The sequence below is a fragment of the Xiphophorus hellerii genome, chromosome 1 (genome assembly GCF_003331165.1).
Source record: "Xiphophorus hellerii strain 12219 chromosome 1, Xiphophorus_hellerii-4.1, whole genome shotgun sequence".
In the NCBI taxonomy this organism is placed as follows: Eukaryota; Metazoa; Chordata; class Actinopteri; order Cyprinodontiformes; family Poeciliidae; genus Xiphophorus; species Xiphophorus hellerii.
This window is the reverse complement of record NC_045672.1, coordinates 4053301-4605448: the sequence shown is the minus strand read 5'-3', so window position 1 is coordinate 4605448 and position 552148 is coordinate 4053301. Positions and strand designations below refer to the sequence as shown.

At 39.9% G+C, this 552148-nt stretch overlaps 16 protein-coding genes across 30 annotated transcripts; 8 read left to right on the top strand and 8 right to left on the bottom strand.

Moving 5' to 3' along the window:
- Positions 1 to 3378: 3378 nt before the first annotated feature.
- On the bottom strand, positions 3379 to 28277 carry pard6b (par-6 partitioning defective 6 homolog beta (C. elegans)). The gene is made up of 3 exons (XM_032569137.1): positions 27900 to 28277; positions 24502 to 24724; positions 3379 to 7519 (listed from the first exon to the last, which is right to left on the bottom strand). The coding sequence occupies exons 1-3, from the start codon at positions 27960 to 27962 to the stop codon at positions 6597 to 6599; spliced, it is 1209 nt and encodes a 402-aa protein (XP_032425028.1). The 5' UTR covers positions 27963 to 28277; the 3' UTR covers positions 3379 to 6596.
- A 13122-nt stretch (positions 28278 to 41399) lies between these two features.
- adnpb (activity-dependent neuroprotector homeobox b) lies at positions 41400 to 52187 on the bottom strand. Its single transcript, XM_032569125.1, has 4 exons — positions 51673 to 52187; positions 46703 to 46819; positions 45406 to 45498; positions 41400 to 45280 (listed from the first exon to the last, which is right to left on the bottom strand). Exons 2-4 carry the CDS (start codon positions 46808 to 46810, stop codon positions 42314 to 42316), a joined length of 3168 nt encoding a protein of 1055 aa, XP_032425016.1. The 5' UTR covers positions 46811 to 46819; positions 51673 to 52187; the 3' UTR covers positions 41400 to 42313.
- A 1216-nt stretch (positions 52188 to 53403) lies between these two features.
- dpm1 (dolichyl-phosphate mannosyltransferase subunit 1, catalytic) lies at positions 53404 to 59383 on the bottom strand. The gene is made up of 9 exons (XM_032569064.1): positions 59172 to 59383; positions 57263 to 57362; positions 57022 to 57055; positions 56871 to 56947; positions 56672 to 56697; positions 55350 to 55445; positions 54973 to 55041; positions 54712 to 54826; positions 53404 to 53766 (listed from the first exon to the last, which is right to left on the bottom strand). Exons 1-9 carry the CDS (start codon positions 59300 to 59302, stop codon positions 53662 to 53664), a joined length of 753 nt encoding a protein of 250 aa, XP_032424955.1. The 5' UTR covers positions 59303 to 59383; the 3' UTR covers positions 53404 to 53661.
- A 220-nt stretch (positions 59384 to 59603) lies between these two features.
- slc35h1 (solute carrier family 35 member H1) lies at positions 59604 to 103247 on the bottom strand. Of its 4 annotated transcripts, XM_032569051.1 has the most exons (50): positions 103118 to 103247; positions 102268 to 102460; positions 102015 to 102165; positions 101174 to 101237; positions 101015 to 101087; positions 99682 to 99850; positions 99473 to 99556; positions 98781 to 98956; positions 97241 to 97428; positions 89256 to 89317; positions 87982 to 88086; positions 87178 to 87321; positions 85348 to 85527; positions 83819 to 83953; positions 81612 to 81779; positions 81388 to 81507; positions 81158 to 81322; positions 80123 to 80281; positions 79841 to 80013; positions 78961 to 79090; positions 78013 to 78158; positions 76748 to 76877; positions 76491 to 76630; positions 75425 to 75551; positions 75202 to 75341; positions 74965 to 75097; positions 73348 to 73493; positions 73086 to 73215; positions 72140 to 72256; positions 71896 to 72042; positions 70680 to 70736; positions 68669 to 68707; positions 68421 to 68559; positions 67946 to 68088; positions 66181 to 66290; positions 65351 to 65509; positions 65174 to 65251; positions 64889 to 64975; positions 64718 to 64771; positions 62591 to 62686; positions 62434 to 62487; positions 62222 to 62275; positions 62080 to 62133; positions 61789 to 61860; positions 61661 to 61696; positions 61109 to 61175; positions 60815 to 61003; positions 60662 to 60739; positions 60399 to 60560; positions 59604 to 60218 (listed from the first exon to the last, which is right to left on the bottom strand). In XM_032569051.1, the coding sequence occupies exons 2-50, from the start codon at positions 102376 to 102378 to the stop codon at positions 60190 to 60192; spliced, it is 5670 nt and encodes a 1889-aa protein (XP_032424942.1). In that variant the 5' UTR covers positions 102379 to 102460; positions 103118 to 103247; the 3' UTR covers positions 59604 to 60189. The 4 variants fall into 4 exon arrangements, with proteins under 4 accessions (XP_032424942.1, XP_032424925.1, XP_032424928.1 ...); XM_032569034.1 differs by lacking the exons at positions 97241 to 97428; positions 98781 to 98956; positions 99473 to 99556; ... (4 more) ...; positions 102268 to 102460; positions 103118 to 103247 and adding exons at positions 94093 to 94201; positions 94285 to 94653 and having other exon boundaries at positions 89256 to 89366; XM_032569037.1 differs by lacking the exons at positions 97241 to 97428; positions 98781 to 98956; positions 99473 to 99556; ... (4 more) ...; positions 102268 to 102460; positions 103118 to 103247 and adding an exon at positions 94093 to 94653 and having other exon boundaries at positions 87178 to 87318; positions 89256 to 89366.
- Positions 103248 to 103995: 748 nt separating this feature from the next.
- taf13 (TATA-box binding protein associated factor 13) lies at positions 103996 to 105044 on the top strand. 2 transcript variants are annotated; one of them, XM_032569110.1, is made up of 2 exons: positions 103996 to 104117; positions 104193 to 105044. In XM_032569110.1, exon 2 carries the CDS (start codon positions 104197 to 104199, stop codon positions 104572 to 104574), a length of 378 nt encoding a protein of 125 aa, XP_032425001.1. In that variant the 5' UTR covers positions 103996 to 104117; positions 104193 to 104196; the 3' UTR covers positions 104575 to 105044. The 2 variants fall into 2 exon arrangements, with proteins under 2 accessions (XP_032425001.1, XP_032424995.1); XM_032569104.1 differs by having other exon boundaries at positions 103998 to 104113; positions 104189 to 105044.
- Positions 105045 to 105902: 858 nt separating this feature from the next.
- tnnc2.2 (troponin C2, fast skeletal type, tandem duplicate 2) lies at positions 105903 to 110127 on the bottom strand. The gene is made up of 6 exons (XM_032569090.1): positions 109996 to 110127; positions 109068 to 109119; positions 108038 to 108181; positions 107628 to 107742; positions 107392 to 107528; positions 105903 to 106549 (listed from the first exon to the last, which is right to left on the bottom strand). The coding sequence occupies exons 1-6, from the start codon at positions 109996 to 109998 to the stop codon at positions 106518 to 106520; spliced, it is 483 nt and encodes a 160-aa protein (XP_032424981.1). The 5' UTR covers positions 109999 to 110127; the 3' UTR covers positions 105903 to 106517.
- Positions 110128 to 111695: 1568 nt separating this feature from the next.
- On the bottom strand, positions 111696 to 118414 carry tnnc2.1 (troponin C2, fast skeletal type, tandem duplicate 1). The gene is made up of 6 exons (XM_032569076.1): positions 118185 to 118414; positions 114714 to 114768; positions 114395 to 114538; positions 113285 to 113399; positions 112660 to 112796; positions 111696 to 112118 (listed from the first exon to the last, which is right to left on the bottom strand). The coding sequence occupies exons 1-6, from the start codon at positions 118185 to 118187 to the stop codon at positions 112087 to 112089; spliced, it is 486 nt and encodes a 161-aa protein (XP_032424967.1). The 5' UTR covers positions 118188 to 118414; the 3' UTR covers positions 111696 to 112086.
- A 3542-nt stretch (positions 118415 to 121956) lies between these two features.
- On the top strand, positions 121957 to 123117 carry LOC116719709 (olfactory receptor 14I1-like). Its single transcript, XM_032562336.1, has one exon. It carries the CDS (start codon positions 121957 to 121959, stop codon positions 123115 to 123117), a length of 1161 nt encoding a protein of 386 aa, XP_032418227.1.
- Positions 123118 to 129712: 6595 nt separating this feature from the next.
- On the top strand, positions 129713 to 141853 carry LOC116725537 (phosphatidylinositol 4,5-bisphosphate 3-kinase catalytic subunit gamma isoform). Its single transcript, XM_032571656.1, has 13 exons — positions 129713 to 130018; positions 130127 to 130362; positions 130570 to 131777; positions 132414 to 133047; positions 133163 to 133228; positions 136062 to 136287; positions 137057 to 137151; positions 137253 to 137396; positions 137489 to 137579; positions 137883 to 138013; positions 139323 to 139434; positions 139622 to 139779; positions 140675 to 141853. Exons 2-13 carry the CDS (start codon positions 130144 to 130146, stop codon positions 140930 to 140932), a joined length of 3342 nt encoding a protein of 1113 aa, XP_032427547.1. The 5' UTR covers positions 129713 to 130018; positions 130127 to 130143; the 3' UTR covers positions 140933 to 141853.
- Positions 141854 to 146516: 4663 nt separating this feature from the next.
- LOC116719705 (olfactory receptor 14I1-like) lies at positions 146517 to 147632 on the bottom strand. The gene has a single exon (XM_032562320.1). The coding sequence runs from the start codon at positions 147630 to 147632 to the stop codon at positions 146517 to 146519; it is 1116 nt and encodes a 371-aa protein (XP_032418211.1).
- Positions 147633 to 152206: 4574 nt separating this feature from the next.
- On the top strand, positions 152207 to 245422 carry lamb2l (laminin, beta 2-like). Of its 3 annotated transcripts, XM_032569017.1 has the most exons (36): positions 152207 to 152299; positions 152376 to 152413; positions 166129 to 166208; positions 173332 to 173501; positions 177411 to 177546; positions 177693 to 177766; positions 178226 to 178414; positions 178946 to 179009; positions 179769 to 179971; positions 181540 to 181660; positions 182688 to 182876; positions 184336 to 184515; positions 184614 to 184726; positions 185938 to 186017; positions 186170 to 186326; positions 187625 to 187765; positions 187939 to 188100; positions 188528 to 188649; positions 190140 to 190260; positions 190891 to 191083; positions 191177 to 191320; positions 192311 to 192542; positions 192640 to 192803; positions 193491 to 193715; positions 194656 to 194870; positions 194966 to 195062; positions 195697 to 196069; positions 196144 to 196328; positions 197268 to 197515; positions 240684 to 240890; positions 240972 to 241116; positions 241220 to 241427; positions 242161 to 242302; positions 242425 to 242601; positions 243002 to 243164; positions 244738 to 245422. In XM_032569017.1, exons 3-36 carry the CDS (start codon positions 166145 to 166147, stop codon positions 244872 to 244874), a joined length of 5541 nt encoding a protein of 1846 aa, XP_032424908.1. In that variant the 5' UTR covers positions 152207 to 152299; positions 152376 to 152413; positions 166129 to 166144; the 3' UTR covers positions 244875 to 245422. The 3 variants fall into 3 exon arrangements, with proteins under 3 accessions (XP_032424908.1, XP_032424900.1, XP_032424917.1); XM_032569009.1 differs by having other exon boundaries at positions 152247 to 152413; XM_032569026.1 differs by lacking the exons at positions 152207 to 152299; positions 152376 to 152413 and adding an exon at positions 164459 to 164584.
- Positions 245423 to 250826: 5404 nt separating this feature from the next.
- On the top strand, positions 250827 to 337886 carry lamb2 (laminin, beta 2 (laminin S)). 5 transcript variants are annotated; one of them, XM_032568986.1, is made up of 36 exons: positions 250827 to 250954; positions 251305 to 251362; positions 268688 to 268857; positions 268972 to 269107; positions 272082 to 272155; positions 272243 to 272431; positions 273880 to 273943; positions 276429 to 276631; positions 276751 to 276871; positions 276982 to 277170; positions 278422 to 278601; positions 278787 to 278899; positions 280458 to 280537; positions 282096 to 282231; positions 282313 to 282471; positions 284298 to 284425; positions 284564 to 284696; positions 284778 to 284970; positions 319351 to 319494; positions 320578 to 320809; positions 321628 to 321797; positions 323423 to 323458; positions 324839 to 325063; positions 325162 to 325379; positions 326371 to 326467; positions 327621 to 327802; positions 327892 to 328082; positions 328880 to 329064; positions 329153 to 329394; positions 330146 to 330349; positions 332230 to 332374; positions 332473 to 332680; positions 332777 to 332918; positions 334152 to 334328; positions 334785 to 334944; positions 335060 to 337886. In XM_032568986.1, the coding sequence occupies exons 2-36, from the start codon at positions 251332 to 251334 to the stop codon at positions 335194 to 335196; spliced, it is 5394 nt and encodes a 1797-aa protein (XP_032424877.1). In that variant the 5' UTR covers positions 250827 to 250954; positions 251305 to 251331; the 3' UTR covers positions 335197 to 337886. The 5 variants fall into 5 exon arrangements, with proteins under 5 accessions (XP_032424877.1, XP_032424867.1, XP_032424858.1 ...); XM_032568976.1 differs by having other exon boundaries at positions 250829 to 250954; positions 251289 to 251362; XM_032568967.1 differs by having other exon boundaries at positions 250833 to 250954; positions 251293 to 251362.
- A 2017-nt stretch (positions 337887 to 339903) lies between these two features.
- Positions 339904 to 363090, top strand: usp19 (ubiquitin specific peptidase 19). 5 transcript variants are annotated; one of them, XM_032568950.1, is made up of 26 exons: positions 339904 to 340253; positions 342768 to 343155; positions 344684 to 344812; positions 344921 to 345057; positions 345817 to 346329; positions 346889 to 347267; positions 349176 to 349335; positions 349423 to 349494; positions 349684 to 349799; positions 350220 to 350455; positions 350554 to 350752; positions 351570 to 351703; positions 351831 to 351989; positions 352107 to 352217; positions 352299 to 352409; positions 352518 to 352619; positions 352880 to 353020; positions 353104 to 353222; positions 353303 to 353446; positions 354608 to 354984; positions 355532 to 355642; positions 355731 to 355947; positions 356881 to 357033; positions 357151 to 357317; positions 357849 to 358021; positions 362119 to 363090. In XM_032568950.1, the coding sequence occupies exons 2-26, from the start codon at positions 342933 to 342935 to the stop codon at positions 362257 to 362259; spliced, it is 4524 nt and encodes a 1507-aa protein (XP_032424841.1). In that variant the 5' UTR covers positions 339904 to 340253; positions 342768 to 342932; the 3' UTR covers positions 362260 to 363090. The 5 variants fall into 5 exon arrangements, with proteins under 5 accessions (XP_032424841.1, XP_032424830.1, XP_032424808.1 ...); XM_032568939.1 differs by having other exon boundaries at positions 350214 to 350455; XM_032568917.1 differs by lacking the exon at positions 362119 to 363090 and adding an exon at positions 359505 to 360991 and having other exon boundaries at positions 349179 to 349335; positions 350214 to 350455.
- A 5058-nt stretch (positions 363091 to 368148) lies between these two features.
- Positions 368149 to 377078, top strand: LOC116725510 (uncharacterized). The gene is made up of 6 exons (XM_032571606.1): positions 368149 to 368537; positions 369538 to 369710; positions 369948 to 370166; positions 371918 to 372078; positions 372172 to 372304; positions 372947 to 377078. Exons 1-6 carry the CDS (start codon positions 368288 to 368290, stop codon positions 373121 to 373123), a joined length of 1113 nt encoding a protein of 370 aa, XP_032427497.1. The 5' UTR covers positions 368149 to 368287; the 3' UTR covers positions 373124 to 377078.
- Positions 377079 to 380798: 3720 nt separating this feature from the next.
- klhdc8b (kelch domain containing 8B) lies at positions 380799 to 540462 on the top strand. The gene is made up of 6 exons (XM_032568894.1): positions 380799 to 381262; positions 412428 to 413616; positions 482672 to 482836; positions 489393 to 489617; positions 517025 to 517126; positions 525101 to 540462. The coding sequence occupies exons 2-6, from the start codon at positions 413226 to 413228 to the stop codon at positions 525295 to 525297; spliced, it is 1080 nt and encodes a 359-aa protein (XP_032424785.1). The 5' UTR covers positions 380799 to 381262; positions 412428 to 413225; the 3' UTR covers positions 525298 to 540462.
- A 9227-nt stretch (positions 540463 to 549689) lies between these two features.
- On the bottom strand, positions 549690 to 550686 carry LOC116724019 (ADP-ribose glycohydrolase OARD1-like). Its single transcript, XM_032569307.1, has 4 exons — positions 550360 to 550686; positions 550165 to 550223; positions 549964 to 550076; positions 549690 to 549857 (listed from the first exon to the last, which is right to left on the bottom strand). Exons 1-4 carry the CDS (start codon positions 550550 to 550552, stop codon positions 549719 to 549721), a joined length of 504 nt encoding a protein of 167 aa, XP_032425198.1. The 5' UTR covers positions 550553 to 550686; the 3' UTR covers positions 549690 to 549718.
- Positions 550687 to 552148: the final 1462 nt, after the last annotated feature.

Sequence of the window (552148 nt, the reverse complement as noted above, 5' to 3'; positions counted from 1 at the left end):
GCTGGACTTCTGTGCTCGCCATGGATTGTCCATAACGAACACCATGTTCAAGCATAAGGGTGTCCATATGTGCACTTGGCACCAGGACACCCTAGGCCGCAGTTCGATGATCGACTTTGTCATCGTTTCATCGGATCTGCGGCCGTATGTCTTGGACACTCGGGTGAAGAGAGGTGCGGAGCTGTCCACTGACCACTACCTGGTGGTGAGTTGGCTCCGGTGGTGGGGGCGAAAGCCGGTCAGACCTGGCAGGCCCAAACGTGTTGTGAGGGTCTGCTGGGAACGTCTGGCGGAATCCCCTGTGAGACGGAGCTTTAACTCCCATCTCCGGCAAAACTTCGAACACGTCCCGGGGGAGGTGGGGGACATGGAGTCTGAGTGGACCGTGTTCCGTGCCTCCATTGTCGAGGCGGCCGATCGGAGCTGTGGCCGCAAGGTTGTCGGTGCCTGTCGCGGCGGCAACCCTCGAACCCGCTGGTGGACACCTTCGGTGAGGGATGCCGTCAGGCTGAAGAAGGAGTCCTATCGGGCCTTTTTGGCCTGTGGGACTCCGGAAGCAGCTGATGGGTACCGGCGGGCGAAGCGGCATGCGGCTCGGGCGGTTGCTGAGGCAAAAACCCGGGCGTGGGAGGAGTTTGGAGAGGCCATGGAGAAAGACTTCCGTACGGCTTCGAGGCGGTTCTGGTCCACCATCCGGCGTCTCAGGGGGGGGAAGCGGTGCAGCACCAACACTGTTTATAGTGGGGATGGTGTGCTGCTGACCTCTACTCGGGACGTTGTGGGCCGGTGGGCAGAGTACTTCGAAGACCTCCTCAATCCCACCAACATGCCTTCCACTGAGGAAGCGGAGCCTGGGGACTCTGGGTTGGGCTCTCCAATCTCTGGGGACGAGGTCGCCGAGGTGGTTAAAAAGCTCCTCGGTGGCAGGGCCCCGGGGGTGGATGAGATCCGCCCGGAGTTTCTTAAGGCTCTGGATGTTGTAGGGTTGTGTTGGTTGACGCGACTCTGCAATGTCGCATGGACATCGGGGGCAGTTCCCCTGGATTGGCAGACTGGGGTGGTGGTCCCCCTGTTCAAAAAGGGGGACCGGAGGGTGTGCTCCAATTATAGAGGGGTCACACTCTTAAGCCTCCCTGGCAAGGTCTATTCAGGGGTCCTGGAGAGGAGGGTCCGTCGGATAGTCGAACCTCGGATTCAGGAAGAGCAGTGTGGTTTTCGTCCTGGTCGTGGAACGCTGGACCAGCTCTACACCCTCGGCAGGGTCCTGGAGGGTGCATGGGAGTTCGCCCAACCAGTCTACATGTGTTTTGTGGACCTGGAGAAGGCGTTCGACCGTGTCCCTCGGGGAGCCCTGTGGGGGGTTCTCCGGGAGTATGGGGTACCGGGCCCTTTGATACGGGCTGTCAGGTCCCTGTATGACCGGTGTCAGAGTCTGGTCCGCATTGCCGGCAGTAAGTCGGGCTCGTTTCCGGTGAGAGTTGGACTCCGCCAGGGCTGCCCTTTGTCACCGATTCTGTTCATCACTTTCATGGACAGAATTTCTAGGCGCAGCCAAGGTGTTGAGGGGATCCGATTTGGTGGCCTTAGGATCTCATCTCTGCTTTTTGCAGACGATGTGGTCCTTTTGGCTTCATCAGATCGTGATCTGCAGCTCTCGCTGGAGCGGTTCGCAGCCGAGTGTGACGCGGCCGGGATGAGGATCAGTGCCTCCAAATCCGAGGCCATGGTCTTGAGCCGGAAAAGGGTAGAGTGCCTTCTCCGGGTCAGGGGGGGTGTCCTGCCCCAAGTGGAGGAGTTTAAGTATCTCGGGATCTTGTTCACGAATGGGGGAAGAAGGGAGCGGGAGATCGACAGGCGGATTGGCGCAGCGTCTGCTGTCAAGCGGGCGCTGTACCGGTCCGTCGTGGTGAAGAGAGAGCTGAGCCAAAAAGCGAAGCTCTCGATTTACCGGTCGATCTACGTTCCCACCCTCATCTATGGTCATGAGCTTTGGGTCATGACCGAAAGAACGAGATCGCGGATACAAGCGGCCGAAATGGGTTTTCTCCGTAGGGTGGCTGGGCTCTCCCTTAGAGATAGGGTGAGAAGCTCAGTCATCCGGGAGGGACTCAGAGTAGAGCCGCTGCTCCTTCACATCGAGAGGAGCCAGTTGAGGTGGCTCGGGCATCTGGTCAGGATGCCTCCTAGACGCCTCCCTGGTGAGGTGTTCCGGGCACGTCCCACCGGGAGGAGGCCCCGGGGAAGACCCAGGACACGCTGGAGGGACTATGTCTCTCGGCTGGCCTGGGAACGCCTCGGGATTCCCCCGGAGGAGCTAGAAGAAGTGGCTGGGGAGAGGGAAGTCTGGGCCTCCCTTCTGAAGCTGCTACCCCCGCGACCCGACCTCGGATAAGCGGAAGAAGATGGATGGATGGATGGATGGATATTATGATTCTGCTCACAATTCGATTAAAGGGAAAAGATTAGATTTCTCCACGCGGGTGTCGGAGGCCTTGCTTTCTCAAGTAATAACTGCTGCTCTGATACATTTTCCTTTAAAAATTTGTGAAGAACTCTGTGTGGACTATTAACTATAATTATTTCTTCTTGCTTTACAGCGTAGCGAGTAAAAAAAAAACTACTTTTCTTTGCGTTCTGGGTTTGAAAACTGGCTAAACGTGTCTCTTAAACTTCCACTATTGTTTACACAGTTTACTCAACAGTTTCGCAGGTTAAAAGCGTTTTACAAACTGTCCACCAGATGGCGATAAAACACAGGGAAGGTTTTTAATAATTCCTCATTCTGAGGAATGTTTATTCAGCGGTTGTATCTTCCTGAACATTCTGGGTTTGTGGATTTACAAAAGCAAATAAGATGGTTGTTATTGGTGAATAGAAAGACTATGCAGCTGGTCATAGATATCAGAGTGCAATTCCGAGAAAAACAATTTGAGAATGGTTTTCTTTGGCTTATATTATGTGGACAAAAAATGTCCATGTTTTGTCGCAGCATTTCCTTGGAAAATTGGAAGGTACTTTGCTTTGTTACAGGAGAAAAATTCAATTATTGTTAATAAACACTACTATTGTTGCTAATCTTTTAATTAATTTACATTGTTAATCAGTCAGAATTACTTGTGGGCCAAAAAAATAAATAAATAAATAAATTCTAAAACAGATGAAAAATGAAAATCCACTCCACCATCATCATACACGCTTATCCCTAGTGGGGTCACGATGGGAGCTGGTGCCTATCTCCAGCGGTCAACGGGCGAGAGGCAGGGTACACCCTGGACAGCTTGCCCACAGCTGAAAAATCACAAAGAAATAATATAATGACTAATTTCAAGGGATAATACTTTTGCAAGGTTCTGTATGTAAACAAAAAAACCCAGCAAGTTTCGCTACATATTACTTTATTGTATCCAGCTCCGCCAGTCAGCAGTTACAGGTGTGCATCTACTTTTTCTTATATTTCCAGTTCAATCTTATAACAATATCCTTCAGATGATAAAAATGTCCATCATACATATAGCATTGATATGAAAATACTGACACTCTTTATTACAAATCTACATCACAGGATTTATCTGGCTAGAAAAAAAAAAAACAATTACCTGATCACTTAAAAATAGTCGACACCAAACATCTGCCTATGTGGTTGTTAATACAACTGTCTCGCTGTCACCAAAAATAATTCACAGTATGAGAAAATAAAATAGAAATAGTGTTTAATTAAACATTTTTTTTTTTTAGCAGAGATTCTCCTGAAGCTTTAAACAGAGCGGTGAAATCTATAGAAATTAATTCTAAAGAAATCTCTACTGTACCTTGAGATTTACGACCAAAAACAAAAAAGAAATGATCATTTATACAAACAACAAAAATATCTGTTATAAAAATATAATAGCATAAAATGTGTACAAAGAAAGAAAATATGAAGATTACAGAATAAATAAACATTTTTTGATGTAGTTACAATTCCAGTGTCCTGTGCTGTAGTTCAGAAATAAAGCTGATTATAGAATTCCATTTAGAGTATGGTTCATTGCTATGCTTAGTGCTGGGAATGCTGCATTTTGTGGACCACACACAAGGCCAAAAACATCAAACGTAGTAAGTACCCTGTGCTGTTATAAAAACATCTTTTAATCAGTCATGGAATTTCACAATCTAAAACTCTCAGATCGTAAACACGGCTACAAATTATGGACATAATAAGCGTAGCGTCAATTTAAATGAATATACTTTCACTTGCATAATTTGCTAAAAGTGACAGTGTGGACCATGGCTTTATGTGCAACAGTAAAATAAATGCTAAAGTAAGACTTAGCACTTCAATAAGGAGAACAGATGCTTAAAAGTCCAGAGCATGTGCTCTCACTTCACAGAGGGAGTTTGCAACAGAAATGGACGTACTGTTTATGGTTCCGTCTGGAATTGAAAGGGTTTCAATTCAATTATTTTAGGATATTATTCTAAAAACATTTGAAATATTAGACCAAAGGAGGCTAACTTTGAAGATTTTTTAAAAACAATAAAAAACCACCAACATTTCAGTACCACCTGGAACCACCAGAGGGGGTCATTTTTCCCCCAGATGACATTTAAGACTTTAGTGATCATTAATTCATTATTTTGTGCTTACTCGTGTTTTTACTGAAGTTTATGAGTCAAACTGAGGTGTGAAGTATATGAACTGGAAAAATATTACTGTATTTTACCAGATTGTTCTATAGGACACCATTACAATGTGTGCACCCTTCAAAAATCAATATATTTATCATAATTATTCCAGAATCTGAGCAGAAATGTCACTTTGTATTGCTGAGTATGCATCCTTTCAGTTTCAGTGAGGCATAAATCCACAGTAGATCCTCTGTGGATCTACTTTTATATCACCATAACACTTTCATTTTAGTCATTTACTTCTGAGATGATATAGACTTTTTAAAATAAAAAAAAAAACCCAAACAAGATACTGGAGGTTAAATTGAAGAGAATTAAACAAAATGGAGAACACAAAGACAGGGCAAAAGTGGCTCCTTTGGTGGTTCTTAGATTATCATCATGTGGTTCATATGACGGCACGACCTCACCTTTAACAAAGAGAGAGAGTTTGTGTCAGCTGTACCTGCAGCTGTGTGTTCAGCGGTGACTCAACCTCAGCAGGGACACGGACGCGTCATCTAGCTCACCTCAGAGGTTGTGTTTGCCAACATGGTTACAGCAACGCTATTTCTGGACCGTCAGCGCGCTTGTCGATATATTACAACTGAATGGAAATGGGGGATTTGATGGGAATGCTGGCAAATGGCAGACGAGTTAGAGAAAATCCTGTTTGTAAAACTGTGTTAAAAAAAAACAACAAAAAAAACCCCACTAATCTAAAGTCCATTTCTGGAAGCATTTGGGCATGTTTTGAATCATTATCATACACACATTTTTGTGGTTTACACTTTCAGTCCTGGAGTCGTGACGCGTCCATGCTAACATGCACTCCAGATTAGAATTTTATTTATTGGGAATTTTTTTTTTTTTTTTTTTTTGGGACTCAAATTTTGGTTTCTTTTTCATTTCGATCTGTTTAACTTAAGGCTGTTCAAACATCTTCACCAATGGCGCTAAAAAGTGTATCCACATCTTTATGAAGTCATGGCATGATTTAGAAAATGGCTGAATAATCTTAAATATATTGATCCATAAAGAACCATGAAAATCACATTCACATTATTTTACAAGTCAACCAAGTGGCAGAGGAAAGAATCATGAGAAGCAGGAGTGCAATATGAAGGACAGATTGTGTGATTCAGTCACAGATATCTTATTTTGGAGTTAATCACCACTCAAAATTGGTCTTCTAAGGAAAAAATAATCTCCATGAATAGAAGTGAAAATAAAGCAGGTTTAAGAGTAAAATGTTTTCACTGAGGCCATCTAATAATAATGATAACCTTCTTTTTGCAGTCGGTGACACTTACAATGAGGTACAAAAAGGAAGAAGGATAATAACAGTGGTTAAAACGATCAAAACCACGACTTGCTAGGTTGCTGGAAAGTAGTGTTTACCATTTGAATGAAGTAAATGTAAATAGATGAAAAGCAGGTGATTGGAGGCAATTGTCAACTAATAACTGAGCCAGAGAGAGTAGGGGTGCACTGATAAATCGGCCCTGATTTCCTTAATTTTGGGAGATCAGCAATCAGCAGATATTTGCAAAAGAAACTGATCTTACTCGCCAATTTTATCTAAAAAATGGTATAGACCAAAATCGGAATTGGTGAATCCTTAGCAAAGAGTGTTTGTAATGCCATGGAGCCAACTAGTTCACTGAAAATATTTGAAGACCAAATGAGGGTGTTGAGTTTACCAGTTAAAAAGCTAAAACCCGTGAACTCTACTGGTTTCGAGATGAACTGGAAAGCAGCTGTGGCTCTGTGTTCCTTCTGATCACCACTATGGCACTCCAGCGTGATGACTGGCATGTAGGGAGCAGCATACGGTGTGGTGTTTCACGTTCAACACATACACGTCTAACTGTGCTCCTCAGATGAGGCCACTGAATGCGTTTGAGACGCTGCTGCACCTCACAGTGATCAGTGTATTGAAACCCAGTCTACAGCGTGATGACTGTGCCCTCCTCCTCCAGGTTCCGCCTCTCCTTCGCTCTGTCGGGGGACGGCGTGGTGGAACTGGCGTTGGTGTTGGTCAGAGATCCGCCGCTGCCACGCAGGTTCCCGTTGGCATTTATGGAGAAGGCAGAGCCGGAATTGGCGGCAGTGGTGGTGCGAAGATTGAGGTGCGGTTCATAGCGAGGCAGAGACGGCATGCTGTAGTTCGACGGAGTGCGCTGAATGGTCTCCGCCTCGCCCCCCACTTCGATCACCAGGTCCTCGTCGTCTTCGTCGCTCTCCAGCTCCCCAACAGGGAAGTTCTGGATGATGTGTGTCGGCCCGGCGGTGGCAGCTGCGCCTTGGGGTACATAGCCATGGTAACTGGCACCACTGTCCGACGAACTACCAGAGGCAGCGCCGCCGCCTCCTCCACCGCTGCGAACGACATTGTTCCGCTGATTGGCAGGCTTCACGGTGATGATGAGGTTGTGGCTGTTGGCAATCATCATGTCCGTCACCTGGTCCAGAGACTTGCCCACCACCTCGATGCCATTCACCTCCAGAACCTCGTCGTTGACAGCCAGCAGGCCTGTGCTATCAGCCAGGCCGCCAGGCACCAGGCGGGAGATGAAGATCCCTGGGACCTTCTCCAGGCCCTGTGGAGTCACTCGCACGCTTGAGCCGTCGCGGATATAGAAACCCAAGGGCTTCTCCTGACCATGCTTGTACAGACGGACACGCCTATGCGTCTCCGGGAGGATGTCCACGTCGATGATGGACGACACAGGGCGGAAGTCTTTCGGGAGGCTTATGATCACTGGAGGCTTCTTCTTGTTGGGGTCAGGCCGCAGAAGAACCGCCGAGAGCACCGTATTCTTCTTCCTGGTCAGTGAGTCTGTACCAAATGTTGTGTAATCAGCTTCCTCTGCAAAACACAAGAGAGAGGAAGTAAAAAAAAAAATAGGTGAAGTAGAGAAGAGGAAGATGGAGGGCAAATAAAAAGTTCCCAGTAATCAAGTGTCGTTTTGTAGCACAATCATTAACACAGTACCTATGTTAACTTCAGTTGTTATAAAAATGCCGTGTATAGACAGTACAGACCAAAAGTTTGGACACACCTTTTAATTCAATGAGTTTCCTTTATTTTCATGACTATTGACATTGTAGATTCACACTAAAGGCATCAAAACTATGAATAACACATGTGGAAATATGCACTAAACAAAAAAGTGTAAAACAACTGAAAATACCCCTTATATTCTAGTTTCTTCAAAGTAGCAACCTTTTGCTGTGATCACTGCTTTGCACACACTCTGCATTTTCTTGATGAGCTTCAAGAGGTAGTCACCTGAAATGGTTTTCACTTCATAGGTGTGCCCTGTCAGGTTAATAAGTGGGATTTCTTGCCTTATAAATAGTCATGAAAATAAAGAAAACCCATTGAATTAGAAGGTGTGTCCAAACTTTTGGTCTGTACTGTATATGTCAATAAATGACTATCAAATTTTACTCTCTAATTTAACGACTTGTAAGTTGCCCTATGTCTCTTTAAGACGCTACTGCTCTGTCTGAAATTCTGCCTTCAGGAAGTCATCACAACAGCACTCCTCTGTTAACCCTTTTACAATGTTTTTACCAAAATTGTTCTGACAGTAGCTCCTGTAATGAGTTCATCAGATGTGCAGCACCACCAGGTGTTTGCTAATTGCTGCTGGCTGGTCTGAAGGAGCTGAGTGGGGGAGGTGTGGAGGCAGGGTCGAATGGTTGTCATGAAAGATTAAAGAATTTCTAAAACATGCATGAAAGAGTCAAAGCAACACAAACTAAAAAAAAAAATTTGATTTTACATAATACTGCCCCTTTAAGGCTGCCACACATGAAACAGCTTCTACGCCTGACATTCTGTTTCATCATGTAATTTGAGACCAATTCATTTATTTATTTTTTGCTCTCAGCCTGAGGCATTGCTGGAAGAGGGATTCTGACTGCTCCCGTTGGGTCGCACTGATGAAAAAGTCCACTGCAGCCAACAAGTTGCTTGGCAAGTCGACTTTTGAAAATCGGGTTTTTCCATCTTGCTGAAGCCAAAAATGTCCCCTCCTTATGCTGCATCGAACCATGCAGGTGCATGTGGTGAGCAGATATTCTGCATTATTTATTTACCAAGCATATGGTTGGCTTGGCAGATTGTTCACATGAAATTTCTATTCTAACTGATGAAAAATCATTCAGCAAACGGTGACAATCTCATGAATCATTAGCGTTGTTGTGATGTGAAAACTCAATACTGACACTGGAGAAAATGTTCAATCTCATTTTAGGTACTACATAGTAGAAATGCACAGAAAAATCTTAAGGCTGACCAGAAAGTGAGCATTACTGGCTTGATCAGGTAGCCGGAAACTCAAAAAGCCATTTCTTTTCTATTCAATGAATGAACATACCAAGTTGCACCAAAAGCAACAGATTGGGAGCACCTGATTTACATGGCAAAAGCTGAAATAATACCAATAACTCTGAAGAATTTTGAATTAATGAGTTTCAACAACATTAAATATTCCTTTGAGATTAACAAAGTATTCTTGAATTTGAATTTAAGATGATGGAAGAAGACTCGAGGGCTTTTATTAGTATCAGTGAGGTGTTTAAAAATGAAGTCAGAGGATGCAGACAGGTTGGAAGCAATTCAAAAGGAAACCGTTTTAGTTTATTTCAAATCTTGCAGAGATAATTTTCATTTATACACAGGTCACATTGTTGGAAGGACTGTTGCAGTAAGAAGGTCCTGGGTTTGAATCCCAGTTGGATGGATGAATTACTGCCAAACGTTTTCTGCATATTTTGGTTTAATTCCAGACAGAGGCTGGTGTTAACTCATCGCTAGAGAAAGCTGAAAATATCAACTCTATGTAATCATTTTGTTTTTTGATTGAAATGTCAGTCAACTGTTTTACAATGGCACAAGTATGATTAACAGCACCAAGACCCGCCTCTTGGCTATGATTGGTTGTCTCTGATCGAGCGGTATATGACAGTAGGACTACGGGGAGAAGGCAGAGGAGCTTGAATTTTTCACAGATAAACTCTCATATTATACTGTTGTGACATTGTGACACATTTAGCAGTAAAAAACAAATTAACATTACATACTAAAATTAGTTATTAAAGAAAATTCAGAATCTTATCTAATTAGCATCAGCACGTGAAAACTTAGCAGAAATTGGAGCTCTAGAATTGACAAAAACTCTGAATCTCTACTCAATAGATATAAAATGTTCTTGATTAATACCTGACTACACATTTTTTTTGACAATATTGTCGCATTTGCAGATAATGCAAAAACAAGTGAATTTACTACAACGTTATCATGAACAACTCACATTGATCCTAAAACCACATCTATCCATTAACTACCCATTTATTTGAAAAGAATCTGAATCAAAGATCAATATCTGCTGCAGATCACATCCTCAAACAGAGTTAAACTGGTACGTCATGGACTCTAGAAGAACGGATGCACCTGAAATCACTAAGTGACACCACTACAACCCTTTACTGTTAATTAAAATAAACAAACAAAAATGGCCAGTTTATTTACTGTAGGTGAATTTCAGAAAAAGAGGAACAAAGAAAACAGAACTCCCTCCAACTATTTTGAGTTGTGGTTTAATGCTTGTATGAGTCTAATCCTTCTGTGGTTTCCTGGAATCATCTCCTATTTGTTCATGTTCCAACAATTTACTGAAGATTTTCTGCAGAATTAAGACATTATTGAGTGAGCTGAGCTGATCGGACAGGGTAACGCTCCCCATTTCTGGGAATTTCATATTTTTAGGCCAACAATGAACCCCTCTGACTGGTTTGGACAGAACAAAAAGTGTACATCCTGAACCAAAAACACTTTCAAAGCATCATAAAAGAGAACTGCTTTTCAGGGCACAGTGTACGCTATCAACAAACTACAGCGGAGCATGGCTTACAGAGGAAGAAACTGAACCTTGAATCTAATAGTTAACTAGCATGTAACAAGCAGCTAAACATTAACATCTGTGTGATTGGTCGTGTCATTAACGTCCCGCTGGGTTTTAGATGTTATTTTTACCATTTTCCTTTGAAAAGACTTCAAAGTTTTTCACTCTCTCCATTTATGGGACTCAGCACGATCCAATTTAGATGCAGGAGCTCTATAAATAGAGCGTTAGTGACACTTTTTTGAATATCTGCCTCCTCTCCGAGTGTGTGAAAGCAACCTCGAAAGGTATCCGCTCTGGTAGCTGATGAAAATTCCAGCTCTCAGGTTCTGACAGCTGAGCACCACTCCCCGCTCCATCCCGAAACCAAAACAAAGGATCGATTGTCCCGAGAAAGCGCTACCGGTTCGCCTTTCAGTTCCCACAAGGCACGAGTTTAACGTATTCGCACCTCTGATATCTTAAAAAGCCGAAACGTACGAATGTGTCATCTGCAAATTCTGCAGGATTCTAGTGTTTAAACGACTGACCGCTGGCTGTTTGAACACACAAACACATCTTTCCTCCATCGCTGCCACAAGGCCTTTTCGGTCAGAGCGGTCATGCGTGTGAGAGGGCCTGCGCTCTACATCTCGTTTCACTTTTACCAGTCGTCTTTTCATGTGAACCACCCGTCTGTGACTGGCATATGAGAGACCTGACCGTCAGTGATGCTCACACACTCCAAGCAGGACCAGATGACATGAATTTGGGTATCTCCAACACTCTCTCACTGCACAGCTCAGCTCTTAAACACTTCATGTCTACGAACTCGACACCATGAAAAACAATAATTATTTACTTTATAGCTGGCTAGAGCACAGCATTACCTGGTGAATTCTAGAGGAAGGTTACTAAATGATATGAACTAAATATATATGAATCCTTATGCTAGTTATTAAAGCCTAAAACCAATCTGACAATCAGTTTTCTTATTCACAGGAAGGTCTAAGGGTTCACGCCATAAATTAGTTTGCCTTTAGTCACTCAGTACTTGGTAAACACTACAAAGGTTGACTGTGGTGTGCTGCACAGTGACTGTACAGGTATGTGGTATATTTAGCCAATAATTAACCTGCACAGTCATAGAGGAACTATAAGAGGGAAGAAATAAAAGGTTCCCTATTGTCAACCAGTATTTTAGAAAGTAGATCTACTTAGAGACTAGCATCAGCACCCTCATGTTTTTCTGTTGGTTACAAAGGCATTTTGAAATATTCTACAACCCTTGCAAAACCCCATGAACGACAGCTTTTAGCAGTGAACTTATAGCAGCTTTCTGGCTGACCAGCGATATTTAAAAAGCCCGATTTGCTGATCCAGATTTTAACTGTTACAGATTTTCCTTTGTCTGAAAAGACACTTAAGGTTAGACATGATTGCAAAACATTAGAATTTTGAGTTTTACTGAAGTGGCATAGGACACACTATAGGCAGTGTCTTCATACTTAATTCAATCTGAAGGAGACGTTTTGAAGTGATGTTCTGAGAAGACATTAAAATTAATAGTTTCCTTACCGTAAGCAGACATTTGTAACTACTGAAATTTGCCATTTTTACACTTTGTCAACCAAGAGGTATTCCATTTTACTTCCACGTTGAGCTATTGAATATGGGAATAAATGAGAATTCAAGTTAGTGTTTGAATATACAAAAATTGAGCCAGAATTACAAACCAGTAAAGAAACTGGTTTATACAGGTTTATAAAACTGCATCAAAACCGGATTTAATATACATTTCCTTCATAAAACAAGCTCATAAGCATCCAGTGACTTTTACTGTATGCATGAAAATGACTTCCAAGTCAGGAATTTTTGCCTTCAAGCCATATTGTATTGTGTTTTACTCCCCATTGTGAGTCATTAGCCTTGGTTAAAAGGCCAAACTGAAATCATGATTAACCCAGGGTTATTTCTGAAAACAGCTCAGTGGGTTTCCTTTGTCACTCTGTGGGCTCAAGCCAGTAATACCAACAGAGACCTGTGGTAGTTGCTGAATTATGGTCCAGCACGCCGCACCGGTTAGGTATTCCAGCAATTCAGTGGTTGTTTTGACTTCCCACCATGTGAATGGGGTTAGTGAGGAGGGAAGAAACCACATCAATGGAGGAGAAAATGACCCCCGGGGAGGACGCATGAGGGGGCGCTCAGTTTTTCTTTTGCTGTTTCGTGTTTGTCACCTGGATGTATAGTTGTGTTCAAAATAATGGTAGCGCGTAAACAAGTAGAGTAGAGCTCAAAATCATTGTATTTCCACAAATGCATTGTGGAAATACAATGCATTTGTATCTATTCCGAAGCAAAATAAGAGGAAAAAGAGAAACTTTATTTACACTGCTTGCCGTTCACTTTACAAACTCAAACATTTGCTGTGTAAACTGAATAATGCATGAAGACTTACTAACTTCCCACTCAACCACAGAAGAACAGATGTGCTTCTGCTTCACATCTGTGTACTATGCAGGTGACCAACATGTGAACAGGTAATTCCAGCCCAGCACCTGGAATTACCAGGTGCTGGGCCTTTCTTGATTTTGCCTCAGAAACATGTTTGAGGTCACATGCAGCTTTTACAGCGTAGTATGAGAAACACCCCTATAGCTGAGCCACTTTACTCAGCTTACTTTGGGCTTGAAATTTGTTAAGTCCAAGTGAGTAAATAAATATTATTTTTATTCCCTTTTTTATTCCTTTAGTGAATGTTCAATCATCTGTAGCAAAGACTACATCAGCAGCTAAAAAAATCATTTTAACACAAACATGTGACAAGCTCAGCCCTTTCTGCTGGACCTAACATTAATAATCTAGTGATTATTTTTTGGGATTCACCAAGTAATTTTGCATAATTTGAAACTGGTGATGCTAAAACTATGACACTTGAAGATTTTAGGGTAAAACATATTTAGAGACAACGGTTTACTTTTTTATCTCAAATGCAAAATGTGTATATATTTTGTACAGTTTTGGTTTAATTATGGCACAGTCTTTCAGCAAATGGCCTTTTATTCTGTATGCTCCCGTTAACAATTAATCAATTATTAAATGAGTTGATGATTATTTCAATCATCGATTCATCACGATTAATCATTTCAGTACTACGCCGTTCTCATTTCAGTTTCCATTCCAGATCATTTTCAAACTACTTTTTAACCAAAGTACGCATCTATGAAAAACACCTGGAAAGACCAATCTTGTCCACATTAAACACAGATAAATGTACTATAAGCAACATGTTAAACATTCTCTGTTATTCCTGTACAAGAGCCACACAATGAATGACCTCACTGATCGAACGCCACACTGCTATTACCTCTTTCAATTAATGATTCAGTTACACAGAATGCCATAGGAAATTTTGCTATGTAAAAATATAATTTCTACCAAACTCCGATTAATCTGGTTAATGGTGTTGGATTGCCATTATCTTGAACACAAGTGGATGCCTCCTCATATTCAAATAACTGCAATATTACCCAGTAATAGATCCTATCTACACTCTGGATGAACCTATATAATGAGCTTGACATTAAAAACAAACACCTTTTACTAGATCAAATCAGCTGAATGTCCTGGTATTTGGATCCCACAACAGAAACTGCCTTGTAACTTAAAAAGTATAAACAATAAAACATGAACATGTAGTGAGAGCATTAATAGTTTATGGGGTAGGAGTTTATAAGTTTCGTACTTCTTCCTACTCCTTTTCGAGCATGTTACGATTATTGTAGTACAAAAATCTGTGTCTTTTGCATTCCTTGTTTATATGTGTGATTTTCTACTTCTATCATCTTCGAAGTAAAACAAATTCAATATACTTTCTGCTCCAGCGATGCATTCATGCATCCACTTTCTCTCGGTACTCTCATTACAGCCACTCCTTAAAATCTACTTTGCTGCTGGTATTGAGTATCAAAACTACAATGATCCAGAGTGATAAGATGCTTTCTCTGCAGCAGAATTATCTCTAGCAATAACTCTAATGAGCCATTATTTCTCACTACCTGTCATTCCGGAAGCTTGACACTACTCCCAGGTTTCACCATGACCAGGAACACACACGCAGAGAACCGTTATCACAGCTGCGACAACTGTAGCTTTTTAGTTAATATTTTAGCTAAAAATACATCAGCTTGAACAGAGAAGCTAGAACAATCTGCTGAGTAACATTAACAAAAAACAGGAGTGATGAGAAGCCCAACAGAGTAACAGCTTGAAGCCTGATAAACATGCAAAGCCTCGCAAACGCATTCATTCCCCTTCAACCTTTTCATGCAGGTCTTTAAAAAGCCTGACCAGCTGATTCCAATTTCAGCCTTTACTGATTTTTTTAGTCTGAAACGTTTGTAAATATAGCAACAAAGTCACTAAATTGGGAGTAGCAGGGTGAATATTTTTAATTGTGCATGTGCAGAATGTCATGCAGTATTGTTTTTTTTTGTTTTGTTTTTTTACCAGTCAATTTATAGTCAGAATTGGTAAATAGTTCATCCATGAACATTAGCAAACAAAAAGCATCATGAGAACCAAAATGTCCACCTAAAGTGACCTGCCTTGATAAAAAGAGCAATAACCAAAGGAGCAGCCATGATAACACTGAAGGGAAAAATCAGTTGAAAGAATAACGGATAATAATTGTTCATGTACTTCACAAATCCAGCCCTCATGGAAGAAAGTAGGGTTGGACGATATGGCTGGAAAACATGTGATGCAAGCGTTTCATATCAGTTGATATTGATAATTAATGATTAGTTTTTTGTTTTAAATATCTAAAACACAGTCAGATCTAAAGTTCTCAGACCAACATTAATTACTCCCAAGGTCGCTGAGTGAGGGAACGAAGGATAGTGGCATAAACTTTCCTATTTTTAGTCCAGTTTTTAGTCCACGCTGTTTTGTATTTTTATGCAGTTATGAGGCATGGTGGCAAAACCTAAACCTGCTGCTGCTCAAGTTACTCTGTAATTTCTGCACTCTTTTGTTACAGCGAGTGACTTAGTTGGTGCAACCAGCCTTGCTTAGCTCAAGGTTGGACAGCTAAATTCTTTCCTCTGTCTACATCCTTCAGAATGCCGTACTGAGGTACTGGATCAGAGTTCAGTGAATATTCTATATATTGAGAATTGAAAATTCTATCAAACATATGTATCACGATATATATTGTTATAAATTTATTGTCTAGCCTTAGAAGAAAGCTGCAGTAGAAAGAAAGCTGAAAGAGGACCTATTTATACTTTTACTGCATACCCTGAGGACAACATTATGGTGGCGGCGGCGGCATTAAGATACACGGATGTTGTTCTTTTGTCTGGGGAGACGCTCACCTTCCAGCAGGAAAATAACATGAAACAGCCAGAGCTACAATAGAAAGATTAATACCAAAGAATATTTATGTGTTAGAATGGACCAGTTAAAATCCAGGCTAAATTAGCAAAAAATAAGATACAAAAGTCACATAGAAAAATAAAAGGTTGAGGAAAAGCTATTTAGTATATTAACATAAACACACTGTGTTCACTGTTCATGTAATTCGTTTGAAATAGCCAAATATAAGACATCAGAAGAGCATGATGAACTAAAAACAAGCAGACTGTGAGGTTCTGGAAACAGTCAGGGTTGTTGATGACAAGCTTGGATGTTCACTACTCAGCCGGTGTCATGATGTTCCTAACACGGGCTGATACGAGAGGAGGAAGAGGAGGAGGAGGAGGAGGAGGAGGAGGAGGAGGAGGAGGAGGAGGAGGAGGAGGAGGAGGAGGAGAATGTGTGAGAGTGTGCGTGTGTGTACTTTCACACAGCAGAAGCAAAGGTGGAAAACAACACAATACAGGACAGAGACAGAAACAAATAATACGAAGAGACAGGAGAGCTGGAACACTGGGATGGTGAATAAATAAAAATGCTTTCAAAGGGGTAAATTCCAGAACTGTTACTATTCCTGGTGTGGTAAGCATACCTCCCAGATAAAAGAGCCTTAATGCTGCTGATAGGAGGAAGAAGAAGAAGTAGTTGAAGAGGGAGGTCAAAGAGAGTCCTGAGACGAGGCGGCGGAATAAGGCTAGCAGTTTTACAAACTGAAGCAGAGCGCAATGGACCGATGTGAAAAGGTTCACCCGACTGCTGGCGATGTGAGGCCAGAAAGTCGCCATGAGTAACTAGGCTGGCACCGAGGAATTAGACCAAATGTATTATTTAAGACTCCTCATCAGTAAGACTGATCATCCTGCTTCCAGGCCTCCTGATACAATGTCAGACATAACTTCTCAATTACAATCATCAGTCTTGTCTTATTATCTTTTAATCTAGTTGGGAAAAACCTGAATAAAAATCCGAACTTGATAGAAAAGGACTGCACTGTAGGAGCAAATACAGAATGACTTAAAAGGGCTTAAAAGAAATGCATTTTTTCACCAGTGTGCACTTGAAGGAACAGCACGTTTTGAACATTTTAGGCCGGCTCTGTTCCCATCTTGTCACTGCGGTATGAAGCAGTTCCATCAATTTGTTTAGTGCTGACAGAGACATTTTTGCTTCCTGCATTGGCTCCTGTCTTCCTTTCCCATCAACCTGTCCCTTGGCCACTCTGGTCCACCTCTCAGCAGAAACATTTCTGCTTTCAGCTGATCCAACAGATTCCTATTTTGGCTTTCTTCTCCATCTTCTCTCGATTTGGCCATTTTTTCTGTAATTACCTCCTTCTTTGGCACCTACTGCAGTGTTTTAAATGGATTCAATTCAGAAGCACTTTACTAATTGCAGAGGAAAATTAAATGTTATTCCAACATTAATGTCCTCTTTCTGTGTCTGGCACAGATAAACCCAGTCTGTAACCTCAAGACAACCCTTCAGGACTTCTTCAGCTTAGTGTGACCACTTTCTCACATTTCTCTTTGTTACAGGTCGCCACTGAACAAGGGATTTATATTTTGAGCAGAGAAAAATAATGTGACATGTTAATAGCCACCTTCTATTATGATAGACTACATAAAGGGTTTGAAAAGAAATTAGATGAATTCAATTTGTAAAACAAATTAAACTCTTAATTTACAAATAATGTAATTATTTGACCCTAGTCTGGGGAATTAGTGGAAGCAAAATGCTTTCTGCCAAAAATTAACAGAAGTTAATCAAAAACTGGTAACTAGTCTGCATAATTACTAGAATTAGTTTACTATAACTTAGTGGCAGGGCTTTAACTGGATGCTGTGAACCTTAAGCAGAAAGTGTCCCAACAGCAGAAAGGCAACAGTGTTTGGGAAGCTGCTTGTCTGAGCCTGCTGACTATGGAGAACAGCCAATCAGATGAAACATGCTGGAACAGCGTGCAGAAAGAAATTCGTAGATAAGCATATCAGTTATTATGCCGCATATCAAAATAAGCACGACACCATGTCCACAGGGCAGAAGAAATGAGTTTTAATTAAAGCTCAGCAAGAAGTAAATCTGTCAACTCGACTGTCTAAAAAAGCAAAAACAAAACATCATCTTCACATCTGTTCCTATCTGAATCCAACAAATGTAATGAAAGCTAAACAATTCCCTCTTTGACTGCTTTATTTGCAACACCTGAGATCATCAGTAAAATACACAACACAGACTTTAAGTTTCAGCTTGTGAAATGGAAAGGAGCTCTCCAGCGACAGTTCATCAGTTGTCGTTTCTAACATGAATCTAAGCAGACATGGTTCAGCAGTCTCTCGTCACACATCCACCTGACATTGTGGGCATTCCTTCATGTCTTCTGGCTCTGTACAACGTCCAGCTCACTCACTACCTCTGTCCTTCCTTCATCACTCCATCATTCGTCTTGCTCTCCAGATTATCCCTTATGAATCGTTTGTGATCAAGACTTTCCTTTCTACAACCACGCCCTAAACCTCAGCTTTACCTCTTACCGCAGCTCAAATTGGATTTTCTTACAGCAACCCCTTTTTCCTTCCTGCTCTAACTCATTCATCTTTTCAGAGCTAAAAGAACTCAGCAGCCTCCTAATACCCCTGTATCCCATCTGCTCCCTTTCCTCCCTGCCTCCATTTTCTTGCAGTTTGAATAAAGTTTCAGTAAGTCAGGTATCAGAGAAGAAGGAGTAAGTTCTCAGCTTTTTGTCCTCCTTTTAAATCTCTCTCCATCAGTCTCTCTTTGTCCGTTTATAGCCCTTGTTGACTGAGCCATGCTCTGAAGCTCAGGGTCCGGTCTGGCCTGCTGTCTTGTCTAATCTACCCAGTGGACGTGATCAGACGCTAGCCACATACCACCCATAACGCCTCCACCTCCTCTGCTTCCCCGTCTCCCTCCCACTCTTCATTTCTTCCCCTTTCTCTCTCCCACCCACCCTATCTTGGGCCTCTCTCTGCATTCTTCCCTCACTAATACTATTCCCACTATCCTGCTCCCCCCCTCTTACCTCCTGGTGCATTCCTATCACACTTAAAGCTCCCTCGCTCTCGTCTCGCTGCATCACTAATTACACGACTTACCAAAACAAAGCATTCTACATTACTCCTGCTTTAATACTGTTTACTCTGCCTCCCGTCCATCCCTCAGTCTTTCTCATTAGCTTTAAGATATGCACCGCCTCCTCCACACATTCCTCCTCAAGTGCTCTGAATCCTTCGTTCCCTCACTCAGCATCCTTGGGAGTAATGAATGTTGGTCTGAAAACTTTAGATCTGGAGGTGGAGTGGCTGATTTCCCTTGCCTTGTCAGAGTGTGCTACTTAGGGAAGGAGCATGGATTTTACACCTGCCACTTTCATGTCCATCCAGCTTTAAAGATTTCACCCGATCGCACCACGACGGACTTTGTTGTGCTTGTTTTGTCCGTTTTCACCTTTATTCTATTCTATTATGCTCTGTAAATGTGAATTTTTCACTCCATTTGTGTCACTCTGCTTCTACATCGTTGCCTCTCAACAGACTTGGTGCGTGGCTTTGTTTGTGTACTGAAACCGCAATGTACATTCCCGCCACTCTGACTCTTGCATGTATTTGTTATTAACTCCTAAGGCATTCTCCTGAGGGACTGTGAATCCAAGCATTCCTGCCCTCTGCTTTAAGGAGCAATGGTTATGATTTCACCGTCATCATTCACAACTCCTCCTTTTGCTTGCTGATGGCCAGGTTGAAATTCATGTGACCAAACAGCCAGGTTTTAATTTTATCAGGCAACAGGACATCTCTCCAGAAGCTAACATATTTGTCTCTGAGTAGTTATAAACAGTAATTTGGCTTTTTATATTGCTTTGAAGTAATGGTTTCTTCCAAGCTGAGTGGCTTTTTAGTCAGTGTTGGTACAGCACTCGCTTCAGTGTGGTCAATTTAACTCATTTTTGTTCTGGAGTTAATGTATATTTTGTACAACAACACTGATACACCAATGGGCAGATCAGTAAAGCTTGGTGGAATGAAAAAAGATGGAATCAAACCCACCGGGCTGCTATTTCCACGAAAAGTGATAGCTAAAAGTGATAAAATAGTGTTTATAATTGCATGCAAGTTTTTGAACACATCAACGTGGTAGCTTCGTAGATTTTATATACTTAAAATAGTCACATTTTCATGACTATTTATATCCATAATTCATTTAAGTGTTTTTCTAACTAGAAAAATGAAGTGCCTATGGTTTAGGTACATCAGAACAAAACAGAAGTCAGACGTGTCAAAAGCGCCCACCAAATGTATTCACAACCCTTAAAGTTTGAAAACGAGCGAGTGTATGAACTAAACAAGCTGAAGTTTATTCTTGACACATAAAAAAAAAATTTATAAGAAAACATTCCCAATACATAGTCTTATTCAGCAAGTTGAAAAAAACAATGTGTCTACTCAAAACAAAGACAAAGACAAAACAAAAACAGAGACTTAAGAAATTTTTTCCTCCCTTTATAGTTTTTGCAGTTTTCCAGACACACCAAGTTTTGACAACTAGAAATTGACATTACACATGTTGGAAGATTAAATGGAAAATCCTTAGAGCCGCTCTAACAACAACAATGCATGTAAAAACTTTTTTTTTTTTTTAACCCCTCCAGGGGGTCTTTTGTGGGCTCTAGAGTCCCTTTTTATGAAGTAGGCTGACAGGAAAGGGAGAAGGAGAGAGGGGAAGACATGCGGTAAACGTCGCCGGGTTCGGGAGTTGAACCCGCGACAGCTGCGTCAAGGACTTGAGGCCTCCAAATGTGGGTCGCGCTAACCGCTACACCACCACGGCACGCCCAGTAAAAACATTTCTGATTAGAACACATCACAGCCAGCTCAGTCATCATCAACACACTCTTTGCACTTTATGCAAGTTTAAAAGTTAGCCCATGTTAACCGTTACACAGGACAACAACAAAACTCTTTATACAAAAAGCAAACGGCCACACACTTGCAGCCTCACATCAGTGTTCAAAATGTCTGCAGAAATGAACAAAACCCATTGATCACCGAGCTCGTGTAAGAAGCCCGAATAAAATAAAACCCAGAATAAAACTAAAAGCCACATCGGGAACAATCCTCATTAGGTGCAAACAGATCTGCACTGAGACTAAACACACACAGATTGTGAAATTGCCAGTTTGAGAATGATAAACAAGCGTTGTAACTGGAGACCGAGCTGTTTATATTTCAGAGCTAAACACATTTCTAAGCCCTCTAATAAGAGTTCACTGCTCCACGAAGGGAGAGGAGCTCTTCACCAATGCTTTGAAGGTTCACTTTATCCAGTAATAACATCACATCTGTCTAAAAGTTTATGAAATTTATAGAAATATGACAAGTGAATCTCAAAGGTATTAGCAGTAGGTTAGGAGTGGATTCCTCTTGTTTGATAAAAGTATCTTCACTAGGACTCAACTGTACCTTTTACATAAAGACACGCAGACAAATTGCCTGGTGACCAATGTTCAGCTTGATCAGCTAATGTCTGCTTCACACAGCAAGATTTTAAAATCGTCGACCAATTGTCAAAACCTAAGAGACCACACATGACAACATATTGGCTATAAGAGGTTTGGTCATAAGGTGTGTGGTGTCGAGTCACTATACAAACAGATTTCAATCACCAACATTCAGATGTCAGACAGAAAATATCGCAAAACGTCTCAAGATGAAATGTTAGTTCATAGTAAACTAACATGGTCGACTGGGAAAAAGCAATGATGGCAGTCTGTGGACAATATTTAACAGAAAATATATAATACAAAGATATCTCAAAAGTACACCAAACTTTACGGTCCACCTTGGCAGTAATTTATTTTCTTTATTTAAAATTCCCCTACACGTCACATTCAACAGGCTGCATTGTCGTTTGTCCTCAGAACACCATACACACTGCGATATCGCTGACTATCCAAAGTGCTGAATATCCCCACTTTTAGATCAGAGCGGTCCTGACTTCCTTCAGAACAAACAAGATCACTCTTAAAGTGGCAGTATTCTGTATTTTACCATCACAAAGTGCCCTTTTAGAGCACAATTAAGTATCTGTTACCTTCAATTGTTATAAAAATGCTCTATGTATCAAACATGATTTAAAAGAAATTTGACTTTGCAATTTAGCACCTTGAAATTGGGCCTCCGTTTCTTTAAAACTCCTACTTTTTCTGAAACTCCGCCTTTAAGAAGTCATCACAACAAGGCTCCTCTGTTAACCCTTTATCAACGTTTTTACCAGCGTTGCACTGAGAAGTAGCCCCTATAATGAGCTCAACAGATGCGTAACTCCATCAGGTGTTTGCTAATTGCTGCTTGTTAGTCTGGAGGAGCTGGGAGCTGGGACCCCCTCCCCCTCTGACGAGGAGCTGTGCCTCAACAGTGGGGTTAGGTCCATCAAGGCGTCTTGCACAGTTGAATGGTTGTCATGAAGATTAAAATATTTCTTAAACATGAAAGAAAGAATCAAGGCAACACTCCAGGTATGCTTGATGATTAAATAACATTATAACATGACGTAAAGCTAAAAAAAAGGGCACTTTATATAATACTGTCCCTTATATACTTATATAAACTTGCATACCACACACAGCCATACCATACCATACATCTCTTAACTTTATCTTAAGGGTCATCTTTATAATCTGCACATCCTTAAGATTGTTGGAAGGGGAAAATCAGGACAAAAATTGGGGAAAAAAAATCTTGCCAGGCTTAATCAGAAACTAAAATATCTCATCTTTTTATTATCAGAGAACTCTCCGTACCCAGACAGGGTCTGGTAACAACAACACTCTTTCAAATGGAAGTTGTGACTAAGGGAAGAAGACTCAAAGTAAGCTACTTGTAGTATCACTGAGGTGTTTAAAAAGAAGTCAGTATTGAATGAATGAAACATCTACAAAGTTAATGTACTGCATCCGCACACTGCCAACTGAATCCTACTGGTGCCTACTGGTAGGGTGAAGAGCAGGGGAGGGTAACAAATCAGGTGGGATAGGAGTGTGAGGTTAATAGGGTCTGTGGGGGGTTGTGGTTGCACTGATGGGCGACGGTTGTTGGTTTTTATTTCAGCGCATGCCTAAGCGCGTGAGTGATGTGCACTCCCTGCTTGGCTCCACCGCCTTGTTTTCATGTTGTTCCGGTGCGTTTATGAACAGCAGTGAACCCAGCGTGGGGCTTGTGTCTGGAGCGTGTAATTCAAATAGCGTCCCATGCAGCGCTACGCACTCCCCTCACTAATCTCCTCCTGACAAAGTGGCTTAGCTTCTATAGGGTTATATGGAGACAGCTTAAACCCCAGCCTCCCTCGGCCACCAGACCCTGGGATCCTCCCAACATTCAACAGGTCACACTTGGAAACTCACAGGGTTAAAAATCCCAAACAGACAGGAAAGTGTTGCAATGCCTGAACATGAGAAACAATAACTTCAAAACTCTCACAAGCAAACCCACTGAAACCTCTCATATATTCTGAAAGCTGAAAATTGTCATGCACTGTAATGGGAGGATTATGAGGGAAGTACATTTGAGTCCTAATTAAAGTAAACAAATACAGATGAGCAAGAAGGATTTCACGACACATGCACACCTGGCATTTTCCATTAAAATCCTGCGACCTTTGACCCAAACCTGATAACAGATTTCAAAACTTAACTTAAGAATAAAACATATGCAGAATTCAATTAAGTATGTAATATATAATTATTCAAAGGATGCACCAATTGCAGTTTTCTGCCGATCACTGGTCTTTATGGTCGATTCTGATGTTGGCCAATAAAATGTTGTATTTCTGAAAAGTCCCTAAATATAGCCACAAACTTGCCAAGTAGGCAATAGTGGGGTGATAATTATAGACTGCGACCTTTGCAGAGTTAGATAAGATCCGAGGAGAAGATCAGTTTTACGTGTAAGTATCTGCCAACTGAAGGAAATTCACCCAAAATTAAGGAAATCTGGTCAGGGAGAGTTGAAAATAGTCATACCAGAATAGTTTTCCTCCTATTTTAAGAGTAATGTTAACATTTTGGAGCAACTCAGCCATAGTCCAGACATGACTCTGATCTGAGATTCATCTGAATCTCCCTCATCTTATAATACCAGTGGAAACATGCAACACGCTAGTCAACAATTCGAAGAGAGGTTTAACTGAAAATAATATTTTTCCCATTATTATTGGTAAGAGTACAACTAATTTTCAACATGACATTTCATTTCATTATTTTTTTCAAAACCGACACTCCTTTTACATCGTTTCATTATTTTTTGCCTAATTTCCTGTCTGGATAAAAAAACATTTCTTGTTTGGTTGACAAATATTTTAATGCTAAATTTGCCAGGAGTTGTGTATGTATGATTTCAAATATGCAACAAAACTATAACTTTTTGACTGTCCAGAGTAAAAGTGTTACGGTTCCGTAACCAGCATTGTATTTCTAAGCTAGGTCATTTAAAAACTTTAAAAACTGAAGTAGGATAAATGTTACCTTTCCTCTGCAGGAAGAGCCTCAGCAGAGGGTTGGCACTCTTGACGGCCTTGAGATAATTGTCGTCGTTGTTGATGGGCAGCAGGTCGCCGTGCACATCGGCGTAGGCCACCAGCAGCTCCACGTTGGGGATGCGATGAACATGCTGCAGAAGGCCATAGAACTCATCAAAGCGGCCTGGCTTCGAGCGATCCAGAGAGAACCGACGGAACTCTGCGCCAAACTGGGACAGGACACACAGGATCACAGCATGAATATTAACATGGATAATATCGGAGAGGTCGGAACGGAGACAAATTCAGAAAAAGTTGTGCGATGAGAATCAAGGGAGTTTTGCTAAACTATTCTGAGGAATTAAACTACAAATCCAGTAAATTACAGGATGCATTCTTATGGAATTTGATTTAAAAAATAAAAATAACACCTGACTTTCAGCATAATAGCAGATAGGGTCAAACTACAGAGGTCTGATCTCATCAGCACATAGAAAGCCTCCCTGCTGATGTTGACGACAAGTTCTGGTTGTTGTGGTTACTGTTGCCCAGGATGGACCAAAAAAAAGCTATGATTCACTGCCAACTTGGACGCTTGTTGCACATTGGTGCACAGCAATGTAGAGATTAAGTTGTAGGACTAAAGTAAAAGCAGTCGGACTTTAGAGCACACAATGATTTTGGTCAGTTTCTACAGGGAAGTCTGGAGAAAAACAGTTAGGATGTTCTGCTGGCTGCTTCAATAGTCTAATTTTTACATCTAAATTTTACCTATCCAGTCTGAATTTATGGCATCAATTAACTGTGAGGAGCAAATGACTGTTGCTCATGTAAAAACATCTAAAAAGAAAAAAAACAACAAACATTCAATTCTCTTTGTCCAATACTGGTAGGCCTGGCGCAATAAGCAATAAATCAGTTAATTGCATGAAAAATTAAAACAAGCTCATTAATTTCCATTTGCAGGATTTATTATTTCTCTTTTTCCACCAAAAACTGGATAACAAAAGGTCTTCAGTCTGGTGCTTTGGTCTCCACTAGCCGTTTTTTTGACAGACAATTTTATTTGCAGAAACTTATGATTCTTTTTATTCGTTGTTTCTGTTGCTTTGTTTATTTATTTGGGATATTTAAAATGTCTTCCAGATCCAGTGTTAGATGTTAATCTGAATTTAAAAGTTATTGGTCTTTGAGAACGTATTCTTGCAGTATTATGTCATTACCATTTTATTACTTGAAAATGGTCACAAAACAACAATATAGACATTTATCACAATAACTACTGAGAATTTCTCTTCCAGCAAGATTTGTTGTTGTGACAAGCCTAGCTACAGGCGACATATTGTTGCTAAAATCTGAAAGTGCTTGTATGAATACAATCTAAACACAGAAATGCTCCAGAAAGATCATTCTATTACAACAATTCTGTTTACAATAAGTTGCAGCAATTTAGTTCATCTACAATTAAATGGTTGTTAACCATATTATTACAGAATGATGTCAAACATGTAAGCATTTAAATATGTCCTCTGTGTGCTGATTATAGGTTTGACAAATTAAACTGTGACCTGTTGGCCAGACAGAGAACCTTATCCCTGTATGTCAGAAAACCTCTTATCTATTTTTTAGCAACCTGAAGCTTTTCATCTGTCTCTACTTGGAACTACAAAGACTTAAGTCTTTCCCTTTTCCCTCAAAAGGTTTCATCATGTAAAATTGCATAGCATTGTGGGAGGCAGCAATATAAACAAATGAATAAACAATTGAGGCTTTTTTTTTCAAAGCATGAAATTCTATGCAACTTAAAAATACAATTAAATATTGTAGAGAATGTCGAATTATGAAAAATACACGTTTCTAGGTATGGACAATATATCATTACATTAGTTCTCTGTGTGTATTAATAATATTCCAAAAGACTGTTTAGAGTTCAACATTTGTTGGTCACAAATTCTGTCACAAGTCCAATATGTTAAGGTCACAGGTTGTTGGAAACAATAATATCATAATCTTAATATGGGTATCCCACCCTACTGCTGAATACATATTTAATGAAGTCAAAAGTAAAGCGGGGTTATTTTTAGACCAGATTAAATGTACCAGGAAATACAACAACAAAAACTCAATTGTTTACAGTGACATAATGTGAAGTTTTATTTGGCCAGTATTGCATGTTGACTTGTGTTACCAACAGCAAGTAAAACATATTTATAATTTTTTTTAAATTGAATACATTTCTTTAATGATTGACTTCAGCCATTGATCTGCCCCTCAACAACAAACCCAGTTATTAATAAGGGACTTTTGGAAAATGTAATTACTCCCTACTGCCCCAAAGTATATGTTTGTGTCTTGAACACCCCATAACTTCTTCTGCAAATTTCTATATAAATACATTTTACATCATATGTAAATTCAATATTCATACAATCACTTTAAAACTTTTCTATTAGTTTTAAAGATCAGACAAATAATAAGCTACAAATCACACAATAAAAAAAATAGTCAAAAACTTCAAAATGGTTAACATAACTTCCCCCCACCCCACCCAACTTATTTTATATGCTCTACTAAATAGGTAAGTTTGACTCCTTATTTTAAGGTAAGAACTGGTATCTTTTTATAGCTACTATGGCACATAACTATAAAAAGATGACAATTGGCCGATTCCGGTCACCTGTCAAGTAATCAGTGCATTTATAAACTTTAACCCTATCAGATTGAGGGGCGCTTCTAAAATGATAAAAAATAATTTGTATTTGTGCCAAAAACTGATGTCATAGTTTGTATAGTTTGTGTCATTGGATTTCAGTAAATAATAGTTTTCGGTAGAATTCCTCAATGTGGGCTACAGACAGGACAGAGCCTACTGCGGAAGGAGCCAGACGAACGCAAGACCAGTGATATCGGTACACGAATAAATAATATTATGGGCATTTAATAAATTGTTTTATTGTAACGCCTTAACTATGTTTCCGTTTGTTGTAAACCCTTTATGAGGCGGCAGCGCGTATATCTCCTAGTAGTTATACAGAACGTAATTGGTACAACTTCGGTGAGAGAGAGCAGGGAGCGGCGGAAGGAGCTATGACAGGTGAAACTAGTTCGCTGCGGAGTCAGCTGACATTAACCTCCACCTTCAAACTTAGCCAGCCCTAAAACTTGGCAAATACAACCACAAAATAGTTTCCTTAAAATGTGTCGAGCTATCAACGAACTCCCCACAGTAAAAACAGAACAACTGCGCGTGTAGCGCAGGTTTATACATCTGTGGTCGGAACATCACAACCTGCTACCAAGCCACTTAGCGGGCTAAATTAGCAGGAGTAATAATGTTAATCACCACAATGAGTTAGCATTACTCACAGAAAAAGTAAAACTGACAATAAAAAGTATATATATCACCTTGCTTTTCACCTCCACGGCACTCAGAGAACGGCTGCTCGGTACTCGGTGGTTTTTGTTCATGTTTCGCTAGCAGCAGGACCATCGACGCCGCCAAAGCCCGCACACTACGCCCTGCTCCAGCCGTCGCCGCCGCTTCAGCGACCGCTGCTGCCACCGCAGAGTGTCCGAAAAAGCAAGTTGTTTTACCGGGACCGCGAACTATCCCAAGAACTCTCGGCTACCACCAGTTTCAGAGGTCTGTGTAGAGAACGGCACAACTGCTGTCAGCCAGCTCGGCTCAGCTGGTGAACTTATCTCCTCTCATAGTTATCTTTTCCGACGTTATCCCAGCGGCAGCCTGCGCTATGACTGAGCTGGCCTGGTCCCTGCCTCCGGCTGCCTGTCTCCTCTCAGGACTGGGAAAGCTGGGTGCTTCAAAATAAAAGCCGCTAACTCTTAGCCAGTCAAAATAAGACTGAACAATAAACCAACGAAGTACACTTAAACTTTATATTAGCAACATAAACTACAATAAAAAGAAAAAAAAACTTTATTTAAGAAATTGTATTTTAATTTATATTACTACCAATTTAAATATCATTATTTATGACATCCCCGAATATAATGATAGCAGTTATGATAAAAATAGCAGTTATGAAGACAGGATGAAATGTGGTTAATGTATACTGCCTTCTTAAATATCTTTTATTTTGTATACATACTAACATGAAAAAAATTACAAATCACAATATGACATAAAAATATTTATTTATAAAGCAGAAATCGTTAACCACATTTTTCCATTCTTAGAGTGCCACCTCCTGGCCAAAACCTACAGTCGCTGCTCTTGACAAAAAATTAAAAAATAAAAAATCACGCAGTGAAGCCCAGTTTGTATTGTGAAGAAGTAAGTCAAATTAAATGAGCTGTGCTTTAATATGCTATGCATAGATTACTATAAACAATTGAAAAACTAGCATATAGTTTTAGTTTTGTGTGAACTCTGGCTTCAGTCCAAAAATATGACTGTCAGGTTGATTGGTCTCTCTAAAATTCTCCTTAGGTGTGGGTGAGTGCGTGCATGGTTGTTTGTCCTGTTTGTCTCTGTGTTGCCATGCGATGGTCTGGCGACCTGTGACCTGTCCAGGATGTACCACGACTCTGGCCCGTTAACCACCTGGAGATAGGCACCAGCACCCCTGGAGACCCCACTAGAGGGTTGCCAGGGGTGGATGGATGGATGGATGGATGAATGGTTTTGTGTTAGTTTTATTTAGTTATTAGAATATATGTGAAAAAAGATACATTTTTTGTCTACTGTACATTGGCTTGTCTGAAAACATCAGCCTGACAATGAAAGTTGGTGGCAACATCATGGAAGCTGGTTTGCGTTGATCGGAAGATGGATGGAACTAGAAACATGGCAGTCCTTCAAGAAAACCTGGAGGCTGCAAATCACTCTGGAAGAGTTTCATCTTTAAATCAGAACAAGGACCCAGCACACCCAGGCAGCTCAACAGCCTGCAGCAAACACAGTTTGACTCTGATAATGTGTCGGATGAATGAGGATGTGACGTCAGCGCAGCAGGTGCAAAGAGCCCATTGGTACATTGATCTTGTAGCCAGAGAAACTGTAATCTGTTTTGGATTCTTTAAAGTGGACTGCAAACATTTGTTTTTGTTTTATATTGGCAATAAAAATAAAGGTTTTAGGAGCAGAGCTAATGGTGCATTTGAAATCCATGAAGGCTATGTGTTCCTCTGTTTGATCAATTAATATTTAATAAGAGAGTTAGTTTTAGTTTCACTGAATCAATTAAAAGTAAGTCCTGTAGATTTAATATTTCTCTATCTTAATAAAGTTTTGTTTATTATTAAAAGAATGTTAAGATGTCCAGAATCAGTTGCAGCTTGTTTTTTTTTAATCTGCGCAAAGAAAAATTAACATTCTTATCTAATATTTTAATTTTTATAATTCTACATAATTATTACTCAGATTTTTATAAACATCCTTTGGACCATGCAAAGCATTTTAGCTGTTTCTCTATAAGATCTATTTTCTATTTCCAGTTATTAAGTTCTTCCAAACTGCTATGAGAGCAACCTTGAACACAACGATCATTTTAATTTGATATTTGTTCAAATCATCTTTCCATTCTCTTACTTTGACTCACTTGCTCCTTGCCTTTCTCCTTATTTCTAAATCACCACATATGCCTACTTACCAAACCTACTACTCAGTTTATTAATTCCTGCAAACCATGAGCTAGTAGTTTTCATCATTATTTTTCTTTCTATGAAACTTTAACTGTTTAAAGTTTCCTCATCCTTTTCCTTCTTAAAAAAACTTTCATATTCCCCTTTCTTGTGTTTCACATTCCTGTCTGTTACTTGTTTTCCTTTATGACTTTTGTTCCAGTTTTCAGATATTTTTTTATTTATTATATTCATCTACTTATTCCTGTATTTATTTATTTAGTTAGTGTTTCATTTAGTCATCTATTTATTTGCCAACACACTGTTATCACAATCTTCTGTTTCCTTAATTTCTTGGCTCTTTCTTTAGTTTTTAATTTTATCCTATAGTTCTAGTTCTATTTTAGTATTTAATTAACCTTTTAACCTGTACTTTACTATCCATTTATTCAGATATTTTGTATTTTATCAGGGTCCTGCCCTTCAACACACTCCCAATATTTTCACTGCTGCTAATCTTTTGATTTACATTTACTGTTGAAATATGAAGCAGTAATTCGTTCAATGGTTGTTAATGGCGAGGTTGCTATGCCGCCATCTGCTGTGTATTCTCCAGTACTGCAGTTATTTTTCTACCATCCCGGACAATTTAAATGAATTCATTTATAAAAGAAATTAAACGAACACATATTGAAACACTTCTCTCCACTTCCTGCTATTTCTACCCATTTTAAACAATTTAGACCAGTTTGTTAACACCTAGGCTGTTCTAAAAACTGGTTTCTTTTTATAGTGGGTAACAGTTAAAAATACCAATTGTGGTAATCCTTTCTTGGACTCTTACGAGTGGAGGATTCTTGCCTCTGCATCCTCAATTGGTTTGCTCCTTCCAAACCCGCTACTTTAAATGAGATAAAATACCTAAAGGTGTTTATACCTCCAATCACACTTCAGTTCCGGAGCTGAAGCGTCTTCACGCAGGACTCCGCCGCCCTGTTTTTTTTTACGGAATGAAACTTTTAAGACGGATTTAAGCGGCTGCTCGCTGGACTCCGCCATCCAATTATCACCACAACAGCATAAAGTTAAAGCCGTTTAGTTTCAGCTGTTAGAGCCCAGGATTCACAGCGTTTCTTACACAGGATCATTCACGCTTTTCTTTTAAAAGACAATTTACTCTCAGTAAACGGAGTCCCGTCAAGCGTCAGATTCCAGCTGGTAAACCAAATACCAGTCCCGGAAAAAGATCTAAACTCATTCTGAAGAGTTTAGCCGTGCGCACGGTCCTTCTGGATTCGGTCTCACCCGCTGGAATCCTTCAGGATCTTGGGATCCGGCTTGGAAGGACCAAATTAATGTCAGGTTCATCTACCTAAGCATTCTCAAACTGAAAAAGAAGAGAGAGACAAGTGAGTTTTAGATTTACTTGCAATGAGAACGGACAGCAGCGTGCTTTAGTTACAATCTACCCGCTCTAAAACAGCTCCTCCCAGAGACTTTCTTTTTATTTCCTTAGGGCGGTCCTAGTTACAGAGCCTATTCAGGGGTCTCAAACTCCAGTTCTCGAGGGCCGCAGTCTTGCAACTTTTAGATGTGCCTCTGCTGCACCACACCTGAACAGAATAATTAGGTCATTAAGGCTCTGGAGAAGTGTTCTACACAAGGAGGAGGTCATTAAGTCATTTCAATCCAGTGTTTTGTACCTGTGGCACATCTAAAAACTGCAGGACTGCGGCCCTCGAGGCCTGGAGTTTGAGACCCCTGGATTTGGTTATCTTGAGTTAATCACATAGCAGCTGCTTCTTCTGTTCTCTTGAGTCACAGGTGTGTTGCACCTGCAAGCTGCTGTAATGTAGAATGTAAAATTCAGAGTTCTTGTTTATTTCCTTCTGTAGAAACAATGCAGGAACTGATGAACCCACAGAACAAGGAGGTGTCTTGTGCATCCCTGTCTCATGTACAGTTCCTCTGTTTCTGGTCCATAAACTTCGACCCTTAATCATCCGTCAGTCATCACTCTTGCTGCAGACCATCTGGTGTCAGCTTCCAATTTGACCCGTTTAGATGTCTTCCTGCAAGCATCTCTCACTAGGCACAAATTCCAAAAGCAAACAAGAGTATTTATATTTGTAATTAATTTAAACGCATCACTATCCCACAAACATCCTGTTTCCAGCAACCCAAAATATCCTTTACTGTTAAAAAAAAACCCAGGGTGGCACCCAATACGCCAACGTTGAATCGTACATATGCATAAAAATTCCCCCTACTTTCTGACATACTGATAATTCCTCTTCCTGGATATTTACCCTGACTGGTTCTTCCCTTTGCTGGACATCTTTGCTTTTTTCCACCAGCCTGGATTCGATCCTGTCATTTTTAATCTTCAGTGCTACAATCTCTTTATTTAACTCTTCATTTTCTCTCTCTAGCCACTCGAGTTTTTCTGTTTTTGCTCTTAATTTATCCTCTGCAGTGTTTCTCTGTTTTTTCCGGTCCTCTTCCAGTTTATGTTTTATTCTTAATTTGGCTTCATTATCACATCTTAGCTGGTGTATAGTTGCATTTTCTTCCTCCAGGTCCAGATTAATTTTTCTGATTTGTTTTTTGTAAAATGCATTTGATTTTAGAAGTAAGCTATTTTCCTCATGCCAGTTGTGTGTGTTGTTTGTTCTGTTTAGTCGCTCTAGTTTAATCTTCAGACTTTCTACGGTTTTCTGAAGCTCTTTGTTCTCCTCCGCCAGCTTGCTGCGGTTCTTCTGTAAATTGTTAATTTTTGTCAACAAAAAATTATCCTCTTCCATCTTTGCTCTCTGGTTCAAACTGCAAATGAATTTCTCTGTGGAATCTGGCAATACAAAGGCAGCCGCCAGTGATGTCATAGACAGGATGAGTGACATCACTATGACATCAAAGCCACAAGAAGTCTGTTGGGTGTGGGGGAGGGGGGAGATGTTTTTTTTTTTAAACTTTATTCACAGACACACTGTACAACGACAGAGTGAAACATTTGTTCTGCCTCCAGAACAAAAACAAATACAGATAAATATATTCAAGATGAAGAAAAAGCTACGGGGCTTCGGTTCCCAACTGTTCATTCAAAGCAGTACAGAGTTCAATTGTTTTAATAGCTATTTTCTGTCTTTGATAGTCTGGATATAAAACTGAAGTTCATTGTAAAATGCAGCAAAGCATGGCTTCCCCTACCTGGAACAATGAATATGATATTTAAATAGTGACAATAAAGGATTTATGAGAAACTCTGAACTGTTGGGCTCTTTGCACCTCAGCTTCCGCGTTCGGGGCAAAGCGGCTCAATCTTTTCCGATCTATTGAAAAAGGCTCTTTACACTGGGCGTCTGCAGGGCTTGTCCAAGGTAACAATTAATGATGTACATCGATCCGAAGCCCCGACAATAAGCTGGAGAAAGGTTTCAAGATGTTCGCCTCGTTATACACAGATACGAAGGTGAGTTTTACTTCCTTTAAACTTTGTGGCTAACATTAGCTTTAGCTTATGCTAGACATTTTTCTTGTAAAAATGTGCTATTTAAGTATCTAAACATTTTTCATCCATTCTAACGGACAATGTTTTTACCTTGTTTTCAAGTATATTACCTGCGTTTATTGTCGTTAGTGTCAGAGACCAAGTAACGGTCTAGGGTACTATAATGTCCCCTCCAGTTCTCCCCGGTTCCTACGTCTACGGCTCTGACTGTAATCCTGGACCTGTGCTTCTGTCTGCTCTGTCCTCTCAACCCTCAGCCGATCACAGTACAGTCACAACGCTCATACTACTGTTCCTTCCTGTTGAAAGGGAGTTGTTCTCCACCACAGTCGCCCCGTGCTTTAGATGTAGAAATTGTTGGTTAATCAATAATCAGATGGGCTTAATTTATATCCACTAATCAGTTTGTAACAGTGATGAACTAAAATTGTGACTGGATCTGAATCTAAGTATTTTTTGTTCAAATGAATTGAATTGATTTAAACTGAATTTAGACCAAACCAGACAAAAACTGGTTTGGATGAATTTGACCTGGTTGAATTATAAAGTGGACTAAGCTGACAGCAGTGCAGTAAATTTCCTGGTAGATGGCTTTGCTGACTTTATATTTGATAAAAACAAAGTGGACATGAACAGCACATGGCGTTGCTGTCCAAATCCTCTCTGACTGTGGAATAAACTTCACACTGGACTTCAAGCACGGTCGATTCTGTGCCTCCACACTTTTCCTTTAGGTTCTGGGACCTTAATTCCCAAATTAAAGTCAAAATGTATTTTCATCTATAAAGGCAACTGGGCAACTTTATATCCCAAGTATGACGCTCATGATGTTGTCAGATTACTTTACGACTAAGAGTCTTCAGTCAGAGGCTTCATCAAGTTTGCTGTAATGCAGACTGCTACAAGAAATCCTTCCTAACAACCATTTGAAGAACCTTGAATAACATGATATTTAACCATATTTTACTTAATTTTAGGATCAATAATGTATTCTTGAATTCAAATTGAATTTAACTTTGTATGTCTCTTGAGACTCCAGTGGTTGTCTACACCTTCTGAATCTCTCCCAAATTCTTTATTGGGCTTCGTTTCACAATCCTGACAAAACTGTGATTGTCCTAGACAGATGTGCACATTGTCCTACCACACTTTCTTTCTTCCACTCAACTTTCCATTAACACGCTTGCATATAGAGCTTTGTGGCGAACCCTTCAACATTTTTCTGCATAATTGTCAAGATAATAAAAATAACATATTACATAAATCAAATATATAAATGAGTTTACTTTTTCTAACTCAAGCATTAAAATAAAACTTTTAGACAATCTTCTAATTTATTTAAACCCCTCCACATGCTGGCTTGCACGCCGAACCTCCCGACAACTTGCAGGTGGCTATTATTAAGTCTAACCCTTTCATGTATAAATAATGATCCTTTGTCTCAGAATTTTTTTTCCATTTTTAAAAATTTTTTTCTTAAGGCATTTAAAAGGTAGGAATTGTTTTTGTTAAAATATATATATTTTTTTATGTGATCAATTGTAATTTTGTCCAAATACACAGTTATTTGAAAAATACATCAGTAGTATTGTTCCTTAGGGGTTATCTGATGTAACAATATTTTTTTTACTTGCAAGACTCGTCTACAGTAGAAGGAGGGACCTGGTCGGTTCTCATGCTTTTTTGTCTGTCGGCCATATTGTATTTAACAAAAATAATTTCTTGCATTTGCAGCTGATGGCCAGTAGTTGATGGTATATTTTATGATGCATTAGTGTCCACTTCAGTGGTCTGTGTGCATTTATAACATAAAAATCCACAGGAAGCACAAGAAAATGGCTTTTAGATAGCTGTCCACTGTAGTGACCACTATGCATGAAAGGGCTAATAATAGCCACGACTCTTAGTTGTAAAGTAATCTGACAACATCATGAGCGTCATACTTGGGATATAAAGTTGCCCAGTTGCCTTTAAAGATGAAAATACATTTTGACTTTAATTTGGGAATTAAGGTCCCAGAACCTAAAGGAAAAGTGTGGAGGCACAGAATCGACCGTGCTTGAAGTCCAGTGTGAAGTTTATTCCACAGTCAGTGGCGCAAAAGGTGGCTATGCAGTGTATGCAACGCATAGGGGCGCTGCACTAGAGGGGGCGCAAAAACGATGTGGGGAATTTATTTTTTATATAGTCAGCATTTTATGTACTTAACAGCTGTTTGTGTATGAAATGATCAATAACAGAGGAACAGCACTGATTAGGCGCCCCCCTCCCATACAGGCAGCTTGGGCAGCGGCTGAGGCGCGTTTTGTTTTCTTTTAGATTTGTAGTAATGCCTCAACAACAGGGAGCTAAAGATGGGGCGCAGAAAAAACTCCGGGGCCCAAAACAGAAAACGGAAGAGGGGGAAGGATAAAGATGTTGGAGAGACGAAGAAAAGCTTTTCAAAATGGTTGAAAGACAGAAGGTAAGAAATGTCCGTGTATCAACAAGAGAGTTGTAAATATTCAGGTTAGCTTAAGCTAGCCGAAAATGATGATGTTCGCATCCACCTCAAAAATATGTAGTTGCGGCCCTGAGTAGAACGGTTAGATCAAAGCACATATGTGTGTTAGAATGGCAGAATCAAAGTCTAGGACTAAGTCCATTTGAGAAGCTGCGCCAAGATTTGAATATTCAGATGGTTTTCATGTAATTTGACTGGACTAGATTCATTTGCAAAGAAGGATGGATAAAAATGCAAGTCCTTCTAAAAAAGGTTTTAAAGCACACATTTTGTTTTCTATTGTACCACTATTCCATTTTTTTATTTTTTTTTTTACCTCCTCAATGTTTCGGCCTAACATGTTCCTCCTCCCCTGTGTTGTTTGCATTGTGCATGTGCAGCAAGGCCAATGTAACTGCAGGAGACGTTGTGCACAGGCCTGCAACCGTCTCTGTCCGCCGACCCCCGTCCCCCAGCGTCCCCCAGCTCCACCTCCACCCCAGTCCTCCCTTTTCCAGCCTCCATCGCCCAGCTCTGCAAAGGAGGAGTCCTCGCAGCGTGCCTCCCTTCGTCTGCCTCCCTCTCTTATTGTCCCAGTTTTCGCTGCACCCTGATCTTTAAAAACCCTTCTGTTGACAATGCGTATATTGATTTGTAGAATTGTTTAGTATTACTGTTTTTATGGGTTGTTTTTTGTGTTGAAACAGGTCTCTCTTGTAAATGAGACAATGAGTCTCAAGAGATTTTTCCTGTACTAATAAAGGATTATATCTAAATAAAGGATTATAAAGGATTATAACACATGACCTTTATAGTTGCATGTGATGGTCAGAAGAGTTGTACCCATTACCAATGCTTGTCCAGATGGGGAATATTAACACCTCTTGTGAGGGAGAATCTGTGGAAATGTCCCCTTCCTTCGCTGTCCTAACCGTCACTTCATCACCAGCCCTCCCCATTCAGGTGGGTTTGGGCAGCTGGTCAGGCCGATATGACCAGTCCAGCCAGTTAGCCAGGTCTTCATTGTGTCCAAGATCGCATATATTTATGCCCTGCTGTACCACATCTCCATGCACAGGGGGCGCAGTTTTGGACTCCCCCCACTGCTTCCATCTCCTCTATCTCCTCCTCGCCTATCACCCATCTTAGATTCTCTTGTGTTCTCTGACTCCCCCCATCCTCCCCTCCCCCCCTCCCAGCTCCGTTCGCCACCCTTCTGCCTCCCCCTCGCCTCTCTTCTTCTTCTCTCTTCCCCCGTTCAGTGGTGTTAAGCACTCCTTCTGCACACAGCACTGCAGATGAGGCCTCCGCCTCCCCCACAGTCTTCCAGGCCTCTCTCTTCCTCTCCCTCCTTGTAGCAGCATAGCAACACGGCCTAGCCAGCCAAGGTTCTCTCTGGGGTAATTTCCATCCATCTTATGTTATTCATCCCACAGCGGCAAAGGACAACAATGTGATGAAAATAATGATATAAAGATGTGCATCCAGTTTCTCACAAGAAACTTGAGTTGCAAAAATAGGATTCATATCAGCAAGACTAACAAGTTTTGATTCACAGCAGCTCTCCCATATTTGGTCACTGATATGAGGACGGGGAAAGTTAAGAGATAGTTTTGTAACTTTTTCAGAGAGCAACCTCAAGAACTACAGGGTGAGGGTTAGTGTTGTCTTTTACACATATAAACAATCAATCAATCAATCAAATTTTATTTGTATAACACATTTCAGCAGCAAGGCATTTCAAAGTGCTTTACATCATAACAAACACAGAATCACAATGCAATATAGAATCAATCATTAAGTCAAGTTACATCAATAAATTTGTAATTGATTACATTTCAAATACAATTCTAAACAGGTGGGTTTTCAGTTGAGATTTAAAAGAAGTCAGTGTTTCAGCTGTTTTACAGTTTTCTGGAAGTTTGTTCCAAATTCGTGGTGCATAGATGCTGAAAGCTGCTTCTCCTCGTTTGGTTCTGGTTCTGGGGATGCAGAGCAGACCAGAACCGGAAGACCTGAGAGGTCTGGAAGGTTGATACAACAACAGCAGATCTTTGATGTATTGTGGTGCTAAGCCGTTCAGTGATTTATAAACTAACAACGGTATTTTAAAGTCTATTCTTTGAGCTACAGGGAGCCAGTGGAGGGACTTTAAAACTGGTGTTATGTGCTCTATCTTCCTGGTTTTAGTGAGAACGCGAGCAGCAGCATTCTGGATCAGCTGCAGCTGTTTGATTAATTTGTTGGACAGACCTGTGAAGACGCTGTTGCAATAATCAATACCACTGAAGATGAACGCATGGATGAGTTTCTCTAGATCTGGCTGAGACATTAGTCCTTTAATCCTGGAAATGTTCTTCAGGTGATAGAAGGCCGACTTTGTAACTGTCTTTATGTGGCTCTGGAGGTTCAGGTCAGAGTCCATCACTACTCCCAGGTTTCGGGCCTGATCGCTGGTTTTCAGTTGTAATAACTGAAGCTGTGCGTTGACTCTAGATCGTTCCTCTTTAGGTCCAAAAATAATAACTTCAGTTTTGTTTCTGTTCAGCTGGAGAAAGTTTTGGCACATCCACACATTTATCTGTTCTAAGCATCTGTTCAGTGATTGGATGGGCTCTGAGTCACCTGGTGACATCGTAATGTAGAGCTGTGTGTCATCTGCATAGTTGTGGTAGCTAATATTATTTCCTGTTATAACCTGAGCTAGTGGGAGCATATAAATATTGAATAAAAGGGGTCCTAGGATTGAACCTTGGGGTACCCCACATGTGACCTTTGACCTCTTTGATGAAAAGTTTTCAATTGAAACAAAGAAATCCCTGTTCTTTATGTAGGATTCAAACCAGTTAAGCACTGGACCGGAGAGTCCGACCCAACTCTCCAGTCGATTCAGTAATATGTCATGGTCAACAGTGTCAAAAGCTGCACTGAGATCCAACAGAACCAGCACTGTGGTTCTGCCACAGTCCCTATTTATATGGATGTCATTGAACACTTTTATGAGGGCGGTCTCTGTGCTGTGGTGAGCACGAAAACCAGACTGGAAGGAGTCAAAGAGGTTGGTTATAGTTAGGAAGCTAGTTAATTGTTTACACACAGCTTTTTCAATAACTTTGCTGATGAATGGGAGGTTGGAGATCGGCCTGTAATTCTGCATTAGTGATTTGTCCAGATTGTTCTTTTTTATAAGTGGTTTGATTACTGCTGTTTTCAGAGCCTGGGGGAAAACGCCTGATGAGAGCGATGAGTTTACTATTTGGATCAGATCAGCAGCAATAACAGGCAGGACTTTCTTAAAGACAAACAGTGGTACTTCTAGGCGAGCCCTGCCTCCTGCCAACCCACCCAACCAGGCCACAACATCTGGAGTTATGTCCTGACTGTGAGAGAGTTTATATTCAATTGCAGTATCTGGTACTGTTGCTGATGCCGCCCTGGGTAACCGCCCACATGGCCCAGTGGGAAGGCCACACCCAGAACAAAAATATTCCCAATAGGGCAATGTACAGTACTGTGTGCGAAAGATTTACTGAGATACAAACATCTCCAGTGCTGCATACATATTCTTACTTTGTTTTATTATTATTACAATATAATAATATTACATTAAGAGGTCGCAGGTGGTGAGAAACCTCCAACTTTCCCACATTGATTTCCAATTTGATTGGACCTCTGTGATCCCCCCAGTTCAAGTTGAAAAAGAACATTTTAACATTTATAGTGAACATGTAATGTAATTGTTGCCTTCACCTAATTATGGATTGCCAATGGTTACAGTTTATATATATATATATACTGCTCAAAAAAATAAAGGGAACACTTTAAGTGTTAAACACCTGTTTAAGTGTTCCCTTTATTTTTTTGAGCAGTGATATAAACTGTAACCATGGAATATATATATATATATATATATATATATTCCTGTTTTTTTAATGGCAAATAGTAAATTAATGAAGTCTATGTCTTGTTATTTTAAAAAACCTTGGCTGGCTAGGCACTTGTGAAAAATGTGAGAACAATCATAGAGCTAACAGTACCAGAACAAAAAGACATGAACTTAAAGGGTCTTTTTGTTCGTTGGATGGTCAATATTGAATTATCTTTGAAAGAAACAACTCCTGCCTAGGAAGTCATATTTAAGAGGTGCCGTTTGTAAAGTTACTCAAGTAGAAATTCACAATAATTGGGGTTATTTAGTTTGTCATAAGAGAAAAAAATAGGATTCATTTTCAAAGTTATGTTATTATAATAATATTTAGTTAGCAAGTTAAACATTCAGCTTCAAACTAAATGTTTGAGCTAAATATTTGAACTTAAATATTTAGCTCAGAGCTGAATATGTAGATTCACTTGCCTGTAGGCGGAAGTGGACCACCAAAATAAAAGCGTAGACTTGAAACCTTTATATAAATTTCTGCTGGCGTGCCTGATTAGATTCAGATGTTGCTTCAGGTCACCTTTTGATGATAATTTATTTTCTTTTCCTCTCAACAAGTACAATATTTCAGCCTAAAACATGAGATGAGCCATTGTGTTACAGTGAATCTACAGCTACAGTGGCCACGCTAGCTCATCGGCAGCAGGAGTTAAGGTTCGCAGCTTTTATTTTGACTGTCCACTTCCGGTTTCGGCATGTGAATTTGCATAATAGCGAAATACTTAAAATTTACCTATTTTTAAAATATTTTCAAACCATTCAACTTTTAAGCTAGACATATAATATATATATATAAACATATATATAAGCTAGACATATATATATATATCCATCTTATGTTGGATATAATATATATACAGTATATTTAATTATATATTTTTTCCCTTTTCTTGGTTATTGCTACAGCAATAACTGGCCAACATAGTAACTTATTACACTATTGGCAAAATGTTATCGGCTTAGAAATGTTAGTATATCGTCAGTCATCGTATTGTTGGTTGAAATATCAAGCCCACTGTTTACCACAGTGAGGGATCTGATGCTGTGGGTCCATTTCTTCTACGGCCCTGAAACCCTCAGCATACTGAATGGCATCCTAAACTTATTGAAAGAAAAGATACTTTAAAACTGGTTGTTTCAAACACAGGAATGATTCAAATCTACAAAGAATCAAAAACAAATTTTTTTCTATGGTCATCCCAGCTGCTATTTCTGCATCTGAAAGCTGCAGGATGGTACCTCTCACCAACTGGACTTGGCCACCCCTGAGCTATATTCCACTAATCTGAATTTTGCAACTTTCCAGATTTATTTTAGCTCCAATTTCCAGGAAAATGTTAAAAGAAAGCACAAGTCATTTCTTAGACCAAGCATGTGGTAAAGCATCCGGCCCTGTAAAAAGTCACAATTACAGCACTTTATTGTTCATAAATGCTTAGGTGAAAAATAAAATAAACAAAAATAAAATACACACAATTCAGAGAACACATAGTGAACACAATAATGTCCTTTGGAAGCAAAACCAGAAGCTTTCTTGCCAGTATCCCGGTTACTTTCCAGTCTTGTGGGTCAATTTTTAAAAAACAAGCACAGTATAGTCAAAGATAATGAGCAATAGATGCCAAAAATGGATAAAATGATCCTTTATGTCAACAGAAATATAAAGAGCAATGTTGCCAAATAATTAAAAAATAAAATAAGAGTTACAATAAAAGAAAATGTTCCGTTCATTTATATTTATATATATTTATTTGGCGAAACAAAACTAATTTAGTTAAAAAATAAGCATGAAAATACCAATCCACAAAAGCAACACCTAGTTTTTAAGCATAGCAATGGAGAACATGAGGCTACCGTACACACAGGTGATATTTAAGGATACATGTACAGCGATGTCTGTTCAAACATGTTTAAAAGACTGTACAAATTTACACTACCTATCTTAGTATACCTACATGAAAAATGGTGAATTATATGGTCAGTTTCTAAAGGTTTTACCCCCAAACATCGCTTCAGGAATACTGAGGAGCTCAGTGGCTAAAGCAATGTTAATAACTCTTTTATCTCAAAGAAATAAAGAATATAGAAGGCAAAAACTTCCCATTTTTGTTTGGTGTAACTTTCCCATCTTTGCTCGTCTCCTGTATATTTTAACTGCTTGCTTAGTCCTGCTTTCTAACATCAATAGATGGCTTTTTAAAATTTATTTATTTGTCCCTTTTACTTCACCCCTGTAACCCAGTGCAGCTGTCATTTAATTCAGGTGAGGCAGATTTATTGGTGTGATCTTCTCAGACTGACTGATGCAGTCAGGACTGCTGTTTGCCCAGCTGGGCTCCATCTCTCTGGTTTCTAGCGGACGATGGGACAAATTTGGGGATAATAATGGGCAGACTGTCTCTTCCTGAGTTCTCAGTAGTGCCAAAACCATTCTCTACGTGTCCCCCTTCATCATCTTCGTCATCTTCGTCATCCTCGTCGTCGTCATCCTCGTCGTCGTCATCGTCAGACATGTCGTCCAGATCTGAAACCGTTTTGATGTCTGTCCTTGTCTCCAGTCTCTCTTTAGAGCCAGTAAACTGCTGGTTACCATGGATATGTGCTGCTGCCCCTGGTTTCTTGTCATTCCTCTGCTGCTCTTCCTCATCACTTTCAGAGTCTATGGAGATGGGCTCAGAGAGGTCTAGAGGCATTTTCTGTGGTAAGGTGCTGCTGATTGTCTTGGTTTGGTCTCTGCCGACAGTACTTGGTTTGGGAAGCAAACCTTCCTCCTTCCCCGCCAACTCTCCCTCCTGCGGCTGCTCAACTCCACCGTTGGCAGCCACGTGTTCCCTGTGTCTCTGTAGAGCCTGTTCTGATACCCCCATGCGTGTCCTGGAAGTCCGCTGCTTGCCGTGTTTGCCTTCGTAAGCGGCGTCCGCGTCAAATTCCAGGTCGTGGCGAAGCTTGCTGAGGTCGTGCATGCTGAATCCCAGCAACACACTGGGCCGCTGGCTTTCACACTCCTGTACGCACTTTCTCCTTGTGCCGACAAAATGTCCAGAGACGTCCGACCTCCACAGCCAAAGACTAGATGCCAGCTTGTCCACCTCTCGTTGGGTAGGGTATGGCGCACGATTGAAATATTGCGTCAGAAACTCTTTCCTGGACTCGTACGACTTACTTTCCTGACCTTTGGGGTCAAGAGCAAGGACTACAGGTTCGTTTGGATTTTCTTCAAAGTAAGACGGACCATTGAGGTCCCCAGGGTGAGCCCTTTGTCCAGGAGGTCCCGGCCTCCTTCGCTTCGGTGCGCTGGTGTCAGAGCTATCAAAGCCAGGCCGTTTCAGTGCGCTGCTCTGAGACTGGCTGACGCGAGAAGACTGGGTGACCCTGGTGTCCTGTCCGTTCTGCGACTTCCCCACACCTCGACAGTGTACTAAGTGGAGCGTGATAGTAGATGCAGTCATGTTACTTGTATAAACCCCCAAGCAGTGGATGCATTTATAGGTCAGCTTCTTTTCTACAGGATGAACGGTCTGAATCACCTGGTGCCGCTCTCTTAAATGGTGGGCCAACGAATCTGAGATCGGGCCCTTGAGGATGGAGAAGCAGAGAGGGCACAGAGTCTTTCCGACGTCTCTCTTGTAAGGAACTGAAGCTTGCGGTGCGCTCTTGATTTGAAGAATGTCTGAGAGGCCCGATGACGTTTTAGATGGCTGCTGAGGCATCAACCTCTTCCCCCCTAGAAGAGAAGCAGAGAGGTTTGACGAGATGGAGGAGGTGCTGTTCTGGGCATGAAATGCAACTGACTCTTCGGGTGCATCCCTCATGTTATATGTAGTGACAATCAACTGAACGTTTTTGGGGTTTCCCTGCTGCAGAGTGAGGTCAAAAGTCAGGGGAGAGTCGGTGCGAGGTCCGACCTTTTCCTCGGGGTGCGACAGCCGCATGTGGGCAACCATCTTCTCCACGTCGTTGAACGTCGCCCGACAGTACGGGCAGGACAGGCCGTGGATTAGCATGTGGTTCAACAGCGTGTCACTGGGGAGATAGCGGTTGCAGTACAGACACTTGCTGGTGAAGTTGTGAATCTTCATGATGTAGTTGGCCACAGCAGGCACCTTCTCTGCTTTGTGCTCCTTCTCGAAGTGAGCACTGTAGACGTTCTCTGGGAACAGCTCGTTACAGATGGTGCAGATCTTCCACTTCTGGGTGTAGGACGTGCCGAGAACCGAGGAGCCACCTTTCTTTGCTGTGACAGCCGCTACTGTGGTGGCAGCCGCCTGAACACGCGAGCCCAACGGGTTGGATTTGAGGGAGGAAGAAGCGCCAGCCACCAGCGGGCTCCGCAGATTAGTGACGGAGATGAGCTGCTTTGCTGCATGCGACTGCTGAGGCACAGACACCTGAGCGTTTCCCGGCAGAGTTCCTCTAATGTGGTGGTTACCCAGAGAGAACGGCTGCACGCTGCTTGCCTTTAACCCCAAAGGCTCATGTTTTAGTCCAGTTAGAAAACTGTGGGAGTTAAAGGCAGCCTTCGATGCTGCGACAGCAGCAGCGGCGGCTCGACTAAGCTGCTGGGACGCAGAAGACCGCGGCGTGGCCAACACTGCTCCTTTGGGGCCCATCCCGATAATCGTCTTGTCTCCTTGAGTTTTGGCCGGGAACATAACGAGTGCTTTTGGTCGAGGGACTATCACACTGGTGTGGCCGATCATGGCTGTGACCTGATAGCCGATCCTCTCATGGTCCTCGATGACGTGTTGGACCAGCGCTTCGTAGGTCCGCGGAACAAACAGACACTTCTTGCAGTGAATTTGGTTTGCGTTACCACCGTGCGTGGTGTTGCTCTCCGCTGTGCCACCGTTCTGACTGTTTGTTTTCTCTCCTGGCTTTACGATGTAAGGATGGGCCACTTGTTGAAAGTGTTCCCGGTAGATGTGCTTTCGCACCACATTGTACAAAGGGTCCCTGTAGGTGCACTTCTTGCAGTAGTACACCGCCTGTTCCACGTTATCCACCGTCCTCTTCAGCAAGCCGTCCTTCGTCATGATCCCGCCAGCTCCTGCCACGGCACCGGGCCCCTGCCGCACGCTGTTATTAGGCATGTGGAAGAGTTTAATGTGCGTTTCCAGGGTCTTCTTGTTGCCATTGAAAGTGCAGTAGGGACAATTGAGCAGAATGTTGTTCTCAAAGTCCTCGCTGTGGACGTTGCGGAAGTGGCTCTTGTATGCTGAGAAATACTTGGATGAAAATAAGCAGCCAGAGCAGCAGAAAGGTTTGGATCTGTAGTCCTGGAGACACAGATAAGAAGTAAAAAAAAAACCCAACAATTAATTGAAAGAAGAAATGAAAAATCACAGTATTGAAGCCACATATGGCAAAACAATTACATGTTTCATTTGAATGAATCACCCACCTGGACTTTGGTATGGGATGGTTCCCACATGCACACATCTTCCCAGGTTGTGTGCTTAATGTACACCTCAGGAGGGTTAAAATCTTTATAGTCCTAACAAATAAAAGACAGAGTAATACATATTCATAGAAGATCTGAACAATATATCATCAGTGTGTGCTACACATCTCAATCCAAAGGGCCTGCTTTTAAGCAACAGATGGCAGGATACAATAGTTACAGTGACCGAAAAGTTGCTAAATATAACAACAAAGTTGCTAAGTATATTGGCAATATTGGGTGACTATTGTTGACCGTGTGACCCGATGTGTCAGTTAGGCCTCTCGAGACTAGCAGTTGATTCTCAAACCTTTACCGAGATAAATAAGATAGGCTTCATATGCAAGCATCAGCCAATCTCCCAAAATTAAGGAAATCATAGCGGATTTATTGGTGCGCCCCTGAAAATTACTATGGTGATCATGTCTTCATAACACTCTCCTTGCTTGGGATAGTGTTTATAACCCATCACTGCTGTAAAAGTCACAACAACGGTATTTCGCTCCATTCTTTCCATCTACTGCTGATGGCTCATTATTATTCTGTAACAAACCTTTGAGGCTTTTACAGAACAGCTGGAGTTACAGTAAGATTAAATCGCACATGGATAGACTGGATTTAATTTAGTTGCTTTAGCGCAAAAGAGGCTGAACTGACATGTGTGCCACACTTTTCAGATTCATCTTTTGGACATTTTGAAAACCATCATCATTTTCCTTCCACTTCACAACCGTGCACTAATTTAGACCATCGGCTGTCAGGCTTATACTAAAGTTTTCAGTTACAATAAGACAAATTATTTATATATATATATATATATATATATATATATAAAGTAGTAGCATGTAGGAAGTGTAAATCCTCCAGCTTTAATGAAATAAAAGATGGATGAATTATCGAATGCAGAGAGCATCTTTTTTCTCTTTTATACATTAAGTGAAACATAATTAGAATGGGAATACAGAGTCATTGTGGGTAATCACAGCGCAGTGTGTGCTGGTTTGTAGATTCAAATGAGGATACATCATCTTAATTCATGCTGCAGTGCCAGAAGCTCTGCAGCAGAAGCCTTACTTCATGCACAGAAATCTCAATTCTTGAGTGCATAAAACTCAATATGCCATATTATGAATGCTACCCCCCACCCCAAAAAAAAAAAAAAAAACGTCATGTGGTAATTTATAAAAGGACTACTGCAATCTACTGTAGATATAGCCATGAAGGAAAAGGTTAATTATTAACAGTGGAGCATGCTCACCTGTAGGTGATCTCTGCAGAACTCCAGGCCGATATCTCCCAGGACTTTCTTGACATTTCTCCTGGCTTTCCGTAGGCTGGTGAGGTTATTGACTGGGAGCTGGAACATTCTGCCCACCTGAACAGAGGGGGCGAACAAACACAACATGTCTTCAATAAGTGTGGACATTTATCGTGTTGTTCATCGCTACGCCTGTCGCGATAAGCAATAAATCAATTAATCGCATGATAAATCAAAACAAGCCCAACTATTTCTATTGCAGGCTTTATCATTTCTCTTTTCTCTCTTTCGCCAGCTTGTTGGTCTCAACTAGCCGGCTTTATTTTGAATGACAATTTGGTATATTTAAAACTTCATAATTAATCTGGTTTGTTATTTCAGTTGTTTTATTCATTTTGGATATTTAAGATGTCTTCCAGTTCCAGTGTTAAATGCTCACTAGTTATCTTTCAGAATATGTTTTTGCGTTGCTATGCCATTACCATTATATTACTCGGAAATGGTCTCAAAACAACATTATCGTTTACGCCAAGAACTTCTGGAGCAATTTATCGTCCAACAAAATGTGTTATTGTGACAGGCCTATTTATCATGACACATTTCTCATAAGCATTTTGATTTATTGTTGTCACTTATTAATGATGTTTAAAACTTCAAAGCTGCTTTTATTGTCAAGACTGATCATTTTACCATTTTCTCCACTGTTTGTTCAATGAAAGCATCAACAAATACTAATGCACTTGAAAGTACAGTTATCATGTGCAACTGCACATGATAACTGTACATGTTTTTGTGTCCTAAAAGAAGCGTATAACCAATGGGAATGTTTTTTAAGAGCATTATTTGACACAGTCACAGCCATATAATTACATAAAAACAAAGCAATAGGTTTTATTGTTATCACAATAATATTGCAAAATATGAGAAAACTCTATGTACATATGACTAACCTCTAGCCAGACAGTCTGATGTAAAAAGTGAATTTATATTGGACCAAAAGCATCGTTCTGCTGAAATCGCCTTGTAAGATGAGCAACATTTAACAACCTTTTAGCAAGTGGATGTTTGCTGTGCTTGATTACAAGTCGTTATTTTATACAGCCATCTTTTCCACCTCCAAGTGAGCCAGTCTGACATTTTGTTTTGCATGATTCGGTGAATGAAGGCGCTCCAGAGGCTTGAAAGGCACCAGTAGCAGTAGAAGTTCCAGTCCCAACCTCTTACACACGACATAATATTTCAGAATACTCTACACGCTGCTGTTGGCATGTCAGGTACATAAGAGAATGGCATTGCAGAGAAACCAAACCAACTTCAGAGCAGGTTGTGTTAAGAGCATCGGTCTCCATGGAGACAAAGCACTGAGAAAAATGAACAGATCTGAAAAATTCCTAAATATATCATCTCAATTGACTAGATGCAATTCAGAATTCCTGATGTCCTGTTTGTTCATCACACAGGTGAGACTGTAGTGTTCAAAAGTCCAGAATTTTCCCTTCTTCACATGAACAACAGCTTCCTGCAATCTTTTTTACTGATTTTCTAGGTTTCTCAAATGTGCTGTTATTCTCTGAACGTGTGTAGTTATTCTGTTATTCCATTTATTATATTCTTTTGCCAAACAGTTTTTTGCAAATATTTCTCTATTAATTCACTTACCACTGACTCAATTAGAAACGCTGGTCAAGCAAAGAGATTGTTTTGGTGAAAAAAACAAAAAAGAAAACTTCTAGTTGGACTTTGAGCGCTGCAGGTGACCTGCTACACAGACAAGCTATTTTAAGTTCTTTGGTAAATAACAGAAAAAAATCTAAACGTTATACTATTTGACAGACATACAGTATATGTATGCAACAGTATATGTAAAGGACTGTTAGCTTAAAAAGGTTTACATAAGGTAGCAGGTGAACTGAAGGATGATGCATCTCTCTGGGTGTGTGTGTGTGTGTGTGTGTGTGTGTGTGGATTCTTTTCCTGCCTATTTAAAGACATCATTTTCATTTGCTGTTCATTTTCTGGAGATGAAATTGAAGGCCTAACATGCTTTTATCATCACCTGGTTTCAGATCTTCATTTTTAAAGCTTCTACATAATAGATCCTTCAGCGTACAAAGAAAAACTTCTGAATTGTTCAGAGAACCACATTAAAGTTTACGCTAATCTTTAGCTTCTTATGAGCAGAATTAAAGAAACGAGGAATGACTCAGAACGTCTGAGTATTACTGAACTACAGATGCTGACCAATCTCTCGGCAGCCCTGCTAAATGTATACAAAAAACTGTTTCTTCCTGATAGAGTCTACCAGGAATGCTAAGCCTATTTAGCATGGCCACGGATGACAGCTTATGAACGGTGTTCCTGGAACAGCAAGTCCTTTCTAGGCAGGTACGTATAGCAGCGTGTACCCTAGCTTGATTGACAGCATTAAACCCCTCCTCCTGGCTCTGATTGGTTGGTTTTGACCAGGAGCTGTGCATTTCTTCAGAACTGTTTGCTTTGGTTTAGATAAGACAGATTCTGCGTTTGTTTGTTTCACGCTGAGATTGACGTGAATCAAAAGGTGAAGCGTAGAAAAAACATCTTCTACCCACTGATGATCATGGTGAGGGCGACTCTTTGAACCCCCAAACGAGGCGGCGTCACACGGCTCAGTACGACGAATCCAAAGCCAGATCTGAACATCGTCCAAACAAGAAAACCATTTCGCAAGCTTTCGCAGGTGTTGCGCTGTATGAGAACAGTTCTGAACTGCGGAAACAAACATCGGGTTCTAACATGGCTCACCCGGCTACAAACATGGTACAGACAGGAACCCACTCATGTTCCCAAAGATGGTTTCTCTTGGTAACCGGCACGTTACCGCCACATCGGAATTAATCAGTATCGGCCCAAACATTTGTGTGGGTGCATCCTCAATGCCAAACACATCTGTGCTTCACTGGGCTCCTAGGGATCTTATTAATTAATTAGAGACCTATGAAGGAGCGAATTAAACTCTGTTTATGATTTTTAATTGATCTTTCAAAAAGTTCTGCCCCCAGAGAAAATTGGACAAAAGGGGACAGATCATGTCAGCGGTTTGATATTAATTCAGATTTTCACAACAAAAAACTAATCAATAATTATTGATATTGGCCGATATTTATCGGGGGGGTTTTTTAACCATATAGAAAACCCTATTACATAAGATAATACTTTATTGATCCCCGAAAAGCAGGGTGGGGGATTTTGCTTGTCCCAGCATACAAAATATCAGAGAATTTTGAATTTTTGAACTTACTGTGTGCAGGTTAGTGAAGCAAATCACATATATTCCTGTGACTGGTGTCCTAAAGAACCATATGACAAATGTTTATGTTTTTCATTTTTGTCGTTATCACCATAGTAACACAAAATATCGTGATAGCACTTTAAATCTCTGTAGCCCACTTATTAGATCCTCTTCTCAAATCAAAACTCTTGTGTAGCAAGGGTCAAAGGTCACCTTCTTCACAATATCAAAGCAATGTGACGCCAAGCAATTACAGTGAACACATGGGCCCCCTCCAGCTAACGTCCCCCCACAAAACAGCTCCAGGTACTAGACACAGACCTCTACCTGCTCTGCCTCCCTGATTTTTATTTATTTTTTAATCCTTCATCCCTCCCTCTGATGTTAGATGGCGCTGCAGAGGACTCCCATTATGTAAGCCTCCCTTACACTCTGCCTGGCCCCCTTTTTTCCTCCCTTCCTCGTAGCACCGCCACAGAATGGCGCCTCCTATTGAGTTAGCAGCAGCCCCTACAATATGTCTGCAGCAGAAGAGGGTTGGGGGGATGGGAGGGAGAGATGTTGGATGGGAGGAAGAGGAGGGACAGAAGGAGTGAGAGGGAGAGAGACTTGGAAAGAGGGAGGGTGAGTTGGGGGAGAGAGGATGAGCAAGAGGAGGAGGAGGGGTGTGGAAGGCTTGCAAAGGGGAGAGATGAGAGGAAAAGGGGGAGGCAGGGAGGTCAGAGAGACTGGCAGAGAGGAAAGGGAGGGTGGAGGGGACAGAAAAGGGAAGAGGGCGAGATAGATGAGAGGGAGGGAGAGCCAAGGAGAGAAGGGGGTAGGAGAGGAAAGAAGGAAGAGGAAACACAGGAGGAGGCTGCTGGAGGAAAACAGGCTTCCCGTTCTGCGGAGGAGCTAGAGGGGAAAGAAACATTGGCCTTCACGGCATTAAACTCCCAGGATGTGATCACCTGGTCCACGTAGATCAGGTTTGCACTTCCTCAATGTCTCGGATGCTTAATTAAGGAAGGAGGAGGCACTTCTCACAACATCCACGTTAATGCGAGATTGGGATTTACCACATGGCTGCAAACCTGTCTAATGTATATTGTGATTAAGGTGAGGGTTTGTTTTTAGGCTCATCAACCCCGTCCCGATCCAACACCCGGCGTCAGTACAGCCCCACTGTCACCTGGCTGAACTCTGATCACATCCGAAGGGGCTCAAACGCAAACAACTATTGTGGTCAATAACAGATCGAGTGTTCAAAAACAAACAGTTTAAATCGGTACGGCTCGGACGCTTTTTTTTTTTTTTGGTCATTTTTTTTAAAACAATAAAACATCTGGTAAGATCGAGATGGGCAAGGAGCTGCTGCTGCTGCTGACAAAGAATAGGGGGCACACCGCGCTCAGCTAGCATGCTAAGCTAGCTCCCAACAACATGGGCTGTTTAAAACTAATTCTTCACAATTCAACGCCTTGCTTCAACCCGACTAATCTATTACAAACAAGCTAACGGGCATTCGAGTTGCGATGAGCCTCCCAAACACACACACACACAAAAACAACAACAACAACAAAAACAACAAAAAAAAAAACACGCACACACAATAGCCAGCGTCCCACCGCCACCCTTCACATCACATCCCCGCAGGTAGAGCGCGGTTAACGGCCAGCTATTTGCGGTGCTCTCCCGGCGTTATGACACCCAGGTTTACCTGCTTTCACATCCAGGACTCCCGTCTGAGCGAACCGCGTCACCTCAGGCTGACCGAGGCCGTGTCTTCACACTCTAGCGCGCACAGCTGCGTCCTTCCAGGTGTCTTCTGAGGAGGATCATCGGCCGTCGGTCTTCCCTCCCCGAGCCCGACGGTCCCTTACCAAGCGGCGGCTATCCTGTCTCCTCTGGCCAGAGAGCGGAAACGGAGAGCGCTCCGAGCTTCACCGGACAACCAATAGGGCCGTTCCGCGGAGCGCCGAGGGCGGACACATGTTAGCCGTTTCACTCCCGAAATAGAAATTCACCTTTAACTGTGCCTATACTTCCCCGGTAGTGAGAATTGCTTTGCCCATTCTCGTCTGACGGACAATACACAGCAAGCCCGCAAACTGCCCAATCCAAAATGGCGCAAATAAAAGGAGCGGAAGTGACATCTACCTTATTAGCATAAATTATCTCGTTGTTAGGTCCTCCTAAAAATCATCTCATTAAAACTCCTGATTGGTTTGTCAGTCAGCTTGGCCAATTAAGCAAATATCTGCTAAAAGATAATCCATCCCGTCTTTCTTCGACTGTTTATTTTGCGTCTGTGTTGGACCCAACGGGGTAAACAACCCCGCAGCAGTTACCTGAACTCTCCGGCAGCGGGCGTCCTTCTATGTACTCCTCCCTGCGGAGAGTCGGATGTGCACAGCGCCTCAGCACGTAGGTCGAGGTCGGGCCAACACTAGATGGCGCTGTAGATTCCGCTGTTTCCTAGTTAGTAGAAGCCGGTACTACTAGTTAATTGATGGGAACTAGTGGCCCTGTGTCTTTTGTTTGAGTTAACGTCAGCCATATTGTTTCCATCTTCTATTTTTATGTGTGCCTTAAACATGCACAACCTGATATAATTCTTGTGTGTACATGCCACATGATTCTGTACCATTGTTCAAAAATGTTTACTACTAAAGAAAAGCCAGCCATCGGAAGACAGATATACTGTACATGGAATATGTGGATGATGGAATGGCATCCACATATTTCATTCATTCAAAGGGGTGAATAGGCAGGATTAACGCATGGGAGAATAGATGGATGGAAAAACCATTATGAATGTAAAGTTGGGTTAATGAATGGAAAATGAGGAAGCAGATGCAAGTACATCTAAAAAAAAGAGTTTCATTTAGAGTAAAAGTTCTATATTCACAAAGTTCTGCTCATATTACAGATTCATAGGGTGAAAGATTCCAAACCTTTATTTCTTCTAAGTTAGATGATTATGCTGACAGATACTGAAAACCCAAAATACTTTCTCAGAAAATTGGTTTGCAACATGAGGTCTATAAAAGAAGGATATTTTAAACAGAAATATAAACATATGTTCATTTTTATCCACTCAGTTCTTGATACTTAGGTCCTTTGCAGGAATTACTACATTAACGAGGCATCAAGTGTAGAGGAGACCAGCCTGTGGATTATTTCTTCAGGCGTAATGGAAGCCCATGTTCCTTAGATAACTGTCTTTAGTTTATCTGCAGTGTTGATTCTGGTTCATCTTGACAACACTTCATAGATGCTGTGAGCAACCAGTTTGTGGTGGGTGTCCACAGCAGTCTGCCCAGTGACTGCGTGTCCGACTGACCCCGAGTCAGAGACCGTTTAGAGGCTCAGGTGTTTTCAGTAAAACCTAAGAGCTTTGCATCATGACATCATTAAATGTAAAAAAAAAAAAAAAAAACTACTCGCATAACAAACCAGTGGCAGGAATACAAACTGTTTATTACATACAAACAAATCTGGGTTCGGTTCACATTCAGTGATGGGAGCGATGAGGCACCAAATCAGACTCGAGAGAGATAACGGGAATGTGAAGCTTCGTCTTCCTTCAGTGTTCGTTTTGCGTTTCGTGCCTGGCGTGGACAGACGTCTGCTATCTGGTCCGACGATACGCCACGTTCTGACCGCTGGAACATTGAAGAAGCGTCAAGTGAAGGCAGGTCGCTGATCACGTCGTGGCGAACAGCGTGAGCAGTCCCTTCGCATACGAAACAATCTCATTCCCTCCGAGCTTGGACTCCCCGTAAACCCGGTCCACAAAGGAGATGGGCACCTTTGTTTTGGAAAGAGAGGGGGACATTTTGTTAGACGACAGAAGTGAGGGAAATTATTTAGGTAAAATCAAAGTAGAATTGTTTTTAATAGTTGGTAAAACTTTTGTAAAATGTTCACTGTACTATTTAGATGCGTCTGAGTCACCGTCGGTCCCTATTTATCGGATTGCGAAATAGTGATGATCGTGGAAACGTTTTCAAAGCTGCGTCAATCTGATGGGAGCTAAATTCTAACTAATTCTTAGTCCAAGTCAAACCAAGGCACTTTTTAATGTAGAAAAATAAATTAAATCCCTCATTTCCTGCTGAAGACAGGTTTCTGGGTAGAAGATGTCTGATATTAAGATCCAATATCAATATCTGTATCGATATAGATATTGATAAAAATTCTAGATGGGGTATCAGTGACAATGTGCCCGATACATAAGTTCAGATTTCTTCAATGTAATTCTATGCTTTGGGTTCTGAACAACATCATGCTTTATTATTTATTTTGCATCATATTTAGAATTAATAATTACACTTTCCGAATCATTTGAAAGGTTTGTTGCGGTTGATTTTTTAAAAAAATGTTTCTCCAAGGTAGTCAACCTATTGTTTTCGTGAGTTTCAGTTTCTTTCTAATTCATGTTGCATTGGCTCCTCGTTGCGCTGGCATGAACAAATTAAAGTTGCGTTGTTTTTACATGTTTGACCAAGCTCGTGACAGTATTGGTGCATTTAAGCGTGCTGTGCTGATGCAGAGTTATCAAATCGATTTTTAATTCAGCACATTTAAGTCCGTTTAAAAAAAAAAGAAAAAAAAGAAAAGTTTTAAGTTAATTCAGCCGTTTTTCTGTATCGGATCGGGTGATGCTGAACCTCGGATACCTGTTGGAGGTACCAAATATTTTCAGCTGGCTCTCTAAATACAGAAATTAAAACGCAGCTGAGGGCTGGATCACCTCTCCCACTGTGTAGTTCAGCTGCCTGGCTCGGACGATCATCTCCATCTGAAAAACGTAGCCTTTGGACACACACCGCTCAACCAGGCTCTCCAACACTTTCTTCTTGTACAACCTGATGCAGGAGAGAGCAAAAAAAAAAAAAAAAGAAAAATGAAAAAGAAACACTCCAATTTCTTCTTCATTGGAAAAGAAGAAGAAGAAAGACAATAGCTGGTGTCTCTTACTTATGCTCAGAAGACAACTTCCCGCTCCACCCACCTGAAGCTTCCTGTGAGGTCTGAAGCGCCGGGTCTCAACAGCACCTGGGCCAAAAAGTTGGCTCCCCGGCTGAAAGTGGGAGAAATAAACAAGAAAGCTTACAGATAAAAATCACTCAATTTCAGCTTCCTGTCAAAATAGGAGGGTGGAAACTTGAGAAAAAACAAACAAGAAACACACCATATATCAGCAATAATATCGGTATCAGCCGATGTTTGTCATTTTTTAACATATCGATCCAATAAGAAGAACTGGGCTGATATTAATAAAAGATATAACTAATATTGGTAATAGGTTATCAGCCATATTAATATTGGCCCAAATCTTTTTATCGGTGCAGTTGTAGAAAAAAAACAAACTGTGCTGAGAAATGTCACCTGATGAGTTTCCTGCGCAGGTCCCAGCCGTACACACCTCCACTGCCTTGGTATCGAGTGCCGGACACAAGGTCATAATCACCCTCCTTCTGTTTTCTGAATAAAAATAAATAATAATAATAATAATAATAATGAGAATTAATACTGGCAGACACAAGAAAAATGTAACATCCTGCTGTCAATCAGAAAACATCTATTTAGCCTACGGTAGGAACCAGAAGTTTACATACACTGCATAAAGAGAACGCGAGCAGACATTAAACCAGACCAAACTTTTCCTGCTTCAGGTCAGTTTCTTTTTGCTAAATGTCAGGATGACGAGATGGGGAATGTTTTCTTCAGCCCAGATGTTGACCAACCCTTTCTTGATATTTGCTGGAACTGCCTTGCTGGAATTCCGATCCAGTTCCTGACGGAATTGATGCCTCACTCACACACATATTTTCAGCCGTGTCCATAAATTGTCTACACACCGGAGATTAGCACTTTGTGGTGGTTTTGTCCTTAAGCCAGGCTTGTTGTCGCATTTGGGCCCAAGTTTTAGCTTCCTGGTTGATGTTCTGAGAAGCTGCTACATTTCCACATATTGTCCCTTCCTGACAGTGCCATCTATATTGTGAAGAGCAGATATTTCAGTTTCACCTGTGACACAAAAATGAAGGTTTTTGTCCCCCGATTGGTGGGTAACTTTTAATTTGTTTTTTTCTTTATTTAGAGTACCGGCTTCTTCCTTGCAGAGCGACCTTTTCACTCATGTTGGTCTTCGTTTCATGGCTGATAATGACGCTCAATCAGCCTCCTCACCAGGTGCTTTGCTTTTGGTCTGAGGTTAATGCGCCAACACACAGAACCCATCTCCTTCCTAAACAGTACGATGCATCTGAAACTTGTACTAGACTAATTCTCCTCCTGATATCTTGGTATTCTTTATTTCAACTATGTCAAACAGCAAAGCAGTGTGTTTGAGTTGCACCTTAAAATTATGGCCGGGTCTAACGTGTTTATTTTGACCAATTTATTACACAGATTTTAAATGCTTAATTATTTTTTTTTGCCCTATGTGAATACAAAGAAAATACTTGCATTTGCACATTTCTGTGCAGATGACTGCCTTTAAACTCCTGACTTTAGAAGACAATAATAATAATAATAATAACTCATTTACCAATTGGAACTAGTCAAACTTCCTGAAAACAGAACAAATTCTGTCTGAATTAACGCTTTTTTATACAGTGTATTTGACCTTGTGTATTTTCTATTACTAATAAATCTACCCTTTATTATACTCTTTATAAAAACCTAAGTGTTTCAGATATACTTACTTGATAAACTGTGGGATAAACTTGGGCTGAAAGCAAAAGCAACAGTCATGAAATATGAAGTTGAACATAACAACATAACATAATAACTTTTTTTTTTTTGGTAGGTTTTAGAAAGTAAGAGTTAAAAAATTTCTTTTCCCAAACACAAACAATCGTGACACTTTGAGGCCATGAAAGATGCCAAACATTTTCCACTCACATGGTGGGACAGATCTGCATCCATTATAACGATGAAGTTCCCAGTCGCGTGCTTCATGCCATGAATGTAGGCCGTGCCTTTAAGAAGCAAACAGGACGCCGTCATTAAATGATCAAGCTGAGCGAGCCGACGCAGCATGTTGACAGCTTACCAAGGCCCAGTTTTTTCGCTCTCGGTCGCAGAAGCTGGAAAACAACGAGATTTATTAATTATCTCTAATTGTTAACAGCTTTGAGTCACCTTTAATGCACATTTTTGTAGCACTGAGTTATTCATTTACACCGGCAACAAATAACTGCATTAAAACGCAATCAGAACATGATTTGATTTTTCATGCCAATTTATACACCCTCAGATGAGCATGTATACTTTACTTATGCTTCTTAGCTTACTATTTTGTCATCTCCATAAATTTTCTGCAGCTGCTCTGCCACCTCCAGTGTCCCATCCGGGCTTCCGTCGTCAATGACAATGATCTCATAATCATGCCCACTGCAAGATGAACAAATTAAAAGATGCATGTCATTAGTTACGAGCAGTTGTACACGTGACGCTGCGCACAACTAGTAACATTGTATAATATAATTTGTTTGGGCACAAAGACTATAAAACAAGTCTTGAAAAACAAAAGGAAGGCTCGTTTCATCTCGCAATACACAAATCAGTGAGCCGCTCTTTGAATCGCCACGTTTCTCTTGAAAAGCTCAGATCAATGACTAGCATGTAAAACACTTTCTGTTCGTCGTAGGAAGATAAGTACCACAGCAACACATGTTCATTGATGCAATTTTTATTCAGAGAAAGGGCAACCTTATGCATTGTTGAATAACTCATGGAAAATCTTGCAATTACTTTAGCTTTTGTTTAAATGTTCATCACTTCTAACTATTGACAGAAAATAAAATGAGTCAGGTAGTTTGTGTGACGGTTCAAAGAAAGAAAGAAAAAATAATAATATATAACGTGAGGGTCAAAATGTCAAAGGAAACTAGAAATTATTATCAAGCAGTAGCTGGGTTTTACAAAGTGAAGCCTAAACTTCATAGCTTTGTGGCGTGTAGATTACGTTACAGTACATTTTGTTAAAAAAAACAAAACAAAACCAAAAAAAACAACAACAGTGCATCCAGACTAGGAGATGCAAGGGGTAAACCTTCAATTTTATTGTGTGTGACGGCTTCTGCATACTGTTGGGCTGCAGAGCCAAGTCATGATACACTGATGGCCAGATTTTGATTTGGGGCCAACAAAATCTAAGCTTAAAAGCTCTTAGCCAGGACTGGATTCAGGGGAGTAGGTGGTGACAACCTGATTTATTTTTTTTAGACATTTTACTACATACATACATCACCTTACAAAAGTAAAATTAAGCTGGCAATTATTCAGAACCCACCCCACGCAAAATTAGATCTGAAATTATTTGTCAGTCAACTACAAAGTTCCCTTCTGATAGAAAATGAGAGCAGCTTTCCATTAATTGCTCTGTTTGCTGAATAACAGGTCAACTTCTTATAATCTTAAATTATTTTTCTCCTATTATACTGATGAAAACTAAAACCTTGCATCATTCTAAGTCTGTGGGGGTCAGCAACACTTCTCCTTGATAAAGACAGTATGGTGGTTTTGAAGCAAACAGAAGATTATAGACTTTAAAGATTATGAAACCTGGAATGCATCAAAAAAAAATTCCCCTAGTCTTTATTTGCTTCTTTTATATATATATATATATATATATATATATATATATATATATGAATTATAGAAATAAATGATGGCCTCGTTTTTTGTTTAATTCAAAAGTGTTGTCTCTCAACTCCAAGGAACCTTTCTATTTTATGTGTTTACAGACTTAAGAGTTAAAGGGAAAAAGAGAATATATCAAAACTGGACATGACAGGTGAGCGCTCAAAGAAAAACAATCAGAGAATTGAAAAAGACATTAAAAAATCTGACTCAACGAGGAAGACCGTTACCAGTTCATCTTTACCAAACCAAAACTACACTGTCACTCGTGTTTAAACGTACATAAATTACCATATCGCTGATGTTTTGTAAATGAAAACACCTCATTGTAGAACCGAGCAGGCATTCAATACAAAAGACGCTATAGCCAAAAAATAAACACTGTAAAAGTTTTCACATCACAAACTGCTTTAAACGAGTTTTAACATCTCAGATAATCCATAGTCCACCTCTAGTTCAGCCCTGACCCACTTGTTAGATCGGGTTAAGCGACAGCTCAGCGCTGGCAGCAGCAGCAGTTAGCAGTAGCCGAGCAGATTAGCAGTACCACCAACTCACCTTTCCCCGAAATATTTCACCAAGAGCCACACGATCAGAGGAAGGTTTTCTCTCTCGTTGTAAGTCGGTAGCAGGACGGAGTACTTGTCTCCGTTCGCTCTGTTTGCCTGCAAAGACTTTCTACTCGCCATGTTGACGTGACCAGATATGAAAACGGACGTGACAAGAGCAATCCTTCTGCGCAGGCGCAAAACTACAAACTGCTACCTCGCTTCCTGTTTGTAGACTTCAAAATAAATTGAATACCTTTTTGATCCCAGGCAGACAGACAGAGTTTCCGGTTGCACATTTCAAAGTAAGCAACAGTGGAAACAAATTCCCTAATAATCCTACCTGGATCTTGCTTGAGAAGATCAGTGGTAGAAATTCACATCATCAATCTATGTGGTATCTATCTAATGCCATTTTTACCTGAACATAATACCTTTTGACAATAATTCAAAGATTTTATTTCATACTTAAACACTTTTGTCAATCATATAATTTGCCAAACTCAAGACATCAGAAAATGTAAACAGGGGCTTCCAGGTGAAATTCAGAACACACAAAATTTACATGAATTAAAAAAGATGCAGCAAATACTACAAAACATATACACATTATCATACATATATAAATGCAGTCTCATATTATTATTTATATATAGTGTAAAAAAAGAAGCTTTCATACCACAAAATATGGATTTTAAATTATCTTAGAGGCAGCAAGGCTTACAATAAAAACAAAACATAATTTCAAAGGCTTAACTTGGTGCTTTAGGCAGTGCATGAATACATGAAAACATAAAGAAAAGCTTTCAGTGCTAAACTGTATAATATGGCACTCAAGTGATCCAACTGAGATTTCTTTATTATATACAGTTATTCTGGTTTATACTGGAAAGCTCTCTGATTCATCTTAGGTTCATTTCTCTGGAGATTTCAAACAGAAAGGAGACTGGAACAGGGTGACTGGTAAACACACTTCTGCTCAGCTCTAAAGGAGAGTCATTTCATTGGTGACTGCTTGCTTTCTCCTCTCAGGGTTGGTAGTCGTAATAAGGGTCTTCTGGATGAAGAAAGTACAAAGAAGGAGAAAATGTTGAACAAAATACTCAATTAGAAACTAGACAGAGCTAAAAACCAATCTGATCCTGCTCTAGGATAGTTTGGCTCAAACAGACCTGAGCTCTCATAAATGTCATTTCCCAGGCTTAGCTTCATCATTAGGCCACTCTTAGCAGCTAACCTGTTTGTTGGGGAACATTTCGACAGCCTCCACTGCTGTCACACATCCCCTGTGGTCCAATCTCTCCTGGCTGACCCGAAGGCCCAGTGGTCCCTGGTGGCCCTGGTTTGGCGTCGTTTCCTTTTGGACCTGGGACCCCTGGCTTGGACTCCCCTGGAGGACCTGCACACACAAAATGCACAACCGTCACATATTCTAATCACACCTGATGGTGTGTTAGACAGTGGAGTAATAAATGGAACACACAGGTCAAGGAGAGGTACCTGCAAGCCCTTTAATCCCTGAGGGCCCCTGGACATTATTCCCCAAACTTCCTTTTTCTCCAGGGATCCCTCTCCGTCCTGCAGAGAAAAAAGAAGCAATTGAACAGAATGTCTTGATGGCTCTGATGATACATCTAACAGATCAAACCTTACCTTGCTCTCCTGGATACCCAGGCCTCCCAGGTCTCCCTCTTGAGCCAACACTCCCCTGGTTGCCCCTGGCACCAGGTGGGCCCCTGGACCCTGGTATACCAGGCTCCCCTGGGGGACCCACCGGCTCCTCAATAGGAACGGGCTTTCGACTAATCTCATTGATGTACATATCAAGCTTCAAAACCTCCTCTGAAAAAAAGACATCAAAGCAAGTTGTAGACATACATTATGTTGCAGTGACTTAGAAAACACAAACAACTCATATGTGCTGGTTTTATAACTCCTGGTACTTACTGTGAACTAGTTGTTCACAAGCCTGTGTGACCAGCTGGTAGATCATGGCCATAGACTGTGGTTCCCCCTGAAAAATATCATTAGCCAGTTAGCTTAAAAAAATCAATCAATCAATCAATCAATCAATCAATCAATCAATCAATCAATCAATCAATCAATCAATCAATCAATCAATCAATCCAGCCATAATTTAAAAAAATATATTTTAAAATGCCATAGAAAATCTTATACTGCAACATTTTACTCTGCAATAACAGAAATGCTTTCACCCATAATGCTGTTCACATGTATATAAAAACACTGAGTGGTGTATTGAAATATTTATTGAAAGACAAATATAAGAAGACAAAAATGTATTTAACCCTACTGTTCACTGGGTTATGCCCTTATTTAGAGAATGTTTCCATCATGTTACCTGGTCTTCTTTGAAGGTAACCCTCACAAAAAATCATATTGGACTTCCCTGGCTGAAGGTCTACTGGATGTAACAGCATGATTCTTTAAACATAAACTCAGAGTGGTGGTAAATCTATAATTTGCCCTGTTACCCACCTTTTCACCTCGTTCCCCTTTATTTCCCGGCAGACCCTGTGGAGTTAAACATACATGAGTGTGAACTGGTAGATAACCATATGTGAAGACAAGCTGAACAGCTTTTGTGTTTGTCCTTGAGTTCTTACCGTTGGTCCAACAGGTCCAAAGGGACCCCTCTCCCCGACAGGTCCTGGGTATCCCGGAAGTCCTTGGAAACCCTAAAGCACAGAAAATGTTTAATGGAAACACCATCAAATATCAGGCGAAAACAGAACAGAACGACGGTTTATCTGTATGGGCATCCAGACAGTGAACCAAACTGTACTGGCCAGGAAGCTGAAGGGTGAAAATGGTTTTGATTTCAGCAAAACAAAATGTTCCTATAGCCGATTTGCTCAGCTCAGGCTGTTAGAACCATACACAGAGGACATTCTTACCCTGGTTCCCGTAATGCCCGGGGCACCTATGTTTCCCTCCGCACCTCTGATACCCTGGAAAACAGAAAGCAAGAGAAGAGGCCTGAGAGAGATCTCTGCTGGAAGAGGACCTGTTACCTTTCTCTGGGATCAAGCAGCTCACCCTGGGGCCTGGGATCCCCTCTTCTCCCTTTGGACCTGGAGGTCCAGGTGAACCCTACAGGAAAAACAGACAAGAAGGTTGAATAGGGAACTTTAAGTGTGTTACGTTATTGACTCTATATAGCATTTGTGAACACTATGAATGAAGATATTATTGTTATGTGGCAGCAAAAGACTGAAGATACAGATTACCATCATTTGATTTCAACTCACCTGCACTCCTGGTCTGCCAGGATCTCCTTTTTCCCCCCTGGCTCCTGGTGGACCCTGGTCAAGAAAAATGGTTAAAAACACAGGAATATGTTCTTTTTGCATATATATGTCTTTATAAATCACATTCTAAGAGAGAAAATGTCAAGCTATGACTCACAATTTTGCCTTGGACTGTTATGCCTCGGGGCCCAATGCTGCCCACAGGTCCAAGACCCCCCTCAAATCCAGCCTTACCTGGGGGGCCCACCTCTCCCTGACAGAGTAAGCATAACAAAATTTTCATGTATGAGTTTAGATTTTTATTTTTTTTCTCCCAAAACTGACGAAATAAGACACAATGTTAAGTTGTCGTGCAATTGCCAATTTAAGCCATTAGATGTCACTATAGCATATAAACCAGATTACCTATTACTCTACGTTCTTTTGTGACCAACCTTTGAGCAGTTATGGGTCTAAAGGAAGACAATGAAATGACTAAGTAGACGCCACAGACAACTGATTCCAATCACACATGTACTGGGCTGTAAAACAGGTCAGCAGTGCTAAAATTGAAGCTGTTTGAAGCATGTTTAAAAAATTGATACAACCAACTCTCCAAAAAATTCATAGGTTTTAATAAAGACAAAAAATACAACATATTGATGAAAAAAGTACTAGTTCCATTGGCAGATTATTTCTCCAATAATTTGGGACAAATGTCTTGTCATAAGTGAAATAATCTGCCAGTGGAACAAATACATTTTCCTCAGCATTAAGAAATTTTTGACTTAAAGCCAGCTCCCACATCTTGCTGGAACGTTACTTAGAGGTTAGTGTAGTTTTGTCTTATTTCAAGTCTACTGAGATATTTGCACTAAAAACAAGACCAAAACTATGAGGTAAAGATTTTGTGGTTGTGCAGTGAAGTGACTAAAGAATTCAAACTACTGTATTTTATTCACGTTGCTTCAAATAGGTTTTATAATGTACAGAAGGATTTTCTGCATTGATTGAGACCCAGCTCAGCTCACGAGACCTGTAGTTGCTGTTTACTTTCTGTCCCCAATGAGTCATGTGCCTATTTCCACCATGTTACTCTGAGAAATATGTGTTTTTCTAACTAAATACAGTGTTTTTTACTGTTTAAAGTGAAAAGCACTACATTTTATCTTCTATCTGAGCAATTTGGAGGAACCACTTCATCTAGCTTCTTTGTTTTTGAAGTGTGGGGGGAAAGGAACGAATCCACGTATGTACAGGGAGAAAATGAAAGCGCCATACAGAAAGACCTTAGGCAGGGATTCAAACCCAGGACCTTTATTGCTGCCAGGCAATAAACAGCCTTACCAACTGTTCCACAATGTTAAACAAACCGAATGATCAACAAGTCATATCAGAGCAGAGAGCAAGCACTCTGATGTTAGCATATCAGCTAATATCAGCTGATTCAAGACTGTAGCTGTATGAATGTAAAAACTGATAATAAAGCTATATTTCAGACAATGTGTTTTTTTTAAAGGTTTTGTTGGCTCTAGTGGCCGTTATTTGAAAGTAGTTCGACAGGAAAGAGGGTAATGAGAATGGGGAAGACATGCGGTAAATGTCGCCAGGCCAGGAATTGAAACTGGGACCACTGTCATGAGAACTAGGGCCTCAATATGTGGGTCGTGCTTTGCCCCTGCACCACCATGGCACCACTTCAGACGATGTGTTGTCACAAGATCACAGAAACTGTCTAAACAGAGTTATTGCCTTTCTGGAGCAGCACACTGAAGCTGACTTGCAGAAACTCTGATTTGGACAAAATGTCTGCTGGCAACAAGAACAACAAATCAGAAAGAGTGGTGTGCCTAGAATGGTGAGTGAGATAATTGGGACATAATTGTGATACTAATGTATAGCGGTTCTGATTAAAGGACATATTTCAGTTTAATTACATGGTAATGATTTTAATGATGTACAGAACACGGCACATGCTTATTCTCAAATTACTCTGATCACCATCAGATCAGCGTCAGCCTGGACAAGTGAACCTCATTGGGACATCACCATTATTGTCAATAACTCATAAGGAAATTAGAGTTAAAAACTTGAAGTTCATTTTCTCCACAGTTAGAGAATTTGAAGGGCTCTTCTTACTGTTGCCACATTAATGCATCCATGAAACTTCACTCACTAAGAAATGTTTCTGGTCATTAGAGGACTATTGTCCAGTAGCAGATAAACTAGAAGAGAGGAAGAAAGAAAACTAGTAGCTAAAACCACTGCATATTTTAAATGTTAAGAATGATCATTTTCATCTTACCTTTGACCCTTGTTCTCCCTTATCACCTTTTTCCCCTCGAGGACCTGGTTTCCCCTGTGAAAAAAAAATATATAAATGGAATATGAACATTTTAATAATCCTTGGAAATATGGCTTATTGTAGCACAAAATATTACAGAGAAATTTAAAAAATATGCATGTAGAGACATACAATTGGTCCAGGGAGGCCTGGAGCTCCTTGAACGTTGGAGGAACAGGTACATGCATACGGTGGAGCAGGGCAGCTCTCCTCATCCCTCTGAGACATAGTCAGCAAAGGCTTTAGGTTAACTGGTGAAGTGTGTGCCCCAAGAGGGGAAATGTGTTGTTTAAGTACAAATACCTTACATACAGCACATAATTAACATTTCAGACTGTCATCATATGGAGTCCCTACAGGCACCAAAATGAAAAAAAAAAAAAAAAAAAGCTGGCTAAAGATGGCAGTACCACTGACCACTCCAGGCAGGTCACAACAGGTGTCCATTGAAGCCCATGTGTTGTTACAGATGATTTCAAAGGACTGTAGCTGGAACTGGAGATATTAAAGAGAAAAAAACCCCAAAACATTGTAAGCACCATTGTTGTATCTGAAGGATCAACCGATTTAATCCCAGAGAGGAAGAATAATTACCGGGGCTGAGCCGCTTTTAGGTCCTCTGGTTTTCACCAGTTTTCCCAGCATCTCGAATCCATCGGTTGGTAGGTTTCCCAGAGGGCGGGCTGGCCTTTCACCAACAGGCTGACAGTCCACAGACAGGGAGACGCTCACCTGGCTGACAGACAGGTGAACCTGCCAGAACCAAATGAAAACACAAACACTGCTAATGATGATGGCAAATTAAGGGTGCAGTTTACTGGCTGATTACCGATTAAAGCCTGACCTGCTGATTCTGATTCTTGCTGATACCAATTTTTTTTGTCTGAAAAGTTGATAAATATAGCAACAAAGTTACTAAGTTGGAAAAAGTGGGGTGACTTATTATTAACTGAGTACATGCAGACATGACCTGGTGAAAAGGTCCATCAGTCAGCCCTCTCTCACAGCAAAGCAAAAGAGGACAGCAGCTGATTTTCAGACCTTTGCGGAGGTAAATAAAATCAGTGGGTAAGATTGGTTTCACATTTAAGTATCGACCAAAGTAAAAAATTTGGGGCAAATTCATTGGTGCACCCCTACTTTTTTTGTAGAAACGTAGTTTAATTTATATTAAACTTATTTGGTCATCAAGTGAAATTTATGGACAAAAATAAATACAAAAATAGGCTTTTTTGTCTATTCAAATAGGGAACATTAGCATTTGTAGATGGAGGTACATATAGACCATTACTTCTCAGTACGTTTGATACACATCTGTCTCTTGTCTGTGAAATAGCTAGCTGCAAAAAGGATCCATCTGATTTGTTCCTAAATAAAAGCAAACATTGATTCAACCTTAAAGAGCTTGGTGGGTCTTATCTCACCTTGTGAAAACTTCCATAGAAAATCTTGTGGACCTGTGGCTGATCAAAGGTGAGCTCCTGCACTTCTCCCCTGTAGTCCAGGCTGAAGTACATCAGAAGTTGGCTAGAAGCTGAAAAAGATGCAAAACAGTCATCTTTTTATCATTCAAAAGATTATTGTGTTGTTCTAAAAAGACATTCTTAAAAAGTTGCTGTGAGAATCCCGGTTTAAAAAAGAGAAGAAAAGAGAGACTGACTTAATTTCATGTTATCAATGTGTTCTGATGTGGCAGGGTGGGGAATAGCTATAGAGTGTAGCTGAAACCCCAGTTTAAATTTGAGAACACTTAGAGCAAAGTGCTAAGTTTATAAAACAGGACAACAACTTCTTTAAACTTTACACGTACGCATTTAATAGAAAAAACATTGAAATATACAACAACTTCCATGGCACCAGGTGTACAAAATCCAGCACAAATAATGGTGAAAAACTTTAATTGCAACAAAATATTCCACAGTTTACTAATAGCAATATATTAAAGAGGCAGTATTATGTATTTTCCAATTCCAGGGATATAGTTGCATTTCATAGCACAATCAACAGGGCTGAGGGGGTCCACTGAGTTTTGCACAACTGAATGGTTGCATTGGGACATTAAAGAATTTCACAAATATAAATGAAAGAACCAAAGCAACACTCCAGGTATGTTTTTGATGAGGGAATAACATTATAACACAAAGTAAAGCTCAAAAAAGTTGATTCTACAAAATACTGCCCTTTAAGAAGAGCGAAAGTGTCTGAAAATCTTTTTTTTCCCCAGTGAACCACTGCAGGCAGATATAGATGTGATGTTCTTCGCTTTAAGAGTTCACCACAACTCCCCTTATCCTTGAATGCTAACCCTCAAGAGGCTGTAAATAGTCTCTGCTGTTCCATCAGCAACCTAAAAAGCATTCATCCTGAGGACGTTTTAGTGGCCGGTCTTTAATCAGACTCAAATGAAAACTCTCTTCCCGTATTCCACCTGTGAAACAGGTGAGAGTGTGGGCTGACGGTGCTGGGGAGGCTCAACGAAATTGTTTTGAATTCATAACCTGGGATATGGACAGAGAAGAGGCTACATATGACCAGAGCTTCAATGTGGATGAGTATCTCTCATCTGTGTTAAAATTGATTTCAGACGTCAGTGTCATCAAGAACATCATCATCGGGCCAATCAGAACACACTGACCTGCATGTTTTAGCCATTTCCCTGCAGCTGGTTGCAGTTCAGCAAACACCTGTCAATTGAAATCACCTGTGCTGAAGCAAGAAGACACCTAAAACATGCAGGGCAGTGTGTCTTAAGAACCAGGGTTCTAGAGATTCTGTACTGTAGCTTTTTGATGCACTCGTGCTCTAACATACCTGAATCAAATGACTGGCTTTACCAGGCCTTCGACATACTTGATTGTATGCTGGAAAGGTAATTCAATCATTTGATTCAGCTGTGTTGATGAATCTAAAAGTTGCAGGTCAGTAGATTTTCAGAACATAAAAATCAACTTAAACATTAATCAAACCTACATGGCCCTGTGTGAAAAAGTGGTGGAAGTTATCATTGCTGCAGTTTATTACACCAGACTTTACAGTCTCAGGCCTGATTACTGCAACACAAAGACATCACTTAAATAGGACCTGCTTGACAAAGTGAAGACATCGAAATATAATTCAAGACTGGACATGACCCCCGTCTCAACTGCTTAGAGGCGCCACTGAATGTAAAGCTGCAGAAGCATTACTCACGATCAATCACAACTCCCATCTTTGGCTGGAAGTCATTGTCAGTGAGCTGCCAGAGAGCAAAGGCCTCCATCGGTGTGTCCTGCAGCAGGCGAAAAGTGATGCTGATGGTGTGCTCTGGAGAGAAACCGGCAGGGTGAATAAACCTGAAAAAAGGGGGGTGGGGAGAAGCACACTGTCATGATAGAAGAGGGAAATCATTTCTTTTTCTTGAAATTTGTCTTCTTTTGGTAAAATACAACTAGTTCTGCAAAACACCTCAATAGGGTTGGTCACCAACACATTAAGCAGTGAATAAACCAATGTCAATAAGTTAAAAAAAAAATTGAATTATTGTATAAACACAGAACAGAAATTACTCCATGGCCAAACAGCAGAAAACACGTTCTGTAATAATTTCTGCTGAGCATAAATGCATAAAAGGAGACACAGTAGAAAGTGTGCTTTTGAGCTGAAATGTGAAATCAGAAAGTCTCACTTGGTGCTCTGTGTCAGTTGCACATCTCTGTACACGGTGTAGGCAGGCAGAGTGTTGAAGACAAATGGCTCGGCTGACACTCCCTCCACTGATGAGTGAGCTTCCCGCGTCAGACCAAACGCTTCCATCATGTCAAAGCCTGAACCAATAAATAAAACAACAATGATCTGCAGAACTTTTATTTGGATGAGCTGGGTGAATTCCTCTTGTTTTTAAAGGAAATGTTTTGTGAAGACAGTCAGTTTCACCTTTAACAATGCCATTCTGGATGGTGACTTCAGGACAGACTGCAACACAAGAGGGTGGAGTTGAGACATTATAGGAAAAGGCAGGAAAGCAAAGTTTCATATCACTATTATTATTATTATTATTATACATTTTGTTTGAAAAGAATAAAAGACAGTTATAAAATATTTTACATTAAATTGCAAAAAAAAAAATCCATTAAATATATAAAATAAACCTGCAGTGTGTTTATTTTAGTTTTTAAAAAAGAAGGACATTGAAGAGGGTGGTCTAATGAAAAGTGGTGTAATGACTGAGTAGCTCAGAAATAGAAGATGGGACACAACCATTAATTGACTGAAAAAGTAGCAATAATCTTAAAATGTACTCTGAATATCACAGGTAATAGTTTTCAAGAGCATGAACAAAAACAACACTTGGATGAAAGCAAGGATGTTGAATCTTATTGTTGATGTTCTTGTTGACTTCCTGTTGTGGGTGGAGATTTACACAGGTGGGCACAATCTGCTAATAAAAGGCCACAGGTTGCTCTGGTGAGCACTGCACTCAGGCCAAACGAAACTGAAGGCTATTTGTTGCTTTTCCTTCGTCACGACCCAGATTATTTGATCCAGCCCCGGCTCCAGAGGAGCTTGGTAAAGAGGGGTAGGGGCATTGGCTTATTTTCAGGAGTAAACGAATGTTTACTTAAAAAAAATACACAAAAAAACTTTCATGTAACATTTCAATTAAAAAAAACAGCGCTGGTTCTGTTGGACCTCAGTGCAGCTTTTGACACTGTCAATCATGACATATTACTGAATCGACTGGAGAGTTGGGTCGGACTCTCTGGCCCAGTGCTCAACTGGTTTAAGTCTTATATAAAGGCTTAAACCAATTGTTTAAATTGGAAACTTCTCATCAAAGAGGTCAGAGGTCACATGTGGTGTACCTCGAGGTTCAATCCTAGGACCCCTCTTATTCAATATTTATATGCTCCCACTAGCTCAGGTTATAACAGGAAATAATATTAGCTACCATAACTACGTGGATGACACACAGCTCTACATTACGATGTCACCAGGTGACTCAGAGCCCATCCAATCGTTGAATAAATGCTTAGAACAGATAAATGTGTGGATGTGCCAAAACGTTCTCCATCTGAACAGAAACAAAACTGAAGTTATTAATTTTGGGCCGAAAGAGGAGCGATCTAGAGTCAATGCACAGTTTCAGTTATTACAACTAAAAAACCAGCGATCAGGCCTGAAACCTGGGAGTAGTGATGGACTCTGACCTGAACCTTCAGAGCCATATAAAGACAGTCACAAAGTCGGCCTTCTATCACCTGAAGAACATCTCCAGGATTACAGGACTTATGTCTTAGCGAGATCTAGGGAAGCTCATCCATGCGTGACGAGGAGAAGCAGCATTCAGCTTGTGTGCTCCACAAATCTGGAACAAACGTCTAGAAAACTGTAAAACGTCTGAAACATTGACTTCCTTTAAATCTCGACTAAAAACTAACCTGTTTAGAGTTGCTTTAGAAACTTAATCAATTACAAATTTAACAATGGCACTTGACTTAATATGTTTTGATTGTTGATTCTATGTTTCGTGACTTTGTGTTTTTATGTTTGTGATGTAAAGCACTTTGAAATGCCTTGTTGCTGAAATGTGCAATACAAATAAAATTTGACTGATCAAATTTTGACCATATGTGTGTTTAAAAAAAAAACCTCTACAATGAACTGAAACTTGTAAACCCATTTCTTGTTTTTAAAATCCCTCCAATTAAAAGTTGTATATTTATTACGAGTTAGTAAAAGAACAGCTTAAATGAAAAATATTACATTATAGTGATATTATTCTCTGTGATGAGTAAACATCTGACACCACTGTAATTGTTATATGTTTTGTCTTGCAGAAACTTTGGATTACTTCTTCTCATATGTAAAACAATGTAAGTCTGCAGACTAAAAGAAACCCTGAGCTCCTCTAAAAGCAAAAGAAGCAACGTTTAAGGAGATTCACCTTCATTGTGTACAGGATATGTCCGGGGAGGAATGGGAATTCTGGCTGGAGCTGGAGCTGTGAAAAGATAAATCAAAAGAGCATGCAGCATTACTGGAATTACTACTTTGTATTTTAATTTCATTGTTTTGGAGACTTTCAAAGATTTGTGTAAATTCATTTAATTAACACATAAAAAAATCCCTTTTACTGAACAGAAATATGAGCTGTCGGTTGCTGTTTATATGCATAGTAAAATCTTTAGTATTGAGTCAAATTAAAATAAGACATTTAAACACAAACACAACTAATTAGTTTCCAAGAATTAAAGAAAAATGATTCCTACTCTTCTTAGAATGTGCTAGATTTTCTGTACCATTTAAAAAATTTCATGTAAATTGCAAATTAAATCAAGTAAAAAAAAAAAGAAAAAGGAAGCAAAACAGATGCTTAGATGTGACCTAATACTTGCTCCAATATCTACCTTCCTCTGACACATTATTCACACTTTCCATTGTAATGGAAGTTTTTATTTTTTCGACTCTAATTGACTTTATCCAGTAGCGGTCAGACAGGAAAACAGGTTGTGCGAGAGGAGAAGGACATGAACCTGCAACAACCACAGAGGACAGAGGTCTCCATAAATGGGCCGTGGGCTTTACCCCATCGCCACCCAGTGTTATGTTTTATTACTAACAGGTTAATGAATAATTCTAAAAGTGACTCATTGTGATACATCAATATAAACCTATAAACCATTAGAAGTGTCAATTTCTAAATAAATATATTTCTAAATATATAAATCCCTTTTTTTAAAGAGGGTTTAATATTATTATTGATCTTTTGAGACAGATAAAGAACATGTTTTTTTTTATTAATGAGATTGTTAAAATTTTGATACACAAGTATAATAAATTGGCCTTTTCATGTGCTACATTTATCGCCCAACAGTTTACGAATCTCTTGCATTCCCCCACAAAACAAATGTATTGCTTTTGCACAATATCTCAATTGCAGCCATGTTTGTTCTATTTGTCTTTCTGTAGATTCTTAATTGTATTTATATCCAGACTTTGACTGGGCCATTCTGGCAGATGGATATGCTTTGATGTAAACCATTCAATTATAGCTTGCTGGTAGGTTAGAGTTTGTTTCAATCTACTGTTGTAACGTGACAGAATGTGAAAAAGTTCTAGCTGTGTGATTACATTTGCAAGGCCCAGCAATTACTGCACACCTGTAGGATGGAGAATGGAGACGGCAGCGCCCTCTGCAGAGCCAAGAAGCGAATGTACGCTGATGCGATACAGGGTTTCAGGTTCCAGGTGGTTGAAGCAGTAGCTATTGGTGGACTCACTCACAGTTTCCTGTTTTACTTGCTTGTCTAAACACAGAGAGAGAACCAACAAAGATGTTCACTCCAGCCAATGTGTTTTCAGAAACATGTTGAGCACAAACTTCTGTAAATATTTGTAGATCACCTTTAACTGACTGAATGACAACACGGTATCCATCGACCGCCAACACGGGCCTCCAGGACAAACAGACACTGGAGTGGTCCGACCTGACGACGCTTATGCTGCTCACACGTAGACTGGCTGCAGGGATGGACACACGAACATGAGGGAATAGAAACTAGATCACAGATGATATAGAAAATCAGATTAAACCTGCAAGGACAAGAATGAACTCATAGAGGTTTCACATTTTTGTTAGTTTTTTTATTTATAAGTTAATGGAAACTAATGTCATTCTTTGTTTATATACCCCATTTAAATAAGCCACATCTTGGTTTTACCGCATATATAAATTTTTGCAAAACTTGTTTGCAAAAATTAATTGTTCTGTGTTCACTTTTGTGTTTGAAAAATGTTTATACATTATTTTTAGTTTCCTGTTTAACAGAGTTTGTTTCTTTGTTTGAGGAACTGAAACTCTGCTGTGATCATAAACCTTTTGTTTTTGATCATTTTTGCAAAAAATATGCAATAAACTCTTAATCATGCATTAGTGTGAAAAAATGCAGGGATTTGTTGATGTAAACCCACATCCTCTACTCCTGCTGGCCACCCACTAAAGCATTTTAGTGGAATCTTAAACATACTTCCAGTGTTATTAGAGTTATTCCCAAGAATAATTGTTACAACACAGAAATAACCATTTGCAAATGCTCTTACTTTTTAGGTAATGTATATGAAGAATAGTGAACATGTTTTAGCCCCTCACCCTTTAAAAGTGGTGTTATAATTTAGAGTTCCTCCAGCATTCTCATTTGTCTCATTTGTGTCAAAATACTAAACTGAGAAATATGGAGTGGTGACAAAATAAATAATAAGAGCAAAAACAAAATTAACTACAGCAGAGTATTATTATCTTGAGTTGTGTGTCTAGGAAACAGGTGATTTGACTAGGCCCAAGTTCACTTACCGGTTTTGCCTTGAGCTGAGCCGCTGCCTCCCTCTCTGTTGCGATACTCTGCAGTGACTAAGATGCTATAACGTGTATCTGGCTGCAATGACTCCAGCACCACCTGCTTATGACCACCGGGGACCAACACCTGTAGACAACAACACAGTTTTTCCGACTGCCAACACAGGCAGGAGGATTTGGAATTTCTCTCTGACCCACAGTGATTTGTGACTCTTTGGAACAAGGCCCAAAAAAGCCAGAACGCTTAGCGCCCACTCACAGTTCCATCCTGAGTCTCAGCTCCGGTCAGTGGTGTGTAAGAAACCCGGTACTGGAGGACGTGAGCATTTGGAGGCACCCAGTTGACCAACATGCTAACTGCAGTTTCTTCTGACACGGATACACTGGACGGGCCTCCGCCTGACACTGCAGAAACAAACAACATGTTACAGGTTTTTCAGATTCTGCCCAAAAACAGAGAAAGAGAAAATCGTTTTTACAAACAAGCTGAGTGGAAAACCTGAACATCCACATTTTGTTTGGTAGAAAAATACCCCAAAATTTGGTTTTAACCTTCATCATGTCATTTGTGTTTCTATTCTTCCTCACCCCCCTGCCCCCGCAACATTTTATGTTTCAAATGCGTAAAAAATATTTGAAATTCTTTGTTTTTAGAAAAGCGCATCAATGTGAACAAACTTAATAAACATTAGGAAACTGATTTAAACATTATAAATAATAAAACTACATACAACAAATTAATAAGAAAACCAAAAAACATAATAAAATATAGTTTTAAAAAAAAGAGTTTATAACGATCATTGTAAACATAGATATCTAATTATTTGTTGCAGTTATTTGTATCATCTCATGCACAACATTTATTTACTTTTACACTCAACATTCTGTAAATGTAAATTATAACAAAAGTTCAAGACTGGCTGTTCCAACTGATATATAATGTACAGTATTTACAACAATATTTAACAAGAGGCTGTGCAGCAGAGGCAGTGTTTCAATAACCACTGGAACATTTTGTGGAAGGTTTATCAGTTTATCCCTGACGCAGCTGAGTCATTCTGGTGTTATTTAAGTTAAGGGACTAAAGATTTACTATTCTGAGGCACCAAATCTTTTTCATTTGAACGATGCCATCACATGCAAATAATTATCTGAAAAACACATGCAGCTTTTGATGTGAAGCATAGAGAATATGTCTTAACATAAAGGACATATTAAATGAGAAATCAAAATAATCAGACTTTTTTTTTAGGATACCTTACCTATAGAAATGAAAACTTGCAAGATGTTAACTGAGAATTACGTAGTGAAAAACAATCTGACTAAAGGTATAGCAAATGTCAGAAACATCAAAACTATTTCTCATATAGTTGAAGTGCGTGCACTTATTTGTGCTCCTTATAAAAAGCGACATCCTAACAGATGTGGTTCTTCTTGTGCTCTAGATATTCTGAAAGCAATACTCTAATTTGAGCCTATAAATTCTGAATATCGCTCTGGTATTGGCGCTTATTTGCAATTTCAAGATCCAAATTTTTTTTCTTTCCCAATTTTTATGCAAAAGCCACATTTTGTTAATATCTCACAGTCATGACTGACTGTGAAAATTCAGAATTTCAAACGTCAAAAATTTTCGACATTTGAAACTCATACATTTTTAATTTTTTTCTGGAAAATTTATCAGATTATTCTCAAAACTTTTTAGTTTTTGGTGGAAATGTACTTCTTTTTTTTTTTTGGAACTCATAGGTATATATTGAAAACCTTTAGAAACCCTTGAGAAATAATAAAGACATTTAAAGGGAAGCAAATTGAATTAGTGGGTGGTTTATAATTTTTCCACAGTAAAGTGTGTAGATAAATATGTTGGACTTACAGGTACTGTATCGAATGGCAACAGCCTCACTCTGAGCTCCATCTCCATAAAGTGCAGACAGAGAGATCTGGTATTCTTTATCCTCCTCCACTCCCTCCAGGATCGCTCCTTCATTGTCTCCATTCACCTTCAGCTAAACACACGTGAACCCAAACATATATATATATAGATATATGCAGTATATATATATGTTTGGGTTTTTACATTTAGAAGATTGCCTCGCCTTTCCCTCCTCACCTGCCTCAGGTCTCCTTCACTTAAAGAGATCCATTTGATGAGGTAATAGACCACATCATCTGCTGCTGCTGCCCAGCGTACCATAATTTCACTGCCCGAGAAATTAGTCACCTTGAGATCTGATGGAGAAGGCACCTTCACTGGCAGAGAGGAAAAAGGTGGTGAAGAAAACCCCAAAAAGAAGAATCAGAGACTGGATACATGTGTGTGTATGTTGACTTACGTGTTGTGACGTTACTGGTGAGTGTGGCAGACAGGCCTTGCGGGTAGTGGGACTGGACTGAAACCAGGTATCGGGACAGAGATGAAAGGCTTTGCAGCACCACAGAGTTCTGGCCTTTGACCTCCATCTGGGAAAAAAACAATTTCAAACATTTTCACATGCCGAGCTATCTATGAACTAGCATAAATGTGTATTATGCTGTTATAAGGAGTCATAGACCCCTATTGAAACTCAGAAAAGTAAATATTTCAACACAAATGGAAAAAATGTCAATAATCTTACATTTCTAATGTTGAACTACAACAGAAGATTAGAGCAAATGTACCTGACATTCTATATCAAACCCAGTGTAATTGTTCAGTATCGCGTTCATGACGCTTGAAAAGAAATCAATGTCGAAGAGTGAAGATGTGACATTCCTTTTATCTGCTTAGATAATGGTTTCCCACTTGGAGATACTGTAGATCTACATGCAATTATTTGTATTGAAGTACCTTGAAAGTAATATCCATTGTGCATGATGTTTCATTCTAAAAGCCCAGAATCCTCTGTAACGTTTAACTTCCTTTCTTTTGTTTGGGTCCCCATTAATTCTACTCTTCCACAATCGTCCACAACTCAGAACTAGGAAACCTAAGAGTGACGCTCTCCAACTCAGTTAAACTGAGCCTTTAACAATGAAGCAACACACTGGGATTGCTGCTCATATGAAGTTTCCTGATCTACTTTCTTCCTTCTGTTTCATTAAAATATTAACCCTGTTCTTCCGATGTCTCAGCCTTGTGTTTTCTTAACATGAACAAAGAAAGTTGCTCAGTGTAAAATCAATGGATATAGACATATATACAAGAAAACAGTATTCCTAATAATTCATTATTTATCTTTAAAATGTCTTTATTGAGAGCAAAGTGGAACAGAAGACAAATTCCTTGTGGTGAATAAAGCTGATTATGATTCTGGATATCTAGACATAGAAACAGCTCTGCTGTGAGGCTAGTTGATGACATGAAAGATTGAAGCAGAAGTAGGAATAAATGAAAAATAAATGAACACAATACAATTTTACCTGCTTGGTGTCACTGCCATGATTGGTGCTGTAGGTGATTCTGTGGCCTGGGACATCCACAGCACCAGGGACCCAGCTCACCTTTATCATGCTGTGGGTTACAATCGGGAAGTGAATTCCAACCGGAGCTGGGAGGGGTACTTAAGGATCCAGAGGGTCCCGGATTTAGGAAAAACAGCATGAAGTGAAAAAATATTTCAGTTAAAATAAGACAGAGAGTTGGAAATGCTAATGAGAATGCTCAGGGAATCACTTACATGTGCGGGAAACTGAAGTGACTGGATCACTGGGCTCTTCATCATAGAGAGCATAAAGAGTGACAGAGTAGTCTGTTTCTGGCAGCAAGCCTGCAAGCTCCACCACTGTCTGGCCTGCGCTGAATTTCTCCTGTCCATAAATGATATAAAACATTAAATTAGGGTTGGAGCCATGTTATTCTCTTCCAAAAAAACCCAAAACAAAAATCAATCAATCATCAAATCATATTTGAAGTGTTGTCTTGATTTTTTCATTCATGTTTAAGAAATCCTTTAATTTTCCTTGGTAACCACTTGGGGAACCTAAACGCTTTCGGGGGACTTAACACCGCCTTCAAGATGTAGCTCCTCCTCGGAGCTGCAACTTCTAAGCTTCCGTCTCAAAGAGCACCTCTCCCCTGCAACTCCCCCTCTCAGCTCCTCCAGAACAGCCAGCAGCAATTAGCAATCACCTGGTGGAACTGTGCATCTGTTGAGCTCATTATAGGAGCTACTTCTCAGTGCAACGCTGGTAAAAATGTTATTAAAGGGTTAGCAGAGGAGCTATGAAGTGATGACATCCTGAACGTGGAATTTCAGAAAGAGCAGGAGTTTCTTAAGGAGACAGAGGCCCAATTTCAAGGCATTAAATTACAAAGTCAAATTTCTTTTAAGTGATATTTGTTACATGCAGCATTTTTATAGCACAATCAGGTAAATATTGTAGTAAATTTTCTTAATAGTGAAACACCGAATTAATTAGATAAATGCACATTTGTCTTTTAGGTATTTATTTAGAAGACCAAAGTAACATGAAAAATATTGATTCTCAGAGATCAGCGAGAAAGAGAAGAAAGGGGAGAAGAGGAAGAAGTGAAACTTAACACATACAATTTTTTCTTTAATATCTTTTCGATCATGTACACGGTGCCTTACACCCAGTTCTCTCCTATAGGGAGTTTCTCTCAGTCTTTCCCATCTCTGGTTAATTGGTACCTCTGTCCCTAAATCACACTCGGTTCAAAGGAGTTTCAGTGGAAAGGAGAAGAAAAACATCTCCTCTGAAACCTCTGTTATCAGTTCTATAAGAAAAACACCTGCTCAGAAACCTTCATTATCAGGTTGTTCTTCCCAGTAAATAAGGCAAAGTTTATTATGTCATAACACTTTGTTACCCGATTGTGTTATAAAATGGCACTGTGTCTGGAAAATACATAAATATAGATTTTTTAATTTGATTCATTTTTAATTTGAGTTAATTCTGATTTTAGATTTTCACTCCTTACCTCCTTTGCATCTTCAGGCTCTCCGTCGCTGAGTGCTGAGTATAGGATCATGTAATGAGTCGCACCAGGAGCTGGACTCCAACTTACTTGCAGAGTACTGTAAGAGGAGGGAGTCACTTCCAAGTCGGTTGGCATAGCCAGAGGCACTGAAGAAGAAGCATTAAGAATAACAATGAGGACAGAATATAAAACAATGTGGCATCCAATATAGTACTCTACCACTGGTTTTTGTTTGTATGATTTGTGTTTGTGCTTTAAACCAGTGGTCCCCAACCTTTTTAGTACCGCGGACTGGTTAAGACTTCACAAACTTGCTGTGGACCGGGGGGAGGGGAGGGGCGCGCGCGTCGAGAGGACCGGGGGTGGGGGTTGGGGGAGTGTAGGGAGGAGACCGAAACCAATGCCGTTTGTGGGCTCAATGTTGCCGCGCAAGATGTAACCGACAGAATCCGGTTAAAGGATTTTCAAAATAAAAGATCCTCCAGACTCAATACATAACATGAAAATATTCTTGTGCGGCCCGGTACCAATTGGTCCACGGACCGGTACCGGTCCCCGGCCCGGGGGTTGGGGACCACTGCTTTAAATTGTGTGGATCATTTTTGTCTGCTTTAACTGTTTTGAACATGATTAAGAAAATAATGGTTTCTATAGTTACCACACAAAGCCAGACAAAGACTGGGCAGAGAAAAAGAAAGCATAAAAAACATGTCATTTAATGAATGTGCTACCAAATTCAAACCAGCCTCTTAAAATTATGAATCACAAATATGTATCCTACTCAAGATGTACAAAATGTTAAATAAAATCACCTTTTGTGTTAGTTTATTTTTATCCTTGTGTTAATTGTTGATTACAAAACACTTAACCAGTTCAAACTTCCTTTTTTCTGCACAAACTGAATAAAATCCCATAAAATACCATATTCATCAGCTATGTCATGCTCACATGTAGTGACAGTTCCTCTGAGGGCCAAGCCAACGCTGCTGGTGTACACAGGGAATATGGAGATGTGATAGAGTGTCTGAGATGAGAGGCCATCGAGCAGAACAGTGGATTCAGAGCCGGATAAAACCACCTGCAAACACATTTTTACAGTCACGTGAAGAAATGGGTAGATTGTTCTAGTTTTCTGAAGACGTGTAGCTTTATAAAAACACAATCTACCTTACCTACACTCTATTCTTTTAATGGTGGCAACAATAGCCTAGCTCCGGAAAAAATTAAGAGACCACTCACTGAGCTCCATTGAAAACCTCATGGTTATTCCACTAAATATTAATTTCCGAACTCTTCCTGAGTTAAAACATTAGTATTGCTGTTTCTAAATGAATATGAACTTGTTTTCCTTGCATTATTTGAGATCTGAAAGCACTGCTTCTTTTTCGTTATTTTGACCATTTCTCATTTTATGCAAATAAATAAAAAAATTTTGCTTGGAATTTCTTAGACATGTTATCAGTAGTTCACAGAATAAAAGAACAATGTTCATTTTACTCAAATATATCCTTATAAAATGTAAAATCAGAGAAACTGATCATTTTAAGTGGTCTCTTAACTTTTTCCAGAGTTGTTTAATTATGCAGTTTCTCTGCTTCAGTTAAAACACTCCAGTGGCGTATCACTATCACTGTCACATGACCAAGTAAACACCACATGGTTAATGCCCCCCTGAAACATACACAACAATAAGATGGAAAGAAATATTAATTAATATTGGCCCAATATTACTCATCAGACGGATACTGACAAAGTGACCAATATCAGTCGATATCAGTGTTAAAGCCTATATATCATGCATGCCTAGATGTAAGAGTGTAGTTCTAACCTCCTGTGGACTCTGACTCTCAGCACTGTGGTAAACCACTCTGTACTGCTGGACGGGCTGGGCAGGATTGGTCCAGTGCAGCTTCACTTGTCTGGATCCAAGTTGGGAAAACCGCAGATCAGTAGGACTGGGAAAGGAGAGGCCTGGCTGTGTGGTGGGTGCAGGCTCCATTCCTAAAAATACAACGAATCACACCTTAAGATGACATATTTTTCATTTCAGGTGACTGTACATTCAGTTTGACAAACAGTCTGCGCGTAGGTAGACAGACGTGTGGGCTACGTTTTGAGATGCCACGGTCCTCTATCCTCCTGCACAGAATGTGAACCAGCCGAGCGACCAGCTTGCTGAGCAGGGGGAAATCATTTACGTTGTAGACGTTCAGGTCAACTGGCTCTGATGCCACCTGCCTCAATTCAGCTTCATCTGCATTTTTCACACCTAAAAAAAACACAAACTTATAAAATTTATCAACCTCATTGGCAGAAGAAAAGGTATCTAAGCAGAGTTTAAAATTAGAGTTCGTAAGACAAAATTTTAGAGAGTGAAAATACAAAGATTGTAAAATAAACACAGGGGATAATGTCATTAAATAAGAGCTTACAGGGTATCTGGAATGAAAACACTACATTAAAAACTACATTTTTCCTTCTACATTCTACACACTCTACCATAGATTGCATACATAAGGTCTGGTTGACCTCCTGGATGGTTTTCCAATCTCTGCAAGAGAACAACTGAGCTCCAATATTGGTTTCTTGGACACATCCTTGGCAAGAGCTCTTCTTCTTTGATTGCACATATTGGTTGGTGACTGTAACTAGGAAAGATCTGGCTGGTTGAAAAACTGTTTTCATTTGTAAATAATGAAAACCACGGGGCTTTTTGGGACATTTGTTGTTCCCAAAAAGCTCTGTGGTATTAAGAAAATTTGTGATTTGATACAATGCAGTCCAAGAGGTCTATAGACAATTCCTCCTCTTTTGCCTTAATTGCTTGGTTTCTGCAATGAAAACTGTAAGACCTTATGTAGTTCAGTACAAGTGGATTCCAGTCAAGTTGTAGAAACATCTGAGGTCTGATCAGTGGTAACATGATGCAGCTGAGCGTCCTTTGCTAGTGTGAATACTTATGTTGATCGGATTTTCCTTTTTCTTTTTCTCTTTTTTTTTTTTTTTACAAATGTGCAACTTTTTATACTTTGTCATTCTGGGATATTACAAATAACAACATACTGTAAATAAGGTAGAAAAAGTGACACAAGGTGCATGCTTTCGGAATAAACTCGAAATTCAAAGCAATGTTTTTCACTCTCACCTACAGCGATGATTTCCACGCCTGCATTCTTCAGCCGGTTAGCTGCTGCAATGGCATCGTCCTGAGACTTCCCATCAGTCAACAGAACCAGAAAAAATGGTGCACTGGCTCGCGCTCCTGCCTTAGGCTTCATGTTTTCCTCCATGACGTGGAGCAGTGCCTGTCCTAGGAGAAAACCGGCTGGTTACACACTGGCAGACATGAAAAGAGCTGAAGCTGAATTTCCCTACCTGTAAATGTGTTTCCTCCTTTGTATCTGAAATTCCTCACTGCCTCCAACAGCTGCTCTTTTGTGGTGAAGTTACCCAGGTGCCACTCGGTGCGAGGGTCTCCGCTGTACTGGGTCAGCCCTGCAGCACACAGTACACTAATATTTGCCAGATTTTTCTCTCCTTTAAAGGGTCTAGCTTCAGATAGAGAACCAGTTGATTCCCACTGTTGGCCTGGTCCTCACCGATCTGAATGTGGTTTGGTCCAATGTTGAACGGCGTCACCAGACCCTCCAGGAAGTCTCTGACCCGCCTGAAATTGGTGCGTCCGATGCTCCAGGAACCGTCAACCAACAGCATGATGTCTGCCGCCGTGTCACTCTCACACTCATATGGCTTCCTCTGGGGAAAGCCTAAACTCCAAGACACAAAGATAGATTTAGACAGCTCAAAGTTCACAGAACATTAAGGCAACAATACATGGGGACACTGGGATAAGTTGAGGAACCTCTTGTTTCTAGGAAACGGTAAGAAAAACAATCATATGACCAAATAGTTAGGAGGAAGGCATCATTGAATGAAGTTTGTAAAGGTAAGAACCTCCTGGGTAAAGTGGTTAGACTTTGATTTCTTAAGAAGTGTGAATTTAGTCTTTTGTAAGTTTGATAATTGTGTTTAGATCATAATAGATATTTTTACATTTGTTTTATCATTTGTGTTATGTATGAACTACAACATGAAGTCATAAACCAAAAATAAAAGTGAAGCAATTTAGATGTAGGCACAAATAAAGTTAAAACATTTGCTTTGGGGCAAGTTGAGCCATTGGCAAGCTATAGAGTCTCAATTTTCCAATGATCCAGTTTTAGTTTATGCTCACTTTGTCATGATATACAGTTAGCGGTGGTGAGGCAGATGCAGAGGACCCAGGTTGGTGTGAAGAAATGATGATTTTAATGATGAAATGAGTATAAGTCCAAAAATCCAGGTAGCACAGATTGAGTAGAAGGCTATGGCTCAAAACTGGTAGCAACTGGAAAACAAGAGACTTCTGACAATAGACTAGACACAACAAGACAGATAGACAAGGAACACAGGTGGGATTAAATACAGAGGGAGACAATCAGGGGAAACAAGGAACAGCTGCACTCAATCAAGGGGTAGATGGGGCAACACAGAGACTCGACAGAAAACCTCGACACAGAAACCTAAATAAACACACAGAAAAACCCAAATCACTACACACTTCTCTGGCCCAATAAAAAGCATTTAGTTTTTTGATGTTGTTGTTTTTTTATGAACAGCTGTTTAACAGTAATTTGTATAAATATATTCTTTTACTATACTTCTAAATTATGCAAAACAAATAAAATTGTGGTTTATTTAGGAAATGCATTAAGTTAAAAGGTTGAATGCAAATCCAACCCACACTTTTCAGATTTCTACTTGTAAAAATCTTGAAAGCCATTTGCTAATTGTCTTCTGCTTCACAATTACATGCTGTCTAGTTGCATTGACCTGTCACATGAGCTCTCACTTAAACACATTGACATTTGGGGCTGGAATGTAGCAAAATGTGAAAAAGCTTAAGGGTTGTGAGCTTTTGCATAGCAAAACATGCTGACAGGTTGCATACATGAACTAGAGTGGGTTTCCATGCATGTGCGGAGTCTCGGAGCTTCCTAAGTTCAAAGAGGAGACAGAGGACACGTGTATCCAGAGGACATGTGTATCCAGAGGACATGTGTACCCTGCAGCTACACAGGACGGCCTGTCATTATCACCTATCAGTGAACACTGTCATCATGCTCCAAACCAGCATTTACTGCTCTGAAATATTATGTTTTTCTAGCGTGTATTTTTTAGACATAGTTAATGCAAAGGTTTGCCGCTAAACTTAAACTTGTTTAGAATAACTTTTGCTTGTCAGTACGGCTGTGTCTTACGATTGAGTATTAGGGCCATGCTAAGACAAGAAAAAGAATTAAAATAAAGAGAACAGTCATAATATTGCCAGAATAAAGTCATAGTATTATAACTTTATTCTGGCAATATTATGACTATTCTTGAAATTGTATGACTTCATTCTCATATTGTTACAACTTTATTCTCATATTATTTCGACTTAACCCTATATTCGTACGACTTTGATTTTGTCCTATTAAAACTTTATTTTCGTAAATGTAATTCTTGTATCAGTCTATTTTTGTAATATGACTTTATTCTCATTATGATAACTTTCTTCTCATATTATTTTGACTTTCTTCTCCAAATATTATGACTTTATTCTCGTAATATTATGACTTTATTCTTGAAATGTTATGACTTTAATCTCATAATATTACTGAAATAATTGAATCTTAAACAGAAGCTGAACAATAAAATTTTCCCACAAGTTTTTCTTAGATTTTTTCTGCAGAAATGTGTGTGTTTCTGTGATTTGGGATTTTACCCTGTTTCATCCCATGCTCCTCCTTGTTTTCCACTGTGGAACTATGCTGCTCCTTCTCTTTCTTCCTCTTCCTCTTCTCTCTGGTGCTTTTCTCTGGGGGCTCATCAGGGTATTCGGAAGCGCTGGCTGAGGGCTCTGGGGACCAGAGGTAATGGTAAATACATGGGTGGGGTTAAAGTAAGATAAGCAAAGGTTGTTCCCAGAGAAGCTGGGGTAATATAGAAAAAACATCAAAGGGAAAAGTGAGAAAAAAACCCTGACTTTGCTTCTAATAAATAAACATTTTCCCTTAAGATAAGACGTATTTATGGCTTATTTGTCATTTACAGAAACAGGGATACAAAATCTCTTCTTGTTTGTTGGATTTATATCTTTCACATCTCCCACTTGGTGCAGTTTTAACATTGCATGTTTTTATCAGTCACTTTTGAGAGATCCCACAAGTTTTCATGCAAGAGCATCTTAGCTAAAATCACATGGATAATGTCTGCCAGAAACATCTAATCTCTACCATCAGAAATGTCAGTACTTTTTGTGAAAAGATCTGGGTTAAATGGAAAATTCATTGTGATGAACTGTCCAGAATTTGTGTGACTCTGTACTGTGAAGGAAAAATTAATTAACAATTTTTAATTAATTTTGAATGTACACTTTATGATGTTTTTATTAAAGGTTTGCACTCAGTTGCAGCTCAGCAGGACATATGCTCTTCTGACCCGCCGCAAATAAGTGAAGAACAGGGTGTTCAGCGGTTAGAAATGTTAGACATGGCTATGGTGATAAGCCTATTTTGTAAAAGTTCAGTTACTAGTATCTGTTTAGCCATCAGCAGAGAGGCCTTTTTGGAGAAGCGCCTATTTGGACACAGAAAGAAAGTAGAAGTTATCTACTATGTTTCGTTAGATAAACCTAAAAGGGCGTCTTATCCACAAGAAACACAGAGAATATGGCCAAAGTTGAGCTGTGAATGTGTATGCAACCCTGCTCAACTGAAACTCACAGATGAGTAACTTATAGATTTTTGCCTGACACTTGAGCCAGGGGGTGTGGCTACGTAATGTGTGATGTATCCTATGTAGATGAGGGGACGTTCAGCCCCAAGTCAGAACTCATCCGATTCTCACTGAGATGTGAGCTTTGTATGTTTTCTCCATTTGCAAATGTTAATTAAAGCTGTGTTTGTTCTCTCCTAAAGCTGAAGTTTGGTCTCGAATTTTGTGCAACTTAACAGTACTACTTTTATTGTATTTGAGTTATTTACATGTTGTATGTGTTTGCCACTTTTTTAAAATTTGTATTCATGTAATTGCATGTTTAGTTATGGTAAGGAAGGCTTGGAAAAATAAAATAAAACAAATTGAAACAACTTGCCAATTAATTTCTATCTTTCCATCTTCCCACAAGTGTTGTTGCATAAGTTATATTAAAATCTTTGACTTGTCTCATGTTGTTAGTTCTTGAGTCATTTTACTCTGACATGAGTCTTTGGGTTCATCAAAGTATTATTTTAACCTGCCAGCATATAGCACCTGCAGTAGAGACGGTGGCAGCAGTGGTAAGAGTGGGTTCTGGAAACAGAACTGTTGGCAGGTCCAACAGAACAGCCGTCGAATCGTCCAGGTCCCCCGAGGCCGACCCGCCTGGGATCAACTTCCTACGGTTCTCACGGCTACCGCTGCGGATCATCTCCTCCTCTCGCAGACCCTCCACTGCAAAACACAAAGTTCAGTGTAATTATCCAAAATGTATCTCACACATTACTTTTCAGGTGCTCATAGGTAAAAAAACAACAACAAAATGTCTAAAAATTACCACAACACAAAAATACAACTGTTTTAAAATCAAATGATGTTCACATGTTTAAAGGTAAGAAATTCCTAAGAACAGGAAACCAGTGTAACCTTAGTTCTGACTGGGAACAAGACCCTGAGGGAGTGAAAAAAAAAAATCCAAAAGACAAAGACACATCAGGAAGGAATTCCCAGACCGCCATACTTCCAGCCTGACAGCTAGAGTGCTACAAATTTCCAAGTCAAGGTGTTTTCTTTGTAATGTGCCTGAACACGCTCAAGTCATCACAGAAACCTGCTATCAGCTGCGTGTTTTGCAAGTACCTGAAGGGTACGCTACGCCCCAAGACAGGAATCCATCAGGCTCACTAAAAACATACAATATGAAAGGCATTCACAAATCAGGAGGAAATCAGCCGGCGTGTACCTCAGATCGGGATCAATTGTACTGCTGTAGATGGTAAAAGAAGACAGTAGAGTTTCTATCTGTCACACTTACCATAATCCTTAAATATCTTCCAACCCTACTAATTCTGTCACAGTGTATGCCAAAGGCCATCATTAAGGCTGAGTTTGGGTTGTCTAGGATGGATAATTCACAATCTAGGAGACACTAAACTCATTATAGTGTATGAAGCAGCTTTACAATCAATTTAAGGGAGTGTCTGTAATCAAAATGTGTTTATACTTACTGAGAGTGAGACTGTGTATTCGTGGTTCACAAAACTGAAATGGAACTTTTTTTTTTGCATCACTTGAGTCACGTGGTCAGTGACTCATGTGGTTTTTTCTGTAGTATGCTACTACAGAAAAGACGAAAAAGACGACAGGAAGTGGTAGGAGGATGGTGGGGCTGCATATTGCTTACTGTCTAATCACGTGAACAAACTTATTCACGCGATATTTTAATTGCGCTTCTTGTTTAATGGAAACACTGCATTTGCGAAATTGTGTTTTTTTGACATTAGCAGAAAGTTGGCAAAGTTTTGCACACGTTTGTAATGGAGACGCAGCTTTTCAGCTGAATTACCATGGAACAAGCTGTATTTCCAGAGTTTCTTCCACTGTTTTTCATCCTAACTGGCCTGCAGATGTTTAAGTTCCTTAAGGTCATGACAAAAACGTATGAAAAGAAGAAAACAAAATGTGATTTTTACATGTGAAGCCAATATTATCCACCGATATTAAAACTGCAGTCAGTGCACCCCTTATTTTCTGTCCACAACCTAACCACTAATGTCAAACCTTTTAAGGTCCATTCGAATAATTGCTTTCTGACTTGTGAAACATTCAGACAAAAGACAGTAATTAAACTCAAGTGATGAAGGTGATTACCAGAGAACTAAAAACTGAACACTTGGTAGAGCAGATAATTAGCTAAAGGATGAGCAAATGACATTTGCTTAACTTTAAGAGAAAAGTTCTAAAACTTAAGCAAAGTATGATGAAATCGACCTACTCTCAAACTAGACATATTATATCCTATTAAATTATTTTAAATGTTTCAAAAGCTGGTCCTAAATAAATATGTCCTGTAATTTAATCCATAGTTGATGCTGAGTTTCTTACAAGTGAATCGCCTTTTTGCCAGAAGCTTCTCCGTCGTCCCGTTCAGAACGAAGACTTGGAGGGAGTATTCCTGACTGGAGTCCAGTCCCGCCACTGTTGCCCGGCCTCGGGTGGTGGTCAGCATCAGCTCTGGTTGCTGCTCTTCTAGAAAGAAAATGAACGACTCATCAATCTGTATTCTGCTGTCCTTTCAATCCACGGTGAAAGCTGCTTAGTTCCTCACAAAACTATTTATATCTCTTGAATGTTTTTACCTTCTGTCACATTGTCACAAATTTCAGTGTAATTTGTTGTATTTAATGGAACAGACCAACAAAAGGCTGGACGATATGGCCGAAAATGTATCACAATATAAGACTTTCAGATTAGTTGATATCGATAATTGTCAATATTGATAATGATTGATTAGTTTCATGTTTTAAATATCTGAAATACTGCCAAACGTGACCTTTCCTGTTTTATTCGCAGTTTTCACTTCGCACGGTTATTTATTTTTAAGCAGTTAGCCTATGAGGCATGTTGGTGAAACATGAAACTGTAGCTGCACAAATTTCTCAACAGTTTGTTGCTAGGAAACCAAAGAGTGAGTGAGTTAATTAATGCCACCAACATTTCTTAGGTTACAGGCTAAAGTCTTTCCTATGCTTTGATGAGAAAGGCTTGGACTTTTGATAGTCCAACATCCTTCACCCTGAACATAAAGCAGGGGTCATTCCAACACTATTTATAGACTAATATATTTATTAGTGAATCTTAGAAGTTATAGCTTTCACCAGTTTAGCAGAGCTTGGAAAATATTCTCACCTGACATTGTTCTGACCCGAACTTTGTATCCTTGAACGGGACCATCAGCCTCTTTCCACTTCATCTGCAATCGGTCCTCAGACAGAACGGTCAGCTTCAGACGACCTTGGCGGTAACAAAGATTTGGAAAAGATCAACATTTAGGATTTAAAAAGGATCTCTGTCTGTTGTTGAGGTGATTATTCAGGATTTCTTTTAAGATCAAAGGCTCAAACTGGGATGCTATCTTGGTTCCTCTCGCTCTCCCATGGCGGTCTAGCCCCTCTCACTTCCTCCTACACAAATCAAATCCCTCTCTTGTTCTGACTTCATCTGCATAATTTCCAGCAGGGGTTTCCCAACAAGTGGTGTCTTTCATGTCCCTGCCGTCCTGCCCTCTATAGGTCCTCATCTCCAGCTGCCCCCCATCCGTCAAAGCAAGCCCTGTCCTCTGGACTGCAGCAGAAACAGGAACAGGACGCCAGGAGGGTCAAAGGGCATGTCAGAGCAGCGTCTCTCAGTTACAGTATGACAGGGTACTGAATGTAACATGTAGTGGTGTAATAGAGGGGGGGGGGAAGCGGAAACAAGGAAGACAGAAGAGAGCAAACATGAGCATGGTGAATCCCAGCAGACTGTTTACAGCTGATCTGTGGACCTCCAGCACTCAACAGCTCCTTTTCTGACTCGGATTTACGCAGACTGTCTTCATCCATGGTCAAGGGGGCGGGGCCACGGGGGATCTGATGGGTCTTTGCAGAGAAAGGGTCAAGGATTCAAAGAGAGCCTCTAATAACAATAGCATTTCCAGACATGCAGAAGAAAACAGCATCTGTGCTCTGATTTAAGATTTAAACTTCATCTCTATTTTGTAATTTACAAAAACCTGTTTGGAAATTTCAAATTCAAATTTCAAAAATGCTTCATTGATCCCAAAGGGAAATTAAATGTTGTTCTGACTCATATTAATTCAAATTCTTCAAAGAGTTATTGTAGATAGTGAAAACTGTTGGCAGGACAGATCTCTTGTAGCTGTCTGTACTATAGCAAATTTGAAGAAGCCTCTGACTGAAGACACTGTTTTCCAAAGAAGGTCTCATGAAGAGAATGGTCAGGGTTGTCCATAATCTTCTTGATTTTTTAAAGAATTCCTCTTTGCACAATCATCTCCAGAGTTTCCACAGACAAAAAAGCAGTTAAACACAGAAATATATCTTAAAATTGGTACATTTACTTAAAAATGGGATCAAAATTTCTAGACTTTCTTGTAACTTTAAAGGATCAAAACATATTACCCTGGCCATGAACTCCTGAGGACAGCAGCAGGAAGACACTGAGCAGGAAACACAGCATTGGCCTTAGAGACGATGGTCTGGATGCAAGGAGGTGAGAAGACATGATGGGGCCTGAAACAATAAAATAATAAATGTTCAAAGTTGACTTATAGTCTGTTTTGTTTTCATTTTGGCCTCTTCTTCCATTTTATTTCCAGACTCCCAGACATTCTTGTAATCATTTAAAGAAATATTAGTCTGCACTTCTCCGTCTCTCTCTGTGGAGCAAATGATTTTTCATTATTCATTCATTTTCTCCTCTGCTTTCTCTCTTTCTTCCATTTTTAAAGAACATGCCCAAATTTCATCCTTCAAAACAACAAAAGCCTGACATATTTGTTTTTGTACAACTTAATCGGTCGTTCAAATTGCTGTGTTTACACCTGTTTTGCTCTGGGCCAACAAACTCCCAAAACTCCTGCTTTAATAGAGGCGGTCCAGTTGATCAATCATTACTTTTAACCTGATAAATACAGAAACGTCATCTTTCTTTAATGAGTAATGACAATGAATTCTGACTGTGTACATCTGAAGTTAGATTTTTAAAAAGTTCAGGTCCTGCAGTTAATTTCAATGTGTCCTTATAAAGTAAAATTCTAAAAACAAAAGATGGTGTTATTTTATAGCTTTTAGTTGATTGCACTATGAGCTGATGATGAAAATGACATAGGTGTATGCTATCTGCAGTTAAACAGGAGGTAAAAAAAAAAAGTAAGTTTTTATGCAGATTCTTTTCAGCCTTGTGGTTGCACTGTTGGTGTTTCTTCAGGTTGTCGAACCACTAAAATTGTGCAGCTTTGCAACTTTCCTCACAGATTGTAACCTGGATCACAGAAGGTCTGGAGAAGGTGACACTTAGTAATGTTCTTTTTAGAAGCACATAACATTTTTGAGGTGGTCTGGTCTGGAATGTAGGCCATCTACACGACTCAAATTGCCCTTTAGGTTTTAATGATCTTTTAGAAGCCACAGACTCCAATGTAAACATCCTTCCTATAGCTTCACACATCCCTGTTTATGAACCTCTGTGCTGCCTTATTGCGCTCTCTATACTGTGAAAATCTTTTAAGCCACCCTTCATTCTTTATAATACATTACTTCCAACGAAGACTTGCCATATTCAGTGTGATTTTGATTAACAGATCTTTCTTTGGACTTTGGCCGATTTCTCACTCATTTTTACTTGTAGTACCTGAACAGTGCAGTCCTAAAAAATGAAAATGGACTCTTTTCAAACAAAAGATGCATTTCATTACTAGAAACCTCGTACAGCAATGAGCAGCATTGAATGGTCGTGTCTTCAGAAAACAGAAAAAACCTTTCAAAGCACTGACATGTAACCTGAAAGACACTTAAGAATCGCACTCTATAATTACTCTGCTTATGGTGATAGAATATTGGAGTAGCTCTGTTATGTTAACTGAGATTTGTTCTTTTTGTATATTTTTATTTTTAAGTTGAGAAATTGGTGGGAGTTTTTTGACAGTTATTTTATCCCTCTGGTTTGGATAATGTGCAGCTGGAAGGACAGAGACTTAAACAGGAGCAGCAAAAGCAAATGAGATAAATTAGAAGTGCTTGCCAACAGATGATGGTGTCATCCAGGACAAATATCATCTCTGCAGCCCAGATATTGAGCCGTTACGCAGTAAAAAAAAAAAATAAATAAATAAATTATTGACTTAACTTGATTCCTTGTTGCTTTGACTCACTTAAGTTGTATGAACTTTAGCCGCCAAGTTCAATACACTTAATAAAAGCTATTGCTACAACTTTTATTATGTTGACTTGACTGTCTTTAGGAACTACATTAATTTATTTGTTTTGTGTGTGACTTTTTAACTAATTTCTAAGTTAAGTTGTAACAGTATAAGCAGTCATACAATAACAGTCTTCAGTCAGAGGCTTTTTCATATTCATTGCAAGACAGACTGCTACCAGAAATCGTTCCTGTCCACAGCATCACCATCCACAACGAGTCTTGAAGATACTTGGATGACATTTAATTTCCCTTTGGGTTCAAAAAAAATATTTTTTAAATTAACTGAATTAAAATGGGTTCTTTGCTAAGTTGCATCAAAGAACTTTGTAAAGTTTACTAAGTGTGAATATCAAACTGTCTGGGTTTAGACTTAGTAGCCTGATGACTCACATGTCATAACATAAGGGACAAAAAATACATTCCTCCTAAATTGCTTAGATAATGGGAGAAAAAAGTTCAACGAAAATGTCTTAGAAAAGGATGTACTGATCAAGATCGCTTTGAAATATTCTAAAAAAATTCAAATTAAAATGAAAAAGTCTAACATCTTGGAAGCAAAATATATAAAGTAGGAATGCCCCAAGCTTTTTTCCTACCATTGTTATTTGAATTTTACAAAAATGTTCTTCCTCATCAGCCGCTTCCTGGATAAAAACCAACTCGTCAGCTTTTCCCATGGGAACTCTACTTGAAAGGATTCAGACTACAGATTTGTCAGTGCTTGCCCCATCACATACCCTGAAACCTCAGACAGCTAATAACACACAGGACAAACGCTCAGGACTTTTAGTGCCCATGAAGTTTCCACGCCTCCTTCTCAGTGGGCCGATTTCTAACAATACAACAAGCCTGCTGTCAACACTCCTGTGAACTTTAATTTGTGAGTCTTGCCTAAATATGATGATTTTGCCAAAATTCAGTTATTAAAAAACATCGCTCAAGATCTTGAAATCTAACCAGGTCGAGCCAATGTTGGGAGGATTAGAGAGTTTATAGTTTCATAAAAGCCTGAGCGAAGTCAAATGAAAGCAGTTGTAGGCAGGCGACCTTTACAGAACGGGTTCAGAATTGCTGGTGATTGTTTTCTGTGAATAATAGCACTGTGTAGTAAACTCAAGCTGAAAAACTGTGATGACCTTTCACTGACCCAGGATCATGCCTCAGATTGCAAAAAATAATTCCAGGCTTGTGAGCAGAGTCAATACAATTTTTTTATTTATTTTTATTTTCATTTATTTTACAAACTTCAACACATTTTACTTTGGATTTTATGTGATAACACATACACCAGGTACTGCGAAATGGAGAGATGAGAGGAAAATGATAAAGAACTTTCTCTTTGACAAGTAAACCAGGTTGTGAGTATTGGGGTGCCATTTGTAAAGTTACACAGTGAAAAATTAAAAGCAATATTCAGCTAAACTTAGCCTGTCATAAAAAAAAATGACTGTGTACGTTTCTCAAAGTCATATTTTTACTCTGTTATTCATGGTGACGTACAATGTCAGAGCTCCAAGCTAAATACTTAATTCACAGGGTAAATACAAATCAAGTAGCTTACAAATTAAATATTTAGTAAGGTAATTTGCAAACTAAATATTTAGTTCCAATCTAAACATTTAACTCTGACTGAAATACTTACCCCAAAATACTACCTTTAGCCCCAAATTAAATATTTATTTTGCTAACTAAATATTTAGTTTGAAAATTAAATATTTCTCTCACACTTAAGTTGGGAACTTAAGTGTGAGAGAAATAAACTAAAGCAAAGCTGTAGTGGCTGTGGGTGATATGCTACTGGGGAAAGTTTCTACTGGTTTAGTCTTTGTCTTGATTTTTTTTTTATCATCTTAGCACATGGTTTTAGAAATAGATTTGAACCTTGGAGAACAGCAGAGATAGCAGAGAGAAAGCTTTGGCGAAGCTTAGGATGGGATAGATTATATGGCAAAACCCCAAGCAATAAGAGAATAATAAGTGAATAATAAGTGAAGTAGACAGCAGTCCCATAATAACTCTGTAGTCAGTGCAGATTCATAACTCAAGCTTACACTGCACATTACCCTGTACAACCATTTCCCTCAGGATACATGGTGGCATATCAAGACTTGAGCGATCTCCATCTTTTCTCTGATCTGCCTGCTGTGTTCCCTGGTCTTGGTTGTGCTGTTTGTTCACTACTGTTCTCCATCAAACCTCTGAGGCCTTCAGAGAAGAGTTGCGTATTGATGGAGGTTCATTGGTACATAAAGACTTCTGAAGCCAGACAACTGAATTGGGTTTTATTTAGTGTCAGACTGAATACAACTGTATGCCACATTTCAAAACGTTTTAAAAAGCAACTATAATTTTCCTTCCAATTTGGAATTCTACTGCATTTTAGAATAATAAAATACTTTGTGACAAGGTGTGATAAGATTCGTCTGCAAAGCACATGGGCCTACTATCTGAGTAGACTAAACACCAGTTCTTTCCTGGAGCTTAAAGGCCTTTGTAACACTTGAATGATTTTGCTCAATTACTAATCTCCAAGAAATCTTCTGAGAACGGTCAGCAAAAGGAAGTCATGATAAAAAATAAAAAAATAAAAAGATTTTCCCACAGAAAAATTATTCAGAAGCTTTAAGAAAGGTTTATGGGGAAAACATTTAAAAAAGCTCAAACTGGTTTCTTGACAGGAAACAGTATGTTCATAGTAGTTGAATATATTTAAAAAGTTATAATTGTTTTTAAAAACATACCTTTACTTTGAGAATCTAACTGGGTGGACAAAAGTACACACTTAAAAAAAAGGTCTATTTAAAACTCCAGTCCAAATGCATGCAATTTTACATTCACTTGAGGATTTTAAGTGACAAACACGGCCCAGTTAACCTAAGAAATATTTTACTTGAAAATCAACTTAGCATAAATTTTAGTTAATCTCTGAAGCTTAAACAACAATAAGCACTTTATTATTTATTATTTACGTAAGCCTGCTGCTTACGTAAATAATGTAGCTCAATGTAGACAATTAAAACTTAAAAGGCAACTGACCTGAAGCTACGCGAGGTTAGGCCACTAGGATTCACCTTACAGCTCAGGTGTTGTCCAGTCACGCAGGTGTCCGTTCAGGTGTTTCCTTCTCTTCAACAGACGGTAGAAGCTAAAAAAAGGTCCGGGAAAAAATAAAGGTGTCCCACCATCTTAGAAGCTCTTTGTTCGGGGAGCTGCCAGGTGATGTCTTACCTGGCCCGGTCGACGAATTCCAGGTTATTCCGTCAAAAACTCTCCAAACCGCATTCCACTGGAGGGGATGTCAAAACGATTCCGCAAAACCTGGAACCTGGAAACGAGCTCTCCTCGTGTCCGAACTGGAGACGGAGCTGGGTCGTCCTGCTGCTCCGCTCCGCCATGGGAGTGGCTCTCCAAAGAATGTTTTAAAAAGTCAGCGAAAGTCAGCCCAGAACGTCTAAACCAGGTTTCAAAACGCGGCTCTGCTCCAAACCTTTTTACTTTGCTTGCTGACGCCGCAGGTTCGGTAACAAGTATCCGTAATTCTGATAATCACACGGCCCAGTGGTGGAGCACGCGCACCACTTGGAGAGTTAAGTCATCACAGTGTTTGACCCTGGTTCGATTCCCACCCTTGGGAGATTTGCTACGTTTTCCCCTTCTTTCTGTCCAACTAAGGGTGGATAAAGGCCTCTAGGGTCGCAAAAATCTTTGAAAAAATAAGGCACATGCTTGTTTTTGTCATTTTTATTTGTATGAAGAGTACGTTTAAGGGCTGTACTGACCCAACTGACAACTTAATGCCAACAACAACGAACAAACAGGGTTTCTTAAGTCAAACAAAATCCACTTGTGTAGATGCAAAAATATGTGGAAGTAAATCTCAACTTACACATTTATGTTGCAACACAGCAACCTGTTACAGGAAGTGAGAAAAGTAGTTATTCAGAGAAAAGTCAACGCCAGAAGACAAGGATTTCACTGCAGAAACGTTGGACCTGGGCATTTATGTGCTTTATCTATCCTACCCTGCCTAAAACTAAAATTTTACTTTCAACTAAACAGTTTAAGATTTTTATGCAGTTATAGTAAATGTCTGTAAGTCCATGTTTTTCAGCCTGGAACCCCCCAATCTACCACTTCACCTGATGTGAAGATCCAATTATTTCATGATTTGGTTGGAAATAATGATGGAGCAGCAGCTTTAACTATGATCTTGCATATATTGCCTTGTTCTTCACCGTGATAGACTTGGTCCATCAGTCAAATTGCTGCAGCTTATCCATCCATGCAGCCCCCACTTGATCACTGAACATGGCGCCCAGATACTTGAAACCGTCGTCTTGAAGCAGAAATGGGCCCTTCTCCCTCTTCTCCATTACGGACCAGTTGAATGTTGAGTCATAGAAGCAAATGACTGAAACAAATTTATTAAAAATTTTAATATAATTACATTTTACACCCTTATCATTAGTCTCCTTTTACTGAAAATAATACACATCAAAATCTTTTCATAAATAGCTCTGCAAATCACCGACATACTCATTAGCAAAAATAGCTCATAAGGCACATAGCTTTGAAATATAAGTAAAAGCCTGGAAAATGTTAGTAACCAACATTGAACCAAGTTTTAAATTTACAGGCAGAGCGTTTTAAATATTGGTCACAGTATGATCATTTAACCTGTATCCAGTATCATGATAAACACTATGGAATGATATTTAGATCTATGACATCTGACAGCTGCTTAATGTCGAGCCCTATGGAAAGTATTAAAATTGATGCAACAATAAATGGCCAGACATGAAATGGCTAACTTTCTCTTAATCATCAAGTGGAATAATGAAAAATATTTTTTCCTCCCATCCATAAAGTACATCAGAACTAAAAACTGTGAGCACTATTCTTTTAAACACACACAGGATCTTCTTAACCCTATTAATCTGAAAAAGGTTGACAACTTTATGATACAACGCATAAAATAGAGATGATTATGTAAGTTAGTCATTTTCTGTTGGATTCAAAAATCTCACCTCAAAGAACCTGCAATTTTCTTTTTTATCTCATTCATTATAGCCCTTAAAAAAAACAAAACAAAACAAAAAACACTGAATATGTGAAAATTGGAACCAGAAACTGGTTTCGGCCAGAATTAATAGGAATATTTTTCAGAATTGGTAGATTTATGTTACACATTAACTTGGCTTATTTTTTTTTTAGGGAAAAATGTTTTTTTTTGTCCAAAATTATTCTCCAATAACTATCAGATTAACATTGAAGACATCTCCAATCTGGCTGATGGATAAGGAACCCCCCTCCCCCTCCATCAGAACATTGCTGTAAAGATATAACACTCTCTCTTCACCTGTCAGACATTATAAATTCATAATATTTGACTGTACTTGCTACAATTTAATATCAAAATATTAAATTTTTTGTTGCGTTTTAAGTCCAGAGAGAAATGTATAGCTAAGGAAGCAACAACAACAAAAAACAACTAAAAATAAAACAAAAAAACTAACAGAGGTTTGTGTCACACTGAAGCCCTTCAGACAGAAGAAAACTGAAACGAAGAAGCTGGAGGAGCTTCTCTAAAGGTTAAGGAATGAGCTGGATCCAAGTGGGGTTTTGTCAATGCAGTGAGATTTCTTGCTCCTCCTCTTCATCGTTATAGTCATCAGCAGCCGAATCCTCACATTTATCTCCGTTCTGCCGAAGTAATGGTAACTGAAGTTCTGAACTTTTACTGCTGAGCTGCCGAACAGAAGGAACCTTATCTGATGGGGGGGACAGAAAACACGGGTTAGACGCATTTCATAAAATGTAAAACAATGTAAAAGGGGCATCAATTTTTGAATAAAAAAAATCCTTTTTTAATCTTTATTTCATTAAAAGAATGGTATGTTGCAAAACTTTCTGATCTCAATAACAAATGGAAAAATCTTCACTGGATTACAGGAATAAAACACTTCACGGTGTTTCCTAGTTGGATTAATAAGATCTTAATAAACCCATGACCTGCATGAAATTTGCATATAGAAGCGACAGCTTTAAAGCTCAGTACATTTTGTAGATGATCATCAGAATAATTTCAGACATTAAAAATAGACATTAAATTAAAATCTAGGAGATGCCATGGATCATTGAGCCTGCAGGGTTTCAGGAGGGGTTGCAGAAGGAAACATCAGACTGGACCAGCAACGTTCTCGGAAGCCAGGCATGGAAGGTAGCGTCTTTTATATACTTACTTTTGGAATAGTATGTTTTGAGTCCCACGTGTAAAGAAATCCCACAGAGGCACACTGCGAACCCCAGCCAGTTCAGTTTGCTCATTCTGTCTCCCATCAGAGATGCTGCCAAAAGCAGCGTGCATACCTCCTACAGGAAACACCAAGCGACAAGTTCAAATGGGTTAGATTACAGCTGGAAGACCAGAAACCACAGTAGGTCAGAGGAACAAGAGAAAACGGCAACGTTGGGTTACTTTGACAGATGGATGCACTATTAAACATTAAAGTTCCAGTCAGGAATGTTAATCCTAAAGTTACAGTATTTGGATTAAGCATGTTGGCCAGGTTTTAATTCAGCTGGATGACTGACAGATAAACTGTTCCAGAAAGGTTCACAGTGAACATTTCACACTAAAGCTAACAGCTGAGCATTGACTGATGGGACTTCTTTGGAAATACCACTGTGGAAGAAATTTAAAAAAATGCACATTGTACACAAAGTACCTTACAAGGTTCAATTCAAACACTTCAGCATTTACTTTAAAGTAAGTTTTCAAACTTTTCCAACACCACTTTGGAAATAAAAACAACACAAATGAACTATAAAAGAAAGAAAAAAACCAGCTTCAATTCACTATTACCTGATATTTTTTACATTTATTCCTGTTATTAATATCTTGTGGTAGTATTTACATTTTAGAGCAGGCATGAGGTTATGGAAGAGGAAAAGAAAGAAAGAAAATAATTCTTACAATAATCTCAGAATTCTGAGAAAAACAGTCTGCATTCTGAAATTAACGTCTAAATTCTTTTCCCCCAATGGCTCTAATCCTCTTTCATACGAGTTAAACTAAAATGCAACAACATTTTACGTCTTAAAATGTTTCGCTCACACGCATACACTGTCAATCTGACTAGTCTGAGAACGTAACACTGATTTAACAAAAACAATATTAATGTTGTTTATTGTATTAAACATTGTTGAAGAACATTTAATGCATTAAACTTATTGATCATTACACAGATCAATATGTCACTGAGCCGTTAGGAGTAAAGAATATTCACTACATTAAGACAATCCCAACAAATTATGTTAAGTTAAATTACCTTCATTCTCAAATTAAATTGTAGACCACAATATACACAGAACGTTTAAAAAAAAACAAAACTAAAAAAAATAAATTTTCTTGCTAAGTTTTCTGGCATTTAGCAAAGAGAAATAATTTTAATGACTCTATCCAACTTAAAACAAGAAAAGTTTAGTCTGATTTAATTTCAGGCAATGAGAAATTACATCAAAAGGTTTATTTTTATAAACCGTAAATAACATTTTCCAGATTTAGGCTTTTAATCAAATGTTAGACTCCACTTTATTACAAGACTGTTCACAGTTTGAATATCAGTCATTTTCAAGGATCTACACAGAAATGAAGCAAGTTCCAAACCTTGCGAACACCTAATTGAAATTCAAACATTTTCAAGGATTTCAAGCACCCTGACCTTAAAGATTCCTGATATCGACAATGTGAGGCCGGAGGTCTTGGAGACGAGGAGAAACTCAGAAAAGCCCAACCCGAAGGCCAGCGTGCCGCCTACGCTCAGCGTCGCGAGGGAATAGAGGAGTGGAGAGAGCTCCGTCACCCGGAATAACTTCTCTGAAGCACTCAGGCTCAGCGCTGCAGAGAGAGGACAGAAACAAGACAAAGATGGTGGACACACTACAATACTTATCAGATCAAGATATGTAGCTAATGGAAGGATTGGTTGTTCTTCAAACTATGTTGTCAGAAAGAGCAAGGATCATGGCTCAGAATATATCAAAACACTAAATTAGTTTTCAAAACATTTTAAAGAAATTATTTGTTACCACATTGGATCAATTTATCAATAAACATAACATTTTATGTAGTAAGAAGCAGAATGTGTTTTGTAAAAAAAAAAAAAAAAAATTGCAGTATGGATATGCTTGAAGAAATGTCAGCCAGAACAGACAAGAAACATTATTTTGTAGATTAAAAAATAAGCTTTTGATACAATTGATCACAATATACTGTTGGAGAAGTTAAGTAAATATGGTATGAGAGGTCTTGCTTACCAATCGGTCTCCTGTTACAAAGTGACAGTTCTAACAAATAGGTGAAAGAAATAGATTATTGATAAAAGTTATATACTGTAGCTTTGACTATACTCACCTTCATTGTAGAGAAAAAGGGGGAAAAGTCCAAGAAACATGAGAGGCTGGAGGTGGTACATGGTATCGATGGGATTCTGAAGACCTGAAAAAGAACAAAATATCAAACAAGCTCAGCTGACTTTGTGTTTTTAAAATTCAACAGTGACGCAGTCCACCTCCAAAACTAAATACACAACAGTTTCATACTGAAAATGACTCAAGACCGACCCAGCTCCGCTTTCTGCATGAGGACCTGAGTGAGGGTCCAGCGGATTCCCCCGATGAAGGAGGCCAACAGCACCATGATGAAGCCCTCCATGTTGAACTGAGTCGACTCAAATGTAAACATAAAGAGTCCGCTGGAGATCAGCAGGACCACGAGGATCAGGAAGGGGTTCTGGTTAAAAATGGGAAAGAAGGAGCAGACAGACGCTGTGGTGAGATTGGAATTTCTGTGTGTTGGAAAAGTGTTAAGGACATTCTCAGACTTCCATTTTTCAGTAAAAAGAAGACTCAGTTATTATTCTGCACTAACAGAATAATAGAGCATTTGTTTGATGTAATAAGCACTAAAAGAAGAAAAACAGGTAACATTTTGAAACAGACACTTCTTAAAGGAAGAAACTGAAAAATCCCAAAACTAAAGGAGACATTTGAGGGAAAATTATTCCATCATTATGGAAGATTTCTGGGACCATTAAAATGTTTTCTAATGGTTTCTAACAGCCTTCCCACTGCTCATTGTCAAATTTGAATGCAAGAAAACTCTAGTACTGTATTGTGGGATTTGTAAAGGATTTCCTGAAACAGGAGACTGCAGGAGAGAGCTTTTTATGGAGCTAAACTAGGGCCATGCAATTAGTTAACATTTTTTTTTAAACTGAGACAAAGATGTAAACCTGAAGAAAAAAAAGTACAAAAGTACTTTTCAGACAAGGTTCTTTTTCCCCCCCCCAAGTTTCCGACTTCTGGCTCTGCGTGGCATGTGGGTGGGGCCTCAGATGACGTGGAATCATGACTGACAGTGCAACACTATGGCCGGACAAAACAGTCAACGCTGTTGCATTCAGAAACTGTGGGAACCGAAAATGTATGGAACTCCACAGGAAAATAAATGAATCGGAAACTGAAAGGAAAACAAAACTTGATTATGAAAAGTAGTTTTGAACTTTTATTATTATGATTATTACAGTTTAAAATCTAATTTTCATTTTCAAAGGATTTTTTAAAATTTTTATTTCAGTTTCAATTTTGTCTTTTTTGTTTTTGTACAAACTATGTGGTCCCAATTTAGCGCCACACTTTTTGCTTCAGGTTGGTACATTAGTACCAGACTGAAAACTTCAGTCATCCAGTGATTTTATTCCACAAGTCGATACATTAGAGGAACAAAATCAGCCCTAAATATCCCAAATGTCACACCATTTACTTCAAGTTGTGCAGCTACTTACAGAACGAAACATTTTTCCTCCTGTTAAAAGACATTATTCTTTGTTCATGTTAGCCCACTTAAGGTCAAAATAATTTGAATCTCTTTCAAATTCAAATAATCTTTGCTCACCGGCTCCTCTAGTTTGAACACAAGGGAGAAAAAGAGAATGAACAGCACTGCTGAGGACTTGGTCATGGTGTACCTTCAGCCGTAAAGAAACAGACGTCAGGATGGGACATTACAACAGTTCAGGTGACAAAGCTGTGATGCTCATCTCCTTTAACTTACAAACTAATGCTGATGAAGAGGAAGCTCCAGTTGGAAAGCCCTATATCCAGTGCTGTTGCCAAGGCTGCAGAGAAGATGAACATGTTCACTACTTTTGTAAAATTACAAGTCAAATGCACTTCATGTACATACAGTGTGCATGGTCACGAAACCGATACTATAGAGGGAATATACAGGAATGGAACATGATTTTCTAATAAATGCACACTCCAAGGACGCTTGTAAACAGCATGATGAGAAGCATTGCTGTGTTGATATGCTGAAGGCAGAGAGTCGAAAATTGGAGAAGATTCTTAAAGAGACAGAGGGAAACTTCAAGGCGCCAAATTACACTGTCAAATTTCTCGTAAGTCAGCATTTCTATACCAGCTGAAGGTAACAGTTACTTGACTGAGAGAGAAAACAACACTGTGTGCCTGAAAAATGCTTACGGCTGCCTTTTTAAAAAAAAAAAAAGCCAGACCTGCCTATTTCGATTTTGGCCATTACAGATTTGTTTTGTAAGACAATATAGCGACAAAGATGGTAAGCTTGTAACAGTGGGGTGACTAACTGCGTGAGCAAGTGGGCGGGTCTGTCAGTCAGCCCTCTATCACAGCAGAGAAAAGGGAACAGCCGCTGATTTTCAGACCTTTGCTCAGGTAGATATGATCGGTGTCACATCAGCTGATACTTCCATGTTCAAATGTGTGATGAAACTTAGCAATTTAGATTTTAGTCAAATAATTATTGAAGAGGGGGAAAAAAACATCAGTAAACATGATAAGACCTGACCTTCAACCCCTGGCTCTCAGAATTGACAGTCAAAACATTTCAGAGTCCAAAAGTAACAAGAGCTTGCCTGTTGGAGCCACTTTACGGAGGTAGTCTTCCCAGGTCAGAATGATGCGGGGTTTCCCCGTCCAGCACTGCATAGCCCGCCGCGTCAGAGCTGACAGACAGAAATTGACCCCAAGATGAACCAGCGTCATGAACAAGGGATAGTGGAAGCCCTGAGGAAAACAGAAGCAGACGGAATAAACTAGAATGCCTCCCAGTCCCTGAGAAATTCTGAGTCTAGCAACAACAAACACAAGTTGCATGGAGGTTCTTACTTTCATCAGCCATTTGTTATAGAAGGTGATGCCTATGGAGAAGACATAGTAGAGGAGAACCAATCCGACAGTGCGAAGGCCCCGGAAGAGAAACTGGACCGGCCACGCCATACGGAACCGCTAACGAAGACAGACCACCGTCTTCAAACAAACTCTGGACCCGCCCATTACTGTTCGCTGTGACCGGGACAACCTGGGTTTGGAGAATATTAGGGGAAAAGAGTGAAGCAGTACTGAAAGTTCACAGTTAGTGATGATGTTAGCGCCAGCTGTCTGTCAATCACGGCAGGCCCACTCCTTTACAGTCCGCCGGCGCACGACCAGGCCAAAAAAAGTTGAGCGATAGAGGAGGATTTCCTTTCTCAAAGCGAACCTTTTGTCGAAGTTACCCCAGACTCTTTAATTATGAGATTTAGCAACTCAGAGGGGCGCTGGTAACAAACTGGACAGACAGACGGACTCATATACTGAAGGCATATTCAGAGATAATTTTCTTGTTAAAACACAACCCAGAGATGGACCGTGGATTCACTGCCTTCAGACATCATTCTGATGTTGGTTTTGAAATGCCAATCTTGTGTTTACATTATCCATAAAAACAATATTATGAGTACGACGCGCTCGCTCTGGAACAGAGCGGGACATCCCGAGGATGCGCCGGCGTGTAAATGATGCGGACCCAGTTCATTTCCCAACTAATCTTTACCAGAGTTTGTGTTAACAGCTGTTAGACAGACTGAATGCTTTAGTACTTGGTTAGGCACTCGGACACAGTTTTCTATTAAAAGAACATGTGCTCACGTATTATGAGCGCCGACAGCAGGTTGAAAAATGACAGTTCAGCACTTACCATCTGCTGTGCGACTACATATCTGTTGTTTTTTTTCTTCTTCTTCTTAGATTAAATAGCGCTTGGCAAACGGTGTGCAAAAGTGTGCATTACCGCCCCCTTCTGAACTGGAATGTGAACCAGAATGGAAACAAATATGAAGCTGTTCAACTGAATAACTACGAAGTAGTTCAACTAAACTGTAGTGTTCCTCTTTATGAAACTTACACTGGTCTCCTCGGCTCTGAAACTCACTTCCTCCAGTCATTAGGAATATAGATTTTCTCCCACTACTTACGTCACAGCTCAAAACACTCTGGCTGTTCACTTTAAACAGATCTTAACTGTTGTCCAACCTTGTTTATAGACCATCTATTTTTTTAATTAATTGTTTTATTGATTCCATATTCATTTATTTGTTATTTTCTGTAACGTGACCCAGAGTTTTGTTGTACATAGAATTTCTATTAAAACATCCTGCCTTGACTGAGAGTGAGCAACAGACTAAAGCTTAAATCTTTCTGCCCACATTAACACCACTAAAGAAGGGAATTAATTCACCAATATAAACGGATACTTTATCCCTTCTTTGATGTGAGAATTTATTGTACTGCAGATACAATAAAAGCACTTCCTACCCTATTAACCTATTTAGGGTCTCTGGATTCTGGTTGACTCTAGGTTCAGATACTGATTCCCTACTATGTCAATGTAAATTATTAAAATTATTTATTTATATCAACGCTGCGATGTCTACCTGGAGATAGGCACCAGCATCCCTGCTTCCCCACTAAGGACAAGGGTGTAAGAAAATGAATGAATGGATTTATTTCAATGATGAACCAGTTGCAAAACTCAAAGATTTTTCAAGTTTATGTCCTGCTGCACTCCAGTCCGACAGGTGGCGATAGTGCACTGATAATCTGTTTACAAGTAGCCTACGATATACAAACAGGAAGTAGAAATTCAGACGCTCTCCGGGCTGTTGTTGTCTCGCGCTTCAGTTGAACAAGGCAGCTGTGTAAGAGATGTCCTTTTTTTTGTTACGTTTTTATAAAGTTGAATTGACTTTAATTATATTTGTGTTTATTTCTACAGTAATGGCGGAGGAGGAGGACGAGCCGGGCTTCGAGGAGGAGCTGGAGGACGGCTCCGGCGGGGTGGACGCCGCTGGCCACGGCAGAAGGAAACGGCTCTTCTCTAAGGAACTCCGCTGCATGATGTACGGCTTCGGTGACGACCAGAACCCGTACACAGAGTCCGTGGACATCCTGGAGGACCTGGTGATCGAGTTCATCACGGAGATGACCCACAAAGCCATGTCCATCGGGCGGCAGGGCCGCGTCCAGGTGGAAGACATAGTTTTTCTGATCCGCAAAGATCCCAGAAAATTTGCCCGCGTCAAAGATTTGCTGACCATGAACGAGGAGCTGAAGAGAGCCCGGAAAGCTTTCGACGAAGCCAATTATGGCTCTTAATACACACACGTGGACACATACTGCTGATACATCTGATTACAATATTCGTTTAATTATATATATAAACTTAAATATTGCATGAGTCTGTTTTTTTATTTTTTCAACTTGACTTCCTCTATTTCTCAGTGGCTTAGTATCATAGATCAATACGCAATGCCAAAATCTCTCATATATTTCATAAGATTGTCTGAAACAGTTTGAATAAAGTAAATTACTTGTTCTTTTTTATGTACTTTTATAAATGACCAATCCACACAGTCAGTACTCTTAACACTGGCTCCCAAGACAGGAGTTGATGGGAACCATGTTTAGGGTTCCATTGGTGCCAAAAATATGTGTATGTGCGGTCTGTGCTTATTTCTCTATGTGCTGCACATTATGTGGTATGCTGACCTACAACAGTTCTAAATGAAGACTTTTGCTCATTTATTATTGCTGTAGGTCAGCATACCACATTAGGTGTGGCACATATATGAAAATGCACATCTTAGACACATGAATGTATATTTTGGTGCTAATGTTGCAGGGCTTAATATGATTCCCTGGAAAGAAAAATGAATACAAGAGTTCAAATCTTTGCAGGCGACGAGATCAAAACCACTTTTGGGAATTTCTTCTTTTTTTTTTTTTTTTGAAGTTTTATGGCCTGTTATAGCTGGAGTTCCATCTTGAATTCCTTTTTTTTTTTTTTTAGAAAAACGAACATTAAGTATGTTGATAGTATTTTAACGGTCTGCAACTGCGTTGCTGCTTCAGTACTTGAATGGTTTGCTGTAAGTGATGAAACCATGAATTCTGCTCTCCACTTTAAAGTCCTAAAAAAGAACGCGTGACTATCAGTTCTTGTTTTTTTGCCATGTTTTTTTCTCCGATTGGGAAAAAAAAACATACTAAATTTGGGGTTTGTAGTGGAATTGAAGCGTTCCAAACCACAACTTGGACAGATTTTTATTGTCAGTGTTTGGGGCACTCGGGGTTTAGGAAACAACACAACAATTAATTAATTACAATTAATTGTATGTAATCTTATTCAGAGCTGGCTTCCATTCAAACTGAAAAAAGAAAAAACAGACTTCGGTGTAGAAGATGTTTCTGCTGACCCATGCTGTGAAAAGTGACATTGAAAAGGTAAATAAAATAAAAAAATCAATTTCTATGCTTAAAGAGTTCAAAGTAGTCTGAGATTAACCCGTCTGGTCACAGCCAGGAATGATAGACATTAAACTCAATTAGCAAACACTGAACCTCAACTTCTGCACTCATGACACCGTTAAATTATTTCAGCCGGTGTACGCTGGGACGAGCACAAATTCTGAAATTGACAAAAGTAAAGAAACAAAAAAAGATTTTATTTAAATTCCTCAAAACAAAGTTGTTGTTTTTTTACACAGACCATAAATATGACAGACCAACTACCAGTGAGCATGTGTTAGTTCATTTATTCTGTTCAAGCAAGTTACTTCTTTGTACAGTAAAGTGTTTGAAGTCCTTGGTCTATGCAGCAGGTAACAGGCTGCCTATCTCTCTAGACTAGATCTAGATCACAGCTTCACCAGCAGAGAGGAGAGAGAAGGGGGGGCTCGCCATGCATGCAGATGGTGTTTGGAGACAATTTCCTCACTGCGGCCATGCTGTCCACTCACAGGATACAGCATCAGCACAGCAAATATGGCAAACTGTCTGCGTCTATCAGCAAGTCAGGGATTAATGTAGCTCAGCTAGCGACTCCCGCTCCAAAGCGAGGTGTCCTGGCTGTCTGTTGAGGATGTCTGCAAGGATGGAGAAGGAGGCAGTTGAACCAGGTGGACAATGTGTCTTTGAGTGCTTTTTTTTTTTTTTTCGTGAGTCAGTGAAATAGAGGTGAGGGTAGAACGTGGTGCAGATTTATTCAGAAAGGGGTTTTCACAGGAGGTTGGAGGAATGTCCATTGAGTCCTATTTGTTTTACTGCACATTCTCCATCATCTTGAGGAATTCTGGAAAAAAAGAGATTAGACAGGAAATTTTACCCAACAGGATCAGCAACAGTTGAAGTCCAAAATCTGCAGGTTTATTCATTTAACCCAAATTCTGTGTTTCCGCTATGCAGCTAGAACAAGCTAAGAAGCCACATTTAGGCCCACTTACAGGTGATTCAACAATAACATTTGTTTTAGCTGTTTTAATTCAATATTGGCTCAGTCCTGTGTTTTGTATTACTTAATTCTTGTTTGTGCTTCTACATTGCTTCATGTGCCAGCAGATAAAGACTGAACCCATTCACAAATTACTTATTTTTCATGTTTTCTATTGTTTTGTTGACAATAACATAAGATCTTTTTGACAATGAAGGACGGAAACACTTAAATAAAGGGAAATGTTCTGGCATAAAAACTCCTAGTGAGAAAAAGCATCTTGCGAGAAAAGAAGCAAGCATAAACCCCTTTAATCTAAGATGTGTAATCTAACTTAGATTTCATTTTTGCAATGTTTTGTTTGACCAACCGCCATGTTTTAACCACAACTGTGTTACCAAAATAACCCAAATTGGTTATTTTGTTACCGAACTCAAAATAGCAGTTATGTGTACCACAAATTGGGTTATTTTTAACAATTAGTTTTTATAGTGTAGCAAGAATCTGTAAATCAAGTGATGGTCAATGGATTGGAGCGGAAAGTTAATCTTGCAAATTTCAAAATGATGTAAAAGAACAAAACGTCTGCAGGCAGTTTATTATTATTATTTTGTTTCTTTTAAAATCTAGTTGTTCAAAGATCAATATCAACTTCTCCACAAAGAGTATTTCATGTCTACGCATCTCTCCCATCATCCGCGTACCGTCAAAGTCCAGCATGCCATCGGAGTTCTTGTCTCCGTCCTTCAACAGCTCATCAATTTCATCGTCTGTGATGGTTTCCCCGCTGCTGCGGATGATCAGGGCGAACTCGTCTCTGTCGATGTATCCGTCACCGTTCCTGCAGGAACGCGCGAGAAAATACGGAAGCATAAGCATAAAAGAGAAGGCATCTGCAAAACAGGCTCTGATCCAAACTCCAGCCGCGCAGTGGACGCACTTGTCGAACACACGGAAGCACTCTGCCAACTCTTCCTCGCTCTTGCCGGCCTCGTCCTCCTTGAGCAGCCTCACCATCATGACCAAGAACTCCTCGAAGTCGATGCTACCGCTGCCTGAAGGTTGGCAAAACAAAAACAAAGAAGTAGAAGAAGAAGAAAAAGAAGAAGAAGGCTAAAACCCCGAAAGACGTTGTGAGCTCTGTTGGACTACATCTGAACACACTTGAATTCCGAATTAGAAAAAGATTTTAAAAATATTCAATGATGCATTACAGAGTCAAGCTGAAATATAGAAACACCCACATCAAAAACATTTAACAGCAACTTCTGTTTATCTGTTTGCCAAGTGGCTAGTGGCAGTGCGACGCCTTTTGTGCGTAAAAGTAAAACAGTTGCGAGTTTTGCTCACCATCCTCATCGACCTCCTCGATGATTTCATCCAACTCTTCTCTTGTCGGGTTCTGGCCCAGCATCCTCATCACGGTACCCAACTCCTTGGTGCTGATGTCGCCGCCACCGTCGGTGTCGAACAGGTCGAAGGCGGCTTTGAACTCTGGAGGCAATCAATATGGAAAGAATTGTGGGATCTGGGCGCAGAATTTGGCTAATAGACATTAATTAGGTTGTGTGATTATAACTTCTAAGCATCACATTACCAAAGTTGGACATGATGTGAGAGAAAAAAAAAACATAATCAGTTTTTTTTTAAAATCAGAAACATTGCATGTTGCTATATTGATTAACTGCTGTTTTTTGTGTTCAATTGAATGGGCAAAAGCCCCTCCTCATTTGTCTGCCTTGAAATTTTATGCACTATGGGCCACTTCTGACCTACACCTGTACTAAGGATGTGAAGCAATAATGAAGAGAGACTTTGCAGTTTATTTAAAACATCAGCTATTTGAACAATTCAATGTTCAGCCCAGTATTTTATTCAGCGTTTAACATCAGTTAAACAACAACATTAGCTACTTTCTTTTTGTAACAAATCCCGCCTAACATTTTTGGACGAGACAACATTTTAGACGTTGTAAAAACATAAGGAACTATTATTAGATTTGTGGTAGAGAAGGTTTGTGTTGGAGGAAGTGTAAAGTTTGAATCTGGCTAAAGTGCTAATGCTAACTCGATTGCTTAGCAGAGCTTTCTTAACCCCCGAGACATTTAGTTGTTCCCAGAAAACTGTGATCGTCGAGGTTTACATCTCACCTAACTTGAACTGACTTTGAAAACCTATCACTATTTCACTGATGTTTTATGCTTAAATTCTTTTTTTTTGTTTGTTTGTTTTGATGAGTAACTGATCCTAGATTTATTTAGCTAAATAGGCATTATTGCAACAATTTGTTGGAATCTAACTCGTGTAAACAAAGATCCCAATTGTCACACCAGCTTTTTTTTTTGGACTAATTTCTAGCCTGTTTTATCAGTGTACTCACCAGCCAGCATTTCCTCGCTCAGATAGGAGCGGGCCTCTTGTTGCGCGTCAGTCTGCAAGAAAGCAGGGGTCACTTCACTCCAGACTTCATTACTGAACCCTATAAATCTGTGTTCAGCTGAATTGTGCTTTGGTCCACAGCAGTGGAGGGGATTGTCAGAGTCTGCTTTGACAAATTAGCATTTTTTGACACCAGATAATTGATTGAGAGAAATAAAAAATGCTTAAAATACAAACAATAGCAAGCATCTGTGTAGAGTTTTAGTGAAAAGTAAGAATTCTTGGGGTAAAAAACTACTGTAGAGATGAAATTTAAGCTCTCGTCAGTTTGAGGGATTTATTTCAGGTTACGTTTGACATTGTTGTCAAGCTTGCTTCTATGGGTCACATGGTGCATCATAAATGCCCCGGTCTCAAAAGGACTTTATGGAGCCTGTTGAAAGTTAGTCCAGCTATTTCAGGCTCAACACATTACACTCCCTGTATATGGCCCGGAGACATCCAATCCCCTGGAATCTGACTCCTAAGCAGAATCTGCACTTTCTCAGCTGACACTCCATCCTGCTCCTCATCAGCATGCAATGCTCAGCATTAGGAGTAAATTTGCAGGAACTTAACCTGTTGAGACCAAAAATCAATCCATATTTTAAGAAGTCGATCAAAACTTCGCACAGATTATCCAAATTAGCAAGTTTAAAATTCTAAATTCTATGTGCAAAAGAAAAAAAAAACTAATCAAAAGAACAGATAAACATCTACTGGAAGCCAAAAGCAAAAAGGTGCATCTGCGCATCTCAGCCAAAGGATCTTTGTAATTATTCCATCATTACTACAGAACTTCAATATGACTCATGGCTAATTAAATACCTGGTTCACCGATAAACACTGAACACCGTAGAATGGACATTTACGCAACAATTTCCTCTTACCATGTTTGTGGATTATGCTTTCCCCCCCAATTATCCGACGTGAACAGAAAAGCCCAAAGGAGTGGTCAACCCGTGTGCACCCCAACAGAGAGACTAGACATCAAGACAAGGTTCAGACTCACTTTAAACGGGGGCGGCCAGGCCCCGCCCACTGGATCTCACAGGATTCCAGATTTAGTATCCTGAACTTTTAGGGTTCTGGGGGGCCAGGGCTAGGCCAATCACTCCTTGGAGACTGACGCCGTAGGTACATGAAGAGACAGAGCTCGGAACAAAGGAGGCCTTTTTAGCAATTCTGAAATCGAGGGAAAACAGAGGAATGTCGGAATCTGAGGAGACGCAGGAGGGATCACATCCCAGCATGATGCTGATAAGAGTTGATGGAGCAAAGACAAACTGAAGGGATTGTATTAGAACAGTAACTGTGCTTTGTATTTTAAACTTGTGGATCCTGATAATCTTGGCAACAGGTTTAATGTGATGACTAAAAAATAGCAGAGCTCTGATCAGCTGGGGTTTCCGGTCAGGCCTTGTAAACACATGAGGGTCAACAAGGGAGGTGGAGGTCTTCATTTGACCGAAGTGGGTTGTTGGTTTTGTGATGATGAACGTTCAACGTGTGCAGGGGCCAGGATGCCTTGCATAGCTGATAGATGTTCAGTTGAACAGGGGCGCAGAGAGATAGAGCCCCCCCACCGGTTACATCCAAGGGGTGAGAAACCCAATTTGATGCTCCAAGTTTGGCTTCAGCTCCTGGGTGGTGGTGGTGGGGGGGGGACTTCACATTCAGTACAGGAGGATATTGAGAAGTTGGGCAGAGGAGATGGAAGGGGAGGGTTTTTCAGAGGTAGTGTGGGGGCCGAGGGTAACGCAGGCTATAAACACCGAGGAAGGCCAGCGTTGACTCATCCGCGTTGTGACTGCCTGTTTTATGCCTCTGCCAGCGGCTGAGACTTTGGTCTCGCCGTTGGGAGACCTGTTTGTGAGAGAAAGTCATCAGATTTTATTCTAATCAGATATGATGCCTCAGAGGTATTAAATAAATGTACAACAATTACCTTAATGTACATCAAGGTAATTGTGCAGCAGGGAGGGTTTGATTGGGTTGAAAGTGGAGACAAAGTAGATGGGGCTTGAATTTCGTGAGACTTCGTTAGACCAGCTACAGTCATGTGTGAGAAAAAGAAGGTTACTTAGAGAGTTGGGATCAGGTTTAAATGTCCCAGCAGCTGTGTTTCCACTTACCTTAAAATTGTGCTCATTGGAATTATGAAAATTAAATTCGCTTCATGGAAACACGGCAATTTTTCAATACAATGTTTTTGCGCTAGGATGAGGTGGTTTTACGGTCGTATCAAAAGTATTTAAACTGAAGCACTTTTTTCACATCACACCAGTTACGTGCAACCGGATGTAACTAGTGGCAAAAAAGACAAAGAAAACAACAGGGAGCGGTAGGAGGAAGAAGGCGTGGCATTTTTTTAATGACTTATGGTGCAAACAAACTTATTCACGTGATTTTAACTGTATTTCTTATTTTAGGGAAATGCTGCAATTACGAAATTGCGTTTTTTCAACATTAGCAAAATGCAAATACAGCTAGTGAAGGTGGGAAAGATAGGAAGAGTGACGGAGGCTAAAACCTGTCAATTCACCTGTATGGCATGGATTTAGAAAAATGAGGAAAATAAGCAACAGAGTAAGGAAGAAGCATGGTTTATTTATAGAGCAGAGCTCATGGTGTGTAAGAGACTCGGGTCTGAGGGTGAGCAGGATGAAAGTGGGGGGTTGAAGCCAGCTGGTGTTGCATTTCTGGAGACACGGCAGCTGCCAACAGGACAGCTGAGGGGCCGGCGTAAGAAAGCGTCTTCGTCTTAAATGGTCTGAATGTATATTTATAGAAATCTTAAACAACACTCTGGGTTTTACATGAGAAGAAAGAGAGGAAGCGCTGACTGAGGGGGAGAGGCATGGAGATGTTTAATTCAACTAGGTTTGTACACTTTGTCAACCATTCAATATTTGTAGCATTTAGTTTCTTCTTAGAAGGGTTTATTTGATTTCTGAGGAAGGAATGTAGAGCTGGACTCATCACTGGACATTCTCCATCATCTTGAGAAACTCTGGAAGGAAAGAAAAGAGATCAGAATGTCCATTATCCATACCAGCACAGATATTCAGACCATGCATGGAGCAATTAAGCACCTTTATGTTATGTTCAGTCCATCATTTACAACCCAAACATCGTAGCGATAAAAGTATGAATAATGAATATTTATTGCATTGGTTTCACATTTTTGTTGAAATACATTTGGTGTATTATTATTATTATTATGCATGCTACCCATTTTTTCAGCTTCACTCGCTCATACATTATTTCTTATTAAAGCTGTGTACGTTTGTGAGAGTATCTCAATGTCTTGTTTTACAAAATATTCAACCTTTGGTCACCTCATAAGTATTCAAAGTTTTGTTTTTTTTTACAATCACAAGCTTTGATGTGTATAATTTGAAACATAATTTAATCATTTCTTTCCAGCTGCACATTATTTTATCAGCTTCAAATCGTTTATTTTCAGTCCCAATTTTCTGTTCAGTTTAAAAAAGGAACAGTGGCCCAATCTAGCTATGTAGCTTTCCATTTGAAAATGTCAACAATCTTACCATCAAAATCAATTTTTCCGTCTTTGTTGGAGTCTGACTCGCCGAACATTTCATCAATGTCTTCCTCTGCGACCTGCTCTCCTGTCATGTGGAGGATATCTCCAAATTCTTCCCGGTCAACGAAGCCGTCTCCATTCCTGCAAAGACACAGAGAAAATGTGTTAAACTATCATCTTCTTATTTATTTTTCTTTCATATGACCACACAAGCAAACAATTCATACATATATTTAAAGGTCAGGACATATTTTTTTTTAAATCAATACTTTTATTGTTGTATCAAGATAGTTCAGGAATAAATGTTTGTGAACTATATTGGTTCTCATTGTAGCAGCAACATTGTCATAAAGGGGATTTGCTTCAAGCAAACAACAAAATATGTTGAAATGTTTGTAGTCTGTGAGTGAGATGAAAACTTTCTTCCATCACATTGGAACGATTCATTCAAACAAGTTAAGTCTAATGCTATTAACTCTCTGAACTCTGCAGAAACTCCAGTTGGCAAACAAGACGTGTCAACAAATAGTATTTCTTCATCCCTCGGTATTTAACATTCTTATATTTAAGTCTGATGGACCCGAGGGTTTAAATACTGAATGCAGTGTTTAGCTTAGGGAGAGTCGTACTTGTCGAAAATGCGGAAACATTCTGAAAGCTCCTCTTCGCTCTTTCCGGCCTGGTCCTCCTTTAGCTGCTGCACCATCATGACCAGGAACTCCTCAAAGTCGATGGTACCGCTGCCTGAGAAGACATGGAGTCAGTGAGACACCAGGGTGGTACCCCGCTTCAGCTAACTCTCACCCCCAACTAAACAAAACACATTAAACTACCTACATAATATGAAGATAAAACAATGGTTTACTTGCTCAAAGTACAACAGACAAATTACTTCTACTTTTTTATCAGTGTGCATGGATCCACCCCTCCAACCAATCAAATGCATCCCTGGGAATCTACCTATATATGAATCAATAAATCGAGTTTATTTGTATGGCACATTTCAGCAATAAGGCAGTTCAAAGTGATAAAAACAAAAAAAATAGAAAGTCATAAAAAATACCAAACAGTCACCAATTGAGAAAACCAGTAGCAAATATTAAATTTTCATGAGTGCCGTCATCATTATCATCATCAATACACATCAATACACATCATATATACTTGTCAATGTCCCATTTACTTTGGTTCAAAAGCAACTCTAAACAGGTTGGATTTTAGCCGTGATTTAAAGAAACTCTGTGTTTCGACTGTTTCGCAGTTTTCTGAACGTTTGTTCCAGATTTGAGGTGCGTAGAAGCTGAAAGCTGCTTCTTCATGTTTGGTTCTGGTGCTGGGGAAACAGAGCAGAACCAGAACCAGAAGACCTAAGAAGTCTGGAAGGTTGATACAACAAAAACAGATCTTCAATGTATTGTGGTCCTAAGCCGTTCAGTGATTTACAAACTAACAGGAGAATTTTAAAGTCTATTTTCTGAGCTATGGGGGGCCAGATCAAATGTGTCCAACTCCAGTTTCGGCAGGTTAGTGTCCTTCAAGTCTGAAAGTTTTCCCTTGTTCATCACTTCTGATCTATATGATCCACATTTGCAGAGCCTATTACATCCTGATCAGTTCATCCATCACTTCTGATGAGATGTGTTGGAGCAGGAAAACATCTAAACCATGCATGACACCGCCGTCTGAGGAGTCGTGTTTGGATTTTCGGGCGTCAAACCAAAGTACAGCAGAATCCATACCGTCTTCATCCACCTCCTCAATGATGGCGTCCAGCTCCTCTCTAGATGGGTTCTGGCCCAGCATCCTCATCACGGTGCCCAGCTCCTTGGTGCTGATGTCACCGCCACCATCTGTGTCGAACATGTCGAAGGCAGCCTTGAACTCTGACCAACAGGAAGAGAAGATTGAAATTCAGACGAGATGCATTTGCTGCAATGTTAGTTTTTCTTGGCCCCGTATTTCTAGAAGCACAGCATAAAGTACATTATTTTATCTCAGTCGGTTCAAATCAACAGGTTATTCCTCAAAACTGATAGAATTTACACAAGGGCACCAGACCTGAAATCATCTCCTCAGTAAGGAAGGAGCGGGCGTCAGTTTGGGCGTCAGTGGGCTTGGAAGATCGTACGAAGCCGGAGAGGAGAAGAGGGAAAGGAGTAAAAAGTGGTCATTGTGTCTCTTGAGTGGTATCAAAGCAGTTATAACACTATTATACAGTAAGATGAATCATTGCATTTTGGCTTACTGCGAAGAGAAAGAGGCTCTTAATACTTAATAAAAGATAAGCTAAAAAGGAGAGCCAGAAGGAGAAATTTATTATATCCACACTTTTATAAAAGTTAACAATTAACTCAGCTAATTTAATTTACAACACAATTTCTCATTTTTCTTTTTTAAATGAATCTCAACACTTTCTGAGTAATCAGATGCGTAAAATTAGCCAAGTCAAACTTTGCTGAGTTGTGATTAGATATTTAACAATGTGTGTTAGTTTTTACTAAAGAATAACCTGGTCATCTATTGGCTCAGACTTATTTTTCTAGACTTATTTCTTCTGGCATGGTAGAATGAATTTTTTTTTCTGGGTTTCCCCTCACCTAATACCAATCGACTTTGGGTTAGACTTTAACAAGATCTCCTCATTTGATCAAAGAACAAAGATGAATTAGAAATAGTTTGGTATCACTTCCTGTATCTCTGACCTTTTAAAAGTGTCTTTTCCTGTAAAACTGCAATCAGGCTGAAGTTTGCCCTGCAGCTGTTTTATCTTTAAAAGAGTTATACATTTGAAAGAACCTGAACCTTGGGAAATGTACTGATTCAAGGAAACGTTAGAGAGGTTTTCATACAAACATCGCCGCATGAATGTTGTATGGTGAATTCCCAGTTGGGTCGAAATTAGATTTTTTTCCAGTCACTTAATGTGTTTGAGGTCAATATCCCATTAAAACCCAAAACAATGTAAAATTTTCAACCATATAACCCAAACTGTCACCCTTAGTTCAATTGATATTGGTCAAGATGTTTAGGAACAACCCAGAAAACCACCCAAAGCTCCAACCAATCATAAACTGGAGCAACGGTGTCACTGTCAACAGTGGTGACAGCATTACATCAAATGGACAAGCCCAATGCCTAGTGGAGGAAAAGTTTTTGGTGAAACGTGATAGAAGTTGAGTTATTTTTGGCCAAAGCGACATCTAGGATGTTCGAAGGCGCCAACCCCCTCTCCATGGTTGAGGTTCTTCCCCAGTCAGCCTCAGTCAGATTGATCTCTATTTCCAGATCCTGCGGGATTACTCCCTGTAATTTGGAACCACCTCAAAGGTGATGCATGTTGGACCTTGCCAAGTATTGTGCACAAGAGATTTGATTGGCAGCAGGGTACATTTGTTGATTGGTCACTTGATGAGCAAAGGTGGTACTTCCAAACTCCTCTAGCACTTCATCTCAACTACCACTTTCAATCCATGACCAGACAATACTAGTAGCTGGCGAGATGGCAAGCCGCAAATCGATTTTTCCCTGGTCAAACCATTCGCTCCAATCCTTTTGATCAATTTTGAATGAAGAGCGCATGCAGGATCAACTTTATGGGGCAACTTCCAACCAACAGACATACCAAGAGATTAGAGAAACTCTCCACCCGAGGGTACATGAGCAAAATGACATCACTGCAGTGTCAACCACAGCTCCTATTGATCAAGACCCACTGATGTTTTGACAATGGAGAAAGGGCTAAAGTGAGGCTTTCAGACCAAGGCACACTGTACCAATTGCCAAGCATAATAGTAGGAGCATTATATTGAGTGTCTGTTTATTTGCAAGTGGTCTATTTAAAAAAGGTGGATGGAATAATAATTCTATAAAGTCTATAGTGGGTATGGTGGTGATGCCGGTTAAAGCATGCAACCTATGTAGCCTCAGTCCTCTACGTGTTTGTCATGGATTTGATACCCGGTCTGTTGACCTTTGCCACATGTTTTTCTCTTCTCTCACAACCCACTGTCCTGTCGACTGACTGTGAAATAAAGGCATATAGAGTGAAAAAATCCCAACAAAAAGCAATAAAATAGACATCAAAATTCTGTAAGCAGACACCAGAACCAGTTATACAACGAAAGAAGCATGCTAACGTTATCTTTGGAAATGGCCACAACTGCAGTAACACTATAAAAACAAGGGCAGTGCAAAAAAACCTAACAGTTTATACAGGCTCTAGATATTGTCCCAGAAAGAGAGCCCAAACATCCAGAATCAGCCATGGGCTTGTTTATGGCTGCAAATTGCTTATTTTCAAATTTCTTAAGGATATTTAACTGTACATCAGTGAATGTATACATACATATAGTGTAGATAATCCTGTATATGTATAATTTTGAATTCAAACTTGTGAGTCTCATACTTGTTTTTAGAAATCAATGAATTTGTCTATTTTATAATCAATATGGATCAAATCAGTCCTATGCACACAGCTATAGGAAGGTAGATGGTTTCAAAAAACATACACCTTCAGATTTCTTTAACATTTGTAAAGATGCACCACAAAAACCCCAGTGTTGGAGCGATCAGTGACCAAGGAGCAGGACGTTTCTGGAAATAGCTTTCTATAGCAAGACGCCAACTTTAATCCTGCCGCAGTTGGCTCAGCCCGTCAGCGTTGGCTCTTCAAGTGGAACGCCATGCAACTTCAGACCTGCTGTTCTTCATCTCCAGAGGGATATGTGAGCATGCTAGCCTAGTTTAAACATTCTAAAGCTCGGAACTTACTTGAGCACCTTCAAAGCTTGTTTTACATTTTATTTGTATCAAATATGTAGATGATGTCAAACTGGGCTCTGATTGGTACTCGTACAGCTCCAGGAAAGCTACTTTACAAATGTATAACTCAATTTAGTGTGAAAACTAAATTGCCAACGTTTCTAGTAGCCAGTGAGTTATTTTTTCATTTTCCTGAAAGCATTTTAAAGTCTTTCAGATGATCATACGAGCCCATAGCCATCAGTTCACTTTGAGCTATTTTAAGGTGAGACTTGGATGAGGATTTGAAAGGGATTTTCTCAAGGTGACTGTCCAAAATTAGAAAGACAGCACATCTACTCTCTTTACTCAGCTGTGCGCGTTTATATTCGCATGGCTTCCTCCTGTATAAATGACGATCTTATGTAGTTCAGCTACTGCAGGAAACAAAAGCAGATTGTATATAAAGAGCTATCAAGAGTCACAGAGACTTAACCTTTAAAGAGAAGTTGCAGGAATAGTTGTGCGCTCAGAGGATCTTTGTTTGCAGCAACTGTGAGCCTCAAATTAAACTCGAAAGAATTTCAGTAATTCCAACATCTGAAAACCCAACTTGTGTGTAAATCCTGCTGCTCTCCAGAAAAAAAAAGACTTGAAGTCCTAAAATGTAATAAAACAGTCTACTTGAGATAATCATTTCCATCTTCTGGTTTCTTGTGTTAATGCCATCAAGATAAATCCTTGAAGATAAAAATCTTTGCGCGTCTCCTTCTGTCTTCAGGTTCTTACCATGGTTCTTGGTTTGGCTGGTCAGGCACTTGTGAAGACAACAGGCAAAAGGAAACTTTTCCCTCCACGCAGTTCAGGTGGCACTGTGCCTTTCTTTCTTCCACTCCATAAATACCCTCTGTTCCACATATCATTTGACTAAAAATGATCAGGATTGGGCCAGAGAAGCCCTCCTCATCAGAGCTGGCCAATCAAGTCCAGCTTTGGATTGTGTCCTGTTACAATCTATTCCTCCCTTGTGTGTAACCCTCTACCAGCTCTCCATTCTTAGAAGACAGATAAGCCCACTGACATTTATTTAAAAAAAGAAGAAGAGGAAACACAGGGCAAGCTTCAGACAGCTGGAGCTTATTGTCAACTGAGCATCTCCTTAAAGTTGGATTCTAGATTTCATGTGCTGTGCAGGAACTGGAGGATGCGCCCACTCGTATAGATTTACCAGAATATGCAGGGATTATCACCTCTCTGCAGGCACAGACTCTTCTACAACCTCTGCAACCAGAGGAGTGTTGTGCTCTCATTCAGCTGCGTCACACGTTGTATCTCAGTTTAGCAATTTTCCTTCTTTGCTTATTGACAAACAATAGTGAAAAATAAAAATCTTCTTCTCTATTGAAAACAAGATTTCCCTTCAATAATACCCTTGGAGACCGGTTCCCCTCAGTCAGAAGTACCTTAACAGTCCTACAGTGAAATTGTAAAGGATTCCCTGATGCAAGTTATACTAATAGAGTAACAGTAAATAAATAAAAATATTGTGAAGACAAATTTGTTCTTTATGTTCTTTAGGGATATCTGTGTATAAAAATGTTGATATCTTTTATAAACACTGTGTTGTGTGGTCAATATTATTTCACGATTATTTTATCATTGTGGTTTGTCAGTTTGGATAACCTGACTTTCTATCAAGCTATAAGAATGAAGGAAAAACATGCTAACAAAAATGCAGCAGACACTGACCAGCAGCCCATAGGCGGTCCTAGACAGGGGCGGACGCAAGTGACTCTTTGGTTCACTTATATATTAAATGATGAAATATTGACCTGTTTTTGTTTCATTCTTTTTTAAGTTCTCCCCTTGGTAAATTTAGTCTAGGACCAGCCTCCAAAACTAACTCCTAATATATTTTTTGATATTTGTAAGGATGTCGGTTTTGTGTGTATTCATTAATTAATTTAGTCTCCATGCTGTTGTGTCTTACCCACCTGTCTCTCGTTCCCCTGTGTATTTTACCTCACCTGTGTCTTTGTTTCCCTGCTGGGTCCTTGTCATTGTTGTAGCTACCTGAGTCTGTGTCCGGTTCTCATAGCTCACCTGTTGTTCCTTGAAGAATTACATTAAATACATACATTTTATCCTGGGTCTGATCACTATCTCAATCCTCATTCACAACCCATTTCATGACAGTATTGGCCTTTGAAATACCAGAATTTGTACAGAACTTACTTTTGTCTGTCTGATGACATGAATTTAAAATGATAAATCATGTGTTCTTATCAGCTTCTCAGTACTTGAGCACTTTACTTTTTACCAAATACTTTATTTTTGTTTTTACAAAAAACAGCCATAAAATAAAGTGCACCGCTTCTGTGGGCACCCCACCATGGTGGGCTTCCCTTATTTTAATTTCTGAAAGATGGCAACACTCGTTACTTTTGCATTGGACTGCAAAAAAATTTAAAGGTACCTATCAGGGGAAGTGGACACACTTCTGCTCATTTGCTAATGTGCTAATTTTTATCCTAGCACTTTTGCTAACTTTGAAAAAAGCTTAGTGCACTTTCATCCATCCATCCATCCATTATCATACACATTTAGTGGGGTTGTGAGCACTAAGTAGTCAACAGGTGGGGTCACTCTGGACAGGTCACCAGTCCATCGCAGAGCAACACAGACACGATAAACAACCATGCATGCACACACTCACACTAATCAAACATTTTGATCAACACATCTTTTTCCATTCCCACCTTTTCTCTCACTCATCTCCCCGCCTCCGCCAGAGGACTCCAGCTTCCATTCTGTTCATCTTAGGTCACCCCTTCTTTCAGAGTCAGTCTGGTAACTAAGTGGCAGCAACAGCTGCGGCTCTGCCTGGCCCAGGACTTCCCCCAGTTACCCCTCCTCTACAGCAGGGTGAGAGAATGGGGTGTGGACAGGTGAGAGGGCCGGGTTTGTTAAATAAAGACAGAGAGAAAACTGTTTTTCTTCTTGTTGTCCTTACTGCCCTCTTTCTATCTTCCCGCCATCTCCTTCATCTCCTCCTATTCCTGGACATTCCCTCGAGGAGGAGCTGCTCCCTGTGGATAAACACCACCTAAATAAAGCTCAAGGCATGCAGCTTCTCCTCCCATTCAGCTCCATGATCTTCTGCTCTTATCATTTTTGCTTCTCTAATATGCTTTTGCTCGACAAGTCTTTCCTTTGAGATTACATTATTATGTGAATTTGGTCTGAAGACCTCCAGTTCTAAGTTGCGAACAGCAGGGGGCAGACTGCTCCTTTTTAAAAGAGCAGCCTCAACCCTTCAGCTCTGGCTGATTCGAAGGCATCTATTTGCTGGACATCCCATAATTTTTTTAAATTTGTTTTAAATATATATATATGGAAACTCATGGTGTCACACCCTGAACTTGGAAGAAATGTAACACTTTTGCACAATATTCAATTTTTTTTTTTAGATGTACTACTTCTGGTTTTTCCTTTTTTTTCTGTAATGCTCGCGTTTTTATAAAGATTTCCTTTGCTCCATAGTTAGATTGGATCCCATTATGATGTACTGGTTTCACTCCTGTTCAGATCTTGCCATATTCTGTTCAGTCCCCGACTACACTGTAAAATCTAATTAGTTCACCTTACTTAAAAAAAATAATGCAAACGCATAATTGCCTCAAAAGAATTAAGAAAAGTAGGCTCAAGATTAGTAAGTGCACCTGATTTATTTTAAAAGCATCACTAAATGTGGTAGTAAAACTAATGGAAAAAAAAAATTCAGTTCTTAAATTAATAAACCCGCTTTCTTGATTGATGTCCTTCATCTATCAATTCTTTTTTTTAAGGATCTATTGACTCTACTGACCTTTAATTGAGTGAGGTCACACAGAAACTCACTGTTCCTGTCTGTTAATGAAAGAGGAGGATATGCAGCAGAGGCCATCAGGTTGGGATTCAAACCTGTGACAGCACTGACCCGAAGCACCCCTCTTTCCCACTTCGCAGAATTACTAAACACATCAAATATTTGAAATGCATAAAATATACAAAAATATTCTGTCTGATAAAATATGCGAGAAAGATGAATTCACTCTTACTCTCGACCATCAGACTTATAGGAATACCAAAAAAAGGAGAGAAAAAACAACCATACTCACAATACAAAGGTTCCAGCTGGGAACATTTGCACGTAGGAAAAAAATGCAATTAATTGATTTAATGGCCCAAAAACAGAAATTTGTTCTATCTGGTCTGGTTAATTGTTTTGTAGATCAATAAAAGTAAAAGAAAAAAAAAGTAAAGGTAAAGGATTTTAAAATGATAAATATTTTTGCACCTTTACATCTACATTCACTTTTCTCAAGATGCTTCTTGCATCGATCAGGAGTTTGTCAGAGAAACTTCTGCGGACAGTAGAAGGAATTAGAGTGGGCGGGCTCTCGGATCAGATACAGCGTTACGGTGATGCCGCGGCACGCAGACCAGGACGCGCAGCATCTCACAAGTGGTTACAGCTGACTGGACAGCACTTCAGTCCTTTGAATCTACTTTGATGAGAATGCCTAACTTTACTGGGATGCAGGCAGCGGGGGCGCCGAACATCAGCTCTCAGTGTCTGTGGTCCACCCAGAACCAGACGGATCGCCTGGCCGCAGCGGGACACCTTTTCCATTCCATCATTCCTCGCGGACCGACAGTCCCCGCGCTCATTTGCGTTTTTGCCTTCCTGACTCTTTTCTCTTTATTGGCCAACCTGTTCACTTTGTACACCATCGAGCGGTCGGGAGACTTCTCCTATCTGCCGCGGTTCATCCTCTGCAAAAGCCTGATCTTCAGCGACCTGCTCCAGACCGTCACCTTCGCTCCCGCGATCATCAACTCGCTCGCGCGGCGCCAGACCATGGAGTTCAACCCTTACTGCTACTTTCAGCACGTCGTCGGCGGAGCCACCATCTTCTCCAGCCTCACCACCATCACCTGCATGGCACTGGAGCGCTACCTGTTCGTGTGCTACGCCCTCCAGTACACGGTGACGGTCACCCGGGAGCGCGTGAGCAAAGTCCTCGTCCTCATCTGGTTGTACTCTGCCGCCATCGGCGTCGTCAGCTTGAGTCTGGTGCTGAGTAAAGGAAGGCAGGAGAACGTCCCGGACGTCACCGTAGGGCTGCTATGCGAACCGGACATCATGGAGCAGCACGTGGGCTCCCCGCGCGCTCCCGCTATATTCCGAAAAGTGGCCGGTTCCCTCGCGCTGCTGCTCTGCCTGTTGGCACACGCCTTCTCATACTTCAGGATGTATCGCAACGCCAGCAACGCCGTTGTGCCGTTCAACGAGAGCAACGCCGCGGCGCGAAGGACCGTCCTCTTCTACTGCGGGATGCTGTTCCTGCAGCTGCTGCCGCTGCTCATCAAGGTGACGTCGGACGCACTGTGGGAATTCAAGGGTACCGGCGTCATCGAGATGTCCGCCGGGTCTCGGGAGGACTGTCTTGCCGGTCCCTCGGCGACCGCGGCGGGGTTCCACGTGTCCCTGCTGGTCATGCTGCTGGTCCCACCCTGCATCAACCCTCTGGTGTACGGACTGCGGAGCGTGGAGCTCAGGAAGGCGCTGGTCAAGCTGCTCCGCTGGCGCGTGGGGCACAGAGGCGACCAGGAGCGGCCGCGCGGGATGATGCGGCTCAGGAACGTTGTGCATCCCAACCTTCCTGACGCGGGTTAGACAAGCAGGCTCTAAAAACTGTAAGGAGAAAAACAGTGGCACAACGAACAACAACAATAATAATAATAAAAAAAATATTTATTTCCATACTTAATTTAAAGATTTAAAATTTAAATGTATAAAATAAAAATGTAGCTGCAGCAAAATTGATTAGATATGCAATTAAATAATCTTATTTACCTCAATTAAAATCTGTCGAACCTATCTACAGTTATCTAATAAATTATATAAATATGTCAGTTACACATAAGTAAAAATTATATTTAATATTTTTCTCATTTTTTAAAATTGCGTCTTAAATTATGTTGTTGTGATTTTTATACAAAGTATTATAAATAAATATGTATTTAACCTAATGCATTGCATTATGCTAATGCAATCATATTTAGATTAAATACATATTTTACCAAGGGTCTTTTTTTCCGTAGTTGAAAAGCCAGCCCATGCTAGGCTAGTTAGCATCTCAACACAATACATAGACGAAAGACACTAATACCTCAATATTAAGGTCCTTCAAATTCGGGCATCACTCATTATGTGGAATACTAAACAACGTATCGAGTCAAAATGAATTATTTAGATTTTTCAGGTAATTATGTCTATTTAAAAAAATTATCAGGATTAAGGAAATTAAAGACAATTACCTCTTGTCTTGTAAGAATGTCAGTATTTGCCATGGGTCACCATGAAAGTAAAAATACCTCAGTATTTAGCTAAAAAATTGTAGAACATGGATGGATTTAAAAAAAAAAAAAGGTATAGAAAGATGTAACCGATTAGGCATAATATTAATGCTGCCTCTAAAATAACATTGGTCATTGCAACTAAAATGACATCCATACCATTATTGCAAAAACAGACTTCATATTGTACATGTATGGCCCATGAAACATAGAATTTATATATTGCGACATATAATTGCATAGTTATTTATTGTTGATATTGTTTACTGTGCTCCATCTGCTCTGAACAGCCTGTAACCACTGACCACAACACTCATTAGTCCAGCTAACTGTTCAGGCAGAGCCTGCAGTTGGCTCCTTAACTCACATGTGTGCAAAGCTTGCAAAGTGGAGTTTTAAAACAGCCTTACAGAAATGGAGTAGTTTAGTCTGACTTAGTTTCTACCCTTTGGCCATCCGTCTCCTATGCAACCAGAAATATGTCGAAATAGCCAAATTTGTTGTATGCAGTACCCTTCTTTCAGCCAGCTGATTAGCAGTGCACATCATGAGGTCATCATATAGTGCATACAGCCAGTGGTAAATCTGTGTGCTTTTTATGATCATCTTATTAAAAGGACTTGAAAGCATAGGAACAGTACGATGCACAGTGTGCTGAAGAAATAAATATCCCACTCTGCTGTCTGCGATATGCAAAAGACATTTTTGTTCAGCATGTAATCGGGAACTGTTAAAAGCAAAGAGACTGAAAATCAGGTCTTTTCATGTCAACATTTGAAATATTTTATTCACAAGGTAAATGTGAAGCATTTAATCCATCATTTTGTCCGGTTTCTTTGGGAACGTTGCCACATGAGACGTGATGTTGCTTCTGTGCTGTTTTAGTCGAGTGAGATAGTTTTATGCAAACCATGAATGTAAAACTGTGACCAAACTGTTTACAAGCATGCCAGGAATCGGCAGTTGTTGTGACAGAACTGTCTTAATTTATGTAACTTTTGTGTAAAAAAATAAAATAAAATAAATAAATGTGACACACATTGTAAAGCTATTATTAATGGGTATTCAGACTGTCATGACTGTTATGCAAATGTAAACCTCTATGGTTCCTTAGTTGTTTTAACAGATTAAAAATATTTATGCATTAGCACTGCTGGGGATGTTTATATGTGCTTCAATTAAAAATAAAACCTAAAATACTTAAGAAATGGCTTCGTTTTCATTTGTGGAAAACATTATGGTCATTAATTATTTCTTAATATAATGCAGATAGACAAGCTGTATCTAAGAGAAACCATTGCTGCCATATTTGCTGAGACTGAGGAGCGAAGCGGTCAAGATTATTTGTATGGCAGATTTCAGGAACAATACTGTGCAAATTGCTTTACATCATAAAAGCATAACACGATGTCAAAAAGCAAAACGAATAATGAACATTGCATCACATTGGCAGAATAAATAGAATAGAAAAAGTAATCAAAAGTTGTGACCCACACCAGAATTAATTCATTTTTAGTCATTAATTAAAGACAGCTCTAAGCAAATGTGATTTTTCACATTTGCTTAGAGCTGTCTTTAATTCCTTTAAATTGAGGCTTTTTAACCTCGATTTAAAGGAACTGTGTTTCAGCAGCTTCAACAGTTACATGAGATATTTTCATAATTCAGTCATGGTGCTAGCGCTCATCATCTATCAGCCATCAGAGGAGACGTCAGAGTCTTATCCAGATGTTGGAGTGACAAGGCAACACCTGTGGATGTATTCCATGAATTCATGGAATTAAAAATCCTTGGAATCATAAATTGAAGCCTTACAACATACAACAATTGCAGAGTACTTCATAGAATGTCATGAGGAATTATGACATTCCTCATGACATATTTCATCATATTTGAAATATGTTGTATTTCAAATCTTCTGCACTATTGTACAGTGTTGATTCAATTACACAGGTGATATACACATCTGTTTCCTGATCAAGGTGTCCACATTATGAAAAGATAATAACTACACAAAACAACTCTCACCACTGACTCACACAAAGTGATTTTATGAAGCAAGCAAAAGATTTCAGCTGTACTGCCTTTGTATATCTGGAAGTGGCTGCAAAGATGTATCATCAAGCTCATTCAAAGGGTTAATCCCGTCCATGAGTAATTTTTTTCTTATCTTGGTAGTAGGGGGTCTTTCACCATCAACAACAGAGTCGTTGTCATCATGAACCATGAGGCAAACAGCCTTTGATCTGAAGTAAAACTAGGAAAACTGAGCATATCGCTCCAGTTTTATAGTCCTTTACTGGCTCACTGTATCTCAGATGATGCACTTTAAAATGATTTTACAAGTTTATGTCACTGAATGGCCTATTACCACAACACATTAAGGATCTGCTGTTGCTGAATCAACCTTCCGGACCACTCAGGTGTTCTGATTCTGGTTCTGCTCTGCTCTGCATCCCCAGAACCAGAACCAAACATGGAGAAGCAGCATTCAGCTTCTATGCCTAAGAAACTACCAGAAAACTGCAAAAGGGCAGTAACACCAAGTTCCTTTAAATCAAGACCAAAAACCCACCTACTTAGTGGCCACTGGAAGAGAAAAATCAAAGAGAAAGAAATAATTTTTAAAAAGATTTAATATCCTTTTAGCGATTGTATAATTGTATGAGATTTTATAAGCATAATGGCAACAATTTTTCCAGCCTTTTTTCTTCGATTCCTCCTGGGGCCTTTGGTTTGCAGCTGTGTTTGACGCCTGTGGAATAAGTGCTGTTATTAGTTTAATATAATAGTGTGAACAGGAACTGCTTAGGTTACTCTAAATTTGCCATAATACCTCTGACTTCCTAAGACGCTTAAACCTTATAGCCACATCGTAAAAAAAGACACAAAGGCAGGCATGCTGTCACCTAAAATCTTCTAATTATTTACCTTTATAATTGCAAAGATTGCTGAACAATTTCTCCCTTTAATCTGACCTCCAGCAAGTCCTCCACCTGCGCTCAGCCAGCTGTGTGAAGCTGACACCCCACCCACGTCAAAAAAATCCAGCAAATAGTCTGAGTGGTTAGTGCTCCGTCTGTGCAGGTTTGTGCCGTTAAAATTTTCGTTTGTGCAGCTTTGGTATTGGAGATATTAAAAATGATTTTTTTAGGACATCCAGAGTTCACCAGCCCCCCCATCTTGCTCCAAAACAAACCAAAGTGGGCTACTGCTCAGTTTGTGCCGCTATCCCTTATAAGATATTACATAATTTTATTTCAGACGACAACTGACTTCACCTAAATTGATGACTGTGGCCTGCGCTGGTCATAACCACAAAGCAAGCAGTTGCTTTAATTAATTTCTTATGTTATTGTGTAAGTTAAATTCTGCAGATTTTCACATGCACCTTCTTTTGTTTTGAACTTCAATAAAGATTTAGAACAAGAAGAAATTTGTCTCATTTCCAGAAATGTTTTAAGATAGTAATGTTTTCTCACCATTATGGCTCTCTGCACAATAATTGAATCCTGTCAATAGAGGACATGCAGCCATGACCGTAACGTAATGTGTATAATTTGTATGACTGTTCAACTGTGCTTTGGTTTCAGAGGTGGTCTGAACAATTATATTCACATTGTTGACTTTCTGCTGATTATGGAGCAAACGGGTAAAAAAAGACCCCAAAAAATCCATAGCTAACATACTAGTTGCTTGAGCAAATAAAGTTTTTGCAGAGTAAAACCGGTGTTGAACCCACGAAGAGGCAACGGAGGACCAGCAGGAGAACCAGGAGCGCCGACAGACTGCATAGGTATGTGTTCTGGTTCTTGGAGGATAGCTGGCTTCCATAAAGGAGAGGTAATAAAGAATTCACTATTCAATAATGTTTTTACCAGTTCCATTCATTTTTGTAGATGAAATAATTATTAGTCATTCAACTCCAATAGAAACTTGAATAATTAGGCTCCCAATGCGAGGCTGGACTCTTTGCACCAACTCAGTCTCCCTGCGTTTAGATCCTGCAGGTTACCTGTTTCTTATTCCAGTGAATGCTTTATTCTTTTTTTCAGATATGCACATCAGTGAACTAATCAAGCACTCACAAATCCTTACAAATCATAAACTTTTCAGATGATTTGTCACAAGTGTGTAAATCTCCTGACACGGAGTTCACAAAGTGAAATACTGACATATTTTACTGGATGAGTGCATATGAATACAGTTAATCAGATTCTAAAGGCTCAGCACCAGATTAATGAGACTCCATCCTCAATGAAACATGTTCTCTCATTAAACTGGGGTTGTCATGGTTCCATTCCACATAGTCTGATCATGCATAATGTCAGTGAAGTAGGAATAATTATCTTCTAGGTTTTTTTTCTTCTTCTTTTCAGTTCACACGACACACAACAGATTATTTTCCTGTGTGTCACATCACAACACTTGCCAGTTACAGTCACACTTTTCAGTACAGACAATAAGTATTTTACCTCCTGAATGCAGTATCTAGTTAATAGATTCCTACCTGTGGAGCCCTCTGTGTAACAGTGGACTGATCATTTTTGCAGAGTGGACTTTGTGAGGTGGAGTTGGTCGCTCAAGGCCATAAATGTGCAATGATGCTGTCAGTTTGAAGCGAAACTATCCAAGCCTCTCATAGACTTCCTACACAGAATAAATGAATTTTTTCAGCAAAGACAGCTTTAGTTCTGCAGGAGCAGTCCGGGGTTATAATAATTCTGTGTTTTTCCATTATAGTTTAGTTTTTCACAGTGACATTTTGCTTGTCTAAGTCAATTAGTTTTAATTTGTTTTGTGTTTCCTAGTTTTTATCAATCAATCAATCAATCAATCAATCAATCAATCAATCAGTCAAGTTTATGTGTATAGTGTATTTCAGCAACAAGGCAGTTCAAAGTGCTGTACATCATAAAAAAGTACAAAACTTGTAAATCACACAGTCAACAATTGTCAAGTGCCATCATTACACATCAAAATGTTAATTAATGTTTCATTGATTGTTTTTCAAAAGCAACTTTAAACAGGTGGGTTTTTTGTAGAGACTTAAAGGCACTCAGTGTTTCAGCTGTTTTGCAGTTTACTGGGAGTTTGATCCAGATTTGTGGAGCATAGAAGCTGGATGCTAGTTAGATATTGTTTAGTTTTTATTAGTCATAGTACTTAGCTTTTTCATACTTTGGTTAATTTGTGGGTGCAGAATTCAAAAAGGTCAAAGTGTTCTATTGTGATTATGCATATTTCATACTAGTATGTCCAGCTGGATTCAGATGTGTTGCCAGGGAAACAGTCTTGCAGGTTCTGACTTGTTTTCTACAAGTGCATGTGCATTTCCAGGTATAAGTAACCTGTTCTCCTATTCAGAAACACTGAGAGTATAATTTCTATTTCTGCAGTTATAAGTTCAGCTGAGCTAATGATTCTGTTGCCAAGCTACCATCTTTAGACACAACGCTTCCACAAGTTTTCACTCAGGCAATTTGACCCCTCTGCCCTCTTCCATAACACACCATCCACAATCCTAACAATCTTCATAAATAAAAAGTCTTCATTATAATATATGGAGCCCAAAATAGCTTTCCTGAAACAAGAATTGACTCTATAAACTCAAGGGCTATTACAGATAAAAAGATGAATAAGTTTCATCAAGTCTGTCTTTGTTGTTTATGTCTGGCTCGCTGATCATCTGCTCAGGGTTGTGAATGGTTGGGGGTGATGTTGTATGCTCAGAGTTGTTTCCATTATTGTTGTCTGTTAGAAATGGAAAAAAAAGTTAAACACATTTATGAAACTAAAAATAACAAAAACAAATAAAGCATAAGTGTAGCTACATTCCATTAGATCATACCTTCACAAACTACTGAGCCAAAACAGCTTCAACAGGTTTTTCTACTATTCCAGTAAATCTTGGAGGACTGCTGGTCTGTTTACATGTGCCGTTTAAAGCTGAATTGCAGAAGTTTAGATTTTCCGCTTTTTCCCCAATTGGCCAGTAGTGTTCTTTATGTCTGTAGCCGTCAAAATGTCATAGTCTTTGCTTTAATTGTTAAAGGAGAAGAAGGAAGTCGGCTGTATTTTGTCAGTAAATGATTATCAGTATCTACCCTCCGTGCAGAAGAATGAGGAAGTTCAAAAGCAGCAACTAAAAGAGGAAGACAGTCTCTCACTAACATACAGGTGGAACCTCTCATGGACTCAGCACCAGCTTTTGTGAGGTTAGAATCTTATAATTGCTATGCTTTCTTCTTGCTATGTAATTTTCAACATTTTTAAAGCTTTTGCTATCAACTTTAACCCTTGAATATTGTTTTGTTTCTGCTCAGGTTTTTCTAATATAGCAATGGCTACAGCAGTCTTCCCAAATCGGATGGATCCTCCAGATTGTGTGGGCTCCCCAACTGAACTGAGAACTCAAGGTGGCTCAGAGAACAACCTGAAGTTTATTTGTGAGTTTAGGCCTGAGGAAGGCAACAGTGCAGACAGCGATTATGAGTCTGTGACTGTCATCCTCCCTGCGCAGTGCAGCATCAGCCAGTTGAGGCTACGCATCTGCATGAAGGTATATTCACTGTTGTGGCTGATTTCTGAAACTTTTTATGAAATACTTTATTACTCGTACTTGTGGGATTTCTCGAACACCTACTTTTTGCTTTAACTTGAGCAAACATGACTTTAAGTAGTGCCACTATTACTTGAGTATGGTTTTTGGCTACTTACATCTGGTGTGTTACGAACAGTGCTGAAACGTCTGTCTCCATCTTTTCAGGCACAAGAACAAAACTGCCATCCTGATCCACTTGCAATATTGGATCCTGAGAAATACATCCTGTTGTATGCCAGAGGGGACGACTGGTATGAAGCCCATGATGACTGTCAGATCATCCGGACATTAGATATCCCATGGTCACATGATGATTCTCTGTGTCTAGTGGCGCACATAGTAGCAAAGCCTCTGGTCGCTGGTGATTCAGAACAAAAGAAAAGTCAACAGGAGTGTTTGACTTACTTGATTGGACATGACCTGGACAATGAGGCGTCAGACAGACTTGGTGAACTCACAGTCACCCGGAGGAAGCTGGCATCTCCACGAAGGCTGGAGCTGAGGAGTCGGGATGAGGTTCTGTATGCCACAGAGCCCTGGGTTACCCAGGCACCCATCCCTAATGAGCTGGAAGAATGGCTAAACAGGAAGCTTCGTCTCACCCTGCACTACATGAGCAAGATCAGCTTCAGCATACAGGTTGATTTGAAGGCAACTCCAGATGTTCTTCTTGAGGTTTTTAGAAGGGTTATGGCAGATCAACGGGTCGAATATAACACTTCTGAAGAGTTGGTTTTGAAGGTCTCAGGGAGGGAGGAGTTCTTGTCTGGTGAAACCAGTCTTTGTGATTTCCTTTGGGTTCGACAGTGTTTGAAAGCCAATCAGGATCTCCACCTTTCTGTTGTCCCTGTCTCACAACTTGCTGCAGATACTGTCAGATTTGTAGACTGGCCACTTGTTGATGGTTTCAGTGGTCAGTTCAGCTCCCATGATGATCTTAGTCTCCTAGGCAAAGATCTGGATGACATCTTCATGATTTCTTTGTGGGACTGCAACAGAAAGTTCAGAGTGAAACTGCTTGGCTTTGATATTCCACAACTGCCAAACAAGCCCCCTCACTCTGTCTATGTTGAAGCATCCATACTTTACGGCGGCAAAGTCCTCTGCTCAGTATACTCCCTTCCCAAGATCTTTGGAGACGAAGTACTTTGGAATGAGTGGCTGGAATTTGACATTTTCCTCCGGGACCTGCCTCGTGGAGTCAAGCTGAGCTTTACCATTAATGCCTGTGCTAGCGACGTCTCTCCAACAACCAGGGAGCCAAAGCCAGGATTCTCCAGAGACTCCAAGGTTTCAGTCAACAAGCATACAGACACGCAGAAAGGAAAGACAAAGATCCTTTACTTTGTCAACCTCCTTCTCATAGATCACCGGTGAGTTTTAGAACCTTTTTAGAACTCTAGTTAACTTTTAGAGTTAGTGTAGACACCAACTTTAGCATTATATTGCAGTATTACTCTTAGCAAATCTTTAGATTTTTCTGTATTTTGCATTAAAATGCTGTACAATGGTGACACCGGTGGTAGGAGTTTGTCCTGCAGTCGGTGGGTTGCTGGTTTGATCCTGTCTCCGTCTGCCTCTGTGAAAACACTTCACTCGTCGTGCCTGCTGGTGGTGGTCATAAGTCTTGGTGTGGTCTTTGTTTTTGTGATTTTACTCTGATCACAGTAGAGCCTGGAGTCGATTCAGTCTTTTACATTAAAAAGAATCAACTGAGCTGGTTTGGGCTTATGATCAGGAGGCGTCTTGGCAAAAGCTTGTCCAACTTACAGGAGAACTCCAGGAAGACTGAGAAACTGGAGCAACTTTACATTCCTGTAAGACTGGAAATACATTAACACCACCCAGAATGAGCATGAGAATGTAGTTGGGGAGATGAAATTCTGAGTTTCAATGAGAATTTATACTAAATGTTGTTTTTTGTTGTTGGCAAAACATACTTAAATGCATGTGAACAGCACAGTTGATAAAAAACCAATGAACTTTGATGTGATTGTTCATTCCTACAGGTCTGTCCTGAGTCAGGGTCCCTACACCCTGCACATGTGGTCCTATCCTGACCTGGAGGACGGAGCCATCACCTACCAAGCCGATAAGCTGTCCTCCGCTACAAACCCACATATAGATGAGTCCATGGCCATCAGCTTCCTTCTAGACCGCTACAGCTTCCCTGTGGTTCTCCCAAACACCTTCAGCCACAATGACGGGTCTGACAGTCCGACCTCCGACCTGTTCCCTGACAAATCTATTTCCTCAACCCAGTGCACTTCATCCATCACTGATTCTCTTTCTCCACATGGGAAATTTCTTCTGCCTCCAAAGACTGACAAGGTAACTCTGAGGTCTTCATCACCCGTCTTTAACACCAAGAGGGATTACCTCAAGAGGTTTCGGGAGGAGAGTGTCCAGTATGGCTCCAACCTTCCCCACTTCTTGCGTAATATTAACTGGTTGGATCGCAGGGTGGTGGAGGACGTGCACTGGCTACTGGGACACTGGGATCCTGGGGAACTGGATGTACATGTGGCGCTAGAGCTGCTAAGTATGGATTTCCCAGATGAGATTGTCAGGAAACTAGCAGTAAAGAGACTGGAGAGTCTACCCAATGATGATGTGCTCAAATATTTGCTACAGCTGGTGCAGGTATGTTTGTGATCTTCATGTGAAAAATGCAGAGTTACACAGTTGTTTGCTCTCTTTAGATTGGGATCTGCTGAATGACAACCAGGAAGTGACCAAAACCTTTCTGTACTTGCAGACCCTGAAAGTGGAGCCTTACCACAACAGTTTTCTTGCTCGGTATCTTATTCAAAGAGCTCTGCGGGTGAGTCGTGTGACTTCTCGTTTCACTTGATATATCAAATGAAACTGTGCAACAATTTGTTGATTTATTGCTGCTGCACCTTTGAATTGTTTTCTGTTTACTCAATTAAATATTCAGTTAAAGTATAAAGTTTCCAGGATGAATACTGTGATGGGAAAAATACATTTCGGCTTAATCTTTAGTTTTGGTCTATGCTTCAACTGAACCATTTAACAGCTTGGTTCTGTTTAGCCTCTCTGTTGAGGATTTTCCACTATGTTTTGTATCATTGCCTTGTTAACGACATAATTTTACATAATATTACATTATTTTACATGAAATCATCTGTCAAACACATGACCTTCTGCTTTAATATGACTTTAATTTCCAAACTATCAGTTCACCTGACTATAGACACTTATTCAATAAGAATCAGAATATTATTGAAAAATTAATTTATTTCAGTTACTCCGTCACCAAGTTAAACACATTACTTAGATTTATTAGATAAAGACAATGTTTTAACATAGTTTTAACTCAATAGTCAATAGTCAAGATTGTTTTCTGCTAACAGCCACCTTTTTTTTCTTTTTAAAGATGGCTGCATTCACACCAGCCATGTGTCTGCTTTAATCAAACTCCAGTTTGTTTGCCTGGAAAGTCCGGCTCATTCTGGGAGGTGTGAATGCGAATGCGAATGCAGATGTACAGTAAATGGCAAGGGGACCTGAGACTGCTCCAAAAGCAGCAAACAAACTGCAGAACATTCTGGGCAAATATAACCCAACCAAACACGCCAGTGTAATGATACAGGGAGAAATGGCTCATGATCTTTTACCAAAGACAAAAGAGAAATTCTACAACTGTAAATAAATCTGACACCACTCCATTTTTGTTTACATGTCATGAAGAAGGAGGTTGTGCTCAGTCACTTCTTCCGAGGTTTTTGTGTTGCTTCCTTCAGTAGTTCTTGGCGCAGTGGCTCCACAGGCGAGGGGCCGAACTGGTTTTACAAAGGGTTTAGATCATCTGACACAGTGCAGTGTGAAAGTGGACCACAGCAGCTGAAAATGTAATAAACCGAGTCTCTTGGACTATCAGATGTGAGAACCCCATGACAGTGTTAAATGTTTGATGTTTTCTAAATGGACTGCCATAAACTGCTATTTAAAAAAAAACATGTGGAATAAGCCAGGTAGAATGTGAGATGGAGTTCCATTTTTACCTTGGATTAAATCTGAGAGTCACTTCAATAAAGATGAGCCGCTGTCTTAAATGTTCTGTCATTGTTAATATTCTTTCTCACAAGAAAAGAGAAAAATTATTCACTATAGAATCTTTTTATATAATAGAACTTGAACAGCTCTGATGGCCTTACCAGACTAATGGACATAATTTCTTTTCTAAAGTCATTGTTTAGTAATTGCCTACTTGACATATGTTAGCATGCTTCTGTTGCAGAGCCGCAAGCTGCCGAACGCTCTTCTATTCTTAGACGTGCTCCTGCTGATGTTCTACTTACCCTCTTTAACCTAATCAGACCTCTTTGTTTTTACAATGACTGTATGCTGAAAAAAAAAAATTATTTTAGATATTCCCTTTAGTTCAAAACCAACATTGTCAGAAGCCTAGTCAAGATTTTGATTAGTTAATTTCACTGTATATTTTCCATGGATTTATTTCTTAAACTTCAGCTGTTGGGAGGTTTAAATGAGAAAAAGAAGCAGACATCATTTGAACTATGTAGCTTTCTGGTGCGGCAGGTGAATTTATATTTATACCATATAACAATTACCACACTATGTGAAGATGTTTACATTGTATGCATTCTCATTAAAGTATAAATCATGATGTCTTTTACATGGCAACGATATACTGATGTGCATAACAAAACACCTGAATGTGGATTTCTCGTGTCACAAAGCCTTCACAATGTTCAGAGTATTTTTGAACATTTGAAAGGTTAGAATTTTTTTCTCTTCTTTCTTGCTTTGCGTGCTGCAAGTTAATTAAATGAGGTACATTTATTCAAAAGATGTCATCTTTTTGATTGAAAGCGATAGACGTTGATTAACGCTAGATCTTTGTTTTGTCCAAATAGAATTTCTGAGTATTTTTTGTGCTTTCTCGGAATGATGAAATAGATTATGACATGTAGACACCAGCTCAGTTAATCACATAGTGTTTTCTCTTGGCTAATGGAGGAGGCAGTGTTTACTCACTGAATGTCTTCTATGAGCATTTTTATTGTGTAAATGAAAAGAATGAAAAGGAATAAATGAAACTCTGGACCTAACTGCAATCATTTGTAAAGTGAGAAATAATAAGTAACAGCGTCTCCAAGGGGCAGAATTGTGTAAAATCAGCTTTTTTGAGTTTTACTTTATGTTACGTTATTCCTTCGTCAAAAACATACCCGCCTTGATTTCTTTCATACATGTTTGAGAAATCTTAATTTTCCATGGCAACCATTCAGCTGTGCCAGCGCTGTCTTTGAGGTGTAGCTCCTCCTCTGAGCTGCAGCTCCAAGCTCCTCATATGAGCCGTTTCTCAGTGAAACGCTGGTAAAAACGTTCTTAAAGGATTAGCAGAAGAGTGATGTTGTGATGACTTCTAGCTGGGTGCTGCAGAGAGTTAAAAAAAAAGGCAGTGGTTTATGGTTATGGTTTATGAAGATATTACTAAAACATTGGCATAAAAGCGTAGGAAATTCTCATGGGACTTTGTCAGGAATAACAAAAGCATATTTCAGCCCCCACTTAAATTTTCAGTTAAAATTTTCCAACATCAGCGTTGAAAATTTCACTATACACAACTGTTTCCCTGAGGATCTTACTTTTGTCTTTCTCTCCAGAGCAAGAGAATCGGCCACTTCTTCTTCTGGTATGTGCGCAGTGAGGTTGCAGGGTGCCCATACTTCCGCCAGCGCATGGCAGTGATTCTGGAGGCCTACCTGCTGGGGTGCGGCCAGGCCATGATCGACAGCTTCACCCAGCAGGTGCAGGCCGTGGAGGCCCTGCAGGAAGTCGCGATGATTATCAAGAGACTATACCCGGACAAAACAGATCTTCCTTCCTCAGGTTGGAGATCCAATTATGTAAATGTTTCTTGTGGCGTCTGAAAGCTTTTATGCCTCTTTGCTAACCTGACCTTTAAGATAAATGCAGTGTGTGAATTCTCAGAAAAGCATCTCAGACGTTAAATCATAAGGCAATAGTTTTAGGAGTTTGCTGAAGAACTACAGTGTCTGTATTTGCTGAAGTTAACATTTTGACGCGTAGCTGCATTAATCTTAACATATTTTGTGATTTTTATGTCAGAGTAAGAGTATAAATTGAAACTGAAAAAAGCACAACTTTTTAAACATTGTTGTGTATAAAAATCTGAAAAGTGTCTCAATGGAACGTCTCTTTGAGTTTTGCACATTTAGTGACTAAAACCTGCACCATTTGTAGCGCTACACATATGAATATGCAACCTCTAACGGGGTTTCTTCCAACATTGTCTTGTCCCATCCATCTTCCCATGAATTATTATCAACTTGTTTTACCACGAGGGCAAAATGTTGAACATGATGTGTAGTTTGACACAAACAGCTCGACATGAGCAGTGTTTCGAATGCAGCCCCAAATGCCTTTATTTTCTTGTTAAAGGTGCAGTATGTAACTTTGATTTAAAAAATGTTTAGTTTTTTTACCTATTTGTTAAAACTGTCACTAAAAGTAGAGATTTTCACACCACAGATTTTCACAACACAGTCAGCATGTGTCCTACACTAACAGGCTGATGAATGTTTCAACATTAAGGTTTTTTTTAATGAAATGAATCTGTGTTGTTGCTTTTTCTCAGCTCCACTCAAGTTGCAGGAGCTCCTCAGAAGCAGTGATCTGCCAAATGAATTCCTGTTGCCCTTTGACCCCCGCATCAAAGTGGGAACAATTCTGGTGGGTCTTGTTACAGTGGGTTTCTTTGTGTTAGAAAATGAGGTGCGCATGGCTCACATGACATGCTGAATAAACACGTTTTCTGAATCCTTCTGCTGCAGCTGGACAAATGCAAAGTGATGGCCTCAAAGAAGAAACCTCTGTGGCTGGAGTTCTCACCAATGCCATCGCCCACCTCCAGCACACCTGTCGGGATTATCTTCAAAGAGGGAGACGACCTCCGACAGGACATGCTGGTCATCCAGGTCACACAGATCATCTGCTACTTTTATTTTCTTACAGAATATTGTTTCACATTTGACTGAATTATCGTGGATTTGTTGGCCTCCGTGTTTAGACCTTGGTGGTAATGGAGTCCATCTGGCAGGAACAATCTCTGGACCTTAACCTGATTCCATATGGATGCATCTCCACAGGACACAACATAGGTATGTTTCTTTATGCTTAGACAATTCTATTTTAAAGGAACGCTTGCTGTTGCTCTCTGAGGCACACAGGAATGTTGATTGCTTATTCAGGGAGAGAGAAGTAAGATTAAAATTGATGTCCAACTCATGGTCAGAACGGGATGAAACACACCTAACAAGCAAGTCAGTCAAGTTATGTCCATTCAAAGGCAATTTCCTTTTTCAAGGTCTCCAGCTGAAAAGGAATTTTTATTTTTAAATCCACTATTTATTTGACACAAATTGATTTTTCTCAAAGGGTTTCTAAACCATCTCTTTCCAAAGGAATGATTGAAATCGTGAGGAATGCAGCGACCATTGCTGCAGTGCAGAGAAGCCACGGCGGAACGACTGCAGCCTTCAGAAACGATGCTCTGTTTGAGTGGCTCAAGTCCAAGTGTCCACTCCAGGAAATAGTGAGTGAAACAGAAGCAGAAGTATTTTTCACTACAGATTTGAAAGCATGGTGAAACTTTTTGTTGTTGAGGCAAACAAAACATTTTCTGCTAACTAAAACCTGGCTTAGGTTTAAATCGATTAAAGGAGTGCAAAATTATAAGGGTGTTTCCATGCCTTTATAGTGCCTGAGTCGGGTAGACTCAGACACACTTTTCAGATTTTTATTTGTAAAATGAAATAAGTCTAACTCCGTGCATTTTTTGCCTTCTAATTAATACCAATGATCTTCTTTGTGTAGGTCTATTACGTAAAAGTATAATGAAATGTATAGAACAGTGAAATTTTTAGGGCTGTGAATTTTTTTGCAAGGTTCTGAAAACAAACAGGTAATTTTTGAGTCTCCACCCACACTCCAGATATTAAGTTGAGATCCAAGGATGAAATCTTCAACAACAACAAAAAAAAGTAAATTTCAAGCAATTTCAAGTCAGTGAATTATTGTCCTTAACTATATTTATTATATAAAATGTGTCCTTTTGGCCCATCTATCCAATCCAACACTGGCCGTTCCAAATCATCAACTTATTGTCCTCAATCCTCTTTCCAGCTGAAATGATGTTTCTTATTTTGGAAGACCAATTTCTGCCCACAATTTGTCATTTTCTCCTTAGTACAAAAGAATCTGAATTTAATTTTATCATCCAATTAAGTTATGAATGGCTTCTTTTATAACATGGCCTTGGAATCCATGAGAGCCAGCTGAGCTTTAGAATACTGAATAATGGCAGTGATGCCAAGGATGCTCTGGAGCCACAAGTGGCTCTTCAACATTAATTTAATAAGAAATGCTTATTAATGTTTTTTTTATCTGTAATAAATCAATTTTGCATGACAGACTAACACTAAAAATAGTAGTGACATTACTTTGGATTTATTTCGTCATTATGTTTTTCTCTCATTTTCCATAAATTGAAACATCTTGCAGAAAGAACCTTGTTGTTTTCTGCAAATGATTTTTCCTCCCAACTTAACATTAAAAATGTTAAGTTGTCTTTTTAAAAATAAATAAATTAAGGAAAAGGTCAAGTAACACTTGTGCCTCTAGACCAATCATACTTTGCTAGACTAAAGGTAAAAATGGCTCCTAGGATTGCATAGTTTGCTGGCGTCAGCACTAGAGGATTAGATTTTGTGGATACCTATTTAATTTAATTCCTAAAGAATCATCATATAGAAATTGAATTTGTTACCAGAAAAGAATTGAAGAAGATTAGAGGACCTGCTACTTCATCTCCTCTCAGACTGCTGTTCTTTTTGTGACTGCAGCACTATAAGACAGTGGAGAGGTTTGTGAAGTCCTGTGCAGGATACTGCGTGGCCACCTACGTCCTGGGAATAGGAGACAGACACAACGACAACATTATGATCACCGACCAAGGTAAGCAGCATGTTCTGTTGGATTTTTGTGCAATAATAAAATAAATTAAAAAACATTTTTTTAATTAAAAGTTTATTTAAAATATATATTTTTTTAAATGATAGAGTAATAAAAACACTTAGGAGGAATGAAGCTCTGTGATGGATAAAGCCAGACTCTGATTTTCCTTCGTCCTTCCTCCTCACAGGAAACTTGTTCCACATCGACTTTGGTCACATCCTGGGTAACAGGAAGCACTTCCTTGGAGTGAGCCGGGAGCGGGCACCGTTTGTCCTCACACCCGACTTCTTATATGTGATGGGCAGGGTCAAAGGTCGAAACAGCCTCTACTTTCAGCGGTTCAGGGTACGAAGATCTCACTCTGTGTGTGACTGAGTGCTAGAAATGTTTGAATTTAAAGAAGTGAGAAGTGGAGTCATCCTTGACTTCCTTTTGAGTAGCAATAATAAAGATTTGCTTTTGTTTCTTCATTTACATTTTGTTTAATACAATTCACTTCTATTTGAAATATGAAAAAGATTGAAATGTGCCAATTCATAGTTTTTTATTCATCTCATTAAAATAATTGAATCATTTATTTAAAATACTACCCATGAATTCAATTTTCATGTGCACATATCTGCAAATTAATGATTAGGGCTGAAACAATTAATCGGATTTGTCACGATTAATCAATTATTAAAATGATTGTTAATTTATTTAGTAATTAATAGTTAACTAGAGTATCCCAACTTAACAAATATGTTGAAACAACATATTTAGAGCAGTAATTAACCTAAAATTGTACAAAAAAATTATGCATTTTGTACTTAAGACAAAAAAAACCACTTAGCAAACAACAAATGTCAGTTTTAGGTTCCCCTGGTTCAAATTCTTTAAAATAAATTAAATTTCCCATTAAGCATTTGTTGCTAGTCAAAGATTAGTCGGTTAAAAAAATAGACACCAGCCATACATTGTGTTGATGTTAGAAGTATTTTTAACTACAGATGCATCATTTGCTATAAATTATCAAATGTTCACTAAAGAAATGCTGTGCTGCTGCGATTCAGGCAATATTTTCTGATAAACATTTAGTAGTTGCGAGAACAATTTGCAGAAGGTGTCAATTTTTTATCCGGTTACATCAATTGTTAGAATAATAGATTCCTAAAATAATCCGTCAGTTGCATATGATAGCTGACTATTAGTTAATTGTGCCCTCCACATGTTTTTCCCATATATATATTTTTTGTACCAGGATACCTGCACCCAGGCCTACCTCTTACTGCGCTCCCACTCCCGTCTGCTGGTCACGCTGTTCTCCCTCATGCTGCTCACCGGCATCCCGGAGCTGAGCGCCGCCGAGGACATGCGCTACCTGCGGGAGGCGCTGCAGGAGGACCAAACTGAGGCTGAGGCCAAGGAGCATTTCCTCCAACGGATTGCAGAGTGTGAACACCTGGGCTGGACCGTACAGGCCAACTGGTGGATCCACATGGTGGCAGGCATCAAGTAGAACGTGCAGGAAGTGGGGAAGCGAAATGTCTGATTTGTATTTAGGCTTTGAGAAATGGATGTTGTGTTCACGCCTCGCTTGCGTCTATGAGACGCATTTCTTTCTTTCATCATCTTTTTGAATTCAATCAAGTTGACTCTTTTTACATGTGGATGTGCTCAGCACTCTATTTCTCGTTGGAGGCGTGGCTTGTGATATTTTAAATTTTACCCAATCACTAATGTTTGGCCATGACATGTGCAATACAACAGACTGATGCTAACAAGCTTACTGGAAATTGCCTGCTCTGCAAACAAGCATCAGAGAAAAGTCAACAGAATGAGGCAGCTGTTGATGTTAACTCAACAATTGGAAGAGTGACCGACGCAGACTGACAGCTTCGTTCACTTCCTCTGTTGCCAATCGATAAAACTACAGACAATTCTGAATACCAACGATAACGTTGATTTTCTGCACAATGACAGAAATGGCCTGGTAAAAAAATTCTACCAGAGGCAATCCACTTCAATGGGAGAAAGCCTAAACAGAGCTGTGAAGTGTGATGTGAATCAAACGGAATTGTGTTGGAAGTCAAGGGTCAGGTTACCAGATATCAGCACGGTATTTTTTTTTTTTTTTGCACGGACAATGTACGTATATTGTACTATTATAAAGAGGTGTTTTGATTTAATTCACCATGCCAATATATTATTAAATCTGATATAATGTACAAAATACTGTAGATCCATACTAGATCGCATCTCAATTTTCTTTAAATTATCCTGAAAATAATAAAAAAAAAAAAATTAATATAAACACTGAGCCTCACTCGTACATAGCCATGTTTTTATTATTTGTCTTATCTAAAATGTCTTCTCTGATGCTGTTGTGACAGCATCTGTTCTTTCTTGGGTTTAATAAAGTTTGTATCGGACCAAGTGGTGTCAGTGTCGTGTCTCGAAATCACTTTTCTTCAGATGGAAATAGGATTTTTGTCAAGAGAGTTGAAATAACTCTGAGCAAAAAGCTGTGAAAGCTGAATTTGGAGACATCTGCAAAGTTAATAAATGTTACATAGAGAAAGGAATACCATACATGAAGAGTGGAAAATAACTAATACAGTATACTATCTAACCATATATCTACCCTCTCATAGAAATTAAGCCATTTTTTATATAAAAAAAAATAAAAATCACGCATATTTTGAATACTTTGAATAAACATTCTTTCAATTCTTTTCTTCGATGTTTGGCAAATTTATTTTGTTCTTTCTTTTGCCTTTTCATATTGATATTGTTTAAATACACAGGTTTATTTTATGATTTCTTTAGGAGGGGTGGCGGGGGGAGGAGGACAATTCAAGACTTTTCCAAGATTGGGGGGGGGTATTCAGTAAGTATTCAATGACACAGTATCAACATCATATCAACACAGTTTGGAGTGTGTTGAAGCGCTTCCTGACGCCTCATTTACCCATCACCACGTGGTTGATGGCAAACACTCAGGCCCTTCTGGCTCTCAGGCGGATCAGGCTGATAGATCGCAGGTGCCTCTGATGGCGCAGCCAGGCCACCCTCCAGTGGATCAGCTGCTGTCTGGCTCCCTCTGGTGGACAAGTGTGGAAATTGAGAACCCAACGCAGAGCCCCAAACCCAGCCTCCCCACAAATACTAATTCAAGGTATCGGTAATGTAACTCTGATTAATCAGAATGTTAATTTAAGATATCTTAAGTAGAAAAGCTGCCGAACTAAAGATATCTCTAATTGATTTGGAGATGTCATAAAATGAATTTTGACTATGTCAGGTAATTTTATTTAGATCGCACATTTTTAGCAAAAAGGCAATACAAAGTGCTTTACAGGAATTAAAAGGAAATAAAAATAACAAACCAAAGAAAAAGCAAGAGAAGAAAAAGTTAGAATTCTAGATATTCCTATTTAATATCTAGAATTAAAAATGGACGTAAAAGTCGTGAAATACATTTGATATCTTGAATTATGGTGTCATTCAAGATATCTTTTACTACAATAACTAGTCAAAACTAAGAACGAGATATCTTGAATTTACTTTATGACTAGTCAATTTAATTGTAGATATCCTAGATATGTGCTTCAGATAGTCAGTAATTCATTATAGATATCTTGAATTGAAGGCTCCATACAATTCAATTGTAAATCTGACAGTTAGAATTTAATTAGAGATATCTCAAATATATATTTTGTCTAGTCAAAAAAATATAATAGAAATATCTTAATTTACTAATACGTCTAGTCATAAACCAATTTCAGATATCTGGAATGTAAGTGCGGTAAAAACCCAATTTATGTTTAAACTGCCTGCCGTATTTTCACGTCTACGGGCCTTGGAGCAGGCCGCGTGAGGCGAATCCGAAAGCTGATTGGTTCTATGAACTGTTCCGCTGCTGTCGCTTGCTGAACGGAGGCCTGCTGACCGGAGGCCTACTGACCGGAGGCCTGCTGACCGGAGGCCTGCTGAACGGAGGCCTGCTGACCGGAGGCCTGCTGAACGGAGGCCTGCTGAACGGAGGCCTGCTGAACGGAGGCCTGCTGAACGGAGGCCTGCTGAAGGCCCTGGGCAGATTAGACGGACCCTGGCAACGAGCAGGGACCGAAATCTAATTGAACAAAACAAAACATCGATAATCCACATAGATATGTACGGGAAGCAGCGCGGTCAAAAGAAACATTACAAAAAAAACAGAATAGACTACTGGAAGGAAACGAAGAACATTTAACTGAACAAACATTATTGTTTAGATTGTAGATATTTGTTAAGGATTCTGACAGTGTTTGGGCCTTGCAGGCTTCCATCCTTCAAATAACTGATTCTTTTGAAGGTTGAATCAATCATTTGAATTTCTCTCTTTGACCAGAACAACTATTATTATTATTATTATTATCATCACAATTCTGATTACAGTTCATAGCATCACAAGGTCTTTCAGGAGAACAAAGAGAACATTTCAGAGAGTGTGAATTAGAGGTCTTAGTTTCTGAGGCGAAGGCAAAAAGAAAGATGCTGTTTCTCTATAATTAGTATTTTTAAAATGATTGGCAAAAGCTGAATTTATGGGCATTATTTAGGCATTTTCACTTTTATTTTGAACTAAAGCACATATAAACTTCCCAAGAGTTCTAATGCAAAAATATTTAAATTAGACAGCAAGTACCACTTTTTATTACATACACAAATCTTTACATCTGCTGGTAAAATCACTAAGACAAGGATAAAAGGTTTGCACTTGCACAACAATTATGAGTTTAGACACCCATTATTGTCACATCTATTTTTTGTTCACATAAATTAAGACAGTTTTGTCACAACAACTGCAGATTCTTGGCATGACTGTAAACAGGATCTTCAGATTTTATCACAGTTTTACATTCACGGTTTGCATAAAGCAGCATCACTTGTAATTTACTGAAGTTCTCAAACAGTGTCAAACCAAAAGTACAGGTTTCTCAAAGTCTTTACAATTTTCTCATGAATAAAATATGTCAACACTAACACATCTTTAAAACACTGCTGTGAAAATACACGTTTTTCAGTCTCTATTTTCGCTGCTACACAAAAATGCCATGTTTGTATATTCCATCCAGACTTCACTGAACCTCAGAGAAAGAAATAAGAAATCATCACATTAAAATGACTCATCATTATGATGTTAATGTCAGTGCTGGATTCAGAGTTGTGCCTGAAAAAAGAACACCTTCACGAGCAGATAACACTTTTAGAACATTTAACATAACGCTTCCATTTTTTACATGATGAACTTGAATTGAGCTCTTCCTGTTATTTCAGAGACTGAAAGAAACAAACTCAGAAACTTTTCACCAAACTAAATCTGGCAACTTCTGTGTCTTTGTGCTTGTTTGAGTGTCTGTGTCCATATCTGGTTCAGAATGCTGTAATTACATTTATGTCTCTGTGGGGACTTGACATTGATAATGTAATGCATTTTCTTTACTTTAAACTTGACTATATCCAAAAGTGCAAAAAGTTTTCATCTATGCAGTTCTTCTAATAAGATCATAAAATAAGCACAGTGGGTTTTTTCTGGTTGCATAAACTATAGAGTAACATATAGCTGCTACATTTCTCTCTTGCTTATGATAAACACAAATTTAGCTACTTTGACATATTTAAGGTTGCATAGAAGACAGATGGCCACTGGGTAGAAAGTAAGACAACCTCCACTACTGTAAGGTTGTTTTAAAACTCCACTTTGCATGTAATGCCCAGCATGCCAGTTAAACAGTCAATGCAGGTTCTACTTGAGGACTGATTAACCAGCTAATTTCAGCTCTGCTCCTAGTGAGTGGTTCCTGGTTAATGGGAGCTGAGGCACAGCAGTGAGGCACAGCAGACATCCATGATGAAATTATATGCTGCAATAATCTATATTCAATGTACTTGTGTACAACACTTAAAATTTTGTTGTCTGTTCTGGCGAATTACCCATGCAGTAATTAGCCATAAAAATGCTTTGTATTTGAAAAATGTCAAATTTGCATATTATTATTATTATTATTATACACAAAATTATTTAGATCTTGTTAGGCATTTTTTTTTAAATCTATCCATTGTATTTGGATGGATTTTAAACAAAAATCATTCCTCACATGATTTATTTTCATTCTTTGATAAATACCGAAGTATTTTTACTCCCATACTGGCGCATGGCAAATGCTGGATCTTAGTTGTTTTTTTGTTTTTTTATCTAAGAATTAAAAAAAAAACTTAGATGAAATGAATATTTATTTGTAATTCTTTGTATAGAATTAGAAATACATTCTTTAAATATAAAAATGACGTGCAAAATTATTGTACTTTTTCATAATTTAATAGGCAATAAAATATTTGAATAATAAATTTGTAAAATAAAATATTGTTGTTATCATGCATAATTACAAAGTGTGCTCTAATTATGTATGTATGTGAGAATGTGGCTGTTCTTTTTTTTTTTTTTTTTTTTTTTGCCAGTTTGTTGATTCTTGCGTTGTGTGTGAATTGTGAGACAGTTATTTTTTGTTTTTGGGCATGTGCACCGACTGATGGCACCCTTTGAATTTCGTTGTCCTTGTGACAATGACAATAAAGATTTATCTTATCTTATCTAATTATTTCAATAAAGTGACATTCACGGCATCCGCTTGGTCAAGATGTTTGGTTTGAATAGCCAACCAATATTAAATAACATTCGGGACGACGGTGGCCGAGGAGGTAGAAGATCATCCTGTAATCAGTGGGTTGCCGGTTCAAAAGCCGCGGCTCCGTCCGTCTCTGACGCGGTGTCCCTGGGCTTCTCCTTGGTGGTCGTAAGGGTTTCTGACCCCGGTGTGTAGCAGCCTCGCTTCACTTTAAGGCGTTTGAGTGTCCAGAGATGAGTCAGTTGTCATTAACTGAGTTAAGCATTTTTTGATTGTGCATTTCATAAATTATGCACATAATTAAATAAATTAATTAAATAAAAGATACATTTTTATTTAATGTATCTGTCGTATATTATATATATTTAAAGAGATTTGAACCCATCAGTAATTAAAGCCTGGTTCTGTACACTGTGTTGGTCTCCTGCTTGTCTAACCCGCGTCAGGAAGGTTGGGATGCACAAAGTTCCTGAGCCGCATCATCCCGCGCGGCCGCTCCTGGTCGCCTCTGTGCCCCACGCGCCAGCGGAGCAGCTTGACCAGCGCCTTCCTGAGCTCCACGCTCCGCAGTCCGTACACCAGAGGGTTGATGCAGGGTGGGACCAGCAGCATGACCAGCAGGGACACATGGAACCCCGCCGCGGTCACCGAGGGGCCGGCAAGACAGTCCTCCCGAGACCCGAACCACAGCGCGTCCGACGTCACCTTGGTGAGCAGCGGCAGCAGCTGCAGGAACAGCATCCCGCAGTAGAAGAGGACGGTCCTTCGCGCCGCGGCGTTGCTCTCGTTGAACGGCACAACGGCGTTGCTGGCGTTGCGATACATCCTGAAGTATGAGAAGGCGTGTGCCAACAGGCAGAGCAGCAGCGCGAGGGAACCGGCCACTTTTCGGAATATAGCGGGAGCGCGCGGGGAGCCCACGTGCTGCTCCATGATGTCCGGTTCGCATAGCAGCCCCACGGTGACGTCCGGGACGTTCTCCTGCCTTCCTTTACTCAGCACCAGACTCAAGCTGACGACGCCAATGGCGGCAGAGTACAACCAGATGAGGACGAGGACTTTGCTCACGCGCTCCCGGGTGACCGTCACCGTGTACTGGAGGGCGTAGCACACGAACAGGTAGCGCTCCAGTGCCATGCAGGTGATGGTGGTGAGGCTGGAGAAGATGGTGGCTCCGCCGACGACGTGCTGAAAGTAGCAGTAAGGGTTGAACTCCATGGTCTGGCGCCGCGCGAGCGAGTTGATGATCGCGGGAGCGAAGGTGACGGTCTGGAGCAGGTCGCTGAAGATCAGGCTTTTGCAGAGGATGAACCGCGGCAGATAGGAGAAGTCTCCCGACCGCTCGATGGTGTACAAAGTGAACAGGTTGGCCAATAAAGAGAAAAGAGTCAGGAAGGCAAAAACGCAAATGAGCGCGGGGACTGTCGGTCCGCGAGGAATGATGGAATGGAAAAGGTGTCCCGCTGTGCGCCAGTCTGTTACGTTGGAGTGGCACTTGGAACTGATGTCTCCCGCCTGTGATATCAGCGTCTCAGAAACGTTTTCCATTTTCATCAAGGTAAACTCTCAAAGAACTGAGATATTCTCAGTCAGCTGTGTCCTGTGCTCTGTTTGCTCTGCATCCAGCCAACACTTTTATACTCTGATCCAGTTCCGGCGGAGTGGGTGGGCATTGGGGGGTGTTGCCTGGCCAGAGTCAGCCCCCCTGGACTGGGGGGGACTCTTTTTTTACCTCAGCGTGGCCAGCTGGTGCTGATCAGGGCCAGCCCAAGGCATAAGCAAACTAAGCAGCTGCTTAGGGCTCCCCTCAGTGGAGCTGATTTTTAATTTTTTTTAGTAACAATTTCTATGTCATTATGATAACAAAAACACACAATTTCATTAAATACTTGTGATTTGTTTTCTTTTTATGGACAGAAAGAAAAAATAAATTGCTCTTGGGGGGCCCCTGGTGGCCATGGTAGGTCACACCTCACCGGTAATATGAGCTTCAATGTGCGGTGAGCATCCCAACCTCCAAAGCACCGGTGGAAGATGAGTTAGCAAAATAATATTGCAAAAAAGGACAGAGAAAAGAAAGAGGAGGAATAGAAAAAAGTCAAGAAAGGTAAGTTTTAGTGTGTCTGGGCCCCCTCCTCCTCACCATGGACCCGGAGTCTGAACAACATGGAGGCTCTGAGAGTCATTGAGGGCAGCCAGACTAGTTTATTTTTACTAAATTATTATATTTAGCTAAATATTACTGCTGAGGGTCACAAAGAGGCCTTCTGACATACAGATTAATAATAATAATAATAATAATAATAATAATACATTTTTAGAAAAAAAAAAAACAAACTCAAAAAGGGCACTAGGGCATCAAGAATAAAAAGGGCAGGGGCTTGAGTAGCCATGTAGCCTGATGTAAAAACATTTTACTACATAATGTCAAACATTGAGAAGTTTTAATTATTGTCATCAAACATTATTAATCATGCCTTTTTAAACCAACCCTCCAAAAAACCTCAGAAACTTATAGAGCCAACCAAGATAATCTACTCATTTAAAGTTAAAACTCAGTTGAACTGGACCGCTCAAGGTCGCCATCAAGCTGATGTTCTAGCAGCTCTACAAATCTTTTTGACAAACATTGCATTACCAAGAAACATGAAACCTTCGTCTTTTTTCCCTCTATTTTTCCTCTTTCTTTTGTCCGTCTCTGAAGGATAAGTACTTTTGTGCGACATTGTTTTGAGTACTCATCTTCCTCCTGTACTTTGGAGGAGTGCAGGAGGAGTGCACGTTGCACGGCAACTCATTCTATCGGAAAAGCGCGACCTTCCGCGGCCACCAGGGGCCCTCCAAGAGCAATTAGTGTTTTTCCTTTAGCCAGTATAAACAACGAGTTCTGCACGATCAAACATATGGCTACCGGTGCAGATCATAAGATTACAATATCATGAAAAAGTTGATTTAAATGAGTAATTTCATTCTAAAACTATATTCATTCATTACATACAGACTGATTTATTTCAAATGTTTAATGTTTCATTTCAGGTAGTGTATATTAACATGTATTATTGCAGGGCAATTTCAAGGTAGGTGGTCCTTGAGTGTTTGTTAAATGGCTTAAGTGGTTCTCAGAATGAAAATGTTTTCCAAATATATGTTGAAAAAACTCTTCTCATCCCCTCCCGAAAGAGTATTTTAAACGTATTACTAATTTCATTTACCTTCAGATGTAAACACCAGTCAGGTCATGTGTAAGTCAAGAACTAAACCCACCGGACTTTGAAGCACATAAACGCACAGGGAGCTTTTGTGAGGGAGGCAACCTTTCATGTTATAGGCGACCGCTGGACAGAGAAACCGGATATCAGCTGAGCTGGCTGGCTCCACATAATGAGCTCAGTGATGGAGACTGTCGTCGTCTCTTGATAATTCCCAGGGTACAAATCCTCTCCGTGATGAGCCGAGATATTCTCCTAACCTAAACCTAACCACGGCTGAATGCTGTGATCACTCTCATCTCAGATTATGTTGAACACACGTTCCACGTAATTTGAACATGTGTGAAGAAGTACCCAATCAGATCAAATCTAAAAGTTGAACTAAAATGCTCATTGTTACAGGTATTTGTAGAAGTCTTTTAATGACAATTGGAAAATTAAGTTAACTGGCTCACAAATTGTTTCATTCTTCCTATGTCACTGACAGCTTTCTGTAGTTTATATCAATTTACTCTTTTATATCTATGCTTATAGGTAAATATATAATTGTCATCTGATCGAAGGTGATAAATAGCACCTTAATAATATAGCATATTCTATATCGTGTTCCAAATTATTATGCAAATTGGATTTAAGTGTCATAAAGATTAAATTTGTTGTTGTGCTATTAAATTTATAGATGCTATTGTGTGTCAAGACTCTTTGAATCACTATAATTAATTTCAGAGAGCTGGTTGATTAGTTTGTCTGGTGAGCTCAATTAAAGGAAATCTACTTAATAAGGATGTTCCACATTATTAAGCAGGCCACAGGTTTCAAGCAATATGAGAAAGAGAAAGGATCTCTGCTGACGAAAATCATCAGATAGTGTAGTGCCGTATGACAAGGTATGAAAACATTAGATATTTAACTAAAACTGAAGCGTTATCGTACTGTGAAGAGATTTGTGGCTGATTCAGAACAAAGATGGGTTTGTACAGATAAAGGCAAAATGAGGAAGGTTTCTGTTAGACAAATTCATCGGATTAAGAGAGCAGCTGTTAAAATGCCCTTACAAAGCAGCAAACAGTTATTTGAAGCTGCTGGAGCCTCTGGAACCTCAAGGTGGAGGATCCTCCAGAGGCTTGCAGTGCATGAACCTACTATTGGGCCCCTAACCAGAGCTCACAAGCAGAAACGGTCACAGTGGGTCCAGCCGTACATGAAGATTCATTTTCAAACAGACTTGTTCACTGATGACTGCTGTGCAACCCTGGATGGTCCAGATGGACGCAGCAGTGGGTTGGTGGTGGACGGCCACCACGTCCCAACACGGCTGTGACGTCAGTAAGGAGCTGGTGGAGTCATTTATTGGGCCGAAGTCATGAGGAGAGAATTATTGGTCGGCCCTTCAGAGTCCTGAAGGTGTGAAAATGACCTCAGCAAAGTATATGGACTTTCTGACTGATTACTTTCTTTCATGGTTCAAAAAGAAGAGCCGTACCTTCCATAACAAAATCATCTTCATGCATGACAATGAATGCTGCAAGGAATACCACTGTGTCATTGGTTGCTATGAGAAACTCATGGTGTGGTCACCATCCTCCTCTGACCTATTGAGAACCTTTGGAGTTTCCTCAAGCAGAAGATCTGAGGATGAAATGCAGTTTATATCAAAACAGCAGCTCTGGGAAGGTTTTCTGACATCCTGCAAAGAAATTCAAGCAGAAACTTTCCACAAACTCACAAGTTCAATGGATGCAAGAATTGAGCTGTGATATCAAAGAAGGGCTCCTATGTTAACATGTAACTCAGTCTGTTGAGATGTTTTTGATTGAAATAGCTTTTGATTATATGGCCACTTAATGCTGCACATTCAAAGAATGACCATTTGCAGTTCTTTATAATCCATAAAATGTTTAGAAAATCTGCTGTGCATAATAAGTTGGAACAGTGCATTTTTATTTTTGGAAAAAATACTGTTCTCATGGGGAGCTTTGTTCAGTAAAATGTGATTTACACTGTAATAGTTCATGACTTGAACATTATACTGACCATCATTTGCATTGACCATTTAAGAAAATCTGAGAAAAATATCACTTGCATAATAATGTGGAACACCATGTTATATAAAAAGAAATCCAATTATAATCATTGTCATTTTATAAACAGTAAAATATTGTATTTGTAACATGTTTCAATTGCGCCTGGTGCAGGGTTATGTGCAACAGCTGACCTTTTTTGCATTGAGATGCAAATTGTGAAAAAAATATTTTTTTTAATCAGCTTTAAATGGTTATAGCTATTAACAGATAGATGCAAGTTTACTGTATAAAAATGTTGTTTGTCTAATCCAAACCATCTCTGAGTAACTTAATACAAGAAGTGCTGCATCTGTCTGTCCCCAGTTTCCCTCAGTGAAGTGAAAATTAAGTTACCTTTTTTTTTGTTGTTGTTGTATTATTCAAAAATTTGTTTTATCGTCTTTCAGATGCATTTCTTATTAGAACCGAACTTCGTGACTGAATCAAAAATCATTCAAAAATTCAGACCGGAATCATTCAGGGCTGAAAAGTTTGTAGTGAGGTTGCTATATCCTTAGACCACCACAAGGGGCGGCATCAGCTCCGGAGCCCCCAGCAGGAGGAGAATGTTATTTAGCAGTAGTGATTATTAATCCCGTCCCCATTGAGATATATGCGTGAATAAAAACATTCCCTTCTATTTCCATGTGAAAGGTCATCTTTAGAACTCTGTGTGTGAATGCTTTCTGTTCTTTTTCCTCACAAGTTCAAGTTCAAACAATGAAAGACTGGTTCTGGTTGAGCGCTGACGAATTTCTGCAGATGACCGAGTTCAGTGGGCTCGGCATGATCGTGGGTGGTGGCTACCTGACGAACCGATGGGCCCTCCTCCTGCAGTCGGGGCCCATCCCTCCACCTTCCCCTCCTCAGCGGAACCGGAGACTGAGCTCACACTGGCGTGCTGCCCCGGCGGGACGGGGCATGTCGGAGTGTGTGGAACAGAGTGAGTTTCTGTGTGCGTAAGAGACAGGAAAGCAAAAGAAAGAAAGTTTGACTGTGTGTGTTTTTTTTTTGCCCAGCTGGCTGATGCAGAGGGGTCCAACACACAGCAGAACAGGTGAGTTTTCTGGGTTTAGTTTTAGTTTCCTATCAGTCAGATTGTTTGTTACTGTGTGATAGCCAGGAAACACAACATGCACAACATGAACAGACCGCTGGGAAGAGCAGGATGAGTCTGCGGCTTAGGTCTCCTTACTGTGGGCCTTCGTGAAGAGAAATCAGTTATATTCCTGGTGGGGTTAAAGTATTTACACTTCCTGGACGTTTTGAGCTTTTTCTTCAGATCATAACCAAATACAATAAAACTCCCAAGTACAGCCATAAAATTAAAGCACATAGTCAGAGAATTTTATTTGGAGTGTTTTTGCGATTCATTGATTGTGCAAAGAGAGGTTTTAGCTCACTGGGCGAAATCCTGCAAGACAACAAGTGGTACATAGTAATAGAATCATCTCAACAAGGAGAGATATACAGTAGCTCACTATCATAAAATACGCTGTATTTTTCTGCTTCACACCTTTATAAGCATTTTTGAGTAATAGTTACTGTACAGTGCCTTGAGAAAATTTTCACCTCTCTTTTTTGTGTTTTGCTAAGGTACAAGCTATATTTAAATGTGTTTTTGATTAATTTGCACAAAATATTCTAGGTTGGTGAATTAAAATCATAAAAGCCAATTGATATATAAACACTGTGAAGTAAAAGCACGACAATTGGCATGTACAGTACATATATGTTCAACCCTTCAGGTATCAAGCTTGTAAAATGTTCTGGTGCAACCTTCAGAAGTCACATGTTTGGTGAAATGAAGTCCACCTGTGTGCAGTCTGTCAGTAGAAAGGCTCCAGAGGCTGGAACACCACCGCTAACCAAACACTACGAACACCAAGGATCTAAATCTAAATCTCTGACGATCCCCCAAAGTACCATCAGATCCATTATCATCAAAAGCAAAGAATATGGTACCGACCACATCAAACCTGCGAAAGAATACTTGACACCCACCTTGGTTCAGTATTCTCCACAACCTGCCCGTTCAGCATCAGCTATAAAACCATCTTCATCATCAATTTACTGATATTTATATATGTATATATAAACTATTTACAATAAGTAAATATTTTGCTGTAAAGCCATCTGTCTTTAAGGACAAAGTAAAGCCTGATTGTTTGTGAAACCTTAACCCTAATTGTGAAGCCCAAAAAACATCAGGAATGCTTTCATTTCCTCAAAAGCACGGCTTATATCGAGTCTCCGCTTGTTCTCCTGAATACAGTAATGTGTTTCATCCACCTCCAGAAATCAAATATATCAGGCCTGTTTTTCATTGTGAGATAATTCTCAATATGTTCAGGTGTATGAAACCTTTGAAATGTCTTTCCTGTCGCTGTGTTTGCAGCAGCAGCTGGATTATCTGCAGCTACAGCAACATTAAACATCTTCTGCTCACCTTATCACCAGAGAAACTCCCCAACATTGCCACAAGAAATAAAACGTTATTTGATAAGTCATTAATAACCAGGTGTACCGGAAAATTTGAGGAACATGTTCTGCTTAAATGGGTCACTAAAAAAACATAGTGTTGGTGTTTGGTTGTGCCTCTCTAGATGGATTCATGTTGCTGAAACAGATTCCCACCACATAAAACAGCAGTTACTTTCTGTCTTAAAGTTATTTCAAGTCATTATCTGTACAATTAGTGTAAATTCTAAATTCTCCTTTTAATGAAAATATAATTTATTTTAATAGAATGTTATATTGTACCTTGCAACTACTCATTCGTTTCACCAACTTCTCTGGGTAGTGAGGCGTGTTTGTGTGGCTGTGCAGGGCTTAGTGCGGCTTTAATCAGCTCAGGGATCTGGTTTGTGACCCTTCCGCTCCGATCAACTCCAGCCCAGATCCCCGAAAGGTTGAGAAGCGGTTCAACTGCTCATGTGCAGGGGATGAGCAGAAAATGTTTCGGACTGGCTGCTTTAATATATGTAGACCACCAGTTGGCTGGGTTTTGACTATATTTTCTTATGTTTCATAGATAACATAATGAAAGCCAAGGAAGTTTCATAAATAAAAATAGTTTCTGAAATGTTTTCATCTGCACAGCTGTTCTAAGATCCCACCTCAGTATCTCATATGTTTCAGGTCTGGGCTTTGACTGGGCCAATGTTAAATTAGGCTGAGCTTTACTTGTAGGGCAACTGGCTGCACGTTTGCTTCTAAAATAAGTTGGGATATAAAGGAACTTGTTGTCGACTCAATGACTGAAATGTACCCATGTCATGTTGCTGCCAAACTATCCCAAATCACCATCCCTCCACCACCATGCTGGACAATGGGCTTAAAGTATTTGAGCTCATATGATGGATTTTCTGCTGTTCATTTTGGCCACACCTTATTTTAGTCTCATCTGTTCAAAAGGCATTGTTCCAAAAGTCTTGTGGTTCATTTGGGTGCAATGAACATAATTCATACCAGACAATCTTGGAACTTGATTGTTTTTTAAATGGTTTATAAATGGCTTTTCAAAGCCTCCCAGAGTGATGGGCAGTAACAGCTGCTTTTCTCAGATTATTGCTGTTTTTCTTCTTTGGCACTGTGATATTTTATTGTGTTTATTTCACATTAGCCTGGTAAAAACCAGCCCCTTGTCCCATGAGATCCAAAGTTTCATTTTCAGTGCAGTGGTAACTTTTTCCACACAAACAATAAACTAAAACACAGCAGAAAAAAAGCAGCACAAATGAGGCATACCAAAGAGCATCAAAAGTAACAGTAAATGTCTGTTGATGTTCCAAGTGTCTTTAAAATCTCCAGCAGTTTACTACAAGAACCTTTTTGGGTCAGACAGATGGAGAACTGAGGGTTAAAACGGTCACCATGTCATAAGACAGATAATCAGTGAAAAGATCAATGTCCTCCACCTCCTTCCAGTTCTATTATTGCCATCTGAAGAAATGCACCACTCCCGAACAAAAACAGCCAATCAGAGCCAGGAGGAGGGTCTTAGTGCTGTCAGTCAACCTCAAGTACATGCTGCTAAATGTGCTAATGGCGGAGAAACAACTTACCGTTACAGGAAAACCACTTGTCTGCCGTGGCTATGCTAACTAGCTTAGCATTCATGACAGGCTCTGTCATGAATGCTGTAGCGTAGCAGAGGGGGAGGGTTATTGAAATTGCTGGTTTCATACAAAGAGAATGCATTATAGCAAAGAATTTCTTGGTGGCGATCTTGTCTGTAATCTGTCACTAAATTCTCCTCCTCCTTTCAGAACATCCCTCCTAAATACTGTATGTTAATCTGTAAAAGTTCTTCTGTGTGCATAGAGTAGGCTTCGTGGGCGTGAGGTAGCGGAAGGAGATGTTAGATGTAGCTTTCTTTCTTTGAAGTTCCAAGGGAAATGACTGTGTACAGCTCAGTGAGAGACTAAACTCTCTCTGAAATCTTTAAATTCTCTTACATAGCCCTTCTAGGCTATATGATGCCAGCAGACATTGAGCAACCATCCCAACAGAATTATGGGATTTCCTTTGGCTCCGAGGAAGTGATCCACTGATGTGTGCAGAGGATTAGGAAGATGTTTGAAGGAAATCTTTTTCCTTGTCGGCACTTTGTCTAAACTGAAATATGTATCTAGCTGCGCTGAGTTTGGGTGGTCGACGCCCTTTTTATGTTCTCCTTTTTTGTTTCTTTCTGTTGGTTTTTCTGTAATAGTAACATGGCAAAGCTCACGGTTCACTAGCCCATCTTTATTCGAAATGGCTTCATTTTAGACAAAGGTTTCCAAAAACTCTGAGATGAATTTCCTCTATAAGGAGGCTGGACTCTGCCTCAGATAAGTTGAGGATCTCCTTCATCCAGCAGGTGAACTTGGTTTGAAGCTGTTTCTCTACATTGAAAGATGTCGTCTTAAACCAGAAGAGTCCAAAGTGTGCTGGGGGCCAACATGTGAGCGTTGCAATAATTTCATTTGGCCCACAGTCACAGTTCAAGAACAAATTTATGCCTCCAGCAAAGATGGTGCAGATAGGCATACATTTTTTAGGATTAAATTTATACAAAATAATATCTTATTAATTTGAAAATATTTAGTACAAAACACATTTTTTTATTTGCTATGTTTTTTTTAAATTTTTGTTGTGTTTTTTTTTTTTTTGCTGTCTTTTTAAAATCATAGTATTTTCTGTAGAAAACTTCCAGTGACTTTTGACTTAGGGTGCATTCACACCAGACCTGTTCAAGCCGCTTTCATTTGTCTAGAAGATTTGGTTTGCTTGTGGATGTGAAATCAAACTCTGATCTGGACCAAACCAAAGTATAGAACTCTGGTCTGCCTACGAACCTTGGTCTCCGGTGGGTTGATGTGAACTGTGATGCGGTTTGAATGCGTATGTGATCAGCAAGCGGACGGGAGACTGCTCCAAAGGCAGGAAGTGCAGCGCATTCTGGTTAAATACAACCAAAGCAAGCACGGTAGCTTAGCACAAGCAGGAGAAACGGCTCATGGTCTTTGTATTGTGATACTTAAAAGATTTCTTAGAGAAGTTCGTATTCATTTTCTGTTGTTTTACTACCCCCTTGTGGCAGGATGTAAGTTAGGTTTTGTTTTCGTTCAAATTCAGTCTGTCCAGCGTAAAACGTGACCGTGTCTTTCTTCAAGCCTGAAGTTACCTTTGTCCTTAAGTAGTGTTATTGTACTCAAATATTGTTTGCCAGAAAATAATTAAGTTTGTCTGCTATTTATGTTTTTGTGTAATATTTAACCATGTTAAACGTGTCCAGCCTAAGTAGCAGTACGTGTTATGTAGCAATGTGTGTACTTGAGACATGCAAGATGTCCATGTGTATCTTTTTGATATTGGGACTAGCGGGGTTTTTTTTTTCCTTGCTTCAGTCCAGCTGATTTCAATTGATGACTGATTAACAGGCGTTTGTTGAACTGCAATCAGTTGAATCAGGCACATTAAAGCAGGGAAACCTCTAAAACATGCAGGACAGTGTGCCTTGTCCTGCACCAGGGTTGGGAAACACTGGTCTAACGCAGTCCAGCACGCCTGTGTGAGGACAGAATGGTCTTTTGCCAAAGACAAAATGAAATCTTACAATCGCTAAAATCTTAACGCCGTCCAATTTTTGTTTACATGTAGTGAATGAGGAAGTTGTGCTCAGTGTCTTCTTCAGAGGTTTCCATGTCATTTCCTGAGGTTCTTGGTGCAGCAGCACCAAAGGAGGGGCGTTGAGCAGGTTTCTGAAAGGGTTTGGTTGGTTTGACACAGTGCAGTGTGAACGTGAACTGCACCAGCTGAAAATGGAACAAATGTTGCAATTTTGGTCCCCAATCGAACTGAGTCTACAATTAGGCCTACGCATTCATAAAATGTGGCTGACTATAGCAAGGATCTTCTGAGAAAGTTGTTGATTTTATTGCTGGTAATATATTGACAGCAACTTGTAGGCCCACAAAATAGAAAAACACGTGACCCGGAAAGTTAGGAGACTGTACCGCTTTATGAAAACAAATGTGCGGAAGAGTTTTTCAGACCTACAATCATTTGTTCTTGTCTGGTCTGTTTTATTAAAAAAATATTGCACTTTTACTTTAAAAGATAAAGAATTCACACTAAAATGATATTGCTTTCTTAATTGGAAGCGGAAAACAAAGATGACCTTTGAGTATTTTAAATTTGCAAATTTTTTAACAGTTTGGACTTCACTGGTTTAGGCAGTTTGATGCTTTCTGAATTATCCCTCTGTAGATTTCCCAAGATGTCCAACAGAAGACAAAAGCAATATGCTACTTAATGGTCTGGGTAAATGGATTAATAGCAGCTTGAAAGAGGAATTTCTTGGTTTTCCTCAATTGTGATGTTGTGGAGATGGGTAAAATCCCTTGGGTCCCGTAGACAGATGGCTGTGTTTTCTTCATATTATCGTTTACTTTCAGATGAGACTTTGTTGCTTGGAAACCCATTGTTTGCTTCAAGTGATTGTGCATGCCAGCTCTTATGTTCATCATTCAGTCCTTATTTTTTTTTATTTTAACGGACAGTGAAAGCAGCGGTACAACATGTTGTACCATGTATTGCTCTAAATGTTTTGATCATCAATTCAATAATTGTTGTGGCTACTCTTGCATCGTAATAACGTCCAAAAACCATAAATGCCAGAGTAGTTTCTCAGGAGGAGGCTTTCGACTCACTCAAAATAAAAAGCACTCGTTTTCTGGTTTGAAAAAGGGTATTTTCTTTACTTACAAAAATAACAGAAACATTCTCCGAGTTGACTACATACAAAAAAATGTAAATATAAACGTTAAATTTGTGGTAGAGAAACTGTTTCACTCCTTCACCAAACAATCAAATCAATCACAGCAGGAGGCTGACTGACAAGGAGGAGGGTCTAAGCAAAACAAATAAATAAATAAACAACAATAGATCTACCATTCGCATTGTCTTGGATCTGTAACATTAATAGTTTAGCAAAAAATAAATTAATCTAATTCTTATTAGGCTCCAACAGTAATAGTTATGGATAAACACGTCTGATGCACATGTCTGTTATCACGTCTCTGGTTGTAACGTCAATTAGAGATACACCGATCGAAGTTTAATGTCCGATTTTAGACACCTGACTCCTACAAAACTTTGACCTGCTGAATTTTATTTCAGCTGATTGAGATTTTAGCTCAGAATAATTAACATCACTCTAAACATTTGATTGATTTTAATATTTCTTTATATTAGGAGCAGAGGTGACGTCACCCAGTATCTGTAGGGCAACTGCATACCAGAATTTACTGTTAAAGGGGCAGTATGTAAAATGGACTTTTTGAGCTTTAAATCATGTTATGATGTTACTCCCTCATCAAAAACATACCGGGAGTCTTGCCTTGATTCTTTCATGCAAAATTGAGAAATCTTTTAATCTCCATGGCAACCATTCAGCTGTACAAAATGCCTGGGTAAACTGAGTGCCATCTTCGAGGCACAGCTTGTCCTCAGAGTTGCAGTTTCCAAGCTTCCAAGCAGCCACCACCTCACAGAGCGCCCCTCACCCACAACTCCCCAACTCAGCTCCTCCAGACTAGCCAGCAGTAATTAGCAAACACCTGGTGGAACTACACATCTCCTGAGCTCGTTATACTACTCAGTGAAACGCTGGTAAAAATGTTGTTAAAGGGTTAATAGAGGAGCCATGTTGAGGACTTCCTGAAGGCGGAGCTTCAGAAAGAGCAGGATTTTTCTTTTTAAAGAGACAGAGGCCCAATTTCAAGGTGTTAAATCAAGAAGTCAAAATTCTTTGAAGTTATATTTGATATTTATAACATTTTTGTCACAACTGAAGTTAACGTAGTTACTTGATTGTGCTACAGACTGGCACTATGTGCTGCCCCTTTAAATAACTAAGACAAAATGATCAGAGTTGGCCTTTTTCAGCAGAATTTACAATTGTCAAAAATAATTCAGTTAGCAACTGGAAATATCCATGTCTGTGTGTACAACGGAGAATATAGACCCTTACTTAAAATCTAAAGTTTCCAGGGAAGTGAGTCATCTCCCTGTAAAAAAAAGGGCAAACTTCCAGTATGATCTCATCTGCAGGATCTGATCCCACTTCCTGCCCAGCCTTGTTTTACCGTACCTTGACAGTTTCTTCAGTTGCAGAGTATTTTCAGTACATTCATTTGCTAATTCTGCAGACAAGCTCAGAAGAGAGAGACGCACACAGAGCCAACCTTATCGGGTTATGCTGTTCATGGATGTGGTGCCTGTGGTTTGTTTGGACTAGAGTCTTGAGATTAGCTTGCTTTGTCTGAGCCCGCTGCAGATGCCACAACTATGGCATTGAACCTTCAACTGGTTTTTGCTTCACCTTCTTGCTGAGATTGAGTGCTTGCTAAAGTTCCCAGAATGAAACCTGGTGCTCTTGTAATTTTGATGTCTTCGCACGTTAAGTGTCATCTTCCATACTTTTATATATTATTCTGTCGATTAAAGGTTTAGCCTGCATGCAGTGAAATACCACTGTCTTCAGTACATGTCCACCACTGTTTTTACGATAAGTTATTTTCTTACATTGCAAATATTACACTTGTAGGCATTGTAAAAACTCGACAGTTATGACATGTATGCTGCTGATTTCGAATAACTGACTTATTTATTAAAGGTGGGTGTTCAGAATAATAACTGGAGTTCAGTCAGTAAGGTCATTCATTCTGAGCAGAAGTAGGTGATGCTGCTTTTTAAGGCAACACATTTTGTACATGGTTGTGACGTAATTTAAAACAAACTGTTAAGAAGAATAGCATGCCACACTTTTTTTCATAGATCTGTCATTTGTATTTAGGTGTGACATGTTCATGTTTTCTTTCTCTTCAAGATGCATTTTTTGACTAATGTGTTAAAGGTGCAGTGTTATGTATTTTTCAGGTACATAGTATCGTCTTATTGCGCAATCAAGGAACTATGTTACCTTGAGTTGTTATAAAAATGCTGTGTAAATCAAATATGACTTAAAATAAATTAAAGTAAGTAATTAATGCTTTGAAATGGGGCCTCTGTCTCTTTTAGAAACTTCTGCTCTTTTTGGCACTCTGCATTCAGGAAGTCATCACATGGATCTTCTATTAACCCTTCCTTGAGAATTTAGTTGAAAAGTAGCTTGTACATTGAGCTCAGCACATGTGCAGTTCTGCTAATTGCTACTGGCTAGTCTGAAGGAGCTAAAGGGGTGAGTTGCAGAGGGGAGGGGCTGCTCTGTAAGGCAGAAGCTCTGAAGCTTGGAAACTGAAGGTTTGAGGAAGGCTGCGATCAATCCACCAAGGCGTTTTCCACAGCTGAATGGTTGCCATGGAGATTAAAGCATTTCTTAAACCACCATAAAAGAATCAAGGCAACACTCCAGGTATGATTTTAATGAAGGAATAACATTATAATTAAGATCAAAAAAGTAAATTTTACATGATACTGCCCCTTTAAATGTAGGGCTGGGACTTCAACGAGTTACTTTTGATTAGGTACTTACATAGAAATTAAAGTGTTAAGTTTGTGAATGCACTTATTGGCTTTTTTTTTTTTTTTTACATACAAAAGTCCAGAACTGGAATCTTTGTATTCGCATGTAAATCTGACGCACAATCAACATCCGCAAATAACATCGATAGACGATAGAGCCGCTTCTCCTGCCCTACTGGGTTCACTTCTCACCCATTGACTGCGGTAGTTAGGCAGCGGCAGGTATAACCTGTGTAGACAATGAATGGATGGATGGGCATTGCTGAAATAGAGCTTAACCCTCAACTAAAAACTCCTAAGATTTGTTACTGCAGTGTCTTTGAATAAGACCTGAGACTCTTTGAGGTCACCTGATATATTGCTGAAACATAAAACTTCAATACAGTGAGATAATTCCATTGCTAATGTGCAGAGCTTGTGTAGACAGCTTCTCTCTCCTCCTCTGTGTTTGCTCAGTGGCACATTGAGCCTCCATGTCCCACTTTAATCGATGCCAAAGGTCACATCGCTACAGAGCAGAATGTGCTGCTTTGTTCTCGCCTATCGTTTTTTCCCCCCCAGTTCTCTGCTTAATTGCACACCCACAACATGATGATGCATTGCACTGCGGAGTCCCTGCTCGAAATTCCGTGAAAGAGGTGTACGGAGCCTTGTGCCAGAAGTCCATTAAAATGCTGTCTACATCGTTTTAAACTGTGTGATTGTGAGCGTGAGGGGGAATAAAAATAGCAATAGGTATTTTGTTCCATATAACACAGTAGGAATGTAACAGGTAAACCTTTATGGATGCAAACTCGACTAAAAACCCACCTGTTTAGGATTGTATTTGAAACGTAATCAATTACAAATTTATTGATGGAACCTGAATTAATGTCGTGTTTTGATTGTTGATTCTATGTTGCATTGTGTTTCTGTGTTTGATATGATGTAAAGCACTTTGAAATGCCTTGCTGCTGAAATGTGCTATACAAATAAAATTTGATTGATTGCAGCAACACATACTGCAATATACTAAGCACATGTGAACAAACTTGCACCATTCTGCCAGTCTAATCAATTCATCTAACCAAGGTCATGCAATTGACCTCAACAGATTTGGTGTTTACCAGACAGCTCAGGTGATCTGCAACAACTTTTTGTAATTATTTAATGCTTATGCCAAAAAACAGTCTAACTGTAAAGAGTAATAAGTGATGTATTTTTTGAGTCTTTAGTCTTTATTCTGTTTGTTTTGTGTAGCTTGAGGCAGCAACTATCTAACTGGCTTACTGACATTTGTAAAGAGCTGACCTTGCTTTCTGACTGGGTGTTCAGGTTAACTTTGTTTTGAGGAAAGTGAATGCAGCTTTAAGAGCAGCTGAAACAAGTTTAGCCACATATCGGCGAGAAAGAATAATTAAGCAAAATCATTTGCTTTCAGCCAGCTGTTTCTTAAACTCACCTACTTTAAGTTTCAACTGTTTGTATTTTCTGGAAAGTTACCCTCAGTTAACTGATAAAGCCGCTGGATGGTCCTAAAAATTAAGATGATGGCAGGGAGGCATTTCAGCCTCTAAGACAGGCGTGTCAAACTCATTTTTATCTCGGGCCAAATCAAGATCACCGACCCTTTGAATGTCTTCAAAGGGCCGGTTGTGGCAGAATGTGTAGATAAAGCTACCTGGTAGCAATCTGTTAAAGGGCCAGTATTATGTAAAATTAACTTTTTTGAGCTTTACATCATGTTATAAAAAACATACCAGGAGTGTTGCCTTGATTTTTTTTTTTTAATGCATGCTTAAGAAATCCTTAAATCTCCCATGGCAACTGTTCATCTGTGAAAAACACATGGGTGGACCTAGCTCCGCCTTCAAGGAGGAGAGCAGCCCTCCTCTACGTCTCCCCCACTCAGCTCCTTCAGACTATCCAGCAAACACGTGTGCATCCAGTGTTTGCTGATGCACAGCTCCTTCAGCTGTGCAGGTTTTCTTCCAATTAACTGCAATGTGTCACTTAACCTATCAGACGTTTGTGGAAGAGAACCAAGAAGGTTTGACCCAAGTCATACAGTTTAGAAGACAGTTTTCCTTAACGCTCACCAAATGTATGTAAATATTTGAAATCAAGGAAAGTTACAAAAAATCTCTAAAAAAAAATGCTCTCGGCAAGTTTTCTGGCATTTAGCAAATTGAAATAATTTAGGTAATTCTAACTGACCTGTAACTAGAGAGGTTTGACCTAATATAACTGGGATAAGTGAGAAAAATGTGTATGTGTCTTTTTGTTACATTAACTTCAACTGTATTTATTACCTAATTTATATTATTTGTTTATACTTCCTATCAGAAACAGTTGAATAAAAACATATTTGAAATTTAAATCTGCATTAGAAGTGAACAATTTTATGGACGATTTTTGGCACTGAACATACAAAATGCTACCTAAACTTAGGCAAACACTAATTAAAGTAACACTGAAAATAAACCTGAACATACCATTCCAGCAATGATTCATGATGTTGGCAGCATCATGCTGTGGAAATACTTTTCTTGTTGGAACCTGGTCAGAGTTGTAAATAGGACAATGGATGGAGTCAAATGTAAAACCTGTTGGAGGCTCTAAAAGACTTAAGACTGTGACTGAGGCTCACCTTCCTTGCCCTCAGTAGTGTAATTCTTCTTTTTTATCTTCTCTAATTCTAGTTTTGCTTTTAGTTTCCCCTCCTCCTTTTATTCTCTGTTCCTCTCTTCCTTTAACTTCCTCTCTCTGTTTTCCTCAAGCCTCCTCTGCCTCGCTCTCCCCGAGTGTCCAGAAGAAAAGGGTGGTGCATTCCAAAGGCCTGGAGACCGTTCCCCTCTTTCAGGCAGTGGCCCAGAGACTGACAGAGAAATTAGAATAAGAATAGCCGCCTGTGCCCCAGTGATGAGCCGGGTGGGGGGCGGTGGGGAGGTTAGTGTTGGGAGGAGACGAATAAAGGGGTTCCCGTCCGGCACCCTGTGCTCCCATTGGCTAGCGGCATTCCCTCTGTTTTTACATTGCTGCCACCAGTTATGCTCTGAAGTTGGTTTTGCACATTCTGGGGCGCATGTTCATGCACGCGTAAATGCACGCATGCCGGGTTCCAGGACCTGCACACGTGCACTGGTAGGCCGTAGTCTGAAGAGACGGAGGGCTGCAGAGACACACAGGGAGAGCTCCTGACCACGCAGGGCAGAGTGGGGTGACCCAGCGCTGTGTGAGTATGGTCTCACTTGTTGCTGATGTTTATGTGGAGATCTGCTAAACCTTCCGTATTCCTGTCGTTTCTGCAGCTTGATGCTGTGAGTTCAGGGTTAAAACGTGACCCGGTGCTGTCGCCACTCCTTTACGTCACGTGGAGCTAAACTGTAAACTTTTAACCATGTAGCTGTTAAAATTTAACAATAGTGCTTTCACAGAGGAACTACTTTCTTTTTTTTCTTTACTTCAGCTGCTTAGTTACTGGCTTGGGCAGTTATTATATCAAATGGTATATCTTGACTAATCTCTGCTGTTTAATTAAAGGAATTATAGAAAATGGATATATCATAATGGGATTATGGCTCTGGAGCCCCTGGTGCCTATTATCACAGACAGGTTCTGTCATTCTTTGATCCTGATGCAGTTCACACACAGTGTGTTTAGCAGGAGGGGAGGTAGAGTTTACAACAGGGTCACACTCATTAAGTAGTGGTCTACTTTATTTCTGCTGTCACAATCAGGAACCTTTAAGCTATATAAAACACCCTACAAAGTAATGACATGTATGCATTGTAATTTGCTGTTGCTCGAGATCAAAATTGATGTCTCTTCATTGGTCATGAGTAAAATATAGTTTTATGTCATTTTTCAATTTAGTTCAGTTCAAATTAGTTTAAAGGGGCAGTAATATGTAAAATAGACTTTGTTGAGCTTTACATCATGCTATAATGTTATTCCCTCATCAAAATCATACACGGAATGTTGCATTGTTCCGTTCATTCATATTTGAGAAATCCTTTAATATCCATGGCAACTATTCAAGCTGTGCAAAACGGCTTGAGGAACCAAAGGTGCATCTCCTCCTCTTTTTGGGGACGCAGCTCAGAGCTGCAATTTCAAATCTTCTGCCTCACAAAGCTGCCCTCCCCCACTCAGCTCCTTCGGACTAGCCAGCAGCAATTAGCAGCTGGAACTGCACATCTGCTGATCTCATCATACAAACTACTTCTCAGTGTGTCGCTGGTAATAACGTTGTTAAAAGTTTAATACAGGAGTTTCAGGAAGAGCAGGATTTTTTAAGAGACTGAGGCCCAATTTCAAGGTGTTGAATTTTTCATATTTGGTGGTTTGAGTTTGTCCCTCAATCTGAGGGCTGGATTCTCTTTGAGCACTCTGCCTTCTTCCTGCATTTAATTGGTCTCTCTAAATAGTCCTTAGGTGTGAGTGAGTGTATGGTTGTTTTTCTTGTGCATCTCGGTGTTACCGTGTGATGGACTAGCTTTCTGTCCAGGCAGTACCAATGACAACTCACCCAATGTTTCAGAAAGCAGCATTGACCCTCCATGGCCCCGCAAGGATGAGCACCTATAGATAATATATGGATCATCTCTTCACTTTTTACATTTTAATATACATTCAAGTTATCTCATACCACGAACGTTAGTTTCAGCAACTCTGAATTAAAAAAAAACTAAACCATTAAAAAAAATACTTTCACTTGCTTTATCCTTTTTTTCTTTGTATTTCTTTACTTTATTGCTTTATTTGTGTGTTTTGCAGACAGAGAGACAGTCAGATGTCCAACCTCTTGGCCATCGAGATGCCCATCAAAATGATTCATTTGAGCCTTCTGGTGCTGGGTGAGTTGCATTCATAAATGTTTGACACTATTTTAGGTTTGCTCTTAAATCTGAACTTTTTGTGACTGCGTATTGTGACACTGGTGCCACTGTGTTGGGATTTTCCGTTCAGATGTTATATCCAGTGTAAAGATAAGATATCCTGATTAGGGATTCATTGTTATGAAAATTTGGGTCAGTATTGATGTCCGAGATTAATGTTGCTGATATGAACAACAACCGATATTGACATATGTCATATATATTAATCCATCCATCTCACTCTGTGAAAAACAACCACACAACCTGCACTGCGTCACTATCACTGTGAGATGACCAAACAAATACCACATGGTCAACTCCCTCCCTTCCCCCTTCGGTCGATACTGATGTTGATGCTGATATATTTTGCACCACTAATGCTGATTTTAATCTGTGCTTTACCTGATGAATTGAACATTGCATGTGTCCTATTGAAGAACACATGGATTGATCAGACCTGAAGACCTGAGCTCACCTGATCAAACTCACCTGCACACACTTGCCTTTTCTTTCAGCTTTTATATTAATCTTTAACTAGATAGAAGAAGTCTGCATTTGTGTAAGAATAGAAGCAGTGAACTTTAATGACACTTATACTGGTAAAGTCCAATAAAGTTGGACTTTAGTTCAAAGAACGTTGGTGCAGATACCTGGAACAATCTTTGTTTTGTGAGTATAGAGTAGCTAAAGAACCAGAAGTTCTGTCCAGCCTCTGACACCTGGAATTGAGCCTCTGATGAGTGACTTTTTCCTCCGTTCTTGCATTCTTGCTGTATACACAAGGCTTATGCCTTAGGGGGTATTTATGTGTAACTTTTCCTGGGTGGATATGTTCCAGTGGCACGTGCTACTCTGACAGACCAGATGGTCTCAAGCACACTGCTGGAGACAAACTACAATTAAACAGCTACTTAGAGTTCGTTTTGACCTCCAAATCCTTTTTGCCTAATATGAAAAGTTAGGTAGAAAAAGTCTTTATGTATTTTAGACCATTCAGAAAAGAAATGATAGAAAAAAAACTCTTTAAACTGCACAAAGTCATCTACAGAACATCCCAATGATTCTCAATCGGGCTCTGGATTCTGGTGACTGATCCACAGTTTAAGCCCGATAAAGCTTGGCACTGTCATTTTGGAATGCTAAATTTAGCTCAGAGATGTCCAAGTCCCATCAGGGAAGAAAGATCCATTGATGGACTAACCTGGTCATCCAGTATGTTTAGATAATCAGCTGACGTCATAATGTTACTGAACCTGGACCTGCCCACCTGCAGCAACCCCAGATCACAGTGGGTTGCTCATTCCTAGTGGTAGTAGACACTAAACACGACGGCTGCACCACTTCATCTGCCTCTCTTCTTATCGCAATGTCACCATCACTCTAGAAGAGGGTCGATCTGGACTCATCAGACCTTCTTCCATCGCTCTAAAGTCCAGCCTTTATGTTTCCTTGCTAATTGCAGCCTGTTTATCCAGTTAGCTTCAGTATTCGGTGGTTTTCTTATGACTACAACAGTTTAGTCCCAACCTCTTGAGTACCCTTCACATTGTGTGTGGAAATGATTCTAGCCAGGTTGTGTTCTTCCACATGGTTGTTTAAGAAATGAAAAGCTTCTCGTTGCACCAGCTGGAAGACAATTGCCTATGCAGTATCTATCCAATAGAAAGCTCATACCTATTTGCTCAGTTAAATTCAGTTGACACTTTTTTTTCGGTCAGGCTGTGTATTTATCCATTTACCATTTTTCTGTTCCCGCTTCATGATCCGACAGCAATGTGATCACAACAGAAGAAATGTTCTAACCAAGCAGAGAACCACAATCTCTATTGTTAGAATAAACTAACAATTCTGAACCTGAAGCCATTTCCGATGGCTCAGAGGCTAGAAATTCGCTTCAAAGAATAAAAATAGCTTCATGGGAGTTTCACAGTGGTTTAGCCTCGTAATTACCTCCTCAAACACTATTCAAATATGTCTCGGTCTAGCAGATTTGAAGAAATCCATTAGACAAAAACAGACACGAAGCTTCTAATATAGGCATACGTTCAGCAAGTGTGTGGTCTGTGTCGAAACATAAACTCAGTCGGTGATTAAAACTGAGGCTAATTTATGAGAAAAGCTGAGGGGTACGTGTCTAGACAGAGGAGCACAGACAGATCACAACACATCTGAAGGATACCCCTATCACTGTCTCTATCACCAGTAACAACCTGTGTGGTGGTGAAAAATTGAAATGATGCAAAACAAACAGAAGTAATGGAAGCACTAAATCAGAAATTAAATTAATTGCCAAGATAAAAAGAAATTCTTGCCTTCAGGATACTTTTAGTATTGGCCACTGCTTCTCTTCTTCTCTCTGGTGCTTGTTTTGAGCATACTTTTTATTATTTATTTATAAACATCGTAATCTCGGTGCTTGTCTTCTTTGCTGTGTGAAAAAGGGGACACAATAGACCAAACAAAAAAAAAAAAAAATCTACTTTTTTTTTTTTTATCTTCAGGGATTGGAATATTTTTGTGTGTGGAATTTTTATGGAGCTTTACTTGGGTAGTCTGACCAGAGAATGAACCTGTTGTGTAAAGTAATACCTATAGAGTGAGGTCAGGTGACACTCTGCTGCAGCTCTCAATCAAGCTCTGTAATCTTTGTCGGGGTTGTTTGAATAGAAGGGAGGGACCAAGGCCCGATACTTCCAGCCTCAACACTGATAAGATTGAAACTGACCTTGTTATGATTTTCTTGTATCTGTGCTTTCTGTTGAAGTCTCATAGCTGCACTGAGTTGTATTTTCTGCTTGGCCTTGGTGTCTCTTGGCTGCAGTCAGTATATTTCTCAGATTTTTGTCGTCTTTTGTCGTTATTACATTTGAAATAGATAGCTCATGAAGTTGGGGCACACTGTTGCCCAATGTTGTGGAATTGATCCTACTTCCTGAAAGGTGACTCAAAAACGTTAGTCATTCCAGTCAGTCGGCCACTGCTGAGGTTTCACAGGAATTCAGAAAATCCTTCACATTGAACCTTGTACTTGAACACCAGCCAAGGCATTTACAATTGTGTGTGTGGGTGTGCGCGTGCATGGGTGTGTGTTTGTGTTTGTTCTGAATGGCTGGGAGAAATTCTTTATTCAGTGTTGTAAAAGAGATTAAAACATTCCACAGACAATAACTTTGGAGGACTATAAAGAGGTTTGGAAGATCCAGCTTTTATTTTGGAAATACACATCTGCTTATTGGATGTGAATATTTAGCTCAGAGCTAAATTTAGCTCAGAGCTAAAACTTTATGATTTACAGCTGGTGCTGATGCAAAGCTGCATCTTTGTCTGTTTGTGCATCCTATGACCATTTTTAAAATGAACTCGAATAAATAGAAGTGATATTAGGCTACTAGCTATCTGCTTATTGACAGGTTTTAAAGGAGTGCATAGGTTGTTTTGACGCCCGTTATGGCTGCGTCCTGAAGAGCTTGACGTCACGTGCAAAGGGTCAATAGCTGAACTAATAAGTATTTAGCTTGTAGATGAATATTTAGTTTGTAGCTAAATATTTAGCTTGAAACTGTGACATCTATTAATGAATAAATAACATGGTGAAAATAATACTTTGACAAATTATCCCCATTTTTCTAAATATTACTGTTTTTCACTTTGTAACTTAAACGGCATCCCATAGACATTTGTCTATAACATTTCACAGGATTAGAAAGAATATATTTCAGAATATCATTCTTTTTGTTGAACTGCATGAACAGTACGAGTCTTTTTTATGAGTTTCACTGCTTTAGTGTTTTAATACTTGTCACTTGACGTCCACAGCTTTATAAAGTCCTGCTTAGATTCTTCATAAAAGAAGAATCTCTCTCCAGAGGGACATGCTGATACATCTAGTTCTCCTAATTTTCAAACATCTCCAATCAGATTTGGCTTTTTCTCCTGGCTTATCTAGTTGCTAAAAGAAAAGCTTCCCATGTAAATTTACAATATTGACTATAGGCTGCGTTTTTGCATGCTCCAAATGCTTTGCAACTGTAATTCATTCATAACACATTTGAAAAGAGGCTGTTTTAATTCAGCTAATTTTATTTATCCAGTACCAAGTTACATAAAGGCTCCCACAGCGCATTTAAAAAGTTTCTAAGGATTTGCTGCTAGCAATGTGTGACCTTCATGAGTAAATTTGGTTCTTCATATTTTACAATAACATAAAAACACAGAGGCTGCAGTGCATGCGCTGTTGCCTTGCAGGAAGAAAGTCCTATCCCAGTCTGATCCCATCCTGGACTCGTTCCGTGTGGAGTTTGCAAGTGTTCTTCATCTTCCCTCCACAGTGTGTTATTTGCCCTGTGTGTCTCTGTGTTGTCCTGTGATAGACTGCTGACTTGTTCATGCCGCCCTGCCTCTCTCCCGGTGGAACACACCTGGGTGGGCCTAGTTCCACCTTCGAGGAGAAAGCTCCTCCTCACAGCAGCTTCTGCCTCACAGAGCTCACTTGTCCATGACGCCCCTGTCCAGCTCTTTCAGATTAGCCAGCAGTAATTAGCAAACACCTGGTGGAACTGGGAATTGTCTGAGCTCATTATATGAGCTGCTTCTCAGTGAAACGCTGGTAAAAACATTGTTAAAGGGTTAACAGAGGAGTGTCAGAAAGAGCAGGAGTTTTCAAAGAAACAGAAGCCCAATTTCAAGGCATTTAATCAGGAAGTCAAATTTCTTTTAAGTCATATTTGATACATTCAGCGTTTTTATAACAACCGAAGGCAACATAGTTACTTTATTGAGCTATGGAATGGCACTATGTGGCTGGACAATATGTAATACTGCCTCTTTAAGAGAGTTACAGAAGGTGTTCCCATTTTTACTGCATGTGTACCTCTACTGACTTTGACCTCTTTTCTGTCAAAACTACTAATAATTAAAGGCCATCAGCAAAATTATATATATATATATAAAAAATATATATTTATTGGCTACTGAGGGTTCAGCAGAGTCAGCCCTGCCTGTACGCTCTATCTCTTAATACCTTCTGTAGGCTGTGAAAATCAGTTGGGTAGGTTATGGAGGGCAGTTATTGGGAAAAAGTGAAAAAGAAAATGAATCAGTCATTTCAAAAGAACAGTATGTAATTTTTATAATGGAGCCCAAAATGGGCTGCACAGTGGTGCGGTTGGTAGCACTGTTGCCTTGCAGCAAGAAGGTCCTGGGTTCGATTCCCGGCCGGGGTCTTTCTGCATGGAGTTTGCATGTTCTCCCTGTGCATGCGTGGGTTCTCTCCGGGTACTCCGGCTTCCTCCCACAGTCCAAAAACATGACTGTCAGGTTAATTGGTCTCTCTACATTCTCCCTAGGTGTGAGTGTGTGTGTGGATGGTTGTTTGTCCTGTATGTCTTTGTGTTGCCCTGCGACAGACTGGCGACCTGTCCAGGGTGAACCCCGCCTCTCGCCTGGAACGTAGCTGGAGATAGGCACCAGCAACCCTCCCGACCCCATTAGGGACAAAGGGTGAACAGAAAATGGATGGATGGATGGATGGAGCCCATAATGTCAATAACATTTGTATCCACAAGTTCTACAAGCCAATGTTTTGGCTACTAGGATGTAGCAGAACAAGGGGAGAATGAGAAAAGAACTAAATCTTTTCTAGAATTCATACAGTTGCTGTTAAAGTTTTTTTTTAAAAGTATTTTGTATTTCTTATTCACTCTATCCATCTGAAAAGAGAATGGAATTATAGGAGGTAATGCACATTGAGAGACATAAAGTGTTGAGGATGAAAGGTGATAATACCAGGAATTAAGTACAATAAAAACAGAAGGAACAAACAAAAAACACTGATATCATCTCATAAAAAGTGTTTCATGCTACTTGTGTTATCTTAATTAAAAATAAATGACACATTGGAAAGCAACTCTCACTACCACATTGAGGAGAGATGCTCTTAGTGAGCAGAGATAGTGCTACAGTATTTCATTTTTTTCACAGAAGATACTTTTGATTCCATTTGAAACCATCCATGACTTTCCCATCATGCCTCAGCATGCCTGACTTCCTATTCATCTGTCTCCAAATCAACAGATGAAATGCTTTGAAGATATTCCATCGTATGCAATTCTTTGCTTCATGCCTTCTCTGAAAGAAGACATGAAGCTTCTTTAAAGCTACATAACTTAGTATGTTGATGTTCAGTTCATCATGAAACTTAAAATAGTAAGACATGAGGTGATGAGATGGACTTGAGTGATTTAATTAAGGAAAATGTTTTTTGTGGCAGAAAACAGCTGCGCTCACTACATCTGTAAAACTAAAATTATGTTCTCTAAACAAAATGAAATCCAACAAATAGAGACATTTTACAGAGATCATTCAGACTATTTGGAAAAAAGACTCTTTAAAGTGGGGTTGTCTTGTGCACTTATGAACAGTCAGTATCTTAACTCCAGTAGATGCCTTTCCTATCTTCATTATTGTGATAAAACAAAGATTCATTTTAGATCTAGTGGCTAGTAAAAGCAGGGTCAAAATAAGACAATTACTGTTGTGGTTAGACGACTTCAAACTCATAAAGTCGTTGTCGGTCATGTGAACACAATTTTGTTAATTTTTGTTAAATCTCTAATTCATCAAAGTGAAGAGCGCGAAAAAAGTATGGAAAGCCTCGAGTGCCATATAAACATGAATATTTCACATTATTTCGACGCACATATAACACAAACAATATGGAAAGTAAGTGATGTTTACCCGTCAAATATGTCACTTGTAATTAACACACGTGTTAGTGACAGAGTAAAATACCCTTTTGTGCCTTTTAAGTCACAATCAGCATCTGTTTATGACCTGACAAAAAGGCGTAAGCAGCATGTTTATTCTACGTGCTGTAAAGAGGAGTTTAATCTCTATTTGCTTATCATATAACTTTGATCTGAAATGTGCAGAACTTGTGTAGAAAGCATTACTTATAAACCATTTTAGAAACAAGTTAGCCGATTGATTGTATTTTCTTGTGGTGTTCAATTTTATATTAATAAATGGAAGAATCTTATAATGGTAGAATGATTACAAGCCGTTGTGTTCTATTGTGTGTGTGGGTGTGTGTGTGTGTCTGCAGCTCTGAATGCATTTGGACAGGAGCTTCCGTCGATCCCTCACGGCTGCACTGACGGAAGCTGTTACCCTGCAACCGGAAACCTTCTGATTGGACGAGCTGTCAACCTGACCGCCACCTCAACATGCGGTCTGGACGGACCGGAGCAGTTTTGCATTGTCAGCTACCTGCAGGTGAGGAAATGAGTGCACACTCACTGGGAAGAGTGGAGCAAAATTTATACCCTGAAGGAAAACTCCAAGCAAAAAAGTGGGAGTAAAACAGGATAATTGCACTTGATTATATCAGATCAATTTTGATCATTTCAGTTTAGCTCATAATTGCTGTGCATGCTGTGTCAGAATGAGCTGCTGGTTTAAATGAATTTCTTTAATCCTGAACTTGACCTGATTATCAGCTCATCAGTACTCCATACTACTGTGGCTTGCAAAATACCCCTTGAACTTTTCCATATTTTGCCATATTACAGCCACAAACAACAATATATTCCATTGGAATTTAGTGTTAAAGACCAACACAAAGTGATATACAATTGTGAAGGTGGAAAGAAAATTATACATGATTCAAAACCTTTTTACATACAAAAAACTGAAAAGTGCGGTGTGAGAAGTCTCAAGTCTTTAGCAGACTCCAACAGGTTTTCTTTCTAACATGGCCTTGAATTTGGCTTCGTCCAACTTCCCATAACTCTGACCATCTTCCTTGTGTCTGCTGAAGAGAAGCACCACAGAGCATGATGCAGCCACCGCCACATCTGACAGTGAGGATTGTGTGGTCAGACTTATGTAGAGTGTTAATTCTCTGCCTCACATAACTTTTTGCATTTTGGCCAAAAGTTACATTTTGCTCTAGTCTGACCTCATGTTTGCTGGAAAACTGCAAATGGGACTTCTTATGGTTTTCTTTTAACAATGGCTTTCTTCTTGCCACTCTTCCATAAAGACTACATTTATGCAGTGCATGACTGATACTTGTCCCATGGACAGATTCCCCCATCTGAGCTGTGGATCTCTGTGTTTGGTCCATAGTCACCATGGACCTCTTGGCTCTCTGCTCAGTGTTCTGCTTGTTCAGCCTGGAAGTTTAGGTGGACGGCCTCGTCTCGGTAGGTGTACAGTTGTGTGTATTTGCATTTTGATTATATTACACACAAGTGTATTCTATTTAGTCATTAGCCGTCATCAGGCAACTTCTGAAGATAATTGTTTGCCTTCAGAGAAAATGGGGGCTGAATAGTTTTGCACACTCTTTCATTTTTTAGTTTGCAAAAATGTTTTGAATCATGTATAATTTTCTTTCTATTCCGCAATTGTATACCACTTTCTGTTGGTCTTTCACATAAAGTTTGAAGAAAATATATTTTTGTGTTTGTGGTAACAGAATATGGAAAAGTTCAAGGGGTATGAATACTTTTGTAAGCCAGTGCATATGGAGCCATCCTGTCAGGAGGAAAAGACAAACTGCAGTCATGTTTTCTCTTTTCATGCTCCTCCATCAGTCACTCACCACTACTTCATCTATAATTGTTCATCTGTCTGTTTGTTTGTAGTTTTGATGAGTGAGGCCCTCCAGGTGTTAACTCACTAACAGCTCCACCCTCTTTAAACACACACTCTGTTTTTGTCACATTTTCTCTTTCAGGTTATAACATCTTTAATTGCTGGGCTTATTAGTCCAAAATGAAAGCAAGATTTCAGTGGATCATTTTTGTTGGTTGCACTTCACCAGTGACTTTATCAGTTTAATCCCTTAGAGAAGCTGACTGTGTAGCTGCTGGTTTCACTGTGCAGAGTCGTGTTATTGCTGTGGCCTACATGTTATTGAAGATTTCATCCGTATGCTGAAATATTAAAAACGGTAAGATTGAATATGTATTCAAAAAGTCAGGGGATGCTAGATAAAATATCACTTCTGACAAAGAGAATTATTTAATTAAATGAACTGATTTAGAAGGATATTAAAGATTATGACCAGTATTTATGGAGATTAAAACTACCTGCAGCAGCACAGTGGAGAAAAATAAACATGGTGAAATACTCTTATCAATATTGTCTAAGGGTACGTACGCTCACACTACCCCGTTCAGTCCACTTTAAACAAACTCTAGTTGATTAGCAAGTTTAGACAGAAGAGATTCATTCAAATCCTGAAGCTACCTCATCTTCCGCTCCTCCAGCAAGAAGAAATAGGCGTTGTAACAAGGGCTGGATTTGCAAGGATGTGGGCTCCTGGGCTGGAGCCAGTTTTGGTGCAGTGTTCACAAAGGAAAAATTCATTTACTTATGCAAATTATAGGACATTAATGGGTAGCCCTATTCATTAACAGTAAGTTTTTTTAAAAGGTTTTATTGGTTCTACTGGCCTTTATTTGAGAACGGCTAGACAGGAAAGTGGGCAATGAGAGAGGGGGAGGACATGGGGCAAAGGTCACCAGGCTGGGACTCAAACCTGTAACATCTGCGTTGAGAAGTAAGACCTCCATAAGTGGGTTGTGCTTTGTCCCTTCGCTACCACAGCACCTCCATCAGCAGTAGGTTTAATGTATCCTCCTAATTCAGTTTAATGTAGAGCATTAAACTGAAATGGGAAGCAGAAAACTGTCAAACATATTTAATGAAAAGTAAGAGAGGCATATGTTTGGGTTAAGCTTCTTTCCACATCTTATTGAAGCGGGACACTCTGCTAAAACATCCTGCACACACTGCACTCCTCCTGGCGGGTTCACCATCATGTTTACATTCATCCAGCTCACATCCGTGCATTTCCACACACCTGCATGTTTGTGCCTGCACTTCCACTGCCTCAGAGCAGGAATATTAACCACTGTCAACTTCCAGGTGAACATAATTGATGCTCTGTGCTTTCTACACCCTTACTTACTACAGTACGGGTCAGGATATTGTGACAGCCTGGTATGTCTGAAGACACTTCAGAGTCCCACAGAAAACATTTGTCATCCAGCTTGCAAATGTCCACGCTATCATCTGTCACTCATGTTTGATGCGTGTCTTCTGGGTAGTTTTTCTGCTCTCCAGGATCAGATTGCAGGCTCTTTTTTTTCTAGTTTTCTATAGAGCGGAGGTATGTAAGCTGATTGTTGTCTACTATCTTATCTCTCCTTTAAGCTGTAACCGCTGCATATTATTTGCTTTTTCTCAACGAGAAATGTGAGGAAGGGGGGCGTGAATGAAAAAGCAAAGAAAAGAGACGATCACTGAGGGACAAACAGTGGCAAAGTCTCAGTTTCATAGCCTGAGTTGAGGCACAATGGAAAAGAAATGAGGAAGGTGGGATGTACTTTCTTTTTGTGTTTCAAACTACCGTTGTAGTACGACAAAGAAAAGTGTTGTCAAATCAGCTGCAGACTTTAACTGGCGCATTGTTGAAGCGAAACCCTTTAGTTAAGCTGACCAGGCTTGACTAATGGGAGACAAATGAGAGCTGGGAAGGGTCTTTAGGGCAACATCAGCGATACAGAGGGCCTGAAAGACAAGATTAATTAGGATCAGGCTGATATGTCTTCATTTCAAAGTCAAAGTAGTATTTTTGAATGTAAGTGTTGGATCTTACAGGTGAGATGTTTTAAATTGTATGACTTTGATAGGTTCTAAGGAACATTGTATTAATAAGATGGGTGTTATTCTTTCATATGTGCACAGGCATGTAAAAGTTGACATGCGTGCACATCCATGACTGTGCTTCCTTTTCCCGGCTCAGCTGAGTCCATTTCACAGCCACGTTGTTGTTGCCAGCTTAATCACCCTTGACAACAGCCTAATTAAGAGGCGCTGCCCTGGATTCCACTGGTTCTCTGTGCCAACTTCCCCTCATTTCTCTGTTTAGCCCCAGTTTGCTCCATCTGTGCCCCTCTTCAAGGCCTCTTCTCAAATGAATCCCCTTTTTACCCCACAAGAGCAATACTGTATCCTCATCCCAAATCAGCTTTCATTCAAGTCTAGATACAAAGGTCAAGAAAATGCACTGTCATGGCTGGGGTTGTTATGAGAAGCGCATAACATTTGACACAAATCCATCCTTTCCCTGGTTTCTTCTTATGCTGAATATGCTGTTTGCCTCATCAGGATCCAGAAAAGTGTTTCGAGTGTGACTCCCGTCGGCGGTATGATCCCCGCCACCACAGAAACAGCCACCGCATTGAAAACGTGATCTACCTCACAGACATCAATGGGAATGAGAACTTTTGGAAGTCTGTCAATGGTGTGTGTTTACTCTTCAACGATGGACACAAACATGATCAGTTTGCTTGTTGCCTCTGTTGTCTCGTGGTACCTGTGTCAGGATCAACAGCTGAGACCAAAGGATTTGTCATTTGTTCATGACACATCTTGGTGTGTTTGTCGCAGGTAAGGAGGACGTCAGCATCAGACTGAACCTTGAGGCTGAATTCCACTTCACACATCTCATCATGAAGTTTAAGGTACGTTCCTTGTAATTTGATGTGGTTTGAAATGTACCTTCATCTTTCCAAAGCTACGTGAAAAGAAATGATGTTAAACTCATGACTATAATCAAAGCAAACCGCTACATAGGGCTGTGGTTCAGGACTGCAAAATGAAGGTGTGCTGAAGCAGAGAGACATCTGAAGGTTACAGGTCACCGTCCCTTGAGGAATGCAGTTTGAGACCCCGAGTCTAAACCTTTCTGTCTCTGAGTGTACTGTATCTACTGTACTTACTCGGGCCTGTTTGTTATGTACACCTCACTATCTGTTGGCAGATCTACCATAAAGCAAAAGCTTTAGACAAATCACTTAGACAAGTTGTTCTCATGACACAAATGACTTTGAATTCCTATTTGTATTTGCTGTGTCATACAAAACTCACTGATGACTTTGACTTGTGCTGTAATAATTTCTGTGTTCATTGAACCTCTCCAGACGTTTCGCCCTGCAGCTTTGATCATAGAGCGATCAGCTGATTTTGGCCGCACATGGCGCCCCTACCGCTACTTCGCCAAGAACTGTACCAGAACTTTCCCTGGAATCCCCGCCAACGGCTTGCACCATACCAACGACATCATCTGTGAAGAACGCTACTCTGATATCGAGCCCTCTAAAGATGGAGAGGTACACTGGAAAATTTGGGACCCTCTGAGTTGATTCATTTTACTAAAATCACACAAACTCAAATAAAGCAAATTCCGACTTATGGCCCCTTTACAGGACAAACATCACAATTGTATGTGGGGAGCTAGCTAACAAGCTAATACAACACAGCTGAACCAACACTGTATACAGAAAAACACTTTAGCCCCCATCACTTCAGTTTCTCTAAGAAAGGGACGCACTGATAAACCCCTCGGGCAATACTTAGACCACAAGTCAATTTTATTCACTTTAATTTGCATTTTAATTTGCAAAGAAATTAAAATCTGTAATTTTTTTCCTAAAGGTTACTCAAATAAATGCAGCTGAGTAAATGTAACGAGTACCCACCTCTATTAATGACAGATTTTGGGTTTCATTTTCACAAATCAGACTTTTGATTTATTTTTTTAACGCCTAATATATTTTTGTTGTTTATGTAGATATTAGCTCTGATTGTAATATACCTTTCTCCAACTTTCTTTCCCTAAACTATTTTATTCTGTAATAAAGGTCATTTTTAAAGTGCTGGATCCAGCAATTCCAGTAGAAGATCCCTACAGCTTGGACATTCAAGGTCAGTGAAGACTTTATGTGTATGTAACAATAACAACATCATCAGAGTATAATGTCACCTTGACATTTTTATCAATTTTTACTCATTAACAAAACCTGTCACTTTTTATTTTCATTAATAAAACCTGTTTATTAACAGCCATTTGCAGACTGAGGCTGCGTGCTAGGGGAGAACTCGGGCCAGACAGTGAAATAGTTTTTGCCTCCTGATAAGAATATTTCTCATTAACACCTGCTATTAGCATGCTTCCTGTATTCCACTGACTTCTTTGAACAAGGGAAAATATCCACCATCATGCAGGTTGATGAATCAGCAGGATGAACGCTGATAGAAAATAATCTAACCAGCCAAACCGCATTATATAGAATGAGACTCAACTTCATCTATTTATCTTTATGTTGCAACTACATTTTCGTAAACAAACAAAAAAAACACGTTAAAGTAAACTTAGGCAAGTAGTCTGCTGTTTACCTGAAACTCATTAACAAGTTGGCCCCTAAGGCATATTAATATGGAGACACAGGAAAAGTGAGTCAAAGAAAGGTATCACACCTAGGAATGAATTATATTAACTGAGTAAAGTCCAGTAGTGTGAAAAATACTCTTTGTTACATATCAACATATTGTACATTGCCATGAAAAGTACTGGCCTCCTTCCAGATAATCTTTGTTTTGATTATTAAGTGTCTCTACTGTAATTTGCTTTTAATTAAAAAAGCTCTTAATTAAGGCTAATTTGATCTGGTTTCTTCTCTTCAGAACTTTTGCGCATCACCAACCTGCGCATCAACTTCACGAAGCTCAACACGCTGGGAGACGACCTGCTGGACCGCCGCTCAGACGTCCTGCAGAAATATTACTATGCCATTAATGAGCTGGTGGTCCGAGGAAGCTGCTTTTGCTACGGACACGCTTCAGAGTGCGCACCAGTGCCGGGCGTAAACACCCATGAGACTGGCATGGTGGGTTAACAGACTAATACACTTCCACAGACTGCAATGTGTGTGTTGAAGTGAGGCCAACACCCAACTGCTACTTAAAGCTGCAGTATGTAACTTTTGGAAAAAAGAATGTTTTGTATATATTTGTTAAAACCGTCACCATGTCCTGACAGTATTTATGAGACGGATAATCTGTGAAATGATCAATCTCCTCCTCCCTGATCTACTTTTGCCACCTGAAGAAATACACCGCTCCCGACCAAAAACAACCAATCAGAGCAAAGAGGCCTCTGATTGGTTGGTCAACTTCATGAGTCAACTCATGAAGTTGACTCTGTCAGTCAACTTCATGTAGCTACCCATTGCTAAATGTATTCATGGCGGAGAAACAACTTACTGTTACAGGAAAACTGTTCATCTGTCACCATCGGTAGCTATGCTAGCTAGCTTCAGCATTTATGACAGGCTCTGCTATCAGGAAGAAGCTGTAGTGTAGAAGAGTATAGGGAAGAGTTTGGATAAGAGGGTTGAGCAGTGCTGCACAGAGGGGTGACTGATGGCGCTAAGATCCTCCTCCTGGCTCTGATTGGTTGTTTCTAGTGAGCACTGGGAGAAGACAGAGGAGCAAATTTTTTTTAAAGGTTATCTGTCTCCATACCACACCATCACAACATAGTAACTGTACCAACAAATATGTAAAAAACATTTTTTATAAAAGTTACGTACTGCAGTTTTAAAAGCAGAGGTTCAAGTGGAGGACTGGCTGCATTAATGAAAATAACACAAACTGTTAAGCAAAGAACCACACAGTTATGGATTTATCTGTTCAATATTATACTGATAAGTTACCTTCCTATTAATACTTGGTTAGATGTGCCTGAGAAAGTTGCAGATGAACTCTGACAACATGCTTTAGACATTATTCTGGCATGATTATGTCACTATTCATGGCATAATTGGTAGGTTTCTATTAAACTGACTGGTTCCTCTACAGAGCTGGCTAGTAGGGATAGTGTTTACATTTTTCAATATATAGGTACAGGTGAGTATTTACCTAAAGCTTAATGTGTTTACTGATTCCAAGCCAGCTCTGGTGTGTTTGAAATCACTGTCACGTCGGAACACGCTTTGTTTTTCCAGATGCCGCCCTGGGTGGTTGCCCGTGTCGCCCATTAGTTGGGTTATGTTGGTCGAGATCTCAACTGTTTTTGAACGCGTTCACACTGCTTACCTATGATGTCCTATCAATTCACACACTAATTTAGTAAAATGTACTTTATATTTAGACATATTTAGCCACAAAGACACAGTCCAGTATCTTTATCTGGCGTTCTACAGCATTTTATTGTAGATACTACTTAGATTAAATCACTTAATGCATTTTGTGCAGTAAAACTTTAAAATCAACCAGTGGTCTTTTTTACAATCAAATATTTAAATAAAAATAGTCTTGTTACCTGAAATCAGAAGAGGAACAAAAAAATCTAATATTTATTCTAGTTTTTAATGAAATAGTCTCGTTTGATCTTGTTTCTCCAGCCTGTTGTAGCGTTCTTATCTCATAATTCTCCTGTACTCTGATTGGTTAGATCCATGGCCGCTGTGTTTGCAAGCACAATACTGAAGGGCTGAACTGCGAGCGCTGCAAGGTTTTCCACAATGACTCACCTTGGAGACCAGCGGAGACAGAGGACCCACACACATGCAGAGGTACCGTCCATTCAAAATGACAACAGCCAAACTTTCTAAGATTTTATCGATGTAAATCATGAGGTTTTTCAAAGAAGACTAAATCTGCTTTTTAAGTCGATACAATTCATCTTTCATCTGGCAAAAAACAGATCTGCAGACAACCAACAGGACGGTGTGTAAAAGGATGAGTGTCTTCCAAATTGTACGTGTCTTTATTTTATGCTGACAGAACAGAATACAAAACAAGAAACAGAATAAACAGCTTCAGTTCTCCTCTTTCTTGACATCTCATTTTGAGAAATGTTGAAATTTGATTCTTGTATTTGCAAGCCTGACAGTTGAGCACAGACCTGAGCACCCAGACGCCGTCATCTGATTTAGTTTTGTAATGACATCCCTCTGTGACTGGATGTTTTCAAGCTGGAAGGCCAAGCAAGTTAATTTGCATGGGACCAAGCATATACAGGAAAATTCTAACTGTGCTATAGGAAACAATATGATCAGAGATTCCAAAAAGGTATCAACTTCATTCTTCAAAAAGATGAACAGAGAAAGAACATAAAAACATAAATTATGGAAAATCAGTTCATACATTAAATGTTTTTTAGCCATTTTATTGGCGACGTTCAGACAGGAGGAGCATGCTCCCATAGAGTGGCTAGCGAGAGGTTGCTCAATCCCAGGTGAGGCTGAGCTCGCTGCTGCCTCAGCAGCTGCTCTTCTGAGCATTTGAATGGGAAAATGCGAAAATTCAGCAATTTTGAAAAAAAAAAAAATCAGAATTGGTTAAGGTAAATTAAAAATAGACACTTTATAGTACAAACCACAGGGTGAAAATAGCAATATAAATAATTTTATCATTATATATTATTTTTTCATGATGACAGGTGAGGCAGCATCAGTATGTAAAAAAGTTACATCTGGAAATCACTGCAGGACCAGGTTCTCTTTTACTGCACAAACATATCAGCAAAAAAAATATTTAGACTTTATTTTATTTATGAAACGTAATATTCATTTCATGTTTTCTTACCTTCTTCTGCAGAGTGTAACTGCAACGGCCACACAAACCAGTGTCACTTTGACATGGCGGTGTATTTGGCGACGGGCAACACCAGCGGTGGAGTTTGTGATAACTGTCTGCACAACACAGTGGGACGCAACTGTGAGATGTGCAAACCGTTCTACTACCAAGACCCCAACAGGGATATCCGGGACCCTCGTGTCTGTGTTGGTGAGGCGTTTTTATCTAATTATGTTTGGGACACTAACTCTAGTTCAATCTTTTTTGATCAATGTGTTTTACTGTATTCAAGAACACCTACAACGGTATTAATAAGCATTTTTAAAAAATGTCTTCCCCCAAACTCCAGCCCTCCACCACAACACAACTAACGCAGCAAAATAAATAGATAATAAAATAAAATACAAATAATGCAAAATAACAAAAATAAAAAGAGTAAAGTAATATTATCAGTATCCATGTTTTCAAAATGAGGAAAAAATGTTGGAGTTTGTATTAAAGTTTGAGTTGTGTCTTTCACGGCATTTCTGATCTTTTCCAATTAAGCATATACATCCTCAGCAGGCGGGAGAGTCCGTTTTCATTTCAGTAAAAATGTTGTTTTCTGAGAAATAATGATTGTATTAACAGAAAACATTCTCCCAGTCAATAGAGGGCAGAAAGCAATTAGATTGGAACATCGTTTGGAGAGACTGGCATTACGAGGATCCACTTGTAAACATAAATAGACAGAGTTCAACTGGACTGAAACATATTTTTAGAAACGTCTCAAAAATACAGAAAGATGTATTGATCCCCATGTGGCCGGTGTCACATAGAGTTCAAACCCTGCCTTAGCTTTTATCAATCTAGTTTTAAAGCAGTAGAGATGATGGACCACCTGGAACTGAAATAAAGAAAATATTCTACCAATCATCCTATATCAAGTCTCATTTGAAATATGTTCATCCAAATATCTTTCCCATCTTTTCCTGAATAATTGCAAAGTGGCCAGCTTACCTAACGACTGGAAAACAGTTGTAACGTGTATAAGATCAAAGATGTCATCCAAAAGAGATGTATTATTGACATATTAATTTTTGAATAAATGCTGTTTATTATAGTTTTTATATATTTTTTTTTACCAAAGCTTCTAATTTTCACTAGTAATTTTATTTTGTAGGTGCTAGATGCAGGCCTGTCGCAATAAGCAATACATCATTTAATCACATAATAAATGATAACAAGCTCAATAATTTCCATTTGCTTGATTTATTGTTTCTATTTTTTCTCTCTTTCTGTCAAAAGCTACATGACTGAAGCTTTCAGTCTGCTGCTTTGGTCTCAACTAGACCAAAGCTGTTTTTTGAAGGGCCTTTTTTTTTTTTTTACAGAGACTTCATAATTCATTTTATTTATTGTTGAAATTGTTTTTCTTTATTTGTTTGGGATATTTAAAATGCCTTCCAGTTCCAGTGTTCAAAAGGGTTTAAAGTTTATCGATCTTTCAGAATGTCTTTTTGCATTTTTATGTCATTAACATTATATCACCTGAAAATGATTGTTTATTGCAATAACTTCTGGGGCAATTTATTGTCCAGCAAAAGTTATTGTGACAGGCCTACCTCTATGTGGGTAACAAGTTTAGTTCATTTGTGAATAAACCTGAATCTGAAAACTTTAATTCCAGCTTGCGACTGTGACCCGGTTGGATCATTGGAGGGAGGTGTGTGTGACAGCCACACCGACCTGGGAATGGGGATGATCACAGGACAGTGTCGCTGCAAAGACAACGTGAAGGGCAAGCGCTGCGATGACTGCAAGGCGGGTTATTATGGACTCAGTGAGAGCGACCCACTGGGATGCCAACGTATGTGTCTGTTTTATCTCCACTCCAGGCAGCTTTGACGGAAATGAACATTCCTTTCCGGGGTTCAGAGTGTGTGTGTTTGTGTATTTTGCCATCAGCTTGCAACTGTGACCCCCGGGGCGTCATACTGATGGATGCTCCTTGTGATCAGATCAGTGGGGACTGCTCCTGTAAAAGATACGTCACAGGTCGCTACTGCAACCAGTGTCTGGTTAGTAATCTGAATAGTCATAAATCAGGCCATTTTTTAAAATTTATATTTCATACCTGACTTCTGTCCATGTCGCATTCTTAAAATAGCAACTTCAACTTGAGGCAGAGAAGGTCTCTCTTCCAGACATGTGTTCAAAACTAAATATCTTGGTAACCATAGTGACAATTACTAGTGGTGTCCCGGTACCAGCATCAAGTACTCAAACTTGATGCCTATTCTCCAAACCGGTACCACTGTTCTGCTGGATTTTCCTCCTGGGTTGGCCAAGCAGTGCAACTCAAAGTCTAAGCCACACTTCATACCAGGGGGTGGTGATAATACACCAAGAAGTTATTTGCTGATCCTCCCAAAAAAAAAAAAAAAAACAGGAGAAGAAGGGAGAAGTTAAATTTCAATGTAAAGACAGAGGATGGTAAACGAGGCGAAAACTAGAGTTTAGATTTGTCCAGGCCTGATCTGACCCGACTACGGTAATTAATATTAATTACAGGCCAGAGTCTGAAGCAAATCCAACATATTATTTTAAAAAGCTTTTATTGCTTTAATTTTTAGTCCATAATTTTAGTAAGAAGTGTAACTTCTCTCGTTTTTAGCTTTTGTTTAGCATCTTCCAGCTCCATCTTATCGCTTGTTGTAACCTCAGGGTGAGTCAGATGCAAATCATCTGGGATGTGGGATCGATATGGGTGAAGCAGGGTGGGGCTGCGTGTGCCTGCAGTGTACTGTGCTTGTTAGTCTAATGAACTTCTGCATTATACTTTCTTTCTGTTTAAACTGTAATAAGTAGATTAACACAAATTTTCTACTACGACCAGGCCTGAATTTCAGACCATAAATCTCAACTGTAGCAAAAAAAATAATGAAGTAATTCGATAAATCATTTGAAGACTAAACAATCTGTATGTATGGTCTATTTATGATTTGTTAAAACAGTCACAGGGACTTTGGGCTTAAAAAGAAGAAGAAGAGGAGACATTCTCTTCTAAATAAAATGAATTTGTTTTCAAAAGTTATTGTGTGTAAAGTATAACTAGCAACTTTTTAACAACTTTGTATCAGTACTTGGAATCAGCAAGTACATATACTGAAGTATTTGTTCTCATAATCGCTCTGGGAAAAAAAACAGGCATTGGAACACAACTAATAGTCACATACCTGATGTAACCCAGTGCATCATGGATTAAGCTGAATGTTTTCTGTCTCTGCAGCCTGAATACTGGGGTCTCAGTAATGACCTGGTTGGCTGCAGACCTTGTGAGTGCGACTTCGGTGGAGCGTTCAACAACAGGTTGATCTTATGGATAAAACATAATCTGAATGTGAATTTAGAAAGCATGTGTCTATAATATTAACCCCATGGTCTTGTGCATAGAGGTTTAGTTGTCAGAATTTACACTAACCAGAATATTTTTTACATTTTTCTCTTCCTGTTGTAATAAGATGCATGATGGATAGTGGGCAGTGCGACTGCAGGCGGCATTTCATTGGTCGACGGTGTTCGGAGGTGCAGCCTGGGTATTTCTGTGCTCCACTCGACTACTACAAATACGAGGCTGAAGAGGCTGCCGGGCGCTCGCCCACTGATCCCTCGCTGCCGGTGAGCTCAGCAGCATCACCACAGTCGCTGTTAGAAAGTGACTGGGATACTAAAAGGTTTTCTTTGTGAGAAAAAAAACTCTGATCTGATCACCAGCAGATTTGTCTGTCCATCTGTTTGGATACTAAACTTAAATTGAGAGAAGATGATAACCAGAATCACCCTTTCCTGTAGCTAATCTAGTCTCATGTTACACTCTTCATCCTTTCTCACTTCTGTAACTGCTTTTACACATTTCTTTGTCTTTTTTTATCATTCTTTGGTCCGTGTCCTACATGTAGTCCTAGAAGCAAGCTCTGACAGTCCACACTTGCAACATCTCTGCAGCAGGAATGTGAGAAGAACTGAGTTCAATGACTACAGTGGCTACAGTGCGAGGCACATAGTGAAGCGTGACAATTTTATGTCCTGCTGGTTAGGCTTCTCCTGGAGGGAAAATAAACACATTCAGTAAAGATTTAGAGGCATGCAGCAGATACAGTTGGAACTAGATATTACTGAAAATGCAATCCATAACCTGCCTGACATTAAATCAGACTGAATGTTCCTTTTTTTAGCTCTCTTACATTCATCAACATTATTTCTAGCAGCAGTGGAGAGAAAGAAATTCTCCAAATTGTTTGAGTGTGTTAAAACAAAACTTCAACAGACTGTGAGGATATTGACATGACTATTGTAAAACAAGTCATCTTTGGAATTACTGAACCACTGATGTACATTTGCAATTTATCATTCCCAGTGGGCACCGTTTAAAAAAACAAGAGAAAAGAAAATGGCCAAAGTCGTTCCACTGCATGAGTGTGGGAACAAACACCTCTCCACAAATTATACACTTGTCTCATTACACCTACAATTTTCAAGAAAATCTATAAGAACTAATAACAGAGTGCGTAATTTGTTTTACATAAAATAAAATACTCACTGTAGCTCAATATGGATTTAAACCAAATAGATCAACTACACAACTTTTCAATAGAAAATATCACTGCTTTATTGGAACAAAAATAGCTTACAATTGGAATATTCAATAAATTACGACAATTCTGAAACTTGGTATCAGAAGAACAAAGCTAAAATTGAATAGGAATTATTTGATGGACAGATATATATATAATCTTCAAAATTAATAGAACCACTAAATATTTGACAGCACAGCAACAACGTTTCTCCTCAGTTTTCACTAACATCTTTAGTAAAAACTGGGAAACTTCAGCTTCAATAAATAAAAACAAGTTTGAGCTCAAATCTCCCACATGCTGAGGTTAACATGGAGCTTATTTTTTCCGTCTCGCCCTCAGGGCCAGGTCCGTCCGCAGGCAGCAGACGACTGCATTCAGCAGCTCAGCAACCAGGCGAGGAGGCATCGGCGACACCGGCGCATTTCAAGCCTGCAGCAGTCTCAGGCAGCGCTGAGACGCATCCGGCAGCTTCAGCAGACAGTAGGATTCTGACTCACCTTTTAACCTTTATTGAAGGTTTTGCTCAGTAGATAGACAAACACAAATGAGTGCATAATTATCTATTGGAAGAGAAATAATACTACTTTGTTATAATAGAGTGAGTCTGACAGCTATAGCTTCCTGTGTGGGTGACATGTCTTCTTCCCACTCAGCCGGACGTCACGACGGTCCACAGAGAGCACACTCCCAGCCACATCACCACCTGGACCGGTCCCGGGTTTGCTCGCGTCAAAGACGGCGCCGGCTTGGTGTTCACCATCGACAACATCCCATACGCCATGGAGTACGAAGTCATGATTCGCTACGAGCCTGAGGTGTGTTTAGGTGTAGACAGTAGCTGCGTTTCCATTACGAATGTGCAAAATCTTTGTCTATTTTCTGCTAACGTTGAATTTCCAATTGTGTTTTCATGACATTAAAATCATGTGTGAATAAGTTTGTTCACTCATCAAGTCATTACAAATCATGGCAGCGACTGATGTTAACTGTCATATGAGATATATTTATAATTCAGCAACGCCACTAATGCTTATCATCTGTCAGCCATAGACCTACAGTACTTCCTGTTGTCTTTGTCGTTTCTGCCAGTAGTAACAACTGGCTGTTGATCACGTGACTCGTGTCCATTAAGCGAATTTATTTTTGTGTTTTCAATTTGCGCAATTTTACGGTTAACTGGAAATGCAGCTTGTGACAGCTGCATTCCCAGTGAACGTGTTGTCTCACTGTGTCCTGATGCAGTCCACAGAGGACTGGGAGGCTGTAGTCAGCATCACCTCTGCTGAGCTCCCCTCAAGTCTCCGATGTGGAAACCTTCTTCCGACCGAACAGCTCTACACTGAAACCCTGCTGCACAGCAACAGGTACCGACACTAGTCATGGATGTTTGCATGCAGACCAGAATGTCTCTGAGTGTGTGTATGTCTGAGGGAGGAGTGCCTGGATGTTTGTTGAAATAGCAAGGAGGGGGAAAAAAATTGCATCACTGTTGTCACTTATATCTGCCCAGGCTTGTACGCGCTGAGAGACACAGGTGGGCAAACAAACTGCAGAGTATTTGTAAGAATCAGCTTTGCTTGCTATGGTGCAGATTGTGGAAATATTACAGAACAAACAGATGGTGTAATCTGACTGTAAGGCTTTAATTTATAGGCAACCTTTCAATTCTGGGCAAGATTCATCGAGTTTGCCTGGGTTTTAGAGGGGCCTGATTCTGTTTGGTGTTTTATGTTGATATGCAGGGCCAAAAACATTCATACCTCTTAAAACATCAAAAAGTGCAACTCCCAGTGGTTCTTCTTTGTGTGTTAAACGGTCCAGCTAATTCCTGTTTTACTTATAGCTGATGATAAATATTTGCATGAACACTAAAAGTTTCATTTATCCTTTTTAATTTGTTTTTCTGTTCAATTTTTATGTCTAAAACTCTTCAAAAAGCTCACCACCATCTGGATATTTAGTTATTTAATTAGCAAGCCAAATATCCAGTTAAATATTTAGAAATATTTAGTTTACAAACTAAGGGCAGGGTTAGGATTACCAACTAAATATTTAGCTTTAAGCTTCAACTTTTGCCAGCAAGCCATATATTTAATTAGCATACCAAATATTTAGTTTAGCAGTCACATTGTTAGCTCAAAACAAATGATTTAGTTAGCAAGCTAAATAATTAAAAAATTTTGTTTACTAAATAAATATTTATCTCCAAGCTAAATATTTAGATATAAAAGGGTGGAATGGTCAGCTGTAATGATCCTTTCTGTGAACCTGACAGACTTGCATTTAGACAAAAACAAATTGTCTGCTCTCCCATATGTTTTTTGTGTTCCCTACAAGCAGCTATCTGCAGATTGAATTTCTTAAACATTTTCTCTTGACACGCTTCCATAAATCCCAGATTTGTTAAGTACAAAACTGACTATTGTGCTGTGGACAGATTCTCCTTCTGTGGATCTCTGCAGCTCCTCCAGAGGTACTGCAGACCTCTTGGGACAGTTTGTGCACATTTTCACTGCATGTTTTTTGTCTTTAAATTGTTAACAAAAGCTGTTCATTTACATAACTTTGCATTTGCCCCGCCCCCCGGCATTGACTGTAAAGAGAAGGTGTGCAGACAGAAACTCTCATAAGCCAGCTTTTGTCTGGCTTATCTAGTTGAAAATATTTAAAGATGTGAGTCAGACAGGTGTGAGAACTTATATGGTTGTTTACTGTATTTCTTTTTATTATTCACGTTCCTAATTAAATAAATATTAACAAATGATGGCTTGTAAATCAGTTGCTATTCGAGCTACTCAGAGTCTATTGCAGTGTTAGTAACTACCTGAATACTGACTGTACTGTATTCTTCCAGATACATCCTGATGTCCAGGCCATTTTGTTTTGAGCCCAGTAATCGCTACGTGGTAGCAATCAGGTTCCAGCGACACGGAGTCGGTTACAGACACCTTACCGCTTTCATTTTGATTGACTCAGTAAGTAAGAAACCATAAACCAGCTCTCCTCATTGCTCACAGGCAGGCATGCAGGCTTTAAAGTGGTTTATTGGTGCTCTAAATACAGATTTAAAAAATTTTTTTTTATTGTATCTGGTAGAAAAATGCTATGAAGAAGTTTATGTTGAGTCAGGTTTGTGCGTCTAATAGCAGGAGCAGGGGCAACAGGTGCAGTTGCATACTGGTCACATGCATATTGATCTCCCCCTAGTGGTAGAAATATGCAAATTCAGAAGTTAAGGTGATTTGGAATTTTAAGTTTTCACTTTCAGTAATCATTTCTTAAAAAGTGAGTTTGGGTTACCATTTTTAGTCGAGATGTTTCCTGGGTGAATTTCTTTTGTAATGTCTGTTATCATGAATCTCTTTTCTTTAAAAGTTTATTTCAATTAAGTTATGCGTTTTTTGCATACTTAAATATAAAAAAGTGTGCTGTATCACAAGAAATTATTTTTCGTAACGAGATCATTCAGAAACACTTTGTCCAACTTAGTATTTAAGAGGAAAAAAGCTTGAATTTGCTGCTAATGGTTAGATTGTTGAATCATCCTTCTATTCCCAGGATCCTTGTAATTCTGTAAACTCTGCTGTTTTCATTTCCCCATTTAGCTGGTTTTGATCCCCAAGTACACCGAGCTTCCTGGTTTCCACGGCAGCGACCCGGACACAGAGCAGCACCGGAAGGACATGGTCCGCTACATGTGCCTGGATTCCTTTATGATCACGCCGATGCCAACGCTGGCTGAGATGTGCACCAAACTCATCTGCGGCATCTCAGCCAACATTCACGATGGGGCCCTGCGTAAGCAGACACACTAACCGCACGGCGGACATAGACTGAGCAGATGCAGATCCAAAGCAGAGCATAAATGCATTTATTGTCTGTTGCATGCAGCCTGTCAGTGCGACCCTCAGGGTTCCATCAGCGGCGAGTGCGATAAGGTCGGAGGTCAGTGCCGCTGTAAAGCTAACGTCATTGGGCGGCGGTGTGAGCAGTGCGCCCCAGGAACCTACGGCTTCGGAGTGAACGGCTGCAATGGTGCGTCTGTTCTTGGGACCTGTGAGGACTAACAACTGCAGGCCTTCAATTGTGGTTGATGATTAGACGTAATTATTTATAATAGGTTAGTATAGAAGGCTATTATCTTTAATCCTCTGAAACATTTTGAGAGGAAGGCACTTTGGCATGAGCAATCATAATTTTTCCTGTAATTTTCTCTGTAAGCAGACTGCTATATAGTCTGAATGAAAGGCCTTGGTATCCACTTCAACATATTATACAGGATACAATAATCCATTTGAGTAACTAGTACTCAAGTGGATAAGAGAAATTTGAATTTTTGTCCCTTATTCTGAAACCAACACAGACGCAGTTTTGAAAATAAAATCCCTCTTCACTTCTTGGAAAAGAAGGCCATCACTGTTGAAACAGTTTGTCCACTTTAAAGCAGAAATACTGAAGATAAACAGGAAGACATTAAATGGGATGTATTATGCAAAATTCACATTTTGCAAATTTTGTTTTTTTCCACTTGGGTCTCTACCACTAAAAAACAACTTAAGCACTTAAAAAAAAACACCCAGTTGGTTTTTCGCAATATTAATGTTTTTTTTTGGTGTCTGACATTTAAGGCAGTTCAAAAAACTCTGGGATGTAACGTCACAAATCAGCAGACACCGTCCCTCAACTAGATACCCCAGCTGCACTCTGCCCGTCACCTAGCCACCCAAAGAGCTTCATCACGTTTGATCAGCTGCTGGTTAAAGTACACTGTACAATGGCTGCTGGAAAAGAATAATGTTTTGTTGTTGACTTACCATCTATAAACCACTTGCTGCATTGTGCATTGGTTGTGCAGGAGGCTCCACTTTTGCTTTTCAAAGATTTACCGTGTATAATTGTGCATCGGTTTGCAGCTGTTTTCAGGTGCAAGTGTAACTGTTGACTTGGGGGCGTGGCCAGCAGCAGCAGCTTATTTGGATTTAAAGTGACAAGAGGCATAACTGACCGCCCCTCCCTCTTTTTCAGCCTGTGACTGCCACCCAGAGGGCTCCTTCAACCACCAGTGTGACCCGGTTACAGGTCAGTGTCCGTGCAGGCAGGGAGCCACCGGGCGCCAGTGCTCCGACTGCCAACCGGGCCAGTGGGGCTTCCCCAGCTGCAGCCCCTGTCAGTGTAACGGCCACGCCGACCTCTGTGACTCCCGGACAGGAGAGTGCAGAGGCTGCAGGGACAACACAGCGGGTCACCTCTGCGAACGGTGGGAAAAATTTTTTTAAAAACGTCCTCATTGCCTTTTGATGCTTGGCTGCAGGTCTGTTGCCAGATGCATAAATATCTCTCTTCGTTCTCCACAGCTGTGTGGAAAGTTTCTACGGCAACCCAGTGCTCGGCTCGGGGGATCACTGTCACCCCTGCCCCTGCCCTGGAAACCCTGGTTCCAACCACTTTAATGGCCATTCCTGTCAAGCTGACCACACCTCTGATCAGATCATATGTTACTGCAAACCAGGCTATACAGGTGAGCTGGAACGTTATCATGATCATGTTTTACTCTTTCAGTTTTTTCTAAGTACAATGCTTTTTTTTTTTTTTCAAGTGTAGGATTTCAATTTGTATTCTCCCCAAAGCGGATGTGTTTTACTTTGCAGTCATGTTTCCCTTCCTGTCTCACTCATGACATTACAGACCCCAGTCACAGGGAATGGCTAGCGGTCTGCAGGGCCCTGTTGACTTTAATGCGTTTGAATTGCTGAGTACATCATGTGACCCGATTTTCCTTTGGCTCAATTTCCAAGTCGGATCCTGTGTGTTGTGGGTCTGATAGTTGTAATTAAACCATGTATCATTTTCCTTCCATTTCCCATTTCTGCTCTGCTTTATGTTGATTTGTTACATTAATCACCAATAAAGTACATTGAGGGTTTTAGTTTTGAAGTGACAAAACATTCTTTTTGAGATAGGCAAGTAAAATCTTCAGGTTTTCTGAATTTGAATTTTGTGACATTGTCAGCTGTTGGTATCTTTCCTGCAGTAGACAGCAGTCTGAAGTTAAAAGAATTCATGTTAAAAATGATTTCAACTTAGCAGAAATATCCCCGGTAGCCTGGCTGTTAGCTTTGCATATCATAGAAACACATATAAAAACATTTAATGTTGCTTTATTAAATATCAACCACCCCACGATGGCCATCTATTCCTGTCCAAGGTCCTCGCTGCGATCAGTGTGCTCCAGGCTACTACGGCAACCCAGAGCAGCCCGGTGGACAGTGTCTCCGCTGCGAGTGCAATGATAACATCGACCCCCAGGATCCGGAGTCATGTGACCCCAGGACTGGGCAGTGCCTCAGGTGCCTGTACCACACGGACGGGCCGTCCTGTTCCCAGTGCGAGGAAGGATACTTCGGCAACGCTTTGATCAGGGACTGCAGACGTGAGTGATGAGAAATAATAATTTTACAATTATACAATTGATGCTGTTTCTTTAAAATAGTATGCCATTTTTAGAAAAGCTCTTTTTTCTTTCTTTTTTTTTTTTTTTTTACATATTTGCTAAATATGTCGCTATTTTGTGATGCTATCAGACAGATAATCTTTGAATAGATCTGTCTTCTCCTCCCAGAGCTGCTATTGCAATCTGCAGAAATACACACAATATTTCCTTTAAACAAAGCACTTAGCACCACAATCCAGAATGATCTGGTAGATGGAAGTAAACACACATCCACTCCTCCAACAAAGGCTTAACTTAGCAAGAAGAATGTTAGCATATAAAAAACATTGAGCTGGATACCAGCTTTGATTATTAGCTTTGGTTATTAGCAGTCAGTGACTTCTTATTACTGCTATCCAGGTTTGTTTGCATCTTTCCATTGGTATTTTAAAAATGAATTTTTAGTGATGAACTCTAATTAAATATACAACCACAAACATGTCACAGAAAATGTTATTTTCCTGTGGAATCGATAAAATATTTTTGAATCTAACTGAATACTTGACCTCTTCTCATCATGCAAAGAAAACCGCCGAGATCTCTGGCCATGTAAACCTTTAGCTCATGTAGCCAGATTGCTGAGTCTTTCTGAAACTTTCACATTTCCAAAATATCATCCAGTCAGAACAATCATGTTGGCATAAATGGAAAAAAAAAGAAACTCTCTCTCTCTCTCTCTCTCTCTCTCTCTCTCACACACACACACACACACGCACATACGCCCCCCACACACACATACAATTATGATCTCCTAAAAATGTATTTTCAAGCTAATTAAATTTCTGCTTGCTCATAAAAACAACAGCCTGCATATGTGGAAAATACAGACACAAAGTAGACCCCAAGATCTCCTCCTTATCTGTCCTTTGCCTTTACCCAGGGTGCACCTGTGTGACTGCTGGCACTGTGGAGTCAGCCTGCAGTGAAGGACAGTGTCTCTGTGACCACTACACTGGGGCCTGTCCTTGCAGGGGTTCTGTGATGGGCAACAACTGTGACCAGTGTGCCCCCAACCACTGGAATTACGGTCAGGCTGAAGGCTGCCAGCCGTGCAACTGTGACCAGCGGCATTCTGAGAGGGACCGGTGCAACATGGTGAGGAAGAGCGGAAGCATCTAAAAATAATTTTAAAACAATTTAAATCTTTGAAAAATATCATCAGGACGTGCATGTTTCCATCACCCCTGCAGTTCACAGGCCAGTGTCCGTGTTGGCCCGGTTTCGGAGGACAACGTTGCACCGAGTGCCAAGAGCACCACTGGGGCGACCCAGAGGTGGAGTGTAGAGGTAAGTCGGAAAGCAGAAGGAGACTCCTGGTCTGCACGTCTGCAGAGCTCATCATGTGAACTACTGCTCAACCCAGAGATCTGACAAACGCTTAATGGGGAAACGTCCCTGTGATGACGTGATGAAGGCGAGGTGTTGGAAAGAGCTTCTTAAAGAGAAGCTCCTGCTTTCTTTAAGAAAAGAGCAGGAAGGCTTGCAAATCTAAAGACTTAGCGAGCCTTTAGATTGCAAAGTCAAATTTCTTTTAAGTCATGTTTGGATTTCAATTACAAATGTGCGCAAGGAACAGCAGGTGAGTGAGAGTCAGTAGATAAGTAGCTTTAGTTGCCCACCTGAGGTCATCGACGCTCTGTCCAATCAGCTGGTGGATCTGTTCTGTGTCCCCCATATCAATCAGGACTCGTACCTGGGTGAGTAACATAGAGAATTAATATTCTCTATGTTACTCCTGGAAATTAAATAATACTGCTCCTCCAATTTTTTTATAGAAATTGAAGCAGTTTGGTGCATGCTCTTTGAAAAAATATTTGAAACTTCCAAGTTTTCACCCTAAAAGTTTTCATTGGAATTGGCCGAGGGAACAGCAATCGGTGCACTGCTGATTACTATCATATTTCTCTCTGCTTCCTTCCAGAGTGCTCCTGTCACCCGCTGGGCTCACAGATACGCCAGTGTAACCGAGCAACAGGGCAGTGCGATTGCAACGATGGGATGGCGGGGCTCCGGTGCGATGAGTGCGCGCGCGGCTTCACGGGCGTCTTCCCCAACTGTGTCCCGTGTCATCAGTGCTTCGATCAGGCGGACGACCATTTGTGCCAGATCAGAAGAGACTTGGAGCACATCCAATACGCCGTCCAGAAGATCCTGGAGAGCGGAATCACGCCCGGAGTCGGGATCAACCGCATCATGGAGCTTGAGCAGAAGCTGAACCAGGTGCGAAACCTGATTGATACGGGGAACACGGAACAGATCCACCAGCTGATTGGACAGAGCATCGATGACCTCAGGTGGGCAACTAAAGCTACTTATCTACTGACTCTCACTCACCTGCAGTTCTCTAAATGCTAAAAATGTATTTCAGACCTGAGATTGTTCTCATTAACTCACGTCTGACGGGAATCGATCAAGACACAAACAAAACTAAAGAGGCGGACAAGGTCTTAAAACGCGCTCTGACTGACCTGGAGAAAGAACTGATGGATGTCAATGCTACGCTGGCTCGCAAACAGGAGCTGCTGGACAAGTACCTCACCTCAGGATTTTCAGGTATCCACCGGCAGATCTTAAAAAAAAGATCACACTTCATGCAGCTTCACTTGTAACGATAGTAACCCCCTGTCAGTCATGTGTAATAGCCCCTAAAATAAATTCAACCAGTGCTGACCCTTTTTCAGTTTTATGGCATACTTTACAGTGATAATGAAGCACTTTTTCACATATTTTTCCTTTATTTCACACCAACCCCACTTGGAGTGTTGATGGTTGGGAGTTAAACGGTTCCTCCTGGTATTCCTCTTTAACAGGCAGCTAACAGGCTAATGAGGTCTAGTGGTTGTTGTTTCAGAGTTGGTGCCAAGATGCATCTCAGATGCATCTAAAATGCTAAGAGCAAAAGCAAAATGAGCTTTGGAGATTTATTCAGCTAGTTTGCCATCCTGCTCATTGGGTTTGGTAGCAAAACCCAAAACCGAGTGAGTCTTTGTAACAGGCTGAGTCTAGATATGGAATAATATTTTCTGGTAGCTGCTTCCTGAATGATCAGTAGCACATATCTGCTTTGCTTGAGCCACATGTAGGCCTTTGGCAACAGGCAATTAATCAATTAATGATCAATTTAAATAAGCCTGAAGATTACTATTTTTAATTTTGTTTACAGAGATATTATAATCCATTCATGGTTTTGGTTACATGTGACTTTTATTTCCATTTTATTTACTGCTTTTAATTGTGTTTTATTTTGCATATTTAAATTATCTTTCAGTTTCAGTGTTAAGAATTCTTTATGAAATTTATGTATTGGTCTTTCATTGAATTGTCAACATAACACTTGGAAATGGTCATAAAATAACAGTATTATTGTTTATCACAATAATTACTGAGACCATTTCTCATCCAACAAAGGTTGTTACCGTGATGTGTGTAGCCACATGTTTTCTCGTCTTTCCCATTTTGAAGTGGCATATCTTTGCTCCTGTATTCCACCAGATCAGTTTGACAAAGTGAAGAAGTACTACCAACTGTCACAGCAGGCTGAGGAGAAGTGCAACGCCTCGGTGTTGTTTCCTACCAGTCCAGTTGAACAATCCAAACAAAATCGAGGGATTACCGAGAAGATGCTGAACGCCACAAAGGACGAGCTCCTCCGGAATCTAACCGCTCACAACAATTCATTAAACGAGCTGCATCAGAAGACCCAAAACCTCAGTGAGACGGTCCGACATCTCAGCCAAATGGTAAACAGTGCAGACACTCAGGAGGAGGTTGATAACCAAAAGAACTATCAGAAAACCCCAAAATTCAGTTTCAGATACCCAGTGCTACATGAAACAGATTAATATGATTTTTATTACAAAAATATGAGACTACTGAAAAGTGGAGCATATGTACACCAGTGACTTGTGCAGAGGTTCATTACTGGTGAGGTTCTGACTGCAAAATAGAAACTCATTCTGCAATTTTGACTTTAATTGAAACAATCCGTTTTTTAAAAACCTTTTCATCAGTTCCATACTGTTAAAAGTAAAACAGCAAAGCAATAACTTAATTAACTTAATTAAATTAACTTAATTAATTGTAGCAATCATAAAGTTAATTAAAGCTGCAAGCAGCCTCGGGCGGCCCTCGCAGCAAGCGCCGCTCCGGCCTATTGGCCACCGCGGGGGTTCCGGCCACCGCAGAAGCTCTCGCGCGTTTTCCAGAGCCGCAGCCCGCTCCCCACCGCAGAAGCTCTGCCGCAGTTTCCAGCACCGCCGCCCGCTAGCCGCTGCAGAAGCTGTCGCGCATTTTCCCCAAATTACATCTCAAACCCGTTGGGCTCTTTAGAGCAGAACAAAGGTCATACATATCCAGTTTGGCGCCAATCGGATGATCCATGTGTGAATTAGAGCCAAACGTATGTATATGGCGAGGGACTGATATTCGCCATTTGGCCACGCCCACACGGTTCAGCCAGCAGTGAGCATTGACAGAGTTTATCATCCGAATCATCTTGATTAGGTCAAGAGAGCCATAAACGGAGCTTTCCAAGGAAAAAAACGGCACTTCCAGTTCCGAGGGGGCGGGGCTTAGATTACGTCATAATATGATGACGTAGGATCGACGGGCAAGCCTCCAGGATCACTCAGGCCAAGTTTGATGCAGCTCGGTCAAAATATGTGGAATGTAGAGGCAAACGTATACGAACGGCGTTGCCGCCATTGAAAACTCTTGGCACTTTAAAGCAAGCGAGACCAACTTCCTATCTGTCATCCAACACAGAATCACCTTGATTAGGTCAAGAGAGCCATAAACAGAGCTTTCCAAGGAAAAAAACGGCACTTCCGGTTCCGAGGGGGCGGGGCTTAGATGACGTCACAATGTGATGACGTAGGATCGACGGGCAAGCCTCCAGGATCACTCAGGCCAAGTTTGATGCAGCTCGGTCAAAATATGTGGAATGTAGAGGCAAACGTATACGAACGGTGTTGCCGCCATTGAAAACTCTTGGCACTTTAAAGCAAGCGAGACCAACTTCCTATCTGTCATCCAACACAGAATCACCTTGATTAGGTCAAGAGAGCCATAAACAGAGCTTTCCAAGGAAAAAAACGGCACTTCCGGTTCCGAGGGGGCGGGGCTTAGATGACGTCATAATGTGATGACGTAGGATTGACGGGCAAGCCTCCAGGATCACTCAGGCCAAGTTTGATGCAGCTCGGTCAAAATATGTGGAATGTAGAGGCAAACGTATACGAACGGCGTTGCCGCCATTGAAAACTCTTGGCACTTTAAAGCAAGCGAGACCAACTTCCTATCTGTCATCCAACACAGAATCACCTTGATTAGGTCAAGAGAGCCATAGATGAAAGTTTCCAAGGAAAAAAATAGCACTTCCTGTTCTGAGGGGGCGGGGCTTAGATGACGTCATAATCTGATGACATAGAATTTTCAGGTATCACACCAGCATCACTCAAGCCAAGTTTGGTGCAGCTCGGTCGAAACATGTGGAATCTAGAAGCAAACGTATGGCATCGGCGTTACAGGTCACTTCGCCATGCCGCCGCACCCAGCTGCTTCATCGCAGCCGGTCAGGGCTTGAATCCACAACACACCAACATGTCTTCTGTCTCTGGACACAGTTTCATGTTGATGAGGTCAAAGGGCTAAGATAGCGACCGTTCACAGTAAAACATGACACTTCCTGTTCTCAGGGGGCGTGGCCTAAGTGATGTCATCATTTGACCATAGGGTATTGTAGGGCACCCGATGACGATCAATCACTGAAAGTTTGGTCCCTCTATGTGTTTTTGTATAGGAAATATAAGAGTTTCGTGTTTCATGGCGTGTAGGTGAACTTTGACCCCTGGTAACCCCCCTTCAGCAATCTCAGACAGTCACCAATTTGATAACTTTAAATCAGACATGCCTTATGATCAGACTGACCGAGTTTGAAGCCGATCAATCGAAATCCCTAGGAGGAGTTCGATCAAATGCAAAGGCTGTAAACGTCAAACTCGAGGTCCAAAATGGACCTTCAATACAAAATGGCCGACTTCCTGTTGGGTTTCGACCATGGCTCTAATAGACTTTTTTGTACGTCCTGACAAGATACACATGTGTACCAAGTTTCGTAATTCTAGGTTAAAGCATGGCTTAGGGCTGTTCATTTAAAATACTCTAGGGGTCGCTATAGAGAAATTAGGCCACGCCCACCAAATTTTGTTATGAATTCCGATCGGTGGGTGGATAAGGATCCATCCTAGTAAGTTTGGAGCAGCTGGGCCCGAAATTGTGGAATTCAGAGCCAAACGTATGGCAACGGCGTTACAGGTCACTTCGCCACGCCGCCACGCCCACCTGCTATGTCAAAGCCGGTCGGGGTTGGAATCCACAACACACCAACATGTCTTCTGTCTCTGGACACAGTTTCATGTTGATTAGGTCAAAGGGCTAAGATAGCGACCGTTCACAGTAAAACATGACACTTCCTATTCTCAGGGGGCGTGGCCTAAGTGATGTCATCATTTGACCATAGGGTATTGTAGGGCACCCGATGCCGATCAATCACTGAAAGTTTGGTCCCTCTTTGTGTTTTTATATAGGAAATATAAGAGTTTCGTGTTTCATGGCGAGTAGGTGAACTTTGACCCCTGCTAACCCCCCTTCAACATGCTCCAAAACTCACCAATTTGATAACTTTAAATCAAACATGCCTTATGATCAGACTGACCGAGTTTGAAGTCGATCAATCGAAATCCCTAGGAGGAGTTCGATCAAATACGAAGGCTGTAAACGTCAAAATCGAGGTAAAAAATGGACGTTCAATACAAAATGGCCGACTTTCTGTGATAGTTGGCTTATAACATTAAATGTAAGTTCTGAGTCTTTTGGTGAGCTCTACAAGTGTACCAAATTTCATGTCTCTACGATGAAGTACGTTCATACCATTGTGTCAACAGAAAATTGCTAGTTGCCGCCGTTCAGCAATTTTTTTTGCGATTCTTGCGACAACCTTAAAATTCAAAATTTTTAAATTTTCTAGTTGCGACCGCCAAGTTTGGTGAGTTTTTGAATATGATAAAGCCCCCAAAAAGGCACACGAAGAGGGGGGCAGAATAATAATTAAAGCTGCGAGCAGCCTCGGGCGGCCCTCGCAGCAAGCGCCGCTCCGGCCTATTGGCCACCGCGGGGGTTCCGGCCACCGCAGAAGCTCTCGCGCGTTTTCCAGAGCCGCAGCCCGCTCCCCACCGCGGAAGCTCTGCCGCAGTTTCCAGCACTGCCGCCCGCTAGCCGCTGCAGAAGCTGTCGCGGATTTTCCCCAAATTACATCTCAAACCCGTTGGGCTCTTTAGAGCAGAACAAAGGTCATACATATCCAGTTTGGCGCCAATCGGATGATCCATGTGTGAATTAGAGCCAAACGTATGTATATGGCGAGGGACTGATATTCGCCATTTGGCCACGCCCACACGGTTCAGCCAGCAGTGAGCATTGACAGAGTTTATCATCCGAATCATCTTGATTAGGTCAAGAGAGTCATAAACAGAGCTTTCCAAGGAAAAAAACGGCACTTCCTGTTCCGAGGGGGCGGGGCTTAGATGACGTCATAATATGATGACGTAGGATCGACGGGCAAGCCTCCAGGATCACTCAGGCCAAGTTTGATGCAGCTCGGTCAAAATATGTGGAATGTAGAGGCAAACGTATACGAACGGCGTTGCCGCCATTGAAAACTCTTGGCACTTTAAAGCAAGCGAGACCAACTTCCTATCTGTCATCCAACACAGAATCACCTTGATTAGGTCAAGAGAGCAATAAACAGAGCTTTCCAAGGAAAAACACGGCACTTCCTGTTCCGAGGGGGCGGGGCTTAGATAACGTCATAATGTGATGACGTAGGATCGACGGGCAAGCCTCCAGGATCACTCAGGCCAAGTTTGATGCAGCTCGGTCAAAATATGTGGAATGTAGAGGCAAACGTATACGAACGGCGTTGCCGCCATTGAAAACTCTTGGCACTTTAAAGCAAGCGAGACCAACTTCCTATCTGTCATCCAACACAGAATCACCTTGATTAGGTCAAGAGAGCCATAAACAGAGCTTTCCAAGGAAAAAAACGGCACTTCCGGTTCCGAGGGGGCGGGGCTTAGATGACGTCATAATGTGATGACGTAGGATTGACGGGCAAGCCTCCAGGATCACTCAGGCCAAGTTTGATGCAGCTCGGTCAAAATATGTGGAATGTAGAGGCAAACGTATACGAACGGCGTTGCCGCCATTGAAAACTCTTGGCACTTTAAAGCAAGCGAGACCAACTTCCTATCTGTCATCCAACACAGAATCACCTTGATTAGGTCAAGAGAGCCATAGATGAAAGTTTCCAAGGAAAAAAATAGCACTTCCTGTTCTGAGGGGGCGGGGCTTAGATGACGTCATAATCTGATGACATAGAATTTTCAGGTATCACACCAGCATCACTCAAGCCAAGTTTGGTGCAGCTCGGTCGAAACATGTGGAATCTAGAAGCAAACGTATGGCATCGGCGTTACAGGTCACTTCGCCACGCCGCCACGCCCAGCTGCTATCTCAAAGCCGGTCAGGGTTGGAAACCTCAACACACCAACATGTCTTCTGTCTCTGGACACAGGTTCATGTTGATTAGGTCAAAGGGCTAAGATAGCGACCGTTCACAGTAAAACATGACACTTCCTGTTCTCAGGGGGCGTGGCCTAAGCGATGTCATCATTTCACCACAGGGTATTTTAGGACACCTATTGTTGATCAATAACTGAAAATTTGGTGTCTCTGTGAGTTTCTGTGCAGGATATATAAGAGTTTCGTGTTTCATGGCGAGTAGGTGAACTTTGACCCCTGGTAACCCCCCTTCAGCAAGCTCATACAGTCACCAATTTGATAACTTTAAATCAGACATGCCTTATGATCAGACTGACCGAGTTTGAAGCCGATCAATCGAAATCCCTAGGAGGAGTTCGATCAAATACGAATGCTGTAAACGTCAAAATCGAGGTCAAATGAAATTCAATCTAAAATGGCCGACTTCCTGTTGGGTTTAGAGCATAGCTCTAAGAGACTTTTTTGTACGTCCCGACAAAATACACATGTGTACCAAGTTTCGTAATTCTAGGTTTAAGCATGGCTTGGGGCTGTTCATTTAAAATACTCTAGGGGTCGCTATAGAGAAATTAGGCCACGCCCACCAAATTTTGTTATGAATTCCTGTTGGTGAGTGGATAAGGATCCATCCTAGTGAGTTTGGAGCAGCTGGGCCCGAAATTGTGGAATTCAGAGCCAAACGTATGGCAACGGCGTTACAGGTCACTTCGCCACGCCGCCACGCCCACCTGCTATGTCAAAGCCGGTCAGGGTTGGAATCCTAAACACACCAACATGTCTTCTGTCTCTGGACACAGTTTCATATTGATGAGGTCAAAGGGCTAAGATAGCGACCGTTCACAGTAAAACATGACACTTCCTGTTCTCAGGGGGCGTGGCCTAAGTGATGTCATCATTTGATCATAGGGTATTGTAGGGCACCCGATGACGATCAATCACTGAAAGTTTGGTCCCTCTATGTGTTTTTGTATAGGAAATATAAGAGTTTCGTGTTTCATGGCGAGTAGGTGAACTTTGACCCCTGCTAACCCCCCTTCAACATGCTCCAAAACTCACCAATTTGATAACTTTAAATCAAACATGCCTTATGATCAGACTGACCAAGTTTGACGTCGATCAATCGAAATCCCTAGGAGGAGTTCGATCAAATACGAAGGCTGTAAACGTCAAAATCGAGGTAAAAAATGGACGTTCAATACAAAATGGCCGACTTCCTGTGATAGTTGGCTTATAACATTAAATGTAAGTTCTGAGTCTTTTGGTGAGCTCTACATGTGTACCAAATTTCATGTCTCTACGATGAAGTACGTTCATACCATTGTGTCAACAGAAAATTGCTAGTTGCCGCCGTTCAGCAATTTTTTTTGCGATTTTTGCGACAACCTTAAAATTCAAAATTTTTAAATTTTCTAGTCGCCACCGCCAAGTTTGGTGAGTTTTTGAATATGATAAAGCCCCCAAAAAGGCGCCTCTTTGGGGGGGCAGAATCGTAATAATAATTAAAGCTGCAAGCAGCCTCGGGCGGCCCTCGCAGCAAGCGCCGCTCCGGCCTATTGGCCACCGCGGGGGTTCCAGCCACCGCAGAAGCTCTGGCACAATTTCCGGAGCCGCAGCCAACTCCCCACCGCAGGAGCTCTGCCGCAGTTTCCAGTACCGCCGCCCGCTAGCTGCCGCAGAAGCTGTCGCGCATTTTCCACGCCCGTCCACCGGGCGATACGCGTGAATGCGTTCGGCGGCGCTCCCCGACGACTGTCAAAAAATCTGGTGCAGATCGGTCGATGCGTCGAGGAGATACAGCCGATGTATTAACTTAGGGGGCGCAGTGGAGCCAAATTACATCTCAATCCCGTTGGGCTCTTTAGAGGTGAACAAAGGTCATACATATCCAGTTTGGAGCCAATCGGATGATCCGTGCTTGAATTAGAGCCAAACGTATGAATATGGCGAGGGACTGATATTCGCCATTTGGCCACGCCCACACGGTTCAGCCAGCAGCGAGCAATGACAGAGCTCATCATCCGAATCATCTTGATTAGGTCAAGAGAGCCATAAACGGAGCTTTCCAAGGAAAAAAACGGCACTTCCGGTTCCGAGGGGGCGGGGCTTAGATGACGTCATAATGTGATGACGTAGGATCGACGGGCAAGCCTCCAGGATCACTCAGGCCAAGTTTGATGCAGCTCGGTCAAAATATGTGGAATGTAGAGGCAAACGTATACGAACGGCGTTGCCGCCATTGAAAACTCTTGGCACTTTAAAGTAAGCGAGACCAACTTCCTATCTGTCATCCAACACAGAATCACCTTGATTAGGTCAAGAGAGCCATAAACAGAGCTTTCCAAGGAAAAAAACGGCACTTCCGGTTCCGAGGGGGCGGGGCTTAGATGACGTCATAATGTGATGACGTAGGATTGACGGGCAAGCCTCCAGGATCACTCAGGCCAAGTTTGATGCAGCTCGGTCAAAATATGTGGAATGTAGAGGCAAACGTATACGAACGGCGTTGCCGCCATTGAAAACTCTTGGCACTTTAAAGCAAGCGAGACCAACTTCCTATCTGTCATCCAACACAGAATCACCTTGATTAGGTCAAGAGAGCCATAGATGAAAGTTTCCAAGGAAAAAAATAGCACTTCCTGTTCTGAGGGGGCGGGGCTTAGATGACGTCATAATCTGATGACATAGAATTTTCAGGTATCACACCAGCATCACTCAAGCCAAGTTTGGTGCAGCTCGGTCGAAACATGTGGAATCTAGAAGCAAACGTATGGCATCGGCGTTACAGGTCACTTCGCCACGCCGCCACGCCCAGCTGCTATCTCAAAGCCGGTCAGGGTTGGAATCCTCAACACACCAACATGTCTTCTGTGTCTGGACACAGTTTCATGTTGATTAGGTCAAAGGGCTAAGAGAGCGACCGCTCACAGTAAAACATGACACTTCCTGTTCTCAGGGGGCGTGGCTTAAGTGATGTCATCATTTCACCACAGGGTATTTTAGGACATCCGATGCCGATCAATCACTGAAAGTTTGGTCCCTCTATGTGTTTTTTTATAGGAAATATAAGAGTTTCGTGTTTCATGGCGAGTAGGTGAACTTTGACCCCTGCTAACCCCCCTTCAACATACTCCAAAACTCACCAATTTGATAACTTTAAATCAAACATGCCTTATGATCAGACTGACCGAGTTTGAAGTCGATCAATCGAAATCCCTAGGAGGAGTTCGATCAAATACGAAGGCTGTAAACGTCAAAATCGAGGAAAAAAATGGACGTTCAATACAAAATGGCCGACTTCCTGTGATAGTTGGCTAATAACATTAAATGTAAGTTCTGAGTCTTTTGGTGAGCTCTACAAGTGTACCAAATTTCATGTCTCTACGATGAAGTACGTTCATACCATTGTGTCAACAGAAAATTGCTAGTTGCCGCCGTTGAGCAATTTTTTTTGCGATTTTTGCGACAACCTTAAAATTCAAAATTTTGAATTTTTCTAGTCGCGACCGCCAAGTTTGGTGAGTTTTTGAATATGATAAAGCCCCCAAAAAGGCAATTCATTTGGGTGGAAGAATAATAAGAATAATTAAAGCTGCAAGCAGCCTCGGGCGGCCCTCGCAGCAAGCGCCGCTCCGGCCTATTGGCCACCGCGGGGGTTCCAGCAACCGCAGAAGCTCTCGCGCGGTTTCCAGAGCCGCAGCCCGCTCGCCACCGCAGAAGCTCCGCCGCAGTTTCCAGCACCGCCGCCCGCCAGCCGCCGCAGGAGCTGTCGCGCATTTTCGCCGCCCGTCCACCGGGCGACACGCGTGAATGCGTTCGGCGGCGCTCCCCGACGACTGTCAAAAAATCTGGCGCAGATCGGTCGATGCGTCGAGGAGACACGGCCGATGTATTAACTTAGGGGGCGCAGTGGAGTCAAATTACATCTCAAACCCGTTGGGCTCTTTAGAGGTGAACAAAGGTCATACATATCCAGTTTGGCGCCAATCGGATGATCTATGCGTGAATTAGAGCCAAACGTATGAATATGGCGAGGGACTGATATTCGCCATTTGGCCACGCCCACACGGTTCAGCCAGAAGCGAGCATTGACAGAGCTCATCATCCGAATTACCTTGATTAGGTCAAGAGAGCCATAAACGGAGCTTTCCAAGGAAAAAAAAGACACTTCCTGTTCTGAGGGGGCGGGGCTTAGATGACGTCATAATATGATGACACAGGGTCGTCAGGTATCCCATCAGGGTCACTCGTGCAAAGTTTGGTGCAGAAGCTATCGACCGTTCACAGTAAAATACAAGACTTCCTGTTGTCAGGGGGCGTGGCCTACGTGATGTCATCATTTAACCATTGGATATTATTGGACACAAGATAATGATCAATAACTGAAGGTTTGGTGTCTCTGTCAGTTTTTGTGTTAGAATTACAAATTATTTAATTTTTTCCTCTTTAATTCAACATTGAACTGTCATTCCGTAGGGCAATGCTGCCCTCTGGTGTCGAATTACTGAAATAATGAAACTATTTCAGTGGGCAGCAGAGGGCAGCATTGCCCTACAAACAACGAACATGGACTGTTTATTATGTAATTACACAGAAGATCTCTCTAATTCATTCTGAGGGGGCGGGGCTTAGATGACGTCATAATATGATGACATAGCATTGTCAGGCATCACAACAGGATGAGTCAGGCCAAGTTTGGTGCAGCTCGGTCGAAACATGTGGAATCTAGAAGCAAACGTATGGCATCGGCGTTACAGGTCACTTCGCCACGCCGCCACACCCAGCTGCTTCATCGCAGCCGGTCAGGGCTTGGATCCACAACACACCAACATGTCTTCTGTCTCTGGACACAGTTTCATGTTGATTAGGTCAAAGGGCTAAGATAGCGACCGTTCACAGTAAAACATGACACTTCCTGTTCTCAGGGGGCGTGGCCTAAGTGATGTCATCATTTGACCACAGGGTATTTTTGGACACCTATTGATGATCAATAATTTAAAGTTTGGTATCTCTGTGAGTTTCTGTGCAGGATATATAAGAGTTTCGTGTTTCATGGCGAGTAGGTGAACTTTGACCCCTGGTAACCCCCCTTCAGCAAGCTCATACAGTCACCAATTTGATAACTTTAAATCAGACATGCCTTATGATCAGACTGACCGAGTTTGAAGCCGATCAATCGAAATCCCTAGGAGGAGTTCGATCAAATGCAAAGGCTGTAAACGTCAAACTCGAGGTCCAAAATGGACCTTCAATACAAAATGGCCGACTTCCTGTTGGGTTTCGACCATGGCTCTAAGAGACTTTTTTGTACGTCCTGACAAGATACACATATGTACCAAGTTTCGTAATTCTAGGATAAAGCATGGCATGGGGCTGTTCATTTAAAATACTCTAGGGGTCGCTATAGAAAAATTAGGCCACGCCCACCAAATATCGCTATGGATTCCTGTTCGGGGATGGATAAGGATCCATCCTAGTGAGTTTGGAGCAGCTCACCCCGAAACTGTGGAATTCAGAGCCAAACGAAATTCGATGGCGTTCGCAACGCCGCCACGCCCACCTGCTTCATCGCAGCCGGTCGGGGTTGGAATCCACAACACACCAACTTGTCTTCTGTCTCTGGACACAGTTTCATGTTGATTAGGTCAAAGGGCTAAGATAGCGACCGTTCACAGTAAAACATGACACTTCCTGTTCTCAGGGGGCGTGGCCTAAGTGATGTCATCATTTCACCACAGGGTATTTTAGGACACCCGATGACGATCAATCAGTGAAAGTTTGGTCCCTCTATGTGTTTTTATATAGGAAATATAAGAGTTTCGTGTTTCATGGCGAGTAGGTGAACTTTGACCCCTGCTAACCCCCCTTCAACATGCTCCAAAACTCACCAATTTGATAACTTTAAATCAAACATGCCTTATGATCAGACTGACCGAGTTTGAAGCCGATCAATCGAAATCCCTAGGAGGAGTTCGATCAAATACGAAGGCTGTAAACGTCAAAATCGAGGAAAAAAATGGACGTTCAAGACAAAATGGCTGACTTCCTGTGATAGTTGGCTAATAACATTAAATGTAAGTTCTGAGTCTTTTGGTGAGCTCTACAAGTGTACCAAATTTCATGTCTCTACGATGAAGTACGTTCATACCATTGTGTCAACAGAAAATTGCTAGTTGCTGCCGTTGAGCAATTTTTTTTGCGATTTTTGTGACAACCTTAAAATTCAAAATTTTGAATTTTTCTAGTCGCGACCGCCAAGTTTGGTGAGTTTTTGAATATGATAAAGCCCCCAAAAAGGCAATTCATTTGGGTGGAAGAATAATAAGAATAATAATAATAAACAGCACAGATACAATAGGCCTTCGCAGCGCTTTGCTGCTCGGGCCTAATAATTAAAGCTGCAAGCAGCCTCGGGCGGCCCTCGCAGCAAGCGCCGCTCCGGCCTATTGGCCACCGCGGGGGTTCCGGCCACCGCAGAAGCTCTCGCGCGTTTTCCAGAGCCGCAGCCCGCTCCCCACCGCAGAAGCTCCGCCGCAGTTTCCAGCACCGCCGCCCGCCAGCCGCCGCAGAAGCTGTCGCGCGTTTTCCCCGCCCGTCCACCGGGCGACAGGCGTGAATGCGTTCGGCGGCGCTCCCCGACGACTGTCGAAAAATCTGGCGCAGATTGGTCGATGCGTCGAGGAGATACGGCCGATGTATTAACTTAGGGGGCGCAGTGGAGTCAAATTACATCTCAAACCCGTTGGGCTCTTTAGAGGTGAACAAAGGTCATACATATCCAGTTTGGCGCCAATCGGATGATCCGTGTGTGAATTAGAGCCAAACGTATGTATATGGCGAGGGACTGATATTCGCCGTTTGGCCACGCCCACACGGTTCAGCCAGCAGCGAGCATTGACAGAGTTTATCATCCGAATCATCGTGATTAGGTCAAGAGAGCCATAAACAGAGCTATCCAAGGAAAAAAAACGGCACTTCCTGTTGTGAGGGGGCGGGGCTTAGATGACGTCATAATGTGATGACGTAGGATTGACGGGCAAGCCTCCAGGATCACTCAGGCCAAGTTTGATGCAGCTCGGTCAAAATATGTGGAATGTAGAGGCAAACGTATACGAATGGCGTTGCCGCCATTGAAAACTCTTGGCACTTTAAAGCAAGCGAGATCAACTTCCTATCTGTCATCCAACACAGAATCACCTTGATTAGGTCAAGAGAGCCATAGATGAAAGTTTCCAAGGAAAAAAATAGCACTTCCTGTTCTGAGGGGGCGGGGCTTAGATGACGTCATAATCTGATGACATAGAATTTTCAGACATCACACCAGCATCACTCAAGCCAAGTTTGGTGCAGCTCGGTCGAAACATGTGGAATCTAGAAGCAAAAGTATGGCATCGGCGTTACAGGTCACTTCGCCACGCCGCCACGCCCAGCTGCTATCTCAAAGCCGGTCAGGGTTGGAATCCTCAACACACCAACATGTCTTCTGTCTCTGGACACAGTTTCATGTTGATTAGGTCAAAGGGCTAAGATAGCGACCGTTCACAGTAAAACATGACACTTCCTGTTCTCAGGGGGCGTGGCCTAAGCGATGTCATAATTTCACCACAGGGTATTTTAGGACACCCGATGACGATCAATCAATGAAAGTTTGGTCCCTCTCTGTGTTTTTGTATAGGAAATATAAGAGTTTCGTGTTTCATGGCGAGTAGGTGAACTTTGACCCCTGCTAACCCCCCTTCAGCAAGCTCATACAGTCACCAATTTGATAACTTTAAATCAGACATGCCTTATGATCAGACTGACCGAGTTTGAAGCCGATCAATCGAAATCCCTAGGAGGAGTTCGATCAAATGCAAAGGCTGTAAACGTCAAACTCGAGGTCCAAAATGGACCTTCAATACAAAATGGCCGACTTCCTGTTGGGTTTCGACCATGGCTCTAATAGACTTTTTTGTACGTCCTGACAAGATACACATATGTACCAAGTTTCGTAATTCTAGGATAAAGCATGGCATGGGGCTGTTCATTTAAAATACTCTAGGGGTCGCTATAGAGAAATTAGGCCACGCCCACCAAATTTTGTTATGAATTCCTGTCGGTGGGTGGATAAGGATCCATCCTAGTGAGTTTGGAGCAGCTGGGCCCGAAATTGTGGAATTCAGAGCCAAACGAAATTCGACGGCGTTCGCAACGCCGCCACGCCCACCTGCTTCATCGCAGCCGGTCGGGGTTGGATTACTCAACACACCAACATGTCTTCTGTCTCTGGACACAGTTTCATGTTGATTAGGTCAAAGGGCTAAGATAGCGACCGTTCACAGTAAAACATGACACTTCCTGTTCTCAGGGGGCGTGGCCTAAGTGATGTCATCATTTGACCATAGGTTATTGTAGGGCACCCGATGACGATCAATCAATGAAAGTTTGATCCCTCTATGTGTTTTTATATAGGAAATATAAGAGTTTCGTGTTTCATGGCGAGTAGGTGAACTTTGACCCCTGCTAACCCCCCTTCAACATGCTCCAAAACTCACCAATTTGATAACTTTAAATCAAACATGCCTTATGATCAGACTGACCAAGTTTGAAGCCGATCAATCAAAATCCCTAGGAGGAGTTCGATCAAATACGAAGGCTGTAAACGTCAAAATCGAGGAAAAAAATGGACGTTCAATACAAAATGGCCGACTTCCTGTGATAGTTGGCTTATAACATTAAATGTAAGTTCTGAGTCTTTTGGTGAGCTCTACAAGTGTGCCAAATTTCATGTCTCTACGATGAAGTACGTTCATACCATTGTGTCAACAGAAAATTGCTAGTTGCCGCCGTTGAGCAATTTTTTATGCGATTTTTGCGACAACCTTAAAATTCAAAATTTTTAATTTTTCTAGTCGCGACCGCCAAGTTTGGTGAGTTTTTGAATATGATAAAGCCCCCAAAAAGGCACACGAAGAGGTGGGAAGAATAATAATAATTAAAGCTGCGAGCAGCCTCGGGCGGCCCTCGCAGCAAGCGCCGCTCCGGCCTATTGGCCACCGCGGGGGTTCCGGCCACCGCAGAAGCTCTCGCGCGGTTTCCAGAGCCGCAGCCCGCTCCCCACCGCAGAAGCTGTGCCGCAGTTTCCAGCACCGCCGCCCGCTAGCCGCCGCAGAGGCTGTCGCGCATTTTCCACGCCCGTCCACCAGGCGACATGCGTGAATGCGTTCGGCAGCGCTCCCCGACCACTGTCAAAAAATCTGGTGCAGATCGGTCGATGCCTCGAGGAGACACAGCCGATGTATTAACGTAGGGGGCGCAGTGGAGCCAAATTACATCTCAAACTCGTTGGGCTCTTTAGAGGTGAACAAAGATCATACATATCCAGTTTGGCGCCAATCGGATGATCCGTGTGTGATTTAGAGCCAAACGTATGCATATGGCGAGGGACTGATGTTCGCCATTTGGCCACGCCCACACGGTTCAGCCAGCAGCGAGCATTGACAGAGTTTATCATCCGAATCATCTTGATTAGGTCAAGAGAGCCATAAACAGAGCTTTCCAAGGAAAAAAACGGCACTTCCGGTTCCGAGGGGGCGGGGCTTAGATGACGTCATAATGTGATGACGTAGGATCGACGGGCAAGCCTCCAGGATCACTCAGGCCAAGTTTGATGCAGCTCGGTCAAAATATGTGGAATGTAGAGGCAAACGTATACGAACGGCGTTGCCGCCATTGAAAACTCTTGGCACTTTAAAGCAAGCGAGACCAACTTCCTATCTGTCATCCAACACAGAATCACCTTGATTAGGTCAAGAGAGCCATAGATGAAAGTTTCCAAGGAAAAAAATAGCACTTCCTGTTCTGAGGGGGCGGGGCTTAGATGACGTCATAATCTGATGACATAGAATTTTCAGGTATCACACCAGCATCACTCAAGCCAAGTTTGGTGCAGCTCGGTCGAAACATGTGGAATCTAGAAGCAAACGTATGGCATCGGCGTTACAGGTCACTTCGCCACGCCGCCACGCCCAGCTGCTATCTCAAAGCCGGTCAGGGTTGGAATCCTCAACACACCAACATGTCTTCTGTGTCTGGACACAGTTTCATGTTGATTAGGTCAAAGGGCTAAGAGAGCGACCGCTCACAGTAAAACATGACACTTCCTGTTCTCAGGGGGCGTGGCTTAAGTGATGTCATCATTTCACCACAGGGTATTTTAGGACATCCGATGCCGATCAATCACTGAAAGTTTGGTCCCTCTATGTGTTTTTTTATAGGAAATATAAGAGTTTCGTGTTTCATGGCGAGTAGGTGAACTTTGACCCCTGCTAACCCCCCTTCAACATACTCCAAAACTCACCAATTTGATAACTTTAAATCAAACATGCCTTATGATCAGACTGACCGAGTTTGAAGTCGATCAATCGAAATCCCTAGGAGGAGTTCGATCAAATACGAAGGCTGTAAACGTCAAAATCGAGGAAAAAAAATGGACGTTCAATACAAAATGGCCGACTTCCTGTGATAGTTGGCTAATAACATTAAATGTAAGTTCTGAGTCTTTTGGTGAGCTCTACAAGTGTACCAAATTTCATGTCTCTACGATGAAGTACGTTCATACCATTGTGTCAACAGAAAATTGCTAGTTGCCGCCGTTGAGCAATTTTTTTTGCGATTTTTGCGACAACCTTAAAATTCAAAATTTTGAATTTTTCTAGTCGCGACCGCCAAGTTTGGTGAGTTTTTGAATATGATAAAGCCCCCAAAAAGGCAATTCATTTGGGTGGAAGAATAATAAGAATAATAATAATAAACAGCACAGATACAATAGGCCTTCGCAGCGCTTTGCTGCTCGGGCCTAATAAACAGTACAGATACAATAGGCCTTCGCAGCGCTTTGCTGCTCGGGCCTAATAATAAACAGCACAGATACAATAGGCCTTCGCAGCGCTTTGCTGCTCGGGCCTAATTAAAGCTGCAAGCAGCCTCGGGCGGCCCTCGCAGCAAGCGCCGCTCCGGCCTATTGGCCACCGTGGGGGTTCCGGCCACCGCAGAAGCTCTCGCACGATTTCCAGAGCCGCAGCCAACTCCCCACCGCAGAAGCTCTGCCGCAGTTTCCAGCACCGCCGCCCGCTAGCCGCCGCAGAAGCTGTCGCGCATTTTCCACGCCCGTCCACCGGGCGACACGCGTGAATGCGTTCGGCGGCGCTCCCCGACGACTGTCAAAAAATCTGGTGCAGATCGGTCGATGCGTCGAGGAGATACAGCCGATGTATTAACTTAGGGGGCGCAGTGGAGCCAAATTACATCTCAATCCCGTTGGGCTCTTTAGAGGTGAACAAAGGTCATACATATCCAGTTTGGAGCCAATCGGATGATCCATGCTTGAATTAGAGCCAAACGTATGAATATGGCGAGGGACTGATATTCGCCATTTGGCCACGCCCACACGGTTCAGCCAGCAGCGAGCAATGACAGAGCTCATCATCCGAATCATCTTGATTAGGTCAAGAGAGCCATAAACGGAGCTTTCCAAGGAAAAAAACGGCACTTCCGGTTCCGAGGGGGCGGGGCTTAGATGACGTCATAATGTGATGACGTAGGATCGACGGGCAAGCCTCCAGGATCACTCAGGCCAAGTTTGATGCAGCTCGGTCAAAATATGTGGAATGTAGAGGCAAACGTATACGAATGGCGTTGCCGCCATTGAAAACTCTTGGCACTTTAAAGCAAGCGAGATCAACTTCCTATCTGTCATCCAACACAGAATCACCTTGGTTAGGTCAAGAGAGCCATAGATGAAAGTTTCCAAGGAAAAAAATAGCACTTCCTGTTCTGAGGGGGCGGGGCTTAGATGACGTCATAATCTGATGACATAGAATTTTCAGACATCACACCAGCATCACTCAAGCCAAGTTTGGTGCAGCTCGGTCGAAACATGTGGAATCTAGAAGCAAAAGTATGGCATCGGTGTTACAGGTCACTTCGCCACGCCGCCACGCCCAGCTGCTATCTCAAAGCCGGTCAGGGTTGGAAACCTCAACACACCAACATGTCTTCTGTCTCTGGACACAGGTTCATGTTGATTAGGTCAAAGGGCTAAGAGAGCGACCGTTCACAGTAAAACATGACACTTCCTGTTCTCAGGGGGCGTGGCCTACGTGATGTCATCATTTGACCATATGGTATTGTAGGCCACCTCATGACGATCAATCACTGAAAGTTTGGAGTCTCTGTGAGTTTTTGTGTTAGAAATACCAATTTTTCATTTTTTCCTGTGTATTACAAAATCGAAGAATTTCATCTGCAGGGCAATGCTGCCCTCTGGTGTCGAATTACTGAAATAATGAAACTATTTCAGTGGCCAGCAGAGGGCAGCATTGCCCTACAAACGACGAACATGTACTGTTTATTATGTAATTACACAGAAGATCTCTCTAATTCATTCTGAGGGGGCGGGGCTTAGATGACGTCATAATATGATGACATAGCATTGTCAGGCATCACAACAGCATCACTGAGGCCAAGTTTGGTGCAGCTCGGTCGAAACATGTGGAATCTAGAAGCAAACGTATGGCATCGGCGTTACAGGTCACTTCGCCACGCCGCCACACCCAGCTGCTTCATCGCAGCCGGTCAGGGCTTGAATCCACAACACACCAACATGTCTTCTGTCTCTGGACACAGTTTCATGTTGATTAGGTCAAAGGGCTAAGATAGCGACCGTTCACAGTAAAACATGACACTTCCTGTTCTCAGGGGGCGTGGCCTAAGCGATGTCATAATTTCACCACAGGGTATTTTAGGACACCTATTGTTGATCAATAACTGAAAATTTGGTGTCTCTGTGAGTTTCTGTGCAGGATATATAAGAGTTTCGTGTTTCATGGCGAGTAGGTGAACTTTGACCCCTGGTAACCCCCCTTCAGCAAGCTCATACAGTCACCAATTTGATAACTTTAAATCAGACATGCCTTATGATCAGACTGACCGAGTTTGAAGCCGATCAATCGAAATCCCTAGGAGGAGTTCGATCAAATGCAAAGGCTGTAAACGTCAAAATCGAGGTCAAATGAAATTCAATCTAAAATGGCCGACTTCCTGTTGGGTTTAGAGCATGGCTCTAAGAGACTTTTTTGTACGTCCCGACAAGATACACATGTGTACCAAGTTTCGTAATTCTAGGTTTAAGCATGGCTTGGGGCTGTTCATTTAAAATACTCTAGGGGTCGCTATAGAGAAATTAGGCCACGCCCACCAAATTTTGTTATGAATTCCTGTCGGTGAGTGGATAAGGATCCATCCTAGTGAGTTTGGAGCAGCTGGGCCCGAAATTGTGGAATTCAGAGCCAAACGTATGGCAACGGCGTTACAGGTCACTTCGCCACGCCGCCACGCCCACCTGCTATGTCAAAGCCGGTCAGGGTTGGAATCCTCAACACACCAACATGTCTTCTGTCTCTGGACACAGTTTCATATTGATGAGGTCAAAGGGCTAAGATAGCGACCGTTCACAGTAAAACATGACACTTCCTGTTCTCAGGGGGCGTGGCCTAAGTGATGTCATCATTTCACCATAGGGTATTGTAGGGCACCCGATGCCGATCAATCACTGAAAGTTTGGTCCCTCTATGTGTTTTTGTATAGGAAATATAAGAGTTTCGTGTTTCATGGCGAGTAGGTGAACTTTGACCCCTGCTAACCCCCCTTCAACATGCTCCAAAACTCACCAATTTGATAACTTTAAATCAAACATGCCTTATGATCAGACTGACCGAGTTTGAAGTCGATCAATCGAAATCCCTAGGAGGAGTTCGATCAAATACGAAGGCTGTAAACGTCAAAATCGAGGAAAAAAATTGACGTTCAATACAAAATGGCCGACTTTCTGTGATAGTTGGCTTATAACATTAAATGTAAGTTCTGAGTCTTTTGGTGAGCTCTACAAGTGTACCAAATTTCATGTCTCTATGATGAAGTACGTTCATACCATTGTGTCAACAGAAAATTGCTAGTTGCCGCCGTTCAGCAATTTTTTATGCGATTTTTGCGACAACCTTAAAATTCAAAATTTTTAAATTTTCTAGTCGCGACCGCCTAGTTTGGTGAGTTTTTGAATATGATAAAGCCCCCAAAAAGGCACACGAAGAGGTGGGAAGAATCGTAATAATAATAATAATAAACAGTACAGATACAATAGGCCTTCGCAGCGCTTTGCTGCTCGGGCCTAATTAAAGCTGCGAGCAGCCTCGGGCGGCCCTCGCAGCAAGCGCCGCTCCGGCCTATTGGCCACCGCGGGGGTTCCGGCCACCGCAGAAGCTCTCGCGCGGTTTCCAGAGCCGCAGCCCGCTCCCCACCGCAGAAGCTGTGCCGCAGTTTCCAGCACCGCCGCCCGCTAGCCGCCGCAGAGGCTGTCGCGCATTTTCCACGCCCGTCCACCAGGCGACATGCGTGAATGCGTTCGGCAGCGCTCCCCGACCACTGTCAAAAAATCTGGTGCAGATCGGTCGATGCCTCGAGGAGACACAGCCGATGTATTAACTTAGGGGGCGCAGTGGAGCCAAATTACATCTCAAACTCGTTGGGCTCTTTAGAGGTGAACAAAGATCATACATATCCAGTTTGGCGCCAATCGGATGATCCGTGTGTGATTTAGAGCCAAACGTATGCATATGGCGAGGGACTGATGTTCGCCATTTGGCCACGCCCACACGGTTCAGCCAGCAGCGAGCATTGACAGAGTTTATCATCCGAATCATCTTGATTAGGTCAAGAGAGCCATAAACAGAGCTTTCCAAGGAAAAAAACGGCACTTCCGGTTCCGAGGGGGCGGGGCTTAGATGACGTCATAATGTGATGACGTAGGATCGACGGGCAAGCCTCCAGGATCACTCAGGCCAAGTTTGATGCAGCTCGGTCAAAATATGTGGAATGTAGAGGCAAACGTATACGAACGGCGTTGCCGCCATTGAAAACTCTTGGCACTTTAAAGCAAGCGAGACCAACTTCCTATCTGTCATCCAACACAGAATCACCTTGATTAGGTCAAGAGAGCCATAAACAGAGCTTTCCAAGGAAAAAAACGGCACTTCCGGTTCCGAGGGGGCGGGGCTTAGATGACGTCATATTGTGATGACGTAGGATTGACGGGCAAGCCTCCAGGATCACTCAGGCCAAGTTTGATGCAGCTCGGTCAAAATATGTGGAATGTAGAGGCAAACGTATACGAACGGCGTTGCCGCCATTGAAAACTCTTGGCACTTTAAAGCAAGCGAGACCAACTTCCTATCTGTCATCCAACACAGAATCACCTTGATTAGGTCAAGAGAGCCATAGATGAAAGTTTCCAAGGAAAAAAATAGCACTTCCTGTTCTGAGGGGGCGGGGCTTAGATGACGTCATAATCTGATGACATAGAATTTTCAGGTATCACACCAGCATCACTCAAGCCAAGTTTGGTGCAGCTCGGTCGAAACATGTGGAATCTAGAAGCAAACGTATGGCATCGGCGTTACAGGTCACTTCGCCACGCCGCCACGCCCAGCTGCTATCTCAAAGCCGGTCAGGGTTGGAATCCTCAACACACCAACATGTCTTCTGTGTCTGGACACAGTTTCATGTTGATTAGGTCAAAGGGCTAAGAGAGCGACCGCTCACAGTAAAACATGACACTTCCTGTTCTCAGGGGGCGTGGCTTAAGTGATGTCATCATTTCACCACAGGGTATTTTAGGACATCCGATGCCGATCAATCACTGAAAGTTTGGTCCCTCTATGTGTTTTTTTATAGGAAATATAAGAGTTTCGTGTTTCATGGCGAGTAGGTGAACTTTGACCCCTGCTAACCCCCCTTCAACATACTCCAAAACTCACCAATTTGATAACTTTAAATCAAACATGCCTTATGATCAGACTGACCGAGTTTGAAGTCGATCAATCGAAATCCCTAGGAGGAGTTCGATCAAATACGAAGGCTGTAAACGTCAAAATCGAGGAAAAAAATGGACGTTCAATACAAAATGGCCGACTTCCTGTGATAGTTGGCTAATAACATTAAATGTAAGTTCTGAGTCTTTTGGTGAGCTCTACAAGTGTACCAAATTTCATGTCTCTACGATGAAGTACGTTCATACCATTGTGTCAACAGAAAATTGCTAGTTGCCGCCGTTGAGCAATTTTTTTTGCGATTTTTGCGACAACCTTAAAATTCAAAATTTTGAATTTTTCTAGTCGCGACCGCCAAGTTTGGTGAGTTTTTGAATATGATAAAGCCCCCAAAAAGGCAATTCATTTGGGTGGAAGAATAATAAGAATAATAATTAAAGCTGCAAGCAGCCTCGGGCGGCCCTCGCAGCAAGCGCCGCTCCGGCCTATTGGCCACCGCGGGGGTTCCGGCCACCGCAGAAGCTCTCGCGCGTTTTCCAGAGCCGCAGCCCGCTCCCCACCGCAGAAGCTCTGCCGCAGTTTCCAGCACTGCCGCCCGCTAGCCGCTGCAGAAGCTGTCGCGCATTTTCCCCAAATTACATCTCAAACCCGTTGGGCTCTTTAGAGCAGAACAAAGGTCATACATATCCAGTTTGGCGCCAATCGGATGATCCATGTGTGAATTAGAGCCAAACGTATGTATATGGCGAGGGACTGATATTCGCCATTTGGCCACGCCCACACGGTTCAGCCAGCAGTGAGCATTGACAGAGTTTATCATCCGAATCATCTTGATTAGGTCAAGAGAGTCATAAACAGAGCTTTCCAAGGAAAAAAACGGCACTTCCTGTTCCGAGGGGGCGGGGCTTAGATGACGTCATAATATGATGACGTAGGATCGACGGGCAAGCCTCCAGGATCACTCAGGCCAAGTTTGATGCAGCTCGGTCAAAATATGTGGAATGTAGAGGCAAACGTATACGAACGGCGTTGCCGCCATTGAAAACTCTTGGCACTTTAAAGCAAGCGAGACCAACTTCCTATCTGTCATCCAACACAGAATCACCTTGATTAGGTCAAGAGAGCCATAAACAGAGCTTTCCAAGGAAAAAAACGGCACTTCCGGTTCCGAGGGGGCGGGGCTTAGATGACGTCATAATGTGATGACGTAGGATTGACGGGCAAGCCTCCAGGATCACTCAGGCCAAGTTTGATGCAGCTCGGTCAAAATATGTGGAATGTAGAGGCAAACGTATACGAACGGCGTTGCCGCCATTGAAAACTCTTGGCACTTTAAAGCAAGCGAGACCAACTTCCTATCTGTCATCCAACACAGAATCACCTTGATTAGGTCAAGAGAGCCATAGATGAAAGTTTCCAAGGAAAAAAATAGCACTTCCTGTTCTGAGGGGGCGGGGCTTAGATGACGTCATAATCTGATGACATAGAATTTTCAGGTATCACACCAGCATCACTCAAGCCAAGTTTGGTGCAGCTCGGTCGAAACATGTGGAATCTAGAAGCAAACGTATGGCATCGGCGTTACAGGTCACTTCGCCACGCCGCCACGCCCAGCTGCTATCTCAAAGCCGGTCAGGGTTGGAAACCTCAACACACCAACATGTCTTCTGTCTCTGGACACAGGTTCATGTTGATTAGGTCAAAGGGCTAAGATAGCGACCGTTCACAGTAAAACATGACACTTCCTGTTCTCAGGGGGCGTGGCCTAAGCGATGTCATCATTTCACCACAGGGTATTTTAGGACACCTATTGTTGATCAATAACTGAAAATTTGGTGTCTCTGTGAGTTTCTGTGCAGGATATATAAGAGTTTCGTGTTTCATGGCGAGTAGGTGAACTTTGACCCCTGGTAACCCCCCTTCAGCAAGCTCATACAGTCACCAATTTGATAACTTTAAATCAGACATGCCTTATGATCAGACTGACCGAGTTTGAAGCCGATCAATCGAAATCCCTAGGAGGAGTTCGATCAAATACGAATGCTGTAAACGTCAAAATCGAGGTCAAATGAAATTCAATCTAAAATGGCCGACTTCCTGTTGGGTTTAGAGCATAGCTCTAAGAGACTTTTTTGTACGTCCCGACAAAATACACATGTGTACCAAGTTTCGTAATTCTAGGTTTAAGCATGGCTTGGGGCTGTTCATTTAAAATACTCTAGGGGTCGCTATAGAGAAATTAGGCCACGCCCACCAAATTTTGTTATGAATTCCTGTCGGTGAGTGGATAAGGATCCATCCTAGTGAGTTTGGAGCAGCTGGGCCCGAAATTGTGGAATTCAGAGCCAAACGTATGGCAACGGCGTTACAGGTCACTTCGCCACGCCGCCACGCCCACCTGCTATGTCAAAGCCGGTCAGGGTTGGAATCCTCAACACACCAACATGTCTTCTGTCTCTGGACACAGTTTCATATTGATGAGGTCAAAGGGCTAAGATAGCGACCGTTCACAGTAAAACATGACACTTCCTGTTCTCAGGGGGCGTGGCCTAAGTGATGTCATCATTTGACCATAGGGTATTGTAGGGCACCCGATGACGATCAATCACTGAAAGTTTGGTCCCTCTATGTGTTTTTGTATAGGAAATATAAGAGTTTCGTGTTTCATGGCGAGTAGGTGAACTTTGACCCCTGCTAACCCCCCTTCAACATGCTCCAAAACTCACCAATTTGATAACTTTAAATCAAACATGCCTTATGATCAGACTGACCAAGTTTGAAGTCGATCAATCGAAATCCCTAGGAGGAGTTCGATCAAATACGAAGGCTGTAAACGTCAAAATCGAGGTAAAAAATGGACGTTCAATACAAAATGGCCGACTTCCTGTGATAGTTGGCTTATAACATTAAATGTAAGTTCTGAGTCTTTTGGTGAGCTCTACATGTGTACCAAATTTCATGTCTCTACGATGAAGTACGTTCATACCATTGTGTCAACAGAAAATTGCTAGTTGCCGCCGTTCAGCAATTTTTTTTGCGATTTTTGCGACAACCTTAAAATTCAAAATTTTTAAATTTTCTAGTCGCCACCGCCAAGTTTGGTGAGTTTTTGAATATGATAAAGCCCCCAAAAAGGCGCCTCTTTGGGGGGGCAGAATCGTAATAATAATAAGAAACAGTACAGAAACAATAGGCCTTCGCAGCGCTTTGCTGCTCGGGCCTAATAATAAACAGCACAGATACAATAGGCCTTCGCAGCGCTTTGCTGCTCGGGCCTAATAATAAACAGCACAGATACAATAGGCCTTCGCAGCGCTTTGCTGCTCGGGCCTAATTAAAGCTGCGAGCAGCCTCGGGCGGCCCTCGCAGCAAGCGCCGCTCCGGCCTATTGGCCACCGCGGGGGTTCCGGCCACCGCAGAAGCTCTCGCGCGTTTTCCAGAGCCGCAGCCCGCTCCCCACCGCAGAAGCTCTGCCGCAGTTTCCAGCACTGCCGCCCGCTAGCCGCTGCAGAAGCTGTCGCGGATTTTCCCCAAATTACATCTCAAACCCGTTGGGCTCTTTAGAGCAGAACAAAGGTCATACATATCCAGTTTGGCGCCAATCGGATGATCCATGTGTGAATTAGAGCCAAACGTATGTATATGGCGAGGGACTGATATTCGCCATTTGGCCACGCCCACACGGTTCAGCCAGCAGTGAGCATTGACAGAGTTTATCATCCGAATCATCTTGATTAGGTCAAGAGAGTCATAAACAGAGCTTTCCAAGGAAAAAAACGGCACTTCCTGTTCCGAGGGGGCGGGGCTTAGATGACGTCATAATATGATGACGTAGGATCGACGGGCAAGCCTCCAGGATCACTCAGGCCAAGTTTGATGCAGCTCGGTCAAAATATGTGGAATGTAGAGGCAAACGTATACGAACGGCGTTGCCGCCATTGAAAACTCTTGGCACTTTAAAGCAAGCGAGACCAACTTCCTATCTGTCATCCAACACAGAATCACCTTGATTAGGTCAAGAAGGCAATAAACAGAGCTTTCCAAGGAAAAACACGGCACTTCCTGTTCCGAGGGGGCGGGGCTTAGATAACGTCATAATGTGATGACGTAGGATCGACGGGCAAGCCTCCAGGATCACTCAGGCCAAGTTTGATGCAGCTCGGTCAAAATATGTGGAATGTAGAGGCAAACGTATACGAACGGCGTTGCCGCCATTGAAAACTCTTGGCACTTTAAAGCAAGCGAGACCAACTTCCTATCTGTCATCCAACACAGAATCACCTTGATTAGGTCAAGAGAGCCATAAACAGAGCTTTCCAAGGAAAAAAACGGCACTTCCGGTTCCGAGGGGGCGGGGCTTAGATGACGTCATAATGTGATGACGTAGGATTGACGGGCAAGCCTCCAGGATCACTCAGGCCAAGTTTGATGCAGCTCGGTCAAAATATGTGGAATGTAGAGGCAAACGTATACGAACGGCGTTGCCGCCATTGAAAACTCTTGGCACTTTAAAGCAAGCGAGACCAACTTCCTATCTGTCATCCAACACAGAATCACCTTGATTAGGTCAAGAGAGCCATAGATGAAAGTTTCCAAGGAAAAAAATAGCACTTCCTGTTCTGAGGGGGCGGGGCTTAGATGACGTCATAATCTGATGACATAGAATTTTCAGGTATCACACCAGCATCACTCAAGCCAAGTTTGGTGCAGCTCGGTCGAAACATGTGGAATCTAGAAGCAAACGTATGGCATCGGCGTTACAGGTCACTTCGCCACGCCGCCACGCCCAGCTGCTATCTCAAAGCCGGTCAGGGTTGGAAACCTCAACACACCAACATGTCTTCTGTCTCTGGACACAGGTTCATGTTGATTAGGTCAAAGGGCTAAGATAGCGACCGTTCACAGTAAAACATGACACTTCCTGTTCTCAGGGGGCGTGGCCTAAGCGATGTCATCATTTCACCACAGGGTATTTTAGGACACCTATTGTTGATCAATAACTGAAAATTTGGTGTCTCTGTGAGTTTCTGTGCAGGATATATAAGAGTTTCGTATTTCATGGCGAGTAGGTGAACTTTGACCCCTGGTAACCCCCCTTCAGCAAGCTCATACAGTCACCAATTTGATAACTTTAAATCAGACATGCCTTATGATCAGACTGACCGAGTTTGAAGCCGATCAATCGAAATCCCTAGGAGGAGTTCGATCAAATACGAATGCTGTAAACGTCAAAATCGAGGTCAAATGAAATTCAATCTAAAATGGCCGACTTCCTGTTGGGTTTAGAGCATAGCTCTAAGAGACTTTTTTGTACGTCCCGACAAAATACACATGTGTACCAAGTTTCGTAATTCTAGGTTTAAGCATGGCTTGGGGCTGTTCATTTAAAATACTCTAGGGGTCGCTATAGAGAAATTAGGCCACGCCCACCAAATTTTGTTATGAATTCCTGTCGGTGAGTGGATAAGGATCCATCCTAGTGAGTTTGGAGCAGCTGGGCCCGAAATTGTGGAATTCAGAGCCAAACGTATGGCAACGGCGTTACAGGTCACTTCGCCACGCCGCCACGCCCACCTGCTATGTCAAAGCCGGTCAGGGTTGGAATCCTAAACACACCAACATGTCTTCTGTCTCTGGACACAGTTTCATATTGATGAGGTCAAAGGGCTAAGATAGCGACCGTTCACAGTAAAACATGACACTTCCTGTTCTCAGGGGGCGTGGCCTAAGTGATGTCATCATTTGATCATAGGGTATTGTAGGGCACCCGATGACGATCAATCACTGAAAGTTTGGTCCCTCTATGTGTTTTTGTATAGGAAATATAAGAGTTTCGTGTTTCATGGCGAGTAGGTGAACTTTGACCCCTGCTAACCCCCCTTCAACATGCTCCAAAACTCACCAATTTGATAACTTTAAATCAAACATGCCTTATGATCAGACTGACCAAGTTTGAAGTCGATCAATCGAAATCCCTAGGAGGAGTTCGATCAAATACGAAGGCTGTAAACGTCAAAATCGAGGTAAAAAATGGACGTTCAATACAAAATGGCCGACTTCCTGTGATAGTTGGCTTATAACATTAAATGTAAGTTCTGAGTCTTTTGGTGAGCTCTACATGTGTACCAAATTTCATGTCTCTACGATGAAGTACGTTCATACCATTGTGTCAACAGAAAATTGCTAGTTGCCGCCGTTGAGCAATTTTTTTTGCGATTTTTGCGACAACCTTAAAATTCAAAATTTTTAAATTTTCTAGTCGCCACCGCCAAGTTTGGTGAGTTTTTGAATATGATAAAGCCCCCAAAAAGGCGCCTCTTTGGGGGGGCAGAATCGTAATAATAATTAAAGCTGCAAGCAGCCTCGGGCGGCCCTCGCAGCAAGCGCCGCTCCGGCCTATTGGCCACCGTGGGGGTTCCGGCCACCGCAGAAGCTCTCGCACGATTTCCAGAGCCGCAGCCAACTCCCCACCGCAGAAGCTCTGCCGCAGTTTCCAGCACCGCCGCCCGCTAGCCGCCGCAGAAGCTGTCGCGCATTTTCCATGCCCGTCCACCGGGCGACACGCGTGAATGCGTTCGGCGGCGCTCCCCGACGACTGTCAAAAAATCTGGTGCAGATCGGTCGATGCGTCGAGGAGATACAGCCGATGTATTAACTTAGGGGGCGCAGTGGAGCCAAATTACATCTCAATCCCGTTGGGCTCTTTAGAGGTGAACAAAGGTCATACATATCCAGTTTGGAGCCAATCGGATGATCCATGCTTGAATTAGAGCCAAACGTATGAATATGGCGAGGGACTGATATTCGCCATTTGGCCACGCCCACACGGTTCAGCCAGCAGCGAGCAATGACAGAGCTCATCATCCGAATCATCTTGATTAGGTCAAGAGAGCCATAAACGGAGCTTTCCAAGGAAAAAAACGGCACTTCCGGTTCCGAGGGGGCGGGGCTTAGATGACGTCATAATGTGATGACGTAGGATCGACGGGCAAGCCTCCAGGATCACTCAGGCCAAGTTTGATGCAGCTCGGTCAAAATATGTGGAATGTAGAGGCAAACGTATACGAACGGCGTTGCCGCCATTGAAAACTCTTGGCACTTTAAAGCAAGCGAGACCAACTTCCTATCTGTCATCCAACACAGAATCACCTTGATTAGGTCAAGAGAGCCATAAACGGAGCTTTCCAAGGAAAAAAACGGCACTTCCGGTTCCGAGGGGGCGGGGCTTAGATGACGTCATAATGTGATGACGTAGGATCGACGGGCAAGCCTCCAGGATCACTCAGGCCAAGTTTGATGCAGCTCGGTCAAAATATGTGGAATGTAGAGGCAAACGTATACGAACGGCGTTGCCGCCATTGAAAACTCTTGGCACTTTAAAGCAAGCGAGACCAACTTCCTATCTGTCATCCAACACAGAATCACCTTGATTAGGTCAAGAGAGCCATAAACAGAGCTTTCCAAGGAAAAAAACGGCACTTCCGGTTCCGAGGGGGCGGGGCTTAGATGACGTCATATTGTGATGACGTAGGATTGACGGGCAAGCCTCCAGGATCACTCAGGCCAAGTTTGATGCAGCTCGGTCAAAATATGTGGAATGTAGAGGCAAACGTATACGAACGGCGTTGCCGCCATTGAAAACTCTTGGCACTTTAAAGCAAGCGAGACCAACTTCCTATCTGTCATCCAACACAGAATCACCTTGATTAGGTCAAGAGAGCCATAGATGAAAGTTTCCAAGGAAAAAAATAGCACTTCCTGTTCTGAGGGGGCGGGGCTTAGATGACGTCATAATCTGATGACATAGAATTTTCAGGTATCACACCAGCATCACTCAAGCCAAGTTTGGTGCAGCTCGGTCGAAACATGTGGAATCTAGAAGCAAACGTATGGCATCGGCGTTACAGGTCACTTCGCCACGCCGCCACGCCCAGCTGCTATCTCAAAGCCGGTCAGGGTTGGAATCCTCAACACACCAACATGTCTTCTGTGTCTGGACACAGTTTCATGTTGATTAGGTCAAAGGGCTAAGAGAGCGACCGTTCACAGTAAAACATGACACTTCCTGTTCTCAGGGGGCGTGGCTTAAGTGATTTCATCATTTCACCACAGGGTATTTTAGGACATCCGATGCCGATCAATCACTGAAAGTTTGGTCCCTCTATGTGTTTTTTTATAGGAAATATAAGAGTTTCGTGTTTCATGGCGAGTAGGTGAACTTTGACCCCTGCTAACCCCCCTTCAACATACTCCAAAACTCACCAATTTGATAACTTTAAATCAAACATGCCTTATGATCAGACTGACCGAGTTTGAAGTCGATCAATCGAAATCCCTAGGAGGAGTTCGATCAAATACGAAGGCTGTAAACGTCAAAATCGAGGAAAAAAATGGACGTTCAATACAAAATGGCCGACTTCCTGTGATAGTTGGCTAATAACATTAAATGTAAGTTCTGAGTCTTTTGGTGAGCTCTACAAGTGTACCAAATTTCATGTCTCTACGATGAAGTACGTTCATACCATTGTGTCAACAGAAAATTGCTAGTTGCCGCCGTTGAGCAATTTTTTTTGCGATTTTTGCGACAACCTTAAAATTCAAAATTTTGAATTTTTCTAGTCGCGACCGCCAAGTTTGGTGAGTTTTTGAATATGATAAAGCCCCCAAAAAGGCAATTCATTTGGGTGGAAGAATAATAAGAATAATAATTAAAGCTGCAAGCAGCCTCGGGCGGCCCTCGCAGCAAGCGCCGCTCCGGCCTATTGGCCACCACGGGGGTTCCAGCCACCGAAGAAGCTCTCGCACGATTTCCAGAGCCGCAGCCCGCTCCCCACCGCAGAAGCTCCGCCGCAGTTTCCAGCACCGCCGCCCGCCAGCCGCCGCAGAAGCTGTCGCGCATTTTCCCCGCCCGTCCACCGGGCGATACGCGTGAATGCGTTCGGCGGCGCTGCCCGACGACTGTCGAAAAATCTGGCGCAGATCGGTCGATGCGTCGAGGAGACACAGCCGATGTATTAACGTAGGGGGCGCAGTGGAGTCAAATTACATCTCAAACCCGTTGGGCTCTTTAGAGCAGAACAAAGGTCATACATATCTAGTTTGGCGCCAATCGGATGATCTATGTGTGAATTAGAGCCAAACATATGAATATGGCGAGGGACTGATATTCGCCATTTGGCCACGCCCACACGGTTCAGCCAGAAGCGAGCATTGACAGAGCTCATCATCCGAATTACCTTGATTAGGTCAAGAGAGCCATAAACGGAGCTTTCCAAGGAAAAAAAAGACACTTCCTGTTCTGAGGGGGCGGGGCTTAGATGACGTCATAATATGATGACACAGGGTCGTCAGGGATCCCACCAGGGTCACTCGTGCAAAGTTTGGTGCAGAAGCTATCGACCGTTCACAGTAAAATACAAGACTTCCTGTTGTCAGGGGGCGTGGCCTACGTGATGTCATCATTTAACCATTGGATATTATTGGACACAAGATAATGATCAATAACTGAAGGTTTGGTGTCTCTGTCAGTTTTTGTGTTAGAATTACAAATTATTTAATTTTTTCCTCTTTAATTCAACATTGAACTGTCATTCCGTAGGGCAATGCTGCCCTCTGGTGTCGATTTACTGAAATAATGAAACTATTTCAGTGGGCAGCAGAGGGCAGCATTGCCCTACAAACAACGAACATGGACTGTTTATTATGTAATTACACAGAAGATCTCTCTAATTCATTCTGAGGGGGCGGGGCTTAGACGACGTCATAATATGATGACATAGCATTGTCAGGCATCACACCAGGATGAGTCAGGCCAAGTTTGGTGCAGCTCGGTCGAAATATGTGGAATCTAGAAGCAAACGTATGGCATCGGCGTTACAGGTCACTTCGCCACGCCGCCACAGCCAGCTGCTTCATCGCAGCTGGTCAGGGCTTGAATCCACAACACACCAACATGTCTTCTGTCTCTGGACACAGTTTAATATTGATTATGTCAAAGGGCTAAGATAGCGACCGTTCACAGTAAAACATGACACTTCCTGTTCTCAGGGGGCGTGGCCTAAGTGATGTCATCATTTGACCACAGGGTATTTTTGGACACCTAATGATGATCAATAATTTAAAGTTTGGTATCTCTGTGAGTTTCTGTGCAGGATATATAAGAGTTTCGTGTTTCATGGCGAGTAGGTGAACTTTGACCCCTGGTAACCCCCCTTCAGCAAGCTCATACAGTCACCAATTTGATAACTTTAAATCAGACATGCCTTATGATCAGACTGACCGAGTTTGAAGCCGATCAATCGAAATCCCTAGGAGGAGTTCGATCAAATGCAAAGGCTGTAAACGTCAAAATCGAGGTCAAATGAACTTCAATCTAAAATGGCCGACTTCCTGTTGGGTTTAGAGCATGGCTCTAAGAGACTTTTTTGTACGTCCCGACAAGATACACATGTGTACCAAGTTTCGTAATTCTAAGTTAAAGCATGGCTTTGGGCTGTTCATTTAAAATACTCTAGGGGTCGCTATAGAGAAATTAGGCCACGCCCACCAAATATCGCTATGGATTCCTGTTCGGGGATGGATAAGGATCCATCCTAGTGAGTTTGGAGCAGCTCACCCCGAAACTGTGGAATTCAGAGCCAAACGAAATTCGACGGCGTTCGCAACGCCGCCACGCCCACCTGCTTCATCGCAGCCGGTCGGGGTTGGAATCCACAACACACCAACATGTCTTCTGCCTCTGGACACAGTTTCATGTTGATTAGGTCAAAGGGCTAAGATAGCGACCGTTCACAGTAAAACATTACACTTCCTGCTCTCAGGGGGCGTGGCCTACGTAAAAAAAAAATTTCACTGCAGGGTATTATAGGACACCCGATGCCGATCAATCACTGAAAGTTTGGTCCCTCTATGTGTTTTTGTATAGGAAATATAAGAGGTTTTTGTTTCATGGCGTGTAGGTGAACTTTGACCCCTGGTAACCCCCCTTCAACATGCTCCAAAACTCACCAATTTGATAACTTTAAATCAGACATGCCTTATGATCAGACTGACCGAGTTTGAAGCCGATCAATCGAAATCCCTAGGAGGAGTTCGATCAAATACGAAGGCTGTAAACGTCAAAATCGAGGAAAAAAATGGACCTTCAATACAAAATGGCCGACTTCCTGTGATACTTGCACTATGACATTACTTGTAAATTCTGAGCGTCTTAGTGAGCTCTACAACTGTACCGAATTTCAAGTCTCTACGATGAAGTAAGTGAATAGCAATGGGTCTTTTGAAAATTGCTAGTTGCCGCCGCTGAGCAATTTTTTTTGCGATTTTTGCGACGACCTTAAAATACGTAAATTTGAGCGTCGCTGTATGCGTCCGCCAAGTTTGGTGAGTTTTTGAATATGATAAAGCCCCCAAAAGGGCAATTCATTTGTAGGGAAGAAAAATAATAAAACAGTACAGATACAATAGGCCTTCGCAGCGCTTTGCTGCTCGGGCCTAATTAAAGCTGCAAGCAGCCTCGGGCGGCCCTCGCAGCAAGCGCCGCTCCGGCCTATTGGCCACCACGGGGGTTCCAGCCACCGAAGAAGCTCTCGCACGATTTCCAGAGCCGCAGCCCGCTCCCCACCGCAGAAGCTCCGCCGCAGTTTCCAGCACCGCCGCCCGCCAGCCGCCGCAGAAGCTGTCGCGCATTTTCCCCGCCCGTCCACCGGGCGATACGCGTGAATGCGTTCGGCGGCGCTGCCCGACGACTGTCGAAAAATCTGGCGCAGATCGGTCGATGCGTCGAGGAGACACAGCCGATGTATTAACGTAGGGGGCGCAGTGGAGTCAAATTACATCTCAAACCCGTTGGGCTCTTTAGAGCAGAACAAAGGTCATACATATCTAGTTTGGCGCCAATCGGATGATCTATGTGTGAATTAGAGCCAAACATATGAATATGGCGAGGGACTGATATTCGCCATTTGGCCACGCCCACACGGTTCAGCCAGAAGCGAGCATTGACAGAGCTCATCATCCGAATTACCTTGATTAGGTCAAGAGAGCCATAAACGGAGCTTTCCAAGGAAAAAAAAGACACTTCCTGTTCTGAGGGGGCGGGGCTTAGATGACGTCATAATATGATGACACAGGGTCGTCAGGGATCCCACCAGGGTCACTCGTGCAAAGTTTGGTGCAGAAGCTATCGACCGTTCACAGTAAAATACAAGACTTCCTGTTGTCAGGGGGCGTGGCCTACGTGATGTCATCATTTAACCATTGGATATTATTGGACACAAGATAATGATCAATAACTGAAGGTTTGGTGTCTCTGTCAGTTTTTGTGTTAGAATTACAAATTATTTAATTTTTTCCTCTTTAATTCAACATTGAACTGTCATTCCGTAGGGCAATGCTGCCCTCTGGTGTCGATTTACTGAAATAATGAAACTATTTCAGTGGGCAGCAGAGGGCAGCATTGCCCTACAAACAACGAACATGGACTGTTTATTATGTAATTACACAGAAGATCTCTCTAATTCATTCTGAGGGGGCGGGGCTTAGACGACGTCATAATATGATGACATAGCATTGTCAGGCATCACACCAGGATGAGTCAGGCCAAGTTTGGTGCAGCTCGGTCGAAATATGTGGAATCTAGAAGCAAACGTATGGCATCGGCGTTACAGGTCACTTCGCCACGCCGCCACAGCCAGCTGCTTCATCGCAGCTGGTCAGGGCTTGAATCCACAACACACCAACATGTCTTCTGTCTCTGGACACAGTTTAATATTGATTATGTCAAAGGGCTAAGATAGCGACCGTTCACAGTAAAACATGACACTTCCTGTTCTCAGGGGGCGTGGCCTAAGTGATGTCATCATTTGACCACAGGGTATTTTTGGACACCTAATGATGATCAATAATTTAAAGTTTGGTATCTCTGTGAGTTTCTGTGCAGGATATATAAGAGTTTCGTGTTTCATGGCGAGTAGGTGAACTTTGACCCCTGGTAACCCCCCTTCAGCAAGCTCATACAGTCACCAATTTGATAACTTTAAATCAGACATGCCTTATGATCAGACTGACCGAGTTTGAAGCCGATCAATCGAAATCCCTAGGAGGAGTTCGATCAAATGCAAAGGCTGTAAACGTCAAAATCGAGGTCAAATGAACTTCAATCTAAAATGGCCGACTTCCTGTTGGGTTTAGAGCATGGCTCTAAGAGACTTTTTTGTACGTCCCGACAAGATACACATGTGTACCAAGTTTCGTAATTCTAAGTTAAAGCATGGCTTTGGGCTGTTCATTTAAAATACTCTAGGGGTCGCTATAGAGAAATTAGGCCACGCCCACCAAATATCGCTATGGATTCCTGTTCGGGGATGGATAAGGATCCATCCTAGTGAGTTTGGAGCAGCTCACCCCGAAACTGTGGAATTCAGAGCCAAACGAAATTCGACGGCGTTCGCAACGCCGCCACGCCCACCTGCTTCATCGCAGCCGGTCGGGGTTGGAATCCACAACACACCAACATGTCTTCTGCCTCTGGACACAGTTTCATGTTGATTAGGTCAAAGGGCTAAGATAGCGACCGTTCACAGTAAAACATTACACTTCCTGCTCTCAGGGGGCGTGGCCTACGTAAAAAAAAAATTTCACTGCAGGGTATTATAGGACACCCGATGCCGATCAATCACTGAAAGTTTGGTCCCTCTATGTGTTTTTGTATAGGAAATATAAGAGGTTTTTGTTTCATGGCGTGTAGGTGAACTTTGACCCCTGGTAACCCCCCTTCAACATGCTCCAAAACTCACCAATTTGATAACTTTAAATCAGACATGCCTTATGATCAGACTGACCGAGTTTGAAGCCGATCAATCGAAATCCCTAGGAGGAGTTCGATCAAATACGAAGGCTGTAAACGTCAAAATCGAGGAAAAAAATGGACCTTCAATACAAAATGGCCGACTTCCTGTGATACTTGCACTATGACATTACTTGTAAATTCTGAGCGTCTTAGTGAGCTCTACAACTGTACCGAATTTCAAGTCTCTACGATGAAGTAAGTGAATAGCAATGGGTCTTTTGAAAATTGCTAGTTGCCGCCGCTGAGCAATTTTTTTTGCGATTTTTGCGACGACCTTAAAATACGTAAATTTGAGCGTCGCTGTATGCGTCCGCCAAGTTTGGTGAGTTTTTGAATATGATAAAGCCCCCAAAAGGGCAATTCATTTGTAGGGAAGAAAAATAATAAAACAGTACAGATACAATAGGCCTTCGCAGCGCTTTGCTGCTCGGGCCTAATTAAAGCTGCAAGCAGCCTCGGGCGGCCCTCGCAGCAAGCGCCGCTCCGGCCTATTGGCCACCGTGGGGGTTCCAGCCACCGCAGAAGCTCTCGCACGATTTCCAGAGCCGCAGCCAACTCCCCACCGCAGAAGCTCTGCCGCAGTTTCCAGCACCGCCGCCCGCTAGCCGCCGCAGAAGCTGTCGCGCATTTTCCATGCCCGTCCACCGGGCGACACGCGTGAATGCGTTCGGCGGCGCTCCCCGACGACTGTCAAAAAATCTGGTGCAGATCGGTCGATGCATCGAGGAGATACAGCCGATGTATTAACTTAGGGGGCGCAGTGGAGCCAAATTACATCTCAATCCCGTTGGGCTCTTTAGAGGTGAACAAAGGTCATACATATCCAGTTTGGAGCCAATCGGATGATCCATGCTTGAATTAGAGCCAAACGTATGAATATGGCGAGGGACTGATATTCGCCATTTGGCCACGCCCACACGGTTCAGCCAGCAGCGAGCAATGACAGAGCTCATCATCCGAATCATCTTGATTAGGTCAAGAGAGCCATAAACGGAGCTTTCCAAGGAAAAAAACGGCACTTCCGGTTCCGAGGGGGCGGGGCTTAGATGACGTCATAATGTGATGACGTAGGATCGACGGGCAAGCCTCCAGGATCACTCAGGCCAAGTTTGATGCAGCTCGGTCAAAATATGTGGAATGTAGAGGCAAACGTATACGAACGGCGTTGCCGCCATTGAAAACTCTTGGCACTTTAAAGCAAGCGAGACCAACTTCCTATCTGTCATCCAACACAGAATCACCTTGATTAGGTCAAGAGAGCCATAAACAGAGCTTTCCAAGGAAAAAAACGGCACTTCCGGTTCCGAGGGGGCGGGGCTTAGATGACGTCATATTGTGATGACGTAGGATTGACGGGCAAGCCTCCAGGATCACTCAGGCCAAGTTTGATGCAGCTCGGTCAAAATATGTGGAATGTAGAGGCAAACGTATACGAACGGCGTTGCCGCCATTGAAAACTCTTGGCACTTTAAAGCAAGCGAGACCAACTTCCTATCTGTCATCCAACACAGAATCACCTTGATTAGGTCAAGAGAGCCATAGATGAAAGTTTCCAAGGAAAAAAATAGCACTTCCTGTTCTGAGGGGGCGGGGCTTAGATGACGTCATAATCTGATGACATAGAATTTTCAGGTATCACACCAGCATCACTCAAGCCAAGTTTGGTGCAGCTCGGTCGAAACATGTGGAATCTAGAAGCAAACGTATGGCATCGGCGTTACAGGTCACTTCGCCACGCCGCCACGCCCAGCTGCTATCTCAAAGCCGGTCAGGGTTGGAATCCTCAACACACCAACATGTCTTCTGTGTCTGGACACAGTTTCATGTTGATTAGGTCAAAGGGCTAAGAGAGCGACCGCTCACAGTAAAACATGACACTTCCTGTTCTCAGGGGGCGTGGCTTAAGTGATGTCATCATTTCACCACAGGGTATTTTAGGACATCCGATGCCGATCAATCACTGAAAGTTTGGTCCCTCTATGTGTTTTTTTATAGGAAATATAAGAGTTTCGTGTTTCATGGCGAGTAGGTGAACTTTGACCCCTGCTAACCCCCCTTCAACATACTCCAAAACTCACCAATTTGATAACTTTAAATCAAACATGCCTTATGATCAGACTGACCGAGTTTGAAGTCGATCAATCGAAATCCCTAGGAGGAGTTCGATCAAATACGAAGGCTGTAAACGTCAAAATCGAGGAAAAAAATGGACGTTCAATACAAAATGGCCGACTTCCTGTGATAGTTGGCTAATAACATTAAATGTAAGTTCTGAGTCTTTTGGTGAGCTCTACAAGTGTACCAAATTTCATGTCTCTACGATGAAGTACGTTCATACCATTGTGTCAACAGAAAATTGCTAGTTGCCGCCGTTGAGCAATTTTTTTTGCGATTTTTGCGACAACCTTAAAATTCAAAATTTTGAATTTTTCTAGTCGCGACCGCCAAGTTTGGTGAGTTTTTGAATATGATAAAGCCCCCAAAAAGGCAATTCATTTGGGTGGAAGAATAATAAGAATAATAATTAAAGCTGCAAGCAGCCTCGGGCGGCCCTCGCAGCAAGCGCCGCTCCGGCCTATTGGCCACCGCGGGGGTTCCGGCCACCGCAGAAGCTCTCGCGCGTTTTCCAGAGCCGCAGCCCGCTCCCCACCGCGGAAGCTCCGCCGCAGTTTCCAGCACCGCCGCACGCCAGCCGCCGCAGAAGCTGTCGCGCGTTTTCCCCGCCCGTCCACCGGGCGACACGCGTGAATGCGTTCGGCGGCGCTGCCCGACGACTGTCGAAAAATCTGGCGCAGATCGGTCGATGCGTCGAGGAGATACAACCCATGTATTAACTTAGGGGGCGCAGTGGAGCCAAATTACATTTCAAACCCGTTGGGCTCTTTAGAGGTGAACAAAGGTCATACATATCCAGTTTGGCGCCAATCGGATGATCCATGCCTGAATAAGAGCCAAACGTATGCATATGGCGAGGGACTGATATTCGCCATTTGGCCACGGCCACACGGTTCAGCCAGCAGCGAGCATTGACAGAGTTTATCATCCGAATCATCTTGATTAGGTCAAGAGAGCCATAAACAGAGCTTTCCAAGTAAAAAAATAGCACTTCCTGTTCCGAGGGGGCGGGGCCTAAGTGATGTCATCATTTGACCATTGGATATTATTGGACACTCGATTATGATCAATCACTGAACGTTTGGTGTCTCTGTCAGTTTTTGTGTTAGAATTACAAATTATTTAATTTTTTCCTCCATTACAACATTGAACTTTCATTCCGTAGGGCAATGCTGCCCTCTGGTGTCGAATTACTGAAATAATGAAACTATTTCAGTGGGCAGCAGAGGGCAGCATTGCCCTACAAACAACGAACATGGACTGTTTATTATGTAATTACACAGAAGATCTCTCTAATTCATTCTGAGGGGGCGGGGCTTAGATGACGTCATAATATGATGACATAGCATTGTCAGGCATCAGACCAGGATGAGTCAGGCCAAGTTTGGTGCAGCTCGGTCGAAACATGTGGAATCTAGAAGCAAACGTATGGCATCGGCGTTACAGGTCACTTCGCCACGCCGCCACACCCAGCTGCTTCATCGCAGCCGGTCAGGGCTTGCATCCACAACACACCAACATGTCTTCTGTCTCTGGACACAGTTTCATGTTGATTAGGTCAAAGGGCTAAGATAGCGACCGTTCACAGTAAAACATGACACTTCCTGTTCTCAGGGGGCGTGGCCTAAGTGATGTCATCATTTGACCATTGGATATTATTGGACACTCGATTATGATCAATCACTGAACGTTTGGTGTCTCTGTCAGTTTCTGTGCAGGATATATAAGAGTTTGGTGTTTCATGGCGAGTAGGTGAACTTTGACCCCTGGTAACCCCCCTTCAGCAAGCTCATACAGTCACCAATTTGATAACTTTAAATCAAACATGCCTTATGATCAGACTGACCGAGTTTGAAGCCGATCAATCGAAATCCCTAGGAGGAGTTCGATCAAATACGAAGGCTGTAAACGTCAAACTCGAGGTCCAAAATGGACCTTCAATAGAAAATGGCCGACTTCCTGTTGGGTTTCGACCATAGCTCTAATAGACTTTTTTGTACGTCCTGACAAGATACACATATGTACCAAGTTTCGCAATTCTAGGTTAAAGCATTGCTTGGGGCTGTTCATTTAAAATACTCTAGGGGGCGCTATAGATAAATTAGGCCACGCCCACCAAATTTTGTTATGAATTCCTGTTGGTGGGTGGATAAGGATCCATCCTAGTGAGTTTGGAGCAGCTGGGCCCGAAATTGTGGAATTCAGAGCCAAACGTATGGCAACGGCGTTACAGGTCACTTCGCCACACCGCCACACCCACCTGCTCTGTCAAAGCCGGTCGGGGTTGGAATGCTCAACACACCAACATGTCTTCTGTCTCTGGACACAGTTTCATGTTGATGAGGTCAAAGGGCTAAGATAGCGACCGTTCACAGTAAAACATGACACTTCCTGTTCTCAGGGGGCGTGGCCTAAGTGATGTCATCATTTCACCACAGGGTATTTTAGGACACCCGATGACGATCAATCAGTGAAAGTTTGGTCCCTCTATGTGTTTTTATATAGGAAATATAAGAGTTTCGTGTTTCATGGCGAGTAGGTGAACTTTGACCCCTGCTAACCCTCCTTCAACATGCTCCAAAACTCACCAATTTGATAACTTTAAATCAAACATGCCTTATGATCAGACTGACCGAGTTTGAAGTCGATCAATCGAAATCCCTAGGAGGAGTTCGATCAAATACGAAGGCTGTAAACGTCAAAATCGAGGTAAAAAATGGACGTTCAATACAAAATGGCCGACTTTCTGTGATAGTTGGCTTATAACATTAAATGTAAGTTCTGAGTCTTTTGGTGAGCTCTACAAGTGTACCAAATTTCATGTCTCTACGATGAAATACGTTCATACCATTGTGTCAACAGAAAATTGCTAGTTGCTGCCGTTGAGCAATTTTTTTTGCGATTTTTGCAACAACCTTAAAATTCAAAATTTTTAAATTTTCTAGTCGCGACCGCCAAGTTTGGTGAGTTTTTGAATATGATAAAGCCCCCAAAAAGGCACACGAAGAGGTGGGAAGAATCGTAATAATAATAATAATAAACAGTACAGATACAATAGGCCTTCGCAGCGCTTTGCTGCTCGGGCCTAATAATAAACAGCACAGATACAATAGGCCTTCGCAGCGCTTTGCTGCTCGGGCCTAATAATAAACAGCACAGATACAATAGGCCTTCGCAGCGCTTTGCTGCTCGGGCCTAATAAGAAACAGTACAGAAACAATAGGCCTTCGCAGCGCTTTGCTGCTCGGGCCTAATAAGAAACAGTACAGAAACAATAGGCCTTCGCAGCGCTTTGCTGCTCGGGCCTAATTAAAGCTGCAAGCAGCCTCGGGCGGCCCTCGCAGCAAGCGCCGCTCCGGCCTATTGGCCACCGCGGGGGTTCCGGCCACCGCAGAAGCTCTCGCGCGTTTTCCAGAGCCGCAGCCCGCTCCCCACCGCGGAAGCTCTGCCGCAGTTTCCAGCACCGCCGCACGCCAGCCGCCGCAGAAGCTGTCGCGCATTTTCGCCGCCCGTCCACCGGGCGACACGCGTGAATGCGTTCGGCGGCGCTCCCCGACGACTGTCAAAAAATCTGGCGCAGATCAGTCGATGCGTCGAGGAGATACAACCCATGTATTAACTTAGGGGGCGCAGTGGAGCCAAATTACATTTCAAACCCGTTGGGCTCTTTAGAGGTGAACAACGGTCATACATATCCAGTTTGGCGCCAATCGGATGATCTATGCGTGAATAAGAGCCAAACGTATGCATATGGCGAGGGACTGATATTCGCCATTTGGCCACGCCCACACGGTTCAGCCAGCAGCGAGCATTGACAGAGTTTATCATCCGAATCATCTTGATTAGGTCAAGAGAGCCATAAACGGAGCTTTCCAAGGAAAAAAACGGCACTTCCGGTTCCGAGGGGGCGGGGCTTAGATGACGTCATAATATGATGACGTAGGATCGACGGCAATCCCACCAGGATCACTCAGGCCAAGTTTGATGCAGCTCGGTCAAAATATGTGGAATGTAGAGGCAAACGTATACCAACGGCGTTGCCGCCATTGAAAACTCTTGGCACTTTAAAGCAAGCGAGACCAACTTCCTATCTGTCATCCAACACAGAATCACCTTGATTAGGTCAAGAGAGCCATAGATGAAAGTTTCCAAGGAAAAAAATAGCACTTCCTGTTGTGAGGGGGCGGGGCTTAGATGACGTCATAATATGATGACATAGTATTGTCAGGCATCACAACAGGATGAGTCAGGCCAAGTTTGGTGCAGCTCGGTCGAAACATGTGGAATCTAGAAGCAAACGTATGGCATCGGCGTTACAGGTCACTTCGCCATGCAGCCGCACCCAGCTGCTTCATCGCAGCCGGTCAGGGCTTGAATCCACAACACACCAACATGTCTTCTGTCTCTGGACACAGTTTCATGTTGATGAGGTCAAAGGGCTAAGATAGCGACCGTTCACAGTAAAACATGACACTTCCTGTTCTCAGGGGGCGTGGCCTAAGTGATGTCATCATTTGACCATAGGGTATTGTAGGGCACCCGATGACGATCAATCACTGAAAGTTTGGTCCCTCTATGTGTTTTTGTATAGGAAATATAAGAGTTTCGTGTTTCATGGCGTGTAGGTGAACTTTGACCCCTGGTAACCCCCCTTCAGCAATCTCAGACAGTCACCAATTTGATAACTTTAAATCAGACATGCCTTATGATCAGACTGACCGAGTTTGAAGCCGATCAATCGAAATCCCTAGGAGGAGTTCGATCAAATGCAAAGGCTGTAAACGTCAAACTCGAGGTCCAAAATGGACCTTCAATACAAAATGGCCGACTTCCTGTTGGGTTTCGACCATGGCTCTAATAGACTTTTTTGTACGTCCTGACAAGATACACATGTGTACCAAGTTTCGTAATTCTAGGTTAAAGCATGGCTTAGGGCTGTTCATTTAAAATACTCTAGGGGTCGCTATAGAGAAATTAGGCCACGCCCACCAAATTTTGTTATGAATTCCGGTCGGTGGGTGGATAAGGATCCATCCTAGTAAGTTTGGAGCAGCTGGGCCCGAAATTGTGGAATTCAGAGCCAAACGTATGGCAACGGCGTTACAGGTCACTTCGCCACGCCGCCACGCCCACCTGCTATGTCAAAGCCGGTCGGGGTTGGAATCCACAACACACCAACATGTCTTCTGTCTCTGGACACAGTTTCATGTTGATTAGGTCAAAGGGCTAAGATAGCGACCGTTCACAGTAAAACATGACACTTCCTGTTCTCAGGGGGCGTGGCCTAAGTGATGTCATCATTTGACCATAGGGTATTGTAGGGCACCCGATGCCGATCAATCACTGAAAGTTTGGTCCCTCTTTGTGTTTTTATATAGGAAATATAAGAGTTTCGTGTTTCATGGCGAGTAGGTGAACTTTGACCCCTGCTAACCCCCCTTCAACATGCTCCAAAACTCACCAATTTGATAACTTTAAATCAAACATGCCTTATGATCAGACTGACCGAGTTTGAAGTCGATCAATCGAAATCCCTAGGAGGAGTTCGATCAAATACGAAGGCTGTAAACGTCAAAATCGAGGTAAAAAATGGACGTTCAATACAAAATGGCCGACTTTCTGTGATAGTTGGCTTATAACATTAAATGTAAGTTCTGAGTCTTTTGGTGAGCTCTACAAGTGTACCAAATTTCATGTCTCTACGATGAAGTACGTTCATACCATTGTGTCAACAGAAAATTGCTAGTTGCCGCCGTTCAGCAATTTTTTTTGCGATTCTTGCGACAACCTTAAAATTCAAAATTTTTAAATTTTCTAGTTGCGACCGCCAAGTTTGGTGAGTTTTTGAATATGATAAAGCCCCCAAAAAGGCACACGAAGAGGGGGGCAGAATAATAATAAAACAGTACAGATACAATAGGCCTTCGCAGCGCTTTGCTGCTCGGGCCTAATAAAACAGTACAGATACAATAGGCCTTCGCAGCGCTTTGCTGCTCGGGCCTAATTAATTTATGGAACCAATTCACCCATGATCACAACAGTAACACAAAATGTTGGGATAAAACTTTAAGGTCTTATCGCCCACACCTACTTTGAACTGTAATTTCAAACTTTATTGTATAAAGATATTGAATGAATGACAATACAAGCAAGGAACCAGAGAATAATAATAGTCAAACATTCGGTTTCACCTATAATTTATAGTTCTAAACACCTGTCTTGGTTAAAGCAAAAGTTTGGTAAAGAAAAGTCTAAATAAACTTTGCCACCTCAGAGTCACCAAAATGAAACTGATAACCATATGTGTTGTTAAATTATTGTGTGTGTTCCTGTAGCAGAATGTTTTGCATACCGTTTTTCACCCAATTAAACAAATATTAAGGAATATATTGCTTTAAATTTTGACCTTAAGACGTGTTTTATTTTTGTAGTCGAACTTCTTTTAAATCTCATTTCTCTTTTAAGGTGTGTGGTGGTGCTAGTAATGCCAGCCAAAATGGCAGCTGCTCTGACAACCGGTGTGGTTGCCATGACAATCAGGGTAACTTTGTTTGTGGAGGAGAGGGATGCGATGGGACAAAGAGTTCTTCTTTGACTGCGCTGAAGGATGCCACAAACCTCACCGACAGTCTGAAAGCTGCCATGAAGGAGCTGCAGGGCGTCACTAAGAAGGTAGTGAAGCTTTCAGTAACCATCCTACCTACTGTTAGTACACAGGCTGGTGTATTTGATTGTTTTATTCCTTGGGCCCAGCTTCAGGACATAGCTTCCCAGACCCAGGATGTGAAGAACCGGACAATGAACGCTCTGGAGAAAGCCCAGAAGAAGAAAGAATACTTTGAAAAAAGCAATAAAGACCTTAAAGACTTGATTAAGACCATCAAAGACTTCCTTACAGGTCTGTGGATGGATGCTTTCAGGTCGAACTTTGCCCTGACGCTCGTTTCATTAACAAAGTTTTTTCTTTTGGGGTCTGTCTGTCTGTCTGGTGTGCTGAGCAGAGGAGGGAGCAGATCCTGAGAGCATCCAGAAGGTAGCCCAGCAGGTCTTGGACATCAAGCTGCCGATCAACAGGACCACTGTGGACAAACTGATCAACCAGATCAACAGCAGCATTGCCAATCTCACCAACGTTCAGGACATTATGAATCAAACTTCGCAGCTCATCCGCAATGCTCAAGACCTGATGAACAAAGCTAAAGAAGCAGAGTGAGTTGTACTTCCAGCATTACATTTCCAGAAGATTCCAGAAGGCATTGTGACCCTGTCTCTCTCCTCGTTTAGAAACACTTTGTCATCTGGGACTAATCTTCTAATCAAAGCAGTTTTTCACCTGTATGCTGCCAAATTAAATCAGTCATTCCCCTCAGTTTTTCCGCGGCAATTCATTCAATGCTAACAGATCTCCAAATTTTTTGTACTAATGCATAATTGTTAGTTTATTGCAATTTTTTCCCCAAAATTGTAAAAAAAATAAAAATAAAAATGGGTTCTAGTGATGCTAACTCCCACTTGCAGGTGGCAGTATTTCTTACTTCGGCTACACTGCTTCCTCAGGCTTCCTTGATGACGAGTTATAGTCTGTGATCACAATGGAGAGTAACAAAAAGTCACACTTACTGTCATACATAAGCACAAATATTGCAAAATTAAATTAGCATCACAAGATCTGTAATTTTAATTGCAAAACAACACAAAAACAATCAAGAAATCCTTTGGGGGACTGATCAGTGTGAAAATATCCTCAGTATTATTTCATTTTAAGAAAACTTATTAATGTTTATTCTTACTTAGACAGCTCATTGTTGATATTTTACCCATAGTTTGCTAATAGGTTTTAGCAATACCCTTCAGAACATTGATAACCTTGATGTGGTCCAAAATGCAGCTTAAAGTTTTTAATAGTTTGATTTCAAACTGTTTTTCTGTCATTCCTGTCCAGGAGACAAGCAGTGGGTGTGAGGGATCTGGTCAATAGCACCAAACAAGCCTTAAATGTCTCTGAGGTGGCCATAGAGAAAGCAAAGGCAGCCCTGAAGGAGGCCCGGGACAACCTGAACAGGACCAAGAACTCCACTGCTGAGGTGCAGCATGATTGATCTGTGCAGGGTGTTTTACCCACTGCTCTGTAAACGGTTTTAGCATGTCTCTTCATATCCTTTCATTTGTCCTTTGCACTTCTCCATTGTGACAATTGGCATTGTAGGTGGAAAATGGGTTGGTGCAGCTTGAGGACAAGCAGATGGACATCATGATGCGTCTAACCAATCTGTCCAAGGGGGTGGACGCCCTAAAGAACAAGACAGAGATAAACAGACTAATGGCAAAGGACGCCATAAACCTGGCTAACAACGCCAGTCACCAGGCATCCACACTGGAGCAGGTCAGTAAGTAGGGAGTCAATATAGGTCCAGTTCAAAGAGTAAAGAAACGTTAATGTTGGGATTATATCATAAATGTGAAAAAATCTGTCCCTCCAGAATGTTGCAATGTTTTTTTGTGCCTGTTGCTCCCTAAAATTCTCAAAGTTATTATCAAAATCAAAGTTGCAGAGATGGGTTTTTTTCATAGCATGGTCTTTAAAAAGAAGCTGAAATTTCAGCACTTAATCTTCACAAAAAAGACAAAGTTTTTAAATGAATAGGTTGCTCTAAAAAGCAACATAAAATTCTGCAATATTGTCCACAAACAAAGAGAGACACGTAGGGGTTGACTGCTGTGGTGTTTAATCAAAATAAAGTTTTCATGTTCGCATTGAACTAATATGGTCTGTGCTCTGCCAGGAGCTAAATGTAACAGAGAAACGTTACCGTGAGCTGCAGTTGAAGATGGAGACTCTTGGCAGCTCTGGAAGTCTGAACAACATCCAACAGAAGGTCAAAGATATGACGCAGGCTGCAGAAGATCTCCTCAGTAAAGCCAATAATGGGATAAATGATCTTGACAGTGAGTATCTAGAACTTGGCAACTGTCCTTTAAATTGGTGTACAGAAAATTCGGAAATCATCTTTATTTGCAGATTTGTGCTTATAAAGATCGCCACAGATTCCCTGACATTTTTTGTTTGGTCTTGCGCTTATGATAAAATTCCCCGATACGTCAAAATAAGTATGTTTAGAATTGTTAGTCTTAAATGTTGGACCAAATTGCTGAGCTGTCTTTTAATATGCTCAAGGTAGTGCTGTGAAAATTATTTACCCCGTACAGAATTGTTCTATTTTAGATTTTTCACACTTCGATGTTTTTGGTCAAACAACATTTTATAGCAGGCAAAATTGATTTAAGTACAAAATCTAATTTTCAAACTTTGATTTGATTTATTAGAGAGAAAACTATTCAAATCAATCTGACCTCATGTGAAAAAGCCCTAAAATCTAAAAACTGTCTGTGCCGACATTGGTGGGAATACTTTGTCATTAAAGGTTTGAGACGACTGGCAATGAGTCTTTTCTTTTTTTACTGTTGAATTGTTCTAGCTGAGCCACAGTGGGAAGTTCAGCTACCTGAACGGCCTGTATGTGGTCGAGTTACTGCATGCCAATCACATTTGACTGGTCTTTGATTTGGCCAATTTTTCTTTTAATGATCTGTTTAGACACGAACGTGTTGATGTTCTTTGGATCATTATTAAATTATGCTTTGGCTTAAGGTCTGGAACTGACAGATGGAGTTTATCCTTCAGGATTTTCTGAAAGAGAACAGAGTTAATCTTTCCATCAGTTAGGAAGAGATGTCTAGGTCCTGACAAAGGAGGCTTCACACTACCACCGCCATGTTTGACTGTTGCTTAAAAATGTATCATGAACATTGACCTGTAGGTAAGTAAGGCCTGAGATTCTGTTGTTCTGGGTTTGTTATGAGTAGCTGAGAGTCGGTGATGCTCTTGAAGTAATTTTGGAAGGTTCTACTCTGTTCCATGTCGGTAAATAAATCATTGTACTCTTGTTTGTTGTTTCCACTAAGCGGGTACTGCACAGATTTTTGTGGTTTGGACAATTGTCCATGAATGGTGAGGTACAGATTGTACAGGTTGTATGAGGTTGTTATTGGGGTGAAGCTTCTGACGTCGCACAAGACAATCCATTGACTGGTTGACAGGAAAACATCACTACCTGTGACAAACATTCACCACTTTTGTTGTTACATTTATATAAAACCACTAAGTGTTTTCTTGTGCGGCCCAACTGCTCAGTGACAGTCCGACTGATGGTGGAATGCTCTCCCGAATACCTCGGACCATAAAATTGCATACTGAACTGCACCAACCTGTGCTGGATCGCTCGATGGAAACAAAGCATTGGAAACTGGAATCTACCCAACATTATTTACTTTGAATTGTTCAAGTGTTGTTGAACAATTTGAATTGTTGAATTGTTGAACCGAAGTTCCAGCTGCAGTGGAGCTCATTGTGTTCTTTTTTTTATTCATCAATTCTTTTTCCATGCCTTCCTGCAGATGACCATATGTGTGTCCTGCTGTTCAACTTGTTGAATCCCAGTGTTTTTGTTTTTTTGTGCAGAACTAGGGGAATTATTGAAAAACAACGAGGAGCGGATGAAGGAGCAGCTTGAGGAGCTGGAGGGCCTGAAGCAAAACGCCACTGATGTGAGAGACCAAATTCAGAAAGGAGTGCAGAAATATAGTACCTGCTCGTGATGATGTCACAATCTTACATGTCTTGCCTGTGGCCGTAGTGGAGCAGTGCAGTCTGATGCTGCGACTGGAAACAGGCAGACATCACCTTTAACAAAGAAAAGCTGTTCAGGAGCTACCTCCTTTATGATCATTGGATTTCAAGTTTTACATTCTACCTGTCAAAGTGTTATATCCCATAAGCAACCATATTCATGTACTGAACTGTTCTGTCCTAGCTATCGCCTATACAGTGTTTGATATTTGTATTTAAGCTATTTCAACAAGCAGATTACTCATAGTGGTCATTTACTTCACTGTACAGACCACAGTCAGCGACTTTCTCCAATTCATGTTTAATAAATTTCACAAATATATCAAATATGTTATCGGAAAGTTATTTTCACCAAATGTATCAGAACATTACATTTAACAAATATGAGAAAAGCTTTGTATTAAACTAAATTTGATGTTTTCTGTTTAAAAATATAATAAAAATTGTGTTTTGCTCATAAGATATTTCATCACAGATGTATTTGGGTAGCTGAATAAATCTGATCTTGCAATATAAACTTGTCTCTCCTTGTTCTAATGGAGTTTCTTACATTTTGAGGTTGTAGAGATGTAATTTATATCTCTTACCATTAAGGGGCGCCCTAACCTTTAAATAGCATGTACCTCAATTTGTCCTCAGTCATTTTTCTTATGGGCTTCAGTAAGAATGGTCAGACTGGAAAGCGGGATATGAGTGAGAGGGAACACCTGCGGCAAAGTTTGTCCAGCCGGGTCTCTATTCACTCTCTTTGAGTTTATAGTAATAGTATTTTTTGTTTTATTTGTAGGCGCCTTTTTCGGCTTTGAAGAACACCGTAAAATATACACAAAATCAATTAACAGATACAACAATCAATAATAAAATCACTTGAACAGAAAGAGCAAAAGGCATTAGATAGAATAAGCAGTTGTAAACAAATGTGTTATGAGTTGTGATTTGAAACGGGGGAGTGAATCTATTGGGATGGTAATGAATTCCAGAGACGGTGAGGAATGTTTACACAATGTTATTAAGTTGGGATTAAAACAAATAACAATGTGGGGGTTTTTTTTAAGTAAAGCTTTTTATTCCATCTCAAAACATGAACATCCAGTTTGTTCTCTTCAGAAGGTGAAGAAATATTAGGCAGTTTGAAATAATACCACTGTCTGTATTTATTTACTGTGTGAACTGAAACATGTTTAAAGATTTTACCATAAGTAACTGGAATAATATTGAGTCAGTTTCTAAGAACTGCTTCACGTCTATGTTGCTGACTCAATAGATAGTTCTTGTTTCTTGATCCTGAAGAGAGCTTGTGACTGCTACTAAAACAGGAATACATGTCAGAAATATCTTAGCTGCATATTATTCTCACCTCAATGCATACCAGTAAACAAGTGAGATGGGAAAAGTCAGTTCAGTTTTCATTTAGTTGCATATTACGCTGCCTGGACAAAAATGTCACCACAAGAAAAAAAGGTTACATGTCTCATGTTCTGCTGGACGATCTTCAGCTTTGAATTCAGCAGATATTCACTGTGGCATTGTTTTCTATAAGCTTCTGCATCCGGTGTTGCATTACTTTTTGCATTGATGACGGAAGAGTCTGACCACTGAGCAAATCCTTCTAAAGCACATCCCTCATCCCTAAGGTTCTCAATGGGGTTAAGGTCCAGAATCTGTAAAAGGCAGTCAAAGTTTAAAAATAATGTCATATAGTCGACGAACCACTGATGAATCCTGGAATATGACCGTCCAATCAGGGAAGAAAACATCCTTTGATGGAATAACCTCGTCATTCAGTATCTTCAGGTAGAAGACCTGACCTAGACTTGACCAACTGCAGCAACCCCAGATCGTAGCACTGACCACACAGGGTGCTACAGTAGACACTAGTAATGATGGCTACATCACTTCCTCTCCCTTTCTTCTTACCCTGATGCACCATCACTCTGAAAGAGGGTAAATCTAGACTCACCAGACCTTCTTCCATTGTTTCAATGTCCAACATCTATGCTTCCTTGCAGTCCTTTTCTCACCAATTAGTGATTTTTCTTATGGCTACACAGTTACTCAGTTTTCTCTGATTTATGTCAATGAGTGGGCCCTTCTTAAACCTTTTCCACGACCCAGCAGGTGTCTTTCCTCATGTTTGGGGATTTTGTAAGGAAACTTTGCCAAGCATTTCGATGCAGTAAAGTTGCTCCACAATCCCTTGTGTGTGTTAAATAACACTGAATCTTTGCTATTGTTGGTAATGTTTGATATGTGAATGGACATTTTCTGTTTTTTTTTTTTTTATGTATTTATTTTTTTGTCTCAATTTCTTTTGCTTTTTTTCCCCACAAGTTTTCCAGTTTTGGTTTTTATTTCAAATCATTTTGCATATTTTCAGCTGAGAACTCTATTATTGTTTTCGACTTGGTATGTTTTCCTTTCTCCAGCCAGATTTTTATTTCATATAAGTTTTGCTCTTTATCAAAAATGACTGAGATATCAAGTGAACTGGGAGTTGGATAGAGTGTATATCTTTTCCCCAGAAGTTTTGGACTTATTCAGCTTCCACGATAAGTGATAAGCACACGTGTGTGTGTGTGGGTGTGGGGGTGGGCGTGTGTGTGTGTGTGTGTGTGCGTGTGTGGGTGTGTGTGTGTGTGTGTGCAGTAACGCTACTACAAGACAACTTAGAGCTGATTACTGACATTGACCTCTGCTTGGTTTTTTATATAATTGACAGAGGCAGCCTTGAAGCAGACGTAGCTTCTCACTCGTCACCTCGTTCATTGCCTTATTATTCTCAGTCTGTGCTTTTCTCTCTACGTTTTAACAAAGAGAGGCTGTCCTCGAGCTGCACAGGGAATGTGTATCATGACAGAGGGCTTTGTTTTTAAGCTCAAACACCTGCACTTGTTAGACAGAGCTACAACTCTCTGTAAAGGCTGCAGTGTCATCTGTGCCCTGGAATTCTCAAACATTTGAATAAAAAAGTTTGCTACCACCTCATTAACTGAGAAAAAAAATAATTCATGTTTCCAAATCCCAACTTGGTGACAAACAGTAGTGGAACAGGACTTGGACTTTGATGTGCACATATCAAAAAGCTATGAAAAAGGAAAATGCAATTTAAGTGGGTGTTTATTTTTACTTAGAAGATTTTCTTACTTTAAGTTAAAAATAGTTTGTGATAGTCGAGGTTTCTCACCAACCCAGTCCTCAAAATCCAATATGGCTGCCTTGCGTTTAATAGCTGTAGGTACCAGTCCTTCTACTTTTACACTTTTGTATGTTATTTAATACCCAACAAAGGGCGACTTCTTTTAGCAACACAACCCAGTAACTCAGCTGCAAAACACTACAGGCGACAGTTCGATAAAGGTATAGAGCTGTTACTGCCACAAATGACTGGGACATAAACTGTCAGGAGTGCAAATCCTAAATAAACTACATGTTTATCTCTGTAGTTTAAATGTACTTTGGAGAATATTTAGTGTTTATTCTTGAATGAAAGGTTTGAGATGGCGTTTTCTATAATCTTGCAAATCCTCTGCCTCAGAACAGAGATGAGGTGTATGTAGCAAACCTGCTTGTGATGTACATTGTGGGCAAGGGTTTATTCCTGCAGCTGTCTCTGTGCTTGAAATTGCATTGCAGCTATACTGAAATTGAGACTGGGGTGGTTTGGGGAACTTTAACTTTTCAACTGTGAATTCTGATGTCACGAGTGGTTCTATTTAACTTCTGCAAATTCTGATTCAGAGAAAAAAAAACGCAGCGGGCCAACAAGTACAGAGGATTTCCGTTCTCTGTAGCAACAGATATACAAGAAAGAAAGCTATCTAGTCCTTTTTTAATACAACTCATGTCATCCACCTGAAAGACCAGTCTACGGTTCAGAGTGAGAAGGCAAACGGAGCATCTGAGACCTGAGCTTGCTCGTGGTTTGCTCATTGAGGACAATCAAAGGGAATTTAATCCATCCAGCAGGGAGCGCGCATTCCTGCTCCAGGACACATACATGGGATGACTGGAAAACATGTGATGGGACTTTATAGCAAAAGAAATCACAACCAGAATGAATTCATTTTCCTTTGTTAAATAAATAGGTTGCCTGATCCTTTTGTAAATATTTCCCTAGTCTTCAGGACTAACCATTGTATAATACTAAGAAAATATTTCTTACCTGACAGATTTGTTCTGTTTTTGTGTGATGAGTCTGCTACATGACTGCAGAAGAATTATGGGCCACTCTGCTTTGCAGAATTTTGCTCATCTCATCCACATTGCCAAAAGAACTTAATCATATTTAAGACCAGACTTTGACAAGGCCACTTCAAAACTCACAAGTGTGCTTTGGATCACTCTCCTGCTGATTAACCCAAATGAGCTTTAATTTAAGGTCATGAACATATTTCCAGATATTACATAATATTCTTCTGCTGGAGAGCAGAATTCATGGTTCCATCATTTTTAACAAATTGTCCTGGTCCTTCAGTAGCAAGGCGCCCCTGACCATCGCTTGTTTTACTGATGGTAATGGCATTATTCATCATGGTGTGATAATGGGATGACATTTTCTCATAAATTCTGAGTTAGTTTTAGAAGATGGTGCAGGAAATAAACCTTCCTAGATGTTTCTACTTCATCTCATCAATCCACAGAACGTTTTCCCAGAGCTGAATCTTTGTGCTCTTTTTCATCAGCTGCGGTTTTTATCTTGAGCTCTCCCACTGATATCACTGTTGACATAATTAACATTGACCTGCAGTGACCTAGATGTTGTTCCAGGTTCTTCCGGATTACTTTTTGAAGCACTCTTGGAGTAATGTTGGTAGGACAGTCATGCAGGTTATCCACGCGTACTCCATTTGTGGCTGATCACTCACTTTTGTTTGCTGGAATTCCACAGTCTTCGAAATGACTGATGCCAATTACTTTTTTTTTTTACGTCTGTTTTTGAATTTCTTTTGATTAGGGAAGAAGAGCTCCATTTTGAGGTCTTTAAGCCTACTTCATGTTGAACTGATTTCCTCAGAATACTTGCACACCAAGCAAGTACCAAAAAAATTAGGAAGAGTCATAAGACAGGATATATAAAAAAAAATCCCAGTGGTTCAAATGGGAAGCATTTAGCGAACATTTGCATACAACCTTTGCCAAACGTCAAAATGAAACTCCATTACACTTTCAGCAAATATTGTCTATGGAAGTTCGGTGAACATTAGCTGGACGTTAGCTAGACGTTCGCGGAACGTTTTATGAGGTTTCATTTTGACATTGGGTGAATGTTGTTGGAGACATTTGGGGGCTGTTGTCTGAGCATTCAGATGGAATTCCACTTTTACGCTTTAAAATCCCCCAAACAAACAAACAAAAAACTAGTTTCTTCTATGCTTCAAATAGTTTGTATTTGGCTTAGTAAAACACTAAATTAAGCCAAACCCTTGGTTGGATTTAGGTATGGACTTTGGACCCTTATGATAAATATGTTACAAATCACATTTACGAGTAACATATTTACTCGTATGTAGAGTCCTCCTACTTCTGATGGGCCTTTTGGTTGTTTCCACAAATGACATTTTCCCTGCACAGCCCATTAGGTTAAAAGGTTGCCTTGCTAGTTTTTCAGTTGTACCATACTCTTCATTTTCAGATAATAAACTGATCAGTACTCCATCTGATATTCATAGCTTGGGACACTGATTTACAAACTAAAGCTACTTCAAACTGCTCCACTACTTTATCCCTGACCTGGCTATCTCACTGGACTTCTGAATTACTTTTATTGAATTACTGAGAGAACTGACTTAACCCCAAGTCCACTCACCGTGACTCCGTGACCCTGCTTCCATTGTGACTTCTATCGTGTCATCTTCTAACACCCACTCCACCCCCTTCCACCCACAGGACCTCCCTTATTACCTGGCCACTCCACTCCGCTCCGCTAGAGTCCAGCTCCGGGGTTTCCAACAGAGAGGCGCAGGAGCTGAGGGCTCCCTCACCACGGAGCTCCGCAACAAGTGCTCGGAGGGGAAACAGAACTGCGAACATCTGAAACCGGACAAACACGGTGAGTTCACTTTCGCCCGGGTGTTTGCTAACATTTAGAGACATATTGTACACAGTCTCTTGCTCATTTGTTTTTAAATGGAGCGCTTATGGAAGTGAGTTCTTATGAACAATGAGTCTTTCAAAGTTTGAGCTGAAGAAATAATAATTTAAAAAAAAAATAAAAGAGCGTCTCCCTGTGACATCTAGAGTTAATTAAAGAATGGCCAACGAAGCCAAACTCCTTCATAAAGTTATGTTCTTCGTGAAATAAACAAATGTGTCATGTAAACCATTAAAGCTCTCCAAAAGCGGTGATATTCATTGACTTGAAGCTAAATTGTTGCCTTTCCCAGGCAGGCAGGCAGGCAGGCAGCCCGGGTGGATGAGCGCTCAGAGATGCAAGCCGCGCTGTTAATGCTCCTCTGCGGTAAGTAGACTGTACACGGAGCTTTGAAGTCGGTCTCTGCTGCAGAACAAATCCTCAGAAGTGATCCAGTGAACGGGATCTCCACGTCACGGGGCTTTCTTTGATTAGCCTCTGGAAAATATGGAGCACATATGTCAGATTAGAGATGATATACGCCTTAATGTTGCTGCTTTGCTCATCTGAGAGGTATTCCAGCGTGATCTCCTGAAGTTTGTGGAAAGCCTAACTTACAGTATATTGCAGTTTCATTCATTTCTTATTGTCCCCACCTGTTATTCCTAAAAGATGTATAAAAGTTCTGACAGATCCCACGCTCCCACCCGGTTGGCTGCTGTGTCTTTCTGAACACAGATAAGATTGCAGATGTTTCTTTTTTAGGACCTCAGGTGCCCCCCCTCCCCCCAGAGTCTCCGAGGTCATCCCCTGTTCTGTCTCTCTACATCTCTGTGGGAGGTGTCACCCTGTTTATGGTCCTCCTAAAACAGGCCAGCTGAATCCGCAAATAGAGAAACTAATTTCACACCTATATGATCGTCACCAAGCTTTTCAGACTGTGTTTGTGTTTGGTATTTTATGTGATCGCGGTTGTTAAAGTAAAGCTTTTAAAAAGGCGGAAAGTGGTGACACTGAAGTATTTCTATTATTATACAGTGCTCTGCAGAAGTACAGATACCACTTCAGATTTCTCCGATTTTGTCTCATTGCAGCTACAGCCAAAGTTTTTTTTATGTACCAAAAATCGAAAAGTGTCTTGAGCATTCAGATAGTTGACCTGAGATAGAAATCACTGCTTATTGTAATATGCTGAGAAATAGCCAAGGTACAGTCAAATCTGTCTCATCTGATAAAAGCATCTTCTTCTCCATGTTTGTTGTGTCTTTTACTTGACTTGGGGCAAACTGCAAACAGGAGTTCTTAGAATGTTCTTTTAACAATGTCTTTTACCTCTTGGCATCCACAGACCACAGATTTACTGTGCATGACTATTGATTTTTCCTTCTGAGCTATAGACGACATGTTTACCTGTGCCATGTTTCCACTGAGCTGTACGGCACGGGTCAGTGCGGTTGGATACGCTACTTTGTCTGTTTCCATTGTAAAACCGACCAGTACCACAGCATTCCTGGGTGCCCTTCATTTGTAGGTCCATAGGACAGTGGTGTGGTACAGTGAGGTGGACTTACTTGTGTCACACAGCACATGAATTGATTGGAGGACAGAAAAACATCAGGGCCTGCAATCAGCAAAAGATATAGGCTTACTAGTGTGCCACTTTTGTTGCCGCACTAGGAACATTGAGTCTAGCTCCTGCTTCCCAGTTAGGGTTCAACCAGCAGTGGAAACGCTCTCCTGAATACACCGGACTGTAAAATAGCGTACTGAACTATACAAACCTTACTGCCATATCACCCAGTCTAACAGAGACAATAGAGGGTCACGCTATGTAGGAAGGTTTGCAATTGTTCAACACTATTTCCATTTCACAGATGAGGGATTGGAGAGGGTTCTATAAGATGTCCCAACCTTGGGATATTTTTTTATATTCTAACACTGCTTTAAGCTTCTTCACAAGACTTGTTGACCTGTCTGCTGGGTTCCTTGATCGTCTTAATGCTTTTTGTTCTCCAATGCTCTCTGGCAAATGTCTGAAACCCCTTCAGAACTGGCTGATTTAGACTAAGATTAAATTCCACAGTCGCTTTTTACGAATAAGGTGTTTTATGAAGACCATTGTTTTCATAAAACAATGGTTATTGGGCCTGTTCAGGTCCAATAACCTGAACAGGCCAATAACCTGTTCAGGTTATTGGCCTGAACAGGAATGGACAACACACTTTTCACATTTTTATTTATAAGATTTGTGAACCATGTATCCTTTTCCCTCTGCTTCACAATTGTGCACTGTTTTCTCTCTGACTATTTCGTAATTCTAGTTGAGGCTTATTGTTTTGATAAGACAAAAAAACCTTAAAGTGTATGAATGCTTTTACCAGACAGTAAATGAATACTTCCTACAAGTGTGCTGAAAACTACTAGTAAGTTGAGGGTTTATGACTGTGTGTAAAATGCATCCTAATGTCTTGTTCCCTGCTGTTAAAAGACAATGAGCTCATGGTTCCAGTTAAAGTCTATTAGTGTCTGCTGTTGGCACCCAGGTGACCTCTTGCTGATCACTGGTTCCAACTCTTTGAGGGCCTCAGACCTTTGGATGGCGAGCTTTGTCACATCTTTGCTACCTTTCATTGAAACATTTATGACATAAAAGTATTATTTGCAGTTGCAAAGTTGGTTACCTTTTCTTCTCTAGCCACAGGAAAATCTTCAATCAAGGCGATGTTATTAAAAAGTCATTGTTATTTCTATTCTCTAAACTGGGAACCTATTGGTCAGTCACATAATGTAGTGAACAATTGTCCAGCTAGTCATTTTAACACATTGGACTCAAAGTATTTGTGGGATTAGGGACCCCAGTTGCCCATCAGTTTCTGAAATCCGTGAATACTTTAGACCCCCCTATAAAACACTTAAAAAATTCCATATAAAAACAAGCCTATTTTAATTGTTCAGAATATACTTTAATATGCATTAACATGCACAGTGAAAACTGTCTTGTTACTACCACAGAAGCTAATATTCACAGCCATCCTTATCTCTGCTCTTGTGGATTCAGCCAATCAGTGGGAAGCAAAATAAAGGTTGCTCCTGGATTGGTCGCTTGGCAAACATCAGCCGATAGTGGATCAAGTAGCATTATGTTTAGGCATTTCAGGTTGCAAAGGTTTATTTCTTTCAACTACTTTAGACATGCTTTCTGAAAAATTCTGCAAATAGGCGGTTTGCTTTGGAGTTACGTTCTACAGAGAAATCTGTGAATACTGAATGGTAGATATTTACCATTCTGATCTCTGCTGAGCTTCTCAGTTCTCTGTTGTTGAGCATGAATTTTAGGTTTCATGCTTTGCTTATTTCTGATTTTTAATGTATTCATTCTGAACTGAGAATCTAGTCTGAGCCTCTACAAGTGGTGCTACTCTTTGAAAGCCCACTGGATTCAATTTAAATCAGGTTTATCCATTGACAGCTGGTAAATTTTTGGTCATTTCAGACATGATTTGATTTTATTGAACAGCACTTCATGATATTAGGAAAAACACACCATTACTTTCCAAAACTAATGGGTAATTTTACTATTCGTTTTGGTTCTTCCTTTGACTTGCGTTCTTTGTGCTGCAGAGTTGAGCGGTGAACCAACTTGTCCACGATTGCATTTCACTCAATATTAAAAGTTTCATATTGACAATTGAAATATTACTATTATTAATTTTAGAAAGTTACTGTTCTGACAGATGTGCTATCATCTGGTTCTCTTTCATGGTGCTTAATTCCAGCAGTTATTAGATGAGAAGTGGGCTAGCTTAGAGTAACCAGTTAACCTGACAGTTATGGTTTTTGACTCTGAGAGGAAACCAGAGTCACAAAACCCAGAGTACCCAGAGAGAATCCATGCGTGAACATGGAGAACATGCAGACTCCATATGAACCCAGGACTTTCTTGATGCAACGCAACCATGTCACATTATATAATAACATAATAGTCTACTTTTTAATGAACATGCAGTGTTCAAAGCAATTAAACATTCATCAAGTTCAATGGATAAACACACTTGATAAATGTTGAAAGATCAGTTCTTTCAAAGATAAGTTTTTGATATTGATCTAAAACTACAGATGTGCTTGTGCAAAGATTTAGAAAAACCTTGCTGACAAAGTGAAAATGAAAGTTAAGTAGAAGAAAAAGGGAAACCTTGGCCGTCGCTGGTGTGTATCAGAGCTGCAAATTGAAAGTGTTGTGTGCTGTCAGGTCAGTGTTAAGAAACTGTCCATTCAAACTCTTGACACTTCAGGAGGACAAGCTGGGGGGTCAAGGGTCAGCCTTAAACCCCTGGGTTAGAGAATGGGTTAATTGGATGTGCACAAATGAATAGATGTGTCAGTTGGCGTGTGTGTGGGGGTGGGGGTGTGTATGTGTGTGTTTGACGAAAGAGGAGAAACACTCAGAGGATGAAGAGACCGAGCCTGACGACAATGACAAATAATTCAGCCATGCTTCACTTTTCCTTTTTGTCTTTTTCTGTTTCTCTCTGAGAGGTAGAAATTTCACTGAAAAGAAGTTTTCATTAATGGGACCTAAACATAAAGCTTTTTTTAATGTCAACAGTAACCTTAACAGCATTGCTTTTTCTTGGTTATGCCTCATTCATTGGGTTTGCTTTCTAACCTAAAGTGTCTACTCAGTTTACTATCTCCCTTTCAGGTACATATCTGCAACTGTGTGTTTAGGATTGTTCTTTTTCTTTACACCAGACAGCCTTCTTAGAAATGTGTGTGTGGCCAGGTAAGAGAGGGATAGGCAGCGGGAGCTTGACTCCTTTGCAAGCGTCAGCCTCCGGAAATGTGCGGATACCAGAACAATGGTTCGGCAAAGCCTAGTAGCTTGCAACACTAGAAACAAATAGGGAGACAGAGGGAGGGAGAGAGAGAGAGAGATGGTGAAAAACATAGAAAAGGGGGGGTAGTAGTGGTAGGAAAGAGTCAGGACAAAGAGGAAAAAAAGAAACAGACTTTGGAGAAAGAAGAAAGACGGGGTGGGGGAGCTGGTATATGAAAGAACGGTGAGTTAGGTTTCTCCGTCCTGTTGACAGGGCCTTTTCTGGATTAAAACAGGAGGTGGAGATAAAAAGGCAGAGGAGGAGTACTGGTGGGGGGAGGATGAAGGGAGCTGGTCTCATTAAAAACAATGGAGAGGCTGGCACAGTGGTAAACTGCACTGTAGTCGCCAGTGTACACCAGAACAGGCACTCTGCTTAGAAAGTCTTTATACCAGAGCTATTGGAAGAAATTGACCTATTATAGGTCAATAGAAAACTACAGTTTAGAGTTACTCTCACCGTCTTGAATAGGCTTTCTCTTTTTGATGGTCACAATTGTAGTCATTTTGACTACAATTTTTAGTAGTCAAAATTGGTCTCCTTTTGTTTGAAGGAGACCAAAGCCTTCAAACAAAAGGTTGAAGGTTTAGTTTTCCTGCAGAACAACATATTTTAGGTGTTAAGAGTCACTGCTGATATTTTAATTTCTCATCAATGTTTGTTCATTCCCCTTTCTCATGAATTGTGTTTATAGGCTGGCATTGGAGATTATAAAAATTTTGTTTTGGGATTTTCAGATTAAATCTCAAGCATTATATTGCATTCATTTTTACATTTTTGGTGTTGGACTCACAGACAAAACTAAACTCCTTCTACATGTTCCTGTAATTATAAGACTGTAAAATTCAAGGCCTTGTCATTTTTAAACTTTTCAGCAAGAGTTTTTATTGATGACGGGAGAGTCTGACCACTGCATAAAGCCTTCTCCAGCACATCCCAAACATTCTCAATGAGGTTAAGGTCAGGACCCTGTGGTGGCTGATCTTAAAATATGCTCATCCCATCAAGAAACAGTCCTTTGATGGACTAACTTGCTCATTCTGTGTACTCAGATACTCAGTTGGCCTCATGATGTTGCTGAATCTGAACGGGACCAACTGTAACAACTCCAGATTGTAGTGCTGCCCCTACAGCTACCAAATAGACACGAGAGATGATGGCTGCATCAGTTTTACCTCTTACCCTGATGCGTCCAATAGTTGGAAACCAAGTCCAATAGTTGGACTTGGTTTCACTCTTGAAGAGTGTCAATCTGGACTCATCAGACCTTCTTCCATCGCTCTAGGGTCGAACCTTTATTCTCCCTTTCTTATTTAAATCTTTTTCTCATTGATAAGAGAAAAGGTTTCAGTCTTGTCTGCTTAATCGGATGGCAGTGATTTGACAGGCTAGCATCTTTTCAATAACCACAGGATGTATATCTTTCCACATGATTATTTAAGAAAGGAGAAGTGATTGATAGTATCGTTTGAGATTAAATAACTTGTTGACAGCTCACAGATGATCATCTATCCAGTAATTATCCATTTGTACCAGTTTGCTTGGTGACAACTTTGATTTTGGGACAGGCCATGTATCTACAGTAGGTATCTATCTATCCTCAGAACAAACTGTTGAACAAATTGAATGGCTTCATTTTATTCAACTTTACAGCTAACACAATTATTTTTAGTCTATACCTCTTAAAAAACAGATTCTACTCCTACTTACTTGCTGTGGTACTCTTACTGTCCTTCTGAAGAAGGACAGTAAGAGTATTTATACAGAGAAATATATACTTTTCACCTTTATTAAATATTCATGTGTAAGTTTCGACTTGTTTTCTTTTATATTATGGCAATGAGTCACAGGTGTGGTCTGCCAGATTGCTGTGTTTAATGCATCTTGTTTAAAAACTCGCAGATGGTGCAGCGTGTCAGGCTAAGATGAGAGAGAAAGAAGGAAGGTGGGTGAAAGGAGGAAATAACAATAAAAAGGACAATGTGAATGGAAAGGAGTGAGGACCTAAGGTTATTTTCTATGCATTCAATAAATTAGCATGTTGTTGAAGAGTCGCAAAGTTCGAAAGTTTTTATTTCTTGAAAACATGACATTTAATATGAGAATATTACATCAGACCAATAAAAAGCTGTCTAGAAACAGAAATGTGTGCTTAATGAAAAGTGTGTTTAATGCCTGCTTAAAGGTTATTATTTTTGAAACGTACTTTTAATCTGACAAATGAACCTCATCGGCACGCATATTGTAATTTATCGAATATGGCTATTTTCGCCATCTAAATCAAAATTAAACTTTTAGCAGCATGAATGTAGCATGCCAGTTGTAAAGTTAGTCAAAAATTAACAGCAATAATTTGTGTTATTTAGCCACAAGCTATCTTTTCCTTATAAAAAGGGGGAAATAGATAGGAAGGCAGAGCTTTTGATTTATACATTTGTTTCACTGCTCCATTCCTCAAACTTTTAAATATTAGCCAATCAGTGTTCCTTTTATTCTTAAGAAAATATGTAGTTTGAAGCTAAATATTTAGTTATCTTTGCTCTAAACAAAACATGCAGCTGCAAACTAAATGTTTAATTTGTAGCTAAATTATTAGTTTGTAAATTCAGCTCTGTTTTTGTTGTCTATGATTATTTTACGCTTAAATCCAGGTAACAGTGCAATTACAATTTGTGTACCCTTTTTTTTTTTTACAATGGTTACAATTATTTTGTGTTTATGACTTAAAAACTAGATTATGTCATGCACGTTTTTCTGTTGATCCAGCAAATCAGGCAGAGAAACTGTTGCAGCTTCCGTTCTTCACACTTGACTTTAATGAAGTAGTCGACTGCAACTTTATATCTCCTTTCTTGTCTTAATGTTTTAAGCTAACACATACACTTGCCCCTAAATGAAGCAGCTTTCTTGTTACAATTCTTGAGACAATTCTTGTTCATTCTTAGAACTGGTTCAGCTAGTAACCTGTCTAGACTTTAATAGATACATGGAGGGACACCAGAAACAATTCTCTTCTCTCAGGGTATACACAGGGTCATTACCAGTTCAAATCTTTTGTTAAAAAAATCACTTCCCACAGTACTCCCTGGCGTACCCTCAATCATTTCCAAGCGTGTTGACCTCTGCCCTCGGCTACTCGGAGGAAAGTGGTCCATTATTCAAATGTGGCAAATTTATCATTTAACAGCTAAACGCAACACAATAATTATCCTGCACACTTAATAGTTCTACATACACACAGGAAGACAGAAGGCACGGCAGAAATACACTGCCATAATTGTTTGTAGTTAAATGCATTCAACCGTTGCATAAATTCTTTAAAAAGGGCATTTAGGACGCTGTGCACATGCCATACCTCAGTCCTGTGTATGCTGTGGTTTCCTCTATGTGTAGGCAGACCTTCTTTATCAGAGGTTCTGATTAGTAGCTACAGCAAACAGGACTGTACTCCCATCAGAGGTCTAGGACTCCCTGAGCAGCTGCTGAACTCCGGGGCAAACACACAGCACCAGGGTTACTAACCACACCGCCAGTAACTTGCTTTCTTTGGACAGGCTGTTCAGCCTCAGGACACATCTGTTGGCCATGTGTACCCCCACATACCCACCGTCAGCCTTGCTGCCTTTTAACCTCTATCATCAGTATATCTTTAGAAAAACTGTTTCACATGAAATCTGAGTGATTGGTAATTATAAGTCGGCAGCACAGGCACCTATTGTCCTTTAGGTTCCCTATACAGTTCGTTCAAGCAATGCCAAACATAACTGGCTTCACTTTGACCACCTGTTGCTGTCAGTGTCTCACTCCATATTTCTTATCCACTGTGAAGTGAGTCAGACATTTCCAGCGTCAGGCAGGAATGTGGAAGTGTCTTCCAGTGCAACCAGCTGCTTCCCAGAGCCAAGCCTTGTTATCTTAAAAATCAGTGTAATAGGAAACGTCTGGTTGTTAGTGATACTGTCGGTTTGACCAAAAGGCAGACAGTCAGCCATAGTTAATGGGGTTTACAATTATTGACACTTTGAATAACGCAGGTTGCTGCATAGTTTCAGCTGAAACATTGAGGGAGGATCAGCTTGCTTTTCTCAGCTGTGATATCCTGCGCTCTCAAGTAATGTTTAGCAGACCTCCGATCTTGTAACTAAAAGAGTCAAATCAGAATTGCTCGATTCTTTAGTCCTGTTCTGGTTTTGCTAAGGTTCGGTGCAGTCTTTCTTGAATGAAATGCAAATAAACTTCAAGCTCCACCTAGGATGTTAAAGGGATACTTTCATTTCATTAGGGCAGTTCCGTAAAGCTAATTAGTCATAAGTCCTTTAGCTGTAGTAAAAATATGTTTTATCACTCTGAGCGTCTTAGAGTAGAGGACACTAACAGATAGTCAGACGTTCTCCCATCATTTTAGCTGATTTAATTATTTCAAACAACTCTAACTGAAAATGTTGAGATAAGTTTGATGAAATGTTTTATTGAATCATACTAATCATCTAAACTTAAACATATTGTTAACTTTGATGCTATCAAGCAGCACACTTGAAGTGGCTCTAACAGGTGGTCAGTCAGTTTTTGGTTGTGTTCATACAGCAGATGCTCAATTGCAATTTTTTTTTCTTTATTAATTTTTTAAGATGGGAGTTCATATTACTAATTAAATACGACCAGAATCAAACTTTTGTGTGAACGGTTTACAACCTCAAGCAACCCACATGCACAGAAGAAGAACGTTGACGCCACACAGCAGTGTATTGTTTACAGAAGTAATAATGGATGCTGCCATCTGTTGGTATAATTTAACATTGTTGAGCAATTGGATCTGACAGTGTTACAAGATCATAACAAGAGAAATAAGCCAAGAAAAAAGAAAGCACAACTAATAGTGTCCCTTTGGTGCAAAATTATGACGCATGTCTCACACCAATGGTGTAAAAGTCGGATAAAATGCGGCATGACCATTTTGGCTGCAGATGCTTTGAAAATTGTACGTATCCGATTTAGCAACACATATGGAAGCGACGCAAATCAGATTTTTTATTTTTGGTATGGAACGATAGGAAATGGGCTGTTCACACTGCCATGAAAAAGTTGGACATGAGTCGCATATGGGGAAAGATATCTTATTTGGGTTGCATTTGCCTTCTTTGTGATTGAGCCTTAGTTTAATACTGCTTAACAGCAAACATGGATTATCCCATGCTCTGTATTAGATTTGACTAAAGTCTACTAAAGTTACAGTTTTCCCCTGCAGACCTCATATACTCACCTTTTTTAATGCTTGCATCTTTGAAAAACTTTATTTTCTAAAATGACATGTTACCTTTCCCTCTATCCCTTTTTTTCAATCAAAAGGGCTTTAGCATTTGATTTAGGGAGGATGGCAGTAGTGAGGAAGGTGAACACAAGGGCAAAGTAGGCCTGGGGAGATTCAGTGGTTATTAGAAGAAAAGAAAGACGGGAGTCAAGGGCTGAGAGTAATAAAAAGGTGAACAGGGAGAAGAACAGCTGGCTTTTAGGGTGTGGGAGTCAGCCATGCATCAGCTAAGTGCAGAGCAAAGAGAGACCATGAGAGGGAGTAGGCAAACTAATTAGCTGGGAGAAGGTAAAAAAAAAATGTATTGACTGTTTTCTGCTGGGGTCTTAAAATAGGAGCTTGAATGCAATTTCTGATTATATTTTAGCTCCCTTTGCGTTCAAGATCCATCTAAGTCAAGTTGTCAGCTCACTGCATTTCTTAAAATGAAACTGGAACTAAACATTCCCCTGACAATGTCCATGTTTGCCCCATATTCTTCTTCTTTGTACCCCACATTTTGTATCTGTGTATTTAGGTGTTAATGCTTGTCTTATTGTTGGTCTGTTAGTCTTTGCTTCCTGTGATGCATTACCTAGTAAACGTGAAAGCAAACTTGGCCCTGCCAGCCTGTCTCAGAGGAATCTGGCACATGGATGTTGCATCTCGCTCCCTTCTGCTCCAGAGCTAGAACATTTATTTGTTTTATTCAAAATGGAACAGAGAAATTACGTTAATGCCACAATTTGAGACTGGCAAAAATCAGTTGTTTTTTTTTTTCACAAACTTTGCTTCTTCAGTTGTTATATGGTGATGTGTAAATCTGTCCTTTTAGGGAAATGCAGTTAGTTCTGAAATTAAACAAAGATTTGCATTGTTTTAACAGTACCACAAAGTGGCCTGCAATATTAGCGGATCTTATATTAGCTCATGGGAAACAAGGACACCACAGCTGATATTACTGTCATTCCTATAGAGTTATGATTAAAAACGGTTTCTTTAAAATAGAGCAATACTTGAAATCATTCTTTTGCCACCTACCTCCAAGGAAAATATTGCTGTTACCAATGCTTTACATCACAGGAATTTCCATAGAATCTCAAGGAAGTGGGGTTGCCCTGATTGCAAGTGCCAAGACCTACCGTGGTAAAAAACCAGTCCTTTGTTTTACGCTTTGCTTCATACAGAGAGCCTGGACCTTTGGCTAGTGAGAAACGATTGGTTGCTGGATGTATGGACTCTGTTGAAGATTTAGATTTTACCCAATCAGTAATGTTTGTCTATGATGTATGTAATACGCCAGTTTGACTCTATGAACATTACCAGAAATTGCCTTCACTGTAAACAACCATCCTCCACTGCAAAAGAGAGAAATACCAAGCTGAACGAGGCAGCTCTTAATGTTATTTTAATATTTGGAAGCGCGCCCAACACAGAGTGAACTGCTTTGTTCACTTCCTCTGCTGCCATTGCTAAAACTGCAGGCAGAAAAACATTATTGTTCTCAACTTCTCCTTCTGTTCCATGATTGGCCCAGCTGAAATTTTAAAACTTATGTTCAATGGGAGAAAGCCTAGATGGAGTAGTGAAGGGAGATGAGAATCTAGCAGAATTGCGTAGGAAGGAAATGACCAGGCTAGCATTGAACTATTTCCTTAGACGGATTCAACTGATGGATTTGGTTACAGTGTAAAGCTTGCAGCAGCTGGATTTGAGTGAAAGTAAAAATAAGTGGGCAGGAAAGAAGTCACTTCTGTCCAGAGAAAAACTCAAGGATAAATCACAATTTGCTGGAAGTACCAGGATTGGACTCTTGTTATGTCTCATTGATTGATTTAATTGGGTGATTGAAGTTAGAATAAAGAAAACATACTAGTAGGTCATATATTTTTTTTCATTTAACAAAGGCGATATTACTGCTTGGGGGAAAACTAACACAATCTCAGTATGACCTGGTCTGCTTGGTCACACACTTCTGTGGAATGACATCTCATTTCTCAACAAGCATTTGTTGCAAGTGAGCTAATGTGGTTGTTTTGGTCACTCTACCATGAACAGCATTCTCACATCCCACAAATGAGCATTGGAGTTGGGTTCAGCACTGCATGCAGCCCATTTTATCACTCCCAGACTCTAAAGGTGCTTTTCCATTAGACCACTTCTAACCGGTACTGTCCCGGTCCAGCCAGATTCATTTTCCATTAGCAAATCCAGAGCGGTTCTGTGTGACTGTTCTCAGATTCTCCATACAATTAAATTAATTTGTATGCACGCATCACCACTATACCCATATAGAAATATGGATGTTACTTTTTAGATGGAACTGTGTTTTTTTTATTTTTTTCAAGGTGGATGAATCAAGCAAGTCTCTTAGAATGAAAGAAAAGTCACATGTTTTGCCCAGGTCCCTCTTGAAAAAGAGATCTAGATCTCAATGGGGTTTACCTGGTTAAATAAAGGAAATTTTAAAAAAGTGTCTTGTTATGCACTGTATGCAAATCTTTAGTTTCATCTATTTGTCCCAGCTTTATAAATTTAATTGTTATAATCCAACTTGGCTTACAATGTCTTGCTTTATTATTATAGTGATGCAGTTGAAGGAAATAGATTTTTTGCATACGTTTTCTTCAAGGTGCAGTTCAGGTCATGGCTCATGTTGTGTTTAGAAGTGTGAAGACAAAGAGAAAAAGTCGCCCAGATAAGAAGACAAAGAAAAACCTGGTCATTACACAAACATCAAATATCTGCTTCTATCCCCAACCTGCCTACTTCTTTCTCTCTCATACACACACCCACACACACACCCACACACACGGGCCGAAACCTTTGAGTGCTGGCCAACAGTATTCAGGACAGATTTGATGTTGTGTCTGGATGGATCAGTCCTTTGTCTGGAGGGGAAGCTCTGTTCTCTCTCAGGCATCTGCCTTGTTCTACTAGTGATTCCCACTCTTTTTCTCACACACTGACAGATAAAAAAACAGGAGGAACAATCTATTTTACATGGACCATTTGGCTGCTGTAGTCTTCGCTTATAATAATACAAAATGTTGGCAGCTTTAGTTGTTGTCTTGTACATAACCACTAATAGGTGTCTTTTGTGGAGTCAGCAAGCAGAAGCCTGATGTTTGCATTGAGTAAGATGAGGGAGCATCAGTGGTTACGCTGTAATTAGGAATGAGCGTGCCTTTGAGCAGAAGTGGAGCATGTGTGTTTGCATAGATGCACAGGTGGGCAGCGGTGTGAGCTACCTTCATCTGCCTGGCACCGATCTGAGACTTTGATTGTTGCAAAGTGTGTGTCGAGATTGTTGAAGGGTGTTTGTGTGAGTGGATGTGAAATCCTCCTCTGCACCGTTCTCAGCAGGCTTCATATCTGCAGCTGGCCGCTTTGCACTGCCAAGCTATGTTCTACTGCATTTTAATCACGGAGCGTAGCTCTGCAGAGAACATCCAGACACGGGTTGCATTTCCATTATAAATGTACGCAAATGTCTATTTTTCGCTAATGTTGAAAAAACACTATTTTGCAATTGCGGAGTTTCCATTAAATAAGAAACGAAATTAAAATCACACATGAATAAGTTGTTAAAAAACATTCCGTGCAATCATCTTCCAACTACTTCCTGTTGTCTTCTTCTTCGTGGTCTACGCCAGTCATCTGGTTGATGATTATGTGACTTGTGTGATGTGAAAAAAGCGTTAACATTGCAGTTTTGTGGAAAATAAAAACAAAACAAAAAAAACTAATTTTGATAGGAGACAAGAAACCACCTCATCCTTGCAGCAAAACGTTGTATTTTTTTTTGTATAATTTCCATTGAGCAATGTCCGAAATGTCAAATTGTGCTATTATGTGGTCAATGGAAACACATCTAGTGACAGATAAAACAGCCAGCTCTCTAGATGTGATAAAAACATTTTTGGTTTGGTTGGGAAATCCTTTGCTCCATAAGTGGCTTCAATATTTTGCTCGATGAGTGTAAGCAACCAAACCTGGACAAGGAAGGACAAAAGGTTTTCAAAAGTGGGTAAAAACATTTCAACATGGCAAACTTGAACATAAATTAATGTTAAAACTGTCAGATTTCTATTTGTAAAACCTTTTTGAAAACCAGGTACCCATTTATCTCTACTTTGCAAAGTGGGATTTTATGTGATAGACTCTATCACATACAGCAGCAGCTGTCACAGTGATACATGTTGTGTAACATTGTTAAAAATTTTGAAAGGTGTGAATACTTTTGTAACTGTAGTTTTTTAAATGTGTTTTGCAAAAACATTTCCTCCTTATTGTTTTCTATTCCCTTTTTTGTGGCTAGAAATGTTGCCATGTTGTTGAAAACAAAGTAGAAGTGTACTTTGAAGTATTTCTCCTCAAACCTTTCAGGTACTTTCAGAGGAGATCTTAATGTACTAATATTGCCAAATATGTTTCTGAGACAAATCTTTTGCATAGCAGTAGCTTACATTTTGCTTTTGCCAGGGCTGAGTTAAGATGAGAGACACCTGCTCTGGAAAAACTGTAGATTGACATCAGGAATATTGTACACTCTTCATGCTAATTAACTCTCTTTGTCTCACACACATGCACAACACCCCCACGCACACAGATTTATAGGAGGATACATTCAAATTTATATCCATTGTGTGTGTGTGTGTGTATATATATATATATATATATATATATATATATATATATATATATATATCAATTGAATATATATCTGAATGTGTGACAGCTGCTGCTGGTTGTCATGAAAATTTATAAGGTTTATTTTAACTCCCACACATAGCCCGACTATGTAGTCACACCATGGCTCCAGTGGGACTCCCATCACTTTGGTTCAACACTGATATCATTCCTAGTGTTTCTGTTACAGTATGATATATCATGGCCAAATTTAGTGGACTTCGATTACCTCACTTTGATCTGCTTTGGTATATTTTTGGATTTAGCTGGTAACTAGGCTTTGTTGTCACGTCTGTGAGCTGAGTTTGATAACCCAGATAATCCCTCTAGTAGTGGATGTTGTCTCACATTTATTAGTAGTAATTGTCAAAGTGCAGACAGTGGCGGGTTTTGACTTATCTGGCTCGCTTCATTAAGTAGCAGAACTTGGGTGGACAGTAAGGAAAAAGCAACAACATAAAAATGTCCTTTGAACCCCTGACATGTTTCTTATTTTATGTCCATAAAAAGCTGCGTACACTGGACCCTGTTTCTTACCCCTTTTGCCATCTTAGTGCGATGTTCAGGAGGAGCAAGGCAAATGTCATGGTCAGAGAATGAGAAAGCGCCGTGGAGCAGGGTGACGGTCTGACAGTCTTTCCAAAACCACACACACACACAAAAATCAAAAATAAAAATAACCCAACTCATAAAAGCGCACAGTGCAACCCACAGGACTGCACTGTGTAAAAAACTTGTGGGTAGGTTACCCCGTCTCTTATGACTGTAGGAGGGTTAAACAGTAAATCCAGGAGCAGAAAAAATTTAATTTGCAAAGTATGTGGAGAAAATACAAGTAATTTGTTTTACCACCTTAAAACAAAGCATGTACTTGAATACCAGCAATGCAAAGCATTGCAGCTGACTATTAGTTTCAGTCACAACACTTAGGAGAAACAGCAGGATTCAACACAGACATCCATTACATTACATTTATTGTGTTTCTATATAGACAACCCATTCTCACTCCCAACTCGTCATATATTTACGCATGGGACGGTCCGTCCTCGTCACATGTTGACGCGCAGGGTACCCCTTTCGCGTCAATATGTGACGCGAGGTGTTTTACACTATGCCTTACTGTAATTTTTGCCCTAAACCTAACCAAATCGTTGGGTTTTGAAGGTTGGGCAGCGGTTACAAGAACCCTTCGTGTCAAAAATCCACGTAAAACATGTGACCTGCCCAAATCGTCAACATGTGACGCTGAAGGACCCTGCCCAAGTCGTCAACTTTTGACGCGAAGGGGGTACCCTTCGCGTCAATATGTGACGCATGGTCAGAAATTGTCCTAACTCGTCAATATATGACGAGTCGGGAGTGAGAATGTGTTGATATAGATATATTTTTCATTTATTTATTTAACTTTGATTTATCCAGAAAGTCATCATTGAAATTATGCTGCTGCCTATCATTGCAGCAAAATAAAACTAAAGTTACAAATAACATCCACAAAAACAAAACAAGTTTTAACTCATAATGCATACATACCACTCAATTAATATGTGATTTTTTTCCCTTTCTTTTGTAATTTTTATACTTATTGTAATGTATATCATTACTAAATTTTATGCCATATTGCACATTCCTATTTGTGACTATGTTCCAAAAAGACTTCTTTAGTGTTTAAGGACTTTTTTACATTCAGAGTCTTAAAAACCTTGTCAATGTAGGATTCAACTGATTAGTTGTGGATTTACCAGAGTCTTTAGGTATTCTATCAGGACTACCAGGTGTTTTCCCACTTGATAGTCTGATAGACTCCAATTGGGGACCAGAATTGCAACATTTGTTACATTTTCAGCTGGTGCCGTTTGCTTTCACACTGTACGGTTTGGTTTGTTTTGTCAAACAAGCCAAACCGTTAAAAAACCCTCTTCAACTCCTTGCCTGTGGTGGCGCTTTATTAAAATTCACTGAAGGAAACAACATAAAAACCTTTACAGAAAACACTCAGTGCAAATTCCTTCTTCACAAAATAACAACAAAAATGTAGTGCTGTTAGATTTAAGCAGTTGTAGGATTTCTCTTTTGTTTTTGGCAAAAGACCATGAGTCATTTCTCCCGTTAGCACTAAACTCACGTGATTGTTTGGGTTGTTTTTATGCACACTCCCCTGGACGGTAATCTACTTCCTGCTATTGGAGCAGTCTCCTGTCTGCTTGTATTCATATGCAGAGTTTCCCCCAGAAACCTTGCTAAGCCCCACGGTAGCGGAGCTTGGACTTTGTGCCCCTATCAGTCAATCAGTGGCCTACCATTGTTAAAGTTAAAAAATGTTTAAGGTTCACAAGAATTTTTTAAAATTTTTGATCCTTTGTTCATATACTGACCATACTATGCTGCCATTGTACTTCCAACCGTTTCACCAAAGAGATTCTTTAACCCATCTTTTCTGTATAAAAGCAACCTATAATAAATAAACAAAAATGCTTTGCCTAGTGGGAGTACAAGTAAAGCCTGATGGCCTGCCAGGCGTATAATACTCTGGGGGAAACCCTGCATACATACAGTATGCATTTGAATCGCATTGGAGTTCACATCAACCAATGTGGTTCAAATTGGTTGAACCACATTGGTTCTACGAGGCAGACTCTTTAAAGACTCTGCCTTTGTAGAGTCTGCCTACAAACTCTGGTCTGCCTAAGTTTATAGGCAGACCAGAGGTCTCTTTTTTGGTCCTCATTGGAGTGGAAAGGAGAACACTAATTAGGTTTACTTTATTTGCCAGCTCATGAATTTCATAAGTCTCTGTTTTCAAATGATACCAGTTTCCTCCCTTTCTTTTTGATCCATGGCCGGTTTCTATCCCTCCAGGCCTGACTGCCACAGTTGGCCAGGAGCCAGACCTAGCCCACGGCTGTGCCCAAGGCAGCTGTTATCCAGCAACTGGGGACTTGTTGGTTGGAAGGGAAAAAAACTTGAAGGCCTCGTCCACTTGTGGCATGAGAAAGAAAGAGCGGTATTGCATCGTCAGTCACCTGCAGGTGAGTGTTTATGACGTTCCCTATAGGATCTTTTTACTTTTGTTTGTTTTTACTTGATCCCTGAACTCCCTCTCTTCTTGTCACTATATTTGATGCTATCCTATCCTGCCACAGGATGAGAAGAAATGTTTTGAGTGTGACTCCAGACGACCATACGACCCAGTCTACAACACCATTAATCACCGGATAGAGAATGTTATCACCACCTTCAAACCACATCGGAAAAAGTCCTGGTGGCAGTCAGAGAACGGTTAATGGATGCTTCTGTTTTGTGTTTTAATCAATCCACGTAAATTACAGAGGGAGTGGTAAATGAAGTTGATTTTGTGGCTATGTTTGGGTACCAGAAGTTAAATATAAAAATGTATAAAAATGAAAAGGGGCTGGGGGGAAAGATGATGAAGCTGTATTTTACAACCACAAATCCAAAGCAACTTGTAGCTTTAGTGAACTATAAAGGTTCCACATGAAGACACTGTGGCCAACATCCTCCCTGGAGCTTCAGCTCAGCCTAATAACAGAGCAGGCCCAGCTGTGGCATCTCATCAGAGGAAGGGAAGGAGGAAAGAAGATTAAAACCAATGGAAAGATAAAAGTTAATCTAGAGGGAATAATTAAGAACCAGTTAGATACTGTTTAGACAGTGAAGAGAGGCATATTAGAAAAAAAATTGCATAATTTTATTATGACTAAATGCACACAACTTGTGTCCAATCTCCATTTTTTAAAAGTTTTGATCTGAAACAAAACGGTAAAAGGTTCAGATTCTAGCAGTTCAGATTTTAAGCCTTGTTTTCTTGGATGGTTTAGTTCTTTCTCTTGTGCTTCACTATAATGTCACAATCAAATCTCTGTCTGTCACACCAAATAAGCCCACTGTGTGCACACAGCTGTCTTGGAACAGAAGGAGTATAAATAGATTGTACTTCCTGTGCTCCTTTCAGTCTCATTTAGTTGCTTTCTGCTTCTATTCTTGTTTTTGTTGCAACATGGTGTTGGCATCAGTAGCAACCCATGGTTTAAATAATACGGAGTAGATGGGAGGTTTGATTTCCCCTAATAGGTGAAGTAAAAAATAAAAATAAAGACAAAAATGAAACATAAAAATGATCCTATGTGAACACCAGAACTGGTTTAAAATGTGGGTTTGTTCCTAAAAACAGGATGAGTGGCAGGAAACTTGCTCTCCTATTTATAATACGAAGTGATCAAATACCAAGCTTTGTGCAAACTTGTCTTACTAATAAATTGAAATAATTAACCTGATTCCTGCTTTTAAGGGGGCAGTATTGTGTGTTTACCAGGCACATAGTACCATTTTATAGCACAACCAAGTAACTGTGTTGCCTTCAGTAAGAAAAATTCAGTACATATCAAATATGAATTTGACTTTGTCATTTAGCGCCTTCAGGAAGTCATCACAACATTGTTCCTCTTATTAATCCTTTAGCAACGTTTTTACCAGCATATCACAGAAGCTCCTATAATGAGCTCAGCTGATGCGTGGTTCCACCAGGTGTTTACTAATTGCTGCTGGCTAGTCTTGAGGAGCTGAGTGGGGGAGCCAAGGGGAGGGCTGCTCTGTGAGGGGAAAGCTCAGAAGCTTGGGAACTGCAGCTCCAAGAAGGAGCTGCGCCTTGAAGGTGGTGCTAGATTCACCCAGCCGTTTTGCACAGCTGGATGGTTGCCATGGAAATTAAAGGATTTGTGAAATATGCATGATAGAATCAAAGCAACACTCCAGGTAGGTTTTTGATGAAAGAATAATATTATAACTGTATTCAAACTGTTATCAAAAAGCCAAATTTACACAGTACTGCCCCTTTAATTTTTATTTTTTAAGTTATTTGCTGCATGAACATATACCACCTGAAAAAAAGAACTATTAGAAACCCAACATAAATGTACACGATAACTGGACATAAGTTGCTAACCAGTCTTTTTTCAGTCTCTGTTTTCATACAATTTGTAGCTATTATGATTAGTGATTATCAGACTGGGGGCCCCCACACCTCCACTGCTCTGAGCCTGAACACCGGATCGCCACAGGGTTGCGTGCTCAGCCCACTTCTCTACACCCTCTACACTCATGACTGTGTCTCCAACCACCTCAGCAACAAGATCATAAAGTTTGCAGATGACACGACTGTTGTTGGTCTCATCTCAGGCGGGAAGGGGGAGCTGGAGTACAGGGATGAGGTGAAGCGGCTGTCAGAGTGGTGTAAAGTCAATAACCTGCTCCTCAACACCTCCAAAACAAAGGAGCTGGTGATCGACTTCAGGAAGAACAAAACGGACATCCAGCCTCTCACCATCAGTGGGACCTGTGTGGAGAGGGTCCCAGTGTTCAGGTTTCTGGGCATGGAGTTGGAGGACAAGCTAACCTGGAGCACCAACACCAAGGAGCTGTTGAAGAAGGCACAGCAGAGACTGTACTTTCTGAGAATACTCAAGAAGAACCGTCTCCCCTCAGACCTGCTGCAGGCCTTCTATCACTGCTCCATAGAGAGTGTGCTCACGTACAGTCTGTGTGTCTGGTACGGCAGCAGCACATCTGCGAACAAGAAGGCGCTCCAGAGGGTTGTTAGGGCAGCAGAGAGAACCATAGGCTGCCCCTTCCCCACTATGGAACAGATTTACACTTCCAGGCTCCACAAGAAAGTTTTGGACATTTTAAATGACTCTTCACACCCTGGCCATGGTCTCTTCCAGCTGCTGCCATCAGGCAAGAGATACAGAGCAATAAAAACCAGGACAAATCGCCTAAAAAACTGTTTTTACCCGATGGCAATCATGTCACTAAATTCAAAGGCATAAGAACTTCTGCTCTCGACACCACTGTGTTATAAATGTAAATTCTGTTGCGACACCTCCAGGCGCTGCAACCATCTTCTGATGTCTAAGTTTATTTTTCATTTTGTACTATTCATTTCTTTATCTTGGTATATTACGTATATGCACATAACCTGCATCTTAACTCGAGTCGAGCAAATCTCAATGTCGTTGTAATCTGTTGATGACAATGACAAATAAATCTTATCTAAAATAGTAATAGTTATAATAGTTTTAATCACTAATCTGATGCAGTTTCTCACTTCATCAGTGAGAAACGTCTCATGCAGATGTAAAGCAGTGTGATTTCCATTCTAATTTTCATTTCTAACCACTTGAGTGGAAGAAATGTTTTGGGTATATTTGTCTTACTAATGTTTTCTTTCTCTCAGGAAAGTCAAATGTTTTTATTGAGCTGGATCTTGAGGCAGAGTTTCATTTTACTCATCTGATTATGACATTTAAGGTAAGATCAAGGTACTTCACTCACTTTCCTGAAACAAATTAGTGCTAGAATATAAAAAACAAAGCATTACATTTTTTTTCCTTGCAGACTTTCCGCCCTGCTGCCATGCTTATTGAGCGATCAGCAGATTTTGGTCGAAGCTGGCAGATCTATCGCTACTTTGCTCATGACTGTGCTGTTTTTTTCCCTGGAGTCTCTACGGGTCCTTTGCAAAACATCAACGATGTGATCTGTGAATCCCGTTACTCTGACCTGGAGCCATCGACAGAGGGCGAGGTAAGGCATCTGTTTTCCACTGGTGCTTATAAAAACATGTTTACATGTTGAAGCCCTGCACGGCCTCTAGTGGGTTGTCCTAGGAATGTAAATAAGCTACATTCAGATGTGAATATTACCATTATATTCCAGATGTAGATGTAGACCACATGTTGTGGTCATTGGTTGACAACAGCAAATCGTAGGGCATTTTATCCATTGGATTTCAGTGAATGAGAAGGCTGGAAATGCAGCTGTTTATGATAGTGGCAGCCATTTTGGATTTGGATCTTTATTGGTGGAAAAAAAAAATTCCAAAATCCCAGATGTTCAAAATTTAGTATTTTGAACATCTGGACCTTTCTATTAATTTCCTTTGGCTTTTGAGTTTAAATCAACCAAAGGTACAATTATTTTTGGTTGCTGTGGTTATTAAGCAATTCGTTTTGGTCTGCTTCTGCAGTTGGAAAAGGCTAATAAAATGGACAATGGTTAACTTGTTGAAATTAAGACATAAATGCATCTATAAGTAAAAGGAAAAACTTGAAAACATCATTTTAAAAACTGTGTAGCTTATATTATTTTATCCTATGGTACTTTTTCTATTTGCAAAGCATATTTCAGCAACAAGGCACTTGTAGGCAAAGTGCTTTACACCATCAAGCATGTTTATCAATGCTCCAATAATGAATCAAAAGCAGCTCTAAACATGTGGGGTTCTATCCTTGATTCAAAGAAACTAAGTGTTTCAGCCTTTACGCAGTCTTCTGGAAGTTTGTTCCAGAATTGTGGTGTATAGAAGCTGAATGCTGATTCTGTCTGATTTATGTTTTTAAATGTATAATTAGTTGGAACTAAACTTAAAAAAAAATATTTGAAAGTCAATTAAATGATAAAACATGGGGTAAAGTTCTCCTTTCTCAATTAATTGGTGCATTTTAAGTGTATGTCATTGATAAATTTCTGTTTTTATTTTTCAGTTTTGGTCCTCCATACAATTGTTTGTCAATTACATTACCGCGTTCTTAAAACATAACTTGAAGGAAACACTTACTGTCTTGATAACAAATTAGGAAGTCACTTTTATGTTCCCTGTCTCTTTGCTTACCTCAGCACAAATCCTTATGTTCTTCTGTTTATGGTATTGAACTTATACTTAGAAAGTAGGGTCCAAATAACTGCTGTTTTTAAAAAGTTGTACATTTTATTTTTCTTACTTTTTGGGCCATTAAGCTTTGGAGAGTGCAACATGCCAGATTAAACTCTGTTTGTGTGGAGAAGGCATAAAAAAAAGTTCAGTTTTTAAATGAGCCCTACGCGTATCAAAGCATAACCAGCATCTCTTGTGCTCAGATCAAATGTACCATTTAAGCCTTTCTGAACCTGTGAATATTTGGGCTCATGGTGCGTAGCGTAAATTAGCTCTACCAGTCATTTGTGGGGGGATAATCTGTGTTTTCCTGACCTAGGTCATCTACAGAGTCTTGGATCCAGCTATCAAGATTGAGGACCCATACAGCCCCAACATTCAGAGTAGGTCCTACTTCTTGCTTATATTATGGGATAAAGTAAAATATTTGTGTTTGAGAATTTATGTGATACATATTGGAATTGAATAAGTTACTTTAAATCAAATATTTCAAACCATTGTAGACTATCAATGTTTGGGGTTGTTAAACATATAGAGCAAGGGTGTCAAACTCCAGTCCTCAAGGGCCACTGCCCTGCAACTTTTAGATGTGCCTCTGCTGCACCACACCTGAATAGAATAATTAGGTCATTAAGGCTCTGGAGAACTGATCTACACAAGAAGGAAGTTATTAAGCCATTTCATTCCAGTGTTTTGTACCTGTGGCACATCTAAAAACTGCAGGACAGTGGCCCTTGAGGACTGGAGTTTGACACCCGTGATTTAGAGGAATAAAATATGTTGATTACTTAAAACTGCAATAATTAACTCTTGTAAAAAAAAATATGTTTTTACATATTTGTTAAACTATCTCCATGTCCTCATAATGTGACAGATAATCTGTGAAAAGATATTGTTCCTGAGTTGCTATTGCTGTCTGAAGAAATGTACCACTCCCAACCAAAAACAACCAAAGAGCTAGGAGGAGGAGGAGAGCAAGGGCAGAAAATGGCTCACAAATTTGCTTGTGATTATGTCAGGATCTGTGTTTTTCTGTGTTTATTTAGAGTTTCTGTGTCCGTAAGTCTCTTCGTTGTCCTGTCCTCCCCTTGATTGTTCCCAGGTGTGTCTCGTCTCTGTGATTACCCTCCCGTGTATTTAACTCCACCTGTGTTCCTTGTTCCTCGTCGGGTCCTCGTCAATGTTAGCTTCTGTGTCGTCAGTGTTTCCATGTGCCTGCTGTTCGTAGTTTTGCCTGGTTTTTCTTCATTAAATCTTCATATTCTTCATACCTGGGTCTGCTGCCTCTGCCTCACCACCAACGCCGCACCGTTTCATGACAGATTAAGACTCCTGGCTCTGATTGGTTGTTTTTAGTTCGCACAGAGAGATGGCAGAGGAGCTCACTTTTTTATTTTATTTCTTTCACAGATTATCTGTCTCATACTAGCCTGTCATGACATAGTGATGTGTCAGTATATATGTAAAAATAAAAATTTAAATAAAAGTCAGCTTTATTGACCTCATTAAAGTTAAAAACCACAGAGAAAACCGACCTGAGGAGTTTTGCCTTTTCCTTTCTGTGTTTCCATTTGTCACCATAAGTCAAACTCCAGCCAACACATATAGCTGCTGTCATCCGGCTGCGACACATTACAGACAGACAGCCAGTCAGTCTCTCCGGGCTGTGAAACATGTTTCTGCTGTGTCGAAGACATGGTGCGATGGGAAAAGCAGCTGTTTCTCTCCCACACAGCCCTCGTGTTTAAACTGGCAGGACTTAAGAGCTTGTTCCCAGAAACCCCTGCTTTGTTTCCAGCACAGCAGCCGAGCCTGTCATCTTCTGTTGTGAAATAATTCATTGGAAATGGCACGCAGGAAGTCCTCTAACCCCCTCACCTCAAATGAATCCATATTTATGGGCATGTGGTACAATTAGTCAGTGTCCTGTTGAGGTCTTTTAGGACAGGATTCCTGTTTGTTTTGAAATTGGTGAAGTTTGCTTGATGATTACATTAACTTATTGACTGAAGTTTTATTATTGAAATTGAAGAACTGTCAAAAAGGGGATGACAAAAGCTATTTGTTTCATCGAAGACACATTTGAGGATCAGGATTTTTGTCTTGAACATTGAGAGTCATCCTAGAACAATCTTTTAATCACATTCTTAAGGCTCGGAAACTCAGTAGTTTAGAAGCGCATTAAAAACACACTACATTTTATAAGGGGTGCACCAATTGCAGTTTTCTGGCCAATCTTTAAAAAGCCTGACCTGCCAGTTTTTTTCTGAAAGGGCGCTAAATATAGCTACAAAGTTTATAAGCCCTCAAAGGTTTCTGTGGGCCTGGGATCAGTATCTTGTGACGGTCACTTCAAAACATTGACTTTGTTGCCTTAAGCCACATATAATTTAAGAAACCCCGTTTCTTTCCAGCTTTAAATTCCTGGTTGATGTTTTAAGACTTTGCCTCTCAGAGTTTGCATGGTGTCCTTTGACTTGCAAGATTCCCCTGTTTGTCGACACAATATGTCTTCAAAAATCCAGCTTCTTTTGTTTATTGCAAACTGTAATCAGGCATCAAACATACATTCATCTTTTGGTCTTACCGTGGGACAGTACACTCCTTTCCCTCAAAGATTGAAAGAGCATAAATATGATAACCTTGATATTTCTGGCTTACCCTCTCCAAAAGCACAAAGAGCAGATTGTTGCATAAGTGAGCTAAACACAGGATTCCATTGCTGTCTCTGTAAAGGTTTCCATCTTTCCAGAAATGGCTCTGCAACAGAACAGCATGGCATGGCACTAGGAGTTTTGGTGCGACTCTAGTTTTAATGTTGTCTTATGATAGATGTTTCTGACTCTCTAAATCCAATATTTCCTTCAGATCAACTGAAGATCACCAACTTAAGACTGAACTTCACCAAACTTCACACGCTTGGAGACACCCTGGTGGACAACAGAGCTGAAATTAAGGAGAAATACTACTACGCCATATATGAACTTGTTGTACGTGGAAACTGCTTTTGCTATGGCCACGCCTCCGAGTGTGCACCCATTGAAGGCATCAGGGACGACATAGAAGGAATGGTAGGTGCTGAGGATTTACATCTAAAACATTTCAAGCATTTTACGACTGACTGGCTTTTTTTTCTCCTTCCATATTGATTGAATTTACTTTTACTCTGGTCCGTCTCAACTCTTTCAAGGTTCATGGCAGATGTGTGTGTAACCATAACACAAAAGGTTTGAACTGTGAGCAATGCGGTGACTTCTACAATGACCAGCCTTGGAGGCCAGCTGAAGGCCGCAACACACACGCTTGCAAGAGTTAGTCTTTACAGTAGATATAAATGATAGTGTCTGCCATACTAAAATCTTGGGAACATTTCTTGAGCTATGGCTTGTTTTTGTCTGAATAAATATGTCTTCACATTCAGAGTGTGATTGCAGCGACCATTCAGATAAGTGTCACTTTGACATGGCGGTCTATTTGGCCACGGGAAACACGAGTGGAGGGGTGTGTGATGACTGCCAGCACAACACAATGGGCAGAAATTGTGAGATCTGCAAACCATTCTTCTACAAAGATCCCACAAGGCACATAAGAGACTCCCGTGTTTGCATAGGTGAGTGTGTGGATGGTAAATACTTTGTAACGGGTCTATAAAAAGATATTGTTGAATATGAATATCATCCATGTTGCCTGTTGAAGTTTGAAACGACTGGATCCGATTTCACCCAATCGCTAACATTTGGTTATGATGTATGTAATGCCAGATATGCTATGAAGCTTCCTAGAAATTGTTAGAAACAACCATCCCCAACTGCGAAAAGAGAAGTACTGAGCCAAACGACATCTTTGCCAGCAATAAAATGTCTTAAACATTCCTCTTGCTCCAACTTTGGGTGCTTAATATTTGTAAGCTTGGCCAACACAGACTGAATGGCTTCTTTCACTTCCTTTGCCAAACAACAACAATAGGCAGGCTACAATTCTAAAACAGCATAGAAACTTGTCGTCATTGTTCACAACTCAACTTGGCCCAGTTGAGATTTTACTGGAGACATCAAGATCAATGGGAGGAATGCCAAATTGAGCACTAAAAGGAGATGAGAATTGAGCAGGAATGCGTTGGAAGGCAACGGCCAGGTTTCTGTAAAACAGGATTTCATAATTAGTTTAAAACAGGTTAGATGATTGCAGCAGTTTTGGTTAGCATGCCTAGCATTACTAAAACTTAACTCTGAGATTGCTAGTCTCTAAATCCAACATGTTCCATGCCAGATGAATATTGAAAGCCCAAAGTAGACCACTTTTCTCTGTTCGGTCTGGAAGGATGACATGTTAATAAATCTGGATGTATACTTTAAAAAGGCAGGCAGAGAGATGTTAGAGTAGGGGATATGATTATGATCAATGGATGAGTTGGTTTGAACTTCCCTCTTCTCTTGCTGCTCTTTGGTCCTGCTCTGCCTTCATGACGCCTCCTTTCCAACTCCTCTGAGATTCTGGATGGTAGTTCAGGTTTTGAGCTTTTGAGATGCTAATCAGTTTTTAAAACACCTTGTTATCATGGCTACACTTCTTAACAACTGTCCAAAAGCAAAGATGAAAGAACAGAAATAATTCCCGCTGCACAGCATTTAAAACCAGAGGGAATAATTGTCCAAACATCCAACACATAAACCAAAAAAATGATGAACAATACTCTACAGAAAGAACGAAACAGAACTAACATATCAGAGCAACTCCAAAATACTACCACCAGTGGCAAACGCACTAGGTACACGTAAGAAATAGAATAGATATTTCGGTTTTCTCAAACTGCAGTTTTGACTGACAAATAATAATAACCAGGACACATTTGCCCTTCCAGCTTGTGATTGTGACCCAGATGGCTCAGAGAATGGAGGATTGTGTGACAGCCACACTGACCCATCGCTCGGCATGGTGGGAGGCCAGTGCCGTTGCAAGCCTAACGTAGAAGGGCCACGCTGCGACAAGTGCAAGACCAACTTCTTTGGCCTGAGTGCCAACAACCCTGTGGGGTGCCAACGTGAGTGCAGTCTTAGTTTTCTTATTTGATTGTCTTTGTAGTTGCAGAAATTTTTGCTTTTTGATTGTAGTGTCTGTGACGGTAAAATATACAGACTATGTTTGCAAGTAATGTAAAAAATGATCTTAACTAGTCATGTATCTATAACTTTTTCTCCTCCCCCATATATTTTCTTCAACCTCCAGCTTGTCGATGTGACTCCAGAGGAACCGTGTTGGGCAGCTCCATGTGTGACCCATTCAGTGGAGACTGCATCTGCAAGCGACTTGTCATTGGACGCTTCTGTGACCAGTGTCTAGTAAGATAACACAAAAAAATATTTTAGGCCTTGGATTTGGATGTCATTAGTCATCAGTAATATAAGTTATGTATCTTTTGATAAATGCTTCTGTTTGTTTATGTGTAGGTCTATTAATCTTTGAAAAATAATTCCTTTCTTACCTTTATTATTAATACTTCTTTGAAGTTAGGTAGACTTAAAAGTTGCAAACTACAGAAGCATGTTCAGCTGAGTTTGGTTGGTGCTGAATGAAGTGTGTAAAAGCACCAAAGGAAGCTTTTTAGCAGGGGCTCATTTACAGTGCCTTTAAAAAAATAATTCACATCCCTTGGCTATATGTACATTGTGTCATGTTCAAACCACAATTTGCAGTGTGAAAAAAGGTGCTCTGGTCAGATTAAATCAAAATCAAAATCCTGTATCATCCTCATCATGCTGCTGAGATGCTTTTATTACCAATCAGCAGTACATTTACCCCAAAGCATCGCCTATCTACCCAAAGCGCCTTCTTGAACCTGCAGTGTCCAGCTGAGCTTTCGTCTCAAAGAGTAATTCTCAAACTACTTATCAGTTCAGCACTCCTAACAGCGTTGTAAATTAGTTTATGTAAAAGCATTGTTTTGGGGATTTCCTGAAGGTGGAACATCAGAAAGAGGAGGAGTTTCTTAAAGCGACAGAAACCAATTTTAAAGAATAAAATTTCTTTTAAGCCATGTTTGATTTATGCAGCATTTTAATAACAACTGAAGGCAACATAGTTATCTGATTGTGTTATAAAACGACACTATATGTGTGGAAAATTCAGAATGCCACCCATTTAAAATGCCCCCATACAGTGCAGGCTCTCTCTCCATTTGCAGGCTTTACATATAAAATTTAAAAACTTTTCTTTGAAATTCAAGAAAAATATGTTGACATTTATGCTTTTTAAAAGGAGAAAATGTGAAAAAGCTTAAGGGTTGTGAACATGTTTTCAAGACACTGTAACAATCACGTAGACATTTTTGTGTGCCTAGCAACCCAAGCTGTTAAACAGTGACGAGCCTCCTGTTATAATTCAACCCCTTGTCCTGAACCTACTCAGCCAAGAATAGCATGGGCAGGAATCCGAGCTCCTGCCTGGCTCATGGGTCTAAATTTAGCCAAGGGATTTAAGATTTGGTGTGAGTTACACTGGCCTTAAAATGGTCAGGCCTGGATGTGTTCCGGGTGTGTGGATCTGGTTGATAAGCCTGATTTATGGTCTTTTCTTACAGATTTGAACTGAGCATGTGATTATTTCATCATCTTGTAGAACTCACATCATTTGGCAAAGTACAATAAAAATATGGTGACCATTTGCATATTGTGAAGTGTTCTTGTTTTCTAAGAAAAAAGAGAAACTTTAACAATGTTCTAGAAAAGAGAAGTAGACTTCCTGTGAAGTCTACTATATGTAGCTACATCCTGGTAAACTCCTGTTGTTGCTCTGTTTGTCTTAAAGTCTCACTGCAGGAAAAGTATTGCAGCTGTTCAACTCTTTCTTCTTTTTGTGTCTGTCAATCATTGCCTTCTCTCTATCACCATATAACTCTAGTCCGAACACTGGGGGCTGAGCCACGACCTGAACGGATGTAGAGGTTGCGAATGTGATATTGGAGGGGCACTCGACAACCAGTGAGTGGCGCCATGAATTCATTCAGAAGTCAATTTACTCTTTGACGATTCCATTCAGGTTCTGAACATTTTCCATATATGTGTTTTATTTCCAACATAAAGTAATTAAACTTGATTTTTCTCTATAAATTGAATTTTGGTTACATTTACTGGAATTATTCTGCAGCATGGGGTGCACCAATAAATCTGCCCCAATTTTCCTAATTTTAGGAAATCGGCAATCAGCCGATACTTGAATGTGAAACCAATCTTATTCACCAATCTCATCTATTTCCGCAAAGGTCTGTAAATCAGCCACTGTCCCATTTTGCTCTGTCGTGAGAGAGGTTTGCCTGGCAGATCTGCCCACCAGGTCACGTCACACATGTTGTTAACTGGCATGTGCCTGGTTAACAACAGTGAAGAAAGCTTCATGGAAAAACAGCAAAACCTTTCATTGAACTGTCATATTTCTTGCTGCCAAACACAATATGTAAATCTTGATACCTATCTGATGTTTGTCTCTTTTTAAATGTCAACATAGTTTATATATAATGTATGTTAACTTGTAACCGTCCCATTACAAAGAATCTTATAAAATATCTGTTAAAATTATGAATCGTGTATATGGTTTAAACAATTTTGCACCCACTCTCCTGATGTTATTCCAGTTAAATGATTTAGTGAGCTTAGTCTTTTGCTCCTTATACACCTTTTGTTTTTTATAGGTTTTTGCTTAAGGTAGGTCTAAATATCCTCTTTAAACACTTCAACTATAATCAAGAGTTAATGGCCTGTAAACTCAGACCTTATCAGAGTTTTAAAAAAAAGAACTCCACAATGTGTTTCTCATTAGGTAATTTCTTCACCATTACATATCAATTAGAGTTGCTGTGTAAAGGGTTTAGCCACAGCTTTGGCACAAATAACAATAAGAGTTCTCAGTGAAGAAGTCTTGATCACTTTGATCTGTACTTTTCACAACGCAGCCAAAACTTCCCACAGCTCCAACAGTTTCTGTTCAGCTCTTTTTCTTTTTATCATCTGCCCATCTATTAGAAGGAATTATGACAAGATTACATGCTCTTAGAGTTTCCCACTAAACAATAAGAGATGAGCTGCCAACCCATGCAATCAATCACAATGTTATTGAAAAGTATTGAACTTTATCACTGAGTGAAATACATTTATAGATTAATTACACACAGAGATGGATGTTTGAAACACGTTATTTCTGTTATCTATGAGGAACTTCAGCTTTCAGCTTATAAAAACAGGACATTTAAAATAAGAATATTACACCACACCATTAAAAAAATATTTCTAATACAGAAAAACTGACTTAATGAAAAGTATGTTTAATATCTGCTTAAATTTTTCCATTTTAAAAAAATACTTTTTATTTGATAAACCGGTTTCATCGGAATGCATATTCTATTTTTTTAATATGACTGTATATAATATTTAGCAACATGTTCATCCATTAATTCCTAACCTCCTTCGGATGTTAGTGTTAGCCACGTAAGGATTTCTAGAGCAACATTAGTCCTAAATACCACTGTGTATGCACTCTTTTTAGATGCTCCATTGATAGTGGTCAGTGTCGCTGCCGCAGCCACATAACGGGACGCGATTGCACGAAGGTGGAGTCTGGATATTTTTTTATGGCTCTGGATCACTTCATTTATGAGGCTGAGTTTGCTCAAATGGGGCAGGTGAGTTTTACAGCATTTTCAACACAAACCTTTTTAACTTTGATATATTTGATCAGTTTGTTTCTGGGTGCATGTTCTCAGGGTTGCACCTTAGAGACCAGGGAACATCAGCCCGGTCGCCCCGCACAGTGGACAGATATCGGCTTCGCTCAGGTCCCTCAAGGCGGCACTTTGGAGTTTCTGATCAATAACATACCTTACTCTATGGAATATGATTTAGTCATCCGCTACGAATCCCAGGTGTGTATTATGACTCATGTTAATCTGAGGTCTTTTTTTGGTTGTGTACTTCTCAGCTATGAATGAGACGTTGAATGGAATCTAGACTGACTATAATACTGTATCAAATTAAAATAACTTTTAAACATGGACATTTTTTCTAAGATTTTTTTTTTCAAATTCTACTGATGTGCTATCCACTCTATATGTTGGTAAGAACCCAATTAATCCATATACGTATGGTAAACAAATACATTCATAAATTTTGAGTACAGTGTTATTACACAGGTAGTAAGTATTTTTGTTATCTTTATGGCAATGCACTGCATTCCTCATTTCATAACAAATGTCAGTTTCAAGACTAGAGACTAAAGAGACTAAATCATCTTCAAATTAGTGTGGGCACTACACTGCTTCCTGATCATCAGTTATTCTCTTGAAGAATTTTGAATAAATATGAGTTACAATAACATATAGTTTCCCTCTAGGATCAATAAAATATTTTGTAATTGAATTAAATAGGTTTCTAATTGGATTCCACCCAGGTGATTCACTGGGCTATTACAGTAGTTGTGTTTGTTCCTCTAAAATCTACTGAGTTTTCTGTTCTTGCTTCGAGACCATTTTCTTGCCACAAAGTTGCAAATGATGGAGAATTCTTGTTCAAAATGTCTTGGCACATTTCTCCTTCGGTCATATGAAGTCTACTTATACCATATATTGAAAACAGCCACACACCATAATGGAACCATCTTCAGACTTCAATGTTATTACAGTGTTTTTGAGATGATGTACAGTATCATTCATTCTCTCTGCAGCACGCTGTAAATAAGACTAGCTGTACTTTTTCTTCACCAGTGGATTCTTGCACTGAAAGTTTGTGTAAAGGGTTTTTCTCTGGACAAACTGGACCTGATGATTCTAGGTCATTTCAACCTCTCTGATAGTAGCTCACGACCTTTGAACAATTGTTCTGATTATTCTGTTGACTTCTGTGTCAAAAATTTGTGATGGGCACCTGGTTGTAGCTGGTTTAGTCAGTGATGCTAACTTGGTTGTTTTGAAGTTTCAAAATATCATTATTGCAGTCAACATGTATTTCAACAATAATACAACCCAATTAAGGGTTGTATTAGTTGTATTAGCAAAACACATAGAGAATGTTGTTTTGTTTAACTTATCATAAGATGCTTCGTGCCTGATACCTTACTTATGAGAAACCTTTTTACAGGTTATTAATTTGGACTAAACCAACCAGGGGTCCTCTGATTGCAGTTTTCAGAACAATCACCAATCTTTAAAAAGCCTGATTATGATTTTGGCCGATACTGATGTTTTTGTCTGAAAAGTTTCTAAGTTGGTAACAGCGGTGTGACTATTATCAACAGCAGACATGCAGACATATCTTGTCAGTCAGCCCTCTGTGAAATGGAGCAAAATGGGCTGGTGGATGATTTTAAGGTGGACTGGATCGGTGGATAAGATCAGTTTCACATTGCCAATCTCCCAAAACTATGGAATTTATCAATGTATCCCTAAGTCCAACCCTTTATGCTGCCTTCTTGTCTTCATGTGTTCAAAAATTTTTCCCTGTATCATTTCCCTAACAAATAACCAATTTTTTGGCTTCTTTAGTTTTGATTTCTTTGTATGCATGGACTACTTGGGTTGCTTCCGACATCTGTTGTGAATTTCCTTTTAATTGCTCTGTTATAAATATTTTTAACAAGAAACACATTGGCGTGTTTGACACTTATTTTCCCTGCTGTACATACGTCTTAGTTAGGTTGTTTTTAGTTTATTTGCCTGAGAACCATTTTAAGAAATGTATACCCTCTGAACTCTAGATGCCCCGGGACTGGGAGGAGGTGCAGATAACCGTGATCCGTCCAGGTTCCATTCCCACCAGCAGCCCTTGTGGGAACACCATCCCAGATGACGACAGACTCACCATCCCTCTGCCAGCCGGAGCCAGGTGTGCGACTTCTGCAAACAAGCAATCTCACACACACAGATTTCTTTACACAGTTCTATATTCTCATCCAAGCACCAACACATGTGAGCTTCTCTTTCAGTGTTGATGGAAACTGAGTGCTATCTCTGTCTTCCCAAGGTTTGTGGTTCTTCCTCAGCCAGTGTGTTTGGAGAGAGGTGTGACATACTCCCTCCGCTTGGAGTTCACACGTTATCAAGATGCTAACAGTATCCTCAACGGAGCAGACTACGCTGTCATCCTCATAGACTCTGTGAGATTAAATTGCATCTTTAGATCTGTAGTTCTAGTCTCTGGTGATATCCTCTGACTGTAATGGCCGTCTCCGCTCCAGATTGTGCTGATGCCGCGTCACTCCTCCATGGAGATGTTCAACACTGGGGATCTTGCCTCAAACGTCAGGAAGCAGACCTTTGAGCGGTACCGGTGCCACGAGGGAGCAAGGAGTGTGATCCGCCCACAGATCAGTGATACCTGTGCTAAACTCATCAGCAGCATGTCAGCCGTTATTAATGATGGAGCCCTGGGTGAGGAAATATACATATATAAAACATACTTGCCAGAAGTAGTTATCCATATATTCCCACGCGAGATAACTGTTTTACCTGTCATGAAGGTAAATTTTAAAAGGCAATGGATTTTAAGTGGGTTTACAAAAGGGAAATAAATAAAGTGCAATGCATGAAATGTAACAGTGGGGAATGTAATAGTAGGACTCATCTTATAAGGTGCTGTTAGAATAGAACTATATTTTTGTGCCGTTTTCCATTTGATTAGTTTGCTAACCTCTAAAAATAACAGAAAAGGCCTGACTATACAGGGGAAACTGACCCATATAAACATGACAAGTTTTGTTTTCCTGAGGAAGATTCATAAAGAGGAGCTTATTAGAACCAAAAGTCTGCAGAAGTTTTACATTCAGTTAAATTCAGTTAAAAGTAAATCATTTTGAAACAGGACAGATGTAAAAGGCTGAAGATGGAGTTATTTTTCATGTTTTTTGTATTATAATTGGGGCCTGCCATGCAAAGCAATGGCAGGAACCTATTACTATTGTCGGAGAGAAGCGTCTCTTTAAGTATTGGGGCCTGCCATGCAAAGCAATGGCAGGAACCTATTACTCTACACCCAACAAAGTGTCTCTTTAATATTATTGGGGCCTGCCATGCAAAGCAATGGCAGGAACCTATTGTTATTGTCGGAGAAAGTGTTTCTTTATTTGGGGCCTGCCATGCAAAGCAATGGCAGGAACCTATTACTATTGTCGGAGAGAAGCGTCTCTTTAATATTATTATTGGGGCCTGCCATGCAAAGCAATGGCAGGAACCTATTACTCTACACCCAACAAGCGTCTCTTTATTATAATTCTTTATTTTTCTTCCGTCACCGTTAATGCGGCTCATACCGCTGGGTGCACACCTACAAATGAGGTATCAAAACGTGCAGAAAATTCACGCCATTGGAGCTATTATTTTTGGTGGGATTTGGGGTTAACGTGGCGACATAATTCGCAAAAAACTACGAAAAAAACCCCATTATAAGTCAATGGGAAAAATCCTGGAAATACCCTATTTTTGAGGATTTTCTGTGTCGTCACAAATTCACCTAGAAATGCCATTCAAATTTCATTTTGTAGACACGTCTGTGATCTCTTCGAAAGTGAAGACGGCTCGTCGATACCAGTTACGGTTTGTCCACAATTTGCCTCTAAGCGACCCAAAGTTTCTCATTTTTCCGAAAATTACAGTGCTTCTCTCGCTGATTAGAGTGAGAGATGAAGACAACTTTTTCAACCCAAATCATTTTTGAAATCGCCATCACGCCCACAAATATCGCACGATTAGTATCAAAATCGGTCCTGACATTGATACGCCTGTCTGCTCCGGTAAAATGTTTTCGAAATTTATCTAGACCGTACGGTTTTCTGTCACGGTGCTTCAGAGCAAAGTCATGCGACAGGATTTTCTGAGGCTGTCTGAGGCTCTCTCCCATGTATTTGAATAGAATTTCAGATCTGGGCACAACATTTCTTTCTCTCATCACTGTAAATGTTCTGAGTGAGGTACAGATATGAATCTCGGGACTATCGCAGAAGACACATAGGCCTGTCATACGCTCCAAACGCTTTTCGAATATGTATTACGGTTCCCGAACAGGAAGGATTTGTTTCCAATGCTTCTTTTCAGTAAAATGTGTTTGCTCAAACACACAATTGTGTGTTTGACAGCTCAGAGCTCAGAGCTCACACCCTGCTGAGACCATTATTTGCCATAGCAACGGATCTCAAGAGGCTATTGGCTGCTGGTTTGGACTACAGATACGCATCATTGTAGTTCTATCTATAGTGGAACCCTCAGTTGAAACAGATCAGGACTGAACTGGCCTTTAGAACTATTTGCTGCTATGGGCTGTATATAACTGATTTAACTCAGGAACTGTTACACATGGTATTAGTTTGGAACTTTAAAATTAAGCATAATAATAATTTCAAAATAAAAGCCTTGAATATTTTTACATCAGGTAATTGCTGTTTTTGGCTTTATTTGACTTTTTCATCCAAAGCACTGTTACACATGGTATTAGTTTGGCCCTTTGAAATGAAGCTTAACAAAAATTTCAAAATAAAAGCTTTGAATATTTTTACATCATGTAATTGCTCTTTTTGGCTTTATATGACTTTTTCATCCAAAGCACTGTTACACATGGGATTAGTTCGGAACTTTAAAATGGAGCATAATAATAATTTCAAAATAAAAGCCTTGAATATTTTTACATCAGGTAATTGCGCTTTTTGGCTTTATGTGACTTTTTTTATCCAAAGCACTGTTACACAATGGAATAGTTTGGCCCTCTGAAATGAAGCATACTGAAAATTTCAAAATAAAAGCCTTGAATATTTTTACGTCATGTAATTGCTCTTTTTGGCCGTATATGACTTTTTCATCCAAAGCACTGTTACACATGGGATTTGTTAGGAACTTTAAAATGGAGCATAATAATAATTTCAAAATAAAAGCCTTGAATATTTTTACGTCATGTAATTGCTCTTTTTGGCCGTATATGACTTTTTCATCCAAAGCACTGTTACACATGGGATTAGTTCGGAACTTTAAAATGGAGCATAATAATAATTTCAAAATAAAAGCCTTGCATATTTTTACATCAGGTAATTGCGCTTTTTGGCTTTATGTGACTTTTTTATCCATAGCACTGTTACACATGGGATTCGTTCAGAACTTTAAAATGGAGCATACTGAAAATTTCAAAATAAAAGCCTTGAGAATTCTTACATGAGATTATTGCTGTTTTGAGCACTATATAACTGATTTTATCCAATGACTGTTATTCATGGGATTAGGTTGGCCCTTTGAAATGAAGTTTAACAAAACTTCCAAAATAAAAGCCTTGACAAAAATTTTAAATCGTACCGAATGGTGCACGTCCGCCTTGCTTAACGTTCTTGCGGTTCTCCGCGTGCCATTGATTATGTTGCGGCGTCCTTTAGCGTCGACGCCGATTTGTGGCGTGACGACGCCGGGCCCGAGCCCGACGGGCGCGCCTTGGCAGGCCCCGGCTAAATTTCTTCCGAAATTTTCTAGTTGGGGCCTGCCATGCAAAGCAATGGCAGGAACCTATTACTCTACACCCAACAAGCGTCTCTTTATTATAATTCTTTATTTTTCTTCCGTCACCGTTAATGCGGCTCATACCGCTGGGTGCACACCTACAAATGAGGTATCAAAACGTGCAGAAAATTCACGCCATTGGAGCTATTATTTTTGGTGGGATTTGGGCTTAACGTGGCGACATAATTCGCAAAAAACTGCGAAAAAAACCCCATTATAACTCAATGGGAAAAATCCTAGAAATACCCTATTTTTGAGGATTTGCTGTGTCGTCACAAATTCACCTAGAAATGCCATTCAAATTTCCTTTTGTAGATACGTCTGTGATCTCTTCGAAAGTGAAGACGGCTCGTCGATACCAGTTACGGTTTGTCCACAATTTGCCTCTAAGCGACCCAAAGTTTCTCATTTTTCCTAAAGTTAGAGTGCGTCTCTGGCTGCTTAGAGTGAGAGATGAAGACAACTTTTTCAACCCAAATCATTTTTGAAATCGCCATCACGCCCACAAATATCGCACGATTAGTATCAAAATCGGTCCTCACATTGATACGCCTGTCTGCTCCGGTAAAATGTTTTCGAAATTTATCTAGACCGTACGGTTTTCTGTCACGGTGCTTCAGAGCAAAGTCATGCGACAGGATTTTCTGAGGCTCTCAGGCTGTTTCACTAACACTTCACACCTTGGTGTGAAACTTATTTAACATAGCAAAGGATCTCAAGAGGCTATTGGCTGCTGATTTGGACTACAAATACGCATCATTGTAGTTCTATCTATCCTCAGTTGAAACAGATCAGGACTGAGAACTGGCCTTTAGAACTACGTGCTGCTATGGGCTGTATATAACTGATTTAACTCAGTAACTGTTACATATGGGATTAGTTTGGAACTTTAAAATTAAGCATATTGAAAATTTCAAAATAAAAGCCGAAATGAAGCATACTGAAAATTTCAAAATAAAAGCCTTGAATATTTTTACATCATGTAATTGCTGTTTTTGGCTTTGTATGACTTTTTCATCCAAAGCACTGTTACACATGGGATTAGTTTTGAACTTTAAAATGAAGCTTAACAAAAATTTCACAATAAAAGCCTTGAATATTTTTACATCATGTAATTGCTCTTTTTGGCTTTATTTGACTTTTTCATCCAAAGCACTGTTACACATGGTATTAGTTTGGCCCTTTGAAATGAAGCTTAACAAAAATTTCAAAATAAAAGCCTTGAATATTTTTACATCAGAAAATTGCTCTTTTGAGCTTTATATAACTGATTTAACCCAGCAATTGTTACACATGGGATTAGTGTGGCAATTTAAAATTAAGCTTGATGAAAATTTCAAAATAAAAGCCTTGAATATTTTTACATCAGGTAATTGCTGTTTTTGGCTTTATTTCACTTTTTCATCCAAAGCACTGTTACACATGGTATTAGTTTGGCCCTTTGAAATGAAGCTTAACAAAAATTTCAAAATAAAAGCCTTGAATATTTTTACCTCTGGTAATTGCTGTTTTTGGCTTTGTATGACTTTTTCATCCAAAGCACTGTTACACATGGGATTAGTTCGGAACTTTAAAATGGAGCATAATAATAATTTCAAAATAAAAGCCTTGAATATTTTTACATCATGTAATTGCTTTTTTTGGCCGTATATGACTTTTTCATCCAAAGCACTGTTACACATGGGATTAGTTTGGAACTTTAAAATGGAGCATAATAATAATTTCAAAATAAAAGCCTTGAATATTTTTACATCATGTAATTGCTGTTTTTGGCTTTGTATGACTTTTTCATCCAAAGCACTGTTACACATGGGATTAGTTTGGCCCTTTGAAATGAAGCATACTGAAAATTTCAAAATAAAAGCCTTGAATATTTTTACATCAGCTACTTGTGTTTTGAGCATTATATAACTATTTTAACCCAAGGACTATTACGCATGGGATTAGTTTGGCCCTTTGAAATGAAGGTTAACAAAACTTCCAAAATAAAAGCCTTGACAACATTTTAAATCGTACCGAATGGTGCACGTCCGCCTCGCTTAACGTTCTTGCGGTTCTCCGCGTGCCACTGATTACGTCGCGGCGTTCTTTAGCGTCGACGCCGATTTGTGGCGTGACGACGCCGGGCCCATGCCCGACGGGCGCGCCTTGGCAGGCCCCGGCTAAATTTCTTCCGAAATTTTCTAGTTGGGGCCTGCCATGCAAAGCAATGGCAGGAACCTATTACTCTACACCCAACAAAGTGTCTCTTTAATATTATTATAATTCTTTATTTTTCTTCCGTAACCGTTAATGCGGCTCATACCGCTGGGTGCACACCTACAAATGAGGTATCAAAACCTGCAGAAAATTCACGCCATTGGAGCTATTACTTCTGGTGGGATTTGGGCTTAACGTGGCGACATAATTCGCAAAAAACTACGAAAAAAACCCCATTATAACTCAATGGGAAAAATCCTAGAAATACCCTATTTTTGAGGATTTGCTGTGTCGTCACAAATTCACCTAGAAATGCCATTCAAATTTCATTTTGTAGATACGTCTGTGATCTCTTCGAAAGTGAAGACGGCTCGTCGATACCAGTTACGGTTTGTCCACAATTTGCCTCTAAGCGACCCAAAGTTTCTCATTTTTCCTAAAGTTAGAGGGCTTCTCTCGCTGATTAGAGTGAGAGATCAAGACAACTTTTTCAACCCAAATCATTTTTGAAATCGCCATCACGGCCACAAATATCGCACGATTAGTATCAAAATCGGTCCTGACATTGATACGCCTGTCTGCTCCGGTAAAGTGTTTTCGAAATTTATCTAGACCGTACGGTTTTCTGTCACGGTGCTTCAGAGCAAAGTCATGCGACAGGATTTTCTGAGGCTCTCAGGCTGTCTCACTGACACTTCACACCTTGGTGTGAAACTTATTTAACATAGCAACGGAACTCAAGAGGCTATTGGCTGCTGATTTGGACTACAAATACGCATCATTGTAGTTCTATCTATCCTCAGTTGAAACAGATCAGGACTTAACTGGCCTTTATAACTACTTGCTGCTATGGGCTGTATATAACTGATTTAACTCAGTAACTGTTACACATGGGATTAGTTTGGCCCTTTGAAATGAAGCTTAACAAAAATTTCAAAATAAAAGCCTTGAATATTTTTACATCAGAAAATTGCTCTTTTGAGCTGTATATAACTGATTTAACCCAGCAATTGTTACACATGGGATTAGTGTGGCAATTTAAAATTAAGCTTGATGAAAATTTCAAAATAAAAGCCTTGAATATTTTTACATCAGGTCATTGCTCTTTTTGGCTTTATTTGACTTTTTCATCCAAAGCACTGTTACACATGGTATTAGTTTGGCCCTTTGAAATGAAGCATACTGAAAATTTCAAAATAAAAGCCTTGAATATTTTTACATGACGTAATTGCTCTTTTTGGCTTTATTTGACTTTTTCATCCAAAGCACTGTTACACATGGTATTAGTTTGGCCCTTTGAAATGAAGCATACTGAAAATTTCAAAATAAAAGCCTTGAATATTTTTACATGACGTAATTGCTCTTTTTGGCTTTATTTGACTTTTTCATCCAAAGCACTGTTACACATGGTATTAGTTTGGCCCTTTGAAATGAAGCATACTGAAAATTTCAAAATAAAAGCCTTGAATATTTTTACATGACGTAATTGCTCTTTTTGGCTTTATTTGACTTTTTCATCCAAAGCACTGTTACACATGGTATTAGTTTGGCCCTTTGAAATGAAGCATACTGAAAATTTCAAAATAAAAGCCTTGAATATTTTTACATGACGTAATTGCTCTTTTTGGCTTTATTTGACTTTTTCATCCAAAGCACTGTTACACATGGTATTAGTTTGGCCCTTTGAAATGAAGCATACTGAAAATTTCAAAATAAAAGCCTTGAATATTTTTACATGACGTAACTGCTCTTTTTGGCTTTATTTGACGTTTTCATCCAAAGCACTGATAAACATAGGATTAGTTTGGCCCTTTGAAATGAAGTTTAACAAAACTTCCAAAATAAAAGCCTTGACAACATTTTAAATCGTACTGAATGGTGCACGTCCGCCTCGCTTAACGTTCTTGCGGTTCTCCGCGTGCCACTGATTACGTCGCGGCGTTCTTTAGCGTCGACGCCGATTTGTGGCGTGACGACGCCGGGCCCAAGCCCGACGGGCGCGCCTTGGCAGGCCCCGGCTAAATTTCTTCCGAAATTTTCTAGTTATTTATTATTATAGAACTTTATTTTTCTTCCGTAACCGTTAATGCGGCTCATACCGCTGGGTGCACACCTACAAATGAGGTATCAAAACGTGCAGAAAATTCACGCCATTGGAGCTATTACTTGTGGTGGGATTTGGGCTTAACGTGGCGACATAATTCGCAAAAAACTGGGAAAAAAACCCCATTATAACTCAATGGGAAAAATCCTAGAAATACCCTATTTTTGAGGATTTGCTGTGTCGTCACAAATTCACCTAGAAATGCCATTCAAATTTCATTTTGTAGATACGTCTGTGATCTCTTCGAAAGTGAAGACGGCTCGTCGATACCAGTTACGGTTTGTCCACAATTTGCCTCTAAGCGACCCAAACTTTCTCATTTTTGCTCAAATTAGAGTGACAACCGATGTAGGTTCAGACCTGGGCACAACATTTCTTTCTCTCATCGCTGTAAATGTTCTGAGTGAGGTACAGATATGAATCTCGGGACTATCGCAGAAGACACATTGAACTGTCATACGCTGCAAACGCTTTTCGAATATGTATTACGGTTCCCGAACAAGAAGGATTTGTTTACAATGCTTTTTTGTCAGTAAAATGTGTTTGCTCAAACACACAATTGTGTGTTTGACAGCTCAGCGCTCAGAGCTCACACCTGCTGAGACCATTATTTGCCATAGCAACGGAACTCAAGAGGCTATTGGCTGCTGATTTGGACTACAGATACGCATCGCTGTAGTTCTATCTATCCTCAGTTGAAACAGATCAGGACTGAGAACTGGCCTTTAGAACTACCTGCTGCTATGGGCTGTATATAACTGATTTAACTCAGTAACTGTTACACATGGGATTAGTTTGGAACTTTAAAATTAAGCATACTGAAAATTTCAAAATAAAAGCCTTGAATATTTTACATGACGTAATTGCTCTTTTTGGCCGTATATGACTTTTTCATCCAAAGCACTGTTACACGTGGTATTAGTTTGGCCCTCTGAAATGAAGCATATTGAAAATTTCAAAATAAAAGCCTTGAATATTTTTACATCATGTAATTGCTTTTTTTGGCCGTATATGACTTTTTCATCCAAAGCACTGTTACACATGGGATTAGTTTGGAACTTTAAAATGGAGCATAATAATAATTTCAAAATAAAAGCCTTGAATATTTTTACATCATGCAATTGCTGTTTTTGGCTTTGTGTGACTTTTTCATCCAAAGCACTGTTACACATGGGATTAGTTTTGAACTTTAAAATTAAGCATATTGAACATTTCACAATAAAAGCCCTGAATATTTTTACATGACGTAATTGCTCTTTTTGGCTTTATTTGACTTTTTCATCCAAAGCACTGTTACACATGGTATTAGTTCAGAACTTTAAAATGAAGCGTAATGAAAATTTCAAAATAAAAGCCTTGAATATTTTTAAATCATGTAATTGCTGTTTTTGGCTTTGTATGACTTTTTCATCCAAAGCACTGTTACACATGGGATTAGTTTGTTACACATGGGATTAGCTTAACAAAAATTTCAAAATAAAAGCCTTGAATAGTTTTTACATGACGTAATTGCTCTTTTTGGCTTTATTTGACTTTTTCATCCAAAGCACTGTTACACATGGTATTAGTTTGGCCCTTTGAAATGAAGCATCCTGCAAATTTCAAAATAAAAGCCTTGAATATTTTTACATGACGTAATTGCTCTTTTTGGCCGTATATGACTTTTTCATCCAAAGCAATGTTACACATGGGATTAGTTCGGAACTTTGAAAATGGAGCATAATAATAATTTCAAAATAAAAGCCTTGAATATTTTTACATCATGTAATTGCTCTTTTTGGCTTTATTTGACTTTTTCATCCAAAGCACTGTTACACATGGTATTAGTTCAGAACTTTAAAATGAAGCGTAATGAAAATTTCAAAATAAAAGCCTTGAATATTTTTAAATCATGTAATTGCTGTTTTTGGCTTTGTATGACTTTTTCATCCAAAGCACTGTTACACATGGGATTAGTTTGTTACACATGGGATTAGCTTAACAAAAATTTCAAAATAAAAGCCTTGAATATTTTTACATCATGTAATTGCTCTTTTTGGCTTTATTTGACTTTTTCATCCAAAGCACTGTTACACATGGTATTAGTTTGGCCCTTTGAAATGAAGCTTAACAAAAGTTTCAAAATAAAAGCCTTGAATATTTTTACATCATGTAATTGCTCTTTTTGGCTTTATTTGACTTTTTCATCCAAAGCACTGTTACACATGGTATTAGTTTGGCCCTTTGAAATGAAGTTTAACAAAACTTCCAAAATAAAAGCCTTGACAACATTTTAAATCGTACCGAACGGTGCACGTCCGCCTCGCTTAACGTTCTTGCGGTTCTCCGCGTGCCACTGATCACGTCGCGGCGTTCTTTAGCGTCGACGCCGATTTGTGGCGTGACGACGCCGGGCCCATGCCCGACGGGCGCGCCTTGGCAGGCCCCGGCTAAATTTCTTCCGAAATTTTCTAGTTCTTCTTTATTTTTCTTCCGTAACCGTTAATGCGGCTCATACCGCTTGGTGCACACCTACAAATGAGGTATCAAAACCTGCAGAAAATTCACGCCATTCCAGCTATTACTTCTGGTGGGATTTGGGCTTAACGTGGCGACATAATTCGCAAAAAACTACGAAAAAAACCCCATTATAAGTCAATGGAAAAAATCCTAGAAATACCCTATTTTTGAGGATTTTCTGTGTCGTCACAAATTCACCTAGAAATGCCATTCAAATGTCATTTTGTAGATACGTCTGTGATCTCTTCGAAAGTGAAGACGGCTCGTCGATACCAGTTACGGTTTGTCCACAATTTGCCTCTAAGCGACCCAAAGTTTCTCATTTTTCTTCAAATTAGAGTGACAGCCCATCTCGGTTCATATCTGGGCACAACATTTCTTTCTCTCATCACTGTAAATGCTCTGAGTGAGGTACAGATATGAATCTCGGGACTATCGCAGAAGACACATTGAACTGTCATACGCTTAAAACGCTTTTCGAATATGTATTACGGTTCCCGAACAAGAAGGATTTGTTTCCAATGCTTTTTTTCAGTAAAGTGTGTTTGCTCAAACACACTTGTGTGTTTGAGAGCTCAGAGCTCAGAGCTCACACCTGCTGAGACCATTATTTACCATAGCAACGGAACTCAAGAGGCTATTGGCTGCTGGTTAGGACTACGAATACGCATCGCTGTAGTTCTATCTATAGTGGAATACTCAGTTGAAACAGATCAGGACTGAACTGGCCTTTACAACTAATTGCTGCTTTGGGCTGTATATAACTGATTTAACTCAGTAACTGTTACACATGGGATTAGTTTTACACTTTAAAATTAAGCATATTGAAAATTTCACAATAAAAGCCCTGAATATTTTTACATGACGTAATTGCTCTTTTTTGGCTTTATTTGACTTTTTCATCCAAAGCACTGTTACACATGGTATTAGTTTGGCCCTTTAAAATGAGGCTTAACAAAAATTTCAAAATAAAAGCCTTGAATATTTTTACATGACATAATTGCTCTTTTTGGCTTTATTTGACTTTTTCATCCAAAGCACTGTTACACATGGTATTAGTTCAGAACTTTAAAATGAAGCATACTGAAAATTTCAAAATAAAAGCCTTGAATATTTTTACATCATGTAATTGCTCTTTTTGGCTTTATATGACTTTTTCATCCAAAGCACTGTTACACATGGGATTAGTTTGGAACTTTAAAATGAAGCATACTGAAAATTTCAAAATAAAAGCCTTGAATATTTTTACATCATGTAATTGCTCTTTTTGGCTTTATTTGACTTTTTCATCCAAAGCACTGTTACACATGGTATTAGTTTGGAACTTTAAAATGGAGCATAATAATAATTTCAAAATAAAAGCCTTGAATATTTTTACATCATGTAATTGCTGTTTTTGGCTTTGTATGACTTTTTCATCCAAAGCACTGTTACACATGGGATTAGTTCGGAACTTTAAAATGAAACATACTGAAAATTTCAAAATAAAAGCCTTGAATATTTTTACATCATGTAATTGCTCTTTTTGGCTTTATTTGACTTTTTCATCCAAAGCACTGTTACACATGGGATTAGTTTGGCCCTTTGAAATGAAGCATACTGAAAATTTTAAAATAAAAGCCTTGAATATTTTTACATGACGTAATTGCTGTTTGTGGCTTTATGTGACTTTTTCATCCAAAGCACTGTTACACATGGGATTAGTTTGGAACTTTAAAATTAAGCATACTGAAAATTTCAAAATAAACGCCTTGAATATTTTACATGACGTAATTGCTTTTTTTGGCCGTATATGACTTTTTCATCCAAAGCACTGTTACACATGGGATTAGTTCGGAACTTTAAAATGGAGCATACTGAAAATTTCAAAATAAAAGCCTTGAATATTTTTACATCAGCTACTTGTGTTTTGAGCATTATATAACTATTTTAACCCAAGGACTATTACGCATGGGATTAGTTTGGCCCTTTGAAATGAAGTTTAACAAAACTTCCAAAATAAAAGCCTTGACAACATTTTAAATCGTACTGAATGGTGCACGTCCGCCTCGCTTAACGTTCTTGTGGTTCTCCGCGTGCCACTGGTTACGTTGCGGCGTTCTTTGGCGTCGACGCCGATTTGTGGCGTGACGACGCCGGGCCCAAGCCCGACGGGCGCGCCTTGGCAGGCCCCGGCTAAATTTCTTCAGAAATTTTGTTTTTCTAGTTATAATTCTTTATTTTTCTTCCGTAACCGTTAATGCGGCTCATACCGCTGGGTGCACACCTACAAATGAGGTATCAAAACGTGCAGAAAATTCACGCCATTGGAGCTTCTGGTGGGATTTGGGCTTAACGTGGCGACATAATTCGCAAAAAACTACGAAAAAAACCCCATTATAACTCAATGGGAAAAATCCTAGAAATACCCTATTTTTGAGGATTTGCTGTGTCGTCACAAATTCACCTAGAAATGCCATTCAAATTTCATTTTGTAGATACGTCTGTGATCTCTTCGAAAGTGAAGACGGCTCGTCGATACCAGTTACGGTTTGTCCACAATTTGCCTCTAAGCGACCCAAAGTTTCTCATTTTTCCTAAAGTTAGAGGGCTTCTCTCGCTGATTAGAGTGAGAGATCAAGACAACTTTTTCAACCCAAATCATTTTTGAAATCGCCATCACGGCCACAAATATCGCACGATTAGTATCAAAATCGGTCCTGACATTGATACGCCTGTCTGCTCCGGTTAAATGTTTTCGAAATTTATCTAGACCGTACGGTTTTCTGTCACGGTGCTTCAGAGCAAAGTCATGCGACAGGATTTTCTGAGGCTCTCAGGCTGTCTCACTGACACTTCACACCTTGGTGTGAAACTTATTTAACATAGCAACGGATCTCAAGAGGCTATTGGCTGCTGATTTGGACTACAAATACGCATCATTGTAGTTCTATCTATCCTCAGTTGAAACAGATCAGGACTTAACTGGCCTTTATAACTACTTGCTGCTATGGGCTGTATATAACTGATTTAACTCAGTAACTGTTACACATGGGATTAGTTTGGCCCTTTGAAATGAAGCTTAACAAAAATTTCAAAATAAAAGCCTTGAATATTTTTACATCAGAAAATTGCTCTTTTGAGCTGTATATAACTGATTTAACCCAGCAATTGTTACACATGGGATTAGTGTGGCAATTTAAAATTAAGCTTGATGAAAATTTCAAAATAAAAGCCTTGAATATTTTTACATCAGGTCATTGCTCTTTTTGGCTTTATTTGACTTTTTCATCCAAAGCACTGTTACACATGGTATTAGTTTGGCCCTTTGAAATGAAGCATACTGAAAATTTCAAAATAAAAGCCTTGAATATTTTTACATCAGGTCATTGCTCTTTTTGGCTTTATTTGACTTTTTCATCCAAAGCACTGTTACACATGGTATTAGTTTGGCCCTTTGAAATGAAGCATACTGAAAATTTCAAAATAAAAGCCTTGAATATTTTTACATGACGTAATTGCTCTTTTTGGCTTTATTTGACTTTTTCATCCAAAGCACTGTTACACATGCTATTAGTTTGGCCCTTTGAAATGAAGCATACTGAAAATTTCAAAATAAAAGCCTTGAATATTTTTACATGACGTAATTGCTCTTTTTGGCTTTATTTGACTTTTTCATCCAAAGCACTGTTACACATGGTATTAGTTTGGCCCTTTGAAATGAAGCATACTGAAAATTTCAAAATAAAAGCCTTGAATATTTTTACATGACGTAATTGCTCTTTTTGGCTTTATTTGACTTTTTCATCCAAAGCACTGTTACACATGGTATTAGTTTGGCCCTTTGAAATGAAGCATACTGAAAATTTCAAAATAAAAGCCTTGAATATTTTTACATGACGTAACTGCTCTTTTTGGCTTTATTTGACGTTTTCATCCAAAGCACTGATAAACATAGGATTAGTTTGGCGCTTTGAAATGAAGCTTAACAAACATTTCAAAATAAAAGCCTTGAATATTTTTACATCAGCTACTTGTGTTTTGAGCATTATATAACTATTTTAACCCAATGACTGTTACGCATGGGATTAGTTTGGCCCTTTGAAATGAAGTTTAACAAAACTTCCAAAATAAAAGCCTTGACAACATTTTAAATCGTACTGAATGGTGCACGTCCGCCTCGCTTAACGTTCTTGCGGTTCTCCGCGTGCCACTGATTACGTCGCGGCGTTCTTTAGCGTCGACGCCGATTTGTGGCGTGACGACGCCGGGCCCAAGCCCGACGGGCGCGCCTTGGCAGGCCCCGGCTAAATTTCTTCCGAAATTTTCTAGTTGGGGCCTGCCATGCAAAGCAATGGCAGGAACCTATTACTCTACACCCAACAAGCGTCTCTTTATTATTATAGTTCTTTATTTTTCTTCCGTAACCGTTAATGCGGCTCATACCGCTTGGTGCACACCTACAAATGAGGTATCAAAACCTGCAGAAAATTCACGCCATTCCAGCTATTACTTCTGGTGGGATTTGGGCTTAACGTGGCGACATAATTCGCAAAAAACTACGAAAAAAACCCCATTATAAGTCAATGGGAAAAATCCTAGAAATACCCTATTTTTGAGGATTTTCTGTGTCGTCACAAATTCACCTAGAAATGCCATTCAAATGTCATTTTGTAGATACGTCTGTGATCTCTTCGAAAGTGAAGACGGCTCGTCGATACCAGTTACGGTTTGTCCACAATTTGCCTCTAAGCGACCCAAAGTTTCTCATTTTTCCTAAAGTTAGAGTGCGTCTCTGGCTGCTTAGAGTGAGAGATGAAGACAACTTTTTCAGCCCAAATCATTTTTGAAATCGCCATCACGCCCACAAATATCGCACGATTTGTATCAAAATCGGTCCTGACATTGATACGCCTGTCTGCTCCGGTAAAATGTTTTCGAAATTTATCTAGACCGTACGGTTTTCTGTCACGGTGCTTCAGAGCAAAGTCATGCGACAGGATTTTCTGAGGCTGTCTGAGGCTCTCTCCCATGTATTTGAATAGAATTTCAGATCTGGGCACAACATTTCTTTCTCTCATCACTGTAAATGCTCTGAGTGAGGTACAGATATGAATCTCGGGACTATCGCAGAAGACACATAGGCCTCTCATACGCTCCAAACGCTTTTCGAATATGTATTACGGTTCCCGGACAGGAAGGATTTGTTTCCAATGCTTTTTTTCAGTAAAACGTGTTTGCTCAAACACACAATTGTGTGTTTGAGAGCTCACAGCTCAGAGCTCACACCCTGCTGAGACCATTATTTACCATAGCAACGGAACTCAAGAGGCTATTGGCTGCTGATTAGGACTACAGATACGCATCATTGTAGTTCTATCTATAGTGGACCGCTCAGTTGAAACAGATCAGGACTGAACTGGCCTTTAGAACTATTTGCTGCTATGGGCTGTATATAACTGATTTAACTCAGGAACTGTTACACATGGGATTAGTTTGGAATTTAAAATTAAGCATAATAATAATTTCAAAATAAAAGCCTTGAATATTTTTACATCAGGTAATTGCCGTTTTTGGCTTTATTTGACTTTTTCATCCAAAGCACTGTTACACATGGTATTAGTTTGGCCCTTTGAAATGAAGCTTAACAAAAATTTCAAAATAAAAGCTTTGAATATTTTTACATCATGTAATTGCTCTTTTTGGCTTTATTTGACTTTTTCATCCAAAGCACTGTTACACATGGGATTAGTTCGGAACTTTAAAATGAAGCTTAACAAAAATTTCAAAATAAAAGCTTTGAATATTTTTACATCATGTAATTGCTCTTTTTGGCTTTATTTGACTTTTTCATCCAAAGCACTGTTACACATGGGATTAGTTCGGAACTTTAAAATGGAGCATAAGAATAATTTCAAAATAAAAGCCTTGAATATTTTTACATCAGGTAATTGCGCTTTTTGGCTTTATTTGACTTTTTTAACCAAAGCACTGTTACACAATGGAATAGTTTGGCCCTCTGAAATGAAGCATACTGAAAATTTCAAAATAAAAGCCTTGAATATTTTTACGTCATGTAATTGCTCTTTTTGGCCGTATATGACTTTTTCATCCAAAGCACTGTTACACATGGGATTAGTTCGGAACTTTAAAATGGAGCATAATAATAATTTCAAAATAAAAGCCTTGAATATTTTTACATCATGTAATTGCTCTTTTTGGCTTTATTTGACTTTTTCATCCAAAGCACTGTTACACATGGTATTAGTTTGGCCCTTTGAAATGAAGCTTAACAAAAATTTCAAAATAAAAGCCTTGAATATTTTTACATCATGTAATTGCTCTTTTTGGCTTTATTTGACTTTTTCATCCAAAGCACTCTTACACGTGGTATTAGTTCGGAACTTTAAAATGAAGCATACTGAAAATTTCAAAATAAAAGCCTTGAATATTTTTACATCAGCTACTTGTGTTTTGAGCATTATATAACTATTTTAACCCAAGGACTATTACGCATGGGATTAGTTTGGCCCTTTGAAATGAAGTTTAACAAAACTTCCAAAATAAAAGCCTTGACAACATTTTAAATCGTACCGAATGGTGCACGTCCGCCTCGCTTAACGTTCTTGCGGTTCTACGCGTGCCACTGATTACGTCGCGGCGTCCTTTGGCGTCGACGCCAATTTGTGGCGTGTCGACGCCGGGCCCAAGCCCGACGGGCGCGCCTTGGCAGGCCCCGGCTAAATTTCTTCAGAAATTTTGTTTTTCTAGTTAAAGGTCCTTCTTCGGATGTGTGTTGCAAATGAGCTTGAGGCCATAAATGTTCTAGTGTTTCTTACTTATGATTACTGCCTGTTCCTGTGCAAGTAACCAAGAAAGAAAGATCCACCTTTATTGATAGGCCAAATTGTCACCAATACCTGATCTAGAATTTATTTCAATATTGGGACAGATACAGACATTCTACATCCACCTCCCAAAATAGTCAAATCTGTGAGTAGTGCCAGCTGCAGATGTCTACACTGATCCTGAGAGAAGCCAGTTGTGCTGAAGCTGATTGGGGCCTGCCATGCAAAGCAATGGCAGGAACCTATTGTTATTGTCGGAGAAAGTGTTTCTTTATTGGGGCCTGCCATGCAAAGCAATGGCAGGAACCTATTACTATTGTCGGAGAAAAGCGTCTCTTTAATATTTGGGGCCTGCCATGCAAAGCAATGGCAGGAACCTATTACTCTACACCCAACAAGCGTCTCTTTATTATTATAGTTCTTTATTTTTCTTCCGTAACCGTTAATGCGGCTCATACCGCTGGGTGCACACCTACAAATGAGGTATCAAAACGTGCAGAAAATTCACGCCATTGTTGCTATTACTTTTGGTGGGATTTGGGCTTAACGTGGCGACATAATTCGCAAAAAACTACGAAAAAAACCCCATTATAAGTCAATGGGAAAAATCCTGGAAATACCCTATTTTTGAGGATTTTCTGTGTCGTCACTAATTCACGTAGAAATGCCATTCAAATTTCATTTTGTAGATACGTCTGTGATCTCTTCGAAAGTGAAGACGGCTCGTCGATAACAGTTACGGTTTGTCCACAATTTGCCTCTAAGCGACCCAAAGTTTCTCATTTTTTCTAAAGTTAGAGTGCTTTTCTCGCTGATTAGAGTGAGAGATCAAGACAACTTTTTCAACCCAAATCATTTTTGAAATCGCCATCACGCCCACAAATATCGCACGATTAGTATCAAAATCGGTCCTGACATTGATACGCCTGTCTGCTCTGGTAAAATCTTTTCGAAATTTATCTAGATCGTACGGTTTTCTGTCACGGTGCTTCAGAGCAAAGTCATGCGACAGGATTTTCTGAGGCTGTCTGAGGCTCTCTCCCATGTATTTGAATAGAATTTCAGATCTGGGCACAACATTTCTTTCTCTCATCGCTGTAAATGTTCTGAGTGAGGTACAGATATGAATCTCGGGACTATCGCAGAAGACACATTGAACTGTCATACGCTTAAAACGCTTTTCGAATATGTATTACGGTTCCCGACCAGGAAGGATTTGTTTCCAATGCTTTTTGTCAGTAAAACGTGTTTGCTCAAACACACAATTGTGTGTTTGACAGCTCAGAGCTCAGAGCTCACACCCTGCTGAGACCATTATTTGCCATAGCAACGGATCTCAAGAGGCTATTGGCTGCTGGTTTGGACTACAGATACGCATCATTGTAGTTCTATCTATAGTGGAACCCTCAGTTGAAACAGATCAGGACTGAACTGGCCTTTAGAACTATTTGCTGCTATGGGCTGTATATAACTGATTTAACTCAGGAACTGTTACACATGGTATTTGTTTGGAACTTTAAAATGGAGCATAATAATAATTTCAAAATAAAAGCCTTGAATATTTTTACATCATGTAATTGCTGTTTTTGGCTTTGTATGACTTTTTCATCCAAAGCACTGTTACACATGGGATTAGTTCGGAACTTTAAAATGGAGCATAATAATAATTTCAAAATAAAAGCCTTGAAAATTTTTACATGACGTAATTGCTCTTTTTGGCTTTATTTGACTTTTTCATCCAAAGCACTCTTACACATGGTATTAGTTCAGAACTTTAAAATGAAGCATACTGAAAATTTCAAAATAAAAGCCTTGAATATTTTTACATCATGTAATTGCTCTTTTTGGCTTTATTTGACTTTTTCATCCAAAGCACTGTTACACATGGTATTAGTTTGGCCCTTTGAAATGAAGCTTAACAAAAATTTCAAAATAAAAGCCTTGAATATTTTTACATCAACTACTTGCGTTTTCAGCATTATATAACTGATTTAACCCAATGACCATTACACATGGGATTAAAATAGACTGTTTTGCATGAGCAGCAGATAGATCCTCTATTGCACATGTGTCAAACTCAAGGCCCGCGGGCCACATGTGGCCGGCTACGTCATTTTATGTGGCCCTCTCCCCCCTACCACCGTTTTACAGCCCCATTGATTGACTTAAAATAGGTTTTGAGCACGAATTGACTACAAACTACATATCCCATAATGCCTTCCGATTCTTACCAACCAACATTACGGCTTCTCGCCACTAGAGTGCAGCAGAGTCACCTCAAGCTGATTATTAATTTTCCCAGCGAATAAAACTGAAACATCGACAAGCTAAGAAGCTAAAGAGCGAAGTTCCGTGATGTTTCAATCGAGGACTTTTACCGTCTACTGCCCCCTGATTTGATGCCACAGCTTCGACTCCATGCAGCTCGTGTTTTGTCCACGTTTGGAAGCACCTATCTGTGCGAACAGATGTTTTCAATAATGACTTTAAACAAGACCAAGCACAGATCGCGCATTACTGACGAAAACCTACACGCCGTTTTGCGGATTGCCACAGCACCAGAACTAAAACCAGACATCGACGAACTGACCAGGGGAAAACGGTGCCAGACATCCGGCCAGAAAACATTGGTAAGCACAAACAAACTACATTTAAATAGAATGAATGTAAAACCAAAACTCAGTATACTGGAATATGCATATAGTTTATTGATTTTGCTTGTGTTTTGTTTATTTACAGAACACAACACAATGAGGATGTGTGTGAGTTGGTGACGGGGTGAAGAGGGATCAGCGTTGTGTTCAAGGACAGGCAACGTCACCTCATTGTTTTGTTCTTATGTGAAATGCATGTTCGTTGTGTAATAAATAACGAAAAAGTTTTGTGAATGAAGTTGAGAGTTTATATCAAAACTTGTTTTTTATTATTTGTCTGCTTATCTTCAAAGCAGACAAAGAATAATTTTCCCAGCGAATAAAACTGAAACATCGACAAGCTAACGAGCTAAAGAGCGAAGTTTAGCTGAGCAGTTTAAAAATACTGAGCATATTTTTAAACTGCTCAGTTTAAAAATACTGTAATTTTTAAACTGAGCAGTAATTTTACATCCATGCAAACTCAAATGTAATATTTAAAACTTGAATACATAAAATCAGTTATTTAACAATATGAGGTGTTGTTTAAAAATAAAAAAGATAGCAATTTCTTTTTATTGCAGAGACATTAGATTCTTAAATTTATGGTATTCTTTAAATGTTGTAATTTTGGTTCATTGTAAACTTTACCTGTAAAACGTTTGTAGAAATCTTTAACATAAGGTCAATATATATTTTTAAACTGTAATATGTTGTGTGTGTGTGCGTTATTGAAAATTTATATTTGTGACAATCATTAGGTAAATGCTAATGAACTGCCTTCCTGCAGTTTATGAGCATTGAACTGTTACTAAACAGTTCAATGCAAGGTTCATTAGCGTTAGCATTTTAGCTTCAATAAGCTATTAGCTATTTATTTTACTTTTTAGCAATGTTTAGTATACTGAATGGAGTAAATCAATTATAGAAAATATCCTAGTGATTTCCCACATACTGATGAAAGCAATGACGCTAACATTAGCGTTTCTGCTGATTTTAGCTGATATACTTACTTTATAATACTGAATGGTGCACGTCCGCCTTACTTAACGTTCTTGCGATTCTCCGCGTGCCACTGATTACGTCGCGGCGTTCTTTAGCATCGACGCCGATTTGTAGCGTGACGACGCCGGGCCCAGAGCCACGGGCGCGCCTTGGCAGGCCCCGGCTAAATTTCTTCCGAAATTTTCTAGTCTTTATTTTTCTTCCGTAACCGTTAATGCGGCTCATACCGCTGGGTGCACACCTACAAATGAGGTATCAAAACGTGCAGAAAATTCACGCCATTGGAGCTATTATTTTTGGTGGGATTTGGGGTTAACGTGGCGACATAATTCGCAAAAAACTACGAAAAAAACCCCATTATAAGTCAATGGGAAAAATCCTGGAAATACCCTATTTTTGAGGATTTTCTGTGTCGTCACAAATTCACCTAGAAATGCCATTCAAATTTCATTTTGTAGATACGTCTGTGATCTCTTCGAAAGTGAAGACGGCTCGTCGATACCAGTTACGGTTTGTCCACAATTTGCCTCTAAGCGACCCAAAGTTTCTCATTTTTCCGAAAATTACAGTGCTTCTCTCGCTGATTAGAGTGAGAGATGAAGACAACTTTTTCAGCCCAAATCATTTTTGAAATCGCCATCACGCCCACAAATATCGCACGATTAGTATCAAAATCGGTCCTGACATTGATACGCCTGTCTGCTCCGGTAAAATGTTTTCGAAATTTATCTAGACCGTACGGTTTTCTGTCACGGTGCTTCAGAGCAAAGTCATGCGACAGGATTTTCTGAGGCTGTCTGAGGCTCTCTCCCATGTATTTGAATAGAATTTCAGATCTGGGCACAACATTTCTTTCTCTCATCACTGTAAATGTTCTGAGTGAGGTACAGATATGAATCTCGGGACTATCGCAGAAGACACATAGGCCTGTCATACGCTCCAAACGCTTTTCGAATATGTATTACGGTTCCCGAACAGGAAGGATTTGTTTCCAATGCTTCTTTTCAGTAAAATGTGTTTGCTCAAACACACAATTGTGTGTTTGACAGCTCAGAGCTCAGAGCTCACACCCTGCTGAGACCATTATTTGCCATAGCAACGGATCTCAAGAGGCTATTGGCTGCTGGTTTGGACTACAGATACGCATCATTGTAGTTCTATCTATAGTGGAACCCTCAGTTGAAACAGATCAGGACTGAACTGGCCTTTAGAACTATTTGCTGCTATGGGCTGTATATAACTGATTTAACTCAGGAACTGTTACACATGGTATTAGTTTGGAACTTTAAAATTAAGCATAATAATAATTTCAAAATAAAAGCCTTGAATATTTTTACATCAGGTAATTGCTGTTTTTGGCTTTATTTGACTTTTTCATCCAAAGCACTGTTACACATGGTATTAGTTTGGCCCTTTGAAATGAAGCTTAACAAAAATTTCAAAATAAAAGCTTTGAATATTTTTACATCATGTAATTGCTCTTTTTGGCTTTATATGACTTTTTCATCCAAAGCACTGTTACACATGGGATTAGTTCGGAACTTTAAAATGGAGCATAATAATAATTTCAAAATAAAAGCCTTGAATATTTTTACATCAGGTAATTGCGCTTTTTGGCTTTATGTGACTTTTTTATCCAAAGCACTGTTACACAATGGAATAGTTTGGCCCTCTGAAATGAAGCATACTGAAAATTTCAAAATAAAAGCCTTGAATATTTTTACGTCATGTAATTGCTCTTTTTGGCCGTATATGACTTTTTCATCCAAAGCACTGTTACACATGGGATTTGTTAGGAACTTTAAAATGGAGCATAATAATAATTTCAAAATAAAAGCCTTGAATATTTTTACGTCATGTAATTGCTCTTTTTGGCCGTATATGACTTTTTCATCCAAAGCACTGTTACACATGGGATTAGTTCGGAACTTTAAAATGGAGCATAATAATAATTTCAAAATAAAAGCCTTGCATATTTTTACATCAGGTAATTGCGCTTTTTGGCTTTATGTGACTTTTTTATCCAAAGCACTGTTACACATGGGATTAGTTTGGAACTTTAAAATTAAGCATACTGAAAATTTCAAAATAAAAGCCTTGAATATTTTACATGACGTAATTGCTCTTTTTGGCCGTATATGACTTTTTCATCCAAAGCAATGTTACACATGGGATTAGTTTGGAACTTTAAAATTAAGCATACTGAAAATTTCAAAATAAAAGCCTTGAATATTTTACATGACGTAATTGCTCTTTTTGGCCGTATATGACTTTTTCATCCAAAGCAATGTTACACATGGGATTAGTTCGGAACTTTAAAATGGAGCATAATAATAATTTCAAAATAAAAGCCTTGAATATTTTTACATCAGGCAATTGCTGTTTTTGGCTCTATGTGACTTTTTCATCCAAAGCACTGTTACACATGGGATTAGTTTGGAACTTTAAAATTAAGCATACTGAAAATTTCAAAATAAAAGCCTTGAATATTTTTACATGACGTAATTGCTCTTTTTGGCCGTATATGACTTTTTCATCCAAAGCAATGTTACACATGGGATTAGTTCGGAACTTTGAAAATGGAGCATAATAATAATTTCAAAATAAAAGCCTTGAATATTTTTACATCATGTAATTGCTCTTTTTGGCTTTATTTGACTTTTTCATCCAAAGCACTGTTACACATGGTATTAGTTCAGAACTTTAAAATGAAGCGTAATGAAAATTTCAAAATAAAAGCCTTGAATATTTTTAAATCATGTAATTGCTGTTTTTGGCTTTGTATGACTTTTTCATCCAAAGCACTGTTACACATGGGATTAGTTTGGCCCTCTGAAATGAAGCATACTGAAAATTTCAAAATAAAAGCCTTGAATATTTTTACATGACGTAATTGCTCTTTTTGGCTTTATTTGACTTTTTCATCCAAAGCACTGTTACACGTGGTATTAGTTCAGAACTTTAAAATGAAGCATACTGAAAATTTCAAAATAAAAGCCTTGAATATTTTTACATCATGTAATTGCTCTTTTTGGCTTTATTTGACTTTTTCATCCAAAGCACTGTTACACATGGTATTAGTTTGGCCCTTTGAAATGAAGCATACTGAAAATTCCAAAATAAAAGCCTTGAATATTTTTTACATGAAGTAATTGCTCTTTTTGGCTTTATTTGACTTTTTCATCCAAAGCACTGTTACACGTGGTATTAGTTTGGCCCTTTGAAATGAAGCATACTGAAAATTTCAAAATAAAAGCCTTGAATATTTTTACATGACGTAATTGCTCTTTTTGGCTTTATTTGACTTTTTCATCCAAAGCACTGTTACACATGGTATTAGTTTGGCCCTTTGAAATGAAGCATACTGAAAATTTCAAAATAAAAGCCTTGAATATTTTTACATCAGCCACTTGTGTTTTGAGCATTATATAACTATTTTAACCCAAGGACTATTACGCTTGGGATTAGTTTGGCCCTTTGAAATGAAGTTTAACAAAACTTCCAAAATAAAAGCCTCGACAACATTTTAAATCGTACCGAACGGTGCACGTCCGCCTCGCTTAACGTTCTTGCGGTTCTCCGCGTGCCACTGATCACGTCGCGGCGTTCTTTGGCGTCGACGCCGATTTGTGGCGCGACGACGCCGGGCCCATGCCCGACGGGCGCGCCTCGGCAGGCCCCGGCTAAATTTCTTCCGAAATTTTCTAGTTGGGGCCTGCCATGCAAAGCAATGGCAGGAACCTATTACTATTGTCGGAGAAAAGCGTCTCTTTAATCTTTATTTTTCTTCCGTAACCGTTAATGCGGCTCATACCGCTGGGTGCACACCTACAAATGAGGTATCAAAACGTGCAGAAAATTCACGCCATTGGAGCTATTATTTTTGGTGGGATTTGGGCTTAACGTGGCGACATAATTCGCAAAAAACTGCGAAAAAAAACCCATTATAAGTCAATGGGAAAAATCCTGGAAATACCCTATTTTTGAGGATTTTCTGTGTCGTCACAAATTCACCTAGAAATGCCATTCAAATTTCATTTTGTAGATACGTCTGTGATCTCTTCGAAAGTGAAGACGGCTCGTCGATACCAGTTACGGTTTGTCCACAATTTGCCTCTAAGCGACCCAAAGTTTCTCATTTTTCCTAAAGTTAGAGGGCTTCTCTCGCTGATTAGAGTGAGAGATCAAGACAACTTTTTCAACCCAAATCATTTTTGAAATCGCCATCACGCCCACAAATATCGCACGATTAGTATCAAAATCGGTCCTGACATTGATACGCCTGTCTGCTCCGGTAAAATGTTTTCGAAATTTATCTAGACCGTACGGTTTTCTGTCACGGTGCTTCAGAGCAAAGTCATGCGACAAGATTTTCTGAGGCTCTCAGGCTGTCTCACTGACATTTCACACCTTGGTGTGAAACTTATTTAACATAGCAACGGATCTCAAGAGGCTATTGGCTGCTGATTTGGACTACAAATACGCATCATTGTAGTTCTATCTATAGTGAAACCCTCAGTTGAAACAGATCAGGACTGAACTGGCCTTTATAACTAATTGCTGCTATGGGCTGTATATAACTGATTTAACTCAGTAACTGTTACACATGGGATTAGTTTTGAACTTTAAAATGAAGCTTAACAAAAACTTCACAATAAAAGCCTTGAATATTTTTACATCAGAAAATTGCTCTTTTGAGCTGTATATAACTGATTTAACCCAGCAATTGTTACACATGGGATTAGTGTGGCAATTTAAAATTAAGCTTGATGAAAATTTCAAAATAAAAGCCTTGAATATTTTTACATCAGGTAATTGCTGTTTTTGGCTTTATTTGACTTTTTCATCCAAAGCACTGTTACACATGGTATTAGTTTGGCCCTTTGAAATGAAGCTTAACAAAAATTTCAAAATAAAAGCCTTGAATATTTTTACATCATGTAATTGCTCTTTTTGGCTTTATTTGACTTTTTCATCCAAAGCACTGTTACACATGGTATTAGTTTGGCCCTTTGAAATGAAGCATACTGAAAATTTCAAAATAAAAGCCTTGAATATTTTTACATCAACTACTTGCATTTTCAGCATTATATAACTGATTTAACCCAATGACTATTACACATGGGATTAAAATAGACTGTTTTGCATGAGCAGCAGATAGATCCTCTATTGCACATGTGTCAAACTCAAGGCCCGCGGGCCACATGTGGCCCGCTACGTCATTTTATGTGGCCCTCTCCCCCCTACCACCGTTTTACAGCCCCATTGATTGACTTAAAATAGGTTTTGAGCACGAATTGACTACAAACTACATATCCCATAATGCCTTCCGATTCTTACCAACCAACATTACGGCTTCTCGCCACTAGAGTGCAGCAGAGTCACCTCAAGCTGATTATTAATTTTCCCAGCGAATAAAACTGAAACATCGACAAGCTAAGAAGCTAAAGAGCGAAGTTCCGTGATGTTTCAATCGAGGACTTTTACTTTTACCGTCTACTGCCCCCTGATTTGATGCCACAGCTTCGACTCCATGCAGCTCGTGTTTTGTCCACGTTTGGAAGCACCTATCTGTGCGAACAGATGTTTTCAATAATGACTTTAAACAAGACCAAGCACAGATCGCGCATTACTGACGAAAACCTACACGCCGTTTTGCGGATTGCCACAGAATAGAACTAAAACCAGACATCGACGAACTGACCAGGGGAAAACGGTGCCTGACATCCGGCCAGAAAACATTGGTAAGCACAAACAAACTACATTTAAATAGAATGAATGTAAAACCAAAACTCAGTATACTGGAATATGCATATAGTTTATTGATTTTGCTTGTGTTTTGTTTATTTACAGAACACAACACAATGAGGATGTGTGTGAGTTATTGACAGGGTGAAGAGGGATCAGCGTTGTGTTCAAGGACAGGCAACGTCACCTCATTGTTTTGTTCTTATGTGAAATGCATGTTCGTTGCGTAATAAATAATGAAAAAGTTTTGTGAATGAAGTTGAGAGTTAATATCAAAACTTGTTTTTTATTATTTGTCTGCTTATCTTCAAAGCAGACAAAGAATAATTTTCCCAGCGAATAAAACTGAAACATCGACAAGCTAACGAGCTAAACAGCAAAGTTTAGCTGAGCAGTTTAAAAATACTGAGCATATTTTTAAACTGCTCAGTTTAAAAATACTGTAATTTTTAAACTGAGCAGTAATTTTACATCCATGCAAACTCAAATGTAATATTTAAAACTTGAATACATAAAATCAGTTATTTAACAATATGAGGTGTTGTTTAAAAATAAAAAAGATAGCAATTTCTTTTTATTGCAGAGACATTAGATTCTTAAATTTATGGTATTCTTTAAATGTTGTAATTTTGGTTCATTGTAAACTTTACCTGTAAAACGTTTGTAGAAATCTTTAACATAAGGTCAATATATATTTTTAAACTGTGATATGTTGTGTGTGTGCGTTATTGAAAATTTATATTTGTGACAATCATTAGGTAAATGCTAATGAACTGCCTTCCTGCAGTTTATGAGCATTGAACTGTTACTAAACAGTTCAATGCAAGGTTCATTAGCGTTAGCATTTTAGCTTCAATAAGCTATTAGCTATTTATTTTACTTTTTAGCAATGTTTAGTATACTGAATGGAGTAAATCAATTACAGAAAATATCCTAGTGATTTCCCACATACTGATGAAAGCAATGACGCTAACATTAGCGTTTCTGCTGATTTTAGCTGATATACTTACTTTATAATACTGAATGGTGCACGTCCGCCTCACTTAACGTTCTTGCGATTCTCCGCGTGCCACTGATTACGTTGCGGCGTTCTTTAGCGTCGACGCCGATTTGTAGCGTGACGACGCCGGGCCCATGCCCGACGGGCGCGCCTTGGCAGGCCCCGGCTAAATTTCTTCCGAAATTTTCTAGTTGGGGCCTGCCATGCAAAGCAATGGCAGGAACCTATTACTCTACACCCAACAAGCGTCTCTTTATTATAATTCTTTATTTTTCTTCCGTCACCGTTAATGCGGCTCATACCGCTGGGTGCACACCTACAAATGAGGTATCAAAACGTGCAGAAAATTCACGCCATTGGAGCTATTATTTTTGGTGGGATTTGGGGTTAACGTGGCGACATAATTCGCAAAAAACTACGAAAAAAACCCCATTATAAGTCAATGGGAAAAATCCTGGAAATACCCTATTTTTGAGGATTTTCTGTGTCGTCACAAATTCACCTAGAAATGCCATTCAAATTTCATTTTGTAGATACGTCTGTGATCTCTTCGAAAGTGAAGACGGCTCGTCGATACCAGTTACGGTTTGTCCACAATTTGCCTCTAAGCGACCCAAAGTTTCTCATTTTTCCGAAAATTACAGTGCTTCTCTCGCTGATTAGAGTGAGAGATGAAGACAACTTTTTCAACCCAAATCATTTTTGAAATCGCCATCACGCCCACAAATATCGCACGATTAGTATCAAAATCGGTCCTGACATTGATACGCCTGTCTGCTCCGGTAAAATGTTTTCGAAATTTATCTAGACCGTACGGTTTTCTGTCACGGTGCTTCAGAGCAAAGTCATGCGACAGGATTTTCTGAGGCTGTCTGAGGCTCTCTCCCATGTATTTGAATAGAATTTCAGATCTGGGCACAACATTTCTTTCTCTCATCACTGTAAATGTTCTGAGTGAGGTACAGATATGAATCTCGGGACTATCGCAGAAGACACATAGGCCTGTCATACGCTCCAAACGCTTTTCGAATATGTATTACGGTTCCCGAACAGGAAGGATTTGTTTCCAATGCTTCTTTTCAGTAAAATGTGTTTGCTCAAACACACAATTGTGTGTTTGACAGCTCAGAGCTCAGAGCTCACACCCTGCTGAGACCATTATTTGCCATAGCAACGGATCTCAAGAGGCTATTGGCTGCTGGTTTGGACTACAGATACGCATCATTGTAGTTCTATCTATAGTGGAACCCTCAGTTGAAACAGATCAGGACTGAACTGGCCTTTAGAACTATTTGCTGCTATGGGCTGTATATAACTGATTTAACTCAGGAACTGTTACACATGGTATTAGTTTGGAACTTTAAAATTAAGCATAATAATAATTTCAAAATAAAAGCCTTGAATATTTTTACATCAGGTAATTGCTGTTTTTGGCTTTATTTGACTTTTTCATCCAAAGCACTGTTACACATGGTATTAGTTTGGCCCTTTGAAATGAAGCTTAACAAAAATTTCAAAATAAAAGCTTTGAATATTTTTACATCATGTAATTGCTCTTTTTGGCTTTATATGACTTTTTCATCCAAAGCACTGTTACACATGGGATTAGTTCGGAACTTTAAAATGGAGCATAATAATAATTTCAAAATAAAAGCCTTGAATATTTTTACATCAGGTAATTGCGCTTTTTGGCTTTATGTGACTTTTTTATCCAAAGCACTGTTACACAATGGAATAGTTTGGCCCTCTGAAATGAAGCATACTGAAAATTTCAAAATAAAAGCCTTGAATATTTTTACGTCATGTAATTGCTCTTTTTGGCCGTATATGACTTTTTCATCCAAAGCACTGTTACACATGGGATTTGTTAGGAACTTTAAAATGGAGCATAATAATAATTTCAAAATAAAAGCCTTGAATATTTTTACGTCATGTAATTGCTCTTTTTGGCCGTATATGACTTTTTCATCCAAAGCACTGTTACACATGGGATTAGTTCGGAACTTTAAAATGGAGCATAATAATAATTTCAAAATAAAAGCCTTGCATATTTTTACATCAGGTAATTGCGCTTTTTGGCTTTATGTGACTTTTTTATCCAAAGCACTGTTACACATGGGATTCGTTCAGAACTTTAAAATGGAGCATACTGAAAATTTCAAAATAAAAGCCTTGAGAATTCTTACATGAGATTATTGCTGTTTTGAGCACTATATAACTGATTTTATCCAATGACTGTTATTCATGGGATTAGGTTGGCCCTTTGAAATGAAGTTTAACAAAACTTCCAAAATAAAAGCCTTGACAAAAATTTTAAATCGTACCGAATGGTGCACGTCCGCCTTGCTTAACGTTCTTGCGGTTCTCCGCGTGCCATTGATTATGTTGCGGCGTCCTTTAGCGTCGACGCCGATTTGTGGCGTGACGACGCCGGGCCCGAGCCCGACGGGCGCGCCTTGGCAGGCCCCGGCTAAATTTCTTCCGAAATTTTCTAGTTGGGGCCTGCCATGCAAAGCAATGGCAGGAACCTATTACTATTGTCGGAGAGAAGCGTCTCTTTAATATTATTATTATTATTATAGAACTTTATTTTTCTTCCGTAACCGTTAATGCGGCTCGTACCGCTGGGTGCACACCTACAAATGAGGTATCAAAACGTGCAGAAAATTCACGCCATTGGAGCTATTACTTCTGGTGGGATTTGGGCTTAACGTGGCGACATAATTCGCAAAAAACTACGAAAAAAACCCCATTATAACTCAATGGGAAAAATCCTAGAAATACCCTATTTTTGAGGATTTGCTGTGTCGTCACAAATTCACCTAGAAATGCCATTCAAATTTCATTTTGTAGATACGTCTGTGATCTCTTCGAAAGTGAAGACGGCTCGTCGATACCAGTTACGGTTTGTCCACAATTTGCCTCTAAGCGACCCAAAGTTTCTCATTTTTCTTCAAATTAGAGTGACAGCCCATCTCGGTTCATATCTGGGCACAACATTTCTTTCTCTCATCGCTGTAAATGCTCTGAGTGAGGTACAGATATGAATCTCGGGACTATCGCAGAAGAGACATTGAACTGTCATACGCTTAAAACGCTTTTCGAATATGTATTACGGTTCCCGAACAAGAAGGATTTGTTTCCAATGCTTTTTTTCAGTAAAGTGTGTTTGCTCAAACACACAATTGTGTGTTTGAGCATGTATGACTCACAGCTCACACCTGCTGAGACCATTATTTACCATAGCAACGGAACTCCAGAGGCTATTGGCTGCTGATTTGTACTACAAATACGCATCACTGTAGTTCTATCTACCCTCAGTTGAAACAGATCAGGACTGAGAACTGGCCTTTAGAACTACCTGCTGCTATGGGCTGTATATAACTGATTTAACTCAGTAACTGTTACACATGGGATTAGTTTGGAACTTTAAAATTAAGCATACTGAAAATTTCAAAATAAAAGCCTTGAATATTTTACATGACGTAATTGCTCTTTTTGGCCGTATATGACTTTTTCATCCAAAGCAATGTTACACATGGGATTAGTTTGGAACTTTAAAATTAAGCATACTGAAAATTTCAAAATAAAAGCCTTGAATATTTTACATGACGTAATTGCTCTTTTTGGCCGTATATGACTTTTTCATCCAAAGCAATGTTACACATGGGATTAGTTCGGAACTTTAAAATGGAGCATAATAATAATTTCAAAATAAAAGCCTTGAATATTTTTACATCAGGCAATTGCTGTTTTTGGCTCTATGTGACTTTTTCATCCAAAGCACTGTTACACATGGGATTAGTTTGGAACTTTAAAATTAAGCATACTGAAAATTTCAAAATAAAAGCCTTGAATATTTTTACATGACGTAATTGCTCTTTTTGGCCGTATATGACTTTTTCATCCAAAGCAATGTTACACATGGGATTAGTTCGGAACTTTGAAAATGGAGCATAATAATAATTTCAAAATAAAAGCCTTGAATATTTTTACATCATGTAATTGCTCTTTTTGGCTTTATTTGACTTTTTCATCCAAAGCACTGTTACACATGGTATTAGTTCAGAACTTTAAAATGAAGCGTAATGAAAATTTCAAAATAAAAGCCTTGAATATTTTTAAATCATGTAATTGCTGTTTTTGGCTTTGTATGACTTTTTCATCCAAAGCACTGTTACACATGGGATTAGTTTGTTACACATGGGATTAGCTTAACAAAAATTTCAAAATAAAAGCCTTGAATATTTTTACATGACGTAATTGCTCTTTTTGGCTTTATTTGACTTTTTCATCCAAAGCACTGTTACACATGGTATTAGTTTGGCCCTTTGAAATGAAGCATCCTGCAAATTTCAAAATAAAAGCCTTGAATATTTTTACATGACGTAATTGCTCTTTTTGCCTTTATTTGACTTTTTCATCCAAAGCACTGTTACACATGGTATTAGTTTGGTCCTTTGAAATGAAGATTAACAAAAATTTCAAAATAAAAGCCTTGAATATTTTTACATCATGTAATTGCTCTTTTTGGCTTTATTTGACTTTTTCATCCAAAGCACTGTTACACATGGTATTAGTTTGGCCCTTTGAAATGAAGCTTAACAAAAGTTTCAAAATAAAAGCCTTGAATATTTTTACATCATGTAATTGCTCTTTTTGGCTTTATTTGACTTTTTCATCCAAAGCACTGTTACACATGGTATTAGTTTGGCCCTTTGAAATGAAGTTTAACAAAACTTCCAAAATAAAAGCCTTGACAACATTTTAAATCGTACCGAACGGTGCACGTCCGCCTCGCTTAACGTTCTTGCGGTTCTCCGCGTGCCACTGATCACGTCGCGGCGTCCTTTAGCGTCGACGCCAATTTGTGGCGTGACGACGCCGGGCCCATGCCCGACGGGCGCGCCTTGGCAGGCCCCGGCTAAATTTCTTCCGAAATTTTCTAGTTATTCTTTATTTTTCTTCCGTAACCGTTAATGCGGCTCATACCGCTGGGTGCACACCTACAAATGAGGTATCAAAACGTGCAGAAAATTCACGCCATTGGAGCTATTACTTTTGGTGGGATTTGGGGTTAACGTGGCGACATAATTCGCAAAAAACTACGAAAAAAACCCCATTATAAGTCAATGGGAAAAATCCTAGAAATACCCTATTTTTGAGGATTTTCTGTGTCGTCACAAATTCACCTAGAAATGCCATTCAAATTTCATTTTGTAGATACGTCTGTGATCTCTTCGAAAGTGAAGATGGCTCGTCGATACCAGTTACGGTTTGTCCACAATTTGTCTCTAAGCGACCCAAAGTTTCTCATTTTTCCTAAAGTTAGAGTGTCTCTCTGGCTGCTTAGAGTGAGAGATGAAGACAACTTTTTCAGCCCAAATCATTTTTGAAATCGCCATCACGGCCACAAATATCGCACGATTAGTATCAAAATCGGTCCTGACATTGATACGCCTGTCTGCTCCGGTAAAATGTTTTCGAAATTTATCTAGACCGTACGGTTTTCTGTCACGGTGCTTCAGAGCAAAGTCATGCGACAGGATTTTCTGAGGCTCTCAGGCTCTTTCAGTAACACTTCACACCTTGGTGTGAAACTTATTTAACATAGCAACGGAACTCAAGAGGCTATTGGCTGCTGATTTGGACTACAAATACGCATCATTGTAGTTCTATCTATAGTGAAACCCTGAGTTGAAACAGATCAGGACTGAACTGGCCTTTAGAACTAATTGCTGCTATGGGCTGTATATAACTGATTTAACTCAGTAACTGTTACACATGGGATTAGTTTTGAACTTTAAAATGAAGCTTAACAAAAATTTCACAATAAAAGCCTTGAATATTTTTACATCATGTAATTGCTCTTTTTGGCTTTATTTGACTTTTTCATCCAAAGCACTGTTACACATGGTATTAGTTTGGCCCTTTGAAATGAAGCTTAACAAAAATTTCAAAATAAAAGCCTTGAATATTTTTACATCAGAAAATTGCTCTTTTGAGCTTTATATAACTGATTTAACCCAGCAATTGTTACACATGGGATTAGTGTGGCAATTTAAAATTAAGCTTGATGAAAATTTCAAAATAAAAGCCTTGAATATTTTTACATCAGCTACTTGTGTTTTGAGCATTATATAACTATTTTTACCTAAGGACTATTACGCATGGGATTAGTTTGGCCCTTTGAAATGAAGCATCCTGCAAATTTCAAAATAAAAGCCTTGAATATTTTTACATGACGTAATTGCTCTTTTTGGCTTTATTTGACTTTTTCATCCAAAGCACTGTTACACATGGTATTAGTTTGGCCCTTTGAAATGAAGCTTAACAAAAGTTTCAAAATAAAAGCCTTGAATATTTTTACATGACGTAATTGCTCTTTTTCGCTTTATTTGACTTTTTCATCCAAAGCACTCTTACACGTGGTATTAGTTCAGAACTTTAAAATGAAGCATACTAAAAATTTCAAAATAAAAGCCTTGAATATTTTTACATCAGCTACTTGTGTTTTGAGCATTATATAACTATTTTAACCCAAGGACTATTACGCTTGGGATTAGTTTGGCCCTTTGAAATGAAGTTTAACAAAACTTCCAAAATAAAAGCCTTGACAACATTTTAAATCGTACCGAACGGTGCACGTCCGCCTCGCTTAACGTTCTTGCGGTTCTCCGCGTGCCACTGATTACGTCGCGGCGTTCTTTGGCGTCGATGCCGATTTGTGGCGTGACGACGCCGGGCCCATGCCCGACGGGCGCGCCTTGGCAGGCCCCGGCTAAATTTCTTCCGAAATTTTCTAGTTTTTCATGTTCTTCATTTGTTTATGCAAGTTCATTTTGCTTCAGTAGTGAATCACTGCATGCAAAATAATGCTTTGATAAATGTTGTTTTCGTCTGCAAAAGTAAAATAGTTCCAGGTTATTCCTGTTTCCCTCTCTCTCAGAAGTAGAATGTCAGACATTGCTGAGTAACAGAAGAGGTAGGCTGGAGGGGAGAGAGAGGGACATTTTTTCAAGAAACAAGAGATCAGCACCTCAAAGAAACAATTGAAACAAAGAAGATAACGTTCAAACTGTAGAGACGAGGTCCAAAAAGTACAGAAACCTGTGCAATAATTGCACAGTAAAAACATTAATGGTGTGTGATTAACCCGTTAACTTTGGCAGCCCTAATATACTCATATAGAAATATATATATATTTCAACTTTGGCAAGTATGTATATCTTGTTTTTGCTCATGCTCATGTTTTCGCTCCACCAGCTTGCAACTGTGACCCTCAGGGGTCCATCAGCTCCCTTTGTGATCCCCGTGGGGGCCAGTGTCGATGCAGGTCCAACATCATTGGTCGGCGCTGTGACAAGTGTGCACCGGGAACCTACGGCTTTGGACCCTCAGGCTGCATACGTGAGGAGCTCACATGAAGACACACAGTACCTTCTTCCTTAATTCCTCTACAGGGCTTTTGATTAACTTTAAGATTAAGAGTGTAGTGGATTTTTCTCAAAGTTAGAAAACAATATCCATGCTTTGGATATCCTTGGTTCAATAAATCTGTAATTTTGTCGATCAGACAACTGTAAGTCTGGCACTTCACAATTCTGGTCTTTATGGAAGAGTGTCGGTTAAAAGAAAGTCATACAAAGTCCTGTTAGAGAGAACCAGAGCGTCACCTGGGCATGAAAATTATTGTTCAGATGTTTTCCTTCTGTTTTGACCCAGCTTGAGATATATATTTTTTTACCCCTCCAGGGGGTCTTTTGTGGGCTCTAGTGTCCCTTATATGAAAGTAGGCTGACAGGAAAGGGGGAAGACATGCGGCAAATATTGTCGGGTCCGGGAGTCTTACCCGCGACGGCCGCGTCAAGGACTCAAGGCCTCCAAACATGGGTCGCGCTATCCCCTACGCCACCACGGCACGCCCAGCTTGAGATATTTTGCAAGGAAGAATTAGCAGAAATATTTTATTTTAGTTGTAGATATTACAAAGCTGGTCTAGACATTCCCAAAAAGGTTTACAGCTGTAATCAAAGCAAAAATAGTAGAAGTAGCAATAATGAGTCACTGGCTGGGGGCAAATCCAAATGCACTGCACACTTTTCAGGCTTTAATCTCAAAAATTATATAATTTTCATTCTATATCATAACTGTGCTAGACTGTGTTACACCTTTCAGGTAAGATTCAATAAAATATGTAGTAGTTTATGGTTGAAACGTGGTGAAATGTGAAAAGTTGAATGGGTATAAATTCGTTTTCAAGGCAATGTAATATGTGAAATCTTTGCATAGGATTTAATGTTAGATTCAATGTTACACACCTTTAGGAAGTTGAAAGGCTTATAGTTGGTACCCTCTACTGTTTCTAAGTAAATATTTCTAAAAGAAAATATTTACTTAAGAGGAAGAGGAAAGGCTCTTCCCAGCCTTTCCTCCTTTAACCCCACCCAATCTACTGCTCCTTGCCCCACATCCTGTGCTTTGTCTCGGCAGCATGCGAGTGCAGCTTAGACGGGTCGGTGACTCGACTCTGTGACAAGTACACCGGGCAGTGCCAGTGCCGTCCCGGGGCGTTTGGTCAGAGATGCGACGGGTGTCAGGCGGGTCATTGGGGCTTTCCCAGCTGCCGACCCTGCCACTGTAACGGACATGCCAACCACTGTGACCAGAGAAGCGGAGTCTGCATCAACTGCAGGGATAACACCGGCGGGGACAGTTGTGACAGGTGGCTTTCCAGAATACATTTGGTTATAACTTTATTGCAATGAGTTAAATGAGACATTGAATTATGCAATGCAGTAAGATATTATGTGCACCACTTACAGAGCAAGAGATCAATTTGAACTAACTTCAGTTGTGACTAAACTCTTTTCTCATTTTCTTTGAATGAGTTTCTTGCGTCTCCTGTAATCAGGTCAGAGGAATTATTTTTTCACTTAAGAAAACAAAATGTTTATTTGAAATTTTTATTTATGTGAACAGTTCCTAAATGCTGCCAGAATAACCCAGATATAATGTCTTTAGCATTTTCTTTTGTTTCCTTATGAGCTAAATGATATTTGTTTAACTCACTATGAATATAACTGTAGGTTTCTGTGTGTTTATTTAGGTTTCAGTGTTCAGTGGAGTCTCTGTGTTGTCCTGTCCACCCCTTGATTAGTTACACCTGTTCCTTGTTTCCCCTGATTGTCTCCCTGTGTATTTAAATCCATCTGTGTTTGTTGTTCTTTGTTGGGTCCTCGTCTATTCTACTGTCTTGTCTAGTTGTCTTGTCAGCATGTCATGTCGTACCAATTGCTACCAGTATTGAGCCATTAGCCTTCCGCTCATCTGTGCTGCCTGGATTATTGTACTTTATCATTAAATCATGATTTTCTTCTCTTCAACCTGGGTCCACTGCGTCTGCCTCGCCACCATTTACCGCAAAACATTACAATAACTTTGATCTCGACGGTAGTTTTAGGAAACTTACATCCTATGATCCATGATTTTTTTCTTTACTTTACATTAAAAGTTATATTAAATTTATTTGTATTCCTGTAGGTGTGCCAATGGTTATTATGGGAACCCAGTTTTGGGTATATCATCTGGTGGTCAGTGTCGCCCGTGCCCATGTCCAGATGGACCCCACAGTGGACGCCACTTTGCCACATCTTGTTACCAGGACAGCCGCAATCGACAAATTATCTGCAACTGTAACCAAGGTTACACAGGTAAGCATCAAATAAGTAAAAGTTACATTGATGAAAGTGTGGATAGATGGAAATTAAATGGATGTAATTAATTTAATGCAATGAAACAGGATTTTATGTACATATGTGTGTACATGTATGCATCTATGCATTATATGTTACATATCTGGATCGATCTATCTACCGATTAATATAAATATACAGGGGTGCCTGAAGCTGTACGGCAGTACGCACTGTGCGTACCTTGAGGTTTTGCTCGGAAAAAAATATGATAGTTATTTTGCTTTTCATTATTTTCCCCATTTGCTATGGGTCCGCTGACGAGACACCCCATCGATTCTCCATTGACACACTGTGACATCTTCCGCGCTCTTCCTCAGCGTCACACTAGACTGGGAGAGTTAAACAGTTAAATCTTGTCAAAATGTCACAAAGAGTAGAAATGAAGCAAACTTTGTCGCTTCACATCCTTCTCTGGAAGTCTCAGATAAACCACCCGAGTCAGCATCCTGCTCCTCACACCGGTAGGCTTTGCTTTCCTGTCTTTATTATTTAGTATAATTTATTTTTTTTAAATTACAAAATGCTATGTGGGCATATAAGTTTGTGCGTGTGTCGCACTGTGCATGACAGTTGAGCCAAGTGTGGATCAGATCTGCGGCTTCCGTGCCATGCACTTTGCGTTCATGTGTCCTACCAGTGTGGTTTAGGTTTGTGCGGTTCATGCGTGTTTTGGATGTGGCTGTGTTTGTGTGGATCAGGTGCAATGATAGTTTTGTGCGTACCCTCCAATAATATCCTGTAGGCACCCCTGTAAATATAGATCGATATAGATATAGATTGATATAGATACATTTGTGCTGTGTTGTCAAAGTGTTTGCTTTTTTTGTCACAAATGAATCTTTCAGCTCATCATATTTTTCTTTTCTCTCAGACAGAGTTAACTTAAGTAAATAAAAAAATTTGTTTTTGATTATTTCACGCCTTAGGAAAAATAAGCTATCCAAATATATCTAATCCTATGTGATTTTTAAAAAAACTTTCTTAGACGTGATAAAGGGTCATGCCAACTATTGGTCCTACTAGCTACCATCAAACATGTGCAACGTCTCACAATGAGTCTTTTACTTTGCTGTGGGGAATTTTGGCCCACTCCTCTTTACCAAATTGTTTTTAATTCGGCCACATTGGAGGGTTTTTCTGCATTAAATTGCCTGGCATGGCCTTCAAATTTAAGTTCTTTAAGTAGTTCTTTTAAGTCATCTTTTCTAAAATCTACTTTTTTGTTTGTTTTTGGAGTTATTAAACTGGCTGCTTTGCTTCAGGTGGTTGTGCTGCTGCCTAATAAGCTCAGCGCAATTGAGATCTAGGTCACAAACTGACAGCTGGATATTCTTCTAACCCTAACTTTAACCCCTGCTTTTTGTAATCATCTTAGCCTGATGTTAAAATTAGCTTGATAATCTGAAACATTTTAGTATCGCAAAAAAGCAGAACCAGAGCAGATCTATAAGGGTCAAGCAATTTTCAAGGCACTTTTTATGAAGGAAAAACCTCCAGTGAGGTAGCAACAGTAGTGTTTCTGTGTGGGCTTTAGTGAATGGTAATGGTTTTCATTTCCTTCCTCCCCTGTACTACTGGCACAGGGATTGTTAAACGCTCCGGGGCGACCGTTTTTAAGCGTGAGTAATGACAGTTGGCCCCCTCTCATTCCTGCTACCCTCTCCTATTTTTTTATTTTATATTTTGTTTGTTTTGTTTTAATCCACCGAGCCTACTGTCCTGCATCTACTGTCCTACTGTCCCACCAGTCTTACCCATGCATGAACCCAGCAGCACCGTTGTGCCACAACACACTTCCATGTGAGACCTGGTTCAAAAAATGGTTCAGTGTTTTCTCTCACTGGCTGTGTTGTGATGTTTGCACCTAAGGTAACAAACACAGATTAAATGATTCAACAACCAAATTAACCAGGTCAGTGTTAATAATAATCAAACAGAGACCTGACCCAGAATCTTTCTACAGTAAGTAAAACTGGCTGTTCCTCAGTCTGGTTCAGTGTCTTGTTAAGCAGTTGATGCACGACTGAATGATGTCACTATAAAAAGCATTTTAGTCCTTGTTTTGTGGTGATATTTGTTATATCTTTAAGTTGTTCACTGTTAAAATGTTAGATAAAGGAAAATAGCAATGTCATACACTTAAGTTAAAATTAATGAATTGATTCGGAAAATGACAACTTTTGTGGCTGAGCTCCGATCTGTTTTTTGTCATCTTTAACATGCACATAGTCAAATCAGATTTTACTGAGGATGTTTCCAAATCTGAATTTTAACCATTCTACTGTGAGTGGTAGCTATATACACCAGAAGCTGAGATAAAATCATAATGGTTGTGTAAAAAAGCAATTACTAGAAAAACGTTTGTTCTGTTTTAATTCAAAAACAAGATTATGGGGTTTTAAGCTTTTTTTTTTTTTTTTTTTTTTTTTTTACATAAAATCACATTCCATAATAACAGAATAGAAGATGCAATCTGCTGAAGCTTGTCAGTTTAAAAGTACATTAAAAAAAACAATCTTTTAGAAGGTATTATTACTTTGAGGATGATCATTTTTATTTGTCATTATTTTGTCATTAATAGTGTAAAGTTTTGGTCAAAAAAAGCCACAGTTTTTTGATAATGTTTGATTTGTAAAAGCATTTAAACAGGAAAAGATCCAAATACTTTTTAAAGACACTGCATCCTCCTCACTATTTTATGTTTAGCTATGAGTAAATAAAGCTGATACTGGTGACACAACTTTCCACATATGTTTATCTCCATCCTTTTAAGACTTTTGTTTTTTGAGAAGAAAATGGCTGCCTGTAACTATTTAGTCTTAATTTAATATTAGGGAAAAAAAACACAGTTAAAGCAAAATGACCCATTTCTGCTGCAAGTTTAACAACATCCCTGCTTCCCTCCCATTCCATCCACCGTAAAATCAAGTTGAGAAATCCTTAAGTGCACCTTTCAATGAAATTTGTTTGCTCCTCCTCCTCCTCCTGTTTCAACTCAGGCGCCCGGTGTGAAGAATGCGCCCCAGGTTACTACGGCAACCCCTCTCAGCCGGGAGGGCGCTGCCAGCCATGCCAGTGCAACAATAACATAGACATGTCAGACATGGACTCATGCGACAGGCGGATGGGGGAGTGCAGGAAGTGCCTTTACAACACAGAGGGCCCCAACTGTGGCATCTGCAGGAGCGGATACTTTGGAGATGCATCCCGACGCAACTGCAGGAGTTTGTAACAGTTTTCTAAAACATAATCTATCCAGAAAAAAAAATAGATTGTTTTATCGACAGACTGTTGTTTATTTCTTTATTTTTTTCTTGTTCAGAGTGCATATGCAACTTTTTGGGCACGGAGCGCAGCCAGTGCATGGAGCGTGAAGACTGTGTGTGCCAGCGTGCCACGGGCCAGTGTCAGTGTCTGGCAAATGTGGTAGGTCTGTCGTGCGACCACTGCGCCCCCAACCACTGGAACCTGGCCAGTGGGAATGGCTGTGAAGCATGCAACTGTGATCCCAACAACTCTGTCACATCCTCCTGCAATGAAGTAAGTTAGGCATGGAGCTAAGCACTATGCTGTGGCAGTTCATGTTGCTTGACATTGGATGTTTGCCACATATAAGATAAAGGATAAAAAAAATATGGTGTAAACTCTTAAAATTTGGGAAGCACCGAGAAATTGGACAGCCGATACTTGCATACAAAATCAATCTTATCCACCACTGAAAATGACTGGAATCAGCCATTTCCATTACAAATGTGCGCAAATTTTTGTCTGTATTCTGCTATGGTTGAAAAAACACAATTTCACAATTGTGTTTTTTCATGAAATAGCATGAAACCGCTATCACATGTGAATAAGCTGTTCATGTGATAAATCATTGAAAATAATGGCAGTGATGAATGTAAACAGTTACATGAGACTATATTCATAATTCAGTGAAGGCGCTAGCGCTTCTCATCTCTCAGTCATCAGCATCTTAGTCAGGCACTGGAGCGACAATTTCCTTATACTTGGGAGCGCTATGTGTTCTGTGTTTTGGGGTTTTGAAGTCTGTGATATTACAGATGAACTATGGATTGAACACATTGGAATAACATAACTTTTTATGAACTCTGTGATGTTGTGAGAACTCTGGTGGATCCAGCTGCACATTGTCTGAAATACTCAGTTAACAATAGTCACCCCACTGTTTCCTTTCTCAATATATTTAGCGAATTTCCAGACTAAAACATCGGTATCAACCACAATTAGAATCAGCAGATCAGGCTTTTTGAATATCAGTGATCGGCCAGAAAATGACAATCGGTGCAACTTTGCTTTAAATAGTTAAAAAAAAAAAAACATGAATTTGTCAAGAAGCAGCCTGTGAGTGTTACAGCTGTGGGCATTAATGGGCATAGTGACAATTATTTTAGCATTAAGGAGTTTATGGAAGCTAAGAAAAAAGATGAAAGGAGATCCTTTGATCTGGAAGGAAATTTAAAGTAAGTTTAAAGTCCTAATAGTTGTATTTTTTTTGCTTTCTGTCCCACAGTTTACAGGGCAGTGTCAATGCCGAGAAGGGTTTGGAGGAAAGACCTGCACAGAATGTGAGGAGAACTTCTGGGGAGACCCCCGGACTCTGTGCAGAGGTCAGAAATGTAACGACTCAGTATCTTAGTACACATGGTCAGAGCTGCAGCTAGGTATTTTAGCACATTCTGCAGATGTTTTTCTCAACTGCTCAAGCCAATTTTATGTAATATTAAAAAAATACATAAAAAACACAAATATACAAATAATTCAATTACTTTTTAAAATAAGAAAATAAACGTAAATGTTATTGCCGGTGTTGAAACTGCATGTTTTAGCACCGATTAATGAGTATTTGATTAGTAAATTAGTTTCCAATAATTAATTCATTACAATTAAACTAATTAATTATGGATTTTGAGAATCCTGTAGCAGAATGCACTGTAAATATTACAATATTGCGACATCTTTTATTCATTGTGTTAAAAAGCTAAATAATCTTTGCCATTACCATTCACTAGTACTTGACAGTACATCTCAACTGCATCGTCAGTCTGTGTGTGTGCAATAATCATATTGTTGAGGACAATATCATATTGGAGTGCAGTAATTGTTGGCTAATACATTTTAAGAGCTCTAAAGTTGTATTTTTCATGCTAATGCTATATTTAGCCAGTAGATATAATTGACATGGCCAAAAATGCTAAAGGTATATCACACGACAAAGGCTTGTCACAATAGCAAATTTTCGCCTGACAATAAATTGTCCCAGAAGTTATTACGATAAGCGATAATATCATTGTTTTGAGACAATTTTCAAGTAATATAATTTTAATGGTATAATAATGCAAGAACACATTCTCAAGCGCCAATAGGCTTTAAACTCTAATGAACATTTTACACAGGACATTTAAATTTGGACATTTAAAATATCCAAAATAAATAAACAAAGCAACAAATAAAATGAATTATGAAGTCTCAGTAAACCAAATTGTCCTTCAAAAAATGTCTAGTTGAGACCGAAGCACCAGACTGAAGACTTTTATCATCCAGTTTCAGGTAGAAAGAGAGAGAAAATGGAGAAAAACCATCAATTATGCAAATGGAAATTACTGAGCTTGTTTTTTTATGTGATTAATTGATTTATTGTTTATTGCGACAGACCTAGTAGGAAACATAAATCAGAAAGATAAAAACAGACCAATATTATGCCCATTTATGTATTTCTTTAATATTAAGCAGCCCTAGTCCTCTCGTGTTTTCCCTCTGTAGCGTGCGACTGTGACTGGCGTGGGATTGAGACGTCTCAGTGCAACCGCGCGACCGGCCACTGCGTCTGCCAGCAGGGGGTGTCGGGCGTCCGCTGCGACCAGTGTGCCAGAGGCTTTGCCGGCCAGTTTCCGAACTGCCAGCCCTGTCACCAGTGCTTCGGGGACTGGGATCGGATAGTGCAGGTGCAGCTCTGAGTGAAAAACAAGGGAGTTGATCCTCAAACAAATACTGATTAAATGTGAGGAATTGTTGTTTTCACTCTTATCATCAGGACCTGGCAGTACGCACCAAGACTCTTGCGGAGCGAGCCAATGAGATTCAAAGCACTGGGCTTATTGGACCTTATGAGAAAACCTTCAAAGACCTGGAGGCGAAGCTGGCTCAAGCTCAGGCCATCGTCAACGCAAGAAATGCCACGACTGCAGCTGTGGCTACTCTGATGGCTCTTATTGAGGATCTCAGGTACTTCTGCTTCACTCCAATACATTTTAATTTATTTATTTTTGACAGACAATAAAACATAAAAACTGAAATAATAACAAGATAAGTAGTAATGCCAATTGACATGCAATTTTACACCTCTTATACACATTAATATACAGTCATTTAAATCTACACACACCGAATAATATACATCTACATTAAGTGACACTTAAACCTGACATTATCATCATGAATTGTAGAATTACTTGCATATTATTAATCAACAATAGAAATTTTTGCTTTTAAGGCACTCATCCAATAATTACGACGACCATTGTAGATGGAAAAAAAGATGTCGTAAATTTCTGCCGAAAAGTCAATAATCCTCTAGAAAAAACCTGAAAATTTTCAGTTTTTTTTCTGAGATTAATCTTGTTTTTTTTCTTCTTGCGATTTTTTTTTTTACTTTTCAAAGTCAAAATGTTTCAACATTTGGAGCTCAGAAATGTCCTTGTTTTTTTTAGACAATTTCTGAGTAATTTTTGTGGAAATTTATTCCTTCTCTCTTTTTTCCGATCTACAGTGGCCCTAACACATCGTTGTATTTTCCAATCAGTTCATTTTTGTACAGTTTTTTTGAACTGGCTCATATGTGTAGCTTGTAGCACACATTGATACACTGAAGAACATTGTTTCTTAAAACGTCCTTCTCCTCTCTGTCACAGTATGAATAATGAATGTAAAGATACAGAAAGCTGTCATTCATAAATGCTCACATATCATTATAAGCATAAAAAAACTCCTCTTATATTATTCAACCTTGTTGTGTATCAAAGGGCACAAATTGGTGAGACAACCGAAGCCCTAAACCACGTGGAGGGAGATTTAACAATCATCCATGACCGAAACTCTGACGCAAGCAAGGAGCTGAACACTCTGGAGCGGGAGGCTCGAGAACTGAACCTCACATCTGAGCAGCTAAAACATCAACTGGATATTCTGAAAAACTCTAACTTCTTAGGTGGGATGAAGCCAAGCTCAGACGAAACTGTTGTGTTTTCCATTTCTAACACGTACCCCAACTGAATTGATCCTTTTTCTTCCTCCAGGAGCGTATGACAGCATCCGCAGCTCCTACAACATGTCTCGAGATGCTGAGCGACGGGCCAACCAGTCAACCACCACCAAGCCTAGCACGGTCAGTCAGTCGGCAGACACTCGCCGCCGCACCGAGCGCCTCATTGCCTCGAAGAAGGACGACTTCAGTCGGAAGAACTCAGCAAACAAGCGAGCACTGGGGGAGCTGAAGGCCCGAGCCCAGGGTCTGGACATGAAAACGCTCAATGAGAAGGTTGGGTCCATCGCTTAATTCTTTGAAGCACTGCTTTCAAGTTTTTGACAACACAAGATGTTTTTTAATCCCATGCACCGATAAATCGGCCCGATTTCCTTCATTTTTCGGTGATCGGCAATTGCCAACTGATCTTATCACATCTCAGCCACCGTCTTATTCCTACTCAATTAAAATAAAGAAAAGGCACCGACATAAAATAGTTTTATTTGGTTTCTTAGATTCCTAAGTAATTCTAACTAAAATGAAAATTTGTAGAATATTTTACATTACAGTAAGCCTGACACAATAGACTTTATTAAAATGAGCTCAATAATTTCCATTCTAATGATTATATTTTTCAGGGCAATTTTGTTTACAGAAACATGATAAACCCTTTTATTTATGGTTTCTTTTGTTTGTGGCTTTTATTTCCGTTTCATGTTTTGGTTGTTGTTTCGTTTTGGATATTTAAAATATCTAACAGTTCCAGTGTTAATTTTTTTCCCCCAAAATTAAAGTTAATTGGTCTTTGAGATAACGAACTTGCATTATTATGAGTATATTTGTTGAAAATAGTCTGAAAACAACATTATCGTTTATCACAATATTTCTGGGACAATTTATCATCCAGTAAAAAGTTTTCTTATGACAAGCATATATAACACCTTTAATCACTTTTAATATTACATACATTTGAGGAAAGTTAAAATTGATTCCGTATTTACTTTAGCTTTGAAGCTCTGCTAATATTCTCTGTTTGCGCCGACAGATTTGTGGTTCTCTAGACGACGTTCCCTGCACGGAGAACCCCTGTGGAGGAGCTGGTTGCCGTGACGACGAAGGGAACCGTCACTGCGGAGGCCTGAACTGCAACGGAGCCGTGGCTGCAGCTGACAATGCTTTGGAGCGAGGCAAACATGCAGAGAAGGAGCTGAACAAAGCCATGGGGGAGATGCAGGAACTCTTCACCAAGGTAAGACTACACATGGAGCACACATAGAGGCTAGCACGTGATCTGCAACCTGTACCAACCAGCCGATTTCACTCTCAGTTCAGCTACGTACAACTGATTTAAAGCCACACATGTTGGATGATAACTTAAGTTTCTGTCTGTGGTCATTTTAAAGAACCACCCTTTTAATTTAGTTTTTGGGGTTTTAAAACAAAGAATAACTTTTTAAAAAAGCAATTTACAAAAAGTGGATGGATGCATTTTCTGGGATGTGGAAAATTATGTAAATAAAAAACACAAAGTTTACAACATAATGAGTGAGAACAAAAATAATAAATATTGGTGATACCTGTGTCTTTCTGTTGTGGAAATTCAATGCAGGATTTATTTCATGCAAAATAAAACACAAAAAGTTCCCAGCTAAAATCTGCATTTTTTTATATGTATATTTTAAAATACTTTTGTTTTTCTGAACTTTTTTGTTTAACCAAATATCAAGAGCCAGTAAGGAAGGTCCAAAGAGCCACTTTCAGGTTGCAGACTCCTAATCCAGCACAAAAAGATTTACAGAGCGTTGAAAAAGTAGTCATACCTGTTGTGGAGGGAAAATGATTCCTGGTGTTAAATAAAAATCTGAAAAATTAGTATTCAATTTCCTTTCACAGCATTAACACCTGCAAGTCTTTGGTGTAAGGTGAACTTCTGCCAGGCTCAAGTTCTCTACAGCTTCTAAATCTTTTGGAGTGCCATGTTTGTAGCTGTGTCCCTCCTCTATGTCGCCACAGCATCTAGCTGCCAGCAGCGTGTTTCGCAGTAAGGACAATGTCTAGGGTTAGTTTACTACCTGTAGTGTTTGGTGACATAAATGAAAGTTTATCTTTTTCTACACATTTGCTGCTAGTGCTAAACTGCAAACTGGTTTTCAAAGGGCTTCATTTCAAAATTCTTCTTGTGACTCCACCATGAAGGCTAAAGCAAAAAAAAGAAAAACAAGTGATGAGATAAATGCTGTTCAGTCAATGAGTTGAGATCAGAAATCTCATGATTTGATTATTGTCACGAGTCAGGGTTTTTGTTCACTAGAGTTCTCTAATGTCCAGCACAAGATTGAAAAAAAAAAACTTGCTTCAGGTACTGAATCAGAGCCAGAGATTTAAAAAGGCCCAAAAATTTAATAAAGAAGGCCGGTTCTGTTCCAGGGACTATTCTAAGGAAGGATTCTTCATGAAATCAATCAAATTAGGCACTTCATGATACTGTCTTTGAACAAGAGTGTCTTGTAATATTGTAATAATGATAAAAGTGCCAGTAACTATTTACTACTCCTTTGTTAGCTAACTGTATGGTCGTGACTGCATTTCACAGCAATTGTAGTCTCACAAACATAAATATTGCTCTTGAATAGCATAACCATTTGTAATATGCTTCTTTCAGACAACAGTCACAAAAAGAAGTGTGATTTGTATCACTATCTGCACACAGTAACTGTATTTAATCGTATTTTCAAGTTAGTTGATATTTTGGATATTTTTATTTCACAAACAGTTGAGAAAACAGTAAAACTAACAATCCTGAGAAGTTCTGGAGGGTTTTAAATCTCATTGTTTGGAATTTATCGTGACGACAATAAATCAGAATTTATTTTTTTTTTATCACTAAGACATTTATCATGATAAATGATATGAAAAATGCCTACACCTATGACAGAATAGTTCAACCATTATTAATACTTTTGAAAGGTACTTTATCCTAAAATGTCCACGTTTATATTTTTGGAAAGTTTTTTTTCATTCAGGAAATCTGAAGTTTGCTTTTTCAGCAGGAACTTTTGTTCTTGTAATATTTGTGAAATTTCATTATTGCCTTTCGGGCTGCTAATTACTTACCTATCTGTTGTGCAGGTAAAAGAAGCTAAGGCCAAGGCAGAGGAGGCTAAGGGTAAAGCCCAAGCTGCTCTGGATAAAGCCAAGGCCACAAAGAACAAAGTAGAGCACTCCAACAACAACCTCAGAGACCTGATCAAACAGATCAGGGACTTCCTCACTCGTCAGTCTTCGATAAGAGTCTACGCTTGTTGAATAACGGCAGTCGCTGTTAGTGCAGCCTCCTGTGCTGAACCCTGACTCCCCTTGATCTCTTTACAGAGGAGGGAGCCGATCCAGACAGCATCGAGGCGGTGGCGAACCACGTGCTGCAGCTCTCCATCCCCGCTTCACCGCTACAGATCAGACAACTCGCTGACGAGATCAAGGACCGCGTCCGCAGCCTGTCCAACGTGGACGCCATCCTGCAGCAGACGCAGGATGACGTTCAAAAGGCAGAGAAACTGCTGCTGGACGCCAAGAGGGCAAGGTAGTCATAACGGAGTCAGATTGGTTTTTTGGGGGAAGTTTTTTTTTTAAATAAATGAGCTAATTTACTGACATTTGTTCCTTGTTTCCTTTGAAGGCATCGTGCTGAGGGATTGAAAAACACAGCGGAGACGGTGAAGCAGGCCTTGGTGGATGCTAAGACAGCCCAGACTTCAGCTGAGAAAGCCATAGCGAGTGCCAGGGCAGACATCAGAGACACTGAGAATCGACTGGCTGAGGTCAGCATCGTCTTGGTTCTGTTTGAAATGCAGAAGAAATGACAAACATGGAGGATTTTTAATATGAATCTCATATTAATTTTATAGAACAAAATGTTCAGCAGTGCTGCTCAGCATTTATTTGAACACTAGATGAAGAGATGTTTTAAAAAAAAAAAGACTTAAAGCTGGGGTATGTAACTTCTATTTAAAAAATCTCTTTTTAAATATTTGCTAAAAGTGACACCATGTCGTGACCGTATGAGACAGAAAATCTGTGAAAAGATAGATGTCCTTCATATCCTCCAAGTGCTACCAACTCTGTCTGAAGAAATGCACTGGCCAGTCAAAACAACCAATCAGAGCCAGGAGGAAGGCCTTAATGCTGTTGATTGACAGCATTAAAACCCTGCTAATTTAAAAATTTAGTACATTTCTAAATGTGCCTACATTTAGAAATGCGTCTACATTTCTAAAAGTGCTAATGGTGGAGACCCAACTTCACATTTCAGGAAATCAGTTTTTTCCACTGTTATCCATCTTCATTGATTCAGTTGCCAACCAAAATTTATTTAAATTGATCTTATTATGTAAATTATTGGTATTTGGAGAAAATATGATTGATTCATGTTAATTATTTGCAAAGCCTAACATGATAACATGAAGTTCTTCTTTGAATGGTATTCAACTGAAAATGTATTTTGAAGTAAGTGATTCTTACTAGTACCAATGATTCTACTTGGGTGGGTGGGGAGTATTTCTAACATTTCTTAACTAATTAAAGGTTGACTATTTCTTAATTTTTATCCTGAAATAATGCTACTTTAATAAATATATATATATATATGTATGTATATATATATATATATATATATATATATATATATATATATATATATATATATATATATATATATACAGTATATACTGTATATATATGTATATATATATGTATGTATATATATATGTATATATATATATGTGTGTGTATTTTATTTTATTTTTTTAATGCTTTTTACACATGGATCAGCACTTCAAGTTTTTAAATTTAAGTGTAAAAGTATATCTTTATATTTCTATATACAATAGTTACTTTTTGGTGTTTGCTGCCCCCTGGTGGTCACCAGTTATTTTCAGTGTTTTTAAAAGAAAACAATGTGCTCAGTATGTCAACAATAACTCAGCCAGGTGAGTTCCCTTAGAGGCAAATTGTGTGTGATTAAATTATCATTTGCAAACTCTTATTCTACACAGATTGAGACAGAAACCTCCAACAGTGAGAAGAACCTGGATGATGCAATGCTTCGCCTCGGCACACTTGAACAGGAGATCAATGTGCTGAAGACCAAGCGAGCCAGAAACAGCATGGCGGCAGCCCGAGCTGAAGAGACGGCCACCATGGCTCGGGACAAGGCAAATGAAGCCAAGCAGGTCTGTGTCTGACTGCACACTCCTAGTATCGTCTAAAGGGGCAAATTTACGTAAAATCAACCCTTTTGAGCTTCATATCATGTTATGTCATTCCCTCATCAAAGACATACTTGGAGTGTTGCCCTGATTCTTTCATGGATGTTTGAGAAATCATTTAATCTAACATGGAAACTATTCAGCTGGGCAAAACACCGGGTTGGACTTAGCGCCACCTTTGAGACGCAGCTCTTTCTCTGAGCTGCAGTTTCCGAGCTTAAAAGCTTCCTTCACCGTAACTCCCCCATTCAGTTCCTTCAGTCTAGCCATATATTGGTAAATATGGGTAAATATTGTACTTACCGATATTTAACACCTTGGATGCAGTAGCTTGCCAACAAATAACCACTGTCCCCTTGGGGATCAATAAAGTATATTCTGTTCTATTGTATTCTATTAAACAAACCACATTATGCACAGATTCTAGACGGCCAGCTGACAGACAAATTCAATGAGGTGCAACAACGAGTGGACACCAAGGCCAAGGTCGTGCGGGACGCCAAGAAGAAGGCAGAGAGTCTCCGAGAGGAAGCCAAGGAGCTCCTCAACGATGCTCAGAATAAGCTACAGAAACTAGCAGGTGCTACTTAGCTGTAGAAGATTTGCCTGTGTTTCAAAAAGAAAATGGAGCATATAGTTGAATAAAAGTGACATTTTAAGGCTAAAATTGTTTTTCTTCTTTATGGTTGGTGCAGAGCTGGAGAAAAACTATGAGGAGAACCAGAGGAAGCTGGAGGGGAAAGTCCGGCAGCTGGACGGGTTGGAGGACAAGATGAGGAGCATCCTCAACGACATAAACAAACAGATCCAGATCTACAACACGTGCCAGTAAACGAGCCCCTCCAAAACCGCAAGGAAAGACGTCCACTACTGTTAATTTACTTTAGATACATAGAGACATGGTGCTAGGCTTTCAAGGGAAAATAAATCACTCTGCAAGCCAGTGTCCATGTGGTGAACTCAATGTTTTCCATTCAAATGGAAATAGCTAATTCTTACAGTTAAAAAAAACAACATAGTAACGACTAAGTATGTTAGTTTGTCAATGAGCACATATTTTACTCGCATTTAGTTTGTGGTTATTACTGTTGCTTTGAATTTGGAACACTACTTTGAATGTTTGCATTTAAGTTTTCAAAACCAATATGTATTATTCCAGAGTTCACTATAGAACTAAGAGTGGTATCTTTCAATCACCATAACAATTTGGTTGCAAACGGCTATGATGCTGTGGACCTGCTTCTGCTCCATAGGTGCATTACACCATAAGACCCATTGAAATGGCTAAAAAATCTTAAATAAAATTCAGGTCAACTCCTCCAATACACTGAAAACAGTTTGACATCAAGACTTCCAGAAGGATAATGATCTACGATATTTGGCCAAACCAACACAGAAGTGGAGCACCAGATCCAAAATTCATTTTCCATTAACGTCCAAGGGCACAATCCTCCAGAAACCATGTGGGCTATTTATGAGAGACTGGGTACCCATAATCGTGCTACTTGTCAAAGATTTTTTTTCTTCACATGGCATTATTTTCTCACTAAATAATTGTACTGGAAGTACAAGTTAAATTTGTAATACATTTTTTCAGTTTGAGGTTGAGCTGAAGTTGGAAGTGTATTCTGAGCTGAGCTCAGCACCATGTTCCTGCTGCAGAAAGTAAGATTTTATTTTCATCATGATTAAAATTCAAATAATGCAAAAAATTCTGCACAACACACTACGTTTGAGATGAATAGATGGGATTATTCACTGGTGACAGTGAACCTAAAAAAAAGACAGTGCAGTCAAAACTGTTTATAGACCTAGTGGTGGTCATTTATATAAAACATTGTTGGCAACACACCAACACAAACAGAATAAAAACACACAGGATAAATTTAAATGAAAACAGATTTAAAACGACAAGTATTCAATTCCATTCATTTCAGAAATACTTTATTAATCCCAAAGGGAAATTAAATGTTGTAACTCATTAATTTAGATTATTCTAAGAGTTATTGAAGATGGTGATGGCTGTTGGCAGGAAAGATCTTCTGCAGCAGTCTGTACTGCACTGAATCTGAAAAAGCCTCTGACTGAAGATGTTCTGCCTTGCCAAGACAGTATTGTGAAGAGGATGGTCAGAGTTATTCATAATTTTCTTGATCCTATGAAGAATCCTTCTTTGCATAATAATCTCCAGAGGTTCCACAGTCGTCCCCAGAACAGAACCAGGCTTCATCAGGCTGTGGAGCCTTTTTAGGTCCCTGGCTCTGATGCTGCTGCCCCAACAGTTGGTGGGAGAAAAGATTCCGCTCTCAACAACAGACTTATAGAAGATCTGCAGCATCATGCTGCAAACCTTGAAGGGTGTTGGCGTCCTCAAGAAGTCCAGTCTGCTCTGTCTGTTTGTATAGACGGCTTTACTGTTGCGTCTCCAGTCCAGTCTGTTGTCAAGGTGAACACTGAGGTATTTATATTCCTCAACTACCTCCACTTCTTCTTCCATGATGGAAATAGGGTTTGACCTGATCTTGTTCCTCATGAAATCAACAATCATCTCTGTTTTGTTTGCATTTAAGATGAGATGATTGTTCCCACACCTGGTCACAAAGCGGTCCAACACATCTCTACTCAGCTTCTCGTCTATCTCTGATACTCCCAACAACTGCAGAGTCATCTGAGTATTTCTGTAGATGACAGAAGTCAAACTTGTGCTGGAAGTCTGAAGTGTACAGAGTGAAAAATGTGGTCAACAGGCTGCAGAGTAGAGTAGTTGCTAGCACTGTTGCCTTGCACCAAAAAGGTCCTGGGTTCAAATCCCAGCCTGGTGTCTTTTTGCACGATCTGCCTGTTCATTTGTAAGTTCTCTACAGCTTCCCCCACTCTGCAAAAACATGACTGTTGACTTATATGGTCTCTATATATTGTCCTTAGGTGTGTGTGCGTGCGTGTGTGTATGGTTGTTTGTCTTGTGTGTTTCTGTGTTTTCCTGCGATGGACAGGTGACCTGTTCAGGGTGGACTCGCCTGTCGCTAAGCAATGGATGGATGAAATATGGTCAACATCAACCTGACATTGTTTAAAAATGTTTGCAAATGTAACATTAGATAGAACATTTACATAGTATAATGGAGCATGTGACCCTTAAGCATAAAGGTTGAAGCTGTTTTTAAAATAGCCTGGAATTTAAAAAGAAAAAAAAAGCCAACCCCATTAGACACTGAATGTTTCTCACATACTGTATTTTGTGACGGAACAAGCTAGACCTGCAGTTACTGATCTCTGATACTGAAGTGAAAGTAGTGAAATACTGGTTTTAATAGTGCCTTATGCTGTCAGTATTGTGGACATACAGTATATATATTGGCATTGTGCATGTGAGTTTGAGTTTTGCAAAATGTGACTAGTGCAAAATTCTTTCTTTTCTTTTTTTTTTACATATTTCAGTAACAATGACTGGTCATTGGCAATGGAAACACCAAAGGTACTTTAAGTTTTACAGTTTTCTGAATAAAGATGAATATGATGTCATTTCAGATTTTTTTTTGTCTGTATAAGTATTCTTCCATGGTGGTTGTTTTTGCTGGTCTAACATGCATGTGTTCCTCTCCTAGTCCTCCAGCCAGCAGCATCCCATCTGAAAAGCTGAGTTAGCTTTTTCTTAAATGTGTGTTAGAAAGGTAAGGACGGACCAGACAGCAGGATGAAATGACAGTCAGCATGCAAGCTCATATTAACAGCAAAGAAGAGGAGATGTATAAACATTTTGAATAGCTTTACCTGAAGGTATCTGGGATTAAAGCAAAGTCATTAAAGCAAACTTTAACTCGCCACAAAACTGCATTATTTTAATAAACGAAGGATAATGTTGGCCTCATTGGCCAGCTGCAAAAGGGACAAAGCTATTTTCTAAAATTAGTTCATGTCCAAATGTAACTAGTCTTGAGTCAGCTTGCCTGTTCATGTGACTATATTTGTATGAGCCGACTCCTATTCTGGACAGGTCTGTCAGTTTGCTAACAGTTAGATAAGAACATATTTCTTTACTTCTGTACAGAGAAGTTCCATGCATAGCTCTGGAACTTTTAAGTTTTTATTTTATGTGACAGATAAGGTAAATCTTTACCTTTCTCATTTAGACACTAATTTTTGTCATTACAAAATTTCTTAGGTTTGGTCAGCTTGATCTGAGAGTGTCTGAACACTCTCAGATCTGTACCACGTTGTGCTACAGATCCTCCATTAGATTTGCGGTCAAAATTTTAACTGGGCCAATCTAAAAAATGTTTATGTGCTTTGATTTAACAATATCCCATGTGATTTAAACTTCCTATTAACTCAGACCATTTTTCAGTTCCTTGTTAAAAAAAACCATCCCTCAGGTTGATGCTGGCATGTTTGGAGCGTTAAAGTTGCAGCATACAAAATTTTTTTTTTTTTTTTTTATGTTAAAAGTGTCATGCCTTGAAAAGATCGAACACTTCCACCTCCTCCCTGAGCTACAACTGCTGTCTACAGAAATGACTTAGACTTAGACTGACTTTATTATCATTTTGCATGCACAGGGTGTATACAGAACGAAATTTCGTTGCATACGGCTCAGAACAATGTTTTGAGGTTCCAATGTTATGAGGTTACTCCAGAATAAAATAAAATGCAATATTAAATATAAAATATAAAGTGCAATGTGCCATTCCCAATCACAAACAACTATGAGAGCCAGAAGGAACATCCTAGCGCTGTCAATCAACTTCATCTACACGCTGCTAAATGTGCTAATGGCAGAGAAATAACTTACTATTTTGGGAAAAAATGTTTATCCACTGTCACTGGTGGCCATGCTAACTAGCCTGAGCCCTGGCAGACTCTGGGAAGATGCTGTAGCATAACAGCAGGTATGCAAGCATGATTGACAGTGTTAAGGCCCTCCTCCTGGCTTTTTATTGGCTGAGTCTAGTTATCACTGAGAGCACTGGAAGAAGCCAGGGGAGCTTGATTTTTTTCACAGATTAGCTGTCTCTTCATGATCTGTATGAGTCGTACACATTTGTTTTTGTTTTGTTTTTTTTAACAACAAATTTGTAAAAAAATGTTTTTTTTGCACATTTGTAAAAAAAACCTGCCTATTGTGTCCTCTAGTCCATAATCGCATATGCTGCCACGTTGAAAACATTATTTGCTTTGAATGCAATCTCTCTCCTTATTAGGTGTGAGCTTTCTGAGGCCATGTTTATGTCAACGAGTCTGCTGAGACAGGTTATTTCCACTGGGGACTTGGTTGCATAATTTAACTGGAATGGCAAATTACTGGGTGTATGTTGAATTTTTTTCCTCAACATTGAATGATTAAATTTTTTTTCTGTTGATCTGAAAATATATGACGTTAGTTACGTTAATAAATCTATTCGTAGAAATTAAATTGTCCAGTTGTTAATTAAAAGCAATGCTTCGGAGACTTTTGTTACCTGTAAAGTAAACCGACTGGAGATCTCAGGCGCGCAGGACCCCAAGTTGCCAATGACTGTATTCACATCACGTGTGCGTGGTATTCAGGAAGTAGCGCAGACTGGCAGTCATTTCAGGTCTGGTGGGGCAGTAGTATATTTTGTTTCTCATAAAGTAGGTTCTACCCGCCGAAGACAATGACACAAACGCAGTAAGTTCGATTTTGGACGTTGTGTTCTGCTTTAGTATCGGAGAAGCGGTGCTAGTTTGACAGAAATGGGTCCTGGTTAGATGTAGAACATTCTAGAAACACCGTAGACTGCGGGGGTTTCGAGTCCGGGCAGAAACAGCGCAGCAGCCCGAGGCCGTGAAAGAAGCTTAGCAGCAGCCGCAGAGTGCGCTAAGGAGTCGCCCGCTATTGTGAGTTCAGGCGGAACTACAACCACGTTAAAGGTAAGTAGGCCTTCAGTTTCACAGTTATAGGCGATATTAGGGTTTAAAACACCCGGAAGCTTGATGTCACGAAATGTCAGAACGCGTTTATTTATTATTTGGTAGCCGTGTCAACCCTTTCGTTTCAGTTACAGTTAGCATGTTGCTAATGACATTAGCCGTTGAGCCTTTCCTGGTCTGTGCGGCTAGAAGTGCTGCTGCATATCAGGTTGAGCGACCTCACCTATGAACTGTGTGCACTAACAGCTGCCATGGACTTGGAGCAATGATGATGATGATATTAATAATAATTAATAACAAATCAGCACAACCTTTACAGTGGAATTATCGGACAGAAGAAGTTAGCGCACCGGTGAATAATTACTTTGTTTACACATGTACGTTTTAGTTAAGTCTAATGACTAAATGTTGTCCATTGGGACACCGCAGTAGTGGTAGTTAAATGTCACTTTTTAATAGACACGTTAGGACATTAAACGCTATTATTTTCAGGCGGCTAGCTCACCAGCTACTGAGCTGCCAATTGTAAGGGCGAATCGTCTAATAAAGCCATTTGCTTTTTATGAGCAGGGTTCGTATCTCAATAAATGCGCACTAAAACTCCTATAAATTTATGTTGCTCTATTTATTTACTTTTTTATCATACGGTACTTGCTGAATGTTATATTAGGCTAAGGAAAAGAGGCTAGGCTCTTTTGTATTGGCCGTGTTCCCCTTCAGCGTTGTCATTTGAAACCTGCTCCTAATTGGCTTAAAGCACCCTGATGTTTGTATATGAAGGAGCTTCTAGCTCTTTTCGCCCCAGCTTTATATACCTGAAACACCAAGTAATGTATTCCTGTACGTTTTAAAACATACATATATCACATAAAATATTTGCTAATTCATATGACTGACATGTAAAATCCAGAAATGAAGGTATTCTTCAGAGATACATTCAATGATTAAATTGTTACCTTTAAAAGTTGATGAGTGCAGGAGCATCAACGATATAAATCCAACACTACAAACATAATGATCCTTCCAAAAGTATTCACACCCTTTGGTCTTTAGTTATGTTGCAACCACAATTTATTTTATGTGAAAAGCCAACACATACTAAGGCATAATTTTGAAACGGAAAAAAATACATTATCTATATTAAAATGTATTAAAATATTTTTTATCTAAAAATTGTGGTCAGCGTTTGTATTCAACTTGATGCATGCCCTTAATACCATCAAGTGCAGTCAGTTGCCTTTGTATGTCACATAATTAATATTTTTTGTGTGTATTTTAATCTCAGTAAATATCCAGAGGCTTTATAGGTTTACAAAAAAACAAATCAGTGTACAAACAGCATGGTAAGATGTGCTTATGGAACAAGCAGAACAAATGAAATCTATATTATGAACATAAAGCAGAAGGTAACGGGTTAGAAGTATTGGTGCATACAAACTGATTTAAAATGGTAACTAAGCTTTTGAAATTAAAGTTTACACCCAACACAGATTGAAACAATAAACACTTTATAACATATGAACCCACACACACTAAAAGCATGCATAGAAGATAATGTTGGAACGAGTTTTGAAAGTTCAGAGCTGATTGTCGGTCAGTCACTGTATGCCATCAGTGTGATCTACTTTATCTTTCTTCTGACCTATTATTTTTTTAATTTTAACTGCTTCTCTACAGGTGCTTCAAGTTATGCACTTGTTTCCAGGTAGCTGTTCAGTTTGGTTACGTTTCACATGACGCCCTCTAAACCAGCTGTTTCTAAAGTTGTGATGCTCACTTGAGGTTTTGTTCAAACCAAAGTGGAGTCTAAGCTAAATGACTTACAAAAATAAACAACGTTTTTTTCTGATAAATGTCGACATTGAAAATACTGCAGTGTTTTTCATAGTAGCGGCCGCCAGGGGACGCTGTGGGGGCTTTAGAAAGTTGGAGGGAAAATGAGGGGGAAAGAAATTCAAAAATAAAAAAAAAATCATCTCAAAATTTTCAATCTCAAATTTTTTCATCATAATTCCAATTTTGTTTTTCAGTATTTTAAAATTAATATCTAAGTTTAAATAATTTATTTAATGTTATTTCTGATGCTTTGTCAATATTCTCTCATCAGAAAAGGGGATTGAAAATTGTATTATCTGTTGATAAAGTAATAATATATTATCTGATAATTAAGACTTTCCACCATAGAACTCATGGCCAACTAAAATCAAAAGGTATGGGGCAGCATTTATGCTAAATGAATGTAATAATCATTGGATAGTGAATAAAAAAATCATTCTAAAAGTTTATTTTTCTTTACATATTTTGTAGCATTGTCTGTGTGTTTGCAAAGGGGCTCCCTGCCCAGAGGTTAATGCTCTTTTGGGGGGACCTGATCTATGCGAGTAGAAGTTGGCTTACTATTTTTTTCTCAAGTTCTTACTTTTAATTGTGCCACAGTTTGCAAACAGCATTCATATTTACATTGCTATGTTGTTGTTATTTTGCTTCAGAAATCCCCTCTATGTTCTGCTGCAGGTTCCCACGCTGCGTTCAGCACCCTAATTCTGTTCTGGGAGAGTTCAGACCAGTATCGTCGCCAAGATAGCCGGGCCAGGCAGGAAGAGGCACACTTCAGATTCCGAGCCCAGCAGCGGTAGTGATTCTGGCGACGGGCGGCCGGTTAGCGCTAAGTGCCTGAAGATGGCCAGCAGTGGGGGGGACCGAGTAGCTGGTAGCGAGACGGCGGGGCGTCGTAGTGGGGCTCAACAACGAGGAGGCACTAGGGAAAACGGCTCTGAACAGACCAGCAGCACCAGTAAGAAGAAACAGAAGGACAAGGCCAACCAAGAGAGCAGAGAGGCCAAGAGGGCTGCAGCAGCAGCCAATGCAGCGCTGGATGGTGTTCTGGCAGAGGTCAAGAAAGGTGAGAATAAATGAAATGCTCATGCTGCTGGAGTAACCAGTTTATTTGACTGGTTGAAATTACTGTGGATAATCACTGGATAACTTGGAGTGGTGCAGTGCTGCTCCTCCGTTGCTGTGTGTCCACTACAAATGTGTGTAATTCTTTGTTTATATTCTGCTAAGATAGGAAAAAAAACAACACAATTGCAATTACAGTGTTTCTGTTAAATAATAAATGAAATTGAAATCATGCTGAATGAGCTTGTTCATGCAATAAGTCATTTAAAATCATGGCAGCAACAGATGTGGACAGTTACATATATTCATAATGCAGCCATGGCGCTCGCGCTCCTCATCCATCAGCCATCAGAGATGTAGGTGTCTTATTCAGGTGTTTTAGCAACAAACCGCTTACACTTGTCAGTGGCTGTGTAGCCGACATTTTGGAGAAATTGTAGTCTTTGGTCTTACAGGAGAGCTCTGGATTCAACACAAGGGGTTGACTCACAACTTTTTATGAACTGCTTGATGCTGTGAGAGCTCTGGTGGAGCCAGCTGCACGTTGTCCAGAAAAAAGAAAAGATTGTTCTACCACTTCCTGTTGTCGTCTTCAATGTTTTCGCCAGCAGTAACATTTGGCTGTTGATTGCATGGCTTGTGATGCAAAAAAAGTGTTTCCATTGCAAATTTGCGAAATACATTTATTTTGATAGGGTTGAAAATTTACCTCATGCTAGCGCAAAAACTTAACAAAAAATTAGTTTGTTTTTTTTGGCATTTTCAATTAAACTAGTTTATTTTCAAAATTTCAGTTTGCGCAATTTTATGGTTAATGGAAACGCAGCTAATAATACACACAAAAAAATTTTTTTAAAGAACTTTCAAAAAGAAGAACAATCACTTAGTGGACTCTAAGAGAGCTTAAAAATCTTATTAAAGGGTCAGTTTTAATTTTCTGATGAAAGGACCTGTGAACATGTTTTCAGCTGGAAGATGTCATATCAGTGTGAGCTAATAGAAAATAGGAATGCTTTACAATAATAGCTATTCTGAGGTTCACTGTCTGTTTTAGCCGATTCATCACTTTAGAACAGTTCAAACTGAAAATGATTGAGTTATCAGTGAGATATGCTATAATAGTATAAACAGTCTGAAATTTTCTAAAATTTAAACAATGTTCGTTTATGTGTGCAAAACATCTAACTGTTTCTGTTAGACATTTTGGATAGCAAGTGCATACTTTCATAGGGATATTCACATCAGTGTTTTTATATGCGGAATTTGTTTTCCATGTGCCATTTTTATTTATTCTCCCTCTAACAAGAATGTTGTTTTTATTTTTTAGACCTCTGGATTGCTGCCTTTATTTTGATACTAGAACAATTCAGACCTTGCAGTTCTTTAGATGTGATAAATGAATTACGACCATTTTAACGTTTTAATGTCTCAGCATGTTTTCTGAAGATCAGATGGTCATGTGTATTTCTGTGTACTGGTTACTTCCAGTACAGACCGATTCAGTTCTATAATTTATAATTTTTTCCTAGATGTGTTTGTGGACTGGAAGCAGAACGTGAATGAAGTGACGGTCAGGCTGCGCTGTGGAGACGGGGTGCAGAGGACAGAGGACATCAACACCACGTTCACCGACACACACTGCAACGTGTCTTTCCCAGGTTGACTTTGCTAAAACCTGCAAAAGCTGCAACTAAGTGAAATGGATTCAGGCAGGTGTTTGTAAATGTTCCTTTTGACTGTATTTTGGTTTGTCTCTAATTGATCAGATGGGCGGCAGTGGAGCTGTCAGTTGCAGGAGGAAATCGAGGCCTCCTGCAGTAAAGCACAGTACAAGGAGAAAGGTGGATTTCTGCACCTCATTTTGCACAAGAAGATTCCGTTTCACATTTGGCCGTCTCTCAAGGTGAGCCACTTTCAATGTTTTTCTTCCTCTTTTTGCTGTCCTTCAAAATACATCCACGTTCAAACTTTAGACAGAAATATATTTTACTTTAGTTTTACTAAAATTACAATATGCATCTGTCTAAAGTTGTAAGTGGGATTGCAAAGCAGAGCTGTGAATCTTTCAGTGTCTTTTGATTCCATTTTTAGGGTCAGGATTTGACTCAGAAATGATTTTTAATTCAGAAACCAATTTGTTTGTTCAAACAGCCTGGAGACATTGTTGAAATTATGTGACTGACAAGATGAAAAGACAGTGTAAAGAAGTGGAACATTTATTTAAAACATTTCTATAATGTAGAAGGTTACATGCTATACTGCATTATAAGGTTACATGCTATACTGCATTATGGTGGACACGTAATGTGGTATTCATTATACTCGCAAATTAGAGCAGCAAAAGCATACAACTTAAACACATTTTAAAATGGACCTTTGAGCATTTTGAATCAATTTAGAATTCCCAGGACTCAGAATTTAGATTCTATATAGAAGGATTTTTTTTCTGCATCTCTATTGCAAAGCAACAAAAACTTTATATTTCCTTTAATCGTTCTGAACTCAGTGGTTTAAAATTCAGAGGCCAAAAACCCACTTAAGATGAAAGACGACCAGAAGAAAGTAAAATTTTTCTACAGTTACTTAATTTCAAAAGCTAATTGCCAAGTTCACCATGTTAGCGTTTGTTAAATGGCCTCATTTCTTTTCTTAATTCTTTCAGTCAAATAAGAAGGAAAAGGACGTGGCCCGACCAGAGTCCAGAAATGAAACCAAACCTTCCACCTTGAAGTCATCAGAGAAAGCCAGATTAGCTTTAGAGCAGCTGCAGCCTCGGCCTCCCTCATCACCCGCACACGACGAGCAGAGCCGCAGCGCTGGCAGGCCCGAGCGCGGCTTCAAGCGCTGCTTCAAAAACAAAGCGGGCGACAAGGCGGCCACCGACTCGGTCCAGGTGAAAAAGGGCTCCGACGACAGCTCGGGCGCCAGCATCGTGCCAAGGGCAGCCGGAAAAGGCGAGCAGCCATCTCAGGAACACGGTGCCGCACGCACCACTTTGCTGCTGCCCAACATGAGCAAAGACCCAGAAGGGGAGCCCGCCTCTGACAGATCTACTGCAGCTGCTGGTACAATTCCTCATCCCAGCTCACACAGACATGAAGACAACAGAGAAGAGAAAGAGGGAGGCAGCCAGGAATCTGGAGCACCAGGGGCGGCTGCTGGAGACAGAGCTCAGGTGAGACAGTGCTCGTTTAAAGCCTCTTCTCATTTTTGTTCTGAGAACCACTTATTATTGTTTCAAAAAGAAAGAATCTGAAATATTTTCTCAAGTGTTTGCCCTGAGAGAAGTCTCTTGGTCAATCAGAATAAAGTGTTTTATTATTATTATTATTTACAAAGTTGTAAAATGTTGTCTGGAGAAATGATCTACTACAGTAAGAACTTGGAAGATTTTTTTTCCACTTTCTTTGGTTAATCTTTTTTTGTTCAGACTTTAAAAGCATTATGTGGTTGAGATCTTTATCACTAAAATAAAAGGTGATTCTTCCTTTTTATTAGAGTGAAACAATATCTCTTTGTATCACTGCAGCCTGGAATAGGAAGACTTCTGGACATGCTGATATCATTTTACACCTGATTTTGGTTTAAACTGGAAGTTGGTTACCTGCTTCCTTCTGGAGAAGAAAAGTAGTGAAAGAATCCATTGACTTTAGACTGAATATCTAAAGTCAATGGAGCGATAACAGATGTCTTTGTTGCCTCCAGAACACTAATATCTATCTTGTTGTGTGAAGGTGGAGAAGACAGACGAGTCAATAGACGTGTCCGAAACAACAATACCTGGGACTGACGGCCATCTAACAGCTCCTGACATCACTGATCGCTTCCAGAACCCAGCCAAATCCAACAAGGAACCGGATTCTTCTCCACAGATGCCGAGAGACGGAACTGACCTTGAGGTGCAAGGAAAACCCACCGAGCGCGAATCCCAGCAGGACGCTTTCACATCCCAGCAGCCTGGGATAACAGAGAAGCTACCAGAACCGGCTGCCGGCGCAACTCACAGGCAGGGTCAATCAGCAGGTCTAACGCTGAAGTCAAGCAGTTGTGACGGAGAGGAGAAACGGGACCAGTCAAAGGAAGAGCCCACTCTGGAGATGATGCAACAGGAAGGTTGGTTACAAATGCAGAATTGGTTTAAATGGAAATGCTTTGAGGAAGCTGGGAACTCTTTAGACTTAGACTTAGACTTGTACTTTATTGATCCTTTGGGAAGACTCCCTCAGGAAATTTAAGTTACCAGCAGCTCCCAGGCAAAAAACAAAGTTAACACACAGTAAGCAAAAGTGCAAAAGAATACAAAATACAAATTAAATACTAAGGTACACACCAAATGTGAGTAACCAAAACCTTAAATTATGCAAGAAAAACCTTAAATTATGCAAGAAACAAGGAATAAGAATATAAGAATATAAGTAAATATAAATACAACACAAAAAAAAAAAAGAATTTGACGGATAGATTGACCAGTGATATCGTATTGCACTATGTGGTTTGACCTGATAAGTATGGAGAAAAATACAAGGGGTCACTACTCCTTCTACCCTCTGTCCTGTGTCACCCCCCCCCCCCCCCCCCCCCCCCCCCCCCCCCCCCCCCCCAATGAGGAATTGTACAGTCTGAAGGCATGGGGGACAAAAGAGTTCTCAAATCTATTGGTCCGGCACTTGGGAAGCAGCAGTCTGTCACTGAACAGGCTCCTCTGGCTGCTGATGACGGCGTGTAGAGGGTGGCTGCTATCGTTCATGATGTCCAGCAGTTTGTTCAGTGTCCTCGCCTCTGCCACCGTCACCAGAGAGTCCAGCTTCATGCTGACCACAGAGCCGGCACGCCTGGTCAGTTTGTCCAGTCTGGACGTGTCCTTCTTGGATATGCTGCCTCCCCAGCACACCACGGTGTAGAAGAGGACACTGGCAATCACAGACTGGTAGAACATCCAGAGCAGTTTGCTGCAGATGTTAAAGGACCGCAGTCTCCTTAGGAAGTACATCCTGCTCTGCACTTTCCCATACAGGTGGCTAGTGTGTTTTGACCAATCCAGTTTACTGTCCAGCCACAGCCCAAGATATTTGTAGGAGTCCACGACCTCAACCTCAGTTCCCTCTAATGCGACTGGTCTCGGCTTTGGTCTGGACCTCCCAAAGTCTATAACCAGCTCCTTCGTCTTAGCAGTGTTGAGTTCCAGGTGGTTTGTGTGGCAAATCAATACTATTAGTTTGAGAAAGTTACAAACACTCCCAGAAAATGTCCTAAGGTGCGCTTTTGGAAATGAAACGACAACAAAGAAAATACAGCAGTGAACTAAAAGAAACTAGTGTTTCTGTATAATCAAATAACCTTTTAAATAAATAATATACTGCTAAATATTACTGATGCTTTATTATATGAAAACAACAGAGTGAATTGAATGTCATACCAACCTTTATTGTTAAACTGGACGGTGAATATGAGTGGAGCAGAATGCCAGGTCCATGTTTCTGCAGTGATTTTCAAAACATCAGCAACCTTCCCTTTGTGTCTGCCCTTGCAGTGCAGTGATTGGGACAAATGTCCTAAATATCTGCATCCCCCTATTTACATCATTATTGATACCCGCAGTTTGCCATAAGGCTTTGATATTTGATACATACTGTACATTTGTGCTGTATTCTCCAAAATGAGCCTTCAAAGAGGGATCATGTAAATGCTGCTACAGGAGCATCTTCCAAACAGACCGGTTTGAATTTTAGGTTGCTGACATACGGTAATCTGGAGCACCAGCTTTACTCGTCTCTGCCATCACTGTTACTGGTGTATAAAACAAATAATAATTTAAAATAAATAATCAAACAACACTTAGCCTGTTGGGGGGGCAAGTAAACCCTGGTAAAGCCAGGCTTGTAATACCCTGGGGCTGAACCCTGATCACATCCTGTCCAGATAAATGAAACTGTGAGGAAGCATTCTGTATTTTCTTGTTGTTCATCACTTGTTGGTTCAAGTTTTAAAAAAAATTTTTTTATTGTCTATAAAAATCCCCTGCAGCCCCAGAGCCGATGGTCAACCTGCCGTTGGTGAAAAACGACTCGTACGAGAAGGGCACAGACCTGATGGTGGTCAACGTTTACATGAAGGGAATCTGCAGGGAAACAGCCAGGGTCATCTTCAGAGAGCAGGACTTCACCCTCATCTTCCAGACAAGGTGCTTCACCTGAATATGCTGCTAAAAAGCAGAAGCTTTGCCTCTCTGTTTATCAGAACTAATCACTTATTGTTTGCTCTTTGACAGCGATGCGAACTTTCTTCGGCTTCATTCAGGCTGTGGGCCAAACACGGTGTTCAAGTGGCAAGTTAAACTCAGGTAGCTGCTCTGCCCTGACTTCCTTATGACAGGTTAATAACGGCATGAAAGAAACTGTCTAGTTGGTATTTCCAACTAACACTACTAACATTTTGAAACGAAGATCTGAAAAAGTACAAGTTCTGCATGAAGTTGATGGCATAAATGTGAGCTATGTGAAAAAGTGTGATGTGACCTCCTGTGTGTCAGGAACCTGATCCAGCCAGAGCAGTGCAGCTACTCCTTCACCCCGTCCCGCCTGGACATCACCCTGAAGAAGAGACACAGCCAGCGCTGGGGCGGCCTGGAGGCCCCGGCCTCACAAGGTCTGCTGCCAGCTTTCTATTTAGTCCCATTTAGTTCTCTCAAAGACTTTAAAGAATTTCATAATTCATTTTATTTGTTCTTTCTAAACCAAATGTTTAGTGTTGTTTAGTGTTAAATGTTCATTAGAATTTTAAAGTTTGATTTTTCAAAATGTGGTGTTGCATTATTGTGCCTTTGCCATTATATTACTTGAAAACAAGTAATATTAATAATAAAAAATATTATTGTTTATCGGGATACCTTCTGGGCCAATTTACTGTCCAGCAAAATTTATCGTGGCAGGCTTAGCTTTCTCCAGAAGTGTTTTTAAGCAAATTTAATTATTTTTTTTAGGAAATCTGTAATTGATATTTAGCACAATTCATGGTGAGTCTCTTGATCTTCTAACCACAAGCTCTGTTGTCCTGTTTAAGGTGCAGTGGGTGGTGCTAAGGTTGCTGTGCCCTCCAGCCCCGCCTGCATGGAGAAAAGCCAGCCAGGCAGCAGTCAGCACAGCCTCCCAGCCAAGGAGGAGCCCCCGAGGGTCGGAGAGGAGCCCACCAAGGCGCCCAAGGCACCTCCCAGAGGAGTGGAGGAAACGAGTCTGGATACCGTAGCTCCCCGCCCCGTCTCTGAGCACGTTAACATCACCAAGGCGGAGCCCACAGTAACCATGGTGAGGGGGAAACACAACAGGTTACTCCAGGTCAAGCAAGCAACATAAACTAAGATGTGTGTGAAGATAAGTGGGGAAATGTGTGCTTGTGTTTCAAGCCTCAGCCCAAGCCTACTTGCATGGTGCAGCCCATGACCCATGCACCACCTGCTGCTAACGAGTGCCACGAGGAAGAGGAGGAGAAGAAGGTGTGCCTGCCTGGATTCACAGGACTGGTTAACCTGGGCAACACCTGCTTCATGAACAGCGTCATCCAATCCCTGTCCAACACCAGAGAACTCAGGGATTACTTCCATGGTAAACACAACCGTGATACTGCTCTAGGTGATCCATGATCATCTAACCAGGAACTTTTATTCAACATCAACAGAATTTATCTGCATCACTTTTAGCTGTTCGAGCTTTAAAACCCTAGTGATTAATGCAGAGCTTGTTCTTAAGGGTCATTTATCATTGCATTTTAATCAAAAACTATGCAAAACAAGTAAGATTTTCAATTCAAGTACCCTTTTTGCTGCTGAAGTACTCAATAAATAGATATATGAGCTCAACAAAAAAGGTATTTATTGTTTTTAATCTGTTTGGATTTTTCAATCGTCAAATTGGTGCAAAGTGTTATTGTAGCCATTTAGCTTTCAGTGTTCCAGGAAGCCCTGATCATTGATGGAATGATATAGAAATGTGGACACGGACATTAGCGTTGGACGTCTATGCTGCTGCTACATGTTTAGCATTGAGATGCTATTTTATCCTTTAATAGTTTAGCTGATAAGCTAACTAATTTTAGCACAACTTGAGCTCAACGACAGCATCCCACCAGATAATTTTTTGAAGCAGAACTTGAAAAAAGTTCTGCTTCTCTTGACAGCTTCTCTGTCAAGAGAATCGGTTTTGTTGTCCATTGATGTGTGCAGATGTCGCTTGTGCTTCAAATTTACGGGCGTGCCAGAAAGATACGATTACGAAGGTTTCCAGTTGAGAATTTTCTATGTTTAATCAAAATTAAGACGTTAAATCCCAGCCCTCTGAACCGTCTGTAGCTTTACTATAAGGTGCTGATGTTTTTCTGTCTTGGTTAAAACCTCCTGATCTCTGAGTTTTCCCTCCGTGTCAGACCGAGCGTTTGAATCCGAGATCAACTGCAGTAATCCACTGGGAACCGGAGGCAGGCTGGCCATCGGCTTTGCCGTTCTGCTCAGGGCTCTGTGGAAAGGGACTCATCATGCCTTCCAACCATCAAAATTAAAGGTATTCTAATTAAGCGGGATTTTTCTAACTTGTTTGGAATATTTCTTTCGTTTTTCTCACACGATCCTTTTCACGAGTCACGTCTGTACTCACGAATGAACTCCTGCGTTCCCTTCTGATCTCACAGGCAATCGTGGCCAGTAAGGCCAGCCAGTTCACAGGTTATGCTCAGCACGATGCGCAGGAGTTCATGGCGTTCCTCCTGGACGGACTCCACGAGGACCTGAACCGGATCCAGAATAAACCCTACACCGAGACGGTGGACTCTGACGGACGTCTTGATGAGGTGGATTGGTCGTGAAAAATTGGCCCCATGGGATATTTACTTACTTTTTTCTATTAAGCAAAACCAAGCTGAAGTTTGCTTTCAATTGATTGTTTTTTTTTTTTTCTGTTGTTGCAGGTGGTGGCAGAGGAGGCATGGCAGCGGCACAAGATGAGAAACGACTCGTTTATCGTGGATCTGTTCCAAGGCCAGTTTAAATCCAAGCTAGTGTGCCCCACATGCTCCAAGGTAATATTCAGCTCCATTAAAACATGGGATGACAGACCTGGCTTTACCCCGTCTCAATCGCCCTACTATTTCTTTTTACAGGTCTCCATCACCTTTGACCCCTTCCTGTACCTCCCAGTCCCGTTGCCACAAAAACAAAAAGTGCTCTCTGTTTTCTACTTTGCTAAAGAACCTCATAAAAAACCAATCAAGGTGAAATTATCATTTGTTCTCTCTGCTTCTCCTGGTTTCCTGACATGATGAGTTGCACTTTGCCCCCCCCGCCACCCCTTTAACACACTTTTCCACTGTGTGTCGTAGTTTCTGGTTAGTGTGAGCAAGGAGAACTCCAGCACTGCTGAGGTTCTGGAATCTATCTCCAGGAGTGTGAGGGTCAAGTCTGAGAACCTCAGACTGGCGGAGGTTAGTTATTAGATGCTGTTATTAGATTTTAGGCAATAAAATGTTTTTCTTTAAAGAATGATTCAATTGCTTATTTTCATCTTTTAATATATTTCTAATATTGTATAACATAAGCTCAAGTAGATGCGTGAAAAATTTGCAGATTATACCAATATTTTTTTATCCAATTAATTATCAGAATACTCAGTTTATTAAAATGACATACAACAAATGTAGAAGTTTTCCTGATGGGAGTCCTTGTTTTTCTTCCCCTCTGCCAGGTGGCGAAAAATCGCTTCCAACGCATCTTCCTGCCGTCCCATTCTCTGGACACCGTGTCGCCGTCTGATATGTTGTTCTGCTTCGAGGTGCTTTCCAAAGATCTGGCCAAAGAACGAGTGGTGCTGCTCAGAGTGCAGCAGGTAATAAAGAAAACTCTTTTGTTGTTCTGCGCGTTAGCTGAGGTGTAACGATCCGATCTGAACGGCTCCGTTTTGCCTTCCAGAAACTCCAGGTGCCCAGCATCCCCATCTCAAAGTGCGCTGCCTGCCTGAAACCTCCAGTGTCCGAGGAAGACAAACTGAAGCGGTGCACCCGCTGCTACCGAGTGGGCTACTGCAATCAGTGAGCATCATGGGATGTCTCAGAGTCGAACTGTAAATGTTTGCAGCTTTTACTGTATTTTCTTTCTTCTGTCCCCCCAGACATTGTCAGAGAACTCACTGGCCCAGTCACAAGAGTCTATGTCGTCCCAACTCTGAGAATGTAGGCCTGCCATTCCTTGTTAGCATCCCAGAGTCCCGCCTGTGCTACGCCCGCCTCGCCCAGCTGCTGGAGGGTTACTCCAGGTAATCACACCACCTCAGCTGCTCACCTGTTTGATTCATTTCAGTCATAACTTCCTCTGCCGGTCATTTTTCTATTAAACTCTAAATACGGAACAGGAGTTCTGTTTTTGTTGGGAGTAAAACAGTATTAGATTAGATTATCAGTGTCTGAAATTGAGATTGACATTTTATTAGTAGAATGAACCGAGATGTAGATTAAAGGGGCAGTACTTTGTTTAACTTTACATCCTGTTATAATATTATTCCGCCGTCAAAAACATACCTGGAGTGTTGCCTTGATTCTTTCATGCATGCTTGACTAATCCTTTCATCTCTATGGCAACCATTCAGCTATTTACAATGCCTGGCGGAACTGAGTCCTGCCTTTGAGACGCAGCTCCTAAAAGGCTCCTCCTCACCTAGCAGGCCTTCTCTGTTCAGCTCCTTCAGACTGCATAGATCCATAATCTGCATAGGAGCTACTTCTCAGTGAAATTCTAGTAAAAATGTTAAAAGTGTTAATAAAGGATCAATGTAATGACTTTCAAAAAAAGAGACAAAGGACCAATTTAAAGGTGTTAAATTAGAAAGTTAGATAGTTAAATAGACAGAAACATAGATATATGCTATCTATATAAGACAGCATTTTTATAACAATTGAAGGTTATCTGGTTACTTCATTATGCTATAAATTGGCACTGCGTGCCTGGAAAAGATATAATACTGCCCCTTTTAAGGATTTGTGATTAATTAAACATTCTAAAAGGAATTTTAATTCATGTCAGTTATTATCCGCTATGGGATTATCATAAGTGATGCTTCTAAATGGCAAATTAGAATCCTAATCTGAGGCTATTTTATGCTTTCTTTTTTTCAGGAGTTCGCATTAATAGATTTTTCTTTGCTTAGAAACATTAATTGCTTTTAAACTATAACAGCTGCAAAACAATAGGTTGTACTTTTATAGTTTATGTGAATTCTGCTGCTGTGGTGGTGAAGATCCAGGTTTCAGCAGTTAAATTACCACAAAATATCTTGAGTCTAAATTTTGTAGATGTGTTGCATAAACACCAAAACTCAGACTCTGTACCACCACATCAGCTAAAGAAGCAGATGACTGTGTGAATCCTGATAAAACCAACAGATCTGTAACTAAAACCTGGCATTTCTCCTTTCCTGCAGGTTTTCTGTAAACGTATTCCAACCCCCGTTCCAATCAGGCAGAACGTCTCCTGAAACACCCCAGTCCCGGTTAGACGCACTGCCAACGGTGCTCGGCTCTCCTGACGGTGCTGCAGCCGGAGACGAGGCCAGGGGGGCGGGTGGTGATGTACAGGCTGGCGATGCTGACTTGGAGAGCCCCTCTCTGCCGCCTGAGCTCCAGGGGGAATACAGCCAGGCGTCGGCGATCCACTCCGAGGCGTCTGGTTCCTTCTCCCTCTCCAGCACCCGGACTAAGGACTCTGGGTTTTCTGAATCCGTTTCCTCTACTTCCTGCTGCTCTCTGGACCCTCAAGCCGAGAAAGAGACGACATGTGAGAAAGCAGTGCGGCCAGAAGGTAAAAACCAACAAAAAGTCTTTATATTTTACATCAGGCATCATTAAATGGTGGACTTCGGTCTGAATCGGGACCGAGTGATGGCTCTGCTTGAACCCGCCTCCAACCTGATAAATTCACAGAAATAGATTGTTTACATAGAGCATCTGTTCCAGCAGGAGACAAGTTTGATTGCTTAATTTGTACTTTTTTCCTTACACTTTATTCATTGTTTAGTAAGGATGTTGACTTTTTTACTTGAAATGTAAGTCTTCAATTCTTTAGGTTTGGACCTTTTCATATTAACAGAAAACGTGTATTAGACTCTGTTAGCACTTTTAAGATGTATTTTATTCTGAGGTTTCTGTCTTAATCCAGAAGGCCTTAAATTTATTTGTTTCAGCTACCTTTAAATATGGCAAGATGCTAAATGTTTACTATGAAGTGCAAATTAACAGTTAAAATGTGATCCTGATTTTCCAAAAATGAAATCTGCCAAAATTCAATAATTTGATCAAATTTATCGGCCAGCGCCAACAGATTCTTCTCCTTTGGTTTTGGTTTGAAGCTGCAGTAACAGGGTACCAACAGCCGAGCGAGGCAGCGTCTGGTCATGCCAGTCAGTTCTACATCGGTCTGCTGGACTCGAACAACAAGGAGCAAAGGCTGGACGAGAAAGGTACAAGAACGATCATCGGTTCTAATTGGATTTTAGTTAGAATGCAACTTTGTTTCTTGACTTTAATTTTCCCTCACACTCTCTGCAGAGGATGCGCTCGCGGACGTGGTAGATGATGCGACCTTGGAGCTGGTGTGGAAGAACAACGAGCGTCTGAAGGAGTACGTGCTGGTCAGCTCTAAGGAGCTAGAGTACGACGACGACCCCAGCTCCATGAGCGAGACAGCCAGAGCAGGACATTTCACCCTGGAGCAGTGCCTCAATCTCTTCACCAAGCCTGAGGTGTTGGCACCTGAAGAGGCCTGGTAGGGACAAACATTTACCACCTCAGTCCCTCCTAGGGTTCCAAACATCTTTCCCACTACATCTAAGAGGCGTGCTTCCAGGACTGCAAAACCACAAAGTCTTACCAAGTATTTTGTGTAGTTGCTATTGCACATGTCTTAGTTCACTAAGATATGAAATAAGACAACACTAACTTACAAGTAACTTTTCAGCAAAATACAGGAAGTAATTTTAAGTAAAACATTCTTCAATAATTTTAAAATGTACTAATCTCTGTACCTCACACTACCTTCCGTTCAACCCACTGCATTTTTAATTTCTGAAGGCTTAGTTTATCAGCTGCCTTGATGGGTGCAACTACATCTCCGTTTTACCTCTAATTGTGACCAAACTAGGACAAAATAATTTTTTATTTATCCTTTGCACGCTAAATCTGAATTCCCCCCCTTTTTTTAAAAATAAAAACTTACATTTTCAGAAAACCCTATTCTGGTGCCCTTATTGCTCACCATCTACACTATTGATGGGACATTTTTTCTCATCATTTATTGTCTCGCCTGCATTTAATGGTTATGGGTGGTTAGGACACATCTCATTCAACCATGGCAACCAGTCAGCGTTTAGAGGCCTCTCTGGCTCTTTCATCAGTCAAGTTGCACATGCATCCGCTGTGTTTACAAACAAATAATTCCCTTATTTTTTCTGAAGTTACTTGTAAGTATTTTTTGTAGTAGTTTTTTTTGTCTTATTTCAAGTTTTTGCTCAAAAAACTTGACGGAAATATTTGCAGTGAAATATGCGGAAATTTCTGCCAGTTTTCTGGAAGACAGAACCAGTAATTAAAGAAATGTCTGTAAATGTAATCTTTCTTTGACATATTTCTGGAGTTATTGGTGTTTCTTGTTGCTGAATTTGCTTGATCTTTTTCCTCCCTGCTCCCCGTCTGCTTCCAGGTACTGTCCAAAGTGCCAGCAGCACCGAGAGGCCTCCAAGCAACTCCTGCTGTGGCGTCTGCCGAACGTATTGATCATCCAGCTCAAACGTTTCTCCTTCAGAAGCTTCATCTGGAGGGACAAGATCAATGACATGGTCGACTTTCCTGTCAGGTGATCACGGCTGCTGTGAACTGATCTGAGAGTGTTTAGCATGTGAGAGCACAAGATGCTTGTTAGAAGTGAAACATTAGTGAAAATCTAAACCTCTTAAACAATGTTGGGTTCCAGGAACTTGGATCTGAGTAAGTTCTGCATTGGCCAGAAGGACGAGATGCAGCAGGCCCCCATCTATGACCTCTATGCAGTCATCAACCATTACGGAGGGATGATCGGAGGACACTACACAGCGTACGCTCGCCTGCCCAGTGACAAGAACAGTCAGCGCAGTGATGTTGGTAAGTTTTACTCCTTCCCAAATGTATCTGTGTACTTTTGCTGACTCTGATTGTGATTATTTTTTTTTAATGTCGGAGTTAAAAAAAAAAAAAAAAAAGATATTATGTAAAAGTCTTTAATTAATATCTAAAATTAAGGCCTTAAAATGTCTTAATCGCATTAAAATTATTTAAATTGGACTTAAATATGTTAATCACAGATCTTAAATTTTGGCGTGGCTGGGTTATTTCTTCTTTTTTTTTCTCGCTAGACTTTTCTGTCAGGCAAAAGTTTGAGTCACACGCAAACATCTTCATTGTACTCAAGGCACAGAACGTTTTGAGTAGCCAGCTAGTTGCCAGGGTAATGTACCTTTGCTAGCTAGCTAGATTATTATTTTTTGCATCTGTTATGGGCACAAATCCAGATTCCCATTGTTTTACTGTAAAAACGCTGTGACTGATTCACATCAAAACATCACTAGTTACTTTCTGTAAATGTGCTCCTTTGCTATATTGCATTTTGAGTTTGTCTTCCATGTGTGGCTACAGGGTGGCGACTGTTCGACGACAGCACTGTGACAATGGTGGAGGAGAGCCAGGTGGTGACGCGTTACGCCTACGTCCTGTTCTACCGCCGCAGGAACTCCCCCGTGGAGAGGCCACCACGCTTCCTCTCTCCCGGAGCAGAGTCAGCTACAGCCACAGGAGCCTCTGCCAGCCAGGTGAGGGCGCCACAACCATAAGAAACCACAGAGTCCTCTTCACAAAGAGGCTTTGCTTTTGTTTCCCAGGTTCTGAGCTGTACTTTAAATAAAAGGTTGATCATTTCTTCAACCATAGTAACATTAAAAAAAAAGCTGTTTATGTTAAATAGTGCCATGTAATCACACATTGATTAGATGTTCACATCTACCTTTCAGAGGTTTGGTGTAATAAATGTTCCAGGCACTAGGAGGAGCTTTTAATCGGTTACAAAACAGAAGCATGTGTGTGAAATGGATGAGAAACAACACCCACTAATCAGATTTTTCTGAGTTCTGATGAATAAAGCCAACCTGCAAAGGTCTCCTTTTAACAATTCAAAATGTTTTAAAAACAGCTGTGCCTTTTATAATGCCTGTAAGGGCAATAAATCCATTTTATCGCTTAATCCAATGTAATATTTTTGGAAAATCAGTTTGTTTTTCCACCAATGTGTTTCTTGTGTTTCCATACTTGAGTGATGTTATCCCACCCAGAGCCACCATCTTGTTCTCTAGCTTGTATTTATTTGGACTCCCAGAAGAGATGATGGAAGCAAGTTTTGGAAAGTATTTAGTCATTTCTTATGTTTTATAAGAAAAAAGTGAGGGAAAAAATAGTTTATAATCAGGAATCAGGTTTTGTAAGAAAAAAATCTGATTTCATTTTTAAGCCAATACGTGCCACTGTGAGCATTTTGCATTTATCTTCTCTGTTGACATTGGCAAAGTGAAAAAGAGAAATTTACTACAATAGCGACCTTTTTTTATATATATATTTTGTTGCTGCAAAATCTGTGGAAATCAGAAACGTAGCGGTTCATGAAAAATGGTGACATCACATGATGTAATTTTTTAAATTAGCCTTTTCTTTTTAAAACAAACAAAAAAGTCAGTTACTTTAAAAAGATACTGTAAAATTTTTACTTGTAACATTTAATGTACCTGTGGATAGAATTGGTTGTTGTTTTTATCCAGTAGGCCAGCATGTGAAGTGCAAGGAAAGTGATTCATGGTTTTCAAAGATTTTTAGGAAAAAACTGTTCATTTTCCACCCTAGACAAATCACTCTAAAATCTTTTTTATTCATTTATTTTTTATTTTTTTGCTGCATTTACAGCTCCATTCATCTTCACACTTGTATTCCAATTGCTGTAGCATGATACTGCCACCACCATGTTCCACCCTGTGGATCTGGGTTGGTAATCTCTGAAAACCTTCCACCCTTTTCCTTCCACTTCACTTCTATACGCCCATGTATTGATGCGTGACACATAAATGACACTTCAGCTTATGGTTCCGGCATCTAAGGGGTACAAATACTTTATGTGTTAAGCGCTCCGGCCTGCCTGTCGTCCCTCCTGCTCGGCAGGCAGCTCACTGTCGCGTTACCAAGTGTGATCTTAGTGTTTGTTAGAAACTCGCCTTTTCCCAGAAGCTCACACCCGGTTTCCGCCAATCGCAGGCCTCTCTAATATGGCGGGAACTGGAGGAGGAAGACGAGGGGCCCGACGAAGGGCCTCGCGGACTGTTCCGCTCCGCGCTCCGAAGCCGACAAGCACAGAGGAACAGAGGCGAGGAAGAGGCAGGCGCACGCCGCCGCCGCAGGCACAAGATGTCAGACTATCCCGACGAAGACTGCGTGCGATATCTAGTGGTGGCCACGCTCACTGCAGTCATCGCTCTCTTTGTTAACTTAGTTTATCCCTTTCTATACAAAATCAGATGAACCTTTTAATAATAATGCTTTCAAATAAGACAAATACCTTTCTAATAACTGAGGTATTTGAAACGAAGATTGCACTACACGCTTTCTGAAAGGATTCTATGGGACTATGGTAGATGTTTCAGTAATAAACGAGAAGCAGTCTTACAGTCGATGCTAAGGTAGATGTATAGCTTTAAAACTGCAGAATGTAACTTTTGTTAAAAAAAAGAAGTTATTTACATATTTGTTAAAACTGTCACTAAGTCCTGACAGTATACTGTGTGTCAGAAAGCTTATGAAAAGATTGATGTCCTTTGCCTCCTCCCTGAGCTGCTGTTGCCATCTGAAGAAACAAACAACCAATCAGACCCAGAAGGAGCGTCTTAGCGCTGTCAGTCAGCCTCATGTATTCACTGCTCAGTGTGCTAATGGCTGATAAACAACTTACTATTACTGGAAAATCCTTTATCCACTGTCATCGGTGGCTATGCTAACTATCCTTAGCATTCATTACAGGCTATGCTAGCTGCAGTGTAGCAGAGAGTGGGGTAAGAGACCTGTGCATGAAAATGATTGGCACTGCTAAGGCCCGCCTCCTGACTCTCATTGGTTGCTTCTAGGTAACGATTGGAGAAGACAGGGGGGCTTCGTGACTCATGCTATACTGTCATGGCAGTGATAGTTTCCAAAAATAAATATACATATATATATATATATATATATATATATATATATATATATATAAAGTTACATTCTGCAGGTTTAATAAGCCCACTCTTTACTAAGTGATTTGAGGTCAGTAATTATTATTACCTGGAGCAGACTTGATTAGCTAAAAGCTGTGGAACTTTCTAGTTGATTCTTCCGGATTGGGAACCAGTAGTTTGTCTGTGAGGCTTTTGTGGGTCAGTGACATTAGGAGGGCTAATTAGACTGAAGTAAGGAAGCTAGCCTGAAGCTGCTGCTGCTGCTGCTGCTGCTGAAGGAAACCTTCATTTCTCTGCACAAGGCTCCTGCAGTGAAGCTGCAACCTGAAGGCTCTTTCCTCCTGATCCATGAGCAACCTGGTTCTTGTCTGGTTTATTCAGTGGATTTAGTTTAAAACGTCCTTTTCTGTCCCTTTTAATGTCGTATTTTACATGTCCTGTATGTTTTCTGCACTGTAATGTTTTTTTATGTAATAATCTAGGCATGGGCTGGGCTGGTATGTTCGAAATGCCGCAGCATAAATATTTCAACTCAAACTGTTTAAGTTCCTTCTTAATGGATGTAGATGATCTGAAGATGAAGCTCTGACTGAAACCACTGTCGTGAGCAGAGGATGCTCATGATTTATCTGCCATGTTTCTCCATTTTCTGAATAGAAGGTGGGGCTCCTTTAGCTGAATTTAGCTTTTCAAAATTTTGTGTTCAGCAACAGGTGGTGGAGGAGCAGTGCTGTTACCTTAATTCCAGAAACTATCCCATGCCTAATAACAGCTCAGTACGTCTTTATTTGTTTGATATATTTTTACATGAAATATTTAAAGCCACAAACATACTTTGCATTTTGGAATGAAGTGTAGTAAGCAATATTTTTTTTAGTCAAAGCTGCAGAATTAAGCTTCAAATTTCAGAATTCTGTTTCCTTCTGACTATATATTTTTGTTGTATTTTAAAGCACTATGAGAAATTGTACCTATATATTTTGAAGAAAATTTCTTTTGTAACAAAGTATGTGTATATATATATATATATATATATATATATATATATATATATATATTTTAATGTAATCAAATTGAATTTAATTTATAAATTGTAAAACGGCAGCAATATCGCCATTTTTCACAGTTCTGCCTTCTTTCTTTATGCAGACGGGTTTTTTTAAAAATGATTTTTTTGTTTTCTGAGAGCATTTGTGAGTCTCAGGGAAAGTCGTACTAAAGCAGCATTAGATGGTCTGTTATCCTCAAATGTTTTCTTATAAATTAAAATTAAGGTATATGAATGCTTTACTCTGATATATGCAATGCGTCCCGTTTTAATGTGCGTTTAACTTAGACGTGATGTTGAGCTTGATGTGAAGAGGTATGAGGAAGGCTGCAATATCCTCATGCAGGGAGCACAATCACTACTGTTCTGACCTGAAATGATCCAGAGTTGATCAAGACTGAAGGAATCTGATTTAGTAGTTTTAAGCCACCTGTAACGTAATTAAAATCAAAGGAATGTCTTTTCATTTCCTTCCAGTACTGTATTAAAGCTGCTTTTTAAATAAATCCACACTACAACCTTGACTGAAAGTGGATTTTTTTTTGTGGTTTTTTTCCCTGTTTCACTAGTGTGAATGTCTGAGGATCCTTCATTTAACTGGTGATTTATCTTCCAGGCCTCTAGCCAGTCACTGTTTGGGACAGACCTGGACCCTGAAGGACCCCCCACCCTCACCCCGGAGGTGCCAGCTGACATTTTCGCTCACTCTGCAGAGTGCACGGCACCGTCCTACAGTAACATGGAGGAGGTGGACTAGTTGCCGTGGCGTCCAAAAAAAAAAAGAGGTTTTCCAAAGCTCAGTTGTGGATGTGGCCAACCAGGTTGTCAACTGTTTTCTCTTCGACTCAGAGTAGTAGTGACTTCCTAAACATAACGCATTAGGGTTTAATAACCTGGGTTACGCCGTCTAATTCATCCACTGCAAACACGGCTTCCACACCTGCACCGTGCAGCCATGTTTCAGAGGTCAGAGGATACGCTGTTGTCAACCATCAGGGCCGGTCTGAAGCTGAAAACCTGGACCAGATCGGATCGGACCATCCCCGACTGACGCTTTGGACTTTTAGGCTACTTCTGTAGAGTTTGATTGGTGCTTGTTTAAAACGTGTGTAAATTATTTTTGAGTTGTTTCGCTGCAGCATCTCCAGTCAGTTGCTTTGTTTCTTTCTGCAGGGGAGGGACGTGAGTTTTCTGTCTGTTTTCTTAAAGATTTTGCCTTTTTTTTTTTTTCTTGTAATATTTGATCCTGTGGATGTAAGTGTTAGAGGGCTTTGGTATAAACTGAAATATGCATGACTTGATTTTTGTACAGGCTGTAATCGCCCACCCTGAGCTGAAATGCTATGTTGCTCCAGTTCACTGTTGCAGGTTTGTCTTGAGTTGTCCAGTCTAACCCCTGCAACGTTCGTCATAAACTGCAGATATAAAGTAAGAACGATTATTAATCCTGCTGTGGAAGTTATAAATGGTTGATTAAAATAAAACTGCTGATGGAAAAGCCTGCAACGTTTTCACTCATCTGGACCTCTGTCAATTCAGGAGTATTTGAAAAAAAGTGCATCTGTAAATAAAACTGGTGAAAACTATTCATATTTGAACCTGTCATGTTTATTTTTTTAACTTGTAAAATTCCTATTTCCACTGAACAGCAGCGGGTTGTTTTGCTTAAACCAACAACATAGTTTGTCTTTAAAAACCTTTTATTTGAAGTGTTATGATTAGACTCTAATACAAATCAGTACTTCAGTGTTGTTTTAAATCGTAACATTTATTTTCCTGATTTTTATTTTGTTTAGACCCAATAGTGGGAATAGAACTAGCTATGAACCAGAAAATGTGGTCAGTTTGATTTACCAAGTTGGTCATTCATTTTTCACAAAATGCCAGCTTGGTTTGAGTAGCTTTCTGTTTCTCTTACAAAAAAAAGAAGTCATTGTTATGACTGATATTAACATTTGTTTGATCTGAAACATGGAAATGTTAAAAACTAAAAAAAAAATGGTTGGGGTTAAATACTACAACAGCACTGTACAAAACTATCAATAAATGTGCCAATCCAATAAATATTAAAGTAGCTAAATCTGTATTTTAGAAAATGTTTTTTATTAGTTAAAACTGGCACTATATTGACAGCGTAATATAAGACAACTTCCCTCTTTCTTTCTGCTAGCCAGCAGATAGTTCCCCACACCACAGTGCTGTGAATGCGCAGACCGGTTAGCGTAGCCACAGATCACAGCGGATAAATGGTTTTCCTGACAGTAAGTCGTTGATTGACAGCGCTAAGGTTTTTTTTGTGTTTTTTTTTTTTTTTTACAGATTTGTCTTGTACCATACTGTTGCAACATTGTGACGGTTTTAATAAATCTGAAAAGACAAAAAAAAAAAAACTATTGAAAGTTACATACTGCAGCTTTTAACAGATAATTGAGCTCACCAAATCATCTAAGTCAGGGTGTCAAACTGCCGGTGTCCTGCAACTTTTAGATGCGCCTCTGCTGCACCACACCTGAATAGAATAATTAGGTCATTAAGGCTCTGGAGAACTGATCTACACAAGGAGGAGGTGAAAAAACCATTTCATTCCAGTGTTTTGTACCTGTGACACATCTAAAAACTTCAGGACAGCGGCCCTTGAGGACTGGAGTTTGACACTTGTGATCTACGTGGTTAATGGAACTGCAGTGAAACTTAAGAACGATCCCCTAAGCCAGACTTAAGAAGTTGCTTACGGGGACATTAGCCCAGGAACCAGATTGTTCAGAGACACCATAGACTTATTTATTTATTTGTGTGTTTTGCAGACATTGTACTTTATATAAAACTCATATCATGGTGAGTTCTATTAATATTTTAGGGTTTTTGTCAATATTTACAATACTCATGTATTTAAATATATGAAGCTATTGTACATTTTTTGCAACATGCTGTCCATGATTTAATGGACAGCATGATTCAGTGGTGTCCAGTTGTATCGGACTATATTCATGTACTGTAATTTACATTGCAAAGTCTTCAGTGGACAGGGCACCAACGCTTTCTCTAGCCCAGGGGTCAACATCCTTGTAAATCCGGCCCTGCCAATCAGCTTCCGTCAGAGCAGGATTAGCCCCGCAAGCTGCTCATCTTTAAGGGGCGCGACCTTAAACAATTCCACGAACACCTCATTAAAATCTAAACACGGGTTGCCATCTTCGAAAATGTGATTAGATTTAATGAATTGAATGTCAACAATTTTCTTTAGAAAACAGAGTTGATGCAGCAGGCCTGCCATGGCCTGGTGCATGTCAAGGATGAAACCCGCCCATCGAACGATAGACGCTGCCTCCGCATACAACCCCCGCACCTCCACCTCCACCTCCACCTGCACCTCCTTCCATCTCCGAACGTATAATTCGGAACATGGTTTCCATGCTGTGACGTAACAAAGAGGTGTGGCACCAATATTAACGATCCTTCAACCAGTGTTACTAACGTCGCTGTCTTGCTGTAAATTAAACTTCTATCTCGGTTGTTTCTGTAAAAAGTTCAGACCCAGAGATTCTCGGGGATCAGCAGAATAATAATAATAATAATAATAATAATTTCATAGCCCGAAGAAATCTTGGTTTAGTCTTCTAGAAAAAAATGGATGTCAAGCTCGAGGAGCTGCTTCAGCGCATCCCGCAGAAGCACTGGATGAAGTTTTTGTCAAGCGATTCTAAAAGACAAAAAGCATGGTTACGGAAACATTTACTTGTCGGCGCGACAGATCTTTTTTCCGCTTTGGTCTTGAACAAAGTCCAGTGGACGTCTATCACACTCAAGGTTGTCAAAGCCATTGTGGGTAACAGACTCTCAGAAGCTCTGGAAAAGTTCCTGGGCATTCCAGGGATGGTTGACTCAAAAGCAGTTAAAAAGTTAGAGAAACTAGTTGTCAAAGAAGTGATCAAAAGGATCCAATCCTTCACTAACACGGTCAATGTGAAGAAAGGCTCTTTGGTTAAGAGAAGCATTAATAAACTATTTAATAGGATTGATCAAACTGACCAGCAGCGACCTAAAATACCTTGCTTGATAAAACCAATCATTAAAGTAACTGGGAAATATGGGATTTTTAAAAAATACCGTGGGGGAAGCCCCTGGTTCAAACAGGGTATCCCCGAGTTACCAACCATTGTCGAAGTCTCTCAGAAGGAGGAAATGTTGGCTGAACTCAAATATTTTGGATACACCATTCAGGGAGACACAGAGGAATTTGTAAAGATGTTAACTGATAGTGGAAAAGCCCACTATTATGAGAGATCACTGTTATCAAATGACTTTGATGTCCAAGAACAGCCATCCCATGGAGGAGTCCAAATATCTGGAACTGAGTGTTCCTATGAACACAACAGATTTAAGAGTGAGAACGATCAGACTTGTGATCAATCACAATTCACCACAGCTGAGAAGAAAAGCACGCAAGACCTCAGTTCAGAGGATCAATCCAGTAAAGCATATGTGAGCCAGATTATTGGGCTGGTTCTGTGTCGGGCGCTGAAATCATCAGATAAGATATGCCACTCTCACGTCTTCCGGGACATCTTCAAATGGACCCTTGAGAAAGTCTGGGATCGGGTTCAGGGGAAACAAATACAATTTCGCTCAAGAGTAAGAAAGAAATACATCAAAAAAATCTTCTGGAGTCTTTGTAACGCAATGTTCTGTACCAATAAAGACGCCTTGTGTTTACTAGTCATGAAAATCCCAGAGTTTGAAGAGTCAATTCTGTCCTGTTTTGAGAAATACCTGTTAAAGAGAGTTAGCAAGGTGGAAAGATGTCAAGAGTTTATAAGAGACCTTTATAGAAAAATAAAATGTTGGTCGCACTCTGATTTGTTACAGTCGTCCAGTATGGAAAGTATAGTGATAGACGGAGAGGGCTTTCAAATGGAATTTCTCCAGGGGAACAGTGAAGCAGCAATAACTAGACGTTCCACAGACATCCCAGAGATCGAAGCTTGTCCTGGAGCTACAGGCGGATCCGAGAAACACCCTGAAGAGACACCAGGAGCAGAAAACGAGATAAAAACGGCCTTACAGACACTCGTCAAAGGTCTGGTGAGCAAAATGATTGAAGAATCAGCTTGCAGCTTCCAGGTTAAACATGTTGATGGGTTCTGTGACGTGATGTCCCAGGAAATCTGGAATGTAATTCGGGACAAAGATATCAAGTTGTCCTTGGGAAGGATTGAGGAGCTCAGCGAAGCAATTTTCAGGGACATTTTTGAAAAGAGTACAGGTGAAAACATGAACCTGGGAGACTCGGACAAACCGCTGACAAGTTTTTTCAGGTCTTGTGTGATAGAAGATCTGAAGAGACCAGTGGAGACATCTACTTGACACACAGCAACAGTTGCAACGGCCAATAAAAAAAATGGATTAAGAGGGTTTATTACAATGAATTAGTCAGAAAACTAAATGATCCTCTTATACTTCCTTTAATGCCAAGGCATCAAGGCATAGGTGAACTAAGCAGCTGCGTTGGGACCCCCAGACCCTCCAGGTCCCATATTGAAGATAAATCTAGAATTTTAATATTTGATTATTGAGAATGAAAGTGCTATTAATTTTATTTGGCGACATTAGCAGAGATAAATTTAAATAGTTGAAGTGGTCTAACATTTAAATGAGCAAAACTGAAAATAATCCACAGAGATTGAGTTTTGCGTTACCATAGCAACAATCTGATGCTATAAGTTAAAATATTTCTTTATATCAGCTTCAGTTTGTTCACAAATACATGTCTTCTTCTAAAAAAAATTTAAAATAAAAATATATCTTTTTCTTTTTCTTCTTCATCATCATCATCATCATCATCATTATCATCATCAATCAATCAATCAATCAATCATCAGTCAGCTTCTTCTTTTCTATTATAGCAGATTGCAAACAACGTCGGCGGTGTTCCTCCACCTACTGCACACGTGTGTAGCAACACCACTTCACATCCATTACATTCTGTTTTTTAATTTTCTATCATTAAGATAAATAAATCTCTTTTTCTCTCTCTCTCTCTCCCTCAGCCTGCCTACAGGGTCTCTCCTCAGAGCTGCATCCTGTTTCCAATCAGTTGCCAGTTCTTTCTCCAGTAACTAAGCTCCTATTTAAGCTCCTCATGTTCTTTCGCTTTCTGCTGGATTAGTTTCCTGCGCTCACTCAATCCTCATGTTCTCTGGTCCACTGTGCTCGTTGTTTTTGTTGTTGTTTTGTTTCATTTATTTTTTGTTGAACTTGCTGTTATGAAACTCACAATGTCCTGTCTGCATTTTGCTTTGGTTTGCTCTGGTTAATAAAATGTTTCTGATTTTTCTCTTTCTTCTGTGTCATAAGCACACCACCTATGCAGATGAAAAACTATTTTGACGCATACATGCAACTTGTTATTTACCCATTCGGGTTTTTCTACCTTATAGCTTAACTGTCAGCCCCCTGTGCTCAGTGTAGCAAAGGTCTGAACTGTGAGACAATAAACTTAGGTTAATCACTGCAAACAAAATTACAGAATTTTATTTGTAACGAAATGAAATAGGCCTGTGAAAATGAGCGACTTTTTCGACAGGAAGATGGCGCTGTGTTCTCAGTGTTCGTCACCAACTCGCCTGACAATGAGATAGAAGAAGAAGATGGATACCGGGGAATCAGGAAGTAGCTAACGGCAGATATCCCGTGTGTTTGGTGGATACCAGTAAGTCACCCTGGTAACTGACTCTTGGCTAAGGCGGGAGACAGAAAGTTTCCCTTTGTGAAACCGCAGAGCTGTCATGGCGGAGGAACATGAAGGAACAGAGAGCAGAAGTGTCTGTGTGCCGGCGCGGGGGACAGCAGGTGACCCTGCGGTGTCAGTCCCTCGGGGACTGGGATCCGCAGATCACGCGCCGAGGAAAAAGTTAATTCTACACATGGACCTGAATAACACAATCCTAGTCTCGGACACGGTGACCGGACAGGGGACGGTCGCTGCTCTGGATTACTTCCTCACCACCGTCACCTGGGGGAAGATGAGCAAACACGGTAAAAACAAAGCACGGAGTCCAGAGCTTATTGTTCTGTTTCTAGAACACACACATGTGGAAACAAATGGATGGAAATGCTGTTTAGGAAGTATTAAAACATTTCAGCAATATATTGAGTTAATCAATTTATTTTAAGTCATATGACGTTCATGAACACTTGAGTGGTGACTGAGAACTACTTTCTGGATTCCACTTTCATTTATTCCTCGCCCCTCTATGGAAGACTGAAATGACATAATTCCATGAAAGCGTCAATGATAAATATTAGTATTTTTATATTCTAATAATATTTTTAAGAAATACATAAAATCGGAATACTACTCGTTAGGGTAATATTGACTTTATAATATATAGGTAGATGCAAAAAAACACGTCATCTCACACATTTCAAATCATACTTGAAAAGCCATTTTACATTCAATTACTTCTATGAAAGTAGGTGTTCTCTTTCAACATTCGCTTCGGTATCTCACTATGGGACACGACCCCAGCGCCTGTCCCTCGGAAGCTCTATCTATATGGACCTTACCAAGCTCCGCCCACAACCGACCTAGAAAATCCCACGTGGCCGAAAGTCTCACAAACAAAGCCTCCCATCCGTTGTTTCTATGTAAACATGGCGTCTTCCACTATGACTGATTCTCTGCAGTGTATTTCTGACTCGATTAGTGCATCATTTCTACCGGATTTTCACAATATATCAGCTACTACAATGGACAGAGGAACTAACAAGTTCATGTCATCTTTTGTGGATGAGATCAAGGTGTTTGAGCCACTAGATGCCTCCAACATTGTGCACGTCACAGGAAAATGCTTTCTCTGGATGAGGAAAATGGCAGATCCACACACCCTCTACAAGGTCTCAGGAGATCACCCTCCTTGCCTTGAATTTAAAATGGCTTTTCAGGCCGACCCCCAAGTTTTACAGTTTTTAATAGGAATACTTTTATACATAATTTCCATCTCTGAAACTCTTGCATGCTGGGTAATTCTTGCAGGAAAATGGGAATGGCTGAGTGACGCCGCCTCCCTGTTACCTCCCTGCAGCGACGCCTCCAGCTACTACTCTCAGTTTGGACGCTCACCAGGCTTCACCTCTGTTGCTGGGCGACGCTTCAAAGGCCTGCTGGAGGAACATCTGGAGCTGCTCCGCTGGCCCAAGGGCGTCAAGGCAAGTGAGCGATCACAGAAACCTGCCTGACGCTCTGAGACGAAGATGACTCCCCTCTGAGCAGTGCAGCTACCTACACTCACATGTATATTAGGCCAGAATAATGTTGGGTTTACATTACTTTTGATGTCAAAGGGGGATGCTGTTCAAGCCAAGTTGGACATGCTTGATTTTTATTTTTTTTTTGCAATTAGCCGACATCATGAGAACACAATATTTCAACACTGTTTCCCACAGGAAGACAGACAGCTGTCTGTTAAAGGAGAAGATGGCCGACTCTACCACTGGATCCTCCCGTCCTTCTTCCAGCTGATCAGAGATCTGGCGTGGGAAGGACGGGAGTTTGCCATCGTTTTCCGCACGTTTGGAACAGACCTGCCTCGGGTGCTGAAGGCCGTGTCTCGAGCAGTCAATGAGGGAGCTCACCCACTGTTCCCTGATCTGCCTGAGCTGAAGGTGAGGCAGGGTCACTCCTAAACATCAACTAATATTAGATATTCAGTGTTGCCTTGCAGAACTCTGCCTATTAACTGTTCAGGTGACAGAAAATTACCTGAAAGGGGCAGCATTATGTAAAATCAACTTTTTTGAGCTGTACATCACGTTATAATGTTATTCCTTCATCAAAAGCATGCATGGAGTGTTGCTTTAATTCTTCTGTGCATGTTTGACAAATCATTTAATCTCCATGGCAACTATTCAGCTGTCTAAAACTCCTGGTTTGACCTAGTGCTGCCTTCAAGGTGCTGCTCCTCCTCAAAGCTGCAGATTCCAACCTTCTGATCTCATAGAGCAGCCCTTCTCTGTGACTCCCTCACTCAGCTCCTTCAGACTAGCTAGTAGCAATTAGTAAACACCTGGTGGTAGCTGCACATCTGCTGAGCTCATTATACTTCTCAGTCCAATGCTGGTAAAAATGTTGTTAAAGGGTTAATAGAGGAGGGATGTTGTGATGACTTCCTGAAGGCGGAGTTTCAAAAGGAGAAAGCGTTTTTAAAGAAACAGAGACCCAATTTCAAGGTGTTACATCAGGAAATAACATTTCTTTCAAGTCATATTTGAGATAGCATTTTTAAAACAACTGAAGTTAACATAGTTACTTAATTTTGCTATAAAATGGTACTATGTGCCTAGAAAATATTTCATTCATTATTTTTTTAATTTTTCATTATTACTTTAATCTTTCTGTACATGTGTACAGTGACAAACATCACTAAATACAAATAATACTGGCCCTTTAAACGTACTGCCATATTAGTTGTAATGTGGCTTAAAGGTTCTGGATTATGTGTTCTCCAGGCATGAAGAGCCATTTTATATCACAATCCAGTACCTACTGTATGTTAATGGGCCAGAATTCCAGCAAACTGCTGTGAGAAGCTTATGGGAGGAAACTCATATGGTTAACTATATCATACATTTAGACAGTTTTACCAAAAACCAAGCAAATGCATGAAAACTATGTTGTTATTGTGGCATTTAGCAACTTGAAATAATTTTGGTCAAACAGTGATTAGCAGGAGATTATTTGTCCTCATACAGCGAATGTAAACATCTGGATGTGCTGAGATAGACAGAAGAGTAGAGGAAGATGAATCAAACAGTTTCCAAACTAGAACCGTTTTATTCATCCCTGGTGATGTTTTTTTAGTATCACAACTCCCAACATGGCTGTGATTTACAAACAGAACCTGAAAGCACTGCACTGTGACCTAACTGGACTTATATATTTTTTGTGTAGCTGTCTGTTTTAGGTGCTCAGCTGCGGTGCAGTGTTATCTTCCTTAGGCATTGTTTCCTCTTTGACACCAAACTAAAGTATCAGCTATAGACAGAAACAATTAAAATCTTCAACTAGAAATTAAACTCTAAAATTCAGTTAAAACAATACTTTATTAATCCTAAAGTTAAATTTGGTGTTGCTGTAAACCGTATTATTCGGATATCTTCAGAGTTGTTGCGGATGCTGTACCAGTCTGTATAACAACCGATTTGAAGACGCTTCTGACTGAAGACACTCAGCTGTTGTATGACACTCTGATGAAGAAAATTCTGCTTGTAATGTTCTTCATTTAATGTAGGTTCCTTCTTAGACAATCAAGTTAATATGATTAAGAACTTTAGGACTTGCTTTCTTTTTACCTCTCTTCTCATACCCTCTTCTTCTACTAACTCTGACCTTTGCTCTCCGTATCGCTTTGGTTCAGCTCAGAGTGGATATGACTCCGGGTAAGATCCTCTGTAGCAAGCGAGGGGTCGTCCTGAGCCGGGCTGAAGAGCGCGTGTCCACTCGTGATGGAGAGAGAGGACTCTACCAATACTTGAGTTCTGTGCAGGGTCTCGGCGGTTTCCAGGACCACTTTGACTGGTATACAAATAGATGCTGCAGCACATACACTACCACTTTGTTTTATTTCTCCTTCTATTTCAAATGATTTTCAATCCGGGTGTCTGTGTTCAGGTGGGCTACTAACACTTTCTCCATCCGAGGAGGGAAGCCCCTATGGATTGACCCCTTTGACCAGAATGTTCAGCATGTCTTTATAGACGACAATATCCGACAAAATGATGAGGACACCATTGTTAGTCCAAAGGTAATGTGGCTTCACTAATGTCCTAATTAGTTCAAATATGAATGGGAACTTCTACGCAATTAGTTTTGATCTTGTTTGTTATTATTTTATGAAAGTATCATAAACTAACTGATGAAAGCAACAGTATATTCTCTATGTCTGTGTATGCAACTTCTACAAAAATATGTTTTTTACATTAGTTAAAACAGGCACCATGTCGTGATAGAATGAGATAGATAATCTGTGAAATAATCAACCTGCTCCACCTCCTCCCAGTGCTACTATTGCGATATGAAGAAATGCACCGCTCCCGGTCAAAAACAACCAATCAGAGCCAGGAGGAGGGTCATAATGCTGCTAATCCACCTCGTGTACGTGCTGCTAATCATGTTTTTGGCTGGGAACCTGTTTTATCTGCCGACATTGGTGGCCAAGCTAACTAGCCTGAGCATTCATGGAAAGCTAGCTGTCGGCAAGAAGCTTTAGCATATCAGAGAGCAAGAGGAGTAGCATCCGTATGAGGTTGATTGACAGCACTAAGATTCTCGTCCTTTTCTCACAGATCATCTGTACACTGTCATGAGTGATAATTTTAACAAATATGTAAAGTCATCTTCATCCCGTCTTCTGTGTCCCCTCTCACCTTGTCTCCACACCGGCCAGGTGTTTCTGGAGCCCGGCGGCCATGACACCCGTGCAGCGTGCACTGCGGAGCTGTACGACATCTCCTTGGTCCAGACCGACCTCCTACGAGCCATTTCGGATCGCAGCTACTTCACCCAGCGCGTTCACATCTGCCTGGAAAACTACGAGAGTAACATCTGGAATGGGACAGTCTAGAAGACAACTTCTAGGTTGCTGTGAGGTTTGTCCATGTGACAATCGGCAGTTTGCAGTGCTGCTGTCAACTAAACAACACTTCTGTCCCAGCTCACTAAGAGTCACTGCCACTTTAATTGTGGTGTAGGGTCATCTAGTCATCTAGGTCAAAAGTAAAGACCTTACTGTGGTGGAAGATTGTGAGCTATTCATCGGCAGTACATGGACTTACAAAAGTGTAGCACTGAGATTACTTAAATTGCAATTATTATTTATAAAATATGGGATTCACAAAAGATTGCCAGTTTTATACAAAGAGCACTTACAGTTAAACCTACATTATCATTCACCCGGCAGATTTAACATTTTTATCTAGTTTTGTCTTGGCGATAAAAACGCTGTAAAATGACTTTCAGTTTTATTTTATTTTATTTTTTTTAAATGTCATGTCAAACATGATTTATAGCCACCCACTAATCAATGGAAAAAACACTTCAGTTTATAGACGTCCGTTATTAGATCTGTAAACAGACCGCTGCTGTGTGACGTTCTGTTTCTGCACATGCGAGTCGTATTGGGAGTGAGTCTCCATTCACACAGAGAAGTCTGGTTGTGGTCGTATTAAATTAGCAGCATGAACGAACACACAAAAAATAAAAATTGAGATTTTAGCAAAAAATCAGAATTGAGGATCAAGGCCTGACGTGTGAACGTAGCCTTTGGCGTAGTTTCTTCATGACTTTACCACCTCTTTACTTTCCAAAACATTTTCATTGTGCAGTAAATGAGGGCCACCCACATCTGATTGGATGGTACTTAAATAATTAGTTATTTTTTTCTTTTGCAATTCAAGCGGTTTTTTTTACAATATGCCTATAACATAGAGCAATATTGCGATAACAAAACTTTTGCAGCAAATTGTTCACTTGGCCACTCCAAGACTTTACTTTCAGTCAGAAGGAACGTTGGCCATGTAATATACTGTAAGTAATATATCAGTAATATAAAAGATTACTGAAAACTTAAATCTGGCAGGAGTTTTGGGTTAAACTTTTACTGCAGAGATGGTAATTTGACTGTCAGACTTGGACTTAAATTGTGCTTTAATTGCAAAAACAAAGACTTGTGCCTGAGCTCCCATGACTTGAGACTTGACTTAGACTTGTTGTCTGGTACTTGAGTCTCCTTAACAGTTTTTGTTTAATTTTTAAGGAGTGTATGCTCTGGAGGGCGGCTTGCTACATGCTCATACTTTATTCTGAAATGGTAGCCTTCATTTCTTTACCGGTCGAACTACAGTTTACAACAGTCTGTTCATGTTAGCTGTAGCTTCAAGATTGTGACCCCACAGATAATCTCCAACTTTATTAAACAATGTAAACAATGTTTCTTCACAAGATACTTGAGTCTGAAAATGGTATCAAACAGGTAAAGTGTTTTCAAAAACATAGCAAAGCCACTTGAGCTGTTTGGTTTGTTGTGTTTTTACCTCACCGTTTGTTATCGTTAGGTCAGAGGAGTTATATGCCGATACTTGAATGTGTCTTTATGAATGAATTGTGATTAAAGAATCACAATTCATAACGTAGCAGTCGTAAATTGGTGTATCCCAATTGTCCTTAGGTTGGAGTGTGTGGCTGGTTATTTGTCCAACCAAGCGACCAGGGTGTACCCCTGACCGCACCATCGAGGATAAGCTGGTATGGACAGATGGATGGACATGGATCTGAACAGACTTGAACATGTTGCACTGAAACACTGTGGAAGTGTCATACTGTGAAATTCTGAATGTACATGTATGCTACTGTAACACTCTGTTTTTGCTGAATCACATCAGAAAGCTCCAACCAAAGCATTGGTTCAATGGTAATTGGACAAGTTACATGTGTTAGCGCTGTTGTAAACAGAATCGGGTAAAATAAAGGAGACAGTGATGGAAGCCCAGAGAGGACAAAAATCTGTTGAAGCAGAACATTTTGAATATAGCTTGGTATTTAAATCTGATGTCGGTACTCACTATTGAGATCAGAAATCTTCCTTCACCATAAATGTTTTTTTCTAAAGATGACTTATGATCACACTGTGAACCAGGTTTTAGGGGAAGGTTTTTACCAAGCACTCCTCAGAGCAGATTTTTCTAAAAAAAAAACTCTACTGGGACGATGTTGGGGTTTCATTTGCATTGACTTATTCTCTTATTCTTTAAAGCACTTAGCGTGAAGTATTTTTTTTTAAGTTTTCTTTAAAGGTTTTAGAGTATATTTAATATTTGGTTTTAGAGAGGTCAGGTTATGAAGAGCTAAATGAACCATCAAATAACCTAAAAGCACTTTGAGTAAAGATGGTATAAATTGCACGTGAAGGCAGATAATTGCAATGTTTTTATTGGAGCTGAGGACAGGCTTTACATTACGTAGCCCAAACTGAAGATTCCTTTACATGTTGATATTAACATAATTACACTGCCAAATAAGGACTATTATATTATTTCAATAAATGTAAAACTTGAAATGAGTCAGAGAAAGAAAGCATTACATATTTATTAAACATAAATGGCTCTAAAAATATGTTATTTACACAATTGACTAGAAACTAGAAAAGTTGCAGTTTTATGCTAGGTGGAGTTTATCTATTTGTTTCATGCTGTCAGTGAATTATCTTCACATATTGAGTTAAAGGGGGAAAAAAGCCTCCCATAGTTACTGTCAGTAACCAGGTCAACTGAGATCAAAGATTCATCTGTTTGTGGTGGCAAAACAAGTATGAATCCTAGTTCAGCATAGAGGCAAATGGCTGGAAAAAAAAAAAATCTGCTTTGTCACATCATATTTATACACTGGCAAACAAAGTCAGGGATTACTAATTATATATTCCTGGCACCAAAAAAGCCAGGAACATATATTTCCATATAAATCATCATCAAATCTAGCTTAAGAGTTCTCAAATATTTTCAGTGACTGATTATGAGGCTGAGATAAAAAAGCAAATTTATATTTGGGTCTTTTTCGCCTCTTTACCAACTATGCCAAAAATGTAGCTGATACAGTATGCCAGTATTTCCCATGCCTGGTTCTCAAGGCACACTGCCCTGCATGTTTTAGATGTTTCCCTGCTTTACTACGCCTGATTCAGCTGATTGCAGTTCACCAAACACCTTTCAATTGAAATCACCTGGGCTGCAGCAAGGAAACACCTAAAACATGCAGAGCAGGGAGCCTTGAGGACCAGGGTTGGGAAACACTGAACTATGCAACAATGATGACTTTGGTTTGTTTTTAACTTTTTAATTCTTGTCTGAATTGCATGGTTGGTCTCCACATGTTGTTTTTTTTACTGTACTAAACATATCTGAATCCTTAGGTCGGAGTGTGTGGCTGGTTATTTACTCAACATGCAATTTTCTTTACTTTTGTGAAAATCTTAAGATACTGCAAAAATATTTCATGGTTCTGTAAACTGCTGTTATACCCTTGGAGGAGTAGAAGGCGTCGTATACAATAAAAGTTTCTGATTTTCTGTTGACCCATGACAGGAATAAGGGTCTTCCACTACTACAAATTTTTCTAAACTTGTCTGGATTTACTTTTTAAAAAAATTTTTTTTTTCATTTTATTCACCAAACGGATTTGAAACCCAGGTGTTAAGGTTTGGTCTTTTGTAGAGTTTATTTCTGGTTTTTGAGACCTTCCTCATGTATGTGGAAGAAAACCTGGCTTTATTCCTCAGAAGATTTGCAGTTGTTTTGAATTCTAGCAATTGAAATGAGGTTGTCAGTGAAATGGTTTCTTCCTGGAACAATTTACTGAAATATTTTGAAGCCAAAGCTGCTGGAAGACGTTCCCCTCGATGTGTATTTTTAATGTGTACATCTTGTCAAAACTTGAAGTGTAAACAAAAAAGTTTTCTGAAATGTTTATTTTTTTCCATGCAAAACATGAATATTCAACTAAATAAGTGATGGAAGTTTTGTTTCTCAGTTGTGACGTGTTTTGTTTAAAAACGTGGGACAGCTGCCTAGAAAACAAACAGATCAGCTGCTTACGTCCTCCAAATCAGCAGGGGGCCCCCAAGAGCATTTCCGGTTTGTCTTTTTTTTTATGTCAGCTGTAATTGTATGAAACTAATTTTTTGATAATTGATATTTAATGGGTTATATCTTAGGACTTAGACCTTTTCTTGGTTAAAAAAAATTATTTTATAGGGAAATTAACTGAAGCTATTGCCAACCCTACCAGTTGGTGGCGGTAATGCCTCCTTCGCCAATATAAATCAAGAGAACTCTTCTTTATTTCCTGTGAGTCTTGCAAAGAGCTACAGTATGTCGTCATTTTCAGTTGTGGTGTCTGATTTTGCTACATGTTACTTTAAAGTTGTATGAATAGGATGAGTATGATGTAACGTAATGTTCACCCACCATGAAAATGAATAATTTTTTTTGTTGCAATAATTAGATTAAAAGGCACAAAGATGGCCATCTTGAAAAAGAACTTACGTAATGTGGCTACAGGAAAACATTAAAAGCATTACCTGAGGTGTGAGCATTCAGTGTTTTATGCTTGTATTCACACTTGAATTTTTTTTCTACAGTAATATGCTTAATTAATAATACCCACCTTTAATGTACGCCCTCTTGACCTCCCATATTGGCATGAAATGGCTTGTTTCTCCCAGCTGCCTAGAAAAATTAAATTGTTTTCAAGCCGGGAAATAGAAAAAAAAAAAAGAAAAGAAAATTAAGACACTAGAAAGGGGGTCAATTTATAACCGTGTTTTGCTTCAACAGAGGTGGATAGACTAGTGTTTTACCAGTCTGTTAGCTTCGTTACAGACACATCACTGGCATTTAGTCAGTGAAGAAAATGCTTGGCAAGATATTCATATATTTAACTTGTTTCTATATCTTTTACCACACTTAACAGATGAGTCAGCAGCAGCCCTAACCCAATACCAGCCTAACTCCTCCTGTGCTGCTCATTGAGCAGCACTGTGTTCAATGACGTGCTAGTTAGCATTATTACAGGTAGTCTATGGGAATTTCATTCGATCTCTTTACTATTATTTTTACCATTACACATAAAACTGAAATATTTCTTATTGACAAAAGTTCAAACTATTATAAAATAATTATTAAAAAACAACCTCCTGTCTGGACTGGACGGTTAAACCCTGAGTATCCCATCTTATCTTTTATGCTACCACGTTTTTCCTGACTTGACTCCTAAAAGCAACAGAATGCAAAGCATTTTTGCATAACTCCGCATATGTATATTTTGTACATAGCCTGTTGCTGGTGCTCCACTTTTGCTGTCTTACCATACTGTCTACTGAAACTCAGTTGGCTAGAAAGCTGGACTTGGACTGGGCCTTTGGTCAGTCAGGCTGAGCAGGAGACCAGGTAGCTGTTAAATGGCATATTTGAAAGAAAGGTTTGGGTTTCCAGAAGTGATTGATTATTATCTTGTTCAAAAATCTGATGTTTCTCTTCTTTGAGACAATGTTAATATATATTAATTTGACTGTAAAGTTATACATTTTAGACATTTGTTATAGTTATCAATGTATATCTGAGGTTTTTTTTTTTTATCTATTAAGAATGTTAAAAGAACTTTGTTTTTGAATTTAACTTTTGCAATGAAAAATATGCTGAAAATGTCGTAACGATATTGCCTTTAGGTAATTTTTTATGTCTGTTTTTAGTAGTGCTTCAAAAAGTGAATTACATACTGTATGCAGACTTTTACATACAGTTCACTAGCAGTACATGTTATGCTAGTACCAGTATTGAACCAAAGGAAGCAAGAAAGTTGCAAACCTTTAAAGTTAAATAATTAGATTCTAGATAATCTATCAACTGCTAACCCCTTGACAAAAAAAAAAAAAAAAAAAAATATATATATATATATATTGTCATGGTTTTGAAAATTCCTGTTTTCCTGTACATTTTACCTCAAATTTCAAAAAATGTGGTTAATCACAAACAAGTGATGAATTAACAGAGGGTGACTACTTCATGACATAGTAGCAGGTTGGTTTTGATAGCCTTGTTGTACTCAATAAAGGAATTCTTTATTTGACAACTGCATTGGGTAGGTAAGGTATATTAGCCCTACAAAAATATACTATTGTATAAATGAGAAATAAGTATGTCATATATTTTGACCTTGATTTCAACATTTTTTTACATCAACCTAATAATCAATCATACCCACAACAAGCAAAGGATGCCCATCTGACTTATTTTTAGGACATGCTTTCCAAAGACAGTGGAAGAATCACAATGAGCTGGTCACTGAATGACAGTATACATTCATTATGATTAAACTGATACATGTGTACACAAATGTATTAATTTGAAATCAAATCAATCAAAATCTTTGAAGAGAAAGGAAAAGGGGACGAGAACAGGCTCGAAGCAGAGTAACCCAGAATATTCCCACCTCAGGTCCATGGAAATGTCAGCCCTGGTCTTACAGCCTGGATTGGATTGGAACCCAACTTTCTCTCGTTCTCTCTCTCTGCCAAAGGGTTCTCAGTCATCATCTCAATGAGTATGGTGGGGTTGTCTGTGAGGAATGAGAGCAGTCGACAGGCGTCTGGATGTTTGGATGGACTGACAATCACATGCCAGCTGGGACCCAGTCTCAGTGTAAGAGCTGATAAACAAAATTTGCTAGTGGGAGATTCCCCAGCACCCAGTCGCATGGAATGAATACTGAGAAACTTGTAGAAAAACTAATGTTTTCTCGAGGGCAGTATGGAAAACGTCTCAGATGTTACGAAGATAGGCAGCAGGTGATGTTGACAACAAACACAGCAAAGTTGGACCCAAACACCAAACACACTAGTTTGTCTCATGCTTGTTGCAAGCACTGACATTTTGCTGCCCCTCAATCAATTGACTGTGTTGTGTGGCGCCGGTACAGCTCCACCCCGTCCATACCATTATCATATAAATGAAGGGGGTTCACCACCATTTCATGACCTGGAAGGGCACACAGTTTGTGGTTCTCACTGGGTCAGCTTGTATGACACAAAAGACAAAATGGATATAGTTATAGTTGTGTACTTACAGTGGCAGAATAATCTAAAGTACTCTAATGACTCATTTCCTTTTCATCATAGTTGAGATGTTTGGTCATGTATTCCTCTTCTGCATGTGTTGTTTTTTTTTTCTCTGACTGTTGTGGACTGTGTTACTGTCAGACATTTTCCCCTTGCACACATATAATCTAAATTACGTTATTTTAGAAGTTTATAGTTTCATTAAGACTTGGCAAACCTAAGCTTTGCTGCCGTTTTAGGTAGGTAGAGGTGATTCAGTCTCTGTTAATGGTCTGGTATTAATTTGAACATTTAATGTAGGCCTTTTTTCCCCAATGCTTGCAAGCTGCTTGCTCTTACCTTGTAGTGAATGGGGGAGCAAAAAGAGGGGACTACAAAGGGCTGCTGTTTTCTTTTTGATTTGTAGGGTCTATTCATTATTTTATATTATTTAATTGAACCATTTTTTGGTTTTAAAAATAATATTTTTCATGCACTAATAGATCGGCAATAAATATCTTCCAATAGGATTGATGTCGGCCAAATAAATGTGCTTCGTGATTTACAAGTGGAAACGGAAAGTTTTCTTTTTTTGACCACATGGGGGCAGCGTTGCCGTGTTTCAGCTGCTCTCCACCTCCGGCGGCAGCGTCCTTCCGTTCAGGTGAGTCTGGAGTTTACCTGCTGCTGCAGGTCGAGTCCCGGGAAACCTCTGAAGCCAAAGCTCCGAGTCTCCGGGCCGCACGACGAACGCGGAGGGGGATTAGAAGCTCAGCTTAAAGCAGAGGAGAATCGTCTGTTTTAGTCAGAGGTCAGCGTGGGAACAGCTGGCACACGGCGTGGACGCGGGGAGTTGCTGTCGTGCCTTGCGTAAAATGCGCGCTGGAGAGGGAGGCGAGGGACGGTGAGAGCCGAGGGAAAGCGGAGCGCTTCGTGAAAGAAGAGGAGAGGAACTGTTGATGTTTTTGGGTTTTTGGGTTTTTCTTTCCCTCGGATTGGTTGTTGAGAGAACACTAGCGGGATCTCCACGCCGGGGTTTCTGCTGGAAACGACCCGCTTTCAAAGTGTTCACCGGAGCTTTTCCGGTGAACTCCGACGCACCGCTGGCTCCTGAAACAGGTAAGGAATGCTTTGCGGCGAACTTTAAACCCCCGCTTGTGTCGTGCATGTAAACGGTGCGCAGGTGTTGCTTTTGGGCTCGGATGGCGATTAATTGGCGCGGAGTGTGGATTTGGAGGAATGGGTCAGTGCTGCGCTTCAGCTTGGCGCACCGAAGCTGCGTCACCGCGTGTTCCAAACCAGATGAGGAGACAGAGACTGAATATCTTTCTCTCGGTTCGGCCCACTTTCCACTTTCTTTGGCACGTATTTTCCAATTTTGAAAAAAGGAATGCTCCTTCAGGAAGCTGAAGTCTCATCATAAAATATTCATAAATAAGAGTGTTCAGGTAAATGTTTTATCAAGCACAAATCTGAAAAGTATGGTGTGCATTTGGAACTCCCCTACCTCTACACCCTCCTTCAAGTCTACCTGTACGGGGTGCAGTTTGAGAAAAGTAGTACAAACAAAAATGAGTAAAAAACTGACAGCAATAATTTGGTTTATTTAGCCTGTAATAGAAAAAAAACGAGGGAGTTCATTGTTCAAAGTTCAAATTTGGAAAATATTTAGTCTGTACTATATATTTAGTTTGAAAGCTAAATATTTAGCTCAGACTTAAAACATTTAGTTCGGAACTAAATATGTGGCTTCCTGACTAAATATTTCACAAGCTAAGTATTTAGCTTGTGAATTAAATATTTAGTTTGGAACTCTGACAATTGTAATTGTATGAATAGAAGGTGAAGATATGACTTTGAAAAATGAAGAGTTGTGAGGAAAACGCCTCAAGATTGACCAGTCAACATTACAGACGAGCTACAGTATGTAGTCATTTGTCCCTGAAGTCAGATGAGAAAAAAATTGAACCTTCTGGCCTACATGCAGAGCACCGTGGATGGATGGTTAGAATAGTGATCCGTTTGGATGACATCTCCAACAAAACCAGTCTACCATCAGTAGTTCAGCTGTTTGGGTTGCAGCAGCAGCAGCAGTATGCTCTTTGCCTCAGGATTATGTAAAAGCCTTCTTCTGGTTTTGCTTCCTAATTGAGTGCAAAGCTTTTTATTATATTCACAGAAAATCCATCCAGCTGTTTCGTGACACGGATCTTTTCTACAAAATCTCTAACCCGCCGGCCAACATCTGGATGTTTTACCGCCGTCGTTGGAGTTTAGTCTGTCCTCAGCCTGAGTTTGGATTGTGAGAATTCTGTTTCTTCCTCCTTTTCTTTTTTTTTTTTTTAATTAAATCCCCTGAATTACTCCTCAGATCTCTCTCTCCTTACGTTTCCCATCTGGGCTCTGATGATGTCTCCTGAGGTGCTGTGGGTTCATTTTTCATTATGAGGATTACAGCTGACATGCAGCGTCTGCGTCTGTCTCCTTGGATACGGCAGGGACACGTAGTGGTGCTGAGGGCCAGCAGAATCCCACCTCTACCTGGGACTCAGCAGTCTACTCTGCTTTCTCTTACATTAGCGGTCTTGGTTCTATGAGGAGGATGAAGCATTTAGTTCTTGTAGTTTTTGTTGAGCTTTCATTGGATTTGTGCTGCAGAAACAAAGTTGCCCACCTACTTGCTAAATTAATCCTGAAGTTCAGTCCACAGGAGGACCCAGTCCTGAGGCTACGATTTTACTTTAGACGGAAACAGGAACGGATATTTGTTGTGACTTCACTCTGGATATGCTGTTTTGGGTTTTTGAAAAATAATAGCTTAAGATTACAGATCATTTATGTCCCTCTCTGTTTAGGACTAAGGAAGTGATGCTGGTTCTCCTGATCTTACTGTAATTTGTAAAAGCGTCCCATGAGTCATGACAGGCAGTTTGCGGCGTCATTTATCATCTGTACCATACCTGTGTGGACAGTTTTGGTGTATAAATGATGTCTATGCAAACTTTTACAATCTAATGTGATGGTACACAGGTTCGAGGCAGTGTTGAGGAAATCTTTGTTGGCATGGTTGTGTGTTTTAACTCCTGCGTTAGGGGTGCAGCAACTGCCGTTTTCTGACCAAACACTGACTTGGCGATTCTAATAAGACCGATTTTATTATTGGGTCCTGCCAGATAAATGCATAGGACTCCCAAGGGAAAGCAAGGCATTTTGAATTTTGTCTCCCCCTCTGTGTCTCACTCACACATGACAGTTTTCACACTGGGAGGGCAGAGCTTCCAGTTAGAACTACAGAGACGCCACCTTGGCGGAACATTTACTATAGAAAAGTATTTATTTAGAATGTATTTGCCACCAATGACAAAAGAAAAAAAAATATTTTCACTTTCCACTTTTCACTTTTCGGCAAAGTGAAATCTTATGTTTTCTGAACGATAACAATATTTGTTGTTAATCTGTTGCTAAGAGATGAGTGCGTTTTCTGGTAACCAAATGGCACCAAGAAAACATCAGAATTTTACTCTTGCAAAATTTACCAACTGTAAATTTCTTGTGTCTAGGCAGATAAACAGTATTTCAAAAGAACTTATGTTTAATAAACAATAATTAATTTGGTGTTAAGAGATGAGCGTTTCTTTTTTTTCTGGCAACGAACTGTCACGAGGTATAAATTGGATTTATTGAACCCGCGATGTCCGCGTCGAGGACTCAAGGCCTCCAAATGTAGGTCACGCCCCATATACACTAATTTTAACATACTGAATTGAATAAGTCCATGTTGCTCTATGCTTGTGACTCTCCACATGCTATTGAGTACATTTGTAGTTTACTTTAGCTTTGATGCTAAATTTTAGCATCAGAACTCTGGGTTCCAACCGACGGGCATACTTTGGCAGGCCCCGCTTAAATTTCTTCAGAAACGTTCTAGTTATAATTATTACTGTAGTTGTTGTTATAAATATTTTGTCTGTAGTCACTAAATATAAGTACATAATATTGGTGGAGTTAAGTTGCAGGACACCAACCCTTGAGCTCTGGAGTTTGACACCACTGCCCTGAAGCATTCTGGACCTTGTGGTCCGACATGCCGCCTGCCACAGGATGTTTCATACTGTTATGCATCAGTTTGTACCTACAAATTTTCTGAAATATAGTGGAGCTAAATCAGAGCACGTTGGTACTATTAAAACAGATAATGTTAATGTAGACTGTCTAGAAAAAGAATGAATGTTGATCTTTAAGGTGTTTGGTTTGGTTGGTCATGTTACTTTTTCAAGTTATACCTGTGTGGAAATATCAATTGCTATTAAATTATTGTTCTTTTATTTTAATTAGTAAGATTAGTAAGGTGAGTGTATTGACCAACATGGTGTAGTCTCTTGTTTCATATACAGTGATGCCACTCTAAAATTCCACTCTAAAATGTTGGTTATTCACTGTAAATTAGTTTTCTTGATTTTTATCAACAGAAACAAAGTAAAACGTCCTCTAAGGTTAACAGCCAAAAGACACTGAAATAAATTATCTTAATTCCAACTGATGTTTGAAATCCACTTACTCAAATTAAGTTCGGTAAATTCTAACTAATTATGTTTAGAAAGTGAACAATGAGAAGTGGTTTGTTGTTGAAGTGTTTACTAAAATGTTACTAACATTGTCTTGTTTGAAGTATTTGTTTTTGTGACAAATGAACTCCAAGTCCAGGTCTGGAACTCCAGTCAGCACATAGACTGTTAAGCGTCTCTGCTAGCTGATGTAGGTGGAGTTTTTGGCTTTTTTTACTGATATATCAAAGGCATCATCAACTCTCTTTACGATTCTGTTTCCTGACTTTCACCAACTCATAGCTTCAACTCATAGGTTGATGTTTGGCCATATGCATGGATGGTCTTTTGCAGGTCCCTCAAATGCAGGCAGATTGATGTGGAAAAGCTGATATTCCTCACTGTTTTCTTGCATTGTGTCATTACTTGGGCTTAGAAGTTGCCAGTTTTGGTGCAGACGGTAGATGGACTGGAGTGTGTTTTGTGTCTCTCATGATGAATGAGCCTCTTGTACTCTGCGGGACAGAAGCAGAGTGTGAGCGTGAAATGTCTTTAGCTGTAATTAGAGTAGCTTGTGGGGGACAGATAAGTCGGCTGTCGCACTCATACGGAGTACGGGGTCCTGGTTCTCTCAGAGACATTAAACCGGACAGAGGAGGTGTGGAATTTAGCCAATATTCTCATCAGGGGATTAAGAGGGCTGTTTACTGAAGACAGTTTGGACACTCAGCCGCCAGCGATGGGGACTTCTAATCCTGGGGGGATATGTCAGAGTAGGAGGAGGTAATAAAGTAGCATGGTGCGTGACAGGAAAATAATTTTTGCGCACTTCGAGCTGACAACAGGATAATGAGTGTTTTATTAGGAAGTGTTTGACATGTTTTATTTTACTCACAGCATATATGCCTAGTCGAAGCAGGAAGTGACCACCTGTTGCTGTTTGTGTTTCCTAAACACTCTAAATGACATATTGCAGTAGCTAAATCACTCTGATTCTGCCGATAACCGTTAAAATTGAACGGTTGTAACAACAGAGACTGAGATTTCAAAAAGAGGATTTTTTTTTTTTTTTTTTTTTTTTTTAGAAAAGACTTAAACCAAGAGTCAGTTAGAGAAGAAAATGCCAAATCTGGATTGGCTTGTGAAGACATGTCAGTCAGTTTTTCCCAGCATAGTGGAACTGTGTGAAGTTATCATTGACAATAGTACACCTGTGGCTGGCTGATAACTTTTACAGTATGTCCTGAAAAATGTAACTGTATCCTCAGCAATTTTAAAGGGGCAATATTATGTAAAATCAAAAAAATTTTTTACATCATGTTGTTATTCCCTTGTCAAAAACATACCTGGAGTGGTGTTTGGTTCTTTCATACATGTTTTAGAAATCCTTTAATCTCCCATGGCAACCATCCAGCTGTGCAAAACGCCTGGGTCACATTTGGTACATAAAGTATTTTTTAACAGCTGAAGGTAACATAGTTACTTATGCTATGAAATGGCACTATGTGTCTGTAGAATACACATACTGCCCCTTTTAAAAATAAAATTACACATTCAATTTCTGATTTTAATTGATTTTTTTCTCTCACTTCGTTCCTTAATTTTTTTAGAAATGAGAATGCATCTTTAAAAACTCTTACGTCAACCCTCTCCAAAAACAGAAAATTTGATTAATGGCTAAAATGGATGTATCTCCCAGCCCTAACACACAGAGATGCTGTAAAGACGGTCACTAAAAAATTGAGAAAATATGGGTATGTTACAGAAGCTGGATGTTCTAACAGAAGAGGTGGAAAGAGAAGACAGAATCTGGTCAGGAAGGCCCACTGCAAGACTGAAATTTCTCCAGAAATTTCTGGAGGGACTGTTTATGTTCCACAAGTGCTCAAAAAATCTGCCTGTTCTTTACATGTCTCTACTAAAGAGTAGAGACGTACCTGGAGTGGTGTTTGGTTCTTTCATTTGCCTCATTTGTTAAAGACACCATCCAAGCCTGTCCAAAATCTGAAACCATGTGGGACAAACAGGAAACAACCATGAACTTTGGGGTACAGCTCTTAATTTTCCTTTAACACCACAACAAGACCACATCTTTGGCATCCACTCGTTCTGGGGTTTGCTGTTCCCCACATAGAGTTAGAGTTGGTGGATAAAGTGTGTCAAAATAACCAGCTAGTTTTGGGGGGGGGAAAAAATCTTCAAAGGGTTTGTCTGAAAGCTGGTGATGGATAGAGATTTTGTTTTTCCTCATCGCAGGCAGTCCAAGCACACATACAACTCGACAGGCTTCACAGCAGGAGGATAACGCCGTGTTAATTAAAATGGCTCAGTTAAGATTCACTCAAGAACATTTTCATAGCTCAGACAAACAGTAACTGCCTTGTTTAATTGCCGTTTATTGTTTGCATTGCTTCCCCTTATTAGGCGCGCTAACCTGGAGCTGCTGCTGGGGCTGTGATTGTAGAGAAGCGTAGGACAGCGGTGATCTCACAAACATGGAGTTGTTCTGTCCCAGGGGCGTAGCGAGAACACGGAGAGGTCCACATGTAGGTACAACAAATCATTTCTTTTCCGGGGAAGCAGCCGTGTGTTTAGAAGAACAAGCATGAGAACAGCATCTCAGATTACCACTGGCTTACTATGAACACAAACATGGCAACTCCAGCTGAAGTTAAGGCACAAAAATGCATATTTTTGTGTTCTGCGCTAAAGAACTGACTTGGATGTGGCTTCCAGAGACTTCTGTGTTGTGAACACAAATTGTTACATTTGGACAAGATATATTTCATGCCTTGTGTAAAGTCAGATTATTACATCTTTTCTTGTCTCTTTTGGTGATTCTCCAAATGCCAGAGTTATCAAAAAACACTTTTTATCATATTTCATTCAAATAAAATAAAAAAACAACTTTATTAATCCCAGAGGAGAATTAAAGGAATTAAGTATTCCACTCTGGAAATGATAAAACTTGTGTTTTATAATTTTCTTCAGAGTTAAAATAGATGCTGATGCCTGTGGGCAGGAGGGAACTCCTGTAGCAGTCTGTGTTACAGCTACAGGATGCTCAGGAGAAAAACTGTCTTTTAATATACAGTACAGACCAAAAGTTTGGACACAACTGTGTGTCCAAATTTTTGGTCTGAACTGTATATATATATATTTTTTAAAAAAGCACCATATTAAAGCTTTGACACTTGAGCTCTAGATTAGCTTTACTAACGTTTTTAAGTTGATAACTTTCCCAGCAAATAATAATAATGTCAGTTTGTTTTTCCAGGTAGTTACACAGCACTCTGAAGCTCAGTTTGTCTTCTAGTGTTTTGCATGAACATGTTCAAGAGAACTCATGGTTAACGGCACTGTATTCTGTATTGTCCAGGCACATGATGTCATTTTATAGCACAATGAAGGAACTATGTTACCTTCAGTAGTTATAAAAATGCCATACATTTATCAAATATGACTTAAAAGGAATTTGACATGGTAATTTAACGCCTTGAAATTGGGTCTCCTTAAAATCTCCTGCTCTTTCTGCAGCTCCACCTTCAGGAAGTCATCACATGGCTCCTCTGTTAACCCTATAGCAACATTTTTACCAGCTTTGCAATGAGTAGTATCTTATGAAATGAGCCCAGCTGATGCAGTGTTTCATCACCTGTTTGCTAATTGCTGCAGGCTAGTCTGAAGGAACTGAGTGGAGGAGGGTTGCTCTACCCCACGACGTCTTTGGAGAACTCCTTAGACCCTCTTCTCAGGCTAATAAGTTGCTCCAACTTCTTTCTGAAGGCCTGAAAAACAGTTTGAGTCAAACCGTCACCAGACGACCAAAGTAAATATCTCAGGTTTTAACAGGGCAAACCTTCATCAAAATCTTGATTCAACTGTGTGTGATTTGAGTCATTTTAATTTGGACTAAATGTGCCATTGTGCTAATTTATCCCTCATCATAAATTGCACTATTATTATATTTTACAGAAATTTCCAAAAAGTTTTTGCTTCACTTTTAATTATTTATTTTACTAGATGTTTTGTCAGGTTTGCTAAATGTTCTGAAATGTTCCTTATGGTGCCTTAATTTTTTCACCTGACTCTGTTGATGCAAATCAGCCAATCAGTGCTGCTGATTAATTTGCAACAAGCAATGCAGTGACTTCCATACTTCAACTTTTTCTTAAGAAAAAATACAGTCATCAGCCAGTTAGGGCAGATAGATGTCTCCATTGTCATTTCATAAAGCTGCGTAGATCTATGCTTCTGGTTGTGTTCATAAGTACTTTTTGATTTGACTAGACCTTTGCAAATGTTTAGCCGACTCTGAGTGCCGCGTTACTCTGCTGCAGTCAAGAGTCTGCAAAAAAGCAAAAACAAAAGAAAGCAGAGGCAGACTTCCAGTTTTCTCTCTGGTGACAGCAGCACACCAAAGCACAACACATACAGAGAAGAAGAATGAAATCTCCATGGTAATTATAACAAGTCATTTTGATTACATACTGATTAGATGTTATAGATCTCCCGATGGAGGTGGTAGTTGGGTAACTAATAGACCGGGGAGACGGAAAAACAAGCTTTTGATACTTTCTTACAGCCAGGAGCAGAATGTGTAGGAAGGTTTAATCGAGTAATCAGTGTTATGGCTTAAAGTATTAGCTCAGAATTAGAAGATCCCAGCTCAGCAGAAACGGAACCGTTTGGGTGTTTTTTTTCTTTATGATTGATTCCATTTTTATGTTTGCCAGAAGCACAGCCTCACGCTGTGGGAATTAGACCTCCGTGTGATTGCTGTGACTGCCACCACATGGAGCTGTAGATATGATTGTAGGCTTGCCAGAGGCACTGAGAGACATACGCTCACGGAAAGTCGCTGCTGTTTGATTGCTGCCACCGCACTCACAACGTGGTGGTCCAGGGAAGTATTCAGAGGCTGAACTGTTCTGTCTGGAAAGGTGGAAACGGAAACTCTTGTTGCGGCCTTAGACTGCAGGCTGTCCCGCAGAAAACATGCTAAGCCCAGTGGCAGGGTTACTAGGACAGTCCATCGGTTTTTGAGTTCAAACATTTTGCAGAGGTGCATGAGGAGGCATCATGACTTGGAACTGAACGTAACCTAATGTTGTCATTTTATCCAATGCCCCCACAGTGCTCAGGCGCCTGTCTCTACCCATGTCATGTTTGAAGTGTTTGTTTGTGTGTTTGCTCCTTGGATGGGTTGTTCTGAAATGTGAATTTCCCTCTGAGATTAATAAAGTATATCCATTCAATCATTGGAAATAATAGCGTGCGAGGCCAACAGTCAGGTGCAAAGATGGCGCAATTGGTGAGCACATCCTCGCACCCAGTTCAATGCATTAACTATAAACCTAGCTTAATTTCTCTTTACTGTTATATTTACTGGTGTATATTAGAAACCCAATTTAACCCGCGCTCGATTCTAACATTCTGTTTACTCCCCTTGTCCTACGGGTCAAAAATGACCCGCCCTAACAAAAGCCCCAAAATAAAGCAAGTTAATTGAATCTTAAATCCAAAATCTTTTTTGCATGATGAAACAGTCTGTTATTTATCTATTCAAATCAATTTAATTCATTTTTTATCATGTATTTTTGTTTTGTACAAAAAGACAATCAACAGGATTACACTCTTTTTACCACAAGCCAAGTGTTGTAGCAGTTTTCTTTTACATAGTAAAGGTTTATTATTGAAATTATATAAATGTGAAGTTATTACTTCTGAATTAATTATACTGAAAGAGAACAAAAAGTCAAACATTTTGAACTTTTTAGTCAACGGTTCATTATTTTTTTAGGAATTGAATTTTAAGAATACCTCTCGTAACACAACAATACAGAAATGTAGCTCGATTTTGTGAACAATTTAATTTTTAGTTAATTTTTGCTTTAAAAAAAACGATCTGGTGGTGACGGTGGAAAAGACTTGCTGTGTCCAAGTTGTGTACAAAAAGGATTTAGCCCTTCAGTGAAGGTATTCAAGACTAAATTAGCATCTCGATGCTAAACATGTAGCAGCAGCACAGACGTCCTCGACTCTAATGCCAGCGTCCACAGCCCACATTTCTAAAGAAGTTCCATTAATGATCTGGACTTCATGGAACACTGAAAGCTGAATGGGTGGAATACGACTTTGCACCAATCTGATGGTTGAAGAACATAAATTACAGTATCTTTGCTGTTGAGCTCATATATCCGTTTATTCACTAATTTAGTAGCATTTTGACCTGAGAGTTTCCATATGCTGCAGAGACTGCCTCAGTCATGCAGGTAGAGAGGAGAATGCAGAAGCAGTAAGTCACTGCAGAACAGCTGAAGAGCAAAGACAAAAGCATTCCGGCTTTCAGCACGGCAGCCATTGTGTATTCATCCAGCGAAGTGCAGCCTTCATCAGATTTGTGAAGCCTGAAGCAGAATCCATGTTACAGCCTTACTGTACCTCTGTCCTTGTTCTCACTTATCTAACAACACATTGCTGCTGCTGCTGCTGGAACCCTACAGGTATTATTGTGAGCCAGGAGGAAGGAGGCAACAGCTGCTGTTTGACTTTGTTGAATTAAAGCCTCAGTTGCATTAATGCTTTTATGAGAGCACCTGTGGCCTTGTCAGTCGTATGCCAAGATTTGCACACAGTTTACTTTGGCCTATATAAAGTCACGGGGGTGGGTGACGGGGGGAACACACCCTCTCCAATTTTATAAAGTTCTGAAAATCTGATCCATGATTTAGCCTTACAATTAGGTGACAAGTATAATCTTGTTTTGTTTTTTTTTCTCCATTTTTTCTTCATCCATTGTTGCTTCTTTCTAACTGATTCTGCCTTTTTGTTCTTTGGTTTTGACTTTCAATATTATTTTGCAAATGATGTGCAGAGTTAACTATCCATGCCAGACATGTTTCAAATGATTCCTAGCCCTGGCAGATTTGAAGTAAACAATTCTGCATGCTGTGTGAACCAGGAAGTGTTCTGAAATGTTGATTCATGGATGTAGGCAGAGGAAAGGATTTAGCCGCTCAACCTCTCATGGCCAGATAAGCAAGGTTGGTGGCATCTGCTAACTTACTCTTTGGTTACCTAGCAACAACCTAGTGAGTAACTTGTGCAGCAGCGGTTTCATGTTTTGCCTCTGTGCCTCATAGGGTGACTGTTTAAAAATAAAAAGATTGGTGTGGAGTGAAGAGAGGAAATGGGTAGACTAGCATGAGAGGAAGTTGTGGATGAGACAGTAAAGGTCACACCACCAGCTTGGCAGTATTTCAGATATTTAGCACCAAAAACTAATCAATAATTATTGATATTGACTGATATGAAACGCTTATACGTATGATGATGCATTTTCAGCCGCATTGTCCAGTCTTATGATGACGTCATCCCGGATATTAATGCAGAATATATTCTCTCTTGCCTAGGAATTGAGCTGTTAGCGTCTCATGATGGTCATGATATGCTAACAGCAATGTTCTTCAGCCAGAGGACTCTTCAGATTGACTGGAAGACTGACTGCTCATGCAGATTCTTCCTGCTCACAGCATTGCCATCCCACTATAAAGATACTTGGATGATACGAGTTGCAACATTTAATTTCTATTTTTTATTGAAAGATTACTTTAAACCTTAATATGCCAGCAAAATGAATAATCATTGGCCTAACTGTATGGTGTGCTGTATTTTTTATTTTTAATAATCTCTTTTAGTCATCATGTAGCCGTTTCTTTGCTCTGGTTCTCATCATCTAACTCCACTGTCATCCACTGGATAAAAATAGAGAAAAAATGGTTTTCCCTGTGTTTCTTCTTTTTTCCACCTCTCTCTCTCTCCCCCCCACCTTCCGCTCGCTGCTCTTTCCCTCACTTTGTGGCTTCCTCTTTTAACTCGGTCTTCCATCCCCTCTATTTAAGGGAGACGACGGTGTCATTTGGGAAAACTGCAGGGCTGGGTGGAAAGCTTAAGCTGAATGGCCCAGCAGACTCCTCTCTGTGGCTCATGCTGGGAAAGGAAGAGAGGAGAGGCAGAGGGCAGTGGTGCAGATGAACAGATATGGACAGAGCAACAGAATGAGTAAAGAGGACACTGTGTATACTGTATGTGAATGAGTGGACAGGGGGACGATATACAGTTTTCTCTGCTGCACTTTGACCAGCTTGTTGACCTTTTAGGAGTGCATTGATTGCAGTTTTCTGGCCGATTACCGATTAGTCATCTATAAAAAGCCTGACCTGTTGATTCCAATTTTGGCCGATACCCATTTTTTTGGATGAAATGTTGCTAAACATAGCAAGAAATGTTCTGAGTTAGCAACACTGGAGTGACTATTGTTAACTGCAAACGAGCAGAAATGAAGTGATGGTTAATTTTTCGACCTTTGCTGATATTTTGCTGCTAATATATCCTTGGCAGCTAGCTAGCTAGCTAGCTTTTTTACATCATTAATGGGTAAGTGCAAATTTTTCGCCTGTTGGTGCAATTATTCTGTGTGTGCAGACGTTTTCATTGTGTTCTGTGACTTGATGTGGTTAAAGCTACCACTAACTAGCTGTAAGTGCAAATTTATTGCTGGTTGCCTCAACTTTGTAGCGAGGCCCCTAGCGTGGCTAAAGCTCCCCTGAAAACTGTCGCCACTGATCCAGCACTGATCTAAGAGCAGCATTTGGTGCGACACAAAATGAAGTTAGAGGTTTAGTGGATTTTAAACACGGCAGTCAAGCCCCAGTCTGATGTATTTTAGAAATTTATTCCATAGTTGTTGCTATGTAGGGAAATGGAGCAGAGAAGGTTGAGAACAGGGAAAGAGTCCATCATAGCAACAAAGGAGAATAGCCACAGACATGGCGATGATGACAAATAGGAACAAAATAAGTAAAATGTAATTCATAGTGGTATTAAAAAGTCTTAAATCTGAGTTGGTGAGACTTGCAGAAAGCCTGATTATACCTGGTGATAAATTTTAAGCCTGGCAGCAAATCCAAGCAGTGCTTGACAGATCCATGAAGAAACGTCATGAAGTGACAAAATGCAGAGAGAAGCAACACTGGAAGCCAAAAGAAGAGGAATGAAAACTTTATAGAAGCAGAGGGCTTCTATACAGCCCTCTGCTTTAATTTTTTTTAATAATTAAAAAGAATATATATATACTTTTAAATGATTTAAAAAATATATATAGATTTTTTAAATTATTATTTTTTTAAATAATTAAAAAAAAGATCTTTAAAAAAATCTTTGGAAGGAACAAAACAGAAATCTATTTAACAAGTTGCTTTCCTGGTGAGAATGTAGACATGCTAGTCCTTGAAGAGAGGACATCCCCACAGGGTACCGCTGTTCATGGGATCTTCGCTCTGGCTAGCACTGAATGAACTCAGACTGGATGAGGATCTTCTTTTGATTTCAGTAGCTGATGGAGGTATGTAGTAAATAAACTGGTGTATTTCAAAGTTCAGTCACTGGTTTGCCTCAGTGGTGTTTCTGTACTGCATACATTTATCTCAGACGTCAGATTTATAGTCGCACCCTCCAAACAACCCTCTCTGAGAAAAACACTGAAGAGTCTTTATGAAACATGTCACATAGCAAGGTCAAGTCTGAAGCAGCCTGTGCTTATGTTCAGTTTGTGCTGCACATCAGTTCCCTACCACACAGCTTCTCAGATCCTGTTTTGGTGAATAAACCAGCTGCCAGGAGTTGCTCCTGGTTCTCTGTTGCCCACTTCAGTTAGTACTGGGGAGCTTTTAAAAGTTTCCACACTGCTTCTTCTCCCAGTAGTTTTTCATGAAGCAAGGACTGATGTTCTTGAACAACTCATCTATTTGTGTTTATTATCTCTAAATCCCAATTAGTTTGCTCATATTTACCTTGCTAATAATGAATCTAAATTTTCCACAAAAAAACCCCAACAAAAATGACTTCCAAGGCAAAAACCAATTCTGATTAAAAAACCCCCCACAAAGCCCATCACACATTTGCTAGAATACATACTTTTAAGCAATGCTATGTGTCAGGATGGTTACAAATTAGTTTTACTTAAAGCAGCAGTATGTAAGTTAAAAAAAGGTTTTTTTCTTTTTAAGTAATTTTCAAAATGATCATTGTCATGACAGTAAAATTCAAGACAAATAATCTGTTCAAAAAAATTGATATCCTCTGCCTCCACCCAGTTCTCCCAGTACTAACTGCAGAAATACACCACTCTGTCCGAACCAGTCAGAGCCAGGAGGCTCTTAGCACCGCCAATCAGCTTTGTGTATGAGCTGCTCACACACACTCCCCCTTGCTCTCTGCTATGCTACAACTGGTTCACCACAACACAGACTGCCACTAACGCTAAGGCTAGTTAGCATGACCTCTGATGACAGTGGGTAAACTGGTTTCCTGTAACGGTAAATTGTTTCTCCGCCATTAGCATATTTAGCATTTAGCACTGGCTGTTTGTTGTCGGGAGCGGCGCATTTCTTCTGACGGTAATAGTAGGTCAGGGAGGAGGTTGATCTTTTCACAGATTATCTGTCTCATAGCAAACTGTCACAACATGGTTATAGTTTTAATAAATGTGGGAATTTATTTTTTTACTGCAGCTGTAGTGGATAAGATAAACATTTGTAAGCTGCATTTTTAGTTCCTCAGTTTGTATTTGTCTCATAAAATACGTTGGATATCAGCACATCACCTGTTAAGATGATGGATGGTGTTTTCCACTATAATCACGAGGTTACCAAACTTCACCTCCGTAGTTTCACTCCTCTTCTCACGATACGTCCTGTCAGTTATTTTCTCCTCTTCAAAGTCAGCTTGTCCATCTCCGTGGCCCTGCTGTGTTCTCAGAAAACAGCGGCAGCGATACCAGCTGTCAACATCACTTTGGTCAACTTGTGCAGAATACCACTTCACTCAATACTCACCGCAGGGCGAGAATAGTATGAAACAGACAGGCCTTCGGAGTGAGTTTTATTCACATTTGCACAGAGGCTGTTGTGAAGTAGAAGCAAATGGGTGTCCAATGTGATGAAAAATGGGGAAAAATCAAACACTTTTTCTCTCCAAACCAAAGGGTGCATGTTTTTGCTAAATCTGGGAAATAGAGAGATCGATGGAGCCGTGCCCTCAAAGACATAGGACATCAAGAGAAAGTCGAACCTCCTAGTTTTCTTTAAACCAGTGAATCGTTTATGTTCTCGCCAGTACAGTACATTTAGCATGTGTGTGCATGCACCATGACAAATCGCACAAGTTTGTTTGAATGCCGTGCAAAATGCCGCAGTGTTTTCTGCGTACACTGCTGCCTCACTAGAAAAACAACCTTGTGTTGCTGTTGCATTTTGAAGGCCACACAGTCCCTGCTATTTACCCCCAAAAAGCTGCAGCTACAGAAGAAACTCAAAAGAATTCACACTCCTTGAACTTTCCTCATTGTACTTCACTGGGATTTATAAAAGATCAATATAAAATAATTACTACTGGTTATCAATGGAAGGAAAGGGATCCATGTGTATCCCTTTCCTTTAAAATAAAATAAATTTTATTTTATCAAATAAAATTCTGAATAGTGTGGCATGCTCATCATACAAGCTTCTTCTGAGTGAAACACTGGTAAAAAGGTTGTTGAAGGATTAATAGCGGAGCCATGTTGTGACGACTTCCTAAAGGCGGTGTTTCTGAAAGAGCAGGAGTTTTTAAAGAGACGGAGGCCCAATTTTAAGGTGTTAAATTACAAAGTCAAATTTCTTTTACGTCACATTTGATATCTGAAGGTAACATACTGTAGTTACCTGGCTAATAAAAAGGTACCATGTGCCTGAAAAATACATGGTACTTAAGGTCAATCCAGCAACTTTACATGTTCTCCAAGGAATTTCAGCTACATTTGTAGACAAACTCATAACAGAAAACATAATCAAACATTACCGTATTTGACATTTATACAATATTTTTAATTTACAGAGTTTAAAAATACAGTTTTAACTACACGAATCCCTCTAACTGAAGTACAATTGTTTTTAATATTCATCCTGACATTTAGTTTTTTATATAAATCCCGTATGTCAGAGTGATTGGCAGAAAACTAGCAAAAGATATCCTGCTAAGCACTCCACATGGATAGGGACAAGGAAGTTAGAGTCAAAGGAAGATGGATAGAGTTACATACAGAGCAGTTCTGGAAGAAAATGTAATAATTTCTGTAAGGGCATATTTGTCAAAAAAAAAAACAAACAACTTTTCCAAGGCAAACATTTTCGTTAAAAGTCCAATACTAATTTGATACAAGATTAGCAGTTTTGAGGCACTGCTGTGAAACTTGAACTGCTGCTGTGCAACAAAAGAGTGACTTAGTTGAACTCACTCACCTTGCCTAGCTGTACGTTTGAGGTTGAGTGGATAAAATGTTTCCTCTGCACAGAATTCTCTGCGGTTCTGGGTTGTACTTATTCTACATATTGAATATTCTCACAGACATGTTATCTTTTGATATCGATCACACATCTATTGCAATATATTATTGATTTATTGTCCTAGTACGTTCTAATTCTAGTACCTGCATGTTGCCTATAACCACCAACTTGTTTCTTTAAAATCTTTTAAATTATAGGCTAATTGAATGGTATTATTTCCATTTACATATCTTTTTGCATTTTTGTTTTCCACACCATTCAACACCAGTCGATCCAGGAAGAGGCAGAAGAAAGACATTCCACACGTTAGGATTGGCCTAAATCTGGAAGATTAAATGGCACAAAGACAAACAAGCACCACAATAGAGATTGTGTTTTAGACACAGGATACTACTGACGTCGTTGTCTATCAGTTTGATACTTCGGCGGCCTTTGGTGGCGGTGATGTCATGCAGGCTGTCTCCGTGGAGACGGTTAGTGGAGCGATTGATTGGACAGTTAACCTCGGGGGCGTCTGCGCCAACCAGGCTCGCTGTTCCTCTTAGTGGGACTGATGGGAAATGTGCGCCGGAGAGAAACGCTTTCATTTGGTCGACAGGCTGGGTTTATATAATTCTCATGCAAACACATTTTCCTTTGCTCCTCTGTGCCTCATTGACTCTGACTGTTGTTGCTCTCCCTCCACTTTGTCTTTCTGCGTAGCTCAGGCTTCGCTTTTTCTGCTTCCTTTTTGGTCCACCACATCTACTTCTAACGACTCCGTATCTGCGTAGTCCTTTAGTTCTTCATCGGCTTATTTTTGTGCCTTACTTTATGCAAATTGCAATTGCATTTTGCCTTCAGACTCAATTTGAAATGCCCTCCCATCTTCTCACCACTCTGTGTCTTAAATGTCCCGTCTGATTCTCACATAAGTAAGCCTCAGCTGTACGTGGGCATATTTCCATACATTTCTTTCTCTTAGACCCTTTTTTACACTCCAATTGTTGGACGGTCCTCCTTTGAATGTCCACCGTTACGGTTGTATGTTCTCTGACTAGCAGTGCCTCAGGGTTAAAGAACAGGGCGAATGAGTCAGAGCCCATTCACATCTAAGCATTCTGTAATGCTTCGATGGTGGAATTGATTGTACAATCCAGTGAAAATAAATGTTTCCAAATATTGAACAATTGAAGTTGGACTATAAAGAAATTTCATTGCTGGCAAATATGTCGTGGCCTCCTCTCTCATTAACAGTTATTTTGGCCTAATGTTCGTTGCAATCTGCAGGCTATTTAGACATTTTAATCTGCCATCCTTCTACAGCCTGTGCCCCGCTGGACCTCAAGACAAAACATCCTAGAAACTCCGCTGGCCAGCAGCAATCCTTGAGTGATTAAAAAAAACTTGGCAGATATCAGGAATTGGAGCCTCATGACGTGTTGCTACCTTTTTGAAATGTAGTGTTTTTGTCAACTATTATTACACGACTCCTCTGAGATACGGCCACTTAGAGACTCGGGGATCTAGATTTCCAAATGAAATGCAAAATTTACTGTAATCTGAAGAAAGGACTTTGGACCACTGAGCAATAGTTCATTTTCTTTTTTTTAATATCCTAGATAATAAGATTCTGACATCGTTTCTGTTTCAGGGGTTAAAACTAGGAATGTGGCAGAGTTATCTTATGTCTTGGATCCATCTCTGCCTGGTCAACTTGAAGCCTTTTCTACATCTGCTTGCTGTCTTATTGATTTTCTTTGCTGCTGGTGCACCTTTTGCTACCACCCCTTTCTCTTCCACTCAGCTTTCCATCAGTGTGCCTGGAAACAGCACTGCGAACATCTGGCTTCATTATCGTGGCTTAACCTCGTTGATGAGGGCATCAGCAATCTTCCTTATGATTGTGTACCGCTAAAGATTTCTGCATGGAAAAACCTTTTCTTACTTAACTCTCCAATTAGGCGTTGTAAACCCAGTAAGCCACACTCACCTGTGACTGTAAGAAGTTGAAATGTATCACTTTTGCCGCACGATCTGAGTCACTGAAATGCATGAATTTTTCAATATTTAAATTTATTGAGCTACAGCTGCATGAATTATTTCTAAAACCGATCTTGTGTCACAATGACCAATTAATGGCACTGTAAATTAAAATGAGGTCAATAACTTCCACTCTGATGATTAATAAATTTTGAAGGGTAATTTTGTTTACAGACTTCAAAATCTTATTTGTGTTTTGTGTGTGGGTGGTTTTATTTCCATTTTATTTATTGTTTTTGGTTGTTTTTTTTTATCTTCCAGTTCCAGTGTTTAGTTTTCTTTACAAAATTAAATTTCATTGATCTTGAGAGAGCGAGCTGGCATTATTGTGAAATTATCACTATATTGCTTGGAAATTGTCTCCAAAACAAAAAATATGATTATTTACCGCAATAATTTCTGGGACAATTCATCGTCCAGCAAAATTTGGTATTGTGACCGGCCTAATGCCACGAAACTGGACTCTTAACTCATGAGTTAACTGGCTGCCTCTTTTGTCTTAAATATTTTTTAATATACTTATAGCATATAACTGTTTAAATTATATGCCAGCTTAAGGAGCTTTATGGTTTGTTGCATGTAGCATTTCAAGAAACGTATCATTTCATTTAACTATAACAGCCATAGACATCATTTGTCTTTCAACTGCACATTTACAATGTACATATTGAGCAAAATGTTGTTGCAAGGCTCCAATAGAAATAAATAAAAACATGAAAACTCTAAAAATAACATCAGCTATTAGATTTAAAAATAATGTTATAACATTTCTAGCTGAGTCTGTTTCACTCTGCACACTAGCGTGTTATTACTATAATAAAGAATATTTCTATGGATTTAGGATCATCTATGGCGTTTATCCTGAATTTCTATTTGGACAGGGATTGAAAGTTCTTTTTTTGGGCACACTAGTAAATACTGCATTACAGTTCTACTTAGTTCAGTTCAAAAATCATTTCAGAATAAAATCCTGTTTTCCTAATCCCACGGGAGGCTGAGTAAGCATGACTTCTAAACAATACCAACTGTGTTTTCCAAGTGAGATACACACACACACTTTGACAGACTGACAGAATGATCACATTATCGCAGCCAGCTGCTGTGAAGTGCTCAGAGATGGCGTTATGTAACTAACACAGCTTCCTTCTGAGGCATTTCCCGCCTCTCATCCTCTCATTTGATCAAACATGTCTCTGATCAAATGCCGTACTGTCTGGATGGAGCAGATATTTCCTCATCAAAATGAGTCTGTAGAAGGAAGGAAACACAAACAGAATAGATGCTTGACATTTCCAGAAAACGCAGAAGTCCATGTTATTAAGGAAGCACACTGTTCTCTTTTCACACTGTAATATTTTGGGTTAAGCAGCACTGGGAGCACAAGGTCTCATTAATTCTCTTATGTTTGTAGTGGTGCTAGGATGTGTGTGTCTTTTTATATGTATATTTATCTTCTTTTTCTGTGCTCTTGCTTGTGTTGTCTTGTTAGAGTTTCTTTTTTAAGCAATGTCATTTACATAGCTTTTTCCAGCTGCACAGAAACAAAACTGAAGTTATTATCTTTGGACCTAAAGAGGTTCGATCTAGAGTCAACACACAGCTTCAGTTACTACAGCTAGGAACTAGCGCTCAGGCCCAAAATAGGTGATGGACTCAGACCTGAACATTCAGAGTCATATTAAGACAGTTACAAAGTTGGTCTTCTATCAACTGAAGAACATTTCCAGGACTGAAGGACTAATTTCCCACCAAGATCTAGACAAACTCATCTATTTGTTTACCTTTGCTCCCATTGATTCCAACAGTGTCTTCACAGGTCTGCTGAAAGTGCCGCCGTTCTCTCTAAAAATTGGAAGATGAAGCACATCAACCCAGTTCTGAAGTCCTTCCACTGGATACTTACAGTTCAGAGGACAGACTTTCACATACTTCTGTTAGCTTATAAATCACTGAGTGAAAAGTGAAAAATAAATATTTGAGAACATAGTGAGTTTTGGTTAACGCTCCTTGAAAATGTAAATGTTTCTAAAAATGATTAATGAGCCCCAGATATTTTTCTATATTTATTGTCCTCACTATACAGAGACAATTGTATTTAGTAAGTATACTAATGTATACATACATGAAACCAGAGAGCCACCGATCCAATATTAATATCTGTATCAGTCCCAATATTGTCTAGGCAACAACATTTGTTTGTTGCTTAGATATGAGCAAGAGTAAAACCTTTTTTTAAATAAACATGAGCCCTATTTGTGCAGTAAATGATCACTTTGTTGCACAGATGTCAATACAGCAGTAGTGTTGACTTGCTGATGTCCCGCCTTGTCCGTAATCAGCCTGGAAATGATTTCCTCTGGTGAGCGCATTAGCTAGCTATTGTCACTGCTGTAGCTGTTAGCTGAAGTCTATACACCACTTAGCTTCCCTTGTCTTAAGCAACAGGGACATTTTTGACAAATCATGAAGAATGAAAGCTGAAACGACATGCGCATTTGTCAGTCTAATGTAGTACATTAAGGATTCATCCTGCTGAGAGCGCAGAGTTTGCCCCACATCAGATGCGGTACATTTCAAATTTTACACACCTCCTTCCATTCGCTGTTTGAGGTTAATTAAACTGATTTATTGAAGTGGATCCTGCAAGCTCTAACAGTGACTGTAAAAGGAGCAGCTGGGATTCGGGGACACGGTTTGGAAATGATGATGATCCTAGAGAGAATTATAAAGAAGGAATATTTAAATTATCAATGAACATCATCAAATTTTCAGAGCGAATCATTTATGCAAGCGAACAGCAAAAGGTTGGGAATTAGAATGAACAAGGGCGAACTGTAAAACGCTTTATAGTAAGTTTTTTGGGTTTGTGAGAGAACCTTGCTTTTGGCATTTTTTTGGGGTAAGGAACATCAGAAGTAGGACTCTTGATGAAATAGCCAAGAGCAAAATTATGGTGGGATTAAATATTCATAGCAAGAGGTGAGGAAAGGAGAGCAGATACTGTGATTACACGCACGGGCGCCACACTTCACACTATGAGCACGGAGAGCCTCTTTGGTCTCAAGTTGTGGGAAGTGAAACACAAACAGCTTTGACCTTTGCGTTGCACCAGATGTCTCAAGAGGTTGGCACTCGCCACGTCTCCAGATAGGATCAGCCAGCTTAAGCCAGATGACGAGGCTTCTGACACCGTTTGAGAGGTTGGAGAGAAAATCTTTTATAGCAAAGGGATGCTTGTAGGCCGAGAAGCCAAACAACTTTGGAAGAGTAGAGAGAGGATTGTAGTGGAATATCTGAGATATGGAAGAACAACAATCTTACCCGTGTACATTTTTTGGCCTCTCTACCCAACTACCCAATTTCTATTGGCAAAGAAAAGGCACATTTTAACCAAACTTATACAGATACAGTTGGAAGAAATGCATTCATGAGTGGAGCTCACATATTTGAGAACTTTAACCTGAATGATGCTGCGTTTTTAAAACCCTGTTTACACGACAACAGTTTCTGGTAAGAATGGAAGAGTTTTGTTGTGTTTGTAGTGTACATTTACATGAAACCACCGAATGTTTTCTCTGACAACGGCACAGATTGAGAACGGGTTCCAGAGTGCAATGGTTCTGAAACGTACCGGTGTCCGTTGTCTTGTAAACAGAATAAATGGATCTTTTCTGTCAGGGAATCCCTAGCTCATGCATAGTGTGAACCAAAACATAGCTGCTTCCTACAATCCACAGAAGAAGAAACTACTGACAATGCTGGTGTTACTACAATTCGTGTTTCCCCATCAGATACGGTTCCTCCAGCGTCTTTTCACCGCCCTGCACCGCCCAGGTGGCAAAATACACACATGCTTGTTCAGCGCTCTTCGTTAGAGAACTACGGACACCATGAAAGCTCAAACAATGTGTTTCAGCAAAGTTATCCCACTTTTTTCCAACTGCACCCTAATCAGACACACATAGTGCGTGTTTTTCCACAGTATCTGGGGGAATGGTACCTGATGGGGAAACGCGAATTGCTTTTAAGTAGAACTTATTTTTAAATACAGTACATGCGCACTTAGTTTCAAAGAACCTAGCACCAACTAGTGGCATGGCGAGAGCATTACACCTTCTTGATGTGTACCATTACTGTGTAAACAAAGATTGTAATTAGAATGTCTTCATGTAAATGTAATAACAGAAACGGAACAAAAATTCAATTTTTGTTGGATCATTGTCATGTAAACAGGGCCTAAGAGAAAAACTTGGAGAGAACTTGGCTCATCTGGACATCCTTTATTGGCGCTATGCTCTGGGTTGTACGAAAGATTTATGTTGTGATTATGTTTACGTTGATTGGGTAATGAATACTCGACACCAACTGACGATGGCGTTTTCTCCCAACTTTTGTTGTCGCCTTTTTGCGTCCTAGCTTTAGAGCCACCAGGAGGAGTACGGAGTGTCGTAATTTGCCAACAGCTGACATAAACTGCTTGTGTGGGAGGAAAGTGAACACAAAAACAAAGGATTTTATATCTCTATTTTCAGTGCTTTTTTAGTTTTCTAAGCGCACATTATTGTTCCAGTTGGTTCCAGTTTTTCCCCATTAATTGCTGTTTTTACTTATTTAAAAAACATATTTTCTCAATTGCAGTTTTTCTTATTTTGCTGGGTTTACTTAACTACAATAACCGTAATGATGGCGAAGGCCGTACTTTCAGATGCTATAACCAAAGCAAACTTTTAACGGTCCTGAAGGAGACTTGACAATGGAGAAGGGGTTATAGCGTCTCAGTATCCGCTGATTTCAACCTCGCCTAATCGCTGCATGGCAGAGTTGTTCGCAATCATTTCCACGGTATCATAATACCACCATTGGCTGATGGTAGCAAATAAATGATGAGGAAATTTCATGGCTGGACCTGTTGCACAGGTAGCATCCTCTCAGGGTATCGCACAGGACGTCACTGAGCTCCGTTAGCATATGGTTGCTGAAGCAGTCTATGTGTCTATGTGTGCCTCATTTAAAATAAAAATATGACAAAAGCAAAAGAAATTTTAAAAAAAGCGGAAATTAAAAACAGTTGAAATATCTCCACAGTCCTCGTTGCCAGGTATTCGGCTAAAGAGGCGTTTTAACACGTTATATTCTCTGGACCAACTGAGGCGTGATTCTGACTCCAGTCATTTAGCTCTGGCTTATCAGCAGCAGACATGCCCCACTAAAGCCAAACTCAGTAGAGATTTGCAAAACCCCGAAAATCAAACTATTGAATTGTGTTTTCTGTGGACCTCTGCACTCTGCTGCGCTCTGATAGCAGATAAACGTTTTCCTGTCCACACAGCTGTACAGTATAATGTAGTGTGTGGCTTCAGACTGAGCTGCAGGCAGAGGGAAGTCGGTTCTGGCTCAGCGGCTGCTGCACAGACCACAGCTCTGCTGCAGTGCAGCCTCTCAGGAACCGTCCAGGAGGTTTCCGTGTTGTTGTCTCGCTGACTCACTTCACGCATTACTTACTGGTAAATAAACATTCAGAACATTTTATTAAAAAAAGAGTCAGGTAGGCAGTTCAGAGCTTGACTTTATTTTCTAGAAACATCTTATCTGGAACAGTCAGAGCCGGCCAAAGGTATGTTCAAGTTAAAGCTGCAGCATGTAACTTATACAGAATGTGTTTTTTACATGTTTGTTAAAACTGTCACCATGTCATGACAGTTTTTTATTAGATAATTAGTGAAAAGAGTGATCTCCTCCCTGAGCTACTGCTGCTGAAGAAATGCATGGCTCCAGACCAAAAGCAACTAATCAGGGCCAGGAAGAGGGGCTTAGCGCTGTCTATCAGCTTAGTGTACTCGCTGCTAAATGTGCTAATGGTGGAGAAACAGCTCATCATTACAGGAAAACTTTTCATCCACCTCATGGTGATAAAGTAAAAAATAAATAATAAAGTTTATTTGCAGAAGAAGAAAAATATTTTTTTTTTGTTTCATGCTAATGTAAAAACTTTTAAGTGATGTGTTTATTCATCATTTGTTTGAATAAAGATACCAAAACAAGATTCCGATCAAGATAATTAATTCTATTAAACCTTTACATATCGTTGAGAACACGTGTCCAACTCAAGGCCCGTGGGCCAAATCCAGCCCACCACAGCTTCTTATGTGGCCCTGTAGAATCTAGACAAAACACTAAGTGTGCTTAAATATTATGTTATCAGTCAAATAAATGCAGTTTTCATTTGTTTACTGCTAAATTATATCAATCAGTCCCTCCAGTTTTGTGGAAATTCACGCAAAATCCACAAACTTTTTGCGCTAAAAATTGGCAGTTTATTTTAGATTTTTCTCAGAAATTGCCAAAAATCTTCGTACTTGTACTAAACAGCTTCCTCAGCTTTAATTGATGTCAGATTATAGTCCAGGATCTATACAGCGAGTAATAAAAAGTCACATTTTCAACACAGACACTTTGATTTTATTGAAAAAATTACAAAAAGAATCACAAAATCTTGGCAGGACTGAAAATATTATTATTTAATTTTAAGAATTCATAGATATTTTAACAGTTGGTGAACGGGTTTATTAACACATTCTGCCACAACCGGCCCTTTAAGAGCATTCATGAGCTTGATTTGGCCCAAAACGGAAATGAGTTTGACACCCATGGTTCAGAAGAATCTTCTGGATTTAAAGATGAATAAAAAAACCTCTCGACATATTTTCTCTCTAATTATTGTGGGATTGTCTCTTTCAGCTGCACTGAATCTGAATGGATAGTTTTCAGAATAAACTGGATTGATATAAATTGAATTTGGACTGATTTGGATTCTGCACAGCAGGATATAAAGTGGATGTGATTATCTAACACACAAACAAAGTTTGTAGTGATTTTATTGTTAAATCAATAATAGTCAGTGTTATAGTTGTACAGTGTATATTGAAGTGAGTCAGCAGTTTTTGTTCTTGACTCCATGTAAAGCAAATTGAGTGCTTTGAAAAGATATGCAATGTCAAACACTTTGCATGCAACTTTCTTGTTTTCTTGGCAGGATGCCGTCTTGATAGATTTGAGCATCTTCTTTCTTTTTTTTGTTCGTACTTCAGTTTTTCCTTTGCTAGTCAGTTTCCCCTGGTTTTAGCTGCAGTGAGGACTGGCTATATTAGGCTGGCAGCATGTGTTGCTAGTAGGGACAGAAGACCCGAGGGACTATTGGTCATAGTCACATCTGCCATGCTGGCTCTAACATGACACCATTTACAGCTGATTACCAGAGAATACAATAATCTGCAGCAACTGAGCTTTGGTGGAACAATGTGTACTTTTCATTCTACTGGTATTATGTCATAAAAGCGCTCATTTAGATTCCTAAAATAAATATATACAGTAGCACAGACGGAGCCTGCATTAATATTTCAGCTTTTAAGTCATCACACATTTATGCTTTCTTGGACTCTCTGTATTTAGAACACAGACATAAAGCATGTTCTGTGAATAATCCTAAATCTAATTCAGGTGTGAATACATTTAATAGGCAAGTTTGCTAAAAACAAACAAACAAACAAACAAAAAGATATTTCCGTTCTAGTGGAGGGTGTGTGTGTTTAATCTCTGTGATAAGCATTAAGTTATAAAATTAGCAGAAACCCATTTATTTCACATGAATTGCTATCAGATAACTGTGTTTCTTCCAGGTTGCAGGAGGATCTTTGTGGGAGCATTTTCTGTTAAAGGGGCAGTGTTCTGTATTTTCCAGGCACATGCTGTTTTATAGCACAATCAAGTAGCTATGTTAACTCCACTTGTTAAAAGAAGCTCTAAATATCAAATATGACTTTTCTACTTTGTAATTCAACACTTTGAAAGTGGGCTTCTGTCTCTTTAAGAAACTCCTGCTCGTTCTGAAACTTCAGGAACCTTCAGGAAGTCATCACAGCATCGCTCCTCCATTAACCCTTTAACAACGTTGTTACTAAGAAGTAACTTGTAAAGTGAGCTCAGCAGATGTGTAGTTCCACCAGGTGTTTGCTAATTGCTGCTGGCTAGTCTGAAGGAGCTAAGTGGGGGAGTCGCAGGGTGAGGGGTGCTCTGTAATGCAGAAGCTCAACTTGGTGGAGCTAGGTCCACCCAGGCGAATTGCACAGTTGAATGGTTGCCACGGAAGATTAAAGGATTTCTCAAACATGCATAAAAGAATCAAGGCAACACTCCAGGTGTGTTTGTGATGAGGGAGGCTCTGGTTCTGCTGGAGGTTTCTTTCTGATAAAAGGGAGTTTTTCCTCTCCACTGCTGATGCACAGTATGATGGATTGCTGCAAAGTCAACGACACAACGCAAGTGATTGTCCACTTTTGCAACATGGCCGTCCAGCAAGAGCAAATTCTGAGTCAATCACTTGATGCAATCTGCTGGGTTTCTTTAGAAACATCTTTAGCCAATTTCAATAATAAACTGAACTTGTTCCATTGTTAACAAGGATTGACTGGAATGCAGATATAGCTAAAATTGACCCTTTTTTTAATAGTAAAATAGTAAAATACAGTACCTTGAGATGCATTTTCTTGTGAATTTGCAGTGGGAGTGGTTCAAACAATTCCATATTTCCACTACATTGTTCATTAGAGTAGAAGACTCAATTCAATACAAAAGTTAATGATGAATAAATGTGATCAACATGATGATGTTTTAATATCATGGGAGATCATCCATGTGAAACACATTTTTCATTCAGCCAGACTAATTGTTTGATGGAGGACTGGCGCAGAGCAAAAATTCACACAATATTAATCACATGATTATTACTTTACTTTAATTGAATCCAATGAAACTGAGTTGTTCCAAGATGATGGAAATCCATTTGTCATCCACCCCAGGCTAATTAGAAAGAATCTTTAACTTCTGAATTAAGCTAATGTATTTTTTTTCTAATTGAAGACATTGAGTATTGTCTACTAAGGCAAGATACTGAGTGCTTAAAGCTTCTCTATGGAGCCCTTCTTCCTAAATTCAGAACTCTCCCATCAGGTCCAGTTCTGGTGCCGACAGAAACTCGCCATCATAGCAGCTGATGCATAACACCAACCTTTCCTCATGGTGATGATGACTCATCTATTCCTTCTCTAGGACCTTTTTACTTATTTTATCATAATTAATTCCATCTGTTTCTGTGTTGCATATTCAGAAAATGTAATGGCCGCCATATTGAGTGTTTCCGCTCAACGCTTTCAGACGACAGATTGCGCTCCCTTTGTCTGCAACCTTTATTTATGACAAAATGTCTCTCGAAGAATAAAGATGTCTGAACAGATTTCTGTTTTTAATCAGCAGATCCAAATAAAAATGCTGTCAGTCATCTCTGTTAAAACTTTTGCAGTGAAACTGAGGCAGTCCAGAAATTTTGAAAGGGCTGTGAAAAAAACCCTGCAGTTTATAACTCCACTTTTGTTTTATAACCACCAGGGGCCTCATGTTGTTGTGCTGTGCACAGCAGAAGTTGAGATGTATAAACCCGTGTGCAATCACCGGGCTGCGCACCTTTCCTTTACACGCCCCAATATGAGGAAAATAGAGCGCGCCTGCTGGTCTGTCTTGTCGCCACCCATAAATACATATGTAAATTTGTATAAATACCCGGAAGACTGCCATCACGTGTCCCAGTAACCGTGGAAACGGTTCCTTGCTTTTAGTAAGTTTAAGGAGATCAAATGCTTGTTTGAATAGCAGAGCGTTGAGTCGGGATTCAAAGACAGACATCGTGCCAAAGAGTCCTATGAGTGGGGAGTGTGGACGTTTATTCATGTGTTGAACCAGGTCAACATGCCACTAATTATTTTGTAAATATTAACACTTTAATGCAAAGTTGGCGCTTTTAATGGACTTTCAATGCAACCTTTAGAGCAACTTTGCATTAAAAGTGTCATTATTTACCAAATGACTGTTGTCATGAATGTTCATGACAACAGTCATAAACATTCATAAAGACTCCTTGTTGTTCATGAGAGGCGTTATGTCATGTTTATGACAGTGTCATGTCAGTCTTATGCACAGAGTCAAATAAAGTGTTACCGTGTTACCTGTGTGCTGAGTCCAAACTAATATTTTTCAAAGTCACCTTCACACATAACATTGGGACGTCCATGATAGAAATCCTAAAATTGGACACTTTTTAATTAGAAAAACAAGACTACATTGTAACTCATGGAATTAAAAAGATCATGGAAATTATAAGGAAATAAATCAGGTTAGCTTTCCTCTTCCTGATACTTTGTGTTCACTTTTTTTTATCAACGCTTAATCATGATTCAAGACAGATCTACAGCACTACTAGTAAGTTTTAAATTTTTACTGTCATCTTTGTATTTTAGATGAAATGACGAGAAGAAGAAAAGGAAGATAATGCTAACAGAGAGAAGTGGGCCAATAAGAAACAGTCCTGTAACTGTAAGAGAAATAAAGGAACAGGGAGAAAATGTAAGTTCAGAAATCTGAACCAGAATTTTGAGTCTGCACCTTTCTACCCATCTGTATTCTTCAGACTTTAGGTTATACATTCAAAAATAAATACATCTCAAATGTACTAATTGTATGACAGTCTTTTTCAGCTCCCATTTGCTCTCAATTTAATGTCTTCCTCTCAAAACCTTTGGAGAGGTTAAGAGCTGAACAGATGGATACAATGTCCCATTTAGGAAAGGGCATTCATTAAACGTGCCTGAAGGATGTTTTTTTTAAGGCTTATTTATTTATTTTAGTTTTGAAGATTTCACCGTGATGACAGAAACATACATGTCTGTGCCTGACAGGTTAATTTTCCCACAGGTGGACTGAAAATGAGAGCTATAACATTTAATTTCTTTTTGCAAACCCCCCCACACACACTTACCCTAACACGTTTCAAAGGTCAGGGTGTCCACTGGGCTCAGGACATAACTGTAACGAGGAGGAGGGCATCATTAATTATGAATGTGTTGTAATACTGCACACTGGGAGAAAGAATGTGAGGGCAGCCGAGCAGGGAACCTCACTGTGTTGCTTTATTTCTCTGAATGGCACCACTTTTCCTCTGTCCTACTGCACACACACACACCCACGCACACACCCACACACACACCGAGTCAAACATCTATATTGCAAAGAGAATAGCTACATTACCATTGACCATATAACTGCACAACTTGACATTTTCAAAATAAATTTGCTCAACGGAAACTCACCAATTAAAAAAAAAAAGAAGTTGTTTTTGTTAAAAAAAATTTAATGTCGTTGCTGTCAAAAAGGTTTTTCTGTTGGGATGATGTGTTTTTTTTTGTTTTTTTTTTAGCCATATTGAAATTGATTTATTTAGCAAAACTGCAAGTGAAATACTTTTTTCGAAACACACGAGTCACGTGATCAATAACTGGATGTTGCCACTGACACAAAACACGAAGAAGACGACAATGGAAGGTAGTTGGAGGACGATGGTGTGGCATATTTTTCTAATGACTAAATTGTTAATTATGTTAACAAACATATCCATGTATGATTTTACTTGCCTTTTTTGTTTTCTATGGAAATACCGCAATTGCAAAAATGTGGGGTTTTCTCTGACAGTTTTATGCACACTTGTAATGGAAACGCAGCCAAAAGACCGAATGTGATTATAAAAGTGTTCACCAATGGACTTTTGGTCCATTGGTGAACACTGACATGATTACAGGTTCCCACCCACTCAGTCAAACTCAGCATTCTGAGATGTGTTTAATGTTGTGAAGGGCTCTGTTTGAATCCGAGTAAATTTTCTCCCTACAGCTTTTCAGGGTAGAATGCAGCAGAGGAATTTACCAGTAAGATTGCTCTCTGAGTGGATCAAATCCCACTAACACGCACTAATAAGTGGCTTTTGTCTGCAGTGGAACGGCGTCCAATCCATATTCTGTTCTTTAGTCAAATAACATCAGCGGTCAGGAGTGTTTGTTTCTCAGCTCCTGCTCTGACAGAGAGTGATACAAACACAACACAGTGGTAGAAGTTTAACTGCAGGAATGAGCACAGCTCTATTTAGTTTCCCATTAGCTAGCATTTACAGACGGAAGCAGCTCACTCAGTCTAAAACTGACGGCAGCAACAAGCCATGCTGAGAAAGAAACGGCAAGCTGTGGGGGAAAAAAAACACAAGTATCATTTTTTGTGCTTGTGGAGTTTCAATGATTATTGTGTGTTGGACTGGCTCTTGTGGTTGAATTAAAATGGAAACAAATCAGCTCTTTTTGTTCGCATAATTAGAGGTTTACCAGTGTATCTTCTTTGTTTTGAAGGTTAAAAGGTCTTCCCTCTGGGATGAAGTAATCATCTGTGCACACTGGCATGCAATTTAGGCATGCAGATTTCAATATGGAGCTCCTGGGTTTTTTGACGTTTCTCTGATGATGTTTCACTAAAAAGTGACCACTGATTTTTAACGGAGAATTTGGTAAGATGGCCACACTTGGGGAAAATTGCCAGACATCTTCAGTGTTTTCCAGTCGTGAATAATTGGTTTAGCTGATGATTGGTGGACTTCAAGTTGTTTGAAAAGATTATTATAGACAACTGCCTTTCTAAGGTCATTGCTGATGTCCATCATTAGACCAGAAAACTGTGAAACGACCTGCTTTCATAGAAATGGACACACTGGATCAATTTATTGTACTGTAAAACTGTAGAATTTAAAAGTGACATGAACTTTCTTCTTATCATCACCAGAAAGGAAAAAACAAAGTAAACTGTATTTTTGCTGCACAGCATCAGAAGAAGCAGAATTCCTCAAATAGGTGAATGCTTTCTCTCAAGTCAGCATCCAGAAAGTGCACACTTTGTGACACAGTTACAGAACTGTGGGACACTGGCTTAAAGGCAAAAAAGCTTAACTACTGGAAAGATTTTTTTTCAAAGCTCCTAAAGTCAGTGTCATGGAAGAATTGTAGAAAGAACTGAAAAATGTGTGACCCCCGAAGCTTTCTAACCCGATTCAGCGACACAAAGCCTGTCCAGAGAAATGGAACAATTATATTCTTATTACAAGATATTAGCAGGAGGACACCTGAAACATTTGACCCAGGCTTAAATGATTTAAATGCAAAGCAGGACAGTTCTATTAAGAAACATTTAACCTCCAACTCACCCGGAAAGCGAGGAGAAGCTCAGAAAAGCCTTTTTATTTTCATGTCACCTCTTGTTAAATAAAGAACTGACAGGGTAGGTTTGTGGGAGATAAATGTGAAAATAAGAAATTCACATTCTGTTTGTGCAACGGCGCATATTTACATCTGTCTTCAGATGTTATGTCTTTCTCCCTCGTCTCACCCAGGACTGTTTTTTTTCCCCTTCCAGGTCCCAGAGAGTCTCATCCTCGCCAAAGCCACCAGGAAGCTACGAGGCACGGAGTTCAGAAGTCACAGTGGTGGAGTTCTACTTTTAATTAAAGGTGACGCAAACTCCTTTCAAATGAAAAGACGTCATGTACTTACTGAACTCTCGTAGGGCTTTTTTTTTAAAGACTTGCATTCAGCTATCAAGGATTTCTTTCCCCGAACTGTTGACTCCATCGTTTGGATGTAAATAAACATTCAGAGCTGATGCTGAGGAGTTGAAATATTGCCTTTACCGCCTGGAAGAGTGTTTCTGCCATTGTTGAGACCCAAATAAAGGTCAGTTCTCCTTGATCTTATGGTCACTTTTCTCCTTGGGTTGTTTATTCTTCAGACTCTGGAGTTTTTTCTAGTCAAAGCTTCTGGGTTTCCTCCTCAAACACATCTTTTATTTTTCATAAGGACTACATTTAAACCCAATTTTACTCAAAATAACTTGCCAGGAGGAAGAGGAGGGAACCAAAGCCACAGTAGGGCAGATGGCTTTTGTGCTCCAAAACATCAACGGCTGGATGAATAAAACATTTGGAGAGGGAAAGATTCATGACATCTGGAAGTGAGGAACTTTGAGGACCACTCTGCTCGCCGTCCTCACGTTTCTGTCTGCTCTCCGGCTTGTTTCTCCTTTTTCTCCTTTATTCCACCTTGCTGTACCCCGCGCACCGCTTCGCCTTATCCTGCTCCCATCTTCTCCGCCCTCCGGCTCTCCGTCTCCAGCTCGGCGTGTGATGGTGCGTCCCCTCCTCTCGGCCCTGGAGACATGCCTGTACAGGAGATGGCGGTGAGTCCTGTCAAGTCCCTGCACTGGGAGCAATTCCCCCCCATGTCGCAGCGCCGTGTCTACTGCACGCCTGTATACCATGAGGGCCTGCTCTACGTGCTTGGGGGCTGCAGCGAGACCGGCATGCCCCTGGACAGCGTGGAAGTCCTGGACGTTGAGAGCCAGACATGGAGCCAGCTGCCCCCGCTCACCATTGCGCGGGCGGGGGCTTCAGCCGTGGCTCTTGGGGGACAGGTGATGGTGCTCGGAGGAATGAACCAGCAACAGACCCCGCTGGCCTCTGTGGAAATGTACCACCCCGATGAGGGCAAGTGGGAGACGAAGGCCAGTCTAGGTCAGCCTTCTATGGGAGTCACCGCCGTGGAGAGAGGTAAGGCGGCGGAATCAGTGTTTGAGACGTTTCATGCAGCTGCTCTCTTCTGAGAAGTTGTAGAAATTGCTTTCATGATTTTCGAGATGTTAACTTTGAGTAAAAGTCTGCTGACTTTTAAAATCATAGCATTGTCATATTGTTGAAAGAGTAATAAGTGAACGATAGCTTTGGAACTCTTAGAACTGCCTTGATGCCCGAGTATCGGGCGGGTACTAAAGATAATCTTAAGATATTTTCCTGCCGTGTGTGGTGTGTTAGGAGTGATCTTGTCCGCTCTGGAAGTTGTTGGGACCGCTTTGATCTAAAATAAGATATTCAACATGTTGGATTGTCTTGGCCCGATATCGCAGTATGTATGGTGTCCTCCCAGGGACAAACGATAACACAACACGTTGAGTCTGACGTGTAGCCAATCATAAAGCGAGGTGGCAGAAACATGGAGGGGAATTCTAAATAAAGAAGACAAAGCAACTGGCATGACGAACCAGAAAGTTCGGTGAATGTCGGAGACGTCTTTGTAGTGTCTTTTCTCTATTAAATATAATCCACAAGCCATTTATCGCTATGGCCTCTTCCCAGTCGGCCATGTTTGTTTACTCTGAACTCGTGTTTGGTCTCGAGGTTTTGGGAGATTTTCCATCTGACATCTGCATGTTAGCAAATGAAATCAGTTTGTTTGTGATGTGTTGTCTTTGCTGTTTGAGTTGACGCCACACTGTATGACTAAAATGCAAAAATATATCCAAGATTTTTAAATGTCGTGTGGGGCCTCACAGGTTCTGAAATGGTCTGAGTGAGTGGACCATTTCTTGCAAAAGTAGTAACACCTTGAACTGATTTACATATTGTAATTCTACATCCACAAACCTCAGTGGATTTTGTTGAGACTTTATGGAATGAATTAACATCACATTCATTTGTGCTCACCCCCTTTTCTACCTCGATACCCGTGCGCCCCACCTCCCCTCCAAAAATGTAACCAGTTGCCTAATAAGATTAAAAACAGCGATGTTTGTTTAGAAAAATGAAAAATGTTTGCAAGGCACTTTATCAAAGTCGCTTCGCTGCTGCAATGAGTTTATCTGCATTTATCTGTGGATTCAATCCATCAATAACTACAAATTGCCTCAAGTAGACTAATTAAGAGTTGCAGTGGAGAATCCAGCTGTTTTGGCACAGCAGCACTGACGAACCCAAATCTGTGAAACGCTAAAGTGAGCTAAATAATTCGATACATTCGGAAGAAGTCCCATCAGGGCTTCTAGGGGTTGAAGTGTCTTTTTAGTGGAAGTCACTCATAAGTGGTTAGTGCTGAAAGTCGCTGAGATTTCATGCTGCTCATAAGAAGTGACAAAGCTTTTTCCTCGGAGCACACAGCACCGGCGTCTGAGGCCGGCATCTGGATTGTCAGTTGGTCAATAGTTAAACCTGAGGAAATTGGTGGATATGTCAGTTAATATATCTCTGTTTGTGTCCAGGCTTTCTTGAATGTGGCAGAGGATTTTTCATGTGGAAGAGTCGATCAGCATTCAGTCTGCCTTGACTGAATAAACATACTGGGGCTTAATTCACATTTCCCAGGTGTTTTCTGGCTTTAAGGGGCTAAAGAGTGTATGCTGATTCATAAAACTCTTCCTGTTCACAACGTGGAGTTTTATAGAATATGGAAACTTCTGCTAAGTGCATAAGATGTGGTAGTTTCCTAAAACAATACTTTCAAAATTAGTTTTTGTAAAAAATGTTGTAAGTTTGGCCCAACGTAAATTTATTTGAACCGATGGCTTCTTTCAAAAAAGGGTCAGAAGTCATTTTAGCTGCAATATTTCTAGAAGAAAAACAAACGTATATAAATATAATTCACACTATGACTATACTGACCAGGTGTCGATATTTTTGAATTGATTCCCCAGCTCTAGTCCTGAATCTAATGGAAGAATGAATCAGTCATTTTTTGGTTTGATGCTTTATAATGGATGGGCAGTTTAATTTATTCTTTTTTTTTTTTTACATTGTTTTGAAATTGTTTTATTTTCTTTATTAAATCACTGTTCATACAAAATCCAAATCCAGAAGATGATAAAATGACTCCTTGATGATTCATGCTGGTATTTCCTACATTGAACTCCTTCTTTAATGTCTCCAAAATATATGCTGCATATTGTCCATTTTCTCACTGCATAGAACTCATTGAAGATGATTCTTTACAAGGTTTGGACAATTAGAAAAAAAAACATTTATTGGAAGTCCATTGAAAAATCCAATGAAGCATTAATAAGTAGAGTGAGCTGGTATGGAGCAATAAGCTTAAAATAAAGAAAAGAATTGTGGGAAAGTGATGCAGATGGAGTGAAGAAAACAACCAGCTAACTACATGTTGTGCAGACAAAACTACGTCTGTACAACATCTTTTTAAGTGAAAAAATGTGAAGTTTGAAGTGTTTACATTTTAGACGACTGAGAGCAGAAAGAGTGCAGAGAGAAAACTAGAAGCATGACACACAGGCTGAGGCATTTCCTCCCTGCTGTTTCCTGTGTTTACATGTCAGGCAGCATACTGTTGCCAGCCAACCAGATAAAGTGAAGAATCAATGTGACCTTTCAAGGTAATAGAGAAAGATTGAGGGCGCATTTCTGTGATGAGCCTTTCTTTTTTTTTTCTTCTTTTATTTACCCGCAATATGAACTCGTGTTGAAGGCTAAGAACAGAACACAGGAGCGTCTAAGTGCAATGCTAATCAGAATAACATTTTATGATGTTATTAGAGTCACCAGAGTTTCATGTACTGATGAATGGGGTGATGAATTATTGTACAAATATGTCAAAACATGAAACCATGTCAGTCGTCACACTCTGAAGCATTAGATCAAGTGACTAAAAATCAAGAATTTTCAATCTAACTTTAAAGAAACAATTCAAGATAAATAGGGCACTGAAAGACTTAATGTCTATGCTTTGCTCTTATACCAAGGTGTGCAATTAGTAACAAAATAATATGCGGTAATTTGCAAATCAATTAAACACTAATTTTATAGAAAATACAATAACAAGGTGTTCCCCCATTCTTAAAAGTTCTTAAGTTCATGTATCTAAAAGGAAAGTCTTAAATTCATTAAATAAAATGTAAGTTGGCCTTAAATAAGTTAATCACAGGTCTTAAAATTTGTTGTGACAGGACTATTTAATCTCATACATTGTTTGTGTTTCTCTAGACATTTCTGTCAAGGTAAAGCTATCATTGCGTTCAGATATTTTCATTGCGTTCTGTGGCTCAAGGCTGTTGAAGATACTGGCAACCAGCAGCTAATATACCCTTGCTAGCTAGCTAGCTTTTTTGTGTCTATCATGTGTGATGGGCCTGGCACACAGGGAGCCACAAACAGCAGCGTCAGATGAAAGTCATCATCACTTTGGGTTGATGACGAGACTAGTCGTATGCAGTGTGAAAATCACAAAGTAGATCCCAAGAGTCACAAACAGACCCCAGAAATTTCACAATATTTGCATTATGCTTCATTTTGCCTGTATTACAATCAAGTGTAATATTCAATTATGTTTGATTATAATACAAGAGGATCCCCCAAAAATCCCCTGTATTTCTAGTTTTTTGGCCATAAAAAGATCTTAAAAGGTCTTAAATTTGACTTGCTCAAACCTGCAGGTACCTTGAATAAACCGTAACAGAAGACTTGGCATATATTTTCTCTGTGTTGACAGAAAAAAGAAACATTTTAATAAATGTAAGGATGTCAGATGTATATGACTCTTCTGGTGTTGTTTCATTTTACCAGAACAAAGGCAACAAGTTGCCTGTTTAGTAGGCTGTTAAGTCCCAGATCACTAAGGGTGGAGAATGGCAATACAAATCAAGTTGCTTTGGTTCAGAAAAGTTCTAAATTGCTCACTAATATAATAAAGAAACTTAAAAAGACAAAGTGCCTCTGGGCGATGATAATTCACAAATGCAATAAATCAAAGCAGAGCTCTGTTTATTCCTCTGCAGAAGAAAACAACTAGACTAAATGCTCTTACAATGGCAGCTAAACAAGCTAGTCAATACAACAACAAACAAAGCCAAAATCTATGAAAGTCCGTCAGTAAAGCAGACGCATAAGGTACAAAGAGTAGAAGCAAAGCGATACAGAGAAATGAATACACTAAGGTATTGCTATATGGAATCAGAGTATGGTGAAGTGAGGAATCTGAAATGAAAGGAAATGGATCACTTCATGGGCAGCTGTCTGATAGTTCACAAAGACAGATGAGACGAGCAGTGAAGGGCAGCACCAGGAACTCTGGTCATTGAGTCTGACAGACAGGAGGCGAGATCAACGCCATGTTGTGTTTTATTCACATCCTTTAAGTCTGAATCGCAGCATGGTACGTACTGTAAGTGTCATGTTCATTAGTGTGGGAAACATAAATCTCTCCAGAAACTACTCCATTTTCCTTCTCCAAGTTCATAAAACACATGTAAACAGCCTTGAACTGGTCCAGTGTTTCATGACCAGGAATAAATCCACATTATTCCTCCTGAATCTGAGGTTCAACTGTCCAGCGGACCCTTCCCTCCAGAACCACCTTACCAGGGAGGCTTTGTGAAGCCTGCCTGTGATTCCCATGTAGTTGGAAAATACCGTGGTTCCTCTTTTTGAATACCACTTAACTTTCTCTATATTAGGTCACATAGAAACCACTATCTTCAATCTATTTTGGGGGGGATTTTATATGAGAGATGAAGACAAAGTAGATTATAAATGCCAAGTGGAATATGAAAGGATGCAGATTTTTACACTATTCAATTCATCATCTGAAAATGGAAAGAGTTTGCCAACAACTTCAAACCTCCCAAGACATTGCTGTTCCATCTGAACTGACAAGGTGGACAAGGAGAGCATTAGGGTTCTCCCATACTTCAGCCAAAACTTCAAAATGGTCATCATCTTATTGACGTAGTCACATGACAAAACTTGCATCATCTTGTTTGCGAGGAGGCATCTTATTCCCCTTTTCAATCCCAGGTTCGGGTCAAACTATTTTGGCAGAGCGTTGTGTGATACGTTGTGTGATTGGTCAGAAGTGTGCAGGCATATTTTATGTGGAATTGCACTTTGACAGGAATGTTTATATTTGTCCGTTGCCACTATCCAGGTTTGGCTCTGCAAGTGACATAAATACTTTTGAGGAACTTTTATCAGACATTGAGAAATGACACACATTTGTATGATTCTTCACACACACCTACATAGATTGATAAATGGCTTAAAACTTATGGATGGAAATTGGAAAGTCGTTGTACATGGACGAGACTGTTTGCAGGAAAAATGTGGCGTCCACTCCTTGACCAATATATGTCGTGACATATATTGGAGCAGAAGGGGTTGCCCCAGGTGGTCTGTGCCAGGTATGAAACCTGCAACCACATAACCGAAGTATGGGAGAGCCTTTAATCAGACAAGTGACCAAAAGACTTTTGGTAACACTAGAGCAGTGCTTCCCAACCCTGGTCCTGAAGACACACGGCCCTGCATGTTTTAGGTGTTTCCTTGCTGCAGCTCAGCTGATTCCAATTGATGGTTGCTTAACAACTGTTTGGTGAGCTGCAATCATCTGAATCAGACATATTGAAGCAGGGAAACATCTAAAACATGCAGGGCAGTGTGTCTTCAGGACCAGGATTGGGGAACGCTGGTCTAGATGAGCTGCAGGAAGCTGCAGAGTCAGTTAAGATGATAGCTATTAGTCGCGTCTGCCACAAGTTTTTCTTTTATGGGAGATAGGCAGGAAGAAAGTCATTGTATGAAGTTCTGTTTACAGTTTGCCTCAAGCCCTGAAGGGGATACAGCAAATATGTGGAAAAAAAGGTTTAAATAGTTTGGCCTAAGTAGAAAACAACACTGTCTAACACTACACCGATCTGTTAGACACACATGGAACCAAATTCTACCTTGATGTGTGCATGTTTTGCTAAATTGCAAAGCACAATACTTGTGAAAGTGAACTAATCCTCGGCTCAAGGCAAAGTCAGTGTGTAAACAGTGTGTGTTTACACACATACACACACACACACAAAATGATGCCAATATATTTGTACTGACAGTTTGACAGGACCAGTAGGAGGAGAAAGACACTGTAGGCATTGGAGTGTGGGTGTTGTGGTGGCTTGATGGTGTTACACATGCCAAAAACCCCCAAAACTAAACAAAACAAAAAAACAAAACAAATGTGGTGTTTGGTTGGATTTTGCCAAGGAATTTTTGAGATCACTGTCCAGATGTTGCTTATTTTGGGTAACGTCTTGTTACGTATTTCTATGAACACAAGTCAACAGGACCTGGCCAATGCACACATCCCCTTATTCGTAGTACTTTTTGGTCTGTTGGATTAGTGTTCCACTCAGAATCATGCAGTTTTTATTCATGAAAAAAAGGAAAACAAACTTTGAGTAATTTTTTTTTTTACAAAGAACTAATCAATTTTATTCACGATGTTTGAGGAATAAATTGTCCAAATATGGATAAGAAATTTTATTCATACTTGATTTATTCAGAACAAGTATCACTGTCGACGTTTCTTTACTGTATGTTGTGTATTTGACCCCAACTTTAAAATCTGAGACCCCTTTAGTGGTGTGCAAAACCAGTTTTATGATGCATTTTCAGATATCAAAAATAATATGTGGTCATCACATAACATAAACTTCTTGTTATTCTTACACTGCTCTCCGCTTCTGTGGTAATGTCACCTCTTATTAACATCATTTCGTTGCACCACGTCTCGCCCTGCAGTTCAGTGGAGATTTATTGCCACCAGGTTGTTTATCTTCTTGTGCTTCCAGTTTTATAGGCAACTAACATATTCTACTTGGGTTGCTATGACATTTACAGGTCGGATTTATATTCAAAGGAAAGCAGCCCATCCTCGGTGTGGATGCAGTGCATCTCTAATTAAGAAAAGTGATAAACTATGACTTGGACAAGAAGAGTCGAATGAAACAACTTTCAAAAATCTAATATACATTTTTAGTAAATGGGTGTGATGTTATAAATAAAATAAATGTTTTAACCCTTAAACCACAAAAATAGGAAAGCAGAGATGATCATAGCTACATGAAATAACTACTGATAAGGAGGGGGTGCATAGGGACCACAACCGTGGTGAAAAGCTGAAATTTGCGACCATTTTAGACTCCTCAAAAAATGCTTATAACGGCCAAGTTTAATAGTTCAAACACCAAATATACCTTAATATACACAGTGGAAACCACCCTGGCACTACCACAGTCCTTGTTACCTTGCTGTTGGGGGAACAACCAAAAAGGCACCAAGGAAAAGGAATGACGTTCCTAGATTGGTTGTTTTGCGAGAACTAGCCATGTTAAGTAACACTGTCCAAGGTTTTTCAGCTTCCCAAACTCGATTTCCTTTCAAATATTTTAGCTATGTTCTACAAAAAAAAATCTGCAAGTAGGCAGGTCTTCTGCAAACAATTGAGTTACGTTCCCTAAGAGAATCTGCATATACTGTACAGAACCGTGAAAAGATTGGGGTTCACTGTGCGACTGAGTAGTCAGTATGCGTTTCTACTGACCATGTAATTGCACAGATTGGAATTACAAAAATAAATTTGCTTAATGGAAACCTGCCAATTTTGAAAAAATTTGCTTTCCGTTTTTGTGCTAGTATGAGGTGGTTTTTCAGCTGTATCAAAATCAGTGTAATTCGCAAAACTGGAATGTCACATGACCAACAACCGGATGTTACTACTGGTGGAAAAGACAAAGCAGAAGACAGGAAGTGGTAGGATGACGATGGTGCATTTCATTGTTTACTGGTATTAGATTTATGCTGACGATGGGAGTGAAAAAAAGTAACAGAATAATTTAAATCAGAATGTTGTCAGAATAATGTGTTTGACTCTTAGTAATTGCAGAATAATATTAATTTTTTTTGTTTTAGTCTTTATTTCACAAATTTCCTTAATAAATATGTATGGTTTATTTCAAGAAAAGGTTTTTACTCTGTCTTTATAAAAGCTGCTTTGTGCTAACCCCTGAACATAGGAGTAAATATCTGGTACTTTAACTATAAAAAAACAATTGTCATATGAGGTAAAGAACATTATTAGGTGTCTTCGTTCGATTGGTTATTCAGGTTTTGTGGCTCTCGAGGAATTTCATTTTGTTGGCTTCAGGACATAAACGGCTTTTAAAGACTGTTGCCCGACGAAAACATTTGGTTTTTCGCTCTAGCGAAGATTATAAGTTAGATTTTGCCCTGGACTTGGACTAGGCCATTCTAGCTGTTTGATCCAAGCTATTTCATTGTAACTCTGGCTATATGTTTAAGGTTCTGTGCAAAGAATGAAATATGGTTTATAATTTTTAGTTAACTTTTAAGGACCTGGTTGCTGCATTTTTTTCGTATATTTTCACAATTTAAGATGATTTGAGACTTAAATCAGTTTAATTTATAGGGATTATCACGTTATGTTTACAATAAGTCCTGATGTGATTTCTTATTGTAAATATTTTCATTTGGCAAATTCCATGGAAAAGTGATTTTGAATGTCATATTTTTATAATTTATGTGCTTTTGGAATTCCTCTCTTTCCCCTCCTGTTTCTTCACCCCTCGCCCCTCAGCCTCCCTCGCCGGTCGCCCCCTCACTGTTTCCCTGTCTGTCTGTCAACTTGCTCTGCGTTTTTTTGGGGTTGAAAGACCAAGCTGGTATCGCTGTTGCCTGGCAACAAGTGTGTGATTGCCGTGTTTGTTTTTAGACTAATCAGAGGTGGTATGTGAGTTATAGTTGCACATGTCTGAGAGTGTGTGTGACTTATGCAAAGCATGCTTTTCAGAGAGTGTGTGTCATGCCTACAGTGAAATGCGGAGGCATGTGTGTGAATGTGTGTTCTCCTCCTTTCAGCTCTCTCCTGGTGCCGTTTCATGTTATGTCTTTATTCCTAAATCCAGCTGCATAAAGAGTCCATATCCACTGTTTCTCTATATTCCTCTGTGTGTGTGTGTGTGTGTGTGTGTGTGTGTCTTTGGGCTTTGGCCCTATTATGCCACATTTCCCCCCTAACCTCTTTGCGCTGCAGGTGTTGGTTTCTGCACCATGGAGCTTTTAGGCCTCGTCCCTAATTGTCGCAGAAGCGCAGCTCAGAAATATCATACCGCTACTGTACCGATGAGTCTAATTTCCTTCTGCTTTGCTCTGTGATTAATGACTGCTGGCCTCTGCACAGTGAAGTGCGAGGCGCCTTGCAGACCGACTGAGTGAAAGGCGACTCTGCTCCACAACCCAGTCAGGCTCCTGAGAAATATAAAGTTGTTTTCTACAAGGCACAAGATAAAAGTGTGCTGTCAAGGCTTCAAAGTGCTGCAGGAGAGCGTTTGTTGAGGAAAAAAAAAGAGGTGTGACATAGAAAAAACCTCCTAAGATAGAGGCTGTAGGCTCTGTTGAGAAAGCAGGCTTTAATAGTGGTTACACTGTACAGTCTCAGTTTCTCCCTTCCGACAATCGTAAGGACACGTCGATTATCTGGATGACTCTTAATCCTCTCACGGTCTCTAGAGATGGTGTCATTTGGACCCCACAAATTTTTTCACTTTGTGCGCGGTCTGGTGGCGTTGCACTGATCCCATGTGCGCTTTCCCAATGTTTTCTATTGCGCGTGTGTAGTTTCGGAAATTATTGGTCTGACGGGACAATTCCCCCTGCTTCCCATGCTTTCTGACCGTGACATTTGCTCTGCTCCTCCTCAGCCATGGGAGGTGGAAGCTTAGAAACTGCAGCTCTGAGGAGGGGCTCTGTCTTGAAGGCGGGGCTAGGACCACCAACGCATTTTGCACAGCTGAATGGTTGCCATGGAGATTAAAGAATTTATCAAACATGCATGAAAGAATCAAGGCAACACTCCAGGTATGTTTTTGATGAGGGAATAATAATATAATAATTATATAAAACTGAAAAATGTTTGCTTTTACATAATACTGCCCCTTTAAGAAGGTATAACATGTAACTTCACTATGTTTGAGTTAGATTTCATGTGTTGCTAGAACAACACTCTACAGCTTCTAACATGTTTCCTTCTTGCCATCGACTTTGGCCACACAGAATTTTGCTTGGAGGAAATGAAATAGTCAATTTTGACCTAATCTAACTAGAACATATTTCTTATGTTTTATATGTTTGAAGAGCCGCATTCTTTAAAGTCTGGAGCCCCGTTTCCCCAAAGAAATACTAAATCAGAACTTTTATGCAGATTGTATAAGCTGTTTTTTAGGTTGGTTTTCTCTGTGGAATCTTTGTCCCCAAGGACAGCTCAGCAGATTAAAGTCACACTGGTTATTTACTTTCTTACAATTCTTTGCAGTTTACATCAAGGCAGCCAGACATTCTAGTGATCTTTTAAAGTGGTCTCAATCACTGGCCCCCAGACTTTCTGAAGGAGTTTCAAACGTCTATGGACTCTCTTGCAGCAGATTTAATAAGCAGGGCTAGATGTTTCTTAATACAACTTTTGATGCATTTTCAAATTGCAACATACAGAATATAGTGTTAAAAAAGAGCTAGGCAGTAAGTTTGAAACTTCCTGTTGTTCAGGTAGACTATTTTAAAACCCACAACGCTGAGCGTAGCGTTGTCTGTACAAGGAATCAGTCTCCGATGACAGCTGCTTTTGATAGCGTGGCCCAGCTGAGCTGACGCTGAGATGTTGTGCCGGAGGCCATGTGCTGGAATATTTGCATGTTCATGTCTCAGCCGAGATGGTGCAGCTTTAATATGAGATATACGCAGTAGAAAGAAACTCACAGTCGTCTGCCGTTCTCTCAAATGTTCTGTTATTGCACTAAAGCAGCTAATCTAATCCTGAAACAAGATTGCTGCATGCAAGAGTTTAATCTTTACAATATAAAAAACTGAGTGGAGACGATGTACCCAGAAACCATTTGTAACAGCAATAGCTTGTCATTTTCCTCATAATCTGATCAGTGTGTCATACTATTGCAGAGGAATGTTGGGCCACTCGTTTTATTCAACATTTGTTCTTTGTTTGTATGACCCAGTTTGGGCTCTCAGACAGAATTGCACATTCTGTACAATGCTTTGGTATTCTGAGTAATTTATGCTGACTACTCAATGACTATTAGTAGGTGTGTCCAATCTGATATAGATATCGGAAATTGGTTAGAGATCATCTAAAAAATATGCATGGATTATATCTGCCTGCATCTAAAATATCTGATATACTGTAAGCACCTAATGGAGGCACTCTACCTCAGCATTTAGTCTGCTCCAACATATACTCTGTTCCAGCATTTAGTCTGCTACAACATTTAGTCTGCTCCAACATAAAGTTTGATCCAGCATTTAGTCTGCTTCAGCATTTAGTTTGATCCAGCATTTAGTCTGCTTCAGCATTTAGTTTGAGCCAGCATTTAGTCTGCTCCAACATTTAGTCTTCTCCAGCAGTTCCATTCAGTAGCCCAGAGGTCAGTACTAAATGGGTCAGTTGTTCTCATACCTGTTGTTCTCTATTAGAGCACTGTCACTCCATCAAGACTTTTCTATCATTCAACTCTACAAAATAAGTTGTAAAAGTATATGTGATTCGTCCTCCTGCATTTCAAGTCAATATCAGTATTGACCAATAAGCCTGTTGCAATAAGCAACTAATTAATTGCATAATAAATTAATTGAGCTTAATAATTGCCATTATGATTAATATTTTTTGAAAGGCAATTTTGTTTAGTGACTTCATAATCTATCTTATTTATGGTTTTGCTTGTGTATGGTTTTTTTTTTAATCTCCTTTTATTTATTGTTTTTGTGTATTATTTTGGATTTTTAAAATATCTTCCAGTTACAGTCATATACTTCCGTTATTATGCCATTATTAGTTGAAACATATTAGCTGAAAATGGTCTCAAAATTCCACTGTTATCGCTTAATGTCTGGGACAATACCCTTGTGGTTGGAGTTAATTTAAAGTAATAAATTGATAATTTAAAAACCTGGAAAGGATCTGGTCTTTTTTTTTTATTCCGTTACATATTAAAGAGCGCAAATTGAAAGAAGCTGAACTCTCTTTTTACCCCAGCTGCACAAGCACCAAATTTATGCAAGTGACACCTGGTTGCATCAGACATTTATGGGGAAAGGGAGAAGAACGAGGAAAGCTGGTCTGTTGGCGGCTCACGTCACAGTTGTTACCTGGTTAAAGGTAAAAAGTGTCTCAAAACGGTCAGAGTTGATGAAGGATGCAGCCGTTTCAGAAAGCTGCGTTCAACCAGTGGAACATCTCAGACATGCAGGACCGAGTTCATAAGATCCTGATACAACTCGGTGTGGAAAAGTGCAATAGGAGTGAACATTTTTGCAAAGCTTTGATACATGAGATGACTCAATGAAATTAGAATTTTTATTTTTTTTAATTCAGTGAAACGTTAAAGGGGGCCTTTACGTCTTTTATATTTTATGTTTAGATTTTGTGCAAAGACACAAAATCTTCCCAAGTATTTTGGGTCTAGTTTCTAATGCAATATCATTGGACACTTGAAATAAGACAAAACTAATTTACAAGTAACTTCTCAGGAATATCTATGAGTCAATAATTCCTTAATATTGATAAAAAAAAGTACAAGTTCTAATGGCAGATTACTTCAACAAGACATTTTTTCTCTTGTTATAGGTGAAATAATCTGTCATTGGAACTAGTACTTTATAAAATTAATATTAGGGATTCATTGACTTAAAACAATCTTCTAGATCTTGCTGAAAAGTTACTTTCAAGTTTGTTTTGTCTTATTCAAGTACACTGAGATATTTGCACTAGAAACTGGATCAAAAATAATTGGTAAGTGTTTGTGTTTTGCAGTGTAGCGTTAAAATCAAATCTTAAACTGCTGGTAGTTGTCCTTGGGGAAAAAAAAGGCAAGCTCGTTGGAAAATGCATATATTGAGCAAAACTTTCAGCACTCCTCCAAAGGGGATGTGGGGGTGCGGGATGGGACAGGGGTCTGCGGCAGAAGAGGTGGGGATACGAGTTCTCCATTGATGTTAGCCCTCATAGACCGGAGCGCGCTGCAGCCTGAAGGCATGTGGAGTTCAGAGCACCACCAGATTTCTCTCAACCGAGAAGAACACCCTCACAGTTATCGGTATAAGTACTGCTGCTTCTCACTCCACCTACACATCCTGACTGCAAAACATTCAGGAGAAACCTTTTCTCCCTTCAAAAAGATGTTGTGGATAAGCTGCATCGTCACCATTGAGGTTAGTAAGAGCAACAGAGCAAAGGTCTGTGCAGTTAAAAAAAAAAAAAAAAAAAGAAAAAATTGAAAGACATACTGTGGCGAGAAAGTCACTTGGAACGTTGCATGCTGATGAGCTTGTTGGCAAATCACCTTAAAAGCGACAAAACCAATCATATTCCTGGTGGCCAGTTTGGCCAAGTTTAGCTGAAGATTAGAAGAGTTTGACCAAGAACCACAGTGCTGACTCTTCACAGTTAGAGCCCAGATTACTGATTCTGTGAGCTTGCTGTATGATGACTCTCTCAATTTGCTGTGGACTCTTCTGGCTGCGCCTCATCCTCTCTGCCAAAGCGCTTTTACCAGGGGAAGCCTGAAGCCCTGCTGAGACTTTCATTAGAAGCTCATAGAGAGGATGATTACAGGGAGGAAAAAACCGAAACAAACAAGAGCTGGCTGTCTGACAGAGAAGCAACGCTGAACAACGCCGCTCATTTGGGTTTCTGCTCCTGGATTGGGGGAGACTTCTGTGCCCCAGGGGAAGTGATTGATGTAGGAGGAGAATAAATGAGAGGGAAAAAAATGGAGAACAGATGAAAAATGTCTAAAAATAGGTCTTGATTTGGTTCAATTAAGGATGACCAGCAGGCAGGTTTAACCTCTACAGTGGTGGGCACCGCTAGCTAAAACGTTTGCTGTGTTAACTGTACAACACTAAATAAAAACATTAATTCCACTAACACTAAAGTACTACACCAATATAGTATCATCTAATTGACTAAGGCAGGGCTTCAGTCAGAAAGCACACAGGCCATCAGTAGAGTTTGAGCTCTTTACTTCAGAACTAGAGTCTTCCACTTCAAACGGATAACTACTACAAGAACTCTTACGCAACTTTTGAACGCAGACTTTGAACTTTATTTCGCTGAAAGTTGATACAACAGGCAAGTAAAATAGAGCTTTAGAATTTAAGTGGGAAAAAATAATTAACCTTCTAAAGGTTAGCTAAAAACATTAAATGCTAAATGAAAAGCTTACTGTTAGCGCATTAGCAGCAGTGTGCCAACCAGTCCACCTATGTATAGCTTCTGTCTATTAGCTTCACTCACCTGATAAAATGTCAAATGTATAAATCCACTGTAAAACAAACCCCAGAGTTAACTTCAAAATACTGCACTCTGTTGTGTTTGAGGAAGTGATTCTTTAGAACTGACCTTTCACTCATGGTTTTAGTGTTATAATTGCTGAGTATTGCTTGCTGTTGCTGATTTTATTTATTCTGGGTACAGAATAAATGTCGTTTGCTGCACCGCCTCATGGGTGGAGAACGTGTGGAGAGGAAACGGACCACCAGTGGTCCGGAGACCGCAGTTTGAGAAAGAGTGATTTAGAGGAAGCTAAGCGTGCTTAACATCTTCAAGGTTAGCAAAACCATTAAAGCGTTACACAAAAAATTAGCTCCACTATCAGCGGATTAATGGAAGTGTGCCCAGAATCTCTTTATGACGGCTGTCAAGTACATCTACTCACAGCTGTTAAAATATTGAACTTTATTCAACTGAAAGTTCAGAAAACACACACGTAAATTAGCGGGTTGGAATTTATGTGGAATAAATTCTTTCAATGTTGGTTAAAGTTCAGCACTATAAGCAAAAAATAAGCACCACTATTAGTGAATGAGTGCATTAGATAATTAGAGGCACTACTATGCCTGTGTTTGGCTACATCTACTCTGTTAAAAAGGTTAAAAAAAACTTGCTCTGTAATAAATTGTCCACATTACATTGTGGACATTGTTCACATATATTGTTTTTTATGTACAAATTCCCTGAAAACAAAGAATGAGAGTTAATTTCAATATGTCTTGTAAAGCTTTATATGTAACAGACAGAATTAAGTACAGAATTGACATTGAAAAAATGAAGGGAACTTTTTGAGAGAATTCAGTGAAAGACTAATATTACAAGTACATATCCTCCACTGGTATCGCCATGATGGAAACACACCTCACCGTCACATCTCCCTCTATGTCTGGCCTTCTCATATGTATCACCTTAACACTCATCCATTTTCCCAGCCTGCTTTGTCCTCCTCATCGTCGCAGGCAGCTGAAGCCAGAACCAGACTGCAGGTTCCCACACATACACTCCGACAGGCTGCGCTCCGCTGTGTTTACCACCTCGGCTGGGTAATAGAGTGATACAGAGCAACTAATGCAAAATTACATTAGCATATCCTGTTTCATTTGATGCGCTTTGGCTCAGTGGTCCCTTTTTGTCCTAACAGGCGCATTGACAGGTAGACACGCTGCTGGAAGGCTTTTGTTGTGCCTGAAAAGCTCAACGTGAAAATTCTCTTCATTTTTCTCCACTTGGCGTCGGCTTTTATTTGCAGCTATTACTCCACATGCTGTTAATACGATATAGTTAAACCTCGACATAGACGGACCAAAAAGTGCTACATTAATAACTGTGTCAAACACCCCAATCATATGTTAGATGTTTCATTTTGTGGTTATTATTTTGGAGAGTTTGATCTAAACAGGGAGAGTGACCTGAACACTTACTCACACCAGTTCACGGGAATTAATAGCGGATGCAGGGAAATTAAACGTTGTCGTAACTCATGTCATCCAAGACGGAGTGAAGGATATGATCCTGTCCATTATGATCAGTGGAAGACATGGTTTGAACTTCCACCTCTGTGATTGTGGGTTGTAGTTCAGGTGTTACTTGAGGTTTTGACATGCTAATCAGCTACTCCCAGTTGTAGAAACAACAAAAAACACCTCGTTGCCACAGTTACGTCTCTACCAAAAACACAACAAAAAGGCTTCTTTGCTTATTGTGTTTAGCGCAAGCATAATATTTAAACAAAATTTAAATTACATTACAAATTATGTTTGTAAAGTCTTTGAAAAGGAATTTGTGGCAAATGTGCTTTTCCAAAAAAGATGTGGCAAATTATAAAGTCCATCTGTTGATCTCTCTCTCTCTCTCTTATACACTCTTCAAGAACATGCTGACAAAATGAAGCTTGCAGTGGTTTGGAAACCGACATGACACATAATACTGTATGATACAGACGTTCAGCCTTGCATTGGCACTGTCAGAAGCTGAAAGGTCAGCTGTGAATATGATTTTGGTATGACATTTGGAAAAAATAAAGTTAAGGAGTCAGAAAAGGACAGACATGCATGGACCCGAAGCGTCTGCTGTCAAATACTTGACCTTATCAAGATACAGTATTTGATATGACTGCAGTCATTGGAAAAAACCTCAACAAAAACAGAAAAGAAAAAAAACTGTCTTTGCTGGTTTTGATTGACGTGACATCCTGTAATCTTGACCAACACACCGTTGGATAATATTGAGCATTTTACTGGAAGAGTTGGGCAATAATACATTAAAATGATCTCTTTTTTCACATAAAACAGTGGTAAAAATAATTTTAACATCAGAGAAGTACATTAATAATAAAAACTTCACATACTACTTTCTTCATGACCTTTTCTAAAAACCATTAAACATTACATTAATTGTTTTTTTTAGAGACAAAAGGTTCTAAAACTAGAATATATTTATCAAATGATTGAAATCCCTGTACTTTATTATAATTTGTAAAAACCAAGGCATCAACTCTGAGGTCTATTCTTGAGTAATGTTTATAATAATTTATACATCCACTCTAAAAACACTGCTTAGAATAAAACAAAAACAACAAAATTTTTTTAAAAAAAGTATAAAAGTTGTGGAGAAGACTTAAAGGAAGCCAAGAGAGCAGTAAAATATGTTCATCTCACTTTGCTGTGATGACTGTAAAAGAAAATATCATTTGTGACGATACAATTGTTGCTGTTTCTGTATAATGTTTTAGTCATTCAAACTGAAAAGCAAGGCTCTTTGCACACATTGCCTTTTACTGTTGATTATAGGGTTGTCAAAATAACAACCCTGAGACTGAAAACTGTGACAAGTACAACATGGTAATTACATCTGGAGAAAAACCTTTTCATCCATCTTTAGTCCAGCAAACAAAGGCAGAAGCACTAATTCGAGGTATTTTATCAATCAATCAATCAATCATATTTTTGAAGCATCCTTCACATTAAAAGCAGTTTAAAATGTGACACAAGGGGCTGTAAAAGTACACTGCACCCTGTTTTCATTATTTTTATATCCTGGTTTTGCTGCAAATGTAAAGACCTCACTGTAAGCCGTTGACCCCTGACCTTATACCAAATTCAAAGTCTCTGTTGTTTCTTTGGCGTGAATCTGTGATTGTTTAATGACGTCAAAAAACTACAAGTTTATCGTTTGTTCAGGTTGAAAAGATCTAAAAGTGTAGCTGCATCCTGACGCTGTGTTCATCACTTGAAAAAAATTCAGTTTTCTCTTCCTTTCAGCCATATTTCTGATGCATTTGCGTCTCACATATTTCCTCCCTTTCCTGCTTTTTCACATTTCCACATTTACTGTATTCTGCCTCCTCCTCCCATGTGTGGATGGTCGTCGCACCGTCTCCACTTTCACTCCACGCGTAATAATGGTGAGGAAGATAATGAGGTATCAGTGCTGTCTCAATGACACTCTCTCTGAATATGGATGAGAGTCGCTTATTATTGCTGAGAGCAGACAGGCAGACCGATAAAGATTGCATTGAGAATTATGAAGACCCTTTTTGAAAATAAACTGTAATTTCATTGGTCCAACATGATTCAGGGTCTGCAGTGTAACCGCAGGGCAGGGCAACAACAAAACAAGGACAGGGAAATATTTCTTTGACCATAATGTGAACATTTACATTTCACACTGACCGTTTGAGGATAGAAAAGAAAAAGCAGCTCTTATTCGGGGCATTACAGCTGCAGTGGGAAAATGGGATGTCGTTGAGGGGAATTAATTTTCCTGTGGAGGTGTTTACTCTTCAAAGGCTCATCCTTTTAATGAACTACCCCAAGCAAACCACAGGATACCCTGTTAGGGTAGGATGGACTTGTCTTGATCCAGTGGAGGAATGTAAAACACTGCAGAGCAAAATGGAAAACATCCCGGACAACAACATTCTGTCAAAATTTGGATGGTCTTGAGTCTTAGAGGGTCTTCCAGTGTTCTTCAAGGATGCTGTGTGTGTCCTATTTGGAGCGATGAAGAAAAATAGTGTTTTCACACCTAGTAGTCTTATAGACTCTGTTGTATTTGGGACCCGAATTCTAGCATTTGTTAGTTTTTCAGCTGCTGCGGTTGGTTCACTTTTCACACTGCACTCTCAAATGAACCAAACCCTTTGCCTGAGTTGGCGGTGCATTTGAACCGTTTACTTCAACTGAACTGAGGCTGAGGTATATAGGTGGACCAGAGGTCACTTTTTTGGTTTGCATCAGAGTTCAGTTGTGCAGGCCTCCCCTAGCGAACCGGACTTTCTAGACAAACGAACTGGAGTTAAAGCATGCTAAACAGGGCCGGTGTGAATGCACCCTATGGATTCCTTGACAGTTTGAGCATGCACAAAACATTGATGGTGAGATAATGGTGGTTTGCTACTGTCAGGTAGCTTTTTTGACGTCCTGGGCGCTATGTGGAGAACCCTGGAAGACCCAGTGGTGGCACAAGAATTTGAAGGAGGAGTGGGCATTTCATACCGTTCAAATAAGTCTACAACCTAATCATACCCAGCATCATGTACAGTGTCTCTATGGTACAGATTTTCAAAGCAGTGTATTTCAAACATCCATAATTCTGACCCCAACCTAGAATCTATGACTTAGGAGCAAATAACTTGTTCAGTATTGGTTATTTCGGTCTTTTGGGACCGAAACAAAGTGTTTTTTTCTTTTATCACCTGTCTTTCAAACATGGCAACAACAATGCAATACTAGAGCAGACTTACTTTAGAACAAATACTCAAATATAGATGTACAGACTGAGTCTCCTCTAGGACTTTTTTTTTTTTATAAATCATGGTGCTAGCCTGTCTAGAGGGAACACTGTACATATGGCCTAACTATGTTAATTAACTATGTTACTGTTGTTGAAATATAGCAACATTAGAGTCGTCTTCACAGGCTAGTTGAACTGAAAATGGATTCAGCTTCACCTTCCTTTGGTACCTTTCTTTCACCTTTTCTCTCCCTCTACTCTGAACTGTCATCTCCAGTTTTTCTTCACTCCTGAAAGCAGCGCAGCGCACAGACAGGCAGGAGCCAGCGGTGTTGGTTTTTCAAAACTAAGTAAATTTTAATATTTCATTATATTTAAATTTATTTCAAACTCTGATTATGGTTAGTATACTTGGTATATGCTTTATACGTATATACATTTATACATATCTCATATGGTTTACATTCAAAAAGCAAATTATTCTGAAGGTGTGACAGTGCGCCACAATCAATTCCATGTAGAGAAAACCCTGATGTGGTGACAGTAATATTGTTTTTTTTGTACATAAATAGCAATAACAACAAACTCACAGAGAAAGAAACCTTTGAATGTAAAAGTTTACCATTAAAGATTTGCAGAAAATTAAACCCCCTATTGTTTGTTCTTCGATTAGTAGCTAATTGTTTCTGCATTCGCTTTATACCAGGAGTTAATTTGCACCAGTCTGTTAATGCTTCACGAACGGTTCTCCCAATTTTAGGGCTTTCAATCAGAGAAGGTGACATAATAATGTGCTGAAGATAAAATAAAATCCAATAAAATGAAAAAGAAAAGTAAACAAAGTAAACATACCACAAAAACTCCTAATATTTCCTTCAAAATTAAATATTAGACACTTCTTACATATTTTATACTGTTCAAGTTGTTGGAGGCTCTCAAACATAATATGACGGCGGCCAGTTTCTCTTAGAAATAGTGGAAATGGAACATACAATTCCAGAAGGCAGATGTGTGTTGATCTTTACCTCAGGAAATGGTCAGTATACAGCTGTTGTTTGTCTAAAATTGCCCCCATCTGACAAACAAGGCTGGATCAGGATGCACTGCTAGAGAACTGCAACAGAGTCTGTCCTCTTGTAAGTAATGTCTCCATAACAACTATTTATTTTCAGCTATTGGACAGATCTTTACCAGCGGTGCCAATACTTGTGGACGGCGCTGTGTGTACTGAGGACACTAATGATGATGAAACAACAGATGAGCAGCTATTAGCAAAGATGTGCGAGACAGAAACTGGTGGTATGCTAACCTAATGCGGAGGGGGGCGGGATTTTGAAGTGAAACTAACAGAACGGTTGCCTGTAGAGACAAAAGAAGCTCATAACTAGGAGTCATTCCAGTGGAGTGGCAAAAATACACACACAGAAAAGCCTTCATTTAATCTCAGTGTATTTTTATAGCACCATTTCACAGGAAATGTCATTTTAAGGCACTTTAGAAGACAAACGGAGCCAATTCATATCCAGTTACATAAAGATCAGTTAAAAGCCTTGACTTTATGCAAAACGCTGCAGCAGGTACCCTGTTGAAAATCGAAGAGAAAATGTTTCTCCTGTTTTAGCTTCTTATTGGGTCCATTTAAAATTCTCCTTCTCACATATAAAACCCTTCATAATCAACTCCTTCATACATCAGAGATCCTGTTGGTCCAGATGTTCTTCCTCTAACAGAGCCCTGCTGATGTACTGCCGGTTCCTAGAGGTTCAAAAAGTAGAATAGGAGGCAGGCTAAGCTGGAGGCAGAAACCCTTTCTACTTTCCTTCATGATAAATCGGGTAGTCTTTTGTGTGATACTTGCTTTATTTGATTTAAAAACAGAATGTTTCAAATATTGATTTGGAATAAAATAAATGCATGTCAACTACTATTTTCAGTGCCTTCAACTGTTGCATTGGTGTGAGATAGAAGAAAAAAGGATACAATCCCTTGTATCTTCTGCTATATGTTTACAGCTGATGTCCAAAGTTAAAGTTAGATAATATAGGACATGTTTTTACATTTATGTGCCTTGGCAGTATACAGATAGAAACCAAATTTACGCAGCTGCTTTATGAAGGTTCCTTCTGACCCTCTAGAGCAGTGAGGTCCAAACCTTTTGTGGGCCAAAACTGGCAAAGTGAAACTACATTTATTTTCATTAAACTAAAAATGCAAAAACGTATAAAGTTTGTGATTTTCTTCTTTTTTTTTTCATTTTTGTCTTACCTGCTCAACAATAAATAAAGTTGTTTAGAACTTGTGCATCATTAAAGACCCACAACATAAAAAGAGCTTCAGGCCTTTGCTTTATCTAAATATTTTTTTGGGGTCATCAGTTGTTTTCTGTTTTGTTGGCCAACTTTTTTTGCAAAATCATTTCAAGAGTCACAAATTTCCCCCCGGGCCACACTTTGGACACCTCCGCTTTAGAGCTTAGAGAGAGTTCGACACATATGGTTGAAATAATTCTAGACTGCATTTGATCGTTTCTTGTTTAAAATCTACATAAATCTGCTTTACTTGCAAGTATCCAGCCTCATGGAGCGAGTCTTTATCAGTGCAGAAAGTATGACACGAGATAAAGTGGTGTTATTATTGCATCACTGTTGCAATATTTGAGTCCCGGTTGCACCGACTCTGCATATAGGCGGAGCTCATGGCATGGGACAGCTGCAGTGTGTGGAGAAATGTCCGGAAAGATCCAGGCCAGACTGATTTATCTGTTGGTCAAATGTTGTTTGCTAGTGTTTTACTTTCGCAGTTTGAGATTTATGAAATCTTTTGTTTCTTTATTCTATTGTGAAAATCCAAAAACAATTTTCAGGTCAATTCAGGTTTATTTGTTTAGCACATTTCAGCAACAAGGCAGTTCAAAGTGCTTCACATCATACAATCATAAAACAATCACCAATTATGAAACAGTCAATAAACCTTATATTTTGTCAAACGCCACCATCAAAATCGTTAAGAATATACACATCAAATATTATGATTAATTTTCAATTCACTTCAACTTCACTTGGTATTTTTGACTGAAGCAATTATGAGCAGTAATCCACCCAAACATTCATCACTACCCAGCTGAATATCTTGATATGATTTTTTGGCCTCATCAGGCCTCTCCTTCTTCATCTTCTTCTTCTCCTCCTATGACCTCCTCGTGAGCAGTGATCCCATCAGCTAATCCTGTTCACTTCCTTTGCTTAATCACACCTCCATTACCTGCTTGATGGTGTCTTCCTTAACCTTTTCACACTATACTTTGTTCCTTTTCTGTCTCTCTTCAATAGTCTGACCTTTTGCTTTTTCCAAAGAGTCCATCCAGCTTAATCAAACACCTTTTAATTTCACTAATGGCTTAACTTCATCGTTGCTTCACCTTGGTTCTCCCCTAAATCCCAGCCTGAGGCTCTGCCTTACATAAACCTTTGCTCTCGCTAATAGCACCTTGTGATTATTTTCTTCTGCCATATGATCCATAAAGTGAAACCAAACTACACAGTTCTAAGATTTAGCACACTTAATGTCTTTCTACTTTAGGTACAGTTCTTATGAAAACAGTTCCCCCTCTTGTTAAGCCTGTTGTAATAATAATCAATTAATGACATGATCAATTAAAATGAGCTTGATCATTTCCATTTTGATGATATTTTTTGAAGGGTATTTTTATAATTTTTATTTCCTTTTTTTAGTTATTGTTTTTGTGTTTTATCCTATCTTCCAGTTTGCAATAATTACTGGAGCAATTTATCATCCAGGAACACTTGCTGTGGTGACAGGCCTCCTTCTTTGGATGTTTTATCCTTTTATTAGTCAACAAAATAAACCCCTTCATTATTTTCTACAAAAATAATGAGAAATTAAAATATGTAACATCGATATTCACCCCCGTTTAAAGTTACTGACCTAATTTAACAGAGGTCCAGCCAATCGGCGCTGTGGTTATAGTTAGAGTCCATTCATTGGTTAAGTAGTATTCGTGCTCACCATTACAGCATGAAGACAAGAAAACAAAAGGATTTGTAATTAATTTATTTTTTGTTTTTGTCAAAGAACAGCACATTTTGTTGTTCACAATTGATTTGTGAAAGCAATAAAAGGGGAAAACATAAAAAGAGTTGAATATTTTCTATAATCACTCTAAACTATTACCATAAATTGCTGAACAGAACGCTACAACAAAAAAATCTGAATTTCTGAGCTGCTTTCTGTGAGGTTCCATTGACAAGACACTGAGTACCAATAAGGATTCTGGTTAAGCAGAGAAAAGTTTAGCACAGCTGCATCTCTCTTCATATGTTTGTTACCTAAGGGATAAACAGTATCATGAAACAAACATCCATTTTAGATGAAATCTCTGCCACAGAACGTGAGATAATGTGAAATGTCCAGAGTGACTGGACGTAAATGCATCGTTTTCTGACATTTACAGTCAAGTCATGAGCTAGCAGGCAGGTCCACATTTGACTGGCCCCCCTGATGGGACTCATCAAGATTCAAATCACAGGTTAATGCAGGCGATCAGGATAAATGATTCCCTTTGACAGTAAGAAGCTTTGACAGGGGAGGTCATGGCACATCTTCTATCCTCACCAGCGTCAGTCTCAGAGGTTGATATTTTTAACTTGTTTTACATCCTCATGAAGCCTCGTTTTTTTCCCTCCCCAAAATGTTCCTATTTAATTTTTGACTAAGTTCATAAATGGCACCACCATAATGTTCTAAACATGTAAAAAAAAAAAAAAAGATCACAAATGGGGTTATGTTTGTTACAGTGTTATTATGGGATGGCAATGTAAGAGTATTTTTTTATTACGGTTTCATGTCTTCCAATGGGTGCTAAGTTTCATCTTAATGTTAGCACAATATACTGAAGCACATTATCTCTGGACCGTGTTTTATCCCATCTGTCTCTCTTGGATCAGCATTCCCTGCATTGCTGCTTAAATTACCTTGTTGCCTTTCAGATGATCGTAAAATTTCTAGACCACGTGACTGACTTGTGCGCGTGATCTGACTTAAATCCGAGTCTTCGAACTGGTGAAAGAAAATACTAGAAGGAAATGCCAATGTGAAGCACACTTGCTGGAAAAAACACTCCTTTGATCCTTTTAATTGACGGCAATATGAACAAATTATTCAAAGCGGAGATCAGTGGTGGATACTGAATTTACAGCTTGTGTTCAACATATAAGCACCTTTACTTAGTATTAAAGAACACCAGCAGAGAATCATCTTATGTCTTTTTTATATTTTTGCTAAAACATTTTTATATTTGCATCTGAGCAACAAATGCATGATCAGACATGGAGGATTCACCTCATACATAAAAACATTCAGCTGCTCTGGAGCTGCTGCCTTTTGCATCTCCTTCCTTCTACTGAGTGCAAAGCCAGCGAGTGAGTCAGTTTTTTTTTTTTTTTTTTTATGCTCCAACATCCACCGATGAGCCACAACCAAAGAGGAGAAATGTTCACTGTATGAGGAGTTCATCAGATGAATAATGCAGCGATGGAGCCGTGGAGCTTCTCTGTTCTGGAAGACACTAAAGATGCAGCTTTTATGCTGTGGGTGTGTGTGGGTGTGTGTGTGTGTGTGGGGGTGCGTGTGTGTGTGTGTAATGTTAGAGGTCATCTGCATGTATCTGCATTGGATCATTACACTAACAGTTCTTAGAATATTACAAAATCTCCCTTCCAAACTATTAGTTGAATCCTCTTCACAGGCTTCACAGATTAGTGGCTCATGACAGTGAAACACTTTCAATAAATCATATACAATATAAACTACAGCATATACTGTATACTGTGATTAGTGTTGTTTTTCATGTTTTATTAGGGGAGTACACCTGCCTACACCCACTAATGATGCACCAATCCACTTTTTTCACTTGGATATGATACAAAAAAGCAGTTGTTAAAAATATTTAAAACATGTCTTTTTTAAAAACACAGTTATATGTACTGAATTACAAATTTATAACTCTGCACCAGTGCAGCACACTTAAATACACCAATAGCTTCACAAGTTTGGACAAACATGTAAAGCCAACACAATGAGGAGTTTTATATAACAGCCAATGTAAAACAAAAAATAAAGAAATTGAGAAAAAAAAAATAGATCGACTACCTTGGTCAAACATGTAAAAAGTAAACTGCAGCAAACCTTTCAAATGGTTTAGAACGTGCAATTAGGATTTCTAAGTATAATGTAGATTGAAAATGAGACTGAACAGATCTTCCCTTATGGATCGCCACATTGTCACAGATACTCAGTCTAGAATATATTTCAGTGTCGGGACTGATGCAGATATTAATATTGGATCAGTCCATCTCTTAACACCCATCCATCATCACGTTACTCATTCTAGACACTGAAGTTGTAAAATAAACCATCATTTAAAGAGGAAAACTCCCTGAATTTGTACATTTATTCTTACTGGCTGACTGAGCAGACAGTAAAAATCCTCTCCTCAGCTCCGGAGGAGTCCTCTGGTTGGAACATTGATAGGTTGACCCTCCGCCTTGTCGTGACATGACCTTGGGCAACACACTGCTTCTGCCGTAGAAAGGTCAATTGAACTCTGTAGAAAACAGAAGGATTGATGTAGAAAGTCCACCAACCTGCATCAGATGCTCTTATGGAATAAGTAAACCAGAATCTTCCAAAGTGGACTGGACCACAGGTTTGAATTTCTAAGGGAAAATGATATATTGTTCAGCATGACAAAAAAAGAAAAACAACCAAAAAACAAAAACCAGAGTATTAGATTTTTTTGAGAACTCACAAGAATGCAGAAATCAGAACAGAATGATCAAAAGATGGGCAGAGCCATTAAGATACATGGCATAAGATTTACAGCTTGTGTTCAACATATAAGCACCTTTACTTAGTATTAAAGAACGCCAGCAGAGAATCATCTTATGTCTTTTTTATATTTTTGCTAAAACATTTTTATATTTGCATCTGAGCAACAAATGCATGATCAGACATGGAGGATTCACCTCATACATAAAAACATTCAGCTGCTCTGGAGCTGCTGCCTTTTGCATCTCCTTCCTTCTACTGAGTGCAAAGCCAGCGAGTGAGTCAGTTTTTTTTTTTTTTTTTTTATGCTCCAACATCCACCGATGAGCCACAACCAAAGAGGAGAAATGTTCACTGTATGAGGAGTTCATCAGATGAATAATGCAGCGATGGAGCCGTGGAGCTTCTCTGTTCTGGAAGACACTAAAGATGCAGCTTTTATGCTGTGGGTGTGTGTGTGTGTGTGTGTGTGTGTGGGGGTGGGTGTGTGTGTGTGTGTAATGTTAGAGGTCATCTGCATGTATCTGCATTGGATCATTACACTAACAGTTCTTAGAATATTACAAAATCTCCCTTCCAAACTATTAGTTGAATCCTCTTCACAGGCTTCACAGATTAGTGGCTCATGACAGTGAAACACTTTCAATAAATCATATACAATATAAACTACAGCATATACTGTATACTGTGATTAGTGTTGTTTTTCATGTTTTATTAGGGGAGTACACCTGCCTACACCCACTAATGATGCACCAATCCACTTTTTTCACTTGGATATGATACAAAAAAGCAGTTGTTAAAAATATTTAAAACATGTCTTTTTTAAAAACACAGTTATATGTACTGAATTACAAATTTATAACTCTGCACCAGTGCAGCACACTTAAATACACCAATAGCTTCACAAGTTTGGACAAACATGTAAAGCCAACACAATGAGGAGTTTTATATAACAGCCAATGTAAAACAAAAAATAAAGAAATTGAGAAAAAAAAAATAGATCGACTACCTTGGTCAAACATGTAAAAAGTAAACTGCAGCAAACCTTTCAAATGGTTTAGAATGTGCAATTAGGATTTCTAAGTATAATGTAGATTGAAAATGAGACTGAACAGATCTTCCCTTATGGATCGCCACATTGTCACAGATACTCAGTCTAGAATATATTTCAGTGTCGGGACTGATGCAGATATTAATATTGGATCAGTCCATCTCTTAACACCCATCCATCATCACGTTACTCATTCTAGACACTGAAGTTGTAAAATAAACCATCATTTAAAGAGGAAAACTCCCTGAATTTGTACATTTATTCTTACTGGCTGACTGAGCAGACAGTAAAAATCCTCTCCTCAGCTCCGGAGGAGTCCTCTGGTTGGAACATTGATAGGTTGACCCTCCGCCTTGTCGTGACATGACCTTGGGCAACACACTGCTTCTGCCGTAGAAAGGTCAATTGAACTCTGTAGAAAACAGAAGGATTGATGTAGAAAGTCCACCAACCTGCATCAGATGCTCTTGTGGAATAAGTAAACCAGAATCTTCCAAAGTGGACTGGACCACAGGTTTGAATTTCTAAGGGAAAATGATATATTGTTCAGCATGACAAAAAAAGAAAAACAACCAAAAAACAAAAACCAGAGTATTAGATTTTTTTGAGAACTCACAAGAATGCAGAAATCAGAACAGAATGATCAAAAGATGGGCAGAGCCATTAAGATAATCAGGCTGCTAAAAGGCTTTTTGTTGTTCAGTGCTTCTGTGTATCCCTGAGCAGCTGCAATGTGAATTATCCTGCCGAGGGACAAACAGGGAGGAATGTTATCTCCTTCTAAACTGTCTTTCAGCCCCTGGGCTTTGCTGAATAAGACTGGCTGAATGGTAGATGTGGAAAAGTTGCAAAGAATAAGAATAAAAAGAACAGACTAGATTACCTAATTAGTAAGTAGGAAAATGCTGAGGACGTTCATGTAGGGTCTTAACAGTGAGTTTTTAAAGCATTTCTGTAGCGTTAGCTCTTCCAGACTGAAGTTGGTTCCTGAAATGCTGAGAATCTAAAGTCTCGGATTTGTTGTAGATTAGGGCTGGCAATAAAACTATATCAATCGCGACAAATGTCATCAGCATCAATAAAAAAATCCATCTGATAGAATGAACTCTAATCCAGAACCACATGGCATACTGGGAGATGTAGGCAGATCAAAGGCTTTAGCCTCACAACCAGCTAAGAAAGGTCTGATGATATAAACTCACTCACTCGCTCTTTGGTTACCTAGCGACAACGTGTGGTGTAGCATGGACAGTAGCAGTTTCTTGTTGCCCCCAACATACTCGGGTGTACTCAGTTCATCGGCTGTCTGGACTTCACCAACTGCGCATACTCTTTGACGCAGCGACTCACACAGGACGCTGCTCGGCAGGAAGCAGTGTTCACATCCAGCTGTTCTGTATGTGACAGCGAGCTGACGATGTGGAGACAGCACAACCAGTGGTAAGGACGCTTTAGTGTTAGGATGAGGTGGTTTTATGGCTATATCAACATGTGTTTCAATAAACTGCGATCAAAGCATTATTTCGCATCACCCGGGTCACATGGTCAACGACCAGATGTTACTACTGGTGAAAATGAGGAAGGAGATGACGTGGTTGGAGGATGATGGTTTGTTTTTGGGTTTTTTTTTTCATACTATGTGCAGCTCACAGCATCACACAGTTCATAAAACGTTGTGTGTGATTTGAACATGTCGAATTCATGGGTTGTGTTTTTTTTTTTACATCAGCAGAGCAGCAAGATTTTCACATATTTGTGGTGGAAATTCAGCTCCTGACATGTGAAATGACTACATCTGACTTTTTAACATCAGATTTCTTTTTCTTGTAAGAATTGACAGGGCCAGTTTTCCACTTACTTCTCAAATAAATGATCATTCTATCAGGCTGACCAACCGATCAACATATTAGAAATAGATTTAACACTCTTTTCTCATACACATGGGTTTTCTTCTCCTGAGTTATACATTTTGCTCCATCTTGTGGACTGCTTGGATGACATATGCTTCATTTGGCTGCTTCTTGGTGCAGGAGACAAAGACAGATGTTACTGAACATAGTCCAGGGACATGCTGTGGAAAACAAATCAAGTTCTTATCAGATACACCAAAAAAAAAAAAAAAAATGTTTTATGCTTTCCAGTATAACTGTTATATCTAGGAGTGAAGTGTACATTTACCTACATTAAGATACCAAAAATATTTCCCCCCACAACGTGAAATATGTCTTACAGCATGTTATTCAGTTGCTGTCAGTGTGCGAGTGTCTGGTGAAGTAAGTATTTTACTACGGAGCAGGGAATGTTGCTGCTGCAAAATTGAGAACCTGCTGGATCTATGATTGTGACTCTTTTTTTTTTGAAGTATGAATACAAATGTTTCTTGAGTCTCCCTATTGTGCTGATAGCCTTGGATTGTCACTGCATGGGTGATCATCTTTCAGCTGGCAACAAGTTATTTAACTCCAGTGAGAATCAATAAATAACCATGTGGAAAGATGTTAGTATGTTGAATAAAGAGCCGCTGCACAAATTGTACAGGTTAAAAAGGGAACCAACTGTGGAAATAAGGCACTTATGTGAGGTATAAAATTAGATCTGTTAAAACAAACTGTTTGATTAGACCTTGGCTTCATCTCTGCTGACCTAATGGTGTCCTTCATCAGCATGTCGCTAACGCTGCTGTGACTTCTGCTGCTTGTTACGCTGAAACAGACGGCTGAAAATGTCACGCTGCCATTTGAGTGTTCGGTTTTAAAGCACTCCACAAAAATCCAAATTGGAGCCGTGCAAGAAAACAAATGTCATTTTATTTTAGACATCATATGAAGCACACTCTATAAGTCAAGCAAAAAACATTAAAAAACATGAACATGGGGTAGGGGGTTAGCATGCCCCACGTTTGGAGGCCTTAGTCCTTGACGCAGACGTCGCGGGTTCGACTCCTGGTCCCGACGACCTTTGCTCCATGTCTTCCCCCCTCTCCTCACCCTCCTTCCTGTCTGCCTACTGTCGAAAAAATACGAGCCACTAGCGCCGCAAAAACTTTTCAGAGAAAAAAAAAGGAGAAAAAAAAAACATGAACAAGAGAACCAGACACAAAATCAAACAATATTAATGGTTCTGAAGTTTTGAAAGTTTTGTTAACGGTTTATGAGGAGGTAGTGTCTGCAGTTTCAACTTCGTAAGCATTGTAATTTATGTCAAATCCAGATAAGCTGATGATCATAAATTTGTCTGACCAAAAAAATTGTATATGTTCCATTTTCAGTACGCGTTTCACACTGGAAGATCTTTGTGGCTGGCGCACTGCCTCCAAACTAAATTTCCTCTTGCTGTAGCTACTTCTCTTTAAGTAACTGCCACATTTTAAACCTAATGCTGGTCTTCTGTGTATTTCTACTCATTCAAATAAATGTAATTTATTCATTAGTTAAGTTAGAAAATAGACTGTTTCTAATTTGAGTCACATCTTCATGCAGAAGCCTGATAAAAGAACAGATAACAGCTACAGGGCAGTATTAGTAGTGAACACAAAAAATGCAGCCTAGCTTTTCATACACTGCTTATGCAACTAATGGAACATTTATTTTCTTCTGTTCGGTATCAAATGGCTTGTTTCCACTTCCCCTAAAACATGATATGTCGGGTGTAATTGTGGCAGCAGTACAGTTACTGCTGCAATTGTAAGGAGGACAGAACAGGTGTGTCAAAAACAGGATGTTGCAGGTCAAAAGGTGGAGTGGAAGAGGGAAGCATATTGTGGTCAGACCAGGTAAAGAAGGTGGGAGCAGGATAAAAGGCGACCCCCCTGAAGCAATGTGAGTGATCTGGAGTGGTGTGAGTGATGGAGGTCTTCTGACGGCATGTTCATGAGGAGCAGCTGGTTCAGCAGATGATGGGGTCAGGTATTTGGCCGTGGATGGACACAGGTGCTTCATCTTGTTTTTTTTTTTTGTTGGAAGCATTTCACATCTGACGTTTTTAGTGAGGAGCTCAGAGTTCAGTTCAGTCTCTTTACGTCTTTGGTGTAATAACCTCCATCGGTTACTTTATCTTTTTGCCATAATTGGGGGATTTTATCCTGTCTTTGCTAATTATCTGCTCTCTATGTTTCACGGTTTACTGTTGGACAGTCTGACACTGTCCCTCAGTGTTAGACTGATGGACAAAAAGGTAAACTGGCAAAGAGGCAGATAAAACTGAAAGTATTAATTAGACCAAAGGCTATCAAGCTTATTTAGGAAATTGGGCTTACAATGGGAAATAGGATGAAAAAACTACCAGTACTATACCAACACCACTTCCAGGCCTGCTATTACAATGCAATGAGAGCAGTGACTTTATGCAGAAGGCACTATGCATATTATGCTCAAAGAACACCGCTTGAGTTATCCTTAGTATATGCACTAATTTTAGCTTTTACACTGTTTACATTTTGAATGCATCATGTCGACGAGCTACGGTTAGCATTTTAGCTCTTTACAGCTCATCCACTGCCATTTTCATACTACATGGAGTACGTGACTCTAGGTCAATGTGCTTGTGATAGCTCTTCTGCAATCTGTCACAAAACTTGTGCCAGTAGGTAGTAGGTGTGTTTTCATTGCAAATGTGCGCCAACCTTTGTTAGTATTCTGCTAGAGTAAAAAAAACCCCACACAACCCACAATGTTGTTTCCATTAAATAAGAAATGCAATTAAAATCACGTGTGAATAAATTTGTTCATGCGTGAAGTCATCACAAAACATCCTCCAATCACTTCCTGTTTTCTTCTTCTTCGTGGTTTGCACCAGCAGTAACATCCGGTTCTTGATGTTTCTCTCAACCAAACGTTTGTACCCAGTAATCTATGTCAGTCCTGTTCTTACATGTTGGGACAAAATGGTGATTCTTTGAAGGATGCATTAAGCACTTCCTGGGCTGGAAGCTGAGTTCATCCAGGATTTTCAGTTCATTGCACATGATTCAGCTGAATCTCCCTTGCTTTCTTTCTCCTATTTAGCATTAGAGGCCAAGAAAAATTGACTAGCGTACAAGCTGACAGTTTGACATGCTCTCCTGTCCTTTTTGGTCCTGCTATCAAGTTTTTCTCTGCTGGCTTTTCAAGAAAATGCTGCATTCCAGCCCTGCAGCACATTTATTAGCCAAATCGAGCTTCACACGCTCTGACAGCTCAGTCTGATATGGAAATGTGGATTGAGGCCCTGCTTTGTTTTAAAGCGTTGAACAGGGAATTCAGTATAATTAATGTGCATGTCTGCCGTTTTCACTTCAGTATAAAAAATAGATGGCGTCTGTATTTAGTAATGTTGCCCTGCTTGTTATTGGGAAATATATGTTGTTTCAACGGAACGACATTGAAATTACGTTGGTGTTTAGGGGCCTGGGACTGCAGTCCGACCCATTTTGTGAACTGTAGAGTAAAATGTGCAAACAGAAAATCGAACCTAATGTCCCTACAAAGCAGTCTGACAAATATCAACTGCCTCAGAACTGAAGCAGGAAGCAGTGGAGAGTCCGGAGGGGTAGTACTGGGACGGCTACTTCACAGCTCAGGCCTGGGTTTGAATCCTGATCTGGGCTCTTTCTGGGTTTGCATGTTCTCCATACACATGCAGGTCCTGCCACAGTCCACATGACTGATGGGTTAGTGATTACTCTCAATTATCCTCAGATATAGGAGTGTGTGCTTGGTTGTCTCTCCGTGTTGCACTCTGTCACACTAGTCACTTTAAACATGCAAATCCTAACTTGGAGTATTATGTGCATACACAGCATAGATCACTGGATTTCAACCATGTGTCTGCGAGTGTGTGGGCATGTGGGTGTGTTGCTCACCTCTGAACATACAGAAAAGACCCAAATACAGTGTCGCTTGCTAAAAATACTCTTTGCCACCCTGTCAAGACTTTTAAACAAGAAAAAAGTAAAGTGACAATCCAGTGAGAAACCATAAAGTATTAATGACCTGGACCAAGGCCAGGGGGCAGAGAAAGCATGACACCATTCTTCAGTAGATTGTAAAAACAGTCTTAAATTCTCCTCAGAACGTGTGTGAGTGAGCTTTCAATCATCCTGTCAGCGGTGAAACACAGAGACTAGGTGGCTCTGCTGACCTCCAGAACCCTTTTTTTCCCCTTTGCTGCTCTTCCTCAATCGATCCATCAGGCTTGGTCTCCTCCTTTGAGCCAAAGTGCGACATATTCATCAGCGCTCTGCAAGGCGCCAGGTGCTACCTTACTGCTTCTCTTCCTACGCTTTTCATCTGAATTGCAGATTTCTTGGGAGGAAGCAGCTGAACAGCAGTGGTGAGCAGCCGAGTGCCCCACCAAGCTCGACTCCAGGCGACGAGGCTGATGGGTGGAAATCTAAAGATAATGGCAGACACAAACAGGAGGAGAAACAGTAGGAAAAAAGTAGGATAGTGCCGGAATCTGGGACTCAAAAGCGCTTTCACACTTTGAATAATGCAGCCTCCAAGGCTTGCATGCCTTTAATGTACAGTGTAAATACGAACACACACACACAAAACCGCGCGCACACACAAAGAGTATAAGCTGCTTAGCATAGCAATAAGTAAGAGGAAGATGTGAGTATAACAAAAGAGGCCAGGAAGATGATTCTCCTGTTCTTTATCAAGAGTACATGCTGGCAGAATTCCCAAGCTGCCTGTCCCAAACTGTAATTTATCCCAACTCCTTCAGACTCTATCTGAAAATTATTAGCACTTAATATTTATATTACAAGTATCTGCACAGCATTTGGAGCTGGAGGAAGCTCTTTAACTTCATTTAAAGGGGCAGTATCATAAAAAAGGTCTTTTTGAGCATTATATTATGTTATGATGTTATTCCCATTATTAAAAACAGGTCTGGAGTGGGGTGCTGTGGTGGCGCACAACCCGCGTATTGTGGCCTTAGTCCTCATGACAGTGGTCGCGGGTTTGATTCCCGGCCAGGCAACATTTGCCGCATGTCTTTCCCCTTTCTCAATACTCTCTTTCCTGTCAAACTACTTTCAAATAAAGGCCACTAGAGCCAATAAAACCTTTTTTTAAAAAAAAAAAAACATGCCTGGAGTCTCTTATATTCTTTCATGCATGTTTGAGAAATCCTCTAATTTCCCATGGCAACCATCCAGCTGTCGACCTAGGACCGCCATTGAGGAGGAGCTGCGATTTCCAAGCTTGTGCCTCACAGAGCATCTCTCCTCTGCGACTCCCTCACTCAGCTCCTTCAGACTAGCCAGCAGCAATTAGCAAACACCTGGTGGAGCTGTGCAGTACATGCTATTTCTCAACAATACATGTAAAAATGTTGTTAAACGGTTAACAGAGGAGCCATGTTGTGATGAGTTCCTGAAGGCGGAGTTTCAGAAAGAGCAGTAGTTTTTAAAGAGACACAGGCCCAATTTTAAGATGCTAAATTGCAAAGTTAAATTTATTTTAAGTCATATTTGGTATATACCACATTTTTATAACAACTGTAGTTAATTTAGTTACTTGATTGTGCTACAGGATGGCAAATAGGCAAATAGGCCTGGAAAACCCATAATAGAGCACCTTTAAAAGTGATAAAAGAAATATCGCCTTGTTTGTAATTTGTTTATGCAGGTTGGAGGCAGAACTGTTGCAGCTGAGCGCTTTTTGTACACCGGAGTGACATATCACTGCATTTTCTGCGTCCTTTTGGTGAAAACTCTGGGCTTTCTCTGCCACTCTGACAGGCTGATGAGGCTTTTAGAACCAGGCTGAGTTCTTGGAGAGAGAGAGAGGAGACAGGAGACGAAGAAAGGAAGTCTGTGAGGTGTGGGAAGTGATTGACAGAGGATTGAGGAAGGATGTGGGAAGACTGCGGAGGAATGACATGAAGTCAAGCACACAAAGAGTGAGGGGAGGGGGGGAAATGGGGCGGAGCGGCGACGGACATGCAGTGGTCTAATTCTTTCACACTATAAATGAGGCCTGCCAACTGTGTGAGTGAGGACTGGAGGGAGACTGAAGTCTGTTTTGAGGAATTCAACCCCCACTGTGCATCATCCAATGATTTATTATTTGTGCAAGAAAGGCAGAAAAAAAATCTACTTTAAATGTTTTTAAGTAGATTTCAAAATTTAGACCAACTTTTTTTTGGTAAAAGTTGGTTACTTTTACCAAGAAAAGAAGAAAAAAAAAGTATGAACACTGTGCTGTCATCCATAACCTATGGCTTATATTGGAGTTGAAACAGATTATTCTTATGCTTCGTTTATATCAGCAGTTAATTTTATCAGAAAAAAACCAAACACAGCAACGTCCTAGCATCATATAGGATTGATATCGCCGTTGATATGTACTAATTAATTTTTCCTGTAGATAATCGTTAATAATAGTTCAAATCACTTAAATCAGCTAGAGCAAGTTGTCTCGACTGGATTTCTTCTCTTGTCTACAACCTTTACTGCAGTTTGACATACACTCAACAAAAATATAAACGTAACACTTTTGTTTTTGCTCCCATTTTTCATGAGATGGATTCAAAGATCTAAAATTCATTCCAGATAAACAATATTACCATTTCTTTCAAATGTTGTCCACAAATCTGTCTAAATGTTTGATAGTGAGCACTTCTGCTTTGCTGAGATAATCCATCCCACCTCACAAGTGTGCCACATCAAGATGCTGATCTGACATCATGATTAGTGCACAGGTGTACCTTATACTGCCCACAATAAAAGGCCACTCTGAAATGCACAGTTTTGTCTTACAGCAAAATGCCACAGATGTTGCAAGCATTGAGGGAGCGTGCAATTGGCATGCTGACAGCAGGAATGTCAACCAGATTTGTTGCTCGTGCATTGAATGTTCATTTCTCCACCATAAGCCATCTCCAAAGGCGTTTCAGAGAATATGGCAGTACATCCAACCGGCCTCACAACCGCAGACCACGTGTAACCACACTAGCCCAGGACCTCCACATCCTGCAGGTTCACCTCCAAGATCGTCTGAGACCAGCCACTCAGACAGCTGCTGAAACAATTGGTTTGCATAACCAAAGAATTTCTGCACAAAACTGTCAGAAACCGTCTCAGGGAAGCTCAACTGCATGATCGTCGTCCTCATCGGGGTCTTAACCTGACTCCAGATCGTCGCCGTAACAGCCTTGAGTGGGCAAATGCTCCCAGTCGATGGCGTCTGGCACGTTGGAGAGGTGTTCTCTTCACGGATGAATCTCGGTTTACATTGTTCAGGGCAGATGGCAGACAGCGTGTGTGGTGTCGTGTGGGTGAGTGCTTTGCTGATGCCAATGTTGTGGATCGTGTGGCCCGTGGTGGTGGGGTTATGGTATGGGCAGGCATCTGTTATGGACGAAGAACACAGGTGCATTTTATTGATGGCATTTTGAATGCACAGAGATACCGTGATGAGATCCTGAGGCCCATTGTTGTGCCATACATCCATGAACATCACCTCATGTTTCAGCAAGATAATGCACGGCCCCATGTTGCAAGGATCTGTACACAATTCCTGGAAGCTGAAAATGTCCCAGTTCTTGCATGGCCAGCATACTCACCGGACATGTCACCCATTGAGCATGTTTGGGATGTGCTTGACCGGCGTATACGAAAGCGTGTACCAGTTCCCACTAATATCCAGCAACTTCGCACAGCCATTGAAGAGGAGTGGACCAACATTCCACAGGCCACAATTGACAATCTGATAAACTCTATGCGAAGAAGATGTGTTGCACTGCATGAGGCAAATGGTGGTCACACCAACTACTGACTGGTTCTGAGTCCCCAGAGCCCCAATAAAGCAAAAAAACTGCACATTTCAGAGTGGCCTTTTATTGTGGGCAGTATAAGGTACACCTGTGCACTAATCATGATGTCAGATCAGCATCTTGATGTGGCACACCTGTGAGGTGGGATGGATTATCTCAGCAAAGCAGAAGTGCTCACTATCAAACATTTAGACAGATTTGTGGACAACATTTGAAAGAAATGGCAATATTGTTTATCTGGAATGAATTTTAGATCTTTGAGTCCATCTCATGAAAAATGGGAGCAAAAACAAAAGTGTTACGTTTATATTTTTGTTGAGTGTATTTCTACTATAAAGGGAATTATTACTGATAACTACATGGAACATATTCCCACCCTATAAATGATTACAAGGAATATTTTTCTATCATGTCCTAACTTCTTGCTTCATCCAGTGGAAGAGGTTCTGAGAGGTCCGATCCGGTCTTTGGGTTAAAATTACGGCTCCTTCGTTTCTCTCCTCAAATCCAACGAAATGGATCAAAAACTGATGACCCCTACGGCATAAACCCAACATTTACTTTGCTTGAAACAAAGGCTCATGCACTCATTTAAATGAAAGTATCTGCCAAATGACAACATGCAGATTTCAGTGTCGTCGTCCCACCAGTGGGACCAGACATGCCCAGACCAGCATGACGCCAACAAATCCGATTGGCTTTTTTTCAGCGTGGAGTAACAGCAGGTCAACTCAGGCATATGTCAGCTCCATTAGAGGGTCCAATCTGTGACTTGTGGGCTATATTATTTTTCACTTCATAAAGTATGAATTTTAATGCACATCGGAGTCATTGTTGAGCAATTAGCCATTCCCCTCACTTTACAAACGGAAGCACAGATTGACACTTGAGCTAAGTTATGTATGAAGTGCTTGCTTGTCAAGACCAAAAGAGAAACTTTTTAAACAGTAGTGTAGGAATACATGCCTGAGGAGTCAAACTATTTTTTTACAGACTCATGTTTTTTCCTTCTTGTGTTTTGCTCCATCATTTCCTCATGGAAGAGTTTATATGTATGTGAATGTTTTTGAAGGGCAAAGATGGATTCTTAGAAGAAAAATCATGCATACAACTGTGATTATATTCACCTTGAGACAGATTTCTCTAAATCTTAAAAGTTGGTAGATTTAAGACATAAATACAAAAATATATTTAGTGGAGGATAGACGTGACAGCTAAAGAATAAATAAAATCCCAGAACTCGTAGCTAGTAGCGTTTCTTCCTTCTTCCCTTCTTTCTTTTAAATAGAATCACCACGTTTTGTGTTTAGCAGAGTTGTCTTTGTCTGATATTGAAATTAGACCCATAAGAAGACAAACTCTTTTCCTCTGTGTTTAATTCTTCACGCTCTCTCAAGTTTTGAGCCGTTTTACCTTTAAACTGAGCTTCTGTGAGTAAAACATTTGAAGCATCCTTATTTTGATGTTGCTATGTTTCTCTTTCTGTGGGATAAATCTTAAATCCGACGATAGTTTGTGAATAAGCAGCCATATCAAGACACGGGTGTTGGTTTAATTCATTTGCTCAATTGCTAATTGTTTTGTTATTGCTTATTGATTTGGTTTATTGTTATTTCTCCCAGGAGGCCAGCTTTATTGTGCTGCTCCTCATTATTCAACAAAATCAAAGGACATGTTTACACCTATTTCTGCTGATTTTTACCTTCATCTATCACAACAAAGACACAAAACAGACAAATGAAGTAGTGATGAAATGGCAAGTAAATATTGAAGTTTCAGATACTGTTTTTGAGCTTATTGATCTAAAAACTGCAGCTGCAAAGCAACCATTGTTATAATCAATGTTCCATCACAGGACACCGTCTCTCCCTCATGGTATGTCTCATTCATCTCAGAAATAGATCTACGGTAAGTAGATGACACAAACACATTTTAGGTGATTCTGTCTATTCATGTTTCAGCAGCCTTGGACAAAAACCCAACTCTCTAGGGGACTTGATGCATCGTTCCAGAACCACCGTTTTTTCCCCCTAGCTGTGGTTCCTGTCCAGGGAGGTTCAGTAGAACAGAGCCAAGATAAAATGATGTACCATCACGCTCAGAGTACATTGGTAGACATGACGTGATTCTTTAGGCTTCAAGATTAAGATATGAAAGAAGAAGGCTTTCACGATGAATCGCGAAGATCGTCATCACAATTTCATTGTGCAATATTCCTATTGCAAAGGATTGTTTGAAGAGCAATCATTGTTGTCTAATACATTCCAAGTGTTATGAACTTGCATTTCTGGTGCTAATACAATATTTAGACTCTCATGGCAGCGGATGTTCACACCAGACATACATGCCATTACCCGACAGGTTAAAGGTCACAAAGTGACTGAAGGGCACATGAGAAAGAGAGGAAAGAGGAAAATAGGTATGGAAAACATCAAAGCTGTCAGTCACTTTGTTCGTAGCGATCTGTAGCTGTTCCCATAAAATCATGCAACTTGAAATTACAAAAATAAATTTGCTTAATGGAAACACACCAATTAAAAAAAACATTTTTTTTTTCTCTCGCAAAGTTTTGCAGCCTTTCTGAACCCCTTAAACTTTTGTCTTTTTTTATTTCACCTATTTTCCACTTCTTCACCATGACCGTTTTCTTTAAGTCATTTAACACAGATGCATTAATCATTCAAGCACAAAATAGGCTCCCCATAAACTTGTTCTATTTCAGCATAGTGAGGAGAGTGTCCTTCTGGGAAACTGTGAATAGGGGACAAGTGGAGGACTAATGTTTAAAAAAAGAAGAAGAACAAGCAGGCCTTAAAATTATCTGCAGGAAATGAATCGGATCTGAGTAATGTCTTTGAGGTCTTTGGAAAATAATCCAACAGAGATGTGACCTGAGAGATGAATTACCCCTCAGTAAATCTATTTTATGCCTCCTTTCCCTATAATGTGCTTTAGCGGACAGGAGAGGCACCCAGAACACTCGTCCTCAGAAGTCCCAGGCTCCGTCTCTCTGGGAAGTATACACACCTCTGTAGAAATGTCAGATGTTTGTTCTGTAAAAATTATTTAAAAAAACAAACAAAAAAACATACAGATTCCCATTATTCTGTCTGCAACAGCGTAAAAAAAAAGTCAGAGAAATGGAGCAATTTAAATAACTAAATGCTTATCAGAGGCACTCTGGTATTTCTGTTTGCACTCTGACTGGCCTGCTTCGGTGTTGGCAGTACATCTTTCAGCAGAAAGTAGAGTCCAGCAAGCAATTGTGTTTGGATCAACAAGCCATTATCTGGAGTGTCCTGGCATCCCAAGGACCCAGGCTTCCCCAGCAGTGCAATGCATTATAATGAGCTCAACAAAGTCATTTTCTTTTTCTGCCACTGTCGTTGTGGCTGACTGTAGCAATTCAACTAGTGATGTATTTTTTTTTTTTTTTTTTAGGGGGAATCAATAACAAACAGAAATGCTTTTATTTGTTTTGGTCATACATGGGAAGAAATTCTATCTTCTTGCAATTCTTTTTACATTGCAGTTTCATTTTTTTTCCACTTCCTGTTTCATTTTTCTTTTATCGAAACTGCTATGCAGGCACGCGACGCTTTCTGCGGGCAATCGCAACCACTTGAGCCACACGCTGGTTCAATCTTGGTGCAGTGCACAGGCAAAACTGAAATGATTACTCAGCGCTAACACAACGACGACATCACAGACACAACTCTGCAGGACCAATTCCCTGTAGAGTTATCAATAAAGATTTTAGTTGGGCGTTCTTTAATAACTGCTCACGTCATATCCAATACACTTCGCTATTAGCTCGTGCACTAATAGCAGAGCTAGTATTTTCTCTAGAGTTTCTGCTAACTTTGAAAATGTTTAGCACTTAGCTTCCCCTAAATTCAATTTCAGTTGAATAAAGTTTGACGTTATTTTATTGACCGCTAAGAGTTCTTCAGGTAACTACCTGAAGATGTTTATACTATTTTGTTGTCTTTAAAAAAAAAAAATCTTTGAAATTTTCAAACAGAAAACCTTTGTGGAAAGCAATGGCCACATTGTTTTATTATGCGACATTCTGTTCTGTTCCTGATTAAATAAATTAAACAATTTGCCATAATTTTGTAGGAAAAATGTTTTTATCCATCAGAAATTGAACTTTGAAAAGGCACGCCTGTTAAAATGTATAATTTCTACCAAATTAAAGTCTTAGGTTGTTTTCCAAAAATTTTTCTTCCAAGGACCCAATTAAATCCATTCATATATATTTTCCTCTGATAGTATTTTTTTATTATTCATTTAGCCCTTTGATTACCATGGAAACACTTATTTCAGAAAACTAAAAGCGGAAGCAGAGAAATCCGTTGCATACGATGTACTTTTTTTTAAACTCTGTTTTATAGGGAATATATGAGGTAGATCAGGTATGAAAGATAAAATACTTAGAATCAAAGTTGACTTTTCTTGTTAAATACATGATTGAAACTTTTGATCTAAGTACAAATTGTCTAAAAATATCACCTGTTTCCTGAGATGAGTTAAAACCTGTTTGTGGCGGATTCATCCATCGCTCTGTATGGATGAATTGTAGTACTCATCTCTAACTCACACAGCAATAGTATCCATGACAGCACAATGGAACAGCTCTTGGAGCTAATGGAGTGTGTCATACGCTGTTAATCGTGTTCCAGCCTCTTAAACTCTGAGGTCTACAGGGCTTTCCATGTTTTTTATCAGTTCTCTGAAGAGCAAAAGCTACTTATAATAAGTGGCATTTTTAATTCTGTGATGGTAGGTAGTAGGGAAGACAGCACACCCTCTGTCAGTCCTGTATATATCAGGACATGTTGACAATGATCTGATACGTACCAGGTTCATAAATAGCTTAACTGTTACTAAATATACCTTAATGTGCATTAATACGCACAGCAGAAGCGGACTTCGCACTACAAGGAGAAGTTGTGAACGATGACATCGACTTTCTGTGCTGCTTTAGGATTGTAGCCTGCTTGACTGGCACAGGAAGTGAACGAAGACGTTCAGTCCATGTTGGTCACACTTCCGAATGCTGAATCTGCATTAACAGTTATCTGTTTCAGATTGGCACTCCTCTCTCTGCAGTGGAGGATGATTGTTTTTTTACAGCATAGGTCATTTCCAGTAAGCTTTATAACATTGAGGGTACATACTGTACATCACCTCAAAATGTTAACTAGTGGGTAAAATGTAAAACTTCAACAGAGTCCATGTCTTCAGGAGCCTTTTGTTTATCAGCAGTGCAGAGTCCAGACTGTCTGTATGAAGTGAAGCATTGAACAAGGGGCTGGTTTTCACCAGGTCAGCTGACATCTAGTCTTCCTTGTTTCTGCTGTTGATGGTGCAGCAAAAAAACTGACTGCTTGACAGATGCCAGGCAATAAGCTACAATGTAACTTAACACCATTTGAATGGATGAATAACTTAATGTAGTTTAAAGTGCTCTGGGGTTCTCTGGACTACATAAAATGTAATCCAATGCAATATTATTTCCCTAAATTTTAGTTGTAAATTTACGATGTGAGTCATATACTTTGCTTCGCCTAAAAAAAAAAAAAAAAAGGCTAAACATCAGCGGCGTACCATTTGGTAAAGATTTATGATTACTTAAATCAAAAGAAGCATCTGAAGAAGCATTTTAATTGCAGAAAAGTTTGTCTTGGTAGTGCTCTGATGTGAAGTAATCAGTCAGTATAAAATCTCCTAGCTGATCGGTTGGAGAATTTCCCTCTTTTGCATTGAAACGTTCATGTTTCAACGCTTGGATCTAATCTTTGGATCTAATCTTGATCCAAACGGTTTCCCCCTCCAGCTCAGACCGGCTGGCCCCACGGATGCCGGACTTCGTCACGCCTTCGTCCTTCGCTTTCCGGTTAGCGAGAACAGCTCAAGTGTTTAATTTAATAATGTATCTTGTTAACTTTGAAAGACCCGATATCCATCTTCATTCAAGCTATAATTACAATATGTAGCGGGCTTTTCTCATGTCAAGGCAATTACACAGGAGGCTGAAACTGTAGTCAAATACAGCTGCACTTACTGCTTGTTCTTATTATGCATAAAGTCAAAATGGAAATCCGATGAACATTTAGAGCAGCGTTGCCAGAAACTCCTCCTAATAAGATCAATAGCGTCATCGTAGTCCTGTTTCTCCCCATCTTGTTACGCGTTAATGGTTCCTGATTTCTCTGAAGGCTCCTGCTCGTTACGTAACGCAGCATTACAGGCCAAGTTCAACCCACATCCTGCAGGCTTGATCGACTGGTTTGGTTCTGTTTCATCAGGTGAGTCACACACAGTTACTTTAAAACTGTATAATAACTCAGACACTATGAAGTCAGAGTGAAGTTATAGATACAGTTTAGCAGCCTGCAGTAATCATTAATGGCTACAAAAGTCAAGGAGATCCTTCATTTGTATATATGCAGTCATATTCAGTAAATTAAAACTTTTTATCTTTTGTCAAATGAAAAGTTCCTTTTCAAGATAACTTAAGAAGTTGTTAAGCATACTTTCCATTCACGGATTTCTCAAACATGCATGAAAGAATCAAAGCAACACTGCAGGTATGTTTTATGATGAAAAAATAACATCACAACATAACATAAAGCTAAAAAAATAGATTTTACATAAAACCCTCAAATCCCCCTTTAACATAAAGATATGTGACAGCTTTTTGCTATTTCTCTTTATCTCTATTTTTCTTCTTCCACAAACCCAAATTACATGTTTGGAATCATGTTAAGTCGTACTGATCAATAAATGGAGATTTGATTTTAGTAAATACGTCACTGAAAGATGTTTTTCCAGTTGCACAACAGTCCAGTTATGCAGCTGGTCAGTGATCTTCGGCCGCTTCCTTTTACAAATCGATTCTGAGTTTGTTTGTTTTTGAGGGAGACATTATGCACGCTGCTTTTCATCCTGACCGTTGTTCGACTCATGTCCGCTTTTTCCTCTCTGGAGCTGATGCGATCGGCTTGATTTTTGTTGGAAAGCAGCTGCCGGCTCGCAGACTCAGGCTTGGCAAGTTAAACAATTCCAATCAGGTGCTATTCAGCAGGAAACAATGACTACTAATCAGGTGGTTTGTTTACTGAAGGGCCCACAAAGAAAAGCTGAATTCATTGTGTGTGAGGATGTTTTCACACCTGGTAGTCTGGTAGACTCTGTTAGATTGCAACATTTGTTCCATTCTGAGCTCCTGCGCACACTGCACTGTGTCAAATGAACTAAACCCTTTGAAAAACCTGTTCACACTCTCGCCTGAGGTGGCGCTGCACCAAGAACTATTGAAGGAAACAACATGAAAACCTCAGAAGAAGACACTGAGCGAAACTTTCTTCTTTACAGAATGTAAAAGAAAATGAAGTGGCATGAGACTGAAATGGTTGTGGGATTTCTCACTTGTCTTTGGGAAAAAACCTCGGGCCATGTTGTTGTGCTACTCACGTTTGCTTAGGTTGCATTTACCCAGAATGCCCTGCAGTAAAATAAGTAGATTTGATTAAAGCGGACTAGACAGGGCGGCTGTGAATGCATTCCTAAAAACATTACTCATAATCACAGTGGTTTTTTTGAACCAGTCATTTCTGATATTTCTAGAATAAATTTCTGAAAGTTCTGAACCAGTGAGGCATGATGAACCACACTGGTCATCACACTGGAATGCTAAAAAATGTTGGATTTGAACACCAGCAGGTTTCAACTCTGTCCAAATCTTCAATATTTCTGGTTCTATTCTTGTTTTTCATGTTCGGTTTTTGCTTTTCTGCCAAAGACACCCAAAAGATCTCTCTTTGGGCGTTGGTTTTTAGTTCACTTTGTTTTGCTCTTAGAGTTGAAGTTTTTTGTTTTTCATGATTTGAGTTTAGTCTTCAATTATGGCTCTACTTTTTTGGTTTCAGTTCTTGTTTCCTTTTTGTTTTTCGCCTTTTAGTTCAGTATCTTGGCTCACTCTCCTATTGGGTTGAGCTCTGTTTGTCTTTTCTGGCTTCTGAGTTTCTGTTCATCCATCTCCTCCCATCTGTTGACAATCCACCATCACTAATCACCTCCACAGCTCAGTTCCCTGTGTTTCTTGTCAGATCTTTCCTCTGTCTCTCCACTGCTCTGGCAGTTCTCCTTGTTAGTTTTTGGTGGCCTGGTTCCCTTCTTGGACCTTTGTGTGTTATTAAAGAATGATGAGCTAAATGTCAGTGCACAATGAGATCCAGAAATCCAGCAGACAAGTCCAAACAAAGTGCGTGTCCGGTCCTGTCAGCTCGCTTCAACCTGTAACATGCACACGCTTTTGTTTTGGCTGTAGTTACTCTTCCTGGCTGCTGTCTGTCCTGAAACAAGAACATTTCTGTGCTTGGATACAGAGTTGAGAGCAAGATCTCTGCATCCTACCCATCCTCTCCTGTTGACTGGTGTTACTCATCCGCCCCGACAGTGACACTTTGCTATTGACGTTGCATTTGAATGATTTGTTTTCGAGAAAAACGTCAGGACTCAAATGTATTTTTTTTCTTAGTTCTGCAGCTCTTGACAGGTCAGTGAAAAACAAGCATCAGACTCGGTCCCCCAGACGTACAGCGCATTGTTATGAGCTCTCCAGAAATCAACACTAATCCATCGCCTCGACCCTGTCGGTCAAACCGGGGGACGTTTCCATGACAGCAGCTTCCCACACAACAACCTCCAAAGTCTACCCTTGTCATGGCGCCTGAGTTGGCTTTATTATTGTATTTAAGTACCAATAAAAGCGGAATTAATTTTATACCCATTTCATTCTCAAATGTCACCTCTTTTAGGCAGATTGGTTCGTCTAAAATTAGATTAGCGTGGAAAGTTTACAGGATGTACAAGAACCTCTAATGGAGACTTGGTTTCCAACCCAAGAACATGAACAGGACCGCCTCCTAACAACTTCAGCAGAAACTGTGTTGAACTCGATGTATAAATAATACAAGTTCACCTGCTTTTCTTGTGCATTATTTAATAAAGTTGCACTCACAGCACAGTGTGTCTAGCTGCATTGGGAAATTCTGACATGATGCAGTTGTCTGCGTTAGTTTGTGTAAGAAGTGAGTCCCAGTTACTTTCCATGCTTTTTCATTTTGTTGTGTTCTTGTTCAGTCTCAGTATGCCACAGTATTTCATAATTTCACAATTACAAAAAGGGATTTTCTTCTGCTGAAAATAGTCATTGACCAAATTATGGAAAGTCAAGGTCAACTACTCCTGGGGAAAAAAAGACCATTTCTTATGGCATTTCTTAGAAATTGTACATCTATAATAACAAAATATATCCACATCGCCATATTAGTTTTGGTACTCATATGCTCCAAGTCCGAGCCCTTTGCTTTTGAGCAAAGGGTGATACTGAGTCCTGATCCGATACTTCAGAAATACTTTTAAAAATGAAGAGCGAAGAAACAGATCCATGATGTTTTATCATTGAACAGAACACTGAGTCTTTGCAGGGCTCACAGCAGCTCTCACCACTCTTAAGTGCAGTTCTATCTGTGCTTTCCTGTTTTGTGACCAATAAACCAGAGAGAATAACTAGTTATGATTTCTAGTGACTTTTTTTAGAGCGGGTCGTTGCTGAAAGTTTCCAAATACATCGACAACATCGCAAAGTTGGCATTAATGCTCCCATTTCAAGCTGATGCCATGTTCTGCTTCGCTTTACAGCAGTTACTGCTGCAAAATGCAGCGCTGTTTGGAGAAAGTCTGACTCTGTGCCCCCACACAACGGTAGATACTGTTATTATTCCTATTTTGGTTTAGAGTAATATATCGATCACTGCTCAATATGTTCAGTGAGTCCATGGTTGAAGTGGATTTCATGTAGTTTAGAACATATTTTTGACATATAGTTATTCTGGGAAAGATTAAATTTCAAGGTTTTACATATTTTATACATATCTAGCATTTTTTATTTTGTAACCAGGTTGCTGTGTGTTGCAGACTTCTGCCCAGGTCCCTCTTGGAAATGAGATCTAGATCTCAACGGGGTTCACCTGGTTAAATAAAGGAAATAAAATAATAATAATAATAATAATTTATTCTTCTAGAAAATCCTAGAAAGCTTCTGATTGACATATTTTTCTGAAGTACGGAAAAAGCTCAGAGTAGGGAAATATTTGGTTCTAGAGTTCTATTGTCTAATTGTTTTAGCAATTCAACCATTTACTAATATTATCATGGAAATAGAACAATTCCACCATTTATCTGTCAACCCATCTGTTCATCAATGCACCAGTCAGTTCTCCGTCTCACCCTGCATCTGTTCATCTACCAAATCCAACCAGACATCCAGCAATCCCTCCATTTATCCATCCATCAATCTGTCCATGAATCTTTATCCTCCCGGTATGTTTGCATATTCACTCTCACTCCGACCGGCGGAGGCTCAGCGTTTAGAAAGGAAGCATGACAACAAAATGCAGTCGAGGTGCATTTATTCACAGCTGCTCGTTACATTTGCAAACCAATTACACAGTGAGACAAAGAGGTTGGCTTTTATACCTGGGGCAATTTCACCACTCATACCAAGCAAAGGGGTAATCAAAGCAAAACAAGAAACAAACATTATTCACACAAACCTAACACAAAAACAATAAATGGTACCACTGAATATTCACATGCATGCAAATCAGTACAACTGAACTAATCTAAGGTCAGTCAAAGTATAAATTAAACTTAAATTTAACTTTCAGCAGCACCTGGAGCTTTTGTCTCCCTGTGCTGCTCCTTCCTGCTCAGGAGACACCAGGAAATTTAAGCACCGAGTTAACAAACTCACATCAAACCCACAGAAGTTATCAGAAACAACCTGACATGTTCCCCCACGTCCTCCCTGAACAGGGAAGAACGCCCAACTAGATGTCACAGTGTAACAGAAATAAAGAACTGAAACGAGAAACACTTGGTCAGTCAAACTAAACACAAGAAAATATCAATAATCCTTTATTAGTGATGGTCAAAATCTGACGTTTTTGCAGGTTCCATGTCTAGAGCCAATAAAAGAGCTATAAAAATATATGTAAAAGGTTCAGGCCAAAAATCTAAATCTTTTTAAAGAAATATAGACAGACAACATGAAAAAGTGTCAGGTAGTGGAACCAGATCCAGATCTTACTGCTGCAGCTGGAAAATCTGATGGCAAGAATATGTTGAATATTTAAGGTGATGCCATGACAGAAATACTGCAGCGCTGCAGTTGGACTCCGACAGTAAAGCATTATACATTAAGCCGCAGCTCAGCTGTGATTGGCTAATATTTTCCACGCTGATGCAACAAGATGTTCTGTTACTGACAAATAGCTCTGGCCTCCCCTGGGCAAACAAACCTATCAGCCAATAAATCCACACCAGCATGCTGTGCTCTGCTAATGGTCCGGTGTCACGGAACGCATCACCATAATGGAGAATAATTTGTTATGTGCTAACTCACTAGCTAACTGTGCTTTAAAGCCTGTGTGATTGTTGTGCAGGAAAGTGAAGCAGCACATGTGGACGTATTTGCAAGCTAACGTTAATGTAGTGATCACAGATAAACTCTGGGTGTGGGTTAAAATGAGATGGCTGTAAAATACCTGGAGGCGCTGCGGTGGAACAATGTTCTGCAGTGTAATTAAGCCATGAAAACAGCAGCTGCCTCGTCTCCAAGCTGCTTTGTTTCGGAGTTGGGCTGCATTTGCCGTTAAGATGTGCACCCAGGTGGCTATTGGACCATTTATTATTTCAATAAGGCACAGGCCGCATGCTGCTGTTCTCCTTTCCTCACAACTTCACCGTGGGCCAAATTCAGTTATGAATTAAAACATCTCTACATGCCGCAGCTGAGCCCAGTGAAAACCTTCTTGATGTTACCTCAAATAACCAACTTACGTTGGCATGTAAATCAGATTTCCGTTTTTTTTTTCTTTCTAATCTCTAAGAAAACCTGCCGTGCCACCTGTGTGCGCACACCACGAGGCTGACGCAAACTTTTCTACAGAAGGAGAGCGGTGTCTAGGCTACAGTCGCTTCCAGCTCCCAAAGACTCCAACGGCAACAAAAACCAGCTTCTGTAGGTGTTTGAAGTGCGTTCAGGGCTCTGTTAGACGGCGGGAAAAAGTGCAACATTCATTACACTGTGCCAGAGTGCGGCAAGGAGACACATCTAGGTGAGGCATGAAGAAATACTCCATTCAAACCTATTTTTGGAAGCGTGCTCCGCTTCTCAAAGGAAATAGCAGCAGATTTCAGAATTGAAGCCACACAAATTACTTTAGGAAGTCTAACACTTATGGATGCCTCACAAAAGTAATCAGAACTTCACATCTGTCACGTTACAACCAGACAGTTATCCAGCATGTAGCGCAGTATACCTGCGCCGAATGCACTGTACTGTAAAAAAATAGCAGAGGAAGAGAATACACCATTCTGCTATGGCTAAACAATGCTAAATGAGCATTTAATAGTGTACAGATCACATACAGTATATGTCATGTTTAAATTAGATATCAGATGTATCATTTAAACTTCTCAAACGGTCCACTGGGCAGCTTGTTTCCAAACCCACTGTAAGCATTACAGGATGAATAAAGACCCACATATCCAGGTGTACCAGAGTTCACTTAAAGATCTCCGGTTGTTGGGTTGACTAGCAACAGCCATCTTTTTATTTCACATCTTTCTTACAAAAGGGCACGGACATTAACGTGGCAATTTCACGTCCATCTGTAGCTGTTTTCAGGATCAGTGCAGGTCAGCACGAACGCCACGCAGCTGTGCAAAAAGGCCCATTGGCTACAAATCAGAAATTTTATTGGTTGATTAAATTGTCCAGTGAAGGTTATGTTGTAATTTGGTTTAATAGCCTGGGTGTACTGTCAAAGGATGCAGGCGAACAAACCTGTGCAGAACTTTCACATTCACACATTTTAAAACTGGCTTTTTTTACTTGATCTCAAAAGTATTTAAACAAGAAGTTCAGACAGAAAACAGAAAAAAGACAAAAAAGGACAAGGAGAAAGAATAACTACAAAATAGTAATCAATATTAAACAAATTCAATTATTGCAGTTTTTCTTAATTGTTGGGTTCCATTGAAACATGTTTGATTTTGCTATATTTATACATTTCTTATGACTTGCAAAGGGTATTTACTGTAAATAAGGTGTAGATTTTGCTAGCATTGTGAGTGTAAAACATATAAATTTTAAAGAGGGCTTTGGAGTAAAGTTCTGATACTTTACAAGGCCAAGAACAGCAGCTGTTGAGACAGCAGTTGGCATTTGCTGACAGAAATGTGTAAAAAGAACACATGGAAATAAAAAGACTAATGGGGAAAAAGAAATTATTATAAAAGAACTAAACATATAAATCACACGCAGATAAATGCATATGAGAGTAAAAGAAAAAATATTTTAAAAATAATCTTAAAAAGTAAAACCCATATTGTGCTTACATATATGATTTGTAGAAACTACACTGAAAAAACAGATAGGAATGTCAGTTTTGTGATAAAGTTTTACTGCAGTGCCTACAATTCTACTGTGATATTTTTAGTTTTACTCTAATTCTTTGCAGTTGTGTAATTCTGTATCAGTCTTTACGTTTGTTGGTTGTACTGTAGTTCTAATGCAATTTTGCTGCAATTTCTTTTTTAGTTTATGTAATCTTTTAACACTTTTACTGTGATTTTTACAGTGCTGCTGTAATTCTATTACATTTTTGTGATTTTTAGTTTTAATGCAAATCTATCAACGTTAATGTGATTGTTGCAGTTCTACTGTTATAGAATTCCATTAAAAGTCATTTTGTTTTACAGTTCTAAGTTGATGAAAATATTCAATTCTATGCTTCCAGTAATGGGTTAATTATTTCAAACTGTGGATTCTGTTCAGAATGAACTCGCTTGGCCCAGATCCAATAATAAACCGGGACAGCCTTTTAGTTTAGCTGTGATGAGAAGCACCAGGGAGCTAAGCTTAAAACTCTCACCTTATTATCTGGGGATCATAATAATAACCAATACTTGCTTTACCAGACAAAGTTACTTGCTTAGATCACATTAATTTTAATTGTATGGACAACAGTTTTTGCATATTAATTTGTCACATTCCTAATAGTGTTTTTGTGTCATTGACAGTAATTTTTCAGATTTTATTTTAGGTTCATATCGGTGTAGCAACATAATTTCCTCCAGTCTAAATTCTCCCTGTTCTGTATTTCACGTGGCTTTGCTTCTCAGGTTAACTTTCTGAGATCTCGTAGCCTCCTTAACTTCTAGACAAGTTTCAGAGAACATTTTTTGCCAAGTCCCTAGAGAGGGAGGCCATTTCCATTACTCTCATTAAGTCCTCCTCCTACACACTGGAATCAGCATGGGAAGTTTAAAGAGATACCTCATTTTGACAGCTCTGAATTTGCATAAAGGTCCAGCCTAATTAATGCAAGTTGGAGGGAAGAGAAAAGGACTGCGACTCTGAACTCTCACAGGGAGACATTTGAACTCTTTGCCAGTTCATGTAGCCTGTGGATGATGTTACTTTACCTAAACCTGTAGATGTAAGCAGTGATAAATGAATAGCTAACTTTTAAATTGTTTTTAAATGATTTTATTTCCACCACCGTCTAAAATGAGTTTGTCTTTCCATCAGCTCTAATCTGGGTTGCTTCGCCAGATTAGAGCAGACAGCATTAGAGCAGATTAAAAAAATTTAAATCAAGGGGTTCAGAAATCCTCACTGGCCAACAACGCCATCAAAACGTGCATTACTGCAGATCTTACTAGAGATTACACATTACAGAGCGCAGCATGAAGAGCCAGCAACCATGTGAGGCACAGTGGAATAATAATACTGCATTAGCGTAACCCAGGGTAGAGCTTGTTCTTTTGTTTTCAGATTGCAAGTTTTTTTTATCTACTTTGTGAAAGCTACTGCAAATATCCTGTCCTATCAGACGAAAACCTGAAATTAAACCAATTTGTGCACTTGCACATGTTTGTGTATTGGAGCCACAGTGCCTTGTCGAAGGACATTACAATGACAATGATGACCTTGGAGGAGCTGTAAAAACCAAAGCTCAGGTGGGAGAATTTGCTAACTGGACAACTATTGGTCAATGGCATCACAACTAGTCAGAGCTATTTTTAAAGGCAGTATGGGTAAAAATCCTGTCTGTACAAGTATATAACTAGTAGAGAGACATACCATAAGCAACTTGCCGCTGTAAGTGCAAATAAAAGTAGTCAAACAAAGTATTGACTTATTAGACCTAAATATATAAACATGAAAGTCTGCTGAGATGTTCTTTAACTTTCGCTTCACTGCCTTACTTTGTGTTGGTCCTGTCACTTAAAATTAGTGATTGAGCTCCATTAAAACATTTAAATCAAGTTAAAGTCTGTAATTAATTATTCAATAACTACATATTGCCAAAAAAATTCAATTTAAAAACCCTATTTACTCCTACATTATAGAAATTACAGCCTTCGATAGCATTCAGGATATCCGTGCTGCTGTTACATGTCTAGCATTGAGATGCTACTTTAGGCTCAAATAGCTTTGCTACCTCATTTTAGCACAACTTGAACACAACAAGTCTCTTCCAGCATCACGTCAAATCGCTTTTTGAAGCAAAACTTAACCCCCACCCGGCCAAGAGAAGAGACTTTGTCGTCCATCTCTATTTTGATGGATTTTTATTTATGTAAAAAATATTGCAATTCATTTTACTAAAATGTTTGACGCATTAAAATCTGCATAATTAATCCGTTGAGATTAACATGCAAAAATTCCGGGCCTAGTTAAATTACTAATGGGAAACATAGAAGTTTGGGGTTGTTTAGAGGCAAAGCATGAAAAAGTTCAAAGGCGTTGCCGCAATTTCTTTCCTCGTTTCTGCAAAGCACTTTACTAACTACAACTTTTTAATTTATCCTTAGCCAAACATATTGAATGCATGCTTGTCATTCAACATACTGGCTCTGTACAATGAATATGCTGGACTTTTTTTTCCTCTAATGCGCCAACCTTCCAGCAGAAGGACGGCCAGTCCACCCAGAGCCGTAGCCATTATGCTAAAACTCCTGCCTGTTTCCAGAACAACAGCTAATTTCTGCATCATGTCTGATTTAATGATGTCATGAAATGTTACGACCTTGCTCTAAGTAGGCATCATTTTATTTTTCTTGAAGCAGCAGAAGCGTGTTACACAACCGGTCAGTCTGGATGCGACTCTGAAAGACTCATTAATTCTGGATTAAATGTGAATCATCACAGATGCCACATTGTATAGCAGTGACTCTGGGCTGGTGGGGGGGAAATGTCATCTTCCTCATTAATAAATTAGATTAATATTTATGTAGATTTTCTTTGCTTAGTGCAGCATAATTGGAGAAAGGTCACTGTCAATGATTTAGAAGGCCACAAACTTTAATAAAAACAAAATATTACAAAATAAAATGTTGGGATTTGAAACAGCGAGGCAGCTATTATTAAAACCACTAGATGAACAGATAATGGAAGGCAACCATATGTGATGCTCTTTCACAGAAAAAAAGACTATGAGAAAAATAAACTGAGGAAGGTATGAGCTGAGATCATTTATGGGGCAAAGTGTAAAGAAAAGCTAAAGCAATGAAATCATGAACAAATTCAGCAAATAGGAAGCATTGTTAGAAACAAACTAAAGAATCAGTCCCATCACTTCCATATGTATGGTTTTAAGATGTATTTTATACAGTGGCATTTTTTAGTGCAATCAAGTAATTATGTTACAATCAGTTGTTATAAAAAAATATATCTACATATATCAAAACAGCTTCACGTCAATCCCAGGTCTGACGCCATGAAATTAGCCTCTGTCTCTTTAAGAAGCTCCTACTCTTCCCGACACTCCCTCTTTAGCATGTCATCACAACAATGCTTCTCGAAGATGCTGTTTACAATCCTTCCTAGGAGCGTTGTAGTTTGCATTATTTTTCTGTTGAGCGCAACTCCAAATAATTTACAAAAAAATGTCCCTGTTGGCGGATTTACCCGCAGAAAATAACAAAAATATTTAAAAGAAAATTCAGCTTGGGAAGCTGAAATATTGAATTAAACTATTTAAAACCTGATCATCTTTGAACAAAATAGTTTTGTGGCCAATCTCGTCAAGTTCCTTATTGAGGTTTGTAGAGCTTTAACCTGCCAATAGTCAATTCAGATTCCTCTATAAAAAACTGTAATCAATTAGGCAAAAAAAAAAAAGTGTTACGAGCAACATTGCTTTGTCTCCATTCAATCTATATGGAACTTGTTGCAGTGAGGCGACAATTGCTTGCAGTCCTTCATCCAAGGACTGCAAGGACTGAAATTCATACACATGAAATTTCAAGCTGGTACATGCAGACGACGTTCCCACGTGGGCTAACGAAGCGACACAAGGCCGTTGACAAATGTTCGAGTTTTGTTGTTGCCCTCGCTATCACGTGCCATGTGTTGGCGGGAGCTTTCACCTGTCTAGAGCTGGGCATTTATCATTTATTGAGATACATTTCTAATCGTGTTAACAAGTTTCATTTACTGTCATAATAAATTCCAATTACTGATGTTTAAAACCCCTCAAAATGGTCTGTATTGTTGGGATCGTACGTTTTAGTATTTTCTTCGCTGTTTGTTCAATGAGAGCTTCAAACAATTTGAAAATATGATTATATGGATTTAATTTGTGCAGTTTAGTGATATAAATCACACTTCTTCATGTGACTGGTCTTCTAAAGAAGCACATTTCAAATGTGTAGGTTATTCAAGAACAGTATTTGTGTTTGTGGGGCTATGATTGCTGTGTCACTCATTCACATCCATACAGGAAAAAAAAGATATAAATAGTTGTAGTATTATTATTATTATCCTATTATTAGGATCACTTCCCAACCAACTTTCAACTAGTTCTTGTAAACTGAGGGCAGCAGTGGAGAAGCACCTCAATAGCAGCTTCTAGTACACGTACACACGCCCACCCACCCACACACACGCCCACACACACACACACTCAGGAGCTGTTTGTTGTGCAGTCAAAGCAGACGGGCTGTCGCAGCCTGTTTGTGCCAGCCTTGACACCCGTGCAATGATGGGTAATGATGTCGCTTTGTCACCACGTTTGAACCGAGCGAACGCCAAGGCTCGCCGTGTCGCCGCCCTGTCATCAGCCCACCTCAGCTCAGGAAGCACAACACAATCAGACCTGTCATTTCTGCACAAGCAGCCAGATCGGGCGCTTCTCTGTGTGAAACGGGAAAGATAAATGCAGTCTGGACTGTATGTGTGTGTGCGTGGGTGAGAGAGTGTGTGTCACTGCGGAAGCCTGAGCTGTGCGTCACCGAGCTGTCACTTTAGGTTAATGTCGGCTACCTTGTGTTTGACAAACAATGGCGGCCTGTGGAACGTCAGAGCTGCCTTGTCTCTGTGTCTGATCATCATCATCATCGTGAGGAAAACACACTTTCCTGTTTTCATCCGACATGGGGCGCCCACGCCTTTCCCGGGTCCTCATACGTGTGTGCTCACACAGACGGATTCTCTCACACACACGGCCCTCTAGCTGCTGCTTCACATCCTCTTCAGCTGAGGAACCCATTTAGTGCTGAGTGCAGCTTTACCTCAGTCATGCACCTGCATATACTGATCAGGTATTAACTACGAGAACCAGTTCTGACGTTATGTTGAAGCACAGCAATTATCTGGGTTCTTTTTATTATTATTTAGAAAACAAAAACATCGTAGAGATAAAAACCTTTTTCAACTGACAAATTGTATAATGCGTAAAATTACAGCATGACAGCAGAATTGTCTCCTGTAGACAATACGTGTCCTCTTTCCGGCGGCGGAATCAATTATGCTCTTGTCTGCACAAGTTAAAACAGCCCGAAACAAACACAGGCATTCACTATCGTCATTTCAACAGCAGCTTTGGAGAAGATCTGATTAGTGTGTCCTGCAGAGCGATGAAGTAACAGGAGCCAGTAGAGAAGGAGAGAGGCTGTGGGGAGAGAAGCCGTTACTTTGTTTGGAAGGAAAAGGACTTCAGGACAGAAGAAGGGATTTGAACCGAAACACATGTTGTCACTGACTGAGTTTCCATTTCAAATCTTTGTCTGTTTCCCAGAAACACAGTTTTGCAGTTGTGGGATGTTTCCATTAAGTGAGAAATAAAATTAAAATCATGCATGAATAATAATGGCAGTTACATGAGATTATCCTCATAATCCAGCCATGGCGCTAGGAGGTGTGGCGTCATATTCAGGCATTGAAGAGACAAACCCCTTATACTGGGGAGCGTTTTGGTCCATTTTACAAAAGAGCTGTGTGGATTCAGGACACTAGAAGGACTCACAACTTTTTATGAACTGTGATGTTGTAAGAGCTCTGGTGGAGCAACGACTGCAAACCACAAAGAAGACTCCAGTGGTAACATCCGCTGTTGATGCAGAAGAAGGGTTTCCATTTGCAGTTTTGCACAAAAACATGTTTAATTTCGCTGAAAAACCATAAAACCACCACATCCCAACGCAAAGCGTTTTATCATGAAAACATGAGTTTTGTCGTGTTTCCATTAAGCGACAAGACAATTGCCGTCAAGCAAAAATAAAATTACAATTATTTTTGTAATTTCTATTACAAAAATAATAGAAATTATTATTTGTAATTTCTATTTGATTGTGAGGAGATTTAAAGTGTAAGTGGCCACCAAATCAACTTTTCTTAGCTGATAAATGGTCTAAGTAGGTTATTTATTGTTCTATCTTTGTGTTTCTGTGGGAATTTTGACATTTTAATGTAAGTTTTGGTTCTGCATTATTTTGCCTAAAATAATTGGTTCTATTTGTTTAAAACAGAACAGCTGTTTGTCACACAGCTTGTGTCTGGGTCATACGCATACGCATGGCTCCGCCCACCCAGTGGAAAGTCAGGAAGTGGAATTTGTAAAATGTGTCGGGGCGGGGCTATGTTTTCACAGGGGGGTTAGTTAAACCATCTGTTCTGTGGATCTCTGTCATGTGTAACTGAACTTGCAAGGACCAATGATCAATTCTTTCCTCAGATTCTCAAATTGAACCAGGACTGGTCTTTGGACCTTCTTTAATCTAAACCTTTTCACTGTAATTAAGGCTGTATGTTCAGGGTGAAGGTGACCCTCTGACTCTGTTTTTAGTTTTTTACAACCTCTACTAAGTTGTCTGCCATTATCTAAATGTTTTTAGCTCTACCCATCTACCATCATGTCTGGCCAGCCTCCCTCTACCTGCTGAATATTAGCCTCCCCTCAGCATGATACCATCTCCGCTGTGATTTGCAGCAGAAATCTTTGCCGAATTGTTGTCTTCAATTTTTTTCTGAAAACCATGCATCGTTTTACTTTGTATAGCAATCACCAAATTCCAAATAACTAAAAATATTAAAGAAGTACATGCTTCTAACTTGACAAAATGTGATATAAATATTCACTTGAACTCAGAGGTATGTTTTAATGTATTAGCAATCACATTAATTATAATAAAATATCATTTATAGCAAATTGAATTCCAAATTAATTCATACTATGTGAGCAGTGCAAGCAGAAGAGTGAGTTTAGCTCACTGTTACGAGGTTTTCAGTCAACATTCATCATGTTTTTCCCAAAGTGACAGTCTGTTCAGCTGACATGCAGGCTAATATTTAAAATGACAACAGCTAAATGTGATGAAAACTTTAAAACTGTGTGTGGGGAAATAATGAACTAAAATGATTTCCCTATGACATGCTTGTAGCAGCAGTCTTCAGGAAGAGAGCTGCTGGCATTGCTGCTGCACTGATGGCACAGGAGCCTCTCCAGTCAATGAATCCTGTTCAGTCCTTATTACCTGGTGTTTCACAGCAGGGACGCTGCTCTGTTTTCTTCTGCTTGCTTTCTCCTTTTCTAGCTGTGTTTAGTGTATTTTTAGAGACCGAAGTCTTCAGAGATGCATCTGCAAGGCCAATAAACATGCAGCCGTCAGTTCAAAGTCTGTTCTGTTTCTCAGAACGAGTGGTAAAAATACAGAAAACTTCACACAATGCAACACGTTCCTGTAGATTGTCCTGATAATATTGTAGTTTTGAATATGTTAAAAGTTTAATCTTTCCAGTTTATACATTTTTTATATGCTGCAGTCTTTTGTTTCTCCCTACCTAGCTCCCCACCACCGGGCCTCTGCCTCTTCTGCTCTCCGAGTTAAGCAGGAAGGAGAAGACTACCGTCTGCTGTCTTGGACTTTACACCCAGAAGGGATCAAGTGATTGATTTGACTGAGGTTTCTGAAGACACACTGCATATGTCTGCTAGGAATCAGCCTGAAGAACCACCATACGGTCAAAGACTCTCTGCCAAGGCCCATGAAGGAAGCGATGCTTAATCCTCACAAATTAATATTTTAGATCGTTTCCATTTAACAAGGGATGCACTGATCCACTTTTTTCACTTTCAGTACTGATATCTGAGGTTTAGTATCAGCCAATACCGATCCGATACAGAAAAACATCTGAATTGACTTAAAACATTTCTTTCTTTCTTTTTGTTTGTTTTTTTAAACAGACTTCACAAGCCTGGTCAAACATATGCAAACAACACAACAGTAATTTTTTTCATTTAGTGCAATTAGGATTATAACAGCCAATGTAAAAATTAAAAAATTAAAAAAAGGAAACTGAAAAAAACTATAGGCTGACTACCCTGGGTAAACATGAAAAATAAACGTCAGCAACCCTTCTTTCACCTGGTTCAGAAAGTGGGATTAGTAAATCTAATGTAAAATACATAGTAAAGCATGACATTGCTCAGAGCATAAAGCATAGACTTAGAGTGAATAATATGCCGTTATGAATTGGGCATATTGTCTCCAATAGAATTCTTATTTTTATTTTTATCCCCATGTGTTTATAATGGAGCTCTGACCTGAAAGGGTGTGTGAATTGTGCATTCACACCAGCCCTGTCTAGTCCGCTGTAGTCAAACTGGTTCATTTGGGAAGGTGTGAATATGAATCTGACCAAAAAAAGCAAACTCTGATCCACCTAAAAACCTCGGCGTCAGTTGGGTTGAAGTGAACTCTGACATGGCTCAACATGTGAACGCCAAGCAGACCGGAGAACGCTCCAAAAGCAGAAAGAGGACTAAAGCTATCAAATAAATTTGTAATTCAGTACATTTACGTCTGTGTTTAAAAAGAAGAAACATTTTAAGTCAATTCTGCACTGGTTTTCTTTATCCGATTGGTATCATCCGATACTGTACCTCTGATATCGGCTTTGGTATCTGAAATGAAAAAACATGGATCGGTGCGTCCCTAGTAGGTGGTATGGATTGGTTGCTTCTAGAACTTGCCTGCTGCTCATTAGAGGTACCGTATTCATTTGGGTTTTTGGTTTCATTTTGTTTGTGGCCTGTAGGTGTCCCTAGAAAAAAACTCCACTTGAGTTTGGGAGAAAAACCTGAAAGTGTTTAACCCTAAAAGAACACACTATAAGTGTTGTTCTGCAAAAACAGCCCTGAAGTGGTTAAATCTGGCCTAATTAGGATGATTATTTAGTCAGGGAAGGCTGACTGTGAGCACTAACCCCCTTTTTTTTTTTTTTTTACTACAATCTCCCTGCAGCATCCGTTTTAGCTGCTCCATTAGTGCTATTCAGATGCCCAATACTTTGCACAAAGGAGCAATTTAATGGCATCTTTTATTAGTGAAAAAGCTTCATTATTTCACTTTTTTTCCCTTCCAAAAATTTGCTCAATGGGTTTTTCTAAACCAGCAAAGGGCATTCAGTCTTTTTCTGTCTTTACTGAGAGTTTTGTGGTGCGCGGCGTTAAAGGAATTCAGATGCAGTAGATGGGGTGAGGAAAATGTCACCGCACAGTGGGGAAGGTCAGGACACGCATGAGGAAACTGAATGTTCTGGATGGGTTTGTGCGCTGAGGGGGAAGCTCCCCAGATATCAATATGCACTTTTTTTTTCTTAAAAAAAAAAGACAGACTTTATCACTTGTCAGCTGAAATTGATGGCGGGTTCCGTTTTGTGAATTTAAAGCGGCCGTTATTTCCGTCCAGTTGCAGCTATTCGCTTTTTTTCACTGACTCCGCAGAAAATCCTGTCAGGTTTTTATAGCATAGAGCAGCATTTTCTGATGTTTACCATGCTGTCAGGCCACTTTGAAGCGTTCAGAAGAGTTCTGATCGGTTTATTTATCCAAACACGTTCTGCAGGTCTCTGCAGAAAAGTTCAAGAAGGTATTGGATTTTTTATTTTTTGAGAAAACCTCCTTTTCTCCTCGTCTAGAGAATCTCTCACTGGTTGGATGTTTACAGCATTCTTGTTTGTAGTTGTGTTTGGCTGTCATTGCTTTACATCAAAATGGTTTGTTTGTATAAAAATGTATGTTTTCCATTAGAGCGCTTTCAGAGTTTTATGTGTAAGAGATGGATCATGGTCGCCTTGCCTGAACTTGGGGAACTCGGCCAACTTCCTGCTGTTCGCTCTAATTAAACCTTTACAGCAGGGATCTGCTAAAGAAGAGCTCTGAATGTGAAAGGTTCTACCCAGAGACATAAAGAACACATGGCTGTCATAGTTATGTGTTTGTTATTCAGTAAAGGAATTTAAATAAAAGCTGTAATTTATTGGTTTGTTTAAAATTAAGGGACCATATGGGCAAAATTGAACCGTCCCAGGACGAGTTCCTCCAGGAAAACGACGACCTGCTGGAGATGTAACCATCCGCTTCATGTACCCATATCAGAGGTTTGGTATCGACTGATACCGATCCAATACAGAAAATCAGCTGAATTGACTTTAAACATTTCTTTTTTTTAAACAAAGACGTATACGTACTGAGATGCACATTTTTTTGCCACATCAAAAGCTTCACAAGCTTCGTCAAACATGCAAAAAGAACAAAACCATAATTTGTTCAGTCAGCGCAATTAAGAGAATAACGACCAATGTTAAAATAAGTAATAAAGAAACTGAAATGGACAAAAACAGATTGACTACCTATCAGGACCGGTACAGATATTGATATCGGATCGGTGCATTTCTAGTCTGTATAGTACCTTTCAAAATTTTCCTTACTCTTGTGAAAGAAAAAAGACTGAGACTGAAATTTTTGCCCGTTCTTCTTTGCAAAACAAGCTGAAGCTCAGATTGATCACAATAGAAGAAAAAGGTTCCAGTCAAAACATTTGTAAGTAAAAAAAAAACAATTTAAAAACCATTTGCTTTTCGTTTAAAAATTTTCAACTCGTGAAAATTTACATAAATAATCCAAATTAACGCGTTAAAGTTATAAAACATCTCCACCGTTCTACTCCTGTGCAGCCTGCCATGTTTATTCTGAATAAAATATCTATTAGGTACACAGACAGCGTATGTGTCTGAAAACGTGATAAAGTTCAATTATGAGTGAAGAGTTTTAAAGGACAATATACGCTGGGAAACCCAGCCGCAGATCAGTGCTGCCGTCGGCCAAAGGATTGTCTCATAAATGAACCGAGCAACAAAACATTCCCTGACAAATGAACTTAATAACACAGATGGTTCTGTTTGTGAACTAAGTAATCAGAAAACTTCACTGTGTGTTTATGCAGACAGTAATTAACCCAGCTTCCCAGTGCTGGCGCTCGCTCCAAACTGGGGGATTGGCGCCTGTACTGGGCTTCAAATCAAAACCTTAATTACCTGAGTGTTTGATTTTTCTAAATCACAGCCTAAAGTGTAAATTGCAGTACCAACATAACAACAGAAGTAAAAGCAGTTAATGAGCCAGGCAGCAGCGGGGAGATGCAGTAATCATGATGTGGAGCGTCTGGCCCGGTGGCTCTGGAGTCGCTCCAGGGCAGTTCCGTCTCACGGATCAATCGTTCCAGGATGTTTGAATGTCAGGCAGCGGGAACAGCAACAGCAGAGGTAGAAAGCGCTTAATGAAAGGAGAGCAGTGACAGTGGTGATTGGAAACGAACAGCTTCCTGTTGGTTGATTAGTTCAGAGATCGAAGTTCTACCGAATTACAACTTGGTGTTTGTGGAAGACTGTGCAGAGCTCATTGCTCTCTCTTTTTCTTTCTCTTTTCATTCCTACTTTTGTTCCTACTTCTGATCTTACTTTCGTTCCCTCTTTCTTACTTTTCCTTAATGCTTTATTGGCATTGTATGTCAAAATACGAAGTTAACTTTTAGCATACTTTTTTCACATGGCAGGGTTGAATTTAAATAAGAAGTTTGGATCCAGTCTTTTAGTTCTAAAGAACGCATCAATTAAGTTTATTTGAATAGCACATTTCAGCAGCAAGGCGGCTCAAGGTGCTTTACAAAATAGCATTTTACTGTCAGGATACAAAAACCAAAAAATGACAAATGTTTCTGTATTGCATTTGTCATCACAATTCCCTGCTAAGCATCTGGTATACCTAAAGCTCTAAACGGAGACAGCGTTTATTTGCATGATGTATCTCTGCTCTGTAGATGTAGATAAAACAGACTCTCCATCTGTTGAAAGGTGTGTGTCTCCATAACATGAAAAGGAAGCTGCTTTTCCCTGTGAATGTAAAACGCTAGGCCTGTTTTTTCTGTGTATGGCGGTTATTTATATTGCTCTTCACCAAAACGACTTGAGATCTTTCAACCTAATACAAACGGTTTTTATCCTTTGGTCCTTGGGTTGAGTTTCTTCTTTGAAAAAAGTATTGATTTACCTTCACCTAAAGAGGGAACTGTAATTGCTGCCATATAAGCTGTACCTTTGCTGCTGAGCGGCCTGTGAGTGTGTTCTTGACCAATAAGCTCATAATAGCATCTCGTTGTAGACAAGTTGTTCTGCTCCCTGACCTGATGTTGAATAAAAAAGTTGCTCCATCCTATATGAAGTGATATTGGATAAAATGGAATATAAATGTAATTTTCTCTGTGCTAGTTTTAGATGTTTTATGTTATATCTTGCAAGGATAAGTGGGTTTAGGTGGTAACCTCTAACTTTGTATTTTATTTTTTTTCCTTTGTGTTTATTAAATATTGTTATATGTTTATTCATTCAAACAACACTCAAATATTATAATTATGAAGTTCCAGCTCATCATTTTGGGACCAACATGGAGTCATCTGCTACGTGTTTTTAATCAACCATCCAACAATGTGTACCTGGTATTTTGTAGGCCTCGTTATCGATATTCTGTAATTTGCATGAGAAAAAGATTTTTTTTTTCTTTTTTGTGGGAGGAGGGGTCACCAACACTTGCTCCAGCCCAGGGGTCCTTATTCCTCTAAATCCGGCCCTGGATGGATTAAGAGATGAACGTCATAACACCTTTTTGTTTTAGAAGGATTTCTATTTATCCATTTACATAAATATCCTTCCACCTGAAGTTGGAACCAGATATTTTCAAACACCAAAAGCCCAAAAGGTTTGAACTCAAGTCATCAGTTAAAATCAGTTGTCCTTCATACTGACCAAATGCATGGAAACTTTTGATTTCCAGGAAAGCTACAAAAATTCTCTAAGAAAATTTCTCAGCAAGTTTTCTGGCACTTAGAATTATGAAAGTTATTTTGATTTGCTAACTAGGCTAAAACAAGAAATGTTTTGTCTGATTTAACTTTAAGCAGTCAGAAAAAAAAAATCTCTGTTTATTCAGTGTATGTAATTATCTGGTTTCAGCTGTGCACACATATTTTAGTTTATTTAAATAATTGAATTTTGTCATAGTCCTCTATCAGACAAAGGTCCAGAATATATATGTGCATATATAATACACTATAACTGAATTATGGTAATTATTGAATAAATTGATTCACTTTCTAGCTTTATGATTACTGGATGTGGATTTCAACCTCAGCTTGGTGAGAAAGTAAACAGACATTTTTATGCCATTTTCTGCTTCCTAAGAAGAATTTGATCGCTGCAATGACATTAACATTTTCTCCACTAATTACTGAGAAGTACGCAAATAAAATTTTTATAATTAGTTTTTTATTCTACACCACAATAACGTGTCACTTTGCTTCAATCTATCAGATAAAACCCTGATAAAATACATTGAAGTTTGTTCTGTAATTTAATGTGACAAAATGTAGATATTAGGTTTTGGAACAGAAGCAGAAAAACATAAATACATAAAACTTTGGAAAGTTGTTTTTGTTTTGAATCTATAATCCACAGTGATACCATCCATATAAATGCCTTCGAGTGTTGTTTGCGATTTCCCGAAGCCACTTTACATTTTCAACACGCAGGGTAGAATTCTACATTAAGAGGAGGGAAACTGGATGGCCTGTATTGAAGAATGAGATAAGCGCAACATGGATAAAAGGATAAAATATTGAGTAAAAAAAGAGGAGAGGATAAAATAAGCAGAAAAAAGTGATGGGGAGTGATGAAAGAGGAGCAAAAGTAGAGATGCAGAGAAAAGTGAAAATAGTGATTAGGGATGAGCAGCAGGGTCTAAGACACTGACGACGAGTTTGTGTTGGAAAATGTGAATAAAACCAGCAGAGTGATCAGACATTGCGATGTGTGATTTTATTTTGCCACACAGTGCACCAGTTTGAAATAATATTCAGACCTCAAATCCTTCTGAGGTAATTTGTGTTTGCAGTTTTGTTTTCTGGAAGCTGTGCCTCAGTGCTGTGGTTCTGACCTCAAAGGCCATTTTTAATTACTTCTCTCTAGAAAGAGACTCTAGGTCAGGCGCTGATTTGGGATGGATTTTATTTAGCGTGCGCCGCCGATGTGCCACGCAGCCGGCAGTTTTAACGGCCTGTATATCATCCTGTTGTTGCCATGGAGTCTCCCGGGGTGACGACGGACATGGAAAATAAAGTTTATTTTAGTTAACTAGAGAACATTGTCCATGTGTGTTTTCCTACTCTCACAATAAAATGTTTGACATCAGAGGTCAGTACATTTATAAAACGTTTTCTTTAAAAAATACCTCATAATAAAAAATATATAGTTTTGGATATGTTCCATGACACTTGGAATTGAGCTCAGGTGCATCTGATTTCCATTTAGATGGGAGCTACTCAGAGGCGCAGTAGGCAGTGTAGTACTGTTGCCTAACAGCAAGAAGGTTCAAATCCCAACCTGAGGTCTTTCTGCATGACTTTTGCATGTTCTCTCTGGGTACTCCGGTTTCCTCCCACAGTCCAAAAACATCACTGCTTGGTGAATTGAATACTCTGAATCGCCCTGGGTGTGAGTGTGAGTCTGGTTGTTTGTCCTGTGTCATACACAGCTGGGTTCCTGAGTCGAACTTTTTGAAAGAGCATTTTTGATCTTTGATGTTGACTCCTGAGTCTCTGCAGTCCATCACACCCACTTTCAGCTCATTTTGTTACCTTTTGATCTTGTCTTGTGACAGCTGCTCAGGTATCTGTACAGTCATGACCACAGGTTTTTGCTGACAGAAGTATGCCTTTTGTGACTTCACCATATTTAGATTTTTACACGAATTTCTTCGTAATAAGTTCAATCATTTTCTCCTACATGCTGGGTTCTAGCCTCCGGGGCAAATCCTGACTGCTGGTGTTGGTGACCCATTCCTTTTTTTCCACATACTTCACTCTGTGCAAGCACCTGAAGCGTTCTTATAGAGGGAGTTCACTGGGCACGTCTGTGCACAGGTACTTTCAGAACCGCGTACTCGGTGTCGCACAGTAAACTGGCCAACAGACACTGCTGTTCATGTCGAACTGTTTTGCATGTTCTACTGAGCTGATAAGCTTAGAGTTGGCACAGTTTGTTGCAATTATGCTTAATGGCTAGGCTGCGTCTTTGTGCTGCACTAAAAGGTGCAGGGGCTGCCCTGGAGGAGAAAAAACAGGGCTAGGCACCCAACTAGCTCACTGTGCTTTGTCAAACTAACCAAAGCCTTTGAAAAGCCTGTTCCTCCCCTCGCCTGTGGGGGCGGTGCATCAAGAAGCACTGTAGGAAACATCATGACGACCTCAGAAGAAGACGCTTAGGGCAACTTCCTTCTTCATAAAATGTAAACAGATACAAATTGGTGTCAGATTTAAGTAGTTGTAGAATTTCTCTTTTGTCTTTGGTAAAAGACCACACGTCTTTTCTCCTGCTAGCACTGAAGTTGTTTTGGTTGTTTTTACCCAAAGTTCACTTCAAACAAATCAAAACCTAGGGTTTAAGGTGAAATGTAAAGGAAAGTGGAGTGGTGTAAGATTTTAGCGTCTGTAGGATTTCTCTTTGACTCAAATGTGTCAAACTCTCTTCAACAACTGGCTTAGCACAAGCAATTTCTTACACTAATGCCAGATGCACACTTGTGTTTTTGTTGTATTTACCCAGACTGCCCTGCGCTATAGTCTGCTAGTCAGAGTAGTCTCTGAAAGGACAAAAGGATAAAATATGAACTCTGTTGACAAACACACCCGAGTTCACTTCAACCGAATTGAGAAAGAACCTTTTCAGAGTTTGATTGCTCATTCACTTCTCCCCAAACGAACCCAACTTTCTAGATAAACAAACTAGAGTTGGATTAAAGCAGACTGAACAGAGCTGGTGTGGATCGTGGGTATTGGGTCTTTGTCTCCAGACAGAGGGAAGGTACTGTATTTCATTTTGCCCTACCTCTTTACCCCTGACTTTTTTCTTCGGGCGGTCTCACCTGGCTGTTCTAGGTTTAATTTGTTTGGGGATGATTTTTAGAACTCCTTCCAACACTAATTCAGTGGTAGTCCTTAAAAACTCTGCAGTGATGTGATTACCCTTCCTTGCAGCTCTTCTTCAAATACATGTATTATGCCATGCTTCATGCTATGAGTGTTCTTTCTGCACCATTTGGTTTATGTGCAGCAGTAAAATTGGATTTACCCAGTCCTGAGAGCAGAAGTACGTGCAGATTGCCGCATCCTGAGAGACAGATTTATTATTGCTTTGTTCTTCACAGTTTAAGTCACAGCTCAGAATATCCATCATCTGCCTGAGTGACTAAGAGTCCCTCTGATTCACTTCTCTTTCTTTTCTCACTCTTGCTCTTTACCACATTTGTCTTGTTACAACTTCCAGAGGGCTAATGGTTTATTAATGCAATCATTTCATCAGTTCAGGTCTTTTCCTTTAGACTCTTGTTTCCTCCTCCTCTGTTTATTCATTCCTATCTTCTCTCTCTCTCTCTCTCTCTCTCTTCTCTTTTTTTCCTGGCCCTGCAGTGTTTCAGCAGTAGCATCATGTTGGCTAGCTCAGCAGTTTCTCCCCCACCTCCTTCCTGTATTCTAATGGCACTGCGGTAGCTGAAGATGTTCATAGATGTCCTTGTGAAAACCTTTTCCATGGGTCGTTTTTCAGACTCATGAAATAAATAATGCAGACTGTGTGGATGACAAAGAGATGAGCAGATGTCGCTGCTTGAGCTGTATTGACAGGACTAAAGGGCACGGTAATGCATCAGATTCTTTGGCTCTTTGGAGTTGTGGGCAACATTTTTATCCATTTGCTTTATGATTGCTTTCCAAGTTTACTATCTGAGAAAACAGATTGGAATTTCTATCTGACCCAAGGTCAGATAGAAATTCCACCATTTGGCATTTAGTAGAGATGCACCAATCTAATTCTATTCTTTGTGCTCTGAGCCTGAGCATGCTTTTTATATTTAATATACCGGCACTAACAAAGGTAAGATAAAAATGACGATATAAGTCATTTTTCAAACATATCTGTTTCAGTCCGATAAATAAAACTGGGTCGATATAAAGAACCGATATTTATATCTATCTTGTTGGTGTCTGTTCTGTTCGTTTCCCCTTCTTCCCCAAAGATGACAAAACAGAAGTGAAATTCATATAGTATCGGTAAATATTGTTTTTTGGCCATAATAACAGTATTAATATTGGACATCAATATTGGTCCAAACGTTCATATCAGTGCATTCCTAATATTTACAATCCCTAATTGCATTTCTGAACCATTTGAAAGAAAGTTTGTTGCAGTTTTTTTTTTTTTTTTACATATTTGACAAAGGTAATCAACCTATTGTTTTTGTCAGTTTCTTTATTATTTATTTTACGTTAGCTGACTGAACAAATTAAAGTTGTTTTTACATGTTTGACCAAGCTTGGGATGATATTGCTGTATGAAAGTGTGCTGGTACAGAGTTATCAATTTAATTTGCAATTCAGTACATTTATGTCTGTGTTTTAAAAAAGATTCATGTATAAATTCAGCTGTTTTTCTGTATCGTATCGACTGATACACTAAACCTCAGATATCGGTATCGGCATCAGTATCAGTATCGGAAGTGAAAAAAGGAATCTCTAGGATTCAGCAGTGTTTGACTAATTGTGTCAGGAGATGTCACTGTGGAATATCGTCCCTAGGGCCCTACAATAACAAAAAAGTGTACGGAATTGCAGATTTTTCTTTTTCATAAACAAAGCGGAAATCAGAGTAAGATGTGGAAACGCACAGAATTGGCTGATATCTGCGAGAAGGGCATAATATACTTGCTAAGGCCACTGCAGCTTCTATACCCACAGTTACAGATTTAGGCTGGGCTTGGCTCTGCGTCTCCTCTTCACACAGACACAATGAAGCCATGGCGACAAAACTCTCAAATACTCACACCCTCCCCCAAAAACCTAAATAAATAACTTGAAGCTTATTGCAAAATTCAGGGCCAGCGAGTTACTGAAGCTGTATCATAGCAGAGCACTGGGAGAAGGTAGAGGAGCTCAATTCTTTTCCACAGATGTGTCATTCCATGCTGTCATAACATATTGACAGTTTCAACAAATATAAAAAAACCCCCAAAACTTTCTATAAACATTTCATACAGATTTAAACCCCTTTCAATAGTAAATTATTACAAATCGCGTAAAATAAAAATGCACAACAGTAAATATTACTTTTTGCTACTCGCCTTATAGATCATCGATTATAGTTAGACATGAAGTAAAGCTGAGGCAGCAATGTAGCAAAAGTGGAAAATACTGCCACCTGCAGGTGAGAGTTTACATCATTTAACGCATGCATTTTGGGCCATTGCTGCAGAAAATTTGCAGTAGCGTGAAAACATGTCATTTCTGTTGTTTTTGTGTGAATTTCCATTAAAAAGCTGGACTGCTGGCTCACAGTTAACTGCTGATGAAAAATGGATGGATGGTTTCAACAACCACATAACTTGTATTATGGTCTTATGAACCTTTTAATAATCTCGATGTCTCCGCTGGGCGTCTCTCCGCAGATGGGAAGGTGTTCGCCCTGGGCGGAATGGGAGCAGACACAACACCTCAGGCTTTTGTTAAAGTCTACGAAGCAGAGAAGGATCAGTGGCAGGCCACCACCTCCATGCCCACGCCACGCTACGGAGCCACGCCCTTCGTAATAGGAAACAGAATTTATGTGATGGGTAAGAATACAACATTCACTCTCTCTGCATTCACTGGCTTCTGTCATGGTGATTCTCCAAACTCTCCAAGCAGTCGTATTCAAATTGATGTATTTCACAAAACCGAATGGAAACACTTTTTTTTTAAATTTTTTTTTTACATCACCCCAGTTTGTGTACAGCAGGAACATTCATTGACAATGTGCAGCTGTGTGTGTGAAGAAACGTTTGCACACATTTGTAATTTAAACTCAATTAATTTTGATTTCTGGAACTGAGTTCTTGAGAATTTCCCAGTCTTTCACAAATGTTGGTGGTACATCTAGGTTTGGCAAACAGATCCGTTATATCATCTGTTTTTGCTTTCATTCAGATATTGACACGGAGCTGAGATCATGGGATGTGTGGCTGTTGCTGCACCACAAACCTTTCAGTTTTGACTTTATCTGTCTGGCACTTTCCAAGCTGTGAAACTGACTGATAGAAAGAGAAAAATGTGTTTCTCAGGTTGAAGAGACACTCAAAATCTTTGTACAGTAGCCACTAGTAGAGGTGGGCTTCTGCTACGGCCTGCTCTGTAGATAAGAAAAAAGGCTGAATCTGTTAATTGACTGACATTGAGTTTCCAACTAAGCTTTTTTTTTACTTCAGGTAGACTGTGCTTGCTCTTTCACACTGGGTAAATTCTTAACTATCCCTATATGAAAGAACTTGAACTTTCAATTAGGAGCTCAATTTCACTTTTGTACCCTGTTGTCACTGAATGAAGATCCTACATGGACATGAAAAACCGACTGGATGCTGATGACTCTTGCAGGGTCTTGGCTAGTATTTCAGGAGTGCCGGAACGACAAGCTTTATATTTTATGTCATTGTCATTTTTAGTTGGTTTTAAATGACCCAAATGCAGATATGCGAGAAGGTTAAGCTGAACACTTTTATGAAAACAAAAGTAGAAACAATCGCCAGATTGCTGGTTCAATACCCGCTTCACCTGCCTTTTGTTTTTGGGCAAGACGCTTCACCCGCCCTGCCTTGGTGTTGATACTTCTGTCCACTGGCTGCTATCCAGTAGCCATCAGCGTGAGTGTGTGCGTGAATGGGTACACAAGTACAAAGCCAAAGCCAAGCCAAAAATGGAACATGAAGCTTAGGTAGAGTAATGAGGTCGATACTGGGAGGAACCAGTGAAGGACAATGAAACTGGTAAGCTTAAAAAGTGAGGCATGAGAAGACTCAGACAAAAAGGTTGCAAAAAATGCTGGGGAAGAGAGCAAACTGTTAGACTGAGGGAAGGTGTGCTTAATAAGCATTAATAAATACTTAATGACTGAACTACAACTCAAGAAAGGAACAAATCAGGGGAAAAGAAGGACACATGACTGAGAGCCAAATCCAAATACACAAAAAGCAGAACATGCACATAAATTAAGAAACTATATACAAAGGAATGACCTGGTAAGACGAGACCTTTTGAGCAGTAATGAATATAGGAACAGAACATGGCCTGACATTGACATGTACAGGTTGACGGCGTTAATGCCCTCCTCCTGGGACTGATTGGTTGCTTTTGGCCGAGCAAATGGCAATAGGACCACAGGGAGAAAACAGATTGAGATTGATTTTGTCATCTGTCTCAACATCCATCCATCCATCCATTTTCTTTACACCCTTGTCCCTTAGAGGGGTCGGGAGGTGCTGGTTCCTATCTCCAGCTAACGTTCGGGGCGAGAGGCGGGGTACACCCTGGACAGGTCGCCAGTCTGTTGCAGGGCAACGCAGAGACAGACAGGACAAACAACCATGCCCACACACAAACACACACACACAGCTAGGGAGAATTTAGAGACCAATTAACCTGACAGTCATGTTTTTGGACTGTGGGAGGAAGCCGGAGTACCCGGAGAGAACTCATCTGTCTCAACATAGTTTTAACAAATATGTAAGACATCCATCTATCCATTTTCTTACACCCTTGTCCCTAGTGGGGTCGGGAGGGGTGCTCCCAGCCCCCGCCCAGCCTCCCGGGGGGATCTCCATCTAACGTGTCTATCTCCAGCTAACGTTCGAGGCGAGAGGCGGGGTTCACCCTGGACAGATCGCCAGTCTGTCGCAGTATGTAGGAAATATTTTTGTAAAAGTTAAATGCTGCAGTTTTAAATGTGCAAAAACTGATTGACATGTTGAGCTGAAGTTTCTTAAAATTAAACATGTTAAAAGTTTAGCAGGTCATGTATCCTGAAGGAGAATGAATAGAACTTCTACCCTACAGCCCCCATGCTAATAAGGAGACAAGATGACATGTGTTCAATTTCAGACTTAATTTTAGTCATTAGAGACTTAGACTTAACTTACACTTGGCGAAAAGGACATGTGAACATCTCTTTTTCTTAAAGGTAAAGCATTACTTTAAACTGACTCAGAATCTGAGCTGTCAAATCTTTTGTCCTTTACGCTTGTTTCTTTGCCCTCTTCCAGGCTTTAAATAGAAATCCCACAGACTGTGACACTACAAAGACGAAACCTTTTTACGCGCCTGTCGAAGTTGTCCGAGGCTTTACTCATCTTTACTCCTGACAGCATCGCTGCGGGATTTACTAGCCACCAAATGAAGTACCCTGTGCTGGGTTTCAGTTTGTGCGCCGTCTTGCATCGCCGCGCCGGTTAGAAGATGGGATTCTTTTTGAAAACGCTCCATAAAAACAATGTGGAGAGATGAGCTCAGGAAGCTAATCCATCTGAGTAACAGTGGAGTTAATGATGCCCGGCAACCGCACGAGGCAGAGAAAAATGGCTGGTTTAAAGTGCATCCTCGGAGTCATGACTCACACAAGTCTGGTAGATGATCTAATCTGTTTATCTACAAATCTATGGGGATATTTATGTCGCTGATTTCATAACCGCAAATCCTGATTATTACGTCTCACTTATTATCTTGCTTCAGCTCACTGTCCCCTCCACCGCTAAGCATTGTGATTGTGAAATGTTTCTCCTCTCCTGTGCACTGATGCTGTTTCTTCACCTGCTGTTACTGGATGGGCCGTTTCAGGATCAGTGAGTATCTGGACCACCTTCGGTTTAAATTTCACCACTTTTCAGTAACTTGACTTAAAAGGGCAGTATTGTGTGTTTGCTAGGCACGTGGTGCCATTTTACAGCACAATCAAGTATCTATGTTTCCTGCAGTTGTTATAAATATGATATGAAATTTGGCTTAAAAGAAATTTTACTTGTAAGTTAAAGCCTTGAAATTGTGCCTTTCTGAAACTCTGCCTTCAGGAAGTTATCATAACATGGCTCCTCTGTTATTCCTTTAACAACGTTTTTTACAAGCGTTGCACTGAGAAGTATCTCAGACAATGAGATCAGCTGAAGAACAGTTCCACCAGGTGTTTGCTAATTTCTGCTGGCTAGTCTGAAGGAGCTGAGTGGCAGGGAAGGACTGCTCTGTGAGGTGGAAACTGTAGCTTGGTAAACTGCAGCTTTAAAGGCGGAGCTAGGTCCACCCAGGCGTTTTACACAGCTGAATGGTTGCCACGGGAGATTAAAGGAGTTCTCAAAAATATCTGAAAGAACCAAAGGAACACTCCAGGTATGTCTGATGAGGGAATAACACCATAACTGAGGTAAAGCTGAAAAAAGTTGATTTTTACACAATGCTGCCCCTTTAAACATCAGGCTTCACTGTGGGAGAGCCGAGAAAATATGGCCTCAATTTCTATGAATGGCTCTTCAGGTCAGGGATGATGGTCAGATTCAAGGATCAACTTCCTGAGTGTAAATACTCAGTGATGTCTGTGATCTTATCCTCAATGTGCATGACATGAAGTCTCAATAAATCAAACTAATGAAAGTACAAAAATATTCAGTCTAATTTTAGAAGAAGCTTTTGAATTTCAGCTGTTTCCATCAGAGGAGCTGAAAAAATATCAACTCTAATCACACTTCCTAGTCTTGGAAATTTTAAATCCATTCAATATGTTCAAGAATCTATTTTAATCAACTTAAAGCTTATTTTGAATAGTTATTTGAATTTTTTTTTTTTTTTTTTAAGAAAAAGCCAGATGGCTAAACTTGCCTTAAACTGGTAATTTAAGTTGCAGAATCTTTGCACAAACTTTCTTTTGTTCAAATATGAACTGATGGAATTTGAAACTGAGTGGAATCCTATAGAATTGTTTTCCATTTGTTTACATTGACTTTTCCTCTTCTTAGTTGTTGCAACCTGAAAAAAGCAGGCAACACTGTACATTAAATTGTAAAGCATGCGACACCCGGCTGTCACCAGGGCACACAGGGTGGCTGCCACTGACAAAATCCCAGTGGCAGCCCTGATGGAGAAGAAACGAGGCTTTTGCATTCATTGTTCTTGTGCATGATTTTATACTGCTATCATGTTCGAAATAAATAAAAAAAAAACAAATTAAAACAACAAATGTCTGTTTTTAAAGGTTTTGTCGGCTCTAGTAGCGTTTATTTGACAGTGGTCAGACAGGAAAGCGGGTTGTGAGAAACAGGGAAGGCATGTGTCAAAGGTCAACGGCATGAAGGCTTTTAATGCCAGAAGTGGCTGTAACACATTTTACCTCTCAGAGATTCTCTCTCTTTATGAACACGGTGTGGCATTGAGGTCAAAAGATTAAAAGCTGACAGAAGACGAAGTGAACACTATAATCAACTGTGAAATGCACTGTGAGCGTTTCAGTCGGTTCACACAGGTGAACAACCAGGGTCAAGGTACAAACAGCACTTTGTTCTTTTGACGTCAAAAAAACTCTGTGAAGCACTTTGTTCAATTTTTGGATTTTGTAAAGCGTATAAATAATTATAGGTCCATTGTGTTGTTGCTCCAAACTTGTTGTCTTTCACATAAAAATCTCCCAAAATGCACAAACGAAACATGATAAAGTCATAGGGGTATGGATACTTTTGGCAGCACTTCAGAAGTCTCGATGTAGAATATTGATCTAACGTCCGAATAACCTGCTGATTCACACAGCGTTCACATCCACAGTATTCTGCCGCATTCAAACGATCCTTTTTCTCTGAATCTCTTTCCTTTCTCTCACGCTAATGCTTCCCACTCAGTTCGACTCTTTGTCTCACTATCAGTATCGATCTCCATGTTATCCTGCCCACTCCAGCTGACCCTCTTCCACTTTCTTCTTCCACTCCTCCACATTCTCCTCTTTCAGCCACTTCTCTCCGCAATTTCTCTTTGTCACTCCCTCATTTGCCTCCTTTTTTGCTGTGATTTGCTCCCTCTTACCCTCCATTGATTTTTCTCTTATCTCGTAGCCCCTAGCAACTGCATCTTGTGTGTTTTCTACCTTCCAGCACCTTTCCTCAGTGCTTCTCCTCCCCTTTCTGTCACCAAAATCCACCCTGTTCACTCAATGCCCGATTAACATACTACTTTCTCTTTGTAGCGGTGTTTTCCAAGTTTAAGTTATGATTTATGAAGGTAAATAACTAACCCTAGTTATTTACTCCTAGAGGAGCACCCTGCTGCTGCGCTTTGCTTTTCAACCCGAAATGAAATGTGGTCTCAAAGCTGTTCTGCACGCTTGGTAGATTTTGACATAAAGGCCACTGAAACTATGTGACACTGGAAGAAGATAAAGATGGAAATTTCAAGCAGTAGCAGTGGCAGAAGTTGTCTAGTTGTCCCTGTACTTTTGCTCAAATGTCTAAATGGCAACCTTCTTGGAAGTTCATTCAGTTTTAAATGAGGTACATCACAATTTGATGGTACTTTTTTATACTCTAATCCAGCGGCTCAAAAAGTGGGTCTGCACTATACACGACAATCTTATCCGAGGCTTTGGAACCCCAGTAAATCAAAGTAGCTGCGTTTCCATTGACCATACAATTCCGCGAGTTGGAATTCCGAAAATAAATTTGCTGAATTGAAACAAGGCAATTTTGAAAAAAAAAAAATAAAAAAATAAAATCACGTTTTGGCTGTATCGAAACAGATGTATTTTGCAAAACTGCAATAAAAACACTTTTTTGCATCACATGAATCACAAGATCAACGGCCGGATGTTTCTGCTGCCGAAAACAACGAAGACGACAGAAAGTGGTTCGAGGATGATGGAGTGACATGCTTTTTTTATGATGACTTTATCATGGGTGATTTTAATTGCGTTTCTTATTTAATGAAAATACTTGCAATTGCAAAATTGTGCTTTTTCAATATTAGCAGAATGTCAATGTTTTTTTGCACATTTATAGTGACAAAGATCGACTGCCAGTTATCACAAAAAGCTGTCAGTTGGATTTCACATGCAGGCACGAGGTTTGAGGAGGACTGGTCAGGCATGGCTGGTATGGATAGGTTTTCCCTGCTAATATTGAAATAATCATTTGGAAACGACATTTAGTATTTTGCCAGCTTATCTTTATATTTATCTTGAATTTGCTTGATGATCTGAAACGTATAAGCGAACAGTAAAAGGAAAAAATCAGAAGGAAATGTGTGAAAGAGGGAATACTTTTATTACATTAGTGTAGGATGACATTACGTCTGATATAAAAAGAAAATATGTTTTTATAAGTCTTCCTCATTCTCCAGGTGGTCGTCAGGGAAAGATGCCAGTAACGGCACTGGAGGCTTTCGACCTGGAGATGAAGAGCTGGACTCGGTACCCCTGCATCCCCAGCCGGAGGGCGTTCTCGTGCTGCGCTGCCAATGAGCGCAGCCTGTTCAGCCTGGGTGGGCTCCAGCAGCCGGGGCCTCATAATTTCTACTCCCGACCTCACTTTGTCAGCACTGCAGAGGAGTTTGACCTGGATCAAGGTACGTGGTTATTTAACGGTATGTACTAACATTAAGGTACAATTATTTCATGCTAAGCTAATGTAAGGTACTTTACATACCTACCTACTGTACATACGGCTACCATTTTGGTCCAACTTTTACACTTTACATTCCATCTCTCTTGCGCTCCCTCTCTCTTATTCTTTCCCTCCCTGTGAGAGTGTAAGATTTCCATTAACACACCGTTCAATGTACATTAAACACCAGTGTAGCTCATTATCCAATTGGTGCAATGAATGTACCCAAACGCATGCAACACATAGCGGTGTAAGTGCCTTACTACCTTACTTTTAATGAATGCACTCAAACTCATCTTGGCTTTTCCCTCCAAATACAAGAGTTTTATGGTGGTTATATAAAGTTTATATAAAGCACGAATAAATCCGCTGCAGTGATTGTTGCAAGCTGGTTGCTGTGATGATTTATTTACATGCTGCAGTTTTCAGGGAATACTCCGACAGTCCTGAAAGGTTTAATTAATTTGACTATGGGAGACCAGTGACCTGTAATCTGTCTGCTACAGACTTGAATACGTTGACATTTTCACACTGAATGACTGTACTTAGCCTTTTCCATTACAGAATACTAAATTAAGATGCCTTCTCCGCAGACGTCATCGTTTCCCTGAAAAAGTTCAGAAATGAATGTTTTTTTCTCTTTTATTTTTGGTACATTTGCTACTTGAACTTTTCTCAGCTTTCAAAAACATGGTGTGAACAAAAAAATAAAGCTTTTCATAATGTCACCATAAGGAAAATAATTAGTCTTGTGAACCTTCAGGCTGAATGCGTATATAGACAGATTCAGACACACACAAGACATTTTTCTCAGACATTGAGGACAGATATTTTTTATGTTCTACCAAGTAATTACAAACAGAAAATATTTGCTTCATGTATGCATTTCTTTCTGAGGCAAGAAATCATGGGATTTCTAAGCTGCTACTTTTCTAACTTCCTGCTGCAGCCAGCTTTACTGTAAGGATAATTTTGACTTGCAGTTAAAATGAATCAACAAATGGAGATGATTTCTACAGTTTTTTTTTATTTGATCTCTTTTACAGTGCTAATACTAGCAACAGCGGAGTTTCTGTTAGCTAAAAGTATATCCACTCTTCCTGCTGCAAATGTTTCTGTTGCGTTCAATTGGATCTCCTTCACCCGTTACAACTTCAGCGGTTACAGCCCAAGGACTCGCCTGGGTTTTATGATTATTAGCAGATAGAATTTCAACAATATTTAGCGACATACTTTTAAAAAACCCTGTGTGGCTTCTCTGTGTCATGAAGTGCGGGTGGTGAGAGTGGTGAGGCAGATGCAGCGGACCCAGGTCAGATGAATATGAAGATTTTAATAATAAATAAGTCCAACAACGAACAGCAGGCACATGGAAACACTGACGACAACAAGGCTAGACATTGACGTTGACGAGGAACAAGGAACACAGGTGGAGTTAAATACACAGGAGGGTAATCACAGAAACGAGACACACCTGGGAACAATCAAGGGGAGGACAGGACAACGAAGAGACTTAACGACACAGAAAACTCTAAATAAACACAGAAAAACACAGATCCTGACACTCTTGGTAAAAGGGTTAGTGATTAACCGCTATGCTGTATAAAATTGGTAACATTCACTTTATTCAACATATAGTACATCTCATTAGTACCAGGCTGAATGCCCTGTTACCTTCAAAACTGAATAATTTCTTTGGTCAAAACGTCAACAAGATATTCAAACATATAAGCTAATAAAACCTTATATTTTGTCCTACAGTGAACAGGAAGTGAGTAGTTGCACCTTTTCTCCCACCTATCATCAGTCAGACATCAGCACTTTGTATTGGCTGTGAACGATTAAATAATGTCTTCTGTTAAGGTTCAAAAGGTCCAAATAATCAATGCTTGGCTTTTTCTTTTTTTTTTGCACGGCTTTCAATTAAAAACTCTTTTATTCATTCCATCTTAAGTGAATTAAGAATTTAATCTATTTAGCTTCCATAATGAAGAGAAGGATGATGGCTTTGCTCCTCTGCAGAGGAAAGTAAGGATTCCTGATCAGAGGTAACTAAATCCGGCAAATACCGCTTTGATAAGGCAATAGTTAACAAGTTCTGGATTATTTGAAATGTTACATAAAACACAATAGATTTGATTGAAGCAAAGACCTTGGACCTGGATCTGCTTTCATTACGAAGACTGTTTCTTCTGGCCTTCTACACATTGCTTAGCAACTCTGGTGAATGGTGCAATCTTTTCAATGACGTGTCTGATCATACTCCCATTCATCTGATGAATTTTAAAAGGTTAGTTTCATGATTCCACCTTCATTCATCTCACTAGATTAGACTAATTGATTTTGTAAATCAATTAGTCCTGTCATTTCTTTGAGTTATATTTATTGCTTTTGATTCTCTCGTGTTCTGAGTAATTTACCTATAGATCAATGACAGTCGTAGTGCTCCGCTGCATCATGCATGAGTGTTACTTTTCCATTTCATCTCTCTTTCTCTTCCTAGAATTTGCTGACATTTCTGAGTATACCACTTTAATGGAATGAGTGCCTCCAAGCGGTAAGATAAATTAGACATTGAGCGATGCTTAGTTTCCCCGTAAGTTTCATGTATGTAGCATCCTGAGGTCAGTGAAGCATTTGCGTAGAAGAAACTAAGCATAAGTTATATAATTAGTTAATTGCTGTGATCTGTACCTCAAAACAGCATTGATTTTGTAGCTGTTGTGTACATTGTCAGGATCTGTGTTTTTCTGTGTTTATTTAGAGTTTCTGTGTCCGTAAGTCTCTTCGTTGTCCTGTCCTCCCCTTGATTGTTCCCAGGTGTGTCTCGTCTCTGTGATTACCCTCCCGTGTATTTAACTCCACCTGTGTTCCTTGTTCCTCGTCGGGTCCTCGTCAATGTTACGTCAATGTCTAGTCCGTTCGTCGTCGGTGTGTCTCTGTGCGAGCTGCCGTGTTACTGGACTTATTTATTATTAAATCATCATAATTCATCTAACCTGGGTCCGCTGCATCTGCCTCACCACTCTCACCACCCGCACTTCATGACATACATACTGTACGTGCGTCATATATGAGTTTTGTGGCACTCATGGGATTTCTTGTCACTTCCAAAGACTCCCTGGCTGGTTTGTTTGGGATGCCGCACAGTGAAATGTGCAAGTAGCAGGGCTGGAAAACGTATCACGATATAAGCATTTCATATCAGTCAATATCAATAAGTATTGATTGGTTTTTGTTTTAAATATCTGAACTACTGCCAAACTGGCGACCTGACTGGATGTGTGACTAGAGAGTCTTCTTTTATCCAGTTTTCTCTCCACACCATTGTTGTTTACTTTTAAGCAGTTATGAGGCAAAGTGGCAAAACCTGAAACTGCTGCTGCGCAAGTTACTTGACAAATTGTTGCTAGCTAACCAAAGAGTGAATGAGTCAGTTGTGTGTGTGGTTACAGATCGCAGTTCAATGAATATATATTAAATATTGAATATATATATAATTAAATGTATTATCTACTGATATTGGTAAAGTATATCGGGATATACAGTATATTGTTATTGACTTTTGTTTTTTTAAGTATTTATGACTTTTTTTTTTCTAGCATGGTTTTCTACTTACCTGCTTTGGACATTTGGGTAATCTTTAGTCGCATTTCTTTTCTTAAAAGGTGCATTTCATTTCACTGAGGATTCCTCCTGTTGTTTGGGATTTACATCTTCTTATCTCTGTCAGTCCCTTTTCCATTTATGTTCCTCTGAGTGTTTTTCTTCCTGATGTACTGGGGCAGCATCGCTGTGACTGACATGCTGAGATTATACATCTTGAAAGCAGAGGCAAAAATAAAACTACCAAGAGGGTAGCTATCAAAGCAACTGCATTCACAACTGCAGTTTCCTTCTCGTATAAAAAGATCTGCAGCCTGACACAGAGCGGAAAGTAACAAAACATGCAAATCAGCTCAGCTTCATGTGTGATTCAGTGAGGGAAATTGTGTAACTCACAGCCATGTTTGTGAATCTGAAAGACAAGGTTGTGTGATTAGGCTCTTTATTAGAAGTTGTGACCCCGGAAGGCAGTGGAAACACCGAGCTGGTTCGTTACCTGTTCATGTTTTCTATTTACTGGAAAATGTTAAATCACCATGATTTGCATTTAAATGTCCTCCACGTCAGCAGTCAGTGCTGCAGAGGAACACAGAGGCAAGCAGGGTTAATGGATGTTCTGGTGCTGGCTGTCAGTGAGTCATTACTGTGGGGAAGATACAATATCACTGACTAAAAGCTGAAAAAGATACAGTGGCTCTTTAATTATAATCACTGCTTTTAGAGTTCAGGCAGCTTTCTTTTAGATGATCAAACATGCAAACATAATAAACATAAAAGGCTGACCTGATATAGTGATTAACTGGGTTGCTACCTCAGTAGTACACTGTTGTGTGTCGGTGTACGTGTGGGTGTGCGCGTGCGCGTGTTAGGGTGTGTTTGTGTGTGTTTTTAAGAATAACTATTGGGAATTTTAAACATCCATACAAACTTTGCATAAAAATACCTTATGCTCCTGAATCTGACCCTAGATGTCTAGTAAAGATTTCAGTAAGATAAACTGCATTTACTGTGACATCTGTGGTTTATTCAGGCAAAACAGTGAGAGAGAGCAAGACTTTGAGCAGATAACAGAAAGTCAAATTGAGCATTTGAAGATTTCAACCATTATCTGTAATAAAACATATTGAGTTTGAAAATGTTTTGAGATGAACTGATATGGTGAAACCATTGCCTGGTAAAAACAAGCCTCTTGTTCTTCGGTTTGCTTCGTCCAGAGCGTCTGGACTCTTGGTTATTGAGAAACGATTGCTTCCTGGAGGTTTGGACTCTGTTGAGGTTTTAAATTTTACCCAATCGCTAACATTTGTCTGTGTCAGCTCGACGTTATGAAGCTTACTGGAAACTGCCTGCACTGTAAACAACCATGAGTGCTGGGCTGGCCGAGGCAGCTGTTCATGTTAACTTCATATTTGGACACCTGGCCACCACAGACTGAATGACTTCCTTCAGTTCCTTCGCTGTCACTGCTAAAACTGCAGGCGGAACACTATTCTAAACCAGCAGAAAGTCAACGTCACTTTTCTACAGCTTCTCCTTCTGTTCACTGGAGGAATCCAAGAAAGCCCACACTGGCTGTGATTACAGAATAGCATAGTAAGTCAATGGCCAGACTAGCAAAACCCTAACGACAATAATAAACAACTGCATATGGCAAGACATTTTTTAACTAAATAAATAAATGTGATTGCCATTATTTTTACTTGAAAATTTCCCCAAAGCAACAAATTATAATTTATTGCGATAACTTCTCAAACACTTTATTGCCCAGTAAAATTTGTTATTGTGACCTAAATATCATTGCTGCTTTTATATCTTCTTAAGCTCCTGCTGTTCAAGAGAAACTGCAATCAGCTAAAATATATATCAATAGTTTTACAAAAGGCTCTAATACATGTTCAATGAAAATCCAACTTCATTATGTTTACCAACGTTACATTTTCTTTCAAAATGGGTGCGGCGGTGGTGCTGTGGTAAAGCGTGCGGCCCGTGTACGGAGGCCTCAGTCCTTAACACAGAAAGCACAGGTCTGAGTCTCTGCCCCTTGACCTTTGCTGCTTGTCTTCTCCCTCTCTGACAACCTATTTTCCTGTCATGTTTCTGTCAAATAAAGGCCAGTAGAGCCAGAAAAATCCTTAAAACCAACAAAAAAAATGCCTATTGAAAATTATTAAAACAAACACCTGAGGTCTACCTGTCCGCTCTTCTATGTCATTTACTTATAAAGCAAGGCGCAGCGAATTCCCAAATCATTTCTACTGCTAATGGCATTTTTTATGACCAGTCCACATGCCTTCTGCGTCTGCTGTGCCAACACTGATAATCTGACAAACAGCTCAGCCGCTCCTAACGCTTTTCTTACTTTTTTGTCGATTAGGAGGGAAATGCCAAGCTGATGACAATAAAACAAACAGGAAACAAACATCAGTGGATCTTCTGATCTCATTTGTTCCTCTCAACTGCTGCCACTCCCTCATTACTACTGTGTTTGATCGTATGAGATGAAAATGAGAGAGAACAATGCAACAGGTCAACACATTTATTTATGCTATGTGTTCCTGTGGCCATAAACCATGACAACAAGGATTCAGCACTTCACATGTGTCTGTTGCCAAACTGTCTGATTGGGTGGATATGTATTCATTCATATTAATCTGGTATTCCAACTGACAGGTGCTGCAAACTACTATAATTATGTGAAGTATGAAGCTGCTTCGCTGCAGCAGAGGCGTGTATGTTAACTAAGATGATGATTAAAGGATTGGCTTGCTTTTCAGACTATTATCTAGTTGGACATGCTGTCAAATGAAGCCTATAAATAGACCCTTGGGAGCGCTGGTGATGGCGGTGTGCGCTTGTGTTTGTTCGTGTAAATTTTCCTGTTTATGTGCCCATTTGTCTGCGGTGGAGAGGATGAGAGCGGTGCTGAGATGATATGTGGGAATGGCAAGGAGGAGTGGCAAAAAATCTGAAAATGATACTGAAATGATGGCAGAAAACATCCTCGCTCGACGCAGCAGATTTGCAGCTGCGCTCGGAGAATCTCTGGATGCTGGATGGCAGCGAAACTCATTATGCCAGACTGAAGCCTGTATCATAATAAGGCATGTACAGAGCGTATCGTCTTTCCTGAGGGATGAGGCTGCACTCCGATATTTCAACAGATGCACAAAAAATGAAATGTAGGGCAGGATTAATGGTAGTCCTTTCTAGAACATAATCAGTGTTAATACTGGAGCGAGGTATTAGCAGATCTGACAACAAAAACTCGTCCACAGTTCTGACTACATGGATCCAGTAGCTCACAATCAGCCCCGGTTTGTTACAGCAGTTATTATAATGTCATTTACCTGTTTTAAAATGTAAGAAATATTAAACACCAGCAAAGTTTAGTGAACAAAAAAAATAGTACTGTCGTTGTACCACTAGCGGAACAAGTCAGCGTCGGGCCGTGGGGCGGGGCTAATGACCGGGCCCTATACCCGAATGATAAAGCTCATGATAATTGAACTTTACAACATAGACATGCCCGCAAAAGCGGAGCTTACAAGTTTCACCACCACAGAGAGCGACTATGTCATTCTGAAATCCATCTAACATTAAGTATAACAAACCAAGAGAACAACAGAAACTTCAGGCTACTGGTTACTAATGATGAAACAACACAAATTCAAATCAGTTCAGAACCACGGAGAGCGATCGGATCATTTTAACACTATATCAATTTTAACTCAGAGCCTGAAGCCTGGTTGACTCTTTAAACCGAGCACGCAGCAACGCACATTGAAGACATCACTGCTGTACCACCGACAGAGAGAAAAGGGGATGTAAGCTCGGCGGCTCGGCTGATACAATTTACAGTCAGTCTACAGTTAACTCACACTTTGTGAATAATGTCAGAATTGCTACCTGTAACTAATCTGGCTCCTTCGCTGGGCTGGCAGTTTTGGCGGATCTGAATTGCCGCCAACAAGAAAGTCCGGTTCATCTCCAAGACGAGGAACAAAATATGCGATAAGTTTTTGGCTTTTCCTTGCTTTATTTTTTTTCCATCCTTTTCACTTTGCCGCTCCATGGAGCTCCACTCATGTTAACTTAGTCTGTAGAAATGCTCTAGCTAGTTTGCCATCTGTTGCCAAGTGACTGATGATGACGTTGGTGGACGGCTGGTGACAAGCTTTACCCAGAATACACTTGGAAACAATATGGATTATCCACTTGTAATTTTGTATGTCATAAAGTTAAATGTAAATAAAGTCAGTCATGTAGCACAACATTTTATTCAATATTTTACACCCACTATGTCACTAAAATTAGTCGGTCTTGTAAAGTTTTTAGCAACCATGAGTCAACAATGACTGGGGCACCATACTATATAATCCTACATACATCATACTCAACAGGAGAGGGCCTGCCTTCTGTCATCAGATATGATAAAGGGTTGGTTCCCTGAAGTCATATTCTGCCTCCCATCTAGGCCGGGGCCAGGGAGTGGTGGGCCCCCGGCTCCCCTGATGCTCTGCCCCTGAGTTGTAAGTTAGATTGATCTGGTCTTTTCAGAAAGAACATATTTTCATCATATTAAGAAGAACTGAGAGTTTTGTCAAATCTTATCATTTGAATCCCTGGATTATTATAATCTTTGCTCACATGGTGCTGGTTTCATAGCTGTCACATTTTTGTTCAAGTGGAGTTCTCCTTTCCTTACTCTGGATTAGCCAAATCCCTAACTGTATCAGAGAGGAAGAGATACAAGTGATAGCCTTTCTGATGGACTATTCTTTGACATAAAACCCACTTTTGAACAAAATGTAAGCCCAAAAAATTGTACTTACTGTCAATCTAACTAGCTTAGTATCAACCCAGGCAACAAATCTGTCTTAAACGGGGATGACCCATATGTAGGTGAATTGTGTAGTCGCAAGCTTTTTCAGTCACAGTGTAGCTTTGCCCCACTGTTACTGCGTCATTTACTTTCCATAAAATTTGAGAATTTGTAAATTTTATCCATCTCTCATCTATACCGCCTTATCATTACTGGAGCTGATCTTCATTGGATGAGAGAGGAGATGTGCCCTGGACAGGTCACCAGTCCATGACAGACACATACAGGACAAACAACCATGCTTGCAAACACACTTTTGAGGTCAATTTGGAGAAACCCATTAGTCTAAAAGTCACAACTGCACTGGCAGAACATGCAGACTGCATGCAGAAAGACCCCAGGCTGGGCTTTCTTTCTGAATGCTAACAACTGTGCCACAGTGCAGCCTCTGGTATCCTATAATTAAACAGAATACTTTAATAAATAACAACAGCCAACTGAGTAAGCAAGTTCAAAGTCTAGCTTTTAGGATTTGCTCAGAGAGGGAAAGAGCCCAAAGGACATAGTTAAAGAAAGTAAGTCCTTTTAGTCAACTAGCTCAAATTTGAGATGCATATTATGCTTTGTGGGTTTAAAGCTTCTTTCAGCTACATGGAGTCTAAACATTTCCACTTCATCACTTTCACCTCATTACAAAGTTTACACCATGCTGACTAATACACAGATGCACCACATTTGCACTTGAGCTTCCTGAAGACCATTGGATGTCAAAAGGCCTTCTTCACTGCTAATGAACCTCCGGCCTTGATAGTCCATAAAACTATTTACACAGTTGCAATATTTCATTAGCAATTTCCTGCATGTGAGGCAGTTTAGATGCAGTAACTAACGAAAGTGCTGAACAGTGGAGAGGTTTTATTACTAACACACTCCTTTATAGCAGAGAGTCTGCTAATTATATCTAGAGTTGTTCCAGATGCACAACTTCATATGTGCTTTCAGTGATGTACATGGTAATAAAGTTAGCTCATTATTTATATACCAGGACAAAAAACAAATGTCACCTTTAGTTCTAAATGAAGCTACTGGAATGATTAAATGTTCATCTGATCACATTGCTAGAATCTGTATCCATCTATTTAACTAGAAAACAGCAAATGGTCAAGTAACTTTACCTGTAACAATAAGTTGTTTTGTGGTCATTAAACTTTAGCTCAGTTCCTTATGTTTTCCACATGTAGCCCAATTATACCGCTCTGAAGTAGAAAAAGGCCCCTGAGTTCATTAAACCCATTAACTTACAAATAATAACACTCTCGTGTTTAAACCTTTGTTAAGTTTCACTTTAGAGTAATAATACACCAGTACTTTTCTATTCTTTTCAAATTCTTTTAACTTATTATACCATATTACTTCAAGTACCTGTAAGTACAGTTTTTGTTAACACTTATTTATAACAATTTTAACATATTTAAGCAAACATTCTTAACACATTCTAACTTATTATTCCTTCCATGAACTTAACTCAATACAAAATGCCCTTATTTTGGACTACACACAAATTTGTCAGCTTCTGAAGCAGACACAAGCCAGTATCTCTCTGCAGGAGGCAGTCTGATGTATAATTTGGATAAGAAGCCTAGGACTGGCTTGTAGCCTGGTTTATACAGTTCTGACATGGCTTCTGCCGGAACTCCGCTTGGTTTTTCACTAACTCAGACTGTAAGCTTCATAAAACTGGACCCAAAGGCCATTGTGAGCGCTCTCTTCTCATGAGTTTCTTGGATCACCAGGTCTTTCATTGAGATTAACCACTCATGCCTTCTCAGATAGCACTAGTAGGAGGTGAACCTTCATCATTCAGCAGGAGTACAAGGAACTGCCATATATTCATCATACACTCCGAATAGTGTGTCACTATTCAGAGTATATGAATAGTATCCTACTATTCATATACTCTGCATCCTTCCAGGTCTGCCATCTTGAATTTGAAAAGCACAGAACATTCATCCTCAAGCTGGTCCAAATGTTGGCCAAAACTTAGTGCATGTTAACTCCAGAAGGTTTATGCGTGGTCATGTAGACTGAATGCTGTTTGTTGCAGAGGATGGCTTCTCAAAGGCTGACTAAGAGTGCATTCATGCACTCTTAGCCAGCCCTGTTTGTTCCACTTTAATCCAACTCTAGTTTGTTTGCCTGAACAGTCCGGTTTGTATGAGGAGGTGTGAATGTGTAATCCAACTCTGATCCACCTATAAGCCTAGGTCTCGGTTCTGTTGAAGTGAACTATTAGTTCACCTTAGTGTGAAACTTTCTTGGTTGTGGTCTGGATTGCCGTTTGGCTTCTGCATTCTTTTGCTTGTGGATAGTTGCCAACAGTGTAAGAAGTCTGAATCTGGTGTTGGAAGGTTTGTAAGGTAAATACTGAACCATGTACTAAAAATAAACCTAAAACATGTCTATGCAGTAAACACTCTTACCAGGAGTCTCTTTGTGCAATAATCTAAAGCAGTGTCAAATATCAGTACAAAAACATGTCGTACTACATAACATGTCAGCTCCTATGGAGCCTCTAGCTAGTTTTCACCAGGTCAAACTTGGGTTAAATGTCTGTCCATGAACTGACTTCTGCAGGAGGGATTACACCCATCAAGCAAAACAAACCAGAAGTACCACATCAGTTAGGCTCTGTGTATACCACTGCTATTACTGATACATATTGTACACCATTGTTATTATTTTAGGCCGAAAAGCTCATAAAAGGATCCTGTCTCTTTTTATGAGAAAACAAAAGAGCCAGAAGATCAATGGGGTTTTCTAACAATAACTCTGTGCTGTTTAACTTACGGCTCACACAGAATGAGTCCATCACCATATGTGTCAGACATATCAAAGCCTGTTATTCCATGCAAATTTCCGAGCAGCTTCTGTAGATTCGCCGCCCTTTAGAAACACAGTCGGACCGCGCATTGTTAGGAACACATCTGAGTGTTTGTGTTTGATGTGAAAGGCCAAACGTAAAAGTTACAGTAGATGAACTGAATGGAGATTATTTGAGCTAAAAACTCCCACACAGGAACTGATGACAGCATGCCAACATGAAAAAACACAGAACAGATGAGAATTTTAGTCTACTTCCAATCACTTCATGAATATTTGGGCACCTTCTCACTCAACGAACACGTGAACATACTGAGGGGCAGATGGACTGCAGGTTTGACCGACATATATGTAAATATAATCTTAAATCAAGAATCATGTACAGCCATGTTACATCCTAGTCCACTGGTAGGCAAATTTTGCACTCTTTTCACATTACAACCACCCACTTTAGAGTATTTTATGTGATCGACCAACACAATGGAGTGCATAATAGTGTAGTAAGAGGAAACATATGCATGATTTTCAAAAATTGTACAATTACAAATCTGAATTTTGTGAATGGGATAATCCCCCCTTAATCCACTGCACCTAATGAAATTCATTGCATTATATTTCACCATCTTAGTAAACAGTGTTTGTTTACTAACAAACACTGTTAGTAAACAGTGTTTGTTAGTTGCCTCTTGGTCTCTGTGAAGACCAAGAGGCAAAGCGGACAGGTCAGGGAGAAAGTTGTGAAGACGTTAAAAGTTGGCCTCCAAATACGGGTCGCGCTAACCACTACGCCACCACGGCACGCCCCAACTCAGTGTGTCATTTTGCACTGTTTTCACATTTGCCATCGTACATGGCAAATATAACAAACACATCACACACAAACCGATTTCACTCTCCAACATTCAGATGTCAGACAGGAAATCTCCCAAAACCCCTCATGACCAAACATGGGTCTAGCGTGAACAAACATGGCCGACTGCGAAAAAGCAATGGTGATAGTTGTGGACCACTGAAATTAGTCGTACGCCCACCAGTCTCTTTGGTGCGTAATTGCAGTTTTTTAAAATCACTTTTATTTAGAATTCCCCTCCATGTTTTCGTCACATTTCTTTGTAATTGGCTACACATGGCATTCAACAGGCTGCGTTCTCGTTTGTCCTCATGGAACACCAGACACGGCAGGAATCTCTTCAAATTATCTTAAGAGCCGTACCGATAATCAGGTCATCCTTAAGATTGTCGGAGGGTGGGAATAAGGGAAATAAAGATGTAAAAAAGTTGTCACCTGAACTAGGCATAAATCATTGAACTCTCAGTCCAATATCTGAAAAAGGAAAGAGGATGGTAGAACAATGAACCTACAGAGGCACAGCCAAACAGCGAATCCACACCAGGACAAGCACTAGCTCTACACTCTATAAATTAGATTCTTATAGAATAGGACTGAAAAAGGCAATAAAAAGTCCTGCTTTCATTTCGCCACCAACCCTATTCTGAAACAGGAAGCTAGTGAGAGTTGATTGAAAGACAGATGGAGCTATAAACATGAGTATCGTGGAAGGAAAAACAAAAGGTTACCTTCCCACTGGTCATTGCACCAAACTACAAGGAGGTAGTTTAAATCAAAGCCTAGGTCTAAACACAATCACGTCTCGTCGCAAAAGCTCTCCATACAATATCACTGAGCTGGAGCTGTGACAAAAAATAATAAGAATTTTTGTCTCTTTGTGTGTAAAACCGATAGAATCATACCCCAAAAGTCTTACAGCAAAAGGTATTGACGTATTGACTGAACAAAAATGGATGCGCAATTGTTCTGTTTTTATTTTTAATATATTTTATTTTACAAAGTGTTTCTTCTTTTCCTCCCTCTTCACAATTTAGTTCAAATTTGTGTTGACCTATCATTTAAAACCCCAATTAGAATGTTATGCTTTTAATGTGACAAACTCAATACATTTTTTTTCCAAGGCTCTGAATATAAAGAGACATAAAAAGAACTAGTATTAGAACCACAGTTTGAAAAGCAAAATCAGTGCAGTGATTGTAGAAGCTGGAAACAGAAACAGTCAGAAACATGGAAGCATTTTAAAAATCAAAACAAAAGAAAAAACTTCACTTTTTTATGATTGAGCCAGACTTACTGCAGGTATTATGTTGTGATTGCACCGACTTCTAGCAGAATGTTCCAGCCAGCTGATTGCATCTCTTTCTATTAAAGTGTTGCCTGCAGAATAATGACTGTGTGCAGATGTCAGGGGAATTCTTCCACACTGGGGGAGCAGAGGGGGCCACAGAGGTCTGCAGCGATGACTCAAAACCACCAACTGTTGGTAGACATTTTGAACCACAGACCTGTTCTCCGCTCTCTGAATCATCCCTGTCATGTCTACACTCTGACTTGAAAGTGCTCTGAGATCTTGATGTTTAGACATTGGGTAGTTTTTTTTTTTTCCATCCTCAGTTCTCGTCCCCTGCAGTTTTAAAAGTTTTGCTCTCTTGGAGATGTCTGTCTTCCCAGCGTGTGCTGTTATGACTCCTTTCATAACGCACAAAGCAAAGCTGAGAATCGCCGTTAGTCGAAGGCTGAAAAGGTGGGAGCCAGGACGAAATGGGTGACTCACCATAGCTGCAGTTTTATAACGTGGGACACAGTAATAAGTCTCAGAAATGCATATGTTTATGAGGAATGGCTGATGAGGACGTCCACATACAACTTTAACAAAAAAGAAAACCTACTTGCTTACAATTTGAGCTAAATTGTGGTGAAAAGAATTCTGATAAACCGTGTAAGAACCATGTGAATCTGATTTGCCATTTTTGTTCAGCAGAAACTGCATGCTAACTCCAATGTACCACGTTTGGCAGTCCATCCAGTTTTTTGTGATTCCATGATTGTGGAAATTAACGCAAAATCAACAGATAATTTTTGAAATGTAAAATATAAACAAATGGTTGTACGATTTCTCTGTGTCAAATGTCAAATGTGTCAAACACTCTTCAACAATGGGCATAACACAAGCTAACTCTTATGCTAGCGCTAGGCATGTGTGTTTGTTTAGGTTGTATTTACCCAGAATGCCCTTCACTGTGGTCTGCTTCCTGATTTTGGAGCGGTTCTCTTCAAGAGAACTGAGACGTAGGTTTTTGGTTGGACCAGAGTTCACCTGTTTAGTCCACGTTAGAGTTAGAATAGGTTGACGTGTTCACATCTCCTCAAACGAACCGGACTTTGAAGGCAAATGAACTGTAGTTTGAGTAAAGGCGGACTGAAGAGAGCTTATGTGAATGCACCCGAAGTTTACTTCCTTTTTCAGGTCTGTCATGATTAATGCAGTCATTTGAAAAGCATAAACAACACCAAAATGTTTGAAAAGTAAAGTTATTGCCTTGAACACTACAAAGAACAAACAGTTTCCATGGAAATGGTCTAGTCTTTTTCTGGTATTGCAATAATAGTTAAACTTTGACATTTAGATGTTGACATGACCAAACATCTCTGTGCAGAGGTAATAAGAGATCCAGCAGTTTTCTCTGTGATCCCATAGTTTTCTAGATTCTTATTAAAATCCCTGTTAAATTTGACTCATAGCTTGTTGTATAAAATCAACTGTCCATACGCTAAAAGATAAAATGTTTCTTTACCATGAAGCATAGCTGCCACCCACAGAGCATGAATATTTATGGGATTACTCAGAAGCCATGGATGCTCATTAGCGGACCCTATAGGACCCTACAGCTTCCTGAAGCGCCACTGGATCCCACTGAGCTGTAATAACCTGCTTTGTCCACGACAAGCCAGATCATATCCTCCATCATTCAGCAGGTAAACATTCAGGTGTTAGCAGCTCTCTTCCCTCCACCGGTAAAGCCGAGCCACTGGTGTGTGCCTAATGAAACAGATTATCGCAGACTATCATTTCCGCCATGCAGAAAGTTTTCCAAGTCCTCTTTTCCCTCGACTTTCTTTGCGCATCCTCTCCATCCTCATGAGGCCTGAGAGGATGAGGATTAAAGCATCGAGCTACGTAATCGATTGCTAGAGTGTTATTCATCACATCTGCACTGCAGCAACAGCCTCACATTGTAAGATCATGAGTGTGTGTTTGTGTGTGGTTATGCCCCGTGGAGTAAATGTGATTATTAACGCATTCAGTGAGCTGCAAACTTGGCTTTAGAGTACAAGAGGATAGATGACAGATGAAGGCACTGTAACAGAGAGAAGATTTGTTAAGACTTTGTGTTGCACAAAAGATCCACAAACCTATTTAATCAAGAAAAGACATGAAAAGAGAAGAGAGATTTAAAGTTTACTAGCAGCTTGTAAAGTGGGATTCACTGCAGGGTTAAAAATATCCACACAGAAAGATAAAAAGTGCTAAAACTAGTAGAAACTGTCAGATGTACAAGTAAAGAAAAATGAATTGCTAGGGAATAATAATAAAAATATAATAAAGCAGACAATGTAAACACTGATCATAAACAGAAATTCAACAATCAAGATTTTGTTGCTGATTTCTGGGCACCACTTGTTTTTTTCTTAACCGATGTGTCCAATTAGATTTTTACAGATTTGGGTATTTCTTAAAGGACTATAAATCATATTTTTGTCTACTTTCTGCATGAATGGAAATGTTAGCAGTCCTGACATTTCTTTATGTTAACATGAATTAAGAATCAATAAATAAAAGTCTCTGGAAATGTACAAAGATGGACAGTTTTTTGTTTTTGTTTTTGTTTGCAAGATGCATTCAACGTAGCTTCAATCTTCAACAGCTTAATTTTTGATTAAAAAATCAAACTTGCTGTTATGGGAAAGTTTGGTAGGTGTATTGTAACATTACAAAAGCCTGTAGAGAAGAGAGAGAGAAAACTGTGGACTGATTTTTTTAACTATTTGCTTTATGTATGAGCTGGTAGGCCACTTAGCACAGTTAGCATGATTAGCCTTGTTAGCGTAGTTAGTTTAAATATCTGTCTCTGAGTGTATTTCCTCTAGAGTCACTAAACAGTTACTTTAACCTTGGTAGCCTGATAGTGCCATTTTATAGCATAATGTCCCTGGAAAATCACAATACTTCCCCTTCAACATCCATCCATCCCTACTGGTGTCATCAGGGGTGCTGCTGCCTATCTCCAGCGGTCAATGGGGCAGAAGAGGGGTCAGTCATCCAGCAATGGGGCCGGTCCAGTGAAGGGCAACAGAGAGACAGACAGGACAAACAACCACCCACACACACACACACCAGAGGAGAATTAAGAGAGATCAGTTAACCTAACAGTCATGGTTTTGGACTGTGGGAGGAAGCCGGAGTACCCAGAGAGAACCCAAACATGCACAGGGAGAACATGCAAACTCCATGCAGAAGGATCACATGCAGGGAATCGAACCCAGGATCTTCTTTCTGTGCAGCTTCCCCTTTAACATATTTTCATAAAAATACCAGAACTTTTTTTAGTTTTTTTAAAGGAAATTAACTTTTTTTCCCTTCCTGTTTGAAATGCCAAATGTACCTCCAATTAGAGTAATATTGCCTGTCTGCCATGTAATAATTGGGTTTATTTGTTCACAGATCCTGAAGAAAGATTAAATTCTTAGTTTCTAAATGGCTGATTACCTATTAGGACCAGTGAAACTGGACAACACTGGTCAAACATTTATTTAAGATTTTGTGATGCTGCTGGCCGTTATTGATGCTGGTTAGGAAAGAAATGGGCAGATAAAGAAAGTGGAAGACATGCAGCAAAGGTCTTAATATCTCTACATCAAGCTGCATTGAGGACTAATAACCTTTCTATATAGCATATCCACTCTAGTGACACACCACCATCTTTGTGCATTTTTGGTAATAGGTTAAAAAATATTTATTGATTAAAGTCTTCATTGATTTTCATGCGGTTGCTCACTGAGTGGTAGATTTATCAAGAACCTGGTTACCAGAAAACTAGCAGAACTCGCTAACTTATTGAGGCTCGACTATTTCTACTGCACACACTCCTGTGCCATCCTCTTTCCCCTGGGTGCAGCCTTTTGAATATTGATCAGTCTCTTTCTGCTGTAAGTTTTTCACATGGAATGTGCATATCAGCAGAAAGCAGCAGCTTCAGGCTGCTGCCTTTGAACGCATCATCACTGAACAAAAGGAGGTCAAAGGGAAAAAAACCACTTCCTCACAGCTTATAGATCTTTACTGCTAACTTCTTGGTCACTCCTATACGGGAGATGACTTCTTAGTTTTTAACCTCTGACGACGATCCAATGATTTTATCCTTCCATACAGAACTGATACATTCTGTTTACTTCACTGGCTTCCAGTCAGTTTTACTTATTGATTTGTGATTTTCTTAACATCATTTGTTTGCAGTGAGAACATACATTTTTATCTCCGCAGCAGTCTGACTCACCTCTGACCTGCTGCATTAATGCTTGTTTACTTACCCATCAGCCTGTTTTTGGCAGATATTAAACAATATTTGCCTTTCACTCTTATTGCTGCCTATGCTTAAGTGCTTATAGGCTCTTAAGCAGCCTATGTCTTTCTACATCGCCCTCATTAAGGTAGTTTCTACCCCTGCTTGTGTGTTTTGGAGCAGATTCATCATCCAGCATGTCAGCAAGCAGATGCAGATCCCCTTGACCGTACAGGAACATCAGGGTACGCAGTGCGAAGGCTGACGCAGCCCAGTCAGGGATGTAGAGACAGGGAAGAAAAATCCCTTCTGACAGTGATTAACCTTGTTTGCAGAACCTCGGATATAATCCAAACACTTCTCTTCACTCTGCAAACACACCTCCTGATGTTCAACACAGAGTTCAGAGCTGAGCTAGTCTGAGTTCTGGTTCCGGTAGTGAGAACGGATGACTTTGTAGATGAGATAATGCAAAATTTCATTTTCATAATGTGACTGATATTTCAGGATGACTTTGATGGGATTTTGCTTTATATATAAATACATATAAACACAATTGAATTAGGATGTATTTAAATTAAGCCAGACCTGCAAGGCTGATGTCACACTGGTTCGCCATGTATGCTAGGCTAGGTGACCTTTCAGCATGGGTTCAAATGTGAGGTAAGTAGATAAATCTTGAAGAACATCATGATTTGAGACATGTTGTTGTCCATCCATCCATCCATCCATCCATCCACAAACAGCAGAGATTAAGGCCACTTAAGGCCATTATCTTCCTACTCAATTCTACTCAATTCCTCTCGTTTCTCCCTTCAGTTCTCCATTTGGGATTTATTGCATTGATCTGGATTTTTTTAGGATGCATTTCAAGTGGGCCAATTGTCATTGAGTTGTGAACCATGGCAATTTTCCATGCTGTTTCAGAATTGTAGTCTGCTTTTGGTTGTAGTTTGGCAATGGAAGCAGAGGAAGTAAACAAAGCCATTCAGGCAGTGTTGGTCACGCTTCCACAGCTTGCAGCTTTCACTAACAGCCAACTTGTTCAGTTTGGCACTTCTCTCTTCACAGTGAGGCATGGTTGTTTACAGCGCATGCAGTTTCTTGTAAGCTTCACAGCGTAGTGTCCTTCACGGTCAATCCGGTGCACCACATACATCATGGCCAAGCATTTGCGGTTGGATTCTACGCCTCCAGTTCCTCAACTGCCAAAGGTCCAGGCCCTCTGTATGGAGCAATGCATAGAACAAGGGGCTGCTTCCTACCAGCTTACACCACCATGTTTCTCCATGTGATGGTGTATTACGCATGCACCATGATTCACAGACAAATCATGGCAGTGGCATAGTTGTTGATGGGGAACAAGTTTACATTTTTGTCTGAAGTCATGTTGTCGTTAAGGCAAACTAGCACAGCCCTGACCTCGGTGTAAATCAACAGGAAGCATGTGTGTCAACTGAAGGGACACAGTGCAGCTCACAGTAGGTGTTAATTACTGTCAGGAGGTTTTGTCTGCCTGCCTCTACATCCCTCACTGGGCTGCGTCAGCCTTCGCACTGCGTACCCTGATGTTCCTGTACGGTCCAGGGGATCTGCATCTGCTTACTGACATGCTGGATGATGAATCTGCTCCAAAACACACAAGCAGGGGTAGAAACCATGTTCATCAGGGCGATGTGGAAAGACACAGGCTGATAATGTTGCTGCTGCTACATCCACATGAGAGCATGTCATAGTATGTCATGTTGATCTGTGATTATTTTTTTTTTTTTAGTCATGAGCAACAACAAACTGATGTGCTTGATATGCGTTTCCTGCTTCCAGCTACAAGGTCAAGTGTGTGTTTGGACAAAAAAGAGCAGCAACTGAACAAACGGTAGCAAATCCCAGAGACTACGAGCCAGAGTCGTCCTATTGCAGCTCACACAGCAGAATAAAACAAGAGTTCAGCAGTGGAAGACAACTCTAGGGCCTGTAGGGACAACTGTAAAAAGACATTTTACAGTTGTGTAGTGTCTCATTCAATGGGAATGAAAAGTTTCATCCTTTTTAAGGGAGAAGAACTGTGGTTTCACTACCTGCAGCTAAGAAAACAATAATTTCTTAGATTTTATAAATGGAGTTACGTATATTCTTGTTGCCCTGGTCTGCTTGTTGGCTACACTCAGTGTGGAAGTTTGATTTCTGCTTCTGCATTGACATATGCCTGCCGTAATAAGCAATAAATCAATTAATCGCATGTTAAATTAATTTGAGCTCAATCATATTCATTTGCAGGATTTATTTCTATTTTCTGCTCTCTCTCTCTTTCTACCAAAAACTGGATGACAAAAGTTTTCAGTTTGGTGCTTTAGTCTCAACCATCCCTTTTTTTTGAAGGACAATTGTGTTTACAGAGACTTCTTAATGCCTTTTCATAGCAATGTGTGTGTGTGTCTGTGTGTGCGCGAGCAATGCTGCTGTAATATTCTCTGGCTTTCTAAAGGTGTGTGCCGGTCATATGCAGCCTAGTCATGGGAGGCGAGCGAAACGTCTGGGAGGGCGAAACAGGAGAAGGAACAGGATTGATTCTGAGCTTTAAATAAACACTCGCTCCTCTCCTCCAGCTGAGTCCACCAGACACGGATCTGCCCCACATGTCACTCAAATCAGCTGCCTGCATGCGCCACCACCGACGGTTTGTGTGAGACCAGCCCCGGCGGCCAGTTGGCCCAACAGATACAAGAGTGGCGCCAGCCAACATAAATCAGCGCCTCATCTCCTCTCCAAACTTCAGATTTGGATCGAGCGAGAGAATTAATAGTTGGTGCTGACAAGCAGCCGTGTTTTCTCCTTGAAGTGGCTTGTCTTTCCTTCTTGCGGGTTAAAGCGGCAGAGAGGAGGAAAAAAAAAACCTGCAGCCTGTTTTCCTTTTCATGGGAGAGTGGTTTGCGCTCTCTCTGCTTGACAAGCTTTGTGAGAAGCAGTGGAGGTGAGAATGCACACAGACACAGAGGGACCTCCGCATCCAGAAACACAAAGCATCTCTCTGTCACCCAGTTTAATTTAATAAAGGCAGGGTGGATGGGGTGGATGTTCCAGGGCCTCCATCCCTTGGTGGAACTTAGAGAGCAAGGCTCAGCCATTTTATTGTACAACTTAGAGTGTTTCCACATGTGATAATCTGGTAGACCAAAGTTGCAACATTTGTTACATTTTTAGCTGGTGAGATTCAATTTCACACTGGACTGTGTCAAACAAACTATATCTTTTGAAATACCTGTTCCCCTCCTTGCCTGTGGAGGCGCTGTGCCACAAACCACTGAAGGAAACAACACAAAAACCTCTGAAGAAGACACTGGGCGCCACTTCCCTCTTCACAAAATGACAACTAAAATGGAGTGTGTTAGAATAATTATGTTTTGTCATCATTCTTACATAAGTAGTTACCAGTTTGTTTTTCATTTAAAGGTTTAGTTTTCACACCCCAGGGAGGAAGAATCTGTTAAACTGTGTGAAAGACAAACTTTGCTTTTTCCCTAAACCTTGAAGCTGCAGCTGCTTTCTAATCTAGGGATCCTCCTTAAAGGGCCTGTGTGTTAGTTTATGTGTTCTTCCTTGTTTCAGAATAGCCCTTCTTTGATTTATTACTCTCCCACATTTCACTCTCGACTCCCTTCTTTCTCCTGCTTAATAAAAAGACAGGCTCTGTTGCAGGGAGTCAGAACGCTTGGTAAACACCTCGAAGAAGTGGTTTGCTATGTTTTCTCCTTCTGCAGAAGCTTGGTTGAAAACTCATAAACGTTGTCTGTGGTTCTTTCTTTGTATTTAGGTAAACAAAATACCTATCAGAGTGGCGTCAGATTTTAGCAGTTGTAGGATTTCTCTGTTGGCGAGAAATGGCATGCTATTGTGAGACATTTTCATGCTAACATGTTTCTTTTGATTGTATTTACCCAGAATTCCCTATGCTATAGTCCACTTCCTGCTTTTGGAGCTATCTGCAGTCCACTTGTCATTCACACATAAGAAGACAGTCAGAAATGAACACATCTATATCCTGCAAAATGTCCATTAGTGTAGCTTCACACAGAATATGGCTGAAGGGTTCATGCTAAAAAAGGCTACAATATTCAGCCCTATTGGCATTACATGCCTAACACAACACAAATAAAACAAACATATTTATCTCCCCATCAGCAAAGAAGTACAAATGCTGATGTGAATCCAACGTAGAACAGAGGGCGAACAAACACAAGTTATGATTATTTCTGCCAATTTGTCAAGAGAAAACATGGAGAAAAACATAAATTAGGAGCCTGCATGGTTGTTTGAAAGCTCCCTTCCCCTTTTTTCTCTCCCCATATATCTGGACACAATTTGCATGCTATCTTTCCTTTCCATTTTCCATGCCTGAATAGCTGGTCTGTTGCAGCCGGCATATCTATTAGCGAGCTGCTGGTGGCCCTGCCGTCTCTCCTCTGACACAGAGATTAACATTTAGCTGCACTGCTACTGCATTACTTCCTCCAGCGAGCACCTCAACACATTAATGTTATCTAAAAAAAAAAATGTCTCCCCTCTTCTCTGAAGATCTCTACTGCGGAGGGAAAATCAAATCTTTCAGTTTTATTAGACTTTTGCCTCTGATGAAAATATTTTGAAAGTAAAATATTTTCGTAGAACTCTATTTCCGTTGATGTTACTTATGCTGGTGTAGATTGTCTGTCATCTTGGACATGACAATCCTGAGAGCTTAAATACAAGGCAACTAAACTTGAGCTACACTAACAGGGCTATTAAGATCACTACTTTAGCCTGTATTCTTGTTTTGACTGCAAACTCTGTGAATCCAGCTGTTGTGAAGCAAGCTGCTAAGATCAGCCATCCAGGTGGCAAGGCGGTCAATGTTCTTCTTCTTTTGTGGTGCGTTTCTCATGTCAAACTAAAAAGATTAATAAAATGATGAAGACTGTCATTACCCATTGACCAATACAGCAATTAATAATCTAGGCTAAAAATGTGATGCCTGTGTTTTGTTTTTTTTTACTGGCTCCATATCAACCTTTGTGGATTCTCATGCACAGACTAACAAACTTAACAACTTAAATTATTTGTCAGGGCAACAAAATGTACAGTGAAATGCCACAGAGCCCAACAGATCCTTCTTGAGGGAAAACGAGTTATGGCAAGTCCGTTTAACTGCAGATTAATTCATTCATAGAAGTTTCCAGTTTCATTTAAAAAAGGAAAGAAACAGAAAAGTGAGAAGGCCAAGGATACCACCAGTTTGGGTTCAGAATTACAAGTCTATCCTGTATGAAGCTAGCCTGGTAAGTACAAGCTCCTTGTTCTACGTTTCGCTGTGAAGTGAAGTTCTGGGCCCTCTGCTATTGAGAAATGATTTCTTGCGTCCCCGTCAGACGGTCAGTTTCCGACACCACAAAATAAAAAAACTCATAAAAGTGCACACAACTTCAGGCAGAGAAAAAAAAACTTTTTGGGTCTAAAAGACCCGTCTTAAGATCGTGCGAGGGTTAATTGCCACCTAGTCCTTCATTAAGAATGACAATGCAGAGATACTGAAACTTAAAATGACATTTAAGACAGCAGCTCTCTCAATAAACCTTCTCCTTTTAAGCCCTCAATCCTGTGAGAAGTCATATCAGTCTTAAAAGACCAACACATTGCTATTTTACCAAGGTTTGTGTGGAAGGATCCCCAGTGAGACCCTCCATGACTGTCATTAACTCCATTTGATTTGGTAAAAATTTGTCTTGAGACTCGAAACTTGAGTCACTGACAAAAAACTAATCCATTGATTGCAGGATCACGTCTGTTTATCTGTCATTTTTAACACAAAGACCACAAAGGGAAAAAAAAGAGAGAATCAAGTAATCCCCAGAACAGCTTCTTCAAAATAAAGTTTAAAACATGTAAGGCATCAAAACAAAGTGCTTGAGAGCAACGTCCTCTATCCAAGCAGAAGTTACAGGCTCTACCCTTACAGAACACTGCCAGGAATGAGGACAGTTGATGGGATTTATTTTGTGAACTCAAGTGAGATATCCAACTGTGATTCGGCTTGAAATCGGAATAAAGATCTGACTGGGACCAAAAAAATAGTCCTGACTGGGACATTTCTAAGCATTCTCTGGAACTCCGTCACATTTTAAAATGAAGCAGCCATGTTGATTCAGAATTCTGACTTAATAAGTCAAACATTTCTCACTGCACTCAGCTTCAAAATCCAACATGGCTGCTTCGTATTGGAATGTAATAGGAGCTTCAAATTAAACCAACCACAGTGTATAATATGCATTTGTGAACATGTCAAAGTGTTTGAATGCATAAAATGTTGGTGAATATTTTATCGGATTAGCTTAAACAGATGTCAAACCATAAGAGTGATTGAAATATAGAAAAATGAATACAAAACAATTCTGATAAAGAGTAAGGATGAATGTTTCCTCTGAAATAGTCTGAGTGCTTTGTTCAATTTTGAATGAATTTTTTTCAGTCTGTCTGCATAATTACAAGCTAACAGAAATGGGAAAAAGAACATTTCCCACAATGTGATGTACTGATGGGCTCATCATTTCCAATTGGATCTAGGGTTGTTTTAAAATAAAAACAATATTATTTTCACTTTTCATCAACTGTTTTCTCAAAAAGAACCACATGTTCTTCAGTTAGATACCTGGTCTCAGGTAACCCTGTTTACCAGTCTGCCAAGTAACATATTTTTCACCGACACATCCATCTTTTCTCTGAGTAATACCTTGATCCTCTGCAGCGTCCTCCATTGCTCCACTGCTCCTATAAAGTGTCTCTGGATTTAGCACTATAACACTTCAACTGGAGGTCATCCAAGTCCGCCCCAGTGGCTCCGTGTTGGAAAGCATCAAATTGTCTCAGACGTTGTAAGGAATTAATGTATTCACTTCCAAGTCATTTTCCAGCTGACTATTCAATATTTGAAGAGTGGATAAAGGCTAGGAAGGAAGCTCAGCAGTCTAAATACCCAGCATGTCTGACCCACATCAGGCTTTAAACTAAATAGGTCACCAGCTTTTTGTTTGTGGAAATAGAAATAAATTGTTTCTTGGCAGAATAATGGAGCTAAAGCATTATATACAAAATTTGATTAAGTATATGTTTCCAGTCAATAATGTCTATAAACATTAACAGATACAAAAAAAAAGGTGATTAACAGGCTTCTCCAGTACTTGATGGTCATGCAATCATTTGAATCAGCTGTTCTGGAATAGAGGCACATCTAAAACATGCAGAGCAGGACTGAGGACTGGAATTGAGGAGCACTGCTATAAGTATGTACAGTCACCGCCATAAAGTTACCTAAGTAAGAAATCGTTTTTTTATCGTTATCACAACAGTACCACAAAATATTGTGATAAAATTCTAAGTCATGTTGCCCAGCCTTAGTGGAAAGTTGAGTTTAATAAATGCAGGCAGCAGCAACAAAGGTCAACCCCAAGCAAATAGAATATTTACACATTTTGATAGTTTTATGAATCAACTCACTTGTGACCTCATACAGTTTTTTTGTTTTTAAAATATTGCTTTGTTTTATTAGATTTGTGTAAACTGCCATCTCCAACTCCTGCCATGACTCTTCTAGCACAGGAGACGAGGAGCGGTGGGAAAAGCAATGCGTCACCTCTTATCATGGTCCAAATATAGAAATTTAATCTGTGAGGGGTTTCAAGCCAGAGGAAGGAAAAAGAGTAGGGTGCTGGGAGCTCCCCAGGCAGATCTTGTTGTGTAAAATGCAGTTTTTCCCCCTCCTTTTGGCTTCTGCTGTCTTTCTTTCTCTCTCTATCTAGTGATTGGCTCTGCAGTTATTTCATACTTCTTTCTGTAATGTCAAGATTGTAACAGCAAGATAGAGAGGTGACAAAAACTGAAACCATGTGTGTTCCTCCATTCTGTCTTAAAAGAGAAAATTGACAGAGTTTAAAAAACAGCTGTTGGACTTTCATGAATTCTACATAAGAATTGGATTGCTTTGTGAAACACAGACCAATGAACTACTTGACAGGAAAATAATATAAAAACTAGAACATTTCTGAAGAAATTTAACCGGGGCCTGCCAAAGTGTGCCCGTCGGTTGGAACCCAGCGTTCTGATGCTACAAACTAAAGAAAGCTGCAATGTACTCAATACCATGTGGAGAGTCACAAGCATGTTAAGTAACATGGACTTATGCCATTCATTATGTTGAAATTAGTGTACAAGTTAAAATGAGCCAAATTGCTAACATTAGCCTAAATGCTGTCAGTAGCATGTGGGGCATCACTAGCATGTTGTCTTACTTTGACTTACTTCATTCAGTGTACTCAGCGTGGCTAATAAATAAGAAAAATAGCTAAAAGCTTTTTTTTAGGGAAAAGGCTAATGCTAATGGGGGGCAGTGAAATGCTACTGCTTGTGCTAATGTTTGTGCTAATGTTAATGTTTATTTTCCTCCTTTTGCTTTCACTTATAGCTCTAAATATGCACTTTACCTGGGTGTTGTTGATGGCCTTTTGAACATTTATTAGACTATCCATCCATTTTCTAACACACCCCTCGTGGGGGTCAACAGGCAAAAGGTGGGGTTCAGGTAGCCAGTCCATTGCAGGGCAACACAGAGGCAAACAATCATGGACACAAACAGAGAATTTTAAGAGATCAATCAACCTGACAGTCATGTTTTTGGACTGTGGGAGGAAGCCGGAGAACCCACACATGCACAAGGAGAAGACACAAACTCCATGCAAAAAGACCCCAGGCTGGGAATTGAACCCAGGACCATCTTGCTGCAAGGCAACAGTGCTACCAACTGCGCCACTGTACAGCCCCATGTCTGACCACACTTATGCATAAATGTCAACTGTACCAAAATATTATGGCGAATAGTACACATACCAAAATAAAAATACAAATATATTTTTTAAGGTGTTGTGTTTTTTCATTAGCTAAAAATAAAATCCTGGCTCTGATTTTAGTGGGGATAGAAAGTGTGATATGGATGGATGATATTTTTGCCATTTCATTCACCCCAGCTTCATTTGTGTTTGACAAATATAACGTATGACAACGTGGAACCTGTTGCGTGTGCTTGAATGCTTTAAGGGTTTAAAAACCTGTACATCCTGGTAACCCAAAGATTAGTGGAAATATTTTGTTTCCCTCGCAGTTTTATGAAATACACTAATTTTGATACAGCCGGAAAGCCACCTCATCCTAAAATCAAAATCTTTTTATCAAAAAATGTTTTTCAAACTGTTTTATGTTCCCATTAATCTAATTCATTTTTGTATTTCCAATTTGCGTAATTTAACAGAAAACCCCAAAACAGTGGAAATATGTGTACTTTTTTTGCAGTCTGTATTTAACATTGGTACGATACGGTATGATGTGCAACTATGGATGCTTTTGGTAAATAAATCCAACAACTTGACCGATGAAACAGCTGAGTCTGACTGTTTTACTGTTTTTATGTCCTGGAATGAGAAGAGTGACTGCCTAGTTAAGGCAAAATATATACAAAGGACTTTCTGAACAATTTCAGCATTTTGAATTTATTATTCTCAAAGAAACTTGGAAATAAAACTAGTTTAGGCTGAGGTGGCTGACTGTCTTTCTTGTTGTTCTTCTTTTGGTAGGTGTTTGGATCAAACCCAGCCGAACATCTAGGATGCGGGAAAAGAGGGCGGACTTTGTGGCAGGATGCCTTGGAGGAAGAGTCATCGTAGCTGGTGGTCTGGGTCAGTAGCTCTATGTTTTCCTTCCTCATTTTACTGTTTCCTGGCACAAAAAAGATATTCTAGCATCATCCTCTTAGCCAAAGCAGATTTGGTTCTCATCACTGAAACCCTCTGAAAACCAGTCATCCACAGTCTATGACTGAGCCCTCTGACTCACTGGAACCTTGTTTCTATCAGTTTGTTCATTAATGGTGGTTCAAGTTTTGTTTTTCTGGACATAAATCTCATTTCCTTCATCTGCTCTCTGACAGCTTGTTCACAAAAATCAGCTTCTGTTTCTGACTGTTTATTTCTCTTGTTGCTAAGACATTTCTGCCCGTGAATAGACAAAACATGTATTGCTGTTTTAGTTGCACAGATCACAAAAAAACATGTTTACTCTATAGAGGTAGGGTATTTTCACACCTGGTAACTTGGTAGACTCGGTTTGATTGGGGACCAAAATTGCAACATTTGTTCCATTTTCAGTTGGTGCGGTTCACTTTCACACTGCACTATATCAAACCAACCAAACCCTATGGAACAAAATGTTGACCTCCTCACTGCGGGGGTGCTGTACCAAGAAGCACTATTGGAAATGACACAAAAATCTCTGAAGAAGACATTGAGTGCAACTTCCTTCTTCACGAAAGGTGAAGAAACATGAAGTGGTGTCAGATTTTAGCAGTTGTAGTGCTGGTGTGGATGCACCCTTAGATATATTTAAGTAACATTTACCCATAGTGTATTTATGCGCAACATTCAGATATTAATGCTTTCATGCATTCAAAAATATATGTTTGTAGTTTATATATTCATAGGCAAATGAGCATCAATTTTCATCCCTGCTTTTCCATTGACTGTGTAATTGTGCAAATTTGAATTCTGAAAATAAATTAGCTGAATAGAAACGCATCAATTTTGGAAAAAAGTCAAGTTTTTCCATAAAAAGTGTTAGCACTTGGTAGTTTTAGGCCTTAACACTTTTGCATCACACAAGTCACGTGATCAACAACTGGATGTTGTTGAAGAAGACGATGAAAGGAAATGGTAGAAAGATGATTTCACGGAGTTCCAGAATTAGATTTTTTTGACATTAGCTGAATACCTCCTAACTTTTGTGCACATTTGGAATGGAAATGCAGCTGCTGTTATACCAAGATATTGAACTTAATCTTGAACTCAAATCAGTCAGATTGCCAAACAATTTCTGATCCGTCCAATGCATGCCCTTTTGCCACACTGTGTTAATTTAGCTTCTTTCTTTCTTTTTTGTTGGTGTTTTTTTCATGGACACAGAGCAACTTCAAAAAAATGTTTCTGTCTTATCTAAAAACAGCCCCATGATTTTCAACAGAGGTCATTTTTTGACAATGTTTTACAAAGCTTCCACCAAGCCCACATTTTTTCTATATTTTGTCTTATTCTTAAAAAAACATCACAGATTCAGTTGTGCTTTACATTGATTGAAACCTGTCAGATTCGGTTTACCACATTCACATGAAGGCCTAATGCGCCCTAGCAGCCTCTTCTATCCTTGGAGCTCAGTGTGACGATCAGCCATTCGGTCGGACAGCCGTTCAGATCGTGTGTGTGTGTGTGTGTGTGTGTGTGCGAGCGTTTGAGTAACACGTCAGTCTCGTCCTGACGAGAGCGAAAGAAGATTCAACGAGAGGCTTTGAGGAAAATGGAATGGAATGTGCGCGGGCGCGTGTGTGTGTGAGAGGTTATTCTAATGGGATATTTTGGGCTTGTGAGACATAAAACATGTTTTTAACATAAAAAATTAAAAGGGAAATTACTTATAATGGTTCCAGCTGTCTCCTGTTCCCTGATCGTTCCCTTGTGTATTTAATCTCCCCACTGGATTCTTGTCTTTGTCAAGTCATTGTTCCCCTTCCTGAGTCTGTGTTCATGTCTCGTTGCTCACCTGTGTTTCCTAGTTTTGAGAACCTTGAGGAGTAGAATAAACTCTTTTCTCCATTTCACCCTGGGTCTCACCACGCCCATCCTCACCATCAACAAACCACTGCATGACAATGACTAATAAAAACGAATCTAAAACTAAATGTTAATAATAACTCATAAAAACTAGTAAACACACAATGAAAACTAACTGAATTAGACAAACAAAAAGTCAGAATGAAATAAAACTAAACTATAATGAAAAACTTAAAACTATTAGAACCCTGCTTTGGTTTGGGAGATTCTGCTGCTGGCAGAAATTGGACTGGCCATTTGGCATACCGGGCAATGCTTGGTCAGCCAACGGTTAGGGACCAGTCTGGGGCTGTCATAATAACCAAAAAAGTGTTTTTTAAAAAACTTGTCGGCCCTTGGGCGTGCCGTGGTGGCGAAGGGGCTAGCGCGACCCACATTCAGGCAAAACATAGCCTCGACTCGGCTGTCGCGGGTTCGACTCCCGGACCTGGCGACGTTTACCGCATGTCTTCCCCCTTTCCTGTCAGCCTACTTTGAAAAAGGGACATTAGAGCCCACAAAAAAAGACCCCTTGCGGGGCGATAAAAAAAAAAAATAACTTGTCGGCCCACTGGTTCATATTCTTGAAGGACATTGGGCTAATCCAATGAAATCTCACAGCTATCTCCTTTGACCAAAGTTATCAGATAGTATTAGCATTGTTATTAAGTCACCCAACTTCCAGACTGATTTAACGTTGATGTGTTTTCATAATGCCTGTCACTTTTTAAAGAGTGTAATTGAATTTCAAAATTACCATGCCCCAGATACATAGATTAGATATTATATTTGTTCAGGCCTTAATGTGTTCATTTATAACTATGAGTGACAACTTGGTACATGGATGCAAATTATGATTACATGCCAGCTGTTCCAGAGGATGGACTGGAGTTGCATGTTCATCCATATCATTTTATGAATACATGTATATTATCTGCTGAAGCAAGCCAACATCCAGGGCTTACTCATTATTTTTATTTGATAAACTTTCTTTATTTGATTTCTTTCATCATTATTATTACCACCCAAACCTTTCCTTTTTATGCCATATGAAGTCTATTACATTGGAATATTAACAGAAACCTGCATTGTGAACAAGCTGACAAAACAGAGGCAGAAATATGTGTTAACTTGTTCTTGTCACCAAGACAACCAAATCTATCTCTCTGTTTCTAAGATGTTGACATATTCTGTATAAGTGGTTAACTTCAGAATACTTTTGTGTGTAAAATTCCCCATGTCAAAGCTGGTTATAACATAAGATGTCATAAGACATGACAGGCGGTGAATGTGGAGAACACGTTCAGATAAGGTTGATTTGGAATCAAAGCTATTTGTTGAGATGAAAGCAGAAAGATGCTGTATGACAAGAAAAAAAGCCTTACTCCCCTCACACTCTGATGGATTTTAGGGACTTCCGTTCATAACCATTTAGGTTTATTATATCAATGCACCTCGAAAGGAACTCTTATTTCTTCAGTACACCAAGACATTTTGGGAGTGGTCCTTTCTGTGCCAACAGAACTACGAACCAATGGAAAAAGCAAAGACAAATGAGCAAATCTGGTCAGGATGAAGTTGACTGACTTACACAAACTTCTGACCTCAACATCACAGAACACCTCACTGTATAACAGAGAAACAGTGCAGTCAGACATTTTCCTGGAGATGACCAAAACCAGATTCTTTTAGAATACCGGACATGATTGTGCGAATCGTCAATCATCCCTTAGTGGACTCCACTAAGGGTTTTGTTAAATGCTAATGGTAAAAGTCCTGTACTTGTAAAGTGCTTTATCTAGTCTAACTACAGTACATTCAGTCATTCACACATTCATTCACTGGTAGGCTACTGAATTTTGACAGACAATTGTGACCTTTTTCGGGCGACACCAGGCCCCCTGACCACCACCAGCTGCCTTGCCAGCCCAAGAAGTGTGTTACCCAAGAAAAGAATGGAGACAGACGGAGCGGGGGATCAAACCGGTAACCCACCTTCCACAAGATGAGCTCTTAACACAGTCAGGTGGCTCATTTGGGAAAATGTGCGCACCATGTTAAGAGGTAATAGTCTTCGAGGGAGTTCTCCTGGGTTCTGTATGTGGTCTCCAGCCATTAGCTGCATGTGTTCCCCTACTTTCTTCCCCTGTTTCCTGTCTGTTTTCTGTACAATACAGGCTGGTAAAGCCTAAAACATCGTAAAAAAAAAACAAAACAAAAAAAACCCCAACTAGAAATCAAACTGTAACAGTAGTCCATAGCAAAGAAAATGCAGAAGAGACACCAACATGTTCACCTAGTTTGAAAAGAGTGTAAACCATTTCAAGCAATTTGAAACTTCTCCCATGTACAATGTGGCAAAAATGTTTTTCTTTTACCCCTCCAGGGGGTCTTTTTGTGGGCTCTAGTGTCCCTTATACGAAAGTACGCTGACAGGAAGAGGGAAGGGGACGGGGGAAGACATGCAGCAAATGTCACCGGGTCCGGGAGTCGAACCCGCGGACTCAAGGCCTCCAAATGTGGGTCGTGCTATCCCCTACTCCACGTGGCGCCCAATGTGGCAAATTTTAAACCATTTGCATCAACATCATGCAAAAATCACAAACATGAAAAATGTCAATGGATCCATCTAATTTAAACAATAACATAAAGCATCTATTGTGTTTGTCTGAGAAAAGACATCAATAACCTATAGAAAAATAGATAGAAGTTGCTTCCATTTCCTTCATTTAATGCACCTGTCTGTCTATGGTTCTATCTGCTTCGATAATCTAGTGTAGAAGAAAGAAGGAGCAGTGATGAAAAGGGAAACAATAAAGACAAAAAATACCTGTAGAAACTGAGTCAAAAAATGTTGTATATTTTTTAACTCAACAGTGTTTACATGGAGATTGGTTATTTTGGGATTGGGATCCACAAGTGAGCAGAAAGTCTAACGTTATTCTCAGAAAAGGCAAAGAACACAATAAAAGGAGAGAGAACAATGCAACAGTAGCTGAACATTGGTGAGGTGGCAGACAAAAAAAAAGACAATTGTGTGAGATGTGCAAAGCAGAAAAAATAAAGGCATAGAACAGGCAGGAGAAATGAGAGGAGGAGAGTTTAGAAAAAAAAGAATAATTGCAGGAAATCAAGTCAGAGGCGGCTGACTGAGAAAATGGGTTAAGAATTGCAAAGTTAAAAACAAGAGTTAAAAACAGAAGCACAGCAAAGCTGTAAGTAAGCAATGGGAAGGAAATGAAAATGAGATAGTGACGTAAACAGGGGTAAAGAATACGGAGAATAAAGGTCAAAAGAAGGAGAAAGGATGGGTGAAGTGACATGACATCTGTGGGTCAAGAATCAAAGCAGTGATGAAAAGCCTTTGAGCATCCTGTGGCAAGGTGTTTCTTTGTGTGTGTGTCGTCCAGAGAGAGTGTGTTCATGATAAAGGAGATGATGGCTGAACAGGCCCGGATCACTTTGAAAAGGCCGCTCCGCCACCACCACCTTGTTCTTCCAACATGATTCTCTTAGTCTGTGACAGACACATGCACACACAATAACCGGGCTACGTTATTTGGGGACTTGCTGTGATGTGGGTCTCCATGGAAACAGCAACAACTTAGGTCTGCCAGATGTATAATAACAGAGCGCATTGCTACTAATGTGAGAGAGGAAGGAGAGGGGGAAAGAAGGAGAAGGTCAGAACAGACATTTTAAAGACAATAAATACTAAAAACATCTAAATACTGAACATTTCTGAATTTCCTCGGGATCGTATTCCTGCCCAGAACAAATAGAACATATGGAATAGTTTCATATAAGATGTATTGTTGGATATTATTGGAGTAGGGTTGCATTTTTTTCAAGGTAGATCTGAGGGGCTAGAAGAAATGTAGCACACTTTTAACACAATTATGTGATTTTCTAATTGTTCATAAATTTATCTGTCATAGTCAAAAAAAAAAGGTCATGACGGCCCTGACACATGATAGATGTAGAACACTGGGAGTATTTATGCTACACAACTCTAACAATTGGAAATATAACCTTCAAACAGTCAAGGAAACAACCTGAAGACAAACAAATATAGCCCAGCCTAACCTCAAAACCTCAACAAACTGAAACCTCTGTTAGGTGAGAGCAGGTAGTTTGACCTGCCCACTCAATGCACAGCTAGACAGGTAGCTGCTACAACAGCAGCAATGTTACTGAGCCAGGCTTTGTTTTCCAAATGTATCAAAGAAAAACCTTTGCTGTCAATTATATGTCTGCTCTTCTCTGTTGTTCGCTCCTTGCACCAACGTTGGTTGGCTCCTTTTCTCTTTGGAAACAAAAGCTTGGCTTTTCTCCAGGAGCCTGGAATACTCAAGCTTGTTGTTGTTTTACGGTTAAAAATATCTTGTGGCAAAATTCATAACGTGCAGGTTTTAAGACGCTTTCCTGCCAAAAGTGCATCCTGACAGCTGGCAGCCCTTCTTCTACTAGAGCTCACAACCTTTTCATTTCGGTTGTGTTTAAAATGAATGCGAAATAAAGAAAAAAAACAACAAAAGTCGTTCTAGATTCATTTTTGAACTTATAAGTGAATTTAAATTTGTGTCTCAGTTCAAACTGAAAATTGACAGTTATGATTACAAACCGAACATACCGAAAGATGAAACGTGGGATTTTTGATTTGTCTAAATGTGAGATTTCTTTGTCTTTACACTGAGCTATGACTATCTGCACTGCAAAGCCACAAAGTCTTACCAAGTATCTTTGGTTTAGTTTCTAGTTCAGATATCTTAGTACACTTGAAATTAAACTAAATAAAATTACAATTAACTTTTCAGCAAGATATAGGAGCTTGTCTTAAATAAATCATTCCTTAATATTGACGAAGAAGTACTAGTTCCATTAGCAGATTATTTTACTTATTACATGATCTGGTTATATGTGAGCTAGTGCTTTTTAAAATCAACATTAAGGAATTATTGACTTAAGCTCCTATATCTTGCTAGTTTTACCTTATTTCAGATATATGCACTAGAAACTAGACCAAAATTACTTGGTAAGATTTTGTACCTTTGAAGTGCTGTGTAATATTTCCTGGCATCAGACCTGCAGCGGCATCTCATATTCTGTTAGTGTGTGTCTGGATGAGTGTGTGTGTTTCTACAAAAGAAGCTGACTGTGGAATTGGGTGGCAGGTCATGGTTGCCTTATCAGCTTTCAGGGCTCCTGTGACAGAGTTAAGTTCCTTCCTGATCGTGTCGCTCTTGTCCCTCAGGAGAAGTGTGTCAGTTAAGCTTTTAGAAGCTGCTGATGAGGCGGCTGAAGAATACAAATTAATTTTGTTGTGGGACTTTGAAGCTGCATGGATAACCACGATTAGTCTAACTGAATGAATTTTCTTTTCATGTGAATGAGTTTATGCTTCTTTCTAATCCTTTTCATTCTTGATTTCTTTTAGATATTACACGAACTGTTCATAATTATTATTGAGTGAATGAAATAAAAAATCTAATTCAAATGGAAAAAAAATCTTCAAGTTTTAAGTAGAATCAATCAATGGAAAGGCACCCTAAAGTCAGAATTCCAAGAACAAATTGTGTTTTTTCTCCAAATCTCAAATCTCAAACTCCAATATGGCTGCTGTGTCTTTAAAACATGGTGATCACTATGGAACAAACTATTGTATTTACATTTCTGACAGTTTTGTTTGCTAAAATGCAGAGTAATGCATAGTGTGCTTCATACCTCTGCAGGGGGGTTACGGAAAAGTTTCAGTCTGAGACCTGATTTCAAAATGATCACAAGAGTCGTGTAAGCGAGCGGCTGGATCACATCAAAAGTGTTTTGGATTCCCTGAAAACCAGCTCAGTGTAAACAGGGCCTTGTAAAGCTCAAGTGAAGTGGTATCTTGAGCGTGACGTCACGTTGCAGCAGGCCTATACCTACGGTTCCTTCACTCACTGACTGGATTGAGGCTTATTTTAGACTTTACAACATAACTGGCATTAACTTGGCCTTTTATTCTTTGTTTTGCAGGTAATGAGCCATCGCCCTTGGGCTCAGTGGAGAGCTACAACCCAGTGAAGCGGCGCTGGGAGTATGTGGCCCCCATGCCCACTGCACGATGCTCTTCTGCTCTGCTGCAGACGACCAGCATCCTCTTTGTGATTGGAGGAGTTGCCCAGGGACCCAGTAACGCTGTGGAAGCCCTCTGCTTACAGGAAACAGTGTGATGCAGGCACAAAAAACCCTGAAATTAATGCAAACCGGCACCAGTATTTTCTTCACTCTAGAACATGCAGGAGTTGGATCGCACTCAGATGCTTTCTCACTTTGATCGGCAACAATGGATTCCACTTACACACTGGGATGTCAACGACTTGTGGCATTGAAGAAATGTTTTCAGAGCCGGACCGTGAAGCAGATTGCTGTCCTGGCAAAGACAGGAAACTGAAAGCTTTTATACTCCGGGGAAATCAGAGCGAGAGAAAAATGAGCCAAACAACAAACCGACACGGACCCGGTTTCTGAAGAAACAACCTGGCTTTGAACTATTGAGCATTTTTTCAGAATAAAAGCAGGGTACTTTTCTGGATACTAAAAGGAACATAGGGCCATATCTGAAACGCTTCTTAGCAGCAGCGCTGTGCTCTGCTTTCATGGCAACAGCTCGCTCCGACTCTTTTCTAGAACCTCAGAGGCAGCACTTGGTTGAGTTGTAGATGGTGGCATTCAGAGAGTGTGGATGTCTGTTGTGGTTCTTTGTTCTGTTAGAGTGTCGTAAGTGTGAACACTACCGCTGCTAACAATCTCTACAACGGCGTCAACAACGATGTTTTCAATGCCTTCACACCACAAGCGAGTCACAGGCCTGCCAGTCAGAAAAAAACATCCACTTTGTTCCAACAGGGGCCCCATCTTGAGCACAATCACACTTTCCTTGATTGAGGAAACAGTGATTGTGGATTAGCTTGTCAGCACTTTGCTTCGCCTCACATCTCTCCATCTCTACACCACACCAATCAATCACAGAACTCCAACCAACACTCACTTTGCGGTGCAGGGATGATTTTTGCTTGGGGGAGTGAATGTAGAGCTACCTGCTGCACTGAAGCATCCTGGGAAATCAGCTTTCTGTCACATGATGGGGTATTTTCTCCTTAACGTTGACAGTTCACTTTATTACAAACGTCAGCTTGATGTCAATTGAGATGATGGATGTGGATGTTTAAAGGTAGTCATAACAGAGTTTACTAAGAATGCACTGAGTCGGAGACAAAATCGTACAACATGTTGAAGTTAGGATGCTATTTTAATCTATGATTTTTTTTTAAACTCTTGAAGTATTATTATTTCAAGGCATTTCTACAAGTGCAGCAGTCCTGCTGCTGGGATTGCCAAATAAAATGCTTGTATTTCAGAGGTCCAACCGATACAAGCAAAACTTAGTGGATCATTGATGCTTTCTTAGGAATTAAGAGTAAAAGTAGCAGTCAGCCTCTTCAAGTCAAAAGCATATTAGATTTTTCCTTTCTGAAGCATTTAGATGTACGCTAACTCAATGTCAAGCAGGAATGAGAGACACACAGTGTTGGTGCAGTGCTTAAGCGTTAGCAGATGTAATGTTTCTGATTAATTCCTGAGGTTTAGCACAACTCTTGGTCTTTGCTTTCAGGTAGAGTTAGTGGTAATTGTTTTTGTCACTTTTTTATGTTTGTACATGAAGCAGAGTTAGAATAACTGTTGAATTGTGTCATGACGGTTAAGTGAAAGGCTTTTAAAATTCCACAGAAATAATCAAGTTGGTTAATAAGTGAATTAAGTCATGCGTCACTCCTGATGTTCACCATTATTATTTTAGGGGGCTTTCTACCTCCCTTACTGGGAGGATTGTTCTAGAAAGCACTCAAATTGTCAGTGAGCAGCTTCTCCGTTTATACCCAATGCACTATAAAACAGCAGTCAGTCTCTGCTGGTTCAGGGGAGCAAAAAAAAAAAAAGACAATTTGCATTATAAAGCTGAGTCAATATCAAGTAAAACATGTAAAAACTCCTGTTTTCATCACAGTTGGAGTCAGTTTAGCTCTCTAGGTGAAATTAGCTTCAGTTCATTGCTGCCTGGAGAAAGTTTAATTGAAATTGTCAGGTTATTAGGAGGCATGTTAGAACAAAGACACTTGGAAATTAAAGCTGATTTTGTTTAGTTTTAAAGAGAATTCACAGATAATACTTAACTTTAACAGTCTAACACAAAATAAAAGTTGAGCCACACCCACTTATCTAACTATAAGGAATGTAATTTATTAAGTAAAATCAAATGACTCCAGATCATTTAGATGCATTACACAAGGAGAGAGCTGCCTCTGGCCATCGTTAAAAGAGTTTTGTCTTCGCGTTGAACACACGCTCACCCTGTTCACCGTCTCGTCCAGCTCGCAGGTTTTTCTTGCCTGTTTGGTGACCGACCTCACTAACAGAGTCAGACATCTACTGCTGTTGGAAAGCTCAGATAAAATACCAGCCGACAAGCCGGTTATTTCTGGCGCTGCACTCCGTGCTCCTAATTGGACACGTTAGGCACGAGTCACCGCGTATACGTCCACGGAACAGTCCACACGTTTACTCTGCTGTCCATACAGGGAACGGAGCCTGGATGAATGCGTTCTGATTCATTTCACCACATATTCAGGTTTATCTTCTATTTGTTTCACATTTGTGCCTTGCACATTTATATTTACTGACATTAGGTAACCCACAAATAGCAAAAGTGTTAGGACGTAAAATAACACAACATATATAAAGACTCTGGCTGTGTGGGATTTAATTGATATTTCAATGCCACCCTCTTCCTCTGAGAGCCTGTCACATTAAAATAATCCTCTGCATATAAAAATATTTTATAAATTATTTAGCAACTTAGAGGCAGCTGAACTAGTTGCAGGCAAAGCTTGGCAGCAGCTGTCTTTATCTAGCAGACGAGGCGCAACATTACACTTCATTTTCAGTGACGTTTCTGGCAGCCTGTGGCTCAACCTGGGTAAACTGTGACTCTTTAGTGACTAAATGTTCTCCAACCTGACCCCTGAGTTGTTTGGTGCTAAACGGGTCATAAACAGTTTAGGTGTGAGAGATTTAGACCAAAGGGTATGGAGAGAACAGCAGTCAGTCAGGTCACCTTTATGTAATTTTTTGCATAGGCAGATTTAATATTACAAATCTGGCCCAATGGTCCTTTGACCATCTATTATACACCTCTGTGTATAATAGAGGTTCCTCTGAGCTTAAAGGCCTCTGGAAGAGAATCCAGTAAAAATCAATTATGTCTTGTTCACACAGGAGGATTTTAAAATGATTGGCTGATTTTCCAAACCTGAGAGACCAAACACATGACAGTAGAAAATCTACGGTACAACAGTTTTGGTTGTACAGTGTGTGAATCTGCGTATGTGATTGGATTTAAATGATTTATTTATTTATTTGCGCAAGGTCGACACAGTAGTTTTAAGTGCCTTGAAACGACATTTGTTGTGAATCTGCCGGTATATAAATAAAATGAATCGAAGGAACTGAATGATTTGAGGAGCACAACAACAAGTTTGAGGTGCTGACTTCACCAGATTCCCCAGATCTTAATCCAGTTGAGCTTCTGTAAGATGTGCTGGACACATAAATCTGATCCAATGGAATTTACAGGCCTTGAAGGATCCACTGCTGTCATTTTGTTAATTCAGTGGTTCAAAAAGCAGAATTAAAGTCTGACTACAGTACATATCAGGAATGACAGCTGAGGTTTGTGTGTAATAGAGGACCTGATTCTGTAGTGAAAAGGGAAACTGGATCTTTTAAGTTTCTGCTAATGCGAATTACAATGGAAATTTTAGTATTTTAGATCTGAAGACAAGCAATAACAACGTTCCCAGCTGCTTACTTTCTAAGTTTGATGGACAACCTAAGCAGCCTCTCTTTTATTTGAAATGTGAAACAGACAGTATAAAGCTAGTGCTTTGATTTGTAGAAAGGACACACACATGCTGGGTCATCAAAGCCCGGGATCACAGCATGGGGGGACTACATTATGATCAAAGCCAATTCAAGGGGCTTATTTTAAACCAAAGAAATTAATTATTTACAGTTGGTAAAGGTGTGTAAAAACATCTGTCATAGCACAGGCTTATCCTCACACTGGAAATGTTTTGAAAAACCCTCCATTTCATTTAAGTACATTTCCACAAATGAGAAAAACATCCCACTGAAAATCACAGTTACACAATTGCTGTTGCTACATTTGTCAGCACTACTATTGTTATATTTTAAAATTGTATAATACCTCTTGGTGAATAGGACTTTGTCCTGTTCATTTTAGATCTTTTCCTACTTAAACACAATGATACACTGGTCATTCATATCCAGGTGTGTTGGAGTATGGACATGTCGAAAACTGGCTGGACGAATGAATGAAATGGATTAATTACTGCCAATCAACTAAGAAACAGTCTACTGCCACCTATTGGCCAGCGTATGAACTACATCTGGCTGCGCTTCAACAACTCTATTTAGCTGTTATGAAGAAATAGAATGGCAGGAAGAGTGAAGCGTGCCACATTAAAATAAAATAAAAAAACAATACTGTAAAATAATTATTTAAAACTGGAAATAAATACAGAAATAATTTATTAAATATATAATTAATTATACATGCCTCAATTAAAAGCTAGATATAATTGTGATTTATTAAGTTCAGGAGCGTGGTGACGGTCCTGCGTGTAGGAAGCTGAGTTCAAACTGGGATCAGCGTTAGCCCCACTCACTAGCTAGCTAACTAGCTGACACCGGCTAACGCTCTTTTCGTGATTAGTGATATTTCAGACCAAAGTAAAGATATAAAGGATGGAGTTGCTCACACAGACTTTGTAGTAAATACATTTCAACCATTTAGTTAGGTTATTGAAGTTATTTCTGCACTTTCCAGCGAAGATATTGACCTCAGAATAAAAGCAAACTAATTATTCTATGAAGTTGTCCTGGCATGCTATTTGAAGCAGTGGGTTTCAACCATCAAGCCCAGTGAAGTTGACAGTTCCTATTAAATCATGTTATGCTTCAGCAACCTGAAATACATATCTAGTTTTTAAAACAAAATCAAAACATTTATTTTAGGCATATATAACTAATTCTAAATGTTTCTGAATTTATTAGCAGTTTTAAAAGATGATTGACACATTTAAATAATGTGTTACTTATTTACAGTTAATTCTTCCCTCTTCATAGCAAGAATTGTAAAACAATTTCACAACCAGTAGCTGTTTTGACAATATAATCCACACTAAAGACAGGAATATTTTGTTTGATTATGAGTCTTATGTCCAATTATTCTAAATGTTACTAATTTGCCTCATACTTAGATTTAAATATAATGGGTTTGCTATATTCACATTAACCATCTCTGTTTAATTTAATTGTGTTTTGACAACAAAAACACAATTAATTAATTTTTTAGTCATAGATGAATAGCAACATTAGGGTGTTAAAATACACACTAATTAATCAAAAGTTTAGCAATTAAATTTTTTTAGCAATTATTTTCAGCATAAAAAACAACAACAAAAGAACAGCCCAACTAAAGAAAGCAATTGAAATGAAAAGTTGAATTTTTCAAAAACGTTATGCCACTACATCTAAACTTTTATTCACTTCAACAAACTGTAGAACACACAGATTCAAATATTTCATTAGCTTGGGAGACGTTCAACCTGCTAACTGTGAGCCTGCTCTCCTGGAGGAGAGCCAGTGTAATATAAACAAAACCTTCAGGATAGAGCTGAGCTCAAACAGAGTTAAAAGCAGCCTGTTCTCTGCACATCATCACCGCACACAGCTTTAAAATGGAAAACATTAAGCTGTGCAGCTTTGGCTGATGCACACTGAGCCTAAGAGTACCTACATCCAAAATTTATGTGCATCTGTGTCATTGTGTCACCTTGTGGATGTGCGGCTGTTCTTATGAGTCTGCGTGGGCGCATGAATGCAAATCTACACACACCACGAGGCGTCTGCAGGATCCGTACAGCCCTCCTTTGCAGGGATTCTGTCTCTCTAGTTCTCTCATCCATTTTTCCACGTCACCCTGCGGTCCGGGGCGACGTGCTGGAGCTTTGCCAGAGCCAACTCTCTCATGTTGGAAGCATAATTTTTTTTTTTCTCTCTGCCTCTCTGTCCCTGTCAGGATCAGGCTGCTCCGCTTAGATGACGTCCTATAAATCTAGAATCAGTTTCCAGGTGAAAAGATGCCTCTCAGGTCTGCCTCATGTGACTGCGTGTGCTGTTTGCACATCGGGGGTGAGTTCTCCTTTGTAACAGCAGGCTGAGATGGAGAACAAAAGAGCAGGATGCTTCAGTGCAGGTAGCAGCTAATTACATGCTGTGCTGTTTCAGAGGGCCACTAGGCGAGTGACACCAGCACAAGCTAACGGGAATGTTGAAAGCCAAATCAGAGTGTCGTATGAGGGCACAACATCAGCGGAGAGTAAAAAAATGATGAAACGTTTGATAAATCTGCAGAACCTGAGGCCATTTTATAAACACGAATGATTTTGTGCCAGTCTGTCACAGAGTCATTCATTTTCGATCCTCCTCACTACCGACTGACTTCACACACTTTGATCATCTTACTCACAAGCTGCGTTTCCAAGCTGCGCAAAACTTTCAGTGTTCTGTTAAAGTCAAAAACATACAATTTTGCGGTGTTTCAGTTAACAAAGGATGAATGAAATGAAAATCACACCTGAATAGGTTCAAAAACCACCTCATCTTAACGCTAAAACTTTTCATTGAAAAACAGCGCTTTTTTCAAAATTGCCGTATTTTCATTAAGCTAATCCAGTTCAGAAATTTCAGATTGCGCATTTAGTGGTGAGACTTTCACTAGCTCTGTCTCCATTGACCACAGAAATTGTGCAAATTGGAATTAAGAAAATAAGTTAATTTAATGCTAACACAGCAATTTTGGTAAAGGTCACGTTTTTCAATAAAAAGTTTCAAAAGCTGGCAGAAAAGAGGAAGTGACAGGAGGACGATGGCACGGCATGATTTTAATTGTGTTTCTTAAATAATGGAAACACCGCAGTTGGGAAATTGGGTCTTTTCGACATTAATGGAATATCGACAAGGTTTTGCTCACATTTGTAATGGAAACGCAGCTATTGTACCCATAAGAGTAGCCTTGTGTGTCCTTACCTCTCCGATCTGCAGATACATCATACCCCATCTCGTCCAAAATGCATTTTTGTTTTTGATGTTGGCATGTTTTGTGCCTTGGTTCCCAACTATAGGGCCCAAAGACTCAGGTTCTGACAAACAATTTCTAACTAGGGGGAAGATTAAAATTTTGTTAATTCCAGTGTGGGCAACATTATGTCCATTTCCTGGGTAACGGGGAAGACCCACTGGTAGCATAAATATGTTTCTCTTATATTTGCATATCGTCTCCATCTGTTCCTGTTTTTCTTTGCGATAGATGCTGGACATGTGATACACTATTTATTTCCTAATTCTTCTTGTTTATGCTCCTTTATTTCCCCTACAGTTGTTTGTGTTGTGGACTGAGGTGACCGACGTTGTGGTGGTGTTGCCCACTGTGGGCTGGGTTCCCCCCCAAAGTGTTTGTTACTGGTTGTGTCTTCTTAAAATGCTTTCAAGCAAGCAGATTAATCTATTTTTTTTTAAATGTGCAAAAAACAGTCTAAACATGTCTAATTGTACTGTTTTGGTTGTGTAAAACTCTTAGAGGAACTGAAAATTTTATGAAATGAAAGATACGGTGCTTGCCAAAATGTACAAGCACCTTGAAGTTCTTCGCCTTTTGTCACATTAGAGTCACAAACGTCAAAAATATTGCTCTTGAATTGAATGTAAAAAGAGCATGCTGTGCATTTGTATTCACCATGAATCAATGCTTTCCAGGTTTAAGGATCCCACATACTCGGGCATACTGTGGCGTATTCATTTGGCAGTGTTGACTCTGTACACACTGTCCATGGACGGTTGAGATGTTATAGTCGAGCGAACCAATTACATCAATTTCTCGTAACAAATTCCTTCATTTCCCACAATCCCAATGGATATTAGCTAGCTTGATGAGCTGACTGCGTGCCTAGCCCCGTTTTTTCTCCACCAGGGCAGCCAGCGCCCCCAAAGTGGCGACCTGGCTTGTTACTGTTTGCACCGACTTTCAGTCTTATCAGCTTACTGTTGCATTCAAAATAGTTTGATGTGACCACTGTTTCACACTGAGCAGCTTCCTGTGTGACACCACATACGTAGACGTTTCCAATGAGTCCGCAGAGTGAAGTACGCCCGTGTATTTGGGTGACTTTTGCTGAAATTTGGAGCACCAAGGCATTTAGGACATGGCTCTACAAGCTTTGCTCAGGCAGAAACTAACATCTTAGACAGTTTTTATTTGCAAAATAGCAAAGAAAGTCAAGACATCATTGGTCAAGATGATTAGCAAACAGGAGTTTGGAAGACCTGCCAAAGATTATTTGTTTAATCTAGTTCTTGATTTTGTTGAAAGGTGAATCCTGACCAAAGGTTCAACTCTTTACCAATCTCCTCAATGCTTGTGGTCCTGTGTTGGTTTTATTTTAGGGATCTAAAGAAACCAGTATGCTGTAATTGCATTCTGGCTTTAAACCATGTACGATCTTCCCTCCATTTCACTACAAATAACCTGGTCTGTCACATAAATTTCTAATAAGACTTCAGAGTTTCTAATTGTAATGCACAACGGAGTATTAGTGTCATACTAATAATTTAAAAAAAAAATGAAATTATGAGAATAAAGTAATAAAATTATGAAAATAACGTCAAAATAATGCAAGAATGACTTTATTCTAGTTATATTATGACTATATTTGTAATACTACAACTTATTTTTTTCTTAGCCTGGCCCTAATACTCCATTGTATTAATGTCTCAAAAGGCGAAAACATTTTTTAGAAGTATTAATACTTTCACATGGCACTGTACTGTGTGGAGCCAAGTACACGAGTCAGTAGTAGTCGATTTCTATGTCAACAAATTATTGTTTGTATTTAATTCCTTTTGTTTTAGTAGGCTTAGCAAATGAAACTCAACAAATAGTATGTTTTTTTTTGTTATGGATACAAGACCCTGCCCAGTTGTGAAGCCATAAGTGTCATCTGTCATTTCACTGCTTCATGTCAAACTACAGCCTGGTTTGTACAGACGCTATTAGGGGGGGAACCTCCCCCCCCTGAATACTCTTGCTTTTATTATATCTCACTGTACTGTGATGTTTCCCTACAGTGATGGTAGAAAACCTGGTGAAAACTGCTTTGTGGTCTCAGTGGGTCAGTATTGCCATGTGCTCTGTGTGTATAAAATGTTTTGGGAGGAGCTTAAGAACGAACTCGTGAATTAATATGGCTAAATTCAGACGGCGTGTGGGGAGATGTAACAGCAGTTACATTTGGCTTGTTCATGTTAAGCAGGTTAAGATTTCTTTTTTTACTCTTTTGATTGAAAATGTAAAAAAAAAAAAGAAAAAAAGAACACATGTCAAAGCTCCTTCAATGAGACTAACCACACACAGAATCTATGCACCTAAAACACAGCAGCAGCTGGAGCCGGATGTGAACCCAGCTAGCACGACTCGAATTCATCCATGACTCAATTACTGACGTTTATTCATTTACCTTCAGCGAGACAATCAGTTTCAGTAAAGTCCTTCTAACGGTCTCAGCAATATTTTTAGAACACTAAATTAAATTTGTAAGCACACACACACACCACTCATTTTCCACACGGACATCAGATTTTTATAAATCATGTCAGACTGGGTATGATCTCCCCCCGCGGGTCAGGGAGAAGCATTTCACAGCCCGATGAGGTGACTAGGGCCGAATAAGGAAAATACAAGCTTGAGGTAAGATTTGTAGGATGTCGCTTGGCCCTGAACCTGAACAATCTCCACCAACAGACAGAACATATCTCAAACTCTGCTCAATAAGTCTTTTATTTGGTGATGAAATGAACTAGGAAATGTTTTCCTGACATGAAAAGTGAAATAAAAGGAGAATTAAATACATAACAAAACTGACACTCATCCTTTGACCAGATCTGTTAATCTCAATTAGACCTTAGTAGCTTTCTGTCTTTGATTTTCATTTATACTACATCAGCATGTACATGTGGCGGTATGGAAATTGCCTAAACTAATAGACCTTTTCAGTTCTAATTGAAGTTGATTCTTCACATTTTAATACATTGAATGTTTCTTCATGGCTTGTTAGAAACTGGACTGTGGCAAATTTGGAAAACTTTTGTAATTGTGAAGGGATTTATGATATTCTTGGTTAACATGTCCTGCATTCAATCTTAGCATGGTGTGGTGGTGTTGCTCCCGAATATCTCAGTTCGCTCAACTTCTTGGTGTAATCCTGTCCCTCTGAATGAAAACAAGTTAGCCAAAAGCTAGCAAAGGAGTCGCATTTGCTTAAGGTTGTTTCCACCACCTTGTTTCACTATACATGGGAGGTTCCTGGTCCTCCACCATTAGTTTGAGCTTAGCACTAGCACTTTTATACTTGAAGAGGCTTCAATATTTAATCAGGTTAGCAGCTACAGGGGTTTATATATTGTTGGCTAACAGTAAAGGTTCCATCTCTGCCGAATCCACCACAAACTCCCTTTTTCCTTCCATGTCAAGTAGGCCTGGCCATAATGAGGGAAATTATTGTTGGCATCCAAATAGCAAAGGATGGACAGTACAGAACCTTGGTTTGGTTGTTGAGTTAATCCTATTAGCTGTAGCGAGACGGAGAGTAGGACCCAGTTATCAGCCATTCCCTCAAAGCATTGGTAACACCTAGCAAGAGTAAAGGCAACACCTGTACACCGGGTTGTGGAGGAGCTGATGTTGTTGTCCAGGCATGTGACCAGTGTGGCAAGTCTTGCTTCAAAATCCTACACAAACGAGCCACACCAGTGCTGCAAACAGGACCCAGATACTTCCAAAGCTCTCCAAAAACTACAACGCTAAAATGATTAACGCGTTACTGAAGACCATGCAGATTTCAGCCTAACTGCAACACCTTCATCCAGTGTTTTAGGGGGTGCTGGTAATATCTGAGCTAAATGAAGATTCATAAAACTCTCATGTTGCTCCGCTAACCACAGCTAAACTTTGTGAAACGGTTGCTTTCTAAAATGATCGGTGTGTTTTCAGATCAAATTGATTATGAAAAGCTACCTCATAAAAAGAAAAGGACAAATTTGCAACTTGTATATGACAGAAACACAGCATAAAAAACTTATTACAAAAAGATAACATGATTTTAATGTATTGTTAAATTGAATATTGACATCAAAGTAACATATATCCACAAGAAAATTATATATTTGTGTATTTTTTTGTGTTTTTGCTATCCAAAGATGGGGAACTGAGATGAAATGTAGTCTAAACAGTGTGAGCAGGTTTAAAAAACCACAGATGATAATCAAGGTAATCTTTCTGCTTGTTGGCAAATCTCACATCAAATGACCAGGAATGATGAGGCAAACAAAGGAAAGTCCATTTGGGCTCAACAACACAACTCACATGTGAAATTATAAATGCACATTTATTCACCAACAATAAAAAGAAGGACAGGAAGGCAATGGTAATTACTAGCAGACAATAAATGCAATAAAAATACAACACCAGATGTTGACAAGAATCTGGCTGTAATATTACTTACTAGATTCTGAAGGTTACTTGTTAATATCAAGTAATATCAAGCAGGGGGTATTTAAAAAATTAAAAAAATGAAGACTTGGTTTTTTAAACTGTGAAACTAAACTCTGGTCTCAAAGGACATTTTTAAGCAATCCATCATTCTAAGTCTAGTTTGGTTTATATAGTGTTGAACATAAAAACCTTAGTAGCTGTACAGAGTAACTGATAGTGACGGACGGAGTGCTTTATTACTACTTGCTTTTTGACATGTTGACAAAATTTGTGGCATGAGATTCACAGAGCTGCCATATTTGCCAGGCTTTGCTGCAAAATTTGCACAAGTAGTGCTCAATAGTAACCAGCTGTCGCAGGAATGACCCAATAATTTTACCGCTTAACCTCATGCTACGCTGTTCAACACGCTCTGTTTGTGTTGATGAAGACACGCTAACCTTAGCATGTTGAATGTTTGGAATTGCCCCCAACTTGAGGGAGACCACGCAATCTTAGAATTTCTGCATTTCTGTTAGTCTTTATGTTTGTTCCTGTTTCACAAAGATAGAACGTCAATTTATTTATGTAGCACATAAAAACAACAAATGTTGACCATTAAATAAAGCAAGATAGCAACAATAAGGACAAAAATGTTATATATTTCAAAATAAGGTTAAAACTAAAAACAAATATGCTTCATTATTGTCATCGTAAGAGAAATTCAAACTGTTTGAATCAAACACCAAAGAATACAAATGTCTTGAGCAAAGATTTAAAAGTCTCAACAGTCTCAGCGGTTCATGTAAAGGTAAACCTTTCCAAAATTTAGAAGCAGAAATGGCAAAAGTCTGATCAGAAAACAGAATTACAGACAAACGGCTAGCAAAGAAATTATATTGACAATATAAGTTGCTGTGAAAAAACAAAATAAATGACGTTGATACTAAATAATAATTAGAAAAAATTGTGTGTGTGTGATAGAAATTGTGATTAAAAGAGGGAAATGTTTCCTCGTCTCACCACATCCTGCAAGACTGAATGTCCGACCATTTGATAAAATCAGGAAGGTTTAAGAGTGATGAGGATTAAGACTGCTCTGGAGCAGGCTTTATCTGTCATATTAGAGCTTATATGATTCCATTTAACAATCAATAATAAGGATTTACATCTAAGCCTGGAAACAATACCGCCTAAGAGGGAAGATAAACAAGAGATTTTTTTCTCTCTGTTCGGCAGCACTGAGAGATGAACGCTGCAGTTCAGAGCAAGCGCATGCAATACAAAGGCTAATCAAGCAGAAATCTTATGTAATATAACAAAAAAAGGACAGATGCAAAACACAAAAAAAACAACCCTCTGCAAATACAGAAACAGCATTAAACGTGCTGGTAAACAACCCTGACAAAAAGAAAACGCTCCATGAAGGCAATTAAATGTGACTCCTAGAAGCTGCTCGTCAACGTGTGAACAGCGTTAGCATAACATCCACTTTCTTCTTTACAAAATAAAAAAAAAAATCCTTTTTCAGAGACTTTATCGACTGTGATTATCTCAAGAAAAAGTATCATTTTGCAAAGTAAAGTTTTCTGAAAGTCGGCACCAAATCGTGTGTCATTTGCAAAATGCTTTGTGAGTTTTCACTCAGCAAGAAAAACAGATTTTTAACCTGCATGAGAAGATTAAAAAAATAAAAACTATATTGAAACGTATTACGCTGTTTTTCTAACCCAATACAAACAATTTTTTAATAGCTCCCTGTCTGATCAAGACGTTTCTGTGACTTCCTGATTAGACAGTGTTTTTTTAAACTGCGAAAACAGTTAATGTTTGATAATAAATTATCACCACCACCACTACAGGGTATTTCTACACGGATACAAACATTATTGTCTGAAGACATGATTTGTTTATGATATATGGCTTTGTGGAATTGTCATGTAATAATAACCTTCAATAAAATTTTGGTACAGTTAGTTAAATACAGTCTTACTGTATATAACCTAAATTAATTTAAACAAACGTAAAACATGATCTACAGCTAGGGCAATAATTATTCCTACTGCTGATTTTTACTATTTGAATAATAGCTACAAAACAATTGATTTAATTTTGCTTCAGACTTAAGCTGATACATTGATTAAACACTAACTAGTTTCATAGTTTTTAACTTATGAATGCTCAGAATATTACATGTTTTTCTTTTTATACAAAAACATAAGTACAACAACATGATGTCTGGCTTAAGTAGCTAGCGTCAGTCAAGTCAAGTGCTTGACAGAAATTCTGCTTGTCCATTGTATTTTAACTAGTATTAAATTTAAAGTAAACCACAAAGCAGCAAGTTGGACTGAAACATCGGCTGAAGATATTCAAAACAATCTGTGACAAAACAAATGTCTAAAGGATGGTTCAGGAAATTTAAATTTTCATTAGAACTCAGCTTAAATCTAGCCAACGTGTAAAATATAAGATATTTCTCATCTGTGATTGAAGAACAGTTTTTACCATAAAACCCTCACACTACTAGCTGCTAGCTTAGAACAATATTAACAGCAGTGCTTTAAATTCTAAAGCAGACTTTTAAAAATTGTTCTTGCTGACTAAGAAGTGGTATCAAAACTTCCCCCAACATGTATTCTGTATTTATTATTTTGGGTAATTGGAACAGGACAATTACTCGATTGTCCTGTTTTAGAAATTAGGCTAACATTAGCTTGATTTGAATGAGCTAGTGATGTTTGTGCTAAAGCTGCAGTATGTAACTTTTATAAACACTTTTTTTTTTTTTACATATTTATTAAAACTGTCACTATGTCCTGATAATATAATATGAGATGGATAATCTGTCAAAAAAATCAAGCTCCTCCACCCCCTCCTAGTGCTAGTAACTCTGTCTGAAGAAATGCACAGCTCACGGTCAAAAACAGCCAATCAGAGCCAGAAGGAGGGTCTTAGCGCTGTCAGTCAATTCAGATACAGGCTGCTAAATGTGCTAATGTTGAAGAAACAAATTATCGTTCCAAGAAAATTGTTTTTGTCCCCTGTTTTTGGTGGCCATGCTAGCGGGGAGAAGCTTTAGTGTAGCAGCTAGCTAGGGGGAGGCTGACTGACATAAGACCCTCCTTCTGGTTCCGATTGGTTGTTTCTCACAAACCTGTTTACTTCTATAGTTAGCACTGTGAGAAGGCAGAGGTGTTCAGTTTTTCCACTTATGATCTACGACAGACAGTACTGTCACGACATAGTGACAATTGTAAAACACTTTTTTTTTTTTAAATAAAAAAAAAAGTTACCCCAGCTTTAAAATTTTATTTAACACAGTTCCTGTCAGTAAACATGATTCACTGTATTAAATCAAGGTTCTGGTTTGCTGGATATAGTTGGATGAAACACCAAATTCTTTTCATGTAATTAGCCTTTTACTGACACGTGGTGAGATGAGAGCGATGACCTCGTTCTCTCTGAACGATCTGTGTGTCTCCATTGATTTGGCGGCTCAGACCGGCTGTACATGTAGCTGTCGCCAGCTCGTCAAAGCGGCTGGCAGGCTTTGGTTTTCAAACCGAGTTGAGGCTGTGACTCCAGTGCAGTAGTTCAGTGCCTATACTAAACGTGAGGTTGTGCCTCGACTATGAATTCTGTTCTCTAATAAACTATTTTGACTTGTTGTCTGATTCCATATGTTGCGTGTGCCTTTTTTTTTCTTCCCCCCTCTCATTGATCGTGACTTTGTCTGGGCCGTTTCCATGCGTGTCTGTCTCTGAAGAGGAGGAAGAGTCGGGTGCTGTCGTCGTGGGGGAAATGCCATCTGATCCATTATAGATGAAGCTGACATCAAAACCCACTTCAAATGCGCCGCATGGATGAAGCACTCCTCTCCTATAGAGGGTGAAGAAAGAACCCGAAGCACGTTTCTTCTTTCACAGTGTGAGGAGCTGGATGTGTGACTCCATGGTCAGCTGCTTCTCCAAATGAGACTTCAGACTCTCAGGGGATCCACCTGTCACATTGAATATGTGTCATATTAAACACCACCTGCAGTCATCAGGAAGCAGCCGCTGACTCTATGGTGCTGCGAGGGAGATAATGCGCCGCTTCCTGCATCATTAGGAAGCTTTTTAGTCTCTTAACAGCAACTAATTGGCTGCACGGTAATTAGAAGGAGCATCGCTTTGTTGTCAAAGCTAAAGTTTGGCTGAAGATGAAGGCTTGTGCAAAATATGTTTACTTTGAGAGAAAAGGGAGATCATATTAAACGGTTTATGAATAAGGTGGCATGGCTTGATGAGCTCTGCCTTATATAAATAGTCATTTATCACTAAAACAAGTTCTTATAATAAGCCTCTATTTTTATTAGAATGACATCAAAGTTGGACTTTTCCAGCATTAATGTTGGTCAATGAATTAATTATGGAAGAAATCCAGTAAAAAAGGAACATTTTTCATAACATTTTCTTCAGTTCACAAATATCTCGCAAAGAAGTTTGGAAACACTAACATGCTCAGTCTGTACCTGTAAGTGGGGGCGGAGCTTCAATCAGACACTTTAAAATGACAGGAATTTTTGACCTTAAAAGTTAGAGTTTATTCACATAGGGGACGTCTTGTGGTCCACTTGCTTGGTTTGGACCAAATGTGTGTTTTATGTTGCGCTTTAACAGACTATAATTTGTAAACAAAGCCACGCAGGCGATGATCATTCCTCCTATTGGACAGAAAGGATGAAGTTGGGACAGAACACAAACCCAGAACTTAAACCAACATGGAAGTCCTGCATATTGCATTTGTGCTGTTATTGCAACTGTGACTGTGATGGCATTTTCAATGTCAAGGACATTTCATTCAGTGCTGGTTTCACAATGTGATATTAAACATTTTGGAAATGCTAACATGCCCGTTGCCATTCTATGCATCTCTGCTCAGTTCTAATCTCCGTTCACGGCTCCGTCTGGGCGTTCTCCCATTGAGATGGATTTCTTCGGTGGAATCTCAACCGGTTCAGTCAGCGGGCGGAAGACGTTGTGAACAATGATGTTGATTTTCTGCTCTGTTTTCGAATTATAGTCTGCCTATGGTTGTAGTTTGGCAATGGCAACAAAGGAAGTGAACGAAGCTCATGAAGATGTACATTCCCTGTAGTTTGTTCACATCAAGGTCTGTAGTCACACCATGAAGCAAACCACTCCAGAGTTCGGAAAAGGAAAAGGAAAAGGAAAAGGAAAAGGAAAAGGAAAAGGAAAAAGTTTGGACCAATAGAGGAAACTAACTCTGGTCCATTTAAAGTGGACTAAAAGCGGCAGATGTAAACACACCCTAAGTCATTAGAATTAAAGTCAAAGGAGTGTAAAATAAGATTATTAAACATTCCCGCATTAACAGTGGGGAATTAATTTGAGAAAGGTAATGACTCCGATGAATGGAACTCGGACACTCACGACTTTTTACGATTCATCACAATTAAGAGCAAGTTTCCGCTGCCTTACTCCAGCTCTGATCAGATGTAGCATCCCGGTGAACAGCGTCGACTGTTAATTAGTGATCAAAGATTTATGGCCGTCCAATCACCATCCTCACCCTGCTCCCTGGTGTCTGCTCCAACACGGATCTATAATTAGTGTTATTCCATTTATGTCGCGATGATAAACATGCCGCTGAAGCTGCTTATTAACATCTCAGCAGGGAATCAGAAGATGGGAAATGCAGGGAGAGAGACTCTATAGGCCACCTTCTGTCAAATTTTAATCGGAGTTTGATGGATGAGTGATTGATGACTAATAGATTTTGATTTCCGGTCACAGGATGCCCCTCCCCCACCTTTCCCACCCCTCCCCCCACCTTTCCCACCCATCCCCCCAGACAGATCCGTTTTTCCCACGCCTTCAGACCTGTATGAGTTGTAAGAATAATACAAGTAAAGTATGGAAATTATGAGTTTTAAGAATAATACAATTAAAGTATGAAAAACAATAAGTGTTAGATAATTGAGAATAATATACAATATAGTATATTTAAATAGGATGTTGTAGTTACCCCCCGGTTTTAAACAGAATATTTTTCCTGAGACACTGCGGAAACGGGCTCTGTGAGGCAGGTTAAAAAAATCCTAGTTGGGTGATTCTCATGACCTTTGGGGTCAAAACACATGCTGTACAAGGAAACTCTATGTCACCGACATCCTCTGACAAACAATCGATAACAATGGTGATCAATCTCTGGTTTTAAAACGGAATATCTTCCTGATCGGGTCTGCTATCAGCTCTTGGAATCTGCATATGTCACCACCCAGACCCCCCCCCCCCTCCTACCATGGGTGCTTGTCTGTGTGTGTGTGTGGGTGTGTGGGCGTGTGGGTGTGTGTGTGTGTGTGTGTGTGTGTGCGTGCGTGTGTGTTTGTGTGCGCACCCGTAAGACTGAACACATACCTCTACAGAAAGCCTAGAGTTTTAACTGTTTTACTGCTTTATTTTATGGTAGCACGATTAGTCAGTGCTGACTATGAGTTTGTGATTTCCTTCATCACTTAAATTTGAAACTCTTATAGATTTTTTTTCTGTAACACTTGCTAGTGTGAAACATGTCAGTAAATGTTCATCATTTGTAACTTTTATCTTTCCGCAGTTAAAGAATTTGTCCAGACTTTTCCAGAATTTGGTCCGGCATCATTGTGAATGATTTTGTTCAGTTTTTTTTCTTGCTGTTGAATCAACACTGATCTTCCCACTACTTCATGTTTTCTCCAAAATAGTAAATCTTGGTTTAAATACATTTGAAACTCATAGATTTTTTTCTGTAACACTTGCTAGTGTAATACATTTCAGGAAATGTTCCTCATTTGTACACATACTTCTGAACAATATCTGTCAGGGACTAAACAGGCTTCGGTGAGGTTGCTCATATGTATCTTTCAGCTTTCCCTCCACCCATTATCTTACACACTTTACTGTGTTCACTAACAAAATATAATACACCTCTAATTCTTTAAATTTTTCATTATTAAAACTTTTAAATGATCAATGTGAACCATCAGTCTGTATTAAAATAGTTAATATAATTCATATTATTTATTTAGATTTGATTTTTAAAGTGTGCCCTTGGATTTATATTGATTTATTCAATGTGTAAATATTTATCAAACTGAATAGCCATTCCATTTTTTATATAGTATTTATTTTCTTTTGGTGTTTGTTGCACAAATTTAAATATATGCTGACTATCAACCAAAAATTCAATCAGTGAATTTGTGTTTTTTTTTTCTTAAATACTCCCTCTCACCGAGACTTACTTACATCTTCTGACAACTAGCCCCACTTATAATAACGTTGACTAAGTTTGCTATTGGTACACTTTACCTAAAAATAAAAATTAAACATACTCACTACACAACCATGCTCCAAGAGTTGCTCACAAAATGGTGAATTGTTTTGTTACCTTAAAAATGATCTGCAGCTTTTGTTCCTTGATGCTGTCTGTTCACTAACAGACCGTACATCTCTTGTGATTGATAAGCTTATAAATGATCAATGTGAAGCATCAGTATGCGCTAAAGAAGATCATATCAGTCATATTAAGTAAAATATCATTATACTCAAAGCAATCAAAGTTATATTTCTCTGAAAGGTCATTTCTCCTTTTCAGGGAGTTTAGACTGTATGAAAGGAATCAGTGAAATATACTATGAAATATTTTATCTGCTGCATCCCCATAATAAAACTTCAATTGTGAATTGAATGATTACATTGCATCTAGACACAAAAGAATCAACCGTTAATTAGTAATCATACTGACTAACAAGATCTGATCAAACAAGAAACTTGACTACCTCAAGGGATTTCTCACATTGGAGAATAAACCGTCTGACTTTCTTTAGCCACTAAATTTAACCTTACCAAAGTTTTGCCTTGGAGCAAACAGGTACTGAGTTTGAAGCGGATCAGACGCCTTCAGCCATTTGCTAAAGCTAGACTCCGGCCTTCCTCACTGTAAAATAAAACATTAGACTTAAAAAAACCTCAAGCGAACATCACTTAATTATCATCGACTTGTTGTATGTACTCATCTTAAACAAGTGGCAGGAACATTTGGATATAAAAAAAAAAAATGCTTTATAAGTTAATCTATTTAAGTTGAGTCCATGCAACAAGTAAAATAAAATAAAAAAAGTGAACTATTTGAAAGTAGTGAGGATTTAGGGTGGTAAAAGTTTAACATTTTAACATGCCCAGACACTTTCTGCTCAAGCAAACCAAAAGGTTTTGAACAGAACAACCATGTCAAATAATGAGACCGTGAATCTTTAATCTATGTAGCAAATATATTGCTGCTGCTGCTGTAGGCAGAAAATAAAAGAAGTTTTACGGAGAATAATATTTCGGATGAGTTTAAGAATATTGTTTGCCAAAATCACACGGTGTAACTACACTTGTCTTTTATATGTAGCAGTAATTGAATCTTTTGAGGTAATTGGTTTGCATAAATTAAAGTAAATACGGTCTATTTTCCTGCTCCACATACTTAGTTAGCAATGTGCCAGTTAGCTTCCCAGTCTGAACTTCTGGGCAATGTCTTGATTCAATCAAATTTTCTATCTTGTATCTCCTGAACTCTGATATTTTGCTCGCTGGTCTTCATCGTGCTCTGAATGCAGTATCGGGTTTCTCTTACTTTAACCCGCCCAACTTACACCTGATTGGCATGTTAGCGTTTTGATTCCCTCCCAGTGAGGCGGTGCTTCACAAAGCAAACTGTTTGTCAAACTGTTGATCTGCCTCATGGCTGTTTTAGAAGATATGGTGACAGAGTTTTAGACAGTACTAGCCAGCTCATGCAGCTTGTTTTTATTAGATGCCAGTCCTAAAAGTACATATCTTTAAAATATGAATAAATACGTACAATTCCATAATTATTCGATCCTACGGTTATAGAAGTTTTGTAATAATGCAATTCAGGTCTTTTACATTTTCTGGACTAATGGAGGATTTCAGTTCAACACCTGTGGTTTCTTAATGTAAGTGTTTCTGCTACTGGACAAGAAACAGGGTTAAAAGAGGATTTAGAAAGCAAAATACAAAGATGATAGTTGTTTTTACCGAGAGCAAGGCTGTGACTAGTTATCAGTACAGAATGAGACCTGTAAAACTGTTGGGCCCATATGACCAAGGAGGGAACCAGTCATCTGCTCCAATAATTTATTAATCTTTAGGAAATATTTTTTGGACACAGCCATCCGCAGGAGCAAGATGAAGCAAGAACATCACAACATCGGATGTATTTTTTCATCCTTATATCCGTGATTTAAAACTATTTTTAATTTTGTGTCATCTTAAAGTTGGAAAGAGTCAATTATTTTTTCACCCATGGAAAAGTGTAATGTGTTTATTATGAGTAGGATTAACCAAGCTCAAGGAAAATAAAGAAAAAGGATAAATAAATATTCATTGATACAGAACCGAATCAGCAAATATGAACTTATGAAACTATTGAAACCTTCAAGAATTTTATGTTGTGTAAGATATTTAAGAAACTAATACTGAATCTGCGTTCATGAATTTCTTTATTTGGTTGTTATCTCTAAAATACGTTTACCTTTTGTTTTGTTGAACACCAGACATCTCATCTCTTTCCCACAGTTTATTTCACTTAGTTCCACTACTGCTGTGGATTTTATAGTCAATGTTTAAAGCCAACAGAGTCTGAAGCGATGGAGGAAATTTACATCAATATGGAACCTGTTGGACAAACCGCATCTAATCACACAGGTAAGAACAAAGTTACAGAGAAATTTAGTATGTATTGAATTCAATTTTGCTAAGGTTGAGGTTTTTGTTAAGGTTGGAGCATCTCCAAAGAGAGGCTTTGCCTCCGTGCGGCTGTATGTTTGGGAATCCTGAATGTCTTACTTTTGGCTGAACTCATCGCCCTCAGTGTTCACAGTGAGTCTTGTTCTAGTTATCTTAAAGATGTAAAAAGAGTAGATTTTATGTTTCTGTTATAAAAAAATGTCATTGTTCCCCTTCTAAAATCAAACTGACCAAATAGCAAGGGTTTAAAAAGAATAAAGCTTGGTGACTCAAAAGTTTTGCAGAGAGGTGAAACATTACACTAAGACAAAACATTACACATGAGTCTGATTCATTTTCAACAATGGTTGCATTTGCAGCCATTTAGGTTAGCGTGTCTTTAATATCTTCTCTTTTTCAAACTATTTACCCAACGATTCGTTGTTCAGTGTTACCTCAGTTTAAATTCTACAGGCATAACCAAAATCATGAAACTATTTTATAAGTCTTAAGTGAAAATACGGTCTTACCACTTCTTTTTGCAAACATGTTTGTTAATTTTATTTTTTTTTTCAGCTCATGACATGACAGCAGATTTTTCTGACATCAGCAACATTCTGACCGAGCAGAACAGCAGCAGCGAGTTTCCCTCCATGATCGCTAACTTCACTGAAACGGCTCCACGAGCTGAAGACACTTTAAGGTTGGTCAAAAACTTTAAAAAATTTGGATCTCGTTAAAAATTGAATTCTACTCTGAATTGTAGAGTATAACTAATAACTTTCCTTTTTGGTCTAAATGAATATAATGTAAATGAACAACTTTTAGTTTAATTTATTAAGTGCTCTATCATTTGCGTGTGCTAAAAAAACAACAATGTAAAACAAACTAAACTTTGACTTTTTTTCTCCTTAAAGGGAAATTGTGTCCTACAGAACGAACAAACATCAGTTGTTCCTGTTCATCCAGGGGCTGCGGAAGAAGAGAAGAGCAGATCCACTAGTGATGGATGATTAGGATCTGTGTTCACTGTGATATTATTCACCAACAATAATGTAGCTTACGGTGTTACATAAAACCCTAAAGATAAAATGTACACTCACAACTGTTGTGACCTGCATCTAATAACACAACAATTTTACCAGTTGTACTCTGTGTTTTTCTTTCTTGTTAAAATTCTGACGTGATAAACAAACGTTAGAGGATGGTTTTGTGCGGAGGATCGGTTTAGCATGATGCGCTCTGAATGTGTCTTAATGTGACTTTTACTATGAGACTTTATGGAGTTCCAGTTGTGTCAGGTAATAACGGAATAAATTCTATCTATTCTATCTGTTTCTACATTTCCAATTATTTACTATCATTTGTAATAAAGTGATGCCAACACCATGGATTCAACAGTGAGGAGTTTGTTCTAGTCATCTTAAAGATGGAAAGAGTCAATGTTGTGCTGATTCTGAGTAACTGAATGATTAACTGAATGACTTTTTATTCATTTCAGAGTTCAATCAGCGAGATTATTCATTTTGTGATGGTCCTAGTCTAAGAAAGAAAGAAACAAAGAAAGCAGCAAATGTACATGTTGGTTCCCCTGAAAATATGGATAAATTCAGTCATTGTAGGGTTAAAGTAATTTGAAGAGGGAGAAGCGTATAAACAAGTCAAGTCAATGACGAGTCAATGACATGATGCATTCTGCATTTTTAACTCGGTTAACTTAACTTTTTGTTTTTTTACTGACTTTAATACATTTAAATCGCTGCGTTGTTTGATAAGTAGAATGGAAATGACTTTTTTGTAAATGGTCTTGTAAATTAGCGTTTTATAAATCAACTGAATTGAATTAAGAAATTTGACCTTCGGATTGGACTGAAGAGAAATGATGAGCAATGTTTTATGGGTTTGGGTTTAATAAAGCAAAGATTGGTATTTTTAATTTTTAATTTTTTTTTGTAACATCAAAAGTTCATTTTTAGAGGCAAACAGAAAATCCAGCTTTTTATAGTTTACTGGGACTAACAACCCCCGGACAAATTTGGAAAAAAAAATTCAGCTAAAGTGGGTGGTGCTTTAAGGAACAATGAGACACAGCCTAGTGTGGGGATAGATGGTGAGGGGATAAGCAAGGCTGTAGTAAGCGCCGTTACCAACTTGGTACTTTGTGGTTATAGTTTTCTCTAAATTGCGCTTGAAGAAAGTATGAACATGTGCAAAACTGAGGAACTCTATCAATCAACCAACTGGATATTAAAGTATGTCACCGGAGATTTGTTCTCCTGTCCACGCGATGAATCCTTGGCCCACTGCATCAGTGAAGACTGTCGCATGGGAGCAGGCATAGCGGTGATGTTCAAGAAGAAGTTTGGTCGAGTCTCAGCGTTAAAGGAGCAGAGTGAGTCAGACTAGTTACTAAAGTCTTTGTTTTGGAAAAAATGTTAAGAAATTTTAAAAAATTTCAAATTGCATTTTCCTACATACCGTTGCCTGTTGTCTGAGCAGGTAAAGGTCATCCCTTGCAATAATAAGAAGCTGTTGTCAAAAACCATGATCTTAAATTTTATTTACAAAGCAATTTTCAAAGATATAAGTCCTAATATCCTGTACAACATGATTCACAGGTTACAAATACTAAAAAGTCAAGCATCAGAATCACTAAAAACTCATGACAAAAAAATCTTGTGACAACAACCTTGGTCCTAAATTTGGGTCAGGAAAATAAAGCTAGAGAAGCAAACTCTTTCACAATTTAGATTTACAGATTCACAGGAAAAGCTACGTTTTCAACAACTATATAGATTTAGAAAAACAAAAAACAAATTTTAGGCATAACTATTGTATTTTACCTGCCTCAGGGGCTTTGTAGGATCATTTTGTGTAGCATGATTTAGTAGTAGCATCATGTAGTACGATAGTGACAGAGTGCAACATCAGTGTTTACAATAAGTTTCGTATCTTTAATGGCAGGAAACATCATTTTTACATCAGTGGGATGTTAAAAGTCTTGTATCTAAACATCTTATGGGGAGGTTTTTATTGTTCCCTTATTTATTGTTTCCTTAAAACTGTTTAAGGAGTGTTGATTTCATCCAAAATTTTAAGGGATTATAAAGGATTTAAAGCTAAAAACAAAACTCAAATGAAAATGTACTACACGGCATGCATTTGAAGCTTTGACCCAACACAGGGCAGGCTGTACACTGTGATGGAGATATTTGTCTCTTTAAAGATCTGTTCCAGGATCTTTGACACCTTTGACCATTGCAGCTGGTCCAAGCCACAGCCAATTCTGAGGGGGGAGATACGAGACAAGCAAATTGATTAATTATTCCCAATAAAGAAGAAGATTTAAGGGTATTTATTATAGTCATTTATCCATAATAGTTCCTACAAACCGGGGAATTGATATTCTATTGACACCATTTTCTAAGCAGTGAGATTTCATGTCTTCCAGACTCTGTCTTAGGTAGACATACGTGGGTTTCTGGCCGGCTTTTTTCTTTGTGATCTGAGACACATATTAGGAAAGATACAGTTACCAGATTAAATAATGAAACAACTTTTGGTCCTATGCAGTATAATTGTGGTATATTTACCAAATAGTAGATGAAACGTTGATCATGTGTCAGGACAGCACACTGCCCCGGCAGCTTCTCTATTAGGACATACATAAAAAAATACAAAACAGGATATGATTTAGCACTTGCTGTTGAAATCATACATTTGAATGAACTGCAAAAACATAAAACATTTTTTCCAAAACAAAGACTTTAGTAACTAGTCTGACTCACTCTGCTCCTTTAACGCTGAGACTCGACCAAACTTCTTCTTGAACATCACCGCTATGCCTGCTCCCATGCGACAGTCTTCACTGATGCAGTGGGCCAAGGATTCATCGCGTGGACAGGAGAACAAATCTCCGGTGACATACTTTAATATCCAGTTGGTTGATTGATAGAGTTCCTCAGTTTTGCACATGTTCATACTTTCTTCAAGCGCAATTTAGAGAAAACTATAACCACAAAGTACCAAGTTGGTAACGGCGCTTACTACAGCCTTGCTTATCCCCTCACCATCTATCCCCACACTAGGCTGTGTCTCATTGTTCCTTAAAGCACCACCCACTTTAGCTGAATTTTTTTTTCCAAATTTGTCCGGGGGTTGTTAGTCCCAGTAAACTATAAAAAGCTGGATTTTCTGTTTGCCTCTAAAAATGAACTTTTGATGTTACAAAAAAAAATTAAAAATTAAAAATACCAATCTTTGCTTTATTAAACCCAAACCCATAAAACATTGCTCATCATTTCTCTTCAGTCCAATCCGAAGGTCAAATTTCTTAATTCAATTCAGTTGATTTATAAAACGCTAATTTACAAGACCATTTACAAAAAAGTCATTTCCATTCTACTTATCAAACAACGCAGCGATTTAAATGTATTAAAGTCAGTAAAAAAACAAAAAGTTAAGTTAACCGAGTTAAAAATGCAGAATGCATCATGTCATTGACTCGTCATTGACTTGACTTGTTTATACGCTTCTCCCTCTTCAAATTACTTTAACCCTACAATGACTGAATTTATCCATATTTTCAGGGGAACCAACATGTACATTTGCTGCTTTCTTTGTTTCTTTCTTTCTTAGACTAGGACCATCACAAAATGAATAATCTCGCTGATTGAACTCTGAAATGAATAAAAAGTCATTCAGTTAATCATTCAGTTACTCAGAATCAGCACAACATTGACTCTTTCCATCTTTAAGATGACTAGAACAAACTCCTCACTGTTGAATCCATGGTGTTGGCATCACTTTATTACAAATGATAGTAAATAATTGGAAATGTAGAAACAGATAGAATAGATAGAATTTATTCCGTTATTACCTGACACAACTGGAACTCCATAAAGTCTCATAGTAAAAGTCACATTAAGACACATTCAGAGCGCATCATGCTAAACCGATCCTCCGCACAAAACCATCCTCTAACGTTTGTTTATCACGTCAGAATTTTAACAAGAAAGAAAAACACAGAGTACAACTGGTAAAATTGTTGTGTTATTAGATGCAGGTCACAACAGTTGTGAGTGTACATTTTATCTTTAGGGTTTTATGTAACACCGTAAGCTACATTATTGTTGGTGAATAATATCACAGTGAACACAGATCCTAATCATCCATCACTAGTGGATCTGCTCTTCTCTTCTTCCGCAGCCCCTGGATGAACAGGAACAACTGATGTTTGTTCGTTCTGTAGGACACAATTTCCCTTTAAGGAGAAAAAAAGTCAAAGTTTAGTTTGTTTTACATTGTTGTTTTTTTAGCACACGCAAATGATAGAGCACTTAATAAATTAAACTAAAAGTTGTTCATTTACATTATATTCATTTAGACCAAAAAGGAAAGTTATTAGTTATACTCTACAATTCAGAGTAGAATTCAATTTTTAACGAGATCCAAATTTTTTAAAGTTTTTGACCAACCTTAAAGTGTCTTCAGCTCGTGGAGCCGTTTCAGTGAAGTTAGCGATCATGGAGGGAAACTCGCTGCTGCTGTTCTGCTCGGTCAGAATGTTGCTGATGT

Bases quoted from the DNA above. Each gene is read 5' to 3' on its own strand.
- usp19 (XM_032568909.1), top strand. From the start codon at position 342,933: ATGGCCAGCAGTGGGGGGGACCGAGTAGCTGGTAGCGAGACGGCGGGG. The intron at 349,336-349,422 runs GTGCTTCACCTG...GCTCTTTGACAG, and splicing joins ACCCTCATCTTCCAGACAAG to CGATGCGAACTTTCTTCGGC. The intron at 353,223-353,302 runs GTGAGCATCATG...CTGTCCCCCCAG, and splicing joins CGAGTGGGCTACTGCAATCA to ACATTGTCAGAGAACTCACT.
- taf13 (XM_032569110.1), top strand. From the start codon at position 104,197: ATGGCGGAGGAGGAGGACGAGCCGGGCTTCGAGGAGGAGCTGGAGGAC.
- tnnc2.1 (XM_032569076.1), bottom strand. The intron at 112,797-113,284 runs GTACGACTCTCC...GTGTCTTTGCAG, and splicing joins TGTTTCCGCATTTTCGACAA to GAATGGAGACGGCTTCGTTG. The intron at 112,119-112,659 runs GTAAGATTGTTG...CTTTCCTTCCAG, and splicing joins CGGAAAAATTGATTTTGATG to AGTTTCTCAAGATGATGGAG.
- LOC116719705 (XM_032562320.1), bottom strand. From the start codon at position 147,632: ATGGAAAACGTTTCTGAGACGCTGATATCACAGGCGGGAGACATCAGT.
- klhdc8b (XM_032568894.1), top strand. From the start codon at position 413,226: ATGCCTGTACAGGAGATGGCGGTGAGTCCTGTCAAGTCCCTGCACTGG. The intron at 413,617-482,671 runs GTAAGGCGGCGG...GTCTCTCCGCAG, and splicing joins AGTCACCGCCGTGGAGAGAG to ATGGGAAGGTGTTCGCCCTG. The intron at 489,618-517,024 runs GTACGTGGTTAT...TTCTTTTGGTAG, and splicing joins GGAGTTTGACCTGGATCAAG to GTGTTTGGATCAAACCCAGC.
- LOC116725510 (XM_032571606.1), top strand. From the start codon at position 368,288: ATGGCGGAGGAACATGAAGGAACAGAGAGCAGAAGTGTCTGTGTGCCG. The intron at 368,538-369,537 runs GTAAAAACAAAG...TAATTCTTGCAG, and splicing joins GGGGAAGATGAGCAAACACG to GAAAATGGGAATGGCTGAGT. The intron at 370,167-371,917 runs GTGAGGCAGGGT...GCTTTGGTTCAG, and splicing joins CTGATCTGCCTGAGCTGAAG to CTCAGAGTGGATATGACTCC.
- lamb2l (XM_032569017.1), top strand. From the start codon at position 166,145: ATGTCCAACCTCTTGGCCATCGAGATGCCCATCAAAATGATTCATTTG. The intron at 177,547-177,692 runs GTGTGTGTTTAC...TGTTTGTCGCAG, and splicing joins CTTTTGGAAGTCTGTCAATG to GTAAGGAGGACGTCAGCATC. The intron at 240,891-240,971 runs GTAGTGAAGCTT...CCTTGGGCCCAG, and splicing joins TGCAGGGCGTCACTAAGAAG to CTTCAGGACATAGCTTCCCA.
- LOC116724019 (XM_032569307.1), bottom strand. From the start codon at position 550,552: ATGAACATGTGCAAAACTGAGGAACTCTATCAATCAACCAACTGGATA. The intron at 550,077-550,164 runs GTAAATATACCA...TATGTGTCTCAG, and splicing joins AACGTTTCATCTACTATTTG to ATCACAAAGAAAAAAGCCGG. The intron at 549,858-549,963 runs GTTTGTAGGAAC...CTCCCCCCTCAG, and splicing joins AATAGAATATCAATTCCCCG to AATTGGCTGTGGCTTGGACC.
- dpm1 (XM_032569064.1), bottom strand. From the start codon at position 59,302: ATGGCGAGTAGAAAGTCTTTGCAGGCAAACAGAGCGAACGGAGACAAG. The intron at 57,363-59,171 runs GTGAGTTGGTGG...TTCATCTTGCAG, and splicing joins GTGAAATATTTCGGGGAAAG to TGGGCATGATTATGAGATCA. The intron at 57,056-57,262 runs GTAAGCTAAGAA...GTTGTTTTCCAG, and splicing joins TTTATGGAGATGACAAAATA to CTTCTGCGACCGAGAGCGAA.
- tnnc2.2 (XM_032569090.1), bottom strand. The intron at 108,182-109,067 runs GTGAGTACACTG...GATTGCCTCCAG, and splicing joins GAGCGAGGAAATGCTGGCTG to AGTTCAAAGCCGCCTTCGAC. The intron at 106,550-107,391 runs GTACGCGGATGA...CTTTTTTTCCAG, and splicing joins TGGCATGCTGGACTTTGACG to AATTCCTCAAGATGATGGAG.
- pard6b (XM_032569137.1), bottom strand. From the start codon at position 27,962: ATGAACAAAAACCACCGAGTACCGAGCAGCCGTTCTCTGAGTGCCGTG. The intron at 24,725-27,899 runs GTGATATATATA...GTCCTGTCCCAG, and splicing joins CCGTGGAGGTGAAAAGCAAG to TTTGGCGCAGAGTTCCGTCG. The intron at 7,520-24,501 runs GTAACATTTATC...TGTGTTTTGCAG, and splicing joins GCTCTTCCTGCAGAGGAAAG to AGGAAGCTGATTACACAACA.
- LOC116719709 (XM_032562336.1), top strand. From the start codon at position 121,957: ATGCCTAACTTTACTGGGATGCAGGCAGCGGGGGCGCCGAACATCAGC.
- adnpb (XM_032569125.1), bottom strand. From the start codon at position 46,810: ATGTTCCAGCTCCCAGTCAATAACCTCACCAGCCTACGGAAAGCCAGG. The intron at 45,499-46,702 runs GTGAGCATGCTC...TTTATTTGTTAG, and splicing joins TCTGCAGAGATCACCTACAG to GACTATAAAGATTTTAACCC. The intron at 45,281-45,405 runs GTGGGTGATTCA...CTGTGTCTCCAG, and splicing joins CATCCCATACCAAAGTCCAG to GACTACAGATCCAAACCTTT.
- LOC116725537 (XM_032571656.1), top strand. From the start codon at position 130,144: ATGGCTACAGCAGTCTTCCCAAATCGGATGGATCCTCCAGATTGTGTG. The intron at 136,288-137,056 runs GTTGGAGATCCA...GCTTTTTCTCAG, and splicing joins AACAGATCTTCCTTCCTCAG to CTCCACTCAAGTTGCAGGAG. The intron at 137,152-137,252 runs GTGGGTCTTGTT...CTTCTGCTGCAG, and splicing joins TCAAAGTGGGAACAATTCTG to CTGGACAAATGCAAAGTGAT.
- lamb2 (XM_032568986.1), top strand. From the start codon at position 251,332: ATGCAAGCCGCGCTGTTAATGCTCCTCTGCG. The intron at 278,900-280,457 runs GTAAGATAACAC...ATATAACTCTAG, and splicing joins GCTTCTGTGACCAGTGTCTA to TCCGAACACTGGGGGCTGAG. The intron at 323,459-324,838 runs GTGAGTAATGAC...GTTTCAACTCAG, and splicing joins CGGGGCGACCGTTTTTAAGC to GCGCCCGGTGTGAAGAATGC.
- slc35h1 (XM_032569051.1), bottom strand. From the start codon at position 102,378: ATGGCGTGGCCGGTCCAGTTTCTCTTCCGGGGCCTTCGCACTGTCGGA. The intron at 62,276-62,433 runs GTGAGTTGAAAT...TTTTTCCTGTAG, and splicing joins CTGGCAGACCAGGAGTGCAG to GGTTCACCTGGACCTCCAGG. The intron at 61,004-61,108 runs GTAAGTACCAGG...TCTTTTTTTCAG, and splicing joins TTGTGAACAACTAGTTCACA to AGGAGGTTTTGAAGCTTGAT.